The 576,716-nt window shown below is 44.5% G+C and overlaps 7 protein-coding genes, 2 long non-coding RNA genes and 1 other non-coding gene across 17 annotated transcripts; 6 read left to right on the top strand and 4 right to left on the bottom strand.

Annotated features, from left to right (window-relative positions):
* Positions 1-43,394: 43,394 nt before the first annotated feature.
* On the top strand, positions 43,395-43,533 carry LOC114816331. The gene has a single exon (XR_003764095.1). It is a non-coding gene; the product is annotated as a small nucleolar RNA SNORA7 (small nucleolar RNA).
* Positions 43,534-71,954: 28,421 nt separating this feature from the next.
* Positions 71,955-216,812, bottom strand: SFMBT2 (Scm like with four mbt domains 2). Of its 2 annotated transcripts, XM_029077746.2 has the most exons (21): positions 216,686-216,812; positions 197,976-198,130; positions 187,984-188,078; positions 186,160-186,400; positions 147,989-148,077; positions 146,052-146,298; positions 141,875-141,972; positions 127,006-127,107; positions 123,134-123,281; positions 116,770-116,852; positions 112,600-112,726; positions 106,181-106,294; positions 102,275-102,317; positions 100,355-100,425; positions 97,972-98,111; positions 87,930-88,039; positions 81,951-82,126; positions 77,165-77,331; positions 76,475-76,735; positions 75,618-75,746; positions 71,955-73,345 (listed from the first exon to the last, which is right to left on the bottom strand). In XM_029077746.2, the coding sequence occupies exons 2-21, from the start codon at positions 198,076-198,078 to the stop codon at positions 73,205-73,207; spliced, it is 2,685 nt and encodes an 894-aa protein (XP_028933579.1). In that variant the 5' UTR covers positions 198,079-198,130; positions 216,686-216,812; the 3' UTR covers positions 71,955-73,204. The 2 variants fall into 2 exon arrangements, with proteins under 2 accessions (XP_028933579.1, XP_039769836.1); XM_039913902.1 differs by lacking the exons at positions 186,160-186,400; positions 187,984-188,078; positions 197,976-198,130; positions 216,686-216,812 and having other exon boundaries at positions 146,052-146,107; positions 147,989-148,058.
* Positions 106,290-108,632, top strand: LOC114816076. The gene is made up of 2 exons (XR_003763851.2): positions 106,290-107,430; positions 108,447-108,632. It is a non-coding gene; the product is annotated as an uncharacterized LOC114816076 (long non-coding RNA).
* A 19,787-nt stretch (positions 216,813-236,599) lies between the features above and the next one.
* On the bottom strand, positions 236,600-269,901 carry LOC103165380. Of its 3 annotated transcripts, XR_484538.3 has the most exons (4): positions 269,677-269,901; positions 265,081-265,144; positions 249,460-249,693; positions 248,978-249,196 (listed from the first exon to the last, which is right to left on the bottom strand). It is a non-coding gene; the product is annotated as an uncharacterized LOC103165380 (long non-coding RNA). The 3 variants fall into 3 exon arrangements; XR_003764040.2 differs by lacking the exons at positions 248,978-249,196; positions 249,460-249,693 and adding an exon at positions 236,600-236,762; XR_003764041.2 differs by lacking the exon at positions 249,460-249,693.
* Positions 269,902-271,319: 1,418 nt separating this feature from the next.
* On the top strand, positions 271,320-298,731 carry LOC100085719 (store-operated calcium entry regulator STIMATE-like). Its single transcript, XM_007656994.3, has 8 exons — positions 271,320-271,754; positions 285,090-285,138; positions 286,248-286,343; positions 287,582-287,703; positions 292,918-293,030; positions 294,515-294,598; positions 295,594-295,722; positions 297,984-298,731. Exons 1-8 carry the CDS (start codon positions 271,652-271,654, stop codon positions 298,134-298,136), a joined length of 849 nt encoding a protein of 282 aa, XP_007655184.3. The 5' UTR covers positions 271,320-271,651; the 3' UTR covers positions 298,137-298,731.
* Positions 298,732-300,167: 1,436 nt separating this feature from the next.
* Positions 300,168-353,627, bottom strand: ITIH5 (inter-alpha-trypsin inhibitor heavy chain 5). 2 transcript variants are annotated; one of them, XM_039913907.1, is made up of 14 exons: positions 353,609-353,627; positions 346,095-346,139; positions 340,711-340,874; positions 340,011-340,118; positions 338,325-338,575; positions 330,330-330,499; positions 328,428-328,544; positions 310,963-311,131; positions 308,483-308,792; positions 306,952-307,517; positions 306,435-306,488; positions 304,987-305,103; positions 304,083-304,460; positions 300,168-302,218 (listed from the first exon to the last, which is right to left on the bottom strand). In XM_039913907.1, the coding sequence occupies exons 3-14, from the start codon at positions 340,869-340,871 to the stop codon at positions 301,932-301,934; spliced, it is 2,688 nt and encodes an 895-aa protein (XP_039769841.1). In that variant the 5' UTR covers positions 340,872-340,874; positions 346,095-346,139; positions 353,609-353,627; the 3' UTR covers positions 300,168-301,931. The 2 variants fall into 2 exon arrangements, with proteins under 2 accessions (XP_039769841.1, XP_028933734.1); XM_029077901.1 differs by lacking the exon at positions 353,609-353,627 and adding an exon at positions 352,010-352,121.
* A 9,827-nt stretch (positions 353,628-363,454) lies between these two features.
* Positions 363,455-391,259, top strand: ITIH2 (inter-alpha-trypsin inhibitor heavy chain 2). The gene is made up of 21 exons (XM_007656955.3): positions 363,455-363,678; positions 365,943-366,017; positions 368,206-368,244; positions 369,897-370,069; positions 370,815-370,919; positions 372,999-373,161; positions 374,386-374,493; positions 376,631-376,759; positions 378,418-378,534; positions 378,946-379,114; positions 380,073-380,198; positions 380,996-381,177; positions 381,968-382,153; positions 383,488-383,627; positions 384,873-385,039; positions 387,415-387,552; positions 387,851-387,964; positions 388,434-388,632; positions 388,892-389,064; positions 389,470-389,581; positions 389,957-391,259. Exons 1-21 carry the CDS (start codon positions 363,595-363,597, stop codon positions 390,102-390,104), a joined length of 2,847 nt encoding a protein of 948 aa, XP_007655145.1. The 5' UTR covers positions 363,455-363,594; the 3' UTR covers positions 390,105-391,259.
* Positions 389,581-412,250, bottom strand: KIN (Kin17 DNA and RNA binding protein). Of its 2 annotated transcripts, XM_007656956.4 has the most exons (14): positions 412,068-412,250; positions 408,564-408,658; positions 406,745-406,788; positions 406,535-406,657; positions 405,498-405,679; positions 404,871-404,919; positions 404,594-404,654; positions 403,422-403,548; positions 401,535-401,585; positions 399,532-399,600; positions 397,485-397,584; positions 395,488-395,588; positions 392,707-392,785; positions 389,581-389,712 (listed from the first exon to the last, which is right to left on the bottom strand). In XM_007656956.4, exons 1-13 carry the CDS (start codon positions 412,179-412,181, stop codon positions 392,723-392,725), a joined length of 1,179 nt encoding a protein of 392 aa, XP_007655146.1. In that variant the 5' UTR covers positions 412,182-412,250; the 3' UTR covers positions 389,581-389,712; positions 392,707-392,722. The 2 variants fall into 2 exon arrangements, with proteins under 2 accessions (XP_007655146.1, XP_001509520.1); XM_001509470.5 differs by lacking the exon at positions 389,581-389,712 and having other exon boundaries at positions 392,079-392,785.
* Positions 412,251-412,390: 140 nt separating this feature from the next.
* On the top strand, positions 412,391-423,762 carry ATP5F1C (ATP synthase F1 subunit gamma). 3 transcript variants are annotated; one of them, XM_007656952.3, is made up of 10 exons: positions 412,391-412,496; positions 416,355-416,389; positions 417,846-417,977; positions 418,435-418,639; positions 420,527-420,670; positions 420,787-420,851; positions 421,731-421,886; positions 422,432-422,528; positions 423,083-423,117; positions 423,615-423,762. In XM_007656952.3, exons 1-9 carry the CDS (start codon positions 412,441-412,443, stop codon positions 423,087-423,089), a joined length of 897 nt encoding a protein of 298 aa, XP_007655142.1. In that variant the 5' UTR covers positions 412,391-412,440; the 3' UTR covers positions 423,090-423,117; positions 423,615-423,762. The 3 variants fall into 3 exon arrangements, with proteins under 3 accessions (XP_007655142.1, XP_007655143.1, XP_007655144.1); XM_007656953.3 differs by lacking the exon at positions 423,083-423,117 and having other exon boundaries at positions 412,431-412,496; XM_007656954.3 differs by lacking the exons at positions 423,083-423,117; positions 423,615-423,762 and having other exon boundaries at positions 412,431-412,496; positions 422,432-422,532.
* Positions 423,763-427,924: 4,162 nt separating this feature from the next.
* On the top strand, positions 427,925-557,460 carry TAF3 (TATA-box binding protein associated factor 3). The gene is made up of 7 exons (XM_029077942.2): positions 427,925-428,121; positions 435,452-435,694; positions 520,178-522,003; positions 529,043-529,125; positions 552,881-553,136; positions 554,545-554,651; positions 555,451-557,460. The coding sequence occupies exons 1-7, from the start codon at positions 427,956-427,958 to the stop codon at positions 555,563-555,565; spliced, it is 2,796 nt and encodes a 931-aa protein (XP_028933775.1). The 5' UTR covers positions 427,925-427,955; the 3' UTR covers positions 555,566-557,460.
* The last annotated feature ends 19,256 nt before the right edge of the window (positions 557,461-576,716 follow it).

The following is a 576,716-nucleotide window of genomic DNA, read 5'->3' as shown; positions in this document are numbered from 1 at the left end:
TGTCTCAGAAGCAGTTTTCAGATGTCAATTAGAAGCTGCTGTAATAATAACCATCAATGTGGTGTTTGTTGCTATGTGCCAACCGCTGAACTAAGTGATGGGGTAAATACAGGCTAATCAGGCCCTACCCGGCTCCTGAGTTTGAAGCCCTGCACTAAGCACTTGGAAGCAAACACCGGAAGTAAAACTCAAAGCAGTAAGACTCAATTAATGGTATGTGCACAGCTAGGGGGTGGAGGGTGGGGAGTACAGTAGAGGTGCCCTTAAGGAGGTTATGATCTAGCAGCAGGAACAGACACAACGACTTACAGATAGGAGGAAGAAAATGAAAAGGTGGCTAGGAGAAGCAGTAAGTGCTTAAATAGGAGAAGATGTAAAATAATAGGGATGGGAGGAAGTGGATTGGAGAGTAGAAAATGGATCAAAGGTGGCCTCCAGGGGGCGGTGGGATATCAGGAGACTCTAAAGATGGGGAGAGATGTGGTCCTCACCCATTCTGCACAGCTCTTCATGCTTGAAACTTGGATCCAAAGAGCAGAAAAGATTGTTCGTTCTCACTTCTCATCTCAATAAAGCACCTCCACCCCCTTTCCCTAGCACTCATTTCAGGGGAAGTCTAAACTGAAATGCAGGATTTTATTATTTGCCCAACTTTTAAAGTTTATCCTTGCTCTGGCTTTTTTCTCTTCCTGGGAATGGTGTTGGTGTTGGGGATGTAGAGACCTGGGTTTATAGTCCTGGTCGTGGTTCTAACTGTTCTGTGACTTCAGGGAGTTCATCTCTTCATTGTAATGCCCTCATCTATTCATTTATTCGTTGTCCTATTTATTAAGCACTTCCAGTGTGCAGAGCACTGTAATAAGAGCTCGGAATGAGAGTCGATCATACTCCCCCCCCCCACCATTCCCTAGGGATGCTATAAGAACAAAATGAAATAAATGATTTGAAAGTGCTTTGGAAAATTGTCTTCTATAAATTCAAGGTACTGTTATTATTATTATTATTCTTATTAGCATTTGATTTTGGCAGGAGCTGTCACTTTCTGACTGTGCTCCGTGTCCTAGACACGGGGAAGAACTGCTAAAAAGCATTAGCTGAAGTGCCTTCAAGAAGCTTTTCCAAGAGATAACTCAACTGGATGCTCTTTGACCTTTGCAAGAGAGAAGCTTCAGGCTTCCCTGCCTGGAAGTCAGTCTTTATCATGAGTGCGCCTGTTTCCCTTTTAATCATTTGATCGTGTTCTTCAAAGAGTGTTCAGGTGCATCTTTCTCTCTCAATTTCTTTTTTCCCCCCACTTGAGCTAAGTGCATTTGAAAAAGTGGGTAGGCCCAGTCGGCAGGAAAATTCCCACAGGAAGGCCTATTTTCCCAGAGGGTAGTCAGCTGCTTCTGGCTGACAGCAGAGAGCTCCTTCTGTTGGGCTTTCCCAAGTGCTTAGTGCTTCTCATCCATTGGCCTTTATCCAATAAATACCATTACCAGCTGCTGTTCTTCTGTGGTGATCACCTTCATGCCAGTGTCCTTTTTCATTCATGGAGAGTCATTGTATTCCTGGGGTCTCATCCTTTAAGTGATGGCTTCTTTCAGGTCCTGGTGAGAAACCATGGAAAGAATAACAGTTCTTCTCCCTAGGAATCCTCACCTTCTGCCTATGGAATCATTTGGGCAGGATTACTGGACAGCTCTGGAAGTTCGAAGGCAGCGTTCTTTCCCATGGATGTTGTCTGGATTAGAAGCCGTCTGGAAATCCACTCCATCTGATTGGCAATGGCAAAGCCTCCCCTTCCAGAAAGAGCTCTGACGATTGGCTAGAGCAATAAAACGATCCTAAACCCGCATTTTCCCAACTGACACTGAAATGTTAGACAAGCTTCCCAGTGCCACTTTGGGTACCAGTGCAGGGTTAAACGACGTGGAAACATGGGGCACTGCCCATGGTCCGTTCCTTAGAGCCAGCCTCAGACCTATACCTGGGACCTGCTTGGAAGAGGAAAGTGGCCAACAGGATAGTAATGACGATGTTTATGGAGTCCCCAGTGGGTGCACTGCCCTGTACAAGGTCCTTGGGGAAGTCTATTGGGAAAGTTTATTGAGCACTGACTGGGTGCAGAGCACTGTACTAAGCGCTTGGGAAAGTACAATACAACAATAGACATTGACATTCCCTGCCCACAGTGAGCTTACAGTCTAGAAGAAGCTAATACTCGTATGCACTTGTACCAGAGGGAGAGCAGGTCATAAGAGATATCAGGGGAAAGCATAAGCTGGTTTGTTTGTTCTCAATTTGGAGTACCATTTCACTAGTCCCATATCCTGGCGATGATTTTGGTCACTGCAGTTTTCCCACAGTTTCTTTCTGCATTCATTTGTGGAGACCATTTTGGAAAAAAAAAAAGTGGGTTGACAGCCACTGGACCCACTAAGGGGAGAAATATCTGGGATGAATAGCAGGCTCAGTGGCATCAGCCAAAGCATTCCTTGGCGACTGCTGAAAGCTTGTCCCCCTCCTTCTGGCCCATGACCATCCGGCGTGAAACAGAAATGAGGGTACTAGCCTGGTCTAGGGGCCTCGGCATACCATCTCCAAAAAGGAAACAAACCAGTGCCCACCCAGGATGTGTGAAGCTATGGAACCGTGCAAGCCCCCAACTGCAACTCTTGTTTCAGCCACATTTTCCTAGAGCACAACGGAGCCTCATGGCCCCTCCCAGGGGCCACCAAGGTAAAGCAGATGCCCCTCTCCATTTTAACGAGGGTAAGATGTTTTGGCATTGTCTGAAATGAACTAATACTCTTCCCTGGAAAAAATCCGCTTTTATGGCTATTAAATAAAATGGAGCTCCAGGTTTTTAGTAGAGAATTTCAATTAACACCTAAATTTGCCACCGGCTTACTCTGAGCCAGCTCCAAACCACTGTTGGACCGTTTGTGAAATCACCATGAAGACAGAAGCAATTTATTAGCATAATCCCAATTAATATGATGACGAATCAGGTCTTCCTAGAGTTGGGCCGGAATAGTAAAGGAACATTCTGGGCCTGACAGAGATGGAGGGGAGGAGTTTCTCAGCATGCCTGAATCCATGGACACTGGGAGTTGCAGGAAGTGTGTACTTTTTTTTTTTGTATTTAATATGCTTACTGTTTTCCAGGCACTGTACTAAGTGTTGTAGAGAATTCATGCTAATCAGGTCGGACACAGGTCCATGTCCCACATGGAGTTCACAGTGTTAATCCCCAGTTTACGATGAAGTCACTGAGGCCCAGAGAAATGAAGTGACTTAACCAAGGTCATTCAGGAGACATATGTCGGTGCCAGAATTAGAACCATCTGCGATTGTGCTTAGCACAGTGCTTGGCCAGTGGAAAGATTGTGGGCCCAGGTGCTAGGTGACCTGGATTCTAATCCTTGATCCACAACTCGTCTGCTCTGCAACCCTGGGCAAATCACTTAACTTCTCTGTGCCTCCATTTCCTCATCTATAACATGGAGATGAAATACTTATTCTCTCTTTCCCTTAGACAGAGACTGTGTCAGACCTAATTACCTTGTATCAATTCCACTGCTTAATACATTGCTTGGCACATAGTAAACACTGAAATACTGCAATTATTAGAGTAATGACTTAAACGTTATTCTTATTAGCATTATTATTACTTTCTCCCTTTTCTCTCTGCTGTCTTTTTTCTGCAGAGAGACTCAAAATGCCATTTAAAATTTTGGAAAGATGTGAAGAGAAATTAGAAATAAATGCCAATTTATCTAATTTGGTGATGTGGCAGGCTAAGAAATGGGGAACTCCAAAGAGACTCCCCCAACCCATGCACCCCCACTCCCGTATAGTGAGCATCGTATGATTAAGTGCTTGACCCCTCCTGTGTAGCAGCTGCTATCAGTCACTCCCGGATAATGAAGCAGGTGGATTGGGGTCTGTGGCACTTTGGCAGTACTTGGATTTCTTTCAGCTATTTCTGCTGGCATGGCAATCTCGTGGCACGGGTCTATTTTTGTACAGCTGCACAATGAGCTTGAAAACCCTTCTAACTGTGTTCTTCAAAGCCCCGAGGGCCCTAGCACATTCAGAACCGCTTCTAGGCTTCACAGATTCGAACCTTTGCTACTCTCCCTGGTGTCACCTCTCCCTAACCTATTCCTGTCCCTGTCCCTCCTGGCCCATACCAACAATGGCCCTTCCTTCCCTCTCTCCATCCCTTCCTCACTCCGGCTCATTTAGCCTCCTCAGCCTGGCTCGGCCATAGGGGCACCCTCGGGAAGTGGTTGGGTGGAGACCAAAATGGTACCTGGGTTCCAGGCCAGGGCAGCTGCCAGCCGACTGTCTTTCTTCAGAACTGTTAAGTCTCCACCAGGTGATATCATTGCTCTCCATCGGGGCCAGTAAGGTCAGCAAAGTGGAGTTGGTGTCCATCACTAAGCCAAACTGACTCGGTCAGAAATCAAAGCCCCTCCCACCCCTTTCCTCTTTTTCCATGGCCTCTTTGTGAAATTCTCTTTGGCCCACCTTCCAGAAGGCTTACACCAAATAGAGAAAAACACTGTAACCCAGACTTCCTGATGGAAATGAAAATGCAAACAGATATAATATTTTCCATCCATAAGCACCAAACTGATGACCTCCCCTCAGCTTTAGATTGCATTAAAATTAATGATAAGTAATAATCAAGTTGTTCTCTCACTTATTAATAAACAATTTGTCTTTGCTATTAATAAATTGCTATCTCTTACATTATGAATTTAAATGTTACCCAGCAGGGCATATCACAGAAGCCTAGTGGATCGTGTATTACAATGACTCCCTGACACATTTCCCTCTCACTTTTTTCCCTTGGCTGCTTTTATATGCTGAGCTCCACTCGATCTTTGGCCTCCGACACTTACTATGCAAAAACAAGCATTCCATCTCTGGCCCGATGCCCGGCTGCTCTGGGGATATAGGGCAATAGCTGGATGGTGCTGTGCGGGCCGGGGAAGGAGAGGGCCACTCGGTTGAGAACCAGCTTGACCAAGGGGAAAGAGGGCAGATGTGGGAGTCAGGACACCCAGGTGTTCTAATCCCGGCTCTGCCACTGGCTTGATGTGTGATCTCTGGCAAGTCATTTAACTTGTCCGTGCCTCAGTTTCCTCATCTGTAAAATGGGAGTTAAATACCTGTTCTTCCTCCTGCTTAGAATGTGAGCCCCAGGGAGAGAAGGATAGTGTCTGACTTGATTATCTGGTATCTACGCCAGTGCTTGGGACAGTGCTGGGCACATAGTAAGTGCTAGACAAATGTTAGTATTGTTGTTATCATCATCATCATCGAGGCAGAGGGGAAAGTGCCATCAGAGAATGAACGGATGTGCAGAGACGGGCATCGCAAAGGGGCTCTGTCCTCAAGAACCAAAATCTAAAAAGCTTCCTTGGGAGTTCAGCCCCCAGCCTAATTCCTTCTACCCTTTAGATGAAAGCCCTGCTCTGTCTTCATAACAACAAATGGATTTCATTCCCTTGTCTTGATTTCAAGTGGGTACGTTTCCCATTTTCACCTCTCAGCTGCACAAATAGCTTTCCAAAGCCCGGGCACAGTCGTGCATAAAATTCCCATTAACAAAAGAGTCATTTCTTTAAATTCCATGACGTCCTCTATCTATTTCCACTGCCATCCTTGTTCACACACTGGTTAATAAGTAAACAGAGGAGGTTTTTGGTTTGTTTTTTTTTTCCTACTGCACGTGACTCCTGAACTTCTCTTCTGTTGGACAACTGCATTGATCACATGGTCACCACCAGGACCTCTTTGAAAATCAGCTCTCCAGGCAACTTGAAGTTTCTCCTTGACATGCCCAGTGGGGTTAAATTCAGCAGCTGCCTAAACCTCAGGGTGCCCAACCCTTTTATTCCTCCTGCTGAGAAACTTTAATTTGAGAGAGGGGCTAGCACTGAAGGGGAGGGGCAGGGAGAGTCCAGGGGGAGTGGGGTGGGAAGGGTGGAGATGTCATTGACCTTCATCCAGGTCAGTGAGGTTAGACCAGTTATGCTTTGCTTTAGGGCCAGGCCAGAGGGATGGGGAGGGAGCTGATGAATTCTATGTCTTTCCTCTGACCAGCTCTTTGGTGAGGGAATCCAGTATTTCATGTAGATTGAGCATCTCCATCTGTTAAATTAGAAGGTCCTGGAGGTCAGGGACACATATCTCTCACCTCTATTTCCTCCCTCCCCAAGTCTGCATAAATTAGGGCAAGTCTCAGCTGGGCAAATGCAATCCACAGATCCTCCGATTGTCAACTTTTAGCCATTAGTTTGAGCCCCTTCCCAGACCAAACCATCACAAGACTTACCAAAGGGTCTGGAGTTTTATCACCACTCAGTTCTCTTTCCTGCTGTCTACCAAATGGGCTAACCAGCAGTAAGAGGGTATTTGTTTAGCACTGGCAATGTATTGCATGTCCTGCTAAACACTCGGGGGGCATTCAGGTTAATTAGATCAGACCACAAGAGGGAGCCCGTAGGAGTCCTCAGAACCAGCCCTCTGGTTGAGGTGACTGTTTCCCCTTCATGCTCCTGCCATTGTCTTCTGACTCTTCTTTCAAATCTTGCCACCTGTTCTCCTCCAGTAGAGGAAATGTAACATAGTTGGGCAAGGCGGATCTGGAACAGGACAAGATGATTGCCGTCTCCTGTTGAAAACTCCAGAGTGAGCCACCTTTTCCATCTGAGCTGTTTGGCTTGGGAGTCTTTTTAAAAGCTATCAGGGACTAAATTGCATCTGAAGAGCTATTTCCATTATAGAGGCAAGCAGTTTCTCAGCAACCAAAGTATTTAAGAGGAGCAAAAATTAATGTGCATTTTTAAAGCTGATTTTCAGCGCATAATACATTTTGTAATTCATTCAAATGCATTCTTCAGTTTCTTTCTGGGTTAAGGCACAGCGGCAGTCCTTGGCTCCTCTCAAGACTACATTTTTTGAAATTTTCCTACTGGAAAGTATTTAAAACTTAAAAAAAACCTGAAGTGAAAACATAATTGGTTGGAGTCAGAATATAGATTTTGTCTCTTCCTTGAACAACTGAACGTGAAAGCGGTCATGTGGAATGATCCTTGCTCCCTCAAGGACCCACCCTTGAGTGGGATCATACCAAATCAAAATTGCATCCGAAATGGCCTATTCCTCCCCACCCCCACCCCCTACCACCCCACTACTGATCTAGGCACTATGCAGCCTACTGAGTAGATCCAGTATTTATCTGACGCTACTGACGTGACAGATAAATCCACTGGAATTAGTGCTTCCATGGATGGTCTGTTTTAAAACCGAGTTAATCAAACATAAACGTTTTGCCCCAGAGCAATCGCAAATAGTACATATGTTGAAAGCACAAAGGAAGTGAAGTCGTCAAAGGAAACAGCTGCATCTGTTCAGCAGTTGCCAAAGCACCAAGGTTAAATCGGAGTGGAGAGGAAAGGGCATTAGGGGGAGTGTTTGGGGTGACGGTGGGGGTGGGGAAGAGATTATTTCGACCACGTGTTAAGCCTCCCTCAAAAGGAAAGTCACATTGTCTCTCTCCCTTCTTCCCCTTTTTCCCTCTTCTCTGCCCCCGCCCCCACCACCCTCCCTTATCTCCCCTCTGTCTTTCTCTCCAGCCCTCTCTTTTTCTCTCCCCTTTCTCCTCACCCACTCTGTTGCTCTAAAAATAATAACAAATGATTGTATTTGTTAAGCCCTTACTATGTGTCGAGCATTGTCCTAAGTACTGGGATAGACACAAATAATCAGGTCTCACACAGTCCCAGTCTCCCTCTTTTTCCCCTCATTGTCTCTCTCTGTGTCCCTCTCTCCCCAACTCTGTATAGAAAGAGGTAGATGGTAGATGTCCTGTGTTCTTGAAGAAGATACCCGCCCCTGACAGTTAAATTCACCTGTTAATCCACATGAGGTTAAAAGCCCAAGCTGGGTCCCCCCCTCCCCGAGTCGTGACCATACTGTGTGCACGAAACGACAATCCCTGACTGTGCCATCAGGTTTGTTCTTCAAGGAACGAGGACAGCTAAATAGGTTTGCCACCCCTGGAGCAGTTTTTGCTAGCTCTGAGGCACAATGGAGCAAATTTTCCTGGTTTCCACAGTATTTCGAAATGTGGGGGGAGGGGTCTGGCCAGTATATCCCCAGATCCTGGCCTCACGTCTTAGCCTTGATATGGATAGAGCGGACAGCTGAGCGTTATTTTTTGTGGACATGTGTAGGGACTGCAGACCAGGCCATGGAAAGGACAGGCAGAAACTGGGGTGAGGTTCCAGACACAAAGTCTGGCCTCTTGGGGGTTGTGACAGGGGGTGGGAGGGAATCCTAAAATCTCTATTCACTGAACGACTGTGCCACTATTGTGAGACCCCCAGTGCAGCGGGTTCTCTGAGCCCCAAACCCAGTTGGGATTACCTATTAGCTAGGCATTTCCATGAAACTTTCTCAGAGTGATTTAGAGGAGGAGGTTAGATTCCATCGTACTTCAACAATACTTCAAGATACAGCTTGTATCTTGGCTGCACTTTGGAGCATTTTCTCTGAGAGGTAACTGAAAATGTCACAAATACAAGCTATTACCCCATCTTCTAGCCCTTTGCTCTCCAATCCCATAGGCCCTCCTTTCTCCAAGCAAAGCAATTGAGTGTGGCCATGAAACGGTCCCAGGTGCCCACTACCTATGCAGCCCTGGGGAGAAGTCTTCTATAAGGAAGCCATTGATCCTGGCCCTGAGCTGTTTCAAGTGAGTGTTCTGATTTAAATAGCCTGTTGTATTCCTGACCAAACAGAGAGGGCTATTTATATACATTCTGCTGGCAATTTCTCCAGGAAGGAGGTGAGGCCCATCTTTGATTTATGTCTTTCCAGCCTCCTGTCCTTCATCACTCTGCATATGTTGGTATGAGAGTTCTTTTCCGCTGATATAATCTAGTAGGGTTTGGTTTCTTGGGTACATATTTGCAAGAAAATCTACATATGCCTTTGGCTTGAATTGTTTACCCATCCTCCACACCCAAAACCTCAGCTTCAGAGGTGCTATTTCACTCTTACCTGGAGGGTATATTCCACTATAATAAATTTCCCTCCAGACCAGCTTTCAAGGTTTACCATTCTGCTAGCAAAGTTTATCCTTTTGGAAATGGAGAAGAATTTGAAGGAACTGTCTTTCACCTTCCTTCCTCCACAGTTTTTGCTGCCAAAGGAAATTCTTATTTGTTTCCTTTGGGCCAGCATCAGCATCAGCAGGTTTTTTTGGTTTCTTTAATTATCTTATAGCCAGTGCAAAACTTTTCAAATTACTAGACTCAGGGTGGTGTGGCCCCAAGCTGGAGGATGACTGCATTCCAAATTGTGAGCTGTCCCCCTAGAAACCACTCATCCAAGTAAGAATCATCACTCTCCATGGATGGACACCTTGGAGCAGTGCCTGAGTATCGCTGTGGGAGAGAGTAGAATAGAAGAAATTTTAGTATTTACTGAGTGCCTACCAAGAGAAATGCACAGCATTTCGAACCTAGGAACGTGCAGCTGAACTGGGAGATGAGCCTAGGGGTTGCTGGTTTTTGCTGGAATCTTGGGGAGATCTTGGGCCTCTCCAGGCCTCCATTTGCTGACTTGTAAAATGTAGAGGATGTAAAATAATAATTATGGTACTTGTTAAGTGCTTACTCTATGCCAAGCACTGTTCTAAGAGCTGGAGCAGATATAGGTTAATCAGGTTGGACACAGTCTCTGTCCAACATGGGGCTTGTGCTCTTAATCCCCACTTTACAGATGATGTAACTGAGGCACAGAGAAGTTAAGTGACTTGCCCAGGGCCACACAGCGGATGTGGTGGAGTGGGATTAGAACCCAGGTCTTTCAGACTCCTAGGCCCATGCTCTATCTATGACGCCATGCCGCTTCTAATAATTGCAGAATTTAAGTGCCAGGCACTGTACTGAGCACTGGGATAGATACAAGCTAGTCACGTTGGACCAATATGGTATGTATCTCAGGGTCGGGTAAGCGCAGGCTCCTTAATGCAAGATGGAGAATGCTGGCTCAGTAGAGTTTACAATCCCTTGAGGGCAGGGATCATGTCTACCAACCCTATTATCGTGTACTCTCCCAAACGCATAGGACAATGCTGTGCACACAGTAAGCCCTCAATAAATACCTTTGATCAGTTGATTCCAGAAGTTGGGTGCGTGTTTTGGCGGGAACCAGTTGAACCTGAGTTCATGGCAAGAGGGCTTATAGAAGATATTGCATACAGAAAAACCTTGGAGAGCAGTGGATGACCCAAGTAACCTTTCTCAACACTTCCACCTGGATGGAGGAAAACGTTTGCAATAAGATTCCCCCGCAAAGCGGGTTCTTGGAAATGTGAGAGGAGGAAACAGGTCTGAGAGACACGTGGTCCATCTGGGATAGAAAAACTCTCATTCAGAGGGGTCGAGGGGACCAGGGACTGCACAATTTACGGCCCTGAAGCTAATTAGCAAATTAGCATGTGAGGTCTCACTTCCACCTGAGCCCCAGTGTCAGTTCTGTATTCCAGGGACTACAACAAATGGGTTGTTCTCTGGAGACTAGCAATCGATATGGGTATCCCTCATGCATTAGAGAGATAGGTTGGAATCAGCATTCATTCCTCTTCGTTGACACCTGAATCCACATCCCTTTTGTTATTGTCACAATGCCATCTCCCAACTAGGGTAATTCAATACATTTAACCCAAATGAATACAGGTGCAGTTTCCTAAAACACCCGCCCTTCTTCAAGCTGGCTTTAAAGGCCCAGCAGGATTGATCGGAAGAACTTCACGGTGGTCTTTTTCTCCACTCTTCAGGGTTTAAATCGTAAAATGAAGAGTTAACAAGCCCTCCTACTTAGACTGTGAGCCCCATGTGGGACAGACTGTGTCGAACAGGATTAACTTGGTAGATAGGTTTGACACATAGTAAGCACTTAACAAAAAGCAACATCATCATAATAAGCATAATAATGAGGAGGAGGAGGAGAAGAGTGGGAAGGAAAATATACTTGTATTTTACAGCACTATACTGCAGTGTTCCTAGCTTTTCTGCCACAATACTGTAAAATTGTACTCATTTTCAGATTGGGGACCATCTGATGGCTCGAATCCTTTCTGCACACCTCACATTAAACCAGTCATTCTCCATTCAGTTTGTCTTTCCTCCCCAAATGAATTACCCTGCAACAGTCCCAAGGAATTGCATGCAGTGAGTAGTTTCTGACCTTTCTCCTATGCCTGTTTTGTTCTCCAAAAACCTAACCACATCAATCAGTATGTCAGTGGTATTTATTGAGCACTGCCTGTGTGCAGAGCACTATTCTAAGCGCTTGGGAGAGTACACTGTAATAGGATTAGTCGATGTGATCCCTGCCACAAGGAGCTCACTTGACTCGATGTCATCTGCCAAGTTAAAGAGCAGGTTTCCTATTACCCCCTTTATTATTAAAAGTATTGGTTAGCACCAAGTCCAAGATTTGGCCCAGCCAGGACCCCATGTGGGATGTTCCCTGATTTTCATTCATTCATTCATTCAATCATATTTATTGAATGCTTACTGTGTGCAGAGCACTGTACTAAGCTCTTGGAATGTACAATTCAGCAACAGAGACAATCCCTGCCCAACAATGGGCTCACAGTCTAAAAGGGGGAGACAGTAAAACAAAACAAGCAGTCAGGCATCAATACCATCAAGATAAATAGAATCGTAGATATATATACATCATTAATAAAATAAAGAGTAATAATGTATACAAATATACACAAGTGCTGTGGGGAGGGGAAGGGGGTAGAGAAAAGGGAGGGAGGAGGGGAAATGGAGAGGGGAGGAGGGGCGGAGGGAAAAGGAGAGTTCAGTCTGGGAAGGCCTCCTGGAGGAGGTAGGCTCTCAGTAGGGCTTTGAAGAGGGGAAAAGAGTTAGTTTGGCGGATGTGAGGCAGGAGGGCATTCCAGGTCAGTGGTAGGGCATGGGCCAGGGGTCGCCGGTGGGAGAGGTGAGAACGAGGCACCCTGAGGAGGATTTTAAGCAATAAACATGAAAACTGAGGCTTGGAGGCAACCACCATTCAACCATTCCCCCTGCCCATTAGCAGTAGGCACTGACTATTTTCAATATTCCTTCCTCCATTGGCATCTGCCCTGGGAATTCTCGTGGTTGGGTTCATCTCAGGATGTAGCGGACTAGGTATTGGCATATTCGTTTTATCTCTGTAGCAGGACCGTGGCCGCATTGCACCGATCTCACGTTGGCATCCAGCGGGCACATGGCTGTGAGCTTTGATGGCTGTTTGCAAAGTGAGTCTGAAAATTAAAAAGACAATGACATTTCTCTGACAAGGGGGAAAGGCCGCAGGAGCGGAGCAGCCCGCTTCTGCCTGCGGTGTAACAGCAGCCTCACCGCTTCATTTCTTTTTCTCACACTGTTGCCGACACTGCTTTCCTGGCTGCAGCAGTGTGGTTTCTGGAGAAACTCTTAATTGAATGGGTCATTTATGTAGCCCTCTGCAGCAGGGAAGTCTCAGTCCGATGTTCCTTAACCACAGGAGAGCAGGGACAAGGAATGACTCACCACTGGGTGTACTTTGCATTGCTCCCTGTGGCCGACAACACAGTCATTCAGAAGGCGGGGGGAATCTGTGTGAAATATAACAGTCCCAAATTTTCCTGATTTGCCTCATGCAGTGGACCACGGATTGAAGAGATTAAAATTGGCTTCTCCCAAACATGCCAAAATAAATAAGTGCATTCCTCTGAGGGAAGGTCTGCAGAGCCAGGTGTCGTGTGTCGGCTTTATGTGGACAGTAGAATGTGTAACAGAATTCATCCCCCCCGGGAAATCTAATTTTTAGAACCATCTTATAGATAAATGAAAAGCCTTTGTTTGAATATAGACGCTAAAGTTAAAGGGCTGTAAGAAATACCAAACAAAGAGGCTCTTTTTCTTTTATATGTGTACGTACACAGACACATACTACACCCAAATGCATATGCTTTAAAGCGTTACAGGAGTGGTTGAAGCACTGTGATTAATCTTGCAAGATATCATGGAAGAAATGGATTTTTCTTGATTTCCGAAAAAAGGGCAAGTCCTGGTTTGGCAAAGAGGAGCAGGGTAGGCATTTCAGGGAGGGGGATGTGACAAGTGAAGAGAGAATAAAGCTCAGATTTCCCCTTTGGTTTTGTACCTCAGTTCTCTTTTACGTCCTGAAAACCCACATTTCAGTTTATATGATGCTTAGCAAGTAATTTCTCCCTGCCTTGTGGTCTGGCTTCAGCCCATATTGAGACGATATTCCAACTCTTGACTCTGAAAGACTTCATTTTCTAGGGCTCCTCTTTCTTCTCCCTGTTCACTAGGTTAAAATCTCTTCCAAAAGCAAGTCGTTCTTCACCCCCTGGACACCTCTACAAGGTCAGGGGTTGTGTGGCTTGCTACTGCAGTACTCTCCCAAGCACCTAGTACTATGTCTATCACGCCATAGGCACTCAGTAAATGTCATTGTTTAACTGATTCAACAACTTTGATGCCTGGCACTTACAACCTGATCCATATTGTCAAATTGACATTCAGATAACATTCACAGTCACTGTTTGTTTTTGGAAAGACAGAGGGAAACCAAATGTTAAAATTTATCACTTAGAAATCATCTAGTGAAGGAGAGTATTCAAGAAGTTGAATCTTAGCAGACCCTTGCCACAGATGAGGTAGTTGAAGCCCAGCAAGGTTGTGACTCTCCCATGTTCTCACAGCAGGCCGGTGGCAGAGCTGGGACTCGAACCTGGTACTCCTGACTCTGGCCCCATGCTTTTTCCACGGGGCCACTTCACATTTCTCCCTGAGCTGAGGATGGGCTTACCTCCATGATGCTACTAATCAGTCTGGAGGAAGGGGAATCTAGTCAGGGAAGAACTCAGCTATGCAAGAATGGTCTGTATAGGGGTGGGAGTGGGGTTAAATTAGGAAAGGAAACAATATCAAATCTTCGCCGGCAAAAAAATGAACATTTTCAATAGCACACAAAGGAAAAGGTCCTGCTATTTAAGAAAGTGAAAATAAAATCAAAGGCGAAGGGCAAAGCAGAGCAGCTCATTTAAACAGAGGTGAAGGAAGCTCATATTTCCCAGTGAAACCTGTTTTTCTGTTTAAGAGGACTTTTAAATATAATAATAATGATGATTATGGTATTTTTTAAGTGCCTACTATGTGGCAAGCATTGTTCTAAGCGCTGGGGTAGATACAAGGTAATCAGGCTGTCCTATGTGGAGCTAACGGTCCTAATCCCCATTTTACAGATGAGGCAACTGAGGCACGGAGAAGTTAAGTGACTTGCTCAAGGTCACACAGCAGACAAGTGGCAGATCCGGATCAGAACCCATGTCCTCCGAATACCAAGCCCGTGCTCTCTCCTGCATAAGTATATTTTTAAATCCCCACCTCTGTGGCCAGTGTCCCTGAGGCCTAGACTTTGTTCCAAATCTGACCCCAAGCTTTTTACACCAGCTGTCTTTCCCCAGCTTCAATTAAAATGAATCAAACTTCAGGAGGAATCTCCCTCTCCGCTTTATGGATCATTTATGTGCGTTAATGCATCGTTTCAAGATGTCAGATAGTTGGAGCAGTGTAGAACAATCTCTCTGGGCATTTAAACCTTCCATTCAGTATTGAGCACCATTCGGGATAATAAAACCCTATTGGGTAATAAAGTAACTCAGAATGGAGGGAGGGGGGAAAGAAAAAAGAAGTTTTCAGGTGACTATTAATTGAACAGGGTAGGGATATTTAAAAAGTAAAGTCACTGAATAATAATGCCTGTAGCTGGCAAAGGTTCACAGAGCCAGTAAATCGTTCTGTTCCTCAGAAACCCTCTAGCCACGTTACTGAATAATACCACATGAGAGTAAATGAGAAATTGCTGTACTAGTTATGGAGTATCAAAACCCTTGTTAAATTACACTGGTGTCACTTAGAGACACTTACACTTGGTGTTCAGCAGAAAGACTAGAGCACAAAGAAATCTGAATTTTAATTTGATATACTCTTTGCTTTTATCATTAGGTACCTAAGTGGAGATCCTACTTTTCGAAGTGCACTCTATTTAATTTATCCCACAGTTTAATATACCCTCCTTTTTAATAATCCCCGTGTAGGAGTTCACATATTTCTTCCCACACCACAAAGATGATGATTCAAAGAAAGGCTCCCTGCCTATAGTGGTCTGGATACAAAGAATCCATTAGCATACTTGAAATGTGTAAATTACACAGGAGGCTGTTAGGTTGTCAGGCTGGTGTGTCTTCTCCTTCAAGATTAATATAGTGGGGGATTTTGTTTCAGCAAAGTCTCGAAAATAGTCTCCAACAAAATCACCCAGTGATCCAAAAATGGATTGTTTTTATTGCACTCGGGTGTTAAAACCGATCGGGCTGGGAACCTTCTCGTTCTCCTTTTATCCCACCTTCCTCTGCTGCCAGAGAGGACAAAACGCTGCAGGTTTTCAGGAATCGCAATGTAGCCATTTCGCTAGCTCATTTGCCATTTCACTTAGAATAAAGGTAACCACAACATCAACTCATGATAATCACAACAATCCTACCCAGCCCAGTGTCAATTACCCGAGGCAGGAGGTGGGAAAAGGACACACTTCCAGATAATCCAAAAGCCTCATTTTTAGCGAGCCTTCCGAACAGCCCCCCCCCCCCCCCCCTTCAACTTCTCACTAGAGCTAAGAAGTAGTCAGCAAATTTGGATTTGAGTTTTAACTCACTGTCCGGCAGAGGCCCTGGGAGCCGCCAACTGGCCAAAGGGCAGGGAGAAGTAAAGGATCTAGCTAATTTATAAACCGGATGAGCAGCCCCATAATAATGAGGAGTCCTGTGCAGTCCCTTATGCGGGAACACCGACCTTGAAGTTAACGTGATCCACTAGCAAGTTAGCGCTGTCTTCATTCCCAGTGGGCTAATGCCATGCCAGCCTGTTTCCAGCAGTCTTTTATCCTGAAGGCTTCTGCCTGTGCAGTGTGTCTCATTGAAATGCAACTGTCTCAGAATACAGGGCAGCAGCCCATAAAGTGGGATGGGAAGATGTAGGGCCTTGGAAAAATATTTTTCTTTAGTATTTACACTATATATTTTTTCCCCTTCATCACCAATGTTTTTAAAAGCTTGGTTCAGTGTCATTTGAGGTCCATGGGTAAAGGCAAGGCCTCTGCTTGCAACACATGCTGGCTAATTAGTAGTATTAGTATCTATTAAGCAATTACTGTGTGCAAAGCATTGTATTAAATCCTGGGGGAACAAGTGCAGAGGAAAATTAGACCCGGTCCTTGGCCCGCCGGCTGTCACAAACAGACACATTAGGAAAGGTGAAACAAGAGAACAGAAAAATAACACTTTTAAGACTGGCCATCTACATGGATGGAGTCTGATACATCCTAGCCAGGACATTTTCATCCATACCTCTTGTTTGACAAATCTAATTTTAAGTGGTTCATTAGGGCAGCTGGCCCTTAGTGAGGAAAGCCAGTTTGGTGAAAAGACGGTTGAACTAGCAGAAGTGAAGTTTCATTAGGCAGAAGATGGACCTGTGTCCCCCTCCCACTTTCATTCATTCATTCAATTCAGTCGTATTTATTGAGCGCTTACTGAATGCAAAGCACTGTACTAAGCGCTTGGGAAAGTGCAATATAACAACAGACAGATTCCTGCCCACCAAGAGCTCTATTCAATCTGACTTGAAAGTATTGATCCTTCTCTTTATGGTCCCAAGTGGAATAAGGCATAGTTGAATCAGCTAAAAGGAAGTTTTCTCCATTTCATCTTTTAGTTCAATCAGTCAATCAATGGTATTAATTGTACACTTAGTGTGTGCAGAGCACTGTAGTAAGCACTTGGGAAAGTACAATATAGCCAAGTTGGTAGACATGATCCTTGCTCACAAGGAGTTTACCATCTCTAGGAAAGTTTAATGGGACAGGGTGGAGCTTCTAGAGGGCAAGGCCAGTGGTCAAAGCAGTGAGCGAGCGGCGAGAGGGGAGAAATGGAAATGGAAGACCCATACAGAGAAGGCATAGGTAGGCCTAAATGGAAGTATAGTCCCATAACTGCCTCTTCTCTTCAGCCCTCAAAACACATGCACTCACAAACATGGAAACCTGCATTTAGGTTCTAGGAGCCGAGGAAATGGCGGGAAGGAGAAGTGGTAACTGGTGCCGCCCCCATCGCCACTTGGGATCACCGTGGACGCTGGCTGCTCCTCAGCATTTCCTCTGTAGCCTTTTGGCATACAACCCACTCGGGCCAATGGCGACCAACAGCCTGGGAAGGTCGGGAATGGCAGGTGTGGTGACAGCGGCAGTGAGGGATGTAGCGCCTGCCCTTTCTCTTATCTGTTTTTGCCACTGTCACCAGTTCTGCCTGGGGATCCCTGCTTCCATGCCACTTTTGCCTGGACACTGTGGCCCAAAGCAGGTCTTTGGTGAGGTGTCTGATCCACCATCCCCCCCTTCCCCTGATGGCTGGGCTGAGGGGTAGTTTGTGACTGCTTTCCCTCCTTCCTCCTTCCCCTCTCCCCTTCACCCTGGTAAAGCAGGTTATCAGGTTTGTAATTGTGGTGTTGGCTAAGCACTTAGTGTGTGCCAAGCACTGGGGTAGAGACAAGAAAATCAGGTTGGACAATCCCTGTTCCACATGGAACTCACAGTCTATGGTGGAAAGGGAAAGGTATTTGACCCCCGCTTTGCTGATGAAGACACTGAGGCACACAGAAGTTGTGACTTGCCCAAGGTCCCAGAGCAGGCACGCAGGGGGGCCGGAACTCCCAGGCTCTTTCCACTAGACCACACTGCTTTATCTTGCTTAACAGTTTTTAACTTTCGGTAACCAGTTAGAGCCTCGAGGTGGAGCCAGGGTCTGTTTGGATGAGAACCTGAGGTAAGAGCCCAACTGGGAACCTCTTCTGGAGGAGTGACAGGAAGTGCGTGTCTTCCAGATGCAGCATGGCTTAGTGGAAAGAGCCTGGGCTTCGGAGTCAGAGGTCCTGGGTTCAACTCCCGGCTCTGCCACTTGTCAGCTGTGTGACTGTGGGCAAGTCACTTAACTTCTCTGTGCCTCAGTTACCTCATCTGGAAAATGGGGATTAACGGTGAGCCTCACGTGGGACAATCTGATTACCCTGTCTCTACCCCAGCGCTTAGAACAGTGCTCGGCACGTAGTAAGCGCTGAAATGCCAACATTATTATTATTATTATTAGATGCCCTCAGCAGCATGTCCTCAACCTCCAAGGCCCTCAGTCCCAGGCAAAGCTTCTCGAGGCCTGAGCCGTCCTTCCAAACTGGCTCATTTCATGGCAAACTCACGAGGCAAATGGGCCTTTGGCTGTTATAAGGAATCTCTCACCAGTGCCTAGTCGGGGAAGAATACGGTCTCTTTGATCTGTCAGTTCTCCACATTCCTGCTGTGCAAGATGTAGGTCAAGCAGGGAGAATGAATGATGGGGAAGAGAGAAAAGAAAAATCAGAAACTGACAACCTCAGGGAGAGTGACAATATCATTTTCAATTGAAAACTGCCCAAGAAGAGTTTGCAGTCCACCCAGACTTGGGCCCAACACTTAATCCACATCTTTGCGCCAACACTCTGGTCATCCACTAAATCATTTTCTACCCCAGAATGTAGCCTTTGGGAAAATTCTAATGGTGTCCTGGTCCTCATGGGGTCACAGTGGCTTAGGAGATCATCATCTTCTTTTTCTAGGGATGTGTTTACCAGACTAAACTAACCACCTCTCTCCTCACCTCCCTTACCCATTCCAACATCACCTAGCTCTTGCCTAGGCACTTTGGGTGCCGTGGTTTTAGAAAATATATGAATGCCATAATTTTTCATCCTTGCCTGGAGCTCGTAGAAAATGTGTCACCTGTCCTTTCTGAATTTATCTAAAGCCTTTGCTTAAGAATAATTCATTCAGTCAGTTGTATTTATTGAGTGCTTACTGTGTGCAGAGCACTGTACTAAGTGCTTGGGAGAGTACAATAAACAGACACTTTCCCTCCCCTCAACGAGCTTACAGTCTGGAGGATGACTTTTCTGACGGTATATAATATGTATATGTTATGCACTGCACACAGTAAGTGCTTGAGAACACACTGTGGGCAGGGAATGTTTCTGCTAATTCTGTTGTATTGGGCTCTCCCAAGTGTTTAGTTCAGTGCTCTGCACATAGCACTCAGTAAATATGATTGATTGATCCTATGAGTGAGGGTTTCAGAAGTAAAGTCATAAAGTTGGGAATCTCTCACTCTGAAAAAGTTATATCTTGAAAGACGGAAACCCGACAATTCTTCCTTGATCTAGTCTCTTCTGGCCTCAATATCTCTTCTGAGCTTTATCTACTTTCTTGGCAAAATGAGTTTATTACTTTTGCAGACAGTGGCGAGACATCAGGAAAATAAAATTATATTGAACATTGCCTCCCCAAGCCCACAACGCCAGAAAACTCAGTTCTGCTCAGTCAGCCATTCATCTCGAGAAGCAGCATGGCATAGTGGATACACCACAGGCGTGAGAGTCAGAAGGTCATGGGTTCTAATACTGGCTCTGCCACTTGTCTGCTGTGTGACCTTGAGCAAGTCACTGCACTTCTTTGTGCCTCAGTTACTTCATCTGTGAAAAGGGGGATTGAGACTGTGAGCCTCACATGGGACAGGGATTGTGTCCAATTTGATTTGCCTGTATCCACCCCAGCGCGTAGTATAGTGCCTGTCACATAGTAAGCACTAAACAAATACCATCATCATTATTATTACCTCTGGGCACCTTTCCTAAATGCAGGCTGGCCCCATCCGACCCCACGGCAGGCAATGGGACCCTTATTCCTGCACTACAATAAATATCCTTCTAGAAGTCCTTCTGGGTCAGCAATCAGTCAGTTGATTGATGCTATTTATCAAGGGCTTACTGTGTGCCAAGCACTTTACTAAGCATTTAAGAGAGTACAATATAACAGAGATGGTACACGTTTCCTGCCCACAGGGCTATACTGAAGTTAGGGGAGGCCCGAGGTAGTGTCCCCCTCCCCTTCCCCTTGCTCCCTGCATTGTAACCAGCTTCTGCTCCCATTGGCAAGCCTGGAAGAGTGAGTGAGAACCTTCTGGGTGAAGTTGCCCCAAAAGCAGACAACTTGCTCTATTCCTTCTCAGTCAGCCTCCTGAAAGTCTTTTGAAACTTGCCACAGTTGCCTAGGGGTAGAGCCAGGACTCTAGCTCGTTGTGGGCAGGGAATGTGTCTACCTAGTCTGCTGTATTGCGCTCTCCCAGGAATTTAGTACAGTGCTCTGCACAAGGTAAGCACTCACTAAATACCATTGATTGGTGACATCTAATTCTTAGGCAAGCACACTATCTGAAAGAGGGTTTTCCGTTCCCAATTTCCGGCTGTATGTGTCTATGTGTTGTGTACATAAGATGAGTCCCTGTCCCACGAGGGGGAGTGTTGACATCTGGGAGAGCTAAGCAATGTGAGCCATGGGTGGGGCAGAGGGACCTCTGTAGGGGTAGGGTGATAGAGGTGGGATTAATTTCAACATGGCGGCAGGGAAGGGTGAGGTGGAAAGTGGCAGTGGAGCCAGGAGCCTTGTTTCTCCCCATTCCCTTGACCATCTTCCCTGCATTTTGATGTTGATTGCTCATAAACTCCTGTAGATGAGCCCCATCCATAGACAGCATATATGTTCACACTAGTACACATTTGGACCTTTCACTACCCGGGACTTTTTTTTTTCTAGTATTGAGAGTCCAGAACAGTTGATTTCCTTATGTGAGTAGTGTTGTGGCTCTGGGGAGGGGAATGTTGAGGTTCCTCAAAATTGCTGGTCTCAGAACACCTTTGGGGTTACCCTCCTCTCTCTCCTTGTCTTTCCCTAATCTAAATGTTTTCCCTCCTGCGGCACCATTTTGGTGGTTTACGGTTAAACGCCTTCCCGAGTAACTTTACAAAAGAAAGTCACGTAGGTGAGCTTTTAGGGGCGGGGGAAGTAAACAGATACGTGAAGTCTAAAAATAAGAATTCAAACCCCATTTTAAAGAATGCTAGTGCACTCTCTTATCATCCTCCGGTTCTCTTCTTAAACTATATATTGCAGACCTAAGTTGCATAGATGACGAATATTCAGAGACAGGCAACTTGTGATGAATGAGCAAATGAATGAATGAACAGATTAAGGGTAATAGAGCTGTGAATTGAAATGTTGCACACACAGATAATGTCTCTATTAAAAACAACATGACAATATTAGTAGCATTGTTATTATTTTAGGACAACTGTGAGTGATTGTACATTATACGAAGTTAATGACTTGTGACTGAAAGGAAATTGCTTAGAAGTAGCATGAATTGACCCCAAACCCGGTTTTGCAAGTTATGACACTTATGATATGAAATAAGGAAGGTGACCTGTCAAGTCCCATGCACCTGCAACTCTATTTACTTGATGCTTGCGCTCCCTGCAAAGAAAGCAGTTTCAGAATCCGTCCCAACATTTAAGGACGTGCCTGACCCTGCAAATCAGGAGACATTTCTGGATTATAACCACCAGGACTCTGATCTCTCCAGGCACATTGGTCAGATTGTTTTTTGCTGATAGGTCCTTTAACTATCTCCTTCGGGATTCTTTATTTTCCCTTGAAACAGTGTGTGCAATGTCACAGGGAACTGGAGCCATTCCAACATTGTTCTGTTATGTTTTTCTGATGATAATGATAATGATATATATGAAGCAGTTACTATATGATGAGTCCTAGGACAGATAAAAGATAATCACATTGGACGGAGTCACTGCTTCACATGGGGTTCACACTCTGATAGGGAAAATAGGCATTATAGCCCCATTTTGCAGATGAGGCCCAGAGAGGTTAAGGATTTGCCCAAGGTTACACAGCAGGCCGGTGGTTACAACCCACTTCTCCTGACTTCCACTCCTATGCTACCCTGCCTCCTGTGAGCTTAGAGCCCTTGATGGGCCGGATCTCTGTCCCTCTGACAGAGAGGAGGCATGAGAAAGAAGAAAGTGGAGATTCACAAAGTATAACAAGACTTCCCCGGTGGTGCTCAGCAAGCCAGTAGAATCAGTTCTCTAACCCCATTTTCTTGGCTCCTAGCCTAGGGCTGCCCTACAGAATCTGTGACAGTTGAAGTTACATGTGTAATTTCCCCTGCAGTTCCTCACATGTGGCTAGCACGTTTCCTTTAGGAGAGGAAGCCTAATACAATTTTTCCGTTGCTTAAATACACATCACTGGGTACAAGACAATGTCTCCCTTGGCATTGGAGTGCGCCATCTCTTTATAGCACTGTAGAAGAGGCAAATACTGAATTCAGGTTCCTGAGTCAAAATGCAGTGCATAAAATAAATTCCTTTAAAAGTCCTCTGCTCCTCTTTCCCTCCCTCAGCCCAAGCCCCACTCCCCACCTCCTTCGGACCCAACTCCCCTATCTGCAGAGCAGAAGTGTTGACATGTTCCTAGCTGCCCCTCACATGTCTGGGCTGCAGCCTACCCGAGATCATTCAGGGTGAAGACTCTCCTGCCAAGTTAACCTCCTGATGAAGCCCGGTTTATTGCAGCAATAATATGTAAGCCCGTCAAAGGGCAGGGACTGTCTGTCTGTTACCAATTTGTACATTCCAAGCGCTTAGTACAGTGCTCTGCACATAGTAAGCGCTCAATAAATACTATTGAATCTGAGAGGCAAAGAGAGTAACGAGGTGGGAGAGAGCAGGAAGCCCAATTCAGCCTTCAGGCGATTGGAAAACAAGGAATTTAGGAACCTGTTGCAGACCACTCTCATATTGATTGGCACCCCAAGTTCCTGTCTATGAGCTGTTTGCAGGTGCTGAAGTAAATGGATCTTGAAGTAAATTAAATTGAGAGTTGAATTAATGGGATTTTTTGAGCCCTTACTGTGCGCAAAGCCTTGTACTAAGTAAGAGTTGGTAGACATGATCCCTGTCCACAAGGGGCTTACAGTCTTCAATGAAAGGAATTGAAAGCTCCCATTTTGGAAAGACCCCAACAATCCGCATGAATCGTTCCCCAATGCCCCTTATTCATCATCATAATTAACAACAACAACAACAGTGGTATTTATTGAGCACATACCATGTGCAGAACACTCTACTAAGCACTTGGGACAGTACAATTCAACAGAATTGGTAGACATGTTCCCAGCCTAGACCAAGCTTATAGTCCAGAGGGGGAGTCAGACATTAATATAAGTAAATAATTTCTAAAAATAAATGATAATTACAATAATTTATAATATATAATTTAGATATACGTACATTCATTCATTCAATAGTATTTATTGAGCGCTTACTATGTGCAGAGCACTGTACTAAGCGCTTGGGATGAACAAGTCGGCAACAGATAGAGACAGTCCCTGCCGTTTGACGGGCTTACAGTCTAATCGGGGGAGACGGACAGACAAGAACAATGGCACTAAACAGCGTCAAGGGGAAGAACATCTCGTAAAAACAATGGCAACTAAATAGAATCAAGGCGATGTACAATTCATTAACAAAATAAATAGGGTAACGAAAATATATACAGTTGAGCGGACGAGTACAGTGCTGTGGGGATGGGAAGGGAGAGGTGGAGGAGCAGAGGGAAAAGGGGAAAATGAGGCTTTAGCTGCGGAGAGGTAAAGGGGGGATGGCAGAGGGAGTAGAGGGGGAAGAGGAGCTCAGTCTGGGGAACGCCTCTTGGAGGAGGTGATTTTTTAAGTAAGGTTTTGAAGAGGGAAAGAGAATCAGTTTGGCGGAGGTGAGGAGGGAGGGCGTTCCAGGACCGCGGGAGGACGTGACCCAGGGGTCGACGGCGGGATAGGCGAGACCGAGGGACGGCGAGGAGGTGGGCGGCAGAGGAGCGGAGCGTGCGGGGTGGGCGGTAGAAAGAGAGAAGGGAGGAGAGGTAGGAAGGGGCAAGGTGATGGAGAGCCTCGAAGCCTAGAGTGAGGAGTTTTTGTTTGGAGCGGAGGTCGATAGGCAACCACTGGAGTTGTTTAAGAAGGGGAGTGACATGCCCAGATCGTTTCTGCAGGAAGATGAGCCGGGCAGCGGAGTGAAGAATAGACTGGAGCGGGGCGAGAGAGGAGGAAGGGAGGTCAGAGAGAAGGCTGACACAGTAGTCTAGCCGGGATATAACGAGAGCCCATAATAGTAAGGTAGCCATTTGGGTGGAGAGGAAAGGGCGGATCTTGGCGATATTGTAGAGGTGAAACCGGCAGGTCTTGGTAACGGATAGGATGTGTGGGGTGAACGAGAGGGACGAGTCAAGGATGACACCGAGATTGCGGGCCTGCGGGACGGGAAGGATGGTCGTGCCATCCACGGTGATGGAGAAGTCTGGGAGCGGACCGGGCTTGGGAGGGAAGATGAGGAGCTCAGTCTTGCTCATGTTGAGTTTTAGGTGGCGGGCCGACATCCAGGTGGAGACGTCCCGGAGGCAGGAGGAGATGCGAGCCCGAAGGGAGGGGGAGAGGACAGGGGCGGAGATGTAGATCTGCGTGTCATCTGCGTAGAGATGGTAGTCAAAGCCGTGAGAGCGGATGAGTTCACCGAGGGAGTGAGTGTAAATGGAGAACAGAAGAGGGCCAAGAACTGACCCTTGAGGAACTCCAACAGTTAAAGGATGGGAGGGGGAGGAGGCTCCAGCATAGGAGACCGAGAATGATCGGCCAGAGAGGTAAGAGGAGAACCAGGAGAGGACAGAGTCCGTGAAGCCAAGGTGAGATAAGGTATGGAGGAGGAGGGGATGGTCGACAGTGTCAAAGGCAGCAGAGAGGTCAAGGAGGATCAGAATGGAGTAGGAGCCATTGGATTTGGCAAGAAGGAGGTCATGGGTGACCTTAGAGAGAGCAGTCTCGGTAGAGTGGAGGGGACGGAAGCCAGATTGGAGGGGGTCTAGGAGAGAATGGGAGTTTAGGAATTCTAGGCATCGATTGTAGACGACTCGTTCTAAGATTTTGGAAAGGAAGGGTAGTAGGGAGATAGGACGATAACTGGAGGGGGAAGTGGGGTCAAGAGCGGGTTTTTTAGGATGGGGGAGACGTGGGCATGTTTGAAGGCAGAGGGGAAGGAGCCCTTGGAGATTGAGTGGTTAAAAATAGAAGTTAAGGAAGGGAGGAGGGCAGGGGCGATGGTTTTAAGAAGGTGAGAGGGAATGGGGTCCGAGGCGCAGGTGGAGGGGGTGGCACTTGCGAGGAGGGAGGAGATCTCCTCTGAGGATACTGCAGGGAAGGATGGGAAAGTAGGGGAGGGGGTTGTTGGGGGGGAGGGGAGAGGCGGAGGGGTGACTTTGGGGAGCTCAGACCTGATCGTGTTGATTTTCGTGAGGAAATAGGTGGCCAGATCATTAGGGGTGAGAGATGGGGGAGGGGGAGGAACAGGGGGCCTAAGGAGAGAGTTAAAGGTCCGGAACAATCGGCGGGGATGACGGGCATGGGTGTCGATGAGGGAGGAGAAGAAGCTTTGCCTGGCGGAGGAGAGGGCAGAGTTAAGGCAGGAAAGGATAAATTTGAAGTGTGTGAGGTCGGCTTGGTGCTTGGACTTTCACCAGCAGCGCTCAGCAGCTCGAGCATAGGAGCGTAGGAGGCGGACGGAGGAGGTGATCCAGGGCTGTGGGTTAGTGGAGCGAGAGCGGCGGAGGGAAAGGGGGGCGAGAGAGTCGAGATGAGTAGAGAGGGTGGAGTTGAGAGCGGAGACCCGCTCGTCGAGAGTGGGACATGCTTATCACATGTCCCATGCTTATCACAGTGTGATAAGATACATGCTTATCACAGTGTGGCCAGTTCAGTTCTATATAATCTGGGTGGCTGAGAGCCAGGCAGTCCACTTTATTACCACTGCTGCTTTTACTGCTGGGGACCTTCTATTGGGCATTCCCTGCCTCTTGGAAGAGTGAATTGTGAGAGTTCATCATGAATACCAAATTTTCCATTGCTAAATGTTGAAGAGGAGAGGAATTCTCTGCCCTGGCTTGCAGTTTCCTCAGATATTTTCTTCATAGGAGAGGATACTGAGGGGCGCCAATGAGGAGGACACTGTGTAGAATGTGAAACACGGCATATGCCCATTTTGGGGCTATCAAACAGCATTTGATTTCTCAGGAACAGAACTTTTGGTCGTCTGCCGCTGGGTAAAATTGGAGCCCTTGAAAATCATACCCAAGACAGAGGCATGTGGACAATTTTTATCTCTGGTTCCTCAGAAATGTTTTGCAGCCTGGATTCTGAAATCACACAACAGAATTGCTCCGAGCCCCCAAGTGAACCACTGACAATTCATTACTTAAATAACCACCTCCATTTCATGGATTACATTTCATCTCTATCAGTACCATATAGCAACTCATCTGATCTTGATCTTATCTAATCTAAGTGTCAGTGGTGAAAAGCGACGAGACTGCGGGCACAGAGAATAAGGCACCTGGGAACCGGAATTTGCTCTGGAAGTGAGCCTTTGTGGCTAAAAATGGCCAAATTAGTGCTCTCAAAGGAAAGATTCTGGTGGTTTTGATCTGATCACTTGGAGCTTGACTGTCATGTCGGTGGAAATATTTAATTCCTTCCATGATGGAAATCTTCACTCTTCCATCTGACTTCCACTTATTGATTGTCATTGACACTGTAATTGGATACAGATATTTAACCGATGTACTATGTTAGCACAAAGCAAAGAGAGAAGCAGCATTCCGAACGCCATAGATTGAAAACCTCTTGAGTAATAGTAGGAATCATATCTATCAAGTACTTACTGTGTACAGAGTACTGGTGGGAATTCGTGGGAATTAAATACAGTCTTTGTCCCTCATGGGAGAAGGGATTGGAGATGGACACATCAGGAACGATGAAGCATTAAAGCGCAACACAAACAAATAGACAAAATAGGTTCAAAGTCTCAGTGGTGAAGGAGGAGTCTGAGAGTGTGTGGGAGCAAACTGAGAACAGGGACCCTGGGGGGCGGGAAGGAAAGCAGTTGGTACCACGGTACTTTTCTCTGAGGCGATGCAGGGAACGTGTCTGCCAACTCTGTGGTATTTTCCTCTCTCTGGTGCTTAGTACAGTGCTCTGCATATAGAGGGCACTCAATAAATACCATTGATGATGATGAAGAGTTCGAGAGCATGCGGGAGCAGTTTATATCCCTGGCCTGGAGTGCTCACTGAGAGCAGGAATTGTATCTTTTACCTCTCTCTGTTGAACTCTCCCAAGTGCCTAGTACAGTGTTCTGCACAATAGGCAGTCAATCCAATAGGACTTTATATTCATATCTTTGAACACTATTTCTTGCCCCTGTCTGTAATTTATTTTAGCATCTCTCTCCCCCGCTCCTTGAGGGCAGGGATAAGGATGACATTCTTCACTCCCTCAGAATTCTCAACCCCATGAATTATTGAGATGGATATTTTGCTTCATGGGAAGCCCACGTTCAAAAGCAACTTAAACCCTGAAAACAGAAGCAGAAAGAGCTTCCCAAACGTTGCTCTGAGAGAACAGGATTTTTAGCTTGGCATCTCAGAGATAAAGCTTTGAGAAAATTGCCCTGTCAGAAACTTCCCTAGAAGCAAGAACTTCGATGCCCACTGTCTTGGCATTAGATTAAGGAGTTCCATAACAAGATGTGCCCATTAGGATAGGTAATCCTATGTTTAAAGGGTCATGTGCTGGATAAGTTATTCTATAACAGTGCCTAAGCTTTTATCAGCTCTGAAGGTAAAATTACTTTTATTATACCCAAGCCCTTATTGGAACCATTTCATGAGACCCATTTCCTCCTAGAAACTTGAAGCCAATTACCTTGGGATGCCATTTAGGATGATTCATCCCCATTTTCAGTCCATTTTTTTCCATTTCTTATTTCAGACCTTTAACTTCTGATGCAGAACTGGGCCTTTCTTTCTGGCTTTCCTTCATTTATTCCCCCCTTGTTTGTTTTATTTCCTTTTTGGTTTTTTGAGGAAGATCAAATTACTTGAAATGTGTTGATGAGTAATTTGTTCACTCTCTCTCTGTCTTTCTCTCTGTATCCTTCAAAAAAACATGGTATGAGGCAGACTATTTCCAGATAATGCACCTCATCCTATTTGAGATGAGGTGGACTGATCCCTGCAGGGGTGTGTCATCATAGAACACCAGTGTGATGGGCTCAGCCTTGGAGGAGCAGCTCTAGATTGGGAATCAGGAAATCCCAATTCTAGCTCCAGATTTGCCCTGATTTGGGGGGCAACTGTAGTCACCACTTCCCAATCAGTCAATGGTATTTATTGAGCAATTACTGGGTGTCAAATCCTGTATACTAGCTGCTTGGGAGAGAACAGTACAGTAGCTTGATAAGCACGTTCCCCATCAAAAGTTATTATTCTTATTCTTATGGTATTTATTAAGCATTTACAATGTGCCAGGCACTGAACTAAGCGCTGGTGTGGACATGAGAGAATTGGGTTGGACACAGTCCCTGGCTCATATGAGCTCATAGTCTAGTACAGAGAAGCAGCGTGGCTCAGTGAAAAGAGCACGGGCTTTGGAGTCAGGGCTCATGAGTTCGAATCCCAGCTCTGCCACTTGTCGGCTGTGTGACTGTGGGCAAGTCACTTAACTTCTCTGTGCCTCAGTTCCCTCATCTGTAAAATGGGGATTAAGACTGTGAGCCCCACGTGGGACGACCTGATTCCCCTGTGTCTACCCCAGCGCTTAGAACAGTGCTCGGCACATAGTAAGTGCTTAACAAATACCAACATTATTATTATTATTATTACTTAGTTATTACTTAGTTTCCCCATCTGTTCAATGGGCTAATAATGCTCCTCCAACTTCACGGGTGGACGAACGCTTGAGATAATGGATATGAAATATGGGTGTCAGCAGGACCTGGATTATAATCTCTATTTCGCCACTTGTCTGCTGAGTGGTCTTGAGTAAATCTCTTCGCTTCTCTGTGCCTCACTTACCTCACCTGTAAAACGGGGATTAAGACTGTGAACTCCATGAGGGACATGGACTGTGTCCAACCTAATTAGCTTGCATGCTTCTTCAAATTACAAAAAGTGGGAAAATGAGTGTTAGCCTCTGCTTCAGTCCTGCTTTCAAAACTCACCTCCACCATGTCTCCTCATTTTTCTCTTTCCACTTGTCTCCTTTCAGCCATCCACTTGACATTAAACCTTGAAAATAATTGCATTGATAATGGCAACCATCCCTTTTTCACAAAAGAAGTCATTTACCAAAGCAGTAAAGGAAAGTATTTCAATAACCCAAGAATAAAAGAGCACAGGGAGAGAAGGTTCTTTCTGACAGAAATGTTTACCTTATTGGTGTGGGTTTTTTTTTTTAATCATTCTTGCCATTAGCATTATTATTATCACCATCACCCTGACTGTTATTCGAGCCTGACAGTTCAGCAGCTGATAACCTAAGAGTCAGAGGCACTTCATCTGCACGCCAGATAGTGGCAGTGGGCAAGCATAAACCCACGGCAGGATGAGACTAAAGGCAGTGGGGAAGCTTCCCTGTTGGAATACTTTTTCTAGGTGAAGGAGAGAACAGGTTCAGGCTCCAAATGCCTCAGAAATAGGATAAGACTAACCACTTTGTTACTCCCAAATTTTCACCAAAGGGTGGGGAATCGTCAAATAACTTACCCAAGAGCACACAGCATGCACATAGTGGAGTCTGGGATTAGAACTCAGGTCTCCTGGCTCCTCCTTTTGAGTATCTACTAAATACAGGCCACTCTCCTGAAGTAGGTGCTTGTTTCCCAAGAATTTCAGCATGGTTTACAGTTCTGATTTTGCTAGCCAGTCTCAGAAGGAGTCCATCTATTCACTTTGTCACGTAATCCCTGTTTGGTGACTTTGTCCTGTTTTGCTAGCCAGTCTCAGAAGGAGTCCATCTATTTACTTTGTCATGTAATCTCTGTTTGGTGACTTTGTCCTGGAGCCTATGTTTGAGTCAGGTTTAAAAATGAGGTTACCTGACTCATAGCGCAGGGTGTAATCCAAACGCATGGTTTAGTGGAAAAAGTCCAGACCTGGTTCGGTCACTGACTTGCTCTGTGACCTTGGGCAAGTCCCATAACCTTTCTGTGCCTCAGTTTCACATTTGTAAAATGGGGAAAGATATCCCTATCTCTTTTAAAATATTTTTTGTGGTGTTTGTTAAGCGCTTACTATGTGCCAGGCACGGGGGTAGATATAAAATAAACGAGTTGAACATAGTCCCTGCCCTACACAGGGCTCACAGTCTTAATCCCCATTCTATAGATGAGGTAACTGAAACATGGAGAAGTTAAGCAAATTGCTTCAGGTTGTACACTGGAAAGTGACAGAGTCAAGATTAGAACCCTGGTCCTTCTAATTCCCAAGCCTGTGCTCTATCCACTAGGCCATGCTGCTTCCTAATTTCCTCATGTGGAACAGGGACTGTATCCAACCTGATTATTTTTTATCTACCCCAAGGCTGATACTTACTGAGCGCTTAATAAATACCATCGTTTTCATGTAACTCATTAAAAACGGTAATGCCTCAAAGCATGCGAAAGAACAGAGCCCCAATTGGGTTAACCTCAACAAATTCAGATGTGTCATTTATTATTGTTACTGCTCTGATAATTAAGCCAAGCACTGATGATTTTATATTATGACAAATTACAGAATTATTTCATTCAAACTACTAATCAGTTGCTGTTACTGTTCTGTTTCCACACTACTGGATTGCTCCTAATGTGAAAAAGACTGTACTTCTGTTAGGAAGGATTCAAAAGTTTTTCACTGAAGCCCTCCCAGATTAATCTCCTTTCCCCTCCAGCTTCTCTCCCCCTGGGATGCTATTTATTTTAGTGATCTCCCTCTAAATCCTGGGTAAATATTTCTGTTATTTGTACTCTTAAGTCTTATCACCTTGAGACTTTCTTCTTGGTCTTGTATCTTTATGTATTTTGGTTTGGGCCTTGTCTCCCATCCCACCCCACTTCTTAGATAGTAAGATCCAAGAGGAGAGGAATCAAGTCAGCCTTCACGACCTCCACTTCAGTGCTCTGCACAATAAATTTTGCGGCTAATGACATCACTTTAAAAAATAAGAGTAAACAGTTAAGCTACAAGACACATATTGATTCTGACTAGAAATGGAAAATGATTCAGCTGCTGATGTTTTCTTCCCCACATGATGGGAGAGTTGGATCATTTCAACTCGGTTTCTCTGCATGCCCAATCCCTCTGCTGTGTGCACTAGGTTAGAGACCCAGCACCAGTCATTCCACGTCTGCTTCAGTTCAAATGTCAGTATGTATTCAACCTCCCGTGAATGTGAATTCAATACTTCTTCTCCCTTCTACTGAGGCCATGAGCCCCATCTAATCCAGTGCTTGGTACATAGTTAGCGCTTAATAAGTGCCACCATCATCATCATTCTTATTAATTATTATTTTCATTGTGCATTCTCCTGAGTGGTGCCATTTTCTCTCAGCCCAGGATTGTCTGCTTGGGGTCCCCATGATTTACTCCCACATGTATATGACAGTTTGGAACAGCCTGCACACAAGAGGCTGCACAGTGCCTCTTGGCCTGCTTCTAATTAATATTTCGGCTCCTCCAGGCCCTTAGCGGTTAGAAGCCCTGGCTCAGGACTTTTCAGAATGCATCAGCAAAGCGAAAGGCCCTAAACACTGGAAACTGGTTCAGATCGTTTGCTCCCAAAGAGAGGTAATGCAGAAGGCGTGGAAAAACTCTCATCCAATGTGTTTGTTGTCCCTGGGATATGAATCATTGCAAACTGAGTGCAGGGAGCATTGGTTGAACATAAGTGGTAGGAACCAGATGGACCCCAAAATGGATAGTCAACGCTAGATCATAGTCACGATGCCAGTCATCTCACCCTGCCTTCTGTTTGTCAGCTTCAAGAAAAGATTTGATTCAAACATTCTGCAGTTCCCTACATGCCGTTAAAACAAGGAATGCCACCCACGTATGTTTAAGGGCCTCAGTGTGAATATAACACAAAGATTGCGTTATTGGATAATATTATCGTTACAGACACCAGGATGGGGGAAGATGGGGTGGAGGGCTCTGGCCCAAGGAGTTCTCTGATTTACTGAAGAAGACCAAGCCAAAAGAGGATTCCCAGTAAACACAGAGAAATGGAAAATGCTTAAGTTTGCTGTTGATGTAATCTCTGTATCTTAGACCCCACAAAAACTTCAACAATGATCTCAGAAAAATCCAAACAGAAGTAGAGAAAATGGGTTTAGAAGTGCATCCTGATAAAATCCAGTGGATGAGGAAATGTGCAGAAATCCCTTTCATAGAGAATGATAATAATAATAATTGTAGTATTTGTTAAGCATTTACTATGTGCCAGGCACTGTATTAAGTGCTGGGGTGGATACAAGCAGATTGGGTTGAACAGAGTCCCTGTCCCACATGGTGTTCACAGTCTTAATCCCCATTTTACAGATGAGGGAACTGAGGCCCAGAGAAGTAAAGTAACTTGCCCAGGGTCACACAGCAGACAAGTGGTAGAGTTGAGATTAGAACCCAGGTCCTTCTGACTATCAGGCCCATGCTCTAACCACTTGGCCATGCTGCTTCTCAGAGAACAGAAGGAAGGGTCTGAATATAGGTACTTCAGATGTGGTAAAATGAACAATGATTTGGGTACAGAATTAGAAAGAAGGGCTCCCTGAAACACATTCATCTCCATGTGAGATACAGTAACCATCCTACTGAGAGCTCACCTCCTCCAAGAGGCCTTCCCAGACTGACCTTCCCGTTTTCCCTCTGCTGCCTCTCTGCCCCCCCTTCACCTCCCCTCAGCTAAGCCCCCTCCCCCCCCTTTCCCTCTGCTCCTCTCCCTTCCCCTCCCCTCAGCACTGTGCTCATCTGCTCATTTGTATATATTTTTATTACCCTATTTATTTTGTTAATGAGCTTTACATCCCCTTGATTCTATTTATTGCTATTGTTTTTGTCTGTCTGTCTCCCCCGATTAGACCGTAAGCCCGTCAATGGGCAGTGATTGTCTCTATCTGTTGCCGAATTGTACATTCCAAGCGCTTAGTACAGTGCTCTGCACATAGTAAGCGCTCCATAAATACTATTGAATGAATGAATGAATCCCGAAGACTTTTGAAAAAATAAAATGGCTTCAGTGATATATGGTAGGGAGAAGAGGAGAATATGCAAGTTACCAGGAGAGCAGTGGAATGCCGGATGTGCAACATTTTTTTTAAAGGTCAACCTGCTGTAGAAATGCCCCACGACTCAAAGATGCAATGGATGGGGCATAGAGCAAAGTTTACTGGACCACTGATGTTTGGAAAGAGGGACCCAGTGGGAGTCTATTAAGGTGCCCACCAAATGAATGCCCAGACATCTTTGTCCAGAAATTTGGAAGAGCACGAAAGAGAATGAGCCTAGAAAAACAGTGTGATCTAGTGGCAAGAGCACAGACCTGGGAGTCAGTGGTTCTGGGTTCCAATTCTGGCTCTGCCTCATCTGCTGCTGACTCTTTGTGCCTCAGTTACCTCATCTGTAAAATGGGAATTAAGACTGTGAACCCCACGTGAGACATGTATTGCATCCAATCTGATTAGCTTGTTTCTACCCCAGCACTTAATACAGTACCTGGCACACAGTCAGCATTTAACAAATACTCTTTTTTGAAAAAGGGTGGCATGTGAAATTTTGCATTTAATGGAACTGCAAACTCTCTACCAGTGGAGCACCTCTAGATGATGATACATTAATCAACTGAACAAGCCAGCCTGGTCAGCTAGAGGCAGTTAGCAGAGGGATTGCCTCCTTGTGGAGTGATCTCAGGAAGATAGGAAGACCAAGGAGAGGATTTGAAAATGGTGGTAGGTGTTGCAAGTGACAAGCGCTTAAGTGTGGGAAAGGATGATATTTATGTAGCACACTGAGAAATGAGTAGACAGTCACATAAGGTTTTTCTCAGCAAAATCTGAAGGCGGGGAGAGAATCTGAAAATTAGTACAACCACCTAAAAGTCTAAAGGCTAGACACACACACACACTCTCTCATACACACACACTCATCTTCACCCACATACACCCTTTAGCCTTTGTTATCTGGCTGGACTGGAGGTCAGAGGGCAGAAGATCTGGCCTGCTTCTTGCTCTGGCATCGATTGATTGAGGGACCTCAAACAAGTCCCAGTTACTTCTAAGTGTCCTTCTCTCCCCCGGTCACCAGGACAGGAAGCACATTTCCAACTCTTGTGCATTCGGTAATGCCGTATAAATGCTGACATATCACCCTCATTAAATACAGTATCTATAATTTACTCTCTGCCTTACACTGAGATTAACAAATCAATAATGCCATCTGAGGAAAGCTTAACCCATTCCATGACCCTTTATCCTACTAGATGAGAGGCTTCAATTAGAAAGGATAATAGTAAGAGATACATGAAAACTTAAGCCCTATATTTGAATAATGTTCAGGTGTTCCTAAGAGTAAAGCAACTAGAACTATAACATGTTCATTTCCCAGGGAGGGCCAGTCTTAATCTGTCAAGTCAGTTTACAGTAGCCCCACACTGACTGCAAGCAGAAACATTTGACATTTTATTTTTTCATGGCCGGGAATGAATTTTTTTAGCAATGATAATATCAATAGATGCCACAGTCATGGCATTCATGCAAGATGAATACAAATGGCAAATCAGCTTCTGGGGTGTAAAGAAAATGGATTAAACTTTCCACGATCTAACAGATGTTGGGAAAAGTAAAATGAAGTTGCAGCTGTGTTTCCCCATGGCAAGTGGAGCAAACCAATGGTATCTAAGTATTTACAGAGTGCATAAATTCTGATCATAATATTCAGTGATAGTGTCTAGATGGGGAAGGGGCATTTCTTTGAAAGGAATCATCCTGTAGAAAATTTGGTTTTGGGCCTGTTTCTGATTAACTTTTTCAGAGTTACAGGCCCGACCTCCCATCCTGCCCAATCCACCTGATGCCCCCAGGTCCAGAGAAAATTTTAACTCCCTACCTTGGCCTTCTACCCCTCTGAGGCCTTGGAAGACCTCAGAGAAGCCCGTCAGAGTTCAGACAAAATGGCTGTCCTGGGCCATCTGCATTTTAGAGAAGCAGCATGGCTTAGTGGAAAGATCACAGGCCTGGGAGTTAGAGGACATGGGTTCTAATCCCAGCTCTGCCACTTGTCTGCTGTGTGACCCTGGGTAAGCCACTTAAATTCTCTGTGCCTCATTTACCTTATCTGTAAAATGTGGATTAAGACTGTGAGCCCCATGTGGGACAACCTGATTACCCTCTATCTACCCCAGTGCTTAGAACAGTGCTTGGCACATAGTAAGCGCTTAACAAATACCATTGTTATTATTATTATTATTGTCTCCTAAGCAATAACTGTCAATTAGTAAAACTCTGGGGCCAATTAGAAGGCACGATTGAGATTGCAGTCTCCCATAAAAGTTATACAGGTCCAGCTAGTCTTTGGGGGTCTGCTATGATAAACGGCAACAAAAAGTACTTAAATGACTCATATCATGTGAGCTATCATTTGCATCATTGAGAAGCAGGTGGATTCTGGGAAATATGTTCAATCTTTGCTGTAATCATTGGATTATTTCAGGCTACTATTCCTCTGAGATTGTTCCAGCAGTTTTACAGCTGCTATGACACTGCATCTACATACACCTCCCATCACCAGACCCCTCTAATGAACCTGTCTTTATTTTCAGTTGTTTCCCCTACCTGTAATTTATTTTAATGTCTTCTTCTCCCGTAAACTTTAATCTCCTTGAGGGTAGGGATCGTGTCTTACCTTATTATAAGCTCCCAGTCATTTAGCACAGTGCTCGGCCCAGAGTAAGTGCTCAATAAATACTACTGATAGAATGATATTGATTGATTCAGGTGAATGTGATGCAGAAGCACAAAGGCATTATTATTATTTGTTGTTCACTACGGGATCCTGGGTGGTCATCTAAAGCGTTGACATGAGGTTTTTGTATAGTGAGGGTCCTAGCATTACTGGTTCTGGGCAGATAATAAGGTTCCCTGAAAATTCAAACCTTTACACATAAGTATTAAGTTTGGAAGCTGATTCATTCTTCAAATGTTAGGGGGGTTGTTTGTTGTTAGTTGTTTTTTTTTTTTTAGAGGAAACTGCAACAGGTATTCCAGAGAGGTCAGGAAAGGAGAAAATTGTCACCCAATAGCATTCTTCTGCTGTTGGTAAATGCCCAAGTGGGTATTACCAGCTTGTCAGAAATTTATTAATGGAGATTTAAGGATTGCTTTCCAAAGTCTCTCTGAATTAAATACTAATATGTGGCTAAACTCGACAGGCCCTTTCTAGTTAAGTCCAGCTGAAGAAAAATGAACTCCGCTTTGTTTCTCATTCATTTTTATTTTGTTAAGCATATAATCCTCAGGGGCTGGAAGAGACTTTCATTTGTTGCTCAGGGTCTTGAGCAGAAGATGGAGAGTTGGTTGAAGGGTAATGGTACATCAAGGGAACAGCGACCTGAGGAAGACAGGTGCTCCCTTCTCTGCATGACTAGAAAACCCAGGAATGGAAGGGTGGCAGGGCTCTTAAGGCCAGGAGGAGCCTGGAGAGTTCACACCTAGGCTGCTTCTGTGCCCTCAAATCATCCATAAACCATCTCCCCTAGTCTCAAAATTTTCAGAAAAGAAAATTCTCTCCACCTTCTTTGAGCCCAGCAGCAGGAAAAATGCAATTGAGTGCAGTTTCCTCTTAAACCAGACAAGTAAGCTCATTATGGGCAGGGAGTGTGTCTGTTTATTGTTACAATCGTCCTCTCCCAAGCGCTTAGTAAAGTGCTCTGCAAACAGTAAGTCCTCAATAAATATGATTGAAATACGATAGAACGAATGAAGTAACCCAGGATCTCAGATCTGGAGACCTTCTCCTCCCCACCCCTCATGTTTCAAGGTTCCAGTCCCCTGTCTCAGTGGACAGGGAGAAGACTCTGGCCGATCCATCCTGGAGGGCTTCGAGCTCCAAGTCCTACTGCCGAGGGTGGTATACTTTTACAAGTGTTTATTATGTACAGAGCACTGTGCTTTGTGCTTGGAAAGGTAGTCAAAGTAGAAGATGCAGACTCTGCCCTCAAGGAGTCTTCACTCCAATGGGGAGGCAGAGAGATGCAGCTATTTTACAGATAGCTGGGGCAGAAGAAAAAGCTGGGCTCCAATTATTGAAAGCAAGAGTATGGCTAGGAAAAATGAGAAAATAAATCAACATATGTCCAACTGTGTATTACCATTTTACATATGTCTGATGCTGTGAATCTTGCCCTTCAGAATTTAGCCCTTTCTGAGTGTGTGTGTGTGTGTATGTGTGTACATATATTTGATTAACCATTTGCCCTTATTTATTCTAATTACACTGCTTTGATTCCTCAAACGTCCTCAATGGCATCTCATGGAGCTTAATCCCCACTGAACCACACGTGTGGTTTTCAGTCGATCTGTTCAATATGGCTAGAGCACCAGATGTCTTTTTTGTCCAGTATTTTTATTTTAAGTTCCATGATTCGTAGATGGTGCTTCTCGCCCAAAGAAATGCTGTAGGTTTTAAGGACTTTGGCAAAAGTTTCCTGTGATGTCATCAGGTTACTTTGTGTAACTGGCATATCTTGGGAAACGGAGCGGTCATCCCTTCTGGTTGCTTAAAGAGTTCACTGGTGCCACCCTAGGCTGTCAGTTAGTGCATCCTCATTCCCACCCCAATTCATTGGTGTCTCTCTCGAAATTTTCAGCCCATTTCCCCATCCCCTCACTTTCCAATAATTATGTCCAGTTAAGTATCTTCCAGTTTATTTTGCAATCTGCAAAGAGTACGTGATTTATTTTCATTTGGATCACTCTTCTGAGCCACTCTGAAATAAAAATAGCCACCCTGGATGACACTTTTGTTGCAGGATGGTATATATCAGATGGAACAGAAATATGCATTCTTTTAATGGGCATGCTATAAAATATTAAAGATAAGGAGATGCCAACCCTAAGACTTTGGTCACATTTTTACATTCTTCTCTCTGAAATGAACGTAGGAATAAAAGATTAATGCCACCGAGGAGTCAGACATTGACATATCACTAAATTTTTATTCTCTCCACTCAACAACACTGAGATATTTTGGCAGGGGCGATGCTAAATTATTAAGAGTTATTCGGTCCAAAAAATGTCAACTGCTCCTTCCTGACGTGGCATTATTTCAGTTTTGTGTGTCTTCACTGAGGAATAAACCAGCCTCGGCAGTTAATAATAAGCAAACAGCTTATTTAAAAGATTAAACTATTGACAAGTGAGTCTGTTTCAAGCTCTGGTCTGCGGCTCCTGTTCTGGAAAAATGACAATTTTAATAATACTGATGATGGTATTTATTAAGTGCTTACCTTGTGTCAAGTACTGTGTTAAGCGGAGGAGTAGATTTAAGATAATCAGACCCCACTTAGTCCCTGAACTTCATGGGGCTCACAGTCTAAGAGGGACACAAGATTTTTTACCTCCATGTTACAAATGCAGAAACAGAGTCAAGGAGAAGTTATATGACTTGCCCAAGGTCACACAGCAGGCAAGCGTTAGAGCCAGGACTAGAGCCCATATCTTCTGGATTCCCAGGCCCATACTTTTTCCACTAGGCCACTCTGCCTCCACACTCTTTGGGTTGCAGTATTTTTTATAGACATCCTCTAGAACTTGTGTCTCCTAAAGGCAAATCATCCCAACTTAGTTCAGAGTGGGGTCATTATCAAGATCCTGGAGGGAGCCCAGGAATCTTCAGAGTGTCAGAAATTGTATAAAATTCCTAGGATGCAGTTTTAGTTCTCTGTGTGGTTTTGAAGAGGCTTCAAACACTGGTATGGTCAAGGATGCCAAATTGCTTAGAGATGTTATAAATGTGCAGCAAGTAGAGCAAAAGGAGATTGAACTTGGGAGGCCATAAACTGCTAGACTTAATGCTAGGGGAAAAGTGAACTAGACCAAAACTAGAACATGAACAAAAATAAATCAACTGAGCCTGATTCTGCACCACTTAGAGAAGGCAGCTTGCCCTAGTGGATAGAGCACGGACCCAGAAGTCAGAAGAACCTGGGTTCCAATCCCAACTTTGCCACTTGTCTGCTGTGTGACCTCGGGCAAGTCACTTTACTTCTCTGTGCCTCAGTCACCTCAACTGTAAAATGGGATTAAAGATTGTGAGCTCCATGAGGGACAGGGACTGTGTCCAACCTCATCATCTTATGTCTACCCTAGGGCTTAGAACTGTGCTTGACACGTAGTAAATGCTCAACAAATACCATTATTATTATTATTATTATTAGTAATAAGAAGAACAACAGTCTTAAAATAGTGTCTTTAGACTCAGTTTTTCCATATGGTTTGCCAAGCACATAGACCTTCATACCAATTGAGGGGGTTCAGTGTCTGTTAGTGATGGGGAGGAAGAGGCAGGGTGGCAGTCAGTGCCCTATGTGTGACTGAGAAGAGGCTGTCTCTCCCCCCTCAGTGCCAGGAAGTTAGGTGACATCTTTGGGCAAGATCAGGCGTGGGGATCCTATCCTCCAAGAAGCCTTCCTGACTAAGCTTTCATTTCCCCACCCCATTCACCCTCCCTTCTGCATCATCTCTGCAATCAATCAATCAGCTGTATTTATTGAGCACTTAATGTGGGCAGAGCACAGTTCTGAATCCTTGGAAAAGTACAGTATAACAGAATAGGTAGACGTGTTCCCTATAGCTCTGTGCCCCTTAAGCACTTAACTCCACAGTACTTTGGCACATATCCTTATACTCTGCTGCTTCTCCTATCGGTAATTTATTTTACTGTCCCTCTCTCCCCTTCACCCCTAGATTGTAAGCTCTTTGGGGGCAGGGATTAACTATGTTGCTTTCTTCCCTCCCAAACATTTAGTGCTCTGTAGCCAGTGCTCAGTAAATACCACTCTTTGACTGCTGAGATACAAACCCATGAAAACCCATTTTGGAAACCTCTGAAAGGGAGGAGAGAGGCCATTTTTCATCCAGAGTAGAAGCCGCCTTGACAAAGCCACCATGATTTCCCACAACATGCATATTTAAATGCAGATGTGTACTCACACTGTGTTCACACACTGTGCGTGCAGCATCAAGGACAGAAGCAATGTGGCCTAGTAGATAGTGCTCTGGCCTAGGAGTCAGAAGGACCTTGGTTCTAATCCTAGCTCTGCCATATGTCTGCTGTGTCACCTTGAGCAAGTCACTTAACTTCTCTGTGCCTCAGTGACCTCATCTGTAAAATGGGGATTTAAACTAAAGAGCCATATGTGGGACAGGGACTGTGTCCAACATGATTAACTTGTATCTACCACAGCATTTAGTAGAGTGCCTGATATTTAGTAAGCATTGAACAAATACCATTTTTTAAAATGGTGTATACCTGCCTATCCCAGAATTTAAAGAACAAGCTGTGGCAAAAAGACGTGGATTATTTAGAACAGTACGATCTAGGGATGGAAGCCCCCTGCTTCAGCTAAACCACTAAGACAATATTCAATTTATGCAATACGGGAGGTTAAGGAGGGGGAGGGAGAGTTATTTACCAACCCCTACCATTATCACATTTTATTTAATGGCTTAATAATTAATCAGGGAAGGGGAGGTTGAATTTAAAGCAAGTTGAAAGAAAATCAATGGTGGAAACTACATCACTACTAAGAGGGAGAAAATGATCTCTGGCAGATTGAGCTATGAGAAATAAGCCTGCGTGTATTTTTCAGGGCTGACTCTCTTCAGAAGTCATTCCTCTCTGCTTCTCCCACCACACAGCAACTGGAAGGGACAGTTACGTTAGAGGGTGGACTGCACTGTCTATTGGCTGTGTACAGAAAAAGTCCAGGCCTGTCAAGTAGGGGGAGAAAAATGCTGTTAGATGAGAACTTACGTCTCTTGGAACTTTCCATGCCTTGGAAGTGAGAGTGTGTGAGAGAGTGTGCCTGTGTTAAATGTAACTGAGCTCCCACAGTAGAAGCAGTAGGGGTTCTCTCATGTATTTCTCAGGCCATTGGCCCAGGTAGACAGCGAAGCAGAGATGCTAAGGAAGGCACCCGCATCAGAGAGGGATTTCCAGACACCGGTGACGAACGCATTTAGACTGTGCGTTCCGCACATTGACTTCATGTTTCAGTGAGTATCGAGATTTATTGTCCCTAGAGGTAAATATTGACCCCGGCATCGCCTCAGTCAGTATTTACCGTGCCGCTCGTGTCGATAAACCTCGATATTCAACGAAACACCAAGTTGATATCTGCTTACTCCTGAACAGGACCTGAGAGGAAAGAGCTTAAAAATGCATTTGAACCTGGGCCCTTCAGACCACAGTTGGTTAGGCTGAGGGCCAGGGAGTGCTTCTATTCATTCAGTAGTATTTATTGAGCGCTTACTATGTGCAGAACACTGTACTAAGCGCTTGGAATGTACAAATCGACAACAGATACGATTTGGATGGTTTTTCTCATCCTATCCAGATGTGGGGAGGGGCAGACTGTCGCTAAGGAGGCTGCCTTAGCCCTCCCTCAGTCCTACAGTACTTTTGTATATACCAGTAATTTATTTATTTACATTAATGTCTGTCTCCCCCTCTAGACTGTAAACCCATTACAGGCAGGGTACCAACTCTGTTATGTTTTACTCTCCCAAACAGTTCAGTGTGCTGCATATAGTAAGCGCTTAATAAATTTTATTGATTGATTGCCTCAGGGAATGTGCTCTTGCCTTCCCAGGATGTCAGTTCCTTGTCAGGCACAGGCTATCTGGAGAAGGATTTTCCTGGAGAGACTTTGAGCCATCAGCCACCATTTGGGCGACTCTGGGCACTGTAGTGGGGTGTGTGGGAAGTGTGGAGGGAAAAACAGAATTGCCCAAAAAGTTTGGATTTGTGGCTTCAAACTTTCATTCTCCTCATTGGTGGAAAGAACACAGGTTTGAGAGTCAGGAGACCCAAGTTTTTGTCCTGCCTTTACTCCTGGCCTGCTTTGTGACCTTGGGCAAGTCATTCAATCTCTCTGTACCTCTGTTCCCTCATCTGTAAAATGGAAATTAACTACCTGTTCTTCCTCCACCTTAGACTATCAGCCCATGTGGGACGGAGATTGGGTCCAATCTGATTATCTTGTATCTACCCCCGACACTTAGCCCAGTTAGTGTTTAATGAGTACAACTATTCATTATTATTATCCCTCATTAACTCATTTGCGAAAGGAAACATGGGTGGCTGTAACAGAAGAGCTGACAGAGGTTTTTACCTAGGGAGAATGGAGAAAATGGTCACTTCCCTTTACAGCAGATTCCAGCCCCCTTGGCCATAAAGCCTGATGCCTATTGTGTGCAGGTCTGAGAATGGAGTTAGTGCCTGTGCACTCCGGAGGATTCTATCCGCAGGACAACTTCCCTGAAGCCTGGTGTCTTCCTTGGGTTGGAAGCTCTGGCTATCTCTCCCTGCTGAGGTTCCAGGAATCTTATTCTAATGCCCTCCGACCCTGACAGGGAGTAAACTGCCCCTTGAGGTTACAGCCACAGTACAGAGATTCTTGAGGGGATTCAGCACATTTCCAGTAATGGGGCTTTATCGAAATGATTCAAGCAGGATATCCTTTTGCCTCTCTTGCCCCCAGAGCCATCGTCCGGCTCTGAGAGAAAACAACGGGTTCTTTGGCTCCACATGGCAGTGTGGTCCACAAAGGGTCACCTGCCTGGAATGGCCAGTCTACCAGACCATCGGTTTTCAGCTGGGCAGTCCCCTCTCCGGTATGAACCAGTATGGAGTCATCACCGGGAGAATCTGGTACTTAATCTTAAGCAGTCGGCCCACCTCCTGGCTCCAGGTTCAGCAGCTTGAAGCAGAAAATGTGTACAAAAGAAAATTGGAAGGAAATGCAAAGTTTCCAGGCGAGAGAGTGTGTGTGTGTGTGTTGGGGGGGAGGGGGTGGATGGGTGTCAGGGGAGGGAGGAAAAGAGAGGATCAGAACTGTCCCTTAAGAAACACCCAAGGTTCTAGCAAACTTAGAGTGCGGGTCATGTATGCTGTCATTATGTTACATTGTGTGCCAGGCATAACTTGTGACTTTACATGCATCTCCTTGTCTGCTAGTCTTGAAAGCTGTCAGTGATCACCCTACCACTCTCCCTCCACCCCTGGCAGCTGTTAAGACTTTTCCTCCTTCATTGCCTCCTCCTCCTATATTCATGTCTGTCTCCCTCTCTAGAATGTAAGCTCATTGTTGGCAGGGAATGTGTCTGATTATAGTTATATTGTATTCTCCCACCCCCTCAGGATCCCACCTGGAGAGTTTTCATTATTCTACCAGTCTCAGCAATGGGAGGGGAAAGTCAAGCAGAGGCATACCCATTCCATTCCTAGCTTGGATAGTGGCTAGCAAGTGGAAGGCAATCTGCTACAAGTCAAAACTCACCTCTGCTAGGCGGCAGCAGCATGGGAGAAAGTTAAGGGTAGAGACTTAATTTTACTGTGTGTAAGAATACAGTGGTAAACGACTTCTGTATTTTTACCAAGAAAACTCTATGGATACACTAACAGAGTGATTGCAGATGGAAAATGGGGCATTTTGAGAGAGATGTGTCCCTGGAAGTCCCTTTGGGTTGGAGACGACTCAACAGATAAGACAAGACAGGACTCTCCCAAGCACTTAGTACAGTGCTCTGCACAAAATAAGCGCTCAGTGAATACAGTTAACTGACCGACTGACTCCTCCTCCTCCTCTTTCTTTTTTTGGTTTAATGGTATTTGTTAGGCCATTACTCTGTGCCGGGCACTGTTCTAAGCACTGGGATAATTACAAGCTAATCAGGTTGGACATAGTCTTGTGTCTCACATGGGGCTCACAGTGTTAACCCCCATTTTACAGATCAACTCCTCCTCCCCCTCCTCACTCTGCCACTGTTCTGCTCCATCATTGCTGTGGAACCTGGTGACTGACTCTGCTCAGGATGAGGGGGCCTCGCTTAGGGCTGGCCCCCTGGTCTCCGGTGCCCTAATGTTCAGAGTGTGTCTTCTAATCTAATTTAATATCTGCCTTTGCCAGCAAGCTCTGTTTCAGAGAGGGGAGTGTGGGCGGGTCAGGGGGAAGCTTTAGATAAGTTTCCAAATGGTATTTCAACAAATCTCAAAGCAGCTTCAACAAATCTCACTGCTGACAATGCAGATGCAGAAAAGATGGATAAAAGGGATACTTGGCAAGTTTAGGTCATCCCTCTCCCCCTCCTCCTTTTACCCACCCTTCTCTCTTCTTCCCGTCTACTTCCCTCTTCCTCTGACACCCTCCCATTCATCTCGTGCCAGCCCATCACAATTCAGGGAACACATTCTCGTAACAAACTTTTTTTTAAACATGGGACGTTACCTCGAAACAGGAAAGTGAGGGTGGAATGAGGCTGCTTCTCAGCTTTCTTTGTAAGTGTGACTCATCTTAACATCTTCAACACAGTCTCGAGTTGATAAAACGAGAGAAACACATCCTCTAAACCTTTGATTTCCAACTTCATTCTCGGGGGGGGCAAAGGGCTAGCTGTGCTCCCCATCTAGACTGTAAACTCCTTGAGGGTAGAGATGGTGTCTACCAATTTTACTGAATTGTACTGTCCTGAGCACATAGAACAGTGCTGTGTGCAAAATAAGTGTTCAATAAATACCACTGACCGATTGATTACATGAGCTAGAAACTATTCTTTGATAGAGTTCGCCTCCGATGAAGCAAGTCTGCTCTTGGCAGACCGAAATGCACCAAACTGTTAATTGATTTTTAAAGGAGAGTTATGACACTTCTAACAAGCCACTTGTCTTCCTAAGCATTGTTCCAGTAGAAGCTTGCATTCTGCTGAAATGTCTTATTTTGCGATTCGAGTCCCTAATTGCTTATAAACCATACTGTTTATTGAGTATTAGCTGTGGCACAGTCGTTTATTATGGGAGTTTATTGCTTAATGCTTGTAAAAAGCAGTATAACTGAGAGACTCTCTTGCCTGTTGTGTTTCTGCTCCCCTAACACACCCACTCACACATGTACACACAGCCACACTTAAGTTGATCATCAGCTGAGTGAGCTGCCGGAGTATTTGCAGAATTATGCCGAGGTAAAGCTAAGGAGCCGGTTGCCTGGTAACAGAAGAGTCCTCTATTGATTCAACAGTGTGTTGACTATACATTTTCTTCTGTACATTACCTACAATGAAAAGGTCAGTGACCCAGGGAAATATCAGATTAAGTCAAACTATTAACTGGACAAATGCGTTTAAAGTACTCTTGTACACTGGTTCCGTATGATTAGTATACATTATGTTCTGCCAAGGCAAGCATGAATCATTAATATATTCACCGAGTCGGCTGCTCGCTGCAATGAAACATAATAACTCAGCTCTGAGTAATGCAGTGTGTTATGTTTATAAGATGTGGAGTCTTCAGTTAGGGTGATCTACAGTGTTGTTATTTTGTGGCAGGGACACGAGCCTTTTCTCTTGTCTCTGCTTTTTTTTTTTGGAACCGAGTTCGTCATTCCCTTAAAGAGGCAGTAAAATGTTTCTTGTGGGAAGAGGAGAGGAGGGAAAGTAAGTGCCCCCCCTAACTAAAAGCAATCTTCTTTAATCCATCAAGGACCTTCTCCTAAAGGTTAAAGTCACCACAGGCTGAGAATATAGGAGGAAAATCAGTCTGACTACCGTGAAGGAAATGGAGACAGGAAAATAACATGGATTCCTGACCTCTGTGCCTTCTGCCCTTTTCTGGGGCCTGTCGCTCTGTTCCCTAGGACCATGCTAGAATTCTCATTCAGGGGAATTGAGATTGACTTGGGACTTGGGACTTTGACTAAATCTTGCTCGTGGATAGGATCTTTGTGGTGGGATTTTAATTCTGACCTGTCCCCATGGCAGGGTGAGCAGCAGTTATAGTTATTTGATGAGACTGGCGAGAGAGGCCTCCCCACCCCCACCCAATTTTCTAGAATGGCATTTAAAGGTTCAGTTGCATGGATGATACTGTACCCCCCAAATCAGTTTCAAGTCCTAGCCAGGCCAGCCCTGGAATTTTAGAAACAATTGGCCTGGATTTGGCCTATCAGCCGATCTTGCTAACCAGAGATATTTAAATTTCCATGTCAGTGAGAGCTTAAGCCATTAATGAACAGACCAGTGTTCTGTCTCAAAAGGGCCAGGAGGATGCTCGGAAGAACTCTGGATGGGCTGCCCTTCTTGACATCCACTCTCATGCATAGGGAGGTATCATTCTCACTCCTAATTTCACGATAGTAATTGTGATACTTAAGTGCTTACTATGTATAATGACCTCTACTAAGCACTGAGTTAGATTCCAGATAATCAGGTGGGACACAGTCCCATGTGAGGCTCACAGTCTAAGTAGGAGGGCGGCTAAGTATTGCATCTCCGTTTTGCAGATGTGGAAACTGAGGCACAGAACAGTTAACTGAGTTAACCCAGGGCACCCAGCGAGTAAGTGGCAGAGGCCGGTTAAGAACATGGTCCCCTGACTTCCAAGCCTGAGCTCTTTCCATGAAGCCATTACACTTCCCTGGTACATCCCAAACTTTCCCTTCTGTATCTCTAACTCTCCCCCTCGATGGAAAACTCATCCATACATTTTCTCCAACCCTTCTTGAGCTTGCCAGTATTTTCAGCCAGGTCAAGTTCCCTGAATAAGGAATTCCATACATTTCCCATCTTCTGTGTGAAGAAGGGTTTCCTTTTGTTTCTTCAGAGACAGGGAAAGTGTCCAATCTGATTATCTTGTGTCTACCCCCATGCTTGGCAAAGTAAGGACTTCTCTTTATTAAAACTAGCTGTAATATTTTGAACCTGTCACTTTCAAGCTTCACCTCCCTCGCTCTGATGGTGTGGGATTTGGTGAACAATTTTGAGTTTGTTTTGTCCACACCCTGCATGGTCTCGTATATGTCAATCATGTGCCTCTTGGCCTGTGTGTTTCTGGATCGAAGAGTCCTAATCTTTTCTGCCCAGGCGTGGAGCATGTTCAGTATCTGCTTTTGCAGTATTCTGGATCTTGCAGTACAATTGCCTCAGAATGCCCTGGATTGCACACATTTCTTCACCCACCATCTCCCATTTCCATGGTCCCCAAAGGGAAAGAGAAAGGCACACATGCTTAGGATAGTGTTCCAGCCCTCTGCTTTTCAATAAAAATCTGGTCCCCTCCCCTGTGGCCAGTGGTTAGGACAGAGTGAGAAACGGGAGGGGGGTGGATGATGAGAGGTCCTGGAGTTTCTTATAATAAGAATAATGTTAATAGTAATAATAATTGTGATATTTGTGAAGTGTTTACTATGTGCCAAGCACTGTCCTAAGTGTTGGAGTAGATAGAAGATAATCAGGCCCCACATAAGACTCACAGTTTAAGTAGGAGGGAGAACAGGTACTGAATCCCCATTCTGCAGATGGGGGAAATGAGGCACAGAGAAGTGAAATGACTTCCCCAGGATTGCACAATAGACAAATGCGGAGCTGGGGTAAGCACCCAAGTTGTCTGACGCACAGGTCTGTGCTCTTCTCACTAGGCCACGCTGCTTCTACCTGATCCAGCTTGGGGCCTAGGACTCATGACGTAGTGGACAGAGCATGGGCCTGGGAGTCAGAAGGTCGTGGGCTCTAACCAGTCTGCCACTTGTCTGCTGTGGGACCTTGGCAAGTCACTTCACTTCTCTGTGCCTCAGTTACCTCATCTGTAAAATGGGGATTGAGACTGTGAGCCCCATGTGGACTGGGACTATGTCCAACCTGATTTGCTTGTATCCACCCTAGCACTTAGTACAGTTCTGGGCACATAGTAAGCGCTTAACAAATACCACGATTATTATTATTATTATAGTTAGTCATTTCACAGCCCAGTTTGGAAAATGGGCTTGCCAGTGGCCCTTCCTATCCAGCTCCTTCCAGGACCAGTCCCGCTAGGTGAAGAGGAAGCTGGGGAAATACGACAACCAGGTGTGCTGTAATGCAGTTAGTTCCACAAAGGATTAAGTACAATCAAAACAGCAAAACCTTATCTCGGTTATCAAGTCGCTCCTGGTAAACAATACAGATTAATGTTCTGGGTGTACCAGGCACTTGTGAGATTGCTTTTTCCCAGAAACACTGTGCGCATTACAAGGTGTCTTGAGGAAAGGGTTTGTTGGCTGCCAAGTTTGGAGCTTGGGCAGGATGAGAGGGCAGCGTAAATCCTTTAGGACAAGGACACACCGCTGTTTGGATTACCGTTTTATTTATTGGACAGGACCGGGCACGCTTACAGTCAGGAAGAAAGTTTATTGCCAATAACGGAGATAACATTGACTATCGGGTTTCGCCCCTCAGACAGAGAATTCTTATTGGAAGGCTGGCTCTCCGGAGCGGCTTGTTCCTCACACAGCAGTCGGGAAGCAGCATGGACTGATGGAAAGAGCTTGGGCCCGGAAGTCTGGAAAGCTGGGCTGTCATCCTCCTCTGCTGCCGGCCTGCTGGGTGACTTTGGACAAGTCACTAACTTTTCTGTGCCTCAGTTTGTGCCTCTGTAAAGAATAATAATAATAATATTAATGATATTAAGTGGTTATTATGTGTCAATCAAACCATGGTCTCTCTTGAGAGTTTACTGTGGGCGGAGCACTTCACTCATTCAGTCATATTTATTGAGCACTTGCTGTGTGCAGAGCACTGTACTAAGAACTTGGGAGAATACAATATAGCAATAAACAGTCACATTCTCTGCCCACAGTGAGCTTACAGTCTAGTGGGAACTTACACTTGGGAAAGTACAGTATAACAGAGTTGGTTGGCACATTCCCTGCCCACAATGATCTTACAGTCTAGAGGACAAGCGTACAGTCTAGAGGATGAGCTTGCCGTCTTGAGCACTGTACTAAGTTTTGGGGTAGATACAAGATAATCAGGTCCCACGTGGGGCTCACAGTCTCAGCAGGAGAGAGAACAGAGATTGAATCCCCATTTTGCAGATGAGGGAACTGAGGCACAGATAATTTAAGTGGCTTCCCCAAACTCACACACCACACAAGTGACAGAGCCAGGATTAGAACCCAGGTCCTCTGACTCCAAGGCCCATGTTCTTTCCATTAGCCTGCACTGCTTCTCCTAAATAAGGATAAAAATATTGTATCTGCTCCCTTCCATTTCCCCAGGGGGTAATGAGGAGAAAATGGAGAAGGATGTGAAAGAGTTTTAGGGAAAAAAAGGGTGCTAAACAATTCAAGGGAGTATGTCAAAACAGTCACACACAGGCAGATCCATCCCATCTCTTTGGGTTTGAGGATGACTCTATAGAAAGGTGTGTGAACCATGTCGTGATGTGACAGAAGGGACTCAAGACACAAGTCTGTAATTCTTTACACATCATGCACCCTAAGGTTGTCCTTTGCCGTGCTGTTAGAATTGCCCCCTGAACTATAGTCGTGGTAGTGATATGTATTGAGCACCCACTTGGTGCAAGGTAGTTGGGAAGTGGAGAAAAAAGAAGTGATGTATTTCCCGCCCACAATAACATTTCATTCATTCATTCATTCATTCATCCATTCGGTCTTATTTATAGAGTGCTTACTGAGTGCGAAACACTGTACTAAGCGCTTGAGAGAACAGTACAACAACAAGCAGACACATTGCCTGCTCACACCGAGCTCACTCTAAGGAGGGAGACAAACATAAAAGTATTTACAACCCGAGTGGTCAGAGTAAACGGTGGAGCCCGGACTTATGTGCATGAGTGCCGAGGAGGTCATAAATTCCCAAGTGCTTGAGTCGGCTGAAGGAATGATACGGCTCAGGAACCTAGGAAACAAATCAGGGAAGCCTCGTCGGAGGAGGTGGGATTTTAGGAGACTTTTGACTGTGGAGAGAGCTGTGGCCTATCTGATGTGGGGAGGGAGGGAGGGAGGGAAGGAGGTCCAAGCAGGGGGACAAAAGCTGGAGAGTTGAGAACAAGGTGTGGCTAGGAGGATAGCTTGGATGGAATGAAGGGAGCCTGTATGGGAATGCCCCCATTTTGTATTCTGCTTCTTGATTTCTTGACATGGTATTTATTCTCTCTGTTAAGCACTTACTGTCCTGTACTAAGCTCTGACATCCTAGAAACCTCTGCTTTAAGAGCCAAGCTAAGCTTCCCACTTGGTGCTGTTGTCTCCAAGTAATCTACAGGCAGCAGTTCGGGAGAGGTTGGGCTGCTTTGCCCCAACAGAAGGAAAGATGAGGCTGTTTTCCCACATGCTTCGCTAGTGCTTCGTTAATTTCTGCAGGTGGTTCTCCATGCCTCTGGCCAGTGCGGTTTCTGGGACGCATTGCCTGAGGCTGTTCACGCTGTGTGCCGGTTTCGGGGGCTGTTAGAGCAGAGAGTGCTCATGACAATGTAATGAACATGATTGGTCTCAGAAGCCTGCCAGGCCAGACCTCTCACCTCAGCTCCGTCAACTGTGCTCGAACGGGACAGGTCAGGCGACGCTCTTCACTCGGAAAGCCGGCAGGGCTTCCAAGCAGGCTGGCCTTGAGCGGCCACAGAAACTGCCATTTGTTTGTGGGGTCAAGGCCACCGGCCGTGAGGTTTTATCCACGTAGGTGGGGGTGTCTGGAAAGATCAAGGGTGTGGGCAGTCAACCCGCCTCCTTCTGCCCTCAAAGAGCAGTCTGTGGGGCAGTAGTATTTATGGGCAGTGCCTTCTGCACTCTGCCCTCTCAATCTTCTCAAGTCCTCTCTTCTAGATGAGCCTCACCTTGCCCGATTACCACACACGAGGCTGATGGACAGGTGTTGGTGCTTCTGAGGCCTATAACCGCACTGCTTTATATGATGGGCTTTTCTCTCTACCTCTAAAGAGGCTGCCAGGCCCTCCTTGCTTGAAGTTCCTCCACTTTAGCTCCTTTGACACCAACTGTTTCTGCCTTGCAGCATGCCGGTTCCCCGGAGGGACTCACTTTCAGAGTGCCGTAATTGTCAACTTTTCATTTTATGTGCCGGGGTTGGAAAGGGGTAGGGATTTTAGGGATGGTGAGGCCTGGAAGGAGACAGAATTCAGAGATCTAACTAGCCAGAAAGCCACCATTTGAGGCCTGGGAACTCCTCAGTCCTGTCAGTTCTAAAGGCTGTGGAGGCGATCGTTCCCATTGCCTCTGGGGAGTTAGCTACTTCAGACTGCCACTGAGATTCACTCTCCCACCCAGGCCTCTCCAACCCCTTCCCATTCCCCAAAGGTCAGGGTAAATAGGACCTCAAAACTTCTCTGGTGATAGGCTCCATCTGTCAAGGGCTGAGCAGGACCACTCTGTTTATAATCAGGCTTTCCCCACCATTCTCCCAGTCCCGCTCTATGCTACTTAACTGCTGGTCCTTTCAGCACAGGCCAAGCCATTGGGGCAGAGGTCCATTAAGGAACAAGAACTTTGATCTCCCTAATGGGAGAGAAGGTCATGGAAAAGGCTCAAATCTGCTGATAGAGAGGGACTGGGAGGAAGACAGAATGGAGAAACCAGCTTGAAGGAGCTCGGGGAGCAGCTGAGGGCTTATTGTCTCCAAAACTCCATTTTTCCCAGGTTGCTTTTAAGGACATAACAGGGTTGAGGTGAGATGGAGCATTGACCCAGAGGTGTTTGGCTCTATGAGATTTCCCAGCAGGCTCTTTGTTTGACCGAGAGGGCAGCCTGCATTTCTACACCGTCCCAGAGGGGCTGCCTCAGAGCCAACCTCTGCTTGGAATTGCTGGTTCTGCTCAATTCTCAAGGGAGGAAGGAGAGAAAATAAAATACCTCGACCCTTACCGTCTCAAGGTTGCTGCAGAATTCCCCAGAATGCTTTTCAGAGGGGAGAAACATAGCAAACTTCTTGTTTGCTCAGAAATCCAGTGGTGTGCAGCCAAGACAGTAACTTACCTTGACAGCTGGCCTCCAGCTTGATTATGGCTCCAATCCAGAAGGGCCAAGGGGAATGGCATATGGATCCCCGTAGAAGGAACCGCATCTCTGTTTATGAAGAAGCGCTGTGGGACAATAATCTGGGGTCAGAAATCCAAATCTACATTTGCTTCTGATAACAGACCCTCCGTTCCTTCTATAGCATAGGGGTTTTATCCTTGACAAACTCTGCATTAAGGAAAACTCAGGCTTCAGTGGTTTGCGTACACAACCGGTTGTGAAACTAACCTTCCCTTTAATGGTGTTCTATCCAAAATCCATGGGAAAATGCATCTTGTGGAAGGACTGGGTCTATCAGGAGTAACTCCAATCAATACAGCACCCATTTCTAGAGGATTTTAGGTAAGCGGTTGGTCTCGATCCTGGACCACCGACCGGCTGGTGGGGCTCGGTTGTCAAGGTGATCGCTTCAGGACCGTAGGGACCGGCTGTCTGGTCCTGCTGGGGATGCTGGCTTCTCAGATGGCAAGTGGAAAAAGGATGCCTGTCAGCGGGGTGGGCAGAAGTAATGGCCCAAGGGCACACGGAAGCCTGACTCAAAAGGGTCGGAAGGAGGTCGGGAAACAGCGGTGGCAAACAGGGCTCCCTGATGGTAGTGTCATCTGTGAGCAGACTGTTTTGCTATCACTCTCTGTAGATCCCCATCACTGGCTTGGGGCTGAACCACATTCAGGACGTCTGTGATTTGTTGGTCACCTGTAAAGTGGAGATCAGCTATTCTCACCTACTTCCCAAAGGTGGTCTGTGTAAACAGAAACAATGGAGCAGGGCCACCAGGTGTGGTTGTCTCTCTCTCTCCTCCTGGGAGACTGTAAGCTCCACGTAGGCAAGAAACATGACTTGCTTTCTTTGTAACCATCTCAGTCACTCAGTAGAGTAGTACATCAAATTCAGGGAGTGGGCAAAAATTATTGTTACTATCATGTCAATCAGTCAGTGGTATTTATTGAGTGCTTATGGTATGCAGGACACTACCAAGTACTTAGGAGAGTGCAGTAACAGCAGAGTTCGTAGACACATCCCTGGCGCCTAAGGACCTTAGAGTCTAGAGGGGGAGACACACATCAAAATACGTTATGGGTAGGAGAAATGGCACGGTATAAGAATATATACATAAGTGCTGTGAGGCCGAGGTGAATATTAAGTGCTTAAAGGGTACAGATCCAAGGGCACAGAAGGGAAATGAGGGCTTAGTCAGGGAAGGCCTTCTGGAGGAGATGTGATTTTAGGAAGGCTGTGTAAGTGGGGAGAGCGGTGGTACAACCCCTACCGCCACAGTTATTAACTACTAGCACCAAATGTTCTAGACAGTGAGCTCCTCATGGTTAGGGAACGTATCTACCAATTCTGCTATATTGGACTTTCTGAAGTGCTTAATACAGTGCTCTGTGCACAGAAAGACTTTTGATTTGTTGAAATGCCGCTTTTTGTAAATGCAACAGGTCTGTGAAAGTCGGCCTTTTCCTGAGCACAGGGCGGAAGGGGATCTCGGACTCTTGTTTTGTCCCATCCGTCACTGCCACATCCTTGGATCAGTTTGCCATCAGAGGTTCCATCTTCAAACCACAAAGTCAACTCTGTATATTAGCATTAAATATGTATATGACATAAATATGTATAAGCATTAAAGATTTAACATTAGTTAAGGAGTGGGACGTGGAAGCAAATGAATTTCAAATATCACTTCATAATATTTTGGCGTAGTGGATAGAGCACGGGCCCGGGAGTCAGAAGGTCATGGGTTCTAATGCCAGCTTCGCCACTTGTCTGCGGCGTGACCTTGAGCAAGTCACTTCACTTCTTTGGGCCTCAGTTACCTTGTCTGGAAAATGGGGATTAAGACTGTGATCCCCCCGTGAGACAATCTGACTACCTTGTAGCTACCCCAGCCTAGCGAGATTTATCCGTGGCTCCAAGTGCTAATGGTACTCTTGACATTAAGCAGCTGGCTCCTTCTTCCTAGGAAGGGCCAGAACATCTGTGAGCTGATTGCTTACTGAGCACCCACTGTCCTGACCACAGGGGTGGGGAAGACAAGGACATGAATTAAGCACATTTCTTGCCCTCAAACAGCGTATAATCCCAAAGATGGAGGTGAAAAAAATGGAAAAACTCAAATAAATTTGAACCCACATGCAGGAGAACTCTGGGACACGGACCTCTAAGTAGATCATTTCCTGACTGCTTGAAGGTTTGCCTGCCCTGCTCCAGGGAGATTGTCTGGCCCCTTATCTCCTTGGGCCATTTTAATCAGGCTACACCTGGGCTCCTGGTGACACGTGGCAAAAGAGAAAGTAACCTTTCGGGAGTTTGGCTCTGTGCAGAGGGAGGGCCAGGGTGGCAGTGTGGTCTGCTGGGTAGCGCTCTGCCTGAGGGCCAAGTGGTCCAGCCCCTTCTCTGGGTTTTCTCCAGCCTCGGGGCTTTCTCATCTCACTTTGGGATGATGCTGAATCCTGTCCACTAACTTGGATTTCGGAGCACTGTGTGGTGAGGCCTGGGAAGCACTCCGAGCTCTCCAAACCATATTCTCTATGTGTGAGGGACAGTTTAGCTACCCTCATTGAAAGAAGAGCTTTCATTGGGACTTGCAGAGAGGAGAGGAAGAGGAAGGGTCCAGCTTGCTCTGGGTCAACATTTCAGAAAGGGAAATATGCCCAGATTTCAGTGTGAGAGTAGAGAGTAATGTCTTTGCATTCACTCATTATCGGTAATGCCAGATTCAGTGTCTGAGTGAAATTCCAGAGGAAACCAAATCAGAAGATTCCTGTAGGCTGTGTGTTTATCCTGTAGCCGGATGCCTCGATATGCAGAAGCAGAAAAGGAACAAACTTAAGAGGAGGGAGACCCAGAGAGAGAAGGAATATGAATTAGAGACACATAGAGAAAGAATATTTATTTGGAGAGAAATCTCATTTTAAGCAAAGAAACAGCAGCCAAAGCTCTGATGTTCCCTCGAATTTTCCATTAAAAAATAAATGGCAATGTTAATGTAAAGACTCATGTGCCAGGGAAGGTTCTGCAATGTACTGAATAATGCTATTAGGGAGTCCAGTACAAATGTTTGTTTGATAATATCTACACTCAGTAGCTCTCTGTGTGGGGACTCTATTTCTATTTGATGTTTCTTTTCCTAAGGAGCCCAATGTAATAATGCGGAAAGGAGCAATAGCGAAATGGAGCATACTCAGATCTTCCCGGAAGTTGGGCAAAGAATATTCTTAATGAAAATAGAATTGGTGTGGAATTTAGTTGGCCCAGATCTGCCCCTGACTGAAGAAGCGTGACTACCATTGTGAACGGAGATCATCCAGGTTTCCGATCAGTTTGTGCAGAGTATTGCAGCAAGTGCTTGGGCGAGTGCAGTATAGAAAGTCGACATGCTCTGGACGGAGAGTGTGTCTGTTACACTGTTATATTGTACTCTCCTGTATACTCAGTACAGTGCATTGCACAGGGCTTAGTGCTCAATAAATATGATTGATCAATTGATCTTTTCCCTCAGGGAGTATGTAATCTAGCAGGGGAGACTGACATTAAAGTAAATCATAGATAGGGGAGTCAAGTAAGACATAGGGGTATGGAGGTAAACGGCTGAGGGGGTAAAAGGGGTGGTGACTACCTAAGTGCTTAGAGCCTATGGATTTAAGTGCATAGGTGTCATAGAAGAGAAGGAAAACGGGGAGGGGAGATGAGGGATTAGTCAAGGAAGGCTTCCTAGAGGAGATGTGATTTTTAATAGGGCTTTGAAGGTAGGAAGTGTGGTGGTCTGTTGGTTGTGCAGTGGGTGGAGTTCCAGGTTGGAGGGAAGGCGAGAACAAGGGGTCAAAGGTGAGGGAGATGAGAGTGAGTCATCACGAGCCGGTTGGCATTAGAGGAGCAAAGTGTGTTTGCTGGGTTGTGTTGGGAGAGGATGTAAATCTTAGATCCAATTTACCATCTTTCAGGCTTAGGCTGTGAGGAGAGCCGATCTGACAGTCCCAAATTCTGGGGTTTCCTAAAGGGCAGTGCCCGATCGCTGAGACTCCAGTCTTTTCCAGACAAACCTCGGCCCAGGGCTGGCTTGCTCCTTGCCTGTGTGGGTCGGGCTCTGCTCTGGGGCAGAGCCAGCCCTTTTGGTCCAGGGAAGGGGAACAGCACTAGCTCGTCTCGGTCCCTGCCTTCTCCACAGGCTGGCCAAGAGATGCTGAAACTGTTTCTGGATCAGCGGCCCGAGGTTAGCATTCCTCCGGGGGCCTCTGGGGCACTCGCTTAGAAGTATTATAAGACACTGTAGGTACAAAGCAGCCATATAAATGCATAAGTCCACCCCAGCTCTTGCGACAGGGCCCTTTGGTATCGTGTGTCTAAGTATCAAAGCTGGCTTTAAAACCCAGCGCTTAGAAAAATACAATTTATAAGCCAGGGCTTATGTTAGGAAACATAAAGGAATCATCAAAAGCTAACTAAGCACTGTATTATATAGATTTATTTACTTATTCACTCTTCCTTAAAGGGCCTGATCTGGTTCTTTGAGGATGATAAATGGAATATAGCCAATACAGTTTGCTTTTAAAGGTTCATGCCTCAGTCCTGCCTCCTTGGGTCTAAGTAGTTAGGGTCTAAAATGGGTTATAGGAGAGAGTCTCATTAAAATCTTAGAGAGATTTTACTACTACTGGTGCCCAAAGGTGTCTTTTCTTTGGCCCTCCATTGCTCACTTCTTGTCTTTTGGGTTGGATTTTCTTCCTCTTGCATCCTTGCTTGTAGGAAAATCTGAGGATAGAGTGTAATTTCAGTATGGGCAGATAGAGTGGTGAACAAAGTATAGTTTCCCCTAGGAAATAGTGTAAAGCACTATTAATGCTTCCCCAAGACCCTAAAACCTGCCCAAAACAATATAAACATATGAAAAAGTGATAGCCAACACAACAGATATAGTCAACACTATTCACTACTGTGGTCAAAAAGCAATGTAAATATAAACCAATAATGAAAGATTATAATTTATACAATTCAGTGTTAACATATGTACTCATAAGAAAATCTTCACCGTTGTCTCCGCCAAACCAGAAGCTCAGCATGCATTGATTTGATGATCACCTGAATCTAATGTAACTCCCTGGCTTTAGCTCTGACATTTTTTTTTCTCTACACCGGCCCCCACAGCTTTGGGAACACCCTTTAAGGTCACGATGTATTGAGCTTTATTTGAAGGGAGCTATGGGAGCCCAGCATACAATTCACATGCATGATGGTCAGGGCCAAACTAGACCCCTTGCGAGGTGAGAGTTAAAAGAAGTAAAGAAGCAGTGTGGCATAGTGGGATGAGCCTAGGACTGGGAGTCAGGAGACCTGAGTTCAATCCCGGCTCAGCCACTTGCCTGCTGTGTGATCTCGGGCGAGTCGCTTAATTTCTCTGTGCCTCGGAGTCCTCAGCTGTAAAATAGGGGTTAAATACCTGTTGACCCACCCTTTATACCATGAATCCCATGTGGGACAGAGACTGTGTCTGATCTGATTGTATTGTAGCTACCCCAGTGCTTAGTGCAGTGCTTGGAACATAGTAAATGCATAACAAATACCACAGAAAAAAATATATCAGCATTAAACTTCAGCAGCTGTGGTGGAAATGCGCTGAAAGAACCAATCAACCTGTCAGCCAGTGGTATTACTGAACTCTCTATGTGCAGGGCACTGTTCTAAGCACTTGGGATAGTTCAGTAGAGTTGGTAGGCACAATCCCTACGCTGCAGGAGCATGTAATCTAGCATGTAATAAGATTATAAACTTCTCCACTAGAATGTAAATTCTTCAGGGCAGGGATCTTGTCAGGTATAGTGCATCCTTAGTTAAGTGCTCTGCACAGAGAAAGTGCTTAATAAAATCTATTATTATTGTTATTATTACTACTACTACTGCTAATAAAAATAATAATTGTACTGTCTTTCAAGTGGTTTCCATGTGCTCAGTTCTGAACTAAGTACAGGGGTAGATTTAAGATAGTCAAGTCTGACACAGTCCTTGTCCCACAAGGGGCTCACAGGCTAAGTAAGAGGATGAACAGGAATCTTATGCCCATTTTCCCAGATGAGGAAACTGAGGCACAGAAAGGTTAAATGACCTGTCCAAGGTCACACAGAAAGCAGTTGGCAGTACTGGAATTAAAACCCAGGACCTCTGATTTCCAGTCCCATGGTCTTTCCACTAGGCCATACAGAGAGATCTCACCTAGATTATGCCCTAGGTAAATTCAGTCTATTATTATTAATGGTGATAATTGTCCAGATTAGGGTGGGATTGTTCAGATTCTAAAGTGACTTTTAATGAATCAATAGTATTTACTGAGTGGCATAAAGAAAAAAGGGTGAAGAGGGGGTTGGGTATGATTAGTGCTCAGTGAAGTCTATTCCAACTCGTAAGTAAAAAAAGAAAGACGGCCTCACGTTGCTCAATAACATAATGAAGTGCAGTTGAAAATAAATATTGAAATGAATTTCCAGCCTGGGAAATCTATTTGCAAAAGTAATGTGGATGGAGAACAAGAGGAGAGAGTGCCAGTACTCTCCTGACACAATGCATACAAATCCCCAGCTCAACTTGAATCGTTTGAGTGTAAGCAGAGGACAACGACAAACATTTCCACAGAACCCACACCTCTGCAGTAGCCTAAACCGGTTCTAACAAAAATAAGGATCAAAAGTGAGTCTCATAAATAAAAACAAGCTATGTGTCCCCAGTGATTTCTTAGTGGAAACTCAGGTAGCGAAGAAGGTGGAGCAGTTTTATCCAGCGTGGCCAAAAGTGCACTGACTTTCTGCTGGAGAGTTAACCATCACTCCCTTGGGAAGAACAAAATCAAGAATTGATGCAGTCCCTCCCCACAAGGACCTTATGCTCTAATGGAGGAGGCTGACATAAAGATACTCATAAACGGTGAAGTCAAAATATATCGTTGATCTTGTAGTGGAACGAATAAAAATACAGGAGGGCTGAGGATGATGCAGAGGAATTTCAAAGTGTTCCTGGCAGCGGGGGATGGGGCTCGAGCAAAGAAGGTGTGAGCATCGGAGGGTGTAAAACACAGAAAACAATTGCCCGTTCTCACTTTCCACTGCAGGGCATTGGCACCTAGAATAAAGAGCTCATTAAGGAGGAGAGAGGGGGAAATCCCATTTCCAAGTTGCAGTCTTTCAGCTGGAAATGTTGATAGCAATTTCAGTCATTACCGTCCTTCCAAAAAGCCGAGAGAGAAAGTCGTGGCTGGAACAGGGCTCCACGGGACACCCTGCCCTCCAAGTCCGTATAGGATTTTGAAAGCGGCAGGAAGCGTATTCCCCAAGAGCCTCCAGACTGACTGTAGCTGCTCTGAAACTCCACCGGGCCAGATGGAGGTGAGGAGGTACGGTGAACGGGAGCAGGAAGGGCAGAAGGTCACCTGCCACTAGATGTTGACTGCCCAGAAACTCCTGATGCACCTGCAGACTTTTCTGGTCACCAGCTAACCATCTTGCCACAGTTAGATAGAGGATAATGGCTCTATAAACACCCAATAAAGGATTAAACCCCGCCAGCACTGTGCACAAAAGGGCAGGGTGTCATAAAAAAATAGAATTGATTCAATAAAATAGCAGCTGTGCAGAGCGAGTGTCTTTTCTGCAAACTCCACTTAACTGAGATTCATAAAGAGAGAGGGCTCTGCAATGGAGGAATGGCTGGCTGTTAAAGTTAAAGGTGTGTGCCAAGCGTGACGTTTTGGCAGAGCTCACGTATCGGAGCAAGAGGTGCATTTAGTTTGGATCCTCAGAGAAAGGACCGGCCGAGGCTCAAATGCCCCATTTATAGAAGAGTTACTGCTGGAATCAAGTCAATCAATCAATATTGAGCCCTCCCTGTGTGCAGAACACCAGACTAAGCCCTTTTGGAGAGTACAGTAAATCAGAGTGGGGAGGCACGTTCCCTGCCCACAAGGAGCTTCTAGTCTAGACGCTGAAGTTTTGCTGCACTGAACATCATTGAATGCTTAAAAGTCCCCCAAACTGAGGCCTGGAAGATCAACATCGGTGAGAGAGTAAAGCCCCTGGGATGAAATCGCCAAGCGATCTGAGTTTCACATCCAGCCTAAAATGTCCCAGAGTTTCAGTGACTCAATCAACTGCATTTATTGAATGCTTACTACGTGCAGAGCACTGTATTAAGTGCTTGGGAGAATGCAATAAAGCATCTTGCGTTTTCCAAGATCAAATGTGCCCCCCCCCCCCGGTTTCGGAGTGGGGAGGAAATACCCAGTAGTTTTTATCATTACTTCTTAAGCAGCGAGAAACTTTCTGGACATTTCTGGGGCTGCTAGATCCGCGAGGATGAAGCAGAGGAATATTGGGAGAAAACAGATTGGGAAATTTGTTGTTAAGACCAAGGGAGGTGTTGAACCCTAAAGCGTGGTGGAGAGGAAGATTCTTCCTTGAGGGCAGGGAATGTGCCGTTATATTGTCCTCTCCTATATGTGTAGTACAGTGCTCTACACACAGTGAGCACTCAATAAGTATGATTAACTGACTGACTGAAAATCCTTGCAATCTTTGCAGTGCTGTTAGGAACAAATAAAGCTATTATGTTGCCTTTGTAGATTGTGAACCCTGGGTGGGACAGGAACTGTGTCCTAGCTGATTGTCCCCTATCTATCCCAGCACATGCTATGGTGCTCGGGATGTAGTAGACAATAAATTGATTGAGATTAGAATTATTTTTATTATTATGTATTGATCATTTACATATGTCTGAAAGGCACTTACCGTGGCAGTTTCGGCAGGACAGGCGGGGCGTCTACTGACATTGGCAAGGGGAAGGGAAAGTTACTTGTTTGGTGACTTTGATAGGGGTGAGGGGGGCTTATGTTTGGCAGGCATGGGGCTTTGACCCTCAGGGTGCTCAGTAAATTGTTGAGGAGGAGGAGGCGTGCAGTGATGGAGGATTGCAGTGCCTTCCCCAGGTTTTTGTTGCTATGGGAGCATTGCTTTCCTTTGCCACCTTCTCCCGCAGCCCCCCGGGGTGAGCACTTGGGCCCGAACTCAGTGTGGCTTTGGGAAGAAGTCTTTAAACTCTTGGAAAGGGGCCAGAAGCTGCTGTGCAGACCTTCCGGTGCTCTTTCCCTCTGGGCTGTGGTCCTGGAAGCTCTCAGGGCACAGTCCCTAGATGCTCGGCAGTCAGAGAGGTGAATTTGAGGCAAAGATGACTTAAAGCCCAGGGTCCCCACATTTGCCCGGAGCCCAAGACTCAGCATGAGGCCAACCAAAGAGAAAAGAGTTGGCACTGGAAAAGCAATATGCCCTAGTGGGAAGTGCAAAGGCTTGGGAGTCAGAGGATTTAGATTTTAATCTCTGCTCTGCCTGCTGCGTAACTTTGGGAAAGTCACTTGACTTCTCTGGGCCGCAGTTTCCTCATTTATGTAAGGGGGAATTAAATACCGTTCACCTTCTTAGGCTGTGAGCCCCATGTAGGACAGAGATTGTGTTAGGCCTGATTATATCTTATATCTACCCCAGTCCTTAGTACAGTGCTTAGCACGGAGTGAGCCCTTACAAGTACCACAGGTATTATTACCACCATGCTTTCCTGTTCTTTGGGGGTTCAACCTCTTGGGGCTGCAGAGCTGATACTGAGTTTGCTCCAGTCCCAATTTATTTACAATTAGTGGGAGAGGGAGAATAAAATAGGGATACGGTTGCCCGTAGCAAACAGAAGGAAAGATGGAAGATTGAATAAATGAGTAAAAATTGCTGTCTTCCTGTCGGCTCTGTATAATAGTTTGCTGAATCGAAAGCATCCACTGGCAGCATCTTGGGAAAGAGCAAAAAAATCAAGGAATTTTCTAGGCATGTCAGTAAGCCTGCTTAGTCTCTCTGAAAGATTAATGCTGCTAGGAGCTAGTTCATTTTGATATTAGCTGTTGAACTTTACGAGAAATTTTAGAATTATTTCCAAGTTAATTTTTTGCGATTCTTATTAACTGGGAAGGACACGAGTGTGGCAGGATACCTTGCTGACAGTTACTTAAATTCTCTGTGTCTCAGTTACCTCCTCTGTAAAATGGAGATTAAGACTGTGAGCCCTATGCGGGGCAAGGACTACGTGCAATTCAATTTTCTTGTATCTATCCCAGTACTTAGTACCGTGCGTAGCACACACTAAGTGCTTTACAAATACCATTAAAAAAATAGTCACCGAGGGATTACACAGGCTCTGTCGTAAATTGTTCCCTTGCATATTTCATTCTCTTGGAGGGAAATATTATCATTTGTAATTTCCATCCTGCCAGATTATTGTGCACTCTCCAATGATTACAGTCTGTATTTGTTTGGAATGTGTCAGTTTCTGCACAATTTAATAAGACAATTTGAGTTCCCAAGTCCCAGAAGAATCTCTGAGGGCCAGGTTTCAGTGAAAAAGAGTGTGCTACTCTTCACTCGAATATCAGCTCAGCCTCATACAGTCTCTACTGTCTCCTCACTCCACTGCCCCTCCCATCACCCCCTTGAAGAAGAGTCATTTGATTTCCTCCCATAAAAAGGACTTCTAGAAAATACATAAATGTCACCTGGCTGCTGGAATGTGTCAATCAGTCGTTTTTATTGAGCGCTCACTACGTGTACAGCAGAGTACTAAGCGCTTGGGAGAGTACAGTACAACAGATATAGCAGACAGGTTCTCTGTCCATAATGAGCTTTCAGTCTAGAGGGGGAGACAGACATTAATATGAATACATTTCGTGAATGTACCGTATAATATAATGCTACTACTAATAGTAATTGCAGTATTTGTCCGATGCTTACTGTGTGCGGAGCACTATGCTATGCACTGGACCCTGCTTGATCCCATTGGTGCCAGGGACTGCCTTGACCCACCACATTCACCCTCTTCCCCCATCTGGAACCACCTTCCAGAAGTGATGTGGCCTAGGGGAAAGAGAACAGGCCTGGGAGTCAGAGGACCTGGGTTCTAATCCCAGTTTTGCCACATGTCTGCTGTGTGACCTTGCATAAGTCACTTTACTTCTCTGTGCCTCAGCTACCTCATCTGTAAAATGAGGATTCAATCCTACATCCTCCTAGTTAGACTGGGGACTGTGTCCAATCATTCAGATGCATTTATTGTGCACTTACTTTGTGCAAAGCACTATACTAAGCATCTGGGAAAGCACAGTAGAAGATGCTCACCGCTGGGGGAGATTCAAGAGAATCAGATCAGACAGTCCCTGTCCCACATGGGGCTCACAGTCTAAAGGGGAGGGAGAACAGGCATTGAAACCCCTATTATACAGAGGAGGGAACCGAGGCAAAGAGAAGTTACGTGCCCCAGATCACATAACAGCGTGGCTTAGTGAAAAGGGCACGGGCTTGGGAGTCAGTGGTCGTGGGTTCTAATCCCAGCTCCGCCGATTGTCCGCTGTGTGACTTAGGGTAAGCCACTTAAATTCTCTGTGCCTCAGTTACCTCATTTGTAAGACGGGGATTAAGACGGTGAGCCCCATGTGGGACAACCTGATTACCTTGTATATACCCCAGTGCTTAGAACAGTGCTTGGCACATAGTAAGCACTTAAATACCCTCATCATCATCATTATTATTATTATTATAGCAGGCAAGTGGTGGTCAGAATTAGAAGCCAGGTTCTCCGACTCCCGGGCCTACGCTTCTCACCTCCTTTGAGGCCAATCCTACTGGTGAAATCAATGCTCGCTTATAAAGTGCCTAGCAGTACAACCTCCATCAACATCAACTGTATTTACAGTTACTAGGAGGCAGCATGACCTACAGCACGGGGAGTATTGGACTTCTTTGTGACCTTGGAAGAGCCACCCTCTCAGGGCCTCAGGTTCCTCATCTGTAAAATGGGGCTAAAATACCTGCTCTTAGATTTTAAGCTCGGTGGACTGTATCCAATCCAATGATCTCATATCTACCCTAGCACTCAGAGGGCTTGGCACCTAGTCAGACCTTAATAAATATCCTGTTTCTAATACCACTACTAGTAATAATAGTCACCATTGTTAATAAGCACCTAGTGTGTCCTGAGCACTGCGTTAGGCTCTTTGGGAAGGTGGGCAGACATAAACAGGCGAAAAACGGATTCTGAGTCCTTTCTGTGAATGGGTTTAACTATGAAAATGGGGCCAGGCAGCCAGTCAGTTCTGAGAAAAGGAGCAGCCTCCTATTCCCAAATCTGCTCTAAACCTTGGAGGCAGCTGCCTGAGAGGATAAAAGAGAAGGGCCCCAAGGTGAACTGGCAGTTACTCCAGAGGGAAGAGGAGGAGGAAGGGTAATGACACTTATTTCAGCCTTCCAGGATGCAGAGCACTGTACTGAGGGTCAGGAAGGGAAATGGAGATGGTGGTTCAGGGGTGGTCCCTGGCCACAGGAGGCTCACTGTCTAAATGGGCGGGTTGTGGGCTGTTTTTGTGGACAGTGCACAACAGCGAAATTTCAGTTAAAAGTTTTCCCTTCTGATCTGGTCTCTCTCCCTTTCTCCCCATCCCGACCTCCTCTCCTTCCCTTTACCTCCCCATCACCCTCTCTCGGCCATCTCCCTCTCTCTCCCTACTTTTGCTTCCTGTTTTTCCCTTTTCCCTCCCCTCCCCACCACTTCACCTCTGTTTATACTCAGCTCAGACTGAGCAGGGCTTTCATCAAGAGATGCTGGCAAATAATTTCTGTTGTGCTAATACCAGTCTGTGGGTGTATGAACTACTATATAATTAATCTCTTAGAAACAGACAATTAATGCTCCAAAGACTGTAATTTGCCCAACTTTCTGTCACATTTATAATCCATAACATGGGGAAAAATATAGGCACCGCACAAAAGCGATAAGGAAACTATGCAAATAAGAGTAGCTTCCCCCGATCAATCACCAGCATTGTGATGAACAAACGTATCCATTGTATAATGGACCCACGGCGATACCAAACATTTCACAGATACTTCTCCTGCCTTCCTCTTGGACGCTAATACTCCCCGACCCTGACGAACTGAATAACCCCCACCCTTGAGAACACCACAGGCCGTCTGAGAAACGAAGTCCCTCTCTCTGGGCCCGAGGCCTGTTGGGTCGTAGCAGTTCAAGCTGGTCTGCGTTGCTTTGGATTGCTGTGGGAAAGCGGCAAGGGTGGCCTGCTGGTCTTAGGCTGGAACTGGGAGACGATCAGGATCCGTGACTCGCTCTATAGTTTACTCTAAGCAACTCTTCTCTTCTGAAGTCTGTGGCTTCCTCTTCCAACTCAGCCCATGCTCTCTCCTGCCACCCCTTTCACCGGCAGTTCTTGCTCCCCTCCCGATCCCAAGCCCAACTCCAGGTCTCCCTTCCCTATTGTCAGACTCTCCTGAATTCCTTTTCTGGCCCCAGAACTAATCTAGTCTGAGGGATATCCTCATTGTGCCACCAATGCCCACCTCTCCTGATCATACCATCGCCTTAGCCTACTCTGCCGTCTTATGGATGCTCTTCTCTGTTTCTCTCCACCTGGGCTTGTATTTTTTTCCTGTTAAAATGCTCTTTTACTATGTATGCATTTATGATTCCTCTTCTCCACTGTAGCAGCTTTGGTTCCTTGAGGGCAGGAGTTTATTTTTGCACCATATGAATAGTGCGGAGTAGTTTCTGTTTGGTCTCAACACTCTGAGAAGTAGCATGGCCTAGTGGAAAAAGCATGGGCCTGGGAGTCAGCGGACTTGGTTAATCCCAACCCTTGCCTGCTGTACAATCTCCTGGGGATATCATTTCTCTGTGCCTCCGTTTCCTTGTCAGTAAAATGGAGGTGGAATCCTACTCTCTCTTACTTAGACTGTGAGCCCCGTGTTATTATTATTCTGGGCCATCTGCAACAATGAGTGCTCAGAAACCTGGAGAGCAGTGTTGGGCTCCTGGAATTTTTTTTTTTTTTTCTGGAACATCTGTTTAGAGGCTGTACAACCTTGCTGTCCAGCAACAAGCTGCAGGGCCTATCGGTAGATTCATTGATCTCTGAGTCCCAGCCCTCTCATAAAACCTCTCAGGTCCCCGATCTCCTGGAGACTTTCCAAGAGAGTCCAAACCTCTTGGAATGATTTTCTCATGGGCATATTCACATACACATCCCTTTCGCCGTCACCGTTCCACAGATCACACGTAGGTGGTGGCAGTAACTGTATAACCAACCATGCTTCCGAAAAAAGCGTCAGGCATCGATCTGACCTCAGGATGATGGATGGCGGTGGTTGGCATTTTTTTTAACACCATTTAGACGTGTCAGTTACATGAGTTTTCTGGACACTGGAGCTCAGAACAACAAATGAGCTGTAATGAGTTGTGCAGAACGAATTCCATCTCAAGCTGCTGTGGACATCATAAAAAACCCCTTGATGGAATTATTTCCTTGTAAATCTCCACAGCCCATTTATTATTTGCAGCTGTATTTTCTCCTCGCTGACAAAATGTCCTGTCTTCTCGAACAATTCACCGGACTGCGTGCGTGTAAGCGGCCCCTTTGACGTGGACCTCGGGCCACTTACTAAGTGTATCTTCTCTCTGGGCCTTGACAGCACCTGGTGGGGGAAGACTTTCCTTCCTTCCCCCCGGGGTTCCTCTTCTCACATTGCTGCCCGGCGCAGAGTACAGCAGAAGGCGGGCGATGACCTGGTAAATCTAGGCCGTGAAGACAGCTCATTCTAGTCATGAAAGGCAAGTGGGATTTGGTAGATGTGTAGATGGGAATCTGCTATCCATCTATTAGTAACAATAACTGAGGCATTTGTTTAAGTGCTTACTCTGGGCCAAGCACTGTACTAAGCATTGGGGAATACCATAGAAGCAGATAGGACACAATCTCAGTCCCATGTGGGGCTCATATTTTGAGACAGAGGGAGAGTGAATGTTGTATCCCATTCTTCAGATGAGCAAACTGAGGCCCAGAGAAGTTACATGACTTGTCCAAGGTCACCCAGCAGGGAAGTGGCAGGGTCAGGATTAGAACAGGATGAGAAGCAGCGTGGCTCAGTGGAAAGAGCATGGGCTTTGGAGTCAGGGCTCATGAGTTCGAATCCCAGCTCTGCCACTTGTCGGCTGTGTGACTGTGGGCAAGTCACTTAACTTCTCTGGGCCTCAGTTCCCTCATCTGTAAAATGGGGATTAAGACTGTGAGCCCCACGTGGGACAACCTCATTCCCCTATGTCTACCCCAGCGCTTAGAACAGTTCTCGGCACATAGTAAGCGCTTAACAAATACCAACATTATTATTATTATTAACCCAGTTTCTCTGATTCTCCAGCCCATGATCTTTCCACCAGGCCAAGCGGCTTCTGGCCCAAATTCTCACATATACAGTTCTTATTTCTCATCATCATCAAACCTGAATACCACAGTTGGGTTTTGGGCAAATGAGCAGCATGGTGTGATGGAAAAGAGCCTGGGCCATGAACATGCTGTGTGACCTTGGGCAAGTCACTTAACTTCTCTGTGCCTTAGTTCTCTTACTGCAGAATGGGAAATCAATACCTGTACTCCTTCCTACTTAGACCGTGAGCCCCATGTAGATACTGTTTATCTTACATATATCCCAATGCTAAGTGCTTACTATGCGCCAAGCATTTAATTAAACACAACTGGCATTATTATTATTATCATCATTAGGCTGAGAGAGTTTAAGTAACTTGGAAAAAGTCACAAAGCACAGCCCAGTGAGGAAACAATGGACTCCAAAAATTTTTGCTACAGTATTGCTGTCATAGCTGGTCATCATTAAAACTGAATCAAAACCCAGGAGATAATAGCATTTATTATTACTTTATTAACAATGTGGCTTACAAGTCTTCAAGTAAAAAGGGATTTATTTCATTTAGAATAAAAATTAAAATATAACTCTGAATATAGATTTTCATTTATTTACATGAAATCATATATACAGAATATAGTATTACAGCAAACTGAACCACATGCCCCGTGCCCTGAAAATTTTCAAAGTAAAAACACCATCGATTTTTTTTCCTTTTTTCCTCTTTTACACACCAAAGGATACACCACATAGGAATCGATTTCAATACAAACTATTCAAACTGGAATGCAAAACATCGCTAGATAGAGCTTTCAACGTTCGCCACTAGGAATGGTTTATGCTGTGTAGACGACATGCTAGTTCCCGTTTCTGACGATACATTAGACAAAACGGTTGTCTCTTGTCCCCATCCTCTTTAACCCATCTGGCCCTGACTTCCCAGTCTCCGGTGGCCTCTTTGGAAAAGATGGACTCCGAGGGGTTCTGCCTCGTTCCATTGCTCTTTTGTGCAGGCGAGGCAGCTGGGATTCCTTGGCTGGGCCTCCTGTCCTGCTTCCGCTCTTATGGGGGACACACCTTAACCACCTCCGCTGCCGTTTTAAGAAATCAATTCTAGAAAATGGAGAGTACCACAGCGCAGGAAAGAGGGGGCTGGACAGAACAAGTAGACCAGCTTTCCCTTTCGAATGTAAGTCCCTCGAGGACAACCATCTCTTCTGTGCTCTCCCAAGTGCTTAGTACAATACTCTGCACGCAGTAAGCCCTCAGTAAGAGGCACTGAGTGATTGACTGATTGATTGGCCAGCTCAGCAATAGCCAGGCAAACAGCCTTCGTTGAGGAGGGAGTGGGGCAAGGGAAAACAAAGGGTCCCCGACTAATTACTTGTTCTTGCCATAGTCAGTGTGCTGCCGGTACCCTGGGCTGGGGGTTGGAGCTGAAGGAAATGACAGAAAAGCATTTATGCATTTATAGAACTGAACCATCTTCAGTGTTCCTCGAGGAGAAAGGGGCAAAGATTCCTTTTCACAGGGCTTCTTACACAAAAACAAATAGCGCATTTAGAGCGGAAAACAAAAACCTCAAAGAGTTGCCACGACACTACCTACCTTTCATTGGCTGCTGGATTATTGCACCAAAGAGACACCCAGGAGCCTAGGTTTGCACTTGTGTGCTCTCTCCCTCTCTCCTCCCCTCCTCCCCCCATATCCAAAGGTTTCTTCAAGTAACCGACTTCCTTCAACTCACGTCACTGCATGTACCATTACAGATCCTAAAAGCCAAACGGATTAGGGTGGGGACACTGGAATCACAATCTTGACGAATAAGCAATTTGGACATTTAAAATCTCCACATCACGGGTTAACCTTATCCAAAGCCCACGGTTTCTGTTCTCAGGCCTATGTACACTCAGTAAAGAAATAGAAACTGTTGTTACAAAATAAGTATGAAAAACCTTAGTGCTTCCAAAGCATAGCTGTTTCATGGGAAACGTTGCTTAGCGCAGATAGTTGGGTGAAAGAAAAAAAACGCCAAGAGGCTGTCCCCATCTGCCAAAGTCCAAGCTTGCCCCCCAGGGCCGGGGAGGTTCAGGTGGGGCTTCATTAGAATGGCCCCATCTCTCTGCTCAGCCTCTTGGTTCCATCTTGTAATTAACACCTTTAGAGGAAAGGAGAAGCAGTGGGAGAGAAGACTTTTCACTGCACCCAGAATACACAATAGAAGCTTTGTTATCTGGGCCCCTTATCATCTACAAGGCTCCAGAAATGGAAAAGTCTGAAGTCCCTCCTCCACCCCAAACTATGGATTGCTCACCCCCCACCCACCCACCCTTCTCTCCGGCTCTGCTCTGACAATGAGCAAGGGCCCTAACTCATACAGGTTATTTCCTAACCTGATCAGTGAATTGTCTTCTCTCACCCTCAAGGGTCAATGGGGAACCAGTCCAAAAGCCTCTGTGTGGTTCTCCCATGCCCCCTGCTGGTCAACCCTCTCCCTGCCCCATCTATCTGACACCTCCCACCCACAAAACAGGCGAGATGACAAAGCTTTGTTTGCACTGAAGCTAAAACCGCCCCTGATTCTGGTCTGGGTTGAGAATACACCCAAGTGACTATCTCAGCCCATGATCCCAGACATTTCTTGTTTTTTGCTCTATTGTTCACACTCCACGTGGGCCAGCAGAGGGAGGGGGAGGAGAGTGGGGCAGTCCAGGGTGGGGGCCGCACGGGAAGGGGATGGGGAGTCCTGAGTCCAGAGATGGGCAGAAGAGGAGGAGGGAATTGGGAGGAATTTGGAGCAACTCCATGAGCTTGTGGTCCAGGGCCCACAGGGCCCGGGGTGGTGTTGGGAATTTGGAAGGTGAGAATGCCAAGGCTGCCTCAGGCCAGCAGCAGCTTCCCATAGAGCTACCGTCTAGGGGCTGAGCCACACATTCTGTAAGGTGGGATTCTGGCCCAAGCAGTGGCTCCAAATGGGGATGAATTCCACGCTCAGCTTAGTGCAGAGCTTGCCGGCTGCGGCTCCTGGCAGGGAACCAGCAAAACCTTGACAATGGACTCCGCCAGTCCCCCCCTTTCCCAATTCCCTGCACAGCTCGCCCACATCAGGATCCCCCGCAACCTCGTACACTGCCGGGCTCCCCAGAGTGAGGGGAGCAGAAGGAGGACACGAGCCGTGATGGCAGAGCAAACCAAAGGCTTCGCCTACGGCCCGATGGTACCTGACCTCGTCTTGGGTTTTCTCTGGAGATGTGATGCAGAGATGGTCCCGGGAACAAGCCAACCATTAGTCTCGCTGCTCCACAGGCCCAAAACAAAAGGTCCGGCTGGCAGGTGACAGGTTTGCCGGCAAGACCGGAGGGTGCAAACTACTCCTGACCAAATGTCCCCCGTCGCAGCTGATGGCCAAGGGAGACTAGGGCAGGTCAGGGACATGAGGTGTCTGTCTTTTGATACCTCCCGAGCAGAGATGTCGGCATCACAGATAGCATCTGCCCACCTGTCCCTCGTTGGAGGTCCTGGAGACGGGAATGGCTTCCGGACTGGGTTGGTGGAGGGAGACTGCGAGGTGAGACCAAGTCAGAAAGCTTGCTTATCCCGAGTTGCTGGGTAGGATTCACCTCCTACCGCCTTCAGTCTACATGCCCTCTCCGCTCTGTAATTCCTCTCTGGCCATCAGTACGCAGTTCCTGACGAACAAGGAAGGGCAAGTGGGGTGGACAGAAGAGCAGGACATCAGCAGAGTGTGCTGCGGGGCTGCTGGTAGCCCCTCCTCCCTCCAGATCCCAAAGACTCAAGACCTGCTTGGTTCACAGAGACCCCTCTGCAAACCCAGTCAGGATTCAGCACGGGGAAGGTCCCGGTTTTCTTGAAACGGGAACGATCACGGCTCAGTTGCTTCCTGGACTGAGTGTTTAAGGCTAGAAGGCGACAGGCGGCAGGCGAGGGAAAATCAGATGGCCACAAAACTCTAGTTTGCAGAAGGGGAACTGCTACTGCAACTTAACCATGAGTCATGGCCTATGATTCTCACAGTACAATAGGCCCCTCTGGCATTGTTCCAGTTAATGACCCATTGGGGACCCCATTATAAAATCCGTGCACTCGAGGTTTAGAACTTTGCTTTCTGTTTTCTGTCAAAAGCAAAAGGGCTCAACTCCACGAGAAATGGCGATTTCTCTTCTCCTCTCATTTTAGCTCCAAACACTTTATTATTCTATCTCTGGTCGCTCTTTTAAACAGGTAAAAAAGCCTTCACATTCTCCCTCAAGGAACTGAGCCAAAATTATGGCTTTAAGAGAATTACAGCAGTTTTTTGGGGGGAGGAGGGGCGGGGAAGGGGAGAAAGATACCTAGTGATCAAGGTCGATCCTTTCAAAAAGCACCAGTTTTTAATGGCTTTTGAGCCTAACCTCTGAATGACTTGATTCCTTGGGGAACTTGGGGAGTTCTTCAGATCCACAGAGGACTAAAACGATTCCTTGGATAGCACGCTGGGGATCCAAACCAGCTACTGATGCAGAGGTAACGTCCCGAGCTGCTTCCAAACTTGGGGGGAAGGGAAAGGAGACTCACCAAAGTTTAAGCGGTCAAGGAACGCTGGGGCCCCAAGCCAGGGAGAAGTTTTTTTGATGATGATAGGCAAAGGTCAAAAAAAGGAAGTGAGACCTTTAATGGTGCCAAGGAAAAAAAAATCTGTCTTCATTGAATGTCGAGGCGGAGTAGGCAGAGATGACAGGAACCTGAAAAAGGACTCCCTTAAATCCTGTACTGAGAGGAATTGCAGGGAGGTTCATGATGGGGGAAGCTACCCTTTTCATAGCAAGATGGAGGATGGAGAGGGGATTGCTTTGATGTGCCTGATTCTGTGGGCCCTCCTGCCTCGCCCCTCCAAGCCTCCCTACCCGAGCAGTTTCTGGGAGAGCGGGGGGTCGAGGTGGGAGGGTGACCACAGACATTGTGGCCAACCAGGCCCCAGGCCTCCAGGTGTGAGTCATCTGGGATCCCCCCAGCCCAATTGTTTCTGCCTTGAATCCTGCTCCTGCCCCTATGGATGTGGATTTTGAGAAGCCTACACATCTCTTCATGTGCTTTCACCTTCTGGGCTCGTTGCTATCGGACGGTGAATGAACCTACCCCCGAGCTGACCCGGTTCCAGGGAAATTGGGTGGGACAAAGGGGGGGGGGGTCCAACATCACATTTGGCTCCGCTGCTGCTTCGAGTCTCTTTTCTTCTCAAATGTTTCTTCTGCGCGACAAGTTCCAGCCCAGAATGGAGCTTTAGTTACGATTCAGCTTCTTTATCGATCGGGTTGTGTTACTAGGGCCTGCAAGGCTCTCACTGGCACAAGACAGAAAAAGATTGACCACCAAGAAGGGTAAAGGGCAACAGAGCCAAAGGTCACTCTACACCACCCCACACACACATTTCAATATGAAAGAAGTGTGTAAGGAGTGCGTTCGAGGATCACTTGTGTTCAGCAGAGCCCATTATCCTGTTTGGATGAAGAACAAACCGGTTTGATCCCAAACATTTTCCTTGTGGAAATGCATCTGGCTGGTTGGAGAATCTCAACGGGAGGGTAGCGGAGGCAGAGACCGGAGCGTCCGTCAGGCTGAGGTGGGCCACCTCGTAGCACACTCAGTTCCGCTCTTGAGAAGCGGCTACGGCAGCAATTGGATGTGCTTTAGAAACATGGAAATGTTGAGCAGGCCTGGTGGGAGAGGGCAAATGGGTGGGATGCATCCTTTACAGAGGTGTCTCGGGGCTGCACATTTCAACTCCCTGCTTGGAAAGCAAGTAGCCTTCGGGTGAATCCCCTCCCTCTTCCTTCCCCTCACCAGCCAGGCCAAGGGGCCTGAACGGTCAGTTGGCGTATTGTGCATAGAAAGCCACTTTGACTCTCTCGATCTGGTGGCACAGCTTGATAGCGGGTCCCAACTTCAGTTCCATGCACTCCTGCACAGTCGGCAGGGTGAGCAGCAGCAGGGCTTGGCCGTCAATGTCCTGGTGAGAGAAAAACCGGGTTAGCTGGGGATGATGGGGAGGGTTACTGGAGAGGGAGATGGAGATTCCTTGGAACTGGGCCCATCTCTGGGGGAACTTGGTACTCCCTCCCCAGGTGAGCTAGTCCTCAACAGGGCCATCTGGAACCAAATAGCCAGCTGCGGAGTAGAATTCAAGGGCAATGGAGAGGCGAGCCCACGAGAAAATCTGGGTCTCCTGCAGGAGCTTTCTTTTAATTTAATCTAAAAGATGGTGGAAAGAGAAAAAGAGATGAGCTACATCCTGACGTGCCCTAATAGTACTTCCTGTTCTAGGCTTGTTGTTTTTCCTGTTCCCCCTATTGATGAATCATTTTGGTCTTTCTTTCCCCCATCAGTGAACTCCTTGAAGGCAGGGAACTTGGGCAAGCACTTAGTATAGTGTTTCCCAATCAGTAGGTGTTCAAATAAGTACACTGGTTCCCTGTTGACTCGATGTTAAAATGGGATTTTTGACTCTGGTGTGTCTTTAGGCCACAATCCCAGTACTCAGACCCTGAATGAACAGTTCTCTGAGATGCTTTCTCTAAATTTTCCAGCTTCTACAAGAGACTAGGAGTCCAGAGAATCAGGTTAAAGGAGTGTCAGAGTATTGGCTTCTGGCTTTCTAATAGAGTCATTATGTCAACCAAGTAGAGCCTGCTGGAGAAAGGTCTGACAACCAAGCAAGCTACACAGCGCCACAAACTATCTGGGTAATTACGGCAGAAAGGAAAAAAAACCCAGCACTTTTCCCTGAATTATAAAGAGAATTAAGGGACCTGGGAGTCAGGACGATGGGGGTTCTACTCCCGGCTCTGCTACTTGTCCGCTGTGTGATCTGGGCAAGTCATTTAACTTCTCAGTGCCTCAGCTGCCTCATCTGTAAAACGGGGACTATGTGAGCCCCATGTGGGACATGGACTGTGTCTAACCTGATTATCTTGTATCTACCCCAGAGCTTAGTACAGTGTATGGCACACGGTTAAGCGCTTGACGGTTTCTAGACTGTGAGCTTCGTCGTGGGCAGGGAATGGGTCTGTCTGTTGTTGTATTATACTCTCCCAAGCATTTAGGATAGTGTTTTGTACTTGGATATAAGTCCCTTGTGAGCAGGGATCGTGTCTTTTCCTTATTCTGTTCTTCTCAAGAATCTAATACAGTGCTCTACACCAAGCGGATGCTCAATTATTATTAATAATAATAATAATAATAATGTTGGTATTTGTTAAGTGCTTACTATGTGCCGAGCACTGTTCTAAGCGCTGGGGTAGACATAGGGGAATCAGGTTGTCCCACCTGGGGCTCACAGTCTTAATCCCCATTTTACAGATGAGGGAACTGAGGCACAGAGAAGTTAAGTGACTTGCCCACAGTCACACAGCCGACAAGTGGCAGAGCTGGGATTTGAACTCATGAGCCCTGACTCCAAAGCCCGTGCTCTTTCCACTGAGCCACGCTGCTTCTCTAATCTAAACCTACTCCAGGAAAATCCCCACATAGACATGCTTCTGTTCAGGATTGCCAAATCGCTACAGATGTTGCATGCACTGGAGTTCAGCCTGTGTCTTTTCCTTTGCAGTTGTCCCTATTTTCAGGATGAAATGGTGTCAGACACCAGCGATCTAACAAGCTACAATTTTTTCAACCGGTTCATTGTTCTTTCTGGGTAATTATGACTGTCTCTCAGTCAGTAATCCCTGCCGGAGTGGACTCACAGACTTTTTATTTCCGTGCCCTTTGACTTTGGCCCCCCTCTGCAGCCACCACCGGGTGCCTTGGGGTTCATATAAAAGCCAAACCAGCATCGCGAGTCAGACGACTCCAGGCCCCCGCTCATGGGCAGAGACGTCTTTGGCTTGGTGATAACTAATTAGTACACGAGAGTAATTAAAAGGCTGATTGAGCAGGAAAGGGCTCAAGTGTCCGATCACTTCAAAAGGCTCAGCGGGACATAGTCTCCTACTGGAATGGGTAAAAATGTTTGATTCTAAATATGAAAAAAAATAACATCCATTACACCTGGCATGTTTTCTTTTCCAAGGGAGAATTCAAAGTCAAGGTCCGGGTTCAACTTTTCCCGGTCGCCGGGGAGGGGAAGATCAGGAGAGTGGGAGACCGAGTGCTACTGGCCAGTAAACAATCCTCGGTCAGAGACCCTTCCACCCGGACACCCCGCTGGGGTCAGCCGCCAGAACTGCATGGGGTCTGGGGTAGAGGGAGCCAGGGGAAAGACAGCCACCAGAGTCCCATACCTGTTCCTGAAAAATTTTGGCCAGCGGAGCGCAGTCTGTCAGTTTAATAAACCTCACCACATCCATCACGGTCCACTCGAGCGGGTTACTCTCCAGGACTAGCTTCTCTTCTTCCTCTTGCTTAATTTCCTGCAAAAGTCCAAATGAGAAGGTGAATGTGCAATTCTCTGGCGAGGTAGGCCTCACTGCAAGAATCTCTTTGCTCCTCCTCTCTGAGCCAGACTCTCTGGAGAGGTCCGTGATTCCCAGGTTGGGGGTGGGGGGTTGGAGGGGAGTTTGAGCCAGCTCTTTCAGACCACAAGAGGGCCCTCCAAGAATGTGCTCAATGGGGCCCAGGGAGGGACTGCCGGAACCCGGGGCCAAGCCGCCCTTTTCCGATGGCTGGAACCAGAGGCCAGTGACATCATCCTCATGGCTTTGCTTTTCTGGAGCAACTTTCAAAAACCCTCCTCGAGCTCTGAGGGACCAGCGGCCCCCTCGCCCACACGGAACTGGGAGTTCTCCAGCAGCGGCTGCGGTCAGCCTCTTCGTTACGGCGGCTACCGACGGCACTGAGGACCCCAGGCTCTCCCCGCCACTGCCACCCGCTGACCCTCTCCTCCTCCCCATAGCGTGCTGTAGAGCTTAATGCTGGACGAATGACCACCCCACTCCTAATTCCTCTGGGCTCTAACTGGCCGAATGGATCCATTTTTACTGCTTCAGGCATTATTTTGTGTGCTCGTTGGTCCAATTTGTAGAAGTCCACAGTGCCTTTACTCAGACACACCTGCTGAACCAAATAAAACCAACGTCCCCTCCCGCCCCTTGCAGTTCGCAGCCCGGACCCAAACCCAAAGGACTTGGGGCTACCGCACCTCCGTCCCCTCCTGCTTGGCTTGGGGGCCCGAGTCTCCCTCGGCGTAGGAGAAGGCCGGAGCCCGCCGACTCCTCCTCGCTCTCTCCACCGGCGGGGGGCGGTCGGATTCCGTGCTGCTCCTCAGGGTGACCGCTCTCCGGGGCCGGGCCGAGGGGACCTCGGCAGACGACGTGTCCGTCTGATCGTCCCGGAGTTCCGAGCTGGTCTCCTCGCTTCCCGTATCTTCTTCCATGGCATCTGGGTCCTCCTCTTCACTCTCCTGCCAGGAAGAGGGCACACGTGAACGTGGCAGAGGGGTGGGCCCAACGCAAGGGAGGATGAGAAGGGGTGCTTTCTGCTTGTTTTCTGCCTCTCAGTGAGCTCACCACACCACTGCACCACCGGGAGCCTTGGGCTCTCCTTGGCGGACTCTGGGCCCTTGTGGCCCTCCGAACAGCAGTAGGTGCTCCGCACAGTGCCACACTCGGCATTCATTTGCTCCCGACCCCTCGACAGCCGCCCGTCCACTCACACTCTGCTTCAAGTTAGAGAACAGCCTAGGTGCTGTCCTAGGCTCCTGCTTCTAGCTGCTCTACGCCGTCAGCCTTTCTGTGTGGACTTGGTGGTCACAATAGCCGACCGGGTCAGAGTCAAGTTGGGGGTGTCAGAAAAAGGTGCTTTTAGTGTGGGAGGGGTGGCAGGGGTGTACCTCTGCAGATGCTGCAGTAAAATCTACTGTAGATGATCGCCTTTTCTTCTGCACAAAAATGGATTTTCGCCGTTTCCTGCGCCGGGCTGGCTTGGTATGTCCACTTTCCACACTGTTTTCCCCAATTGGGGGCTTAATGATCTTCTTTCTCTTTCCATAATAATAGGCTGCAGAAGAAATGTACCCAAGATGAAACATAAACCAAAAAAGGGCCGCTTTTATCTTTCAACATCTATCACCGATTCTCTTCCCATCAAGGGAATCAGAAATCTGAGGGGATTTGCGTGTATCAGGAAAACAAGGTTCTATCCATTTCAAAGGGGATGCAGTCTTTCTTCACGGGATTCCCGATCTGACCTGGGGGATGGGGGGCAGGGGGGAAAGGGGACCAAATCGCTGCTCAGCATTTATAGGGTTTCTTGGCTGTCAAAATACCCTGGCGACAATGATCGTCCACCTCGGGGAACTCGAGGCACGGAGTTTGGTCCTGAGCTTCCCTGCTCCCTTCAGGGCAAGACAAGATGGACCTGCTGCCCCCCTGGCATGCTGGACTCTTTCTTCCCCCTCTGCCCTACAAGCCTTCTCAGTCTTTGGCCCCCGGGTTTGAGAAGGCGATGATTCTAATACCAGCATCCACAGGTCAGTGGGAAATGGGCACATTTGAACAGCTCTGCCAAATGAGTCATTCATTTCATGAAGAGAATTCATAATCTCTCAGGCAATTGAAATGGCAATGGAGAGCCAAGTGCCCCCATTATGATCGTGATCAAGAGAGCTCATTAATTAATCAGAGACTCGGTTGTCTCACCATGGGGTTCTCCTTTTCAAAAGGGAAGCAACAAGCAGGGAAGGCAGCTCCCTGGGAGTGAGAATAGCCACAACTGGAAGAAATCTCCATCTACAAAGTTGGTTAACCAAAAATCCTCCTCCCTAAACCTCAGGTGCATTGAAATCCATGCCGACCCGAGGTCGTCACCATCTGGAAAGTGGGTCCGCGCCAATGACCTCCAACACGTATCTATTCTTAGCCCTCCAACCATCCATCCTGAGCCCACCCTAGGACTCAGAAAAGAATATCATGGCCAGTGGGATTTGGGACTAGCTGCATCCTCCTGATGGGTTTCTTGAAAGCCGTGTAAAATACCTAAGAATCTGAAAGTGGTTTCTCTTCTTTGCTATGATTTACTATTTGAAAATACTTTCTGTTTCCCCTCTTGGATTGTACACTTCTTGTGGGCAAGGGACGGGAGTCCTGCTTTCGGCACACTCTTCCGAGAGCTTAGTTTGGTCCTGTGCATTGCGTAGACATTCAATGAACACCCCTGACTGATGGATCGAGGGAGCGAGCGAGTATGCTTCAGGGAAGCATGGTAGCCGAAATGGGCATCCCAAGTCACATAGGGGCTCCTGGACCTTTGGTTTGATAACATGAAATGAGGCCAGGCACCTCAGAGTTGTAGATTTGGGGTCCCTGGCTGGCACCCCCATCCCTCCTGAAGCCTGACTCTTGTGGAAATTCCATCTGGCCATCGGCAGTGTTCGCCGTAAGCCGCCTTGGGGATGTCTGAGATTTGTAGCTCGTGGGACCGGAGCCAGAAAAAATATTTGGATTCCTTTTCAATAGCATTTAATTCTAATTGCAGTCACCTGCTTCCCTGCAAGCCCAGTGGGCTGGGGCTGGGGCCGGGGCCAGGATGGGAGCAGCCTGCAGGAGGGAGGAAAGGAGAGGAGAGGGAAGAGAAGGAGGTGGCATAGCTTGGAAGCCAATTTTCTAATTTCCCCTGGAAAATTCCCGAAGCCAGAGCTGGCAATTTGGTGGCCCCAAGTTCACTCCCTTCATGGTTTGGGTGGCTTTCTGGTGGGGCTGGGCCTGAGGGGGCTTACAGCCAGACCCCCCAAAAGGCAGTCTTGGGCACATCCATGGGAGACTGCACCAGGGGACAGTCACGATGGGCTGAACCTCAGAGGAAGGAGATTGTTTGGCAGAATCTGGCAGTGCTAGGTGCTGCTGCATGACCTTTCTGACGATAAGATATAAGATGATCTCTCGAGGACTGTCGTTTGTTCGGAAATAGGGGGAGTAAAGGTGAGGAAGATTGCTGGGGGAGGGGAGAAAAAGGGCTGTGAATATGTCCAAATCCCAGACACAAAGAATTACTCATTTCACTGCACAACTGGGCCTGAATAGTGCAACTTTCCATACAAGTAGGAATTGTCCCTAAAACTCCGCTTCCTTTGAAGCTTTCCTAAAAATCCACCTCTACCTGGGAGCCTACCTAACTTCACCCACCTCCAGTAATGCCAGAGGGGAAACTTGATGTGTTTGTTGTTGGTAATGAGGTTTCTGGTCCAGGTCTATCTCTTTGTTGTATAGTTGTGTGTGCCCTTTTCTCCTGATGGACTGTAAGCCCTCTGACAGGAGCCATGCCGTAGTCTGCACAACTGGGGGCTTTATTTTTATTACTATTATTATTATTATTATATCTGTTAAATGCTTACTATGATTCAAGCAGTTGAGGCACAGGGAAGTTAAGTGACTTGCCCAAGGTCACATAAGCAAATGGTAGAGCCAGGATAAGAACCCAAGTTTTCTGACTCCCAGGCCTGGGCTCTGTCCAGTAGGCCATGCTGCTTCCCTATAAATAATGGTATTTGACTGCGAAAAAAGAATTTTCCAGTTTTTGTCCTTTAATCCATTCTCCATTAATTTATAGAAAGCAGGTTTTGTAACGTGACGGCTTCAGTAGGAAAGGACTCATTCTATCTAGGGCTTGGCTAAAGGCAAAGAAAATGTCATCGAATCTCCCCGGGCCAGAAAACAATACTTAGAGGAAGGCTGAGCTGTTACCAGGATGCTGAAGGTTGGGGGCGAAGGAGGAGGCAGTTGTGCCTGTCAAAGTGGTAAAAACCCCTTGGGGTGGGGTCAAACGCCACCCAAATGAGATGGGTTAGGATTTGTGAAGGAGTTGGGAGGGAATTACTAAATTTCGGCAGTGAGTTCCAGGCCCTGTCTCCCTGGTCTCTGCGGGGAGTTACAAGGCTGCCGGTTGACAGGCCGAATGGCTGGTCGGTGTGATATGCCGCACCCTCTGCTGGTTGCCTGATGAGAAACCAGCAAAAAGACACACTTCTGGGTGGTGGGGCTGCTTCCCTGGCCCCTTGGAGGTGGGAGAAAGCAGCTCCGGGAGAGGCTTCCAGCTTCCACATTCTCCCTGGGCCTCCCCAGTTGACCTAGTAGTGGTATCGGTATCTATTTAGCACGCTTACTCTGCCCAAAAGCACAGGCTGTAGACTGTAAGCTCGTTGTGGGCAGGGAACGTTTCTATCAAGCCTGTTGTGTTGTAGTCTCCCAAGAGCTCAGTACAGTGATCTGCACATAGTAAGCACGCAATAAGTATCACTCTTTGATTACAAAACACGAGGAAAGAAGCACATAGATAAGATATAGACGTGGTCCCGGACCTGGGTGCATTTCACATTTACTACCGTTGTTCTGCATTTTTAAAGAAGTGGATTTGAGGCATGAAACCATAGTGGCCACTGGCACCACCAGAAGAATAAGACCTCGAATTTGAGCCAAGAGGCGTTCACCCCCAGACTGTCCCACCGCACCCCCACCCCATGTCCCTGCTATGTTCTATAGGTGGCAGAGGTGCCCGGGAACGGGGGTGAGACATTCTCGCTCCCATACTAATGATGGCTGTTGAGCTGGTCAAGTCATGACAATCCAGCAGCCGTCATTAGCAGGTCTGTATTTACACCCCCCCCCAACCCACTCCCAGTACTTCTGTTTATATGCCCAAGCAATTTCACACTCAATTTTTGATTATTCTTCCTGACATCTTCAGGTTATGGACCCTACTATCCCTGTTTTTCTAGCTTCCGTGCTCTCTGTGAATGCGTCTGCCTGTCTTCACCGTTATGTTCTAAGCCCCTTGAGGGTGGGAGCCGTGCCTTTTGCTTCTGTTGTTCTTGCCCAAGTGTTTACCAATGTTCTGCACCCAGTAAGTAATAAATACTACTTATTGACTGACTGACTGAGGAGAGCACTAACTCTTCCAAGCACCAGGACAACTCAGGGAACCCCATTATCCATGTCTCCCTGGTAGCTGGCTTTCCAGGCAGTGGATTAGCTGGTCCAATCCCCTCAGTTCCCCAGTGTCTGCCATGTGACTGACAGACTGACCTGGTTAACAGGAAACAGAAAAAAATAATCAAAATGACCCTTTGCCATACTGGCTAAAGGACTTCCCATTTTAGCTCTGTCCCCGGCAATGTTTTTCAGAAATTAGGCTACGTACAGATCAGACCATGTACACCAAATGCACAATTTCTCCTACAATCCAGGAATCCCAGGGGACCCAAGACAAGAGAGTAGGAAGGAGAGACAGTGCATATCTTGATTCCTTCAGGCCAGCAGCCTAGTTTCATTTGGCCCAACGTGATTCAGAATCAGAGTATTCTATACCGTGGGTTTTTACTGTATGTGTTTGAACAGTATGCTGTTAGGGAACTGAGGAGCGTTGCTCCGACAACCACCAACCGTCTAAATACAGGAGGCTGTGGTGTGGGAAGAAACGGTTGGGGGTGGGGCTTCGGGCATGGGGTGAGCACTACATTACATATTGGGGTTTACGGTGCTCCGCACATAGTAGGCACTCGATAAATACTGAATTTTTCTAGACGAATGCAACCTCCCCCCGACCCATCCTAGGAGAATCAACTGTATTTCTGGTTCTGGACCGGGTGTGGGTGGGGGAAAGGCGGATATTTCTGGCTGGCTTACTGTATTTGGTTTTGGTGTGGATGGAGCAGTTCTCTGGACAGACTTCAGTGACCAGCACCGGACTAAACAAGTTCGGGCAGCACTCCAGCTTGGCACAGACCCTCCGGCAAAAATCTGCTACCTGGTCAGACGTGCGCACAATCTTGACAGTTGCCCTGTAGGTTTTGCCTCTGTATCTAGAAATCAAGGGGAGAAAAACACATCAGGAAACATTGGCTGCCATTATTCATCGTGACTGGTCCCCAAGCCTCAAGTGGCAACATAGCTAGCCCGTCACATGGTCCATCACCAAAGCACTAAGGGGGTTCTGCTTGCTTTTGTTTTATATTTATCAGCAAATGCTTCAGAAAATGTTTATGCCTTAACAACTGGACTGGTCTGATGATCAAACTGCAAGTGCTAAAACAGGATCCGTGCTTAAAAATTACATTTATCCGGGGATCCGGTTACCAAATTCAGTTCCGTGAATAACTGGTATGTCAGGTGTCGTGTCCAGGGAACAAAAGTCAAGTGCACTGATGTAGTACTTGTGTTTTTTTGATTGAAACGTTTCCTTTTTGAAAAATTCTGAAAGCAGAAAGTATTGTTATTCAGCCTTGAAATTGGTGTAAATGCCCAACACTCAAAAATCTCGTCTTCACCCAAATCAGGCTACGTCAGCTTCGTGGCTCCAGCAGGGCTGATTTCCATTATGCATACATGGCATTTGTGCAACGCAGCAGCAGGCGAAGGTACCCCATGATAAGCATGCCCTTTGCACGCATGCAAGCAGCGTTCGTGTTTGATGGCGCTCGGATTTTATGGCTTATCAGCAGACCTACTTTCAAAGGCTCGGCTAGGCGGTCGAAGCAGGAAGGCTTTTAAATGGAGAAGGGGCCCCCTCTTTACAGCAGAGGCTTCTGGATTGCTTTAATTCTCCGCTAGAAATGATAACCATTGTCGGGAGGAGAAAGAATCACCCTGCTCCAAATAAACGCAGTAAGGAATAAGGATGGCCATTTCTGCAGCTGCTTACTATGGGCTAAGCACTAATTAAGAGGGTATGAGCTCAGAAACAGTCTCCTCCTCACAGGGTTTTTATAATCAAATTAACGAACCATCTCCATTTGACAGATGAGGAAACTGAGGCCCAATGAGTGGTTAAGCGAGTTGACCAAGGTCTGAAAACAGCCGCAGAGCTGGGACTAAAACCTGGGTCTCCTGACACCTGGCCCCGGCAGGCTCTTTCCGACAGACCAAACGTTGGCCTGCAAGATTACCTTGGTTGTCCGGGTTTGGCCCTGAACAGTTTTGGCCAACCAAGAGGGGAGTTTGCATTTCCGTTCATGATCCAGGGTGTCTTCTGAGCTTGTGCGGGCCCTACTAGTCCTCCTGTAATACCACACACACTCTCTCGGGGTCAAACTCTCTTTACTTAGCAATAAAGTCCACTTGGGAATGGCCAGAGAGAATTGAAATACCCCGAGGGCTAGAGTAACAGCCTGCAAGTCAGAGCTCCGATCTGCACAGATCAAATGTTAGAGAGATGAAAGGTTATTTGGAGTTTTTCCTCAGGGTCACTGACTTCATAATATGAACATCCTGGAAATCATACCAATGAGCTGCATTTTCCAGAATGCCTTTATTTCCACCCCTTTGCTCGTTATCTGAGAAATTAGGAAGGGTCAATACCACCCCGATTTTCAGATGGAGAAACTGAGATCCAGACAACCCAAAGTCACACAGCCGAAGGGGGGCCTGAGGCTGAAACCTGGTGGCTGGTCTCCCAGCTGCCCTTTCAATAAATGAAAAGAGCTACAAAAAAGCCAGTCATGTGGTTCATTGCTGGTGACCACAGTGCTCAGTTTAAAGGTGAGGCAATTATCAGTTGGTTGATGGAATTTTACCGCTTGCCTATTGTGTGCGGGGCACTGTAATAAGCACTTGGGAGAGTTCAACAGAAGCGAGGCATATGGTCTCTGCATCATATAATGAGGGAGACAAATAGTATTTGTAAAGAGTGGGAGCAGGAGAAAGAACAAGGGTAAAACAGGTAGTGGTGATATTATTATGATGCCGAAGATAATGATGTACTAAGCACTGGGGTAGATAGAAGATAATCGGGCTGGACACAGTCCCTGTCTCACATGGGGTTCACGGTTTAAGTAGCTGAGTACAAATATGTCAGAATGAAATAGCTGAATAAGTGTCCTCTGCTATGTCTCAGCTCCGCTCTAAGGAGCCCCAGAGACAGCAGGGCTAGGCATGCCCGGAAGAAGCATTCCTGACCCCCTTGCCAGACGGCTGGGACCTTTGCAGAGGGCCTCCTCGGAGACCACTGCCAGGGGACATGGGGAGAACTCAGTGAAGCGTATCTATGAAAGGGAGGGCAGACAAGGAGCTCGGAGACTATTGGGGATTTCTGGAGCACAGAGGACGGTCGTTTGAGGCAAAGAAATCAAAATCAGGAGTACTGCGCTGAGGCTACCTGAGTTTAGCTTGGATTTGGAAATTGGCCGATAGCGCCTCGATGCCTGCAAAACCACACGTGGACATTTTGGGGGAGAACAGTCTTATGATGCTGCTGCACCCAGAGTGGCTGCTCCTGGACTGACCAGACCCCCTGGTGCTTAAGCCCCAAAGGGTTGGACCCCTCTGATCAGACAGGAAGAATGGGTACTTATGACCATGCCTGCAGCCTGACCCCTGGATTCTTGCTGGCGGGTACCAGCACGGACCTTCTATCTGCCCAATCAGAACAGCTGTCCTGCCGGGGGAGGCGAGGTCATGGCTGTCAGCACTGATGGGATCATGAGAATCAGAGTTCATCCCTCATCACGGCAGGAGAAGACAGGGCCCGATTTTTTATTAGACCCACCACCCCAAGCATATTCAAGGGATCGTTAGAGAACTTCCCAGTTCACCCATCGACCTCTCTGAAACCTGATTCTGCTTTTTCCCAGGGAAGTGACAAATAAAGCATCCCTACCTGGCCCCAGCTAAGATTAGGGGCAGCCTGGGATGTTCTTCTTCCGAATGGCTGAAGGTCCCATCATCGCAATGACTCCCAGATATCCTCATATGAATTCAGCTCTGCATCTGTCCAGATGACTTAGCCCCGTTTAGGACTGTGGCCCGAAGCCAATTTCAACTGTTTGCGGCTTCGTAAGAGTAAACAGTGTAAAATGCTGAGAGGTAGTAAAATTTTACAGGGGAAACTTTTCTGGTTTTCGAAGCCTTGTTTCTTTTCCCGGTCACATAAATCGCTCGATGTATCAAGCTACTGTAATATTAAATAATCTGCTGCCCCTATCTCAGGCTGCGGCGGAGTCCAAAAGTGGGGATCGTCGCAGATGGAATAGGCAGTGCAGGAGGAGAGAAGCCAGAGTTAAAAGGGAGTTACTTACTGAGCAGGCGACTATTTGCAGAGAGCTGACCTTGTTTCCCTGGCAAGAACAGACGGGAGTCGGAGGTTCAGTCTGGCCCCTCCCAAATGGTCAGGTGAGACTCCCACAAGCACCCCGGGGCTGGCCCCAGCTCTGTGGCGAGGATGTCTCGATTACTTATAGTCAGAGAACCAGACGGCTAGTAGCATCAAATGGTTTCGCTCCTGCTTCCATGCAGGACTGCCATCAAGCACTACAGACCTCCTACTCTAGTTCTTAACATCTGTGGAGAAAGACACCCTCCAGGCCACCTACTTGTACAGCTCTTGACCCTGCCGGTAAGGAAGTGCCGCAGGTGTCCGCCCCAAATCCCTGTTGCTGTGATGTGAGTCTGTTTTCCCTCGTTCGGTCAGAAATGGAAACCAAGACCGGCTCCCCTCCATTTCTCTTTGTAGATATGTAGTGCTATTCTGTTCCTTCTCTCCTGCAGGCTAAATGCACGCTGCTCCCCTAGGCTGTCCTTGTGGGGCCCATTTTCTACTCTTTAGTCACGGCTAGCGCTCTCCTCTGGACCTGCCTCCTGTTGCTTCTCTGGTCTGCCCACTGCCACCAACACCATGGGGTTGTTCACAGCATACACCAGAAATTGGTAGGGTGATCCACAGCTTACAACCAGAGTACGATTCCAGCAGAACCTCAAAACCTACACAAAAGCTATGGTTCTGAAGAGCCCCCACATGCTGCCTTCAGATATTTCTATTTTATACATTTTTCAAACTTTATTCAAACCCACCTCCCCTGCCACACGAGAAATACAATAGATTGATCGACTGATCTAACACGGTCCCAGATTCTGAGAAGCATCACTAACAGAACTGCACATTTCATGTTCAGCTCACTACTCCTCTATCTCTCCCACCCATCTGGTTTAGCTACTCTGGTCTAATCTGATGTTCTGTGCTGTATCTAGGACACTCACCCTTTACAAAAAACTAAAGAAAATGGATCCTCCTTCAGTAGAAGCGCAGCAAGAATCTCTTTTAATGAAAGTGCCCCACACTTCATTTTGAATACATTAATGGAAAATGCCAGCAGATTTCTGCTGCGTGCTGTGCCCCACATTTATAGATAAGCCAATGCCATTGCAATCACCCACTTAGCCCTTTCCAGTAAGCAGGAAACACTGATCCTAAGTGATAGTAATCACCCCGTCTCCGAAGACAATCCAAATCGTCTCGATCTTCCTTGAAATACTATTCGGGATTGATTTGGTGACATTCCCTCTCCCCCTGCCCCCCGTGCCATGACAACCCAACGCATTAAATGCAGTTTCCTCTGCTGCTGAGTTAATTTATTCATGACAGCAAATGTTTCAGCTTTTAGGCTATTGGGAAGAGGCTCTCCCTCCTCTCCTACATACTCAAGTAAACAGCAAAGTTGTCAAGATCTAAAAAGTTGTCGTTTTACATCAGAAGGAATGAGATGACTCAACATGTAGTAGTAGAACACGAACATTCCTGCTGACTGTAAAGCTGTCATCATTAGCAGCTGCTCGGAGATGCTATTGTGATCTAACGCACTTGAAACCCATTTGAGACAGACACTTTCTCATTATAAGTTGCTCTGCAAGATTCTGCAATGGAACTTACTGTCATTTTTGATATAATAGGTAATGTGTCGCTTTTAGAATTCAGCTGGGCTGGATTTCACAATGTCTGTTTTGATTCTATCAGGCAGGATTTAATATAAGCTTCGACTGACTTGCTAGCACGAGAACCAGGGCAAACTCTGCAAAACAAACTCTCCCCAGCTTGGCTTCTGACTGGTTTACAGCAGCTAGTGTTTTTCATGAAGTTAAAATGACCTTGAAGTTTTCCATTTCTGTTTGTTTTATCTGTTTGAGTGGGATTGCTTACTGAGATATGTGTCAAGTGGGGAGAGGGAGCACGGCCACGTAGAGAGAGCACAGGTCTGGGAGTTAACGGACCTAGTTCTATTCTCGGTTTCATGACTTGCCTGCTGTGTAACCTTGGGTGAATCACATAACTTCTCTGTGCTAACTTCTTTCTGGAAGTACCATTAAGGAGTCATTCCCGGGAGGGCTTTGAGATGAAGATAAAGCCTCATGTGTTCAGGGTCTTTTAGATGCACCCTAATCTGGATGCCAGGGATGGACAAGCCCAAGAGAAGGCAAATAACTTCCCTGGGTCACCCTCGGAGCCCCAGTTGACTGTCTCCAGCCCCCCATTATGTCCAACAAATAACACAGCAGAATCACTGCCTGGAGTGAGCCCATATCAAGTTTATTTGCCTGCTGGAAAGGGTTGCAAATTTGGGTGGAAGTAGGTTGAGGAATTTTTTTTTTCCATAAATGTGCTTCCCTAAATGTCAGGTATTGTGCTGCCCAAATATTCTGAGTGAAGGCCTTATTTTTCCACCACTCATGGGTTTAGAAGATAGGGATGCAATCCCTGCGAAGGGCAAGGTAGAGCTCTATTTTTCCTTAAGATTGTTTTGCTTTCCTGTGGTTGGTCATTCATTGATGGCCTTCCCGCTTATCCATAAAGAAAGCCAACAGTACCCCAGCAGGTTTACTGGCACGTGAAACGCTTACTTTGCTTTCAGGGTTTCTTCTTGGAAATTCCACTGGGGGTCTTCCACGAGCTGTAGCTCCCGTAACACCCTTCCAGGCTTGTAAGCGGCATTGATCACCATGCTGAGAACCTAGGGAGGAAACAAAGCAATCACAACTAAAATCTCTGGGAGGGTTCAATCCTGGAGGGACAACAACCGCACAACCACCGCTTAGCTAAACCCAGATGAAATGCGGCCCTCACCCGTTCTCTCCTCAAGGTATACCAGGCAGGGAAGCATGCCCAGTCTCTGGTGAAGAGGAGAGCAGCTACCACATATAAGGCTGAAGGCAGGAGCCCTACTGGACAATAATGCTGGTATTTGTTAAGCGCTTACTATGTGCAGAGCACTGTTCTAAGCGCTGAGGTAGATACAGGGTAATCAAGTTGCTCCACGTGAGGCTCACAGTTAATCCCCATTTTACAGATGAGGGAATTTAGGCCCAGAGAAGTTAAGTGACTTGCCCACAGTCACATAGCTGACAAGTGGTGGAGCTGGGATTCGAACCCATGACCTTTGTCTCCCAAGCTTGGGCTCCTTCCACTGAGCCACGCTGCTTCCCGACAAGGGGCAGAGGTTTGGAGTGGTGTCCAGCATTCCACTTTTCAGGTCAATGGCCCCATCTAGTAGTCATGTAATCTATCCCACTTCTTCCCCTTCTTCTCCCATTTCATCCACCACAAGGTGGGTGGGGCTGTAAGGGGTTTGGGGGAGGGAGAGCGTAAGGTCTTGGCTACAATCTGACCCTTCCCCATCCACCGTTAACCTTGTGGTATCCTTGACAGATGCTCATGGTGGATCAAACTAGCAGTGCGTTGAGAAGCCACTGCTTCAAACATAACTAAAGCCAAGACTAATGGGGTCTCTCTGAAAGCTAAAACCACTGATCCTTCATGGAAGAAATGGTCCGTCTCCTGGATAAAGCAGGTCATAAGAACTGGGCTTTCTCCCATCAGTTAGGAAAGGCTGAAAGGTTCACTCACTAGAAGTGATTTCACTCTCCCGGCCTGAAAGTGAAACCAGCTCCATATACTTTGAATGTGCATACTTCTCAAGTAACTACTAGTTAGTGTCCTTGGGTTTATTCCAATATAATAGGTTTACCACATGTCCTAGTTTAGCTGGATCCTCCTGTAATAATCATTATACCTGTGTGCTATAAACATGCTTTTGAGCACCCTGGGAAAGTCATGTAATGTCTTTGTGCCTCCGTTTCCTCAACTATAAATATAGGGATTCAACCTGTCTGCCTCTGTCTTAGACTCTGAGCCCTACATGGGACGGGGACTGTGTCCACCCAGATTAACTTGTATCTACCCCAGTGCTTAGAACAGTGCTTAACACAGAGTAAACACTTATCAAATTCTATTAAAAAACATCTCACTGGTAATAACCATTATTCCTGCAGTATAAACTTACCAGAATTTAGGGTGACTCTAACTCCACCCTCCAGGCAGCCCTTAGACTTATGGTTCGAGTGATTCCTTAAATTGAAATGTTGGAAGTTGTTACCAATTGTTTCATAGGAACAATGTTCACATGTGTATGGGCAGGCCAGCAGCCTGTTCTGGAGTTAAGACTGATTTCAGGCAACAAAGCCCTTTTCTTTTTAGCACCCAGGGAATGGCTTCTGACACCTCGCTGGTGGGGGCGGGGGGCTACCCATCCTCTGTCCAGGTGTCAGGGCCAAGGTGGCTGCTCCGGTCATGGTGGTGGTTTGTGTGTGAGAACAATAAAAGGCTGCCCCGGTGAATAGCAAACCATTCTAGTGCTCTTTGGCATGCTTTTTTAGAATCAGCATTTGATTTTATTGTTGGATGTTTGAACATTTTATAGGAACTGAGCTTTAAAATAAATCTAATTAGAGCTGCCGGAAATAATGCACAAAGTGGTTACCAACAGACAATAAAATTTCAGCTGATGCCTCTCACTGTGTTCAGCCGAGAGAAGCCCGAGAGCTTGATGTTCTTGGCGGTGCATCCAAATGTATTTTGTTCTTATAAAAATACAGTCTGAGTCAATTTAATAAAGAAATGGGCAGCAATCGCATTGTACAAAGCATCCCATACCTTATGCGTAGAAAGGATGAATGCTGTGATTTTTCACCTGGCCACATCACTTGTCTCCATATTTCTCAACCCCTTTGGGGAGCATAAGGACTGTGCATATTAATAGTGTTTGCGGACAGAGCAGCATCTCTCGCTCAAGGAACTGCAGGTGTGTTCCAGACATGACTCAACTCCCTCCGTGGAGTAGCTGGGAAGGACAAGTTCTAGGAAGGAGCTTGTCTTCAAGGGTGACAAAGCCTGGGCAGCCTCAAGAAAAGCATTGAGTTCACAAGCATATGCAGTTAGCTGTTACTGAGGTTTGAACAGTGGAGGGAGCCAATCTGAAATTTTGGGGGACCCAGTGTGAATTTTTTCTTTTGCATTACCCAGTTAGGTGGACTACCTGGAGCATGCTAATTAATATTAGTCAAAATGCCACTGACTTTTATGGGCAAAGCTGTGGCCCGGATGGATTAGCTATCGAACTGTCATGGGCTCTCACCTCCTGCAGTCCTTGGCCCCAATCCTGTCTTGGATTCCTGACACAGGGGCTGATTGGGGTAATGTATGCCCAGTGGCAAACGGGAGAGGTATTATCAGAGGTGGGAGTCTTGGGTGTCTCCCATATTTCTTTTAGACTGCAAAAGTCATTGTGGGCACGGAATGTGGCTGCCAACTCTGTTGTACTGTCCCAGGCGCTTAGTTCAGTGCTCTGCACAGAGTAAATACCGCTGATTGACTGTGTAAACCCCAGTGGGTTCCCTGAGGAAGGTCAACTGTAGAAGTGGCTGCTGGGGGCGGAGGGGAGGGTCTCCACTTAGTCCATGCTTCTGAGGCTCTACCGGACAAAGTCAGAAGACAGGTGGGAATCATCCCACAACCTGCCTCCTGGAGCTGGGGCTCCTGGAATGCCCCCTAACATCTAGGTGGATCCCAGGCAAGCGTGCCCCAACCCAGGGGATCCGGCTAGTCTTTTGTTTTCTTACCACTGTGGGACCTTCCAGCCCAAAGGAGCTGCTTTTACTTTACAGGCACCTTCAGCGGTCATTGCAGGCTTTCAAGGGGAACACTGTTTAGAATAGCCGAGTCTGGAATGGGGCACTGTTTACTAATGGGACCCGGTTTAGTTCTGTTTCCTAAAACGGTCTTATTAGGGACCAAGCATGAAGAAGCCACAAGGCACTCCCTCAGCTAAATATACTCCCACTTCCCCTAAAGCAAACTACTTGGTTTCATTCACACGTCAAAGCTGCTATGTGCTTTTTGCTCACTGATTTTGTTCGGGTGGCAACTGTTCCTCAGAAGGAGTTGTCTGTCTGGAACATTAACTACTGATGCATTTCTGGCGTTTCTGGAAGAGGCTCACACCTCTGTACTTTTGCAAAATGGTTCTCTCTGCCCAGGACTCTCTAAGATTGTATTGGAGTCTTATCATCTGGAGCTACAACTGAACCTCTGTCCTGAGACCGCGAGCCCATGCGAAGGAACTGATGATCGTGCTAAGTGGCTTTGCACAGGGACACTTGCGCTCTTTCTCTCTCGTCCCTGCCGATCGTGTTCCTGCTGGGGCACAGAGTGCAACAAGTCAACAGGAGGGCAGGGGTGAAGCACATTGCGAAATGCTCAAGTGGTCTTTGCCCCCGTTAGCCGGCTTTAGGCAGAACTGAGACTAGAACTGTGATTCCCACTCTTTCCCCCAGACCCACAGCAGGGCTGCCCCCAACTACAGGAAGGCAGCAGTATACATGACACTTTGTAGCAGTGATGAACACTTGGTTCTGCTACAGCTCTTGCTTCATTTTGGCTTTTGCATTCTGCATTTTGGCTAGGATACGATGACCGAATCAGAGAACCTCCTTCCAGCCATGTACTGCATGCTATGTGATGCGGCGGTCACCAGGTGAGCGCTACAATATGGATTTTCTTTAACGTGGGGTTCTCCGCAAGACACAACCCCCCCTCTAAAGGGGAGCTGGAGGGTGCTTTAAGGTGACTTCTTGCTCTTTCAACATCCCCACGAGGAAGGCTGGCATGGTTGTGTTCAATTTACTAAGGTTCCTGAGTACTTAGTCATTTCCTCAAGGTCAGCTGGCAGTGGCAGAGCCAGGGATTAGAACTAACAACCTCCGATTTTCTGAGCCAAGTTACTGTGTCCTAATTTTCTTCAGCTCTAATCCGATACACACTCTATCTTTCTGGCTCACTCCTGGAAAACCCGATCCCAGGCTTTCTTGGGGCTTTCTGCCGCAGGCTGCAGTGGGGTGCTGCTGGGACTGCAGGAGTGGAATCCCAAGGGATTGGTTCAGTCCAGTGAGGGGGCGCTGGGTGAGGTCTGCGGGGCTAGCAGGGAAGACAGCTGGGTAAAGAATTCCAAGTGGCACCTTACCCAGCTGGCCAAGTCGAGTTCCACACCAAAGCTGCTTTATAAAAACTGTGGAGTGGGACAGCCAGGTAGCAAAATGTGCCTGCCCCCAGGAAGCAGAGGGTCAGGGCTGACTGGGTGAAACAGAACTTGCTGGAATAGAATGACCTAGTGGAAAAAGTACGAGGTCATAAGTCAGGAACCTATGCCCACTCTGCCCGACTGTGTGACCTAGAGCTAATAGATTAACTTCGCTGGGCATCTTCATCTGTCTCATCAGTTAAATGAGGATGAGATCATTTGTGAATCCCATGTAAGCCAGGGATTGGGTCTGATCTGATAACTTTCTCTCTACCCCGATACTCAACATAGAAAGCACTTAATAAATGTGTTTTATATTACGATGATTAGAAAGAAAAGTTTAAGGTGGGAGGCACCATTGAAGAGATGGTTTCCAGAGCATATGGAACTGCCCTCCTCTCTGCTCACCACCAGAGAAGCTGGGACAAAAGTAAACTCTCAGATTCCAGCTGGAAAAGAGCACTTTACCCAGCAGTTTTGTGCAAATAAAATGATTTGAGAGAAGTGGGGGACAGTTGCCCAAATGCCATCTCAATGACTATGATGCTTTTTCCTCCCATGAAGTCTTCTAAAGCTAGGTCACAGGAGCTACTTTGGAGCTCTTAATTCTTAAGTCTTAACTCTTGAGTGCAAGGTAAATTCAGTGAAGGAACAGTTGAGTTTGTGCATGTGTGGTGCCACATGCGGTGTCAAAATGCGATGTTGTTATATTTCCCAGATTCTGCCCTACTGTACTGTATAGCATTTGTTTTGTCATGTATTTGCAGTGTTAACAGGATTTACTCTCATGGATTTCTATTTCTTGGTGTCCCCAACCCCCATCCCCCTTTTCTATTTTTCCTCCTTGTCCCTTTTCACACAAAGGTTGCTGAGAGAGCTACTCCCTTCCCTGCCATGCAGGTCTGTCTGTATTTTCAGCGTTACAGGATTTAACAGTCAATAATAGGGAGCGGCAAGTGGGGGAAAAGCATTCGGCCAGTGCTGACTTCAACTTAGAAATGGCAGTATTGAAACCGTCAGTGTTGGTGATTGGTATCTTCTAACCATCTACTCCTTGACTCATTAAATCTCATGGAATCAAAGGTAACTGCATTGCGATTTTCTCAGAACAGAAGATTCTTCAAGGACCCAGCTCTCGCCACATGTACTGTCATCTGTTTCTATTTCTGGGCACCCCCAACCCCATTTTTTCCTTTGGCCTCCATATCCCTTTTCACCCAAATGTTGTGTGGAGAGTTACTCCCTTCTGAGGCCATGTGCCATGCAAGTCTGTCCCCTGCAACTGACTCCAAATTTTCAGCAGGGTTGCAGCATGGTCTGAAGCTTTGTTCTACCGTGTCCTTAAGATGCTGCCTCTGCCCTCCTAGCTTTTGGTTTCCCAGTTTCAGCTCTCTGTGTAGCAGCTGTTGCTGGGACCCATTCCTCTCACATGTCTCTGCCAGCAAAGCTCTGTTAAAAGTGAGCAGAGCCTGGAGGTCAGGAGACTGACTCTGTACCACAGCTCTCATGCAGACGATGGAATGACCATCCTGAGGTACTTGCCCACTGTGCCCGGCTTGGCTGTGTTCTCCTGGCTCTGGGCTGCTCTCGCCCCAAGTGGTTCTGCTGAGGAACACGGTGACAAACGGCTGTCACACGGGGACAGACTCACTCATCCTTTCTCCTCTCCTGCCTAGATCCAGCAGAAGGTTTGTTGACCTCCCTGGGAAAAGCCTTCTACGCCAGTCCACCTCCATGGGAGACTGAAGGAGGAGATGAACCGTTCCCATTCTTACCTTGAACCACCTTCTCCAGCCCTTCAGACTGGAGGATCCTGGACCTCCCCTTACCCCGTGCCACTGCACGATCTGATAGGTGGGAGCCTGTGTGCAGGACAATAGTGTGCCCTCTCTCCAGCTTCGCGTGTTGGGCGCATCACTTGCATTAGGAATTCAGGTCTGTGAGATGCTGCTGGGAACGAAGCACCCACCGCTGCCACTGAAACATGCAGCCAACCCTTGCCCCCCAACCCCCCAAACTGGATTTTCTCTGCCAGTCATCTGGGCTGTTACTTGGGTCCCATCAGTCTCAGTCCTGGCCCATCTCCAGAAATGGATTCCCCTCCAGTGTCCCCTTAAGCCCTGGGCAAAGCCCAGGCCTCCTCACAGGAGCTCCACACCCAGGTAAGATCATTCAGGTACCCCAGTGACAGAAGAGCTATTAGCCCAGGCCTAATGAGAAAATGTTAGGCCTTTCAAATGCTCACTATCAGGACTAGCTGGATCACCTCCTTTCTGCCTCCCAGGAAACCGGCAGCAGGAAAGAAATCAACGTAGCCCTAATTGCCACTCCTCTGATCTTGCCAGGTACCTGACCGCTGCTTTTCTCATTGGTGTGTTTTTCAGCAAAATCCCATCTTTGATGGGTGAAGCTGTTAATTTTTCCCTGATGGGAAGGAACAAATTTACTTCAAAAGGAATTCGCAACCAACATCTATGCTCTGCTCAGCAGCGACCACCCTCCACCCAATCAGGCTGAGTGGACCGAGGTCAGTGTGGTTCTTGCCGACTTGAACCTTTCAGATGCACTTTCTGCACACACCAGAGACAAGAACACATCTCTCCGCCCCATGCCACACCTAGTACAGAGGTGAGTATTTTTAAAAGCTGCTCTCTTATGTGATTCTAGTTGTAACAGTACCGAAGAGGCACCGCCTCACTTAGCACGAAGGAACTTATCTTCCTGTTTCTAGGGCTCGATTTCCCTAATCTCAAGCGCATCCGGGAAATACAGGTTCTTCCAATCGGCACTGCGCTGTTTCGGCATCTGGTAATCAGAATTATGGTATTTGTTAAGCATTTACCATGGGCCAAGTACACTGTGATAAGCGCTGTATAGATACAAAACCATCAAATCTGACACAGTCTCTGTCTTGGGGTTTATAGTCTAAGAGGGAAGGAGAACGGGTATCTAATCCCCATTTTACAGATAAGGAAACATGCACAGAGAAGGTAAGTGACTTGTCCAAGGTCACCCAGCAGGCATGTGGCAGAGTTGTGATTGGAACCTTGGTTTCCTGTCTCACAGGCTCACCCTGCTTCTCTCAGATGGTAAGGCTACCCCATCCCCATAGCAGCAGCAGGGAAGGCAAGAAGGAGAGTGGGGATTTTTACAGTCTGGGTCCCCTCTGGTCAGTCCTGTTGTCCACCTCAGGTCCCTGGGGCTGGACACCGTGGTCCTTCCTGTCCAGGGGCTGCCAGTTTACCTTTCTCCAACTTTATAACAAGATCCATTTGACCAGGAAGATGTCCTGTAAATCTGACTCAATTTCCTAAGCCTATTCTGATCCCTGTGGATAAAAGTGCAGGAAGATGGGGAAAACGCTTCCCAAGCCCCTGCATAACTACCTTTCTTCCTCCCCAGACGGGTCACCTACTTTTGATAGTGCTTTGCCGTGAGGAAGGGCGAGAAAAGGTCCAAGGTTCTTGAGGTGGCACTGCCAGAATGGTAACTCAGTAGAGTCTTATTATTTTTAAGCCTTCAGACATAGGTAAGTCAAGAGCACATCTGCTTTAGCAACTTTGACCAAACTGAACAGAGAGGAGGGAAGGGAGGGGAGGGGCATGGCATCTCCCCAGGGCTCCTACCAGTTTCACAGTGTCCCATCTGGGTTGCTGTCTCTGCCACTCTAGATTTAGAGTGAGGCTTGCCTCTACCTCTTGCCAACATGCTCGAAATCCATGGCTGTTTCTGTTTCCTTCTCTCCCCAGCAGCCTGCAAGGTTCTCTTTTACTCCACCTGCACCTACAGTGGCAGGTCAGTGGTTACTCTCTCCTGAGCCACCATGCATTGTGCTCTACACTCAGGAGCAACCAGCGTTCCTGGGATCTGAGAGGCCATGGGCATTGGCGATGCAGATAACAACAACTGTGGTATCTATTAACTGCTTACTATGTGCCCAGCACTGGACTAAGCATCGGTGGAAATGCAAGATGATCAGGTTGCACGGGGTTCACAGTTTAAGTAGAAGGTAGTAGAAATGGTACTGAATCTCTATTTTACAGATGAAGAAACTGAGACCCAGAGAAGTTAAGTGACTTGCCCAAGGTCACACATGAGACAAATGGCAGAGATGGGACTAGAACCCAGCTCCTCTGACTCCTAGGCCTGGAGTCTTTCCACTAGACCATGCTCCTTCTTTTAGAGCCAGATACTGGTTCTACACTCTTATCCTGCAGTACAGGCATGAAAACAAACACACCCACACACACTCTGCTCTTCTTCTAGGAGACCAGACAGCGAACAAACAACTCTCAAAGCAGATACCCTGGAACATCATGGCCTGCATGGAGAGGTGGGAGCGCTTAGCTTTTCCTCTTCAATTACCTCCTCTGCTCTTAAAACACACTAAGGCACTGATGCTGAGGGAAGACCATTAGCATAAATATTGGTTTGGCGTAACTTACATTTTTCTTACACTCACAAAACTGAAGAGCTTGCGCTTTTTTTTTCCGCCTCACGCACTTTCCGAACATCAGCAGAAAACTAGTTCTGCGATCAGCAAACCGCTCAGGCCAGGCTTTTAAATCTGGCCACCGCAATCACCACCACCTCCTCCCACAACAGGAGGTCTTTGTTTCCTGAAGGGGGACAGAGAATTCTGGCGACTGTTTCATTTAGTCAAGTCAAATCTTCCCCCTGCAGGAAAGGAGCAGCCCTGTCAGGAGCCTGACTGGCTCGACGCAGCATCCCAGAGATGCCGGAGTGTCTGATGAAGCCAGCAGCCATTCAAATCCTGGGTAGCAGTTTTGCCTCCCATGACCCATCAGCCTCATTTTCCCAATCAGTCCTCTCTAACCTCAACCCTGACAAGGTCCCACAGAAAACCAAACTCAGCCCGAGGGTCAGCCTGGCATGAGGACTCCTCTTTTACCATTTGTAAAAATTAAAAGCTCCCATGAGACTGAGGTGAAAAGACTCCTGGGTAAATAGGAAAGGCCTCTTCCGGGCAGCAACTGCCTCCCCCACTAACTCCAACCCAGACGCACGACTAGAGGAGCTTCATTTGGGAACTTAGCTCCTCCCCATCTCCTGGGTCACAGAGAGGCCTGACCCAAGTTTGTAAATCACCCTCCTACTGCATTGTCCTTTCAGGTATTTCATTTTAGGTGCTTTGTCAAATGTATCGCAATGGTTCAGATTTATAAAACTAAAGTAGATATTGGGAAGGACCCCTGGGCCTGGTGGGCCAGGGGCACAATCGTGGGCATGTCACAGGCCCCAGCTCTGGACCAAGTCTTTGAGCTTCTTAGCTGCTGCTGCCCCAGGCGGTTCCAGCCCAGGAGACCTAGGTCTTGAGGCTGTCCCTAGAAGCCTGAGCCCCAGAGAAGGGAGAAGGGGGAAACCTCTAACTCACCCTCGATTCCATTTTGTGTCCCTTCTCCTGCTGTATTTTCCCATTCCTCCTACCCCCTGACCAGTCCCACTAGCGTATGAACAGTGATATCAAAATAAAGCCACCCCCAGCCAGCGCAACCAGGAGAATGGCTTACCTCTTTAAGAACAAGTACACATTTGCCTGGCCCAACCGACTGAGGTAGCTCTGCTATTCTGCCCTTATTGAGGTACGGGCCTGAGAAACACCTGTGGTTGATGAAGAGCTGGGGGCAGCAGTATTTCCCGTTGACGATACCTGTGGAGAGAGAGCAACACGGTCACTGCCAAGCCCACAAAGGACTTCCCTTCACCCTCATGGCTTCACTCACTTTCAATCCAGACTAAGGGAGGAACCGAGAGCCTGGCCTGACCCGACACCTAGGCTGGCAAACAGGCTGGAGAGACTGAGGCTAGCCAGGTCTAGAAAGACTGAATAAGACCAGGGCATTGGGCTCTTCACTGTCCCCTCTGCTTCGTGGAGCAACTCAGATTGATATGGACCAAGCACTCTGAGGACTTAAAGTTTTCCCAGAGGAACAGAAATCCAGACAGCTTTCCCCCTCCCTTTGGCCATGTCGACTGGGGTTTTGGTTCAAATGCTGAAGCTTCTCATACCGCTCACCAGGCCAATGGGGCAGGTTCCCCAGCTCTCCAGCTGATGGAGCAGGAGCAGGGAGGGTGGCCCTAGATGAATGGGATTTCTGGTAGACTTCGATTTTCCTAGCTGACTCTTTGAAGGAAAAGCACTGTAGAAAGTGAAGGTGATACAGTACGACACTCTCTGCCTGTGCTTCTCAACTTGAGAGAGACCCAGGCTAGGTCATTTAATCTGTTTCAGGTTGTCCTTTGAAAATGGGAGCCACCAGCAGAAAATGAAGCCAGGGCATCCCCCAAGGAGAATACCTGTAAGGGATCGGACCCATTTTTTTTTTTGGTATTGGTTAAATGCTTACTATGTGCCAGGCACTGTACTAAGTGCTAGGGTAGATACAAGATAATCAGGTTGGACACAGTGCCCATCCTACCTAGGGCTCACGGTCTTAATCCCCATTTTACAGATGAGGTAACTGTGGCACAGAGAAGTTAAGTGACTTGCCCAAAGTCACACAGCAGACAAGTGGCAGAGCCAGAATTAGAGGCCGGGTTCTCTGGCTCCCAGACCTGTGCTCCTTCCACTAGGTCATGTTGTTTCTCACTGAGACATATTGTCTCAACAAGGGAGTTAGCTCTGCTGCCAGCCCATCACCTGGTCCTCTCTCAGGCCCAGGGATTGAATCAATCAACGGTATTTACTGAGTGCTTACTATGTGCAAAGCACTGTGCTAAGCACTTGGGAGAGTGCAATATAAACATTGACATTTTGCTTTCCAGGGAGCAAACTGTCTTCTGGGAATTTCCTATCAGAATAGAAAATGTTAATATCGCTCCAGGTTCCCAGAGGTAGCAACAAAGAACGTAGTAGGTAGATGGTAGAAATGTTATCCTTCTGTGTCTAGGAAGAGTAAAATGATGATTGTAAACTATAGAAAAAGCATCTGACATGGTTCCTTGATATCACTGTATAGTTTGAATTCTGCCCAACTATGCAGAGTTCTGTCTGTTTTTACAATTCTTCCCCTGGATTAACCCACATTGGTCCTATAGAGAAAAACCATTTTAGTAAGTCTGCCCGTAAAATCACTTTCTCATTTCTTCTTAATGCAAAGCTAATGTCAAGTGAAGACCAGTTCTCCCAAGGGGGTGCATCCTCTAACTTGGAATCTGTGTTCTCAGGCACCTCCCACTAGCTCTGAACATTCACAGCATTCGAGGCGGGAGCTAGAAAATGGGAGGAAGCCACAGCCCTACTTTTAATCTGATGATCAAAGGGTAACACATCACATTGGCATTTTCAGACTTTAAAGAAAGATGCAAAAGGTTTTTGAACATTGGAAAACACTCTCACCCCAACTGTTTACACACATCAGGTTTGAAGATGCAATTCACAGATTGGGAGGGCTGGACAAGAGAGCAACTCTCTACTTCCCTACACAGACAAAGGCCTGTGGGCACCCAAACCCCTACAAGACTCTCTTGGTGTAAAGTTGGGGGTTAGAGGGTAGTGAGCTTTCAGGTTCCTGTGGGAGGAAAGATCGGTGGCAAGGTAAAAGGAAATCCCTGGGTCTGGGGCTGGTGAACAGACCAGGCCTTTCCCCAGAGTCCCTCTAAATGTGGCCCTGACCATAAGACCTCTTTCGAGAGACCCCAGCGGGTGGAGGGAGGTCTTGGATCTCGGTAGGCAAAGCAACGCAACACTGGCAGCTCCCCACAGGGCAAGAGTCAGGGTTCTGCCTTGACCCTCAGGGACTAAATGCTTGATACCTCAAAACCACTCTCCAATTCCAGTCACCCTTGCAGGCAGCCCAAGAGGGAACTCATGGGCCGAAAAGTCAGGAAAGTCCTAAATTCACTTTGGCATTTCACATCACCCTTTCCCTTGCTGGGTAGGGCCTAACTCACCTGTTGTGTCAGGCTGAGGGAGCGAACAAAGGTCGTGAGGTATTTTCTCAACAGGCACTGTGGATGGCAATCTGTGGGAAAAGAACAGGATACAACTGCATGATGATTTATTTTTTTTAAACCCCAATCTTTTGTTATTTTTGATTGTATTGTTTCTTCCTGCTAGATTGGAATCTCCTTGAGGGCAGGGATCAAGGCCTGGACCAACATTTTCCTTTGCATTAGCTTCCGGCAAGGTTGCAAAAACACAGACACCCAATGGCTGCTGGGCACTACTGACAGCAGTAGTGGTATCGGCTACAATAGGGGGCTCATGACCTACAGAGTAGAGAAGCGGGTGATTTTTAAGGCCTCTCCTGAAGTGAAAATGCAACAAACAGAAGTAATGCTGCCAAATGCCACATTGTAGAGAATGAAAAGAACCTGGTTTCCAGGCAGAATGGATGGGAGTCCCAACTCTGACTCTGCCACATGGGCTGGGAATCGCTGCTTAACTTCTTGGTGGTCCCATTGGCCGGAATGCCATATTAAGGCAGGCGATGATACTACTGAGCTTAACTGAATCTCAGTAGGAATAATGAACCAAGGCAATCTGGAGGGATCTGTGCAGATTTCAAGGGCCTCACACTGGGTAAACCACCCCAGAGAGGAACTCACTTCCCTATGAAGTGACCTACACTACCACAGACCACGCTGGCCCATACAAATGCAGATTTAGCATGTGTAATTCTGCGAATGTTTACTGCTGGTCCAGGCCTATGTGTTTCTAGATCCCCACAAAGGCCAGTTCCAACCCTTCACCTCCCACCAAATATCCTATTTATAACAAATACAAAGGGACTGGATTTTCCTCTCAAAGAATGCCAAAAAATGACCTGTGCAGACATGACTTACAGAGAAAAATAACTTTAAAAGGAACCAGAGTCTACTGTCCATTTGCAATGAGGTCAAACACTTGAACTTTGAATGGTCCTCTTTGCCCAACAGGACTAACACCAGAAAAAGATCCCAGAACCTGGGCTCTTCTTACAAGTGGGTTGTGATTTTTCAGTTAAAAAAAAAATGTAAAAATGGGGTAATAATACTTCGCTCTCCCTACCACACCAGGGAGTTTGTGAAGAGAAAATGAGATAATCAAGGGCTTTGGAAAAATAAAAGAAAGTCCAAAGTATTCTTATTATGATGGCTGTTTTTAAGGATTCTTTTGGCCATCTCTCCCTTGCCCCTTTTTCCTGATCTGCCTTATTACTCAGATTTTAAAAAGGAGTAAAACACATTTTGAGCCTCCCAAATGCAATAGGAGAGGGATAAAATGCACTATTTCTAGCAAGCCAGCATCATCACCCACTGAATGCTTACTAGGTCCAGGGCACTGTACAAAACACTTGCTTTGGAGCCATGTATCTCAACACATCCACATGACTTTTCTTTATTCCCAGAACCGAAGGAAGGGGAATCCCGGACAATCAATGGGAAACCCAGAGATCACCAAGTGAGATCTTGGGGGGCTTGCTGTAAGTTGGCTTCATTCACTGCAAGGCAGACTGAGGGCCCACAAGCAAGGTGACTTGTGGTGGGACTCTTTTAGTGGTGAGCGTAATCCGGCTAAATGCCCTTGTCATTAACTATTTTGAGTTTACCTTCCTAGGGGCTGTGACCATGATAATTATCATCTTCAAACAGCACTGTCTCTGTACCCACATGCATTTGGTAGGTGCAGGGCAGAGCAAACTACACGGACATGAATCTCAATTCTCTCGGTTCCTAAATTACAGCAAGCTGTAGCGTATTATTTTGAACCCGATCTGGTCATTTACTAACCCCGTCATAGCTCCATGGCTTAACTGGTGTTAATAGCCTCTCAAAGGAATAAAGAACACATCAGTAGTGCAGCGGGAGGTTGGATTTGGAGGAACTTACTGTTTTTCTGGTTGCACGACTGCAATCTTTCTCTTCTTTTGCACTGAAGAATGAGAGAAAGAAGGAAACACAGTTTAGTTCTGCCATCCATGCAACTGGGGTTGGTTTAATAAACTGCATACTGTAGAACTTCACTGGCTTCAAAATATATATATTTTAATCAAGAAATGTCAAATATTGCCTGCCCAAATTTGATACTAATTTCTTCAGGTCTAAAAAGGGACTTTGCCTCTTCAGAAATGCATTCTAAATAGAATTTAGTATATTTAATCTTATCCCTTAAATGTCTGATATGTTTTCCAATGGGCTTTAAAGAAAGACATAAAGAAAACAGTACAAATAACATACGCTGAATAAACACTCAGCGTAAGATAAATTGTTACAAGCATTATTACCAGTGTGATTCTCCCCCTCACTGTATACAGTGATAAGAATGAATAATGTGCCAATGCAGAACCCTAAATTAGGTTGAGCTGTATGATTTTTTAACAGAAACATATTTTAGTCATCAAAAGAGGTGACACATTAAACATTTGCCTGTCACCTGTTAACATAAACAAAATGATGATCGTTTTTCATTTGAAGAAATTTTCCTCCTATCAGACTTGTTTTCATTTACCCATCTTATTGCCTGGGCATCTCCTTAATAAAGTCAGAAGTCAAACCGGTGTCTCAGAGCAACTATGAATTTTGACTTAAACGGCTTCACCTCCACCACCACAAGTAACACAAGCTACTTAATGGTAAATCTTCTCACATGTTGGTATTTGAAAAACAGAGAGTCTCCATTTCTTGAGTAATAATCAATCACTTGCAGACAACAAATGAAAAAGGCATCGCCAAGCCTAGCTGTGTCCGGAATAGACTCAGATGGGAGGGAGGAGGTAATAAATAATTAAAGTTTCTACACTGACTGCGGAGAACAGCCCTTTCGATCCCCAAAAATTCACAAGCTGCATTAAGGGTACCCTGGGGGCTTTTGTAAAGAGTAGGGAGGGATGATTGAGTTGGGCCCTATCCAGATGACTCAACCCCACCCCAGGCTAGATGCAAAATGCCATATTAATCAGATGTACAGCACACTCTCTCTCTAAAGGCTGGCAGGTTCTCAGGCCAGAAAGGGTTTGGGTGTTTCTGGAGAGTCTACTCTGAGCCACCAGGATCCAGAAGGTATAAAGGATAGGAGAGCTTGTAGAGACTGGCCTGGGAAGTGGGATAGGAGGCCAGAAAAATGTTGGGGCTAGTATGATCTCAATCTCTCCAGGACTCTGGGCAATGGCAGCAGAACCTGGAGGGAGAGGGGATGGGGAGAAAGGACAGACACTCTAGAACTGTCTGCCTCTGACTGCAGGGGCCCCCAACCCAGGAGCCCAGCTCAGCCCAGAGTCCCACTCCCCAAGTGTCCGCACTGCAGCGACCTGTTCTGTGTGGCACCTCCCACGAGGGAAATCTGAGAACTGGGGAGGCGGAGTAAAACACCCAGAGTCACACAGACGTTCAATGGCAGAGGCAGGAAGAAAACTCACATACTTGTGTCTTCTGAAGTAATGTCTTCACTGGCAAAAAGATGTGGCATATAGAGATGAAGACAGTACAACTTTGGTGATCTGGTTTCCACAAAATCCAAATCTCTGGCAAATCTGGACCGAGTCGAGGGCCCCGGGGAAGCAAGGCTCCCGGCGCTTCAGACCGTCTTCACTTCAAGGGGGTGGAAGTGGAAAGGGAAGGAGCCAGTCTGGGCCTGCATAGTCTCCCATGGGATACTGGGGGGACTTGCAGTCCCCGTGAGCACACAGGGATTCCACCCAAGTGTGATTCTTGTGCACAAGAAGGTGCCCCAGCCATAAAGTTAGAAAGAGGTTTCCATGCCCACCCTGGCCTGCTGAAGCCTGTTTGGCACAGGAGAAGGGATTGTGTAGGCCAGCTAAAGTTCATTTCAGTTCTGTGGCTTGTAGTAGCTTTAAGAACAGAGCCCAGGTCTTTGGAATTTCTGGTCAATGACTGGGCTTTAACTTAGCATTAGGTACAGGAGTCTAGGAAGTGGAAGAGCAGTTCTTAACCTGATGATTATTTACCGATTGCTGACTGGACAGGTAAGTCTGGGACCGTTCAATCATGTGTCCTGATCCCCCCTGGTTCAGCTCCTGAGTTCCCCTGATTCTCCCTGAGCCTGATGAGGATTCCAGGCATACCAGTGAAAAGGATCAAGTGTTCATGTGGGGAACTGCAAAGTTGGATGCAAGGAGAAAAAAATACTATGACCTTGTATTATGCTCTACCAGCATTTGGAAAAAGAAGCTGACATCTCACCTAGCATATGAAGATGCGTTGCAGTCCCACAACAGTTATTCTGCATTTAGGTAGACCCTTTTCCCCAAGAAGCGGAAGCTACATGTCACTCTCTTTAGAGGCAGCATGAGTTCAACAATGGGTGCTGGATGCTCCCTGCCTAGGTCAGCAGATGGTCCATTCAGAGGCCTCCCAGGCTTCTACCCCCAGCAGCAGACCATCCTGCTGGCTCCAAAACCAGACTGTTGGAGCAATTCTAGAGCTTGCTAACGGTGTCAGAAAGACCCAATCCAGAACCAAGGTCCTGCACGGGGAGCTGAAGGATGAAGCAATTTACCATTCTTTAGCTCTAAGAACCAAGATATATTTGTACCTGGGATAATAATAATAATAATGTTGGTATTTGTTAAGCGCTTACTATGTGCCGAGCACTGTTCTAAGCGCTGGGATAGACAGAGGGGAATCAGCTTGTCCCACGTGGAGCTCACAGTCTTAATCCCCATTTTACAGATGAGGGAACTGAGGCACAGAGAAGTTAAGTGACTTGCCCACAGTCACACAGCTGACAAGTGGCAGAGCTGGGATTCGAACTCATGAGCCCTGACTCCAAAGCCCATGCTCTTTCCACTGAGCCACGCTGCTTCTCGATGTCTTTCAGGGATCCGATCTGTGAAACAAACCAACCAAAACCCCCCTGACACCCAATAACCCTGTACCTTTGCTGACTTTCCTTTATGGAACACCAAGGTGAGGTAGGAAACAACAACTTAATTGTCTGGACACACAGAGATGGGCCAAACTAACCGGGCTCACAATGATCCAATGGAATACATTTGATTCATTCCGTGAAGTTAAAAGAGCATTCGGTTAGCTGTTAGCTGTTTATACCAGTAATTTACTGGAACCGATTGTGAATCTTGGGGAAAAAATTAGTCTCCTTCACATAATAATAATGTGAAAGATGGGACTGATGATTTGGAATTCATTTAGCATCTTTCAGTGTCATTTTAAAGAGGTTTTAGTAGATCTAACACTAGCCGGACACCTCAGTCCATGACCTTAGGCTTGGAATTATTTTCTCTCAACCTCACAGGGATCTTGGGAGGATGAAATGAGATAAATCATCTGAAATCATTTTGGAATAATAGAAAATATACTTAGGCTCTCCAGTTCAGGGTACACTCAGTCCAGCCACAATGCCCAGAATGTAGCTAGGGAATTACAGAACGCTCTCCCCACCCCTCCAGGGCGGCACCCCACAGTGTGAGTCTAGCTTTGAAACAGGCAAGTGTTATTGCCTGAGTTTTCCCTCAATGCGGGTTTGGTTTCACATGAGTGCCAAGCCACCCCTGATTATAGGAGTATGGTATGGATAGTATTATCTTTCTGCTTCTTAGTTTCCTCACCTGCTGGGAGCAACAGCAGCTTCTCCCCTCACCACCAATATGGAGATAACATCTGAGTTTATCAGAAGAAGGCTCAATATCAATACGAGGTGTACACACCACTTCTGGGAAATCACATACGCTGTTGGTGTAAAATGAGGAGTTGGAGCCCTCCTCCACAGACCAAAGGGGCGACTATGTGTTCGGCTGAGCACTAACGGGCGGTACTTACAAAGCGTTCTGTGTGGTGGAGTCAAGGGGTATGCGTTCGCCTCGCACCAGCCAACTGGGAAGATGTCCATCGACTCGACGTCAACAATATACTCGGGAACCGGAGCCTGCAGACCTGCAATGGAAACAAGCTATGATGCAACGAGAACTGTGAGGGCTTATGCTCAGCACCCATCCCAGGGCCCGAAAGGGAATAAAGGAAGGACAGGACCCACGATGTTGGAAATTCCCATCCTGCCGAGGTATTCCCTCACCTTCAGGGACCAAGACAACTCATGGCTAATTCGCCTGGACAAGAATGGCCCAGACTTCAATGGGAGACACTGGGGCTTGAAGCTGGTTCAGGAATTAACAACTAAATGAAAATCTTAAAGGCACCCTATTAGGGCTCTGAAATTACTCTAGGCACAACAGTATGAAAATATATTTAGGGAGAATAACTGATTATGTTTCACTGGTTCCTGAAATGCATGATCTGTTTAAACTAACTCTCTGCCCTCTGCCATGTCAGGTGACAAATAGCTTGGCGGACTAGGCATTAACAGCAGGAACACATTGCATTCTGCAGAACTCATTCAACATGCAATGTCACCCCTCCTGAGACCAATGAAGGGAGCACAAGGGAGACCACTCCCCTGGTTTTAGTATGGGTTTGTTAATTATAACTGCTGGGCACATTTGCCATCTCATTCTACATCACTCATCAAAAGTATGCAAACAAATTTAATGTGCCACTTCAACGATCCTGACATCAAAACTGCAAAATTCATGTATAATCTCCAGGTTCTGTGACACATAAAATATGCACAAGAAAAAAGCCAGTGGGATGGTTGAGGGTTTTTTTTCCCATTGGCAATCACAGACAATGATTTACGCACGCAATAATATATGGACTGTCCATATCCGTGAAGAGGTTGGAACTCTAAAATAAATCACAGCCGGTTTTTAAGACTGTGATTCCGCGTGTATGCCTATGCTTGTGTACATCTGCCGTCATTATGCCATCAGCAAAACCTCCTAAGTTCAGAGCTTTATGATGCTGCACTGGCTATCCACTCTGCGCTTTCTACCCACAAACCAGAAAGAGCTGGGCTCTCCAGCTAAAAGGAAGGAGTAAAACTTAACAATGCTGATCACAAGCAATAAACACAGAACACACAGCTTCTCAGCCGACTGACTGGGAACATTCTAGTTTGAGCAGGTCCTGCTGAAAAAGTTCAAGATCGGACTGGATATTTCAGAAATGAAAAGGTACGTTTTCTCGTGTTTCCATGCCAGAAGAGACCTAACTAGTCAAGTAGACTTTGGGCTCCTTGGGGGCAACGACCACCTCAACTTTCGCAAGGGCTGAATAAAATAAGTGCTCTGTGCCATTCCTAGTTATTGACAGAACAAGGGCACGAGTCTGCACCTTGGCCAATCAAAGGCCGCTGAGCCACCTGACCCTTTACTCCTGCTGGGCCTCACGGAGCCTTTATGGATACTGTAGCAACACTACTCATTCCATGCTCAGGGAGGTCCTGATGAAATGCAACACCAAAGTGACTGTAAGCCCTCATTTTGTACATTGCCTGGGGTCCCCCAAGTCAGGTTCTCACACACACGGAGGACACTCAACTCCTAACTCTGCTTCTGCCATGACAGGGGTACGCCTCCTGAAAGGGGATGGGACAACTTGCCACCCGGGTGGTGTTGCTCTGTTTTCCATAATCCTCGGGTGCCAGTGGATTTGGGGCAGAGGATGGGGGGATTTACTGTGATATTCCACAGTATTCATGCAAAGTGAAAATTCCTCCTGGGGATCCTCCCATTTCCTCCTGAGTGGTGGCCTGCACATACAGAGACCTGGAACGCTATATAAGTAAATCTCTTTTACTTATATAGCTACACCTTCATAAAATAATTACTAAAAGGATTTGGATCAAAACCAATTCCTCTAACATTCCACACACCACCTGCATTTCCTAAACTCCCTGCTCGGGACTTCACTTGAAGGGAGACGTAGCCACCAAGCAGTTTCACCTCATGCCCTCACTCTCCTTAAACAATGTCTGGATCACTGTAGTACCATTTTAGCCAAAATGACTCTTTGTTTTGTTTTGTTTTTTGGGGGGGGGTTTTCAATTTTTTTAAAGTGTCCCAAGGGTTACACAGATGACCTCAACTCCTCATAAAACAAAAATAAATGTGTACTTCTCATCTGTTGATTGTACTCTTCCATTTGAGGTCTCAATCACTTGTGTTATTTTTCTTTTTGATATCTATAGATTTGATCGTCAGCTGCTTCCCTCTTTGGGCTGTAAATTCATGGCGGGGAAGGACTGCAGTCCTGTTCTTTCTATCATTGGCTGTGGCACCTCTCCAGGCTGCACCCAGTGGATGTTTAAATCAGACCTGACTGGGTAGTTACAACTAAAATAACTAGAATATTTTGCAAGACTGTTGTAAATCTACATCTGTACTCCGTTTGATCCCAATCCCATTTTTTTTTAATTACATTAGCCTGTTCAAATTTATACTAAAACCAAAATCCAGACCTCCATCATAAGAGAAATCACTTAAAATTCAGCTGATGCTTACTTTCCTTGTTTCAATTTGGGGTCTCCAATTGCAGGGGAGAAATTTGCCCCCTCCCTAACCATTGATTGAAGCATTTACTTCACCCCTATGATTCTGGGGGCAACCATAGCTACTAATTCCCTCCCCCTTGGTGTTGGCTAGAAGGTGAGCCAAAAAACTAGAACACACCAAAACACTGGCTCAGGCCTAAGCTTGCCCCCATTTGGCAGTAGCCCATCTCCACCCCCACTGGAGCTGTAGCGAGCCTGTCTATCTGGTCTCCGTCCCTTCCTCCTCCCTCCATGTGGTCTCTGAGTGAATCCTTGCCTGTGGACTCTGGTTCTTGAGCCAGCAATCTCTGGGTCTGTATATGCAGCACGGTTGTCCCAGTCAATCATTGGTATTCACAGAGTGCCTCCTGACTTCAAAACACTGTAATAACCTCATGGGAGACTATAAAAGCAGTAAGCAGAGAAGCAGCATGGCCTAGTGGAAAGAGCATGGGCTTGCGAGTGGACCTGGGTTCTAATCCTGGCTCTGCCATCTCCCTGCTGTGGGACCCTGGACAAGTCACTTAACTTCTCTGGGCCTCAGTTCCCTTATCTATAAAATGAGGATTCAACACCTGTTCTCCCTCCTACTTACAATGTGGGCCCTCCAAGGGACCTGATTACCTCATTTGGACCCCAGTGCTCAATACAGTGCTTGGAACATAGCAAATGCTTAAGATATACAGTACCCACCCTCAAAGATGGGTACTTTCAGTCTTTTTCATAACCCCCATTCCGGAAGTCCTGCCTTTCACCTGGCCCTGCAAACATAAAGGTGGGCAAAATTCCCTTCAAAACCCCAACAATGCTCCAGGAGGCAGCTGGGATTGGGAGTTCTGCAGCAGCAACATCGTCTGACGATTACCTGTTTAGAATGTCCACGAGCCTGGAAACACCAGGAAAGTGCCAGAGAACAGTGCAGGTGTGGAAGAGAAATTGTGGATTCCAAGCAAAGAGCTAAAGCTGTGCAAAAATCAGGCTCGCCTCCACCTCTTCAGGTGAAAAGCAAATGGAAATGGAACCAGGACAAGAACTATTTGCCAAAGTAAATTTGGATTTTTGGTTTTTGAATGGCATTAAGCACTTACTATGTGCCAAGCACTTTACTAAGTACTGGGGTAAATACAAGCTAATCAGTTTGGACACAGTCCATGTCCCCATGGGGTTCACAGTCTTAATCCCTATTTTACAGATGAGCTAACTGAAGCACAGAAAAGTTGAGTGACTTACCCAAGGTCACACAACAGATCATAACAAAGATGACCCTCATTATGGCAATTATCACCCAAGGAAATTATTTACACCTAAGAAAATGCCAGAAGACCTAAAACCTGATGCTCAAATGGGTTTGGTTAGATGTCATCAGTTTTTTGGGTTTGTTTTGTTTTTAAGGACAAAAGGATGATCTCCAAACCTGTTCCTAAAAGAAAAATATATTTTTCTTCAATATGCTCTCCATTCCTTATCTTCCTCGGCAGCTAATTTCACAAGCCCTTGAACAAAACACCTGACTCGAAAAAAATCAAACACTAAAGTTGACCGTTTGATTACATAAAAGCAGTCAATCAGCCATGCGCTGAAAATATTACAAATCAATTTAACTCATAAAAATAACAAATAAAATGATTGTAAGGACGTTTGAAAATTCATTGTATAATGTCAGTGCTATATAATCAGAAGAATCGTCACCATAAAAATAATTTAACAACCACGGAATGGCCATTATGCTTTCCAAAGGACTAAGAAAACAGGTTAAGTGCAAAATGGCTATTAATGAGAAATCCGTGCCATTAGGCTGTCATTTCCCAAGGTAAATGTGCCGGGAGGGCTAACAGCCCATAAGCGCATTATGGATGGGCTCTGCTATGAACGGTCACGGGGTAAGGCTCAAGGTTTTCATCTGCTTTTCAGTTGGCTCACAGAATTTTGGTTAAGAAAATCGAAAGGGGCAACAAAGCTCTAAAGATCATCTTTTTGAAAGAAGACATACTTTATCTCAGAAACCGGACCTTCCATTTTCCAAATGCAGCTAAAAGTGTACAGGATAAAAAGCGGCTGATCAGTGCAGCGCAAAGTATATTCCCAAATGGCCCAAACCGAAGGGCCGGCCAGGGCTTGCAAATATCAGCTACACAATGGCCTCAATTCTCCCGCATTACGGGGAGAGCATGATGCTCACAAACTGTGCGCCCCATGTAGGACAGGGACTGTATGCCAGCGTTGAAGGCGGTGTACAGGCCTGGACGAGATGGAACCCTCAACACATCTACCATTATTATTATTATTGTTGTTGTATTTAAGTGTTTACTCTGTGCAAGCTCTGTTCTAAGCGCTGGGTTACATGCAAGATATTCAGGTCAGACACAATCCCTGTCTCACATGGGTCTCACAGCCTAGGTAAAATGGAGAACAGGTATAGAATCCCCATTTTACAGGTGAAGAAACTGAAGCACAGAGAAGCTACGTGACTTGCCCAAAGTCACACAACAGCAAGTGGCAGAGCCAGGACTTGAACCCAGGCCCTCTGACTCCCAGGCCTGTGCTCTCTCCACTAGGCCACAGTTTTCTTCCCGTAACTTTCAGCCAGGCAATGCGGGGTGGGGGCGGTCCTATCACTGATGTCCTCTGCCTCTTCTAAGTCAAGGCTCAATCTTAAAATGCTTTTATATTAAAAATCCTATTTCTTCTTTAAAGATTGGAGAAAGGATATAAGGATAGGGATCATAAGCTTCCCCTTTAGACTGTAAGTGCCTTGTGGGAAGGTAACATGTCTACCAACTCTGTTGTATTGTACTCTCCAATCCAATTGTACTTTCCAAGCGCTTAGTACAGTGCTCTGCACACAATAAGAGCTCAATAAATATGACTGAATGAATGAATGCTTAGTACAGTGCTCTGCACACAGTAAGCACTCAATAAATACCATTGATCACTGGAGTCTTTTTCACTTAACTGGGAGAGGGGAAAAAATGGAGGTGACAGGAAAAACTCCCAGAACTTTACCACTTCCTGTTCTGCTGACTCCCGGAGAAGGAACCCAAGATAAAATTCACTCTTCTAAAAGCCTACAATGACTGACTGCCCCATATGGATTTGTTTCCTGCTACTTCCAGAGTACTACAGGGACCAGGCTCAGAGATCGCAGGATTAAGAACTGGGGGAGGGTTGATTAGCATATGTGAATGAGCATAGGCACACATCTATTCTTTCATTCTGAAAGGCTGACAACAAAAAAACACTATAAAACTTGTATTTACTGTATTGAATGTCTAATATCTGATTAATAACCCTCTCTAAAAAACTACCGTGCTTAATCATACTAGCCCTGTCCATTATTTGCCTACCCATGCACAATTCCCGATGAGTTTTCTCACAGCTCCTGAGAAATTCCACTAAATTGGGTTCATTTCTCATTCTGGATAAAGCTGGCTTTATCCTTTTCAGGTAACATTAAATAAACATGCAAAGGAGGAACAAAATGTGCTCTGCCAAAAACATTCCAACCAGACCATCAGCGAGACACCGAGCCTTCCGTCTTAGTAGCTCCCACGGCTTTGGTTGTAACATTAGCTTCTGTGATCACGCAAGCCCAAAGACAACTGGGCTCCAAACACGATTATCTTAGGCCCATCGCGCTTCACAAAATTCTCAGTTAAGAAGAGAGGCTCAGGATGGACTTATATTTGATTAGTTTCAGTTATTTAATATGTGTGTGCCTGAGAGGGAAGGGGCAGTGGAAGGGAAGAGGAGCGGGAAAGGGAAGGAAAACTTTGGAGAGGAGCTGGCTGCCAACCAGAACCCTGATGCCTACCTTCCAGGTGAAGCCACATCAGTCTTCCTTTCACGGTGATAATGGAGGCCACACAGAGTTCTCCGGGATTCCTGGGGTTCACTGCTTCCAACTTCATGTTCTTTGTGAATCCCCGACTGAATGAAGTCTGAAAGAGACCAACGCCCAACACTGAGGCCTCTGTCGCTAAGCAAGGTCCCCTGAGATTGTGTCGCATGGGGGAGTAGGGAGAAAGTTACTACCATTCATTTTCCTCCTTGCTCCTCCTCGCTTGGGAAATGGTGGCTTGAGGAGGGCAGTGGAAGAAGGAGGGAGGGCAGGAGAGTGGAAATACTATAAATGGGCAGGCAAAATTTGTGCCGGTTATCCTCGGGGTTGGCACAGGCTGAGGGATAAACCCCCATCACTCCCATAGTTCTGGCAGCATTGCTCCATTTTACACAGCTATAAAGTTGAAAATGGAGGCCCAGGCAGGAGAATCCACTTGATCAAAATCACAGCCTGGAAGCCAGCACTTCCGATTCCATTTGGAGCTGGGTGGAATGGGAAGAAGCCCCACCTTGAGTCTTCCATCCTGCTGTTCTGAAGTTTGTTAACTCTCACTCACTGGTGAGAATGGGGAGAAAAGATGAGACACCATCCTGGAGAAGTAGCATGCCTAGTGGAAAGAGCTCAGGCCTGGAAGTCAGAGGACCTGGGTTCTAATCCCAGCTCTGCCAACTGCTTGCTGTGTAACCTTGGGCAAGTCACTTAACTACTCTGTGTCAGTTCTCCTGTTCTCCGTCCTATTTAGACTTTGAGTCCCATGTGGGACAGGAACTGCGTCCAACCTAATTAACTTGTATCTACCCCAGAGCTTAGAAAAGTGTTGGCCAAAGTAAGCACTTAACCATTAAAAAAAAATCTAAGCCTTCTTGTGGCCAACAGAAATTCAACCTCAGCCTCCAGAATTGCCAGTCAACAGCAAAATGAACTGACCTGGGCCTCAATCTGTGTGTGCCCTGGTTTTCACTCTAACACTGCTAGGAGGAAAGGAATGGCAGAAGGTGGGCAACTGTGCTGCAGAAAATAAAGAACAATCTGCAAACTGGCTAATCCACCCTAGAGGTTGTCTGTGATGCTTTATTCCAGATCTGTTTTCACCCCTCAGCTGAAGCTGGGTGTTTTACACCTTTTCCAGCCTCCGACTGTGACCTTGCTATTTTCTCTCTTTTCTGCTCTGGGGCTTCGGGAGGTTCTCTAGGTGATGTGGAAGAAGTGCCAAGTTCCCCGGGGGCCATTAAACCCCCCGCCAAGAGAGGCAGTTGCGTTCAGATATTTAGCTGGAGGAGCCCTTGGAGAAGCGACCCCTCAAATAAAGCCAAATGCTGTCCTCAGTTCAGGCAAGAACACATGACCTGAGAAGGACCTGGAGCCAGAATCTGTCTCCTGCCTGAATCTAGGGAGATTTGCTTCATCCTTTCCGTTTCTTGTGGAAACCAGATCAAAATTTTACACCCAAGCCGTTTTCTTATAACCTTCACCACCGGGACAAAACACGCGTGCACATACACACACACACAAAAAAAATTGAGCTTCTTCCTGATAAGAGCCCTAATGGATGCCTGCAAAATCTTCAAGTGAGTAGGACTGCTCTCTCTCCTAGTTAATAAAGGAAAGCTACAACCACCCAACCGACTTTCATTTCGGCTCACTGCTTGAGGCTAATTTATAAAGGATCAATGGGAAAACAGTTACCTGTGAGTTTATTTTACTAAGCATTTGGCTGTATCAATCCATCTCATAACTGCCTCTGATTGTTAAGCATCCCCAGGGAAATAGCTACAAGCTATCCACATCCACATCGGATCTGCCGTGGCACACTGGAGATGTGTGATTAAAAAATGAATTCAAAATAAGCATTCCATCAAAGAGCACTTGGAGCAAGTTAACAAATTCAACAACCTGCCAGTAATGCAATGCATATGCCAATGGGCAGATTTCAATCCTGACGATTAAATAAATGAAGAGCAAGGAAACAAAGAGGCACGGGCGTGCAGGCGTGTTTATGTGTGTATGTGTGTGTGAGAGAGGGAGAGAGAAAGCACACTGCTAATGAATCTACCGCCAAATTCAACCAAGTGGATGTAATCTTGGAAGGACATTCCTGAACCCTGGAGAGTCACCTGGGAATGTGATCACTGCTCCCCGACCTGCAAACCCTTAGACATTCTCAGAATCTGTGTCTAACCTGCTCATCTGATATTACTGCAGTTCAGTGCAGTGCTTGGCACATAGTAAGCGCTTAACAAAAACCCCTCTTATTATTAGGAAAGGGGAAGCCAAGAGGAGGCAGAGAGAGAAAGAAGGCAAATCAACGAGGCATTTAAGGAACAACAACTGGAAAGGGCTGAAATGTGAATATAAAAGAAATGGCCAGATTTCCTTTTTTGACCATGTGAAGTTAGGTGACAGGGTTCTGCACATAACAGGTGCTCAACCAAGTCTATATGTTGATTAATCTACTGACTGGAAAATTAATTTACCAAGCAATCAATCAATGGTATATACTGAGCATTTACTACGTGCAAAACACTGCACTGAGTATTTGGGAGTATACAACAAATTCAGTAGCCGTGATCCCTCCCCTCAAGGAATTTATGTTTAATGAACATCTTGTGACCCCGAGGAACTTGGCACACCCACGGAGTTACCTGCATGAGCGGCGTATGTGTATATTACAACCATGAAATTGGAAAAAGGGACGGAAGGACTATGGGGATCCAACAGTCCACGATAGCTAACGAGATATCACCGCCACAATGGGAGTGGAAAGGGGATGAGCAATGAAACCATGTGACAATTCAATTCTTGGACACCACGGTTTCGACAGTGGCTCTGGCATAGTTCCTGGCAATAAGTACTGTTATTTGTACCACTGGCAAGACTTAGCTCATTGCTTGGCCTCCGGAATGACTTATTAACTGAAAGCAGCATGACCTAGCAGACAATGCACTGGACTGGGAGTCGGAAGACCTGGGTTCCGTTCCTGCCTCTGACACTCGCCAGCTATGTGACCTTGGGCAAATCACTTCACTTTTTTGTGCCTCAGTTCCCTCAGCTGTAAAACGGGAATTAAATATCTGTTCTCCTTCCCCTTTAGATTGTGAACACTGTGGGATGGGGACTGTAGCTACACCAGTGCTTGGCACATAGTAAGCACGGAACAAATACCACTATCGTTATTATTAAAATTATTAAGGCAAGGAATGATTAATGATAGTGATGGCAGACTGCAAAATGGGCATCCAATGAGCCTCTCTGATGGGGTCTACAGAAGCTGCCCAGCTAGCGTGGTGGATGGAATATGTGGAAAAGGTATTAGGAATCTGGTTCAGAACACTGGCCGATGTCTTATCCCAACTTTGTCTTAATAGGGTCTTCTGGGGCCTCGGTCTCATGGACTTTCCCACCCCCAATTCAGAGTGGCCACCGAACAAACAATGCCAGGAAAGAACTATATGCAACTCGGAGAGTAAATGCTAGACTGTGAGCCTGTTGTTGGGCATGGATTGTCTCTGTTGCTGAACTGTACATTCCAAGCACTCAGTACAGTACTCCGCACACAGTAAGTGCTCAATAAATATGATTGAATGAATGAATACATAAGCCAGTTATTTCAACTGCCTCCAAGCCTCCATGATCAGAAACCTCCACTTGACTAGAGATACCAGCTTAGGACAAGCCGGGAATGATTCTGTTGCTGACAAAGGGTCACGCTAAAAGCCCAGAGCCTTAAAAGGTGTTTGAAGTCTATGCTTCAAGAGTCGGGGTTTGGGGTTATTTGTAGTCCTGCTGCATGCAGGCAGTTCAGCCAGTCAGGCAGAGGAAGGACACTTCAAAAACTCCAAAGCTTTTATGGCCCTGCAATCTAATGATGTATCATATCCTAGCACATTACCGTCGCTCTATTAAAGAAACTCATAAACAACACTCCAGAACCAGGAGACCGTAGTGAGAACATCGATGTTCTAGTTATTTATATCTTGGAGACAATCATCTATCGTCTTAACACAGGCAGTGGGATGGGAGAGAGAAAGAATAGTTTATCAAGGGAAACAGACAGCAACTGGTCGTCAACATGTCCTAAACACAGGAATGGGGGGAAAAGAGCCGTATTTCGTTCCCGGGAACACGGAGTGACCAACTTACGTTTCTGAAGCAGAAATGAGGTGCTGCCTCGGCCCCATGCTGCTTCTGATAGTCCGCCCAGTCAAAGTCTTGGCCGGAGTGACCTGGATGCAGCAAGACATGGATCGAACACAAGTCATGACGCTGAACTGGCACGGTCAAGGTGCTCACTCAATCCACTTTCTGGGCAGCTCTGGGCCTGACCCTGCCCAAGCCCCGGGCACTGATAGGAGATGGACTCCGACCCCATGAGACTTGTCGAGCTACCAGCTGATGTTCTTTCCTTTGTGATTTCACCTATGTGGAATCGGTCTTGTTCTCTTAAATGAGGAAGGAGGGGTCAGTTGAAGGTTCCCAGATTCAGACTGTGAGTGGGGGTAACACTGAGCTCAAAATCCACTCGGTAAGAGACACGGACAATTTACCACCTCTGGGAAGCAGAGTACAACTCATCAGTAGGTTTGGGCCTCGGTCTCCTTAGCTCTACAAAGGGTTAGTTGTATGAATCACATGCCTCCTGACATATATCTTAATGAGCTTAATGTCAACCCAAGACAGTAGTGAAACTGGGTGAGCAAGTGGTCTTCAGGATCAAATGGCTTTGCTATAACTTGCTGTGGGCAGGGAATTAGTCTACAAACTCTGCTAAATGTACTCTCCCAAACACTTTATACAGCACTCTGCGCCCAGTAAGCACTCAATAAATCTGATTGATTTAGGCGGCTTTCTGTCTTTCTAGGCAACTGACACCTGTCACTAGTCCATCAAGCCTATTTGACGAAAGCTCAGGGTGTGAAGAGCTCAGTTCTGGTCACTGTGGGGGAGGGGAATAATAAAGGAATTGTATGACACAGTTCCCTAGAGGGTCCTCCTAAAGAGACAGCTCTCTGCTGGTCACCGCCAGCCCACTGGGCTCCTCTTCTTTACTCAGTTCCAGTCACACCATGGCTTGACGCAGCCAAATGTTTCCCTGTGCCAAATCTCTTCTGAATCTCACCTTCCACTCTGCCCACACCCCATAGTTCCTTCTGCCTTACCATCTTCATCAGTCTGATGGCTCATTACAATCTCCCCCGCCTCCCTCCAACATTATTGTTCCCTTGTGCCATACCACCTGTCTAGAATTCTCCTCCTCTTTCCCTTGGGGACTCAAGTCACTTCATCTCTTTAAATTTCTCTTCCTTTCAGCTGATAATGAGTTCTCTTTGTAAAGCTCCTTGTGACAGCCACACAGAGAAAGCTACATAAAAACAAATTGCTTTGGATTGTATTATAAAGACCACAGGGGTCAATTACCCTCATTAATCAACAAAGACAGAACAAGGAGGAACAAGGCTTCACTGCAGTCAGGAAAATGTGTTGTAAACCCGAAGAGAAAACATACACACACACACACACACACACACATTCATTCTCTCTCTCTCTCTCTCTAATATTTGTCTCACACTGCTAACAGACTGCAGAAACTCAACTCTGGGACACTGACTTACTCTTTGGACTTGTACAGAATGAGCCTGAATTGTGTTCTGGTGTAAGAGGGAGGAATGGGTAAGAACCATTACCTACAGACTCAACTGAATTGGCCTAATGTACCCCAATCCTTCCAGGCTGGGAGGCTCCTCTCCATCCTCCTTTGAACACACTCTTCAGCAGAGATGCAGGTAACATCATCTCCATCATTGACTGTCCTGGATCTCTGCTGACCTTCGGGACCTGAGACAGCAAAGGGCTCAGGGATGAAACTGACAGGGGTTGGGCAAAATGAAGCTGCCTCCAGAATCATCCTTGGGACGCATCATAGAAAGCCTGCCAGCTTACTTGGGCACCGGCTACTTAAGCAACTAGAGGGCAGGGATCATGTTTACCAATTCTTCCTTGTGTCTCCCAAGCCATAATACAGTTTTCTGCTAATAGTACATACTCAATAAATACCACTGAATGATTATCTATATGGTGGCTCAAGCCACCCTCACGTCTGCTTCAGGTGCCCTGGGACTTGTTTTACTTTGTTTGCAAAACCATTCGTCTCCTGGAGTCAGAGAAACTCTGACATCACCACTTTCCAACAGTCTCTTCCTCTCTTTCCCTATTCCATCACCCTCCTTCCTCTTCCCCCTGGTCCCCTCTATTTCCTACTGCTCCTCTGCCTCCTCATAAGCCTCCTGAGCTCCCTCGAGACAAAAACCAAAAGCCCAATTACCCATTTACTATAGCCAAAATCCCATTTTTTTGGAGTTCTTTTCCCAGAAAAACCTTTAGAGAATGATTTCTGTTCCTTCTGCTCTGGCTTTCTGCTGGCTTATTCAGAACCAAAGAAGCTACACCACAGTCTCTTGAAAAACCATCCCAACTCTGAATATGACTTTACCCAGAGTCCAAATTTTCTTGGAAATTCCATTAATCAGGAAAGAGTTTGGGTATCTGACCATTCCAGGTTAATGGGCTCTTACTGGATCTACAGTATGTGGAATGATTTCCCCCATTTTTTTTTAATGGTACTTTTTAAGTGCTTAACATGTGCCAAGCACTGTTCTAATCACTAGGGTAGATATAAGATGATCAGGTTGGAGTCTGTCCCTACCTCACCTGGGGTTCAAACTTTAAGCAGGAGGGAAAAGTAGCTCCTGAGGCCAGTGTACCCCTCTTGGTTGCATTTCCACTCCAGTTCCTCATAGGCTATGAGTGACCAAAGAGTGTCGAATTTTATTATTGGCTGCTCATATCTGTGCCTCTCAAAGCGAGGGCAGTTTTCAGAAATAGAAGAATAAGGAACAGGGAATCCTGCCTGGAGGAGAGGAAGGCAGAGGCATGAACATGTGACAGAGGAAGCAAGGAGACAAGCCACGGCAGAGAAAGCTGCGAATGAAACCAAATAACAGCCTTGCTAATCCAAGCACCCCAAACTTCAGGAGTGCCTGCTTCACAGACGTGCTACTGAGTAGGCCTTGTCGACATGTCTCTGCCCCAGCTCCAGCAGATTCTGAGGCTTCCCTAAATCCCTGACCCCGGGGGCCATAATCCCACTGCCTCTAAATAACGGATCCTAGAAGGGAGAAGGAGACTCATGCAGGGACCAGCTGTCAAAACACACTAGTGTCAAAAGAAATTAAAAAGAGATTTCACAGTTGTCCCCCAAGGCTCTCTCATCTCCAATTAAAAGCATGCAATGGCTCAGGGTCCCAGCTCAGAGCTGAGCTGCCTGAGGGGGTCCATCCAGGTGTCATCGAGGTGTCATTCCAGCAACTGGCACCCGACTCCTCTCCTCATTGCTTTTAGGCACATCAGTAAATGGATATTCTGAAGTGTTCGACTGCTCCAAGAAAACTAACGCTTCTGTGGACCGGCATGGCCAAAGAGTACCTCTATGCCTGCCATTCTGGGGAAGGATTCCTTAAAGATCTGCCCCAAAAGATCCTAATTGTCCCACTGATTCAACTACTCCTGGGTGGAATCTTAGGCACCTTCTGAAGCTGCATTAACTCTTTCAGGCCAGCAAGGAATTTACATGTAATTTATTACGTCAGTGTGTCTCCTTTGCTAGATTATTCACTCCTTGGGCAAGAGATCATGTTCACCAACTTTACTGTAGGCTCCCAAGCACTTCTTAATACAGTGCTCTGCATACATTAAGCGCTCAATAAATACAAGTGACAGCTTGAAAAGAAATGAGCTTCAGGAGTGGAGAGAGAGAAACGGGAGGAGATTTTGGGCAGTGCACTGAGCATTTTACAGGACGACCAGCTGTACAGCTTAGTGAAGGTGCCCGTCTTTGGGAGCGGCCAGCCCAGGCACATCGGGATCATCTGTCACTCATAGGTTCAATGGCATATCAACCTATTTGAACTGAACACTCATGGACTCAGAGGAGATGCTGCTTCCTCTTTCTAATACTGCTTCGATGACAGCGGGGAGCCCCTGGTGTAAAAGGTAGGCGGTCGCATTGCCAAAGGGCATTTGGAAAGTGACACCTCTTTAGACTGACTCTGCAAGATGTTGTGATGCAGGCAGCCTCATCTGGCGTGGAGCTAATCACTGTCCAAACTCCCACCCACCCTCAAGTCGATCCAGGCAGTGGGAGCCAAAAACTTTCGGAGCATTGTCCCCACAATTGGTAAAGGTGGACAAGTAGCCTGGCGGTCTAGAAATGGCCAGGATGAGGATAAAAATCATTGAAAGCATCCTCTCTGAAACACTGCCCAAGACACTGGGACCCCAGGGTTTAAGAAAATAGTACAAAGCCTTAGAAAGGAGGCCACTTGGTTGGCGAGCTATTGTGATAGAGCAGTGTGGTCCATGGCTCACTCTAACAAATGCCACCTGGGCCTATGTGATTTTAATATCGTTGCTGATGAGAAGGTCCTGCCTTACTCTCACCTACTTTAACTTGTTCTAAAGCTCTGGAATTTTTCTCCAAGAAGGCCGAGGACAGAGTCTGTGCCAGGGGCAGGTGAGAGTTTCGTCCACTGTTGACAGACCTTTGGCCTACTATCAACTATACTCTAAGGGGAAGCGAGCTCCATGATGACTGCACAAGCCCAGGAGCCGCAGGGTGGTACGGGCAGAAACGGAAGTGCATCCCTGAGAGCAAGAAGAGAACAGATGCAGGAGCTTAATGCCACAGAGACCAATGATCACAGCCCCATGGGGAATCCTGCCTACCTGGCTCCTGAGAAGTGGCAACCTATCTCCGTTCAGCTCCTGGGGAGGGAAGACCTAGATTTACTTCTCAGACAAGTCCCTGAGAAACTTTCAATTTAGAGAAAAACCCATGGGGATTCTGGTCACGGCTTGCTAGGTGGGAGGGGTGGGGAGGTTGGGCCTCTGATTAAAGTGAGGGCTCCCAGCTGGACACACCGAACACTGGCTTGGATTTGGAAGTTCCAGAGAAGATACCAGTACTTTATAGAGAAGCAGAGCCCCTTGGCTTTCAGCTAACCTCCTTTAAAAGAAAAGTGAATGTCTCAGGCCATGATCAAAGGGAAGGAAAAAAAACAATGAAACTTGATAGCTGAAAGGCAACCCTAGTGTAAAGTATTTTTCAGACTGGTTTCTGAGTCCTTTATTAAATCTTTCCCATGCCCACTGTTTCCAATCATTATGGAAAGAAAAATCCTCTCCTTAACAGGGTACCTTTACTCCTGCCAAGTCTGGTCCAGTTGACTTCAGAAGATACCGCCTATTCTACTCTTCCCTTTTTCCATATTGGAAATGACTTCCAGCTCACATCCACACAAGGCATCACCCCCTCCATTAAAGGTCAACTTGTAAACCCACTGCCCTCTGGGAAGCTTTCTCTGATTGGGTCTTTTCATTTCCAGCAAGTCCTTCACAACCTGTTTCACCTACACTCTCTCGAGTCTGAGGAAGAAGGGTGAATGGAGGCAAAAACCCCCGCTATCTGTGATGCTTTCTCCTTAGAAGATAAGCAAACTCTAAGGCAGCTGGGGTGTTTTATGAAGTACGGTATTCCAGCATAGCATGGAACACAATTCCATGACCAAGAGGGAGTGGGGGTAATAAATGTGAGTGTAAATAAGAGCACTAAAATGGGAAGAAAATTGGGAGCTGATGACAAGGGAATACAACAGCAATGAGAGTTCAATTCCTGAGCACATCAATACATCAAAGCAGCATGACCTACTGTAAAGAGCATGAGACTGGGAGTCAGAGGACCTGGGTTCTAATGCCGGACAAAAACCAAGGCTTAGAAGGAAGCGTTTATGGGGGCCCGAACTCCTGAAGCCATCCCAGAATCTCTCTGGAGACTCTGCCCTTCCTTCTGGCAGCCAAAGAGCACAGCTACTACAATACTGCTCACAGTAGCCCCCAAAGGGCAGGGAGCTCACAGTGGAGCAAGGAGAGCAGCCCAGAGCCAACAGCACTCCCAGGAACCAGCTCTCAATTGGGCAGATCTGGTCCCTAAGGGCGGCCGTGGAGGGGATATTCCCACGAAGCCACTGCGTGGGCAGAAATCCACAGCTTCCAGCTGATCACAAGACACAAGATCACAAGGCAGAGCTAACTGGTTTCCCATTTCCCCAAGAGCAGAGACAGCTGTCCCATTAAGAAACCCATAAATTCTGGATCATTTAAGTAGATGAGTACTTGTTTATCCCCCAAATGACCCGACCAATGAGTCAAAACCCCCAAGGGGTCAAGTTCCCTGTGAGCACTGTAAGAAAGGACGTACAGAAACAACCCTCCGTTGCTTCCGCCATCATTTCTGCAAACAATGCCCCACTCGGAACCCCCTCCTAACCTTTGCTGTCAGATACCGTTATAGTTAAGTCAGTGTCATGTCAACTTGGATTAGACAAAACCCAATCCAAAGCACCACCTCTCCACAACCCTCCCAATTCAGAGCGTGGAACTCGCTGATACATACCCTTCGGAGGTGTGAGGTTGACTCCGTTTTTAAGGCACCACTGAACTGGTAAAATCCCTAGGGAATCAGCATGGCAGAGCATTGAGATCTCACTAGGTTCCATTCTCAGGTCATCGATCGTCACTTGTAAATAATGATTGTTAAAAACCTGAAACGAGAGACCGGTCTCTTGTTAACCTCAGTCACTTGGCTAAATTCGAGCAGAAACCGACACATTCCAGCCGGTGTGACTGCCCAAGAGGCAGAGGTGGGAATTTGGGCTATTGTTCAGAAAGGTGAAATTGGCAAAGAAATTAGGAAGCCTGATCACTCCCAGCAGAAGAGGTAGCTTGACTGGCTGCCAGGTTATCGTTCTAACCATTAGACCACTCTCTTCCTTGGCAAATGTTTCATTTTCATCACCTCCACTTAGATTTCTGCCCATTCCACCCCAACCCCACCCCATTCCTGTTGCTCTCCATGCGACATCATTACGATGATAATTTCAGCTGCCAAGGGGTGACTTTTCAACCTAAGAACAGAAAGGACCTCGACGTCAGTTGGTCCAGTCCCCCGCTGCCCAGCTCCATTACCCGCTGTGCCTTGTCCGTGGGCACTTATTTCAAGTTACGAATGCCAGTCATCTTTCCAGATTGCTCCGGCACAGTTCTCCACTGCTGATTCTTCAACCCAGACCGCTTCTCCTCGTATGCATTTTACTTTGTTATTAAAAAGAAGGCTCTCCAGGAAACTAAATTTGCTGAAGTGAATAGCCTTGGGCAAGCAATGAAATTTCTCATTATGCTGAGTCATTCTGGCACAGATTACACAATACGCCGAAAGAGACGTGGTTGGGTATGTGCTGGTTTAGGTTTCCAAACTCTGAAAAGAGCCTGGTACCCAGCCTGCATTACTTCATCTTTGCTCAAAGCTCATCTTTCTGTACATGCTCAGGTACATGGGTAATAGGCAACAGAGCTACTGACTAGGACTGTGGTTGGTATATACTGAGTGCTTTATAAATACCATTACTAACTAAACTAGGACAACATCAAATGGCTTAGGGACACAGAGAAAAGGAAATGTTAAAGGCACAGGAAACATGCAGCCTGCACAAAAGGGTAATCAAAGCTATCTAACAGAGGCCATTCTGCAAACGAGATCCGTTCGGAGAGAAAACCATCTCCCGGGGAGAGATTTCTGCTTTATCTCAGGGACGTTTCAAAATAAGCTAGGAACAAGGAGGAAAGTGGCCTTCTGGAGTTGGGGACAAAGCCATACCAACTGAAATCAGAATTAGCATGTCAATCCCCACCCCCATTGCCAACCAATCAATCATGATATTTACTCAATGCTTACTGTACTGTTCACTTGGGATAGTACAAAACAACCGAGTTCCTGCCCTAGGAGCAATTCCTGCCCTAAGGAAGTTTACAATCTACAACTTGGACTTCACTGAATGGGGTCACTGGCAAGCCCGGAGACGGCCCCATTCAAAGGGTTAGAAAGGTGGGAACCAGTCTTGCCAGCTAGTCTTGAGAGAGGGTAGGCCTTCCTATGGGTTTAGCCTTCTCACCGCTCCTTTGGCGAGCCAGAAACCTTAGGGACCTTCTAGGCTGCACCTTTAATTAATCCTTAAGGCCCTACTTTTATCAGCCCAGCTGAAGAAATGAACGAACCTAGTTCTCCTTCCTCGGCCCCCCTTGCCTGCGTGAGGGACCAATGACTCACTTGCCCTCACTCTCCTGGGAGGGTTTAAAAGGGAGGGAAGAGGAGAATCGCTGTGACTTCTCCCATGCACGTGTACACTGGGGTACACCCGTGTCTCGGTCAAGGTCGAGAAGAGGGTATGGCTATCCTGTTAACCCTTGGATCACTTGCAGAATAGTATAAACAAACTGCACAATTGGTGGCCAGTAAGGTGAACGACTTTTCATAGGAGGTAGATGAAAGGTTGGCTCGAGAAGTGAATATAGAAGGAGAAAGAGAGAATAGAAGAAAGGGAGAGAAAGAGAGCAGGAGAGTGGCAAGGGAAGTAGGGAAGGAGGGTGAGATAGGAAAGAAGGGAAAGGAAGAAAAGGAAGGGAGGGGGGAGAAAGAGTTTTCTTCTGCAGGTGCCCTCCAGAGGGCAGAGATCAACAATAAATAACTTAGCTAGCGCTCACCCCTTACAGAACCTATAGGGTAATTATTTTGCTTTTCCATTTCAGTTTTCCCATGTATTAATAACTAGCACCAAGGCTTCACATGAGATGAATAATATTTTTTTAGCATTTTAAGAATAATAAAGCTTCAGGCTATAAATGCCTTGATTTAGAAAGCCCATTTTTGATGGATTATGTTTTCATTAACACAAAGCCCAAACTCCTTACCTGCACAGATTTTTCCATTAGCCAGGAAAGCAAGCTATTTTTACCTCAAAGATGATGGAAGAGGAAAACCCAAGCAAGAACTGATGTTTTGGGGTGTATACTTGCCCAGAAGAGGATGCTCATCCCAACAAAGGTCAAATTGGCTTTAAAGTACCAGCAGATTAAGTGGACTGTCATCGGAGCAATGAGAAGATTGCTAATATCATCATGGGGAGAATAATTATTGCAGTGTATAATTCTTTCCCAAATAGCTGAGAATACAATTGAGATTGCTGAAAATACTGATGATAATGATGGATGGTGGTTCATACACTGGCAGTTCTGTTCTATGACCTTCAATCAATCATATTTATTGAGCGCTTACTGTGTGCAGAGCACTGTATTAAGTGTTTGGGAAAGTACAATATAAAAGAGTTGGTAGGCAGGTTCCCTGCCACAACAAGCTTACAGTCTAGAGGGATTAATTCAGAATCTTTCTTCCCAAGGGCTTAGAACATGGTAGGCACTCAGTAAATGCTTTTGATTGATTGATTGAACCCAGATGGGAAGAATCAATTTGCCTGTAGCCCCCAAAGGGCTGCCTTCAATGGCTTCAGTTTAAAAAGCTACAGTGGAAGCTACGGGGAAGCAGCGTGGCGCAGTGGAAAGAGCACGGGCTTTGGAGTCAGGGCTCATGAGTTTGAATCCCGGCTCTGCCACTTGTCAGCTGTGTGACTGTGGGCAAGTCACTTAACTTCTCTGTGCCTCAGTTCCCTCATCTGTAAAATGGGGATTAAGACTGTGAGCCCCGCGTGGGACAACCTGATTCCCCTGTGTTTACCCCAGCGCTTAGAATAGTGCTCTGCACATAGTAAGCGCTTAACAAATACCAACATTATTATTATTATTACAGTGTGAGGGAGAGGAGTGTTTTGGCAAATGACTGCACACTGCTGTGTCCAGCAGTGCTCTGCACACAGAAAGCACTCAATAAATACAATCGATGGATTGACTGATTGGGGGAAAAGGAGGATACAGGAATTGGCTCTCCTCTACACCCCATTTTCTCCCTATACTTTTGTGGCCGCATTCCTCTATTCTCACAGCCTGAGAGTCAAGCATATTAGTAAATTCTGAATTCAGCCCTCTAGACTGTAAGCCTGGGTCTTAAACCTCATCCAAAAGAAGTGTGACCAGTCATCTGGTTCTATTCCAGGCAGCCCCTGTCTGCTGCTTTCATTCTAAGCATCCGGGCTTCCTCTGCTTTGGCTTCAGCCGCCAAGTTCCAGAGTTCAGAACCGGTCCCCGTGTTAACAGGGAGCTGGGGGGTGGACACAATGACTCTAGAATAGAGAAGAAAAGCGGTGGGGGGTAAAGGGGGATAGGTGATAGGTTAGGGGTGGCCTCAGGTAAGCGTCCCCCAACTGGCTGCCACATATGACATCACTGTGGTATATCTGAGCCTGGTGTGATGCATAAGTATCCTTGCCTGTTACCTCAGAGGACCATTCTAGCTGAAATTCCTTTGCAGGGGGGGCTCACCTTCGTCACTGATGCAGGACAGATATTGAATGGCTCATTCATGGCCACAACCTCCAGCTTCATCCCAACTGTGAAGAAATGGCTCCTTAAATCTGCATGATCCTGTCAGGAGTAGGGGAAAAAAAATCATGGTGATAATGAACACAACCCGGTCCTGTAAATTAACTCAGAAACTGGCAGGATGATCTTAGTGAACATTATATTTGGCAACATCGAAAATTTGCCTGAAATAATTAACTCTCACTCCTTCAAATTTCTAATTATTGCAACGTACTGCCGCTTTGATTATTTTCTGCAGGCTAATAGCTTTTCCAGGGGGAAACGAAAAAGCTCTGAAGGAAACTCGAAATTTAGACCAAGCCACAAATTCTCAAAGCTCTGCTTTGATTTTCCCAGGCAGAGATGCTTCCAGTTGAAACACGGCAAATAGAGGCCATCACTCATCTTCAAGGCAAAGAAAGCAACGGGGTTGAACAGCATCTTCCATAAACTTAAGCCTCTTGCTTTTGAAGTTACAATTGATTCCGAAGAGTTCCTTGAGGGTACTCTAGCATACCCCTGCCTCCTGCCATTAGACATATCCTGTTCACTGATCTTGGAAGACACCTCTCTTCAGGGGAAGGAAAATGGGAGCTGTGATTTCTTCATGGAGAATGAGAACTTGACCTTGTTTCCATAACAATTTAGATCAGCCAGCTTTTTTCCTGCTCTGTCAGAGTAATGAGCAACTCAAAACCACTCCTTGAGGGAGGGGATTTCCCATCTTTTAAAGAAAACCAAGTCCAATATCCAGAATTCTTCCACCCCAGGAGGCAAGTTGGATACCTCAAACTTGAAGATGCAGGCCAGGTAAAGAGGAGTGAGCCTTCCTCGGAGGTACTAAGAGCTGGAAAGAGATCCTAGTAATAATAACAAGAATAATACTCATGATAATAATATATTGTGGTATCTGTTATAGTCTTACCCTATGCCAAGCACTATATTCAGTGCTGGGGTAGCTACAGAGCTGGGAGAAGATGTCAAAATATTTCAATCAGGCATAAAGCATAAAAATATCTGGAGAGCCGACATTTCCTTTGGGTTTCAAAATTCAAGATCTCCAGCAAATTCCTAAGATTAGAGTCCAAAGGGGCTCAGTTGCCAATCAAGATGTGGGTTCCTTTGTGCAAATTCCCACTGTTGGGAAAGCTGTGCCTTTCTGCACCGGCTGTCTAAATCTTCAGGAAAGGATTTTAAGGAAAAGGGAGTTTCTGCAGCTCCCTTCTCCCCTGGAACCTCAAACAATTTGAAAGCGACAGCAAGGGCACTGGAAAGGAAGTTCTTCTGAGTCTCAACATAGGAATTACCAGTCAGTCCTGCCTGGTGGGAGGTTTCTAAGAAGAATATGACATGATTTCATTTACATAGAGTTTTCCAGCTAATAGCTGAGATCCAATCAATCAACACAAAAGAATCAGCTAACAGGAAGGCTTAAAGCATGCATGGCATTCCCAAAATAAAAAGGATACGAAGGCGTACCGATAACAAACACATACACACACCATTTTTGAGGTGCATACACAAACCAGAGGATGGGCTGGAGTGATCTGAGTCACCAGTTAAGTGCAGTTAACCTCAGAATGCCACATGGAGGAGGTGAGTTTTCAGTAGTTTTAAAGAACGGTAAGAACAGCCTCCTAAAGCCTAGAAAGCAGGAATGGTCAAAGATACTAGTCTTCTGGGGGTTTTTTCCCCAAAAATTCAGACCGCATAACCTAAAATGCCATCATAGTCCAAGGCAACGATTATTCAAGAGCTTCACCTCAGTTCTGGCTCTCCATATGAAGAACTATGGGCCTTAAGCCAATTAACGTCCCTGGATCTCAGTTTATTCTACAGATAAGGAGACCCTGTGAAGATAGGGATGTGCCACATTTTCCAAAACTAAACGTTCAACAGCCAGGTATACCACACACAATTCTGTACAGATCAATCATTCGTGTTTACTGAGTGCCTTCTATGTACAGAACACTGCCCTACGAGCTTGAGAGCTTGAGAGAAGTCCTCCTCTACTTGAAAGAAGTAGAGGACATACTCCCTGTCCTTCAGCTTACAAGCAAATGAATCCATAGAAATGGCAATTTTAGAAACCAAATCTGCGGCCACTGAAGAAACATCCAATTATTTGACTGCTTGATTTGGCTCTGTTGCATTCCAGCTGCAGACAGCTGGCACTCTCATTCTGTTCATTCAAGCTTGTCCCTGCTCCTGTCAAACACCCATCCTCCTCTACAAATGAGAATCAGAAGTGCCCTGGACTTAGGGCCCAACCCTGACACCAGTCTGCGTGTGAGAGCCTAAGAACAGAACTTAAAACTCCAAACTGTGAGAATTTCAGAACACCTAGGTGGAATCTGTAAAGCAAAGTCTAGTCTCTCCTTGCCTTTCACTCCCCTGGCCTTTTTACAAAAAGAGCGCCCTTCAACTTCAAAGGGAAATCAGTACAACTGAGATGTAATGGATTCAGGAGAGAAGCTTCTCAGTTATTTAATTCCTCTAGCTCTCTCCCCCTTTCCCCAGGGTGTGCTTTTGCAGATAAGGGAGTCAGAAATTATTCCTATTGATACGAACGGGGATATATATAGTGGGAAGAGAGGAGACGTTAACACTTCTCTGGGACAGTTAAATGCCTAGTTCCGGACACTCGGTCCACCTGCACAGCAACACAGAAACATTTCCAACATATTAATCAAATTGCAGAGGGAGGAACTTTCCAAAAGTAAGGCTCTCTGACTCCATTAAGGGGGAAAAACCCGATTTCCCAGCTGACCCAAACCCACAGAGGTACAACTGAAAAAGGCAAAACTCAAAGCCACCAGGGTATATAAATGTGGACCCACAGAACCAGAGGTGTTTATTTGTTGCCAGTCTCTTCCTCAACATCCCGTCCCTGGCTCTCCTTCAGCTGGTTCATTTCTCACTGTGTGGCTTCTGGTGAGAAGAGAAAGGTCTGAAGGGTTGAAAACTCGGCCTCATGCTCGCAGCTTCAGTAAGAAGCTCATTATCCAGCCTGTGTGAGGATAAGCCTATTTCAGGGAAGTGAAAGTTCAGATCAATGAACAGTTAGGCTTAGCGGTCTCAGAGGTAGTGCCGCTTTCTTGGTCTTTGGATCCTCTCACCCCAGCCATGTGTGTGTAATAATAATAATTGTTATTATTATCTTATTTGTTAAGCACTTACTTTGTACCAGGCATTGTTCTAAGTGCTGGGGTAGATACAAGATAATTGGGGTTGGACACAGTCCCTGTTGCACATGGGACTCACAGTCTTAATCTCCATTTTACAGATGAGGGAACTGAGGCACAGAGAAGTTAAGTAACTTGCCCAAGGTCACACAGTAGACAAGTGGCAGACCCGACATAAGAACCCATGACTTTCTGACTCCGGGCCCATGCTCTATCCACCAGGCCATGCTGCTTTGTGTGTGTTTGGCGGGGGGGGGGGTGGTGTGTGTGTATGAGAGGAGCCATCTAAGCAATCATATTTATTGAGCACTTACTATGTGCAGAGCACTGTACTAAGCACTTGTGAGAGTACGATACAATAGAATTAGCAGACATGTTCCCTTCCCACAACAAGTTTACTGGGCATGGTCCAAGCCCTTAATACGGCAGTTCTAGAAACTCACAGTGCAGAAACATTTTAGGGCAACCGTTAGGGTGTAAGAAGCTCCAAGGGTAACTGCCCAGTTGCCTCTCTGCTAGCTCCCCCTGGGTTATTCAAATTTGCCAAATGGGTTGGAATCTGGACACTGAGATCTCTGACATTCTACTGCAAATGGTGTGATAGGCTCATTCTTGTCTCTGGACAACACTGGCATGCAGTTCCTATCTTGCATTCATCAGATCAGGAATGACAAAACATCTACATTCTGTAAGTATTTCCTAATAACTTAGTCCACCTGCAAATACGCCTGACACGGTAGGGGTGGAGTTATTCCATTTAAGATGTGCTGCCTCCCATCAAATGACATGCAAAAAACCTACTTCCATTTATTACTAGGCATATGCCACGCTGTTCCCATCTACACGCTCCGGTACCCACTTTCTGCTTGCCCTCGAGTTATTTTATGTTGATCATAAGTAAAATTCCATTCATTTCTTTTTAAGGCTGTCTTTCCATGGAGCTGTAAAATTTCCCTGCAGGATGAAGCGAGTGATTATAAAAATGGACCTAGTGAGAATCTTCAGCCCCTAATCGGGAATGGCTCCAGTCCGGATCCCAGTGAGGGATGCTGCGAGCTCGGAATGGTTTCCTCAGGTGTCCCCAGTCCTCCCCAGGTGACTGGGGCACCCCAGCTGTCAAGGACATGGTGGCTTTGGCCATGGCAAAATCCCTAAAAATTAGGTCCTAAGGAGGTGTGCTGCCAGCGCATTGGGGTAGCCCCCGTCCATACATGATGGACCCACAACTTGCAAGATGAGGATGAAGAGTACTCGTCCCTGGGTAAACTTGGGAGGACAGATTTCTATTCAATTTCGCTCACTACGGAGGGAAGCGCCAGGGCCATAAAGCAGACAGGCGTGACAGTGTGAAGTTCACACTGTCACTTTGACTGATTCCTTTCCTTGTATTCCCTTCTTTATCAACAACCCCTGCTGTACTGTCACTCACTTATTTGTAAAGAGAAACACCAACACCTCTTCAATGGAAATAGTGATAACAATGACAAGGAAAGCCTACTGGTAAGTATATAAGAAACCACACCAATCTCTAACTAGAAGTCCTGTTCACAGGCTTTTAAACTAAATAAAATTCTGGGTCATAAAATTTAACAATGCCTCTATAAAGAGGGTGAATAGCAAAGGGTCAGCCAGCTGGCTTGACTAATCCACAAACCAAACACTTCTTGCTCTAAATAACTGTTTTCCAATACATTCATGGGGCTCCCAAGAAAGAAAATAACTTGGAATTTGTATAAAGCTTTCATTTTATCCCAAGCATTTTTACAATTATCTAGTCCCTGTGAGACTGAGAGGCAGTTATTAATATCTCGAGTTTTACAGAAAAGTTAAGTGACTTGCTCAAAGTCCCAGGACTTGAACCCAGAACTCCTGATTCTCAAATACCTGCTCTTTCCACTAGATTGTGCCAGCATTAAACAGTAGTGCTGCTGAGGCTGGGTCCACAAGGGTTTCCAAGTTGTAATTTATTTCCTGGCCAAAATATTACCCACCCCCACACCCTTCCATATTGGTGGTTTGACCGAGAGCTTAGAGAAGACGTTGCTGGAAAGAAAGGGTGAGCTACAGTCCACTTAGGTCAAGCCAATAGCTTCCACCTAAAACCAGGACTCATTCACTGAGAGCGGATCGGGATGCTGCTGCTTGGAAAGCTCCCCACAATGCGGCGACACCCCAGTGCCCTGCAGCTGCTTGTTCCCCAAGCAGTTCACTCGTCACCCCAAACATGCTCACTCTTGCCAAGAAGGCTCAACCCTGCCTGACGTAAGATAAATCACTTAACCTCTCTCGGCCTCTGTTTCTGTAATACAGAGGATCAGAAGGCCAAATTCATTGGGTTCCCCAAGGAAAAATGATTACAAACTGAGCATGAATCTCTTCGCACTCACACAAGTGATAAATAATAAATCACCATAGGTAAGTGACTTGGGTTTCGTGTTCCTGTCTGGAAAAAAAGAGGTTTCTTTTTGGAGGAGAGGCACTAGGTGCTACCCACCCCAAAAACAAAGCGTGGCAGTTAATAAATCACACAGCTAGACAGGGGCTGGACAACAGCACGCCCCAAGATTGCTTGGCACTGTTGGGTCTACGGCACTGCAATGTGTTGTTCCTGGCAAAATAAACACATTATCTTGCAATGCACCATGCAGGAGAGGAGGACATGAGAGACAGGGGAAAAGATGCAGCTCTGTGTCAAGTACAAAAGGGAAAACACGTGTCGGGGCAGAAGGAAATCAAACCTGACTTAGAAGAATTGGAAAAGAAAGGAAAAGGCCATTTGATTGACTGGGCCGTTTTAAACGGAATTTGTCTCCAGTCCCACTAGAGTTGATGGCAGCTCGCTAACCCATATCGAGCAGAACCCCAAACACCTAAAAACATCTGAATGAAATGTAGTTAGTGCCCATAGGCAAATACTTAGGCTCGCTCTTCGATCTCGACAGGAGACTCCGTCGGTGAGTGACTATCACCTACGTTTCCCTCTACCTCCACTCCATTACATAAATACATCTCGAGTGCTATCAAAATAAGAGGAACATGAGTCTGGGGAGAATGAGTTCAAACTAATTAACACAAACAAATGAAAATTTTCTCAAAGAGAATTTTAGCAGATAATACAATATACTCAGATCCCCACACTGCCATAGAACACTTTCACTAGCGGAGGGTACCGGGAATTCGACTTTCTGTTTCTCGTTCGATTATCGCTTGCTTTGGGGTGGGATGGGACAGGGAGAAAAACTCAAATCAGCCCTCTTTGAAATCTAAAAAAGTGGAGTAGGTCAGTTTTCCCCTCAAAATAGGTACAATGTAATTCTTCGATTCCAACAGGCTGATTTTCTATATCTATAGGGAATTAGTATATCACATTTGCTTTTCTTCAAGGCCCCAATTAATTTGCATAATTTCTAAGAACAGGTTTCAGTGAAGTGAAAGGGAGGCTTTTAATTAGTATTGCTCTCCAATTGATATATAATGAACTGCTCTCTAATTCCTTTATTCCTATCAGCATGATATGCGCTATTTTACAAGTCTTCAATATAATCCATCATCTTGTCCCTCCCATTTTTTCCTCTAAGCTGACCCAGTGCCTGTTTACGAACAACCTTTGAAAAATACCCCCTGCAAGTTAGAAGATTACTCCCTTAATACTGGCTGCATCTAGAAATAGCCATTAGAATGCCAGTATTTATTAAATCAATAGGATTACTATATTTCAATTCCATTGCACTGAATTAAATTTAGCCAATGAAATATTTATAGCAAAAATGTAATGAGGAATCTATAAGCTGAATGCATAATGAGTAATTCCATTTTCTACTTACAGTAGTAAATAGCTGCTCTTTACAAGTCAGGCATTAAAGAATAACACTAAAAAACTGTAGAGTGATGACAAAAGGTGATTCCTCGCCCTGCATGCTGAACTGAAAGATTTGTAACTTGCAATTACCTCTGAACTATTTCACAGTGTTCTCGCCACTGGTTCTCCAAAGGCTCCTGGCTGGGCCCACAATACCAGGGCCTGGGAGAACGGCTTCAGTTTTTTAATAACAGCATTTAGTGCTTTGAAAGCATTTTATAAGTAGTAACTAATACACCCTTATATCCAGCCCCCTTCTGAGGGAGCCGACAGAACTCTCCTTTTATACCCACAGGAAAACAGTGATCCCCTTTCCACCCGCTATCACCCCTCCTTAGTTCACTACCCATGAATCAGGGCACTGAGGAGCTCAAGGAAGTGTAGTAATAATAATAATGATAATGGTATTTGTTAAGTGCTTACTATGTGCCAGGCACTGTAGTAAGCGCTGGCATGGATACAAGCAAATTGGGTTTGACACAGTTCCTATCCCACGTAGGGCTTGCAGTCTCAAACCCCATTTTACAGATGAGGTAACTGAGGCACAAAGAAGTTAAGTGACTTGCCCAAGGTCACACTGCAGACAAGTGACAGTGCTGGGATTAGAATCCACGACCTTCTGACTCAGGGCGTGTTACTGCTGGGGACTCTTCCTTCCAGGGACACGGGGACCCTGACTCTGGACACTCAGAACTGCCTGTGTAGGAAAATATTTCTGAGAAAATAACTGTTTCCACAAAAGAGGCTGTTTGGACTGCTGTTTCCATTCTGGTGTCAATAGTGGCAACAGGATGGAGAATAATAACCACATTCATGGCTCTGGATGGGTCAGTGAATATCTTTAACTTCCCCGCACCCCAACTATGAACCTTATTTTCCCCTTCCTTACTGCTCGTCCTTGAGTTTTGTTTCTGTTTTATTTGGGTTTTTGTTTTTTTTAAATATCTGTTAAGCACTCACTAGGTGCCAGGCACTGTACTAAGCACTGGGGAAGATATACACTACTCAGGTTAGACCCAATCTATGTCCCACATGGGGATCACAATCTTTATCCCCAAATTTTAGATGAGGTAACTGAGGAACAGAGGCATTTGCTCAAGGACTCTTAGCAGACAAGCGGCAGAGCCAGGACTAAAACCAGGTCCTTCTGACTTCCACGCCTGTGCTCTACCCATTAGGCCATGCTGCTTTACTATCCAAACCCCTCTTGAACCTGCTATTTTCACCCTCCACACTGTCCTGAAAATGAATTCCACTGACATTACTTGCTATGTGAAGAAGTAGACTGTAAGTTCATTCATTCAATTGTAATTACTGAGAGCTTTCTGGGTGCACAGGACTGTACTAAGCTCTGTACGTTACAAAAATAGACACATTGCCCACCCACGACAAGCTTACAGTCTAGAGGGGTCATGGGCAGGGACTGTGGGCAGGGCAGGGGTAGTGTCTGTTAATTCTTTTGTCCTGTACTCTCCCAAGTGCTTAGTACAAAACAATACTCTGCACATAGTAAATGCTCAAAAATACCATTGATTGGTTGACTGACTTCGGTTTGAGAGCTGCCTTATTCAAGGTTCAGAGGGTGTCCCCCCCACACCCCCACCCCCACCCCCAGTGGTTTGGAATTTGAATAACTCCGTTTTCACCCTGTCCACAACCCCTCATGATCTTTTAGGCTTCAGCCATGACCCCTTTCAGTCTTCACTTTTCCAGAATGAAGTCCTAATCTTTTAAGCCTGTCAATCACTCAATGGCATTTACTGTGCACTTACTCTGTGCACAGCACTGTGCTAAGAGTTGGTAGACACGATCCTGCCCACAAGGAGCTTACAATCTAGTGGTGGAGATAAACAATACATCAAATTAATTAAAGAAAATGTTCTCATAAGGAAGATTCCCTACCTTTCCCATCATCTTGGCTGCTCTTCTCTACTTTCTCCAAATCTTAAATCCATTTTAAGAGTGTATTCAGTTTTTCAGACATGGGCATTCTATGGTTTTGCCTAACGGCAAAATGACACCTCAAACTTTGCAATTTGGGGCCTTTCCGATTGGTTTGCCCATTGTTTCTCAAGTTCTTTGGCACCTGGAAAATCTACAATGTGTTGTTTCATTTCTGGCCCTCTGCTTTTAAGTCTTTCTCCTTTGTGAACTTAATGTTACCGCTTAAAAAGCATTTGGTTGTGTTGCATGTTGGCCCATACCAAATCCTCTCAGTTAAGTCCTTTTTTACAGTTAATGAGCTCTGCACACACTGAGTGCTCAACAGGATTGAATGAATCAAAGCTTAAGAGGGCAAATGTGCACAGGGGAAACTGCGAAGACATTAGTAGCCCCGTACGTACACACATACACAAGAACACACGCACGCATTGAACCTGGACTAGACCTGCATGCTCCTACAGGGAGCCAGCCAACCCAGATCCTAGTCCTGGTTCCTCTCTTTGCCTGCTTGCTGTGTGACCTCGAGCTAGTCACTCAACTTCTCTGTGCCTCAATTACCTAATCTATAAAATGGGGGTTGCGATTGCGAGTCCTTATGAGGGCCAGCAACTGTATCCAACCTATCTTGTATCTATGCCAGTGCTTAGTACAGTGTCTGTCATATAGTAAGTGCTTAATGAATGCCATTAAAAAAAACCTGTAGGAGGAAAGAGTGATATAGGGGCCACTTCTCTTGCCTTGCCTTTCCTAACCCCTCCTTCCTCCTTCTCCTAATATATTATATTGGAAGTTTAGATGGCCCACAGAGCAGGCCAAAAAGCCAGAGAGCCCCAGCCACTTTGAGGACACACAAAAACATCAATACAGAATATGGGTGAGTATGCTTTGCTATAGAAAAGTATTCATTCACACAAAAGGAGCCAGTTCCAGGGGCTCATTTATCATCGTGGGTCGGCTTGCTTTGGGAGGTGTATTCTAGTGTAACCCTGGCCAAACCGTTTCAGCCTTGGAAACTCCACAACGAATGCTGCCAAAGGCACAGGTCCCCTCTCACAGGAGAAGCAGAAGCAGAAAACAGCTTGGTCCGGAACAGACCAAGCAATCAATCGATCATCGCAACTTCCTTCGAAGGACTGTTTGTGCCTTCCTCACCCTGAGGGACGGGAGCAGATACATGACTTAGATAAATTCTGGTCCTGTAGGCACACGGCTCAGGTTGAAATCAAGAGAAAATCCACCTGTCTGCCCAGGGAGCAAAGTTGGTCAAGGGATTCAAGCCGCTACTGTAATTAGCACAATCTCAAAAACTAGTCACCATAGAAACAGCAACATCACAACGTAGTTACTCCAAAAGAACTCTTCTTCTCTTCCCAATTAGGGGACTCCAGGTGGAATGAAGCTTTTTCCTCTTTGAGAGCTAATCTCCCCTCCTTAGCCCTCTTCCAAATGCCCTCTTAGCCCTCTTCCAAAGAAGAGATGGTTTCCTAAGGAATAAATCCACACCAGATGCTTACGTCTAGGCCTGAAAGACAAGGGCGTGAAATCTTCTGCGCATCTTATGGTGAAACTGCTTGAACCTCTTAGTATGATTGAAACAAGTGTGATCGGTTCACTTGTCTCGGGGAAGATCCATCATTTCACATGGCATTTTCTTCTTCGATTGGCCTTTCCTTGGTTGACCTACTTGCCATCTTTAAAAAACATTAACCTCGAGGAGCAGGAAGGTCTAGAGGACGAAAGGAGACTATCTGGCCCTGGACAGGCTTCCGAAGCAAAGCAGGACAGGGCCCTGGATTTCTGTCACACTATGGCTACACTAACGCCTTTCTTGGCTGCCTTCAGTGGGGCTCAAACCAGCCCAGAACCCTTCCCAAAGTCCAGGCGGTGCTAGTTCGATGGCAAGTAAGGGTGCTGGTGTCTGTCAGAAGATGGTTCGAACAGTACACTGCACACACTCACTTAGAAGGCAGCTGCAGAGCCCAGCCTCTTGCCGGAATGCAATTTTGAAGGGGAAGGAGGCATCACCTTTGCCACCTACTGGGTCAGTCTGGAGCTTTTGGTAAAGGGAATTTATATCCTCTAGCATCTTGGCTTGCACTTATGGTTACCATATACCTCCTTCCGCTCTAGCCCCTCCTCCACTGAGGAGACCATCTTCAACTGGATGGCAAGAGTGACCTGAGGCAGCTGAACTTTAAACCTGCTACAGAGAGCAAATTCTTGATGTTCTGAGATCTCGGAAGGTCCCTCCGGCATCCCCTCCACCCCACCCGCCTAGAGGGAGAGTCAGTGATGGGGACAGCGATGGTGGCCGAGTCAAAGGCAGGGCTACACAGGCCAAGGGTTCAACTGCACCTTCGCCCCCAACCTGGGCCAGGAAGAACCTGTTAGACCTCCTACCCTTCCAACACCCTCCCTCCCTGGGGTAACGGGAGTCAACACAGAGCAAGGATTACTGCCTGAAACCACACCTGCTTTCAACCACTGGTGGCTCCTGTGACTTCCCAAACTCTGACACTTTCCATTGAAGCATCACATGCCCTTCAACCTCATATTATCCCTAAGATGTCTCTGTGCTGCCTTCAAACTTCCTCCCCTTAAGATGGATATTTATGGCTCAGCCACATTTTTGATCCATCACACAGCTTTCACCGGAGGTCACGATGCAGTCACACTAAGCACATTTAGCTCTCTTAATCTTTCTTCGAACCATCCGAAACACTTAAAAATAAAGTCTACTTTTTTTTTGGAGAAGAAAAAAAAATTAACGAGTTTCCCCAAGTTTCTCGTCTTCTGAGGTGAGTCCTGCCCGGTTGTCTTGATTGCCTTTGTTTAGCTACTCTCTCCTTTGCCGGGATAAAATGACTCAAGAGCAAACGCTGCAAGATTTCTTGCATTCTTCCTGAAGGGGAAAATAGCAAAGGTTCAAACGATGTCACTTTTTAAAGGGGGGAAAAATGGATAATGGATTGTTGGTGGCATTTCAAGTAATGTTCTTTCTTTCCGCCTACCTACATGGGGGCTTATTAACGAGACTGGCTTGACAAAGTTTCTTCTCTCTCCGATGTATTTGCATTTCCTTTGGAGACAAAAATAGTTTTGCTTCCATTAGCTGGCAGATTGGGAGATTCTTTTCCTCGTATGCAGACTCTCTGTTTGATAGATACATCAGTTACCAGGGAAGCGGCTGGAATTTAAAATGGGTTGGCAAGTGGGGGGTGTGAGCTTGGAGTTACCAGGAAGAGGGAAGATGAAGTTACATAAATTACAAGGAAAAAGATGACTCGGGAGAAGCATAAAACCCTTCATTGACTCTAGGTGCTGCTGTTTTCAAGAGAAGGGCTTCACTAACTCTTCCGGAAAGGGATGGAATGAACAAAGGAGGAAAACAGGAAATAAAAATAGCAGCCAAAACTCACAGCCAGGGACACGTCTGATGGAGGATTGCTAAAGGTGGTTAAGATTTCATTAAATTATAGCCATTAAGTCTCTGCCCTAATAGGAGCCAGGCACCAACCAGCTCAATATTCTGACATTTACAACTACAAAAGGAATCTAGAGAGCTCTACAGGTGAGGTGAGGATTGCAGAACCTTCCATTTGTCATCTCCATTCATGCACTGACCAAGCTGATGTGTTACAGAGTTATTTTAATGACCATTTCCCCTCATTAGATTGTACGATCTGTGAGGGGAGGGATCGTGTCTACTTAGCATAGTAAGTGCCACTGACTGATCGATATGGTGGACCTCACGTAGTTCATCCTGAGGATGAAGCATCACCTGAGTCGTTGTCTCACATGACAAAAGCCCGGCTCTCAGTAACTTATCCAAGCCCTGACAAAGACCCAGCCAGGCTGAGAAGGCAGCCAGCTCGGCACTGTGGTCCACTTGAGGTTCCCCTGGAGCAGATGCTCCGTAGTAGGGACTTGTTCCAAATGCCTCCAAAGGACAATTCGGGCACTGGCCAAGGAGAATACAAGATGCTTCAGTTGCCTATAGAAAATTTGGAATTGGTGATGAGGACCCCTTTATTTCCCAGAAGTGCCGGAGTATGGAAGTACAGAAAGAAAGGATCTGGAAGCTAAATACAGACCCCTATTTTCCATGGCAGACACGATCTCTGGCTTTGATCTTCGTTTCTAGCAGTAGTAGCATTTCCTAAGCACCTTCTGGGTCTGATGCACTGTATACTAAGCCTTTGGGAGGTACCTAACAGAGAAGTGATGTCTCCACGAGAAGCTTACACTCTAATACAGAAAGGGATAAAGAGCAGCCAGAGTAGCCTTTGGGGAATCCTCTCTGATGGGGGTGGTGCCTTCATGACACTGTTGAAAACACACTTGTTACATGGGAAGAGCTAGAACCCAGACTCTGGCCGGACAAGCTCTTACTTCTATATGGTTCTGTGTTGCGGGACAGACGGGATCCATTTCATGATATTACAACTAGCGCCCTTCAACCAGTTTTCTTTCATTAAAATACAGTGATATCACATGATACAAATGCTTGAAAACCAAACCTCTCCACACCTTTACTCTTCTCAGAATCAGTGAAGCACAGTACAGTTTACTACCCCTACAAAAGGAGTCACTTCTCTTGGACTCCCTGTCCAAAATATACCCTATGTGTGTGTGTGCGCACATATATACACACGCATATTAATAAATTGCCCTTGTTTCAAGATAAAGCTAAGGGCAGTGCAATTTTAATCCACATGGTATGGCTGGCCACTCCTCTCCTCCTGCACATATTTTAGATCATCCTCTGTGGTGCTTTTGCAATCTGCAGTGACTGGCATGGATTTTGATTCTTTCTCTTGCATCACAGACTTGCAGATGGCTCTGCCCGAAAAGTGCCACTGTTCCCGAATGTTCTGTTTGACACTGTTGTCTCCTAGCAGTCCAACACTCTGGCGGGTGTTAAAACCACAACCACCCCAAAATTCCTTTAAGATTTCCCATCAAGAGGGTTATTTTCTTCAAACATTTCTGTGAGCAATTCTCTTTGCCTCAAACCAATTAAACATATTTAACACACTTTCACAGCTATAACATATACGCTGAGAAGAAGGGAGGGTAATACAGCTTGCTGCCTATTAAGCATAGGGTGCAGAGGAGACAAGAACCCACAATTAAACCTTCAGATTCTTTTTTGAAATGTTGCCTGAAGCCAAGTTTATGTGATCCTTGATTTAGGATGCAGGATCCTTGATTTAGGATGCAGGATTCTTGAATGCTGACAGACTTTTAAACATTATCCCCCCTTTAAACATGGATATGGGAAAAATCACCCAAGTTGTATGTCTGAAATGGGAATCTGGGAGGAAGTAGACACATATGCAAGCTAGGATTGATTTTCAGGTGTTCCCAGGGAGGTTTGGAAAACCAATCAAAAACAATTGCTCCAAAGCTCAGGTGAGATCTTGTGCATGATTTTAGCCACTTCTTTTCCCTGCTCATACAGGACTTCACCTTGGATCTGGGCTTTAAAAAAATGACTGTGATCCTGGTGACACTTCTGACCTGCCTCCCACCCTCTCCACCACCCTCATTTCCCTCCCTGGGACCTACAGTGTCCATAAGGCTTAGGCTACCACTGGCCTTTCCTGTCCGTGGGGCTCACTGACACAGAAATGAGCAAATCCTGCTTCCAGGATGATTTGGGGGTGAATGAGCATGAATGAGATTTACTAGGAAAAGTGGGGTTTTTTTTTTTCCATTCTGTAGCATTCAATCTTTGAGGAGTAATCTTAAAACGGGGATCACCGTTTTGAAATGATGCCATATTTAAAAATCATTGCCCCAATTCCCACTTTTTCCAGATGAGTTTAAGCTTTCTTACCTTGAATACTTCCATTGGAAGAGGAAACTTTGCGGCATCATTAAGGGATTTTTCAAGAGCACATTTCCACTCAGATGTAATCTTCAAAGAATAGATTTCTGCATCAAGAACAACACAAAAATCCAACAGATATGAGGACTGAAAAAAATTACTCTGACTCCATGTGACACCTCCTGAATAGTTACTTCCCTAGTTTTCCACAACAGCCTAGCATACAATCAACAACCCAGACGGTACTGCTTCACAATACAAACTCATTGCCGACATCACAATCTGAAATTAGCGGCAACTTTGGATATCACTGGAAAGGCAGAATAGCCTCAATAAGGCTCTTGAACAGGGAAAATTTGCATACCTTCTGTTAGCATTCCAAAAGGGATTTAATGGTATTAGTCACATTAGCAAAACCTTCAGTGATTCATTACCCCAAAATGCCATAAATCACCTAGGAAACAATACCCACTGATGAAGAACTTAATATCTAATGTGTTTCTATACTAGAAAGACTATTGTTGCTGGTAGTCACTAGTTATTACTACAGATTGATTATTACATCTCAAAACTCTCTGCATGCTAAACATAGTCAGTGTGAGCCTCAAAAAGGTAAATTAAAATTGCCCAAATGAGTTTAATATTTACATCTGAACTGCTGCTGTTAACGCACCATGGGTTTCCCACAGGAAGACATGCATGTACAAAAATGACTAATGCAAGTTAGCAGCCTAAATGAGAAAATAAAAATAAAGAAATTGTTGACTCCTGTTTTTACCTAGTCTTGAAGCTGCAGGAGAATTTTATGCTCTGATCTGTACAGATTTAAGACCTTATCAAAATGGGATTTGCCGAAGCATTCACTGGAAGTGGATATATTTATTCCGTCACTATATCAACCTAGACTACTTCTGACCGACAGTTAGGATATGAATATGAATTTAAGCACAGTTAAAAGGCAACATTAAACCTCTGGGGCTATATTTTTAATTCCCCACATGTCATCTATGTAGCATTCAGACATATATTTTTATTCTCAGAACTCTGGGAGTCACCCCTCACTCTGAGCTCTTGGCGAGATGTATGTGCAGATTGCCTCAGCAGAAGAGTTCACTGGATCTAATAATAATAATGGTGGTACTTAAGTGCTGACTATGTGCTAAACTCTGGGGGAGGTATAATACAATCAGGTCAGAAACATTCCCTACCCCCCATGGGATTCATAGTCTCAGTATACATATGTTTAATCCCCATTTTGCAGATGACAAAACTGAGGCACAGAGAAGTTAAGCAATTTGTCCTAGTTCACACAGTAGGCAAGGGGTGGAACTGGGATTAGAACCCAGATCTTCTGACCCCCAGGCCCTACTTCTTTCCATGAGACCACACTGCTTATTTGTCCTTTATGAAGGGAGTGGAAGCATCGTGGAGCATTTTGCAACCTGACAGGCACTCACCAATTTTCCTTATCTCTGCACTTATGGCCTTGGGGGATTATATATCTGAAAACACTACTCCAGATGATCCGGGCCTGGTTTAGAAAAGAACAATTCTCGCTCCCAGATCTTCCATTTCTGTGTAGGAATCCCCTTACAAGTGAGTAATTATGCACAGCAGAAACTGAACTCTTTCAGGGGATGCTCACACTTGCAATTTTAAGGGAGGAGGCTGCCGTTATCCCAGCCAAGCAAATAAGCTGCTCAAAAGGTACTGTTTGACAGAAGTGTTTTTCCAACATGCACCACCACTAGGAGGATAGTAAATAAACTCAGCAGTGTTTCAACTGTTGGACACAAGTCACTTCACCTTTAGGTCAGAAAACCCCTCTGATGCTGACAGGTTTAACCTAGATGGTGGCATTTTTCTCCCTGGCCCATCCCTGTGACTTTTCAGAAGCAGAGGTTTTTACAAACCATTTCTTCAGCACTTCAACACCCTAACCACCCTAGGCTAACCCTTAATGGCTTGGATAAGTGATGAATAATATTGTGTGTGAGCATTTCATTAGACAGAGACATTTCAGTTACATTGGCAAGTTTATGGACAATAAATAGCAGTCTAAAGAGCATAAACAATTTTTTAAATGATAGTATTGCAGGTAATTTAACAAAATGTCCCATGTCAATTTGTGTTTATTGGCAGTATTAAGCAACTGAACTGAGTCCTGATTTATCCTTAACTAGAAAGCAACGTAGAAATGAGGTTGTCTCCCTTTTAATGGACCGCTCCCATTTTGTCTCCGAAGAGAAATGTTAGTTTCTATTTTCTAGACTGCTGCTAAGCCCTGGAAGACAGCAATGTTAGGTGAACTAAGGCTCTCATCATGTAAAATAGCAAGAGGCAAGCATGTCAGAGGCTGGGAGGAGAATATAGGACAAGTAATGTGAGAGTCTCACAGAAAATTAAAATGCCATATAAATTTAAAGCATTACTATGACTTGGGCACCTCACCAAATTGGTAGGGATGCCATAGAGGGGAGTAAGTCTGGAGTGCAAAAGGTCTTTGATGGATGTCGCCTTTCCCTCCAACTTTCTGTCTCCCTTCCATCTCTCTTCTGATACACTGTTACAGTGATTTAGAAAGGAAGTTGTTTAAAAGTTTACAGGGTCTCTATAGGGCAAAAAAGATTAAAAGAATAAGTGGATATGGTATTGATGTCTGGCAAATACAAAAAAGTGTCCAGTATCTAAGGGATGTTGGTAACTCTGGCTCAGTACATCCAGAACTTGGGAAAGTGCTCTACACAGAATAAATGCTCAGTAAATACTATTGGCTGAGTAACTGGAATTTGACAGAAATTAAGATTATTAGATCTCTGGGCACAAGACTCACGTCTCCTATTTCTTTTACACTCTCCCACGCATTAAGTACAGTGCTCCACACACACAAGCACTCAAAAAATACTACTGATTGATGCAGTTGATCGAGATCGAAGTACCAATCAATAAATACCATTGGTTGAGAAGCAGCATGGTTTAGTGGAAAAAGCACGGGCTTGGGAGTCAGAGGTCGTGGGTTCTAATCCCAGCTCTGCCACTTGTCAGCTGTGTGTCTTTGGGCATGTCACTTAACTTCTCTGTGCCTCAGTGACCTCATCTGTAAAATGGGGATTAAGACTCTGAGGCCCACGTGGGACAACCTGATTACCTTGTATCTACCCCAGGGCTTAGAACAGTGCTTGGCACAGAGTAAGTGCTTAACAAATACCATGGTTATTATCATTATTATTATTGTTACTACCCTGCTGGGAAAGAGGGCGGTGAACTTCAATCTCTTTGGCTAAGGTGCGTCCTGAAAAAGTATTTTATTTTGAGCTAGAACACCACAAGGTGCTTCAAAAGGCTAATCGTAACTCTTTGCTTTGTTATAATTCAGAGAGGAGGCAGAAGCTTTTTTTTTCCCCAAGATTTACAAAGTAATTAAATACTGAGTTAAGATTTACACAGCCGTCTTGAGAACGTCTTGTAGCACTGACAGGCCCTTTGTTTCCCCGTCTGGGGAGATGGCTTGTTATCAGACTCCACAATTACCCAGAGTGGAAATGGGCTTAACTACTGCATGGGTGAAATATTCTTCAAAAGATGATCACCTCCAGACAGTTAGGTCTACTGGAAAGAGCCCAGGACTGGGAGTCTAATCCTGCTCCATCCCTTACCTGTCATGTGACCTTGGGCAAATCACCTAACTTTTCTGTGCCTCAGTTTCTTCATCTGTCAAATGGGGATAAAATATCATTGGGATGAAAGCCCAATGTGGGGCAGGGACTACGTCTGATCTTACCTCCTTGAATCCATACCCAGGCTTAGGTACCATCATTAGACAATATTTAGCAAGCATTAATACTAGCAAGTTAGTCAAATGACACTTTTCTTCCAAGAGTTTCCATTCATGAGATGATACACAAGTCAAGGAAGCTTTCCAACCCACAGATGATGACCGGGGCGTTTTCAGAGTGGCTTCCGGCTGATGTGCCAAACCCCAATCTGGATCCTGCTGATTGCCAAGAGGTTTGAAAAAAAAAAAGACAGCAAAGGCCATTCGGGATTTCCAGCGGTTCTGATTTCATCGTCATTACCAAGTACCAAAGTCAAAGAGAAATGAAGAGACATTGCAATTTTTCATTTTACAACCTGCTGAAAAAAAATCGGTGGTCATTCAAAAGTTACTGCAGCTGTCAACCTTTACCTGAAGGTGGGTCCATTCTGTATTTATTCTCTTGACACCAACCGACTGGTCGAAGTCTGTAATCCAAGTAAAACAACCACTGGTCATAGGATTCAGTCTCCTCCAATCCCACATAGCGAAGGCGTAATCTTCCTCCAACATTTTCAATCACACTAACTATCCAGTACTGAAAGGGGTTCTGGGAATCCTGAAGCTCTATTAAGGAATCAACTGTAATGAGGTCTACAGGGTTTTTCCCTCGCAGAGGCTGTTTAAACAGAAGCAAAACTCCTTATTTTAAACTTTATTTAAAAATTTGTCATGGAAACAGATGACAGCAGAAGATTACATTTTTGTCCCACCATCATCCAAGGTACTGCATACAATCTGGAAAGTCTTACCCTCCCAACCTCCCCCCACCCCTCCTGGGGCACACACCCAACATACCTCCATACATACACACATTCTCTCTCTTCCATCCTTTCTTACACACACACACACACACACACACACACAAACACACACACATACACATTAATTTACCCACGTCTGCATTATAGCAACAAAATCAAAAGTAAACAGAAAATAACAGTTTGTGCTCGGTCTCTCACAATACAACCCCACACCTCCTTCTGTAAAGATTTCTTCTGAATGATTCAAATGTTAAAAGAGAGTGCTACTCCTCACAGGCCCAGGGCAATCTAAAAGTGTGCTCATCCAGAGAAAGAATTATGGCTTCTTACCCAATAAAATGGATCTCATGGGGATTAATAAGATAATGTTCCTAAAGCCCACCTAATAGATGTTAATAAGATAAAAAGAACACTTCCAGAAGCCATTATTCTTAAAACAAGCACTGTTTTAGAGTCCCAAGCCTTCTCTTCTGTTTGACTCCACAAAGCAAGGAACCAAGCAGAATGGGCTATTTACATTGGAAAGGAATGATGTTTCCTGATAGTTAATTACTCATGAACTGAGTATACTGAACCCAAAGATTTGCCTTTTCAGGGGATTCTTAAAAGACAGATTCTGGAGAGCTGGGTAAAAGAAAAATGAACACTTATAAAAAAGGTTCACATTTTAACCCAGTAATATTATTATTGGATTAGCTATTTTGTAGCATGTGGTAAATATATGAATACAATCTGTCAGAATATGCTGTCTAAAAAAGATTAGGCTTCAAAATAAGCCATGTAATGTGATTTTTCTTCAGTACAATTTATAGTTTAATTCCTACAAATAATAATGACCTTAATCATATTTTTAATTGCTAAATATTTCCCCTCTGGTTTGTAAGTAAAGGCTTACTCAGTCATTTACTGTCACTACCTTAGGGATTAAATGGTTCAGTTATACTGAATGTTTTATTTTAGGATTAACCCAAGAATCTAAAATTCAGCACGTACAGCACCAAGCACTACTACTAGTCTACAGGACGTCAGTCTATTTACTAATATGGGGTGAGACATATCTTCTACAAAGTGAGTTCCGCATCAAATGTACGAGTCCTGACATTCCATAAAATTGGAACCTCTAAGCATTGCTGCATTATCAGACAAAAATGAGTTAAAACCATGGATGATAACACAGATTTGTTTGGTGACTAGGGAATTAATTAATTTGACAGCAACAAAAAAGTGGCTTGATCTCGCAGGTGAGAAGTTGCTCACCTTAGGAAGGTATATAAATTATCTCCTGTCTCTGTGGACAGGACAGGATGCCATGCTTACGGCTCAGTCATTTTGGGGGGGGGGGGCTTTTTACCACAAGAATAAGGCACCTGCTTCACCCTGCCAAGGAGGAGATATGCAGTGGGGAAAATACTTTGACGCAGGGTCACCTGCACCCAAAGACATTGCAATATCTATGGCTCTCCCCTTCAGGTGTGAAGGATTTGAGCAGGTACAAATGCAGTAACTCAGAGTCAAAGAGAAATGATATAACAACATAATACATACACCTTCCAGTAAATTGGCTGGTGCTGTTCGAGAGCCAGTCAAATCACGAATGAGAAATTCCGTCCAATCGATGTACTTCTCTTTAATTGCTGCAAAAAGAAAGGAGAGAAAACCCCTTAAAAGCAATGGAATAAGTTGGAGTACCCAATCAAAGCTACCTCCACCTCCAGACTAAGATCATGTAGGCAGCAAATGTGTCTTCCAACTAATGAATTCTCTCCCAAGCATTCAGTACAGTGCTCTACACAGAGTAAGCACTCAATAAAGAGCACTGATTGACTGATTGATTACCGGCAGCTGCCATTCCCAGACATTTTGTTCCCTGGATGGCAGATGATGCCCTAAACTAATTTAAACTTAAGGAAACCGAGAGAATAAGAGTTTTGGATGGAAGCAAAGGATGGCAACGATCGAGAGTTTTCCTGGCTGGAAAACTCTCAAAGCAGAGTACGATGCAGTTGTCGAGTCAGGATGCACATTCTTAGGATCAACAAAGTAGCTGTGTGGACGAAGAGGAAAGGGCGGATCTGAGTAATGTTGTAAAGGTAGAACCAACAGGATTCGATGACACTTAATATGTACCTTACTGAAGGCATCTCTCTTCCAACGAGGCCTTCCCACTCTACGCCCTCCTTTCCTCTTTGCTCACACCCTTCTGCGTCACCCTGACATGCTCCCTTTATTCACCCTCCTTCCCAGCCCTACAGCACTTATGTCCATATCTGAAATTTCACTTCATTGAAATTAATGTCTTTCTCTCCCTCTAGGCTGAAAGCTCATTGTGGGCAAGAAATGTGTCTGTTATATCATTCTTTGCCAAGCGCTTAGTACAGTTCTCTGCACACTGCAAGCTCCGAATAAATACGATTGACCAACACACAGAAAGTGTTTAACAATCACAACTATTATGATTATTGTTTTTAGTGTTGTTGTCATCATCATCATTTCCTTCTGGTTTTCTATCCGTGGAAAAGGCTTCTTGGCTTCCTGACAACCATCTTCATCGGCTCAGAGACTGGATGGCCCAGACCACAGGCATTTTCACTGATATCTACCCCAACTCACGGCATTTTCTTCCAGTGACTTCAAGCCACACATCTATCTGCCACGTTAGCCGCTTGGAAACGCTATCTTCACCTGCCGCTCGCTCACACAAGAAATCCAAATGGGGCTAAACTCCAAAAGCTGATTTTGACAGTGCCTTACAGAGACAAACTGCAAACTCCACCTTCTATTTTTCCCTCGGCAGAACGATCGGACAAAGCAAAATCCTTCAGCTCTCTTTTGTAAAAAGGTCCCTCCCTCCTGGCAGGGTAGGGGGAGAGAGGTGCCCAGTATTGTATTCCTGAAAACTTGCTATTTCAGCCAGGCTTTCCACTAAGCAATCAAACAGAAATACACCCACTGACCCCAGTGCCCCTCAGCTGACTCCATGAGTTTATCCACTGTCATTTCTGGACAGCTGTGGCAGGAAATAATTGCAACCATGGAGCACAGGAGCTGCTGGAGGGAGTGAAACCGAAGTAAAAGATAAGAGGACGGTTGTAAAAGAAGACGGCTGACAGGACTGAACAATGACAACTCGGCCTTTCGTCCTTCGCATTCCCAAACCGTTTCCATGTGTCATCCTCAGTAGGGCTTGCGGGATGCTGCAGAACCGTGGGGCTCCCGGGTTATGGAAAGACTGGATGTGGAGGCTTATGGAAGGCCCGGACTAGTCTGAGTGACTGAGATCTGGAATCCTGGATCCTGTTTTTAGTTTCGACACTGACTCTAACTTGCTGCTGGGCATCTGTCCCGGGGGGCCAGGCATTTACCCCGGGGGCCAGGCTGGGCAAGGCAGCAGGGGATCGGCCCAGACTGGGGCTGTTAAATTTGAAAGCACTTGCCTCTATCGCCTCAGTTAACAGGGACATGGGAGGGGAACATAATGACCGTGGGGCAGGGTGACAGGTGAGGGAGCCTCTGGAAGGAACACTCTAGGTTCAGAGCCTCAGTTGGACGTCTACATGACATCACACTGAACAACATACTGAAGTCTGGAACAGAAGAGTCAGTTAATTCTTCCCTCCCCGGGGCAACTAAATGGGACACTCACAGATAACAGCAGACTGAAACTCCCCCTAACCTGACCCTCTTCCTGTCCTCCTTCCAATTGCTCCCACCCCAGAGTTATCTATTCCACTAGCTAACAGCCTTTCCCATTAGCAGGTTAATAGAACTGTTAATAGAACTGATAATAATCGTGGCATTTGTTAAACTCTTTCTGTTTGCCAAACACAGTACTAAATGGACTTAATCCCTATTCCACATAAGGCTCACAGCCTAAGTAGAAGGGAGAACAGATACTGAATCCCCATTTTAAAGATAAGGAAACTGAGGCACAGAGAAGTTAAGCGACTTGCCCAAGGTCACACAACAGGATTAGAACACAAGTCATCTGACTCCCAAGACTGGCTCTTTCCATTTGGCACTGATGCTTCTATAAGGTTCTCTCTTCTACCAATCTACAGTTGCAGTTAAAGTTCACTTCCTCTCGCTCTAACCTCACTGGAGAAAAAAGAGAAACAACAGGTTACCATTCTGGTTCAAATGAGTCAAAGGACTCCTCTCTTCTGCTCACTTCGTTGAAATATTCTGGAAATAAACTCAGTTTTAATAGTTATAATTCATCTTCCAAATCTTAATTAATATTGTTCCAGCCACAGCATTTGTTCAGCCAGAAAGCTGTGAGAATTAATTAGCATTAATTAATTAACGCTACAGAAAGCCCACACCACTCACGAGGCTAAGTCACTGGCTAGAACATAGGGTTATAATGCCAATGTTGCCACGGATTCTGTTTCACCCTGGATTCCTCTCTGAATTATTGTAAAATAGGGACAATTATATTGAAGGACCTGACCAGATTTTTAAGTTCCAATCACAATGACAGTGCAAGAACTATACGAACAAAATTGGTTATCTAGAGTAAAAACGTATTTATTTGGAATGCACAGAATGGAAGCAAGACCCCTGATAAAGAAGTCCAGAGGAACATGCTTAGAAATAATGTTTCTATATATGAGCTTATAAATAAATGAAAAATATTCAAAATATAAATAAATGGGGAAAAAAAAGAAGAGGAAAGAGGTAGGGAAGCCAAAGTGTAGTGTGATTTTTCCTTCCAATATCGGAAATGCCAAATGTCTGAATCCAAGCTATTAGCCAAGCTCAGTTCTTTTTGAAGATTTCTGTCACCTGTGGCAAACAAACCTAGATGTCTTCTGCTTGACACTCTCTCCATTCTCCTCTACAGGTGAGGAGAGAACATCAATAAGGGGAGGGAACTAATGGTCCCACAATCTCTCGGATTTCTATAAACACAAAAAAGTCTTCCTGTACTAGAACCCACTGCAAATGGCTTCAGTAAACATTGCCCAGCAGAGACTACCCAGGTAAAAAGAAGTGTATTATATCTGCCTGCCAGTAATTCACTTGGACAGAACAATGCACTTCACTTGCTTCATTTTACGACGGGAACTCATTGCAATTATCTCATTTGCCAGTTCTTCGAGAAGCAGCGAGCTCCACTGAGACAGGATGGGTTTTCCAAATGCTTCCTGCGTCCATTTGTAAGAGGAGATCAAAGAGAGTTTACAAAATGTGGATTTATGACAAAAGGATTTCTCAAATGGTCATATTTATAAATAGGCAATTTATCCTTTATAAAAATTACAGAGGGAAATAGGATTAATGTAATTTTTGATTTGTGCTCATCCATTTTAACTCTACGCATCACTCCTATAAATATGCAAAAAAATTATTGCTAGCCCTGAGAATGTCCACTAACCTCTTCAACCAGGGAAAAAAACAATTAATGCAAGTAAGTACAAATTAACATCATTCATCTCATATAACTACCTGCCCATTCCATTATGGCTGGGTTTAAAAAAAAAAAAAGCTCTAGTTGGTAAACTTTTGGACCTGCAAGGTGACATTTTACATTATAACCTTGATATGATCATTTTCTTACTTTACACGTTTTGTGATTCTTTGGGGACACTGTGTGGCCCACTGGGTGAACAACATAGGGTAATTAGCAAACCAAGCATTGGGAGGTAGAGAGTTATTGACATTACCACAAATCAAAGGAACATGCCACCCACAGCACATACACACACACACAAACACAATCACAGGCAAAAACTACAAATTGACTGACTGGTCTTTTTACTGGAGAGAGAAACTAGAACTCCAAATTTGTTAAGCCTTGATTATGGTAAGGATGATATTTATTATTGGGTATTATTGGGCTTGATTCCCCCAGCTGACCAGGGTAGAACTAGCTCAAATCGGTGTCAAGATCCCTCCCAGAAAAGAGTGCTCCTTCTCCCATTCTCGTTCCCAGGGCGCAGAGGCAGAAACAGTGTGGTATCTGTAGCCCTGCCATCTGTGGGACCCCTCGGGTTTTGCTTCTGTCCAGAAGATGCACAGCGCACAGAGCTGCAGTGAGAAGGTCAGTGAGGCTGCTTCAAACGGAACCCACGGGAGAGGGTAAAGAGCAGTAACTTCCTTCTCCACGATTCCCACGAAGCACTGCTTCACTCTCAGGTGCATCAGACAAGAGCTTCGTGTTGACTAGTCACACACACAAACACACACATGTTCATCAATAAAATCAGGTCTGTTTGCTACACACACACACACGGTCATCCGATAAAATACTGTTCACTATCAAGTTTGCTATTTACACACATACACCCCTTCTTCATCCAATAAAATCATGTTCACTATTTACACAAACCTGTACCACTTATTCAAGTAAAATGGTTTACTGTTTATAAACACATACACCCCTTATTCATCCAGTATTAAAATTGGGCTTGCTATTTATCCCCATCTACACACTCACTGTTCATTCAATAAAACCAATTTCTCTATTTACACAAACACAGACACACACTTTGTTCACCCAATAGAGTTTTTACACACACACACACACGCACGCACACACACACCCCTCCCCCCCTCCCCGTTCATGCAATATTAAAATCACGCTATTTACACATGCGTCCCTTTTATATCTAATAAAATTAGACTGGCTATTCACCCACGCACGCGCGCACACACACACACACACACACACAAACATCCACCCCTCGTTCATTCAATAATGCAATCCAGTCAGCAGTCACAGCAACTTGCAGAAAGTCGATCTTGTTCTAATCTTAATGACCTGGATTAAATGGTGCTTTCCTGGCTTCTCTCTCATGGACAATGAAATCATTTTCAACACAAGAGAAAGCTAAGGCACTGCAATCCCAGAGCTCACCTGGGATGTCTGGACATGGAGTGAACAAAATTTGCTCATGCAAGAAGTTCCAAATGCTTATAAACCACTGGCCCAAATCTTATGCTACTCTTTGAAGGTAAATGGCCAGGCCAGAGGAGGGAATTTACCTCAAGTGGGTGAGCATCTTTATTTTTAAAAGGAGGCATATAGACAATATTCATTCTGCGGGCTGAAAACTTGACAGGGTCCATGTCTTTTGCTTCTGGGGTAGGGGGGTGAGGGTCCTCTTCCAAGTGCTTAATACGGTGCTTTGCACACAGGATTCATTCATTCATTCATATTTATTGGGCTGTTACTGTGTGCAAAGCACTGTACTGAATGCTTGGGAGATTACAATATAACAATAAACAAACACATTCCCTGCCCACTATGAATTTACAGTCTAGACTGCCTACCCTGATTAGGGGTTGAACTCTCATGCTGCTCACGCCCCTCCCCTCATTTCCATGACTGGGTTAATCAGGAATCTTGCAAAACCCGTGACAGGATAAGGAGGCAGAAGAAAAAGGGGAGAGGGAGAGGAGGAGAGAGAAGGGAAAGGAGGAAAGCATTTGAAGAGGAAACCCCCACCACAGAGAGATGGGTGTTGACATTCTTTAACATTATAGTCCTACTATTAAGACTGGGCCAGGACTGAGTACTTCCTTTCATTTCCCATTTCTTTGGAAAAAAATTATGCAGTAGGAATGTGCCTGGTCCTTACTCTTTGTTATAAATAAGATTTACCAACAAATGCCACTTTTCCATCACTGCGGAGACCATATTTTTGGTGATCCTGACACCTTCAGGACACTGAACAACAAGAGTAATAAATAGAACTATAATTACTATGACATTTATTATGCACTTAGAGAAGCAGCGTGGCTCAGTGGAAAGAGCCCGCACTTGGGAGTCAGAGGTCATGGGTTCTAATCCCAGCTCCGACACTCGTCAGCTGTGTGACTTTGGGCAAGTCACTTCACTTCTCTGGGCCACAGTTACCTCATCTGGAAAATGGGGGTAAAGACTGTGACCCCCACGTGGGACAACCTGATCACCTTGTATCCCTCCCCGAGCGCTCAGAACAGTGCTTTCCATATGGTAAGCGCTTAACAAGTACATTATTTTTATTATTATTAAGCTCTGGGATAGATATGAGTTAATCAGTTCGGGCAGAGTCCCTGTCCCACATGGGGGCTCCCACTGAAAAGGGGTTCTCTGGGGCATGAAATGTTTTCTTCTTCTTCCTAAGCTATGTGAATTCCGTGCAGAGAATTGACTCATATTTCATGTAACAGGCGAACAGTGACCAGGAGTCCCACTCTGGAGAGAATCATCCTAAATCAGGCCACCTGTCCTCCCACCTGAAGAACAGCTGGAGGGACATCAAAGCTTCCTGTGGTCAGCCACCAGAGAGGTGATGGCAGGGACATCTGTGATGGGGGCTCTCTGGGGAGTCCAATACAGTGCTGGCAGCAACAGCTGCAGCAGTTAAATGGACAGAGGAAACAACCAGCACACCTCCATCTGCTGCTCTGGCCATCACGGCCACCTTGCCCGCAGCCTGCAGGAGCCTACAGGAGCTGTGTGCCGGGATGGCTGGAGCTGTGTGCCCACGGCTGCCAGTGGGAGCAGCAGCCTTTTCTTTGCATTTCCTGCTGATGCTGACTACCTTTCACTGAAGACCCGTCTTGGGGGGATGGGGAAGGTGTCTGTCTTTCACCCCCATCTTTCCATTTCTCTTTTCTTTCTGTCTGGCTCTTAATCTGCCGCCCCCACTTCCTGACTCTTTCTTCTCCTCCCCACACTGCCTCCAAAAAAAATCACCACTTTAAAAAATATAGCCACTTTAAACATTTAGCTACGCTATGCTAAATAAGGCCCCTGGATATTATGGTGATGCTAACCTATTACTATGATGTTGGGCTGATTTAATAAGCAGTACAATAAAAGTAAGTACACTCTCTCATTGAGAACTGCTCTGGGTAACTTCTACTTGCAAATTAGGCCGCTGAGAATGTTAAAGGATTGTGAAGGAAACCTGGCTAATAAATCCATCACATCATCATAATCCAGGTGCCATTAACCCACCTGGGTTTATCTTGATTGACTCCTGCAAACACAGCTATCTGAGCAGCTACCCTGGCCATAAATGATTTCCCTGCAAACTGCTTTGATTAATCACCACCTTTCATTTAAAGTCAATATCCCACTCACATCATGTTGGCAAAAAGAAAAATTTGGTAATGAGAAATGGCTTTACTCTATCTAGACTGAAGATATATAAATTACCATCAGATTATGTAGATAAAATACATGAGTTAAATTAATCTGCCGAGATTCCACTTGTCACAGCCCTCTCCTTAAACGCTTCCAAAAGGATTCATATTTATGCCCAGCGGACAGTTGGAGAGGCAACCGAATCACTCCACGAGGAGCTGTAAATTGATGATGGAGCAACACTGATTGCCTTTCACTCACACTACCCTCGCTGGAAATTTTTCAGACGTACACAGGAACGTACTTTTACAACAAACAACTCATGTAGGAAGGCCTTCCCAGCGGGTTAGCTGCCATCTATGAAAGTTGTAGCCGCATTAACTCTGCCAGGCCACAACAGAACCATTTAGTGCACTGAAGCAATGTGATTATCATCGGCCCTCCTTATCCTCATTGACCTTTGTTTAGCGTCAACATTGTGTGATGCATTGTGCTCTGCCCAGAGGGGAGTTGGAGAGGAAGCCAGGGTGCCTGTCCTTAACAAGCTTGCAGTCTAATGGAAAAAGGAAAACATTAAACAGAAACATATAAAATGAAAATTATGGGAGCAGAAATGTGCACATGAGTTTCCAGAGATATATGTGCTGCAGGAGCTGTTGTGCATACTAGCCAAGAGAGCAGGGGATTAAACAGGGAAGGCTTCATGGCTGAGGATGTTTTTCAGAAGAGTTTTGACAGGGAGAAGGGTGGTATTTGGCCCGTGAAATGCAGAGGGCATTCTTGAAACAGGAAGGTGTGGAAAATGCCTCAAAAGCAAGAGTCTGGGTGACTCTGGCCTAATTCAGACAGGAATTATTCCCCATGAGTGAAGTATGATTTCAAATGACTTGCCCTTTCCCCAAAATGTGTCTGAGATTTAAATAGTGGGTTCGCAGGAAAATACTCTCTCTAAACATTGACTGACCAGTTTGAGAATGTAACATGCTAAAATAAGAGTTTACTGCCAACGGGTGCCCACAGCACTTATGTAAATATCCTTATATTATACTATTTCCCCTATCCGTACTGTACTTTAATGTCTGTTTCCCACTGTAGACTGTGAGTTCCTGATGGGCAGGATTGTGCCTACCAACTCTATTGTATTGTACTCTCCCAAGTCCTTAGTACAGTGCTTGGCACATAGTAAGTGCTCAGTAAATACCACTGATGACTGATAGAGATCTGCTGCTAGGGAAGTCAGTGATGCAAATAAGTGAAACAGAGAGAAACATCTCCAGAAGCCATTTGGAGAACATTTAGTAGTTCTGTACTTAATCGGGCTAAAAGAGCTCCCCAAACCAGAAGACCGAGCAAGTTTGGAAAAGAAAAATTCGGTAGAAATGTTTCTCTAAAATTTTTCCTTCCAGAGTTTGTGACCGGATTTCTTTCCTTCTGAGGCCCATGTTGTGAGCCATTTCTGCCTAGGATGATCACCCCTACTGTCTTTCCAGTGGTTCTTTTTCCCTTTCTACTCCTAGGTAATAAACCCCTGCAAAGAAGCATTCTCCTCCATAGTTTGGTGCTACTTCTACTACCATAGAACTCTAACCTCTAGGCAACAAAACTGCAACAGCAAACTAATTCTTTGAGAATGAATGAGCTACCTTGCTTTGGTTCCATAACAATTATTTGATCTTCAATCCATCGTATTTATTGAGTGCTCACTGTGTGCAGAGCACTCTACCAAGCACTTGGGAGAGTACGGTATAAAAATACAACAGAGTTGGTAGATATGTTTCCTGCCCAAAACGAGCTTAGAATCTAGAGGACAAGCTTACAGTCTTGGAAATTTTTATGCCCCAGTACGCTCTGTAAAAGAGCCAAGTGGACTATGCTACTCTCTCCAAAAACTTCAAAGGGAGCTGCACCTAAGGAAACAGGCAGACAGAATTTGGAAGAGCAAAGCAGAAAGAATAAACTGAAAGAGTTCCTTGTGGGAAAGGGACCATGTCTACCAATTCTATTATATTATACTTTCCCCAGCATTTGCAAAGTGCTCTTCACACAGTAAGTGCTCTACGATACAATTGATTGAATGGGTTATGAGAACCAACGTGGGCTAGTGAAAAGGGTTTGGCCCGGGAGTCAGAGGACCAAGGTTATAATCCCAGCTCTGCCCCTCGAATGCTGTGTGACCTTGGGCAAATCACTTAACTTCTTTGTGACTCATTTTCCTCATTCTCCCTCCTACTTGGGCTGTAAGATTCTGACTACCTTGTATCTACTTCAACTCTTATTATAGTGCTTCACACGTATTAAGTGCTTAATAAATATCCCAATTATTGCTGTTATTGTGTCGAAGGGTAAGAGAAGCAATGTGTGCTTAGTGGAAAGAGCATTAACATGGGAGTCAGAGGACGTGGGTTCTACTCCCGGCTCCCCCACTTGTCTTCTGTATGATGTGGATGAGTTTTTTTAATTCTCTCTGCCTCGGTTACCTCATCTGCAAAAAAGGGATTGATTGTGAGCCCCATGTGGGACATGGACTGTGTCCAACCTGAATAGACTGAGCCCTAGCACTTAGTACAGTGCCTGGCACATAGTAAGTGCTTAACGAATACCATAAAAAAGGATGTACACACCTACAGTGCAAATCAAATCTAGAGTTTTAAAGTCTTCAAAATTTTGTGTTGATTTAAACCCCTAGCAAACACAGACACACACACACAGAGAACAGGTGGTGAGCCTCTGAGCGAGCCACAATGCATCACCTCCCTTAGCAGACCAGCCATTCCGGCCTCTCCACTGTTGCAGCCGGGGAATGGAACCTGGACTTTTACTCCCTGCAACCTGAAAAACAGAAACTTAATTCACCCAGCCAAAAGTCAACTTGGTCCCTTAAGGACATCTGATTTCCCATAAATCCCGTCATTATCGCTGGATCAGAGCACTGTACTAGGCACTTAGGACTAACAATAAGAGGAGTAATAGGAAAAGTAGGAGTGGTGGTAATAGTAATAATAGCATCTACTCAATATGCCCTGGGTAGAGTGCACGAAACACTAAACTAAACCCCTGCCTATAAAGGAGCTCACATTCCAGGGGAGTGGGGAGAGGAGGGCAACAATCTGACAAGCCCCATGTGACTTTCCCTGTGCAGTGACAGAAATGACAATGATCGACTCTGATGTTCAGACACTGCCAAGATGGAGGGGCAGGGAGCCCCCAAACTTGTGTTCCTGAGTGCCTTTCCACCCCCAACCCCTAACATCACTGTTCCTGCCCCGGGAAAGAGAATGAAATGGCATTCCACCTTAGAAGGATTTCCATTCAAAATGCATCGTATCCTTTTGCCATAGTCGGTTCCCCCTGGATCCTACTTGTGTTGTTTTCAATTAATAACTTGACACATTTTATTACAGGATTACTCATGTACATACAAGTGAACAACCATCCTGGAGGGGAGGTCGGGGTAAACTGCTAGGTGAGATTTTTATCCCTTTGATTCAAATGTTTGAGCTTCTTGCCAGTGCCTGGAGATAGGATGTCCAAGGATTTGCTAAATCTACCCACTCGCTGGATGAATACATTTCTCCTCCCTTGAATTCTCCCAAGTGCTTAGTCCAGTGTTCTGCCCGCAGCAAGTGCTCAATAAACACCACCGATCGATTGATGGTTGTGTATGACGATTTAAAGTCAATGAACACTTTCTAAATAACAATAATGTGAATTGTACGGAAAGGGTTGAGGTAAGGAAGGGATGGGACAGAAAGAATGGGTGGAGAGTGAGAAGTGGGGAGGCAAGTCCACGGGAAGGGTAAACTGAGGACAGTCAAAGAGGCCCCAAGGACAGTGATAGCCGCCAGGCTCAATTTAACACCACAATGGGGCTTATTTTCCAGGATTCATCTGACAGTGTTTTAGGGAGGATCAAGCCTGCTTACAAGCTCCCCTCACCCCCAGACCCAGGGTAGACATTTCCACAGCTATATGACACCCTTCGTCTACTTCTTCACTTAACTGTCTGCTGTGGTTATTGAAAGGACCCCTAGGGAGAGTAGATACTTTAGGGCATGGGCTTCGTATTGCACACGGCTCAAGACTGGGAGCATTTCTGCCATTCCACAAACACCAAATATTAACCTAAATGATGATAATATCCTACATTGTGCAGAAATCAAGCTCTCTCATAGCAGCACACACAGGAAAGTTTTTTTTTTACCATTCCATCTTCCAAGCTGTGTGTGGCAATTTTGCTGTGTGACTCTAATTAACCTTAAACTTGAGTCTTGTAACTAAATCCCATCAATCGGCCTTGAAAACGGATGGCTTCAATTCTCTATCTTTTCACAGTTGTCCACGCTTATTTCTTCCTCCTCTTCCTACATCCTGGAGAATGTTTTGTCCCTAGGACGACTTGAAAACCCAGCGTCCCGGTGACTCCTTTCAGCTCCAAGTGACCCTCTGACATTTGCCCGGCGGTGACGTTGAGGTTCACCCTTGGAGGGAGGATTGCTCCTATGCAATCCAATCCACACATCCCACTCCTCTAATGCCAGCATACTCTTTTTACCCCTTGCCCACATCCTCTCCCAGGCCTGGATCTCCCTCCCACTCATATTCAACTCTACCTAACCTTCAAAACCCTCCTAAAATCACATCTCCAAGAGGCCTTACCCGACTAAGCCCTCTCTTCCCCTGCTCACCCTCCCCACTGTGTCACGTATGCACTGGGTTGGGTAGCCCTTAAGCACCTGGTTACTCACCGCAGCCCAACCATACGTGTTTACATATCTTTATACTCTACTATTTCTCTTGTCCGTAATCTATTTTAATGTCAGTCTCCGCCTGCAGACCATAACCTCCTTGTGGGTAGGAACTGTGCCAACCAACTCTTTTACAATGTACTTTCCCAAGCGTTTAGTACGGCGCTCTGCACACCGAAAGTGCTCCATAAATATCACTGACTCAGTGGGCATATCTGGTTCAATCCTGCGCTCCGATGAATTCATTCAATAGTATTTATTGAGCGCTTACTATGTGCAGAGCACTGTGCTAGGCGCTTGGAATGTACAATTCGGCAACAGTTAGAGACAATCCCTGCCCAATTACGGGCACCTGCCACTCCCCTCTACTGCCCCCTTCTTCCTGTAGGTGTCCCCAGGAGACTAATTGTGATCCACGTGCCCACCTGCTACCATTCCCCTCCCCACCCCCTCCACTGATGTTGATAATGCCCTGGGCACCAACGCTAACCACAGCCTTCACCTCCCCAAGGGAAGACTAGAGGGGTGGCTGCTGGAGAGCTAGTCTTAAGAAGCAGTGGGACTGTGGAAAGACCATGGGCCTGGGAGTCAGAAGGACCTGGGTTCTAATCCTGCTTCTGCCACTGGTCTGCTGTGTGACCCTGGGAAAGTAACTTATCTTCTCTGGGCCTCCGTTACCTCATCTGTGAAATGGCAAAGACTGTGAGTCCCAGACTGTGTCCAACTTGATTAACTTGTATCTACCCCAGTGCTCAGTACAGTGCCTGGCACATAGTAAGTGCTTCACAAATATCATTTTAAAAAAAAATATCTGTTCTCCTTTCCTCAGATTCTGAGCCCCAAGTTGGAGAGTAACTGTGTGTGGCCCGATTATCCTGTATCTACCCCTAGCGCTAAGTACAGGGGCTAGCATAAAATAAGCGATTAAAAAATAACGCTATTATTATCACCGTCTTGAACCTCTACAGCCCCATCTCTGGGAATTCCCAGCACTCAGACCTCGCTCCTAACCCAGCGAGACTCCCTGAAAGGTCGCTTCTGCAACCTAAGGTAGGAGGCCTAGATTGCAGCTCTTGCCCGGCCCACAGGGGTCAGGAGACTGAATGAGCTAACTTTTAGCCCCTACCAAGAAGTTGCTGCAGCAGTCACAGCATTTACTGAGCCTTCACTGGGTGTGCTGCTCTGGGGAAGTACAAAACAAGCAAGTGAAGCATTCCCTGGTCACAAGGAGCACTCACTCTCCCAGAAGAGATAGAAACAAAAATATTTATAAAGAGAGTAATCAAAGGCAGTGCCTCGAGGTCCAGTTGAACAGCACATCGATCGATCGTATTTATTGAGTGCTTTTTACGTGCAGAGCAGTTTACTGAGCACTTGTAAGAGTACAGCACAACAGAATTAGTGGACATGTTGCCTGACCATACGAGCCTTGAGGGGGAGACAGTCGTTAATATGAATAAAGGTATATAGACAAAAAATATACAAATAATAAAGGCATATATATACAGCGTTCTAGCAGGGTCCCCTTGCCCTTCGGGAAGCAGGGCCAGCTTGGCGAGGATCACACTCACCCTGTATTCCCTCGTGCCCTTTCAGATGCCGTATTTGGAGACCACGAGTGACGTGGGGAACCTCCCCTCTGAACTCAGTGCCCGGGAGGGGGGTGTCACCCCAGGGTATTGGAGACACACATCTTTCTTCCCTGGTTCCTGAGGAGGTTTTAATGAGGCATAGCCTGCATGGTCCCCTCTTACCACTGTGCATCTCCGCCCAGGCCTCCAGACTCTTTTCCGTTCCTCTTGCAAGATGAATCGATACCATCAGCCAACTTTATTACATTTCTCATTATTTTTAAAAATAACGACTCCAGCCAGCTCCACGGTTGCTATTTTGACATCTCGTAAAACCAACTACTTAAGGTCCATTCTTTCTTTCGGAGCACATTCCCATAATTAATTTGAATTACATCACCTGACTTCTTATGATCAAGCCCTAATTAATCCCTCTAGTCCCATACGGATGTAGCATGTAAGCTGAGTAAATCAGCACTGGGGTGGCCTTATGGACATATATCACGCAGGCTTTCATGCCTTTAATCAGGCAACCTTAACACAACATAACCTCAGGGGGTGTATTACCGCCTAAGTAAGGGTGTTAATTTATAATCAACAAAATTAAATAATCAAGAACTCCATCAATCCACCTTTTGTCCCGGTACCACCGTCCGTCTCTTTCTTTCCAAATACCCCTTTCCTCAACAGAAAGGTTTATTTAGTTCTATGGAAGCAGTAAAAATTAATCTCAGGACTACATCTTTGTTGCTAGCAGAAAACCACCACACACACAAAAAAAGCTCTCTAACCTCAGACTTCTGAAGCATTTGGGAAAGCCTTTTGTTGATGAGTGAATGTCAGCATGTTGGAAACCACTTTCAAATCCAGGGTACAGTAAAACAGGTGTAACATGCTTTGTGTACAAATACAGCACAGTTAAAACCACTCTAAATGCCATTATAGACCCGGAGATAGCTGGTTGATTAACTCTTGTTTTTCCTTAATAGCTTCTCGGCTATATTCTTTGCACACTTCCCTTTTGTTCTGCTATTCTGATGAGAGGACTTGAGTTTATCAAATCTTTATTAGGTATCTTGTTATTGTTAAGAAATACAAGTAAAGCTATTTCCATCATTACTACACTCTGACACCTCATAAATCCAAAGGAGACTAAGATTTTATCAGATCTTTCCTTCATTCTAGAGTACACCATGTAATTAATTTCAAATTCACTCTCTGGCTTGCTTCAGCAAGTGGATTATTAAAAAAATAATGAAATAACCCTTTGGACCCAATCTCTCTTTTTCACTCTACCTCTCTCTCACACTCACATCCACATATACCCACAGAACTATAAAGGCAGCCATAATATTACACCCCACATTATCACCATCTCTCTAATGCCATGATATCATATAAACAGGAAGAATGTTACCAATCAATTGACGGTATTTATTGAGTGCTGTGTGCAGAGCACTGTACTAAGCGCTTGGGGGATTACCATATAACAGAGCCACTAGACTTATTCCCCGCCCACAAGGACCCTACAGTCTAGAGAAGGAGAATGCTGCCAACTACAAAGATGGTGGAATGTTTGTCAAATGAACCATATCTTAAAACGTCAGATCTAACTTCAGTATCATCACTGGCTGAATAGTGTTTTTTTCTGTACCTCTCAAATTATCTGACAGGAAAAATGGATATATTATCCCCATCACTCCGAGCTCGCAAATTCCATTTAAGCCCTTTGGTGGATGAACTGTTCTTGTGGGAAATGTATGGAGTCTACACAGAAGTACTTTCATAGGAACTCATTGTACATTCCATATTTCCATCTCACTCAGAGGAGAGAGCGGCTTTCCTCGTGCTCAAGCCTTAAAGTGCCCCATGCAGATCCTACTGCCCTCTCCTTTTCCCACCTGGTGAATTGACTTGGATCCTCGTAACATTCACAGTGCCTGCCGTTATCGTTATATTGTACTCTCACAAATGCTCAGTACAGTGCTTTGCACCCACTAAGTGCTCAATAAATATGACTGAATGAATATGCTTGGTGATGGCTATGAAAACGAGAAGGATGAAGAGACGGAGGACAATCAGGCTGATGAATATGAGGATGAAGAGGAATGAGGAGAATCAGTTAAGTCCTTAACTAACCAGTAGAATTCGACATGGATTAGCGAAGGAGCATCGCCTAGTAGAAGGAGCACAGAGCTGAGAATCAGAGGACCTGGTTCTAATCCTGGCCCCGCCACTTGCCTGCTGTGTGACCTTAGGTGAGTCACTAGTCACTTGTCTGTGCCTCAGTTTCCTCATCTGTCAATTGAGGATTAAAATACCTGTTTTCCCTCCTTCTTACACTGTGAGCCTCATGTAGAAAAGGGACTATGTCTGACCTGATTAGCTTGTATCTACCCCAACATTTAATACAGTGGTTGGCATGAAGGAAGCTCTTTACAGATGTCATAATTATCAACAGATGGCTCTTCTATCCTGGACTTAAATGAAGCATATATGATATGAGTTTAAAGAATAATCTTCAAGGTCCTGAAGAGCAAATGTCTAAACCAGAGGATTCTGACTTGGTTTTTTTTCAGGATGGCAGCAAGGTCAGGATTCAAATGACAAATCCCAGAAAAAAGAAACATCCAGCCCTTCACAGGTGGCAACATATCCTCTGACAGAGTTTCTCCTCTCTAGCACGATGGTCTGAGGCACAAGTACTGTTTCACCTCATTCCCCTTGGTGAAGACCCCTCCATCTCAAGATAAAAATCTCCTTTGTCACTTGGAAAAGAGGCCTTGGAATCTTCAGGGGTAAGATCTGCTCTCTGAGAAATGGCCTTTTCAACACCGTTAGGAAGAAATCCTAATTTTTTTTCCAATGTTTGCTTGAAAAAATTCCATGTAGTACATTGTAGCTTCATCCCTAGACTACAGGAACATATGGTCTACTTTAGGAAACAATACCCTTAATTGATGACTATAAGCCCAACATAATGACGTATAATGAGAGAAAAATCAAGTGCAATTCACAGCTGGCCCAGCATCTAGCTGTCAGATCCACCTGGCAAGGGTAACATGCTGCAGTGGTGATTGTGCAGCCTTCTGACTTTTCTTTCTACAATAACAAACCAAGATTCCTACCGGGAATGTGAAGCCCTAGAAACCTGTTAATGGAACTCATGTCTGTTACTTTGTGCTTCCCGAGTACTTTGCATTTGTTCATTAGTTATTCCTCAGCAGGATATCTCAGTATTATTTCTCTCATATAACCACTGGGGAAACGCAGGCTAGACACACTCTAGCAAAGCATCTGGGTAGTTCAAGCCTCTCCAACTATATGTGTTAGCCTCAATTGTTTGTATGTTTCATGCCTCCTAAATATTTTCACGTGAAATATCTGAATAACTGAAACAAATTGGGATTTGGGGGTCTTAATTACCCAGACCACAAGTCAGTGGTCCCAGGCATGGAAGAGGAGGTGAACAGGGTCAAGACCTCCCAGTTAAAACTAGGTTACAATGCTGCTGGTTTCCAATCCTAACTCAGGGATGTTGGGGACAGTGCTCTGGGAAGAAAAAAAATTACAATCAACCCAGATTTTTAGGCTAAAATGTTATTCATTCATTCATTCATTAGTATTTATTGAGTGCTTACTATGTGCAGAGCACTGTACTAAGCGCTTGGAATGAACAAGTCGGCAACAGATAGAGACAGTCCCTGCCATTTGACGGGCTTACAGTCTAATCGGGGGAGACGGACAGACAAGAACAATGGCAATAAATAGAGTCAAGGAGAAGAACATCTCGTAAAAACAATGGCAACTAAACAGAATCAAGGCGATGTACATTTTATTAACAAAATTCCACTAGAGGTTGACATAATCTTCTCGTGACTCTTTATTACTGTTAATGGGAGGTGACATCTCATAATAATTATTGTCGTTATGGTACTTGCTAAGTGCTTACCTCATGCCAAGCACTGTTCTAAGCACTGGGGTAGATACAAGTTAATTAAATTGGACACAGTCCCTGTTCCACATGAGGCTCACAGTCTAAGCTGAAGGGAGCAGGACTGAATCCCCATTTTTCAGATGAAGCCACTGAGGTACAGAAAAGTGAAGTGACTTGCCCATGGCCACAGAGCAGACAAGTGGTGGAGCCAGAATTAGAATCCAGATCCTCTGACTCTCAGGCCTATGCTCTTTCCACTAGGCTACACTGCTTCTCTGTGGGAAGCAGTGGGAAAATCTTCCTAGTGGGAAGATCTTGGCACTGGGTTTCAAGAGACCTGAGTTCTAGATCCGTACAACCTTAAGTGTGTCAGTAGCCTCATATGTGAAAGAGAGATAAGACACTGCTCTTCTTGCCTCTTGGAGTGTGAGCCCCTCAATGGGGCAGGTACTGTGCCTGATCTGATTATTCTTCAGCGCTCCCAAGGCTTGGCACATAGCCAAGGCTAGTAAATACCATAAGCAATCTAGGTGGGTTCTCCGGAAGCCTTAGCCAGGACAGATCAGGGCCATGGGGGATGGGGTTGGTAGGCCACAGCTGGCTCTCCCCAATTTTTCCAGAGATGAGCCAGCTCTATTTCCACAGGTGGGCTCCCTAGGGACTGCTAGGGCACATTTTGGACTAGCACAAGTGGCCACAGTGGAGGAAACACAGGGATGGAGCAGGGAGAGTCTGTCACAAATGTCTTCCCCTCCCCAACCGCTGGCATGCTCTGGACGGCCACCCACTCAACCCAATAGGTAACTTGATCTCGGTCCAGGGGAGAAGGCGTTTCTGTTTTCAACTCCAACAGGCTCCTTTCGAGAGAGGTGAATTTTTCACTGGCATTTTTTTTTCCAAGTTCCCCAAAAAACTATATTGTGAGCTGACCTATGAGATCATGATGTTAAAAAACAGTGGGCTTGTAAGAAATAAAGCATTCTTCACTATTTCATTCTTTATGGTCTTTATGGAAGTAACACATTGAAGTGCATGTCATTGTTTCCATGCTATGATTTGTTGGGTAGCTTTTCATGATGGCCACTGTCAGTTTGGTATTCTGCACTCTTCATGTGGTCAGTGTGTGTCCCAAGGTCGCTAAGGAAAATTTGCAGCCTATCACAGTTAAAATCTCAAATGCAAAATATTTCTTTCCCAGGGAACTGGGTTTGAAGAACTCTGTCTTTTAAGCATATTCAGGGCTTTAAAAAATTGCTATTCAAATCTCACTTAAATTTCAGAAAAGAAATTCACTCAGTTCTATTCATATGAGGGGTGCGATATAAATGTTAAGGTCCATTACAATAGATTGTGCTGTTTCTTGAGCAAAAAAAGATCCCTTTTTCAAGTCGCACTGCAGATAATGGGCCAGAGGCAGGCACTCCATGCCTTTCTCTAAAATAACAAAGGAGAAAGTCTGAAAAAGAGAGGTAAAAGCTTCTGGTCTGCTGTCTTCTAAGCTACCCGTCTTGGTTCTGGAGCATGAATAGTCCCTACAATTCAAAACTTTTTATGGCTGAAAGACTTGAAGCAATATCACACTGTGAATGTTTTTTCTACTTGTATTAAATCACTCCAGAGTGAATAGAAACAAACCGGATCCATTATTCCTCTTACCCACACAAAATGCCCATTCAGGAGGACAGTACAGGAAAACGCCACCATTTTACAGTTCCCATGAACCTCCATCCCACTTTGTTTGCCACATGAAAAGCCCAGAATAATTCACAAATGAAATGCTGCCTTAAAATAATAAAAAGGTGGGCTAGAGTAATACTTTAATTGAGTCATAAAAGCACATTTTTCTGTGTAATTAACTTTTCCTTTCCTCCTCACTGGTTTCTTTACACGAGAATTAGCTGGAGCTCAACCTTTACACAATAACACTACTTGGCACTTACACAGCGCTTTACAAACATTAACTAATCGACACAACAATCCGATGAGAAACATAAGTATTATTAGCTCCATTTGGCATGTGAGGGATCCAAGAGTCAAAGAATGAGTGTGCCTTGGGCCTATCAACCGGTAAAATCACAGGCAAAGCAGAATTTGATTCCAGCAGCCACTAACCCAAAGGGTACCAGATCCTGAGCCAACTGTCTGTGTGTCCACTAGGGAATCCTGGAAAACTACTGTTTTTGATGTAGTTTAACTTATTGGAAAAATACAAATACTCACTGTATGCAGAAACAGACTGACTTGATCCGATCCAAACTGACCTCACTCAATAAATCAATAGTATTTACTGAGAGCTTACTTTATGCAGAGCACCATACTAAGCACTTAGGAGAGTACAAAAGAGTTACTAGACATGATCCCTGGGTTCAGAGAGCTTTCAATCTGGTTGGGGAGACAGTTACAACTAAGACTTTTAGTACTAGTATATACAAGAAGTATAGCTTTTATAACATGTGAAATAGTGGGAGTTTTGCATCACTTCTTATAAAGTTAATCTTTGATGAGGAGACTGATTTCTTACTGCAAGGTATGGGGATCTCGGGGGAAATTTACTCCTACTATTTTGGCCAGAGGGCCACTGATGGAGTTTGGAAATTGCAGAGGACCACATACAAAGTTCTCCCACCTAAGAGTGAGAGGTGGGGGGGAGGGAATGAACCCCCAGAAATGCTGCAACCTCTCTTTGCAACGGCCCAAATGTCTGTGGCTGGCATGGAGAGGGATGGGGGAAGTTGCCCCTGGTCTTCTGTGAATAGACTGGGAGGGGATCTTAATCCATTAGTAGGCCAGAATTGCCCCAGCACTGCTCTACTGGCATCTGGGCATATGGTGTGGGCATATGCAGAAAGAATGAAAGAAAAGCAGAGACAGAGAAAGAAAGGGAGAGAGAGAGAATCATCATCAATGGCATTTACTGAACACTTAGAAAGTGCAGAGCACTGTACTAAGCACTTGGGAGAGTATAATGAAATGGAGTTAGCAGACATGTTCCCTGCCCACCAATGAGCTTACAATCTAGTGGGGGAGACAAACATTAATATAAATAATGTATAATATATAATTCAAAGATATGTACATAAGTGCTGTGAGCTTGAGGGTGGGGCAAATATCAAATGCCCAGAGGTCACAGATCCAAGTACACAGACAAATATGGAAAAGTATCCTTGCTCACTGTGTTCGATGGCAAGATTTTCAGCAGGCTGATAAAGATCTCAGGCTGAAAATTATTTACTTATATTAATGTCCGTCTTCCCCTCCAGACTTTAAGCTTTCGTAGGCAGCGAACACATCTACCAACTGTTGTACTGCACTCACCCAAGTGCTCAGTACAGAGCTCTACACGCAGTAAACCCAAAAAAATCCCTTGGATGGTGATGATGTAACTGCATGACTACAAACTGCCCTTAGGGACACAAAATTTGTTGACAACTTGCAGCTGCAAAATAGCAGTTAGCTGGTCATTTGGCCAAATCTAAGCTCCCTGTGGGAAGGGAAGGTATCAGTTGCTTATTTTGTACTTCCCAACCTTATTACTACAGAGCTGTGCACCCTGTGGTAATTTATTTACTCAATGTCTGTCTCCCCTTCTAGACCGTACGCTCGTTGTGGATAGGGAATGTCTCTCCCAATTAATTGTGTTAATCTCCCAAGTACTCTACCAAGTGCTTACTACAGTGCTCTGCACAAAGTAAGAGCTCAATAAAAACGATTGGTTGATTGGGTTCTTGGCAAAATGCAACTGCTATTCTTACTTCTATGACTCTCCCTTTACTAACACTGAAAGAGAAGACGTCTACAGCAGGTAACTTCAGGCTGTAGATTCATTCATTCATTCAATAGTATTTATTGAGCACTTACTATGTGCAGAGCACTGTACTAAGCGCTTGGGATGAACAAGTCGGCAACAGATAGAGACAGTCCCTGCCGTTTGACGGGCTTACAGTCTAATCGGGGGAGACGGACAGACGAGAACAATGGCAATAAACAGAGTCAAGGGAAGAACATCTCGTAAAAACCGATGGCAACTAAATAGAATCAAGGCGATGTACAATTCATTAACAAAATAAATAGGGTAACGAAAATATATACAGTTGAGCGGACGAGTACAGTGCTGTGGGGATGGGAAGGGAGAGGTGGAGGAGCAGAGGGAAAAGGGGAAAATGAGGGTTTAGCTGCGGAGAGGTAAAGGGGGGATGGCAGAGGGAGTAGAGGGAGAAGAGGAGCTCAGTCTGGGAACGCCTCCTAGATGAAACAGATGTGCTCATTCCAGGGCATGACAGGGACCAGGAGAGGTTGGACCTGCTCAGTCTAAGGAAAGCTGACACTTGAGGCACTTTCCCAACTTCTTCAGCAACAAACCCGATTTCTTCTCAGTGGCATGCCCCATGGGATTATTTAACAAATCCAGCAAAATCCTAACATGGTGGAATCCGTAATGACCGAACATTAGCTGGATATACTTTTTTTTTGAATAAATGAAAACTGGCCCAGTCAGCCCTTTTAAATCCAGAATGGACAGACCACCACTCACCCGATCTTCAAGGCTTACTAAAATCCGATGTCCTCCACTGATTACTACTCTGATTAACCTCATCTCCCGACTCTATCCTCCCTCCCTTCTGCATCAACCTTTTACACTTGGATCTGTACCCCTTGAGCACTTTGATAGACATCCCCAAGTCCCACTGCACTTACTCCCTGCTGCTTCTCCTGTTATTTTTTTTTAATGACCATCTACCTCATCAGATTATAATCTCCTTTGGGTCAGTGACTGTGTCTACCAACTCTACTGTACTGTACTCTCCCAAGTGCTTACTATAGTGCTCTGCACACCGCAAGTGCTCAATAAATGCCACTGAATGAGCGAGGTATTGTCCAAATCTAGACTCCTATAGAATTCTATAGAAGCTCAAGGACTAACAAGGGAATGTAACAGAGATATTTCCTCTGGAGAAACCCCACTGCCCAAACCATGCACTCCTTGGTGAACCCACCCACCCACCTCAACAGGTAAGATGGCAGAGAGGATTAGCTCGTTTTCACAAAAGGGGATTACTGGCCTTCCAATGGCATATTAAAGTGAGATTTCACTGGATTTACTGGTGAAAGTGTTTTTTTTCCCCTATCTGGAATATAACTTTAATTTTCCAAGGGGTTGGCCAAAGAGCTAATTTGCTACATCTAAAAATTAACACACACTGCTCGTTCCCAGGGATTGGTTTCCTAGCTGCAGAATTAAACCCTTATTAGGGATGTTCTGTCCTCATTATTGCTCCACCTTCAAACTTGCCACTTTACTTCCTCCAGCCCCCAAATGACAGATCATACCTTTCTCCCGTACCTTTTCCCCGTCATTATTATCCCCAGTTAAGTGCACCCAGAGGCTGCTTTCATGGGCTCAGCAATAAATTTTAATCAACGACTTCAGTGAAGAAAGTAAGAACTGCTCAAGGGCCATAGTCCTTCTGTGCCCACACCTTCCTGGGCATTTCACTTTCTCTTCTGCTTTCTCATCAGGGCCCTAAAGATATTTTGCTGGCCTCAGTTGCCGGGGCTGAGAAGCCCCTCTCTGCCCAGGTTCCTTTTATTCATAGAATCCCACCTATGGAATGTCATTTTGAATTATGTCTCTCTGTGAAAAGAGTCTTCTAGAACTGGCTAAAATGCTAGCCTCTTCGGAGAAGAAATCTCACACATTTCTTTTCTAGCGGCTAAGTTAGTTGCTAACTCTAAGAACTCAACTTGCATGTCTTAGACCTTTTGAGCTCAGTTGCTACAAAAAAAAACAACAACAAAAAAACCCTGCATCCAATCTCCCTGAAGTTAGCTAAACAGGCCAATATTGTTAGAGTCTTTAAAAATATAAGCAGGGCTTATGAAATATCAGCACTCTGTCATTATATCTTCCCTGTACATTACAGCGTAAGCTCCATTTGGGTAGGGAATGTGTCATGTGCTTCCGCTGCAGTTCCCAAGCAGTTCATTCAGGGTGCTGCATTCAGTAGATATAAAATTATTACCACCATTACTATTTCTCACTAACCTCTCACAGATATTTGGTATAGACAGTCCTTCCAGACATAATAAAGTTCTAACACACTCCTGTACATAAGAGAGCACCCTGACCTAGAACAGCTAATAGGCCTCGCTTTGGGATGAGGGAAAGGGTTTAATCTCTCTGATCGTCCCCTTGCTTTTCCTGGAAAAAGGGAAGGCGTTATCTCAGAAATGCAGTTTCAAAAATTAATAGTAACCGACTAAGTAGAATGTACCTGCAGACTAAGGGAATAGGCTGAGTGCACAATGGGGAGGCACAGATCCCTGCATGCTACAACCCTTCACCAACATAGTCCAACCGCACAAATCTAAGCCGTGAAGATGAACGTGATAACCAGGCAGGCAAACTGCTCCTTGGAAACAACGGCCCTGAGCTTGTAAACACGAATGGAGATAAGGAGCTGGGTTTTCTGAGTTCAAACTAGAAGCAGAATAGTTGTCTGCATAATAGCCTAAATTTCTCCAGAATCTGTTTCCACAAGCTTCTGGCAGTGACATAAGGAGTTCTGACATCTCGGTCACAAACAGTAATGATAATCGGCTTGGCAAACCAGGGCATAAATGAATCACACCCACACATTTTTCTGTGGTCAAAAGATCACTCTTCCTGAAGGAGGTGATTGGATAACAAAAGTGAAATCAACACTTAGTCCTCGATTGTCCTGTCACCGCAGAGAACAGGCTTATCTGGAAGACACATAAAGTATATCCCAAAACAGAGTCCTATAAGAGGCCAGCGGCTTCATGCATGACAATTCCGGTGGCGCCTAGTTTCCCTCCTTAAAATTCCTTTGTGACATGTTCTAAAACATCAAATCTTTAGTAAGAACTAAGTCAAGGGTTGGTTGTTAATATCTGAATTGTAGATTTCAGGATCCTATTACACAAAATTACAGGTTAGAGAAAGGATTTATTCGATTACATAGATCCACGGTATTACCACTGGCCCGCCCACAGACGCCCCAGCAACTTGGAGAGCGGTTCCACCAATCTGAGTTTTATGCACACTTAACATCTAATGCATTTAATACTGAGTGACAAACAATGAAATCCTGGAGCACGGACAGTCCAATTCAGCATGCATCAAGGTAAAGATGCAAATTGGCAACGGTCAATACCACATTTTGTGGATGATTTACAAAGGCAGGGCTTTGAAACTTGAGCTTTAAGATTAATGGAATTAGACAAATATTTTGGTGTCATAATTCAATTCTATCCTCAGTACTAGAATTCACTCTTGGAAATGGGCCCCCATAAAGGATTTATGAATATCAGCATCACTGTGGGCTTTTCATCACACTCAGAAGAGTTACACCCCAAAATCCCATCCACAATTCTGCCCGGGCTTAAAATAAATCGATAACCCAGAGCCAGACTTCTGCTGGCTAAACACCTGAGAGTCATGCAAAAGTCCCCTGTGTGTTGTTACTGAACCAAAGGAACCCCAACTGCCTTACTGGGTAAACAAGACTAATCCATGCAAAGAAATCCTTCTCTCTCAGGTTTCCATCATATTCTGGTTTAACTTGCTCCATAGGATGAATAAGAAGTCTAGTACAGTAAGCCCTCAAAAAAACAACTTATTGACTGACTGAAGATAATTCTGCAACCATCTTATCAGGGCTTCCTCATTCGCCTTTATTAACCACAGTCTTCACCCAAAAATCCGAGGAACTGTATCAAAGGTCCTTCTGGTCTATCTGACCCTTGCTCAGTTCACAGAATCAGAGCACATTAATGAAACAAATGGTTAGGAGGAGAGAGAAATTGACATTTAGTCAATCTGGAAAACAGTTAAAGACACATCCATTCCTCGGTACTAAGCACCTGGATCTGATTCAGCCAGAGACACTTAGCAGGCAGGCCCATTGCTGTAGATCTGTCAGGACTGCAATCCAGTTCATTTAGGACAGAATTTTTGAACAAAGAGAACGAGTAAGCACCAACTACCAAGGGATCCTCTGGTACCTGCCTTGGTTCCCTTTTCCTAGAGCTACGGGCCTACTGGTCAATTAGGCGTAATCAATCACTGCTATCTGTTGAGCGCTTAGAGTGTGCAGAATACAATCTGTTATATTGAACAGAGTTGGTAGACACAGCACCTGTCCTCAAGGAACCTATAAACTAGTGGGGGAGAGACAATAAAATACATCACATATGGGGGAAGAGTCCAGCAGTGGGAATGTGGGGAAACACGGAGGGTAGAATCTTGGGGGATACTCTCACCCCTCACTGGACTTATGGAAAACAGCATGGGCTAGTGGCAACAGCATAGGACTGAGAGTCAGGAGACTAGACCTTTATCAGGGCTCTGCCACTGGCCTGCTGCGTGACCTTGGGCAAGTCACTTCCCTTCTCCAGGCTGCAGTTTCCGCATCTGTAAAAACAAGGATAGGATTCCTGCTCTCCGTACATCTTAGACTATGATGTCAGGGGAACAAAGAGCGTGTCCAACGTAATTACTTTGTATCTAGTCCAGTGCTTAGCATGTAAAAATAACAGTAATAATAATAATAATAATAATAATGATAGTATTTGTTAAGCACTTACTATGTGTCAAGCACTGTTCTTCACGCTGATACAAGGTTATCAGGTTGTCCCAGGTGGGACTCACAGTCTTAATCCCCATTTTACAGATGAAGTAACTGAGGCCCAGAGAAGTTAAGTGACTTGCCTAAAGTCACATAGCTGACAAGTGGCAGAGCCAGAATTAGAACCCACGACCTCGGACTCCCAAGCCAGGGCTCTTTCATCGAAGCCACATAATAAACACTTAATGAATACCACTATTATTACAGTGATAATAGAGCATCCACACCAATTTGCTCTTCCCCTAGACCAAAACCCCTCCTGAGGCCCCTCTCACTGCACTGCAGTCCCCCAAAGAACATTCAATTTAGCTGAGGCCGGGAATCCTGAATAAAAAAAATCAAACGTAGAAAATGTGCTATTATGCTTGGGAGAAAATACTCCCTGAACATCCAAAATCTGCTTGTTTTATAGATTTCCATTTGTAAAAATACTCAAGAGTCCCTACAAGAAGACTTAAACACATTCACATCAGTATTCCCCTTTAAGACAGAAAATCTTCTTTGTTAGATTTCCTGCAATACTCAAACGGGTGAACTCAACTAGCAAGTGTTTCACAAAATAAAATTTCATCTAAACATTGAGTGTTCCATGTATAAAGACTGCTGCCAGCTACGCTAATAGAATATTTAATTGACATTTATTTGCTGCCTGGTTATTTATGTGAATGCCCTCCCTGTATAATACTTCACAGAACCCACTCTCGAAAGGCACATGAATACGTACGCTGAACTGAAAGAACCATTAACAGTACTTATAAATCTAGAAGTCTGTGTATATTAAGGGATCTAAAATTAATTTTTTCTGGGATAACAGATTACAAACTAAATCCTCAGATGAAGAAGACGCATCAAAGAGTTGAATTCTTTACTTAATATTCCCGTCAGCCAAAAAACAAAGGAAATCTATCACCAAATATGCTCCTTAGCACATAAATTATCATTTGATCTCTGAAAGGTGAGAAAAATAATAATAATAATGTTGGTATTTGTTAAGCGCTTACTATGTGCAGAGCACTGTTCTAAGCGCTGGGGTAAACACAGGGGGATCAGGTTGTCCCACGTGGGGCTCACAGTCTTAATGCCCATTTTACAGATGAGGGAACTGAGGCACAGAGAAGTGAAGTGACTTGCCCACAGTCACACAGCTGACAAGTGGCAGAGCTGGGATTCGAACTCATGAGCCCTGACTCCAAAGCCCGTGCTCTTTCCACTGCGCCACGCTGCTTCTCACCGCAAGAGTAACTAAGAGTAACTAAATATTAACCGCAAGAGTAATTAAATGAGTTGAAATTCTGGGTGGTACTTTGCAAGGTTTTTTGGTTACTTTTTTTGGCGGGGGGGAAGGGGGTTTTTTTGCTTGACAAAATGGTAAAGAAATTCATCATGCAATTTTCTGAGAAATGAGCACAACAGATGCTGATGGCTTGGAACAATTATTGTCTTTTGTGTAAAAATAATTACAGAATTTTTGTTTATAATGGCCATAACTTACTCTGTAATCCATAATGGGCTTTTAGAGGCCATTAGTGACTATTGTATAAATATGTCATTATAGCTTTTTTAAAATTAGTACTGTTTACTCAACTATCCCTAACAGCTTTGCTGGTTGGTAAGAGGCGATCATAAAAATAAACAATCATGGCATTTTTCTAAACACATGCCACTTTGGCAAAGAAGCATGGTGATAGGGGCCCTTTGGGAATTCTTGTTGGGGATTGGGATCGTCTGCCATTCACCCTGAAAACACTAATACACGTTCAATTTATTGAGGAAATAAATGCTCTGCTCACTGGTTCTTCAGGAGTCACTGACATGAAAATCTCAAGGCTTCTCAGAGGGTTGTGCCTGGGTATCCCCATAATATATGGATACACCAATGTCTGAAAAAGGAGAGACTGTGGCACACCCGCAAGAGAGGGGTGCTGGTGTACGGAGACCATATTTGACTTCCTGATTCCCATTTTCACCCCTTTGAAGTCAGCAGGGTCTTCTTCAAATATGAAGGATGACCACTTAGTACAGTGCTCTACACCCAGTAAGTGCTCAATAAATAATATTTGCTAAGCACTTACTATGTGCCAAGCACTCTTCTCAGCGCTGGGGTAGATACAAGGTAATCAAGTTGACTCACGTGGGGCTGACAGTCTTAATCCCCATTTTACAGATGAGGTAACTGAGGCACAGAGAAGTTGAGTGGCTTGTCCAAGGTCACGCAGCAGAGCAGGGATTAGAAACCTCATCCTGTTTTTTCCACTAAGCCACACAGCTTCATTGCCAATTACATATTTACCCCAACTCATAGCACAGTGCTTTACACATAGCAAACGCTTGCTGAATGCTATTACTGTATTGCCAGAGAGAAAGGGGCCTCTGAAAGGGTACATGGGCCTGGTTTAGGACTGGATGAGGATCGTGTGAGTCCTGTCCCCTGCTGGGAACCCGCTGGCGTGAAAGGGGCAGTGAGCTACCAGCATGCTGGCTTCTGGGGTGTGTGTCTACACATATATGTGCCAACTACTTTGCTCTGTTTTCTCATGCTTAACCATAGTGTGCTTGTCGATTTATGTTCAGCGTTTCCTCTAGTAGATTTCAAGCTCCGTGAGAAAAGGGATCACAATGTCTTACTTCTTCAGTATGTTCTCCAAGTGCCCGATCAAATCCTCCACGCAGGTTCTCGGCACCGATATGGACAACAGCTCTCCTGTCGTTCTCGACGGGAGACTCTGTCAGTTCCATATTTCACCCAACAGGCGTAAAGATACAAGGTGGGTGTCTTGAGCGGACTAATTTGAGCGCTGTCTTGTACCATTCTCTGAGCACCTAAGAAAAATGGGATCCACTGGTGGCCCTTCAGCCCCACCAATGCTTTACCAGTCTGCTTTGCCAAGCCCCCACAATTTATAGCCACCTTTTCCACCATCTCAACAGCATTCAGCGCCTTCTCCGAATGGTCACCTGCCAGGACTACCATAATAGGGCCCACATCCCAAGATGGCACTTGTAGAGAGGCATTGACAGAACCAAAGTCGCCAGCTCTCTGGACTCCAATTTCCAAACTGTAAAACAGGCAGATTACTCCCCAGAGGGACCTTTTCATTTAGTAATCGTTGACCCGACACCGGTATGCCAACCCAGAAGTTACAGTTCACCGCCTCTGCTTCGATTCAGCTCAGGCGCAGTAAATTTTCACTATGGGCTAATAGCCCTTCTAGGAGCTTAATGTTGAAAATTATATTAAAAATAACTCAAAAGGAAGCTCCTAACCAGCTGCTGATTTACTGCCTGCTACCAAAGAGCACACTTTCAAATTACTGCCCCAGCCAATAGACTGCACCGAGATCTGGGAAAATCAAGTCAGAAATCTGTTGGTGCAGAAACAACCACGAAACCAGAGATCAGATGTGGAAGTGGATTGTTTTCTAGGCTCAGATCCACAACATGTCTTCTCCCTATTGAATCATTTGTGTTCCTAAACTAAAATGATCATCTGGGAGCCTCCTAACAGCCCAAACACTTGTGGCACTGAAAATGTGAAAGGTTTGAAGATGATGCGCATCCACTTTAACAAGTGTGACAAAACACGTCTTTGTGGGCTACTCTAACTGCACGGCCCCTTCTACAGACTTTTCCACCAGCCGGCTGCTTTCTTTCCTCCTTCCCCATAAGATTTCTTGGAGGCTGATAACTCTCCCGGGGCTTCCATGGAAAAGTTAGCAGAACAATTTGGACAGTTAGGAAAACACAGCTCATTTAAAAATCTATTTGCTCAACAAAATTTGGCTGGCAGTTTTAATGCACCCCAAATCTGTTCTGCTAGATACAAACACTGGTGGATACCCAAGAGACTTCTCTTGAGTATATACATGTACTTCCAGCTGCTGAGTACACTCAGTTCTGCCATAAATCATATCTCCCTTATGTGTTTTGGCTAGAACACTGTAGGGGATCAGGGAACATTCTAATGACATGGGCGTGGATGCAGCGCGACGTGGGGGCGGAAGAAATCGCCGTGCGTACGCTTGCAGTGTCAGAACGTGTCAGTGCTACAGTGTGAGTTTTCTTTAATGAGGGTTTTTAAAGGAAAGCATTTAGAAGAACTGGGTATACAGCTACGTCCTCCAACTCCATTAAGGTAATCCTTCTCCCTCCCCTCCCTTTCCCATGGAAGTTGACATCGTACACATGGCTACATTTACTTAGGCCATGCGGGAGTGGCCTCTTCATCTTTACCTTCCCACTATTTCTGCATGATCGGCTGGGAGGGGGGCGGGGAGACTTCCAATTTTCAAAACTGGGAAGCAGACACCGAGTGGGAAAGTGGTGCACTGAAGTCCAAAAACTAAACGAGCCAATACCATTACTTGACTGATTGATGGAAGGTGCAACAGCCAAGTCGGTGACCATAAAGGGATACTGAACGTAGCCGACGGCGGCAACAGTAACGGTAGGCTGGACCGTAAGTTCCTTGAGGGCAGGGGTTGTGTCTACCTACTCTATTGTACTCTCCCCAGCACTTAGTACAGTGTCTGGCACACAATAAGTATTAAATTACCGTTGGTTAATCATGTTTACTTAGCATCTCCACTGCAAAATGCACTGCACTAGTTGCTAACTACTTACCCACGAGCTCGCCTGACCTGCCATGTTAGCGGTGATCTGATTCCGCTCAAAAGGCAGCAGAAGAGGGTCAACCCAACAAGAGTCAAGGTATGCTGTTCCCGACACACATCAGAAACCACACTATCAGAAGTGACAACTAAGGTTACAGGTATATGGAGGAAAGGAGTCCTAGTCCTAGAACTTCTCTGTTAAGCAATAACTCCTGTGGCCTCACTCTCTGGACTCCAAAACTTCCTCTTTGCCATTCTGTGTTTTTGGGGAATGCTGTCCTTCACCCAACCCCTTCCAAATGCATCCCTATTTCCTCCAAGCACCACTCTCACAAAGCCTTTTTTTAATGGCATTTGTTAAATGCTTACTATGTGCCAGGCACTGTTCTAAGCTCTGGGGCAGATACAGGCTAATCAGGTGGGACACAGTCCCTGTCCCACATGGGGCTTACAGTCTTAATCCCCATTTCACAGATGAGGTAATTTAGGCACAGTGAAATGACCTGCCCAAGGTCACACAGCAGACAAGTGGCAGAGCTGGGATTATAATATCCAGATCCTTCTGACTCCTGATAGCCCCTGCTCTATCCTCCAGGCCATGCAGCTTCCAACTGACCTAGCAGTCCCTATAACAGATTCTCCTTCCCCTACACCCTCCTCTTCTCCCTACCTCCTGCTGGTTCCTCCCCTAATGCATACTTACATCTTGATCTGTAGGAAAACTTGCCCAACTCCTATTCCCCTACTGTCACTTCAGCACTTTCAGGCCACCCAAGCACTTGGGTATCGACACCTGCTGTCCCCGAGACTCTTTATGTACATATCTTTTTACTCTATTACTACCTCCTATCCAATATCTATTTTATTGTCTGTCTCCCCAACTAGACTGCAAGTCATTGAGGGTAGGGATTGGGTCTACTAATTCTACTGTCCTCTCCCACTACTGGTACAATACTCCACAACCAGCAGGTGTTTAATAAGCACTTTGGACTGATTGAGAGATTCAAGGGTTATAAAATCTCAATCCTTTAGATTGTAAGCTCCTCAAGGGCCAGGACCATGTCTTTTATAGTGATGATAATGGCATTTTTTAAGCACTTACTATGTGCAGAAAAGTGTTCCTCTACTCATTCTGAATAGAGCATAAATTTTGCCAAGATGTCATCTGCCCCAACATTGCTTCTTTGGTGGATTCACTGTTCTCATCGTGGAAGAGTGTGTTGTGTGTTAAAGAAAATCCAGAAGCCACACGGGTCTAATAATTTACTAAGGACTTAGCAGGACGAGATCTCAGAACCTGCTTTCTCATTCTTCCCCTCCATCTGGCAATAACTTGCTTGGAACAACTGTTTTCTGCCCACCACTGAAGGTTCAAGAGAAAATTCACTCATTCAATCATATTTATTAAGCGCTTACTGTGTGCAGAGCACTGTACTAAGTGCTTGGGAAAACAATGTGGCTATAAAGAGCGACAGTCCTTGCACACGTGAGCTCATAGTCTAGAGGGGGCAGACAGGCATCAGTACAAATAAACAGATATCAATATAAATACAATTACAGGTATATACATAAGTGTTGTGGTGCAGGGAGAGGGGGAAAGAGCAAAGGGAGAAAGTCAGGGCAACGCAGAAGGGAATGTGAGATGAGGAAAAGTGGGGCTTTGTGAGGGAAGGCCACTTGGAAGAGATGTGCCCTCAGTAAGGCTTGGAAGGGAGGGAGAACAACTGTCTGGAGGATTTGAGGAAGGAATTTCCTCAATAGAGAAGCAGCGTGGCTCAGTGGAAAGAGCACGGGCTTTGGAGTCAGAGATCATGGGTTCGAATCCCGGCTCTGCCACTTGTCAGCTGTGTGACTTTGGGCAAGTCACTTAACTTCTCGGTGCCTCAGTTACCTCATCTGTAAAATGCGGATTAACACTGTGAGCCCCACGTGGGACAACCTGATTCCCTTGTGTCTACCCCAGCGCTTAGAACAGTGCTCTGCACATAGTAAGCGCTTAACAAATACCAACATTATTATTAATTTGAGGAGGAAATACTGTTCCCCCATTCCTACAAGCAAATGTGCACTTACTCCTCGTCCTTCTGTTAAGACTAGGAGCAGCTGGGAAGCAGCATGATCTAGTGCACAGAGCATAGGTCTGGGAGTCAGAAGGATCTGGGTTCTACTGGTCTGCTTTGTGACCTTGGGCAAGTCACATCATTTCTTTATGCCTCAGTTCCTGCATCTGTAAAATGGGGTTTAAGAATTGAGCCCCCGATGGACAGGGACCTGATTTGCTTGTATCTACCCCAGCACGTAGTTCTGTGCTTGGCAAATAGTAAGCACCTAACAAATACTACAATCAATTATTACTAAGACAATCACCCTAGCATCTAGAAAGCACCAGACAGCACCATCTGAGACTCTGAATGCACCAGAAAATCATCCGGAGCCCTGAGTCAGCAGCACCAGCTTAACTCCTGTCCATGGGCTCTGATTCCCAGGGCTACAAATGACACGCTGAGAACTACAACCCTCTTGGGCGCAGGGCTCCAGTCCGTCGGGGACCCAGTTCACCTTTGCAGGCACTAACTCCCATCTATCCCCACTTTCCACTAAAACCACAATGAACCGGTCAGTTGTCCTGGAACATCACTTTGGGGCTTAGCAGTTCTGAAGCTCTGGAACATAAGGCCGGCTTCACACATTTCCCCAACAGTTCATGAATAAACATCCACTTATTCAAATAAGTTATATATTAACTAATTTCAGACGTTTTGATTCTGCTTTGAATGGCAAACAGAGCCATTATGCCAGAATAGCCAAGTTTGCAATTCAAATGACATAGATTTTTAATGAGAAAAATAAAATTAATGGTGTGATTTTGAAGCCTTTCCACTTGTGTTGCTAGGATTTTTACAGAAGGGCTGTATAAATCCTTCTTTATTTTTTAAGGACAGGATTTTTTAGAGAGATGTGCACTGCCCTGCACATGCACCTATCCAGTTTGAAGTCACCCCACAATAATAATGACGACGGTACTTGTTAAGTGTTAACTATGTGCCAGGCACTGTACTAGGCACTGGGGTGGATACAAGCAAATGAGTTGGACACAGTCCCTATCCCATATGGGGCTCAGTCTCAATCCCCATTTTAGAGATGAGGTAACTGAGGCCCAGAGAAGTGAAGTGACTTGCCATAGAGCACCCAAGTGGTGGAGCTAGGTTTAGAACCCATGACCTTCTGACTCCCAGCCCGTGCTCTACCCACTACCCTGGCTGTAGCACATCCCAACCATGGAAGGACCTGACCTACAAACGCCGTGATATCATGTTACTATTTACCTCTCAATGAGTAACAATGGAAAAAGTCAGAGGATTAAATGATTTCCTTACATTATTATGGTAAACAATAATTATTTGGCAGCTGCCCTTTGGAAGAGCAGTAGGTGCTGATGAATAAATCAAGCATTATTGATTCACTAAGCTAAAACATTTTACATTTCAGTCCTCTAATAAAAGCATTAATCCTCTGTAGCAGCAAGTGATACTTTAGTGGAGTATTTTTTCTTAATACTTTTAATAGGAGAGATTAGTACCGATTAGGTCTGTGTATCTCCCAAGCAGGAACACTGGTCTTTGAACAGCTAATCTGCCACTTAAACCAGGGCCACTCGGAAGATATCCTTCTTAACGGAGGTCTCCGATTGCTGATTAAAATCAAATTTTAATGACAGGCCATTGAGATACCGCCATGCTGTTTGCCTCCTCATAACACTTAACGTAACTGCCGCTCCCATTAATTTGAAGATTAAATTAATTTAAAGCGGCAATGAAAGAAAATGCGGCAATGTGAAGAGCTCAAAGTGCTTTTCAAAACCATCTTCTGAAATAATATAACTCCTCCATCTCCAAGCAAAGGCTTGGAAAAACACAATGACCCTGTAACCAACCCCAGAATGGTTCTGGGGTGGTTGGGTGGGAGGAGATCTGGCCTGAGGGAAGGTCTGAGATGCCCAGGACAGGAAGATGATTGTCAGCAGTAACCTCTCTTCTTGGTATCACCCAGGCCCCAGCCCCAAATCCATGTATATATTTTTTATTATTTTGTTAATGAGGTGCACATCCCCTTGATTCTATTTATCGTGATAATGTTGTCTTGTTTTTGTTTCGTTCTGTTTTGCTCTGCCGTCTGTCTCCCCCGATTAGACTGTGAGCCCATCACTGGGCAGGGATTGACTCTATCTGTTGCTGAATTGTACATTCCAAGCACTTAGTACAGTGCTCTGCACATAGTAAGCACTCAATAAATACTACTGAATGACTGTCCCTATTCTAGCTCATGCAGAGAGTCCTGGCCAGTAGCCACCAAGGCCACCAAGCTCACTGCCCCCGGGGCCATGTATGCATGAGGAGAAACAACAGTGTGTTCCACCAATAGACTGACCGAATGAAGTGAGCTCACCATAATGCCGATGCTGTCCTGGAGTCCTGTAACCTAGTAGGCGGTGGCCTTGGCAGCCATGGTGGTCTCCGCCACCCAGGACACCCAGCTGATTCCTGCTGGGCCTGTCCACCTCACACCACACCCTCAGTGGTTTTTCGGTCAGACACCTTCACCACGGACGGGTTAGCCCTTGAAGGCACTCCACTTCTTGCAGAACTAGGGTCCCAACATTCCTCGACCGTACCAAATTTAAAACCTCACAGACAAGTGTCCTGATCAAAAGTAGGATCGACCATTTCCATAAAGAACAGCAGCCCCCTGCTTCCAAGTAATAATGATCTTGTACTAGGCCAATCAATGAGAACTCTTGCCCCGTGACCTGCTATTTCATAACTCTACTTGCTGGACTGTAGACTTCCAGGCCAAGTCGATTATCAACTATATAGGTTCTGAGCCACCCCCCCAAAAGAGCAGTGAAAAATAGAAGCCTCCTCAAATTAGCCTAATTTATTACTGTTAGGATAATAAACCTTTCAGGCACATTAGTGCTGAGTTACTGTGTTCCACTTTGGCATACTGTTTTGCAACAAGTTTTCCGGTTTCTCATTTGGAATTTGTCAAATTTAGTGGGCCTGTGTCTTGCCTAACAGCCCTAGCCAGTAGGTTACAGATGTGATGGTGTTTCTGAAACTGTGATTGCTGACAAATTTTTCATCCACGTGAGAAAGAGAGTTGATTAATAAGCTATGCACTGTGTTCTCGAGAGGCAGTACGGATCCTTTAATTCAAGGTAAGCGCTGAAAAGAAGCAGGTTGATCCCAGACCTGAGAGGGAGCATGTTTGGCCCACATCTGGTTTCCATTCGGTGTGAGGCATCTCACAAAAGACACGCTAATTAATTGTTTGATTAGTGAACTGGAACCCCAAGTATTACACTCTCATGTAATCTCACATGCAGGCTCCAACTGAAACAATATCAAACACTGGCACCTTTTACAGATTTAATATTCTGGGTTAGATCAAGACAGCCACTGGCTTGTGGAGCACAGCTAATCCCTCATAATGCACATGCTGTGCTCCAAAATGTTCCAATTTCAAACCACCCAAGAGGTGAATTTGAAGCGAATACCAGACAAGACCTTACAGTACTTAAAAACAGCATGGTCTTAGTGGAAAGAGCACAGCCTGGGAATTAGGAGACCTAGCTTCTAATCCCAGCTCCCCCACTTGTCTGCTGCGTGACCCTGGATAAGTCACAACTTTTCGGTGCCTACGTTGCCTCATCTGTAAAGTGGGGATTCAATACTTGTTCTCCCTCCAAATTCGACTGTGAGTCCCAAGTTGGTAATTCAAATGACATAGATTTTTAACGAGAAGAATAAAATTAATGGTGTGATTTTGAAGCCTTTCCACTTGTACTGCTCAGCTTTCTACAGCAGGCCCATAGAAATCCTTCTTTATTTCTTACGGCCGGGATTTTTAGCAACATACGCACTGTCCTGCATGTACACCTGTCCAGTTCAAAGTCACCCCACAGTTGGGTCACATCCAGCACAACCCAACCATGAAAGGTCCTGGTCTTTAAATGAGGTGTGATGTCTTTCTGACCTGATTATCTTGCATCTACCCCAGTGCTTAGTGCAATGCTTGGCACTTGGTGTTCAAACTAATACCACTATAATTACTTATCATTACTTAGACCAAATACAGACCAACCTGATATTAAACAGATTTGGAGATAAACGGAAATAATCGACGTTGTTCGAATCTACGGGCACGAAAAGAAAAACGCCCACTCAGTTCTGCTGTCACCTGGGATTTGCGCTCTTAGAACATCCCACAAGGAAACCCGCGCTGTGATACTCACCTGCTCGAATGCCGCCTGCCTGCACCCAAGCCGCTTCTCCCGACCCCGTGACGTATCTTGACAAGCACATGATGTCGGTCGAGGGTCCCTTAATTCGCACTCCCAGAGCATACGGTGAAAAACCGGCCCGGGACAAAACTGGGTGTATAAATGTGCACTTCCCAATTCAAAGATTTAGATGGGATGGTCCCCTAAGAGATCTTCCTGGGGTTTGGCCTCCTCCCATTTAAAGTTGACTAAAGGAAGGAGGTGTTTCTATTTCTGTCGGTGACACTGGACTGCTTCCACATCCGTCCAGCCTTCTCTGCACTCTCCACTCCTGACAGCAAGACAAATTAGGGCAGAGTTTTTTTTTAAGGTGCTCTGCACTTTGGCACTAAATGTCAACCATCACAACTAAAAGAAAAATGGCATTATCAATCACCGAAGAGAAAATGGGCCTTCTCAGCATGCCCCCCTTTTAGTTTTCCTTTCCTCCCGCCCTTCCTTCGGAAAAATGAAAAAAAATACAAAAAAAACTCCCCACAACTTGAATTTTATGCTCAAATGTTTTTCTCTGTAAAAGGTCACTGCTGGCTAAGTTGTCAGGAAGGACTCTGACATCTAGAAGGGATCCATTTTTTCCCAAGGATCCCCTGAAATATCAAGTACTGCAGCCATTAAAGGAGAAGAAGGTGGGGGTTCTTTCCCAGAACCGCACACCTCCAGCTGCAATTGACACGACAGAAGTCATCTCTTCGGAAAGGACCGGGATGGTGCAGCCGGAAAGCCAAGTCCCCAGGAAAGAAAGCGCACCCGGCCACCAAGATTCAGAGATTTTCACGAACTTACCATCTGGCGGCATGAGCACCTTGTTGTTCTGCGTACACCACCCAACCGGGTGGAGGTCGGCCGTCATGACATCACACCAGAAGTCGGCCCGGCGGTCATCTCCGTAACCACAGTAACGCAGCAGCAGAAGCTGCCCGCAGGTGGTGATGATGGTGGCTACCCAGTAGGTGTCCGAATTGTTCTTATTCGCCACTTCTAACTTCATCCCCGGTTGGAAGCTGCTCTGCAGGCTGATTTCCACCTAGTCAGACCCAGAACACGCTAGGATGAGGAGAATTTGTTTACTGCCTAAGCTCCCAAATCTGTAAAATGGGGACAAAATGCCTGCTCTCCCCTTTGTTATTTTTTTAATGGTATTGGTTAAGCACTTATCATGTGCCAGGCACTGTTCTAAGTGCTGAGGTAGATACAAGCTAATCAGTTGGACACAGTCCCTGTCCCATGAGGGGCTCACAAATTTTACAAATGAGGTACAGAAGTGAAGTGACTTGCCCAAGGTCATAAAGCAGACAAGTGACAGAGCCAGGATTAGAACCCAGGTCCTTCCGACTCCCAGACCCGTGCTCTATCCACTAGACCATGCTATTTCCCTTCCATTTAAATGGTGATCCCCACATGGGACAGAGACTGTGTCTGATATTATCTAGTATCCACCCCAGCTTTTTAACGGATGTTTGTGGAGTACTATTTATAGATATACTTGTTTTCTGTAATAGATGAAGACATGAAGTTCACTTACAAGTGCATTTGTGGCTGAAAAGGCCAATGTGGAATCCAGTCCCAGCCAGATTGTGCAGAAAGTGGCACACTGTAAATGCTTAATAAATGCCACGTTATGAGTAGTAGGGAAGATTTAGCCTACCAACCATCTGGAGGACCCAAAACTTTGTGAACCAATCTACAAGGCTCCATGAATGTACAGGGATTTACCAGTCTAAATCTTTACAGTGTTCATGTCCAACGTATTTGATTCTTTAACATCAGTAGCTCTGGGAAAGGGCGGTACTTTCTCCTGGGGTTCATCCTGGACTGAATATACACTAAATATTATTTGAAAAGCAAACAGCCAAAGCATTAGTCACACTTCCTGGTTTGGATACGCTAAACAAGGACTGCTTTCTGCAAGTTAATGAAGATTCCCTTTACATAGGCTTTTCTGATCACAGTTAACTCATTCTGACTTCCCCTCCTACCTCTGGCCTGAAATTCAAAACTGTTGCCGAAGTTGGGTCACACCAGCTAAAAGCCATTACATTTAAATACCGAGGATGGTGAAAAAGGAGGACCAGGGCTAGCTCCGATACAGACTCTGGAACCAGAAAAATACATAATTTCTCATGAAAACACTAAGCCTCCACTGCAGGTTTATAAGATGCCAAGGGAACTGGGGATATCTGATCCCACCTGCCACTCCACAGGCAACCCGCTCCCTAGGACAAGATCATACTCCTTTACATTTTTAATTAAGATTTTTAATTAAACTAAAAATCTAGCCCCGCGTGGATCTACATTTGGGGAACCAGTATAGACTTCGATCTCCACGACTGAAGCCTGCACCAACCCAGCCCAACCTCACTTCCAGATGGGGAACGGGGTCTTGTATATGTGATGGGTTTGCAGTTGAGCCAAGCGGCCCCGGAGACTTGAAGTCTCGGTGAGTGTGTGGAGACTTCCACAGATTAGCACCTAGGCCTCTGTGTTTCCTACAAGTCCCTGCTTACCCTGGTGTTTCTATTGTCCTCCCCCGTGTATTGCTGCTTGGCCTGATTCTCTAGGGGATGGAAGGGGGCAAGGGGGGGGGGGGGGGGGAAGGGTTGAACGTACATGTTTAAATGAAGTGTGAGGAGCAGCACTTGAACCGGTTTCTTCCAAATATTCATCCCAGTTGAAATCAGTGTCCTCCATACTTGAACCTTCATCTGTTCCAAAACAAAAGCCAGGAAGGGTATTAATCCCACAGTGAAAGAGGGAGTGGTGTTAGCTCCAAAGCCAGCCTGGAAAACGCTTAGTATTATAACGAACTGCCCTGATAGCTTCAAGAGAGCAGCTGCTTGCTGTTCTTATTCCTTTAAAAGAGCCAGAGAACCAGACAACAAAGTTTTGATTGGGCCCCCCCATGACTGATTTGTGGAGCACATAAAGCGCTTTGCTTCATGTGTGATGCAGAAGTGGTTTTCCTCTATGATGATGTGCTCTCTGAAACTTCCCAAATGGAAGTTCCCAGGATAATATAACTTCCCAGGATAAATAACTTCCCAGGATACTCTCGGAATCAGGGGTAAGGAAAGCACAGAGGTGCAGGATTCTAGGGGGAAACTGCTCTAGTAAAGGACAACTTCCTCCAGGAAGCCTTCCTGGATTAATCTAACTAGCCTCGATGACTTAAAAAACTCCAGAATGTTCTTGGCACTTACGGGAATGATCAAAATGAAAATTTCTCTAGGATTCTCAGCCCATTCAGGAATATCTTCTATTGCATACACAGAGAGAGAGAGAAAGTGTTTGCTTGCTTTATGGTACTGGTTAAGTGCTTACTATATGCCAGGCACTAGACTAAGCACTGGGGTAGATACAAGATAATCAATTTTGACACAGCCCCTGTCCCACATAGGGCTTACAGTCGTGGCTTAGTGGAAAAAGCACAGTCCTGGGAGTCAGAGATCATGGGCTCTAATCCTGGCTCTGCCACTTGTCAGCTGGGTGACTTTGGGCAAGTCACAACTTCTCTGTGCTTCAGTTACCTCATCTGTAAAATGGGATTAAGAATGTGAGCCCCACGTGGGACAACTGATAACCTTGTATCTTCCCCAGTGTTTGGCACGTAGTAAGTACTTAACAAATACCATTATTATCACTAATAATAATAATCCCCATTTTTACAGATGAGATCTCTGAGGCAGAAGTAGTAGTTACATGACTTGCCCAAGGACACATAGTAGGTAAGGGGGGAGCCAGGATTAGAACCCAGGTCCTCTAACTTCCAAAACTCTGTACTCTTTCCACTAGATTGCAAAGTGTAAATGCACATCGGGATGGCACCCAGAGGAATCAGGGGAGCAGAAGCCACAGAAGCTTGCCCCTCAGCAAACCCCCACACACAACACTAACAAAGAGGAGAAACGAAAGAAGTCTCTCGTGGGAAAAATGTGAAACTCAAATCCGGCACTGGCTGACATTCAGCATACTGCCTTGACCAGCATACCACGCATAACTGGAAGACTGTCTCAGGAACAGAGATTTTACATCTTTAACGCAGAACACCTCCCAAGGAATGAGAGTTCCAGCAAGCAGCATTCTCAATGGCCAGATGCCGAGGGGTTGGCACACAACTTTTGTCGTTGACACTACGCAAACTCAGGTCTCATAATTTTAGCTTTTAAACCCCTAAACATGAAATCAGGAAAATAGTCAGGACCCTTTCCCTCTAAAGAAAATACTATGTTCCACTGCCTTAGGGAATGATATAAGTCACATTAAACAATGGCCAGGGCCCCAGTTGGCAGTGTTCTTCATTAAGCCCCAGCTTTAGAGAACAAGAACCTAATTTTGTGATCAGAATATTCTGAGATGAATATGAAATAAAACCACTCTGATTGGATGCTGAGAACTTGGGTGGGTGTAATAAAGGGGGGCATACAGGATGTCATAAATGGACCACAATAGATTGAGAGGACCCGGAGGACGAGAGACCAGAGAGAGAGGGAAGGCTCCAATGTACTAAATTTTTCAAAAACCAACTTCAGTCAATATGAATTCAAAAAATTAGAAATCAGTTCTCAAAGAATTAGGTATTAGTAGTGAGGAGGAGGAAGGGAAAAAGTTTTGCATATTTATTTCTTCTTAAGTTTCAGTCATCTCTGCCCCCCCGTTTGGTTTTTATGTATTTTAGGACTTTAACTGTTATTCATTTGTACTTGAGCCCTGAGGCTCTCGATTTTAAAAACCAAAAGAACTAAGTAGTGAACGCTGAGAAAGGAAATTTTAACTTGATTTCAAAGAACTGGGACCGACTCCTGGATCTCTTGAGAAGGTAGGACAGTGACCTCAATGGGAATGCTTTCGAGGGTTTGGGGAAGAACGTCAGATGAAACCAGGGAGTGGAGTGTTTTGTTTTACCTATTCTATAAAACTTCCTTTATTGGGGCTCTATTTTCCAGTGGTAGAACTGCCAAAATAAATGGCGTGGGGGAGGGTATCAGCAGAATAACCCTGAACAAGTTTGACCACCTCAGTAGCAATGACCTTTCCCAACCTTCACAAAATACCATCAAGGATATCAATCAATCAGTAAGTAGTATTTATTAAGTGCTTATGGTGTGCAGAGCTCTGTACTAATCACTTGGGAAAGCATAAACAACCAAGTGGCTAGATATAATTCTTGCCACAAGGAGTTTACAGTCTTCAAGGGAGAGACAGACAATAAAATAAGTTATTGAGAGGAGAAATAACAGAATTTAAGAATAATAAAGGGATGTGAGAGCACTGTGCCACTAAGTATGTGATGGTGCACCCCCACAAGCAACGCACATGACCCCTGCCCTCCAGGGGCTTATAATCTAATAGGAGAAGCCAGCAAGATACAGCAGTTCTCTCTGTTCAAAAAGCAGAATGGCAGTAGCCATTCTGTGGGTGAGGGCAGGGCAGAGAAGGCATAGACACGCCAAACAGTAATTTTAGATTGTCCCTTTTTGTGCTGCCATGGCTAATGGGGCAAATATTATAAGTAAATCTCTCTGCAGCCTTCCTAAAAGAGGGGTCATTGCTTTGGCTGATGCTGTTCTAACAAAATGAGGCATCACAAATGAGGGATCATGGTGATGCAACTGCTTGAGAGCACACCATTAAAGGTGGCAGCCAGGTGGGCAGTTGGGCAGTAAAGAGCCTGGTCTCGATCCATCTTTGAGAAGCGGAGCTCATGTTAATGGAACACAATGATTCTGAGACAAGTGGAATAGAGGGTCAGGGATATTTTCTCCACACTGCACCCCCCAGGAGAAACATTCCTGATTGAAGGGGCCTTGCAAGGACTTCCAAAAAAATGGTGATACTCCAGGCATTAAAGATCACATATTGGCATCATATTGAACAGAAGGAAATGTCACAATTCTTCCCCCACAGCCAAATGTCTGAAGTCAGCCCTGTCTATGAGAAGACTATTACTTGGGCCGAAGGGCTTCTTAAGGTGTTTCGGTAAGCTGCTGACAGCAGCTCCCGTAAAATATTTGACATCCACAACACCCATCGATACAACTGTTAGGGTGCTATTGTAGAGAGAACCCTTCTTGGCATTCCCACAGATTTACAATCCTTATGATAACACCCAGAAAAAACTTGATATCCTATTCCACTTTCTCCCGGTCACAGTGATGGGCTGGATAGAATCAACTGGAAGATAGAAGTCACTCCCCCAGCCACGGTCTGAGTTGAATGAAAGTATTTAAGAAACCCCAAGGGTGCCCAGGAATAGATCTCAAAATGAGAGATGCGCCAGTGTACGATGTTCCTTTATTCCCCCAAAGGATCTCAAAAATTTCCCCTTCCCATCCAGAAGCAAGAAGCATCATGATTTTCAGTGGGAACACTGCCTCTCTCAGTCCCTGATGCTATTCCTTCTCATCTTGCCGCTCCCCACTACACCGAGGCACAATTTACCAGGTATTTTACCTACCGACTTCATGAGAAAATTACCCTTCAGGGGCCTGTAAGAAAATAGTCAGGGAACCCACTTATTCTTGGGTCAACAGAGTGCTTCGATTGTGAAATGAAAGGAGCTGAGAGGTCCAAAAGCGGCATTTTAGTCCATTCCCTGTTCTGTGCTTCTCGCGATCATCATGTTGCTGATTCGGTCAGCTGGAGGCAGATCCTTCTGTTCCTAGGCTCCCTCATCTGTCTGTGCTCATTCCAGTCACGTACTCCACATGTTCACCGAGATGAGGAGTAATTTTATGTTGTGCCTATTTCATTTACAGGAGTTGGGTGTCAGTTATTGATCCCAACTATTATTTGAGCTCTCTTAAGAAAAAGAGGCCAAGATGTGTGAGAGGAAGGAGCCATTCTCGTGATTCAGAGCCCATTGTTTGCGGCTGAAATCTTGTTTCATTGGAACCATCACTGTCAGAAATCACAGCAGCAGCCTGACCAGTAGCAACGGTGGGCACCACAAAAGGGGAAAATAGCCTGGAGGTCCTGTGAGCAAAGTGGGAAGGATTTTTCCATCCCCGTCCCAATGTTTCATCTGCAGGCTCTTAGGCCTGATGGGAACCATCAATTGTCCCAGAGGAATAGAGGCAAGCATATCCCATATCATAGCAGACTATGGGTACATGCATGTGTTCCTCTTCTTCTCTTGCTGGAAATCCTTACATACTACAACCAAAGGATCTCCTTCAGTGACAAAGACCTGAATGTCATCATATCAGTTCTGCTATTTCTATCTGTTTGCCGACTTGTTTCATTCCAAGCGCTTAGTACAGTGCTCTGCACCATAGTAAGTGCTCAATAAATACTATTGAATGAATGAATGAATATTTAGGCAGCATATTATTATCTACGTTGCAAGAAGACATAAAGAGACGATCACCCCCACCTCAACCGAAAACAAACAAAAAACCATGTTGCCCTTCTTGAGTTGGTTTCCTATCCAGTGAGATTACGGGTCTCCAAAATTCAGTCAATGGTGAAGGACTAAAGAGCAGCCATTTGGTCCACTGAAGATATCATATCCAGCTTCTAGAATGCTCCATCAGCTCCCTCTAATAATAATAAAGGTACTTGTTAAGCACTTACTATGTGCCAAGCACGGTTCTAAGCACTGGGGTAGATAACCAAGTTAATCAGGTTGGACACAGTCCGCGTCCCATATGGGGCTCACACTCTTAATCCCCATTTTACAGATTAGGTAACTGAGGTCTAGAGAGGTTAAGTGACTTGCCCAAGGTCATACCACAGACATGTGGCAGAGCAGATACTCCATGTGATACATTTAACAATACACGCCAGAGAGGATCATAAACAATGAGTCCTGTTTGGCTATTTGCTTGTCCACTAGCAAATACCAAAGCAAGTTCCCTGATTCACCATCAGTGGGTGAGCTGATGAAGAGAATGGATGACAGCAGGATTTCCCAGCAACTTCTGAATGGTGAACTCAAGTGGATATATTGTAAAAACAGAAAAAACTCATTAAAAATTCAATGAAGAAAAGCCCATGCCATCCATAAGGCAGAGCAAAGGATAAGTGAACCAACAAAGACATAACTATTAGAAATTGGCGAGTCGCCTTCTCCCACTATACCCAGTGCAGTATCTTCACTCCTCTAAGCCCAACCTATTCACTGTGACTCGTTCTCATCTCCCCCACCACCAAAGTTTTCCTCATGCTCGCCTGACAATCTTGCTTTCTTCAAATCCGACAGATCACAGCTTTCCCCACCCCTTCTTCAAAGCCCTTTTTGAAATCACAACTGTGCCAGGTCTGCCAATTAACTTCTAATTTCCCCAGATCATACTCACCCAAGTGCCACTTCAGCACTTCTGAGCCACTGATGCACTTATGTACTCCACAACCTCCCCTACACTTGCGTACATTTTTTACATCCCCTATTATTTAAGCACTTAACTCATATACATACCTCCTTTTTCTCCTTCCTCTTATTGTAAATGATTTAAATATCTGTCTTCCCCACTACACTGTAAATTCCTGAGGCTAGGAATTCTCTCCCAAATGCACATACACGGCTCTGCAGAAAGTAAGCATTCAATAAAACTTCTGATTGATTGATTGACTTATTGACAAATAAGTTTTGAGAGGAACTACAACACCTAGAGGCAGAAAACAAATAAAAAACGCAAGCATGGTGTGTAATAAATGCTACACTGCAGTCAGGGACCATCTTTATATAGGCCACCCAACGCAATGGGATAGTGTCACACATTGGTCTTTCAGCCCTTCAATCTCACCCACAAATAAAATCTCATCATCAGTCAGGCTATCAACAGCTATAAACTCTCCCGACATAACTCTCGATTATTCTGGAAAGGTTTATCCTCCTTCTGGCATATTCCTTTTGGAAATTTCACTATTCACGAGTAGCTCTCTTAGGAACATGGGGAAAAGAGGAGAGAGCAATTAATCAGTTCATTTACAACTCTGGTCAAAAATTTGATGGGGCAAATGGGGAAAACTATTGGCCATAATGAGATCTGGGGACTTTTATTCGTAGGTGACCTGTGGTATCACCACATGGTGACAAGAGTCCCAAGATCCCAGCTGTGCCTATGGGACACAATGGGAGAGAGCCAGTCCACTGAGATCTTGGTATCCATTGGGAGAACTGATATGCCTCAGTTTCTTTTTAAGCTAATGACGGTGTGGTAACATCTTTGAAACCTCGGACATTTCTCCAGGAGGTCAGTGTTGTCCACTCTACAACAAAGAGAGCTCCATTACCAAAAACCCTATAGTCAGTTCAATTCTAGGTTGCCCCTGAGCTCTGGGTCCACCTGAAGTGGGCCTGAAGCTCTTGGATCAATCCCCGAGTTATCCCAGAGCGAAATGAATTCCAGGATTTGGGGAAAGGATACCTGTCGGACATATGCATCTTCAGCAGCAGCACTTACTGAGTGCCCACTTTCTGTGAATGCCTGGGACCAATTAATACAAATAAAAGTCCTGCCCTCAAGGTACCTGCAATCAATCAATGGCATTTACTGAGTGCTTACTGTATGCTGAGCACTGTATTAAGAGCTGAGGAGAGTACAACACAACACATTCCCTGCCCACAATGAGCTTACAGTCTACAGGGGTAGCTTACAATCTAACAGGGTAGATGAGCAGCCCCAAGTGGAATCAGGCAGAGACAGGAAGACGGAGCCCAGAAGCAGTTTCGATGTGATGCTCTCAGGGTCTGCGGCCACCAGAAGAGGGGTGCTCCTTGCCCAGGCCAGCCCGTCGACTGGGACCTACGGAGCCCTTTACCCACCAGCTTGAAAAATCCCATTGGCCCCAGAGACTTTCCTGCTCTTCACTCTGATTCTGGAATGACTTCTTCAATATTGCAGTATCACGGCTCTGGACACCTACATTACATAGCAACTGCAAGGAGGTGTGTGGCAAGATGGAGAGACTACTGGAGCATCGCTTTCATCCCTAAGATTTCTCTCTCTGACAGTTATCAAAAGCAGAGTTGCCTTCGCTCTCCTGCGAGGCCAATCCGGTTTTTACGATTCATATACTGTCGAAAAGTCTTTAGTCTGGTAGGTGTCCAAAGAGCCCTGGATTTCTTCAGCCATTCTGTAGTTGCTGTAGAATATCCCTCATGTTGGTTTACGAGTCACCGTGGGTGCTATAAGTGTCTTTTTTGAATGTCTGATTTTGGATTACAATCTGATTTTGGCTGTAAATCCAGGGGATAAGAGATTGTTAGCCCAAGCGTGCTGTTTAGATATGAAATGTTAATAAGGAACAGAAATAATTAATCCAGAACAACTCTGGCATATTGGTTTAGCACTGACATTATATCAAATCACTTGTACAGTTTTGAGCTTATTCATTTTTCATAGTCTAAAAAGCATTCCCTCCATAGAAAGCCTCAGGATAGTCTGATCAGGGGGCAAAAGGTACTGTTTTGTCCCAAGTACTTAGTTTAGTGCTTTGCGCACAGAGTAAGTGCTCCATAAATACCATGGATTCATTGAAGAAATCCTCTTCCCAAGGGAAAGTCCCATGTTGCACTGGAGTAGAGTGGTGTGGTGGGGAGCGGGTTTACCTTCCCTTATCTGGCTGCTTCTCGCCTCTGGGACAATAGCAAAGCTCTGATCAGCTCTCTGGAAGCGGCTCCAGATCCGATCCCTTAAGGACCTCTTCTTTTTAAAAATGTTCACACACCTTCACATACATGCCCCCCCTGGCTCCATGAATCCGGGAAGGGAGAGAGAAAAGTTGACCAGAAAGAAATCACAAAGGGAAGGAACGCTTTTACACAGTCTTGGGACTCCTGCTCCGCTAAAGAAATAAACTTCAGAAAACGGCAAGGACTCTGACGTTCAAAGAAGGAGAGATGTAGAGATGACGGGAAACAAATGGGCAAAGTGGCCGTGGTCTGTATTCCTGAGAAACACCTTACCAGAGTCAGCCGCTGAGAATGACAGCTTGCTTTGGGCAAGCAGAGAATGTGTGTTGCATCTCTACTTTATCCTTCCCAAGCACTCAGTACAGTCCCTTCTAGACTGTAAGCCTGTTGTGGGCAGGGATTGTCTCTTTTCACTGTTGAACTGTACTTTCCATCAATAACAGATAAGCACCAGACCAGGCAGGAACATTTTGTGGCCGAGAACATGCAGACAGTGATTATGGTGCTACAAGTTGGCCTGGTGCCACTGGCAAGCCCTCGTCCCCTCCAGTCAGGTTCCCTCTTGGGGGCAGCAAGCGAGTATGTGGCAGGGTGGAAGTAAACTGTGAAGTGCTTGCAAAACTCCTAAGTACACTTATGGTCACAGTGACTCCAGCACTGAGCTGATACTCTGCCCTTAAGGCCACCAACCAGCAGGCAACTGGCTGCCACTGGCAATCTTCACCATCCTCACACCTCACAGGCTGGCTATTCACAGGGCCCGCTGGGTCTCTCCACTTAAGCAAGATGCCCTTGGAGGTTCTTTGGGAGGAACCCTTCTCCACTGGCAGCAGAGCCCCCGCTAGTCTCAATAAATACCCTCACCACCCCCAACTATGTGAATATACTCAATAACAGCTTCTTCGCAGCAAGCTAGGAGGGAAAACAAGCAGGAAACGGAAGAAATGTGCAGGGCCTGATACTACTGACGTCTCCGTGGTGCGCCAAAGTGCTTTATGGAAGGGTTCTTTTAGTACACAGGGACTGTCTCGAACAGGAGGAAAGTAGGAATAGTTCTCTGACGAGAGGTCAAAGCGAACGATGATGACCACTTCAAAAAAGGAAGAGGACCATGGAAGAAGAGTTTATGTCCCAGGTGGCTTCCAAATTTCAAACGCTTATGGGACAGAGAGGCCCAGTGGCAGAAAGGGGATGATTGGAGTCCATATGCTAGGGAGACAGTCAAAGCTCATGGGGCTCAAAAGCTGAACCCCCACCATGGGCTATAACAAAGACATCAGGAAAACATACAGTTGACTGGAAAGTTAATATCTACTAATACAATCTAGGATGATAAAAAGAAATTCATGCAGGCATACAGAACTCACTCACCTCATCAAAATATAATAGCAGTAATCTACGAACAAAGCAGGACAAAGCTGATTCTATTAAAAACATTCCAAGAAGTTCTCGAGTCGCTTCTAAAGAACTTCTATGGGGCTCTTAGAGGAATGCAGGTTTAGGAATGTCATCTGCTGGATTCAAAGCCTTCAGAAGACTGAAAGTTTTGGCATTCTCTCCGAATTTGAATAGATTAAAATATCACCAGTTCTGGGTGACATTATGGCTGAGCCTATTATTTTGTAAATAATCTATAAATTATTTTAAAATGACTCCATGTGGTACAAAACTTAAGTGATTCATGGCAGTTGTGCTGCTTTGTATGTATTATTGTTTAATAGATGCTATAATCCTTGATTAGAAACACTATGACGGGATTAAGCAAATATCCATATAACAAACCTCATTTTGTTCATATGCTAAATATTAAAAATTAAATTCATGGCTCTTTTCAGAGTTTAGATTACTTGGAGTGAAAAAAAAAAGCTTTATGGCAAATCCAAACCATCCAATTCCCCGTCCCCTCTGTTTAAATTTCTTACAGATTTTTCCAAAGACATAGATCTTCTGGAGAGTAACGGCTCACCTGAATCCATTTCTCTGGTTCCATTGGCTGGACTGGGACACTTCTCCAGGGCTACGCGGGAATCGTTCTGCACGTTACTACTCAAGGATGCGCTGCTCTCCATTTCTGAAGATAAATTCTCTTCCTTTCCTAATTCATCATGAGGTAAGATGTTCCTAGAGGACAACCAAACAATTGGTCAGGGCCACTCAATACACAATCATGTGCTTTAACCAAATAACGGGCTTTCTAGCTCTTCAGGAGGCTAATTCAAATGTTAGTACTGTTGCTGGGATTCCTATCCTGCAAGCAATTTAAGTGGTACAGGAAACACGGTTCAATGAACGTCAGTCCTGTCTAGCCCACCATGCCGCCTTGGACACACCGCTTCGCACTTCTGGGTCGTCCTGTCAAAATGGAGTTCTTAACACTCACCCCCATCTCTAGGTGCTATATAAGTTTCCCAGTAAATGACTGGAAAGGCCTCACGGCAGGAGAAACTTTGCCTTGAACCAGGGCCTACACAATAATATTGGCATTTATTAGACTGTAAACTCCTTGTGGGAAGGGAACATGCCTATCAACTCTGTTATTTTGTACTCTCCGAAGCACTTAGTATAGTGCTCTGCACACAATAGGCACTCAATAAATACCATTAATTATTAAGTGCTAACTATATGCTAAGCACTGGAATAAATACAAGGTTATGAAATCAGACACAGTCCCTAAGCTACACAGGGCCCACAATCCACTATATCCCTATTTTAGAGATGGGGAAACTGAGGTTCAGAACAGTTAGTGTTTTGCCCAAGGTCACAGAGTAGTAGCAGTGTGGCTCAGTGGAAAAAGCACGGGCTTGGGAGTCACAGGTCATGGGTTCGAATCCCGGCTCCACCACTTGTCAGCTGTGTGACTGTGGGCAAGTCACTTAACTTCTCTGTGCCTCAGTTAGCTCATCTGTAAAATGGGGATTAAGACTGTGAGCCCCACATGGGACAACCTGACTCCCCTATGTCTACCCCAGCGCTTAGAACAGTGCTCGGCACATAGTAAGCGCTTAACAAATACCAACATTATTATTATCCCAGTGGCACAGATGGGCTTTAAATCCAGATCTCCTGACTCCCAGGCCCAAGCTTTGTCCCCTACGCCACCTAAAATGACGTGGGGCATATGATTGTCGCCAGTGCAGTGTGTTTTCAAACTGATTCTCCCCTGACTTTCTACCTTGTTTCCAAGCATTTATTTCCACCTGAGGGGAATTTTCCAGACAAAAGCCTCCATGGAGACAATCTGGGAGAGAGGGAAGAACTGTTAGATGTTTCTAGTCCAACAGCTTAAAAACCTTTGCCTCACGTAGACCCAGCATTTACTAGTAAAGTAGCAACATAAGACAGGATCTATTTGGACAGACCCTGACTTTTTTTATTCATACTAATTAACTGGACTGTCCGGGATGAGGAGGGACAGTCACTACGTTGCAGTAGTAGAAACAGTATTTATTAAGCATTTATGGTGTGCAGAGCATGGTTAGAGGAGAGGCGTGGCTCAGTGGAAAGAGCACGGGCTTTGGAGTCAGAGGTCATGAGTTCGAATCCCACTCTGCACCTGTCAGCTGTGTGACTGTGGGCAAGTCACTTCACTTCTCTGTGCCTCAGTTCCCTCATCTGTAAAATGGGGATGAAGACTGTGAGCCCCACGTGGGACATCCTGATTCCCCTGTGTCTACCCCAGCGCTTAGAACAGTGCTCTGCACATAGTAAGCGCTTAACAAATACCAACATTATTATTACTAAGCCCTGGGAGAGAATACAAAGGTGGATATTAGACATGGCTCCCGTCCCTGGGGTGGGAAGGAAGGGGTACATGAAGCAGTGTTTCTTTACAATACCTATCTGGAAAGATAGCTACTGCAATGACAAAGAAAACTCATAAACCAACAAAATGGAAGACACTAGGAACATTCAGAAGATTCCTGATGAAAAGAAGTTATGAAACATCATACTCAATACGATCGCCACAGGAAAAAAAGACTTATTAAAGGTTCATTGTCACCGGGCAGGACCCCACTAAGGGTCTGACCAGCTCAGAGCAACGGAAACCTATGCAGCCCTGAGTGTCCAGGCCCAGTTCACCTTCTAGAGCCCCTCCAGAGCAGGCATCTGCCTCTGCCTCCACCGCAACAGGTCAGTGTGACATTACCAAACAATGGCCACAGGGAAAGCTCAGAGGGAAGGGTGGGAAAATATGCTGCAGGACTGCCTGGATAGATGCGGTGGACATCTGGAAGGGAATGGATCCACACACCTCCCCTTCACCCAGCATGCACCGGGGGCATGCACCGAGGGCGTTCATCGAACAACCAACCCCAGCCTTGCCTCTCGGAAGACACACATGACAAAGCATTCTAATATGAGTCCAACTTAGTGTCCACGCAGCTCAGAAGGTGGTCTCCAGAAGTGGCACCGGAGGCCTTTCGTGAAAGAATAAATGGCTTCAGGGAGCAAGTTCACAATCAAAACATTAATTTAAAATTCATAAAACAAAATGACATCATTTAAAACGTCTTAAAATGCCATCTGCATGTGTATGTAAATATACAGCTGTATGTGAAAATACACACAGACACACAAACACACACACTTTACACTTCAAAAAAAGAGACACAAGCCAGTCCCTGCCTTGCACAGCCAACGGTGCCCTGTGGGGATGAAGAGACAGAGGACCACGACAGACAGCACCACCATCCTCCCTGTCTTCAAAGCCTGTAACCTTGGCATTATCCTCAACTCGTCTCTTTCATTCAACCCTTTATTCCCCCCCAACCAGCCCCACAGCACTTACGTACCATTTCATAATTTATTTCTATTAATGCCTGTCTCCTCCTCTAGACTGTAAGCTCCCTGTGGGCAGGGAATGTGTCCGTTATATTGTACTTTCCCTAGCACTTAGCGCACGGCTCTATACACAGTACGTGTTCAATAAATAAGATTTACTGATTGATCACTTGTGTACTTGGATATGTACACCTTAAGCCCTTCATACTCTCCCCAGCCCCGTGGCCCTAATGTACATATCCTTACACTCTCATTTCCCCTAATTGTAATTTATTTTAATGTCTGTCTCTCGTTCTGACCTGTAAGCTCTGTAAATTCTGACAGGGATCACGTCTAGCTAAACTATTGGACTGTAGTCTCCCAAGCATTTAGTCAAAGAGAGAGAAGAATGAAAGACAAATAGGTGGATCATCCCGACCCGGAGCCCTACAAAAACTGCAGCCTGGCCCAGGGCGCACAGGACAGAGAATCAGGAGACATGGGTTCTAATCCTGACTCCACCCCTTGCCAGCTGTGTAATCTTGGGCAAGTCATGACTTCCCTGTGCCTCATTTTTCCCATCTGTAAAATGGGGAATAAATACTTTTTCTCCCTCCATCAGTCTATGAGGCCCATGTGAGATAGGGACTGTGTCTGATCTGATTGAACTGTATCTACCCTACTGTTCAACAGAGGGCTTGGCAAATAGTAAGCTCTTAACAAATATTAATCTTATATTATCATAAATTATTATTAAAACTGGAGAGGCTTGGGGGGCAGGAAGGAGGAGCTGTGTAGGGGGAGAGGAGGAGATCACCTAAAATGGAAGAAATAGGTGTGGAAATCCATAGAGCCAGCGTTCTGGGTCTACCCGAGACCCACCAACATTAAATCATTTCCCAGTAGCTCCCTAAGATTTTCAGAGTAAATCAACTCCATCCCCATCAGCAGTTCTCAGCAACTACCAGGCTGGCTGTGACATCAAAAACTAACAGATTCCCTGATAACACTCGGCAACTCTTTCATCGCGGGTCTTCACTAACCAGTGGATTTTGATTGAATCGGCTGCATTTTTATCAACCCCATTTCCAAGAGAAGTAATCTCAAAAGCCAAACTAGCATCAGTCATCCCCAGTGAATTTCCTTTTTTAATTATCTGAAATCTGGGAAAAAATCTCTTACTCCCCCCACCAAAAGGTAAGTACATGAAAATAAAGGTGGGGGAGGGGAAATCAAACCACAAAGTTTTCTCTGAGAAAGACAGGAGCCGGGAAGTTTCCATAAATACAACCAATAATAAATCAGCTACATATCCAACGGCTTACATGACACTTATTAGGGAATAAAAAAGTTTGCTGAAGCTTTTATGGTTCCTTGGTGATTCAGATATTATACATTCGCCTCTAACTAGACTGTATAGAAAGGTAATCTGGGACTGTAAAATAAGACATCAATTTAAATGCATAAAATCAATCATTTAAATAGAACTCAAGGGTAACAATATAAATACCAATGAGAAAGACGTCTTACTTAGTGGCACAGTTGAAATCTTGAAAAGCTCATGTTATTCTGACAGGGCAAAATGATGATCCTTCACAAAACCCAATGTCCATCCACACATCTGCGGTATTTACTTGGATAGCTGCTAATTAACTTCTCCACTTAATTCTGAGAGAGGACCTAGATTCTAATACCGCTCTACTACTTGCCTGCTGTGTGACCATGAGCAAGTCACTTAACCTCTATGGGCCTCACTGTCCTCATCTGGAAAATGGGAATTTTACGTCTGCCTCAATTACACCATAAGATCCTGGGGAGTAAGAGCTGAGCCTTTTCTTCCCTACACTAAGCTCAACACGGGCCGTCCCGAGTCACTTTAATTTAGTTTCCCTCACACTGAAATTCGCTAATAAAGAGGCTGTGCCATCCCAGAGCTGGTCCTTGCTCTCTCCATCTGAGGATCACTGCTCTAGGGACTCCTGACTTGGATTTAGGAGAAAAATCAATCTATGAGACAACTGTGCACAGAGCCCTTTACTAAGCAATTGGGAGAGTACAATGTAACTCGGTAAACACGTGTCGGTGTCGGTAGACACGTGTCGGAAGACACGTTCCCTGCCCACAATGAGTTTACAGCGTAGATGGGGTGACAGACATAATTATAAAAAAAAATTACAGATATGTACATAAGTGCTGTAGGTCTGAGGGAGTGGTGAACAATGCATCTAATCAAAAGCATGTAGAGACTCACCTAACTGTGTCTGTTAGGGAACCTACCCTTGAGCAGGCTTACCTTACAGTTTAAAGCAAGAGTGATAGCCTGCATCTTGAATTCAGTTGTATTTATTGAGCACTTACTGTGTGCAGAGCACTATATTAAGCCCTCGGGAGAGTATACCAACAGACACATTCCCTCTCCACAGCGTGCTTTAATGATCCTGGATCTTCTATTTTAAAAGATCTCCGATGGAGATTCATCAGCCAATCCAGCAAATCTGTCCATTCTCTCTAGCCAAAAATCCTGGCCCTCATTTCCCCTACTCCCCCTCCCTTCTGCTTTGCCTGAGCACTGGCGTCTGAACCTTTAATATTTGCCCCACCCTCAGCCCACTGCACTTATGCATACATCCATAATTTATCTTAATGTCTCCCCCCTCTAACCATAACCTCCCAGGGAACAAGGGAACGCAACTACCAAGTGAGTTGTATTGTACTCTCCCAAGCACTTTTCAATAGACACAAAGGAAAAGTTTCTGCTCATGGTTCTCCTGCTAAGTGCTAATGGTTCTCAGCTCATAGTAAGCATTCAGTAATTTTCACTAATTAATTGATCCTTTCTGCTGCAGGTAAGTCCATTTCTCACTCACTCTGTCCTCAGAAACTATATCCTTACAGCTGCTGGCCTGAACCCAATACAATGGAGAAAAAAATGGCAGAAATACTAAATGAATCCAGTCACTCAAAATTGTTCACCAAAAGTTGAGGCATTTTATGCTAGAGTACTAGCGCAAAAATAATTACGAAAATGATGAGACATTTCAAGGGCACGGCACTACACTGTGAAAGTCAGACCTGAATCCTTGAAGTAAATTAAATTTCGTATTTTCTTTCAGACATCGTATTCATAGCCATATTCTGTTCATGATCAGTGAGAGGCATCCAGCAAAAACAAAGCAATCCATTCTCAATGTTCCTCTCCTATTGCCAACTGTCAAAGCTTTCCCCTACAAAAAGGTTTCACTGAAAACTGGGAATTCTTAATCAATATTAAATCTGTATCTGTAAGCACTTTGTGAAGAATGGTTGAATACAGAACGGATAAAACATTTAGGTTTGGTGATCTCCTCCTAAAAGGGAAGCTTCCCCGCCCCACCAAGAATTAGAAAAAATCATTTTCTCTAGAAAGAAAACAAAATGTGAAGGTATGAAATTCCTACGCATTTAGGAAATGTCTTTAGAAATCAAGCTTGTTTATATCACTGAGAAAACTTTTTTTTCCCTACACTTGGAGAAATTTAAAATGAGCCCAGAAACGCCAGCCTGGGAGAAGAGCCTTGAAAAGAATTTAAGTCAAACTGGAAGATCTAAGAGGACACTTCTGGAGATTTTTTAAGGTGTTCGGGGAGTTCTCTAGTTCCCTGCCTCAGTTTCCTCTTGGGCAATATGCAAATAGCATCATCTTTCCCTCAAGGGCACCTCAAGGGCCATTGTTTGCAAATGGCTTTGAAGATGAAAAGCAATGTGTTAAGTACCCTTATTGCTAGTTTCTCTCTTATCCATATCCTGACACCCAGATCACTCCGCTAATAATGCCTACCATCCACCACACTCTCATCCTTCCAACTCCAGCTTCTGGGAAAGGAAGGGTCCTGGCCTCCTTCCCTTGTCAAGCAGGAGGAGCTGATTGTTTGAGGGCAAGAGGTTCAGGGGATTTCACCATCCACCATATGTTTGGAGCTTGACTACCTTGATTAGCATAGCAATTTATTCCCCATTTTTCATCCTGGCCTCATCAATTTTCACTCCAAATAGATTGAAATCTGACACAAATTGCTGCCCCAGCACAAGCAATGCTAATTCCCCCCCCCCCCCCCAATCAGCTGCAAGCCCCAGTGAGAAGCTGCAGGAGGAGTAGCCAGTGGGGGAGGAATCCACACCAGGGTGTGGCAACGGAAACTCCTTTGCACTGTCAGCTCCTTGTGGGAAGGGGCTGTGTCTGGTTACTGTTGTATTATACTCTCCCCGGCGCTTAGTATGGTACTCAGCACAGAGTCAGCGCTCAGTAAATACGACTGAATGACACACCTCCACTCGACCAGAATACTCTGCAGTTTGGGACTGACAGTTCGTAGCTGTGCCCATTCGCTACAACTGGGGGTGCTACTCACATGAGCCGAATCTGTGGCATCTGTGGCCCATTTAGAGGCCCTGTAGACTGAAGGGCTGAATGTTGGACACCGCAGTGGAGTGAGATCTGGGCAACTTCCGTCAGCAAAAAGTCAACCGGAAACACCTCGAAAGCATCATGGGCTAGCGAAGAGCACAAAGGACCAAGAACCAGAAGACCTGGGTTCCGATTCTGGCTCCGCCACTTGCTCGTTGAGTGACCTCGGGAAAGTCTCTGGGACTCGGTTCCCACATCTGTATAAATGGGGATGATACCTATTCTTTCTCCCCCAAAAGATTGTGAGCCCCACGTGGGACAGGTGCCCCATCTACTTATATTTTATCTACCCTTGAATTTAGCAAAGTGCTCGATTTTAATGATTTACTATTATTTAAAGTCTCAGACTGCTTGCCTGACTGTACCTGCCCGGAACTCCGCCCACTTCCATTAGGTCATGCAATTTGTGTTGGACAGTAATGTCCCCAGCTAAATGAAAAGTGGCTGGAGGCCTGGGACTGGACTTGCTTCTCCCTTGGCAATTCCCCAGAACTAACTGGGTGCTCGGTCCCCAAGGGGTGCTCAGTCACTGCCAATGACCCAATCACTTCCCCAGGTTTCTCAAGCTACCCCAATGCGGGGACGTAAGTGGGGGATAATTCAAAGAAAAAAATCACTCAACATCTCCCTCCTTTAAGAATTTCTGTCCATTCCAGCCAAGTGTTGTTGATGGCCATTAAGAGGGTTGCCAGGTGGCCCTTACAGATTGTCCCTCATTTCACTGTCTCAAAATTGGGCACTGACACGCTCAACTGCAGAACCAGCTGCATTTCAACGGAAGATGAAATTGGTCAGGAACTCACGGCGAGAGGGGATAGGAAGATCTGGTCTCTCTCGCCTTCCACACCTTGCTCATGCCTTTTTTCCTGCTGGGAAACCCTTCCCGCTTCATATCCGACAGACCGCTACTCTCCCTATTTTCAAATCCCTACTAAAATCTTATCTCCTCCAGGAAGCCTCCCTTGACTAATCTCTCACCTCCCCATGGTATTTGCCCTCCCCTCTGCATATGCATTCATACCTCTTAACACCTTGATAACTCATTCCACTCCACCTCAGAGCACTTAGGTACAAAACCTATACTCTACTGCTTCCTTACCAGTAAATCATTTTAATGTCTGTCTCCCCGATTAGATTTTAGGCTTCTTGAGGCAGGGATCACATCCAGCTCTATTATAATAATAATAATGTTGGTATTTGTCATTATACTCTCCCCAGGTGCTTAATACAGTGCCCCACCCACGGTAGGAACTCAATAAATTCCAATGAACTATTGATGGATGAAAGGTAATCCAAGAAGTGTCAGCTGGTATCAAAGGCCAGCATCCGACCAAACCGTTCACATCCCCTCTTGGAAACTCATGGAAAATCAAGCTGGCAGCAATCAGACACACCGCACCGTGGGGGCTTGAAGGAGCCATCAAAACTGTCAGTTTCGATATTGAACCTCTGTGAGTTGCACTCTGCCGCTTTAATTGGCACGCTGGCACTGCTGCCAGCAGAGCAGTGGGTCCGGGCTACCCGTCGGCACCCCTGCAGCGCCCCCCTGAATCATCCGATCGGGAGCCAGGGACCTCCACCCCTGGAATTCATTCATTCATTCAATAGTATTTATAAATACTATAAATACAATAAATAGCATTTATTGAGCACTTACTATGTGCAGAGCACTGTACTAAGCACTTGGAATGTACAATTTGAATCCCCTCGGGGGGCTGCCCTGAAATGCCTCCAAACAGGCCCCGTTCCTCGCAGGGTCGTGGACCACCTTGGAAAGGTATCACTGTGCCCCTAACTGCTGTAAAAGGAGGACAAGGCTTCCCTAACTACAAACGTTTCTTGGCTCTTAACCAATCGATCATATTTACTGAGTGCTTAATGTTTGCAGAGCACTGTACTAAGCACTCGGGAGAAAACAACATAAGAGAATTGGGACACGCATTCCCTGCCCACAGTGCACTTAAGATTTAGAGGATTGGTGCCCTGGGCACTTAAAACTGGAAAAGGGGACAGAGATCAGCAACAGGGTGGCAGAAGAGGTGTCATCTGCCTTCTACTCCTTCTTCCTAAGGGCTCACTCTTCGTGGGAGGGAAGGGTGGGCACGGCTGGGAGGGGGAAGAGGATCAGGCCATTCCCACTGAGCAAAACTCATCAACCCTGCTTCCTTATCTATCACTTGGAGTCTTTTTAATCAGAGAGGACATAAAGGGAAAGACTGCATAATTACTCTTGTAATCTTATTTTGAAAACAAATGTGATCCTCTATAGTTTGATTACAATGGCTAGTAGAACAATAATAGTAAACATTCATGTTTAAATAAATAATAAACATCGATATGTCTACCATAATAAACATAATTACTCTTGTAATCTTATTTTGAAACCAAATGTGGTCCTCTATAGTACGGTGACAATGGCTAGAACAGTAACAGTAAACATCCTTTGGCTGCTGGCAAAAATGTACAGCCTCTTTAGATTTTTGCAGCAGCCACAGCAGCCCCACCGACCCTCCATCAACTGCATGTGGGCAGACTATCTCCCCAATCCCTTCCTCTCTCTGTCCTCCCTCTCTCCATCCTCGTGGACTCCTCACCCCCTCCTGGGCCTTGGAGGGTGGATAAACAAGCCGCTCACCCCTGGTTACATATGCCAACATAAGCTTAGCCCAGCCTAAATATTGGGACTGCCCATTCCTCTATTCACACAGATTTTCCAAAGCGCTTGCTGCCGATGACTTTAAAATACTCCACGTTTTGAACCCTCTCAGCCAGTTCTCTACAAAAGTAACTTGTCTCTCTTCTAGACAGAGTACCCACTGAAAGGCGGTTAGGAACAGTTGCTTATGAATGTCTGTCTTTTTTAAATTTAAGAACTCCAACCTAAGCCACGCACCAATTGCCACCATTTATATCAAGTGACAGATTCTCTTTTATGTTGAACATTCAGGGAATGTTTTTGTTTAGTACACGGACAAAATAACTACTGTGGATGTACAAACTTAGAAGAAAAAAAAACCCTGAGGGAAACATCCTTTCTAATCTTCGGGGCGGGGGGGGGGGGAGAGGGGGTGGCACGTGAAGAAAAATGACTCACTGGGAAGACAACTGCTTCTTCTGCAATTTCAAAGTTCCTTGTAACAGAACTAAAGACTATTTCTTCCCTCCGCTGAAATCTTGGGCTATTTCTTCCACAGCATTTATCTTTGCGATTGAAGACATTTAAACTTGTTTTAAAGGCTGTCAGAGCAATTTACAAATATTACTTCAATTTTGCTCAAACTTAGGGGATGAGAAACCCTACTGGCTTGCTCCATTTGGTCTTCAGAGCTCAGTCCCTGGGACAATAAAACCCAAAAGTAAGGGACTTACATAAAATCGCCCAAAAAGCGGAGGATCTAAACCAGGGCTTTAAAACTTCTTGTGTCTTGTTTTATCTACAGACCCTGTCTTTTTCCTTTGACCAACACACCCTCTAAGACACTTTTCTCTTAAAACAATCTCTCTTAAAATTCTATTTTTTACTTGACAAACATTGATCTTTCTCCTGTGCTTTGAAACAAGCAGAAACTAACATCCGCTCATATACAGTAAAGGATCTTTGTTTTACCAACATCATAGCAGGAGGTCCACCCTAGCATGGGAATCGAGTCTATGAACAACCAATGAGCCAACAGAGCAAGCACAAGACAGTGTTTATGTTGGGCTAACGTAAACAGAAGCTTTTGTTTTTTATCAATAGATTTCTTTGCATGATCAGAAAAAAAAGCAAAAAACTAAATTTAAATCTGAAAATCTGTTCTCATCTCCTGCCAATGCTTTTTGGAAAAGAGAAAATGAAGGGTCCCTACCCCTTGACAGTGTCTTTTGATTTCCACTCCTCACTTCTTCCAACATTTTGAATCCTCACACACTGTTTTTCTCACCCTCAAAGAAATTGAAATCAGTTTCTATTAATAGTTAAGACTCTTCAAAAAAAATGGCCTTTTAGAAACTGGAGTCCTTCAAAATCTCCAAAGGCCAAAATTCTGACGTGTCTTTGCCGTTTGTGAGTCGGTCTTTTCAAACTCAGTTTTCCAGTTCTGCCAATGATATAGTTTTTCAGGTCACATAAAAGGGAACATCATTCCAGGCTATTCTAGATGATTATTTTTATTCTATCAGTGGCTTCCCTTGTATTTTGTGAGCTCAGTGAGAACAGAGGCTGACTTCTTTGAAATGCCCTTCTCTGGCTTCCGACTGCAATCAAACTGATCGGGACATTATGCTGAGGACTCCATCCAAAAATGAAGTTCTTTAAACTTAAACCATAAAACAGTCTCCTGACATGGGGGAACGGCATTACACTGCATATCCACGCAAGAAATACGGAATAATTAATTACTACACTGCTACTAAATTCTGTACTTTCAACTGAAATCTCAAATTATTTTCCTTAAATCCCTGTACCTACCCGGCATCTGCCTTACACCTATTCCTAGCAGACACAGGTTAGTGTTAAGAACTACTAAGCCTACGTTTCAAATGGCAAAGTGGTTAAAGTAACTTATTCATGATTCACACAGCAAGCAGCCAGGCTTGGTGAAACAAGAAATTGAGACTCATCTTTCCTATGTTCTATGATGATTCAGTTCCTTGTTTAATTCTGACTGGAATGAAAGGCAGTGGAATCAAGCCGATCCATACTCCTTGCTAAGTTTAAGACGGAGTGTGGATGAGCTTGATTTCATTGTCTTTTTCCCTAACGAGACTTCTGTCAGTCTGTAAGATGCCATGGGAGAAATCAGAGGATGAAAATATATCCCCTGGAGAATTAGCGTGCATTTCTCTGAGTCTTCTCAGGAGCTACAGTCCGCGATAGTGGTTCCCTGCCCTACTTGGCAAAATTCACTGGATGCTTTATTATAGCAGATGACCCCTCTGGAGTACTGCACCTAGACAGACAAGTCAGTCTCAACAAAATCAAAACAGGTTGAAATAGGGAAATTCAAAAAAGCTCCCTCTCTAAAAGAAGTATCAAGAAGGCATTTCATCCTGAGAATGGTTATGTGGAACGCCAAATCTAATGACTGAGGCTTTGTAGACAGCTGCCACTTGAACACATATCCAACACTACTGGCCATTTACAGTGGACCAAGGAAACCAATGTTTCTGAAAAACATTTTTCGATCTTCATCATTAGAAGCTAGGCTAAAAGAAAAATGGGTTGGTTAGTAATAAAGAGAAGGTCGGAAGTGGTATAACTCCAGTACTTAGGTGTGAGACGTTTGGGGTTTTAGCTAATACTTTTACGGGAGTCCTGGCCATGGCATGTCATATTCAAGCTGAGTATTATCCCAAGAATTCATACATCAGTCTACCCATAAACATCTGGTTTACAGGGAAATGGAAACAAAATGAATAGACAGTGTCTATTTCCCCAGGAGAATATCACCGCCTGGGTTGGCAAGAGATGAAAAAGCTTTGTAGAGGGAGTGAGAATAAGGCCTGGTAACCGTGGGACTGAAGGATGTGGAATCATTTCGGACTTTTCAGCAGAAGAACAGGTTTCCAGCAGGTTCCATTTGTCTGGTCTGGTTTGGGTGCTCTCCTGCCTATCCACCTCTGGGATTGTGTGAACTGAACCATAACAGACAAGTCCCACTTTCACATACGATTCTAGGCCGGCTGCCTGCATTCATTTCTTATTCACACTTCAGTACCAGAAGACACCCTACAGGAACACCAGTGCATACTGACCAACACCTGATAATCTAAGCAGCTCTGACACTTCATTCAGTCTTGCTGACATATGAATTTGTGTACACTCAAACACATTATTTTGATCCCTCTATACCCCTCACAGTTCAGCTGATACATCCTCCCAGAGGGTGAAATAAACTCCCACATCACACTGCTGGAATGTAGAACACTAGAGAAAAACAGCATCAACTAAAATTTTAGCAGGTGGCTTGCATTTCAAAAGTTGAGGGCTTTTCTTGCGCCGAAGAACTTTCATCGTCTGGCCAGTTTCATTGATACACAAAACCTAACTTTCACATCAAGTGACTCTCCCAGTTTTCAAAAAGGGAATATATTTCTCTACCCATCCACCTTAGAATTAACACCTGGTGGAATATCGAGAAAGTAGCCCAATGCTGTGTCTGCACCATCTTAACTCTTTTTGGACAGTCAGCTTTTAGTCTTCACTGTAAGGTCATTATGGGTAGCGAATGTGTCTGCTAATTCTCTTCCGCAAGGACTTAATACAGTGCTCTACACATAGTAAGCGCTCAAACACCATTAAGAATTCCTTTCTAACCCTACCTTTCCCAGATAATGGCTTAATAGTAACAATTATACTTATTGAGTGCTTACGCTATTGAGAGCACTGTACTAAGCTCTTGGAGGAGTACAGCATAATAGAATTCTTAGACGTGATTCCTGTCCATAATGAGTTTACAGTCTAGAGGGAACTTTAAGTACAGGTTCTGTCAAAAACTCCATCTGACAAATACAAATAGTGCACTGGAATTTTCTGCTACGTTTTCTTTCCCAAAAGTGAATAATGAGATATACTGGCACTTCTAAAGACCCAGCTTTCCATAAAGACAACTGGGAGACTCACATTCAACTGGGAATATTCATTCATCCTTAAAGTAGGGTTGACATCGCCTGATATCAAAGATTTTAATGCTTTTTTCTTGCCATTTGGTGTGAAGGTAAGTTTGGCCAAGGAAACTCAATTCACTGGGGAGATGTGCAATTTAGGATTTTTCTTTTTTACTGCACCACCTAAACCTTAAAAACAGAGGGGAGGGGTTAAGTCTCTATTCCTAATGCAGCGGGAATCGGGATACAATTCCTGAGACCTCATCCTAGCCCCGAGTTAGGGTTGAGAAGTGAGCAGATCCTTGGGGGGCAGCCCCAAAGACTATAGAACTGTGGCCAAAAAAAAAAAAAAGAATGGAAGGAAGGAAGGAAAGAAAGAAAAAAGGAGAAAGAAAGATGGGAAGGATGGGGAGGGAGGGAGGGAGGGAGGGAGGGAGGGAGGGAGGGAGGAAGGAAGGAAGGAAGGAAGGAAGGAAGGAAGGAAGGAAGGAAGGAAGGAAGGAAGGAAGGAAGGAAGGAAGGAAGGAAGGAAGGAAGGAAGGAAGGAAGGAGCAAGAAAGAAAAGGGAAGGAAAGAGAAAGAAAGAAAGAAAAGAAGACCAAGATGGGAGGAAAGAAGAAAAGAAGGAAGAAAAAGAAAAGAAAGGAAGCAAAGAGAAAGAAAGAAAAGGAAAGATAAAGAAGGAAAGAAGAAAAGAAAGAAGGACGAAAAAGGAAAGGAAGAAAGAAACAAGAAAAGAAAGGAAGGAAAGAGTAAGAAAGAAAAGAAGGAAAGAGAGAAGGAAAGAAAAAAGAAAAGGAAAGAAAGAAAAAAGAAAGACAGGAAAAGAAAGGAAAGAAGAAAAAAGGAAAGAGAAAGAAAAGAAAGGAAAGAAAGAAAATGAAAGAAAAGGAAAGAAAAAGAAAGAAAAAAGAGAAAGAAAGAAAAAGGTCGGGGAGGGCAGTCTGCTACTCCTCACCCGGGCCGAGCGTCGCGACTGTCCTGCTCCGGCGGTGGCGGTGGCGTTGGCGTTGGCGGGGCCCACGAGCCGAGGCGCGCGACATCCGCGCGCGGGATGCGCGTGCGCGTCCCCAGCCCCGCGCTGCGCGTGCGCGCTCCTCTTCCCCTAAGCGCCCCGTGGGCCCGGACGCACCTCCCGCCACCCATCCCCGACGGCCCCCGCCTCCGGACCCCCGCCCCCGGACCCCCCGCCTCCGGACCCCCCGCCTCCGGACCCCCCGCCTCCGGACCCCCCGCCCCGGCGCCTCTGCGGATCCGCCCTTCACCCAACCGCTCGGCACCGTGCTCCGCACACCCTAAGCGCTCAGCAAATACCCCCCCATCGATCCATCCACTGCCTCCATCTTTCCCATCGGGGACAGAGCGCCGTCGGGCCCCGGCCGTTCCTAGCTCCCGGGCCGGGAGTTAAGGGTTTAAAGAGAAAATAAGGAAGTAAATAAAGCAAGGAGGTCAGGCCGCCCCGGACCCTCGGGGCCACGGCAGCCGAGAACGCGTCTGCCGAGGGCCGCCCACCCAGCCCAAGGCGATGGGGTCTCCCTGGGCCAGGCCGCCCCCGCGCTGTCCCCAAACCGGTCCTGATCCGCTGTCCACCGGCTACCGGGCCGGAGGCGGGGGGCAGAAGAAGGGCTGACCATTGGGGAGATGGAGTGACCCCCCCCGCCCCGGACTGTCCCTCCGAGGCTCTCGGGGAGGGGCGTCGGGGGGAGAATAGCATCACCTGACTTAGAAGCAGCGTGGCTCAGTGGAAAGAACCAGGGCTTGGGAGTCAGAGGTCGTGGGTTCCAATCCCGGCTCCGCCACTTGGCGCCAGTCACTTCACTGGGCCTCAGTGACCTCATCTGAAAATGGGGACTAAAATTGGGAGCCCCACTTGGGACAACCTGTTTACCTCGTATCCACCCCGCGCTCAGAACAGTGCTTGGCGCAGAGTAAGCGTTTAGCAAATACCAAATGATTATGATTATTACTCCCGCTGCTCCTCCCCCTCCTCCCGGCCGCGGATCGCCAATCGCCCCCCCGGCCCGGAGGGGGAGAACCCGAAAAGGACATTTTGGGGGGCGTCAGACCACCTTTGCCCGCCCCGACTCCCAATAAATGCGAGGGCCCTCGGGGTCAGGAGGAGGAGGAAGAAGAGGAAGAAGAGGAGGAGGAGGAGGGCATGCCCTCCTTGCGCTCAAGTTGATAGTCCTTCTTTCCCGATGGCAGGGCGATCGGACAGTGGGGCGAGGGGCGGTGGGTGGGCCTAGTTTTTCTGGTTTCTCTCGGGCCCTTCTCCCTACAACCCGTGCCAGGGGCTGGGGGGGAGAGGGAGAATTAAAAATAAATAATAATAATGACGTTGGTATTTGTTAAGCGCTTACTACGTGCCCAACACTGTTCTAAGTGCTGGGGTAGATGCGAGGTCATCAGGTTGTCCCAAGTAGGGCTCACAGTCTTCATCCCCATTTTTCAGATGAGGTAACTGAGGCCCAGAGAAGTCAAGTGACTTGCCCATAGTCATACAACTGACAAGCAGCGGATTCGGGATTAGAACCCATGAGCTCTGACTCCCAAGCCCGGGCTCTTTTCACTACTAAACCACGCTGCTTCTCTAATGATGATCTAATAATCTAAAATCGGGGGTCGTCCCTCCCGTCCAACGGTCAGGCCGGGGGGAGAGAGCGCGGGCTGGGACTAAATTCTGGGCTGGTCGTGGGCGACGTCAGGGGGAGGGGGAAAGGGTTCCCGGCCGAAACTGCAGTTTACGAGCCAAAAGCCATTTTAGGCTACTTTACCAGACACCCCCCGCCCCGGACGATCGGTTTCTGGGGCGAGGAAGGGAAGAGCACCGAGGAGGAGGCGGCGCTGATGTAAAAGAAAGGGCGAGGCAGGCTTTTCGACCGCCCTTCACCTCCACCTCCCCGCTGGGGTGGGGGTTACCTCCCCTTACCCCGCCCCCACGACCTCAACTCTCTGTAGCCCCCCCCAAAACAATGAAGCATCCCGTTAAGCAGAGAGGGAGGGGAAAAAAATAGTTTCAATCCCTCCCTCTCTCGACCCACTGAAAATGCCCAGGGGATGATAATGCCGCTAAACCGAATGTCTCCATCCCGCCAAAAAAGAAAAAAAAAAATCCGACACATTTGCGTCTGCAAAGGGACGCAGGTCCCTTGGGTTAAATTCGTGGCCTTGCGGGGAGCGAGCAGCCAAGATGCCCTTGTCCTTTTTTCGCCCCCCCCCCCCAAATGCCAACCTGGCAACAGGGGAGGGCGCATTTTTCTCGCCACTGGCGCCCTCTGCCGGTGGGGTAACTGGCAGCAGCGCCCCCCTCTCCCCAAGTCCCCTCCTATCCCCAACCACCCCCCGACTTTCCGCTCCCGTTTCGGCTCAGGGCCGCCCCTTGGCGCCCCCTCCCCCCCCCAAAACCATCTCCTCTCTGGGCCCCGCTGCCCCTCGCCAGATGGGCTGGGCGCATTTGCCTCCCCGGCCCGGCCCGGCCCGGCCCGGCCCGGCCCGGCGGCGCATCTCGCACTGCCCCCTCCCCTCTGCGGCCAGGCAACCACCCACCGGCCGGCCCCTTCCTCCCCCTGTATCCCCCGCATCTCCCTAAAGGGAAACGTTCCCGGAGCTCGGCTCGCTCCTCCAGCAACACACCTTTCCCCCGGCAACGCCCCTCCCGAAAAGTGCCAACCCAAGGAGCGGGAGGGGAGCTCCGCGGCCCCGCCGGCGCGGCCGGGACCGGCTCACCCCCGGGCCCCTCGCGGTCCCCCTTCCCTCCCGCTCAAAATAAACACCCCAATCCCAAACGAAGGAACCACGAGATCCCCCGGACACTTGAGCCCTTCGAGGCACCGCCTCTCTCCATCCTCCGCAAGACTTTGACAGCGGAGGAACCACCACCACAAACGACGACAAAAAGCTGGCCTCCCGTTAATAAAAAAATACATTATTGCATCTGTCGCTGTGTATTTTTCACAACGTGTCAGCAGTTCGGCATGTCAGGGAAGGGAGAGATTTGGTTCCCAAAACGCACTGAACTCCGACTTCGACGCCGATGCCCCCCGCCCACTCTCCCCCCCCCTCAAAAAAACCACACGTACAAAATCATATATATACACGTATACATTCACACACATATATATACACACATATATATATATACACAAGCGTGCGCGCGCAAACCAGTGTGTACTTCGCTGCCCTTCTCTCCCTCCCCCTCTTGTAATGGACTTTACACACCAAACGGCGAGAATCTAAACGGCGGAAAAAATTAGAGCAGGCTCCCCCCTCCTCCCTTTCTCATTTAATTCGCTAAAGCACCGTCCTGGGCAACAAAAGAGAGTGGAACCGAGAGGGTAGGCGCCCGGGTGGGGTTTTTTCCCACCTCAAACTGTTTATTTTCAGTTTTTAAAAGACACCTTAGCCCGCCATGTTGAAACTGACATGGTTTATAAATATTCATTTACCGCAGTTGCGAAGCTCCGGAGGAAACATGTAGGGATCGGGCTCCGGCCCTCCGGCCGGCCTCTCCCCCCTCGGCGACCCCGTCCCCGGGCCCCCACCTCCCACCCCTCCAAAAGAGAGCTCTCCGGAACACTTTACGCCGCCGGCAGGATTTCACCCCGAAATAAAATAAACTCCCGAAATAGATCCGTCTAGTAAATTCGAAAGGAGGTCGCATGCGCCTCGACAGGAGGAAAGCCCCCAAATAAGAGGATTTCACTTAAAGGACAAGAAAGAGGGGAGGCCCTCCGTGGGGGAGCACTCCGACAGCCGAGGCCGATTTCATTTTCGATGCATCTGCACACCCATCCACGGGCAACTCGTAAAAAAAAAATCACTCCCCCTTTTTTCTTCCTCCCCTCCCTCCTCAAAAACACAAAAAAGGATAAAACCAAACATACCGCCAACGAAGTAGAGCGATCGGGTGGGATGAAGACGGCTGTGCGAAAAAAAGAGCGAGGAAAGGTGCGGGAACCGCAATCCGCAAGCCGAGGCCAACACTTTGCAACTACTTGCTCCTGCACACTCCGCTGCTTTTCAGAGGGAGGAAAAAAAAAAGAGGGGGGGGCAAGAAACAACAAGCGCACGCATGCAACCGACACTCACACGCGCATTAACCACGATGGGCTTCCCCCCCAGACCCCCGCCCCGCTTTTCTTTTCCTCCCACCCCCCTCTTGGCCCCAGCTTTTGCCTCCTATAAACCGGGGGGAAAAAAGCGCTGAGCGGCGCACCCAACCTGCCAGCCCGACACCGCCTTGGAGGGGGCACGGCCTCGCCCGCCTCGACATCCCGAGCCCGGAGGCGGTGCCTTACCTGGGTGAAGTTTTTTTTTTTTTTTTTTCCCCCAGTGTCTAAAATGGCAAAGCCCCCTCCCCCCTGCTCAGTTGTGAAAAGGCGATCAGTCAGCCTCCCTCCCTGTCCCTCTCTCCCTCGCTCACTACAGACTCATTCCAATATGGCATCCTCCCTCTGCGCATGCCCAGCACTCTTTTTTAAGATGATTTTTTTCGCAGCCAACTCCTTCGATGACCTTTTTCCAGCGGTTGCTAAATTTCCCAAACCAATTAAGCCGAATCACAATCTGGGCCCTCTTCCTCCCCCGCCCCCCCGCCCCCTTCTTTTTACTCCCCGCACGCACTCACCCTCCCTTGCTTTTCTTCAGCTCTCCTACATACGCGGTCTGCAGAAAGTTTGTCACATAGGGTGTCACGCGCGGTAAGGGACAATAGCCCCATAGAGAAACTAAACAGTTTAGGTTTGACGATTGGCTTTTTTTGTTTTTTGGTCTGTCGCTTCTTCTTTTTCCCTTATAGACAGTTCGGGCATGGGTCAAGTGTCCGGACTGGCCCGTCGCCCCGATGAGATCTCGCTGATGGACGGTGACAGTTCAATTACGTTAAAGCTGGATTTGCCCCCTCCTCTCCCCCGCTGGAAACTGAGCGTTACCGAAATTTTAAAATCAGCGGGGAGGGGGGCGGGCCCCCCCCCGGAGTGGGCATTAAACAAAACCCCGCCTGGGAGGGTGGGGTGTCGGATGCGGGTTAGTCCTTGCGGGGCGGGGGACGGGGGTTGGAAGGAGATTTTTCTTTTTCTTCTTTTGCTTTTCTCCGTGTCGGTGGGAGGCTGGGGTGGAAAGCGTGCAATAAAGGCTGGGAGGAAATGCCACCCCTACCCCAAAATGGCCCACGATGGGGGGTGGGGAGGGAGGAGAAGCAGATTGGGGGGGTGAGGAGGAATTGAAACGTTAAAGGGAGGAAAGTTCCCATCGGCGATTTGGGTCGGAGTGGCTCCTTTCCAAGCGTCGCGGCATCTTGGCCCTCATTCCAAGTCGGGTCCGTGGCCATTAAGAGCGGTTGGGAGGAGGGACCCAAATTGAACGCTCCCCCCGTCAGATGGATGGACGCGCATTGACGGGCCCAAAGACGGCAGCGTGGCGGCAGGCTGCTCACTACAGTGCCTGGCACATAGTAAGCGCATAACAGTCACCGTTATTACTATGGGGGGGGGGTTAAAAAAAAAGAGTGCCTTTGGGGTCAGCCTCGAGCTCTCGGTGCGGTTTTCGAAGGGGGAGGGGAGCGAAGCGGTGCCTTCTCATTATTTTTTCAGCTGCTAAAGATAGCGGATTTTTTTTTTTTGCGGGTGGGGCCATCCGGCCGGGTGGTCGGAGGGGAGGCGGGACTGACTCTTGCCCCGGTTGTAAGGAGCTCCTCATTCGGTCGTATTGCCTGAGCGTTTACCGTACGCAGAGCGCTGTGCTAGGCGCTTGGAGAGTTCAATGCAGCACTAAAGAGGGACAATCCCTGCCCTTCTTGCCACCCAACCATCCATCCGTCCATCCCCTCCGGCCGGGGCAGCTGCTGGAAGCGTTGACCAGGCGCTCCCTCTGCCCACTGACCCCGGGTCAAGATTGACGGGCAGACCGAGGGACCCCCGAGGGGATCCGGGCTGGGGGTGGGACGGGGGAGAGGAGGTCAGTCCTTCACCTCCACCCCCAACAGCTGACCGGACCGTGCTGGACCTTGGCAAGGACGAGGCTGCAGAGCGGGGACCCCCTCTGACTCCCCCCCCCCCATCCCCCACCAGCTCTTAGAACAGTCCTTCGCACATATTGAGCGCTTAACAAATACCATCGTCATCACCACCACCCACGGGGAAGAGGCCGGAGCCGTCCCCGGCTAATCCAAGATTCCAGCTGGGCCGAGCTGGGGGTCGGGAGCAAGACATACCCGGGACCTGTCAGATTCGGAGGCCACCCCAGATTCAAAGCATCCTCTCTGCACCAGTCTCCGGCCCTGAATGGGTCTGGTCACTGTTGGAGTGTACTCGCCCAAGCGCTTAGAACAGCGCTCTGAACCCAGTAGGCGCTTAATTCATTCATTGATCACATTAAATTCGATTGAGTGGACGGACGGACGGACGGACGGACGGACGGACGGACGGATGGATGGATGGATGGATGGATGGATGGATAAACGGTGTCCTAACCTCACCCTTCCTCCGGCCACCACCCAGTCCTCTGGACCGGTTGATCAAGCCCGGAGACGTCCCCGACTTGCCATTTATTTTCCACGCCAGCCCTCGCTCCCTCCTTCTCCTCCTCTCCCTCCTCCTCCCTCCCTATCTCAACCCAGACGGGCGGCACGCTGCGGGCAAGCGCTTAGTACAGTGTTCTGCACACAGGAGGCGCTCAGTAAATGCGATTGAACGAATGAATGACTGCCTTTCCTCATGCTGATCCGGGCGGGGAGATCTCCCGCTCCATGTGCCCTCTCGCCACCTCCCTGCGGGGCACGAAAGGAGCTTCCTCCCCCTGGGCGCCTGAGCAACCCCGGCAGCTGCCCCCGGGCATTGGCCCCCGGATCTCCCTCTTGCCCCGCTACTATCCTGTGCCAGGGAGGGAGCGGGGAGGAGAAAGGGATCGACCAGACTTGATCTCCCGGGGTGGGAATCCCCTTTTGCAGCCTGCCCCCGGTCCCCTTTTCCCCATCTCCAATTCCGAAGGGTGTGTGGCGCCTAGAGATCTGGGTCACCCAGCTGGATGACAGGCAAAAGGATCCCAGTCCCCGATTAGAGAATCTCAGGGTAGCATCCACCTGAAGGTGCCGACCTGGTGATCTCAGTGCCTCTATTAGTCCGGTATCTCCCTCTGTCTCTCACACACACACGTTGGGGGGGGGTGGGGTGGCAGGCATGTGATTATCCAAAACTCTGTGGAAGAAATACATTCTCCTTTAACGTGCTGACCTAGGAAGTTGGTATCCAGCACAGTGGATTATCTGGTGAAGGATGAAGATATGCCAAGTGAGCTCTGGGATGCGCTAAAGAACCCTGAGTTCAGCTTTTCCACCCCGCAGTTCATCTATTTGGGTTTTGTAGGTAGCAGTTATTTCCATTTAACAAATGAAAGTTCCCAGCGGTTCATTTATTCCTTTGTTCCCTCTCTCCTGCTCTCCCTTATCCTTTCCCCCCCCACCACGTCTGAAGTCATTCTGTAGTACATGAGAATCTCTTGGTATTCACTTCCTTCCAATCTCCTTTTTCCAAGGTCCTCAATTAGGAAAGTGAACATTGTAAGAGAATTCTCTGAGCTTGTTACAATGGATCCTTCTTCCTGTCTAATACTTTATGAAACACAAGAGATCCAACTTTCATTTTTGTTTCATAAGGAGGTACATTGGGGATACAGACATCCCAAGGTAGCAGCCAAAGTAAATCAATTAAAGAGGAAAAAAACAGTAGATGGGGCCACGGGAAAGGCACAGTCGAAGCTCACTGATGGCTTTTCCTAAGTAAAAGAAACAATACACTCTATCAAAAGGATTCTATTTTCATTTAGATGCAAGGTCATTTAGCCAAGCAAACCCCTTGATTAATGATACTAAATCCCTCTACGCTTTCCCTAAACCTTAGCATCAATATTCACACCCATAAATTAACACTATTATTTCACTTTTATCAAAATTATAATAATAATAACAGTGGTATTTGTTAAGGACTTTAAAAATGATTTTTTTTAGTGCTTACCATCAATCAATGGTTTTTATCAAGTGCTTACTATATGCAGAGCACTGTAATAAGTGCATGGGAGAATAGAATACAAAAGAATTAGCAGATATGTTCCCTGCCCATAATGAGTTTACAGTCTAGAGTCTGTTATGTACTAAGCACAGGGGTAAATACAAGATAATTGAGTTGGACACAGTCCCTGTCCCACATAGGGCTCACAGTCTTAATCCCCATTTTACAGGTGAGGTAACTGAGGCACAGATACATCAAGTGATTTGTCTAAAGGTCGCAAAACAGACAAATGGTGAAGCCAAGATTAGAACCCAGGTCCTCTAGGTGGCTTATCCGGTCCTAAATATAATATAATTGAGTCAAACACAATCCCTAAGGGGAAAGGAGAACAGATATTTAATGCCCACTTGCAGATGAGGAAACAGAGGGAGAGAAGTCAAGTGATTTGTCCAAGGTTACACAATTGGCAAGTGGCAGAACTGGGATCATAACCCAGGTCTCCTGCCTTCCAGCCCTGTGTGCTTTCTACTATGTCATCTCTGACATCACTTATTCACCACCCACTTGAAATTCATCCACAAGCCCTTCCTTAGTAGTCTTATTGTTGAGGATGATACTGATGTCATACTGTCTATAGTGCAACAGCTCCGTGCGGGACTGTGGCTTCTAGGAAAGCACTGGACTGCTACAGGATGGGTAGTGCCGCCTTTTGCTAAACACTGTAGCTATTTGGGTGATTCCATTAACTATTCACACATTATTCAAAGAACCAAAATACCACCTAAGGTGTATTTCTCACCAGTTTGGAACATCTTCCAGCTCTTTGCAAGTGTCACCTCAAATGGTTTCCTTACTCGAAGAGAATGAGAGAAAAACACCATCTATACAATACACATCTATAAGAGATACACGATAGCTGATCTCTTATGACATTAATCTTCCCTCTCTGGGGAGAATGAGAACAACTCACTCATGGCAGTGCCACTCCTAAGTTATCATTCCTCACTAGGGATGATAAATGTCATAAGGGGGATGTGTTCTTAATGCACATAATGGCTCAGCAGATAGTTCCATCTGCTACTAATTCTAGCTTAGCACAAAATCAACTCTCCAAAGTGTTCTAATACCATCCCTAACATTTCAAGACCTTATCATCTTCCTTTTGACACTAGGGTTCTACATACAGCTCTGGGGGAGGAAAATAAAAGGTGACTGTTCTCTCTTGCCCCAGGCCAACAGCCATGGGTACTTTCCCCTAAATCCCCAAGAAACAGTTCAGCTCTGAGTCCCTGCAAATGTCCTCCTCAAGCCTCCTCCTTCCTCTTCCTTTCTACCCTAGTTTAAGCCTTTCTTTTCCCAGTGTCCCACAGCAGCCTGCCCATCCCAGGGAGGGGGGATGTAGCCTTTACGTGGCCAGCTCATTGTGGGCTTTCCTCTTGGCTGTGTAAGCTGTGTGTGTGTGGCCGACCCCTTGGTCTAATTTATGTCCATTTAGACTATTTAGACTGTGTCCAGAGACTCAGAATTAGTATTTTTTTCATAAACTGAAGGACTTTGAGAATGACGACAGATAAAGATTGGCATACAGCTCACTTAAAGGAGATGGAATGGTTGAGCTCTGGGTTGGATTACTTGTGGATATGTCGATTTAGAGTTTTGGTTCTTTCCCTCTTGAAGAAGATACCTGTTCTAATGGCAAGAGAGTCACCCGGTTATAAATGCTCATATCCTAGATATCTCATGCCCATATAGCAGGTATGCGTGTTTACAATATATATACACATTCTTCTCGCTGGTTTTGGTGTAGTGTAAATTGAAGCATGTAAACATGGTCAAGGTTTTGTAAATATTTAGAATGGGATCTGCAAAATGCAAAAGAAAGAAAATCCAAGGGACAAGCAGGATCATTTGGCCCAAATAACTAACAGGTCACATCAGATGGCCAGGTATGAGGAAACACTTTGCCCATCTGTGGAACGCCCATCCCAATTTTAAACTTGAGATTTAAAGGTGCAGTACTGGCAGTGCCAGGCCTGGTGTCATTTATTTTTATCATGTAGGTTTCTAGAGGGTAAGGGCCATGTTTTTATGTCTTGTACCTGCTGTTTGGCACACTGTGACATTTAATTTTTGATATATAATCATCAAATACCCTACAGTATCAGCACACTTCGGAATTTTAAAGACTGGATTTACAGTGCCATCTACTGGAAACAAATTACGGCTTCATTCTGTTTCTTGGTTTTGTTTCGTTTTCGGGGGGCGGTTTTCCACATGGGAGATAACGGAGTCTGGGGAGGGGATTAAAATTTTACCTCCTGACATAATAAGTAAACTGTGACTGGAGAAAATTCAGAAGCTGTGGTGAAAAATGCTCTCAGTCCTAACAACCTATTTCTAGGAAATGAGGACCAAATTTTACCGTTGAGTTTTCTGAAAACAGTCCCCTTCTCCCTTCTCAGTAGGATCAGACATTAAGTTCAGGATTCTTTAGGGAAGTATTTATCTATTTTCTCAGACAAGCTCCTGTTTGGGTTTTTTTTTTTCCCATGGAGCTACAGAGTGGAGTTTTTAAGGGATGAGGATTCCTGGAAATAGTTGAGTTTACTCAAGCCCTTGAAAAATGCCAAATGAGTTGTTCATGGTGTGAAGACACCATGGGAAGAGGGAAACATTACAGAAGGAAAAACGACTGATCTAGAAATAAAAAAAGATAGTTAATGGATAATTAAGTCAACTTTGTTGACTTGTGTAAAAGGAAAAAAAAAAATCTACAAGGTGCCCTGATTTGACCATTTTGTAGTTTTTGCATATTATCCATCCTACCAACCTCTCGGTACCTCTGGAAACTGTGGCTACCTTAGGAAATTCATTCTTCTTAGCTTGCTGTGGGCAGGGAATATGCCTGTTATATTGTTGTGTTGTACTCTCCTATGCATAGTGCAGTGCTCTGCATGCAGTAAGCACTCAGTAAATACAACTGATTGATTGATTTGGTACAATATTCCAGGTCCTTTACACATTTACCAAAGGTTTAATATCTGTTTGACTTTGTTTTTCTCTCCTTGCATCCTGAGGTGGGTTTAGCAAAAAATGGAAAACCATCTCAAGAAGAGTGATCAGTTGAGAATTTGGTACCATCAATGGCTTTCTCTTACCTACCCATTCTTTTCTCCCATTACACCCAAGCTCACATTCTTCATTCTTCTCAAGATAACCATATAACATTACAATAATTATTGCCATTGAGCTTATGTGCTTACTATATGTCGAACACTATATGCTGTTTGTTGAGCACATATTATGTGCAAGGCAATGTACTAAGTGGGACATGGAGCTAACAGTCTTAATCCCCATTTTACAGATGAGGAACTGAGGCAAAGAGAAGCTAGGTGCCTTGCCCCAGGTCACACAGCAAACAAGTGCTAGAGCTGGAATTAGAACCCAAGTCCTTCTGACTCCCAGGCCCATGCTCTAACCACTAGCCAACATTACTCATCTACGTTGTTTATAATTCTTCTGTCTCCAACTCATTGTTCATGTCTTTCCCTTTGCCCACTGACTGTACTCTCTTCCTCCCTCCTTTCAAAGCCTTCCCTCTTCCAAAAGCCCTTTCCTAATTAATCCCGCTCCTTCCTGATCCCATTACCCCACCACTCATTTTCATCTTCATGAGACAATGAAAATATTTGTGTATTCACTTATTATTAATCAATGATATTTATTTAGCACTTACTGTGTGCACAGTACTGAACTCAGAGCTTGAGAGATTTTCATTTTTCATTATTTCTATACCCTCTGTCATTCTTATCAGTCATATTTATTGCGAGCTTACTGTATGCAGAGTACTAAATGCTTGGGAAAGTACAATAAGACAGAGTTGATAGACAAGTTCTCTGCCCTCGAGAAGCTTACAGTGTATTTTTATCTACTGTTTATTAGGCAATTTGTATTCACTTGTCTCCCTCATTAGATTCTAAGTTCCTCAGAGGTAGAGACTACATCTTCCACTTCTATATATGCTGAGAAGCACGTAGTCCAAGCTATGTTATTGATGATGAAAATGATGTCAAGAAGTAAGGACAGCGGAGAGGAGTTTCTCTACATTTCACTTATATCTGGCATCATTCAGCTTGACTTAGAGTGTGAACATCATTATCATTAGTTTTGACTGAACATATACTCTGTGCAGACCACTATACTGGGGGCTTGGGAATTCACAATAGAAATAAATAAAAGATACAGCAGCCTCTGCCTTAGAGGAGATTACAGTTTAACGGAGTAGAGGGTTTTCAGAATGTTCCAAGTTGGTTAAGATGCCATCCACAAATTTAGAGGACAAATTTAAAATCTAGTATGAGCAAGACAAATTAATATTAGCAGTGATATTTGTTAAGCATTTACTCTATGCCAAGCACTGTAGACACAATGCAAAAGTGGAGGAATTATTTGAACAAATAGAAACTGGGAAAGGGCTGACTAGGGAACATGATGGAAGAGAAAAAAAAGGTGCTCAAATAGACCTGGTGGTCCTACAAAGTAACTCATAGTCAGTCGTACTTATTGAGTGCTTACTGTTGTGCAGAGCACTGTACTAAGCACTTGGGAGAGTACAACACAACAACATAACGGACACATTCCCTGCCCACAACAAGCTTACAGTATAGAAGGGGAGAAATCTGAAGCTGTGAGCAATACCTTTTATGTAAACCATGCTGGGGAGATTTCCATGTTTGGAAATCACAAAGTTTTGATCATCAGCGAGAGCATTTGGGGAAGTGAATATATATACTGGGGAGAGTAGAAAGAAGTATAAAAATAATCAAAGATCCAAAAAACATAACAAGGAGAGATAGCTGAGGGCCCTAGATTTATACAGTCTAAGGAGCGGCACGACAAGAAGCCCACAGAGAAGCAGAAGAGGGTTATGGGAGCAGGAGAAATAGGATCTATCTTTTCAACTCTGGCCACAAGTGACTGGAAGAATAGCAAGGACTTTGAGCAAGAATGTAAGTGTAAGAAATATAAATATATTTATATATTTATAATAAATATAAATAAATATAAGGAAATTATTTTTGACAGTCAAGGAGGTTAAAGACCAAAGTTATTTACCTAGAGAATTGAGGGCTCATCGACTGAAGCTTTAAATAATTGATTAGTTAAGATGGTTGCTTTAAAGAGTTTACGCAGCCAGTTAGGTAAGGTCACATGCAAGTCCTGTTCTTTCCTCAATTCTATGAGTTCCTATCATTTCTTTGTATCTTTTCCTTCTAAGCAGTTCCACCCCATCCATTTTTCCTTCTGGTTATTTTTCTCTCTCTGCACTCTTGAACTGCTGTGATTTCCTTTTATTGAGAGCTGCAAGGGCAAACTCTTTGATGGGAGCTAGAAAACCGGGCTGTGGTTAGCTATCAGAATTCTAATAACTCATGTGGCATTAAAAAGGCAAATTAAAAATGAAATGCCACTAATTGCCCATAAAGGCTTTGGTTTCAACAAAACTTTAAGATTATATATTACTCAGCTTAGTATTTATCAGCCCTTAAAAGCGTAATATATTTGAATTTCAATTTTGGAAGTTTGGCACAATAATAATAATATAGTAATAACAATAATAAATGCTTATTTTGGCTCATGCACTGGGATAGATAGATGTCTGTTAATCAGGTCAGACACAGTCTCTGTCCTCACCGTCTAAACAGGAGGGAAAACAGGCACTGATTCCCCATTTTACAGATGAGGAAACTGAGGCATAGAGAAGTGACTTGCCAAGGTTGCAAAGGAGGTAAGTGGGGGAATCAGGATTAGACCAAGTCCTCTGACTCCCTGTGTTCTTTCTGCTAGGCCATGCTGCTTCTTAATGTCAATGTCATCTGGATTGATACTGGATACTGAAAAATATTTAATAAAGTGCTTATATCTTCTGGATAGAAGGGTCCACTGGATTTAATTGGAAGCAAAAAGTTGCATTTTACTAGTGAAATAGATCAAAACAGGCCTTAAACTTGTCTCAAGCCTGGCACAACTTGGTGTTTTTGTTTACATGGTAGTGGGTGAAAAAACATCATAGTGTAGACAACACCACTATTCTCCCTGTCTCACAAGCCATAACCTTGGCATTATCCTCAACTCATCCCTCTAATCCAACCCACATATTCAATCTACCCTGTAGGTTCTATCTTTAAACCGCTAAAATCCATCTTTTCCTTCCATCCAAACTGCTACTTTGCTGATCCAAGCACTTATCCTAACATTCATTCATTCAGTTGTATTTATGGAGCATTTACTGTGTGCAAAGCACTGTTCTAAGCACTTGGGAGAGTACAATACAGCAACAAACAGATACATTCCCTGCTCACAGTGAGCTCACAGTCTAGAGGGGGAGACAGATACTTATATATATAAATACATATCCCACCTTGCTTCCCACATCAGACTCCTGCCGACCTCTCTGCCTTCTCTTTCTCCACACTCCAGTCCAAACTTCACTCTGCCACCCAGATCATTTTTCTTAAAAGAGTTCAGTCCATAATTTCTCACTCCTCAAGAACCTCCACTGGTTACCCATCCACCTCCACATCAATTCTTTACCACTGGTACTAAAGCACTCAATCAACTTGCACTTTTTTCTCTTACCTTGCTGATTTCCTGCTACAACCCAGCACACTCACTTCACTCCTCTAATGCCAACCTGCTCACTGTACCCCAATCTCATCTATCTCACCGTGTCCTGCCTCTGGCCTGAAACTTCCCCCTTCTCTTATCTGACAGAATATAATTCTCCCCACCTTCAAAGCCTTACTAAAATTATATCTCCTCAAAGAGGCTTTCCCCAGTTAAGCCTTCATTTCCTCTACTCCATCTAACTTCTGTGTTGTCCTTTTGCTTGGATTTGTACCCTTTATTCACTCCACCCTCAGTCCCACAGCACTTACATACATATCTATAATTGATTTTAATGCCTGTCTCCCCCTCTAGACTGTAAGGCCCTTGTGGGAAAGGAACATGTCTATCAACTTGGGTATATTGTGCTCTCCCAATTGCTTAGTACTGTGCTGTGCACACAGTAAGCACTCAATAAATATGCTTGATTGATTGACTGTGGGAGACCTGTTTCAGTCACCAAACTTCACCTGCACTGCTAACTCCACCAGTGCCTCGCGGCCTCTCCCTCCCACAGGTAGCCCCCAGCCCGCAGCTTTTTAGCTCTGCTGGACATGGAGAAGGTGTGCTGACAGCAGGGGATCCAGGATGATGGCATGATGCTCTGGACCTGCAGTCCTAACTGGAGAAGACGAGGAACCTACATGTCCAGCCAACTCACGGGTGTGCCAGCCAGTTGGCTGGGGTCTGCTCTCCTGGTGCACATGCCCAGAGTTGCCAACCATCTGAGTATAAGTTCCGGGTGAGCAACTTGTTCTATACTTCCCAAGATCTTAGTACTGTGTATTGCACTCAGTGGATGTTCAATAAATACGATTACTACTATGATTACTACTAAAATGAATAAAGTCTTTGAGCTCTGTGAAAAAAGGCACCCTTTATATATATTTTTTTTTAGTTGGCCCAGGGCATTCTTGGCTACCAAAAGGACGAGGGATGTGGGCACATGTACAATGAATCAATCAATTAATCAATGGTATTTTCTGAGCACTATACACTTGGGAGAGTACAGTGGAGTCAGCAGGCATAATCTCTGTTCTCAAACAATGGTTCGGAAAGATTTTAAGCCAAAGGAGAAAAGACAAGTTCTAATGAAGACTCTTAGCAGAAATGAAGCACAAGACCACTTACTGGAATTTAGCCTAGAAATTCTTCAGTTCTTGACCAGGGACACTGCAGCATAAATGAGCACATAAGTGTGGAGCACTGTACTCTACTCTAGAGAAGCAGCGTGGCTCAGTGGAAAGAGCACGGGCTTTGGAGTCAGGGCTCATGAGTTCGAATCCCAGCTCTGCCACTTGTCGGCTGTGTGACTGTGGGCAAGTCACTTAACTTCTCTGTGCCTCAGTTCCCTCATCTGTAAAATGGGGATTAAGACTGTGAGGCCCACGTGGGACAACCTGATTCCCCTATGTCTACCCCAGCGCTTAGAACAGTGCTCAGCACATAGTAAGCGCTTAACAAATACCAACATTATTATTATTACTTCAAAGTTCTGTGTCAACATAAAATGGACACTACGTATATACAGCTCTCAACTCCAACCAAAGGGAAGAAGCACCTGAAACCTGTGAGACTTTTCCAACTTTTAATTTCATCATTTACAGGAGATGCATTCAGTGTAACCCACATTTCAATAAAAAGAAAATAAAAGAATAATACAATCCCCTCTCTTGGTAGGTACCCTGCTCTCGGTCCTGTGCCTTCTGGATAATTGAATTTTGACTGAAGTTGAACAATACAATCAACACCAAGAAAGAGGGAGGCAGAGAGAGCGACAAGCTCCGATCTAGCGTGTTTCACTTCCTGTTTCCTGTGTCAACACTTTGAGAGGATGAACTAACCACTACTGTCTGACAATAATAATGCAAAAGGGCAATTTCCAAACCGCCGACATTATTTCAACTCCAAGGCCAAGTCTACATAACTTCACAAAGCTAGTTTGCACAGTTATCTGGGGGATAAGGACTGTTGCTGCCCATCGGAGTAATTCAGGAATACTTTTATAAACTGTGGGAGCAAATTCTGAAAGAAGCTGAACAACAAGGATCAACTCACTTCCACTGGTTGCCTGGCTTAGACATCCCAGGTTCTCCAGAGGATTGATTATGGTATTTCTTAAATGCTTACTCGGTGTCAAGCACTGTTCTAAGTGCTGCGGTAGATAAAAGCTCACCAGGTTGGACACAGTCCCTGTCCCACGTGGGGATCACAGTTTTCACCGTTCCTTCCATCTCTGACTGGGGAAAACTGAACTGGTGAGGTGTTTTACTTTTACTTACACACACACACTCTCTCTCCCCACCCCCCCAATCTTCTCTCTCCCTCCTTCTCTCTCCCCGCATGCCTCTCAGTTCCCTATGCAGAGTTTAGGCCACAGCTAGAACCTGACAGATGGTAAATGCTTATAATAAGCAATACTATTCTCCTAAATGCTTAATAAGCAATAATAATATTCAATTTCAGAGAGGCTCACAGTTTGGCCAGGTTCCTCCCCGAAAAGTGAAATGAAGAATGGAGGTAATTAACTCAAAAAATGGAGAATTGCCTTAATTCTTCTTTCGCTCAGCTTTGTAAAAATGTGGCCCTAGAGTCCCAGATTTTCCAAAGCTCCTTTCCTCCTCGCTAATATTCTGTGCTCCAACACCATCACCTATCACCGTCATCACTATCATAAGAAGCAGCATGGCCTAGTGGAAAGAGCACAGGCCTAGGAGTCAGAGGACTTCCACCTAACTGCTCTGTGATTTTAGGCTAGTCACTTAACTTCTCTGTGCCTCAGTTTCCTCATCAGTAAAGATGACTGTTAGCTCATTATGGGCAGGGAAAGTGTCTACTAATGCTGTTGTGTTGTATTCTCCCACGGCCTTAGTACTGCGCTCTGTAAATAGTAAGCGCTCAATGCATACCATTGCTTGAATGTTAAATGGGGATTAAATCCTACTCCCTCTTATCTAGACTGCAAGCTCCATGCGGGACAGGGACAGTGTCCCAACTGATAATCTTGTATCTACCCCAGCGCTTAGAATAGTGCTTGCACATAGTAAGTGTTTAACAAACAACATAATAATCATCACCATCAGTAGCATTTATTGACCTTACTGTGTGCAGAGCACTGTATTAAGTGCGTGGGTGAGTACAATTCAACAGAGTTGATAGACATGTACCCTGCCCAGAATGAGCTTTCTGTCTCAACCTGTTATAATATACTCTTTGAAGACTTTAGCATACAGAAGTGCTCAGTAAATACAAATGATTGATCGGCTGATTGACGAGTGAAGGGGATTGTTTAGGATTGGGACCAGACCTGAGAACACTCACGCATAGGCAACTCCTTGCTCTACACTCCACTCCCTAACCTGAAAACCAAAGGGACTGTTTCCTTTGCGATGAGGGCTGCGGCCGGTTGAAGCGAAGCATACTGCAAACATACTGCAGGTTTGTGATTTAATGGGGTGTTAATTGGGTATCGGGAGAGCATAAAAATGGAGCCCAGGGAAAAGTGACGAGGGGGGAGGTGCTGAAGTCATTGTATAAATGCTGGGCTCTGTTGTGTCAAATAAAGGTGTTCTGGACTTTGCTTTTCCACGCTTGTGGCCTTCATTAAAACGTTCGGTGTGTTCAGCATCCAAAAGAGGCAGCAAAAAGCACACAATAAACACTTGGGGAGGAAACTTGATGGGGAGGGGAATTATTCATGGGAGGGCAAGACAGGGAGTGCTGGGGTGGAAAATGGAAAATTCAAACTATTTGGGTGGGGGAACAGCTAGTCAATTAGGCAGTAGAATAAACTATTTATGGAAGTTATTAAGGAACACTGCGGTACAGTGTTTACATTCTCACTGAAGCAGATTGCAGGGCATATTCAGATGGCACCAGGGGAGGTTGGGAAGGGTCACAGGAGATCGAGTTGGCTGAGGGGAAGGTGGAAGGAAGGAGGAGAGATCATTTTAGTTTCTGGGTAGCAAGTTGAACTGGACAGCTCTGCCCCATTCATGTCTGAAAAATCAGTAATTTCTTGGGCAAATGCCATTTGTCTGGGGTCCCTGTTCATATCCTGAAAAGAGGCATGCCAAGGAGAACAAAATTACCCATCCCAACTATCCTTCAATCTGCACCCTCACCTACAACAAATTTAGGCTGTCTTCCTTGTGATACCATAATTATAACAGTCTTTAAAAAGTAATCCACTTCTAAAAATATGTATGTTAAATGCACCACCTGAGTGGCACACTATGATTATCACTCATTTTAATTTCTCAATTGATTTCCCAGCAGCATTTCAAATCAGCAATGTATTTGATTTTAAAAAAGAAAAGGTCTTTTTCTCTTTGGGAGAAAAAGAGCTTTTTTACATTTTCATCCATGGATCAGTCACATCAATTTCAGATCGTGAAAGAAAATGTGATGCTTACCACCTGTCAATGGTTAACGGCTAATTAGTGTTCAAAAGCACATTGAAAATTTTCAATCACTACCTAAATGCTTAACAATAATAATGGTTGACAGTGGCTGACAGAAAAGAGTGGATCCTTGTTAGTTTGAAGTGAGGCGTGGGGGTGAATATGATTGGAAATCAGTTCTAGAAATCAGGTTTTCTTGGATTCTCATTAGCGGCTTCAACAGTGATTCCTTTGGGCGCAACTGCATTTCATTGACCATTTTACTCCCTATCACCGGGGCCTCTGCTCTGCGGAGGCAGAGAGGGGATGGGTGTTTTGATAGGATTACTCTGAGTTGACAAGCATGGTTTAGGGGTATAAGCACAGGCAGTTCCTGTAGCTTCCTGGAACAGGAGGCAGGTCACCCAGTTACTAGCATGACAACTGTTCTAGCTGGGGTTGGCGTGGCCTAGTGGAAAAAGCATGACAGTGAAAATCAGCAGACCTGGGTTCTAGAACTAACCCTGCCCTGGTCTGCTGGGCAACCTCCTTTAATCTCCCTCTAGGCTTCAGTTTCCTCATCTCCTTACCTCTTACATTATGAGCCCCTCTGGAACAAGGACTTCATCCATCTGATATGCCTCAAAGCAGCAAGGCCTAGTGGATAGAGCACGGGACTGGGCGTCAGAAGGACTTGGGTTCTAATCCCGGCTCTGCTACTTGTCTGCTGGGTGACTTTGGGCAAGTCGCTTCACTTCTCTGTGCCTCAGTTACCTCATCTGTAAAATGGGGATTTGGACTGGGAGCCCCATGTGGGCCAGGGACTGTGTCCAACCTGATTAGCTTGGATCTATCCCAGCTTTTAGAACAGTGCTTGACATAGTAAAAGCTTAACAAATACTATTAGCAGCTAGCCCAATGCTCAGCACAGTGCTCTGGCCCATAGTAGCTTCTTAATAAATATCATTATTATTATTTTTTTTAAGAGAACTATGGGTGCTCATTCCATAAAGTGTATTTCTTTCAGATTCCCCTCCTGTGGTAACAGAAGGGTGGAAAATGGGTGGACAAAAAGAACGCATCTCTTGGTGTTTCCAATACGCAAACCACTTAGCAATTCACCATACTTGCTAAGTTCCTGTTTCTAATCGATGACTTTCTGGATTTAGGTTGTTCTCTCACTGGCAAAATGAAGCATATTTCTACTCCAAAAAAAGAGAAATCATCCTTGGAAAATGTAATACTGTCTACATAGGTACTGAAGGTTATTTCTAAATTGCAAGACCCTTTACAAGTCTGCACATTACAGGGGGAGGGTAGGGGTGATAATTACCTATTGAAATGGGACAGAGTAGACATACCTAGACTGCTCAAGCCGCCCAAGTTCCTCCTTTTTCCCTTATTATTTGAGAAATTGCAGCAACAGCAGAATTATTCCATCTGAATTACCCAGACAATTATAGACGTGAAGACCAGCTTTAGTGCCAAGGAGAAAACTCTGAAGTTGTTGACATTTCAGACAGCATTTTAACTCAGTTATTGTTTCTTCCTGGGTGTTTTGGATAAGACTTGTCTTTATGGGGTGGGGGGTTGGTTTCCGCTATGAGTATGCTGCAGTCTTACCTCCAAAGTTGGGAATAATGCCCTGGAGGCTTCATCAAACTCCCTTTTAATATATCTTTCATCACCGTATTATAGTCTGTCTAGCTGTATGCTCTACCTTTCAGGAGATAATTATATCCCTATGGTATTCGTTGATTCCTCAGTAGCTTCCACAATATTTGAAATCAACAACCTTTCTCTCTTTTTTTCCTCATAATACATAACAGCTTTTCCCTTATGAAGACTCTTTTTAGAGAAGAATCTTAAGGCCTCTTTAGAAATGTTAATTTAGTCTCTCGCCAATGAATTGCTGTCCCCGGCTTTTACCCTGGAGGGTTGAAGGCCATGAGGCTAGAGAAATCAGCAGTGCACTGTGATCATTCCCGGCCTGGATGGTAAATACGTCCTGGAATGATGGAACTCAAACCTTGACTCAGCCCCCTTGACAGAACAACAAGCAGAATCAAAGACAATACCACCATTCGAAGATGCCAGAGCGAATTCTCTCTGATTCTCTCTTCCCTAATACGCCAGCTAGAACAACAGTTCCATTCTTTTCTCCACAAAATTCAATAGCCCTGAGTTCCCATGCAATTCATAGAGCTAAGAATTCCGTGCTCAAATGTCAGTTTACTGAGGGATGAATGCCGGCCTACTATGAAGTATTTCCTCAGTCATTAAGATAAACTGTTCCTGTCAGAATAAATCAAAATAAATTCCTCGATGCCGCTTCTTCAGTTTTTGATCTTTTTGATCTGTTCTATGTACTTGCTGATCTCCACAGTGTGACAGAAACATGGGTGTTTCTCCCCTCCTTCCTTTTTGGGGGGTTGATACCCCTGTTTGAAGAAGTGGCTAGGGACTGAGAGGTTGTGTGGTCATCTAGCTGGTCCCTCTAGTTTCAGGCATGGCAGCAGTGGTTGGACCCTCTAGACTCAGCGGCTCTTACAAGCCCACATCTGGAGGCTCTAGTGAATGAGTGTCTCTGGTGGATATGTGTGAGAAACAGATAGAGGGTATGTCAGTGTGGGCAGGGAATGTATCTCTCCCAAGCGCTTAATACAGTGCTGTGCACGCAGTAAGTGCTCAATAAATATGTCTGACTGAATGAATGAATGTACATGGCTGGGCTAATCCTTGGAGATCTAGCTGGTGGGGCTAGGTACATGTCTGGCACTAGAGGTTTGGTACCTCGAGCAGAGTGCTTGACCGGGGATTCCACTTCTGGGTTGGAATGAGACTTTTTCTACAGAGAGGGTAAAAGATTGGACTTTCTTCCTGGTGTTCTTCTAGCACCAGCTTACTCACTGTGCCCCGATCTCAACTACCTCACCGCTGACCCCTTTCGTATGTCCTCCCCCTAGCCTGGGATTCCCTTCTCCTCCATATATGCCAGACCACCACTCTCTCCACCATCAAAGCGTTATTTAGGTCACATCTCCTCTCCCAAGGCCTTAGTACAGTGCATTGCACACAGTAAACACTCAATAAATATGATTTATAATCTCTCCCAAGATTTATAATCTCTTCCCCAATTAAGCCCTCTTTTCCCCGGCTCGCTCTCCTAATAATGATGGTATTTCTTAAGCGCTTACTATGTGCCAAGCACTGTTCTAAGTGCTGGGGTAGATACAAGGAAATCGGTTGTCCCACATGGGGCTCACAGTCAATCCCCATTTTACAGATGAGGTAACTGAGGCACAGAGAAGTTAAGTGACTTGCCCAAGGCCACACAGCAGACAATCGGTGGAGCCAGGATTAGAACCCATGTCTTCTGACTCCCAAGCCCATGCTCTTGCCACTAGGCCATGCTGCTTCCCATATACACTGTATAGGTGACCCTACCCCTACAGCACTTATGTTCATATCTCTAAATTATATATTACAAATTACCTATTTATTCATATTAATCTCTGTCTCCTTTTCTAGACTGTAAATTCATTATGGGCAGGGAACGTTCTGTTGTATTGTACTCTCCCAAGCATATAGTACAGTGCTCTGCACACAATAAGTGCTCAATAAAGACCACTGATGGATTCATTAAGGCAGTAATTCCTTTCCCTAAATCGGCCCAGTAGAATGAGCCCAGAACCTCTTATGTCCAAGGGTTCTCACTGTACACACACTTATGTCTCACTGGACACCCACCATCGAGATGGAACCGATCCTGGGTAGGGCGGCCTACCTGCTGAGATCGAGTCAGCTTGGGGCCCCGTCCCTTCACTAAAAAATAATAATGACTGTAGTACTTGTTCAGTGCTTACTAAATGCCAAACACTGTGCCGAATGCAGGGATAGATCCACTACAATCAGATCAGATACAGGCCCTATCCCCCTTGGTTTCACAGTCAAAGATGGAGGGGGAATAGGTATTTTAATCCCCATTTTACAGAAGAGGAAACTGAGTTGCAGAAAAGTTACTTGGCCAAGGTCACAAAGAAGACAAGTGGTGGAGCTGGAATTAGAACGGTCAATCAGTGGTATTTACTAAGCACTTACCGTGTGCCGAGCCCTGGACTAAATGCTTCAGAGAATACAAGAGTTGGTAAGCAGCATGGTCTAATGGATAGAGCCCAGGCCTGGGAGTCAGAAGGACCTAGGTTCCAATCCTGGCTCTGCCACCTGACTGTTGTGTGACTTTGGGCAAGCCACTTTACTTCTTGGGGGTCTCAGTTCCCTCATCTGTAAAATGGAGATTAAAAAACCGTGAACCTCATGGGGGACAGGGACTGTGTCCAACCTGATTAGCTTGTATCTATCCCAGCACTTAGTACAGTGCCTGGCACCTAGTAAGAAATTAACAAGTAGCATTTAAAAAAAAGACATGATCCCTGGCCATCCCAGTCCTGTGCACTTTTCACTAGCTTTCCCTTGCTTATGTGGGTAAGATTACTAGATGGGAAGAACCCCTTTTCCCAATTTTACAAGACCAAAGTCAACTCAGCTGACAGAACATGAAGCTATCATCTTTGTGTGGGTCTCTGATTAACAATGGCAACTTCCTGATGCTTCAAAAAGAAGCCTGGATCAAACACCTTTCTCAGCATGGCAGTGTCTTAAAAGAGAGATTAAGTAAACACGTCATTCCTGCTGGTAAAATAATTGAATCTGTTGCTGACTGTTTAATGCCATGTTTAGCCAGAACTCACAAGGGAGAGTTTATTACATTAGCATAAACAAAGACAGTGATGCATAATATGCAGCAAGCAGCGTTCTGCAGACAGGCTAGAAAATCGGACCAACTCCAGCTCCAAACGGGAGTCCGAAAAGGCAAGAAGAAAAGGCCATCTTGTTATTGCATGCTTGACCTGAGAGAGGGGACACAGTCAAGATTAGGGGATAAAACGTCATCACCAGCGTGTAACAAGGCACAAAGCAGGATGAATTCAAACTGAGACTGGGAAGTTCCCGCACCTATCTGTGGGACTAGGTAGGTCCAGTTTTTAAGGCTTGCGTACAGAGCACAGAACTGGGAGTGAGGAGACCTGGGTTCTACACCAATCTCTGCCACTAGCCTGCTAGTTGACCTTGAGCGAGTCACTTAACCTCTCTGGGCCTCAGTTCCTCATTTATAAAGTGGGATAAGGTAGATTGTGAAGCCTGCTGTGGGATAGGGTGTGTGTCTGGTCTGATAACCTTTTATCTACTGCAGCACTTAGCACATAAGTGCTTAATAAATACATTACCACCATTATGATGTTTAAATCTTAAACACTTAAGTAGGTAAGGATGCTGTGGAGTTTCAATCCTCATTTTGCTCTCAAACAGCCTAGCTTTGTCTTCACATTTCTGTTGCATTCAGGAAATCGACTGACCTATTTTCCTTGGACTCTTTTGGCTTGCGCTTCAAAAAGAGAAAGTGAAGCACTAGTCAGTATTCGCCTGCTGGGTTGGGCTTACACTATATTATTAAAAGTTTTGGACTAGCTGCTTAGGAGGGCTTTACTTCCAGCCACATTCTGAATGATACTCTATGTTAACTCTGGAATTGGAGGCATTTTTGTTTTTCAGATGAGGGAGGGTCCATTCCCGAATGTTCCCATCTCTAGAAACAGAAACTCTCGCTCTCTCTTCCAAATCCACCAAAAATTTTGCTACACTCCTTAGATGAATCTGTTCCAGATTCATCCCAACTGACTTCACCTCACTCTGGACCTCCCAAGACCTTCATGCTGTCTTCTCTCCCCCTCAGATACCCAGCCACCTAGCCCTTATGTGTAATTATGTGTGTGATTATTTGTGTTCATATAAATATGTTGCTGCCGGGAAAAAGCACCGGCCTGGGAGCTGGGGGACCTGGGTTCTAATCCCAGCTCCACCACTTGCCTGCTGAAGGACCTTGGGTAAGTCACTTAACATCTCTGGGCCTCAGTTTTCTCATCTGTAAAATGGGGATTAAATACCATCTTAGCAGGAGGGCAATTAGGAACAGATCAATTAAGGGGAGGAGAATTCATTTTTCAAGATCTACCTTCATCCTGCCCCAAACAGCAGCTTTACAGAGTTCCCAATTCCAGTCTCCAAGATTTACATGCACAGCACTCTTACCGCTGATGCAGACCCAAAAATCAATTTTGGGGGCACTTTTTCAAGCAGAGAAAAAGCTGGCTCAGTTTATGTGAATGTCTTTACATTTCACTGTCTCCATGGAAAAGCTTCAACTACAGAGGCTGGGGTTGTGGGTGGAAGAGACAGAGTGACAGGCTTTCTGAAATTCTTCAAGGTTGATCAACTTCAATTTTACTGGCCAGAAGAGACATCTTCAAAGCTATAGTCCCCTGAAAATCTCATCAAATCTACCTAGTGTGCTGCTCTGGCTAGGAAATAATAATGATAATAATGATGGTATCTGTTAAGCACTTACTATGTGCGAAGCACTTGGTTTTGCCTCAAACCCCTGTTCCTCTCTGTCCCTCTCCCCTGTCATCTCTCAACAGTGTTTACTGGGATGTACAGAAGACCAAAATGGCAAGGCCCATGCCCTCAACAAGCTTATGATTGGTGAAGAAGGCAAGAGCAAATGAGGTGAGGTATGTGGGAGCACAGATAAAATTACAGGTCTGAACCAGGGGGCAGGTGGTTGGGGCACTGCGACGGGGCTTTGTGTGATCCAGTGCAAACGTAAACCTGATTTTCCATTGCAAAAAAGTCCAAGAACACCAGGTGGGTCTGGGGGGTGCTGAGGTAATGGGATCTGGGGTCATGGAGTGGTCCGAGGTTCTGCTACCAACTTGGATAAGCCCAGGGCTCACCTATGGACCTCAGTTTTCTCATCTGTAAAATGGAAAGAATACCTGGTGCCCTCTCCTTAGCTCACAGGGGAGATTTTGAGGCATATACAAATATGATGGTTCTAGCACTTATAAACTTATTACAAAACATAAATTTATTTACACCCTCCTTCACTCTCAGGCATTTAAGTGTCTTTGATGATTTAAATATTTTTAGTCTTGTAAATAGTTTTATTTTTGCCTTCCCCCATAAGAATGTGATCTCCTTCTGTCCTTCCCAAGCACCAAATACAGGGTGCTACTCCAGGTGCTCAATACATGCTACTACTAGGAATAACCTTCATCTGTAATCTGGATCTGAAAAATGTTTTATTGCCTTTAAAATGGCAAACCCTCTTTAGCATCCACCTCCCGCAGGTTCAGGGGATGGTAAGACATTTATCTCCTTTTCAGTATTGTGGTCAACTAGTGGAAGGGAGAGGCCGCCCAGAGAGAGGGTAATCTCAGAGGCGGTAAACGTCGGGACTCAATTCAAATCCCAAATTTGGATGGCCACATAACCACCTGTCAACCAGCCAAAACAATACTGCTTCCAACCTACATTGGAATTGAATTCTGGACTTAATTTTCAGCGGTGGCTGCTCCCGCCTAGTCCCAAGAGAAATTCTACTTCATTAGGACTGTGAATGTGGGGAGGTGTTTTTTTGTTTTGATTTTGCTGAAAGGCAATTATGGCACCCAAATGAAGCCTGTGGCTATTGCAGAAAAACGAGGAGGCATCATATGGAGTAGGAGGGGAAGAACTTCCTGTGAAAAATGGGTGGCATAATGAGACAAAATTAGAATAAGTGTGATGAAAAGCTGAACCACACAAAAGAGATTAGGGGAGAGAGCGTCTCCCTTGTCTCTCAGCTCGAGGGCTTTAAGTGTTATCATCAATTGTGTTACTGTAATGCATTGGCTACCAAAGCCTAATGTCCACTTTAAACAGCATCAAGAGCTATAGCAATTGAAAGATAATAAGAGGAAAATGAGTAATGAATCAATTTTATTGTATGCTGTAAAACGGCCTTCATTGAAACAGTCTGTGTTTAGACAGAGTAATAAAAATGAATGATGAAGGCGGGCGTTTAACATGGGAATTGGTGCAGGCCACGGACATATTTTCTAGTTAAAAACCTCACAAATACTTAGAAGTGGGGAGAAACTCCTTTCGTGGAAACTTGCTGCCACTCCGGAAGAGCCAGTATAAGGCCCAACATGACAAAACCACCCCTTTCGCTAGCAGAACGGGAGCCAGGCAACGGCTGGGAAGAGGCAGGCTTAAGGGTTGTAACTCATTCCCTGAGCAGCCTGTTGGAGCCCGTTTCTCCTCAGCCCCGAACCTAGCTTGTCACATTGGGTCGATGAGTCCATGTTGGAATGCCTTAATGTCAGGGCTACCAGAATCAAAGGGATCTGGGTGTTTTAAAGCGGGGCCAGAGCACAGCCTCATCCTGCAGATCTTCAAAATCATTTGCTGGTCCCTCTCCTGTACTCCCTCCCCTCTAAGCTTGTAACCCTAACACAAAAACAGGAACAAAATGGACATTACCATCTCATGACACATAGCTACAGATCCTGAGCCACAGTGAGAATAGCCCAACTTGATCATTACCTTATTTCCAACATAACCAGTTGCTTGGTTTCTAGTGGCCACCGTCATTTATGTGGATCGGGTTACAAAAGTCGATTCGATTAGAGACTTGGAAAAGGAAATGGCTTTTTCCCCTCACCTCTCTGGGCAGTGATTGATCGGTTGCTCACCGGTGGAATTCACAAAGGTTTCAGTCTATAAAAGCAAACTGAGTCATCACATCAGTCTTTGCCACTGAAAAACTCCAACTGAAGGCATCGTGAAAAATAATTCTTATGCCCAGACCAGCTATTCCCTCCATCTCCCCCCTTAATATCTCCTCTTCTGTTTCTTTAGGTCACTCTGATTTTTCAAAGCACTTAGCACCCAGGAAGGAGGAGGAGAGGTGAAAGCTGAGTTATTCTTTCCTGTCTGGATCTCTGAAGGTCTGAGAGAATAATAAATATCCACCAGAGCAGCAGTCAAGGAAAAGGATCACCATTTCAAATCAAACCCTAAAAAGGTTTATTGTCTCTCTCAAGAATGATACCAAAGCCTTGGCTGACCATTTGCAGATGTAGCCTGCTTCTCTGTAGTCGCTCCGAAAAGTATCACCACCTCCGAGAGCCAGGTGATGGAGAAACGCTCCTTGTGGAGCCGGGAGAGGTGATCACCCCCACAGCAGTTTGAGCTGAGCTCACATCTCCTCCCAGAGGCCTTCCCCAACTAAACCCTCAATTCCCCTTCTCCACCTCCCTTCTCTGTTGCCTGTGAACTTGGGATCTGTATCTTTTAAGCACTTGATATTCACCCCACCTTCAGACCCACAGCACTTATATACACAACCACAATTTATTTTGTCTGTCTCCCCATCTAGAATGTAAGCTCTGTGAGGGCAGAGAACACACCTACCTGTTCTCTCCCAAGTGCTTAGTACAGTGCTCTGCATATAGTCTTGTCCTAGGCTGTCGAGTCATCTCCGACCCATAGCGACTCCATGAACGCATCTCTCCAGAATGCCCCACTCTCCACCTGCAATCATTCTGGTAGTGCATCCATAGAGTTTTCTTGGCAAAAATACGGAAGTGGTTTACCATTGCCTTCTTCTGCATCGTAAACCCGAGTCTCCGCCCTCGACTCTCTCCCAGGATGCTCCTTCCCAGCATGGGTGAGTTTTGACTTCTAGCAGATTGCCTTCCACTCATTAGCCACTGCCCAAGCCAGGAAAGGAAGGGGTATAATAATAATGATGGTATTTGTTAAGCACTTACTATGTGCCAAGCTCTGTTCTAAGCACTGGGGTAAATACAAGGTAATCAGGTTGTCCCACGTGGGATTCAAAGTCTTAATCCTCATTTTACAGATAAGGTAACTGAGGCACAGAGAAGTTAAATGACTTGCTCAAAGTCACACAGCTGATAAGGGGTGGGGATGAGGGAACTGGATCTTTGGAGAGTCAGAACCCATGACTTCTGACTCCCAAGCCCGTGCTCTTTCCGCTAAGCCAAGTAAATATGTATTTTTACTCCACTGGTTCCTCCTGCCTGTAATTTATTTTTAGAAGCTAGATTGTAAACACCTCGGGTGCAGGAATCATGACTACTAGCTCTATTGTACCCTTCCAAGTGTTTAGCACAATGCTCTGCACAGGGTAGGTGATCAATAAATACTATTGATTAAATTGGCAGTGAAGAGACCCCTATGGTCTGCTGGGCCATAGTGACCTTTAGCCATCTCTCTCACCTGGTACAGGGGGCACGGGAAGAGAGTCCAAAGACTCTCCAAAGATCCAGTCCCCTCAGGCCCAACAGTATAAATCATCCAAGAGATGCTGGAGACTAAATGGTCATTCATACAGTAGGAGTTCAAATATCATTGGCTACTTGAAAAAAGGCGAAAAAAAGATTAAAAAATAAATGAAAATAATTTATATATTCTGAGAAAGCATGCCACACTAATCTCGATTTTGCAGAAATGATGTTCTCAGTACAACGGTTATGGAAGACAATTGTAGCAAGACCTGGGGACCTGGAGAGAAAGACAGATCCCATTTGTCTCCTGGGTGAGAAACAGATACTGGGATCCATTGCTTTGGATTCCCCAGGTTGCTCTAGGATCTGTAAACAGAGGAATTTTTGTGATTATTAAGAGGTCAATGAAAATTTTTGCAGGATAGTTATCACCCAACTAGCGACCTAGTGGAACGAGCATGGGCCTGAGACCTAGGTCTAATCCCAACTTCATCCTTTGCCTGCTATATGACCTTAGGCAAGTCACTTGACATCTCTGGGCCTCAGTTTCCTCATCCGTAAAATGGAGCAAAGATATCTGTTTCTTCTCTCTCAGGATGTAAGACCGACGTGGGACCGGGGGTGTGTCTGATCTGCTTACACTGTATTTAGTTCAGTCCTTGGTCATAGTAAGCGTTTAACAAATACCATAACAATAATGATTTATAGTATCCCTACTCAACCCACCAGTGATTTCAAAGGAAAAGAAATGACTGAATCTAGGAATTCTGACTTCCATTCTTCCACAGTTTAGGCCTTTAAAATTGGGATCCTTAGCTCCAAGGTCATTGCGCTCCTAAACTGTCCCTCAGAGCACATCTGGGTGACTGTTCAATTGGCCCCCTTGCCAAGGGCTTTTCTAAGCAACGGGATTACAGTTAGGCAGATAAATCAATCCTGAGAGGCAGCACATGCAGAATCAACTAAGACAGGTAGTGAAATAAGATCCCGACCTCTCTCCACTCCTCCGCAACAACTGCTGTCGTTTCATATTTGGAGAAAAGGCGGGAGCTATAAGTCCACCATTCCTATTAGGAGAGCTAGCCCCTGGTCATTCTGAAATCAATTCTCCCAGCAGCCTTCGAGGAACATGGCCTGACGCTTCCTGCTCAGCTCTTTGAGGTGGCTTTTCTGAAACACCCTCGTGCCCCCGGTGCCCCAACTCCTCCGCAAAGTTTGTTGAAAATGATTTCCTTAGATTTTGGCACTGCTTGCGGCTCTGTTACCTAGAAAATGCAGCCTTTAGCTGTCAGCCTCTTTAGTGGCCTCCGGTGTATAATAAATAGCCCAAGCCTCTCCGAGCCTAAAAATACTGGAACAGAGAAACTGTTATAGCCCAGGGGGTGAGATAAGATTGACTACAGGTCTCTGCTTGTCTTGGAATACCCAACAGGACCTACATTGTTCTAGCTGTCTCTGACCACAGAAGGCCCGGTGCAGGGATTTAACTCTCTAGATGCTGGCAGACATTCTCTCCCCAGCTAGTCCCCTCACACCTGCTCCGTGGGCAGAAGATCCAGTCCGTCCTTCCTTCCCCTCCACACCCTTTCCCGGGTTCCGCTTCTTTGAGCAGGGTAGGAATGAGTGGAGGAGGAGGGGGAGAAGAATGAGCGATATTTTCTGTCTGCCCTTTGGGCGGCTGAGTAGAAAGGACAGGGGGAGTAGTGGGATAGAGGAGGCTGAGGGAGACTAAGGACGGAAAGGGTGGTTGTGGTTTCTTCCTCTTCTTGTTTTGTGTCCCTGAGCCCAGCTTCCCAGCTTCCCAGCCCCACTGTCTCTGAAAAGTTTGAATTTCTGTTTTTAGAGTTCTTTCATTCAATCGTTTTTATTGAGCACTTACTGGCTGCAGAGCCCTGAACATTGTACTCTCCCAAGCACATAGTAACAGTGAGCAGACACATTCCTACCCACAATAAGCTTACATCTAGAGAGGAGCTTGTGATCTTGAGCAATAAAACTCTGGGGTTTGCACCTGACATTTGAGTTTTAGATTTATCAAGAGGTTTCTGTACCTTGTTTATCAAGAGGTTCCCTGACTTATTAATAATAATAATAATGTTGGTATTTAAGTGCTTACTATGTGCAGAGCACTGTTCTAAGCGCTGGGGTAATAATGTTTGTATTTGTTAAGCGCTTACTATGTGCAGAATACTGTTCTAAGCGCTGGGGTAGATACAGGGTAATCAGGATGTCCCACGTGAAGTTCACAGTTAATCCCCATTTTACAGATGAGGGAACTGAGGCACAGAGACGTGAAGTGACTTGCCCACAGTCACACAGCTGACAAGTGGCAGAGCCGGGAGTCGAACCCAAGATCTCTGACTCCGAAGCCCAGGATCTTTCCACTGAGCCACGAGTTAGCACTTCCTGAATGTTATTATTTAGTGAGTGCTTACTATGGGTAGATCGCTCTACTAAGCGCTCCAGAGAGTATAGTACAAAAGAATAGGGAGAGACGATCCCTGATCACAATATCAACAGATGGGTGATTTTCACGTGGAGGGTGGAGGTAGCTTAATATTAAGTGGTGTTAATTGTCAATTTCCAAGGCAGCTACAAATGGCCATAAATTGAGTATAGATGGTCAGTATAGGGAGGCAGCATGGCTTCAGTGGAAAGATCAGGGAATTGGGAGTCAGAAGACTCATTTCTCAGCCCAGCTTTGCCACTGACCTTGCTGTGTGACCCTGGCAAATCACTAAGCCTCTCTGGGGCTGAGAATTTGGGATAAGATACACACTCTCTCAGATCCCCATGTGGACCAAGCATGCTTTTTGATCTGTTTGTCTTGTTTCTACCCCTGTGGTCAACACAGTGCTTCAGCACATGATAAGCCTTTAATAAATACCATGATAATCATTATTTCCATCTGAGCTTTCTATTATAGCGACCAAAACCAAAGCCTTTTAGGTAGGAATGTGCTAGAGCCAGAAGCTCAGATGCTGTTTAAAAAGATTTTGGAATCCCCTGCAGTATCAAATCTTTAGAGAACTTTCCCAAGTCTGACTGGCTTCCTCTCCATGGCCCTAGTAGTCCAGGAGAATGAGAACCAGTCAGTTCAGGGGCTGAAGGAGCCAGCTAGGGACTTGGGGAGCTGGGGGTTCCAAAACCTGGTTTTATTGCTGACATCGTGGAACCTCAGACAAGTCACTTCACTTCTTTGCAACTCCATTTCCTCCCCTGAGAAATGAGGTTAATTAATCATACCAGTCATAGAGGCTGGGGAGAAACAAGCAACAATGAAATCATTTGAAATAAAAATATAGTTCTTTCTTTAAAATCCCAGAAGTTTGAATTCATCCTTAAGAGGACCCTAGCTTCATTTTCGCCGGCATTTTAACTCTTTGGAGCTTAGATAATGTTTCTTAGTAAAAGACCTTTTCTTCCATGGCTCCTCAGCCTGACTTCTTCATGCTTCCACAGAACCCTAGTGGCTAAAAACAGATGAAAGGTTTTTCTTTCAAGTCCTTTAAATTATCCTCCATCCTATTCCTAGGCAGCTCTCTGACTGCTCCAATTCTTTATCATTCATGAGGAACTCCAATAAATTGTGATCTCAGTCACCCCCATCCCCCCCCCGCCCACCATTCTCCACAGCTATATAAATTGAAGAAAAAACATATAGCTGGGTGAAAATTCTACTTGCTGGTCCAGCTATTTCTATTCCCTCCTAGAGCACCAAAGGTCGAACAGTCTTCTGGGGGAATGCTCCTATTTGGGTATACCCGAGACTTAGGGAGAGGCTTTCTTGACCTCCAAAAAAGTTCGTCGCTCAAGATTACAGGCACCACATCCTCTCTCAGGACCTGGAAGTGTTCTCCAGCTCCACATACAGAAGCTGCTCTGGCTTCTTATCAACACTCAGCACCCACGGAAGATAAATTCCAAGTGACACCTGCAGCCGCGGGCGTAACTTGGATTGAGCCACGAGGAGCCCGAAACCTGGCTCCTACTGCCCCAGTGCCCTTTTGCTTTTTTTTTGAATTTTATCCTTGCTCTCTGTATCGTTTCAATCAATTGTATTTGTTGCTTACTGTGTACAGAACAACATACCAAGTTCTTTGGTGGGAGGCGGGGGTGGTACAAAATGGCAGAGTTGGTAGACACATTCCCTGGCAACAAAGAGCTTAAAGTCTTGGTCCCTCAGGTCCATCTTATTCTTGGATTAAGAATCCCTTGCCACTCAGAGACCGTGTTTAATTCCCATGCATGCTATTCTTGCCCAGCTCCTAGTACAACACTTTGCAAACAGTAGATGCTTAATAGTTACTATTATTTCTATACTTTCCCAGCCAGAGACACCCACACATTCCATCATCTTCCCTGGTGGTTTCTATCACTGCTGCCACGTTTGCACCATGAAAAAAAATCAGTCAGAAATCCTGAGTATATACCCATGACTCACGGGGTCAACTTAAGTTCCTGTTTTTTATGCTTAGAGCTTCCCTTATCCTAAGGCCTCTATGGTTTTATCACCTTTTATCAGAAAGTGCCTTGGGTTTAGGGTATGATTTCCAAAGAGGATCAAACTCATGGTCATTGAAACAGTAGGGAAGAATTCTCCTGGAGTTAGAGGCAGTCAACTTGAGACACTACATTCCCTATCGGTTTCAGCTGTCCGATATGTAGGTTTCGACTCCTCAAGACTAGCCTGCTTTATGGCACTAGCCCCAGAATCCTCATGGAGTCTCACGGGAGCTATGGGGAAAAGGGAGAAACCATTTTAAAAGTTTACTATGAATAACAGAAAAAATTAATCCACTAATTTCCAGTGCAGAAAGCCACCTACCAGTTTGTGGAACCTCTCTGACAGCATAAATATCAATCAGTGGCATTTACTGAGCATTTGCTGTGGGCAGAGCACTGTATTAAGCTCTTCAGAGAGTACGACAGAGTTGGCAGACATGTTCCCTAACCCCCAACAAGCTTAGAGTCTAGTTGCACTAATGTAAGTACATTATTCACCTGTAATTTAAGTCACTATACAAAACTCAGTAATTTAGGTAAAAATAGCGTTATCTATTTTTCAGGAACTAACCCTCTGTTTATAATACTGCTCCAAAGAGAAAACGTGGCCTTCTGGAAACAGCACCAGCCTGGGAGTCACAGTAAGAGTGGTATTAGTATTTATTAAGCATTTACTGAGCTCTACTAAGTTCTGGGAGAGAATACTCAGGTGGGAATTAACCGTGGCCCCTGGCCCTTAAGGTGGGGCTCATAATCAGAGGACCTTAGTCCTAAACTCAGCTCTGTCATTTGCCTGTTGTGAGACCTTGGGCAAATCACTTAAATTTTCTAAGCCTCAGGTGCCTCATCTGTAAAATGGAGATTCAATTTGCATTCTCTCTCCTACTTAGACTATGAGCCCAACATGGGACAGGGACTATGTCTGACTTAACTTCTATCCACACCAGTGTACCAGCGTAGTATCGTGCGTGGCTCATAGTAAGCGCTAAACAAATGCCGTAATTATTATTTGTTCTGTGTTTGGATTAAAGATGCAATTCTCAAGAAACAATTGTTCTGAAAGTCCTAGGGCTTCCTGACTAGGCATCCTCTCCTCATTATCCAACGGTTGAACTAATCCCAAGAACATGACCTGTAGCTCTTTATTATGCATCGTTCAGTAGCGATAGTAGCAGTGGGATTTTACTGGGCCCCTTCTGAATGCAATACAGTATACTAAGCAGTTGGAAAAGACCAAAAACAAGCAGAAGGTTTATTCCCCACCCACAAGGAGCTTACAATGTAATGATTGTAAGGCCTTGCCAGAAAAACCTAAAAGACTCAATAGTGATGGCAATGAAATGGAAATAAATTCTACTTGCATTCTTCCCAAAACATTTATTTTCAAGTGCCCTCACTGCCTTCCGTGGCTCTGAAAACTGCTCACAATGAGGTCAATGTTGGGGGATAACAACGTGAGAGAGAGTTTTCTCTTTAAATCCAGTGAACGCCTGAAGACGCCTTGACCTTCCCTTCCCCAGATTATTTTTATTGATCCATCATGCAGGAACCCAGTATTTTTGTTACAGTAATTTACATTAAATGTAGTTCCCTTCTCAGATTTCATTAGAAAATAGGGAGTTTTTCCACTGCTTTTAAAATATATATATATATATATTTTTACCACTTCTGTCATTTCACTGCTCTCCCCATATGACTACAGTCTATACACTTCTTTACAACAAATACCTTCCTATAATGTATGCTATTTGGTCTTTTCATTTTAACTTTGAGAATGTGTTTGGGAACAACGTATGTTTGAAAAATGCAATGGGGAGCAAAGCTATGTTCAAGTACTCCTGCTCACAGATTCAGAAAAAAGAAATATTGAATTCCATTTTCAAGTCCTAATAACATGAAAATAACCTTACCTACTCTTTTCCATGGTGCCTATTACTGCACTGCCCTGACAAACATACTGTAGAAAAAGGAGGAGGAGACAATCCTTGGATTTCCCCTGTGTGACATGTCCTTTCTGTATGTTTTCTTCCATTCCAGCCTCTCTGGGTAAGAGAAATTTGGAAGACTGAGGTAAGGTCTTCAGAAAATGAAGCCCAGACTTGAAGTCAGGCATCCGGACTTCATTCTTAACTCAGCCATTATCAATCCCTGGAATTTATTAAGTATCTATTGAGGCTAAGTCACTGCATTAAGTGCTTGGGACTTAAGGTACAGAAGCGAAATACCCACTCCCAGCCCTCAGAGGTCTTATAGTTCAATGGAAGAGGTAGTTGATTATTTTACAGATAGTGAAGGCCATAGGAAGAGCAAAGATAAAGCTGGAAATATGAGCGCATCAGGATAAAACAGCAGAACAAATAATTGGTTTGTTGAGAGACATATAAATGTATAATTAAAAACAGACATATGTTCTCCAATGACTAAGAGAGGTTTCACAAGTAACAGTTTATCTAACCGGGTTCCGGGGAGATTGAGGTGGCAATAGGCTTCTTCTGGGTGTAGAAGGTGGTCATATTGCCCATCTGCAGCCCCAGGGTTGCCCCTGGGGAAGCTGGGATGAATGGGCTCCCTGGAGTTCATGGAATGGTTCATTTCTGTAGATGGATCCCCAAAAGAGCCAACTGGATCAGAGTATGGACCTAGGAGTCAGAAGGACCTGGGTTTTAATCCTGACTCCGCTGCCTGTCTGCCGTGCGACCTTTGGCAAGTCACTTCACTTCTCTGGGCCCCAGTTCCCTCAACTGTAAAATGGGGTTTAAGACTGTGAGCCTTATGTGGGACATGGACTGTGTCCAACCTGATCAGCTTGTTTCTACCCCAGCACTTAGTGCAGTGCCTGGCACAATAAACATTTAAATACCATGCAAAACCCATCCTGAACCAGGATTAAAATAAAAATTACCAGTTGGCTGCCTCAGTACCCTGTACTGATGATGCCCAGCCTGACCAGCTCCTCATTTGAGGATCATCTTGGTACTCAGCAGAGACAGCAGCTGTACGTGGGCTTGTACGCCTTGCTTTGCAGTGCAAACACTCATTAATTGGCACTCACAAAGCCCGGATCAATCTCTCCAATGTCTGGCTCAGCAGAGCAGCGAATGAACATTTCAGCATTACCCAGAGATGGAGATCGGCACTGGAAAAAAACGAGATTTTTCAGATCAAGTCGCAGGACAACACAGCCAAGTGCTGGTATAATCGTAACTCTGGTATTTGTTAAGTGCTTACTACGGTCAAGCACTGTTCTGAGTACTGGGGCAGATACAAAGTAATCAGGTCAAATGTAGTCCCTGTAGTCTGACAGCCTAAGTACAAGGGAGAACAGGTATTGAATCCACATTTTGCAGATGAGGAAACAGAAAAGTTAAGTGATTTGTGCAAGATCCACAGCAAGCCTTCGGCAGAGTGGAATTAGAACCCAGGTCCTCTGACTCCCAGGCCCGTGTTCTTTCCTTTAAGTCATGCTGCTTCTCATGTGCTAGTCCTGAAACTGGTTTAAAATAGCCCGGAGCCCACGATAAATTTTTAAACAGAACAACTAGGAGTCTAATGAACTACAATGCCCAGATGGTGCAGAGTTTCTGTTTATCTCTGAAGAGAAACTCCACTGTGGAACAAAAGAGAGAATCATTCCCAGGAGGTCTCCAGGCAGCTGCCGTCATTGGCCTGCCGATGAGTCCTGGAAAAACAACAACAATTTTATAACCATCTAAGTGCTTCAGCTTTGCAGACTGAGGCCTGGAAACAGCCCAGGATCAGAAAAAGAAAAAAGGAGCTAAGTCTGGGGTAGGCACAACTGGTACGACAACCACTGAAAGCCATTCTAACCAAACTGCATCCTTTCTCCTGAAACCTCAGTTTGTCCAAAACTGTCAGCGTCTTCTCCCACACCAGGTGGGACTTGGGGGGGGGGGAGGAATGAGAGGATCAGGTGGTTGGGAGGCAGCTGTGTGAAGGAAGCCAGACTAACACATGGAGGGACAGGGATGCTCAATTAGCTTTTCTAAGATTCATTCAATTCAATTGTACTTATTGAGTGCTTCCTGGGTGCAAAGCACTGTATACTAAGCGCTTGGAAAGTACAACAATAGACAGACACATCCCCTGCCTACAGTGAGCTTACAGTCTAAGAGTTTCAGGGTAACGTCCACATCATTACCGGCAGGATTGGCTTCAGACATTTAGCTATCCAGAGTTGGGGAAAAAAACAATGCCTCCTTCCCAAGAGCAGCTACCCTAATGCACATGACACTTTGACACTCAAACATAATTGGGGTATCTGTTAAAAACACTTTGTGGGATCGATAATACAATCAGGTCTCACCCAGCCTGACAATTGATGAAAATCCACCCTAGTCCACCTATCCAAATTCTTGAACCTAGAGTATTTCTTTGGGAGAAGCCCTCATCCTCACCTATCCCTCCCCTTGCTCCACAGCCATTGCTTCCCCCTCCTGGGTCCCCGTAAAGACCCGTGTCGCTTCGGACTGGGGCTGAGGGATGCTACGTGTGTTCCAGGTTTCAACTGTTACTGGATCCTCTGCTGGTGTTCCTTGAGGGGATGCCTCACTTGCTGATCTAAGCTGGTCTCCCCCTCAAGCATCGGACAGGGCAACAACTCACCCCCAGCTACAAACGGCCCTGCCTGCATAAGGATGAGATACCTTTAAAAAAGGAGCATTCAAGAGGATGGTGCTAATGATGAAAATATTTAAGTGATTACTATGAGCCAAGCACTGTACAGAGCACTGGAGCAGTTACAAGATAATCGGATTTCATATAGTCCCTGTCTCAGGTGGGGTTCACAACCTATGTAGGAGAGAGAACAGATATTAAATCCCCATTTTAAAGATGAGGAAATGGAGGCTCAGAGAAGTAAAGTAACTTGCCCAAGGTCACACAGCAGACAAGTGGTGGAACTGGTATTAGAACCCAGATCCTCTGACTCCCAGGCTTGTGCCCTTTACTCTGAGTCCTGATGAATAATAACAATAACAACAACAATAATATTTGTTAAGCACTTACTATATGCCAGGCACTGTACTAAGCACTGGGGTAGATACAAGATAATCGGGTTGGACACAGTCCCTATTCCACATAGCCTCACAGTCTTAATCCTCATTTTACAAATGAGGTAACTGAGGCACAGAGAAGTGAAGTGACTTGCCCAAGGTCATTTGGCAGAACTGGGATTAGATCCCAGGTCCTTCTGACTCCCAAGCTCATATATAGGAAGTATGTATAGGATGTATAAGGAACAGAAGCAACAGAACAGAGTTTGGCTGAAATGACTAGTCGGTAGTTTAATCCTATAAGTAAATTTGTTGTTTTATAAGTCTGCAGTCATTGGTTTGCATCTCTAAAGACAAAAACGCCCTTGTCCGCCGCCTCCCCAGGGGCTAGAATGAGTATGTGGACAATCACGTGCACTTTTATACTTTTTTAATGGAGATTTTCCTAAAAGCATCAGTCCACTTTCAAAAAAAAACAAACAAAAAAAACTAAAAATAAAAAGAGAAACCCAACAACCTTTTTTGTTTTTTTAAATAGTATTTGTACTCTCCCCAGCATTTAGTACAGGCCTTTGCACACAGTAAGCACTCAATAACTACAACTGAATAAATCTGTTAAGCATTTACCATGTACCAGGCACTGTATTAAGCTCTGGGGTAGATACAAGATAATCAGCTTGGACACAGTCCCTATTCCAAATGAGACTCACCATCTTAATCCTCCATTTGACAGATGAGGTAACTGAGGCATAGAGAAGTTAAGTGACTTGCTCAAGGTCATACAGCAGACAAATGGCGGAGCCTGGATTTTGAATCTAGTTCCTTTTACCTCCAGGTCCAAACTCTTTCCACTAGCCAAGCTACCTGATAAGGTGGTAATAAGAACTGTGGTATTTTTAAAATATACCACAATTTCATTTTATCAAGTACTTTCTGTATGCAGAAAACTGTATTGGGAGCTTGGGAAAGGTACAAGACAACGGAGTTGTTAACGATGTTCCCTGACCACAACAAGCTTACAGTCTAGAGGGGGAAGCAGATATTAATAACTATCTCACATACATATTTCTACTCCCTCTCAAGGTTGGTCACCCACTGAAATAGGAATTGCCTTCTGTTCTAGGAAAGTGTTCCTGCTATTAAGGCTTTGTCCTATATAATAATAATAATGGTATGCGTTAAGAGCTTACTGTGTGCCGAGCACTGTTCTAAGCGCTGGGGTAAATATGACGTAATCAGGTTGTCCCACGTGGGCCTCACAGTCTTAATCCCCATTTTACAGATGAAGTAACTGAGGCACAGAAAAGTTAAGTGGCTTGTCCAAGGTCACACAGCAAATAGCCTGGATTAGAACCCACGTCCTCTGACACCCAAGCCCGGAGTCTTTCCACAAAGTCATGCTGCTTCTCTATTCTTCTTTTAGTGCCGTATCACTATGGTGGTATTGATGTTAAATGCCAGTACTCAATACAGCCCCCTCCATTCACAAGAGCGTGCGTTGGTCTGGCCATGTGAGTGCTCTGAACAGAGTACATGTTTACTGTGTGTTGAGCATACAAAGACCCTTTGTGTACCATTACAGACCCCTGCTGGGTTTGGCCATCATATGAAAACTTCGCTGCTCTGGTGCTAACCTTCTCACTGGGCCTAACCTTCTCACTGGGCCTCCATCTCACCTGCCTCATCACCGACCCCTGGCCCACATCCTGCCTCTGGCCTGGAACACCCTCCCTCCTCAAATCAGACAGACAATTACTCTCTCCTTCTTCAAAACTTTATTGAAGGCACATCTCCTCCAAGAGACCTTCCCAGACTTAGCCTCACTTTTCCTTATCTCCCACTCCCTTCTGCCTCACCCTAACTTGCTCCCTTTGTTCTTCTTCCCTGCTCCCAGCCCCACAGCACTTATGTATAGATCTGTAATTCTATTTATTTGTATTGATATCTGTTTCCCCCCAACGCCCCTCAAGACTGTGAGCTCATTGTGGGCAGGGATTGTCACTATTTATTGTTGTATCGTTCTTTTCCAAGTGCTTAGTACAGTGCTCTGCACACAATAAGCACTTAATACAATTGAATCCATGAATGAGTGTCTTTAAAGCATGGCACTGAAGCTATGATTGCCAGGGAAAAAAACCTCAAGACTAAGTCTCACACATAAATGTGCTGAAGTATCTGGACTCTGATGAACATCATACATCCCAAACTTTAGGTTTGTTGGGGACAACGGAGAGGACAATAATGGATTTTTCTTAGGTTTATGTCTAGCATTTGTTTAAATTCATAATCTTATTGCCACTTAATCATGTAAATTATTAACAACTCTATTTGGTATGCATTTTTATCACTACTTTAATATATTTATGCTGTTTTGGCCAATTCTTTGGACCTTGGGAATGCATTAATGCACTTTTGTTTCCTATGGGAAACTATTTCAACTTAGCACTCTTTTGCTCAATGCTGTTTTCCTAGCACCAATTAAGAAGGCGAACCAGGGTGCATCGGTTTATGGTAAAATCCCTTTCTCTCTCCGTCTGGCTCTCTTGGTCCCAGCTGGCAGTGGAGTCCTGGGCTGCCAAATACCGCTCTTGAACCAAGAACCCCAACTCTTCTACATGCTGCATTATGTTGCACAAAAAGCTCCTATATTGTTTCCCTTACTTTATTGGATGACTATGGGAATCTGACTTGACTCCGTGTAGGTGTCAAGGGGGCTTTTAGAATCATAGGTGGATTTTAATACCAAAGGATGAGGCTAATTCTGGATGTGGCTACTCTGAGGGGCAGAGGGGGTTGGGTTGGGGGGGGGGTGCTGGAGAGCGAGAGAATGAGAGAGAATGCACATGCGCACACCTGAAAAATTACTCCTCCTAGTTTTCTGACATTTGAGGTGTGCCTGGAAACAACCACCATTTTCAAAATTTCTATCTGACAGGGGATTCTTCTGTGGTTGGGGGAAGGGGAAGTGAGGAGGGGGAAGCTAAGAGGAGAGGACAGAACTCAGAAAGAAACCCATTTTGAAATCATTTCAGACCTTGGTTTTGTTCTCACCTGGTTCTGCTTAAGAGCTGGTTCAACATACAGCTGATGATTATAGGGGAAAACCAGCCAAGTAAAGACAGAGCCAAATGTTTCTCCCTTAGCTTTCTTTGGAAATGGAAGGGAAGCTCCAGTCCAGATATTTCAAACACCACCACCATGAGCCCTGGGACCAAGTCACAAAACGGAATTCACCCGACTTCCCTTCTGTGGGCTGGAATCACGCTGTCAGCATTCATCTTGATAGAGTTTTCATGCTTGAGTGTGAAATGCTGTCATCTAGTGGATTGTTAGGTTAATCAGAGGTATTGTTCCTTTTTGGAAAAGTCCCAGGAGAGCAGGCCTGAGACTTTCTCTACCTCTGACAGGTTGGAGACTGGACCCCAAATCATTTCTCAGTTATGGTAAAAGGAGGAGGTGGAGTGGGAGGAGACTGCTGGAACAGCTACTCAAACCACTGAGCCAAGTATCAAAGCTGGGTCAACTCCACAGACACCCCCGGGGAATGTTGCCAGAAATCATGGGGATCGCTGAAGCCAAAGCGTGCATGTACTCCATTTGGAAATCCTTGACCAGGAGAGTGAATTAAAAGCCAGGGTACAATTTATTCCCCTTACAGTACCTCTCTTCTTGGAGGCCATGTCCTGAATGGTGCCTAGAGACCCTTGTGGGCTTCTTTCCCATCAATCACTGGTACGTACTGAACATTTACTATGTGCAGAGCGCTACATTAAGCACTTGGGAGAATAGAGTACAACAGACTTGGTAGACATGTTCCCTGCACACAAGGAGCTCACAGTCTAGAAGGCTTCCAAACAGTTTCAGAGCTCCTATCTGCCTGGCCAAGGGTCTTACTGGAGCTGAAGAGTTGGGGAAGGGAAGTGGGAAGGGAAGTGGGAGAGGAAGATGAGGAGAGAAATCCAGAGAGATCCCTTTCCTCCAACACATCTCTACCTAACTCTCCTTGCTTTGGGCAAGTGGTACTTGGGTCTGGACAATAATTTGCTTGCTCTTGGAGAGGTCCTGGAGGAGTGGGATAGAAAGTAGGACTTCTCCCACGGGTAAGTGAAACTGCTTGGCCAGGACCCTTGAGAATAGGGACAGAGGAGATGAGTAGAAACTCTTTTATTTCTGGACCCTAGGTATAGATTTATTAGTGCATTCATTTTTTTTTAATTCAGCTACTCCATTCTGATCCATTTCTATTATATTCTGCTAAGTGACACTTCCTCCTCCCACTGTTTGAAACTAATATCTGACCATCCCTCTTCTCCTTTGATTGTAAGCTCCTGGAAGGTGTCTTGTTTCTGTTGTACTCTCCCAAGTGGTTAGAACAGGGCTTCGCACTCAGAAGATGCTCAGCAAGTACCACAAATGATGTGGGCTCCACTGCAGCTCCTGATAATTCAGTGGGTAATGAGGAAAAGGAGGAGTTTCGACTCCACCCTGGAACCGGCAAGCCTGAGGGCCAGGACCCTGCTCGATTTGGTTGTCGTCCTGTTAGTTTTCCTGGGGATGGGGTTTGGTGACTGAAATCGAGGGTCTGTCAGCTGGGGCAGCCAGCTCATCTGCTCCTAATACTGCTTTTCTGATGGACTTCCCTTTCCAGATCTATAAAACGTAATCCTGGATTACTTCTCAGAGTACTGCATATATCACATCCGATATCAGACCAAACCCCACTGGGACAGGAATGACGATTCTGAATCCACATAAATGAGGTCAGGAACCATCTTTTCAACAAGGCCTAGTCTAGCTAGGACAGAATCCCTTACCCCCAGTCTATCTCACAGTGAGTGTTAACAATTTACTGCCAGCTACAGGGAGACCGGACAAGAATATATGGCTGGCTCAGTGCACACCATCCCCTCTGCAGGAAGAATAAGTCAAGGGTTTGTCTAACTGCCAGTGGACACCACCCACCCCAATTAGCCATCTTGTAATAAATGCAAGGTTTATGGATAGAGCACAGGCCTGTGAGTCAGAAGGACCTGGACTCTAAGGTTTTAATCTGGGCTCTGACAGCTGCTGTGTGGCCTTGGGCAAGTCACTTAACTTCTCTGTGCCTCAGTTACCTCATCTGAAAAATGGGGATAAAAGCGTGAGCTCCATGTGGGACAGGGATTTTGTCCAACCTGATTAATGTGTATCCACCTCAGTGCTTAGAACAGTGCTTGGCACATAGTAAGTGCTTAATAAGTACCATAATTATTATTACTATGCATGCATCTAAGGCACGAGGAGAGAATCAGTCAATAGTACTTATTAAATGCTTTTTCTGTGCCGAGCATTCTACCAAGCGCTCTGGGGAGAATGTGGATGGCCTACTGTACACCATTACTAGAAAAGCAACTCATATACAGTCCTGTTGTCAGTGGGCTAGTCCCTCCCCTAAAACACATATGTACATACACAGAAAGTGAAAGAGAAGGGGGGAGAGAGAGAGAGAGAGAGAGAAAGAAAGAGTTGCAAGTTAGCACAGGCTCTCAGTCTACAGGCCTGAAATGAGGTGGAATGTCAAAGAAATTATGCTGTGGGAAAGTAAGAATTCTGATCAGAATATAAACTACACCAACATTCCTTCAGGCTTCTGACATTCAGTCACAGAGATTTTGACATGTGCTGAAGAAGTTTGTTTTCCAAAGACATTGAAGACACTCTATTAACCTAGTCTTTCATTTAATTCATCATTTACCCTCAGCTCTTTAAATGAGTCTTCAGTATTACTAGCAATTAAAGGTAAAAATATGTTCCCAGGAAGTGTCTGGATCAGAAAGACTGAGGAGAGGTATCACGGCCAATTTTCCAAGTGCCATTTCTGAACCAAACTGGGGAAATCTTGACCCAATGACAAATATTTATTCCATTTATTTGATTCTATTTATTTGCTATTGTTTTAATGAGATGTTCATCCCCTCGATTCTATTTATTGCTACTGTTCTTGTCTGTCCGTCTCCCCTGGTTGGACTGTGAGCCCTTCAGAGGGCAGGAACTGTCTCTGTTACCAATTTGTACATTCCAAGCGCTTGGTACAGTGCTCTGCACATAGTAAGTGCTCAATAAATACTATTGAATAAATGAAATATGGCACTGTTACTATTTAGAGCTTATTAGGTACTCCACACTTTGCTAGATGCAATATGATCAGATCCTAGTCTCTGCCCTTCACAGGGTTCCCAATCTAAGGGATTTGTGTTATGGTTCCATGGTGAAATGATCAGGCTGCAGAAGCCTCCGGTTGTATACCAGTCCCACCCTCTGTTTCTAATTACTTTCTCGGTAGGCTTGAGGAGGAGTCCAGCAGGTCTGAGCACGACAGCTGTTTCTTGCCAAGGGAGGGGACATGTGAAAGTTTGTCAGGTGCTAGCTGACTCACCTAGCATGCAATGAGGCCCCGGGGATGTCGGAGAGTGAGCTTGTCGGGGACCAACCTCACTCTCACCACCATATTTCAATTCTGCTGATGTGGCAAGTCCTGCATTACAAATAAACCCACTCAGCTGTAAGGAGCAGGGCTAGAAAAGATGGGGGAGGGACCTAGAATAGGGAGTTCGTGGCATCATCAGAGCCAAACCCACTGAACACCATAATAATAACCCCAGCAGTATTTAAGTGCTATCGTCCAACCACTGTACTAAGCGCTAGGGCAGAAACAAGATAATCAAGTCCAATTAAGTTTCCGTCCCCCCATGGGGATCACAGTGTAAATAGGAGGGAGAGCAGCGGACAGTGAACCAGGATAGAGTCAGGGTTTGCTTTGTTTCTTAATGGCATCTGTTAAGCTTTTACTATGTGCCAGGAACTGTATTAAGTGCTGGGATAGATACTAGTTAAACAGGTCAGACACAGTCCATGTCCCACATGGGGCTCACGGTATTAATCCCTAAGGCGCAGAGAAGTTAAGTGACTCGTCCAAGGTCCCGCGGCAGACAAGTAGCAGGGTCTGGATTAGAATCCAGGTCCTTCTGACTCCCAGGCCCATGATTTATTCACTAAGCCACGCTGTTTCTCCACTACTGAAGTAAACTATTTCCACATCAATGACAAAAACAGTATAATAGCCATTACTGAATTTATGGGCCATGAATTCCATGCCCTCTAGTGGTTCTTTGGATTGCAGCATGTGGGGATCTTTTCTTAGTGGCATTTGTTAAGCTCTTACTATGTGTCAGGCACTGTACTAAGCGTTAGGGTACATTTGTGGTATTTGTTTAGCGCTTACTACGTACCAGACACCGTACTAAGCACTGGGGTGGACACAAGCAAATCGGGATTGGACGCAGTCCCTGTGCCGCATGAGGCTCACAGTCAATCCCCATTTTCTAAATGAGGTAACAGAGGCAAAGTAAAGTGATTTGCCCTAGGCACAGAGCAGACAACTGACAGAACTGGGATTAGAACCCAGGTCCTTTTGACTCCCAAGCAGTTTTTCATTTGGTGGCAAATGAATCAGTGCAAAAATGGACCTTGCACCCAGTGGAGAGAAGCATCTCATGTTTATCAATCGATAGTATTCATTGAGGATCTGATGGCACATCACTGCACTAACCGCTTGGGAAGAATACACAGAAGATGCAAATTCACTTTCTTGGGTTGTTGTGGCTGGTGTGTTATTAATTAAATCAGGGAAGTTTTTCTGGAGTAGGTGGGGCTTCAGGGGGGCTTGGGAGAGTGGGGGAGCTGTGGTCTGGAGGATAGATGGTTTCAACCACTCTTGAGAATAAAGACAGAATCTCAGCATCAAGAGTGAAAAGTAGGATAGCCTAGGGGATACAGCAAGGACCTGGGAGTTACAAGGACCTGGGTTCCGATCCCGGCTCTGCTACTTGTCTGCTTTGTGATCTTGGGCAAGTCACTTAACTTCTCTGGGACTCAGTTACTTCATCTGTAAAACAGGGATTAAGATTGAGCGCCCTATATAGGACAGGAAATGTGCGCAACCCAATCACCTTGTATCTACACCAGTATTTAGTTCAGTGCCTAGCACATAGAAAGCACTTAAAATTACCCCACGCAAAAAACTCCCAAAAATGTCATCTTCAAATAAAAAGAGCAGTGTACATGCAGTTCAGTGCTTTGTAAGGTTAAGGCTGTTTATGCAGAATTTTAAAAAATAGTGATTAGTGCGCAAGTGATTAATAATGTTGTTAGTTCTCCAGGAGTCACACAGTGGATTATTACCATGGGGATGATTCGCAAGATTAGATTACCGGGGTTTCAAAACAGCTTTTACCTAAATAACCCGGAAACCTAATCCTTGAAACCTCACATTTTTCCCACTGAAAAACCATCCCTGAAACCTAGTAAGGAGCCTGGGGCATTTTACAAGACTTAAAGCCAGTATTTGGGGAGTGAGGTGGGCTGAGTGGAAAAATCTTCCATTAAGTATACTTATGCTCCAGTCAATCAAATCATATTTGAGCACTTACTGTTTGCAGAGCATCATACTAAATGCTTGGGACAGTACAAGAATTGGTTCCCTGACCAAAATGAGCACTCTAACTCATAATGTGGTGTGTCAATGTAGCACTGAGTTACTCTTTTGAACAGGTACTTTGGGATCAGGTAAACCTCCCAAGTTAGAGGGCTACTGCTAGGGAAATGAACGTTTCCACTAATTCCACCTGCCTGTTTATTCCCAATTTCCAAATTTAAATCAGCAGGTAGGCAAAGTCCCAGAAAACTGGGGAAATGGCAGGAAGAATTTTTCCCCCTCCTCTGTTTCACCTCTTCTGCCTTCTCCAACTCTGCAAGTTGGGACTACTTCTCTCAATGTAGAAGGTTTCTAAGAAGTTTACTGGTCCCACTTTCTCAACTCCTCATAAAGCCACCTCTTTGTTCTATCAGCCTGCTGGAGTCCATTCTCCCAAACCTGTCACCTCTCTCCCTCCTTCCTCCCTTTTTACTACTGAATAATAATTGTGGTATTTGTTAAGTGCTTACTATGTGCCAAACACTGTAGTAAACACTGGGGAGATACAAGATAATCAGGTCAGATTACGTTTCTGTCCCACAAACCTAAGCAGAATGAAGAGCAGGTATTTAATCTCCATTTTACAGATGAGGAAATGTAGACACAGAAAAGTTAAGCAACTTGTCCAATATAACACAAGCGGGCAACTGACATAGTAGGATTAGAACCCAGCTCTTCCAATCTCCAGGCCCATGTTCTTTCCACTAGGCCAGGCTGCTTCCTTTTTTTTACCCCTGCCTGTACTTTTGGAAGCATTTGCATTGAGGAACAATACCAAAAAAAAAAAAAAAAATCCCGCCAGGGGCTGATTTCTTACTACCAGAACTAAACCTGTACAGAGAAAGAGGAAACACCTGGAGTTAAATTTAATATCCTTTCACCCCACAGTCTTACTTGAGCTGCTGACTGTGGTTGTATGGCTTTCTTTAAGAGACAAGAAACACTGAAAAAAATTAATAAAATCTTTGCTAGAAAAGGGGGCATGATTGCTGCTTCCAATTTCTTTTCAATGGCTACAGAGTTTTCTATGTCACCTCACATACACATCCTCCCCGCCCTACACCCCCCTTGATTCCTGCCCACTGGGAGCTGACATTCTGAAGCCAGTTAAGGGAGTGGTAGAACAAGAACGGATAACAAATAGGCCAGGTTTAGGGATAGTAACTAAATATTTTGCATTTGTTTTCCTTCCTCCCCTGAGCTCTCATCAGAAAAGTGATTGCAAAACACCTGAAGCTGGGACTATGAGTTTAAACTTAGGTCAGCAAGCTCAGCAGATTGGTTTCTTGCCTAGCATTCATCTGTGTTCTGAGTTCATCACAGCAAATAACAGTGTTCTATTACACAGGTAGCATTAACTCGTTGAATGGGGCTCTGTATCTTGGGCCTTTCCGTATGTAGTTAAATGACCTCATGCTCAGAGGCTGAACTAGGTCCCCACACTTAAGGATTTATGATTAAGAGGGGCAAAACAAAGCAGCATAATGACAAGAGTATAAAACATAACACAGGTGTGCACACATTGAGAGCTCTAAGAAAGGATATAGAATTATGATTCCAGGGTATCAACGACACCATCACAGTCTCAGAAAAATAATGACTTTTGCCATTTAACCTTCTCCGACATCCACTTTGGGGACCACCTCTCGGGATCTGTTTCAGCAATACACAACTTCTGTCGGAAAAGGGGTTTTTATAAAGCATCGGCACAGGAGCCAATTAGGATTAACCATCATTGGGTTTGGAAAGCTCCAACACTCGGAAAATTCAGTCATTTCTGTTGCCTGAAATAATCGTTTCTAAGTAGCAGGTTCTGAGAACATGACGGTGCTTTTTCATCCCATATTTTCCATATAGATGGTAAGCGGGGATCATACGTGACTCCAAAATGGTATCCATCAAGTCTGAGAAACCATGGGCCCATAGTGATATGCAGTTAAAACAATATGCAAGGTGAATTTGACACTGCCCACTATCTCTGTGCTTCTGTTATACTTTCCCAAAGGTTGGCATAGTGCATTACGTTCACTGGATGCCAAATAAATACCACCACTACTATAACCTAGAAGTCCTAATCCAGGCTCTGCCACGTGCCTGCTGTGTGACCATAGACGAATCACTTAACTTCTCTGGGTCTCAGTTACTACATCTGTAAAATGGGGATTCAATACCTGCCATCCCTCCTACTTAAACTGTGAGCCCTGTGTGGGACAGGGACTGTATCTGACCTGATCATCTTGTACCTTCCCTAGCGCTTAGAACAGTCCTTGACACAACGTAAGCCCTTAAATACCACAATTATTATGACTAATCATATGAGGACCATCAGTTGTCTTGGTTTCATAGATTCATTTGAAAAGTTTAGTGTTTAGTACAGTGCTCAGCAAGGACCACTTTTTTTAAAAAGTTGCCCTTCAGCTGGGTACTCTCTTACATACTTATAGGAAATTAAGGCACAAACGAACCCAATAAGAGCAGTGAATAGGAAAGAATTTTCATTGGCTACCAGAAGCAAAAAGCTACAGAGGACTCATCCTACCCCTTTTTTTATTTTGGCATTTTAGCACTTACTGGGAGCTAAGTCTTAGGATAGATACAAGGTTGTCAGATCCAACAAGAGGCTCACAATCTCTCATCTCCATTTGACAGAGGAAGAAACGGAGGTCCAGAGAAGTTAAGTGATTTGCCCACAGTCACACAGCAGGCCAGTGGCAGAGCTGGGACTTGAATGCAGGTCTTCCTACTCCCAATCCCCTAGAGTACACTGCCTCCCGACTTTTGTGGGGAGACAAGAGAGTAAAAGGGGAATACAATCTATGTCAAACTGTAGCTCTAGTGAAAATACATCGTTAGAAATCTAGGGAGGGAAGGGTTCAAAGCCTAATTATCTGCCAGCTCTCTCTACACCAAACTCTACTCCCAGCAAAAAAAAACCAAAACAACAAACCAAAACCCAAAACACACACTGCAACGCTGTTGCTTGCTAAGATATCCAGAAGCAGAGAGAAAATCTTCACAATTACAGCTTCATAACTATCCCCTCTGGGCACGATTTAAGTGAAAAACCTGTCAGCAGGAGAGAACCACAGACTGGCTCTGTGAATTTCTGAGGAGTGATTGAGACGAACAATTCTCCTTCTCACCTATATGGACTGAGTGAAATGATCTCAAGTTGGAAAACAATCTCCATTTGCTCACCATGGAAACCCTGCTCACTTCAGCCACGGGTGCGTGAATTTTGGGTCGGGTTGGGGTGAGGGAAGGGGAGAGATGTGCCCTTAGAGAGGAGTTGGCAATGGTAGTGTCCTGGAAGAAGTGAGATGTTTTGGATACATGATAGGATGATATCTTTGGGAAGTCAGAGGTCGAGAAACAGGGCAGGTCATGCTTATGGAGGCCAAATGCTTCCTGTGGAAGGGTTTACCCAGAGCAGAGCCTAAAGGAATATTTCTCATCTCTGGAGGAACCTGTCCCAAAAGGGTGGAAATGCAGATCCGCGTAATGAGGCCCCTGGTGGCCCTTGCAGATCCTGGCCCTGTAAGCATTTGGCAGTTCTCTCTCCATCCCCTGGCAAAATACAAAATAAAAAAAAAAACTGCCAAGCTGTTGCTTGATAAGATATCCAGAAGCAGGGAGTGAAGCTACACAGCTACAGCTTCATAACTATCCCCTTTGGGTACAAAAAGTGAAGAAGCTGTCAGCAGGAGAGAACCACAGAACCCCACTGTGGGGAGAACCCTGACTTCCAGGCCCATGTTCTTTCCACTAGGCCAAACCGCTCCTCACCCATCTCTAACTCAGCCACAAACCTAGGTGTGTGACAGAGAACAGCCGACGCTCTTGGGTGTCGCTAGCCGGCAAATACGAACCATTTTAGGACTTGAACCCCCTTTGGAGAAAGAAAGCATAGGTAGAGAATTTATGAGTGGGGGGGGGTGTCTTCTAGGATCATTATTACTTATATCAAGCTCTCCCCATGTGCACTGCACTGTACTAAACCCAAGGGAAAACACAAGATCTAATTAAGGCTCAACCCATGGCCCACAGGGGACTCACAATAGAAGCAAGGGAGGAGAGACAGAACAGAAGACCACCATGTAAACACTAGAAAAGCAACTTATCCATGACGATAAACATATCAGCTCAACAGGGATCGGAGGGGACAGCCCACACGGGCCTCACCGCTCCAGGGAGACTGCCCCTGGGTACTAACAAGCCCAGAGAAATCACCACTGATTTAATAATGCTTCTTAATAATGCCCTCTAAATGCGGGGATCTATAGTGAATAGAATTCCTGCTAGTTCCTCACACAAAGGAACTCCCTGTGTAACATGAAAGAATACTGGTTTTGAGAAGCAGCGGGGCCTAGTGAAAAGAGCACGGGCCTGGAAATCAGGGGGGATCTACTCCCGGCTCTACCACGTATCTCCCGAGTGACGTTGGGCAAGTCATTTAACTTCTCTGTGCCTTAGTTACCTCATCTGTAAAATGGGGATTAAATCTTACTTCTTCTTACTTAACCTACGATCCCCATGTGGCACAGGGACAATGCCCAACTGTATAAACTTGCTTCCACTACATTAGTGGATACCCCAGTGCTTAGAACAGTGCTTGGCACCTAGTAGGCACTTAACAAGGACAAAAAAAAATACTGAATGATACAGGTATGGCTTATAAAACCGCTAGCCATTTTTTGAGGTTTGACTCCTTGACTCCCACTGAGATCTTCTACCGTCCTCCTTTTACAGAAGGACGGCATCAGATTTATTTCTTATACCTTCAGACCTCCTCCTCAACTAATACAACTACTCTATGCTAAGGAGCTAGGAGTCGGACAAGAAGTTGTCTTAGATATCTGGCTCTTGCTCACTCTTTCAATAGGCCCAATCATGAAAGAGAGAAGCAGGAATCTGGGGATCCACAGGGAACGGATTGAATGGATGAAACGTCTACACTCTCATCAAAGCATTTGCAAGAAGACAAATATAAAGCAGGAACCTGGGTGTATCCCGATCTTGGTCTTCAATCTGCAAAGATGCCTTCTTTCAGAGAGACTTCAGGCCTGCAAAAACGTTTAGAAAAAGACTTTAAACAGGCATCACTCTTCCCACTTCCTCTACCCTCAGTGGAGTCACTGTGATTATGCATCTTATGGCAGCGAGCAACGGGAGCCTGAAGAAATCCTGCCCTCTCAGTTCCAGGTACCAGGGAAGTGTTTTTGTCCAGCTTTCCTAGGTCCCAAGGGATAAAGAAAAATGTCTTTAAAAGCAAAGGAAATAGAATTTGAGTACCAAATTCAAATTCACGGAGCTACCCTGACTGAGGCTCTCTGACAGACAGAGAACGTGGAAGATCACACCCCTGTTTCCATCACTGCAAAGTCTCTGTTTCCTCCTGCGTTCTATTGTTTCATAGCTGGCTAGCCACTCTGATAACAGACCTTAGCTGGATATATCCGGGGAGAGAGGACTTTGGTGCTTGACTGATCTGGATAATTGTCTCCATTCTTCACTTGGCCAATGGGCCTGAACAACAAGCACAGGTTACCATTTATTACAATTTTTGCTGGATTACAGCCTGATTTGCTTGAGATCCAGCCTAATGGGTTTTAGTTTCTCAGCCTGTGCTACTTCGAGTGGCTGGCACAATTTCAGACTTGGGAAGGCTTCTGTAGGAGGTATGGTTTGGGAGTTAAGAGGGGAGAGGGACAAGAGAGGAGCAGAATGGGCAGGTGAGAGGGGTCCAGGAGTAGTCTTAAAATACCGTATAGGTAGGAAGCAGAAGGGATCTGACTGGAAGTATAATGATTAGAGAAGCAGTGTGGAAAGAGCATAGGTTTGGGACTCAAAAGATTTGGGTTCTAATTCCAGTTATAATAATGTTGGTATTTGTTAAGCGCTTACTATGTGCCGAGCACTGTTCTAAGCGCTGGGGTAGACACAGAGGAATCAGGTTGTCCCACGTGGGGCTCACAGTTCTAATCCCCATTTTCCAGATGAGGTCACTGAGGCACTGAGAAGTGAAGTGACTTGCCCACAGTCACACAGCTGACAAGTGGCCGAGGCGGGATTCGAACCCATGACCTCTGACTCCAAAGCCCGGGCTCTTTCCACTGAGCCACGCCGCTTCTGCTGCTTACCACTTGGCTGCTGTATGACCTTGAGCAAGTCACTTAAATTCTCTAGGCCTCAGTTTCATCATCAGTAAAATGGGGATTCAATACCCATCTTCCCACCGATTCTGTGACCCCATGTGGACTCAACCTGATTATCTTATAATATACTCCAGCATTTGGTACACAGCAAGCACTCGGGCACCACCATTATCTTTGACAGAAAAATGCTTAGTTTTGCTTAGTCTTGTGAACAAAGATCAACAAGGTGGCCAACTAAAAGTCAAACATTGCATAATGTAATTTCCTGCATCTAAATCTTTGGCGGAAGAACGACACTGCCACTACTATAGCAGTCAAAACAGAGTTTGAAATTTACTGCTGTCTTAAATTTTATATTTTATTTATTTCTGGGAACCAGATGGAAGTCAAGGTTAGGGCAAAAACACTATTTCTGTCCTAACTTCATAATGAAGGCTCTTTGGTTCGAAGTGCCTAAGAACCAAATCACCAGCTACCTAGAGGCAGTCTCCTCTACATACAGCAGCAGCATGGCGTAGAGGATAGAGCACAGGCCTGGGAATCAGAAGGTCATGGGTCCTAGTCCTGGCTCTGTCACTTGTCTACTGTGTGGTCTTGTGCCAGTCACAACTCTGCCTCAGTTACCTCATCTGTAAAATGGGGATTAAGAATATGAGTCCTATATGGGACAGGGACTGGGTTCAACTCAATTTGCTTGTATCCACTCCAGTGCTTAGTACAGTCCCTGGTACTAAGTACTTAGACACTATAATTATCATTACTGTTACACGGGGCAAGGGAGTAAACATGGCAGCCAGGAAGCAAGCACAGTTTCTGGAGGGAATGGTTGGCTGTTGCCTGTTTTCTGACTGAAGTAAAAACCCTCTGACTCACCTTTCAATATTTAAATCCCTCTTGAAAAGAATGAGGATTGAGAGGATGCTGTCAAAGTAAATGCTTAATAAATATCATTAGTTTGATTCTCAGTCCCAAACCCTTTCCACTAGGCCATGCTGCCTTCCCATCTTTAATTCTATCCAACTTTGGCTCCTCCACAGCTTTAGATCATTTATACTAGTTTTAACCTCAGTGAGGGCAGAGAGCCGCTGGTCATCTTTTGTATAACAGACCTTCTCAAATTTGAAGGAAAATTCCCAGTCTCCCCTCAACATTCTTTTCTTGGTACTTGCGGTATAAATTCACTCTAATAATAATATTACTGTCATATTTGTAAAACATTTACAAGGTACCAAGCACTGTTTTAAACACTGGGATAGATTTAAGATAGCCAAGCTCAGTCCCTGTTTCATATAGGGCTCAGAGTCGAAGAGGGAGAATGGGTATTAAAACCCCATTTTACAGATGAGAAAACTGAGGCACAAGTGACTTGTTTTAAGGTCACAGCAAGCAGCAGAGCTGGGAAAGCCAGATCATCTGACTTTCAGGATTCCGCTGCTGCTTATCCATAGAGATAAGTGACAATAGACACTTTTCTAGTAGTTAGTTTGTCTCTAAATTTACATTTCAGTCACTGCCTCTGTTCTCAGTAGCCAGTGGACTAAGTTGTAGTTCTGGGTCAGGGCTTGAGCAGCCAGTACTCCGAGATTTGAGAGATAAGGGGGAGGATATTTTCCCACTAAAGAAAACCAACTGCACCAATAGTGTCACAGCTCCAGTGTTCAGAGACAAGAATGCAAACAACTTTACAGCTATTGGCGGGCGGCCAAAGATGCTGATACCATTGCCAAAAGGTTCTCAGAAAAGGGTGCCCTTGAACGGCGGAAATTCGGCAAACTACCTTCTCGGATGCTATTGTTGTGAAAGATGAGAAGTTCCTAGGGTGGACCAGATGGCCAATCCTAAGTAGTACATGTTTCAAGATGCCACAGAACACAAAAGGTGCTCTGGTTTGAGACTTTTCTATGAAAGTGTAATATCCAGCTACATGTTAGAGTTCCCCCCTCCCCCCCAAAAAATTACGACTTTGCCCATGATTGTTCTCTCTCCATTTCCCTACTCTTACCTGATAGAGGCAGCTAATTTTATGAACAGAATTATTTTGGAAATCAATCTACCTTGGAAACAAGATTGTCGGGAGAAAATTGCCCCTAGTCATTTTACTTTATGTTTTCTGTAGCATTTGGAGCTTAACATCTAGGAAACACTTCGCAAGTAATTCTAACTCCATGAGGTAAATCAGAATAATTATCCCAACTTAACAGGTGAAAGAAATAAGCACCTTCTCTCACGGGTGTACACAGAACCAGTGGGCCAACTAAAATTCAGCTTCACATAAACCATGCCCTCCCACAAGCATCCAGTCTATTTCTTCAAGAAATACTCATGTTGCCTTTCTGCAATTAAGGATACTCTAAGGTAGCAGGGGAACCTAATAGTGATGGTGATATTTGTTAAGTGTTCAGTAGGGGCCAAGCACCATACTAAGTATTGGGGTAGATACAAAATAATCAGGCCAGATTCAGTCCTTGTTCCACATGGTAGAAGAGGGAGGGAGGGAGAACAGATATTTAACCCTCATTTTACTTATGAGAAAGGCACAGCAAACAAGTGGAAGAGCTGGGATTTGATGCAGCACATCATGTTTGCTGATGTGGGGGGGCGGTTAGGAGGGAAGAACTGAAAGCCTTGGCCATTCCTGGGGTAGAATAAGTACTTTGGGGAGTTACCTGACTTCTCATTTGGCCTCTAAACCTGGATGACCCCCATAAAAGACTGCACACCCCTTTACCATAGAAAACATCCCTACTTTAGACTGGGAGAGCCACCTAGAGTTTTAAAGATATGTCTTAAACAGGCTATTTCACTGCTCCCTAGGGCTGTGGATGTGTTATGCCCTTATTCATTTTATTTCTGAATAAACTTGAAATTCTACTAAGCACTTGAAAACTAGTTTTGATTTTCTAGGTGGTTAACATTTGAGTCCTGCCGATGGCTTCACACTTAGTACCCAGGTAGGGTCAAGTCCAAAGTGAGACGGGTAGGGGAGAGAATTTTCAAAAAACAGAGTTGAAGAAAATAGAGTTAATGATCCCAGTGCTTGCCAGAGAGGAGATGAGGAAGAGGATTGGAAAGGAGACAGTAAGAGAGTCAGAGACAGAAGTGAACCAGGCAGGGCAGAAGAAAGCTAATGTGGCCATCTGTCCCACACGTTTAGCCTCTGGCCTGACAGGAGAGAAGGACGCATAAAAGTGCTGCTTTCAGTTATAGCAGCTCACAAAATGGCAGCAGCAGTCAGGAAGAGTTACTCCTTGGATTTACCACTGCTTTTCCCAGCCTCCCCAGTCTCAACAAAGCACTGCTTATGAGTTCTGTCCATTTTCTCTCTCTCATGTTTAGGCCAGTGGTGTTCAAAGCCCTAATGCCTACCCTCCTAACTATTTTACAACAACCTCCCTCCATGTCTCCCCCCCTCCCTCTACAACCTTCTGCCCTGTACTTACTGCAAGGTCACTTGTGCCGGTAGCTGTTCTACAATCTGCTGCTTTCCCTCTGGTAGCTGATTTCTTGGACTACTTGCTCTCAGAGCTCTCCTCCTGAACCCACACAAGCTTCTTTCTCCTGAATAGCAGCAGCTTGATTTCAAACACATTACACCTGTGAATCCCTTAGGCATTTCAATTTCCCACGTGGAATTCAGCTCCTGTCACCTGGGTGGGATTGAAAAAGAATTTCCAGCTTACAAGAGGCTCCTCCTTCTGGTCTTTGGTATTAAAATACTTCTGTATTTTAAGTACATGCTCAATATAATGGAATCTGATTGTATTTTATCTTCCCCAGTGTTTGTAAAAGGTCAATATATACCAAAATTATTATAGTGTTACAGTACTTGAGAAATAAAGATGACTGCAATGAAACCCAGTGAGAACTAGGAAGGGAGATAAGACAGGCTTCCTACTTTGATATCTTGTGTTGTGCCACACACTCCTTTTTTCTCTGAATTTTTGGGGAAAGGGATAACAGTTCATCCAGATGGACCAGTGAAGGGGGCCCAAGGTACAAATATCAGGAATTATGGGCAGAGCGGGATAGTTTATTTGACTTCCTCCTCTCTTCTCCCAACTGACACTTTGTATTTTTGACACTGAGAGGAGGCTTTGAATAAGGAAGGAAAAGACAATCTCCTAGTGTTCTGCCCTCCAATTTAATGATATCTTTGACCAAAATCGGCCTCCACCTCTCTAATTCTAAAGAGTTGCTGATTACATTACTCAACTGGAGTGGTTGGGGAGGGTCTACAGAGCAGTAATGGAAGAGGTGAAGAAGGAGGGCACCCTTTTATCACTGTGTGTTGTTTTCTCTGCCGACCTGGCCCGTTGGGTTGGCTTTTTTTATACATAGCCTTTCCTGGTTCTTCGAAAACACGAAACTGTCATGCCCCCTAGCCGGCTTGAACGAAGGAATTTTCATCCCTAAATCAGGCTGTAGGGTGCAGACCCTCGGAGACACTAGGCGGAGGTCCATCATCTAGTAGGGTTGGGAGTGGAGGGCTGAAAGCCTCAAGCAAGACAGAAAGGTAGCCCCCGGGATAAGCAGAGAAGTCCCGGCCCAGCCCGACCACTCCTCTTTAATAATAGTAATAATAATTGTGGTATTTGTTAAGCACTCACTCTGTGCCAGGCACTCCTCTTTGTTATTAACAATAATAATAATAATGGCATTTTTAAGCGCTTACTATGTGCAAAGCATGTGGCTCAGTGGAAAGAGCACGGGCTTGGGAGTCAGAGGTCATGGGTTCGAATCCCCGCTCCACCACTCGTCAGCTGTGTGACTGTGGTCAAGTCACTTAACTTCTCGGTGTCTCACTTCCCTCATCTGTAAAATGGGGATCAAGACTGTGAGCCTCCTGTGGGACAACCTGATTGACCTGTATCTCCCCCAGCGCTTAGAACGGTACTCTGCACCTAGTAAGCGCTTTAACCAATACCAACATTGTTATTATTAATAATTGTGTTGGACAGAGCCCACGTGAGGCTCACGCTCTCAATCCCTATTGTCCAGATGTGGGGACTGAGGCCCGGAGAAGCGATCTGCCCGAGGAGACGAGGGCCTTGGAAGCCGTGACCTTGTGACTCCCAGGCCGGGGCTCCGTGTGAGAGCGTGTGTGAGTGTGATGGGGTGTTAGTGTCGGTGGGGGTCGAGGCCGAGCCGGTCCGGCCTGCAGGAGGGGGGGGAGGCCGCGCCCCCTCCCCAAGCTCCGGGCCCGGAGGGCGGAGCCGGGCCCAACCAAAGGGTCCAGCGCCCACCCCCCAGCTGCCCACAACTTCTCCTTTTGGCGGAGGGCGGGGACACCGCTTCTGCTGCCGGCCGGCTGCGGCTTCCGCGGCAGGACCGGCCGAGCGGGTGGCCGGGGGCGAAAGGCCCCCGGACCTCGGGCCTCGGTCCCCGCCGGCCTTCGTCCGCCTCTCGCCGGCCCGGATGGCCCCCCTGACCCGAGGCTGCGACGCCGGGGCGCTGCTGGACCGCTTCGGCCTCACCCTGCAAGCCCTCCTGGCCCTGGTGGCCTTCAGCACTCTCATGTGTGAGTAAGGGGCGGCCGGCTGCGGACCCCCCAGCCCGGACCGGCTAGTCCGGCGGCCGGGCCCGAAGGGAAGGGGCTCGCTGGGCCCGGGCTTGGGGGTCCCAGGGGTGGGCTCCTTCCAGTCATCTCAACTGTAAACCCCCGGTGAGGTAGGGATTGCCCCTGGCGCCGAATCGGACTTTCCAAGCGCTTAGGACAGTGCTCTGCACCCTGTGAGCGCTCGATAAATGAGACTGAATGAGTGGACGACGCGCAGCCGGCCCCGTCGAGGTGGGTCCCCCCTGCCCCAGCTCTGCTACTTGTCAGCAGTGTGACTGAGGGCGAGTCACTTCACTTCTCTGGGCCTCGGTTACCTCATCTGGAAAAGGGGGATGAAGACTGGGAGCCCACGTGGGACAACCTGATTACCCTGGATCTACCCCAGCGCTTAGAACAGTGCTCTGCACATAGTGAGCGCTTAACAAATACTAACATTGTTATTGTTGTTGCCCTTGCGTGGCCAAGCCCCCAACTCCGCGGCCACCCCAGCCCAGGGGGCAGATGTGACCCTTTCACACCTGCCCGGGGCCACCGGGGGCCGGTAGGCGCAAGCCACGCTGCGCTTGACCATTCTCACGCCCGAAGGAAACGGCTCTCCGTTCCCTGCGAGCCGGCTGGGGGACAGACTCTACTTCCCTGACTTTCTTTTTCCAAGTTCTGGAAGTTGGGAGACGTTACCTGGGAGGACCGAATACAATTGTTTGTGCGGGAGGGTGTTTTAAGTTACCTGTGGCAGCTGACCCTCCCAGGGACAGGTTATCCCCCCTCCCCCCTGTCTGTTTTTAGCTATTAAGGAATCCTACAAATCATGAAATAATCTCACAGCGTTCCATAATAATAACTGTAGCATTTAAGTGCTTACTGTGTGCTGCAGGCTGGAGGAGATACGAGATCCTTCAGTAGGGCACAGTCCTGAGAATGGGATGAGATTAACATATTTTCGTGTGTGGGTGGTTTTAATAAGGGTATTAAGCGCTTGCTATGTGCCGAGCACTGTAATAAACGCTGGCGTAGATAGAAGGTAAGCAGGTCCCACATGGGTCTCACAGTCAAGTAGGAGGAACAGGTATTGAAGCCACACTTTGCAGATCGGGGAACTGAGACCCAGAGAAGCTGAGTGACTTGCCCAAGGTCACACAGCAGGTGTGTGGCAGAGCAGGGATTAGAACCCAGGTCCTCTGACTCGGAGACCTATGTCCAGTCCACAGGGCCACACTGCTCGTCTTGTAGGCCGGAGGTGGAACTAAGTAAAAAAGTTTTTGGAGGAGTTACTGTTACGGAGTAAGCAGGGTATATGCCTACCAACTCTATTCTATTGTACTCCCCCAAGCGCTTAGTACAGTGCTCTGCACACAGTAAATGCTCGGTGATTGAGTAATCCTGAGAAGAAACAATGAGGCTGTAGCTCTTTGGGCTGAGTGAGCACAGATGGTAAGGACATTCGTGGTGTGTGGAAGAGTGTACCGGTGGATCTAAGTGAAAGTTTTCAAAACTCTGTGACAGAAGTTTATGTTCAGCCTTAACGATGAGAAGTTGTTAGCCATTTGAGGGAAGATAAAATAGAAAGTGGGGATTGACAGACTGATTAAAGAGTAGAAGAGGGTGAAATTGAGGAACAATTCGCTCCTCCCCACCCCCAAGAAGTTGACAATCTGTTTAATTGAATTTTCCTAAAGCCTCTTATTAACTCCACCGAGTTCTCTCTCCCCGCCTTAAGGGGTTAGGTTCTGAAAGGAGAGTGCAAAGCAATTTGAAGCCCATTCTTCAAGAAACTTAGCAATTAAACCTTTAGCAAGTGTGTATAACCTAACAAAAGGAAACCTAATTCAGCAGCCTCCCATTTTAGTGCTTTTTAGCGATAGCTTTGTTGAATCCATGGTATTTATTGGGCGCTTACTTTGTGCAGAGCGCTGCACTGACCACTTGGGAGAGTGTAATAAACCCGAGTTGGTAGACGTGATCGCTCTCCATATGGACACTATTGAAAGAGGTCTTCCACTTCAAAATAACACTGCATAATTTACTTTGGCTTCAACATCTCCCTTCCCTTTCCTCCTCAACCTCTGAAGTATTTTACCTACTTGATGAGTGTTAAGTGCCATTTCGATTTAGCAAAGGTAAGAGCAGGTCTATTTAGCATAGATTGTGTCCAGATCCCTTCCTCTCTCCAAGAACGGTGACTAATTTCATTTTACATCGTTAATTTTGGAATTCAATTTATTGTACTTTGTCAGGGATCGGATCTGCCTATTCTACTCTCCCAAGTGCTTAGTTCAGGAATCTTCATGCAGTAAGTGCTCAATTAATATCATCGATTGATTATGTGCCTGTTTACTCCCCTTCAGATTGGAAGCATTTCACCTTTTGAAGACAAAATTGCCCGTGGAAATCCACCCGAGTGTGTGAGTGATTGTAAAACTGTAAAGGTTGGACGCTACAGGAAGTTTAAATAAGCGATCGATGGTATTGATTGAGTACTTACTGAATGCAGAGTTCTGTACTAAGTACAATTTAGCCGAGTTGGTAGACACATTACCTCCCCACAAGGACCTTATGATCTAGAGGAAGGGGCGGACATTAAACTATAGATATGTACCTGTGCTGTGGGGCTGAGGATGGGATGAACATCAAGTGCTGAAAGGGAGTAGATCCAAGTGCATCGGGGACACAGAAGGGAAAGGAACTTTGAACACCTCGCTATGCCGGTTGCACGTGCAGAACGAAACCGCAGCCAACACGGATGGCTTCCCTTTCTCCGGAGGAGCCAGGGCTACTTTAAAGAGCCTTTTAGTCTGGCAGATGGCGTGTTGCTTCTCAAACGGGGGGCCGCCTTCTTGCTGCTAGCCGCTCGCCAGCATTTTCAGCCAGCAGCTGCAGCCCCCCAGCTGACAACAGCCAGGCTGCATTGTTTCAGACTGTGCTTCAGTGGATCCAGGGAACTATGTTGTCTCACCCCACTAAGCACAGCTGTCCCTCTCTGGTGCATAGTGATGCAGCAGGTTGGAATTCTGGCCCCTTCTGGTCCCTGCACAGTGGCACTGGCTTCCCAAGGGTTTGCCTTCAGCCCCTGAGGACCGGTGAGCGGAAAGTTCTCCAGGACTGCATTCGGAGGTGTAGCAGTGGAAGAGATCAAAGGGGCTTAGTCTGGTCTCCTGTGTCTAAACTACCCGAGAAGAAGGTCGTCTGTTCGTTTTTAATATTCCCAGCGTTGTTCCAGAGCCATGCTTCCTGGGTCCGGCGCCTTCCACAATAGCCTGTGCCAGGGTTTGACTGGAAAATCAGGAAATTCTGAATAATAATAATAACTGTGGTATTTTTTTAAGCACTGACTACATACCAAATGCTGAATTAATCACTGGAGTAGGTACAGGATGTGCTAGTGTAATCTTGTGGGCAGGGAGTGTGTCTTCTGTTGCTGCTCTACTTCTCCAAGCGCTTAGTACAGTGTTTTGCACTCAGTGGGTGCTCAATACTGTTACTATTACTTTAGCTGCAGTTTAGTCTACTTTGCCTTCTGTAGAAATGAACTTGCAAGAGTCCTCATAAAATTATAATGGTCTATAAGTAGATGAGACCCTTTCAGGATCCTCTAAAGAATCCCAATTCCTAACTATAATAGTTATTTTTCCGTCCCTCTAATCATATTTTTAATTATTTTCTGAATCCTCTCGGGTTTCTCTGCATCCTTTTTAATATGTAGTAAACAAAACAATGTATTATTCTAATAATCTCTCATCAATAAAGAGGGAGGCTAGATAATTTCTTCCTGGCTCTCAAATGCCTGTCTTAACTTAGTAATGATCCTTTGCCCAAGTTAACCATTTCCTAGGGGAAGCCAGGGAGGAACTGGGTTTCTGGCAGAGTTTTGAGGAGCATGAAAAGATGCTGGGCTGAAAAGGTGAGCTCCAGGAGAGCTTGGGTGGAGGGAAATCCAACGACTCTGCCTTTGCCATTAAAGAACCCCCGAGTTTGCGCTGGCATAAGTTGGCGATGTCTTCCATAGAACGGATGGGGAGAGGTCAGTCTGATGGGGGAATGTCAGGTTTCAATTTTACCATCTGACCGTGTCGTGGGTCAATAGGAGCTCCGTTCTGGCCAAGGAGACAGACGGTGAGGGCCTTCTGCCGGGTTAACAGATGGGTAGGTTTTGTGTTTGGTTTGGGTTGAGGAAGCGCTGGAACAAAAGGAACCTTTTCCCATTCACAGAGATTCACAAAAGACTGGGTCAAGGAACTCACCCCATATGGGATGATACCCCAGCGCTGACAGTGCCTCGCTTGTCATGCAGACGTTGAATTCTGGCCCTTGTATTCTCCCTCCCCCTCCCCATGGCAGAGCCAGCGTGCACTGTTCTTTAGAGATGTTGTTTACCGAAGCAATGGATATTAAAAGCGTCACATGCTGTTCACGCCCACCCGACCCGTGAAATATTATTACATGACTGGTGCAGTTTCCACAGAGTCGAGGCAGGCGTGTTTCCCAACCCAGAGGCCTTGGAAGAAACCGGTGGTTAAAGACTATCTTCTTTGCCGCTTTGTCTATTAATCCTGGAATCAGATGCAATGATGGCATCGTGGGGGAAAGGAGAAAGGGCTGGTGGGAGTTGGGGATCCAGACAGGGAAAGCTTGATGAACAGCTAGTGTAGGGGCAGTGCGAGGGAAAAGCAGTAGATGGAGGGCAGAGAGATGCCTGGGGAGTTTGAGGAAAGAAAAGTAGGAGGGTGGGTGAGAAACCTGTTTGTGGGTAGACGGTAATGGCCTCCCCCCACCCCACTTCCGAGCTGGGGAGCGACCCCTCTGAGGAACCGAGGAGAGGCTGGGTCTCCACTGCTAAGCCTCTCCTTAGCACCCACTACTGGTCCTCTAAACTATCTTTAGGATGGATGTTGGTTGTTCCAAAACTCCTGATGTACACCTGGGGGTTTCTGATGATGCACCATTATCCTTGCTGCTTTGAAATACTGGATGGTTCCCTGTGGAATTGTGTTGGTGGGGAGAAGTGGAAGGAGGGTGGGGTATCCTCCTCATATTTTCATCTGTTCTCTGACTCTCTCCTCTGCCAGGATCCTATCTCATCTGCAATCTGAAGTTCATCTCCTCCCATGGCCATCTATCCTAGGGAAGAAAATGGTGAAACGATAGAGCCATTCATCCTTGGATTTTTTTTTTATTGTATTAAGTGCTTATTATGTGCCAGGCACTGTATTGAGCACTGAGGTAGATACGAGTTAAACAGGTTGGACACAGACCCTGTCCCCCATGGGGCTCCCAGTCTTAATTCCCATTTTACAAATGAGGTAATTGAGGCACAGAGAAGTGAAGTGACTTGCCCAAGGTCACACAGCAGACAAGTGGTGGAGCTGGGATTAGAACATGGATCTTTCTGAATCCCAGGCTCATGCTCTATCCACTAGACAATGTGCTTCCAGTGGGGAGTCATTTCCTGGAAATGTTTATCCTTTTGTGTGGGGGAGTGTTGGGGGGGTGTGGGGGGAATTTCTTGGAAGCATTCATCTATGGGTTTGGTGGGGGGGATTGTTTCTTGGAAGTACTCATCCATGGGTTTGGTTGGTGGGTGGGGAAAATTGTTTCTCAGAAGCATTCATCCCTTGAATTCTTGGCCCTTTCAAAATCGAGGCGCTTACTCAGACTTGCTTACTCTTCTGGACATGGAGGACCAAGCCCCCTTTGGTGTGAGGGTCACCTGACCTGGTCTCTTGTCTTCCTGTCCAAGGCAGATGCCGTGTCAGAACCCCTTCCATTTGTTTGAGCAGGCGTCACTCTTCAAACTGTTCCTAACAGCTGGGCCCATCTCTTCCTTTCATTGTTCCCCAAAACAATCAGGAATGAGGTGCATCCTCAGGGGAGCAAGCCAGCAAAACCTATCTGGGAGGAGCGTTAGAGTGGAGTCTTAGCTAGTAAAAGCCCTATTCAGTGGCATAAGGTTGATCCACAAATATTCTTGTCTCCTCCCCCGCCCCCCACCCTTCCCCTGCACATGGTGGAAGGCCCATCTTGAATACAAGAGGCAAAATAATTTATCTCATGGCCTTGGTTCCATGTTCCACAAAGAACAATTCCACTTACGCTATTAGAGATATAGTTTTCTTTAGTTGTGTCATTTTATCAAGTGACAATGGGAAGCAGTGTGGCTATGGGAAGCAGCATGGCTTAGTGAAAAGAGCCTGGGCTTGGGAGTCAGAGGATGTGGATTCTTATTCCCCCTTTGCCACTTGTCTGCTGCGTGACCTTGGGCAAATCACTTCACTTCTCTGTGCCTCATTTGTAAAATGGGGATAAAGACTGTGAGCCCCACGTGGGACAACTTGATTATCTTGTATGTACCCCAGCATTTAGAACAGTGCTTGGCACATAGTAAGCGCTTAAGAAATACCATTATTATTATTACCATTGATTAATTCTTTTTTTCAGGATCTATGCATTTGTCCAATTATGTTGAGCCAAGGAGATTCCTTCTAGAAGGAAAGATCACGGGACTGGGAGTCAGGAGACCTAGGATTCTAGTCGCTTCTCCCAAGTCTCCTGACTTCCAGTCCCATGATCTTTCCTTCTAGGAGGACCCTCCTTGGCTCAGTATAGTTGGATGAATACATAGATCCTGGAAAAAAAAATAAATGGTCACAAAGTTCTATCTGCTTAAACAAAACAAAAACTATTGTGGAGATTTTCAAGTCTTCTTGCAAATTCTTATCTGCCACATAAACGTTTTGAAAAACACCTTGTGCCTCCTGGATGGCAGAAATGTTTTTGCAAATATTTTCCAGGGTCTACTGTGTTCTCCCAATGCATAGTACAGTGGTCTGCACAGACTAAGCACTTAAATACCCCTGGGTGAGTGGTCAGTCATTAGGAAAAGCTGTGCAGGAGATACTTGGGCAGCAGTGAGTTGCTAGTGAAACTACCACAGAAATAAGGGACTATCTTAGGTGTCCTACAGCAGATCTTTGAGTCACCAAAATAATGAAAATACATATAAGACTTTTGTTGTACAAATCTAGGCTGTTCACCAAGAATGCTACCAAATAAACCAAGTTGCTGAAACAGATTTGGGAATGATGGTATTTATTGTGTTCTACATGCTAAACACTGGGGTGGCAGATCCAGATAATGAGATTGGATACAATCCCAGTCTCACACAGGGATCACAGTCTAAGAGGATATTTTATCCCCATTTTACAGGTGAAGGAACTGAGGCCTGGAGAGGTTAAGTGACTTGCCCAGGATCTTAAAGAAGATGACTGGCAGAGTAGGGCCTTGGCTACGGTCCCTTGCCTCCCCCCAGCCAGTCCTCCCTTTAATGTTCTGCTTCCCAGGGACCCAGGGCAGGTGGGTAACAGCCTGGAGGTGGCCTCCTTGGGGTGGTCTTGCAGGCTTTCCATGCTTTCACAGCAAGACAGCTCTGCCCCCAGATGCCCGATTAAGCAGTTCATTATTTCTCGCTGAGACTCACTCTTATCTTTTAATACAGCAGTCTTACTGACTCTGATAATTACCCTTCTGAGATAACTCTCTTAACTCTTTTACATCTAATGAGGTGTGGTAAACTCTGCTCAACAAGGTGCAGGCCATTAACCTCTCTCCCCCAATCTGTCATTTTTCCTGGCTGGATTGCCAGCTCTACACCCAGGGCCAAGATGGGGGGGGGAGGGGGGTTCTTAGCCTGGCCCTGCCTGACTCCTTGAGCCCAAATCAGACCAGTGTGGGTTGATGTGGAGCCATCAAACAGAAAGTTGCTCTTCTCTCCCCTTGTCCAAGCCCGGCCCCTCCTTGCAGGGGGCTGGGTTCCCCTGCTTCTGTGAGGGACTTGGGAGATAGGGTAGCCACTGGATTGAGAATCAGGAGACACAGATTCAACTCCTAGCTCCACCACCAGCCTGCTTTGTGACTTTGGGCAAGTCACTTAACATGGCTGGGTCTCGGGTTCCTCAGCTGTGAGGAAAAATCAACATAACTTCCTTGGAAAAATAAAAAAGGGTTATGAGTAAGACATTTGATCAATAAGTATACAGACAGGGAATTTGTTTTACTCTTATATTGTATTCTCCCCAGCACTTAGTACAGTGCTCTGTATACAGAAAGCACTCAGTAAATATAACTGAACTGTAGTTCTTTCTCAACAGCTTGTTTACAATAATAATAATAATGACAGTGGTTGCTAAGAACCCAATTAATTTGTATCAACCCCAGTGCTTAGAGTGCTTAAAACATAGTAAGCACTTAATGAATACTATTAAAAACAAAATTTCTAAATGTCAAGCACTGTAGTAATCACTGGGATAGATTTTTTTTAATGGTATTTAAGTGCTTATTATGTGCCACGCACTGTACTAAGTGCTGGGGTAGATACAAGATAGGTTGGACACGGTCCATGTCCCACATAGGGCTCGCATTCTTAATCCCCATTTTATGAATTAGGTATCTGAGGCATAGAGAAGTAGAAGGAGATAGAGAAGTGAACTGACTTGCCAAGGTCACACAGCAGATAAGTGGCAGAGTTGGGATTAGAACTCAGGTCCTCTGCTCTGTCCCCTAGACCATGCTGCTTCAATACAACCTAAGCAGTTCAGACAATCCCTGTCCTACATGGGTAGGTTGAATCCACGCTTGTTCAAACCTAGTCTCGAGTCCCTGAGAGTTTCCATTTAAGGCTTGTTGTGAGCAGGGAATATGTCTGTTATTATTGCACTCTTGCTCATTACAGTGCTTTGCACAAAATAAGTGCTCATAAATGAGTGAATAAAAAGGCCCCCCCAAATGACTCCTTGCCCTGCTAATTCTTTAAAGCCTGTCCCCTCTCCATCTTGATTCCTCACCTCTCCACCCATACACAAACACAAAAATCTTTGCCCCTCCTTGCCCTCGCAAACAGTGAAAAGTTGCCGCTTGTGGTTGGTATTCATACTCAAAGACACCACTGATAGTGAAACTCAAGTGTGTCTGTGTGTATGTGTTTATGTGTGTGTATGTATGTGTGTCTAAAAAGACCATTGCAGGATCTAAAGTCTTGGCTGCATTGTGCAAAGCTGTTTTTGCATTTCAATAATCTCTAAAAGGAAGTATAATCAATTGGTTCATAGATTGCAGATGTTAAAATGCTGTGGAACCTTTGGGTAATTCATGTGGGCCTTATTGAACTCTTACACCCTTCAAAATCTGTAATGGCCTCACAGCTCTCCAGAACCTCGAATGGCCTACACTTCCCGAGGTGGGTGAGGCCAGTGTGAGTGGGAAGGGTTTGGAGGAGCAGCAGCACCAGTGCTCAGATGATCTCATTCTCAGCTGTGGCTTTTGGCAGCTCTGAAACTCAGCTGCAACCGGGCAAGAGCCTGTGAGCAGGATCATCAGCAAGGCACAGTCTCTAAAAATCATTTTCACCCGCAGGAAGGAAAATGGGTTTGCAGGGCCAAGCCTTACCCTTCCATCCTCCTTTCCCCCCTTTCCGTCTACCCCCTCGTGATTTGGGGTGCTTAGGTCAGGACTTTGTCCCGCAGTCAGGGAAGTGACAACTTCACAGCGAGGTTGGAATTTGGTTTCCTCTAGTATTGCACTGGAAACTTCATCACAGTCAATTACGATTTTCTTTCCAATTCTGTATTTTCATTTTACTGCAGAAACCTTGGATTTAAGATGTAAATAGTATATTGGATATATTTAGCTCTGGCTTGGAAAAAAAAGGTCTTTGTTTTTGCCAAGGTGGAAATGAATCCTTCATTGTGTTGGACTAGGAACTAAAGGATAAGCTGTGAAGACAATACAGTGCTTGGCACATAGTGAGTTCTTAGCAAATACCATAATTATGGTTATTATTACAGTGGGAAGTCCATCCCAAGGAATAATTCTGCCACTAGAATCATCTTTGGTTGCAGGGAAAAAAGCGCATTTTTTTTCCCTTTTAATTCCTCCCTGGAATCATTTTCTGGAAACAGTTTAATGTTGTTTCTACACTAGATGGCACCATTGATCAGTCTATCCAACCCTGGGCTGAGCCAAATTTTGGCAAGTTGCAGGCAAGATTCCTTGACAAATGTGTTCACAAGAGAAAGGACTGTAGTGTCTGTTTTCCCGGCGGATTGGAAAGTACTTTCAAAGGGACCTTTCTGCAGGATGTGAAGCTTGGCTGGCCCTTAGGAAGGAAAAGGGTTTGGAGGGCCAAGTCTCTCTCCTCCCCTACTGTACTCCCTCCTCGCCCCCTCCACCCAGATCAGAGAATTGATTTGAAGGGAATGAGCAATGAATATGATCCTCTGATTACCCAAGGAGGGAAACTGGGTGGCCAGGGACAACCCCAACTCCAGAAGGATCTCGGACACTAACTCCTTCCAGAATGCAATTGGAAATTTTCCTGCCAAAAATTGTGTATTTAAACAAAAAATAATTAGAGCAGTTATATGAGAGTTCCACGTCATTTTTGGTTTGGGACTCTTAATTAGAGATAGAAAAAACTTTGCAGAAAACAGACTTTGCAGATGCACATTTCCTGCCCTTACTGAGCTGATAAGTTAATGGGTGAGAGACAGTCAAAAAATAAATTTAAATGTTATGGATGAGACTACTGGGGTTCCTGTTCTTAGTATTCTTATTTCTTCTTTCTTCTTATTCTCTGACTTCTAGCTCTTCTTAATTCTTCTCTCCTGATGGTTTCTAGGTACAATTTTCCCCACCACTGCGATGCTGCTTGCCAAGTCTAAGCCACATCCTGCTCCCTGTACTCCCCATCGCCCCTTTCCCACCTGTCAAATTTCCTTTAGTCAATCAGTCATCTTAGACAGCAAGGTCACAGGCCTGGTGGTCGGACAATCGCTCCTACTAGAATTATTTGGAATATCCTGGGAGCCCCCAGAATCGCTTGGCCCATCCCCTCCCTCCAGAATTGTTTGGAACATCCAGGGTGGAGGCTGGTGCTTCTACCAAGGGTGAGAAAGCTCTGCCCCTTCTGGGGATGGATCCAAACTGTTTTGAGGGCAGAGTGAAGGGAACTCAGGGAGTTGGGAGTTTCTAACAGAAGCAAGATATACATTTCAGATCCTTTCCTTTTCCAATTTATTCTGAGACAACCTCTCCATTTTCCTCTCCATGTTTCTAATTAGTCTGGCCTCCGGGCATCTGCACAAGGCAGAGACTCAGGATTGGGATGTTCCAGAAGAGATGCAGTCACATTCATCCGGCCCACCATTAGTCAGAAGACTCGGCCCAATTTTTAAGAGTGTTCATTAAAGTCACTTGGAAAATACTACTTCTTCCCAAATTCTGGGATAATCCTGCGGGTGTGCATGGGAGCGTGACGGGTTTGGAGGAAAATGTTGGATGAGGAGGACAGAGTCCTTAGACTTCCAGTTATGGGTAATCTTTGGGTTGGATGATGTCATGGTTATTTTCCAAAAAACAAAACATGCTGGGCATCTCTCATACTGGATTTAGTGAAAAAGCCAGCATTATGGGGGATTTAGTGGTTTATTATGCAGGCCAGTTTTCAGAGGCTGCGAGTGTGAACATATCATTCAAATGTACCTGAAAGAAATGGCTACTGCTGCATTTTATAATCATGAAATTTGATATTTGTTAAGCATTTACTATGTGTCCAGCACTGTTTTAAGTGCTGGAGTAAATGCAAGCTAATCAGGTTGGACACAGTCCCTGTCCCACATAGGGCTCAAAGTCTTAAGCCCCATTTTACAGATAAGGTAACTGAGTTACAGAGAGGTGAAGTGACTTGCCCGAGGTCACACAGCAGACTATTGGAGGAGCCGGAATTAGAACGTGGGTTCTTCTGACTTCTAGGCCCGGGCTCTATCCACTAGGCCATCCTGCTTCTCTTGTGTTTGATGTTTTTAAAAATAGCCCCATGCTATGGCCAGGAACCTGAGGGTTTCTCAGTCTCTATTGACTGCCTCAGCCACCTTCGGGATGTAGATGTAAGCAGCCACTCCCTCGTCCTGCCCATCCAGGATCACTGTTTGGGCCAGCTGAGCAGGGGCTATACCAAGGAAAATTCTGACCACGGGGCTCAATGGACTTCTATTGATTCCTTACCTGGCAGCTTGGGGCCCCACAGCCAGAGGCTGCCCAAACAGCTGAAAAGTTACTATTGAATGTAGAGACATCCACAGGAATAACTTGAGGCAGACAGATGGAAGCAAAATATTGTGCCTTGAAAAATTCCGGCCACGCAGCAGAGAATCCATGTGAGGAGAAAAATCAGTGAATAGAGTCTCCTTTGGAGTTTTCCAGCCGTTGGGTTTCTTAATCCTTAAATGGCAGAATTGGTTCCTGGGAGACATCAAAGAGAAACTTGAGATTTGTGAAGGAATTGGAGGGGGAGCCAAGCATCACCGTTTATCTGTTCTTAAGGAAAACCTGCTTCTGTGATGATAAACTGTACTGGGTTAGGTGCCAGGCCAGATATTGGAAAAATGATTGCCATCAGGATGGAATTCTGCCTTTTGGAAAGTCAGTTGACATTAAATGTACCAGCACCACCAAGCAAAACAAAACCGAACGGAAAAACCAGCCACATTGGAAGTCAAACCACCCTGTGCTTTGGGTAAAAGTATTTCTGCACATGTCTACTCTAGATGAAGTCAGTGGTTGGTTTGTTTTTTTCAAAAATTCCTCTTTAGAGAGGGTCTACAATTCCGAATAAACCACTTTTTTATGTTTGTTCATCTGTTCTAAGGTGTTTGTGCTGCTTCTTATTTTATCCTCATTTCTCTTCTGGCTTTCCCAGTAAATCAATTGGGGTATTTATTGAGCCCCTACAGTGTACAGAGCACTGTACTAAGAGGTTGGGAGAGTACAATAGAATGAGTAGACAAAATCGTTGCCCTCAAGGATCTGACAGTCTAGTGGCTTGCAAACATTTTTTGTTTCTCTCCAAAGGACTGTTCATGGAAGGGAAGGAAGGTGTATCTTGCATAGTGTGCTGCTCACAGTCAGTGCTCAACCCATACCATTGTTTGATTACTGTTGTCCTCTCCCAAATGCCATCACCCAAGGCATTCAATAAATATTAAAGATTGAATTCAGAAATTGATTGTGGCCATGTTAACCCAGCTCTAATGCTTTCAACTCTCGATGTGTAGCTCCCAGGCCTGGCTCCAGTGAGGCAGATGCCCCGGATTTCAACGGGAGGCACACGCTGCCTTGGGGGTACGGCTCGGTTGGTCCAGATTCTCCAAGCAGCGGGTTTTGAGCAACTCCCGGTGGGGCAGGCTTTCTGCAATGGGAAACTTGGCCACAAAGGAGCAGCACACTAACGTCTGGCTCTTTGCTTCCCAGTGAAACGTTTCAAGGAACCAGAAGAAGAAAGGCGTCCTTGGAGGATATGGTGAGAGACTGCCGGTCTTCGTTCTTGAAATTGAGGAGGGGGAAGATTGGGCCCTTTTTCCTTAAAGTTCAGAAACTCAATCTCCCCTCTGTATGTAGAACAGTGGCATTTTGAAATAGCATTGCCACTCCCGAAGTGGGGAGCCGATTCGATGCATTTTCCTCAGACAGTTTCTAAAATCATTCTCTGAAGGAATGAATTGACCCTGACTGCAAATCCTGCCTGCTCCCAAAAAGCAGGAAAGGTCACTGAAGGGATTTGCAAGAATCCCAGCATAATTTTGAAATTGACGAGACTTCCCAGAGCCACAACTGAGTGAATTTTCTTATTTCAAATTATTATGGATGGTGGGAGAAGGTATTTTTTTCTTTGAATTTTAAAAATTAAAGTATACTTTGTTCTTCCACTATTTATAATGTTTTGATTTAAGACTTGTTTGGCTGGGCTCCTGTTGTGAAACCTTATTCTGAGTTGAAGAATTTGTGGGCTGGGTTTTAGAACTTCCAAAACTCCATGTTAATTTATTTTGTGTTTTTTGTTAGGCGCCTACTATTTGTCTAGAACTATTGGAACTTCCGGGGTAGATAGAAGTTGCTCAGGTCAGGCACAGTCCCTGCCCCCTGTGGGGGTCAAAGTCCAAGTAGGAGGGGGAACAAGTTTGAATCCTCATTTTATTATTAATAATAATGGTGGTATTTAAGTGCTTACTTTGTGTTAGACCCTGTACTTAAGAACTGGGGCGGATACAGGCAAATAGGGTTGGACACAGTCCCTGTACCATATGGGGCTCACGGTCTCAATCCCCATTTTACAGATGAGGTAACTGAGCCCCAGAGAAGTGAAATGACTTGCCCAAGGCCACACAGCAGACAAGTGGTGGAGCTGGGATTAGAACGCAGGTCCTCTGGTTCCCAGGTCTGGGCTTTATCCACTAGGAAAAATATTTTTTAAGTTCATGGAGGGAATTTGAGTCTCAGAGGGACTAGGGCTTCCAGGTTCGGACTCACAACTCTTCCTTAGTGGGCGGGGTGATGTGGCCTAGAAACATGTGACTTCAAAATTGTTGACCCCCCGGGAGGCCACAATTATGCAGTTGATGCTGTTTTTAGGTTTTATGACACCTCCAAGCAAGCGATTGGAGCCCTTTTCATCCACTTCGCCAATATTTACCTATCAGATCTCACCGAAAAGGATCCTTGCTCTCTGTGAGTATAGCTGCCCTCCCTGGCGGAGGCGGGTAGTTGTCCTTGAGACCAAAAGAGCTGGGTTTGTACTTATCTGACTTTCACCAGATGGGTTGTGGGTGGAAACTGACTAAGGAGGCAATTATGAGCAAGTAGAGAATCTGTAATCAATACTCTGTCTCTCTCCACCATGATTGGTTGGTCTCTCAGGGACTAAGACAATAAGATTTTTTTCTAAATATGCTTATGTGAAGAAGGCATAACATTCCCTAGTCCATGAACATACTAAGAAAAAGTTCAAGTTGATTTCAGTGTCTAATAAAAAAAAATTAAATAATAGTTATTATAATCGTCATATTTGTTCAGCACTTTTGCCAAAGACTGTACTAAGCAATGGGGTAGATGGAATTGTAGTAATAATGATAGCATCTATTAAGCACTTAGTATGTGTTAAACACTGTTCTAAGCCCTGGGGTAGATGCAAGCTAATCAGGTTGGACACAGTCCCTGTCCCACAGGGGGCTCACAGTCTTAATCTCCATTTTACAGATGAGGTAACTGAGGCACAGAGAAGTTAAGTGACTTGCTGAAGGTCCCACAGCAGACAAGTGGTGGAGCTGGGATTGGGACCTGGGTCCTTCTGGCTCCCAGGCCTGTGCTCTCTCCAGTAGGCCATGCTGCTAGATATAATGCAATTCACAGTCCCAGTTTCACAATGGGCTCACAGTCTCGAAATGAGACCAGATATGTTATCCCACTTTGACAGATTAGGAAACTGAGGCAAAGAGAAGTTAAGTGACTTGCCCAATGTCACACAGCAGGCAAATGATGGAGATAGAAAGATTAGAACCCAAATCCTCTGACTCCCAGGCCTGGGAGCCACTGAGCTCCTTGTTCACTATTCTGTCCGCAGGAAGTGCTCGATCGATCATTTATTGAGCATTTATCATGTGCAGAGCACTGTACTAAGCATTAGGGAGAACACAGTATAACAGAGTCACTAGATACATTCCCTGCCCACAATAAGCCATTGAGTTTACAGACTAGAGGGGGAGTGTGCACACTAGACATCATTGATGGTGATGATGATGAGGCCTCTGAGAATACAAGGTTCCACATTGGATTAATCTTCCCAGGGCTAAGTTGGGAGAGATCTTTGCATGAACAGACTTCTGATGAGGAGGTGGCTTCCTCAGGTTTTTTCCCAGCTAAAGTGTGCCCAGGAGTGCCTACTGCTTCTTCTCTGTCTCACTTCTTAGTTACCTCATGAACTTCCTCCTGGATGCCACCCTGGGGATGTTCTTGATCTGGGCTGGAGTGAAGGTGGTGTCCTGGATTGTGGAACGCCAAGAATATACCTTGATGACCTTTGGAGAATACGGTAAGTGCTGGGAGAACTTTGGAGAATAACAGTAGAGACGGCGGCAGTTTCCCAAAACTTTCCCTGCCCTTTTGGCCGGGTTATTATTTTGTATTTTTTTAATGGTATTTACTAAGTACTGCTCTTTGCCAAGCCCAGTGTTGAGTGCTGGGGTAAATACAAGATGATCAGATTGGACTCAGTCCCTGCCCCCTATGGAGCTGATGATCTAACAGGTAAGGAGAGCAGGTATCTTATCCTTGTTTTAAAGGTTGAGAAACTGCCCACAACTGCCCACTGAACTGAGGTTCAGTGACTTCCCCCAAAGTCACCCAGCAGGCCAGGGGCAGAGCTGGGACTAGAACCCAGGTCTCTGGACTCCCAGTTCTATGCTCTTTCCACTAGGCCACCCTGCTCCCAGTTAGAGAAGCAGCCATACCAGTCAAGTGATGGTCCTGCCTTCTATCCTGAGAAGCTCAGCAGAAGCAATGTAAAAAGGATGGGACAAGTCTGATTGTAGTGGGATGGAAGGAAAATGCCCACCTGGCTCAGAGTCTGAGTTGGAGCGTTGATTTTATTTTTTTTATAACCCAGCAGGCAGCTCTCTCCTTGCCCCCAGGGCAACCACCACATTTCTCTTGGTCACTGAGGGGTGCCAGAGCCAAGCACAAGAGGAGATTGTGGCCTCAACAAGAGCAGGAGGATCATACCACATTCCGGGGCTGTGTCGGGGTCGTGGGCGACCAGTGGTAGGTAGAAGAGGAGCCACCATGTTGGTTCCACCACTGTTCCCCGTTTAGTTCTCAGGGAGGCTAGCTATAATCATCCACCCTATCTCAAAAGCTGTGGGGGCCAAGGCAGAGAAGTAGCTTGGCCTAGTGAATAGAGCAGGGGCCTGGGAGTCAGAAGTCCTGGATTCTAATCCCTGCTCTACCACTTGTCTGCTGTGTGACTTTGGGAAAGTCACTTCACTTCTTTGGACCTCAGTTCCCTCTTCTGTAAAACGGGGATTGAGACTGTGACCCCCATGTGGGACAGGGACTGTTTCTAACCCAATTTCCTTGTTGATCCCAGCACTTAATACAGTGCCTGGAACATAATAAGTGCTTAACAAATGCCATCATTATTATTACTATTAGACCCACAGTGCCAATCCCAAGGGGGTGATTTCTCCGCCCTTCCCGCCCTCAACCACGGGGCACCTCTGGCTCCACCCCACGACAGGGAGGTGTTTTAACTCAAAGCTGGAACAGGACTGATGGCATTAAGCCCACTGCTTTCTCCCATGACCCCAACAGGGGGGAGACATCTATCACGTGAATCAAAAACAACATAGCCAAGTATCTGTTTCCTTCTCAGTATAAACAAAGGGCAAGTGGAAGGGATTTGCTATATTAGCATCCTTCTCTTTGCAACTTTAAAGCACTCAATCACCTCGCCCCCTCCTACCTCACTTTGATGTTCTCCTACTATGACCCAGCCCGCATATTTCCTTGTTCCAATGCCAACTTACTCAATGTACCTCCATCTTGTCTATCCTGCTGCCGAACTCTCGCCCAAGTCCTGCCTCTGGCCTAGAATGCGTTTTCTCTTCAAATCCGACAGACAGTTACTTCCCCCCATTTCAGTAAGGCACAATGAAGGCACATATCCTTCAAGAAGTCTTTCCTAAGTCCTCTTTTCCTTTTCTTCCATTCTCTTCTGTGTTGCCCTGACGTGCTCTCCTTATTCACTCCCCCCCTCCCCAGGCCCACAGTAATAACATTAGTAATAATAATGGTGTTTGTTATGCACTTACTATGTGCCAAACACATATCTGTAATTTGTTTATATTAACGTCTGTCTCCTAGGCTGTAATCTTGTTGTGGGCAGGGAATGTCATATTGTTGTACTCACCCAAGCGCTTAGTACAGTGTTCTGCACAAGCTAATTGCTCAATAAATACAATTAACTGGTTGCACCGACCTTTATCTCCGTGAGTTTGAATTAGAAAAACTTCTGGAGAGTGGTTCGACCATTCTATCTCCCACGAACTGGGGCTGCTTCCTCTCTCATCAGCACAATTTCTTAATCTTGGAGTGGAGTCTCTCCATTTCTTTCCTCTCTGCCTTGCTTTCATTCCCACTGGTAGTTTTATGAAGGAGGGATTTCTTTGCTTTGATCAGATCAGTCAACTTCAAGGCGGTTCCAAGGTGATGGGTGTGGGCATCAAGAAAGTTAGCTGTTCGTCAGGAGTTAGCAGAGGGGGGAGCAGCGAATATGTCCAAGGGGGAAGAGCACAGGCCTGGTAGTCAGAAGATTTGGCTGATGGGTAAGAGCTCACCCCGAGACGGCAGGATAGCACCGTTCTTGACTTTGGCATGTTGTTTCCCCTAGGTCTCCAGATGAATTTAGATGACCTTTAAGATGGTTGTGTTTCTGATTTCCCACAGACCTTATGGGACAATCAGCCCAGGACTAACAGTTTGGAAATTTTTCACCAACCTACTGATTTCTCATTAGCGGGCTTTGTTTGTACTTTGTACTTTATAGTGAAGACAAGTTTTGTCTGAGAGAGTACTTGAGGAAGTCAGGAGATCTTAGTTCTTATCCTAGCTCTACCATTACCAAGTGGGGGTTTGTGGCCATTTGTCCCTCGTGCCTCTGTTTGCCACATCTGTAAAATGGGACTGGCGATTTCCGATGAGCAGAACTTGAAGTGCTTTGGGTTCTTTTGAAGAATTGACCTTTAAAGCCCAGACTGTCCATTCCACTGCTGTCCATTCCACTGTCCTGAGTCTGTAGAACCTCCAACCCTTTTTTATCCAGCTCTGAGAGGACCCTTGCTAGGAAGGAAGAAGCAAATGAACTAATAAAATAATGTCAAGAAACCTATCTTGGCTATTGATTGCAGACAAGCGAGGGCAGATGTATCTTTTCTAGATCATTTCCTCCGTGGAAAAAATTGCCAAAGAAGCTGAAGTCATCTGATTGTCCACAGCCTCATTCAATCCAGACAAGCCTAAGAGCTTCCAAAACTCTGAGGCCTGGAATTAGGACACCATGGCCTATGTGGGAAAGGGACTCTGACCAATCTGATTATCTTGTATCCATCCCGGCCCTTACCCCAGTGTTTGGCACATAGCAAGCACTTAACAAATGCCACTTACTGTAATTAGTATTATTATTAGACTCTAAGCTCCTCCTCTAGACTGTAAGCTCCTTGGGGGCAGTAAATGTGTCTACGAACTCTCTTGCACTCTTGCAAGTGCTTAGAACAGTGTTCTGTACTCACACTAAGAAATCATTTCCATCGGTTGATTGATTATTAAGGTGACGAGACCCAAATTCCTCTTTAGCTGCTATATCTGAAAGTCTGTGGGCTGTGGGATAGGGACTGTGTTCAATCTGATTATCTTGTATCAGCCCCAGTGCTTAGTACTGAGTTTGACACATAAGTGTGTAACAAATATCATAATCATTTCATCTTCAGGAATAACCTGGGTCACTGAAAAATATTCAGGTCTCTTGGTTTGCAAATCCCATTCTGTTTATGGAGATTTTTGAGCTGCCTGTAACAATGTCCATTGTCTGGATCCAGGGGACCAGTGGTTTGTTTTCACCTTGAGCACCTTCCCTCCATTTCTGCAGGGCCAGACCCACCTATCCCCCAATGAAGGAAAGAATAACCCCAAGTAGATTGACTTAGCTGGCATTTCTGCTTTCCCCTTGCTGTTCGGATATTTCTGCTTGTCAGCCTGCCTCGCCCGTTATCTAACACTGATGCAACCAGCTTACATTTAACGAGCAACTTGAGCTCTTAGAAATAGCTTCAGTCATTTCCACATTCCTCCCTCGCTGTGAGAACCCTGGGTGAACAGTGAGCCAACTGAGGTAAACCAGATGTGTTTCCATTTGATAAGGGAGTTGTCACTGCATATGGCAGGGGGCTGGGAAAGGATGTGCAGAGACTGGAGTTGGGACTCATGGAGGGAAAGAGATGGTAACAGTGAAAAAGCAACAAGTAGTTATCATTACAGTCTCCTGATCAGTAGCCCTGTTCCATTCCCTGTGACAAGTCTCTTTGTATCACAGCTTCTCCATCTGTAAAATGGGGTGTCTAGTGTGATGAGGTTGTTGACTGCTAGAAATGGGTGAGCCACTTCTGTTTACTCAGAGCAGATTGGGCCGTGGCCATGGCTTTGGGAAATTTGTCAACCAATATATAAAATCAGTTCTAAGTGCTGAGTTGAGCTTGCCTTCCTGGAGAAAGACCTTATTGCTAAGAATTGAAAGAATGGGGAGATAGAGGAGAAAATGGAGGGAGTTAATGCTGGATTCTGTTTCATTTAAGTGAAGAAAATCAGATTAAAATGCTGAATGACAACTGAGAAATTCTTGGAGAGCTAATTAACATCTGTTGGGGTCTTAGTGGAGACCTCTTCTGTGGGATAATGGGGATACATTACATAGTAGCTAAGCATCTGGAAATATGCTTTTAATTATTGTTTGAGATGTAACCTGTCAGAGGTAATAGCCTCACTTAAGCTTAATGAGTGTTGATTTTCCAATTGCATTATCCAGAAAGCCTAGGGTAATAGAGCCCCCCTCCCCTTTTCGAGACCTTTTGTCACCACTCGCTTCTCCTCACCGTGGGTGCCTGATGACTACTTGATCTGCCCACCTCGTGGCTCAGAGAAATTTTCTCGAGTTCAGGGATTTTTCAGGGCTCCAGATGAGGATCCTGATTTCCCAACCTGGACATATTATGGTGGCTCCCTGAGTCAGGTCCTCTCTCTCCATCCTTTGGGGATTCACCACCTAGAGCTTCCCACAAGGCAATTCTCAATCCCTCATCTTCCTGGACTGCAGTGAAAGATACCCTATGGCTTTAGGGAAAATGATGCCTGCTTTAATTCCTTCTCAAGCAGGAACAGCTAGGGGCTGCGATAGCAGGTGGGCACTTTCTCATGCTTCAGGTATCCTGAGCCGTGCAATAGGAACATCAGACTTGTCTCCAGCAGCCAGGTAGAATGGTTCCAAAGCGCTCAGGACTCAGAATCCTGATGGTCTTCAGGAGCGGCCCGCTATTTATTCTCTGCGGCTGCTATTCTGCCACACTGGGGTCATTGTCATACTATCTGCTGGGCACCCCCGAGGTGCAAGACACTGTACTAAGCACTTGGGGAGTTCCAAAGAGAACAGTGATGTGTTTCTTGCCCTCAAACTGCTCCCGCTTTCATTGCCTTCCCCCAGGGGACCCTCCCCAAGCAGCGGCCTGGATTGGGCAGTGTATGCTCTACTTGCTGATCATGGTCTTCGAGAAGACGGCTGTCAGCCTTGTGCTCCTCGTCCCCGGCTGGAACAAGGTAGAAGCAAAGTTTGGCCTTCCCGGCGGGGGGCGGGGGATGGGGGAGACCCTGAGGTTTAATGTTTGGTTTGAGCTGCAGACGTAGGATGCCACTCCTCTGAGCACTTCCTTGGAGGAGACAGGCTGGATAGTGAAGGAGATAAAAATCAAATCAGTGCATTTTTGCCCCTTGTTTGTAGCTCAGGTAAAAGCCTGAGGAGGGGGCGAAGGAGGAACAATTTAGTTAAATGGAGGTTGGGGGATTATCTGTGGATTTTGATTATTCACATTTTTCCCCAACACTGTGATCCAGGCATTTCTGCTGACTGGTATTAAATGTTTGATTGTGCTATAATCCACGTTTTCATTATTTGACTTGCCTTGGAAATGATGGCAATATCAGGGAACGTTCTTTCTACCTCACTAGTCTGTTTGGATCTAGCAGACACCACAGGTTGGTCCAAGTAGATCTGGGGAATTAAAGGACTGTGTGGCTATGCCTGTGGAGTCATTTGGGTGATGCTGCCTAGCTCCCTGGTTTACACCTTTGCCTTCTGTGCTCCCCGTCCAAGACTCTGGGCTTCTTTGCAGTTTTTGAACTTGACAGTACTTCAAACAGTAAAATATACCACTGAGTAGTGCCAGGTTACAACATTCTGCGAGTAGTCGATATAGCAGTAATGTAGAATTTGTAACAGAAATGTCCATCATGTTGGGATCTTTGAAGCATAATAATGGCATCGGTTGTTCAGTGAAATTTATTGAGCATTTACACTGTTCAGAGCTCTGTACTAAGTGCATGGGAGAATACAGTACAACAGAGTTGACGGACACGTTCCCTAAGTGCCTATTTTGTATCAACACTTCACTAAGCACTGGGATAGATACAATACAAGCATTCCAGATTCACTCCCTGCCCCACATGGGGTTCACAGTCTAAAGGGAAATACTGAATCCCCATTTTACAGATGAGGAAACTGAAGCATGGAGAAGTTAGATGACCTGCCCAAGGTCACATAGGCAACCCGATGGAACTGGAATTTAAGCCCTAGATCTCCTGACTCCCAGCATGGCACTAAGCCATGCTTCCCTCTCCCCACAATCTGTTGGTGTCCATTGAATCACTGGCTGCTAGAAGATGATTTTTAATCAATAAATAAGTATGATTAAATATCCATAATTTATATTACTGTCTGTCTCCCCCACTAGACTGTAAGCTCATTTTGGGAAGGGAATGTGTCTGTTATAATGTTATATTTTACTCTCCCAAGCGTTTGAGATAGTGCTCTGCACACAGTAAGCACTCAATAAATGCGATTGACTGACTGACTATTCTGGCATCTGGGCCAGTGGGAGAAGCCAGGGGCGACTGTGGCTGAGGCCGGGTAGTGGCGAAACGCTGCCGTCAGATGGGTTCCGCTCCAGGGTGGACGCCGGGGGTGAGATGGTGCGGTTTGATCTCTCCCCCGGCTTACTCGGGGCTCCGTGTTCCCCCACTTGCAGCTGCAGGAGATTCTGTTGGACTACATCCCGGACCCTCAGCTGGAGCTCATCCTGGTCATGCTCATCGTACCTTTCGTAGTCAACGTGAGTGCGGGGGACGCTGGCCGCTCTGGTTGGGCTCTGGATGGTCTCGGGCCCTTCCTTGTGGGACGGGATTGGCAGGAGGGCAAAACAACTCTGGCTGGCCTTTGGAGGGGAGAGAGACAGAGACACCTTCTGAAGAGGAAGAGTTGGCCGGAGGTTGGATTTCCTCGGGGGGAGGGCGTTGAAAACAGCGGAAGAATGCATCCTTACAGGAGGGAGAGCGAGAGAGACGAGCCCCAGACAGGCTAGTGGATGTTCTAAAGGATTGTGTGCTTAAGTGGCGTCTTAGAGGCTGTTGGAGGATGTGCCCTGCCCAGTTCCTGGAGCCCTGTGAACGGCCCTGAACCTCTGATGCCTTTGGAGAGCTGCCGGTGCTCGTCCCAGGGTGCCTAGCCATGCAGGGCCCGGCAGCGGGGGTTGGAAAGTGGATGTGGCGCTCCGTTCGGGGCCGCTGTTGAGTTCATCCCCGGTGCAGTCGGAGGGGAGGGTGGGGCATGCCCTTATCCGGACTCATGATGCACCAGGCCCAGGGGATGAAGCGGCCGTGGAGGCTGCTCAGCAGATTGTGGAGACCCAAGATCTGCAGGAGGGCCAGAATTGGAGCCCCGTCCAGTCATATTTTCACCTTCCTCCCCATTCGTTACAGTGGGGATTGGAACAAGTGGACTTCGTAACTACTGTTCTGCTGCTCGCTCTTTCTCTCTCAACTCAAAGCTACTCTTGTGGTGCCCAACAGCTGGGAATTCATCACTTGAGTGGGGTCCACTAGGGTAAAGGCCACCCTGGAACAGCAGGTCTGGTGATGTGAAAATTCAGCTCACCCGAGGCTTCACAGGAAAAAGGAGGTGTTGGGAGGTGGACACCCCACTCTAGTTTCCTTTTGGAGTCGAGTGGGGGAGAGAGAGAGATAACAGCATAATCAGTCCCTGTGAGACTGAAATTAATCTGTGTCCAAAGGGTGGAAAAAATCACTTTTGGAAAACTTCCTTTTCAAGGCCATAATGTTCTGGGTGGTGGACAGCCTGATCATGAGGAAATACAAACAGAAGAAAGACAGCCATGATGACCTGCAGAGCAGTTGGACTGTGGAGGGTCTGCGAGGACGCAAGGAGGAAGAGTATCAGGTGAGGAGATAGGCCAAAAACCGTAACCATGGCAACCACAGCTCACCTCCAGTGGATGCCGACTCCCAGGGCCTCCAACCCTTGGCACCAATCGCCTGCATTATTCCTGGGAGGCTGGGGCAGGGGTAGTTGTGTACCCCTTTGGAGGAGTGGGGAAACCAAGTCCTGCATTTGTTGCCTAAGGTCTTGGGGCTAATCAGTGGCAGAGCTGGGGCTAACATCCAGGCCTCCATGAGGAGGAGGGGAAGGAGGAGTGGTGATGGTACTTAGAGAAGCAGTGTGGCCTAGTGAATCAAGCATGGGTCTGGGAGTCGGGACCTAGGTTTTAGTCCTGGCTCTGCCACTTATCTTCTATGTGACCTTGGGCAATTCACTTTACATCTCTGAACCTCAGTTACTTCACATGTAAAATGAGAATTGAGACTGTGAGCCCAGTGTGGGACAGGGACTTTTATCCAACTTGATTTGCTTGTATCCACCCCAGTGTTTAGTACAGTGCCTGGCAAAGAGCTAGGATTAGAACCCAAGTCCTCTGACTCCCAGGTCTGTGCTATGTGGGTAAGACTTTTTGGGTTTCCATCTTAAGGAGGAAACATAGGACCTGCCTCTCTTGGTCTTTCCAGAGAGGTCTGGGAGACAAACTATTGACTAGAAGGGAAAAGGCACTCTGAGAGAGAGTATCAGAAGGGGTAAAAAAAAAAAAAAAGGCATATCCTGTCACCTATTCTGTTCCTGTAATTGCATTTGTTAAGCATATACTATGTGCCAAATACTACTTAAACAATAGTCTACCATAGTATATGCAGATTGGATCCTGACTCGATCCAACATGGGGTAAATGATCTAAGTAGGAGGGAGAACAGGTATTGAATCCCCATTTTACAGATGAGGAAACTGAGGCCCAGAGAAGTTAAGTGACTTGCCCGAGGTGTCACAGGAGGCAAATAGCAGAGCTGCGATTAGAACCTAGGCCATCTGACTCCTAGACCCAGGTTATTTCCATTAGACCATAAAATGAACCCTTTCAGGTTACTTGGGTGCAAACTAGGCTGCCTTTACATTGTGTTCCATAATTAATCAGGCCAATTTTACTATTTTGTTTTCAGCAGAGAGATTCATCTGACCCAGGCCTGAAACCAGAATCAAATTTGGCATGTTGGGTACCTCTTCAAAGGGATAGCATGGGCTGACTCAGGGCTGGAAATCAGGAGACCTGAGTTCCAATCCTGTCTCTGCCACCTGCCCTGTGTTAGACCTTGGGAAGCCACTTAATTTCTTTGTGCATCAGGTTCCTCATCTGTAAAATGGGGAGTAAATAAGAGTTTTCTCCCCATACTGTGAGCTTAGTGTGGGACAGAGACTGTGTCTGACCCGAGTATTCTGTATTTACCTCAGTGCTTGACACATAGTAAGCACCTAAATAGGAGGAAGAGGCAGGACTACCCACAGGTTCCCCATATGCCCAAAGTGAGAAACGATAAAGGAAGGAGGTAGGCAGGGTTAAAGTAAGAAACAGGAGTGTTTGGTGGGAAGCTCAGTGGGGTAAGATTGGGTGGGTTGGGGGTGAGGAGTGAGGGGGTGGAAGGATGGAGCCGCCATTTCAGGCTGAAAAAAAAAATACCCAAGCCCACCATTACAGGAGGTTTAATGCGTGTGACTAGCTTTAAATTTGCCCTCTGAGGCTAGAGCAGGAAGCTTTTGCCTGGGGGAACAAATTTTTCTGGTTGGATGATTTGGAAGGTACTGGTCATCCCATCTAGACTTTAAGCTTCTTGCGGTCAGGGAATAATTCTGCCAACTCTGTTTTATTGTACTTTCCCAAGCACCTAGCACAGTTTGCGCACATAAAGTGCTCAAATACAACTGATTGACTGAGGGTGGGGCAAGCAAATCTCTTGGCCTTTCCATCTATCTTGGTTTACGTTTGGGGCCTGCCCCCGCCCCTACCCGCCTCATGTGAGAAGCAGCATGGCTCAGTGGGAAGAGCCCGGGCTGGGGAGTCAGAGGTCATGGGTTCGAATCCCAGCTCTGCCATCTGTAAACTGTGTGACTGTGGGCAAGTCACTTAACTTCTCTGTGCCTCAGTGACCTCATCTGTAAAATGAAGATTAGCTGTGAGCCTCACGTGGGACAACCTGGTTACCCTGTATCTCCCCCAGCGCTTAGAACAGTGCTCTGCACATAGTAAGCGCTTAAAAAATACCAACATTATTATTATGTGATCTCATTTGTGACCTTTGCTCTGATTCCACCTTCCTCAGGTGTTGCTCAGCTCAGAACTGGCCATGGACCGACGTGGAGTTGACAGCAATCTGGCGGGAGCAGAGGGGCACCCCGCTGGCGGCGATCAAGGCCACAGCAACGGGGACGGGGACCAGCCCCGGGGTGCAGGCGGCCAGCCGACCGAGTCTTGAGAGCTCCAGCCGCAGCCGGCGGCGGTGATGCTGTCGCGGACCGGCGGGGGGGTTAGGACCGCTCCCCGGGAACGAGAGTTGCCGGGATGGGACGGAGGCTGCAGGGAAGGACTCTTATCTGGTGGTGTCAAAGATACCATCAGCCACGAGCAGCCTCCTCCCCACCGCAGCCAGCCACCGACCTTACTGAAGGGCTCAGGATTGGGGTGGGGGGCAATGAGGAAGGGGTTCGGGGATGTGCTCGGTAACTCAGATAGCTCCAACTCTGCCGGGACCCTCTGGTTCACCCCGCAGACCTCCGGCAGTGGCCCAGTCCCTGCAGGTCCTGGGTGGGGCCAGCTGATGGTGCCTTCAGAGAACCAGGGCTCTGGGCAAAGCCCTAACATTAACTGTTATTTTTCCCAAAATGCCAGGCCGGGCCCTGATTTTCTTGCCTTTTACAAGCACAGATGTCTCAAAGATATCTCTTGTGTTCTAACTTAAGAAAATGCAAAAAATCTCTGGTATTTGAACTCTTTGTATCCTAATGAACTAGGTTTATGGGAGTGGGGGTACTTTTTTTGTACAGATTGTAATAAACATTCGAAGTAAGACAGGTGTCCGTGTGAGAGCCGTGGCAGCATCATGCTCCCCCAGGCCTGTGGTGGGAGTTGGGTTGGGGACACCTACCTGAGTAGAGAACAGTATCCCTCAGTGCAGCTTGCCTTTTGACAGAGAGCAGGTCCAGGGTGAAGGCCTACTCTTAGCAGTGAGAGCTCCTGCCTACTCTTAGCAATGAGAGCTCCTGTGCAAGCAACAGCTGATAAATGTTTCCCCAGTGGCCTGCTGGTCTACCCCCCATCAGGCTGGAAAGTGACTCTGGGGGCATGGAGAAGAAGCGGCCTGGTTGCCTTTCCTGACTCCCCATGGGAAGCACCTGTCTGCTGTGTGACCTCGGGCGAGCCACTTCTCCGTGTCTGTTACCTCATCTGTAAACTGTGAGCCCCATGCAGGGATCGTGTGCCTAACCTGATTATCTTTTATCTACCCCAGTGCTTCGAACAGTGCTCGGCACATAGTAAGTGCTTAACAAATACCCTTATTATTATTAAGCAGTCGAGACCACCAGCTGCTTGCTCATTCCCTGAGGACTCTGCAGATGCAACACTTGAGGGCTGGGGGCAGCCCCAGGCAAAGGAGATTTAATCCCGGCTGGTACTGAAAAACTTCTATATTCCTCTCTCCATGCTGTCAGTCAGATTAAGCTCTTCCATATGAAATTACTATAGCTCTCTCACCCTTGTGACTGTTACCTATTCACTAGGTTGGGCCATGTTCTCTCCAGCAGGCTTCCTTGGGCCAAGGAAAGTATGTGACAGGTATGTAAAATATGTTTATTGGGATGGAGCTCTCATGCAGAGAATGGAGGGGGCCCTATCCTGGTGAGTCTTCCAGGGTTTTTTATTTGTTTTCTTCCTGCCTTTCGATGAGGGTTGGAGGTTCAGGGCTTTAACAGCATCCACCGTTATCTAAACAGGAGCGGTGGCTGCTGCCAAGTGGGGTATGGCCCTGGAGGAGGGAGAGATGGATTCGGGAGGACCTGAGCTGCTGAGCCCGGGATAGTTGGCCCCCATTGCCCCTGCTCTGAAAATTCCCCTGAGTACAATTGCGGGACCAGTCTGCCCACCCAAGATGGCACCCAGCCTGTCCCCAAGGAATATGATAGAGAAGGGGGACATTTCTCCAGTATTTGCTCATTTTGAATCTGAACTGCTATGGTTGCTGAAGATAAAAGCTGCCTAGTGCCCTCTGCCAGGAGCGGGAAGGAACTAAAAAGGATTCGCATGACTGGAGGAATTCTAAAGTCCCAGTGGAAGGTGAAATGTTCTGGATGGGATAGGAAGTCTGGGTGTGTAGATTTTGGGGGAGAGGGAAAAGGGTTCTAGCTTTGCCGCTGCCGGGATCCACAGGTGCTTGTGTTCTCTGAGATGGCTTTGGTGTTTTCTCCTCTATCCCAGTCCTAGCTTGGCTTACAAAGCCCAAGAGCCTAGGTTGGGATGCAGCCCCCTGAAGTCCAATATCAGTTTATTGCAAAGTTCCAACAACTACTGTTCCTCAGCCAACCAGAGGTTCTGAGCCTCTTTCCTAAAAACATCAGCTAGTCCAAAGTCAGTTCAGCTGAAGTCCATATTACTTCCCAGGTCCCCATTGGCAAGTTATTGAAGTTCTGTCTGGCCTGTTCTGGGAGCCAGCAGGGCCTGAGCTGGAGAGCAAGGTGGGGTGAGAAACCGGTCCCAAGCGGCCTTGCCAGGAGCGTGTGCTGGCGAGAGAGAGACAGAGAGACTCCGTGAGTCTGCAGGGCTCAAGGGCTGCCCAGCTGCTCCCTCGGGGAAGGGCCTTCAACCCACTCGCTCCTGCTCCCTCTGCCCTCAGTGTGGAGTGTTTTCTCACTGAAAGGAAGGGTCACTTTGGCGGGGCTCTTGGTAGGGGGAGGAATCTCTCTCTCTCTGTTTCTCTATCAAGGGAGACACTCAGTGAAATGCATTTGGACAGAGCCCAGCCTGCTCCCTGCTGCTTGGTTCTGGCCCACTCTACTTGCCTTACAACTGTCTGCTTCTCCGACCGCTTCCCTTGGGTGCCGTCAGTCAGCGGCCATACAGGAGAGAAAGGAGGTGCAGGGGCAAGAGGAAGTTAGCAAATGTTTGGGGAAGGAGGCCCTCCCCCTTTGCGTGAGACTACTGTATCATGTTCTCTTTGACGAGGCGCTGGGCTTTCACCGGTCCCTGCTCCGAGCTGGGAGCAGGGGGAGAGGGTCTGAGAGGCTCAGACGCAACCTCCCTCTGACCCCTCTCTATGGCGCGAAGAGATGTTGGAAGTGATCTTAGGTTGCGAAAGCAACTTTCCGGTTCTCTGGCTCTCTGCTGGAACTGTGCAGGTTAACCCTTTTGCCACCTGTTAGGAAGCAAGATTCCTCCACTTGAGGGCAATTTAGAGCCCTCTGTAGCGGCCCTCGGGGCAGGAGCTTGTCATATTGTATTCTCCCTAGAGCTTAGTACAGTGCTCTACACAGAGTAAGCACTCAATAAATATGACCGACTGACTCTGGCCCAGGACTTTGCATAAGCCTCCATCTAGAGGCAGTAGGTTTTCCCCATTCTACCGTGGATCTGCATGTGGGCCTTTTGGGGAGACAAATGGGCAAGAGCTCAACCCATTTGAGCAGCTTTGAGGTGGGTGGAGGCTGGGGCATCCCTCATTAGGCCAGATCCATTCTCTTAAATGATTTTTTCAGTGGAATCAGAGTAATCTGTTTATAACGAGGTACTACAGCAGGAGCCAGTTCCTCTGGATGGAACACCAACAGTCTTCCATCCTCTAGCCCCCAGCGGACCTGGGCAGGTCAGGGGTCGGGTGCCAGGACGGGATCAGGGAGCCACTGCTGAAAGGCGAGGAACGGAGTTGAAGATGCCGGTCATTTGAGGCCAACATGAGCACTTGGTGCAAACTGGAGGTGGTGCTCAGGCTTTGGTTTCAGCTGTGCTCACTACCCTGGAGACCCGTTCTCCGGTGGGCTATGTCCATTTCGCCACTGTCTGGCTGGGGGGGGTGGCAGGGGGGGGACACTATAGTCTGCTGCCCCACATGTCTGTTTAGTACATCATTGGGGCTGCAGCCAGGGACATGGGGGAGGTGGGAAGTCTGGGGAGTAGCCGGGACACGGCAGCAGGTTAAGCATCAGGAAGACCCACGGCGCGGCGACCCCATGGGGTGGAGCGAGGGCACCTCGCCACCTGTCTTCCCCCAAGGCTGCACGTCTCAGAGGTTGTTGTCGGCTGCCCCACCCCCAAAGCCGGTCTTGGTGTCGAAGGGTTGGACTGCCAGGTAATCCTTATACTCCCCGTCGATCAGCTTGGCCGCGTTGTTCTTGGCAAACCAGCAGTCGACCTGCTCCTCCCCGTTGTAGATCTTCCTCTGCTTCCACACCACCGGGACCCTGTGGCCCTTCACCTGGAGAATGGGCTCAGGGCCCGGGCCGCCCTGCGGGCTGGCGGGGTCGGGGGCCCGCCCCTGGATGAGTTTCGCGTCTTGGTTCAGGAACTGACCTAGGTGAGCAGAAATGGAGTGGGGCAAGTCAGATATGTATTATATTATATTTAGATTCATAGTAATGTCTGTCTCCCCCTCGTGACTGTAAGCTCCTTGTGGGTAGGGGATGTGTCTGCTAACGCTGTGGTACTGTATTCTCCAAAGTGCTTAGGACAGTGTTCTGCACATAGTAAGTGCTAAATAAATACTATAGATTGATTGGAGGTAATCCAACTGCAATAGCAAGGCTCTGGGACCTTGGCCAAGTCAAACTGTCTTCTCTGGGCCTCGGTTTTCTCATCTGTAAAATGGGGATGAAATATCTGTTCTCCCTTCTTCAACTGTGAGCCTGCTGGGGCAGACACTGTCGTATCTCCTTGTCTGGATACTTATCTTGCATCAATCCCAGCACTCAGTAGAGGGCTAGGCACAAGGACCTCTTGTGGAGAGGGAAGAAGGGCTGCCTGGTGAACGGGAATGGGGTCTCTGCTCTGAGTCTGGGGCTTGGAAGGGGAAATGCATCCAGAGGGTAATGGATGCACAGAATTTGACACTGCAGGAATTTGGGTGGGTAAGAGATGTCCTCAGGTACAAGAATGGTGGGAGAAATTCAAGGATGAGCAGTCCATGCTAGGCTACTCAAGGGAGATGGTGGTGGCCTAAGAGACAGGGCCGGGAGCTAGAGATCTGGGTTCTAGTCCCAGCTCTGGCCTGATGTGCTGTGTGACCATGGGCAGGTCATGTAACCTCTCTGTGCCACATTTTCTACAGGAATACTGAGGATAAAATGAAATCACTGATAAGCAAGTGAGCTGGGAAAATAAGCGTTGGACCCCAAAAGAGATATCATTAATAACATTATTAATCATTACATTACTAATGTAACCAAAGGTTAGTTACACTCCAGTGAAAAGTTGGAGGGCTCAAGAAAGGTTGTGAGCCAAGATTGTACACTCTCCCAAATGCTTAATACAATGCTCTGCACGCAGAAAGGACTCAATAACTGCCACTGAGTGAATGACTGATTGATAAAGTCAGGGCAATAGGCTTAGGAAGGGTTAGTAGAGGGAAAGGATAGGGATGTACATTCCCACCCACATGGGTGGATGTAAGGAGAGACTGGTTGGTCCAAGGGAGGCGATTCTTACGCCAGGCCCCCATCCTGTGAGGACAGGGTTTCACAACCCAGCCTGGCTCCCCAGATAGAAAACATCAATGGACAGTTTTTAAAGTCTGTATTTCCCTGACTATAACAATGCTAACAATACCAATAAAAGGACTTATGTGAGCCCAGCCCTATTTTAAACACTGGGATAGATAAAGTAGTGAGACACAGTCCCTTTCCCACAAGAGGCTTACAGTCTAGGGGGAGGGAGAACAGGTATTTAGTCATCATGTTACATATGAGGAAATTGAGGCACAGAATAGTTAGGTAACTTGTTCAAGGTCACACAGCAGGCAACTGGCAGGTCCAGGATTAGCACCCAGGGCTCCAGACTCCCCGGCCTAAGCTCTTTCCACTAGGTCCTGCTGCTTCACAATGCTCAAGGCTAAATCCCTGGACCATTTAGGCCATATGGGACAAGAAACCCAACTCCTTAATCATAATAATTAGTAATAATTCTGGGTTTTGTTAAATGCTTACTATATCAGAGGCACTGTATTAAATGCTGGGGTGGATACAAAGAAATCGGGTTGCACACAGTGGGGCTCACAGTCTCGATCCTCATTTTAAAGATGAGATACCTGAGGCCCAGAGAAGTGAAATGCCTCGCCCAAGGTCACACAGACAAGTGGCAAAGCCGGGATTAGAACCCATGACTTTCTGACAACCAGGCCTGTGCTCTATCCACTACGCCACGCTCCTTCTCAACTCCTTACCTAGCAGCCCGTGGCAGCCAGCCGAGAGCCCGTGGCCGTCAGAGATGTAGAAGCCGAGGTGGTTCCTTTGGTAAGGGGCGGGGTTCTTGTAACGGTGGAAGAGGATGACGAAGGTGATGGTGTCCTGGATGGTCACCGTGACGTTGGCGTTGGCGGAGACGGACACCGCCAGCCCCCAGCCACCCACGGCGACACTCTGGTTACAAAGGAGGACCAGCCTGTCCCCGCCGTCCAAGACGATCCTGCTGGGGGTGACTTCCAGGTACCACCTCCGCGGTCTGTTGATGAGGATGGTGATGGTGCTGAAGTAGGTGCGCTGTTTCTTGTGGCCCCCGGGAGGGGCCGGGGCTCCGATCAGCTCCCCGTTCACGGTCACACCTCACAAGGAGACAAGACCCAGTAGGTATTTAATCCTCATTTTACAAATGAGGTAACCTAGGCACAGAAAAGTTAAGTGACTTTCCCAAGGTCACGTATCAGGTAACTGGCAGAGTGGGATTAAAATGCAGGTTCTCTGATGACCAGGTCCGTTCTCTTTCCAATAAACCTCACAGCTCCTCAATCCACAGTTCCATTTTACAGATGTGGAAGCTGAGGGGAGAGGGGGTGGAAGGGGAGTTAGGTAATCAAGCCTCCTGGCTGTCTAAATTAGGGTTCTGACAGCCACCAGGGAAGGCAGATTGACATCTGCCAGTCAACTATCAATAGCCCTCACTGTGCTTTCACTCTGGGCAAGCCCTTCACTAGGGCTTAGAGGAAATTACAGAGGAAGGAGAAACCATGGGCTTTGCCCCTAGAGAGCTACCGACTAATGGCAGAAATGGGTCAGATTCTTGACTACGTGGTACCATGTGACAGAAACAGTTACCCCCGATGGCCGATCCCCTCCCCCCGCCCCACTTACCGGAGCCCAGGTGGTCGGAGACGAGCCTGAGGATGTCTCCTGGCTGCCCGTCGATGTTAAAGCAGACCGTCAGCTTGCTCAGGGGAAAATCCACTACAAAATGAGGGTCTCCATCCGCTGCCGCAGTGAAAAATGAAACCAAATTTACCCTCAGATGGGATCTGGGGCTTGTGGGGGGCGGAGGTGGCAAGGAGGAGGGAGAGAGACATCTCAGCAAGTTCTCCAGTAGTTAGGTCTCTTCTCTTACTGAATTATCTATGTCATTGGGCTCTCAATTTGGCCAGGGCTGTCTGGCCTTTTGGACCTGTTTCTAGGGGGCTTACCCTCCAGTGCTAAGTTGACCACTAGGAGGGCCAGGTCCTCACATCACCATTTAACAAATCACTGACTGCTTCTGTGCCCTGAAGGCACTGGAAGAATACTGGAGGCTTTCCAGCATAGCCAATTTCCCCCTGAGGGGTTGCTCCGGCCCTGGAAGAATCTGGCAGTGCCCGTGAAGGGTTCTCAGCTCAGCGGGAATCATTGCTCTGGCCACTTGGAACTTGGAGAAACTGAAGTCTCAGAAGCACAAGTTTGGCAGAATCCTAGCATGTGCTTTGGAATTCCTTATACATAATCAGAACCTCTCCTTTTAAGCTGCGGGAGTGATTTGTATCTGCTTATTCGGCGCCTTTGACACAAATCCTGTCCAATATTTTATGGGGAGAGACGGATTGTTTTCATAAGAAATCTGAAAGTCATTACTAGCACTGATTCTCCAGTGGGGAGAGTTTCAAGTATTCAAATATGTGTGTGTGTTGGAGGGGGGCTGGCGTTCCCATACATGTGCCTGGAAGTTAGAGTCAACTGCTTGGAAAGAATGATCTACAGAACTGCCGAGACCTTATAATTTGCTCAGTTGGCTTTAAATATGGAATCAGCACGACACTGAAAAAGACCCTTCAGGTATAAAGACGTACTCCAAGAGGAAAAATCCCCTTTTGCTGGCATACTGTTTAGCTTTTTGTTTAAACTAGGCCAGTTCACCTTTACCCCCAAGGGATGCAATGACTTTGCCATTATACTCTTCCCCTCCAAGGCCAAAGCTATTTGAGGCTCACTGGTGGCTATTTATAAGATGGATGCTGGAACAGGGCCTAGTACAAGGGCTGAAACAAACAGGCTTGCAGAAACCTGCACAGTTCTCCGGAAGTGCTGGGTTTTCTCCCCAGTGATGTGGTGGTTCTCCCTCAAGTAGTTCTCTTTGGAGTTTTTTTTTCCAGTGACATCATTTACGACTGAACAGCACAGGAAGTGTCGATGGCGGAGGGCAGACAGATGGGTTGGACCACCCCAGGGAGTGAGATTGGCAGACGGGATCCTGGTTGGACCACTCCAGGGAGTAAGATTAGCCCAGGAGTTCACCCCGCCCCACCCCAGGGAGGAACAGCTGCTTGCTGAATTCTTACCTGAAGTTTTGGAAATGTGAATTCTTGGGCCTTCTTTTTCTTTGGGGACAGGGCCTGGAAGGAAGGAGAGAGTCACTGTTACTGTGAGTGAAGCAGAAGGTTGCTGATTGAGTGCCTTAAAATGAGTGATGACGAATTTCTGTCTGATGGAGAGACGGATAAATAACCTCTGGAAGTTTCTGAGGAGCAGGGAGACATGACCAACTGCAACCCAATGTGATGCCTGAGAGGCTTTCACTCATCTTATGAACCCAGACCCTATACCCTCAAAATCTTCTATGTTCTCAAAATCATCTGAATAATTGAGACCTAAAAATGCACTCTGTCCCAAATTACTCATATTTCCCACCATCTGAAATAACTGCATCACTGATCACTCCCGGCCGAGAAACATTCCGGTCTCAAGTCCTCCTGGCTCTCCACGTGTGAGCAGACCCTGTCTCGGCAGCCGAAGCAAGAACAGACCCACGAGCCGGAGGTCCGCATGAGGTCCGCATGAGGCCTGTTGGTATCTTACCCGGGCGCACGTCCTGCCCATGTAAGCTCTGCATCACATCCCTGGGGCCCGTCGCCGCAGAGTCGCCGTCACCACCAGCCTCCTTACGCTTCCCAGCCTGAGCTGGCGTCTCCCTGACTTTCATGGTGGTGACTGGAGTGAGGAAATGGTAAGTGACTGCGAGGGCCCGGGCCCGCTCCATCAAGTCGGCCTTCTCCTGCTCATTGTCGCTCTTCAGCCAGGCCGTCAGCAACTCCTTGATGGTGAGGTAACTCCAGAGCCTCTCGACGTAGTTTGGGTCCTCGCCATCCTCGGCCTCGGAGCCGGGCACCGCCCCGGGAACTTCATTCCCCTTCGGGGCCCCCACAGCCACATCCGTCGTCAGCATGACGAACTTCTTGCCATTGCTGGCCGTGACCTCCACGTGCAAGGTGTCCAGGGTGGGGTCGACCAGTTTTCCGGCAATTACTATTTCTGACCCATTGAAGTAATTGGGGAAGAGCTTCTTGGTGACGTGTTCCACCGAGCCGGCAGGATAATCCACCCGGATATCTGACAGCAACGGGGTCCCGATCTCATCGTAGAACCTGGAAGGGAGCGGACTTGTCAGTGTGGGCGGTGGTGAGCCTGTGCCCCGGTCACTCAATGCCACCCCACCCCACCCAGGCCTTGCATCTAACTGGTGGCTCCCTCTCTCAACTGATGCTCCAGACCCACCTCCTCCAGGAAGTTTTCCACAATTAAACCCACCTTTTCTTCACGCAATACATCACCTGTGCCTTGTAAAAATTGAATCTAATGTGTTCGTAACTGTTGGTTCGTTGAAGGTTTGGGTGTGTTTTGACTCATTTTAATGTGACACTAACCACTGAGGATCTATTTGTTAGCACCTTATACAAAGCACCTAAGACAATGCTCCATGCATTCCTCATTCATTCATTTCATTCAATCGTATTTATAGAGCGCTTACTGTGTGCAGAGCACTGTACTAAATGCTTGGAAAGTACAATTTGGCAACAGATAGAGCCAATCCCTACCCAACAACAGGCTCACAGTCTAGAAGGGGGAGACAGACAATAAAACAAAACAAGTAAACAGGCATCAATAGCATCAGAATAAAAAGAATTATGGATATATACACATCATTAATAAAATAAATTCCTCCTTCCTAAGCACCCGACCAAGGCAGGGCAGGCCCCTGCCCTCACGGCTGAGTCCTGGAGCGGTCTACGGGCAGAACCTCCACAGGATTTCCGGGCTCCATTTTACTCTGATTCACATCCTTCAGCAAGAAAAAAATCACGGGCCTGGGAGTCAGAAGGACCTGTGTTCTAACCCCAGCTATGTGACCTTGGGTAAGTCATTTAACTTTTCTGTGCCTCAGTTACCTCTTCTGAAAAATGGGGATTAAGGCTGTGATCCCCATGTGGGACACGGACTGTGTCCAAGCTGACTAGTTTTTATCTACCCCAGCACTCAGTACAGTGTCTAAATATCATTTAAAACAAGACCAATCAATGTCACCACGCTCAGCGAGAACTGCACCACCCACCCTTTCAGCTGGGCTGCTGCATCGGCCTCCACCTGGAACCTCCTGGTCATGCCACAGTTCTCCAGGGACAGCTTTTCCAGCAGCTTGAAGTCCACGTCATCACCGATGCCGATGGTGAAGAGGCATACTCGGTCCCGGGCAGCCTCCTTGGTGTTATTGAGGATCTTGGGGGTCTGGATCTCCCCCACGGTAGGCCTCCCGTCTGTCAGGAAGACGATCAGGGACACGCTCCGGGCGTCGATGTCATTGTGGGCCACGAAGTCATTGAGCAATCGGATTCCTGTCTGGAGGGCCCCGTTGATGTTGGTGCCTGCGGGACGTAGGAGCAAAACTTGGTCAGTCTGACCTTGGGCTTCCTCGACCACAGAGGCCCAATCGAGCCGACCCTTCACCATCTGGGCTTTTCGCCTTCCTCCCTGCTCACTCCGGCCTTCCGGCCACCATGCGGTGGGTCGGCCCCGCCACCAGAGGGGAGGTTGGGTCAGAGAGAAGTGGGAAATTGTGATCAGCCTGGTTGTGTTATGAGGTAGTGTTATGAGGTAGTGGCTGAGAGAGACGGTATTTGGGGTTTCTCTGCGGATTTCCTTTAACCACGCTATTTGTGTTTCCTCTCCACCACCCCAGCCTCCACAGATAATTAAGATTTGCAACATGGTGACTCTGCCCTCTCTTCCAAGTGACAATCTCTTCCCCTCATCCATCTGTCTGCCACTACGCACCCGTGAGCTCAGGGGCATCTGACAACCAAACAGAAAAGGAATAGAAAAGTGTCTGTTCAGACCTATTTCTTTTACCCCCAGGTTTGTGGACTCTGAGCTCCATCTCCTCAGAGCCTTGGCTCTTAGATAAGTGGGCCATCTGTCTCTTTGGAAGCCTCTTTGAGGTGACAGCATGGTCTACTGGAAAAGACCATGGGTCTGGGAATCAGGTGGCCTCTGCCACTGACTTGCTGTGTGACCTTGGGTCAGTCACTTCTCCTCTCTGGAACTCAGTCTCCTCATCTGTAAAATAGGGATAATTTGCCTACTTTCCCTACTTGTGTGACTGTGAGTTTCATGTGGAGCAGGGACTAGGCCCCATCTGATTCTCTTGTATCTACCCTAGCACTTAGCACCGTGCTCAGCACATAAAGTGCTTGATAAATGCTGTCATCATTATTGTAGCATTAAGGAAACCGCGGTGGCTGGCCAGATGGGGACTCAGTGGGTTCGAGTCCACTCGATTTCCACTCTGTGGCTGGTTGACCGAGCTTCCCAGACCTCTGTCTTCCAAAGAATGGAGACAGTTCTTTGTGGCAAATCCAGGTGCAAGGCTAGGGCTGTCTACACCTCAGAGAGTTGGTTTGGGAAAGTGGAAGAGGGATGCAGAAAACAGGCTCGGACCAGGATTTGAATTGTTGACCCCGCTCCAAGAGGGAAGAGATGAAAGCAAATTGAGGAGGGAGATAAGGAATTCAGGAAAGTGTCTTTAAGGACCTTGGGAGTCTCCAAAGAAGCCATCAAACTTCTCTAATCTGATGTGAATAATTTAACGCTTACTCCGTGCCTTATACTGGTCTAAGTGTTGGGACTTGTATTTCATGGGCTTCACAGACTGAAAGAGAGGGAAGGAGAAAAAGTGTTTAATTCCCGTTTTACAGATGCCGATCCTGAGACACCTAGAAGTTAAAGGACCCCCCCGGAACAGCCTTCATTTCCCCCATGATCCAGGAAAGCAGTTCATCTCCAGGTTGGGCTTGGCAGGATCCCAGCTAAAAATCAGTGCCCTGGCTAAGGAGCAATTCTACAGAAGTGAATCTGGACAGTTAGCACATTGGCTTCAGGAGTGTGAACCTTTCAGGAATGTGCACTGCAGAGAGGCCCAGCTGCCCCTTAGCCTGGGACTCAGGCCCACCAGAGGACAGGCCTGCTCTGTTCTGCTCCTGCTCTGCTCCATTCCCCCTAGGGTAATTACTGAACCAGGCAGGTCCCACTGCCTTCCGAAAGCAACACCACCATAGCACACAGAACAGCAGGGCATCCTGTTAGCCCCGACTCCCCCCTGCATGGCCTCTTTTAGTACGTGGCTTCATTGTCTGTGGATGATGAGAGGAGGCAGGGAAGCCTCCCTGGACCCATCGGCTCTTTCCTTTGGGCTAATTTGACCACCTTGGATAGGGGCCGGGCCAGGAGGGCGTGGAGGTCCCTTCCTGCAGTCAGAATCCAAGGACCTTCCTGCTGCTTTTCAGAAAATAAATGCCTGACTAATGCAGTCCAGGCTGAAGCCAAGGCCATTGGCTGCTTGCTGCTGGCTCACAGTAAGCGCTTAACAAATGGCATTTTTTAAAAAAAGGAAAAAACCCTCTCCTGCTGGCTCTGGGGGAATATACCTAGGACCGGAGTGACAGACAGACATACTTCAGGGATCTCTGTCTAACCTCTGAGGAAACCCGCAGCCGGCCTGCCTCTGCTTCCTGGGCAGTTTGCAAGCTCCTCTCCTACCTCCACTGGGGGACATGTGGTGGATGTAGACTTTGCCATCCCTGATGCTGTTGGGGGTGACAGGCACCAGCTGGTCCTTCCACACTTTGATTCGGCTGGAAAACCCAACGATGTTGAAGTTATCCTCGGGCCGCAGGTCATGGAGGATGGTGAAGAGGGCTTCTTTGGTCTAGACAGAGGCAGACATGGGTTAGTCAGCTGAGCTAATTCTCATCGACGACTACTAATAACAACAATAATAATAATAATTGTGGTATTTTATAAGCACTTACTATATCCAGGAACTGTTCTAAGCACTGGGGTGGATACAAATTGGGTTGGACATAGTCCCTGTCCCACATTAATCTTAATCCCCATTTTAAGGATGACGTATCTAAGGCCCAGAGAAGTAAAGTGACTTGCCCAAGGTCATGCAGCAGACATGTGGCAGATACGGAATTAGAACCCAAATCCTTCTGACGTCAGGCCTATGCTCTATCCACTAGGCCATGCTACTTTTCAGACTTCCCAACTGGATCCTTTCATGGCAGCAAGATGTACTTAAAAGCCACAGCCTCCTCCTCCTCTTCCTGAGAAGGGATAAGGAGTCTTAGGATAGCAGGCTATTTGGAAAACATCTAGAAGAATGCAGTCACTTTGTAAATAAGCCACCAACTGTGTCCAAAAGACTAGGGTCAGAAAGAACCATTGCTGGGGAGAAGAATGGGTGAAGAGAGTGGGGTCCGCAGGGAGGTGGTCAGCACAGTCTAGATGCTCAACCCCTCATGGACAATGAAGTTCTGAAACGGAGTCAGTGTTTTAGCATTGCAGCTATGCTCACCTTAACACAACTATGCTGGGTGGGACACGTGAGGAAAATAAGTGACAGCAAGATACCCCAACAGTTGCTGTAAGGAAAGTTGAAATTGGTAATCAGAAAGCAGAGAGAGCAGAGAAAGCATTTTAAAGATGTGATAAAACAAAGCTTCAGACGATGCTGCATCCCAGCTCAAAACCGGGAGTCAATTGCTGATGACAGGACTGCTTGGCTCGCTGCCATCAAGAAGGGAATAACTCTCTGCACAAAAGCTTTGCACGGAAAGAGAGGCAAGGGGGCAAAAGAGAAAACGGCACCAGTCGTGGCAAAAATTAAGCACAACAAGGGGCAACATTTTGGTGAGCCTATTATGGGGCTGGGATTGCAGATCTTGCACTGGCCTTTTCAGACACACACACACACGTGATGTCTTTGAATATGAGGAATAACTCTACATGTACATATACTCAGTCCCCAGAATGTCCAGCTTCCCACTTGGGTCCCCTCGCCTCTCTGAGTGAAGGGGGTGACCTGCACAGTGAAATGGAGGGGTGGAAGAGGAGAGAAGGGAGAATGGAGAACATGTATCCCATGCCTCACTGCCTCATTTTGAGGACAGGACTGGTTACTGATTTCTTCATGCTTCCATCTTCTCTGCCCCTACTGTGGCCATTAATCCTTGCTCCTTTATCTTGAGACTATCTGTTCCAGCAATTGTGTGCCATGCTTCCCCACAATATATACAGTGTACACACACATCACATTTATGCAAATACTTTCACAACCAGACTCTGCTCCCACCCTCCCACTCGGATGTCTGGCCAGTTCTGCCCTTGATCTCTTCTATTCTGTCAAAATGGTTTCAACCCCTCTAATATAAAGAAAAGAAACCCAACAAACCTGCATTTGAATAGTAATTTACTTTTTCCAAAGCACTTTTACAGATAAAATGATCTCATTTTACCCTCACGATATCCCTTTAAGGTAGGGAGAGGCAGGATTGTCCCCATGTTACAGATGACAAGACTGTGGCCCAGTGAGGTTAAGTGACTTATCCAAAGTCACACGGTAGCCCATTGGCAGAGCTGGGAGTAGAATCCAGGACTCCCTGACTCCCACACTACTACACACACTACTTTCCCCACCCATAGACCACACCCTCAGACTCTCCAAACACTGATCCCTCATTGCCCTGGCAACATCTTCTCCCCTCAAGGATGTCTTCCTTTTTCTGCTCCTATGAATTTACAGAGGATCCAACCCCAGGACTCTTCCACATCCATCGCATCTCCAGGCTCCACCAAAGCTCTTCCCTACTTCCCCTGGAATACCAGAACCTGCCCTGGTCTGAGCCCCCTGTCCACACTGGGCGTAGCTTCGATAGAGCCCAGCTGGGCATTCTGCTTCCCACCCGGTGGTTGCCCAGGCAGCCGGGGGCCGTGACATATCTCGGAGCCCGGGCTTAGTCAGTTGGGCCGGTGGAATTTGCTGCCCTCCGGCCAGCTGGCGGTTACAGTCCCCGCCTGGACGATTCACAGCCTTCCGCGTGCCCAATGAATCTCGGGTTTGTTTGTCCTCTCCCAGCAGCAACCGAATGGTTTGTCCCCTCTCACAGCTGGGCAGAAGCTCCCCATGGACTCAGTGTCTGCCCTGCTCAGGATGAACAGATTTGGAAGGGATTTCCCCTGGAAACCTCCACCCCCCACCCCACCCCCCCGCATGAAACTGGGCTTCCCCTACTCCTCTAGGGGCAGGAGGGCAGCCACAACGGGCCATTCTTTTCTCTAGCCCTTTGGCCCTCCCCATCCCCCATCTCAGGAACCCTCTCCTCTTTCCAGCTCCGACCTCCAAGCCTCCACCAGGTCCACAGGGCCCCCTCACAGCCTGGATACTTTGCATCTCCTTTTCACCTCGAGGTAGAAGCCAGCCTGGGGAAACCAGTGGCATTTCCGGCCCAAAAGAAATATCCAGTCAAGTTGGGCCCGAGCGTTTGCTCTGAATCAATGGAGAGCATGGGAAAACCAAGAACTGCCATACCTGCTCAGCAATCCCTAGGTTTTCCTAGCACTTCTTTCTCAGCCCCAACTGGTCACCCCCAACACGCAGGGCCAGCAGCACCAAGCAGCCAATGACCTCGGCTTGAGCCAGTCTCGGCTGCCTGGGCCAGTAGCCTGGGGCTAAACTGGCTCAGTTTAGTCCTGCTAGAGCCATCCCAGACTAGTCCTGACTCTGGAACCTGGGGAGCACTGAACCAACAGAAGTGAGCTCAAGTCCATGTGGGCGGGGGTCTTGGCTCTCTCCTGGAAGTCTTGGTTGCTGTTGGGAGGTAGAGTCCCAGCAGTAAACCCATTAGCACCCAGCCACTGCACTCTGAGCCCCGCAATCCTGTTACTCCTGGGACAGAAACTAGGAGAGACAACTGCAGGGTGCTGAGGGGCGAATCCAGTCTTACTTTCCGGCCCGATCGTGCCTTGATCCTAGCCTGGAAGATACCCGGCTCACGCCAGGCTCCGCCAGTGCTTCACAGATGGGGGACTCTAGTGTAAGCTCATTATAGGCAGGGAACGTATCTGCAAATTCTATTGTACTCTACTCTCCCAAGTGCTTAGTATAGTGCTCTACACATAGTAAGCATTCAATAAATACCATCTATTGATTGATTGGTAGTCATCCTCAGGTCTGTAAGCTACAAGGCAACAGCAGCCCCTGTCTTGGGATACTTTAACGCTAACCTCCCGACAAGTATGAGAAGTTAGCTGTGGACTGCATTTGGCTGGAAAGCTCCTCCCTCTGCTTTTCCAATACAGATTTCTTATGACCTTGTAAGGCCACAGCTGCGATGTATCCTCACATGCACTCGAAGAACAAGCCAGTGGAACTACGGCCCACCCGGGGCCCGGTGGCGTGGATTAACCCTGGGTTGGCTCCCAACCTCCAAAAGGTTAAAAGACACTAGAGGCAGTGGGGATAGGGCGGGGTGGAAGAGAAGAAATGCTCAATAGCTTTAAACTGATATTTCTGCCCGTTCTAGAGAAATGGCGAGCCGCAGCAGAGACTAGATCAGACATTTACGTGACCTGAACTGAAAGCAGAGTCATTGCCCATTCCAATATGATGCTTCACATCCCTGTTGGGCAGAGGATAACTGTCCAACCCAACAGCATCCCGGGCCTCGATTCCATGTATTATCTTGAGTGGATGGAGGTGGGAGGGAGGTTGCACCAGGGCAACTAACTGGGAGCTAATCAAGGAGTGCCAGAGCCTCTCAAAACTTCAATCGCTGCCCTGCATCGAAGGAAAACGCCACCCGAGCTCATTCATTCATTCTACCATATTTATTGAGCACTTACTGTATGCAGAACACTGTACTAAGCGCTTGGGAAAGTACAATACAACAATAAACACATTCCTTGCCCACCATGAGCTTATAGCCCTCTGATTCTGTACTCACCAGGGGATAGACACTACTGCCCATAATGGAGCGCCAGATCCTGGCCCAGAGGGGCTAACCCTCTCCAAGTTCCCAGCATATGTGAATCATCCCATCTGAACACAAGTGATGGGAAGGATGATCTGGGGATCCTTGCCTGGGCCCAAGAAGGAGGCATCTCTAATTTCAGCTCAAATATGGATTTTCCCAGAGGCAAATCATCTCCAACACTCAGTGACCTGGACTAAATCGAGCAAGTGCAGTGGTTATAGTTACTCTGATTTGGGCTTGGGAGTCAGAGGTTGTGGGTTCTTATCTCGGCTCTGTCACTTATCAGCTGTGTGACTTGGGGCAAGTCACTTAACTTCTCTGTGCCTCAGTTACCTCATCTGTAAAATGGGGATTAAGACTGTGAGCTCCACGTGGGACAACCTAATTACCTTGTATCTACCCCAGTGCTTAGAACAGTGCTTGGCACATAGTAAGCGCTTAACAAATACCATCATCATCATCTGACCTGTGTAGACAGCCCAACCAGATCCTTGAAAGGCAATGATGCCTAGTGGAAAGAGCATGAGTCTGCGAGTCAGGAGATCTGGGTACTAATTCCAACTCTGTTACTGGACCTGCTGTGTCACAACCACTCTGTATCCCAGTTTCCTCATCGGTAAAATGGGGCTAAAATACCTGCTGTCCTTCAGATTGTGATTCCCGGGTGAGATAGAGATCACTTCTGATCTGCTTTTTGTGCATCTCCCCCAGCACTTAGCACAATGATCAGCCTGTGAGAATGGAGTCTCCTGTCTGGGAGAGCAGATGAGCCCTGATCGTAGGACTTCCGGATCCTAGGACTTCAGCAGCACCACTAGCACCCTGCCCTCTCCTGACAGCCTGGATCCACTATACCATAGCACACTGCAAATTGCACACAAAGATTTTTTGACTTGCAGGATCCTTTCATGCCGAAGCTTAGCTTAGGTCTACCCTTTACTTGTCACATAAACATTGAACTCTTTACTAGCTAGAAATTCAGATTGGCCAGATTATTCATCTTGTCATAGACTATCTCCACGGAGCAAATTAACCAAAGAGTGGCCAGGTTCCCACTTCTCATTTGCTTTGAAGAGTTGGCCTTTGAGTAGCAGGGAGTCACTTTGTCCTGTGTTAGTCTTCCTTCACAGCTGGAATGGGTTACCCAAGGACTAATTCAATACGATTCAAAAGCTTCGCCCCCAGAACCTTCGGCGAGACCAATGGGAAACTTGGAGGCCTACACAGTCCTTCCTGGGATACCCTTTGGCACAGACTACTCTCAAATAGTTATGAGTCTGCGTCAAACCAGGCTGAATGGGATGAAACCCTGACCCATATGGCATTTATCACAATCCCCTGGTTGTTGGGCATGGCGGGCGGAGGGGAAGACATGACATCATAAGCAGAGCAAAGTTCTGAAGGGAATAAGTGGTCAGTGACTCCCACCATTTCTGCACACTAACATTTTTGTTCTCGTGAGTGGCTCAGCTGACTGTGCTTCTGAGGGCATAGGCTTCTCTGCTCAATTCTCCACCTTGTCCTTATCTCCTATGTGGCTACCACCCAATTCCAGAGTAGGGCAGTTTGGGAAAAAAAAAAATCAGCAGAAGGGAGTGGATTCTCTCCCCCAACACTTTTCCCTCAGAGTAAAATACCCAAGCCCTTCTCTAGTCACCTTCATGTGTCATCCTCAGAAGAGGAACCACTCTGTAGATGTCACAATTTATTGGTTTATCGTATGTATATTCAATTATTTACTCTGCTAGTCCATCCTAGAGTCCTCAAACTACTCCCTGTTGGTTCTACTCCCTCTGACCACTTTCTGTAATTAATTCTTGTCTAGCAGCCTAAAGACTGTAGGTTTCTTGAGGGTAGGAATCATGGCTCTTGCTTTGTACTTAGTACAGTGCTTCACACTTGGTAGGTGCCAAATACGACTGTCTGATTGATGAAAGTCCTGTCAAATCCACAAAATGTCCTTTAGCTCACCCCATCTTTCCTCCCCCGGAGGACATTATGTGGCTGCCATTTGAAAAACGCAGCGTATCAGCTGGGATACCCTTTGCTCTATTCACACACCCTGATTGCTCAGTCTCTGTGTTCCTGTGTTCAAAAAACACAGGAACAAGCAAGAATTTTGGTCAAAGCAAGAATTTTGATAACTGTGCCCTCTACTCTTTCCCTTTAAAATTTAGTTGAAAATTCAAAAACTCAAACTCCTAATATTGACTCAACCCTGGTTTGATTCATTTCCCCAAGCATCTAGTACAGTGCTTGGAACAAGGGGGAAGCTCACGAGATTATGTTGATGAAAATTTAATAAATGAAAAATCTAACAAATAATGTGTGGCCTAGGGACAAAAGCACAGGACTGGGAGTTAGGAGACCTGGGTTCTAATCCCAGCTCAGCCACTTGACTGTTAAGTGATCCTGGGCAAGTCACTTCACTTTTCCATGCCTCATTTTCCGCATCTGTAAAATAGGAATTAAATGCATTTTCTCCCTTTCTACTAGCCTAAGAGCCCCATGGGGGACAAGGACTGTGTCGGATCATCTGATTGTATTGTATCTCTCCCAAGTCATATTGTACTCTCCCAAGCAGTTAGTACAGTGCTCTGCCCGTAGTAAATGCTCAATAAATACCACTGATTGATTGAAAGCACCAGAATTCCTCAATTATGATTATTATAAATGTCCTTAATACAAAAAATTTCTTCCCAGAAGCCCAACTAACTGGCCCATTAACTCAGTTTCTGCTTCCCTTTCATGTGGGGGCTAATCAGAGACACAGTACTCTTATTCATTTTTTCGAGAAGTTAAACAGTTTAGTGGAGAGGGTGGGCCTACACTTTATGAAACTTGGTTTCTAATTCTGGCTTGGTCACTCACCTTCTGTGGGACCCTGGAAAATAATTTAATTCATCTATGCCTCAGTTTCCTCATCTGTAAAATAGGGATTCAATGCCTGTTCTACCTCCCCTCTGGACTGTGAGCCCCGTGAGGGACAGGGACTGTGTCCAACCTGGTCATCTTGTGCCTACCATGGTGCTTAAATCCAGTACTTGGCACATAGTAAGAGCTTACAAATACCACAGTTGTTATTATTAATAGGATTATTGAAGTGGAGGACTGAAAGCACAGAGAGATGAAGGAATTTGCTTCAGGTTGGTCGCACGGAACTGAGAACAGAGGGCACGAGTTGGCTCTTCCTCCCTGTTTCTCTGCTCAATTCACTCTCTCAGGAGCAGAAAGTCAACGTCGTCCACAGGGAACTTTCTATTTTGTTCCCCTGCTCCCGAGTCTGCTCCTTTTCCTCCGAGGAGACAATCTCCTCTTTCTTCGCTTCGGGTCCCCAGCTGATGGCTCACCCATTTGCCTCCACTTCAATGTTGCTTTTTGTTCTCCAGTGAAAGGGCCAAGTGAGACCAAAGTAAAAAATATTGAAGGAGTCCAGATAATGCGGATTTGATTTTATCCTGACATGGCCAGGCGGGGGAATGGAGTTTTAATTGAACTACTCCTTGATGCTTGAGTGCTTTCTCCAGAGATAAGAGCGGTGGACGGTTTCCGCTCCAGAAATCCAGCTCCTCTCAGAGTTGGCCCGACGTTTGGCATCAGGGGCCTGATGGACTTCGAGGCTGGTCTGTGCCTGGAGAAGTCACCACTTGGAGGCCAACATGTAGTTGAAGAGGCATGTGAAATAATGAAAATCTCTATATAGGTCGGGCAGTGGCCCTGACACCCTTCTCCTTCAAGTATTTTCTTCATTTCAGTACTACCTGTTAGGACAGAAGTGCTTACTGCAGTGCTCTGCACCCAGTAAGCACTCAATAAATACTACTAATTGATTAACAGGCCCTGGGGCTGCAGCCCAAACCGAATGAAGCTGGGCTCAGCACCATAAAGCAGAGTGAACTTCCAAGGGTTAGGAAGGTTTTAAACAAGATTATGGCATTTATTAAGCATGAACTAAAAACTGTAATAATAACTGTGGTAGGTATTCAGCACTTACCACGTGCCAAGCACTGTACTAAGTGCCGGGGTAGTTACGACCCCATCAGATCGTACAGTCCCTGTACCACATGCTGTTCACAGTCTAGCGGGGAAGGGAGAACATAAGGAAGCTGAGGCACGGAGACGTTAAATTGACTTGCCCATGGTCACACAGCAGGCAAGTGATGGTGTGGGATTAGAATTCAAGTCACGTGGACTCTTTCCATTCGACTATGCTCCAATGCCAAGCGCTCTGCTGACCACTGTGGTGGATACGAGATTATCAGACAGGACACAACCCCTGTCCCACAGGAGGCTCACAGCCTCAAAGAAAGAGCAGGTATTTATCTGCATTTTACAGGAATAGTAGTAGGAGCAGTATTTACTGAATGCCCACTTCCTGCAGTTCACTGTACTAGGCACTTGAGAAATACAGAATAACAAAGTAACATATTCCCTACCCACAAACAACTTAATGGGGTAGGCAAACATAACTATTTAAAACACTGTCAGAATAAATAAATTGAAGATGAGGAAACCAAGGTCCAGAGAGGTTAAGTGACTTTCTCAAGGTCGCACAGCAGGTCAGTAGCAGAGCTGGGAATAGAATCCAGATCCTCTGACTTCCAATCCCAGTGTTCTTCCCCTTAGACTGTGCTGTGTCATGGCCAGGACTGTCCCTGCCTGCCTGCACATTCCGAGTCAAAACCCCACCAGGCAGCTTTATTTACTTCTTAGCATGTAGCTGAGAAATTTGAAAATTCCAAGTCCCTGAGCCTCAAGAGAAGCTCCAATTTTGCTATGAGAAGTCCACTTTGATTCTTGGACCATCAGGATAGTTTGATTTTCATGTGGTTAATTATGGTTTGTCTCTGGCAACTGATTTTTTTATATTTACTTCTTTAGAATGCAAGTCCCTTGAGGGCAGGGTCTGTGTCTTTGAGTTCAGTGCTCTGCACACTGCAAGTAGTTCATAAAATCTACTAGAAGCAGAAGACGTGGCTTCCAATCCCAGCTCTGTCTTTGGTCCTGCTGTGTGACCTTGGGCAAGGTATTCAACTTCTCTGGGCCTCAGTTCCCTCTCTTATAAAATGGAAATAAGATTCCCGCTTCTTCCAACCTTGTCAGAGAAGCAGTGTGGCTCAGTGGAAAGAGCCCGGGCTTGGGAGTCAGAGGTCATGGGTTCGAATCCCTGATCTGCCATTTGCCAGCTGTGTGACTGTGGGCAAGTCACTTCACTTCTCTGTGCCTCAGTTACCTCATCTGTAAAATGGGGATTAACTGTGAGTCTCACGTGGGACAACCTGATTACCCTGTATCTACCCCAGCATTTAGAACAGTGCTCTGCACATAGTAAGTGCTTAACAAATACCAACATCATTATTATTATTATTGTCCCTGAGACAGGAACTATATCTGTTCTGATAATCCTGACTCTTCCCTCAGTGCTTAGCACAGTGTTTGGTACAATCCATTATTAAAACAACCAGCAGGTACTAGGTGAGTAAGAATTTTATCTTAGTTCAAAATACAATCCACTGCTTCATCACCGGTTTTCTCAGATTCTCAATTATCAAGGCCATCAGACGCTTCCCAGAAATGATATTAGCTGGGCTAGGCTGGCCCATGGGAGATCGGCAAAGTCCTGGGGCCGACGTGAGCCATGTGAAGTTCTAAGTGGCTCTGTGCTCGCTCTGTGCTTAGAGAGCGAGCAGGAGCTGCTTGAAGCCAACTGGAGTGACTCCCAGACCGAAGAAAAAATGTCACTTCTGCTCTTCTGGTTCTCCCTTCTCCACTCCCGCCCCACCCTGCCCAACATCTGTTTCGGGATTTCCCTGTATGAATTTCAGAATCAGGCTGGTCCTGCACATTACTAAGTCGGATGAGGAAGGGCCAGTGAAAACCCTTCCAATGGATTAAAAAAAAAAATCTATTTGAGTTTTCTCCCCAATCCCCTTATCGAAGCAGAAGATTTTACCATTCTTAACCAGGGGGCAAAAAGAAATCTACTTTAGCACCCTCCAAAAACACATTTCATGAACAGTGATTCCAAAGACTGCCTCAAAAGTTGACTCCAAGCAACAGTACCGCCTTAATGATAATGGTACCCGTGGCCAGCGAGTGGGACTCCCGGACTCACTCATCTCAGGGCTCTGACAAGACTGAGGAGCTACCATGATTTGAAGAGGCCTCACATAGTGGTTTTCCAGCCTACTAGCTTCTGAAGTCTCCCCCTCCCTTAAAATCTTTGTCTCCGTCTACCCAACTCACAATGAGAGGGCAAAGTGATCCTAATCTGAATCCTGGTGTGGAGGGAGAGATCACCCTCTGTAGGTTCTTGGAATTTGGGCCCGATGGCAGGGGGGCTTGTTAGGACCCATAGATCCCAGTCTCCCAGAAGTCTGACCAAACCATCCTTTCCTCTCCCTCAGACAGCAGTGAATCACCACGGAAATACACACCTGGGTAAAGGAAGCCACGTGGCCTAGAGGAAAGAGTACCGGCCTAAGAGTTAAAGGACCACAGTTGTAGCCCCAGTTCTTCCACTTTTCTGGTTTGTGACCTTGGGTGGGTCACTTAACTTCTCTGTGCCTCAGTTTCCTGATATGTAAAATGGGGATTCAATACCTTTTAATAATGTTGGTATTTGTTAAGCACTTACTATGTGCAGAGCGCTGTTCTAAGTGCTGGGGTAAACACAGGGGAATCAGGTTGTCCCACGTGGGGCTCACAGTCTTAATCCCCATTTTACAGATGAGGAAACTGAGGCACAGAGAAGTTAAGTGACTTGCCCACAGTCACACAGATGACAAGTGTTCTCCCTCCCCTTTAGACTATAAACTCCATGAGGGACAAGGATTATGTCCAACCTGATTATCATGTACTTATAATAATAATAATAATGTTGGTATTTGTTAAGCGCTTACTATGTGCTGAGCACTGTTCTAAGCGCTGGGGTAGACATAGGGGAATCAGGTTGTCCCACGTGGGGCTCACAGTCTTAATCCCCATTTTACAGATGAGGGAACTGAGGCACAGAGAAGTTAAGTGACTTGCCCACAGTCACACAGCCGACAAGTGGCAGAGCTGGGATTCGAACTCATGAGTCCTGATTCCAGGGCCCCTGCTCTTTCCACTGAGCCACGCTGCTTCTTAGAACAATGTGGCACATACCATAATTATTATCATTATTGAAGGGTTCTGCCTTCAATTTCTGAGCCTTGAATCTTTCCATGACCCCTCCTTGGAGAGTTGAGTTGGGGAATTATGACCCTAGCATCTTTGTCTTGCCTCCTTGTCATGAAATCTTTAACCTGTCCCTTCGTTGCTCTGAGCCTGCCTATCAGGTTAATGATATCTTTCCAAGTGCCTTGAGACATTTTGAGAAAGAGCAAGGTAAGTGGATAAGGAGGCTTTGGGTATTTTGGGGAATTTTTTTTTTAATACCGATTACAAGAGTGATTCTTGTTGCTCTTTCATTCTATTTTTTAAGAACCAGCCCATCTTGTCATTGATTCGCTCATCGCACCCACTTGCTCTTTCATGTCACAAGTTTCTTTAATATTTTCCAGTGTTCCTTTCAATTTCCCCAGTAAGGACAAAGCACTAATCACATTCCATTTTTCTAGAGCCACTTCCTTGCGAGACGCTTTCCATCACCTGTGTGGGCTAATTCTTGAGAGCTAAAAATGAAAGGCTGTGCTGGTTGGTTTGGAGAGAAAAATCATTTCCCTATCTCCCTGGGGCATTTTTTATACCTTGAGTCGTCTTCATGACGACCTTCCCTCTGTCTCCATGACGTTCAAAGTCCTGGAAAGCTTTAGTTGTGGTGTGTTTCTACAACAGATTTGCCTGTGGCACGGCAGTGACAGCTGCAGCTCAGCAGGTGAGAGTGGGTCCTGTCTGTCACCTGGTCTGACCTCAGCTCAACCCTCACTTAAGTCATTGCTCTTAAAAACTAGAATAGCAGAGCCAGGGCTGATGAGGCCTTCTAGAGCATAACTGCTGCCTTGCTTTCAGCTATTTTGAAGTCGGTCAACCACCCACTTGTTACTGCCTGGGTCCAAAGAGCTCTTTGGAGCAGTTTTCCTGGTTCATAAACTCAGTGAGAGAAGAATGTGCCTATGTTCTATAGGCTGCCTGGAGCAGTATTTATGCTAGAGTGATGTCAGATGTCTGTATCACTCTACCTATTTTACAGATGAAGAAAGCATTGTTCTGAGGAGTTCAGTGAATTCCCCCAAGGTATCCAGCAAATCACTGAGAGAGGTAGAAACAGAATTCAGACTTCTAATCATGGCAATAATTCTGGTAATTGTTAATCCCTATGTGCCAAGCACTGGGGATGATATAAGACAACCAGGCTGGACAGAGTCCCTGTACCAGATGGGGCTTGTGGTCTAAATAAGAGGTAGAACAAGTATTGAATCCTCATTTTACAGATGAGAAAAGTTAAGTGTCTTGCCCAAGGCCACCCATCAGGCAAGTGGAAGATCCAGGATTAGAACCCAGGTCTTCTGCCTCCCAGGCCCGTGCCCCTTCTACTGGACCTCACCACCCCTGCCCTCTCACGTCACTACGCTCTTCTCTGGATCACACTATTTACTTTCAAGAGAGCAACTGCAGTTCTCAAGCTCAATTCTGGCTATTTATTCTTAACCCACTCACAGTGATGAACAAATTAAGAAGGGAAAACAACCATCCAAAACTCACATGGGAAAACGGTCCTGGGGGACTGCTCTGATGTTCTCAGGAAACTGCTGAAAGCTTGCAGTGTGGAAACAGCTGCTGCAGAACCACTGAGGACATCTGCGTGGCTGGCATGGTTAGTGCGGGGGGTTCCTTTGCATGAGAACCTGGCAGGGACGGTCTTTAGAGCAAGACTGATTTAGCAAAGTGAACAGAGGGAGGCTGGAAGGGCCTGCTGGGCAAGGCTGAGTTAGTCTGCTAAGGTTGACATGATCTCTACCATTCCAATGGATGAATCCTGGAGCGGCATGGTCTAGTGGAAAGACCACAGCCCTGAGACTCAGAGGACCTGGGTTCTAATCCCAGCTCTGCTCTTCTCTTCTGTGTGATCTTGGGCAAGTCACTTCACTTTTCTGTGCCTCGGTTCCCTCGACTGCAAAATGGGGATTAAATCCTTCTTTCTTCAACTTAGATTGTGAGCCCAATGTGGGACAGGGCTGAGTCCAACCTGATTATTTTGTATCTACTCCAGGGCTAAGAACGGTGCTTGACACATAGTAAGCGCTTAACACAGACCATTAAAAAAACACACACAGAGGCCCGTCCTGCAAGCCTCTTCCCCAGGGCTCTTCCATCTGTCCCTCCTTGCTCCTCCTGATTCACTAGGCTCACCCAGAAGTGTTAGGTTCAAACTCAACTCAGGAAGTCTAATGACACCAGCCTGGTCCAGATCCAGAAATATCCTCCCACCGGGAGCACAGAAACTCATCTCCCAGGAATCCTTATCTGTGGAGCAGGAGGGGGAATGCCACTGTGAGATGCACTCTCCCTCCTTAGACCTTGAGTCCTGTCGGGGACAGGACTTTGTCCAATCTGATGATCTTGTATCTACCCTGGTGGTTAGAATAGTGCTTGGCACATAGTAAGCACTGAACAATTACCATCATTAATATTATTATTACTAGAAGGTTTGGAAGCTGAATCCAGGCCAGCTCCCCCTCTCCGCCAGCCTCATGTTCCCCAAGAGTTTGGATCAGGTTCTCGATTTCCTGTCTTATCATCTAGCCCAGTGGAACAAATCTGCTGTTGCTTTTTCCCGCCCTCAAGGGAATTTCATCTCAGTGTTGAGTGGCTCCAATCACATCCTGAAAGGGCTTCCGGGGCCCACCGGCAAGAGAAGCTGAGGGATTGGAAAAATGAGTAATGGGGATCTTTGGACATCATAAGGATCTATGGCAAGTATTAATCTGATGAGAAACCCCTGAGTGGGGACTGACACCCCCTTCTCCAGTGAACATGGCATTTTACCCAATGCCCAAGGGAGTGCCAGCTACCGGCTTTCCCTTTCATGCCACAAGCCCAGGGAAATGGGGAGCAGCTTGAACAGTCAGCAGCTTTCAAAGCCTCACAGAGCAGCAATTAGGATTAGGGTTGGCTCAGAGGGGCCTGGCAGATTGCTGGCGAGTGAAGGTAGTTCTTTTGGAAAGTTGCCACCCGGGCACTTCACAGGCGGCAGACTTCATGCCAGGGCTTCAGTGACTACAGAAAAAAGGGATTTTAATCCACAAGGATGTGAGGACTGGGGAAAAAGGGCAGCAGAAGAGCAGCAAAAAAATTGCTTTTGTCTGAGCCGGAGAAATCTTGCTTGGTTGGGCTCGGAAGGCAAACTTGGAGATTTAAAGTGAGAAAAGCTCCCACAGATTCATCTGCCTTGTGGGGTCACTTCATAAAACAAGGATCGGCAGCCTCCCAAATCTTTCAGTTATTCAATCAATGGTAACTGTTGAGCATTTGCTGTGTGCAGAGCATTGTGCTAAGCGCTTGGAAGAGTACAATTCAACCGAATAATTAGACACATTCCCAGCCCACTAGGAAGTTACAGTCTAAATTACAAACATGTACATAAGTGCCGTGGGGCCGAGAGTAGGGTGAATATCAAGTACTTAAAGAATACAGACCCAACTGCCCATGCTCAGTCTTGGGGTTCCTGTAGCCATTCCTTAATAGTACCTTGAGTGTATATAGAATTTCTTATTTCCCCAAATGTGTGTCACAAATATTCCATTGTAGAGAGAGGGAAGGGCAGATATTATTATTCTCTTTTATTTGAATAGATGAGAATATTGACCACAGAGAGGTCAAGCAACCTACACGAGGTCACACAGCAAACTTGTGGCAAAGCCAAGGCTGGACATCAGTTCTCCCTGATCCCCTTTCCACAGATTTTTTCCACTAGATGAAGCCCATTGCTTTTAGAAGCAGGGTATTTCTTAAGAGTTTAACACAGTGCTCAGAATTTAGCAAGTGCTGGGGACTTAATCGGATCATACACAGTCACACTTCCACTGAAGCTCAAATCTAAAGAGGTGTGAATGGCAGGGGGAGGGGGTGGGGAGTTCTTATCCTCATTTTACAGATGAGGGAATGGTATCTGTTTATTGTTGTATTGTACTATTCCAAGTGCTTAGTACAGTGCTCTGCACACAGTAAGTGCTCAATAAATATTATCGAATGAATTAATGAGGCACGGAGAGGTTAAATGACTTATCCAAGGTCATACAGGAGGCCGGTGGCAGAGGTGGGATTAGAACATGAATCTCCTGACTCCCAGTGCCACTAGACTACATTGCCTCCCCTTTCGGGATACTTTCTAGCACAACACCCCAAGCTGAGATGAGCCTGAGTTGGTCATGTGAACTCTTATTGCTTGGCTCTTTATAGTTTCAGTATTCACTGACTGACCCAAACCAGGCTCTGCACCAATCTCTAGCCCATCCATCACAGGTGCCAACTAAGAAAGAAAAGCAGCGGCGCCCGCTCACAGCTCACAGCTGGGATTCTCTTTCTTCCCTCACAATGACAGTCCGATAGCATCTCAGCCTTCAGACCAAAAAACCATGAGTTTTTTGAGCTAATGCTGCAAACCGTTTGGAAGTAAAAGATGTGAGCTTCGCTCTTGCTTGGCCTCCCACAATAGGGCACTTTTGCGCTTGGATCCCAGAAGACTGGAGCTCAAGGTTCTGAAACCTGAGTGTGGCTCCAAGCTTGCTGATGGAGCATCTAGCCCTGCCCCTCGCTGTAACAGGAGCCTCAGTCTGCAATGGGAGCTAAAATTTGTCGTAGTGACTATTATGGAGTAAGTCAGTACTGTTCTTTAATGGTTCCTCTAGCCAGCTGAGAAGAAATATGGAGAAGAAAGATCATTTTCATATCTTCAGGCAAAATCAGATTCTTCCTTCAGAAATGCTCAGTTCCCCTGCTCCAAATAGTTTTGCCAAGGAGAAAGAGTATTAAGCCCTAACAGGACAAGAAATGCCAGTGCTGAGGATGGTGATCAATCAGTCAATGATTGAAAGTGTTCGTTAAGCCCCTACTCTGTGCAGAGCACAGTATGAAGCGCTTGGGAGGAGCTTACAAAAAATTACTACAACAATGAATCTTCAAACCCAAGACAACATTTAGACAATTCATCAACATTTAGCAGGTCAGCTAAGAGATTCAACATCCCAATTCCATAGTTCAATTTTCATTTAATAAGGAAGGTTTCCCCACTCCTTTGTGATTTGTGTCAAGACAAGACCGGCCTCGGATCTAACCGCGGGATGCATTTGCGCACTGGGATAAATCATCTTACCTTTTAGACAAAAAATGCGTCTATACAACTACCAAAGCAGTCAAAATGAAAACACAGTTCCATATCTATCACACTGTTTCTCTAGCAGATTTTTTTTACGACCTTTTAAAAATAAATCATCCCACCCAACCATGTTTGGGGAGAGATGAGAATTGTGGCAGAAGAAATTAGGGATTAGAGAGGGTAATTATTTTGTTCAAGGCACAAAACAAATCAAAGATAGAACTGGGAGAAGGACATCCCTTTCCCCTTAATTCTTTGTGTCCCACAGAGCCTCTTTGATTTAATGCTGGATTGGTAGTTCCAGGCTCCGATATTCTCTCTGAATCCCAAGCAACTTTAGCACACATCTCCTGCTCCTGCAAACGGGCCACCTCAGACGTAGCAAGGAAGAGGCGGGATCAGCTCCTGAAACTTTCCCCCAGTTAGCGGGAACCTGTCAGTTTTCCAACATGTCTTGCAGAGGACCCTCAGGTCTCGTACCAGTGCCTCTCCTCTAGGAAACTACAGCCTAGGCAGGAGGCTGTCAGATGTAACCTGAACGGACTTTCCCAGCCCTTCACTTCACTCACTCACGTAGAGAGGAAGCTGGGACAAGGAGCATATGGAAAGAATGGCTCCAGGTGAAGCCAAACTACCCAGAAATGGAGGGGAGGGTCACACATGTTTGGATCTGGAACCACCGCCCTCCTTTCAGCCAACTTTCTGGCACTGAAATATACCAGGGGTTTAACCCAATCCGTTCTGGGGTGTTCCCTGCTAGTGGGAACAGCTGGGTGATGCAGTTGTGCCTTGACTTTTGGGCAGCAGCTGTGGGGTGTGGACCCCTGTGGGAAGATCATTCATGGGGGAAGAGGACAGAGCTGCCGGGGCGCCAGGCATTCACTCACCTGCTTGAGTTTGGCTCCCACCATGGAGGCGCTGCTGTCCAGCACGAACACCACATTCTTGGGCAGAGGAGGGAGGTCCTTGGGGGCAAAATAGTGCACAAAGTAGCCATTCAGGACCTGGTGGAGAGAGGGAAAGAGAAAAGAAACTGTTTCTGAAGGGCAGGGACAGGGGCTGGGGAGGGATTCCCAGGATGTTAGGAACAGCTCATTTTTTCTTGGGAAGTGCTGGCAGAATGTTGCCCTCCAGCTGGTTTCTGTAACCTGCATTTGGGAGATTGAGAGGAAACAAAGGTTTAAATCCGGTGAAGTTTCCCACGATCACAGGCTTGATACTTTGAGGATTTTATTTTTGTTCCTAGAGCCTTCTTTTGGGAGGTTGGAGTTGCTCTGGCAGGGAGGGAGCTAAAGGGGACAGCCTGGTCATGGCCGTCACCCCCCACCCCCAGACTGGAAGCTCGTTGTGGGCAGGGAATGTCACAGTTTATTGTTGTGTTTTACTTTTCCAAGTACTTGGTATAGTACTCTGCACACAGTAAGTGCTCAATAAATACAAGTGAATGGATGAATGAACAGTCTCCCTCCAGTTACCATCATGACAATATCTCAGCGGCCTTGAAGAGAGGGGCCAGAGCTTATCCAGAAGTTCTGTACCTGCCTGCAGGACAATCAACGCACCCCAAATTAAACCACCCAGGCTTTCCCCAGAGGGACAGGGGCAGTAGCACTATCCCTTGGGGCTTCATTTCATGCAGCATGGAGCAGGGAGTGGGGAAAGATGGGTGATTAGGAAGGAAACAGCTGCCTGAAGGAAGATCCCAGGCTATGTTCTTTGATGGCCCAAGTTGTCTCTCCTTCTTCCTCCCTCCCTCTCCAAGAGTAATAATTATGGTGTTGGTTAAGTGCTTACTATGTGCCAAGCACTGTTCTAAGCGATGGGATGGATGCAAGCAAATCAGGTTGAACATAGTCCCTGTCCCACGTGGGGTTCACAGCCTCAATCATCATTTTACAGATGCGGTAATTGAAGCACAGAGAAGTGAAGGGACTTGCCTAAAGTCACACAGAATACAAATGGGAGAGCCTGGATTAGAACCCATGACCTTCTGACTCCCAACCCCAAGCTCTCTCCATTACGTCATGCTGTAACTGCTGGAGATTTGAGCAGAACTCCCACTAAGGGACCTCTCTGGATTTTGATGGGCATTACTGGAGTATCCAACCCCCAGACAAGATAAGGAAACTTCTAGACTGCCTATAAAGCCTCTTGACTTCTGTGTTTGGGCCTTGTGCAAGCACCTGTGTGCCAGATCACATCTAGAACCTAACCAGTAGCTCATCCTAATGCTCCAGACCATCCCCACTCTCCGGGATGGCCAACCCAGATCTGGAGAAAGCTGGTGGGCTCCAAGAGACCAGGAATAGTCATTCTAGAGCCCGCTTGGAACCTTTGCGGAATTGGGTGCAGGAGGTAGCAAGCGTGTTTAGTTGCATCACCACACCCCAGAGAAATAAGCAGTGATGAGGTTTCCGTTTCCAATGTGGAATTAGTGAACCTGAAAGGGCTACCAACTGAACAGATGCTTTGATTTAAAAAGTGGCATGAGCCTTCTTAAACAAACTCTGCCCAAGCACAGCTGCAGGAACAAAGAGAATATAGGATGTACCCAAGCACGAAATCAATACATCTGATTCCCAGGAAAACTCCTCTTCTTTCATTGAAGTGCACACATTTTGGCGATGACCCACATTTCTCTGTCCCTGGAAAGCTAGCAAATAAAATAAAGCAGCAGTAAAATTTAGAAAAATGAAATAGACTGGGTGACGTTTGACATAAGGCACTAGTGGTCAGGGGGGTGTTAGGGAAACAAGAAGTCAGAGTAGCATAAAATGGGAGGACTTTACCTGAATGTCTCCAATACTCTGCTCCCTGTTGACATCGTATCGGATGATGAAATCTCCCAGAATGCCATTCTGAGAAATCTTAGTTTGCTGGACCACACTGGGATTGAATGTGATTCGGGCAAAGGTTTCATTTCGGTTGATAACAGTAGAAGGAGGTGGGACCATGTCACCTGTCAACAAAAACCAAAACATTATTAGGAATAGGGAAATTCATTGGCTGAAAGGATATGGGCCCAGTAGTACTTGGGAGTCATGTCAACCTATCAGACACCTCCGGTACATATATTTATTTCCTTCCTCAGAACTTGTGCATATATATATATACATAATATAGAGATTTAATCCAGCCAATTTCTTATTATCAGTATCTTATTCATAAGTATTTTCTATTAATCTACCTCGCTAGAGTATAAACTACTCATGGGAAGGAAACACGTCTCATCTTCCGCTATACTCTCCCGAGTTCTTAGTACACTGCACGGCACCCAGGGATCAGTCAATAAACACCATTACTACTTCTCCCGGTGGGATCTGACTTTCACCGTTTGAGACATTTAACTCCCCACTTAACCCAGTGCCAATTCTAGTGGATTCACAGAATCTTGGTGCTGATCATTCCCTACTGAGTTGCCTTCAGTGTTCTCCCTATTATGCTGAAATTGAACTTCTTCAATGAAGCATATGTTCATTCTACAAGATGGTGACGATTGTCCAGGTGATAATTCAATCACCTCTAGGAAAATTTTCTTTGCCACTGTCCCTAATCAAACAGGACTAAATACAAGGGTTATTATTTACCTCTCTGGGACTCCTTTGGCTTGATTTTTAATAATAATTTCTTGAAGTTGCATAACTCTTTTCGTTTCCAAAGTTGTTTCACATCAACTACCTAGTTCTAGCCACCCAACCTGCCTGGGCGGTAGAGAGCCACAGATACTATCCTCCCTATTTTACAGATGAGGAAACAGAGACACAGAGAGAATAATGATTTGCCAAATATCATGCATCAGGCCACTCATGATGCAAAAACTTGACTACCCCCCCAGCTCCTTTATGTCCCCATACACTCTCAGACCTTTACTAAAAATAACTGTGATGTTTGTTAAGCACTTACGATGTGCCAGTTACTTTATTAAGTGCTGGGGTAGATTTCGCTATCCCACTAAGCCATTTTTTTTAGCTAGACAGAAAAGGCAATGTGGCATCGTATATGCATCCACTGGCTCCAACGGTATTTGAAAGGCGGTCTTTTATGCTAATATAAGGCACTACGAAATACTCTGAGCTTTGTCTAAGCGAGATGAAAAGATGCTGTGTTATACTGCACCCAAAGAGTGGGCTGAACCAGGACTCAGTTACTGACACACAAGACCAGAGCCCACTACTGACCTCAACTCACGCTTCTCTGTAAATACCATAAGGTTAAGATTTGACCCAGTGTATTCCATAGTAACTCCATAAGCAAACTTCCTGTAACCACAGATAGTTCCCGGTTGACATTCATGGGAAAATGCAAACCTTTGTTTATTCTTGGGGAACAGTATTGCCATTTAGCAAGGTTGCTCTGGTCCCCCCTACTTCACAGAACAAGAACCATAGAGAGGTTAAGTAACTTGCCAGTGGCCACACAGCTAATTAATGGTGCTTACCCTTTCTGGGCCTCTCATTCCTCCCTATGAAATGAAAATAATACAATACCCAGATAAGAAAGCAGCGGGGGCTAGTGGATAGGGCATGAGCCCAAAGTCAGAAGGACCTGGGTTCTAATCCCAGCTCCACCACTTGTCTGCTGTGTGACCTTGGTCAAGTCACTTAACTTCTCTGGGCCTCAGTTACCTCATCTGTAAAATGGGGATTAAGACTGTGAGCTTCATGTGAGACATGGACTGTGTCCAACCTGAATAGCTTGTATTTACCCCAGTACTTAAAACAGTGCCTGGCACATAGCAAACACTTAAGCACCATTTATTTTAAAAAAAAGTGTTTCACAAACATGAACTACAAGCTATAGAAAGCCATGGTTTTCCTCGCTAATGTCTCACATTACATGACTGTTGAGAAGAGAAAGGGAAATGATATGGAAAAATCATGAGTAATACCACTGATGGTGGTACTTAAGCACTCTTACTATATAATATGCTCTGTGATGAACATTTGTACATATAAGATCAATCAATCGAGTTCACTGAACTCTTACTATGTGCATAGCACTGTACTAAGCACTTGGGAGAGTACATGTAACAGAGTTGGTAGACTTGATCCCTGACCACAATGAGCTTACAGTCTGATATGGTCTCTGTCCCACATAGAACTCACGATCTAAGAGATGGGGAGGGCAGGTATCTTTTCCCCATTTTGCAGATGGGGAAATTGAGGCACAAAGTGGTTAGTGGTTTGTCCAAGGTCTCAGCAGGCCAGGAGCAGAGCTGGGTTTAGAATTTGGGTCACCTAACTCCCTGTTCCATGCTCTTTCCACTAAGCCACATTGCCTCCCAATATTAAATGTTTTTGATATATTAGTTTTTGATGATAAACAATTAGGGTTTTTTTTAAATAGATAAAACTTGGGAAGAGAATTCAGAGATTCTTGGGTGTATGCTTAGTTTTGGAACAGGGACATGGTATGCTATGGATAGATGATCTAGCCACTGCTAACCCCTCTCCCTCCAACCTCTCCCCATCCCACCTACAAACACCACTCTACTGAACTTCACACAAATGGGAGAAGGAAACCAGAAATTACTGGTTAGAATGACTAAAGGTGAAAAGGACATAGATCTGGGGAATGACCCTTCAGGGCATTGTCAGGAAAGCTGCATTCATTTGAGTCAGTGGAGAGAGGGGGTTTCTGGCCTCTGCTTCCGGTGGACTGTTTTGTCTGAGCTGCCGTGGCACAAAAGCAGCCAACACCTGGTGATTTTAGTGTGGCATTTTCCAGATGCTCATTTGCCCGTTCATTTCTCTTTTGAAAGGGAGGCAAACGCTGTTAATGTAATTACCTAAATGTTGGACATTCTTTCTCTCTCTCTCTCTCTGTCATACACATGCACACACACACTCACATTTGAACACAGCTGGGCTGAAGCCAGATAGTTTCACAAGAGGAACACTTTAGTGTATAATTGGGCGGTTCATTTTTGAGCTGTAAAAATGAGGGAAGAAACTGGGTCAGAAGCCTAAGGATTGAAGGTGGGCAGGAAGAAATGTGGGCACAACTGCCATATTCCCGTTATCTTAATAATAATAATAATGTTGGTATTTGTTGAGCGCTTACTATGTGCAGAGCACTGTTCTAAGCGCTGGGGTAGACATAGGGGAATCAGGTTGTCCCACGTGGGGCTCACAGTCTTAATCCCCATTTTACAGATGAGGGAACTGAGGCACAGAGAAGTTAAGTGACTTGCCCACAGTCACACAGCTGACAAGTGGCAGAGCTGGGATTCGAACTCATGAGCCCTGACTCCAAAGCCCATGCTCTTTCCACTGTGCCACGCCAGTCTGAGAGGTGATTACCTTAGATTGGCAGCACAAGAATCAGCTTTCTCTTTCCCGGGGCCTCTCTGTCACCAACTTAATCTCTCTTCTGAACCTCCCAGCCTCTTCCAGGTTTCACAAACCCAGGCAGTTAATTTTCCCTTTTGCCTTTATTGGCTTTCATGAAGCCACACTTCAACTGCCCCACTTGGTGAGGAGAAATGTTTTCTAAGCAGGGGGTGCTGATGGCTAAGTGACCTGCTCCAGATCCCAAGAGTATGGGAGGAGCCGGGTCACGATTTGAAGTCAGAAGGAATTCTGAACCCAGGGGAGCAGATTCCAGACAAACCTAACAGGAGGCAACTTGGAAACGATGTTGCCCCTGAATTTAAAAAAAAAAAAAAAACACAAAAAAGACCCACAGCACCTGTACATACAGAGATACAGGGAACAATTCAATTGCAGAAACGAAGGCAGATTTTCACACACGAAATGCTGCCATGAACCATGAGATGCATACCAAAGAAAACATTTTTTCCAACCCTGTATAACACATTGAGTGATTCTGAGTCATCTGCACAACAGCTGGCCCTGAGCAAACTATGGCAAAAAGCATAACAAACAAAACTCTAAGGTGGTGGAGCATCATAGCTGGATGTAGGAAGCCTGTAATAATAAATAAATCGTGATATTTGTGGTATTGTGTAATAATAATAATTGTGGTATTTGTTAAGTACTTACTATGTATTAAGCACTGGGATAGATACAAGATAATCAGAACAAACACAGCCTTCTCTGGGCTAACAGTCTAAGGGAGAGGGGGGAATAGGCATCTAATCTCCATTTTATAGATGAGGAAACTGAGGCAAAGAGAAGTTAAGTGACTTGCCAAAGTTCATACAGTGGACAGGATTAGAATCCAAGTCCCCTGAGTCTCAGGCTTGTACTCTTTCCACTATGCCATGCTGCTCCTCTACACTGCCAGTGTAATCTGGGAGATGAGTGTGCAATTGCCATTTTGATTTCCAGAGGCAGAGCAGGGCCTAGACCAGCAAGTGATTTGATATGGGGTGGCTGGGAGGCACAGAGACACCTGACCATTTCATGAAGAGAATATGGAAGGATAAGGCAAACAGATTAGACTAAAGTTATTTTCAGGCTTGCAGAGCAACTGTTCGATATTACACTGGATTTATACTTAGCAAGTCTAACAAAAACCCAGGGCTCATTCCCTAAATCCAGCATCATTGCTCAGCTCATTTGCAAAAAATCACCCTCCCAACATTTCTATTCCCTTGCTAGTGGTGGAAAACCCAAGCTTGCAATTGGCAGTTTGTAGATCATATGGTCAACACCTAAGAAGTCAGCCAAGCCCCATGTCAAAAATAGCAAAAAAATCCATGTACCCTATTCTTCTTTCTCCCTTCCTAAAAAAGCTAGAGATCCTGCTCCATCAGGCCCTGAAAAGTGCAAGCAAACCGAACTGTGGTCAAACTTTGGGGTGGCTTGTCTTGAGATAAAAGTTATGAGGAAGACTGGCTGGGAAAGAAACAGTTGGAAACAGCAAGATTGTAAGCTCCTTGAGGGCCTGGATCATGTTTACTGATTCTCTTCTACTTACTGACTGCTTAGTACAGTGCTTTGCACACAGTAGATGATCAATAAATAGTATCAGTTGATGGAAACAGGGCCAGACTGAGTACCCAGTATCTATAGACCCTCCTGTACCCCCAAACATTACCACTGCCAACATCATGTCATCATCTGCAAACACAAGGACAATGATACAACTATCCCCTAGGCCAAAAGAAAAATCCTCAAGGAGATCTCTTCAATAATCCTAGAAAATCTTCCATAAAATCTTCCTTCCAAGGACCTCATTCTCAAGCATGGTAGTGTTTGGGGGATTTTAAAAATCACATTCTGGCATTGAGAATTTCCTGGGTGATCTAAGAGATAAGGGGAAAAGTCTCTTAATTTGGAAACCTGAAACTAGGTTAGGCTCCAGAGTATATCAATCAATGGCATTTATTGAGTGCCTACTGCATGCAGACCACTGTACTAAGTGCTTGGGAGAGTACAGTACAACAGAGTTGGTAGACACGTTCCCTGTCCACAGTGAGCTTACAGTATAGAGGGAGAGTCATTTAATATAAATGAATAAATTACAGATATGTATGTAGGTGCTGTTCAGGGGTAAATACCAATTGCCCATAGGTTATAGATCCAGATGCATACTAGAGAAGGGAGAGCAAGTCTGGGTAAGGAGAGGAAGGCCTCTTGGAAATTCTGACCTTAATAAGATTTTGATGGTGGGGAGAGTGGTGGTCTGACATACATGTAGGGCAAGGAAGCTTTAGGCCAGAGGGAGGGTGAGAGAAAGGGGGGCAGTGAGATGGAAGAGATTGGGATGTCCTGAGCAAGCTGGCACTAGAGGAGTGAAATGTGCAGGCTGGGCCATAGTAGGAAAGCAGTGAAGTAAGGGAGGAGGAGGAAAACTGATTAAGTACTTTAAAAGAGATGGTAAGGAGTTTGTTTGATGCGGAGGTGGATGGGCAACCACTGGAAGTTCTTGAAGATGGGGGAGGCGTGGACTGAATGTTTATCTAGAAAAATCATCTGGGCAGGAGACAGAAGTATGGATTGGAGTGGGAGAGTCAGGAGGCAGGAAGGTCAGTGAGGAGGCAGATGCAGTAATTAAAGCAGGAGAGGCTAGAATATACTGTAAGGATGCAACTAATCTACTGTTGATACTTTTCCGTCATCAGTTTCTATGACTCCAAGGGCAATGAGGAGGATATGGGAAGAGGTTATTTCCAACAACTGCATGAGTAATTCAATAATGGCCTAAATCCAGGAGAAAAACATTTCAAATGGAAATTGGGGTGGGGGGAGTGCTTTGTCAGGATTCCCAATGTTCTGGTGAGACGGAAGGACCGTTGTTGATGTGACACAGCAGTGCCGGCAGACAAAAGCTTTCTTCCAGATCTGGAAGAGGTGGCGAGAGAGAGAAGCCGGAAGGGCTCGTGCTGTGGCTCAAATCTCCCACAGATCAGCAGGTACAAGGCAGGATGGGAGGAGGGGCCCTGAGAGTCGCAATGGGATTTTCCACAGGTTCTCGGGTAGATTCCTCAGCTGCCTGGGACAGAATGTCCATCTTCTCCTTCTATTGTGGGACCATGGGCAGTTCCCATTCACACTCACACACCCAAGTCTTGATGGGGACAGTCTACACTCCACGGAACATGTTTACCAACTCTGTTATAATGTACTCTCTTAAGGGCCCAGTACAGTGCTCTGTACACAGTAAGTGCTCAATAAATACAATTGATTGATTATGACCCGCCACACAGTTTCCTCTCAGAAATTCATCTCTTTCTGTGGCTCACCCTGGAATCAGGTCCAATAATATTTTCTCCACTGGTCGCTCCCACTGGAGTGTAAGCTTCTTATGGGCAGCAAACATGTCACTTTTTTCTTCTGCTCATCCTAAATTCCTAGTACATGCACCATATGATGCGGACACCCAGGAATTATGTCTACAACTATTGCTAACTTACTTCTTCCACCCTGAGCTCCACTAGGAGATAAATGATTAATTCACTGACATTTTTCTTCACCTCTGGTTTCCTACCCACAGTGTTATTATCAGGACGAATGCCTGTCTCTCCTCCTTGGTTTTGTCTCTAACCACTCAGGTGCCAAACCCATCTAATCGGAGGCTTAGCTGTTGGTTGATCTGGAATACATCCTCTCCCAGCAGAGCAGCCGGCAATAATGAAATATCACAGTCAATGCTGAGTTCTCACATTTAGAAAGGTGTGTAACCCAAGTATATAGGCAGTGGTGGGCGAGGTCTGAGAAGCAGAGGTGTCAGAAACAAAAACTACGTGATGAAGATAATAATAATGGCATTTCCTAAGGGTTTACACTGGGCTAAGTGCTGGGGTAGATATAAGGTTATCATGTCAGAGACAATCCCTATTCCACAGTATGTCTCATCCCCAGATTACAAAGAAGGAAATGGAAGCTCAGAGAAGTGAAGTGATTTGCCCAAGGTCACACAGCAGGCAAGTGACAGGGCTAGAACCTGGATCTCTTGACTCCCAGGAACATGCTCTTGCCACTAGATCACATATGTGACTCCAATCCCTTTGCTCCATGCAGTCACACCGGGTCAAATTCACAGCCCTTTCTTTGCACAACAGAGGGGGAAATTACTTAATGTCTGTTTCTCCCTCTAGACTGTAAACTCACCATGGGCAGCGAACAAGTCTGCTGACTCTGTTGTATTATGCTCTCTCAAGAGCTTAGTACAGTGCTCTGCTCATAGTAAGCGCTTGATAAATACCACTGATTGTTTGATTGAATGACTGAAAGGAAATGGATGTGAGTAATACATTCTGTAGACAGAATAAAAGTGTTCAGACTCAGTTTAACAAGACCATCAAAGCAAGGACTCCATTAATACACCCGAGTGACAACATCCTCACTCTCACTTCACTGCCCAGGGGAACTTACCACCTTCTTTCCCATTGCTCTTCTTACGGCCATTGTGGAGCGGTGGCACCTCCAGAGACCGGAGCCCGGCCTTCTCCAGAATGTTCACCTCGACCCGCAGCCTCCCGACCAGCTGCTGAGGCCGGACGCTGACGACATGCTCGTACTTCCCCAGGCGTCTTTGCAAGAGCTCTTCGTAATGGAGGAGGAAGATGGCTTTGTTCTTCCCAGGAATCATTCCAGAGGCTCGGAAAGTCTCGACGCCTCTTTCCCTGCATGGAAAGGACAGGTGGGCCATCACCAACCAGGCATACTTTTCTTCCTGTGCCATCACTGATTGTTTCCTCTATAGCCCCTTCCCTCTCCAGCTCTACCACCAAGCAGCCCTCAGCGTTTGCTCTCGGTCAGCTTGCCTGCGAAGGTTGTGGAAGTGATTCCCAATGAGTGGATGGGAAGGAAAAGCTTCCTGCAGGGTCAGGATATTGGGACCGTAGGAAAACATGCATGGAACAATGAAGGGCAGGCCAACTGCGTTCTCCAACTTGTAACAAATCAATCCATCGGTAGCATTTATGAAGAACTCATTGCAGAGCACTGTACTAAGCACTTGGGAGAGCACACTTTACCATACCTCCAGCAGGGAAAAGGGCACGGGGCGGGAGACCCTTACTACAAACTTTTAAAGAAAAAAAAAAACCCGACCACTCTAGCTGTTAATATGATTTACTTGCCTGTTAGATTTCAAGCTCCTTATGAGCAGAGAATGTGTCATTTTGTCATTCTGTACTTCTCAAGCGCTAAGTAGGTGCCCAATCAATTACATTACTATATGTATAATTTGCTTTATTTTTCCCTGATGAGGGAATTCAGAGACTCCAAAGGGAGTTTGGATTAGGCTCTTTTGAAAAGTCAGAAGGTAGATGGGCACTTACTCTTGGTGCTCCGGGTGTATCACTTGACCCTCCCTACCTCGCCTCCTTTTCCGCAGAGGGACACTGAGGCTAGTAAGAGTCAGGGGCGCATATGCCCCCCCAGATTTGGGGTTGGCTCCTTCTGAGAGAAACGCATCCTTGATGAGGACCACGGGGATTTCATTCTCCCCTCTGCCGTGACTCACCATGTGAATTTTGGCAAGCCTATCTCCCTCCACACATCTCTTTAAATGGGCCCAGAGTGAGCTCTCAATAGCTAGTGAGATTTACAAGATTGATTATGAATGAAATTTACTGAACCAAGGGTTGTAGTCATGCAATCTATATTAATGCCTTTGATCCTTGAAGGTTTAGCTTGTATTCTCCCCCCACCCTCTTTTCCCTGTTTCCATCCTCCTCTCTCCATCCCACTTTAGATAGTGGGTTAGTAAGAGTAACTGTGGTATTGGTTACATGCTTCTGTGTGTCAAGCACTGTACTACAATGCCTAGTATTGTGCTTGCACACAGAAGCACCTAACAAATAGATAGGACTAGATAAAATACAATCAGGTCAGGCACAGAAGGAGAACAAATTATTTTATTTAATCCTCATTTTACAGATGAGAAAACTGGGGACGAGAGAAGATGTGACTTGTCCAAGCAGATTATTACTTCTGCATTCTTTCCAGCACATTAATACAGTGCTTTGCACATTCCAAGTGCTCAATAAGTGTTTTTATTGATTGATTGGCAGGGAAAACCACTACTGAAATCCCTGATGAAATGGTACTCACCCACTACCGTCAGAAGTAGAAGTTTTATTGCTCTTCTCTTTATCCCTGTTGCCGGACTTCTTTTCTTTTTCTAGAACTTTCCCCTGATACACCCTGTCGCCAATTATGCTGAAAAAGTAGGAGACAGCTGTGTTACCACTGGCAGTGATGAGACCGCTTCAGACATAGAGGGTATAACCACAGCAACCCTGGGAAATATTTTTGTTTCTGCTTTTGGAGGTGCCAGACTCGGGCATTCCCTGAGATCATTCATTCCCCTCCAGGACAACTTGCAACAGGTCTGAACGGCAAGCCCCGACTCACAAGCGATAAACGAAGCCCCAGGCACTATCACCCCATCAGCCTGCAGCCCATTGAGCGGATCCAGACGTGCCACCAGGGTTGGGCGGGCCCGGCCCTGTCCTTAGTAGATGCAACTGAGTCCTCGCCCAGACCTAAAAATAAACCCAAACACCCACCCTACTTGAATGCTCCTCTGATTCTGATAAGAGCTAGAAATAGATGTGCCATCCTGGCTCAAGATTTGGACTTTCTGATCCACTGGCTCTCCTGGAAATATAGAGGTTCAAGTGCCTCCAGTTCCCAGGGCCATTTGCCCTGATGAATGCCATTTTGGACTCTATATTTTCTCTACCCTGCCTTGCCCCGTTTCCCCACAACAAACCACCTGCGCAGGGCCGTCCTACCCTCGGTCACCTACGTGGTGAAGTTGGTGATGAAGGCCGCGGCCGGGATCTGCATCTGAAATTCTCCTTCCTTGTCCTCGGAGGCCCGGTTCAGCATGGTACAGGAGACGGCGGTGAAGGCATAACGAGAGATGATGGTAGATTTCACAACCAGATCTGTCATCAGGGGCTTCATCCTCTGGGGAAATTGGAACAGGTATGAAGTAGCTCAGTGTTGCACGACCCCTCTGCACAAATGAATATTTCTCTTAGGGAGTGCTCCCACTTGACGCCCAAGTCCCAAGGCCAATGTTTTAACCTTTCCTTTGTCCCTAAACCTAGACTGAGTTCAGGAATTAATTATAGTATTTAAGTGCTCACTATGTGCCAAGGACTATACTAAGCACTGGGGTAGATACACGATAATCAGGTTGGACACAGTCCATGTCCCACATGGGACTCACAGTCTTAATTTTTAAAAGTTCTTAAAATTCTTAAAAGTACAATATTGTATTTTCCAAGCACTTAGTACAGTGTTCTGCACACAGTAAGCGCTCAATAAATTGAATGAATGAATTCCCATTTTACACATGAGGTAACTGAGGCACAGAGAAGTGAAGTGACTTGTCCAAGGCCAAACAGCAGAAAAGCAACAGATCCAGGATTAGAACTCAGGTCCTCTGATTCCAGGCCTGTGCTCTTCCCACTTCCCTGGTTCACAAAAATGCCCAAGGAATTCAGAAGCAGAGGCTTCCAAGCACTACCCACTAGAGGAGCAATTTTTATATAGATGTTTAACACAAAAAGAATAGAGTTGCTATATGACATAAAAACCAGCTTTAGGGAGGTATTTAAAAATGCCATTGGCCTATGAAAATGTTTCCTAGCCTTTTCATACTTACCAATGACAGAGCAATAGGATACAGGTGGAGACCAAGAGCAATAGTAAATTGGACAAGTTTTGTGTAAGGGAAGGGCTCTTTGCAATGAAAATCCCTTTCTGCACAGGAAGAGGGGGATATTCTCAAATTTTCATCAGATTTATTCTCTTAGGCCTGGCTTAATGCCTTTTGCACCAAGGCGCCAGCTGTGAAATATCACACAATAATAGCTATCAAGGGACACTGCTCATTCAGAAAACAAAGGACCCAATCACCTCAAGAGCTTCCATGGGGCCAACATTACCAAGCTTTGCATCAGATACTCAAGGGAAGAGATGGAGAAGACATGGAACAGGCTTCCTGCAACCAATTAAGAAAAGCCGTAGAGGAAATGCCCTATAATCCACCAAAGAATTATGGCTGAGGTCCCAGTGCCCAGAGCCCATCTGAGAATGCGGTAGACTCTTTGCACCGGCTAATGCAGGGATCTGAGAAAGTATTATGAGCTGGAGGAGTGGGTGGAGTGTTGAAAACCAATTTAAAGCAGATGTCTTGGGAATAGCCATTGGTGCATCAGCTCTTTCCTCTGCGATTCAGAAGATATACACAGATGGGAGTAGGTTGAGGGGAAACATAAGGAGAATGCAGAGATTGACTTCTTGGAAGAGATGAGTGTGCATAGTTCAGTTAAGCCTCAATAAAGAGGAAAGAATGATCTATATGTAGCCGAAAGACATATGCAGGGAACATGTCCGCTAATTCTATCATATTGTACTCTCCAAAGTGCTCGGGACAGGGCTCTGCATATAGTAAGTGCTCAATAAATACCACTGACTTATCAATAGTCAAAATAAGAGGTATTTAATAGGTCATAAGAAAGCATAACAAGGTATAGGCCCATGAAATTGAGAGGAATCGCTTAACCTAGACATTCAGAGAAAGACTGTGATCATGAGAGATGTTTGGATTGTGGAATATTTCAGAAGTGATTATCCATTTGCAGTTTTCCCAATGGAAATTTAATTTTCTGAACTTTGAGTCCATTCAGGCTAGATTAAAAAAGACAGGACAAATGAGAAATGTATTGAAAAGGACCTGGTGCTGTAGGAAGAGAAGAATGGAAACCAGGTGCTACCATCTTATAATGTGTATTTTTCCAGGCATAATATATTTCTATAGCTGCATCTAATTAGGTTTGATTTTAGAAGTGAAAATGGAAAAAAGTAAGATGGGGGGGTGGGGGGAGCCTATGTATGATTCAATCTAATTATTCCTTCATTTTTATTTCCTGCAAGGGCTAAACAGACTGAAAAGTCATTTGATGCTGGGAGTGTGTTAATTCGTTGCCCAGGGAACAGAGGGCCTCTGAATTACTCATGTGAGCCATTTCGCTCAAGTTGAATAAAGATGTCCTAAGTGCTCAGGGCCAAATCTGGGGAGTCTCCTTGACCCCTACTCCTCTTTCCTAACCATCTGGCTCACACAAAAGACAGAGGGGAAACTGGAAAATGCAACAGAGGCTCTGCTGGGCAATCCCCCGGTCGCCAGAGGGAGTGGAGGCACAGAGGCTCAAAACCCCGAGGCAGAGGCTGGCATCTGAAGAATCCCTCAGATGAGACTGCCAGAGGAGGGTGGCCTAGTGGATCGAGCATGGGCATGGGAATCAGAAGGACCTGGGTTCTAATTCTGGCTCTGCCACTTGTCTTTTGTGTGATCTGGGGCAAGTCACTTCATTTCTCTGTGCCTCAGTTACCTCATCTGTAAAATCGGAATTAAGACTTTGAGCCCCATGTGGGACAGGAACTATGTCCAACCTGATTTGCTTGTATTCATCCCAGCATTTAGTACAGTGCCTGGCACATAGGAAGTGCTTAGCAAATACCATAATTATTATTGTTGTTACTATTAATATTATTATGAGGATTCCCATGAGAACTACCCCCTGGGACACTGAAGAGGAAGGGGGAAAGGGAAAGAGGAGTCATGCTGAGGGTGAACCTGGATTACCCTGGGCCCTCTTCAGAACTAGTTGCATCACTGTCTCTCCCACATCAAACTACCTGCCAATTTATGGGGATAAATTGGATTTAGAGAATTATGAAGAATTAGGATTATGAAGACTAATCCTCCTTACTTCAGTGTGATTTTAGAATTGTACAAAAATGGTGTCAACATTCTGGGTTGGACAGTGCCTGTTACCATGAGGATCGGGAGATGGACAGATATGCCCTTCCAACGTTTAGTCTTCATGGCTCCCTTTGGCCTTGACTTTGAGTCCAAGGTTTCAAGACCAGGTCTGGTAATAATAATAATAGTATTTGTGTCAAGCACTGTTCCAACCATTGGGGGAGATACAAGCTAATCAGGTTGGACACAGTCTCACATGGGGCTCACAGCATTAATCCCCAATTTACAGCTGGGGTAACTAACTTGAAGTTAAGTGATTTGCCCAAAGTCACACAGCCAACAGGTGGAGAAATCAGGATTAGAACCCAGGTTTTTCTGCCTCCCAGGTCCACTAGGCTATGCTGAAGGAAATTTTCTAGGTTGCAAATGAAAATTAAAGGGAATGATGGTGACTAAATAGCATCAGGAAAACCAGGTCAGCTGTAGGCAGACACTTAGGGAGTACCTGGGCTCTGCATGGCACATCTGCTTTTCACATCCCAAGTTTGGTGGGTTTCACTGTGCCCAGGAAGTGGTGAGAGGGCATTGGCAAATAGATTTGAATCTTTAATTCGATTGGATCTTCTACCAGGCTCTGTGGACCTCCAACCCCTCAGCCCTGCATTCCTCTTTGCTTCTACACTTCCCCCTATCCTGTGACCTGCCCCAGCCTCCCTTCCTCCTCTGCCCCATCAGCCTAAACTATTTATTGAACACTTACTGGGTGGGGTGTAGAGTTGGAACCCCGAAGGTTGAAATTGGTTTGTGGCTTCAATTTTTTTTAAATGGTATTTGTTAAGCTCATACTATGTGCTGGGCACTGGACTACGTGCTGGGGTAGATACAAGCTAATCAGGTTGGACACAGTCCACATCCCCCATGGGACACTCAGTCTTATTCCCCATTTTACAGAGGAGGTAACTGAGGCACAGAGAAGTTAAATGACTTGCCCAAGGTCACAAAGCAGACAAGTGGTGGAGCCAGAACTAGAACCCAGGTCCTTCTAACTCACAGGCCCGTGCTCTATCCACTTGGTTCTGGTTCATTAGAAAACAAACGCCCCAGTTCTAAAGAAGGCCCTTCAGAGAGAAGCAATGTGGACTTAAGGAAAGAACACAAGCCTGGGAGTCAGAGGACCTGGGTTCTAATCCCAGCTCTGCCACCTGTCTGTGGTGTGACCTTGGGAGAGTCATTTAATGTCTCCGTTCCTCAGTTTCCGCAACTGTAAAATGGGAATTAAATAACTGTTGTCCCTTCCATTTGAACTGTAAGCTCCATGTTGGGTAGGAACTGTGTCTGATCTACCCTACTGCTTTGTGTATGCTTAGCACTGAGTAAGCACAAAATAAATATCACAATTATCATTATGGTTAGTCTTTCTTAGGCAAGAATTAAAGGAAGGACTGTTAGAAGGCAACTGTTCTTCTTTCTTTCTCACACATAAGAACAGTAATAAGCATGGGACAATATTAATTATGTCACCAAAGATGGGGACAATAGCAGCAACAACCAGGAGTGGCTTCTCTACAAATGGCCAGATGTAGGAAGATTTGGGAGAGCAGCCTCTCCACACGGCCCCAAGCAAGACACAGAATCTAATTTCTGTGAAGTTCGTGCTGGATATGCCCAAAAGAGAGGTCCCTGGAGAGGAGGAGGAGCTTTTCACCACATTTTTGTATGATTTATGGGTACCCAGTAGCCAGGAATAGAGTCCAGAGGGTTTCAAAATAAATCATTAGGGTTGCTAGAATTTAGTCTAAATTAATAATCTGAAACCTTGGGTATGCACTGTAAGCCTTGCATCACTTTTTGTACTCTCCCAAGTGCTTATTACAGTACTTTGCACACAGTAAGCACTCAGTAAATATGACTGAAGGAATGAATCACATGAAGCTCTGACCTACAGCTGGGGACAACTTGCTTGTTTACTTTATTAAGTGCTTAGTACAGTGCTCTGCACGCAGTAAGCTCTCAATAAATGCGATTGAATGAATGAACTCATAATCATTAAATCCTTTCGGAGGGATAAGATGCTAAGAAAATAATTGGAGGTTTCCTTTTCGGTTAGGGATTTAAAAATCCTATTGAGCAGATGAAAATAACTTTATTCTTTTTACAGTGCCTTGTTCTTGTTTTCTTACAGGCATCATCAATTCCTTTGCCAAAAAAGAAAAGAATGCTTTTGCCTGTTTAGAAAAGAATCCCAAAACAATGACTGGTTGCAATGATAAACATGAGCAAACTTGGACAGGTTTCACTGATTTTTTTTTCTGAAAGATTTCTTGGGTCTTGGTCAAAACTATATCTAACCAAAAGAAAAAAATAAAAGGAAGGAAATCTTTTCAGAAGTGAGATCAATGGGCAGTACATACCAATCTCTGCTGAATCCTGGCTTGCCTTGGGATTCTGTACTCAACCTGCAAAAAAAGTAGAAGGAGGTTTATTAAATTATTATTAAGAAGCTCTTTATTTGCAAAATTATTTTCAACCATTTATTTAGACACGATTGCTAATCCTATTTTACAGATTAGGAAAATGAGGCACTCAGTGTCGCCTCTTTCCTTCAGCCTCACCCATGCACTTGGATCTGAACCCTTTAAGCACTTGATATCCCCCTCACCCTCATCCCCTCAGCACATATGTATATATCTAAAATTGATTTTAATGCCTGTCTCCCCCTCTGACCGTAAGCTACTTATGGGCAGGGAATGTGTCTAATAACTCTGTTATATTCTACTCTCCCTAGTGTTTAGTACAGTGCTTTGCACAAAATAAACTGTCAATAAATACAACTGACTAATTGAAACCAAGTGGGTGGGTGGTCCGTTCTCACTGAGACAGGACTAAGATTATAAACTGCAGGGCAGTGCTTCCTGGAGTAAGCAACTCTTCCTCCTCAATGCTTTAGCTGAAATGGGGGACAGGAGAGACAGAGTCAGAGAGGGACAGGCAGAGCAGGAGAGATTCAGGAGCAAGTTCAGGAAAGAGAAATGAGATTTATGATTCAGATATGTTCCAGTTTTAAGGTCAGAGGAGAACCTGCTCACTTAGCCTGACCTCATCGCTAATCCAATCAAATGCACCTGAGGCAATTAACTCCCCCTGCCATGCACCCCATTTTCCTAGCAAGCTACGTGTCTTATCTTAGTTTAAGGAAAGGTTATATCAAATTATAAACTAATTACATCAGCTGGTTATAATTAGTCTTAGCAATATAATATATATTATAAATTAGTTATATCTAGAGTCTCCCGCTCCAGACTCTGAGTTTGTTGTGGACAGGGAATGGGTCTGCCAACTCTATTGTATTGATATTGAAGGATCTGGCACTGGTCACTTTTGGAAGCAATTTATAGCAACAGACAGTGGTCAGATTCTGGTTTTCCAATTAAGTTGCACTGGATCTTCCCCCCGCCGCCCCCAGTCTCCCTAAAACAAAATAAAACTGGGGTATTCAAACAAAATTGAGGGAAAGAAGTTCTCTTACAGAATACTATAACTGATTTATAATAAAATTTAAAGATACGTACATAAATTTAAAAACATTAATAGCTCTCCACTTACTAGTATAATTTAAAGATATGTACCCAAATTTAAAGATATTAATAGCTCTCCCCTCACTAGCTGGACAGAACTACCCCTCTGATGTGAGCTTCTGGCTAACAATTTTTACAAGAGGAATTCATGGAACTCTAGGCAGCACAATAGGCCACTGAGGATACACAGAAGGGCCTTCATTTTCAATAACATGTCCTGGGACAAAACAAAGCCTGCCAAGGGACAGTGTCCTGAGGTTCAGGACACTGGATGTGGGGAAATAGCACATTCAGCAAGTCACATTCTCTTTTGACTCCTTTTCCCAGGGGTTAGTATTAAGTTCGCCTAACAGCGCACGAGGCTGCAATTTGCAGGTGTTCCCCACTCAGCTTTTCCATTTAGTTCACATCGGCATTTATATACACTCACATATGGCAATCACCCTTTTGTGCATTTACTTCTTGTCCTCTTTAAAATCATTATTTCTTGTATGCTTCTCTGTATTTTTTTTTTTTTGCAAATAATACAGTACTAGTAAGAACTTAATACTATTATAGAGAAGCAGCGTGGCTCAGTGGAAAGAGCACGGGCTTTGGAGTCAGACATCATGGGTTCGAATCCCAGCTCTGACACTTGTCAGCTGTGTGACTTTGGGCAAGTCACTTAACTTCTCTGTGCCTCAGTTCCTTCATCTGTAAAATGGGGATTAAGACTGTGAGCCCCACGTGGGACAACCTGATTCTCTTGTGTCTACTCCAGCGCTTAGAACAGTGCTCTGCATATAGTAAGCACTTAACAAATACCAACATTATTTAGGACCAAGCACTGTGCTGATCATTGGCCTAAACGCTCTTCACCAGCTCTCTCCACTTCACATATAGACTCTCCTCTCCCACAACTCTTCGCTCCTCCCATGATCATCTAACTCTATCCTATTCATCTTCTGAGCCTCCAATTCCCTACTCATTTTGTTTCCCCCAGCCTGAAAGTATCCTTCCTCTCAAATGTACTCAATTTCAGCTCTCACCACCTCTAAAGCCCTCCTGAAGTCACCTCTTCCAACAAAAACTTTCCTCCTATTAATCACCAGCACCTCTAGTTGTAGCAATCCAACAGCCACCTCATACATATATTCATTCGTAGTCATTCTCTGCATCTATCTCTACTTTTGACTGTCCAGGCAGTGATTTATTTTGATTCCACTATCTGTAAATACATTCACGTCTGTCTCCAGATTAATGTGTAAACTCCTTGTGGGCAGGGAGCATTTCTTGAGAAGCAGCTTGGTCTAGTGGAAAGAGCACGGACCTGGGAGTCAGAAGGATCTGGGTTCTAATCCCAGCTTCACCACTTGTCTTCCATGTGTCCTTGGGCAAATCACTTCACTTCTCTGTGCCTCACTTACCTCAGATCTAAAATGGGGATGAAGACTATAAGTCCACATAATAATAATAATGGTATTTAAGCACTTACTATGTGACAACCACTTTTCTAAGCGCTGGGGTAGATACAAGGTTATCCCACATGGGGCTCACAGCCTTAATCCCCATTTTACAGATGAGGCAACTGAGGCACAGAGAAGTGACTTGCCCTAGGTCACACAGCAGACAAGTGGCAAAGGCAGGATTAGAATCCATGTCCTCTCACTCCCAAGCCCGTGCTCTTTCCACTAAGCCACGCTGCTTGGACAGGGACTGTGTCCAACCTGATTTGCTTGTAACCACCTCAGTGCTTAGTACAGTCCCTGGCACATAGTAAACCCTTAACAAATACCACAGCTATTATTATTATTATGCTTCTGTTACATTTTCCCAAGTGCTTAGTAGAGTGTACTGCACTTTGTGGATGCTCAATTAAATACATTATTACTACTACTAGGGGGTGAATAAATCCTCAGCAATGGACTGAATATCCCAGTTGGAACTGCTCACTCTGTTTCCTACATGTAAGTCTTCAACTCTGCCGTTATAGTTTGGGAGTGATGGTAGATTCACATCCTTTCTTAAAAACTAAGATAAGACATGTCAACTTGAAAGCAAAATAATCCAATCAGAGGGTAAGTCTCCATTAAACTTTTAAAGGACATTTTAACCTTAAACTTGTAAGAGAGCTTCTTTCCCTCAATTTTGTTTTTATTACCCCAGTTTTATTTTGTTTTAGGGAGACTGGGGGAAAAGAATCCAGTGCAACAATTTGAAAGCCAGAATCTGACCACTGTCTGTTGCTACATATTGCTTCCAATAGTGACCTTCAAAGATGGGGAAAGCTCCTCAATGACCACCATTTCTCCTTACTTCCTGCAGATATCAGCTTGCATCCTGCCTGATCTAGGAAAGCCCCAGAGCACGCAAGAGTGCTGGATAAAGACCAGGAACAGAGGAGTGGGGTGAAAAGACAAATTTTCACACAACTCAGCATCCTGGATCACTTCCCTCATTCTGTCATCTGTGAAACAAATAAAAGTCGCTGCTTGCTTAAATCGGTATGGAAATCAATAAAATGGGCCAAGTCCATGTTATGCTACTAAGGAAACTTTGAGCCTAAACTAAGCTATATTGTGCAAAGCAGCAGATGTTAGCAAGGCACTTTAACTCTTCCTCCTTGATGGAGTAAAGTCCTCACTTCTCAATTCCCTCTGCCCTCTCACAGAAATGCTTCAGCAAGACTTCTGACCCATCTGATTCTTACTCCTGCCTGATGCATTCCGTAGACTTGGCATTCCTATCTCTAGTTACAGTCGCTTCAAAGACCCAAGTTCAGAATTTCCAAATTTTGCCTCCAACCAATCCTCTAGAATGACTAGATTTCATTTGCTTTCTGAGCTTCTGCCTTCAACACAGTGAAGCGGTACGGATAGGGAATAAGCGTGGGAGTCAGCGCAACCCAGGTTCTAATCCCGGCTCCCCCATTTATCAGCTGTGTGGCCTTGGGCAAGTCACAATTTCTCTGTGCCTCAATTTCCTCACCTGTAAAATGGGGATTAAGACTGTGAGCCCCGTAAAGGACATGGACTGTGTCCTACCCTATTAGCTTGTATCTGCCCCAGTGCTTAGTATCGTGTCTGGCACCTAGTAAGCACTTAATACCATTTTTTTAATAATAGAAAAAAGCACCCAACCTGATGTGCAAAGGCCAGCCAGGCTGGAGGACCTAGATCCTTTCCCCAACCAAGAGAACACGCCAAACCAAATACTTAGCAGAATGGCCTGCATTCAGGGGACCCTCATATACACCATCAAAACTACTACAGCCAAACAAGCATTTTAGAAAGTCTTAAGTCTAAGGAAACATAAACAAAAATCTTTCAGTCCCCTTTAGGATTCTGCACTTGTAAAAAGTCTTACTAATTAACAGACCCTGTAATCTGTGATTTTTTTCCCCCCAGGTGGACCTGAAGGAGAAAAAAGATCTAGCCCAATATCATACAACCAACTGGTGGCCAAGAGCCACCTGAAGGTATTATTTTACGCTGCTGGCAGGATACCTCTGCCTCCATCCCAAAGCTCATCTACAGTGCTAAACAACTTGGCAGCTCAGTGGTGGTGTCCAGTTCACGGAAGAGACAGCCATGGCTGGAGGTGACATACGGGCTGCTGACGAGACCTATTTCAGGATGCTCAGCTCAGCTTAGCTGGAATGGGCAAGGGGCTGGAAAAGGTGCCCTTCCTTTTTTTAAAAAAAAAAACCAAAACTAATTGTGGTATTTGTTAAGTGCTTTACTATGTGCCAGGCACTGTACTAAGAGCTGGGGTGGGTACAAGCAAATCAGGTTGGACACAGTCTCAGTCCCATGAGGGACTCAATCTCAATCCCCATTTTACAGTTGAGGCAGCTAAGGCACGGAGAAGTGAAGTAACTTGTCCAAGGTCACACAACAGACAAGTGGAGATTAGAACCCAGACCTTCTGAGTCCCATTCTATCCACTAGGCCATGCTGCTTCTCCATTGGCTTAAACACTTACTATGTGCCAGGCGCTGTACTAAGCGCTGGGGTAGATACAAGCTAATGAGGTTGGGATGCTTTGTGACCTTGGGCGAGTCGCTTCACTGTGCCTCAGTTACCTCATCTGTAAAATGGGGATTGAGACTGTGAGCCCCACGTGGGACAGGGACTGTGTCCAACCCGATTGGCTTGTACCTACCCCAGCGCTTAGTACAGAGCCTGGCACGTAGAAGCAGTGTGGCTCAGTGGAAAGAGGCCGGGCTTGGGAGTCAGGGGTCATGGGTTCGAATTCCGACTCTGCCACTTGTCAGCTGTGTGACCGTGGGCAAGTCGCTTCTCTGTGCCTCAGTTCCCTCATCTGGAAAATGGGGATGAAGACTGTGAGCCTCACGTGGGACAACCCGATGTCCCTGTATCTACCCCAGCGCTTAGAACAGTCTCGGCACCTAGTAAGCGCTTAACAAATACCAACATCGTCATCGTTAACCAACGCCAGAATTATTATTATTGTCATCAGTGTGAGCGGGGGGGGGGTGGGGGGGCAAAGCGATGTCCTCTCGGCTTGGCCGTCCCCCCTCCCCCAAACTCCTCAGCTCAATGGGTCGATCGATGGCTCGATCGATCCTGCTCGCAGACCCCAGGGCCGGGGTCTGAGCCGATTGACCTTCACCCACCCCAGCGCTCAGCACAGCGCTTGCCCCTCAGCCAGCGCTCAGCACCTCTCCCGCTGGCCATCACGCCGGGGAAAAGGGGCAGAGGGGCGAGGGGTGGGTGGCCCCCGTCCCGTGCCCCCGGCGGCGCACTTACTTGGTCCGAGGGCGTCCCCCTGCCCTTGGCCCGGTCCGGCTCGGGGGCGTCCTGCCCGGCTGCCCAGAGCATGAGCCCCGGGCACGGCCCCAGCCCCGGCAGCAGCAGCAGCAGCAGCGGCAGCAGCAGCAGCAGCAGCATGGTCGGGGGCGGGAGGGACAGGCCGGGTGCCCGCCGAGCCCGGCCGGGGGGCGGAGGGAGGGCAGAGCCTGCCCTGGCTAATGCCCTGCTGCTGCCCAGGCTGCCGCCCCGCCTGGTCCCCGGACTGGTGCCCCGGCTGGTGCCCGCTGCTGCTTGCCCCGCTCTCTAGCCTGGCCGGGGCTGGCAGGGCGCCGGAGACACTGGAGAGCAACTCCCCCAGCAGCTCCCCCCACCCCCGGCCGCCTCCCTTCCTCCTCCTCCTCCTCCTCTCCCCCCGCCTGAGTCAGAGCAGAGTTCGTGCCCTGCCCTGGGAAAGGGGCAGAGGTGGGATCTACGGGGCCGCCGAAGACTCCACCTGCTCCCCCGCCCCCCCCGCCCAACGCGGGGTCTTTCCCACCTCCTCTTCCTCCATCAACCACTCGATCAGTAAGCCCGTCAAAGGGCAGGGACTGTCTCTATCTGTTACCGATTTGTACATTCCAAGCGCTTAGTACAGTGCTCTGCACATAGTAAGCGCTCAATAAATACTGCTGAATGAATCTATTTATTGAGCCCTTACTGGGCGCAGAGCACTGTGCCAGCGCTTAGTCCAGTGACTGGCACATAATAGGCACTTAAGTATCCCGGTTATCATTATTATTACAGGTATTTACCGTGCCCCAAGATATGCCAGCATCACTGTCTTTTTTTTAAAAAAATTCTCATTAAGCTGAACGTGGACAAACTTCTACAGATTAAAAACGAAAATATTTATGGGGAAGAATGCTGTGTGACAAGCCTTTCTTTACAGGGATAAATAAATCCTGATAAGTGTAAGCTAGCCAAAAACAGCAATTGCTACCACTCAGAGCTTCCCACTTTTCCAAACACTCCAGTTGTAAAAAGGCAGCTCGTTTTTGAGGCAAGATGCAGATGTGAAGTGGTTTCTGCCCGGGAGAAAACACTGCACTCCTCACGGGTACTGTTGGGCACAGGAAGACGGAGGGGGAGAGGGGGAGGGACTCAGGGCAAGTCAACACCACTACTAAAAGTCAAATTGGGTGTCTGTCCTGCTGACCTGGGGCTATCCCTTCCCTTTCTTCTTTTTCATTTGATACCCCCAGAACCCTATAGAACACTTCTGTGCAAGTAGATGACCCAGGAGATAGGTCACTCTCCGTCAACAACACCAGACAAAAGCAGTCTGAGTCTTTGACCATCACTAATCAATCTTCGTGAATGAAGAATGAGTTGGAGAAGGAACCCATTAAAGTTGACTACCACATTTAGAGCAGTTCAGGAAAACTGGGACTTAAAATCATCCTTACCTGCTCGCTACATGGAAAAGAGTGTCAGGCAAACCTGACCTTGCTGCGTCTGAACAGATTAGTAGGTTCGCAAATAATATCAAGTCAAGCTTGCCCTTGACATCCTCCACAGACACAAACCAATATCTCGCCATTCCATTTTGGGGCATACCTGATCGTTTCACTGGCCAGGCAAGGAGTTATCCTCCAGGTTTGCTCAGTGCATCTGGTATTCTGAGTGTCCATTCATCAGTGTAGGGCTTTTATAGAGCAGTGAGGGGTTGCAACTGGTTTCTCCAGGGCAACATGGCTAGAAGGGCCACATTTTAGAAGTTGACCATTTTTTTGTGGTTCTTGTTACTCCACGTGAAAACTGTACTAAATACAGGTAGATATAGGTAGCATAGTATAATCAGGTGTAACACAGTTCCTGTCCCACCTGGAGCTCACCGTCTAAGAGGGAGGAGTATTTAAGCCCCATTTTACAGATGAGATAACTGAAGCAGAGAGAAGTGAAATGACTTGCCCACAGTAGGCACATGGCAGGGTCTTGAATATAAGCCAGCTCCTCTGGTTCCCAGGGCTGTGCTCTTTCCACTAGGCCAAGCTGCTTCCACTTGATCTTGTCTGGCCAAGCTTCAGTGGCAAATCAATCACAGGAGTGAGCCTTCAGTGCAATTAAGAGCTGAGTATTGAAGCAGAGGAATGGGAGGAACAGGAAAAGTTAGTTCACGGCTTTTGCCAGAATATCCAGCAGACTTAGTTTTTATATGATGATATTCTTTCATTCATTCATTCATATTTATTAAGCACTTACTATGTGCAGAGCACTGTACTAAGCACATGGAAAAGCACATTGCAACAATAAACAGTGACATTCCCTGTCCACAATGAGCTCACAGTTTATCCCAGCTCTGCCACTTAGCTGTGTGACTGTGGGCAAGTCACTTAACTTCTCTGTGCCTCAGTTACCTCATCTGTAAAATGGGGATTGACAGTGAGCCTCACGTGGGACAACCTGATTACCTTGTATCTACCCCAGCCCTTAGAACAGTGCTCTGCACATAATAAGCGCTTAACAAATACCAACATTATTATTATTATTATTAGAGAGCTGGAGTCTAGAAATAGATTCCAGACAGTGGTAAAGTAGCTGCTCTCTAAAACTACCTTTTCACTATTTTTTAAAATAATTTAAGCGCTTATTATGTGCCAGGCACTGTACTAAGTGCTGAAATAGGTTCAAGCTAGTCTGGTTGGACATAGTCCCTGTCCCACATGGGGTTCAGAGTCTTAATCCCCATTTTACAGATGAGGTAACTGAGACACAGAGAAGTGAAGTGACTTTCCTAAGGTCACACAGCAGACAAGTGATATAGTTGGGATTTAGAATCCAGGTCCTTCTGATTCATAGGCATGTGCTCTATCCACTTTGCAATACTGCCTTTCCGTATTCACCTGTATTCCCCCTCCCAAGACCTCCTCCCAGCCTTTAAGATCAGTTGCAATTACCAGAAATCTCAGAAGCTTAGAATTTGAGGTTTTTTGGTGGAAGATAATGTGGACTAAGTGAGGTCTTGGGAACCTTTAGAGATTTCATAGCATGAAAATTGCTACATTTTTAATGATATCTGTATCTTGAGATTACACAGTAGGAGTAGACAGATCTACTTTCTATCAGTCCTCAGGGATGTAGAACTCGGGCCTGGGAAAATGAAGAGTTGATTCTTTTAGTGGTGGGAATTTCTTCAAGGTCTCGTGTATCCTATTTCTTCTAAATGCCAAGGGCAATTGTTCCTAACCTGTGATATTGCAAGTCCATATTGCATGACCTTGTGATGTTTTCTAATGTGACCAGACTCAGATGTGACCAATGAGAGCTTGTTGGAAGGCCCGAGGACTGTTTTCAGACTCTGGTTTGACTGCTACTTGATCCATCTCCGAGTGCTGGAAATCAATTAATCACTGGTATTCACTGAGAACATCCTATGTGCAGAGCACTGTTCTAAGTGCTTAGGAGAGTACAGTACAACAGAATTAGCAGACACGTTCCTTGACAACAATGAACTTACACTCTAGAGGGGGAGATAGACATTAATATAAACAAATAATTTAAAGATATGTACTTAAGTGTTGTGGGGTTGGGTTTGGGGCAAATACCAAATGCCCAAAGACCACAGATTCGAGTGCATAGACCATGCAGAAGGGAGAGCAAGCCGAGGAAAAGAAGGCTTAATCAGGGAAGGCCTCTTGGAGAAGATGTGCTCTTAATAATGAAATGCCAGAGTTATAGTAGTATTTATTAACTATAGTATTTTGTGCAATATTCTACTAAACATGGAAGGGACTTACAAGAGATGTATAAGAGAAGGTTCCTGTCTTCAAGGAGCTTAGTCTATTGTGACAAAAATAAATGCCTTAATTTACCGATACCCATCTTCTTGGCAAAGGTAAGATTTTAGTAGAATTAAATGAGAAGAAGCTGGGCTAGGGAGCAGACAAGAAGATGACTTTTTACCTATTGCTTGGCTCCTAATAAACAGTTAATAAGTACTGTAGTTATGATCCTTCCCACTTGCTCTTTGATCCATTCTCTCCTTGTCCAAAGCTCACCTCTTTGCCTTTTCTGTTGCCTATGTATGATATTTAGAGTACTGTGGTTTTGTAAATGATGACTTGATACAGTTTTATGCTGCAAAGTGTCTGGTTTTCCCAGAGGTCCCAGGTGAGAGAGTGTGGATGACTCAGTGCAAACTATCACCACTACTGGCAAAACGATTCAAGCACAAATGCTGCTGGATCATGGAGGAAGTCGTGCCCTAGGCAGCATCATCTTCAAATGGAAGGACAACACTACTATTTTTACTGCACTGGGAGAGAGGTAGGGTGCCTACCTAAGTCAAATGCCAAACCAGAGACCTACTGACTCTAAAGAGGAAAAAAAAGATCCAAGGTTATATTGTCATTTGTTAGGGTATTTGTTAAGCGCTTACTATGTACCAGGCACTGGTCTAAGCACTGGGGTAGATACAAAGCAATCAGGTTGGACACAGGCCATTTTCCAAATGGGGCTCACAGTCTTAATCCCCATTTTACAGATAAGGCAACCAAGGCCCAGAGAAGTGACTTGTCCAAGGTCACACAGCAGACGAGTGGGGGAAGCGGGATTAGAACACAGATCCTTCTAACTTCCAGGCCCGTGCTTGTTCCAGTAGGCCACGCTGCATCTTCTCTTAAAATCAAACTACTTGGGCTCAGTAGCCCAGAATCAATCAATCATGTTTACTGAGCACTTACTGTGAACAGAGCACTAAACTAAGCATGTGGGAAAGAGTTAGTATCAATCAATGGCATTTATTACATGCTTACTGTAGGCAGACGACTGTACTAAGTGCTTGGGAAAGTACAATACCACAAAGTTGTTAAACAAGATTACTGCCCTCATAGACCTTAGAGTCTACAATGAAGTATTAGAGTTAAATCAACTCAGTGATCTGAAGCCAGTTGATGTTGAGAGAGATATAATGGAGGTAGAATATCACAAATTCTTTGAGGGCAGAGATCATGTCTACCAACTGTATTATATTTTACTCTCCCAAGTGCTTAGTACGGTTTTTTGCACACAGAATATGCACAATAAATACCGCTGAATGATTGAGTGAATATTCAAAACAGAGAGGTCTTAATCCAGAGCAAAGGATCATAGATGACTCCTTTTAACATGCTCTGAAGGCTGATTTACAGGAAGTGAGTCTATTAAGAGAATTTGGATGGGTTTGAACTGCATTGGAAGGCCTCAATCTGGCTATGGACTCCACCTCCCTTCTTCCTTCCTCCACTCCTTTTCTCACTGCTTTAATTTTTCTTTGCATCAGGGCCGCTGCAAGAATGCCAATAACTAAACATACAATTAATCAGCAGGGCGTATCTGCTCCCAAAGACAAGTCAGATGCCTTCCAGGCACATTTTCTGAGCTCTCTGGAGAGCTGCTACAGAAATTGGCAGGTGTGTCCACGACTGGGTGTTAACCAAGTCCTTCAGCGTGTGTGTGGCCGTTGTGAACAGATGCACAACAGAGGCAAAACTCAACAACTATCTTTCCAGCAGGATGGGGTTGTTTCAGGGTGATGCTTGCCTCTTATTTTGAGTCTGTTGGATGCAGGGGATGGGATTTGGCCTGGAAATGAGAGGGTTGAGGGAAACCACCACACCTCTTTCCCTTCTTAATGCAAAGCATTTCCAGGCACCGATCAGTGTATCCTGTGCTTGAGGAGCACTTTGCTGAGAATTTGAGAAATTCCTAAACAAGGGGACATTGTTGTTGTTCAGGTCAGAATCCATCCTTCAAGTCAACTCTGATTCCATCCTCCTCCTCATCTCTATAGTTTCACCCCAGCCCTGCTGCCCAAAGCCACTACCAGTCCCTCTGTGCTTCCTTAAAGGGCAGCTTCCAGATTGCACACTGTTCATGCTCTCTACCTTTTCTCTCTAATCTGTTTCGAAGGTCTGCCTCTTCCTCTGGCTACTCAATCCGTCGGGAGTATTTTTTGAGTGTTTATTCTGTGCAGAACACTGTACAAAATGCTTGGGGAAGTTCAACAGAGTCGATAGACATGATCCCTGCTCTCAAGTAGTTTAATATCTAACAGAAGGTTTTACAATCCTGTTTGTAATCTATTCTTCTCCTCCATCTAAAGTTTTGTGCTGACCCTTACAAAGCCCAAGCCTCCCAGCCTATCTCTGACTGGAAGCCATGTGTCAGCCACTCAGTGAGCTTTTTAAGCCCCCTGCCAGGATCCTTCTTTATAAATATAGGGAGTAAGTCTAATATTGCTTGTTAAATGTTTATTTCTTTAAAAAATCTGGGTGAGATTCTCTCCTTCCTGCCTTCCTTTCGTATGCAGTAGCTCAATGTCAAGAATGACTCAGGAATAAGTAAAGTGATCCTTTGGCTCGCGTGTTCATATACACATTTTCATTATGAAATAATAGTCATTATGCTCCATCGGGTCCAACTCATTCCGTCATATTGTATTTTTCATTGTAGTTCTTGAATTGCCAGAAGAACCTTGGGGACCAGTGGTGGTGTAACTAAATTTGGAAAGTAAGGAGGAGGATGTGTAGCTGACTGTAACGATGGCTCGCTGAGGAGATGGGATACTGGATCACTTAAAGTGCCTTGAGCCTCTCTCAGCAAATGTGTTGGGTAAAGAGAAAATGTGTTTAAGCTATTAATAATGTCACAAGTTGAAACGTTTAACCATCTCATACACCACCCACCCTGGAAAGTGATTATTTCCCTAGACAACTATTGCCTGGTTTGGGGGTGGAGGGGGGGGGGGGTTGGCCTTTCCTGGATTAGAGTGATGTAGTCTTCCTTAGTCAAGTGATTAAAGAGAAAAGAATAAATTGTAAATATCCTAATAAATATCCTAAATATCCTAATAATGACAATATGTATTAAACACTTTGTGCTAAGTATGGGGGTAATCAAACAGTGGTATATTAAGCGTTTACTATGTGCAGAGCACTGAACTAAGCTCATACTCCCCTTCCCCATGCCACCCTGGAGTTTTGCACCTGCCCTACCCTGTGCTACTGGACAGGACAAAAGCAGCAGCAGCCCACGGCCACCCCAAAATTTAGACTGTTGGGAAGATAGTGGTGGTCACCATGGCTGTCGCTGTGATGTTGGACTCTGAGCCATAAGGAATCTAAAACTCTCCTTCCCTAGCGCTAGTACTCTACTGCCTCCTTGTTTTTATTTTTCATATTGATCATTGTCCTCATCCTTTATGCTTTCTTTCTGTTTTGATTGCCTCATCTTTCCTTATATATCTATCTCCAGATCCCTCTCTCTGTCTTACTGTGCACCCCTAGTGCACACCCGCAAATTTTTTCCCATTGCTTAGAACAGGGCTTTGCAAACTGTAGGCACTTATTACTACTCCTACTGCAGAATTTATGAGTATAAGGATAGAGAATAGGATTTTTTTTCCATTTTCTTGAAATTCTGACTTAATTCCAACCCAAGCAGTTTGGCCTATGCATTGGCCTGAGAGTCAGAAGGTACTGGGTTCTAATCCAGGCTCTGCCACTTGTTTGCTGTGTGAGCTTGGGCAAGTCACTTAACTTCTCTGTATCTGTTACTTCATCTGTAAATGGGGATTAAGACTGTGAGCCTCATGTGGGACATCGACTGTGCCCAAACTGATTATCTTATACCTACCTCAGTGCTTAGTTCAGTGTCCGGCATATAGTATGTGCTAATTAAATACCATAAAAATGCTCAGTTTCTCTCAGATCTGGTCCATTCTCCTCCAGCCTCTGGGCCTGTGACTTATGATATTTTTTCTGGCTGCACAAAAATCAGTCAATCAATGACATTTATAACAGATTTTTGAAGAAGCCTGATGCGATTTATGTCTTCTGGAAGACATACAGTCACTGAGGAGGAATCTTTTCTGTCCAGTCTCAATGAGCATGTTGGTCTGGTTTCTTTTTGCTCTCAGACACTTAGTACAATGCTCACTATATAGTAAACACTTAGTAAATACCATGGATTGATGGATTGGAGATATTGACATTTTATTCCTTGGGTTGGGGATCTTGTGAGTAAAACAGTCTCATCTACTGTTACGCTGTAGTGGAAAGGAGATAACCAAGGGTATTGGGTTTGCACTGGATAGGCCGGTCAGCTCCGACTCACATTTGTCGCCTCACAAAGGAATCATAAACCAGCCCAACAAGGCGGCAAGGCCACCGTTGAACACCTCGCTTCTTGGAGTGGAGCAGAAGACAAAATCCGGAATGGGGCAAAACATTTTGACCTTCACACGTATCCAATGTCACGGTAGTTGTAATCCCATAACTCTTCCCTCCTCTGTGTATTTATAGGGAAGCAGGTGGCCCAGGGGAAAGAGCACAGGGTTGGGAGCCACTTGCCTGCTGTTTGACTTTGGGCACGTGAATTTATTTCCCTGTGTCTCCTTTTTTTCAATCTGTAAAATGGGGGCAAAACACCTATTCTCCCTCCCACTTAGTAAGCCCCCTGTAGCGGAGAGACAGTTTTGGACTTGATTGTATTATATCTACCCCAGTGCTTAGCAAGTACTCGACATATTGTATGTGCTTCCCAAATACCACAATTATTGTTTTTCACAGCTCGATAATCCCTCCATGATGAATGAATAAATTGTCTTTATGACCGTTGGTCCTTAACTTGTCCGGCCTTAGACTTCGTTCAAAATAGGTGGGCGCCTTACACCATCTAGTGGTTATACATATTGCATCGGGAGGATGTCAAGCGTCCAAGTCCACTTTTCGGAAATAGAAACTCAGATTTTTCCTTTTTCCTCTGTCTTTTTTCATCCGGGTTCCCAGGTCAGGCGAGGACCTCTGGATTCAGGGCCAACAATAAGGAAGGGGAGGAAGCAAGAATATTTGCCCATCGGGGAGCTTGGGCAGGACAGGGCAGAAGTGATCACTGGAGTCTTTCCAGTTTTGTTTTAGAAAATGGATAAAATCATGTCATTGGTTTTCCTGGACAACCTAGTATCAGTAGAAATCACCGCGAAAGGTTCTGAAGCCGCAAGAAACATTCAGTTCTGGGGATTTTATCATTGTAGAAATAATAATAATAATTGGGGTATTTGTTAAAAGTTTATTGTGTGCTAAGCACTGTACTAAACGTTAGGGAGGAAACAAGATCATTATGCAGTCACAGTCCCTGTTCCACCCAGGGTTCAAACTCTACCACTTAGGCAACCAAGGCAAAGAGAATAATAATTAATAATTATGGTACTTGTTAAGCACTTACTATGTGCCAAGAGCTGTTCTAAGCACTGGGGTAGATATAAGTTAATGAGGTTGTCACAGTCACTGTCCCACACTGGGCTCACAGTCTTAATCCCCATTGTACAGATGAGGTAACTGAGGAACAGAGAAGTTAAGTGGCTTGCCCAAGGTCATACAGCAGACACGTGGCAGAGGCAGGATTAGAACCCATGTCCTTCTGACTCCCAGACCCATGCTCTATCCATTAGGCCATGCTAGACTATTTCATTTTCAGATGGTATGGGAGTTAAGCTGAGTGGTTTAAGGCCTTTATGGGATTGATTCCTGGGCCTTGAGTAAGTCACTTAATTGCTAGGGGCCTCTGTTTTCTACCCTGTAAAATGGGTATTAAATGCCTTTTCTCCCTCCCTTTCAGACTGGGATCCCTATGTGGGACAGGGACTGTGTCCATCCTGATTATCTTGAATCTACTCCTGTGCTTAACACAATGTTTTGCATATAAGAGGTGCTTAAGAAGTCCTGCTATTATTATAGTGGAAGTTAAGCAGGAAAGGCCACTTAACACTTAACACAGAGCAGGCACTCAGGCGTTCGTTTGGATGGGGTGGGAGCAGGAGACTGAGATCCTGGTGGCCTGGATACATAAACAGGTGACTGATAACAATCGGGTAGGAGGGGCTGTCAAACAGGATGTTATTTTGGAGGGGAGGGGAGCCAGAGTATATGGTATCAGTGTGAACCAAGGGGTGTGAACCAAAGTTTTTAGTCTAAATGAATCCCAAAATGGAGGCAGCAGGAACCCCTTGAAAAGTGCAATTTGAATAACTCCCGTTAGTCTGCCAGCCACGGCTATGCTGCGTTCTTCCTCAGAAAAAGTGTTGCAGGTTCTTAAAAATGGGAGCGGGGGAAAGCCAAGATCTAGAGCTGCATTTCACCCAAAAGGCAGCTCTGACATCCCAACCACATGGAAAATCATGGTGCATAAGAGATTTTTGATATGGCAAACTCCAAATTATCTTCACCAATGGAGGGGAGAAGACTATGCTCCCCCAAGTGCTTAGTACAGTGATCTGACACAGTAAGTGCTCAGTAAACACCATTGACTGGTAATTATCAGTTGTTGATAATTCAAACTAATCCCCAATGAGTTCTATTCCCAGTCTGGGGCTATTTCTCCCCACTTCCACCGCCCTCCGGAAAATCTTAAGGTGAGGCTGCAGGCACCCCAGCCACCCACTACACTACTGTGCCCCCAGATGAGGCCCTAAGTGACCTTGGTCAAGTCACAACTTCTCTGTGCGATTATCTCATCTGTAAAATGTGGATTAAGACTGTGAGCCCCATGTGGGACAAGGATTGGATCCAACTTGATTAACTTGTATCTCTCCCAGCCCTTAGAGCAATGCTTGACACATAGTAAGTGCTTAACAAATAGCATAATTATTAACAATGATAATAATAACTCATGCTCATTGCTGCCCATCCTGAGGCTTGCCCCTCTGGCAGTGTCCCCACCCCCAAACCAGAGCTAACTCACTCAGAAGGCAGACTGTGGCAGTGGAGCTCCATGGAAAGAATATAATATTGGGAGTTAGAAGACCTGGGTTCTAATCCAGGCTCTGCCACTTGCCTGCTGCGTAACCTTGGGCAAATCACTTAATTTCTCTGTGCCTCAGTTTCCTCATCTGCAAAATGGGGATTAAATACCTGTTATCCCTTCCCCTTTAGACTGTGAGCCCCTCATGCGACAGAAGCTTTGTCTGATCTGATTGAATCGAATCTACTCTACTGCTTAGCTCAGTAATAAGTGTTTCAACAAATACCATTACTATTCTCATTATTTATTATACAGTTGGAGATTATTATAAGGTTCTGATCTGCCAGATCAAGTTACCAAGGGAGCCTGAGAAATCCCCTCTCCCTGAGATTTTGAAGACTAGTTCTGACACGGTTATGGGGCTTTTCTGTTTGGGCCTGGGGAATGGATCAGGTGACCTTTGAACCCCTTGAGTTTCAAAGATTTTACTAGAATGACAATGCCAAGAGAAACCCAAGTCCATGATCTGGAAGTAGCTTGATTCCTTTGAAAATCACTGCATTTTTTTCCCCGAGCCGATGCCACTCTGATCTCTTATCACAGCCTTGGTGGCCGAGCCCGGCTCTTCTGTTTGGACAACCCCGTCACCTCCGTGGCTTACATTTGAGCTCTGAGAACAAATATTTGTCCCATTTCTGAACAAAGTTTGAATCCTTTCCCCCCTCTCTTTTTAAAAGAGATGCCTCCCCATGTCATTCCCTGAAATTGGCTCAGTCAGGGGAGCACAGTAGCCCCAAGGAGCCTGGGGCAGGTCAACCACAAATATGAAATTCTGCATCTGTTTCTTGGCCTTTGCCTTTCTTTCTGAGCTACACAGCCTGGAGGTCCCGACAAACGCCCTTCCTGACGTGAGTATCGGTCCTGAGCCTCGCTCGTTAGCCACGCTTCCTTCCCCTGCTCCTTCATTCATATCTGCATTCTGCTCTCGTCATGGAGTCCAATTCTGTTTGGCCAGTTCTTTATGGTTTGGGCCTCTGTTTCAAATTCTATTCCTTGGTAAATATCAAATATGATGAGAGCTTCTATTGAGAGGGAAGGTGATGTTAACTGTGTTGTTGTTCAGATATGCCAAGGCAGAAGAAAGACAAAGGAACGAAATCTATTAATAGCCAGTCAAGTTACTCCAGAAATCGTGCTACATTACATTGGCTCTCTCACCTCCTCCTCTTGGTTTTGAAGACGAATAGGTGTACAGGACCTATTATTCCTCGTATGAGTTTGGCAAATTGTTGTGAGTCGTGATCCCATTATCCTGGACTGAATATGTAGATGCTTATCATTACTAATGATGAAATTGAATGTAAGCTCAATATGGGCAGGGACTATGTCAGCTAATTCTCTTGTATTCTCCCAAGCACATAATAAGCACTCAGTAAATACCACTGATTGATCAATTGGTATTTATTAAGTGCTTACTATGAGCCAGGCATTCTGCTAGGAACTGGGATAGAGGTAGTCAGATCAGACACAGTTCCTGTATCACATGAGGCTGACAGACTAAGAGGGAAGGAGAACAAGAATTTAATCTACATTATACCCATAAGGAAACTGAGGATCAGAGAAGTTAAGTGGCATGCTTAAAGTTACATAGCAGATAAGTGGCAGAGCTGGAATTAGAACCCAGGTCCTTTGACTCACAGACCCATGCTCTTCCTAGTAGGACACACTGCTACTCATGCTGCTTTTGGATTGAGGCAGAGAAACTGGCTACTTGGGAACCTTATTAGTGTAAATCAATCAATCAGCAGTATTTATTGAATGCTTACACTGTACTAAGCACTTGAGAGAATGCAATACAACAGAGTTGTAGAAATGTTCCCCGCCCTCAAGGAGCTTATAGCCTAGAGTAGGGGACAGTTATTAAAATAAATTACAGATATTTACATAAGTGCTGTGGGGCCGAGGGTGGGGTGACTGTCTTTACCCTGTGGGGATGGTAAAAATTACACTGTGGTCCAGATGTTTGAAGGCGTTCCCCCGGTAACCCCTCCTGAGGCTCCTGGGAGTCGATATTTGCCCCAACTGAACTCCACAGGAATTTGAGCCAGCGAGATCTTCTCAATACTACCCTTTATTTCTTCTCACAACATCCCTGTGAGTTGGGAGAGCCAGAGATAGTTACTTTACTACTCTACCCCTTCCATTTTACAGATGAGGAAACTGAAACACAGAGAGGTTAAAGAGACTCATCCAGGGTCTCAAGACAGACCATTGGCAGAGCTGAGACTAGACCCCAAAACCCTGGACTCTCAGTGTACCAACTGAGGCCAAAACTCAGTTCCTTCCGAGTACTGTCCCAATCCTGTTTCCATTAGCATGGGACCAGGAGTCAAGAGGACCAGGGTTCTAATCCCAGCTCTGCTACTTGCCTGTAGGTCACCTTGGGCAAGTCATCAATTCTTTGTGCTTCATTTTCCTCATCTGCAAAATGTCCTGCTTAAACTATAAACCCTGTGTGGGACAGGGATGGTATCTGATACAATCATTTCAAATCTACTCCAGTATTTAACAGAGTGCTTGGCACGTAGTAAGTGCTTACTAAAAGTCACTATAGATTTTATTATTAGTATAATAACTATTATTAATAGTAACAAAGCTCACTGGCTCAAATCCCTAACTGGTCAGTTGGTGTGGATACTGAATTAACTAGGTAGACACAATCCAGTAAAGTGAAGGGGTCCCATGATGGCATCCAGCATGTTTTGCAAGGGCAACAATAAGATGGGTTTTTCTGCTTCCCATCACTCAGATTTGATTGTCAATCATATTTATTGAGTGCTTACTGTGTGCACAGCACTGTACTAAGTATTTGGGAGAGTACAATGTAACAGAGTTGGTAGACACATTCCCCAACTGCAGTGAACTTGAATCTAGAGCTGGTGTTGGCTTAAGCCGTGAGAGCCATCTTGTGTTAAAATTGTTAAAAAGTTCCAGCTGACAATTCAGTTTTTGGGCTTGGTGGGCTACCCGCACCCCTCTCGACTTTTGTCGTGTGATGTGCGGCCGAGGGTGGGGTGAACATTAAGTGCTTAAGGTTACAGATCCAAGCACCTAGGTGACATAATTGTTGTCAGCCGAGTCGCTTTCAGAAGATTTCCTGTTTCTTTTACAGTTTGTCGATTATGACGATCTCCTGGAACTAGCCCCTGACAAATTTCATATAACTTCAAGGAACCAAAGACACCAGGTACAATAAGGGTAAAGCCTAAAGAGGGAGCTGGGGGAAGGTGAGCATAAACTCCCTATGAGCAAATAATATTTCTTGTACTTCTGTTATACTTTTCCAAATGTTTAGAATGGTGTGTGCTTCCCAGTGGATGCAACCAAAAAAAGAAAGTGCAAATGAAACTGGCTTATGTTGGATGTTTTGGAAGACAACATGGCCTCATGGAAAGAGCAGAGGCATGAGAGTCAGGAGACTTGAGTTCTAGTCCCAGTTCTGCCAGTTGGCTGCTATATGATCTTAGGCAAGTCACTTACCTTCCCTGTGCCTTGGTTTCCTAATCTATAACTTGGGGATAAGATACTTGTCCTTCTAAGACTATAAGCCCCGCATGAGACAGGAACTTTGTCTGATCTGATTAACCCAGAGTTTAGCACAAAGTTTAGACCATTGTAAGCACTTAAATGCAGTCATCATCATCACCCATCTAATATTTATGTACTGCACTTACATACATATCCTCATATCCCGTTCCTATCTGTAGTTTATTTTAATGTCTGTCTCCCCATCTAAACTATGAGTTCCCCATGGGCAGGGATTTTTTAAAGGGTATTTATTAAGCACTTACTATGTGCTAGGTGCTGTATAAGCACAGGGGTAGATACAGGATAATCAGGTTGGACACACAGAGTCTCACATGGAACTCAGTCTTAATCCCCATTTTACAGATGAGGTAACTGAAGCCCAGAGAAGTGAACTGACTTGCCCAGTGGTGACACAGCAGACAAGTGGTAGAGCTGGGCTTAGAACTCGGGTGCTCTGCCTCCCAGGACCATGCTTTGTGTCTACCAACTTTACTGTATTGTATTCCCCTAAGTGTTTAGTACAGTGCTCTGCTCATGGTAAGCACCCAGTAAATACCATTAGTTGACCGATTTTTTGCCACTTTTGGAGGCCGTGTTAGAGACGGTACTAGGCTGATCCTACTGAACCTTCCTAGCTCAGTAATGGCAATGCTTATGTTCTTACGGACTCCAATTAATCACCTGCCACTAACCAGTAACCTTGGGCAAGTCACTTAACCTCTCTGAGCCTCAGTTTTCTCATCTGTAAAACAAGGTGATCGCCTTTTATCTTACAGGCATGTAGTAGAGATAAAAATCAGGTAACAGAGGCAAGGTTTTTTTTGAAAAATCGAAGTGTTTGATAACCTGAAAGTATTTCTAGAATTATTATTATTAAATTCTGCTCTATATAGAACTGCAAGAACTGTGGAAGAGAAAGCCTCCTCTTTTCCTCCTTCTTTTCCCTTTTAACCTTTGCCTCACCAATTGTGAAGCAAGAGATGAGGAAGCTGAAAAGAATTCTTTTCCCCACATATATGTGGGTTGTGTAGCTTCAGCTCTCTTGGCTGAGATGAGCCGCGATGTTTTGCGGTGAGAATTGAGTCAAGCAATAATAATAATAGTGGCATTTGTTAATCGCTTATTATGTGCCAAGAACTGAGCTACATGCTAGGTAGGTACAAAATAATAAGGTCAGAACAGTCCCTGGCTCACATGGGGCTCACAGTCTAAATAGAAAAGAGCAGGTATTGAATCTCCATTTTACAGATGAAAGAACAGAGGGCTGGAGAAGTGTAGCAACTTCCTCAAGGTCACGCAGCAAGCTGGTGACAGAAGAGTAAGTAAATCCAATCTCTGTCAAGCTCTTATGGGAAACAGGCATAAAGATACTTCTCCAAAGACTAATAGAATTTCATTCCCAGCTTCCTTATCCTGCTCCTCTAAGGGATATTTGAATTGCTGGAATAGAGATTGGAGTTTCTCTGGTGGTTGTTGAATCCTGAGACTACTTCAGTGCCCAAAACTAATCGGCACCTACAAGGCACCTCACGAGTTTATTCATTCATTCATTCATTCATTATTTAATGAGTGCTTACTGTGTGCAGAGCACTGTACTAAGCACTTGGAAAGTACAATTCAGCAATAGAGACAGTCGCTGCCCATAGCGGGCGGCGGATGCCTGAGCTGGTAATAATAATTATGGTATCTGTTAAGTGCTTACTATGTGCCAAGCCCTGTTCTAAATCTTGGGGCAGATACAAGATAATCACGTTGAATATAGTCCCTGTGCCACATGGGGCTCACAGTCTAAGTAGTGAATTAACCAGATGGTGAAGAGTAATTATTGATCTAACTTCCTTTCTCAGAGAAGTATATCCAGTAGTCCTGAATCTGAAGAAGAGCAGGTAAGTTTTGTTTTTTTTTCCTACTGAAGTAGGTGACATTCTGGTGGAAGAATGATTTCTAGGTTAACCATTGTCTAGAAATCAATCTGGTTGTTTTCTTTATCATAGTCACTGAGCCTGTGTTTACCTGCCCTTGGAACCCTGCCTTGCACAATGGTGGAAGAGTTAATAAGACATCTCTCTGACACTTTTTAATGCCATTTGTTAAGCACTTACTAAGTGTTAAATACTGTTCTAAGCACTGGGCTAGATTCCAGTTTATCATGGTGGTTACAGTCTTTGTCTCACAATGGGGCTCATAGACTAAGTAGGTTGTGTTTTTTTTTTAAGTGGTATTTGTAAAGCCTTACTATGTGCCAGGTACTTTACTAAGAGCTGAGCTTGATATAAGGTTGGACACAGTCTACAGAGCTCACAGTTTTAATCCCCATTATGCAGATGAGGTAAATGAGTCACAGAGCGGTTGTGACTTGCCCAAGGTCACACAACAGACAAGTGGTGGATTCAGGATTAGAACCCAGGTCCTCTGTCTCACAGGCCCATGCTCTTTCCGCTGCTAGGCTCCTAGGCCACACTGCTCCTGGCAAAAGTACTGTAAGCTGAATTTGCCAGTCAGTGTGCAATTCCTTTCTAACTTGGAATTTTGGCAATATCAGAGAATACATGTATATTTTTCCCAGCACTTAGTACAGTACTTTGCACATAGTAAGTGCTTAATAAATAATATTAACACTATTCATTACCCAACTTCCCCTGCTTGCTCTTTTCAAAGTAAAATTTAAAACTAGCAAACACTTTTTGGATGATAAGTTCATGGGAGGAGAAGAAACTTTTAAATCCTAAATAGCCCATGACCCTTAAATCCTGAAAATATAGTTTCTGGTGACTAGGAAACCATCAAAAGGAGGTCAGTTCTATTATGCTTAGAGCTCAGTTCAAGGGAAAGAGAGAGAAGTGTATATTACTATTTTTGACTGTGAAATGCAAATCATAATGGAATTTACCTTTCAACTTTATTACTTATTACATTCACCAGGCTGAAAGGTCAGTAGATTGTAAGCACCTCAAGCACAGGGACCATTTCAACTTTTCTAGTTTGTCCCCAGTTCTTGTTCAGTGCTCTATTCACAGGTAGTGCTCCATAAATACTGATAGTGAAGTCACAACAAATCATGAGTAAGATCTGCATGATGGTAGCACAACGTTCAGGAAGCAAGAAATCAAAGGAGGAAAAGGGACTATGTTCATTAGTTGCTGTTTAAATAATAGAGTACATCAGTGCTCCAGGAATATCTAAAGACTTAGCACAGAAGTGGTGGAGAAAGAGGAGATTAGAAATTAATCGGGGAAAGCCTCCTGGAAGAGATCGATTACAGAGGGGGTTTAAAAATGGGGAGAACTGTAGATTAAGGAAGGGCTTTAAAAATGGGGAGAGCTGTTGTCTGTCGAATTTGAAGGGGGAGGGAGTTCCAGGCAGAGGAAAGGGTGTGGGCAAGTGGTCAGCAGCTGGAGAGATGAGAGTGGGGCCCATGAGGCTAGCATGAGAGAAACATAGAGTGCAAGCTGAAGTGTAGTGGGGGAAGAGAGTGGATAAATAGGAAGGAAAGAGTGCTGATTGAGTGGTCATGAGTCCTTACTTTGTTGTGTTGCAGGTGGATGGTGATGACCAGTTAATGCTTTACAGTTACAAAGTTCATTCCACTGTGACTTCCCGTCTGGCCAACACCATTGTGCAAAGCAAAGTGGTGAATAACTCTCCCCGGTCCCAGAATGTAGCATTCGATGTACAGATGCCTCGGGGGGCCTTCCTTAGCAACTTTTCCATGTAAGTACTCGTATCCTAAAAAGCCAACATTTTGGCCTTTCTCCCCCACTGATACCCAGAATCACCGAGTTTGTAGTGGGAACCCAACAAATTGGTCTCCATGGCTCTTTTCTACACAGATTCTATATTTGACTCTTACTTTGTTTTAGAGGCAAGGTGATTTACTATTGCTTTTTTTTAATGGCAGTTGCTAAGTGCTTACTATGTGCCCAGCACTGTATTAAGCACTGGGGTACATACAAGTTAATCAGGATAGATTCAGTCCAAGTCCCACATGGGGCTCACAATCTTTAATCCCCATTTTACTGATGAAATAACTGAGGCACAGAGAATTGAAGTGACTCATCCAAAGTCACACAGCAAAGTGGCAGAGCCGGTATCAGAACCCAGGTCCTTCTGACTCCCAGGCCTGTGCTCTATCCACTAAGCCTTGCTGCTTCTCTTCCGTTTCCACCCACTTCTGAGAAATGGCATACCTGCTGCTGCTCCATCTTCTCTAGCTGGCTACCCGGGCCCCTGGGGAGGAGAGTTGATCTAATTAGGTAGGTCACTGGCTGGATAGAGAGGCATCAAGATGATGGGTGTCTTTTAGAGCAGGACAAGACAATGAAGTCCAGTCCATTTTCCCACTAGAAGTCAAGGGTTCAAGCTGGCCCTTTTTGGAGAAGGGCTACCCTGTGTTTATTTTCCTGAAGCAGTCTATCCTGGGCTCTGACCAAGCAAACTCTTTCTGTCTTTCATCTAGGACTGTGAACGGGGTGACCTTCACTAGCTCGATCAAGGAGAAGTCTGTGGCCCGAGGCCTCTACGCGCTGGCCCGAGCAAAAGACAAAAACACTGGATTGGTCAGGTAATGGCAGCTGAGAAGAGACACGTTCCCTACTCTTTTGGTTCCATGATTAAAGAACCTTCCTTCCCATCCTGGAGGTTAGACACCTGCTACCAATTCTCAACTCTTACGGAGCTGATAAACCAACTGTCATGCAGCCAGTTCTTCTATAATGCAGGCTTGGATTCTCAAAGAATTTCAGGTTTTTGAAAACTCATATTATAGTCTGTTCAATTTTACCTTCATCATGAGTGTGTGCAAAACTCCACAGCACACTGTGTCCAGAAAGAAGCACATTGTGGGAAAAGTGGAAGCTTTTCATCAGCAGAGAATGTGTCATTTTGGTATTCTATACCTTCTAAGCATCAATATAACACACTGCACCACATGGGCAATCGGTAATTCCTCAACAGCATTCCATCCACCATGCATCACACCCACCCATGTTATGGGAAAACTAGCTGGTGCTGTAGCCTGTCATCCAGTTATGTAGGTGAGGCTTAATTCAGCCAATCAAGCAGCTGCTGGAGAACATTCCCTGGGTCCAGTCAGGAGTGAGATCTGGGATGCAGATTGGAACACACTCAGCTGGAGCTTCAGGATCCAGGAAGGAGGGGGTGGACTAGCCTTAGCTCACCTACAATTTGAGAAGCAGCGTGGCTTAGTGGAAAGAGCATGGAGCTGGGAGGCAGAGGACCTGAGTTTTTTCATGCTATTTAAGTGCTTACTGTGTGTCAAACACTGTTCTAAGAGCTGGGGTAGATGTAAGTTTATCAGGCTGGACACAGTCCCTATCCCACATAGGGCTTGCAGTCTAAGTAGGAGGGAGTAGGATTTCATCCCCATTTTACTGTTGAGGAAACTGTAAAGTGAGGGTTAAATCCTACTCTCTCCTCTGATTCCCAGGCCTCTGCTCTTTTCATTAGGCTATTAGGCTTCTCTAGTTCTAGTCCCAGCTCTACCAATTGCTTGCTATGTGACCTTAGGCAAGTCACTTAACTTCTCTGTGCCTCAGTTCTCCTATTCTCCCTCCAATTTAGACCCTGAATCCCTTGAGAGGCAGGGACTGCATCCAACCTAATTTACTTGTACCTACCCCAGCACTTAGAACAATGTTAGATTGGACACACAGTGAGAATCTAATGAATACCATAAAAAAATATCGGGGCTGCAGCTGACCTCCTTTCAATCAGGTAAACCCCTCCAGGCAGGTTGACTGAAATCAGCTAGCCAAACTGAAGGGAGACACCTCCCCTGCCCCAGCACAGATGGACAGTTGAAGTTTTCTGACACCCAGGACTTAACTTTAGATACGGATGTTTATTTTTTACTTTTATCCTGCTCCATCAAGGCTTAGGAGAAGGAGGAGGTGGAAGCAAAAGTCTGACTTCAGCAGCGTGGCCTAGTGGGAAGTACCCGGGCCTGGGTGTCAGGAGACTTGGCTCGGCCACTTGTCTGCTATGACCTGGACGAGTCACATAACTTCTCTGGACTTTGGTTTCCTCACCTCTAGAATGGGATTCAATACCAGCTCTCCCTTCTCTGGGACTGGAAGCGGCGTGGCTCAGTGGCAACAGCCTGGGTTTGGGAGTCAGAGGTCATGGGTTCGAATCCTAATCTGCCACTTGTCAGCTGTGTGACTGTGGGCAAGTCACTTCTCTGTGCCTCAGTGACCTCATCTGAAAATGGGGATTAACTGTGAGCCTCACGTGGGACAACCCTATTACCCTGTATCTACCCCAGTGCTTAGAAGAGTGCTCTGCACATAGTAAGCGCTTAACAAATACCAACATTATTATATACGGGACAGAGACTGTGTCTGATCTGCCCCAGCTGTTAGTAGAGTATTTGACACATAAGTGCTTGTTAGTTTCTTATTGGGTGGTATGTGGGGACTTAGTTTGCCTGAGCTTTCTCAGCCCCATCATTCTGACCAGTTTAGAGTTGGCTGGGGCTCATTCGGGTGGCTTGATACAGCCCTTCCTGGGGGCCAGGGGCCAGGGAACGGGGCTATCCTCGCCTCTCCCCTCGGAGTAGCTGCAGCCCCAGGAACGTGTGGTTCTGGGTGACCGCTTCCTCCACCCCTCACCCCCCCACCAGGAGCAGCGGAGCGGATATGGAGAACTTTCAAACAACGGTGAACGTGCCCCCGGGAGCCAAGGTGCAGTTTGAAATTCATTATCAAGAAGTGAAATGGAGGAAACTGGGTGCCTATGAGCACAAGGTGCACCTGAAGCCCGGCCAGCTGGCCAAACATCTAGAGGTAAGACCCAGTCTGTGAAATGGGGGCATCTTGCTGATGTGGCTCCTTCCTTGATAAACACTTCCTGTTTGCTCTACTGAACCACGAGGGAAGGGGTTTGGGAATCACATCCATTTGCCTTCAGGACTTCCGCCACCTCCGAGCTTCAGCCTTGACTTGCTCCCGGCTTCCATGATCTTGCCTTGGCTGCTAAGGCTTCTTTTCTGCTAATTTTGCCATACTGTACTCTCCCAAGCGCTTAGTACAGTGCTCTTCATGTCATAAGTGCTCGATACTGCCACTGATTGATTGATTTTTTCCCCATGACTTCTCCGAGGCTAGGAAGATTGGACTTTGGCAAGTGCACATAGAGGTGGCTGCTGGACCAAATTCTTAAAGGGAAGGGTTTTCCCCCTAAATCCGTCCAGTAGAACCTTCATCTCTCCCTTGCTCTGATCTTTCTTGCCCAATGGAGGTGGTCACTGTGAGGATCAGGGTGGAAGAGAAAGAAATGCCCAAGCGGAGAAACGGTCAGAATTCCTTGCCCTTTCTTTGAGAGAGAGTCCCTGGCCCCCCAAAGGGGCTTTCCAGACCATAGAAGGAACCGCCCCAAATCAAAGGGGACCCATAGGGACTGGACCCTGAAAGCTCTGAGCCTCCATTCTCCAGCACCCCAGTTCACTTCTCCTTCCCGAGTCAGCCATCTGGGCTGTACTTTGGATCCCAGTAAGGGTATTTCTGGAGAAGACCTTACCAGACGGCCTCCTACCTGTCTCTTGTTCTTGATTTTGTCACCTTTCTCCTCCAGCCACCATCACTTTTACTAAACCACAACCCTCCCCTTCTTCAAAGCCCTGCTGAACATCAATCTCTTCCAAAAGGCCAGACGAGACAAAACACTAACCATCCTGATCGTGCCACCCCTTTGTCCACTTATATTCATTCTTCCTATCCCCCCAGCGCTTAGCACAGAGTTTGACATACAGCAAGGGCTTGATTAAAAACCATTATTATTTATTTTTCTTTTCAGGCTCTTTCCTACTGTTTCCTATTATTTTCTCCATTAGACTACAAGGTACTGGAAGGCAGGGATCGTATTTAGCACTTCTTTTGTGTGTTTCCCAAGCACTTTATAGGCATTCGATCGGTAACGTTGGTGGTGATGATGAAGATTTGGTAATAGAGGAGGATATAAAGACCCAAGCATCCTCAAAACCATAAAGTGATCTTTTCTCCTGCCTCCAGGTAGATATCCACATAATTGAACCGCAAGGCCTTAGTTTTGTCCATGTTCCACATACACTTGGGGACCAATTTGAAGGAATCGCGACTCTATCTCAAGGCAACCAGAAGGTACAGTAAAAACAGAACAGGAGTCCAACTGAATCTGAACCCTAACCTTATCCTTCCTCCTCTGGACCCAAGGAAGACTGAGTATAGTGGGAGGCAAGTCTACACAGCCTGGGCACAACATCTACACCAAAGAGCAACAGCTTGGCCCAGTGGAAAGAGGACGGGCCTGGGCTCTAATCCCGACTCTTCCGAATGCTTGCTGTGTGACCTTGGATAAGTCACTTAACCTCTCTGTGACTGTTCTCTCTCCTACTTAGACTGTGAGCCCCATGCAGGACAGGGACTGTGTCCAATCTAATTAACTTGTATCTACCCCAAAGCTTAGGACAGTATTTGACACATAATAAGAACTTAACAAATATCATTTAAAAAAAAGCAGCACTTTGAGTTGTACAGAGTGAAGGAGTGGGTGATGACTGGATATTAAATCCATAGATCTGTTACAGCTAACTGTGGCTCTGTGCTTCAGTTTCTCCAAACTACAAAACCAAGGCTAAAGATGCAACGTACTGAGGAATCTTGGAGTTGATTTTCCACCTGGGCAGCCAACCCCTGGGCAGAGGGAGAGGCTCCTGCTTGCAGGATTCATGTGACTTAGTGGAAAGAGCAGGGGACTAGATTTTAGTACTCGCTTTACCACTTGCCTGCTGAGTGACCTGGGATAAGTCATTTTACCTTTCTGGGACTCAGTTTCCTCATTAGTAAAAATAAGAGTAAGAGGATAATAATAATGATACTTGCTAAGTGCTTACTATGTGCCTAACACTGTTTTAAGCACTGGGTTAGATACAAGCTAATCAGCCAAGACACAGTCCTTGTCCCACATGGGGCTCACAGTCTAAGTACGGTGAAATGGGATTTAATCCCCATTTTACAGATGGGGTAACTGAGACAGAGAAGTGAAGTGACTTGCCCAGGTCCCACAGCAGACATGTGGCACAGCCAGGATTAGAACCCAGGTCCTTCTGATTCCCAGACCCATGCTCTACACACTAGGCTAAGGTGCTTCTCAAGGTGGTTGCTCCTCCCTCCCCCTTGGACTGTGTGTTCCATGTGGGAGAGAAACTGTGCCCAATCTGATTATTTTATATCTGCCTGTGCTAGCCCAAAGCAAGTGCTTAATAAATGCCTTCATCATTATTACTGATACAGGAAGGAACTTGGGCTAGTTTGAGACAGCTGAAGGAAAAGATAATGAGGGCAGATTGAGAAGAAGTTAGGAAGCTGACATGGGAGCCACCAATTCTTGACTATTCCCTCTAGTAAGAAGTTATGGGAACCAATAATCTTAAAAATCATATTTTTAAGGGCTTATTGTGGTCTGTACTAAGCACTGGGGTCAGTACAACGTAATCAGATTGGACACAGTCCCTGTCCCACAGTTGAGACTCACAGTCTAAGTAGGAGGGAGAACAGGTATTGAATCCCCATTTTACAGATGAGGAAACTGAGGCAGAGAGGAGTTCAGTGACTGACCCGAGACCACACATCAGGCAAGTCGGGGAGCCAGGATTAGAACCCAGTTTCTCTGGCTCCCAGCTCCGTGCTCTCCCCGCTAACAAGCTCTGTCTGTGGGATGGCTAGTTAAAAAGGGAGGTTTGTTGGACTGCCTTCCTTTTGGCAGAGCCATGCTCTCTCCTGCTCCCCTCTCCAGGCAGAGCTATTGCAAGGGGAACTCATCTGAGGGGGCACAAAGGCTGCAAAGCCTAAGTTCTCCGCAAAAGGAAGTGAGGAGGAAGTACTTTAGGACAATTAGAATGGGGGAGGGAGTCCTGCCCGAGTTTGCTGGAGTTTGCAAGCCTCCTGAGATTTGCTGGGCAGGAAAGGAACCCCCCAGGGTTCTCCAGGTATGGAAAGGGCCCCACACCAAGGGTTTGTTGGGCAGGAAGAAAGCCCTCAGAATTTGCTGGGCAGGGAGAGAGCCCATCAGAATTTGCTGGGCAGGGAGGACGCCCCCGCGGGTTTTGCAGTTGTGGAAGAAGTCTCCCTGGGTTTTCTGAGTGGAGAGGCAATCCTCCCACACAAACCTGGGGGTTGCAGGGGAAGGAGGGAGCCTCTCATTCCCTCTCCTCACAGCCCAGCTCCCACACCTGTCCTCACCCTCAGCCGGGACTCACTGACCCCTGCTCTTTTCTAGGCCCACATTTCCTTCAAACCAACCGTGGCCCAGCAGCGAAAATGTCCCACCTGTTCCCAGACCTCAGTAGAAGGAGATTTTGTGGTCAAGTATGATGTGGAGAGAGAGAAGAAATCTGGGGAACTGGAGGTAAGGTTCCAAGGACTTAATCAGGGGAGGTGTCTAGAAATAGTGAAGGGCAGGAGAACTCTCCTGTCTAGATACCCCAGTGGCCATTGAATCTGGAGTCCTGTTACTGTAGCGGGACTAGTCAGGCTGAGGAAGGAAGAGACCAAGTTTTCCCAAGGAGGTCAGAACACTGAGAAGCATTTTAGCCCCGATCTTCTGGAAAGGAAGGTGATGGGCTGGGGACCACTGATCAGGGCTTATGTGGAGCAAGGAACTGTGCCTTGAATAGGGCTCTAACCCAGTAGCCCCCTGGGCCCTCAGAGGTATCAGATTAGGAAGATCTATGAGATTATCTCAAGTGCCCAAGAGGAGCCATGACAGATTAGAAACACTCTGAAGACAGGAACTGTGGCTTTTTACTTCTCTTGAGGGATTCCAAGCACCAGGTCCAGTGCTCGACTCACTGTAGATACTCATGATCTCCTTTGTTGATGATGATGGGGAAAGACTTGGGAGTCACTGGAGCAACCTGGAGATCCAAGCGCTTAATACGGTGCTCTGCATATAGTAAGCTCTCACTGCAGGCAAGACGAATGTCGTATTCCAATGGGCTTCCTAAACCTTCTCTCCTGAAGGGGTAGAGAAACCGTCTTTGTCTTCTGCTTATCATGGTCAAAAATAAATGAAGAAATGAGTGGCGCACTCTTTTGCCCAGGATGGGATAGGCCGCCTGACATCACATAAGTGTTTTTTATGGTCTTCAGTGATAGGAGTCAAAGGTCCCCGACTTGGGCCCACCTGGGAAAGGCTGGCACAAGCAGGGATGCCCACTACCAGGGCAGGCCCTGCTCAATCAGTTAATCAATGGTATTTATTGAGCACCTGCTGTGTGCAGAGCACTGAGCTAAGTGCTTGGGAGAGAACAATAATCCCTGCCCTTGAGGAGCTTTCATTCTAGCAGGGGAGGACTGACACTGAAGTAAATTACAGATAATGGGGAGGAATAGAATATAGGGCTACGTATATAAGAACTGTGGAGGTGGGGGCGGCATGAGTACCTAAGTGCTCAGTGGCTACAGTTTCAAGTACATAGGTAACGCAATGGGAAGGAAATATGCTGAGGAGATGAGAGATCAGTCAGAGAAGGCTTCCCGAAGGAAAGGTGATTTTAGCAGGTCTTTGAAGTTGGGGAGAGTAAGTGGTGAAGGACGAGAGGGTTCCTTGCAGGAAGGAGGACGAGGGCAAGAGGTCACTAGATTATAAGCTCCTTGAGGGCAGTGATCATGTTTTCTACTGTACTGGGCTCTTCCAAGTGCTTGGTATCAGGTTCTGTACAGAGTAAACATTCGGTAGATACCACTGATTGAAGAAGTCAATAGGGGGAGAGACAAGAGGGAGGCCCAAGGAATAGGTTGGCTTTAGAGGAGCAGGCTGTGTTGTAGTGAGAGAGGAGTGAGGAAAGTAATAGGGAGAGAACTGATTGAGTTCCGTGAAGCCTCCAGCGAAGAGTTTCTGCTTGATGTGAAGCGGGATGGGCATCAATTGAAAGTTTCTGAGGAGTGCTCGATAAATATAATTGATTGCGGGTGAGTATGACTGTTTCTCTGTATCCAGCGTCGGCTAATGGCGATGATGTGGCTGTGGAAACTAAGTGCAAGACTGAATTTTCTCTCTTACAGATTTTTAATGGGTATTTTGTTCACTTCTTTGCCCCGGAAAACCTGGATCCGATTCCTAAAAACATCCTGTTTGTCATTGATGTCAGTGGCTCAATGTGGGGAGTTAAGATGAAACAAGTAAGTATCTTAGAGGTGGGGAGAGATCCTGGTGATGGGTGTAGATGGGGCATGAGTGTCTACAGAATTCACCTTGTTTGGCTTCCATGGTCGCCCTCCTCAGGGCCTAAAAATTCAGCCTGGCTAGCAAATCTCTTGAGCCCCAAATATCTCCAGTCTTGTTTCCACCTGGTCAGTCAGATTTCAAGATCTTCATGTGGTCCAGATTTTAATTTGAGGCAAGTGTTAGTAGACAATAGGAGCATTTCCACTTTGGGGCCAAGTTCCCAAACACTTTGAAAAGGTCAGATATCCACCCAGTGTGATAGTTTCAGGAAAGGTAAAAGACAAAACCTGATATCCTTGGAGATCTTGTCCAGGTTTGGATTCCATATGTTGGTGCTTTCTTTCGTCTCCCTGCACTTTGGCTAGACTGTTGAAGCCATGAAGACAATATTGGATGACCTGCGAGCTGAAGACCAATTCTCCGTCATTGATTTCAACCACAATGTCCGAAGTTGGAAAGATAATTTAGTTCCAGCCACTGATTTGATGACTACCGATGCCAAGAAGTACATTGAGAAAATCCAGCCCAATGGGGGTATGTGGGTTTATCCCAGGAGAAACGCCAGCACTGTGCTGACAGGGCAGGGTGGAAAATTGCTCACTTCACCATTCTACGACTCAGTTTCCCCATCTGCTCAATGTCCTCCTTAAGTCATTTTTTAATTTTTAGAGTGTTAAGGTTCCATGGAGACCAGTCTTGCAAGAACATAATGGAGTGTCTTGGCTCCCATCAGGAAGGATGGATGAGAAACCAAGCGAAGGAATTGATTACATTCATTCAATCATTCAATTCAATTGTATTATTTGAGCACTTACTATGTGCAGAGCACTGTACTAAGCACTTGGCACTAGTGGCTGGAACAGTGACACTATCATCCTCTCTCTGTTACAAGTTGTGTTTCCGCTGGGGTCCAGAGTTCAACAGGTGATGAGGCAGACAGAGGTGCAGCCCACTGACAAATGTATGTGAAGTCTTCAGTCACTTTAGCCAGCTACAGGCAGGACTGGGTCTAGAATCCAGAACTCCTGATCCCCAGAGGGGTGCTCTGCCTACTGGATACATAGTAAGGTTTGTTGCGAGGACAACAAAAGAAATGTAATTAGCTCTTCCCCCTCTCCAAGAGGTACTCAGGTGATCTAGTCATTGAAACAAACGTTGTTTACTACTTCTCCAGTGTAAACTGTTAGTTGTCCTGGGTGACAGGGAGATGATCTGTTGCAAGATTGATTCAGAGTACGTTTTCACTACATGTTTGGGCTAGGAGATTGTTAGGGAACGAGGCTTTGTTTTTCAGACAGCGCAAGCTGGTTAGTAGTCTTCTGCCCTCCTTTGGCTACTTATATAAAAAAGAATGATCCAGCCACCACCGTGAGATGGATACCAAGAGAGGCAGGCTTCACACAGTGGCCCCAGGCAGCTTCTTGCCACCCCTGCCAGATGGACTATTTGGTTTGCTGTGGAAATGGTCTTGGTGATGTTCTTATATTCTCAGGTACAAACATTAACGAGGCCTTATTGAGAGCCATCTTTATTTTGCGTGAAGCCAGCAACCTGGGTATGTTGGATCCCAACTCTGTCTCACTGATCATCTTAGTTTCCGATGGAGATCCCACAGTAGGTAAGTTGAGGAGATGGCACGGTCACCTCAAGAGACTCAGAGGGCCTCCACTGCTCATGCATATTGATGGTTTCTATGGCTGCTAAGGGGGTTTGGTATTGGAAAGACAGAGTGGCCTAATTGATTTGTACAGCCAGCATTTGAGCTGCATTGATCATGTCGGTGTAGCTAATCCATGTCTCATGCCTACCCCATCCTCAGCACTCGTATCCCTATGTACATTTGTTCAGCCGATAAATTTCATCCTGATAAATTTGTATAACTTTTCTGCTGCTCCCACTATTTGCAAATCATTTTCATCCATCTCTGCATTAGGGCAGAGAACACCCGTCTTGCTTCTGTTGAATGTTCAAGTGCTTCACTCTTGCTAGGCACTCAAGAACATTAATTGATAGAGGGACTAGGTTATTCAGGGGACAAGCAAGAACACACAGTAGCCCTAGCTCTTCCATCAGTGTCCTCTGGGGTCTTCAATGAGGGTCTTAACCTCGCTGAGCCTTTCTACCTACCCCTTATTAAACTGGAGAAAGCACTGCCTAGCCCAGAAGTGGAAAGTGCTCTTAATACCTCAGTAGAAACGTCAAGGATGAGATGATTGCTTATGATGGCAATGTATTACCAAAGGCCCTGGGAAAAATCACCGCAGAATTCCTAATCAATCAATCAATGGTATTTCTTAAACACTTATTCTATGCAGAGCATTCTTAAACACTTAAGTATCCCCAGTGGATACTTCTTCGGCTCCTAAAATACCCAACTGAACAGGGCTGTTTCTCTTCCCCTTCCACTTCCTCAAGGTGAGCTGAAACCAACCGTGATCCAGAAGAATGTGAAGAAAAACATGCGGGACAATATCTCTCTGTTCAGCTTGGGGATAGGATTTGATGTAGACTATGATTTCTTGGAGAGGCTGTCCCGTGAAAACCATGGAATGGCCCAGAGGATTTATGGAAATCAGGATACTTCTTCCCAGCTTAAGGTACACCTTCCATCTCTCTGGCTTTCTGGCTACCCTTTAGTTTTTCCTTGCTCTCGGTCTTCTGAGCGAGCGACACCATATCACAGTACCCGGGCCCCTGAACCATTTGGCTGGGTCAGGGGTTAGGGGTAGCTGAATCTTTGGGTGCTGAAGTTTGGGGTTGCTGCTTTAAAGTCCCCATGGCCACTGCTTCCTCCTGCTCTCCTTCCTTCTCTTCTTCCTTCTTCTCTTCCTCCCTGTCCAGGCTAGCTCCTCCTCCCCTTGGGCCACCGGAGGGAGAGGGGCATGACAACAGAGGTATCCAAATTGACCCCACCTCCCACAGACCCAGCTTTTGGGAGCAAGTGTGGGGCATTCTTGGCTTTTGACTAAGAGTTGATCTTTACAGGATTGGGAATCCAGGAGCGGGTGGAGGAACCCACAAGATGGTCTTATTATAGGCTCTGAAAAAAGGAACAAAATTAAATTTCCATGCATATGGATATTTTCTGTTGGATCATGACCCAGATCTCAAGGAAGAGTTTGAAGTCTCTCTCCCCACCTTGTGCAACATCAGGAAAGAAGTTGTCAAAGCTGCTGTTCATCGGTCCCCTGAAACATCCCTGACTCTGAGCACAGTGGCTACTTCCATTCGCTCCCTGTATCCCCTCTTCCCTCTCTCCTACCTTCTTCCCAGAAATGTATAAGGGCAGAAGAGATCATGGTTCTAAAGTAAATATCTTCAGAGCAAAGTGCTCCATTAGTACAGGCTGGCACCATACTAATGGTTTCTCTGTCATTTGATTCTCAGCAATTCTACAACCAGGTCTCCACCCCTCTGCTCCAAAATGTCCAGTTCAACTATCCCCAGGAATTCGTGACAGATGTCACCCAGAACAGCTTCCATAACTACTTTGGTGGTTCGGAGATCGTGGTAGCGGGCAAAGTCGACCCCAGGAAACTGGACCAGGTGGAGAGCGTCATCACAGCCACCTCGGTATGTCTGTCCATCTTTCTGGCCACAGCTCAAGAGGACTCTCCTCAAAAACACAGTTGCCATTTGCCTTTGTACCAGTGTCTATTCTCTTCTTCCCAGAGACTATATGAGGAAAAAAAAGAAAGATACTGGAGGGGCAGTGGGGCCCAGTAGAAAGACCATGGACTGAGTTTCGAGAGACCCAGGTTTTAGTCCCTGTTCTGTTATTGGATTGCGGTGTCATCTTGAGAAAGTCACTTAACTTCTCGGGTCCTCAGTGACCTCATCTGTAGAAGGGGTTGAGGTTGTGAGTCCTACATGAGACAGGAACTGAGTTCAGTACATTAACATTGTTCACTTCCCCAGCGCTTAACACATATTAACCATTTAATAAGTGTCATGATTAATGAGGTAAAGCTGTAGGACATTAAGATATTAGGTGGTGGTTTATTAGTAAAGAACCCTACTATCGGGATTGAGAGGAAGAATTGAGTTCTCTTGAGCGCTCTTTTGATAGGCATATCTTAGTTCAGCGGGAATGGCCCCTGCCCTTAAGCACTTGTTGAGAAGCTTAAGGTGCTATCAGTGTGAACAAACAGAAATGGATGCTATAATGCTCAGTCTTTCTCTTATCCCTAGTGCTTTTGTGTTGACAGAATGAGTGGAAGGGTAAAGAAGATGAAGGGAAAGGGAAAAAGCAAACAGTCACAGTAGAAACCCAGTGAACACTTTCAGAAATCATGGGAATTCTCTTCATTCCACCCAAGATCACTTTCTCAATGTGCTGCTTTCTCCACTTTCCCAACTCTGACTCCTTGCTCCTGCCTGGAAGTCCCTCTTCCTTCAAATCTACCAACTACAGCTCTCCCCATCTTTAAATTCCCGCTATCCAAGTTTCCATTCTCTTTACCCTCTTTACTTTAGAGACCATTTCGTATTAGATTTTAACCTCCTAAGGGTGAGAATCATCTCTTCTAACTCAATTGTACTTTCCCAAGTGCAGACTTGCCCATTTACACAGAGTAGGTGCTCACTGAATACTCCTGATTGATTGACTCTTTACTGAGATGAGGCATTTTACTTTCATAAAGTCAAATTAAAGAATTAAAATAATCAAATTATTAAAATATTTTGTGAGCTCCTATTGTGTGCAGAACACAGACCCTCTGACTCATCAGCAATTCACTTATTGAACAAGCTTCTCCCAGCTTCAGTTCCCCTCCACTGTATACTGGGCCAAAACAAGTAGTATTTAAAATAGCCATGGCAAATTTATATCAGTCCCTCTCCCACAGCTACAACCTGAAAACCACTTGCTCCTCTGCTCTACTCTGATTGAACCTTTCATCTTCTAGGCCAGCACAGAGCTGATCATGGAAACCTTGGCTGAAACAGATGGATTAGATGACTTCCTGTCGAAGACCAAGTATGCAGATCCCGATTTCACCAAGAAATTGTGGGCTCACCTCACCATCAACCAGCTGCTAGCCGAGCGGTAAGAAGGGTGCAAGGAATTTCTCCTGGACGGGGCATCCACCCACTAGGGAAAAGGTTTCCTCTGGATCTTCGAGATTTCAGAGGATAGTTAGCAGGCAGAGCAGCAGGGCATTGGCTCCACTGCTGACACAGGCTTTCGCTATTCGGGCTCAATAGATGCATCGTGGCAGTGGTTTCTAAACCTCTGTAGCCTGGCAAAAAGTTCTGGGGACGCATACATTTTTGGAGAAGTCATATTTATTGAACGCATACTGTGTGCAGAGCCCTGCGCTAAGCACTTGGGAGAGTACAATACAACATTAAATAGACACATTCCCTGCCCATAATGAACTTACAGTATAGAGGGGATATTGTGGCCTAGTGGAAAGGCCACAGACCTGGGAATCAGAGGACCTGGGTTCTAATCCCTGTTCTGTCAAATGCTTGCTGTGTGACCTTGGGCAAGTCACCTAACTTCTCCATGCTCCAGTTTTCCTGTTCACCCTCCTACTTAGACTGTGAGCCCCGGGGGGGCAGGGACTGTTTCCAACCTAATTCACCTGTATCTACCCCGGTGTTCGACCCATAGTATGCACTTAAATACCTTTTTTTTTTTTAAAGTCCATCTTCAAGGCAACTGCCTGTAGCAGACGGCTGTTGGGCCTGCATTCCTTTGCTGTGGTATTACTGAGTGAAACATACACAATTATGAGGCAAAGTGGAGACATGCCTAAAGCCACGGGAGCTAGCCTGGGTGCTGACTGCTGAGACACTGGTTTCTTGTGCTGGAGGGATTAAGATGACTGATTCTCTGCTGCGGCAGTATTTGGCAACTTTTGGCTCACCCACCCAGTAAATGTTCATGTTATGTGGAGGCTGGGGAAAAAGTATGCAGAAACCGCTCCCCTCCCCCCGAAACACTGGTGCCGCAACTTGCGCCTGGCTCTGGGAGCGGGTAGAGGAGGCAAAATGCCCTCTCCCGTAGCATCAGCGCAGGGTGTGGGGACCAGCCCTTTCATTCCGTCCGTAAAGCGTTGTGTGACACACACTTTGTGTGACAGCTGGATTCCTCTCCTGGCTGCCGCCCAGTAGTGGCCCCCTACAGATGGCCATGGGTCCATTCAGCAGTGTGTCTAAGCATTAGCCCAGAAGTCCTGGAGCATGCAAAATGGTGGGGACTGAGATCGGCGTCCCTCCTGTCTGGCCCTGCCAAGGTACAGGGATAATGAAATGGTAGGGGTCAAGCTCACTCTTTCCAATGCAGGAGCCTGGCAACCACAGCAGCTGACAAAAGGAAAATCACGAAAACTATCCTCCAGATGTCCCTGGAGCACCATATCGTGACGCCGCTGACTGCCATGGTGATTGAGAACGCAGCCGGGGACGAGAGAATGCTGGCGGACTCTCCTCTGGACCACAAGTGCTGCCCAGGTCTGCGGCTCCCTTTGATTTCCAGCCGATGATGTTGATAGCCAGAATGGCTTAAATGGGGCTAGATGAGCTGGGTCTGTCCTGAGAGTTTCCACTGAAGGCTAAGAGGCTGCTAACTCTTTGAGGCCTGCCTTCTCCTCAGCTCAGTACTGCTTGCTCCTCCCTAAAATCCCTGTCCTCTTTTTGTCCCCACAATGATGATAAGAAATTGACTACTTGAGGGTGGATGGCATGGAGCCGAGGGGTTGAGAGGTGAGCAGGCCAGACTTTTGATACAGTTTTGATTTTAATAATGATCATGGAAACAGAAACCATTTCTGGAACTGGAAGAGAAGGTGGTGAGACGGGGCTTGGCCATCACCCCGGGGCTGGTTCTGTTATGGAGTCTTGACAAATTGCACATGATCCTACAGGCAGGGCCTTCCCGCCCCCCAACCCAGCAAAACTACTCAGTATAGAACTGCATTTTCAAGAAATGGAGCGCGGAATTATTTTCAATGAAAATAAGAAGCAAAAGAAGGTGAAACTCAATCAATCAATCGTATTCATCAAGTGCTTACTGTGTGCAGAGCACTGTACTGTTTAGAATACAGTACAACAGAATAGCAGACACATTCCTGCACACAATGAGCTTACATCTAGAGGGGGAGACAGACATTAATACGAATAAGTAATTTATAATATATAATCTAAAGATACGTACTAAGTGCTGTGAGGTGAATACCAAATGTCCAAAATCACAGCTGTACAGATGGCACAGAAGGGAGAGAGAGCTGGGGAAAAGAGGCCTTAATCGGGGAAGGCCTCTGGGAGAAGATGTGACCTTAATAATACTTTGAAGGTGGAGAGAGTGGTGGTCTGACACATATGGAAGGGGGAGGGAGTTCTAGACTAGAGGATGTGGGAATGGGGTCAACAGCAAGAAAGATGAAATCGGGGCACAGTGAGTAAGCCGGTGCTAAAGGAGAAGAGTATGAAGGCTGGGCTGTGGTTCATTAGTGAGGTAAGGAAGGGGCAAGATGATTGAGTGTTTTAAACTCCAGCCCGTTATTTCTCACCCATGTGAACCCATCTGTTTTTGGCCTCACTTTTGACCATCAGTCAACCTGACGCCAGGATGCACTCTCTGAATCTTACCCTGCCCGCCCTCAGTAGCCACACCACGACAGTAATCCCATCCATTCAACCTGAAATTTTCCCCCTCTCCCCCAGCCACGGATCCAGTGAGGTGCTGTGAGGCTCTAGGCAAAACAGATTCTGATCCTGAACAGTAGGGGTTTTGTGACTTTTAGTTGAGATGGAAAGGACAGGGACTGAAACTTACCCTTGGGACAAGCCTCTCCTCCAGTCCCCTCAAATCAACCTCCCAAAATGACTCAGAATGCGGACTCTGCTCCTCATTAACCAAGGCTCTCTCCTCTTAGGTGCTGTGATCCTAAAATTAACCGGTCATAATCGAACACCATTTCATTTCAAGTCGCCCTTATTAAGTCATTCATTGGCAATGGGCTTTGTTCACTCAGGCGGCCTCATTTGCAAATGGTAACATTTTTCTGTGGGTAAACTTACTCCTCCCTGCTGCTAGGAGAGCCCAAGTCACCCTCTTACCTATCCACACTGCCCACTAATGTCTATATCTCTCACTTCATTCCCTCGTTTGTTTTAAAGTCTGGCCCCTCCCTTCGTTTCCCAGCAGAAGCTCTCCTGCCACAGCAGTGCAGAAAAATGTCTATTTTGTGACCACACAGCAGTGCTTTCCCATATGGGAAAGGTAGGATGACCCCAAATCCTCTTTTATCCCCAGTTGCTTCTGCCCCAACTTCACAAACCAGGACACTCCTGTGGGGAGTTTATTTCATTCAACCCAGCTGTCATGAACTGGGAGAGAAACCTGACACCATAATCCTCAGGAGCCAGCATGGTCTAGTGGAAAGAGGAGAGGGCCTGGAAAACAGAGGACCTGAGTTCTGGTCTCAGCTCTGCCAAACTTGCTGTGAACCTTAGGGAAGTCACTTCACTTCTCTGTGCCTCAGTTACCACGTCTGTAAAATGGAGTTTAAATCTTCTTCTCTTAGACTGTGAGCCCCACGTCGCACAGGAATTGTCACTCGATCCATTAAATTTATTGAGCGCTTACTCTGTACAGAGCGCTTGGGAGAATACAATAAAGCAAAATTGGACAACACATTCCCTGCCCACAAGTGTCCAACCTGATTATCTTGTATCTACTCCACTGCTTAGTACACCTGCCACATAAGTGCTTAAAACATGCCATTAAAAAAAAAAAACAGCAAAAAAAACAGGTTACGTATAGAAGGCACCCCCAACTCCCTGGTTGTAAGTTGTGTTTTTCTGAATCGCTTCTCTCTACTCAGGAGTTGTAAGCCCTGGCATTAAAACTGCTAAGAGTTCCATCCCACCTTGGGCCAGGCCCACGCCAACGCAAGAGGGACCAATGAATGTGAAGCAAGCTGGAGTGCTGATGGCTACCTCTCCCCCTCATGTAATGAGAGGTAATAGTCCCACGGGTGCTCTCTATTTTCCTCCCCAAGGCGGATGCAACCTAATTTTTCCTTTGCTATGGGAGATGCTTTTTAAATTCTGGAGTTATTTTCAGCAACTCTATATGTACCCCTGGCAGAGCTCCTCACTGAGGGCAGTGACATGTAGCATTTCCCGTTCTTTAGACGCCAACAATTTAGACCGTTCAAGTTAAACTGCAGCAGTAAGGGTGTCCCCTCCATTTTCACTTTACTGGCCTGGCTCTGCCCTGGTTTGATTTTAATCTCGTGTCTTGATTCTTGTTTCCAGTTGAAAACGACCCCCACTTCATTATTTATCTGCCAAAGAGCCAAAGGAACATTTGCTTCAACATCGACTCAGAACCCGGCAAAATCCTCAACTTGGTTTCTGATCCAGGTTTAGGTAAGAGACAGAGAAATGACATTTGAATCAACTAAATAGACAGCTGTGAGTCCCCACACCTACTCTCCAGGTTTATTTCTGTCTTCTTTATGGAAGTTTTTCCTTTACCTATCTTTGCAACCACAATGGGACAGTTAAGATACTGCATTGTAATATGCTTTGAGCAAAGTGCTCAACTGTTTGAGAGCAGAATATTGGGTTGTGGTGAGTAATAGCAAGGACTGTTGTTATCCAAAATATCAAAGACTCAAAGACCTGAAAAGGGGTCTCAGGAGGCCAACTGGACCAGCCTCCTGCCCCTAGCTGAAGCAAATAAGTTGTTACCTACGGAGAATAAAATAAGACGATATTAAATGCTGACCAAAGAAATGGTTCTTCCAGGACCATCCAGTTAAATTTTATTTTTGTGATTTTGTATGGGCTCAGAAGAGAATGGGAGGAGCCGATGAGATTTTTCTCCCTGTCATAGGGATTGTGGTCAATGGGGAGCTTATTGGAGCCAAGATGCGGAAGAATCAGAAGCTGAGCACCTACTTTGGAAAACTGGCCTTTTATTTCCAAAGCCAAGGGGTCAAAGTGGAAGTCAGCACAGAGATGATAACTCTCAAGCACGGACCTCGCACCACCATTTTGCTGTGGTCAGACACAGCTCATATCACCGACAAAAGGCAAGTTCTTCCCATGCCGAGTTCTTAGCTGCCTGTTCTGGCTAATCTAGTTTGGCTAGTCTATAGCTAATCAGCTATAAGCCTGAATATTACCTACCTCAAAATAACCCATTATAGGAAAAAAATCTCACCCACAATGGGGGATATGCAGCTGAATGAGAGTTTGGAAGGGGAGATGAGAGAGAGAGAGAGAGAATATGAACAGAGAGTTCTGCCCTGGAATAAACCAATCCAATCTGTGCTTCACTCCCTGTTCTAGGCTGACTATTTCTGTGAGAAAAGAGAAGAGTATGAAAATCACCTTGGATAAAGAAATGTCTTTCTCCATTTTGCTTCACCGTGTTTGGAAGAAACATCCCATCAATGTGGACTTTCTGGGCATTTACATCCCGCCCACCAACAAATTCTCCTCCAGTGTACATGGACTAATAGGTAGAGTATCTGTTAATCACCTGTTGGTAACACAGAATCCTTTGGCTTTCCAAGGACCTTGGTTAACCTTGGAGGGTAGGACTGGATTGGGAGAGGTCAGTGGGCTCATAGGCATGGGGTTTAGAAGAAGTAGTTCAGTGGTCCAGTTGGGAATAATGATTTTTATATTCACCTTGTCTCATCTCCCAAGTTTCCACTCAGTTGACTGGCCCAACCCTCCATCTCTGCTTTCCCATTCAACTGTCATCAAGCCAGCCTTACTTCAGCTAGCGAACGGCCTGACAGAAGCGTTAAAGCACCGAGGGTTTGACTGACTAATCAAGACCCTGGGGAACCCCTCCCATCAGCCCCCCTGTACTCTCAAAGTGTGGGAGAGGAGTCTCGGTCAATGTCATGTTTTCATAGGTCAGTTTATCCCTGAGCCAGAAGTTCTTATCTACAATGAGAGGCCCGGCAAGGATCCAAAGAAGCCAGAAGCCAGCATGGACGTGAAAGGACACAAGCTGACTGTCACCAGGTAGGAGAGGAGAGAAGGGAGCTCTAACAAAAACATGGCCAAGGGTCTGACTGGTCCCTGGACAGCTGATACCATCTCACAGTTCTGCTCCTCCTCGATGTCCGTTTGCCAGGCTGGAGTAAATCCGTAGCCTAATGGAAAAAGCAGGGCATAAAGTCAGGAGACCTGGGTTCTAGTTGCCTACCCAGTCATGTCAGCCAAGTTACTTCATTTCTCTTTGCCTCCATTTTCTCATCTGTGAAATAGGGATAACTTTGTCTGATTATTTGATTCTGCTCCAATGTGGAGCACACTACTTTGGCACATAGTAAATGTTTAATAAACACCATCATTATTACTGGCTGTTGTTAATCCTAGGTCTTGTTTCCTTTACAGAGGCCTGCAGAAGGACTACAGGACGGATATAATACTGGGAACAGATGTTCCCTGCTGGTTTGTGCACAACAATGGGAAAGGATTCATCGATGGGCATTATAAAGATTACCTTGTCCCTCAGCTCTACAGCTTCCTTAAACGCCCTTGAGAGCTTCCACACACCAATGTCCTCTTCTAAAAACCAGGTTTTGCCATTTGGTGAAACAAATCCAGTAAGTCCAAGAAAAAATGAGTTCTTTCTCAGTGAGGGTCTAAGATTTGGGAGTCCCAAATGAAGCATCTAGCTTTGTTTTTGGATGAGGATTGTTTTACAACTAATTATGGTAGAGTAAGATGTATTGGACATGTTATTCACTTGTTCAGCCTTGGAAATACTCTTTCAATAAACTGAATTGACTAAAGTTTAGTAAAAACAAATGTGATACTGAATCAGTTACTTCAAGAAATACTAATGGAACACCTGGATTTAAGATGGTAGGTGCTGATTACTCAGACTGTAGCCCCCAAAACTCTGTTTTCCGTTGATGAAAATCTTACAAAGGTTGGCCACGTCAAGTTTCCATGACAAGCTGGAAAGTATTTTTAAACCAGAGAGAAATTAAATACCTCTTTGTTAGCAACTCCAACAACTTCTGAACCACACCGAAGAGGCTGGGTTTATGATTAAGTGCATCACATGCAAATTCCATGCACATAATCCTTGCAGTCCTCCTGACATGTGGACTAGTCTGTGGGTCCCAAATGAAACAGGGTCTCTTTCCAACTTGATTATCTTCTATCTACCCCATGGCTTAGTACAGCACATGGCACACCGTAAGAGCTTAACAAGTACCATAATTAGCTGTACAAATTCGGCAAAACCCTAGAAAAAGCCTCCAATCTGACCGCCGAGAAGTACGTGCAAGCTGTGCTTCTGCCTGTGGGTGTCCCCATGAGACCATGGTTTTAGGCAGCTTGCAAGCTCTAATGTTTCCGAAGCCCAAAAGAAAGGAAAAAAAAAGAGGAAATGCTCCTGGATGCCCAGAGAGTTAAACTAAACTGAAAATAGTGCTGGTTAAATGCACTAACTGGTCAGTCTCAAAAGTTTGGAGCAACTGATTGAGATGGAAGATTGGGGAGGGGGTGGAAATTATATGATGTGGGCAAAACTTTTCCTGTTCCTTGGTTCTTATTGATGTCAATCCCTACATTATAGACAGAAAGAATTTTGGGCAGACCGAAACTGGGGCAATTAACGTGGCTGCCATTACTATGACAAATCCTCAGCATTTCTGTACTATGTCAATAAAGTCCTTTCCACTCAGTTGCATTTACTGAGCACTTACTATGTGCAGAAGACTGTATTAAGCATTTGGGAGAGTACATATAACAGTTGGAAAACAGTCTGTGGGGGCAGATGTTAATATAAATTACAGATAGGAAAAATAAATTAAGAATAGAACTAAATTATGGATATTCTGAACATAGCCTGGTCTTTGCAGCTTAAATACTATGGGCAGAGATTACTAACTAGAAACCCGAGGAAGAGGGAGAGAACTGTCCAGTTAAAGTCATCAACAATGGGCTTAGAAGCCAGGAGGTCTTAGATCCCAGTTCTGTGTCTTGAGATGAGCAATGATGCTTAGAATTTTAAATGCAATTTTTTCAGCTGGGGATAAAAAAAACCCAACACCTTGAAATGATTTAAATGGGGACTTCTCAGGATTCAATAGAAGTAATTTGACTCCAAAGTTGTTGCAATTCTATGGAAACATTCATGGGGTTGGGATTGTGTATTTATGCATTTCTTCATCTCGGCCTGCTTCCCACCACTTCCTCTTTTTGACAAATGATAACATGCCATTATGCTATTTTTTTAGGCATTTTTTGGGCAAAGTAACAAAAGTTTGGGTGGTATAATACAGAGATCTCTATTTAAAGTGCCATAACTGTGAAATAAATTTTCTTTTTGACCTTTTTTACCCTATTATTTCCTTTACATACTCTCAAATCTAGACTTTTTTTAATGATAATTAAGCACTTACTATGTGTCAGACACTGTACTCCCACTTCACCATTAAAGTTGTAGCTTCCCCAAAAAGAATTTCCAATAATGATGCCACATAAGTATCTGAAAATACGATTTCTTGCTTTGTATAAAATCCTTTACTTTTTAATAAAAGTAAAAATGCCCAACAGCAAAGATACACAAAATATTACAAATAAGGAAATAATTAATGATAAAAATGCTACACAGACAAAAAAATTTGAACATTTTCAGATAAATTTACAAGGGCATTTAAATAAATTTATGTGTTTGCACTTTATACATGATACTCTTGAGGTGTGCATAATAAAAATACAGGTTTTGAAGTTGCGTAGGTGTCGGGGTAGACTCTCGGGTTACAGGAAAGAGGAGGGGGAAGGAGGAAGAGAGAGAGAGAGAGAGACAGAAAGACATATAAACACCTGGGTCATCCTCTGGCTGCCTGGAAAAAGCCCAGGCTATCTAAAGGCAATTGGGACAGAAGCCAAGGCTAACAGGAAAAAGAGAGGCCATGACCCCATGGTCAAAGAAAGTTAGGGAGGGATGGGGAAAGGAGAGAAGGGGTAACAGAGGGAGCCTAGTGAGAGAGGTGGGGAGAGTACCAAACACCCATGAAAGGCTCACTGGTCTCAGCAATTACAAAATTTAAACCCTAACACAGTAGAGTCACACTGGTTCACAGAACACCAATTTGATGTTTAGGAGTTTTAATATGTGTCTTTACCAACTGACTCCCCTCCTCAGGCCATTTTTGAAATGTCTTCATATTGAATACCTTCAACTCTGCGTCCCTTTAAAGGACCCTATAAACAAAAAATAAGAAACACATGCTTGGATAAGTGTCAAGAAAATAATACAAATGTATATCCTTTTTCTACCTTCTATAGATTCCCCCCAAAATCTAAAATGTGCAGAAGTGGATATTTAAATAGTTATATCTCTTCAAAGTTTTAAGAAAGTAGTCTACTTGATTCCTTCTTAACATTAACATTTGAGTTCTCTTCAATGGTTTTCTGAAAAGTGCTTTAAGTAGTTTATAAAACCTACTTATGCCACTCCTTTCTTAAATATTAGTTTATCTGGTTTTCTGAAAAGTGTTAGGGTAAACTGGGTAAACCTCTTGACTTTAATGAAACCAGTCCTGTTCATTTATATATATATATATGAAAAAGAAAGAATGTGTGTGTGTGTGTGTAGGTATTTACATATGTATGTAGGAAGATGTCAAAAACATGAGATATAAATCAAGTAATTAAGAGGCAATTCACTACCTTCAGACACAAATTCCTGTTATATAAAAACCCCCCCCATCATAAAACGCTCTTTAGTCAACCTAATTACTTCTGTTCAGATTTAGGATTGGGTTCCACACCCGTCTTTGGAAAAAACAGAAATAAGTTTTGAAAAAACAAAATGAAACAAACAAACAAAAAAAACCCACGCTCTCCCGAGAACTAAAGCTCACATCCAAAGTGCCAGGGCAATTTCACACTGCAGGTTCTGCATTCAACGAAATAAAATCCTGCCTGGCAATGCAGGGATAGATTTTCCGGGGTCTTTTTTTTGTTATCTTATGACCAATGGGGACTGGCTATCAGACCTTGGAGTTAGTTTGGAAACTCATGAGAGTCTAACGACAGACGAACAATAATAATAATAATAATAATAATAATAATGTTGGTATTTGTTAAGCGCTTACTATGTGCCGAGCACTGTTCTAAGCGCTGGGGTAGACATAGGGGAATCAGGTTGTCCCACGTGGGGCTCACAGTCTTCATCCCCATTTTACAGATGAGGGAACTGAGGCACAGAGAAGTTAAGTGACTTGCCCAGAGTCACACAGCCAAGTGGCAGAGCTGGGATTCGAACTCATGAGCCCTGACTCCAAAGCCCGTGCTCTTTCCACTGAGCCACGCTGCTTCTCCAACCATAAAACAAGGGCTGGGAAAGCAGTTTTTGGTGGAGTAACTCTTCTGATGGCAAAGAGTTGGGGCTAATTCAGAACAGCTTAGGTGGTTGGTTGCTTTTATAAACTGTTTGTGGGTATTGCTATAAATTCCCAGTAGCTTATGGTGACTGCCCCTGAAAAAGAGGAGGATGCCAGGAATGATTCAAACAGCAGGAGTGACCACTTGAAAGATTCTTGTGGTTTGTATCTGGCAGTTTTGGGGGAAGAGAAAGAACCCAGCAGGTGGGTTCTCTCCCTCCAGCAGCATCTTGGACCTAAACTCATGCTGCTTTGCAATCAGCGAGAAAGGTTTTTTATGTGGCTCTGCCACTAAGTTCCCTCAGAAGTTCTCTCTCTGGGCAGCTCTGCAGGCAGTTAGGGCACTAGAAAGGAAGAGGGTGAACACCAAGCTTCGAGACGGGTATACGTCGGATTTCCAGGCATGGAGACAAGAGATCAGCTTTTGATGAAAATCGACAAACTCCAAACTAAAGATGTACTGACTGAACACAGAAAGAACTCAGAAGTCATCAATTATTTTTAGTAAAGAAAAAAAATATTTCCCCTGAGATGAAAAAACTGATCTCACAAAAGCCCAATTTAGAAAGGGTGAAATCCAATTAGGTGAGGAAATTAGGACTTCTCTATGACTTTATACGAGATCTATCATGGGATAATTTATCAGGTTTTCAAGACACTCTAATCATTTGGACATCTCTTGGATGCCAAATTTGAACTCCTTTATCTTCGACATCTTCAGTAGGTTCCCACTGTTTCAGTTGGTGAGTGATTTCTAGACAGTGATAATATTAGTACTGGTATTTATTAGGTGTCTAAAATGCACTGCAAAGCTGGTGGGAAAGTAAAACAGGGACCTACAAGACACCTTCCTTTGCCCACAGGGAGCTTGCACTCTAATGCAGCGTGGGGACCAAATGTTAGATTTACTCAAACCCCCTCAAATTAGGACCTAAGTAGTGTTCTTTCCAGAAAAACTGTAGGAAATGCTGAGTGGAAACCAACTATTTTCAGAGGGGTGAAAGAAAGAATAATAAGTCAAACAAGAATAGATACACTTCGGATTTCTTTTTTCCCTCAGAATTCTGAAGTTCAGGAAATGTCAGTGTGTTATCTCCTTTGGAAATGTAAATGACTTTTCTCTGGTCCAGATTTTGAATAATGTCCCCAAACCAGTCTTCTCTAAGTAAATTACTTCAGCATACATCATCTGATGCCCTGAGTTAATTAAGTGCTCTCTCTGTGCCTGATTATCCCTTTTTCCATTTATGATAACAGACAACTGCTGCCATTAGAGTTTGACTTATCACATAAACCAACTGTTTTTCATATTAAACATGAGGAAGATTCAGAAAAGGATATTATATTTTTTTCTCTCCACAATCTCTTTGTTTCTGGTTATCTTGAAATCCTTCTGATCCCACTTGTGACTGTCTTTTGGGGAGCGTTTATAGTCTGTACAGGACAGCAAATGTCCTATGAAGTTAACATTCTTAACATCGCAGCTTGAAGTAAATGTCCCTAGATTAACACACTTACTGTTTCAATGATTATAGTGGCTGAGAAAGTCTTTTCATTGATAGAATCTAAAGTTCCTTCATTGCCTCTGTAGCCCCCATTCAGAACCAAAACTTTTTTTCCTGAAAGAGCAAACCAAAGGAAACTTAATGCACAGAAAATCTATTTTTCTATTTACTTGGTTATTAGCCACAAAGCTAGTTATCCTGAAGGAAAAACACAAAAACTCTTTTAAAAAGAATTCCTTTAACCCCAAAGAAACATTCTCTGATTGTTTAGAATATGTATTTTCAAGCTCAACCATTTTCACATGGGTTTAAAATGATAACACTGTACTTGAGAGACCATTGCTCAGGTTTCAGAGAAAATGAAATATATTTTCCCCATCTGCCACTTTGGAAATTCACGGTGATGTTTTCACATGGGGAAGAAATCAGCTACAAAGAGAAAGTACAGTGTGCATTTAACTAACGGAGCGAAGAACTAGAAATCAGGAGATGTTGGTAACTTTTCCAGCCCAAAGCAAAACGATCAAGGAGGTAACATGATCTAGTGGAAGCAGCATGGGACTGGGAGTCAGGAGATCTGGGTTCTAGTCCCACTTCTGCTAATGAACTATTGTGTGACCTCGGGCAAGTCACTTATCTCCAATCAATCAACCAATCAGTGGTATTTACTGAGCTCTTAATGTGTGCACAGCACTGTATTAAGCACTTAGGAGTACAACAGTGTTCGTGGACACATTCCCTGCCCCCGCAAGGAGCTTACAGTCTAGAGGGAAGAGACAGACATTAATATAAACTATTTATAGGTATGTACATAAGTGCTATGGGACTGAGGGTGGGGCAAATACCAAATGCCCAGAAGTCTCAGATCCAAGTGCAGGGATGACACAGAAATGAGAGGGAGTCGGGGGAAATGAAAGCTTAATCGGGGAAGGCCTCTTGGAGAAGATATGCCCTTAATAAGGCTTTAGCAAGTGGGAAGAGTGGTGGACTGGCATATATGGAGGGGGAGGGACGACATGAGAAAGGGGTCAGCAGAGAGACAGATTAGAATGGGGCAGAGTGAACAAACTGGTGCAAGAGGAGCTAAGTGTGCAGGCTGGGTTGTAATAGAGAACAGTGAGGTAAGGTAGGAGGGGACAAACTGTGAGTGCTTTAAAATCAATGGTGAGGAACCTCTTTAATTTCCAAATCTATAAAACATGGACATCAGCTCTTCCTGCCTCTTAAGGCTGTGGATTCTTTATGGGACAGAAATTACGTTTATCTTCAATCAATAGTATTTATTGAGCACTTACTATGTGCAGAGCACTGTACTAGGTGCTTGGTTTAATTGTATATGCCTCAGTGCTTAAGCTCTTAGTAGGGGCTTAAATAAATACCATTATTACCCCTGAGGTCTCTACTCTCTCAGTTTCCCCAACAGTAAATGGGGTGGATGCTACCGGTCTGTTATCATAACGACACACAGTTAGGATTAATAAGCTGTGCTATGAAACCGACGGTAGGGAAGATGAAGTATTACTAGATAGTATTTTCTAAAAAGCCTATGGTAAAAGCTCAGCTTGGAGTGACAATTATTTTAAAATGCAAGGGAGTGCTTGCACCCAGATGTCTGTGCACACAAAATCCAGCAACAGACAAAGATAATGGGAAAAAATATTTGAAAAGTCCTAGTTTGTACATAACTTATTCAGGTAACAACCAATAAAAGATACATTCATCTGCCAAAACCAATTCATGTCATCCACAAAATGTCACTGTCTTTCTCTAAAAGCTGTATGAGTGCCCTAGGGGAAAAAAAAATCCTCATGCTAAAAGAAGTTGTATCCGAGGATGGTAAATTACCAAAATATCTTAAGGCAGATCTTGATCAGCAACATTAGCTAATAAGGCATCTAAAAAGGAAACCTGTACCCATAACCCTTAAGTGAAGTTGATGAATTATGGTTCTAAGCACGGAATCAATCATACTGACAGTATATTTGCTAGTTGTTTTGCAAATTGATTTACCTGGTGCCGGTATTACTGTCTCTAGATGAGTCTGGTCAAGTTTTAGTTTGTCTCCAGAATCAATCATCTTTACGACTGCTGTGTATTTGTCGATTACTTCCTGCCATGTAGAATTAACATTGTTACTATGGAAGAAATACATTAACCTCAGTGAAAAAGGCTTAAAAAAGAAAAGAGAATTTGATGCATCCTAAGTGACATGCCAATCAAAAAAGGCGGCGTTCATTCCAGGGTGAGGGTCTGGGTTGGAATTTGGTGGAGGCGATTTATCTGGTGGGTTGGTGGAGATGGCAATGTTGGGAGACAACAAACTCTCCTTGGAAGCACACGGTGAAGACTCGGCTTTGGAATGGGTGCTGCCAAAAGGAAGAAATGTATGAAGCCGGGGCCAAAGTGAAATCAGAGAAGCAGCATGGCCTAGTGGAAACAGTGTGGGCCTGGGAGTCAGAGGACCTGGGCCCTAAACCTGGCTCTGCCATTTCCTGCTGTGTGACTTTGGGCAAGTCACAACTTCTCTGTGCCTCAGTTCCCTCATCTCTAAAATGGGGATTCAATACTTGTTCTCCCTCCTTCTTAGACTGTGAGCCCCAAGCAGGCATGGGATCTGACCTGATTATCTTCTATCTACCCCAGTGCTTAGTATAGGGCTTGGCACATAGTCAATGCTTAACGAATGTCTCTATCATTATTATTACCATTATTAGTTTGGGGGTTGAAAAAGGGGAAGAGAATACATTTAGACTATATCGTTTGAGGGGTTTAAAACAATGCAATACAGGACAATCAGGCTTTTTTATTTGGTAAAAAAAGTTTCAAAGACCTCAAAAATTTGGGGGTTCACCTATATTTTTTATATACACAGAACAACTGCATGGAGGGTATTTCCTTAAAAATATTCTTCTTTCCTATGTTTTGCCCACATTGCACATTCTGGACATCACCGATATCTGTGGGCACCTCAACAATGCTAAAGCAACCTTGCTTAATTTTGGTCCAAAACTTAGTTACTCTTCCTTTTATTCACCTACTCCTTCCACCAGGCCTCAGCTTGTATTCTTTTAGGTACTATGAGATGATTTTGAGAGGAATGTTTTTGACTCTCCAGTCTCCAACTCTTGCTCAAACTCTTCCTCCTGCCTGGGACCCCTTCCATCATCAAATCTGTCAGACCCTATCTTTCCCCATTCTCAGAGCCCTTCTAAAATCCTGCTTCCTCCAGGAAGACTTTGCTGCTTAGTTCTGCTTCCCTGCAAGTTATATCCTCCTAACTAACTCTTCTGCACTTTTAAGCTACCTTCACACTTATGTACTCAAAAAATAGATTTCTGAACAAACTGTCTTACATACTCTTCTACTTAAGCGCTTAATTCATCCACATATCCAGTTCATCCATTCTTCTTCCCATCCATAGTCACCTTGTGTCTGACTTTCCCACTAGACTGCAAGCTCCATGAGAGCAGAGATCATGTCTTCTAATTCTTCTTACTCTCCCACATACTTAATGAAGTGCTCTGTACACAGTAGGTGCTCAATAAATACTTATTGACTGATTGGGATAAAAACCAGGTAGCCGGACCAGGTAGCTTAAAATCAGCATCTTCCCTGGACCAAATCCCTAAGTGGGAAATGAGGGAGTCTCCGAGATGGTCTTTCTCCTCCCCTGCTTCCCACGAAAGCAACAGCTCCTTCTTGAGTATTCCTCTCATCCTCCTTCCTCAATCTGAGCGGGGGAGGACCTGAGGAGAATGGATCACTGAAAAGGCCATACCTCTATATGTTATACCCTGAAAGTTAGGGCATATAGGTGGAAGGTAGGATGAGTGTCTATGCAGACGGTTGACTAGGTAATAACTTATGGCTTATGACCCTGTATTAGTCTATCACAAAAAAAAAAACAGTTTGGAATCATTTGAACAATTCCAATATGTATCAAACAAAAGTCATTCAATTATTTTTCCATTTAAAGCACTAGATTTTAGGGAGGGGACTGTCTTAAATCCAACTAGCGATGCCATCCAAGTCACCTTCTTAAAGTTTCCCAAATTACCTTGATTACTGCTTTTTTCTTGTGATATTTCTCTCCAAGTCTTTTGGTCATAATTTTTACAACTATCTCCTGCAAAACAAAAAGAGATAAAATGTAAATAAAAAGCCCCTTGCCATGCTGGTCCTATATTTCTAATCACTTTCCATGACGGTATACTCTCAGAGAAACTGGCATGCTGTGCTATAGAATATCAGAAGCCTTCCTATTGATGGCAATTCAGAACTAGCTTCTAGTAGCAGGAAATTTACACGGTGACTCCTCTTTTCTTTCCTTCCTCTCCTCTCTGCTGTCTGCCTAATTGGTCACAACAAGCATGTTAACCTTAGAAATGGTTTTACTGCATTACTTTGATTTTCTGAAATCCTGGTCCTTTGCAAAGGCAGTCAACAGAAGCCTGCCTTAGCTCAGAAATACAAATCAGGGTCTTGCCTGCCCTACATCTCCAGTTGGAAATAAAAACAGCTTGAGAGATTCATTCACCCTTGACCTATGATCAGATGAGACAGATTATAGAAGTCCTGCTCTGGACTTGGAAAGGGTGAATCCCATCCTATTAAGATTTCAATATTTTTAATTGATGAAACTTTCTTACCATGTTGTTTATCAATCTTTGAATGAAAAAGAATTCTTCTACATCAACTTAGTTTTACTGGGAGTATTTTTTTCCCCTCTACTGAGAAATTTAATTCTAAAATTGGTAAATTTAAATTATTATATTTTAAAATATAAATGATATTTTATAAATTATTTATATTGTCTGTCTCCCTTTTTAGACCGAGCTCATTGTGGGCAGGGAATGTACCTACCAACTCTGTTCTACTGTATTCTCCCAAGTGCTTAGTACTCTGCACAGAGAAAGCATTCAAATACCACTGATGATGATGGTAGAGAAATCTGAGATAGTTTGTCCTTTGAGTCTTGATTTAAAGACGGTTTCTTCCAAGGTAGCAATGCTAATTGAATCATCTGCTTTACAGTATCGATGCCCTACTCAGCACTGGTTATTTCCTTTTAACAAAGCAAAGAGATGCTAAGAAGGCAAAAGTTTGCTATTAAATCACAGTCCTTAGGGAATAAGAAGCAAATTAAATGTCCCTGGTGAAGGGTGTGAAGGCTTGAAAGGCTTATTCAAAGAGCAAAATAAAGGATGAACAATTTTCATCATTCTGCTATGACTTTTAACAAGGCTGCCAACATAAGCAGTTTCTGTGACAACTGCTTTTCAAAGAAGAATGGAACAAGTATCTCAAAAAGACTGAAAATAGTTAACAGAGGATTAGAAGGGACACATGCTGATTCTCATCTTGTCACTACAATCACGACACTGATACAAGCACAATGAAAGTATTCTTTTTTTGGGGGGGGTGGAATTTTAAAGCCTACATTCTGAGGCTTAGGGATTGTGCTCGATCTTGTACACATCCCAAGGTGTAGCAAATGCAACTGCTTAGTAAATATAACAATAAGTGTTATTATTAATTACTGATAAAAAGGTCAGACTTGGCTCATGAAAATAAAATGGATGAGTTTTATGAATGGAAACCTCACAATTTGGGCTGCTCAAAACCAATGCATCAACAACTAAAATATACTTTTTCAGCTTGCAATTCAAACTCACTTTCTTATACAGAGCTCGTGAAGATGTTCTTAAATCACACCATCATTTTACAAAGTATTGGTACTTTCACTTTTATACTTTTACCCTTCAGTGTGTTAAAAAAAGTCACTGTTTTCAAGGGCTAAAGATGGAAAATATAATCCAGTCTTCAAAAAACAAAGATCTTCAATTAATAACATCCAATAGTAGATTTAACAACTGAAGAAATAGTATTTTAAATAAAGAATAACACTGCTGTACACAACAAACCTTAAATATTTAAAGCAACCAAAAATATTTTTATTTGTCAACTCTACTTGTCCAAATCACTTGAGATCATTTGAATTTAAGAGCTGTTGAATTCACAAACAAGTTACAGCATTACAAGCTCTTGATGGATACTTACAGGCTGCAGCCAATAATCTGTTCGAGAACTTTTTTTCTTTTCTTCCTCAAACTGAAAAACAAATATGCTATCCTACTTAATTTTATATCACTCAGGGGTCCCATTATTATTACTTCAGGTGTATTACTAATACATTATTACATGTGGACAACATGCAAGATACTGTATTGTTTGGGTGATTACATGAATATTAGCTAAAACAGGGACCTTGACCTAAAGGGGCTCACAATTTAAATAGGGGAGAATATTAAAATCAAACCAACAGAAAAATCAGGCTAAAATTTAACAGTATAAAAATACAAACAGTAAAGTATATACATGAAACACTAACAGAAAGGCGCACTCTTCATGCCAAACCATTTGCAATGGGAAACTGCCTCAACCTTCCCAACACTATAACTGTACCCACCCTCTGGTCCCAGGGTACTGGTTGTCTAAGGTGAGGCAGTGAGTTAAAGTTGGGATGCAACGAGGGCTTAAAGGTCTGGGAGGGGAAAGCCACAAGGGGTCGGGTCACATAATGGCAATTCTTTATCTCCCACACTAGTTTCAAATGGCCAAACGGACAGACCAGAGACATAAAGTTGGGCTTTTTGACATCGAGGTCTTTGGCTACCATGACTAACCCTCTTGTTTTGAGAAATGGCAGTGATTAGTACTTAGGCAAGATAGTGGGCCTATTCTCTTTTTTTACCATTTCCACTGACCACTTCCTCCCCTGAATCAGTTTTGCAAACTGCCTATTCCTTCATTTAATTCAACTGTATTTTCTAAGTGCCAGACTGCCATTTAAGTCTGGGTATTCAGTTGCCCAACCAGAAACACAGTACACTCATTTCTCATCTAACACAGGGATACTCAGGTTCTTGATGAAACCCAGGTTAATGATAATAATATTATAAAAATGTTACTTAAGTGCTTACGATGTGCCAAGCACTATACTAAGTGGCAGGACAGACACTCGATCATCAGGTCCCACATGGGGCTCACAGTCTAGATAGGAGGGAGAACAGGTATTGAGTCCCATTTTGCAGATAAGGGAACTGAGGCATGGAAAAGTTCAGTAACTTGCCCAAGGACACGCAGCAGGTTAAGTGACAGAGCTGGGATAGTAGGTGCTCCTTAACTCCCCTACTTGCATACACACAACCATTTCTTCCAACTCTATCACCAGAGAAGCAGCGTGGCTCACTGGAAAGAACACAGGCTTTGGAGTCAGAGGTCATGGGTTCGAACCCCGGCTCTGCCACTTGTCAGCTGTGTGACTGTGGGCAAGTCACTTCACTTCTCGTTGCCTCAGTTCCCTCATCTGTAAAATGGGGATTAAGACTGTGAGCCCCACGTGGGACAACCTGATTCCCCTGTGTCTACCCCAGCGCTTAGAACAGTGCTCGGCACATAGTAAGCGCTTAACAAATACCAACGTTATTATTATGGGTTCTGATCCCGGTTCCGCCACCTGTCGGCTGTGTGACTTTGGGCAAGTCACTTTACTTCTCGGTGCCTCAGTTACCTCATCTGTAAAATGGGGATTAAGACTATGAGCCTAACGTGGGACAACCTGATTACCCTGTATCTACCCCAGCGCTTAGAACAGTGCTCGGCACATAGTAAGCGCTTAAATACCAACATTATTATTACCAACTGTGGAACCAGATAGACAGGAACTGGCAGAATAAAGTTCCCTAATTCCCTAACAGAGTTCTATCCAAAAAGCCTAGTGAAAACCCATATTACAGAAGAATGGAGTGTACATTTCCCCACACTCACTGAGCTTTCCTCAACCACATGAAATACTTTCTTGGGGCTTTCAATGGTGCTGATGCAGGTCACAGGCAACTGGCTTGGACCTGATGAACACTGAACTCCCAGTTAAACCCGACGTACCTCCATAATCTCGTCAAGTGCAGATTTCTTCTTTTTCTCTTTTGACTGAGCTGAGCTATGGGAAGAATCTTTCCGTTTTGCTGATGCTGCACCCTTGACCATCTTCAATGCACTGGGCCCCAGGGAACTGTTGGAAATAATTTTAGAATTACAATCAATCACTGATATTTATCAAGCATGTACTAGATGCAAAACACTACGCTTAGTGCTTGAGAAATTGATTATGTATCTGGAACAGTCTTTAGGATAAAGTCAAAGTCACATAGTGGGCCAATGGCAAAGCTGGGATTTGAACGTGAGTGTCCTGACGTTCAGAGCATGGTTCTCCTGCTAGGCCATGCTGTCTCCCTTAGCTAGTTTACTCTCTAGATCTTGGCCTCTGTCTGATTCTTAACCTTCTTAGCTGTCTTCAGTACCCTCCTATTCCACCATGGAAATAAACACCAATCCTTGGGTCCAAGAACCTAAGCTGCATTAAGATAGGCCTATTTAAGAAATTATGCTGAGGTTTTAACAAAGGTTTTAACAAAATTTTTTAATCTATTTGCAAGATGACCTATATGCTCCCCCAGTCCTCATGGAAGAATTGTGGAAATATCAAATCTCATTGTTTTGGAATGAAAACCAGCAAGAAATAGCATGGCCTAGTGGATAGATCACAGGTCTGGGAATCAGAAGGACCTAGGCTCTAAACCTGGTTCTGCCACATCTGCTGTGTGACCTTGGCCAAGTCACTTAACTTCTCTGTGCCCCAGTTACCTCATCTGTAAAATGGGAATGAGGACTATGAGCCCTGTGTGGGACAGCGACTGTGTTCAGCCTCTGATTATCTTGCATTTACCCTACTGGTTAATACAGTGCCTGGCACATAGTAAGTGCTTAGGAAATACTACTTAAAAGAAAAAAAAGGAATTTACCAACATGACCACTGGGGATCTAGATCTATGTTACCACTAAATATAAAGACTCCTTTCACTGAAAAAGTCACCTTACTGCAGAGAGATCAAATAACTTTATACTTACATTGCAGTGATATAAACATAAAACCTGTACCAAAAGTTAAAAAACTCAATCAAAATGGGGATAAATGGACTTAAATAGCTCCTTCCCTTAAAATGCACACCTACTGAATGAGACACATTTTAGTGCAGATGTGCAAATGTTTATCTCACCTGGGTTTGGGAGTTGTTGATGATGATGAGGTGCTTGCTCCTTTATTCAAATTAAATGCAACTAGGTGAAAAATAAATAAAAAAAAGCAGGACAGGGTTACATCAATTAATGTGAAATTCAGCAAACGCAGTTAAATTTCTCACACAAACTGCCAGGAAACTATACCTTAGGGAAGGTTTAGGGAAATTTGTATATATTAAGGGTTGAAACTTTTCATTTACTTATATGCTTAATTTACAGAAAACAAAGCATTCACTTTTTAACACTATCATTTACCTTTCTCTTCTTCATTATCTCTATTTAATTCTGTAAAAACAGGGACTTCCTGGCAAAAAAAAAAAAGTTTCAAGGTGAAGATCCAACATGAAATTGATGTTAAGACCATACGGCAGGGCATTAGGTCTCTATTTTACCATCTCTAGGTTAGTAAACAAGTCTGGCATCATTCTAATTAGATTATGAATATTATCTCCCATCTTCCATGAAGGATTTTCTAATGAACATCATTTACTTAGATGGGGCCAATAAGTTGGACTCCACGGATGAAGGAGAGTTGATTTTTCTGATCCAGAGCCCTACCTCTTCTGCAGCTGCGTGGGTGACCCAGTTTGACTGATGGTCCAATTTAAATATCAGAGTAACAAACCACTTCCAGAGCCACAGGATCAGAATATATAATTCTATATCAAGTACTCTCAATGGCTCTTGTGGTGTGTCAGGTCTACCATAAGCTTCTCACAGCCAATTTTCTAAATCTAAAATTTCAGAGTGGGAAGTAGAATGGCAAGCAGAATGATTTACCTAAAAAATGGGCTATCAAAATTCAGTTAGATACTAAAATGCAGGAAATTTTGCTTCTGTAAACTCACTACTGGTGCTGTGAAGTGTTACATATTTTCCCACCTGCTCTTTTCCTTCTAAGCCTCTTCTCACTTGCTCTTCAATGAACTTGGCGGTCTTTTCTTCATCGTCGAGGTCCTGCTTCTTCTTCTTCTCTTGTTCCTGCTGTCGGCGGATAGTCTCAGGGTCTCTGTCAATGTACTGGATATACCACCCTTTGGGAGTCTCATCCACTTTGCATAAACCTTCAAAAGAAAATCCTTAAATTTATTATCAGAGTCCACTGAAAAAATTTAAAACATTTCATCACATTTAAGGAAGGAAAACATTTGCAAATATACAGTAACGGCAAAGGTGATGAAGAAATTTGAGGAATCAATCGAAGTGGGGAAATTTGTGTTTATTTTCATTATTACGCATATATCTTCTCGCTGACATTGTACAATTAAAGTAAAAGCTACAGTCACAACCCTTAAGGAGCTTAGTGAAAGAGACAAGTCATGCATAAAATAGACTTTTTTCATAATGCAACACAGACATAATATTTACCTCTTCTCACTTCTTTCCAAACTCCTCCTTCCCTGAAGTTTGGAGATGGAAAATGCCAAATACTCTGTTACCCCAATTTGGATGAAAATAAAAAGAAACTTCTCAAAAGTCAGGAAAATGGGTAAGTATTGTTCTCAGAGTCTTTTATTTTTGGTTTTTACTGTATTCTTTTTTCCCAGGGGAGTTGCGATTGTTCCAATAAAAACAAAATTATGGTGTCTGTGAAAGAGGGGATGCCTGGGTCCCCTTTTTTGGCTGAAATTAGAAAAAAAGTTACTTTTTGTAAAGCTGGGGATTTCCAGTTAAAATCAGTTTAAATGTAATATAAAAGACCCTCCCTAACTGGACACTCCAGTTTAGTGGTTATCTTTGTATGAGACATGTCTACTTCATTGGAGGATGTCACATTCCCCTCAGCAATGTGCCTCAGCTTGTTGGCCCCATTACATTTTTGGCTTTTGGCGCTAAGGCTCCAAATTATACCAATTCTCCATTCAGTGATGACACGCATCCATCATTCAAATAATGTATCTCTGTGGAAACGAAGTTACCTTCTCTGCCTAACCACTTGGTAAAATCCGTCAAAGTTTCCCACTGGGTAGCATTCATATGGATGTGCTCTCGATGACTGATATATTCATTATATACAATGTTGTTGTGGACTCGCTTAGTGCCTAAAGAAACAAATTAAACTGTAAAATTGTTTAGATTACAGAATTGCAATTAAAATGACCATGTAAGTAAAATCTAGGCATATTTACCAAATCGTCTTCTGAGAAGTTCTAAAAAGTCGTTTCGGAACTCCCTTGTGGAAGAGAGGAAAAAAAATAAACAATAGTGGGCCAAACCCATGCATGTGTCTATCATCACAATAACTTCTTTGCAAATTAAACAATCATATTAGACTATGAAATACTAATGATATTTACTGTGCGTTATATGAAATTTAGGGGGTGTTTGTTGTTCTTGCCCCAAACTGATAAAATCACGTAAAGGCCTAGAAGGAACCAGGGATGATTTTTCCATCCTCTGCTTCAGACAAGATTATATTTATACTATTCTTTGGTGAAACATCATCGTAGTGTACAGAGAATGTCTAAATCCAGAAAGGCAGTGTATCCTATTGGACAGGTCTGGGATCCAGAAGATGAGGATTCTGCAACTATTAAGTGACCTTAAGGAAGTCACCTAATCTTTCTGGGCCTCTCTTTCCTCAACTGAAAAGTGAAGATGTGAAATACCTTTCTCCCTCCCTCTACGACTGTGAACCCCAGGTGGGATGGGGTCTGTGTTCTATTTGATTTTCTTACGCCAAATAAGCACTTAATAAATGCTATAAGGTATTTAGGTACTCACTCCTAACCCGAAGTACCTTTGTATATGTCTTTTTATTCTACTGGTTCCTCCTACCTTGAATTTTAGTGTCCATCTCCCGTGCCAGTTTGTACTATCCTGAGGGCCAGGGATCAGGTTTATTCATTTCTATTGTATTCTCCCAAGTGCTTGGTAAAGTGCTCTACACAGAGCAAGAATTCAACAATATTACCGACTGATTGACAATAAAGAGCACTGCCTTCATGAGTTTCCACTGGTGAGGATGAAGCCTTTATTTCACTCCCTAGGAGCATATACAAAAGTGGTCAACATGCAATGGCAGTGACCTATAAAACAAGGATTGGTTTGAGGCACTTGGTTAAGCAGGATCACCACGTCACCAGAAATGAGCTATACAAGGCAGTGTAAATAGAGAACTGGAAGTAAAAAAAAGCATTTTACAGGGACTCAGATAATCCATGATTTGTATATGATGGGTCTAAAGAAAGTTATCAGATGAGTACAAACAATATCCTATCACAGCATCTATGTTTGAGACAAAAAGAGTATCCTGCCTGTGGGATTTTATGCCAAAAGGGAATGACGAGTAATGCAGAAGTTCATCGAGACAAAGAAGTGAAAAGATACATACCAGGAACTTGTTCAAAATGAAACATGAACAACATGCTTCTCCCTCGTAGCAATTCCTAACCTCACGCTAGTCTGCCAACACTCTGGCGATGGATCTTGGGATAGACCACCCCAGTCCCACTTTGCTGATAAATTCGTCTTGCACCTTTGGATTATCATTGTTCAAGTCCACTAAGAACGGATTACACGAGCAACGTTTTAAAAGCGCAACGGTTAGAAAGGTTGGTGATTAATTTCGTTGTGACAAGTTTTACAGCGTGTAGCGCACCACTGGAAAAAGTGAATTGCAGTTGTTGGAGACTACTCATATATGCTACCTATGAATACCTATTCTATAGCATTTTCATTGGTGGTATTTAATAAAAAAAAGAGAAGCTACTACTTTTCTATCTCTTGTCCACTTTCTGAGAAATTATTAAATGTAGAATTTTAAATACATGATCAAAAGATGACTTTCATCCCACAAATATATCAAATGAAGCAGTAATTAGATGTCACTTAGAAACAAGGTCCTATGTGGATTCAGGAAACAAAAACTTCCCATCAAAGGATATGTTAGGATATTTAAGTGAACATAATAAAACTATTCGATAAGAATGTTTTCCAGGTACTCACTCTGAAAAATAGTCCATAAACTGCTGAGGATCTTCTGAAGCCAAAAGTAGTTGCCTCTGATGAGACTCAGACATACAATGACATTTAAAGCCATTCTGAAAGCAGAAAAATATAAACAAATTATTTGATTCTGACAGGTCACTATAATGTGCTAGCCTTTGTGAAATAAATTAATCAATGGTATTTATGTACTGGAGAGGGGAGAGGCATTCGATTAGACTGTAAGCCCGTCAAACGGCAGGGACTGTCTCTATCTGTTGCCGACTTGTTCATCCCAAGCGCTTAGTACAGTGCTCTGCACATAGTAAGCGCTCAATAAATACTATTGAATGAATGAAAGGAGGCCGGGTGGTCAATGAGGAGGCAGAAGCTCCTCTTCCAGGGAGGCTTCCACAATTAATTTTTCTTTTTCCAGGTCATTTCCCCACTCTACTCCCAACTACCACCTCAGCATTTTTGTCCCTTCTTCACACGTCATCTGTAAAATGGGGATTAAGAGTGTGAGCCCTTAGTGGGACAGAGATTGTGTTCAACTTAACTTGTATTTACCCCAGGATTTAGAACAGTGTTCAGCACATAATAAGCACTTAACAAGTACCATAATTATTATCCTCTAGATTGTGAGCTAGTTGGCAGCAGGGATTGTCTCTCTTTATTGCTGCATGGCACTTTCCCAGGCACTTGGTCTAGTGCTCTGCACACAGTAAGCGCTCAATAAATCGACTGAATGAATGACAGGGACTGTGTCCAACCCGATTTGCTTGTATTCCTCCCCAGCGCTTAGTACAGTGCCTGGCACATAGTAAGTGCTTAACAAATACCATAACTATTATTACTTAGGCTGGGGGTCCTGGGCCTCCCAACAAAAACACGATGTCAGATTTTGAGAGGGTTGTTCTAAAAAATGAAGAGGGAAAGGAACAAAGGGAGACGAGGAAATTGACTCTCTGTCTCATTAAATGAAAGCAGCAGAGTGGCTCAATGGCAAGGGCCCAGGAGTCAGAGGTTGAGGGTTCGAATCCCACTTCTGCCACTTCTCAGCTATGTGGCTTTGGGCAAGTCGCTTCACTTCTCTGTGCCACTGTGACCTCATCTGTAATAGGCGGATTAAGACTATAAACATCACGTGGGATAACCTGATTACCTTGTATCTACCCCAGCACTTAGAGCAGTACTTGGCACATAGTAAGAGCTTAACAAATACTAGAGAAGCAGCGAGACTTCGTGGCAAGAGCACAGACTTGGGAGTCACCGGTCGTGGGTTCTAATCCCCACTGTGCCACTTGTCAGCTGAATGACCTTAGGCAAGTCACTTAACTTAACTTCCCTGGGCCTCATCTGTAAAACAGGGATTAAGACTGTGAGCCCCACTTGGGACAACCTATAATAATAATAATAATAATAATGTTGGTATTATGTGCCGAGCACTGTTCTAAGTGCTGGGGTAGACACAGGGAAATCAGGATGTCCCACGTGGGGTTCACAGTCTTAATCCCCATTTTTACAGATGAGGTAACTGAGGCACAGAGAAGTTAAGTGACTTGCCCATGGTCACACAGCTGACAAGTGGCAGAGCTGGGATTCGAACTCATGACCTCTGACTCCAAAGCCCGTGCTCTTTCCGCTGAGCCACGCTGCTTCTCTTGTATCTCCCCCAGCACTTAGAACAGTGCTTGGCACATAGTAAGCGCTTAACAAAATACCATCATTATTATTATTAAGATGGGGATGAAGACTGTGAGTCCCACTCGGGACAACCTGCTTCTCCTGGATCTCCCCCAGCGCTGAGAACAGTGCTTGGCACATAGTAAGCACTTGACAAATACCAACATCATCATTATAATTATTATATTATTAAAATGGGGATGAAGACGAGTCCCACTTGGGACAACCTGCTTCTCTTGTATCTCCCCACTCAGAACAGTGCTTGGCACATAGTAAGCGCTTAACAAATGCCAACATTATTATTTATTATTATTAAAATGGGGATGAAGACCGTGAGTCCCACTTCTCTTGTATCTCCCCACTTAGCACAGTGCTTGGCACATAGTAAGGGCTTAACAAATACCAACATTATTATTTATTATTATTATTAAAATGGGGATGAAGACTGTGAGTCCCACTTCTCTTGTATCTCCCCGCTTAGAACAGTGCTTGGCACATAGTGAGTGCTTAAAAAATACCAACATTATTATTATTATTAAAATGGGGATGAAGACTGTGAGTCCCACTTGGGACAACCTGTTTCTCTTGTATCTCCCTACTTACAACAGTGTTTGGCACATAGTAAGGGCTGAACAAATACCAACATTATTATTATTTATTATTATTATTATTAACATGGGGATGAAGACGACTGTGAGTCCCACTTGGGACAACCTGCTTCTCTTGTATCTCCCCACTTACAACAGTGTTTGGCACATAGTGAGCGCTTAACAAATACCCACATTATTTATTTTTATTATTATTATTATTAAAACAGAGATGAAGACTGTGAGTCCCACTTGGGACAACCTGTTTCTCTTGTATCTCCCCACTTACAACAGCGCTTGGCACATAGTGAGCGCTTAACAAATACCAACATTATTATTTATTATTATTATTAAAACGGGGATGAAGACTGTGAGTCCCACTTCAGACAACCTGCTTCTCTTGTATCTCCCCACTTACAACAGTGTTTGGCACATAGTAAGGGCTGAACAAATGCCAACATTATTATTATTTATTATTATTATTAACATGGGGATGAAGACTGTGAGTCCCACTTGGGACAACCTGCTTCTCTTGTATCTCCCCACTTACAACAGTGTTTGGCACATAGTGAGCGCTTAACAAATACCAACATTATTATTTATTATTATTATTAAAACGGGGATGAAGACTGTGAGTCCCACTTGAGACAACCTGCTTCTCTTGTATCTCCCCACTTACAACAGCGCTTGGCACATAGTGAGCGCTCAACAAATACCCACATTATTTATTTTTATTATTATTATTATTAAAACAGAGATGAAGACTGTGAGTCCCACTTGGGACAACCTGTTTCTCTTGTATCTCCCCACTTACAACAGCGCTTGGCACATAGTGAGCGCTTAACAAATACCAACATTATTATTAGTATTAAAACGGGGATGAAGACTGTGAGTCCCACTTGGGACAACCTGCTTCTCTTGTATCTCCCCACTTAGAACAGCGCTTAACAAATACCAACATTATTATTATTATTAAAATGAGGGTGAAGACTGTGAGTCCCACTTGGGACAACCTGCTTCTCTTGTATCTCCCCACTTAGAACAGCGCTTGGCAGATAGTGAGCGCTTAACAAATACCCACATTATTACTTATGATTATTATTAAAATGGGGATGAAGATGCCAGTTGGGACAAGCTGCTTCCCTTCTATCTCCCCCAGCGCTTGGCCCAGAGGAAGGGCTTCCCACATACCCCCGTCCTGATTATTATGAACGAGGCGGAGTGGCCCCGAGCTCCGGCCCCAGGCCCTCACCTCATCCCGACACTGTTTCTGGCACATCTGGCAATACCAGCGCAGCTTCTGGAGCCCCTTGGACTTGATGCGGTTGGCGATGGCCTTGGGCGTCAGAAAATCCGACTTGCCCATGGCGGCGGCGGCGGCGTCAACGACGACTTCGAAGGCCTCAGTCCCCGGATGTCCTGAGGAAGAAGGACGACGCCGGGCGGGAGCCTTTAAATCTCGCGAGAGGAGGCTCCCCGGAGCGAGGGCGGCCGAGGAGGTTTTGATCTCGCGAGAGGAGGCTCCTTTTTCCTCCCCCTGCCACCGGCGGCGGGCGGGGGTGGGCGCCGCTCTCGGCGCATGCGCGTCGCGGCCCGTCTGCCCGACCTTCAAGGGGGAGGCCACCATGTTGTCCAGAGCCGCCGTCGCCGGCCCCGCCGCCTGGGCCCTGCGGCCGCAATGGTACCAGTCTCGGCGGGCGGCGGGGAGGAGGAGGGACGGGGGCGGGTGGGTGGTTCGTTCGGGAGTGGGGAGGGAGGCCGAGCGGGCCTGTCCCTGGAGAGCCCAGGGGGTCGGAGGCGAAGGAGAGGGTCGTGGCCCAACTAGGCCTCTCGCCCCCAGCAGGGGCAGGTGGCCCAAGAGCGGGGGCAGGACGGGCCGCACACCGAGGCCGGGGGGGGACGACGAAGGGGCGACCGGGACTCGGTGCCCGAAGCCCCCGGACTGCCGAGGTCACCCAAGGAGAAACGGTCGGGGTCGGCCCCTCGGATCAGGGCAGGGAGAGGGCCTGGATCCCCCCTCCTCCCCTTCCCCAAATGGCCCATTTGGCCATTCCAAGCGCTTAACACTGTGCTCTGCACGGAGCGCTCAACAAATACCACTGAATGAATGACTAGTATTACGGCTAAAGGGGGAAGGGCTCCGTTTCCCTCCTCTGGGGTCTTTCCTAAATTAGAGCCTCGAGCCATTCACTCGTATTTGTTGAGCGCTTGCAGTGGGCAGAGCATTAGGTGTAGGGGCTTGGGAAGGTCAGGCAAGAGAAAGTGCAGGAGTCAGGGTAGGTCGGTGCAGAGGATGGGAGCGCCAACACGCCGTGCCCCCAGTCATTTATCGAGCGTTTACTCTGTGCACAACACTGTCCTGAGGGCTGGGAAGGCTACGGTAATAATAATAATGTTGGTATTTGTCAAACCCTTACTATGTGCGGAGCACTGTTCTGAGGTTGCAAGCCCTGCCCCCGAGGAGCTTATAATCCAATGCAAGGCCTGGCAGTCCAACGATAATAATAATAACGTTGGAATTAAGCCCTTGCTATGTGCAGAGCACTGTTCTAAGCGCTGGGGGAGATACAGGGTCATCAGGCTGTCCCACGTGAGGCTCACAGTTAATCCCCCATTTTACAGATGAGGCACAGAGAAGCGAAGTGACGTGCCCACAGTCACACAGCTGCCAAGGGGCAGAGCCGGGATTCAAACCCATGACCTTTGAACTCCCAAGCCCGGGCTCTTGCCCCTGAGCCACGCTGCTTCGGAGATGGGGATCTCGATTTTGGTGGAGGGGGGACCCCGCAAGAGCAACATTCAGTAGTATTTATTGAGCGTTTACTGTGTGCAGAGCACTGTACTAAGCGCTTGGAATGGACAGTTCGGCAACAGAGACAATCCCGGCCTATTGACGGGCTCGCAGTCTAAGCAGGGGAGATAGACGGACAAACACAAGACAACTTAATAGCAATAAATAGAATCAGGGGGATGGACACCTCATTAACAAAATTAATAGGGTTATAAAAATACGTACAAAGGAGCACAGTGCTGAGGGAAGGGGAAGGGGCGCAGGATAATCCCGAGGGTTTGGTGTCTAATAGGTTGTGAGCCCGTTGTGGAGTGGGGATGGTCTCTAGAGAAGCAGCATGGCTCAGTGGAAAGAGCATGGATTTAGGGGTCAGAGGTCATGGGTTCGAATCCCGGCTCTGCCACTTGTCAGCTGTGGGACTGTGGGCAAGTCCCTTCACTTCTCTGTCCCTCAGTTACCTCATCTGTAAATGGGGGTTAAGACTGTGAGCCTGATGACCCTTTATCTGCCCCAGCGCTTAGAACAGTGCTCTGCACCTCGTAAGCACTTCACAAATACCAACATTTTAATTTTACCTGTTGCCGAATTGTACTCTCCAAGCGCTTAGTACAGTGCTCTGCACACTGTAAGAGCTCAATAAGTACAAATGAATGAGTGGCTTGAGGCTCTAGTTTATGAAAGACCCAGATCAGGGAAAACGGAGCCCCCACCTTGAGCCGTAAGAATAATCATTCATTCATTCAGTAGTATTTATTGAGCACTTACTATGTGCAGAGCAGTGTTAAGCATTGGAATGTACAATTCGGCAACAGAGAGAGACAATCCCTGCCCAGTGACGGGCGTGCAGTCTAATTAGGGGAGACAGCAGAGCAAAACAGAACGAAACAAAAATTCTTAAGCGCTTACTATATGCCAAGCACTGTTCCACGCCCAGGAATAGATACAAGATACTCAGATTGTCCCATTTGAGGCTCAAAGTCTTAATTTCCATTTTACAGATGAGGTAACTGAGGCATAGATTAGTTAAGTGAGTTGTCCAAGGTCACACAGAAGACAGGTGGCGGAGCCGGGATTAGAACCCACGTCTTCGGACTCCCAAGCCCGGGCTCTTTCCACTAAGCCACGCTGCTTCTAGGAAGGAAGGAAGGAAGCCATAGGAAGTCAGTGGCCGGATAAGGGGCTAGAGGGAGTGATCTGGAGCCATTAGGTGAAGGGGTTTGGGAAGGTCATGCAAGAGAAAGTACAGGAGTCAGGGTAGGTCAGTGCAGAGGATAGGAGCCCTAACACACTGTGCCCTTGGAGCTGACATACAGGGAGAGGATACTTTGAAACTTAAAGCATATATAAGTGCTTAGAATAGTGCTCTGCACACAGTAAGCCCTTAATAAATATGATTGAATGAATAGGAAAGATATTGGGTCTCATAAATCATTGGTAATAAATAATAGTAATAGTACTATTACCAATATAGAAAAGGCCTTGAGTCTTATATAAGTCACTAATTGACCTAGTCCAGTTAAAAGGTTCCTTTAGAGGGAAATAGAAATGCTTCATTTTGTGGACCTGAAAGACATTACCTAGAATGGTGAGTGTTCCAGGATTGTGTAGGCCCAGAATGGGGGTGGGATTAAGCTTCAGGGTGTATTCAAGAAGAGGGCTACCATTTCAATTTCCTGATTGCAGGTTTTGTTTAGGAGATTTTGGAGTGTTTTTTTAAATAGAATTTTTTTTTAAGCACTTACACTGTTCTAAGTGTTTGGAGACAAGCTAATGAGGTTGGACCAGTCCCTGCCCCACATGAGGCTCACAGTCTAAATAGGGGGGAGAACAGGAGACCTGTCTCAGAGTTAAGGTAGTTGACCAAGGTCAAAGAGCAAGCAGTTGGCAGAGCCAAAATTGGATCCCCTTCCCTCTGTCTTCCAGGCTCATGGTCTTTCCACTAAACCGTGCAGCTTCTGTTATTGGAGTAGTCATTTGAACAAATATTCTTGTGAATTAGGAGAGGAAAACGGAAGGGTTTAAATGGGAAGGAATCTCTAACCTTGATTTGCACCACCGCCAAGTATTCAAAGTAAAAAAAACGATGTTTAGCCCAGTGGGATAATTCAGTCCATTGTGCCTTTTTTGCACTGGGAAATAATTTCCCATTCTTTAGATAAGATTCTTAGTGGGAGTTCAGAGGTCAGTACAGGTAAGCTGTCAGTCATGTAAGGCAGGATATGCTTAGGAAATATAAAGTGATACTTCTGGGAAGCATTATGCTATGTGAGTTAACTTTGCCATTGGCTGTTCTGGATTTTTAAAATGGTTCAAAAATTTCTGGACCAAAGTATGTGTAAATGAGTACCAGAATAATGTATTCCGATTACTATTTTAAAGTCCCTGGAAAGGCTGAAATGGCCAAAGGTTTTGGTGTGATTTTTTTTTTTTCTTTTTGGATGGTCATTTGTATAAAAGTTGTTATTGTTAAAAGTAGTTCAGTTTTCTGTATGTTATGACTTCTTCCCACTCTCCCGTCCCCATTTGATTGTGAGTCCCTCAGAGTCAAGAACTGTGTTTTGTACATTCTGTGCAGCTCCCATGCTCTCTAATATGGATGCAGCGAGAGCTTATTTGGTGTTGATAAGACTGGCTAATTTAATAAAGCCGTAAATAGGATTAATTCCAAATATGTTGTTAACATTATATTGGTTCTGTACTTGATGAGCTAAAGGTGAAATTAAAAAACCATTACTTTCCGTTTTTTAGGATCCAAGTTCGAAATATGGCAACTTTGAAGGACAGTAAGTATCTTCTGTGTCTCAATCTCTGTGTAGTCTCAGTGGATCCCCTCAAGTGGGAGAGGTGACAGGGGGAAGAGGAGTTGCAAATCGCTTTACCGAGTATAGCGTTTTTAGGATGAGAATGTGTGACATTCATTCATTCAATAGTATTTATTGAGCGCTTACTATGTGCAGAGCACTGTACTAAGCGCTTGGGATGAACAAGTCGGCAACAGATAGAGACAGTCCCTGCCGTTTGACGGGCTTACAGTCAATCCTTTTCTAAAAACATTGCCAGAAATGTTACGAAATGGCCCAAGAGCCTTGGGGCCCACTTGGAATAGCAGCACTGTGGTCACAGAACATGTGGAAGTTACAGTGGTACTAAAGAAATTTAAGAAATATCTCTGGCTCTAGCAGAGTAAAGCTCAACAGACAAGCCTGGTGCAGATAAAACACTCACTGTAATATTGCGGTCTCAATATAAATGTTTTGTGAATAGAGAGTTCTTTATTCTTGACTTCTGGGGAAGGTGCTAGAATAGGAAGAACAAAAGAGCTCCCCGCACCGCACCACACATCTCTCTTTTTCCCAAGCACCGGGTGCCCCCAGGCAAAACTTGAGTGCTACATGGAGCTAGAGGGAGGACCCATTACAGCTCCCAATGTTCTAAATGAGAGGCCATCAAAAAGGAACATGCAAGTTTGCTTGGATCCAGTAGAAGAGATGACGTTTTTTTCGAAGCTTTCATCTCCTCATATTTTGTCTACTCTAAGCTTCTTCACACTGAAATTCCACCATCCTGCTTGGCTCCCAATTCCTTTTTGGGGGGTCCAAGGCAAAAGGTATACACTCGTAACCTTCCCTGCACCTGGCTCTTGTGGCTTGGCCCTGATTAACAACATTCCTCTCTGCTCTTCGTGTTGCCTTAGAGTTGCCTGCTCTTCATGAGGAAGGCTTGGGTGTATCCAAGGTAACAATACTTGCATTCATTGGAAGACTCAGCAGGTCTGCATGCTTTGTGATGCAATTCTGTAGTTAGGTTGCCCTTTCAACTAGGTGCATCAATCAGTTGTATTTATTGAGCGCTGACCATGTGCAGAGCACTGTACTAAGTGCTTGGGAGAGTACAGTACAACAGAATTAATAAACATGTTCCTTGCCCATAATGAGCTCACATATACATTAAGAGAGGTCCTGTCTGTTTTTATGTACAAAGGGAGAAGATGAAGTTAAATAGGTCGAATCTTGACCGTATAGTAGGGATAGACTGTTGATTATGAATGAGAAATTACAAAGTAAGTAGAATAGCAAAAGTCACCATTCACGGTGCTCATTAGAAGCAGAAACGAAGAGATGCTAGGGTCCTCCTGGGTTTTGACTTAGCTGGCAATTTTTAAGTAGTGCAGCCTGCTTTAGCAGATGCTCGCTGCAGATGGTAAAAATTTTACGTGCTCTAACTTCTGTTTATCTTCAGTTACCAGGCGATTGAAGTCAATCAAGAACATCCAGAAAATTACCAAGTCTATGAAAATGGTTGCAGCGGCCAAATATGCCCGAGCTGAAAGAGAGCTGAAACCTGCCCGCGTTTATGGAGTAGGAGCTCTAGGTAAAAGGAGACAAGTAGAGATTTTTGAATTCCACATCTGTAAATCAGTCTGAAGGTAGCCTACCTAAGGTTACCCTTTTTCAGCTTCTTGTCTTTACTCTGAGCTTCTTGAGGGTCAGAGACAATGTCCAATTTCCACATTAGTATGTGTTCTGCATGCAAAAAGTGCTTAGTAAATATTATTACTATAACTCATTTGTTTCTATGAACATCTAGGTTTTTACATTTTTCTTGTTTAGTGACCTAAGTGTTGGGTTTCACTTTCTTGTCCGTTGAGTAGTATGGCAGTCAAAAGTCTCTGTCTAGACAACAGAAATTATGCAGAGTGTCAGTATTTAAATACAAATTTATTTCTGAGACTTAGGCTACAATATTGGTTGAGGCATGTTGATTTGTGCCCTCTTAGAGCCTCTGTTATTTGCACAAATCCACGTAATTCTTCCTTTTATTTTTTAAGCTCTCTATGAAAAAGCGGACATTAAGGTTCCCGAAGACAAGAAGAAACACCTCATCATTGGGGTATCCTCAGACAGAGGCCTTTGTGGTGCTATCCACTCCTCCGTTGCTAAGCAGATGAAAAATGAGGTTGCTTCCCTCACAGCAGCAGGGAAAGAAGTCATGCTGGTTGGAATTGGTGACAAACTGAGAGGCATTCTTCATAGGTAATAATGTTTCTATAAGAGATATATTGTGATTTGCTGCTTAGCCAACTTATTCAGACATTCAGATGCTGATGATATGGGGGAAAAGATTTGGATAATACCCCAAATCCTGCTTTTCCAGACTCTGCATCAGACAGAAACGTATAGTTAGCTTCAAGGTTCACTCACTCACCCCTTGGCAAATATCTGTTCTCTTCATTTCCCTTGAGCTAACTTTCTAACTGCATCTCCCTCCTGACTTTCTCACTTTCATCCCCTTACTCAAATTTGTCAGATAGTACCCTTCCCCATAGTCAAACCTGTCTTGAAAGTCCACCTCTTCCGGCCTGTCTTCCCCGATTAATTCCCAGAACTCCAAGACACATCGGTCCCCTAGCCATTTGTAGCATTTAGGAACCTCCCTGCACTAATGTAAATATGTTTATTCGGTTATATATTTTGCTTTCTCTGTTTGTGAATACTTTTATGTCTGCCTCTCACAATAAGGCTGAAAATAATCTAGGGACAGGAGATACTTTGGTCCCATTTCTGACCCTGGGTTTGCCCATTTTGTATCAGAACCAGCTCCAGGCACGCTGTCCTTCTCCTTCAGCTGTTGTGAGCTCTGACCTAGGGAGGGGAACTAGCCTTCCCTTCCTTCTCTTGTAGCCCTGCTGAAGGTGGGAAATAGTTTGTGCTTCAAGCTGTCAGATGCTTCCACTTTTCTTTTTAATGGTATCTGTTAAGCGCTTACTAGGTTCCAGGCACTGTAGTAAGCACTGGGGTAGATACAAGCTTGATTGGACACATGGGGCTTACAGTCGTAATTCCCCTTTTACAGATGAGATAACTAAGGCACAGAAGAACTCAAGTGACTTGCCCAAGGTCACACAGCAGACAAGCAGCTGATTTGGAATTAGAACCCAGGTCCTCTGTCTCCCAAGCCCTTTCCAGTAATAGCCTCACTCTGAAATACTTGTACAACGGGTTCTCCAAAAGTGGGTAGCAATCCGGTCAAATCATGTGGGGAGTTTATCTCATCCCTTCTGCCCATATTATTTCTGGTCTCTCTACTGACTCGAGCCATTGAGGCTGTTGGGTTTTTTTTGTTGTTGTTTTGTTGGTTGTTTGATTAGTTCTGGAGCTCCCAAACAGATCCCACTTTCTCTCCTCTACTCCTAAATAGGAGATAACTTCACTGTGAATCAGATGTTCAGCAGATTCGTAAAAGGCACTAACACCACACTTCCTAGTTGGAATAAAACTAGCCCTTTGACTGAATTTGGTCTGAAAACAGTGCAAATTCCTGATTTAGGAGTAAAACTGTGTGCTCCTTTCCATCATTTCGGAGGGACTTTCTCAGGGCCATTATATACATTTTTTTCTGAATCCCCAATATTAGGAAAGTAGTGCGCATTTTTATTGCTTTTTAGGTGGGGCCTGGGAGAGTGGAAACGTTTATATCTATTCCTCCTGTCAACTCCATCTGTTAAGGCAAGTTTAGCAGGAAGAAAAGGTATTAACATCCAATTGACTGGCTATGAAATTGGCCTGTAAACAAAGTCACCAGGACTAATCCAGACAGTTAAAATGTAGGAAAGGATTTTTGCCTGAGGTTTGCAGTTCTGCATGCATTTTAATATCTTGAGTCTTATTGTTCAACAAGTACAAAATTATGTTTCGTAAAAGAGAAAGAGGGAGAGAGAGTAAACCATCAGTAGATGTGTTTCGGCAGTGGGAAAATTTTATAATTACTCTGGGAAACCTCTAGTTTATTACCAAAGAAATTTGCGGTAAGAAGACCCTTGGAAAAGTAGGCTGAGATTGGCAAAGCTTTTCCGTTTCGTTTCCGGTCTTATTCTTGCATTGTGTTGTTTCATTAAACGACTGTTTGTAACTATTTCTTAGGACTCATTCTGAGCACTTTCTGGTGACATTCAAGGAAGTGGGGAGGAAACCCCCGACTTTTGGAGATGCATCAGTCATTGCCTTGGAGCTGCTAAATTCAGGCTATGAATTTGATGAAGGATCTATCATCTATAATCGATTCAGGCAAGATTATTTTTGAAGCAAAAGCCTGTAAAAAAAATCTTTGTATTTATTTGACAAGATGTGAATATTGGTAAAGTATGCAACTTGAGAATTGCACTTATTTTTCTCACAAACAGATCTGTGATCTCCTACAAGACAGATGAAAAACCTATCTTTTCCCTTAATACCATTGCAGGTGCTGGTGAGTATTTTTGTGAAAAACTGCAGGTGCTCAATCTTGTAAATCAAATAGGAAAAGTTTACAAACTTATCATCTGGCCATCATATCCAATCTTGCCTCTTGCCTAAGGTAGAAGATGGAGTGATACATTGGTATAAGTGCTAAATGTTCATTGAAAGTAAAGTTGGGTTTTACATTTCCATATTTGGAAAGGCACTAATGTAAAAGTGGAAAGTTACTCTTTTAAAAAATATTATTCAAACTTGAGTTTTTTTAAAAAATAAATAAAACCACAATTCTGGTGTTAGTTGCCACAGGATAAGGTGGGGCAGTGTTGCAGCAATGAATCAGTCACTGGTAGTGAGCACTTTGTGCCCTGAGCACTGAGTGTAGTAGGCACTTGGGAGAAAGCAGTACCATAGATTTGGAAGACACTGCCCACAAGGAGCTTACGGTCTAGAGGGAGGGGATAGACATTAAAATTAATCACTGTTGGGGGTGGAGATTGGCGAGTGGGGAGATTTGTTCTTAAGTGCAGTGGGAATGAGTGAATACCAAGTTCAAAGGGGTACAGATCTAAGGGCATAGACAGTGTAGAAGGGAGAGCACATGGGAGAAATGACCATTCCCAGCAAATTGCTCTGCTCTCTGGGCAAGGCACCTGATCATTTGGTTAGAAGAATATGAATTGGGCACTTATGCACAGTCACGCATGAGTTGAAAGCATGCAGTTGACTGACCTGCAGGTCTGAGCTGGATGTGTCTGTGTGAAATCACCCACTGAAAGCATGGCAAAGGAAGGCATTTTTCTTATTTGTATCAGTTAAGGCCATTTTGAATTTTGGAGTGGGGATGTCTGTGATGCTAATCCCAACCTTTTAAAATTTTGTATTTTAACAGAAAGCATGAGCATCTATGATGATATCGATGCCGATGTCCTGCAAAACTATCAGGAGTACGCTCTGGCAAACATCATCTATTACTCTCTAAAGGAATCGACCACCAGTGAGCAAAGCGCCAGGATGACGGCTATGGACAATGCCAGCAAGAATGCTTGTAAGTATATAGGACCTATTCAGAAGGATCACGTGAACCAGAAAGGCAAGGGCAGATTTTGTATTTTCTGTAGCACTTAGCATTTTCCACCATGGTGGTGTGAAAAAAAAATTTGATCCTTGTGGCATCCCTTTATCATAGTTGCAGAACTTGGCAGAGTGGTTTTTGCATGCACATGCAATATCGCATTTGCACGATGACATTATTATGCTTGCTGAGTGTAACGGAATTTCCCCACTCCCAGTTCCAGGCCCGTCGGGGGGTTAGAAGTAGGGTTCGGTAGTGAGAGGCACTATCTGTTCTAAAATCTAGGAGTTTTGCCACGACTCAGGAATCAGACCTTGAAGCACCAGACCGACAGTAATGAAACAATCTTGACTCAGCTTAAAAGGGTCCTTTCTCTTGGACAGACATTCTGAATGCAAAGGGTCACCCAGTTGCATGGATTCATAGTGTGTCTATCAGTGGTGTGTTTTCACCTCTGGTGCCAAGGAGGATTTTATTTGCCTGAAACGTAATCCTTATCACTAAATTTCATCTCCTAGCTGAGATGATCGACAAACTGACGTTGACCTTCAACCGCACTCGCCAGGCGGTCATCACAAAGGAGCTGATTGAGATCATCTCTGGTGCTGCTGCTCTGTAAGTATTGAGTGTAGAATTCACACTTGGAGCGCGTTCGGAAATTGTTAGTTTTGTTGAGAGCGTTTGGGAATTATTAGTTTGTATATTTGGGGGATGAGCTCTTAATAGGTTGGAAAAATGCCTCTTTCCAACCTCTTTAGCCTGCTGTGGCCTAATGAAGACACCCCCCCACCCCCGGATAATGATTTCCCTCCAGTTTCTCATTGATTATTGAGAATAATTTGTATCTTTAGTAACAAGATACAAATCCAGAGTAAACTAAAGTATTTACTGATGCTATTTTAATTTAACCTTATGTAAGAAAAAATTAATATGTTGTGGGCAGTTAAAGCACAGTTTTTATTGTATTTTGTATACCTGTATTTTTGCATTGGTTTGGTTTTACTACGTCTAACAAAATAGAAATTTCTGGCTTGTTCAAGGAATGGTTTTGTGAGTATGTTATGAATAACAAGTTGAAAAGGTCAGATGACTTTGTTAAGTTGCATGGATTCCTTCTTGACCTGCTTGTTTTGTGTTTGTTTTTTTTTATCCTTTAACACAATAACCAGGAATTAATGGGAACCAAGTTTCATCCAACATCGAGGTAAAGTGGTGACGCTTTTTTCAAAAATTAAAAAAAATCAAAAACTGCAGTCAGTTCAGAAGCAGTGAAAAAATGTCTGTTTAGGTTTAGATTTTATCTCAAATTCCTAACATTTTTAAAAAAAGTGTCACTCATTCTTTGGGAACATATTTCTTTGCCTGGAGCAGCATGTGAGTGCCTGAACTGAACTAGAAATCAAAGTGGTCTTCCAGCCTTGACAGATAGGAAGGGACTGCCAAGATCAGGGAGAGTGGGGAATGATTATTGGGACCCTGGTTTCAACTGTATAGGTTTTGGCGTAAAGGTGAAATTCTATGAAGTTTCTGCTTTAAATTTTATCCACATGGCTTACCTGCCCGCACATGAGAATCAGGTTTGTTTCCGGCTGGGCTCCGCCTTTGTTTAGGGTTCTCGTGGGCACCGGGGGCTGCCTGTCCACTGAGGCAACTGCCCAGCTAACTTAATTTGTTTAATAACAACTGTAATGTTATTTACAGGTAAAGAAGAGGAAAACCAAGCCAGCTAGTCGGTTAAACCTGCTTTTGGTCCATGTCAAAGGAATTGGTGGTCCATCGAGTAATTATGGAAGATGATGAAGTATTTGTAAATTATCTTACAATAAACATCTTACAAGGAAGGATTTTACCCTGTCTTCTCTACCTCGTGTGCTTATCTTGTCTACATTGTGTGAGAGTACAGATCATGGTATTGCACTTACTTTCCAAACCAAGCCACTTGTTCCTGGAAATAATTTTGTGTAACACGTTCCTGGGGAATGAACAATTCTGAAAAAAAAACTTTGGGAACTGTCCTTTCTCGATACTGTTGTTTCTGAAAGAGCATGGTCATACTTTGTAAATTCATTCCACAAATGCCCCTTCTGAAAAAGCTTCTCCGACTTCAAAACTCATTTAGAAGAAGCCACTAGGGCAGTTTTGTCTTCCTCTTCTTTAAAAGTGGCCTTAGACTAGAGGTGGACTGCCTTAAGAATGTAAGAACAGCCTTAGTGAAGCCAGTGGTAACCATCAGCCTAGTAATCTACTTTCAACAGGGCAATGGAATTTTTGGAGATAGATTGTGATGTTTGGCCTCTCTGAAATCCATCCACTTGGCTGAGGAGTTTGGAAAAGGGAAGGAATGTGTTGGGAGATAGCGTTTCTTTTACAGTAGGGAATAAATGGTTGGGCCCATTGTGGTAATTGTATTCGATGTATTCGACCGATCCCACTGCAGTAGCAATTCCCTTCCACGACTTTTCCCTGTCACAGATGGAAGGGTGGGAAGGAAGTAGTTTAACACACTACCTTGCTCGTTTTTCAACTCCAGCAAGTTGGTTATATCGGTTGTGTGACTTTGGGCAAGTCACTTCTCTGTGACTCAGTTCCCTCACCTGGAAAACGGAGATTAAGACGGTGAGCCCCACGTGGGACAACCTAATTACCTTGTATTTACCCAATGCTTAGAACAGTGCTTGGCACACTAAGTGCTAAACGAAGGTCAAAATTATTAATGCAAGCGGAATTACCAGTAGTAGCTGTTACAGCTGAATGAATCCAGACAAAATGAACCTTATAGCCTTAGAGGGGTAGGAGGTGAGGCTTGAAGCCTCAGGCCCGCTGGGATTTTGGGAGACACGACAGCGGTACCCCCAAAGGAAAGGGCAAAGACGGACCCCCCTCAAACGTCCAGGCCTTGGGGGCAGCTACCCCATCGTACCCCATGGTGGTTCAGCCCTTGCTTGAGAACCACTCCTAAGTTGGAAGAATGGGGCGTCCTGAGGTCACGGTCGGCCTGCCCAGGTGAAGAAACCTGGTGTGAGCTCATTGTGGACAGGGGCTGTCACCATTTATTGTTGTATTGCACTTAATGCACACAGAGAGTGCTTAATAATAATAAGCCCGGTGTGGGCAGGGATTGTCTTGCTGAATTTTACTTTCCAAGTGCTTAGTACAGTGCTCTGCACACTGTAAGTGCTCAATAAACATGATTGAATGAATGCACCCACCACACAGGGCTCAGTGCCCATGGCCCCGGCTCCCTTCCCCCTCCCAACCCAGCAATGACCCCAGGATCCACCCTCAGGTGAGCCACGTCGAGGCATTCATTCAGTCATATTTATCGAGCAAATACTGTGTGCAGAGCACTGTACTAAGCACTTGGAAAGTACAATTCAACAATGGATAGAGACAATCCCCCAGCCACCCTTCTACCCCCCCCCCCTTCAATTTTCAATTATCGGCTTCCTCCCTGTGCCCGGCGATGCAGGTTGCGGCCTACCTGGATAATGGGCCCCGCTGGAGAAGTAGTGTGGCTTAGTGGCAAGAGCCCGGGCTTGGGAGTCAGAGGTCATGGGTTCTAATCAGCACTTAGAACAGTGCTTGGCACATAGTAAGCACTTATATATTAATGTCATTATTAGTAAATATCACTCTAATCCCAACTCTGCCACTTGTCAGCTGGGTAACTTTGGGTGAGTGACTTCACTTCTCTGTGCGTCAGTGACCTCATCTGTAAAATGGGGAAGACTGTGAGTCCCACGTGGGACAACCATTCATTCATTCATTCATTCATTCAATCATATTGATCAAGCGCTTACTCTGTGCAGAGCACTGTACTAAGCGCTTGGAAAGTACAATTGGGCAACAGAGAGACAATCCCTGCCCAACAATGGGCTCATAGTCTACTTTTTTTTCTTTTGCTGTCTCCCCCCAGACATTCCAAGCGCTTAGTCGGGTGCTCTGCACATGGTAAGCGCTCAGTCAACACGATTGAATGAATGAATGTCAATGATTCTATCTTGATGGTGTTGATGACCGACTGCTTGTTTGGTTTGGAGTGTGAGCCCGTTGTTGGGCAGGGATGGTCTCTCTCTGTTGCCCAGTTGGACATTCCAAGCATTTAGTCTGGTGCTCTGCACGGAGTAAGCGCTTGATCAATATGATGGAAGGAAGGAAGGAAGGAAGGAAGGAAGGAAGGAAGGAAGGAAGGAAGGAAGGAAGGAAGGAAGGAAGGAAGGAAGGAAGGAAGGAAGGAAGGAAGGAAGGAAGGAAGGAAGGAAGGAAGGAAGGAAGGAAGGAAGGAAGGAAGAAGGAATGAATGAAGAAAGAAGGAAGGAATGAATGAAGAAGGAATGAATGAAGAAAGAAGGAAGGAATGAATGAAGAAGGAAGGAATGAAGGAAGGAACGAACGAACGAAGGAATGAATGAATGACCGAATAAAGGGCTGAATAAATGAGCGAATGAATGAATGACCGAATGAAGGGCTGAATGAAGGAACGAATGAGCGAATGAATGAATGAACGAACGAAGGAATGAATGAGCGAATGAATGAATGAGCGAATGAATGAATGAGCGAGTGAATGAGCGAATGAGCAAACGAATGAACGAACGAGTGAACGAATGAATGAACGAGTGAATGAACGAAGGAATGAATGAGCGAATGAATGAACGAACGAACGAACAAACAAATGGATAAATGGATGAGCAATTGGATAAATGAACGGATGAAGGATTGAATGAGCGAATGAACGAGGAATGAATGAATGAACGAATGAATGAATGAACGAACGAACGAATGAATGAACGAAAGAATTAATGAATGAGCGAGTGAATGAGCGAACGAATGAACGAACGAGTGAACGAATGAATGAACGAACGAATGAATGAAAGAATGAGCAAATGAATGAATGAACGGATGAAGGAATGAATGAAAGAATGAACGAATGAACGAGCGAATGAATGAAAGAATGAGCAAATGAATGAATGAAGGAAGGAACGAACGAATAAAGGAAAGATTGAGCAAATGAATGAATGAACGGATGAAGGAATGAATGAAAGAATGAGCCAATGAATGAACGAATGAATGAAAGAATGAGCAAATGAATGAATGAACGGATGAAGGAATGAATGAATGAGCAAATGAATGAATGAACCAACGAATGAAGGCAAGATTGAGCAAATGAATGAATGAACGGATGAAGGAATGAATGAAAGAATGAGCAAATGAATGAATGAACCAACGAATGAAGGCAAGATTGAGCCAATGAATGAATGAAAGGATCCCAGCTCTGCCACTTGTCAGCTGTGTGACCGTGGGCAAGTCACTTCACTCCTCGGGGGCCTCAGTTCCCTCATCTGTAAAATGGGGATGAAGACTGTGAGCCCCACGTGGGCCAACCTGATTCCCCTGTGTCTACCCCAGCGCTTAGAACAGTGCTCGGCACCCAGTAAGCGCTTAACAAATACCAACATTATTATTATTATTATGAAGGAATGAATGAAAGAATGAGCAGATGAATGAATGAACGAACGAATGAATGAATGAGCGAGTGAGCGAATGGACGAGCGAATGAATGAAAGAACGAGCCGACGAATGAACGAATGAAGGAAAGGAGGAGCAAATGAATGAATGAGCGGATGAAGGAAAGAAGGAGCAAATGAATGAACGAATGAATGAGCGAGTGATCGAACGAAGGAAGGAATGAATGAATGAAGGAGCGCGGGCAGGCGGGCAGGCAGGCGGGACAGAGGCTGCGGAGCTATCGATGGGCGGGGCGGGGGGGGGAGGGAGGAGGAGGAGAAGGGTCGGGTGCCATCGATGCGCTCGGCAGCCACTGTGCGGGCCTGTGCGGGCGGCGGCGGCGGCGGGGGCGGGGGCGGAGCCTCCCCCAAAATGGCGTCGAGCGGGGCGTCGTGCGGGGCGGCGCGGCGGCCGCGGGGGCGGTGAGGCGGGAGCCCGGAGAGCCCGGGGAGCCCCCCCCCGGAGAGCCCCCCCCCCGGAGAGCCCCCCCCCGGAGGCGGAGCGGCGAGCACGGCGGCCCCGGCGCGGCGGGGCGGGATGTGCGAGAGCTACTCGCGGTCGCTGCTGCGGGTGTCGGTGGCGCAGATCTGCCAGGCGCTGGGCTGGGACTCGGTGCAGCTGGGCGCCTGCCACCTCCTCACCGATGTCCTGCAGCGCTACCTCCAGCGCCTGGGCCGCGGCTGCCACCGCTACTCCGAGCTCTGTGAGTCCCGGCCGGACCCCACCCCTGCCCGGCGCTTCCTCCTCCCCTTCCTCCCGCCCGCAGCCTCGGTTTCCCACCTCTCTGCCCCCTCCCTCCCGCAGCCTCGGTTTCCCACCTCTCTGCTCCCTCCATTCCGCAGCCTCAGTTTCCCACCTCTCTGTCCCCTCCCTCCCGCAGCCTCAGTTTCCCACCTCTCTGTCCCCTCCATCCTGCAGCCTCGGTTTCCCACCTCTCTGCCCCTTCCATCCCGCAGCTTCAGTTTCCCACCTCTCTGCCCCCTCCATCCTGCAGCCTCGGTTTCCCACTCCTCTGTCCCCTCCATCCTGCAGCCTCGGTTTCCCACCTCTCTGCCCCTTCCATCCCGCAGCTTCAGTTTCCCACCTCTCTGCCCCCTCCATCCCGCAGCTTCAGTTTCCCACCTCTCTGCCCCCTCCATCCCGCAGCTTCAGTTTCCCACCTCTCTGCCCCCTCCATCCCGCAGCTTCAGTTTCCCACCTCTCTGCTTGCTCCATCCCGCAGCCTCACTTTCCCACCCCTCTGCTGCCTCCATCCCGCAGCCTCAGTTTCCCACCCTGCTGCCCCTCCATCCCCCCCCCCGCAGCCTCAGTTTCCCACGCCGCTGTTCCCTCCATCTTGCCCTCCCGCAGCCTCAGTTTCCCACCCTGTTGCTCCCTCCATCCCTCCCTCCCGCAGCCTCAGTTTCCCATCCCTCTGCCCCCCCCACATCTTCAGTTTCCCATCCCGCAGCCTCAGTTTCCCCCCACTCTCCCATCCGCCCACTCTTCCCGCCACCACCTCCCTCCTTTCCTGCTCCCCATCCCTTTTCTCCTCTCTCCCTAATAATAATCACTGGTGGTGGCAGTAAGCCCTTACTATGTGCCAAGCGCTCTTTACCCTCTTAGCTGTCCCGCTCTCTGATGATAATAATAATAATGCTGATATTTGTTAAGCACTTACTATGTGCAAAGCACTGTTCTAAGCACTGGGGGTGGGGGGATACAAGGTGATCAGGTTGTCTCACGTGGGGCTCACAGTCTTCATCCCCATTATACAGATGAGGTCACTGAGGCCCAGAGAAGCAAAGGGACTTGCCCAGGGCCACCCAGCTGACAAGCGGCAGAGAGTCAGGATTAGAACTCTCGACCTCTGACTCCCAAGCCCGGGCTCTTTCCACTGAGTCAAGGGGGTTGAGCCCGTCAGTGGTCTCTGTTGCCCAATTGGACATTTCAAGCGCTTAGTAATCATGATAATAACGATGATGGTATTGGTTAAGTGTTTACTATGTGCCTAGCACTGTCCTAAGCGCTCGGGGGGATACAAGGTTAATACAGTGATCTGCACATAGTAACTGCTCAGTAAATACGATTGAATGAAAGGTGGTCAGGTTGTCCCACATGGGGCTCACAGTTTTCATCCCCATTTTACAGATGAGGTCACTGAGGCCCAGAGAAGTGAAGTGACCGGCCCAAAGTCACCCAGCTGACAAGTGGCGGAGCCGGGATTAGAATCCACGACCTCTGACTTCCAAGCCCGGGCTCTTGCCACCGAGCCGCGCTGATTCTCAGTGCTTTGCACACAGTAAGAGCTCAGTAAATACGATCGAATGAAAGTTGATCAGAGTGTCCCACGTGGGGCTCACAGTCTTCATCCCCATGTTACAGATGAGGTCACTGAGGCCCAGAGAAGTAAAGTGACTGGCCTAAAGACACCCAGCTGAGAAGTGGCAGAGCTGGGATTAGAACCCATGACCTCTGACTCCCAAGCCTGGGCTCTTGCCACCGAGCCACGCTGGTTCTCAGTGCTCTGCACACAGTAAGCACTCAATAAATACGATTGAATGAATGAATCTGGCTGCCGAGTTCCCCGCCTCCTCCTCCCTCCCACCCCCTTTCCTCCCTCTCTCTTGGGCCACTTCCTCGGGTCCGTGGGCTACGGAGCCCCTTTGTCCCAGACGCCCCGTCTTTTAGCAGTTTTTTCTTAATCTACCCACCGTCTCCTCTTCCTGCCGGCACCGACGGCTTGATGGAACCACCCACCTCCTTGCCACTTGGATTTGCCTCCCTTTTCACCCCTCCCTCAGCCCTACAGCACTGACATACATGTCCGTAATTTATATTGCTGTCTGTCCCCACCTCTAGACTCTAAGTGGGCAGGGAATGTGCCTGTCATATTGTTTCTCCCAAGCCTTTAGCACAGGGCTCTGCATACACTAGTGATCCTCTGACCATCTCCCTCATCTACTCTCTTACGATATACTTCCAGTGGCGCGCTTCGCTGTCAAGGGTTGATTCTTCCAAGCCACGACTCCCCGACACCTCCTGTCCACTTCCTACGTCCCCATTACCCCTTGACCCCTCTCTTGACACCTCTCTCGGCCTTACACCACCTGCATTCCCTTGCGTTCCCTTTACTGTAAACCCCTTTTAGTTCTCCCCAGCCCACTGTCATTCATTATATCTTAAAATCAAGCAATGGACAGTCAGTCAGTTGTATTTATTGAGCACTTATTCGAGTATTTGTGTGTGCAGAGCACTGCATTAAGTCCTGGGGAGAGTGCAACGCAGTGGAGTTGGTTGGTACGTTCCCTACCCGCTATGATCTTACAGTTTGGAGAGGGAGATGAACTGTAATATACATAAATAAATTATGGATAATAATAATAAAGGGATTTGTTAGCACTTACTATGTGCCGAGCACTGTTTTAAGCGCTGGGGTAGATACAGGGTAATCAGGTTGTTCCATGTGGGACTCACACTTTTAATTCCCATTTTACAGATGAGGTAACTGAGGCCCAGAGAAGTTAAGTGACTTGGCCAAAGTCACGCAGCTGCTAAGTGGCGGAGCCGCGATTAGAACCCACGAACTCTGACTCCCAAGCCGGGGCTCTTTCCACTGAGCCACGCTGCTTAAACGCTTACTATGTGCCAAGCACCATTCTAAGCGGAGTAGATACGAGTTAATCAGGTCGGACGCCGTCCCAGTCCCACGTGGGGCTCACACGCATATCCCCGTTTTACAGATGAGGTAACTGAGGCACAGAGAAGTTAAGTGACTTAACTGGAGGTGCAAGGGTGGGGTGAGTACCAAGTACCCAAAGGGTACAGATCCAACTGCCTAGACGACACAGAAGGGAGAGGCGATCGGGGGAAAAGAGGGCTTAATCGGGGAAGGCCTCTCAGAGGAGATGTGACTTTAATAAGGCTATGAAGGTGAGGAGAGCGGTGATCTGGTGTGTAGGGAAGGGACTGGAGCTCCAGGCCAGAGGGAGGATGTGGGAAAGGGGTTGATGGTGAGATAGATGAGATTGGGGCACAATGAGCGAGCTGGTGCTAGAGTAGCGAAGCGTGCGGGCTGGGTTGAAGTAAGAGATCAGTGATGAAAGGTACTCGAGTGCTTTAAAGTCAAAGGTGAGGAGTTTCCGATTGATGCAGAAGTGGACAGCAACCACTGAAGGTCCTTAAGGAGTGGAGGGCTGTGGATAGAACTTTTTTTTTTAGAAAACTGATCTTGGCAGCAGATCAGAACCTGTAGGTTTTTAATCCTACCCCAAAACTTGCATTATGCCCATTGATAATCACCTTGACGGTACTGTTCCATTTTCAAAATGCTTGGCAACTATGCCTTCCCTAGGTTCTGTCTTAAAACAAATGCTAGTTAACCCAAATATGTTCACTATCTCTTTGTGTCACCCACCTATTAAAAACATACATTTAGTGATCCATGAGAAGGATTGCTTCTCTCAGGGTCCCCAGGTACCACTTTCCAGTTTTCTCCACCTCCCAAAATTTGAACATTTGTGGTACTTTTGATCTAGCGAATGCATATGCACCTGCAATTAAACCGGATCCTCACTCATTCCTCTCCAAACTCCTTTACTTACGATCAAGACGGGCGGTTTATCAATCAGTGGAATTTATTGAGCACTGACTGTGAGCAGAGCGAACTGATCGCTCAAGACCAGAAAGTTCAGTATTGTGAGAAAGAAATATAGGGATTGCTTCTGCTTTGTATATAGTGAGTTACAACTATCAATCAGTGATGCGCGTTCAGCTCTTACTATGTACAGGGCTTTGCTCTAAGCTCTTGAGAGTACAGTACGTGATAGTAGGTAGAAACAACTGCCCACAAGGAGCTTACAGATTAGAGGAGGACACAGACATTAAAATAAATTACACATGGATATGTACTTAAGTGCTGTGGGGGTGGAATGAAAATGAAAGTAAGGGGTTCAGATCCAAGTACATGGGTGAAGCGGAAGGGGGGCCACGCAATTCAAACATTATTACCTATTTTTTTCTGTAATCTTGCCTTTTTTTTTTCTAACTCCAAACTTGGCTCATAACGTCTCTTTGTATATTGTCAAATTTGGCCAAGGACCCTGTGTTTGGCACTAGGTTATTAGTTATTTATTTAACTACTTTAAAAGTAAAGATTAATATGCGTAAACTCCCTGTGGGTGGAGAATGTGTCTGCCAAATCTCTTCTACCGTGCTCTCCCAAGTGCTTAGTACAATGCCATGCACACAGTAAACACTCAATTCCGTTAACTGATCGTTGATAATCAACACATTCATGAGTAAAATTTTTCAGCAGCTTCTCGAGGGTAGTAGCTACATAGTAAGAACTTATTTTGTTGTTTACAATATTTTTGCGACCCCCCAGTATCACGTTTTCAGAGAGAGTCAGTATTTTTAACTAAATTGGTTGGAGTACCTGTTAGGACTCAACAAAGGCAACCTCAGGTGATTAAATTTGAAGTACTTTCAATGATTTCATTTTTGCAGATTTCCTTTGAGAAAAACACTTTCTCATTAGGTATCAGCTACCTAAGTGCCAGAGCAGTTTTTTCACTAGTGACAGAAATGACACTCGGTTTGAAGACTCCACTGGGGACAGGGAGATACGGGAATAGTTATGAAGAGATGGGGTGCTTTAAAATCAGTTTGAAGCCCCTGTTTCACCAACTTATTAGTGTGTTATAATTTGAAGCTTTATTTTTCAAAATGAATATACTCACCATTTTATTGGCTTGTTTTATTGGCCACTAAGTTAGAATGATATTGGGAGAGGGAGTTGGGAAAGCAGTGTGACTCTTCTCAATGTGTCCCAGGCAAGATAGGACAAAACCTAAATTTGAACTGAACTTGTTGACTTCTGCCTTTGGTCATTCCTAGGGAAGGCAGCTGGAGTTAATGGAAAGAGCACAGGGCTGGAAGTCGGGAGACAAGGGTTACAGTCCCAGGACTGCCGCCGGCCTGCGGTGTGACCATGGGCAAGTCACTTAACCGCTCTGTGCCTCAGTTTCCTCATCTGTGCAAATGTAATGAGATAGATTGTGAGTCCTGTATGGAACAGGGACTGTGTTTGATCCCATGACCTCGTGTCTACCCAATTAATTGGTAGTATTTATTGAAGGCCTACCTTATGCCTAAGCAATTGGGAGAGTAGAGTAAAGTAGGGGGTACGATCCCTGCCCACAAGAGTACTAAAATAAACTTCAAGCTGGGGTAAACAGCAGAGTTTAAAGATATGTACATAAGTGCTTAGGTGGTGAGGATTCAAGGGTGTAGATGGCCCAAGTGCTTAACACAGCGATGTAACACCTCGTAAAAGATCCACAATTGCCATCACTATTATTATTAGATTTGAACAATAGTTTTCATTTATTGTGAAAAAATTACTTTTGCAGGGTGCTAATAAAATAGATAAATTGAAGAGATGCCATTAGAGAATTAAGTATGAGAGAGATTAACTCTGCTATTACTGCTTTTTTTCATTTCCACCAAGATCCAGACTTTTCAAGGAACCAAGTGGGGAACGAAAGAGTTGCTAAATTCAGTTTCAACTTTAATATTGAAGGGTGTGTTGTTCTTTTCCAAACCACCTGTTTGGAGAAGTGGAGAGGGAAAGATGATGGGAGTAGCATGTAAATAGAATAAATATAAAGTGTAGTGTTTGTTAAGCGTTTACTATGAGCCAAGCACTGTACTAAGTGCTGGGGTAGATAGAAGATAATCAGGTCAGACACAGGTCCTCTGACTTTCAAGCCCGAGCTCTTTTTACTTTTTTAATGGTATTAAGCTCTTACTATCTATCAAACACTGTTCTAAGTGCTGGAATAAGTACAGTTTAATTAGATCGGACACAGTCCCTGTCCCGCATGCATCTTCACCGTCTAAGTAGGACCGTGAGCCCCACAAGACCACACTGGTGGAGGGAATGGACTCATTGAGTTGGAGAAACAGATCTCAATGGCACATTGTGTGGTCTCCAAGAAATGTGTTGGGACGGACCTGTCTATTAGGGAGATTGTGGAGGGTCTGGAGACAGAAAGAAGGTGGTGAAAATTGGAACAAATTCCAGTGCATGTTTAATATACATTCAGGAAAAGTTTGCTGTCAAACTTTTTAAGACTAGAACCCCATTTGTTCCATATCTTATTTCACAGTCTACTGGCATCTAGATAGATTTATGCTTCTTTTAATTACGGAGTTAGATCTTAGTCCTCTGTTTACCTAGACAGAGTTTGAAAAATAGTCTGGTGGTGGTTTTGTACTAAATAGTAGTCAAAAGCTTATGGTCTGCTAAGTAGTGAAAAGAACATTGGTTTCCAAAGATATTGAGGGGCATAAACCAAATAGTTTAACCCCTTTCACCGTTTTCTCTGAGTGGCGTTTCTGGTCTCATGCAGTGGGTGTGGGTCTAGTGAGTGACGGAGATTTTTTTTTTAACACATTCAGAATCCCAAGTGGAGAATCACAAGAGGACAATGAAGTACAACTTAGACCCAAAGAAACAACCAGAAATCTATACTACTAACCTAGACAATGCATGTTAAAAGGAAAGGTTACTTGTGTGACTCTCCCGTTTTCCGACTGATATGGGTTAGAGGAATTGTATCATGAGTTGAGATGCAGGAACACTGTTAGTGATCACTATGGTGTTAATTCTCATGCTGAATATTCTCAAAGTCGGGGGAAACTCTGTGGAAAGCTGAAAAGCATAGTAAGCAGATCCAGTGATTTCATTTGTTTTTTAACTACCCCGCCTAAATTTCAGCCAAGTTAAACTGAGATTGAGGTGAAGTTATAGTGTCAGTAAACTGTCATCACAAATTGTTCGTGACGTGCAAGTTGATTATCCCACGAAATTGATATCAGAATCTCCTCAAGAGTTTGAAAATATGAAACCTTCATCCATAGAATGTGTTTTTCTAAAACACAAAATGCTCTTTATGGTTCTCATTTTTTTTAATGATATTTAAGACACTGCTACTGCTTATAATTATAATATGTTTCAGTAGATTTAAAAGAATTGCATTTTATTTCAGATGGCCGGACGGACCCCATTTTGGATGATGTAAGTGAAGCTTTCCAACTTATGGGAGTCAATCTTCATGAACTAGAAGACTATATTCACAATATTGAACCTGTGACTTTTCCACATCAAATACCCTCATTTCCAGTCAGCAAGAACAATGTCCTCCAGTTTCCACAACCTGGAAGTAAAGATGCCGAGGAAAGGAAAGAATACATTCCTGATTATATGCCACCCATTGTTTCGTCTCAAGAAGGTACAAATTGTATTTGGTTTCCTAATTTGTTTTTATTCATACAGCTGAGACTATTTTAGTTACTGCTGTTTTTCTAACGCACCCAGATTGTGTGTTCTGTCACAAGTTTCAAAATGTAAATGCCAGAAAGGTACAAGAATGGTCCAGTGCTATATATTGTTTAATCCTGTCAATTGCAAAACACACCCAGTTCAAGTCCAGCATACTGGCTGGCATAGGTACGCAGAGCAGCGTTATGGCCGAAGTTGTCTCTGAGATGAGGCATTTATTGCCATGGAAATCAGTAGACAGAGATGTAAAATTTATAGGCTGGGGAAAACAGAATGTGGTGGTAAAGGTAGCCTTTCAGTGTAATCAGTGTGCAAGAACAAGATTTTGAGTGAGCTGATTCATTCATTCAGTCGTATTTACTGAGCACTTACTGTGTGCAAAACACTGTACTAAGCTTTTGGGAGTACAGTATAACAACAGACACATTCCCGGCCCACATCGAGGCTGGTCAGCAAGTCTTTGTAATGAAGGGAAGAACTGAAGGTAGTACTCCCCTTTTACTATTCACATGGCTTCTTCCAATCACAAACAATGGATGGGTGCAAATTTCAATTGAGTTTTTTATTATATCTTTTATTATTTATGTTAACATTTCTCACTCTAGTCTGTAAGCTCCGTGTGGACAGGGAATGTATCTACCAACTGTTACATTGTACCCTCGCACACGATTAGTACAGTGCTCTGCACACAGTAAGTGCTCAATAAATGCGATTGAATGAATGAATGCACCCAACCCTCAGTAAGACTGATCAATTGCGTGACAGGTACCTCATTCTATGAGAAGAAAGGCAGAAAGAAGTTTTTTAATTTTTGCTCCTGGTAGCCTCAAACATTATTGACCGAGACATCAAGGATATCTGCAGCCTCATGTTACTTGAATCTGCAAATCGAGTGTTTAAGTGTAGTCAGAAGTTCAACAGCCCTTCAATCAGTGACCCAGACCCACTGTGAGTCAGCCAATGGAACACCTCCTCTCCCTCCCATCTTTAGATTAATCCTATCTATTCCCACTTGGTCCAACTGATTGGACTCCTGTAGGGCACAGTCTGGTTGGTAATACGTTGCAAATTTGAAAAGAACCCATTGAATTCATTCCTTTAGCTTCATAAAATTCTTTCCATTTGTGTCATTTACAAAATTCCTAGTGAAGATAGCTTGTTGTTGGGCAGGGAATGTGTTCTGTGACATAAACTCTGTTGTATTGTGCTTTCCAAAGTGCTTACTACAGTGTTCTGTACCCAGTAAGTGCACAATAAATGCCATAGATTGATTGATTGAAAGGTAATTTGAAGTCTGTGAGGACATTTTTAAATGCTCTGACTTCCATCCTTTTTTCGTGCTGTGATCTAAAAGTTAGCCATGACGCATCCCTTTGAATCTATTGCCTCACTTCTCATGGCATTTTGAGGAGAAGCCAATTAGTAGCATCATCTATCCAGGAAACATGAGCTATTACAACTGCGTCATAGTTGGCTCACCTTGAAGAAACATTATTGAGGTTAGGCACAGGGTTGATGTCTGGATTACTGGATAATCTTCATTAAATATTGTTTATGTATCGTAGAACCCAGGAAACTCTACTGAGTTCTATGACTCTTAAGTATCTCGAGGCACAGTCCTACTACCTATTATTAGTTAGCCACGTTGCAGTGCACGAGAAGCTCATGCCCATTCTCTTTTCGTTGCAAGGCCTCTTCGTAGTTTTCAACATATTAGTACCTTTTCCGTAACACAGCAACCAACCAGTCCTCAACAGCCAATTAAAGCGATTTGGTATTGAGTCATCTCCAGGCTAAGACGTAAGGGATCAGACAGTTTGAATTCAAATAATACCTGGGCTTTTTTTCTTTATGGTATTTGTTAGGTGCTTACTATGTTTCAAGTGCTATTCTAAACGATGGGGTAGATGCAAGTTAGTTTGGACAAAGTTCCTATCCCACCTGGGGCTCTCAGACTAAGAATGAGGGAGAATGCCCATATTAATCCCCATATTATGGATGAGGAAACGGCAGTTCAGAGGGATCACACAGCAGGCCTTAGGCAGAGCTGGGGTTGGAATCCAGTCCTCTAATTCCCAGGCCCATGCTCTTTCCACTAGGCCATGCTGCTTTTCTAGTAGGGTAATGAACAGACAGCATTTATGAAATTGCATAGACGCAGGAGAGCGTCTCAGAAAGGGTTTTATAGTGACTTGAGTGAAGGAAATTGGAGTGTTTTTTTCTTGCCCATCAAATATGAGCCAAGGAGATCTAGAATCACCTTTGTTGCCATAAAGTACAATTTGTTAAGTGTCTTCGTGAGTATGGTTCTATGCGAAATGCTGTTCAAGGATAAGGCTGCCAAAATTTAAGCCATTCGGCTTTCCTTCCAAGGAGCTCTACCACTTTTCCAATTATCATTTCTATCTCACAATATTTCTGTTGGGTAAAGGCAGGTTACGTTATCCCAATTTTATAGGGTAAACAGGCACCAAATGTTTAAATGTAAGCCAGCAGATTCATGACAGTTTTGGGCCAGAACCGTGGTCCATTCTTCGTTTTTTGCCACACAATTAATTTGCCTCTCTGGTACATACTCGTACTACGGAATGGTATTTATTGCGTGTTTGCTATGTGCAGAGCACAGTACTAAACGCTTGGGAAAGTACAGGACAACAGAGTTGGTTGATGTCCTCCCTTTCCACAGGAGCTTACAGTCTAGAGGGGTGGCTGAGACGGGGAGATTTACAATCCAAGGGGGAGATTAGCACAGTTTTTCTAATAGTAACCCTTGTAAGCTTGTGGCCTTGGGAAAACCACTTATTCTTCCTTTAATCTGGAATTACCTCTGGAGATGATAACCATGCTAAGTTAGTGTTGTCACATTTGGGAAATTACTGTTTGCTGGGCACTTTGAACTGAAGGTTGGAAAGGAAATACCCAATATTGTAATTATGGTCAGACAGCACTTGAGGTTGTGAATTACAGATTTCCTGAGACCACTGATGGTGTCAAGAAGCCAGGTAAATGTATGGTGCCTGGCTTGTCTTATTCATTCATTCATTTGATACTATTTATTGAGCACTTACTATGTGCAGAGCACTGTACTAAGCACTTGGAATAAAGCAACTCACCAGAAAAAGTCAATATTAGAACAATGTGGACACACAGTAGGTGCTAAACAAGTACTGTAAAAAATACGTGCCCCATCCTGAAATGATGGGAGGCAGTGGGGGCCATTTGAAGAAATAAGAAGACCTGTTTCTGGCTGAAGCTACTTTTATGCAATGGACTGTCAGATTCCATTGGGAAAAACCTCAAAGTTGTTTTTTTTTTTAATCGTAAATTATTCTCCTAAAGAGAGTAATTTTTGGCCCTGCTGTAGAGTAATACTGAACAGAAATTATGATTTTTCTTTGGTTTAGATGAGTTATTTGGTAGGTGATCTAGTTCATAAATTTTCCATTCACTCAGTCAGTGGTTTAAACTTTTTTTGCTTCTTCTTGTGGATCCTGTTGGTGCCTGTCTACCTTCTACCCATGAAAGTGTTCCATTTTCATATATAGGCTTGGAAAGTTTAAGGAGAACCTTATATACATTCCAGGAAAGTTTTAGCACCTGAAGCAAGAGAATGCTATATCCCTAATTAGATAAGAATCAAGAAACCTTATGCACAAGGCGTATGTTAGAGAGACAAGTATAAAAACTCACCATAACAAGTTGGGGTTTTTTTTTTCTTCTTTTAGAGAAGTGTTAATGAATACAATCCTGTATTGTAGGCTTTCATATTTAAACATATGAAGTTTTCCTCATATGGTCAATTTGCAGTGTGGAGAGTATTTCTGAGAACTGTATATATAGTATGTAATGAAGGAAGAAGTTCTCAGGACAGAGTCTGTTTAACTTCTTTCATTCTGGAACCAAGATAGTATTACTTCTTGTCAGCAGTCAGCTGACCCAGTCTTAATGTGTTGACATGGTGGAGACCAAGTTAGTTTTCTTTTGGACCACGTTTGTGGACAATTGTCCACTTTGTTGGACATATTAAAGTAATTCAATATGTTTCCATAATAGAGTTAGAGCTATAAATATCAGTCAACTAACCAGTAGCATATATTGAGCTCCAATAATAATAATAATAATGTTGATATTTGTTAAGCGCTTACTATGTGCAGAGCACTGTTCTAAGCACTGGGTAGACACAGGGTAATCAGGTTGTCCCACGTGAGGCTCCCAATCTTCATCCCCATTTTACAGATGAGGTAACTGAGGCACAGAGAAGTAAAGTGATTTGCCCACAGTCACACAGCTGCCAAGTGGCAGAGCCGGGATTCGAACCCATGATCTCTGACTCCCAAGCCCGGGCTCTTTCCACTGAGCCACGCTGCTTCTCAACTTTTCCAACTGTGTGCAGATACCAGAATAAACTGAAAAGATTTCCAAGCTTATTCAGATTTAGATGAAATTGTATTGGCAGTTCTTTATCACATCATCGTGATGTTTATTGAGGGCTTACTATGTGGCCAAGCATTTGGGGTAGTTAATCAGATTGGACAAAGTGCTTGTCCCATATGGGGCTCACAGTATGAGAAGGAGGAAGAACAGGTATTTTCTCCCCATATCTCCGTTTTCCAGTTGAGGAAACTGAGGCCCAAGAAAGTTGAGTGAGTTGCCCAAGGTGACACAGCAGTCAGGTGGCAGAACTGGGACTAGAATCTGGGCCTCTTGACTCCCAGGCCCAGGCTCTTTACATTAGACCCTACTGATAATTCCAAAGTTAAGCTTCATAATTAATCCTGGTTTGGAACTTTCTTTGTGGTTTTTGATTTTTAGCTATCTCGAGTTTTGTAATAAATGCAGAGTCTTTCCGTTAAGAGTCTTTCAGTTCAGAGATAGAGTCTGTCAGTGCATCAGGGATTTGTGTAGTCCATCTGTGAATTTTTGTAATACTGAAAGTCATAACCATTAGGTACTTAATATTGTTGATTTTAGTAATGGTTACCGTTTAAGGAACTCCTAACTACTAGCCCTGTGCTAATGTAAACCAATTCAGCCAACCCCTTACTGGTTGTCTCATTTGCTGGGTTTCTCATCTACAGGGTTTTCTAATCACAGAGGACAAGTGACTAGCACATAGCTGTGTGGAGAAATGTGAAAAAGAGGGATGAATTATTTTCCCTTTCTGACACATCACAGCTTAGTGGAATTCCTGGAGACCCATATTGGTGTATGGCATAAGGAGATTTGAATTTCTACTTTACTGTTTTTGCAGGTTGTAGTAATGGAAAACATCGTCTTTGATCTTGGATCTTAAGCCATTACTTCCGTATCACTAAAATTTCTTAGACCTTTGGACTCCCAAGGGAAATGCTTTAAGGATCAGAGTCCAACTCGATAGATCAAATTGAATTCTTCCCTCCAAGGAAATAGCCTTTAGTCATTATTTGGTTTCTAGTTTTTCCCCCCAGAAAACGTCCCCTAGATCTGGGATTTTGTGGTTTTCAGTATATTAAGAATAACCTCAATAACTTTTTCAGGAACTTGTACATTGCTTTTACTGCCCCTTGATCTGCCAGCTGATATTAGTGAAAGGGTTACCAAGATTATGCTCTCTGTAAGCACCAGAGGAGCCTGAAGTAACCTCAGTATACCCATTTTGTTTAGGGCTTCATTCCAGATACCTAAGGTAAGCCGCCCCAGTGTCCACAGTAGTAGAAATTTTACCACATGGTATTCATGTGAATGTATTAACCAGACAAGTGTGGTGTCAAGTAATTGGAAAGATAATTCTATTATGGAGAGTACTGGAGCACTTTTCTTCCGCCCACCAACCATGGCCTGGTTGCTAAAATGTTCAAGCCTTGGGTTAAGTTCCCTTGCCAGCCCATGTGTGAACTATATTCCAGACACTGATTGCTTTTGAATGGATGAATTTCCATGTGTGCATCCTTTTAGTCAGGAGAAATCAATGGGAGAAACAGGCAAAATGAGAAAGGCAGCCAACCTTGAGATACAGATAGGAAAATCACTGGACAAGAGCCAGTAGGAAAGGCGGATTTCAAAGTAAAAGAACACCATATTAATCTAGGAAAATAAAGCATAAGGCACCTTAAAAAAAACCCAAAAAAGACCCCGTCATCAAGTTTAAATGCAATCAAAGTTTACCAAATGGCTGTTCAAAATAAAAGCAAATAGTAATTCTGAGGAAAAATCAATTTGATTACTTTAGCAGAAGGAACTGCCAATTTGGTTTACATTCTCCGAAGATGGGTAGTCACTGGGTTAGCCTAAGGGATGAACCGTGCTTCCGTCTTGGTCTCCAAACGATATCCATCTCTTTGCTGGCTGGACCCAGTGAGATGGATTTTTCTTTTGAAGTCAATCCAACCTGCCCAGATTTGGCTACAACCCACCCCAATCCAGCCCACAGAATTGAGACCAGGGGACCAGGCCTGCCTTATGCAGGGCTTTAACATAAGTAGATTCAAACCGTTCTAAAATATCTTCCAAAACAACAGCTTCTCTTCTTGCCCTCCATTGCGTGCGTCTAGGGTGTTCAGCAGTAGTAAATAAGATCTTTTTATAGTATGTATCCCCAGCAAGTCTTTCAGCTAAGTTTCATTTCAAATTCTCATTTGATTTGTCATATAAAATACCTTCTCCCAATGTTTTTCGACATCAGATTTTGTACTTTACCGTGCCTTACTATTGTAGTGGGGTGAAGTTTTTGTTTTGCCCCACACAGAACATTAGACACAGGTTTATGATTTAGAAGCAGCAGGTTTATATTAGCATATTTTCCTAATAGTTGTTCATTTCTATTGATATTTTTGAATGATTGCACATGCGTGTTGCTTTTGATAAGCCTTTCTCGGGGAAGAATATTTCAAGGAAGACCAAAGTTCATTGTTTTCGAATTTTGTTTGTAAATTTTAAGTTGGTGATGCTTCTTTTTTTTATTTTCTTAAGTACTCTAGTCTTTTAATTTGCTATATCTTTTCAGAACATAAGGTGGTTTGAAAAAGCACCCTTTGTTCTGAGAAATACCATTGTTTGTTTTAATCAAAGACTGAAAAGTAAGTCTTTTTTTCCAAAGGTCAGCAGTTGTTCCTTTCTTGGTTTCCTGAGATTGAAATCACCAAGGAAGATAAAATTTTATTTAAGCAAATCCCAGGAGTATCTGCTTATAGTCTTGCTGTCCTTAAAAAGGCACTCCCAGATTTTGAGACTTGGGTTTGTCTTTTCTAGGATCTTCTGCATTGATTTTATATGATGGTACTTCCCTTGTCTTAAGAAAACTCATGGATGTTTATAAAGACAACCTTCACTCAGGGTATTACAGAGTGACGTAATAGGAAATGGTGTTGATGAGGAGTGATTGGAGAGGGAGAAAGTGAACCAGTACCACAGATTTTTACAAACCAAGATACCTAGTCATCACTCCTCTGTCTCAGTGATTCAATTTGCTTTGACTCCATATCTCTATGTGCAAAATAGGGATGTGCAGAGATAATTTCTCTCTCCCCTGCTGTGTTGAACTTATATTCTTGGTTATCATTTTGACATAAATTTTGGACAAAAAGTGTTATAAAATTATGAAATATCTGTAATGTTAAAAGTGTCTTCAAGAGTTAGGAATTTATCCATATTTCCTCGGTTTGGACTTAAAAATGTTATTATCATCAGTGGTATTTATTGAACCCTTACTCTGGGCAGATCACTGAATTAAGCTCTTGGGAGAGTACAGTATAAGATTTGGCAGCCCCCTGGTAGGAGGAGGCTATCAGTCAATCAGTGCTATTAATTGAACACCTACTGTGGGTAGAGCATCATACTAAGTGGTTGGGAGAGAACAATACGATAGAGTTGGTTGTCCTGATTCCCTCCCCTCAAGTTTGGAAGAGTTTGTAATTTTGAGGACTGTTTTTAGTTTGCCTCCTTTTTAGAGTCTGGAGATGCCAAGTGAGAGGGGATCACTGGGTTCTGACTTGTGATCTTGGGGAGGAAGCTGGGGACCACCCCAGTGCCAGGAAACAGATCCAGGTACCTTTCCTCTCTGGCAGTCCCCAAGTCTTTGAACTGAAATTATGCTAAAAATAGCTCTCTTCTACCCCGGCCACAGATGGGATTACAGGCAAGCCCCGAAACATCTAGGTACTGCTCTGACCCTGTCAAGAAATTCTGCGATCATCCCAGGGTCATAAAGTCGGGTCCAGACATTGCCTCCTCACCCACATTACACTCAGATGTCAGAGCAAGAGGGAGGCTTTTTTTTTTAGGTTTATAACCCCGGTAAAGAGTTTACTGTAGGATTATATGATGAACTCAGGTGTCCACCTGGCCCTTTCTCTGAACAGGAGAGTACAACTTCAGGGAATGGAGTGGCTGTGAAGAACAGAACCCAGGCATCCCCTTTTGCCCTGCAGTGCCAAATACTGGGGAGGCTACCTTGGATCTCACCCAGATGAAAAAAGGGTCATTCTGCTACTCAGATATGAAAATAAATTAATGTATCTATTAGAGAAGGGGAAAAAATAATTTAGATCATGTGGTTTTACTGATTTCAGTACCAAAAGGGAAAACAAAAGGAGGTTTTAAGTTGAAGGAAATAAAATCCAGGTACCTTTGCTCACGCAGTTTGTCGGGGATGAAAGTAACTTTACTAATGTGATTTAATTATTGCTGTCCAAACTGCCCTTGTTTGGTGGTAATTCATAATTTTTCTGTTCTGTTTTTCATAATAGTTCAATTGGCATTTTCAGAAAGACACTGTGCACATTAGTTGTTGGAAATAACTAGTGGGAGTTATTCTGAGGCTTGCTGTTTTATATTTGAGCATTTTTGATAGCCGATAAGAGAGCAAAATGAAAGCCAATTTAGTGCCTAGTTCAGGACTGCCCTGTATTTTTTTGTTGATGACTTTCTTGTATTGTGACTTGACCAGTTTGGCAGTGAGGTCTTGAAGGGGACAAAATGAAACCACTAATTTCACCAGACCACATCAGATTTCATTCCCCCATTTGAATAAATGCCTCTTCTTGGCCATTTTGACTTAGATGTGAAATGAAGAAACTTCCTTGATGTCCCCATAGGATAATGATTCTGATTGAAAAGGTTAACTGTCAGTAAATAGTAGCCAAAGCCCAGAACTCCAATTTCTGGATTGCCCCTTTTTGAATTAGGTATAAAATAAAATTACTTGGACTCACTGCAGGGCCCAAGATACTTTTCCCCAAGAATTCTCTCAATTACCCTGGACTGATTCCAACTTGTTATAGGCTGCCTACTTAGGTTTCTTCTATAGTTTCAGGGTGAGTTTATTCTTCACCTACTCTCTTTAAGCGCAGTGAGGCAGAGTGGCAGCTGAATTTCCACTTCAGAGATGATTGCGTTTCAGCTAGGGATAGCTGAACATACCTAATCTGTATGCATAGTCCTAAAGGTAGTTAGTACTCTAGGGATGGAAATTAACCTTTAAAACACTCTTGCTTCATTTTAATAAAAACAAACAGAGCAATTTCCTAGCCCCAAGTGGGAAAAAAAAGCTAGGTAGCTTCTGAGGGCAATTTTCTAGTATTAATTAGATGAGCTGAACTACTTTATGTACCAAATTTTGTCATTTCCATGAGTGTTTTTGGCAACGAAGCTTGTTTATCAAGGGCAATCTTGTGTTTTATCATCTTGCAAAGATTTTGTGAAAATCTTTGTTGGTGACTATTTTCGTGTTTAAAATTTTGAAATCAGAGTAGTGGGCTGAGTATTTTTATTATGAGTTTTTCAAAAACAATGCTTCTCAAAGTTGAAATTTAAAAGGTGTAATTCAAGCCAGTGACACTGTTAAACATTAACACTTTTGCCTTATTTTAGTGTGCACTTGTAATTATGTCTGACAGACACAATTGGGAATAGTTAGAAGGAAATAATGGTTCCTGACCAATCAGCAATGCAATGAAAAACACTCAGGAAATCCCAGTGCCATAGGAAGGGAGAGAAACTCACTTTTCATTTCCTTTTGAGTCTACTGTGTTCATATTAACTTTAAAGGCGAGTGAGGTGTAGCTCTGAGGATTTGGTCTCCAATAGTGCGTTACCTAGGATTGGAGCCCATCTCAGCAGGCATCTAGTCAACAGCCAAAAAAATTCTTCCAGCCCCTTGCTAGCTGCTGGGTATCAAATTGCAAATTAAATACGAAACAAGGATACACTTAGTTTTGCATGAAAACCAAAGTATTTGTTCAAAAGGGCACTATTTCTGTTTCAAATGAGGCTGTTAGTGATTTCAGATACATAAAAGCTAGAGTGAATTGGAGCCCGCCTTTCTGCTGTCACTTCAAGTAGATGCTTTGGAAAAATAAAATTTACAGCTGAGAAAACCGACAGCTTCGAATGTGCAGTTGCTATTTTCTTCCTTATGTATTTCATAAGCATTCCAGAACGTTGCTTCACAGAAGGTTAGTGTTAACTCATGTTTTTATTGTAGATTCAGTAATAAGCAGTTCTTACCATTAACATCATCTGAATTTTCCCATATCACCCCCCCCGATCAGTTTTAATTAATCTGAGAAAATAGAACACAATAATATTATACCAAAAACTGAAGAGAAATAAAATGTAAGGTTAAGGTGGATGCTTTGTAGTTATGTTGGAGATGGTGCTAGCCTCTGCCTTTTGATGAAACACTAAATCATTTAGTGGCATTTAGTAAGCTCTTACTTTGTGCAGAGCACTGTACTAAATTCTTGGGAGAATGCAGTACAGTTAGTAGGCATGATCCCTGCCCTCAAGGAGCTTGCAGCTAAATGGGGGAGATGGACGTTAAAATTAATTATGGATAAAGGAAGTTATCGAGTACAAGGCTATGAACTTAAGTGCTCTGGGGATGAGGGATGTGGAGTACCTGAAAGATTGAGGATAGAACTAAGTACCAGGAAGAGGGAGTTGGGAGGAAAAACAGGGTTGGGGGATGAGAACCTATTCTGGCAAGACTTCCTGGAGGAGGTGTGATTTTAGTAAGGAAACAGAGCATCACCATTTTACCTTGGATCCCAGCATACGTGTGTGTATACACTCCGTGATTGTCTCTTTTAAGTGATGATCTTTGAAAGTCAGAAAATTTGTTTGAATTATAAACCAGTCAATCAATACGATGTATAGAGTACCTGCTTTGTTAAGAACACTGTGCTAAGGGCTTGGGAGAAGTACAGTAGAATTAGTAGACCCGATCTCTGCCCAGAGATTAGAGCCATGGGTAAGTGGCTCTGAGCTGGAGACTAGGAATGGTGGGGTCATCTGAGGATTTAGCCCAAACCAGGGCTAAATCCAGAAATGGGATATTCAACCTAGCCAATAGTGCTTTGCAGGCAATACGGTGCTCAGGATGGTGGTCTAAGTGGGTCAGTTGCAATTTCTGCGAACAAAGCATTCACTGGACACGAAGACTGAGGAAATTTTTGGCTAGTTTCCCTCTCCAGAAACAGTGTCTTATGATTAAATTAATATGCTAATTTGCACACTGCACTTAGTGTAGTGCAGTGATCAGCAAAAACAGTTACTAAACCGAACTGCGGGGGTGGGGAGGGGGTGTCTTGTGGAGGAAGTTATCGTAATGGGTGCCAGGCTCCCAGCACCCATCACACCAGAGACCCACGCTGCTACGCAAACCTTGGTTTGCCCACTAGTCACAGGGGTGAGACTATACAGGGTCGGTGTTACTGGTCTCTGAAGTGACTGCTCCAAATAGGAAGCTCCTTGAGGGCAGAGAAAATGTGTTCTCTGTTGGATTCCCCTAAGTTCTTAGTATAATGTTCTGTACACAGGAGAAACTCAGTCAGTTCTACTGATTATGAAATATAGAAGTGATCTAGTGCTTCAGTTAAGTCACTTAACTTCTCTGTGCCTCAGTTAGATCATCTGTAAAATGGGGATTAAGACTGTGAGTCTCATGTGGGACATGGACGGGGCCTAACCTGACTAGTTTGTATCTACTGCAGCGCTTAGTACAGTGCCTGGCACATAGTAAGCGCTTAACAGATACCATTAAAAAGACAACAGCAACAACAAAAAACCAAAAACAAAACATCAGTGGTCCTGGTGTGCCTAGAGACTGGTTAAACCAGCCAGGATGTCTTGGTTGTGCCCTTCTGGGGTGTGCTGGAGTCTGCCCATCCCTGAGCTGCTTTTCCTTCGTTCTGCTGCCATCTACAGTCCTTGGAATAGGTTCTCAATCCCGAAGCTGTCGAGCCAAGGCTCTCCCAACATTCCCAGAGGGAGACTCTGTCACATAGGCCTGGGATCTTCTCACATCCCTTTCACCAAATTAGAGACGGGTGTCTCTAAAAGAAAACCATGGCCGAAATTGTGCAGGGGGTGCTGTTGGCTGAGCATCCTGCCCATTGTGATTTCGCTTGATGCCTCTTTGCTGTTTGCAGTTATGGTACCTGTTCTGTGCTTACTGTATGCCAAACACTCTTCTAAGTGCTGGGGTAGAATCAGATGAATCAGGTTGGACACAGCCCCTGTCTCACATGGGGCTCACAGTCGAAGTAGGAAGGAGTGGGAGGGAATTCACATTTTACAGGTGAGGTAACTGAGGCACAGAGAATGATGATGATGGTATTTGTTAAGCGCTTACTATGTACCAAGCACCGTTCTAAGCGATAATCAGGTTGCCCCTTGTGGGGCCCAGTCTTTATCCCCATTTTACAGATGAGGTAACTGAGGCACAGAGAAGTTAAGTGGCTTGGCTAGGGTCACACAGCAGACTCGTGGCAGAGCCGGCATTAGAACCCCGGTCCTCTGACTCCCAGGCCCGTGCTCTTTCCACTAGCCCACTGGAGTAAAGCAAGATTCTTCAGAAGTCTGAAGCCGGGAGAATTCAACATCACTCCGTTATTCAACTTCTATCCGTTATCATTTTATATGTAAACAAAGCCACAGGCATATACGACAACAAGTCTAAAGGTGCTTGGACAGAGTCAGACTTAGAGGAAAAGAAAACCCCGATGACGGTGTGTGCAGTTTAGAGAGAATATTGTCAGAAGATGAAAATGACTGCATGAAAATTCTTAAAACTGACTGGAAAATAGCTTATATGTTTAAGTCCATTAGAGGGAGCCGGAGAGGACTTTATGAAAACCTAGTAACTTTCTGGTAAAGAAGTTCAAGTCACCACTAAAGGTAAGAAAACCTAAACATTATAAATTTCCCTCCTCAAGCGTTCTGGAATTTCCTCTTAAGACAACAGTGCTGCCTCAAAGGGGAATAAGATCCGTTCTCTTTCTCGACTGAAATAGCATTTTGAGCTTGCTTCGTTTCTACCGTGACCTGCCCCGGGTGGTCTCAGTGGTGCCCAGTGTAAAATGATACGAAGGAAGGGCGAGGGGGAATAAACAAAGAACAATTGGATAAAACCAAAGAATCCACAGTAATGTGTGGCAGCCATGCGCTCCGCTCTCTGAAATTGGGGTAATACCACTTGCCGTGTTGTTATCCCATTAGCAACTTAGAAGTGGTTATTACCAAGAGGATATTCTGGGAGAGAATTGAGTGGAATTGGAGGAGAGTTTGGCCGGAGGCCCGCTAAATAACCATGGCTACTTCCAGGGAGTCTGCAGCCTGAAGGAAAGTTGGTGCCTGAGAGTCCTTGGAGTATTCAGGCAGACACTGGATAATGCCCTGTTCGCTGGCCTGTCCCAGGACTCCCATTCAGCCTCATTCTAAAGTTTTAAAAGGCATTTTGATTTTATGTTGCTTGGGTCCTTAGCCTGATTGGTAGGTTATTTCATGAAAGGGGAATTGTATTTTCATTTGAGAGAAATAATGGGTTTTTCCTTTCACACAGGTATAAATATCATCTAGAAGAGTCTCTTGGTTTCTTAGCTTTTCATCGTAGTTGTTTACTTCAGTATCTTATTTGATGTTTTGGAAGGATTAAGAAAGGCTGGGGGAAGTGGAGAAGTTATGACAATGCTTTGAGCTTCTGAAACTGAATTAGGGAAGATTGTGATTTTTATTTAATTTTTTTTTTTTTTGAGGATTTTGGGCACCCAAGTCCCCCCTCTCACACACACCCTAAAGACTTCTGAGAAACTTTCTCACTTGTGGGTTTGATCACTCGGGGATTGAGGATGTTGCCAAATTACAAATACATTTGGATCACTTAGCAAATTAGTTTTGGAAGTGTTCCTAGTGTTCTACTTTATTACTCAGGTAAAGCCCTAAGTTGTGGCGCCTTCCCTTAAGTTTCGCAGTAACCAGAGATCTCAATGTCCCATCAGCTCAGTCGATGTTCCTAATAGTCAAGCGGCAGTCAATCCTCCCAGAGGAGCCTTTAAGTTGAAATAATGAAACTTCCGTCTTTGTTCCAAAGCCAGTGTTCCATTTGGCCTCACACCTCTTTGAAAGAAGGACTGATTAATGAAGCACTGTATCAGTGAATCAGTCAGTGGTATTTATTGAACACTTACTATTCGCAGAGCACTATACTAAGCACTTGGAAGATCATGATACAACAAAGTTAGTTTATGAGAAAGTAAATTGGTTCTTGGAGTGAAACTTGGACTCTGATTCCTTTGCTTCATTTGGCTGTTTGTGCAACATGGTTTGCTTTTAACACTGTACATTTTATGAAACCTCCCACATTAGAGTGTCATGTAGATTATATTAGCCTTTGACGAGGTCTATTTGTCTGCTGACTTTGGTGTACGCGTTTGTTTTGACTGATTTTTCATTCGCCTTAGTCAATACAAATTAGTCAGAAAGAATCCAGACTTATATTCTTCTTTGTAGCATAGTAACCAGAGCACTGGGCTGGAAGTCAAAAGACCCAGGTTTTATTCGTGGATTGATCAGCAACTCTGTTGCCTTGGGCAAGGTTTTCAAATCTGCCTCATTCCCCCCGCCCCCCATTTGTAATATGTATACACCATATGCAGCCACCTTTTTAGTTTTTAAATGTCTATTTTCCTCATGCTTTCCTTCGTTCCTCTTTTTTCGGTTTTGTAAGAAGCATCAGCCCAGCTTTTTAGTGGAGAAAGTGTGATTTACCAGTAGGCTTGGGCTGAGTTCCACTAAAATGTGCAGTAGAATTAGTGTTGCCAGCACCAGCGATCAAAAAGCCACTGATCTGTGGAACAATCGTTTCACAGCACAGAATGTAAAATGTTCCATGAGAGTTTTGTCTTTTTTTAGGTTTGTAATGTGTGAGCTCCTCAAAGTATATTTTCTGTCAGAGCTTAGTATAGTGCTCTGCACAAAGTAAGCGCATAATAAATACTATTGCTACCAGTTGAAGTTTATCTACAAGAATTGTTTCTTGGTTTTGTAGCTTTACTTTGAGATCCCCATACTCTGGTGGCTCCATGCTAATTATTGCTTCTGTTTCCATAATGTCAATTTCCTTGTGGCTAAATTAGTCGTGTACCAGAAAGATCAGTAAGGATGAAACCAAGAATGAGTAATATGGAAGCACATCTTGTGAAGATTTTTTGTAGTCACATATTACTTTTAGAAGAAAGCTGCCGCTCTCTTTTTGTGTGTGTATAAATGTTGAAAATGAGCGAAGGTTCTAGGTTTAGGCCAATCTAAAAAACGATTAGCCAAGAATTGAAATAAATTTTTGTTTTGGTAATGAATTTGGTTTTTACCCTTTTAAAATATGTTAATGCAGTTATCTAGCTGATAACCTAATGTTACCAGGCAGTCGACAATGGACTATCCTGACAAGGGGTGGTGGCGCCATGAATGAAATTTAAAATTTTTTTTTTTTAGGGAGAGAGATTAGATAACACGCTCAGGGGAATAATGCAGGGCCTGGCTTTGACCTGGGAGGTCCCTTTCAGACTCTGTGTCTATAATTCTCTGAACATTTTGCATGAAGAAATCTTTCCAACTCTCTCACTTTCACCGCTTCGTGCCCCCTTCCCAGGAATACTCCCTGCATCCTAATTAGACCTGTGAAAAGTACTGTTAAAAGATGTTTATTAGTCTTGTGGAAATGATGCAGAGCTCATAATTCACCTTAAGGCCTCCTGCTTTTTTTTTCAGTCTTTACTGTCTAATGCAATAATATGTGAGAAACATAGTTCATCAAACTGCAGAAGTTTTAGACTTCTGATAGATATTTGGAGCACTACCTGTAAAAATCCTAAAATCTTTGAAATGAATACATCAGTTTTCTATGAAATAATAACTGTGGCATTGATTGTTACTGTGAGCTAAGCACTGGGATAGATCCAAGAAGCTCAGATTGGACAACACACTTATCTCACACAAAGCTCACCCTCCGAGATGGGGAGAACAGGTACCTTATCCCTATTTTGCAGACAAGGAAACTGGCCTAGTTAAGTGACCTATCCAAAGACACACAGGCTGGGATTAGAACCAAGTCTCCTGATTCCCAGTCCTGCATTACTTCCACCAGACCATTGCCCTTTTTTAATGGTATTTATTAGGGACTTACTATATACTATATACCAGTAAGTATATACTTACTATATACTACATGCTGAGATAGATACAACCTAATCAGGTTGGACACAGTCCATGTCCCACATGGGACTCACAGTGTTAATCCCCATTTTACAGATAGGGTATCCAAGGCACAGAGAAGTTAACTGACTTGTCTGTGGTCACACAGGAGGCAGATGGCAGAGCTGGGATTAGAACCCAGGTCTCTCTGACTCCCGGCCCCATGTTCTATCCACTAGACCATGCAGTTAATCTATGTCTTGGTGATTCTGAATGTTCCCTTTAACAAAAAGTGCTATTCAGTCTAGCCTGGCTTGGAAGTTTCCAGGGTTTTTCAAATTTTGGCAATGTTATTATCAAAGTACCATGGAGGTGGAAAGGAACCTGAGATCTTCTGGTTCAACCACCTGTGACTAGGCTTTTAACATTTTAATTCATCCAGGACAAGTCTGTGTCCTTAAAGATCTCCAGGAAGGGAGACCACACAACCTCTTCCAGTATTCCATTCCAATGTTTTATCACCTCAAAGCAACATGGCCTTGTGGAAGTATCCTGGGCCTAGGAATCAGAGGACCTGGGTGTTAATCTCAGCTCCCCCAATTACTTATGTGATGATGGACAAGTCACTTCACTTTTTTTTTTTTGCCCTGGTTTCCTTATCTGTAAAGCGGGGATGAAACATCTATTCTCCCTCCTTTTTAGACTGTGAGCCACTTGTGGAACCGGGATTGTGTCCTGCCTTGATTAACTTCCCCAACACTTAGTACAGTGCTTGGCCCTTAGTAAGTGCTCAACAAGTACCATTACCTTGTTGTTGTTGTTGTTATTATTGTTAATATTATCGATTGTCAAGAAGCACTTTCTGCTTTAACTTAAGCTACATTAGGTCCCTAGTGAACGTGGCTAACATCTGGTAAATATGCTCTTCGTAAGAGCTGCTCTTGAAGACAGTTGCCTGGGAGGAAGAGGACAGAACACTCTGGCCTTCCTATTCCCCAGTTTGATACAACTCCTGGGTGGTTCCCTGGGAAAGAATACTGCACCTTTTCCTCGGACCCTCCCCATGGATCCCATGATAGAGACTCTCCCCCACTGGGTTGTAGGCATCCTTTTTGACCTTTCCCCCGTTCCTGAAAGTGCCACCAGGGAGAGAAGGGGAGGAATGAATTGCCAACCCTAATTGAAATTTATGGAATCAGGGCAACCCCCTTGTTGGGCTTGGGGTCTGTTTCCCCCTCCTTCTACCTTGATCTCCTGTGGGGGGAACTGTGGCTCTCTCCTTTGGACCCACAGTCTCCCTAAATTGCCTAGGGACAAGGGGATGAGTCTTCACAGTTCTTCTTTCCCATTTGTGCCTTTGGTGGAAATAAAAGTTCAACAGATCCCTTCCAGATCTCTTACTGGGATGTAGCCCCCACCCCCCACACCCTTCCCCTCACTTTATGGTTGCTTCAGATAGCTACTGTGACCCTCAGGTAGCAGTAATAATAATAGAAATAATTGTGGTATTTGTTAAGCGCTTACTCTGTGCCAGCCACTATACTAAGCGCTAGGGTAGATACAAGCAAATCGGCTTGGGCACAGTCCCTGTCCCACATGGGGCCCAGGTTGGGTTGGAGAGGTCGTCACTTCCTTCTTGCAACAAGAAATACTTCTGGGCGCCTCCCAGAATACTACTTCCTCAGGCAGTTGTCACTGAGGCCTGGTTAACTACCTCTTCTTTAGGGCAAGGGATATCCTGTTACTAAGGTCATTTCTTCTCCAGAGACATTTTCCTGAAACCACTAAATGTGAATTTCACCAACTCAAATTTTGAAGCTAATTGGTGTTGGAAAACAATCTCAGTTTTTTAAATGGAGAAATGAAGTGTAAAATTAGTTTCTCATATGTTTGTTTTATCTGTTGAAGGGAGATTTCTAGGAAAAAAGGAATATTAATTTTAGTATTTGGTATCAAGATCTCGCTTGAAAAAATAGGCAGGTATACATTTGAGGACAATATTTCATAATAAGGGATAGCTTTTTTTGAATATTAATATAATATAGTTTTACACTTTGCCTTGAGTATGTACAGTAGACCCTGATTTGTAAACATGATATAGAGGAGATTTACATAGCCTTTTGCTGAGGCCATAGGGAGTCTGATTTTGGACATTGAGGCTCCAGAGACAAGGACTTCATTTAGTGATATCTCAGATTTAATTTCAGCAATGAACAGGCAGAGAAGCAGCATGGCCTATTGGAAAGACCATGGGTTTGGGAGTCAGAGGACCTGGATTCTAATCCTGGCTCTGCCAAATTGCTTGTTGTCTGATCTTGGGCAAGTCAGTTAGCTTTTCTGTGCCTCAGTTCCCTCCTTTGCAAAATGGGGATTAAATACCTGTTCTCCCTCCGATTTAGACTGTGAGCCCATTGTGGGACAGGAACTGTGTCTGACCTGATTGACTTATAATTACCCCAGAGACCAGCGCTTAGTATGGTGCTTGGAACATAGTAAGTGCTGAAATACTATTAAAAACAAAAAAAAACAGTTTGACACATAGCGCTTAACAAATACCTTTAAAGAAAAAAGGTGAGTTTATTATTCTTATTAGACCCACAGTGTGCTAGATGCTCTTCTTGCATTTAGAAGGCACTGAGTCTGTTCTTTCAGAACTTTCTCATAGTACAGGATTGATAATTAAATAGAGTCAAGATGATAGTTTTTTTGTCCCACTTAGCATTTGCTATGTTTCTTTTTTCATCTGCTAAGCAGTTTAAAGCAGCAGCTGGAATCTACCTAAACTATCCAGTCTGTATTTCCTAATTTTGTTGTATTGTACTCCCCAAGGGCTTAGTACAGTGCTCTCCAAATAATAAGCACTCAATAAGTACCATTGATTGATTTAATTTACTTGATTCGTGGTAGTTAATACAACTCATAGTTTAAGTCCGTTTTGCCTTTGCTCCTCATTGATTTCCCTTCCTCAGCCAGTTTGCTAGGCTATAGATTTAACTCTTTACTAGGTTTTTCTGATCATTGACCCTGAAGAGGAAGGGACTGCTAGAAATAAAGATAATAAGTGGAAAATATATAGCTCCACTTTGCAATTTAAATTTAGGGATCTACTGGGAAGCTTTGAATTGTACTCTCCGAGAGAAAAAATATTCACTAAGATTCTATATAATATTTTGTAGTAGTTACTGATAGCATCTATTATGGTGACTTAGCTCTTTTCTTCTCCATACTGTTTGCTGAATGGAAAAAAAATGTGTATTCTTAAGAGATAACAGGAAAGGATCACATCTACTAACTCTCCTAAGCATTTAGTCCGGTGCTCTGCTCTGTATGTAGAAGGTGCTCAATAAATACTATTGATCGGGTATTAAAAAGAAAGAGTGCCTTGACTCCAAATCCTGCCAGTTCATGGGTAGAATTTCATGGATCAGTCCCGTCCTCTCCTCCCTTATGACCAGTCAATCAAATTTATTAAGTGTTTACTGGGTGCAGAGCACTGTACTAAGCACTTGGGTGAGTATAATTTAACAGAGCTGTTGACACCTAACACCTTCTTACTGACTGCTCTTAACAATTTTCTTTCTGGTCTCCTTGCCTTCAGTCTCTTCCTCCTTCAGTCCATCCTACCTACAGCTACTTATATGTCAGCCTTCTGAGAAAAACAAATCCCATCCCATCACTCCCCTTCTCATAAAAACCCCCTTGACCTCCCTACTGTCAGTGATCCAATACATTTTCCATTTACCTGCTTGTACTCTCCTAACCACTGAGTAGAGTGCTCAGCAGATAGGAAGTGCCCAATAGATACTATTTAAGAACAGTCTGTTCAATTTATCTCAGAATGTTGTTGTGCAAAGAATACATCGATTCAAGATTGAGAACAAGTAAAAATTGCTCACTCCTGTATTGTATTTCAAGTGGTGTGATTATTGCAACCATTTCCTCATTGGGTATTTAACATTTGTTGGTGTTAAGAGTCAGATTCTTCTTCAGGGTTTTGCCAATTTCAGAATACCTCAGTATTTTCACCGAAAGAGCAAGCGTGATTTGAAAGACACGGTTTTGGCAACCCTCTGTTGTACAGTTTCTAATCTAACGTGGCTTTCAAATGACTTTTAAGGTATGTAGAAATAACAGGCCGGCGCCGTTCATTTTAAAGGCGAGGTATTGAAATTATGAGACCCCATCTTGAAACTCCAGTTGTTTTGAGAGTTTCTGTTATTTCCCTTCCCCCAGTCGAAAAGGTAAAATAACTGTACTGGAAGTGCACTGAAAATATCAGTAGAGGGCACTGTTGTAACATGGAAGAGGCCTCAGTTTTTCGTAATTTTTTTTCCTCTCGCTTGGAAAGTGATTTTAAAAGTAATGGCCTCTAAGTAATTAAATTGAGTTCCCTTTATAATTAGCAGTAGAGCCTTATTCTTTGTGGCACTGTTGGTGGATAGCCTTATTTTTCAGTGCGTAGTTGCCTTGGTAGTCAGTGCCAAAGCCCGTCGCTTATTAAAATGTAGAAAGTTTTATGGCTGTTTATCAAAGCTGAGCAACACATATAGGTGGAAATATGTTAAATTGCAGTGTGTTTCATTTAGCTGCCCTGAGCAAATTATTCGATCGGGAGCATTTAAAATTCTTCGTTTTAGCTTGAGAAATAGCTGAGTTAATGCACCGTAGTAATATTATCTTGTGGTCAGGTGCCCTGAATAATAATGGTGGACAACTAATTCTTGCAGGTTATTTTTTAAAAGAGGAATGTATGTGCGCTGGAGAAGAAACCGATTTGGTTTATTTAGCCGGTTTTCCTGTATTTCATTCCTTTTGTAGATTTAGGCAAAGTCATGTAGCGGTGCCGAATTTCACTACTGAAATGTAAAAAATTAGAATCCTTCTCAAATTATGCTAGCTTTTTAAGAAAGGTACAAATATAACTTAGAAGCCTGGGGGGTGAGCCTTCTCATTCACCTGTGGATCGGAAAATTTTAAAAATATTCCAAGGAAGCTGTAGTCTCCTAAACATTTGTAACAAAATAACTCTGTAAACTTCATATACATCTTGCATAAATTCCAAATATATTTCAGAAGCCTTCTAACAATAAAATGCATGCTTCTCCAATTGTGCGTTCTCGTTTGTAAATCATTTTACTTTGTAAGACAATTGCACCTGCAAAACACAGCTTTCGGGAAATGGGAGTCTCTTCATTGTCAGTCACACCATCACTTGGTAGCCTCCATATAATTAATTACAAAGTTGAGCTCTCATTTTCCCATGTACTTCTTAGTTTTTCATCCTGAAAATAGTTAAGGAGTCCACAGAACTGTTTTAAAAGGATGAAAAAACTGCAGATGGTCTCAGAATGTACAGTAGAGTTGGAAACGGGGAGAGGGAAGCCGCATATGGGATTGCGTTTAAATGACATATACCCCGTCTAAATGCAGGTGGCAGGCTTTTGGGAAAAGGCAATACAGTGCTTTATGGGGCCAAAATGAAATCATACAATGGCATTGCTACTGTTGAGGTGCCCAAAACACCTATTGTGCAGCAACTTACTCTCCAAAGTATTAAAATGTGCTGCCAACAAAAAGTTTAATTTTTAAAATGGGACTTGAGACGAGGTGTTCAGTATTACACATATCTTTGGTTTTTGTTTGTTTTTAAAGCATCAGTTGTAATCTCCTTCTGTGGTTCTAAGCTACTCTAACGTAATTGACTCTTGCCACCGTGGAAAGGCTTTGTTGCTTCTTCTTGCTACCCTGTATCTTTGCTTAAAAAAAAATTATTTAAAGACTAGGTGTCTAGCAGAGGTAGCACAGCTGAAATGAATGCATATTTAACCTAGCTCATTACTATAACCAGTTTTTTCAATGGACATGCCACTATTTAATGTATTTTAGAGCTTGCCTCCCCCCCCCAGGTTATACCATTATTACTTTATTTGGATTTCCTAAATTGATATTAAAGTAAATTTCCATTTAGGCCGAGTAATACAGAGGAACGTTCCAGTATCAGTTCTGTAACTGTTATCAGAATGTTTTTCCCAAGAGAGGCTATCACAGGTTTTTAGTTCAGACTATTTGTATTCAACAAGGTCAAGATAAGTTTTATCTGTACTGATAAGTCAAGTGTATTTGGATCAATACAGTTACAGTAAAATATATTGACAATGTTTATTGCCAGCCTGTGATTAATTTTTAAAGTTTGTTAAATTCTGTCATATTAATTGTGTGTGCTATTACACAATATATGTGTGTATGTGTTTGTGGCACCCAGGAGTGTTGGGAAAATTATAGTTTCTTTAGCATGGTTCCTTTTTTATTGTTGTTGTGGGTTGAAGTTTAAAACCTTTAATCTGTAGTGTAGATAAGTAAATCTTGCCTTAAACCAAACTGATAAAGTATTAAGGCTAATTTTTCAAAGGAAGAGAGATACCTCGATTTTATGCCCAAACTGTATAAGCAGTTGCAAATAGGTCCTTACCGTTCAAACAAAATTAATTTGAATTTGTAAATCTGTTAATGATAGGTGCACCATATATTAGCCATTTTGTGCATGCAGTGGCATATTTGGAATGTGAAATTTCTGACTTCTGCATGTTTTTTCTTGCCCAAATTAAAAGATTACTTAAAAAAATTCTTATTGCTAATTGGTATTTGGTATTTCAAGAGACTTAGTCATTTGGAAGTGGATACTCTTAAATTGTATTGGCATCATTCTGGTCTATCCTTGAAATTTTAGAACTACTAATGTCAGTTTAATTGCTCAGCTTTAAAAAAGAGCTGTGCCATCAATAATGTTTCATTATTAAATGTTCATAATATGCTATAGATATGTTGGAGAATCAGACAAAGGGAATATTTGATACTTTTGTAAATCTGTATTCCTTTTTTTGTTTTTCTCTTTCCACTACCTTAAAGAGAGGACTATAAAATACAAAAACAACCATTTTGTAGGACTGTGGTTTGTCTGATGTGCATCTAGAAAAGAATGACCTCACCAGATATTGAGTTAATTTATAATCTACATATATCAAGTTATATGACCACATGGGCCATTTTTAAACCTTTTTAAACAGTGTGATTTTAAAGTCATATCTTACACTTCAAAACTATGAAGATGGCAGTCTAAAAATCACCAATCTTTATATAGATTTAAATGTATTCCTATTTCTCAGAATTGCAAAATTATTCTTTTTTAATGCTTTCTTATGAGTCTAGGTTTTTCATTTTGTTTACTCCAACTAAGGTTTGATACCTGATATTTTTAATTGAATTAAGGAGGCAGAACCCCATCTCGTTGGTTCATTAAAGGTGTGATTTATCAAAGTTATTGCTTCACTGGTGGTGAATAACATATCTTGCAATTGCTGAGCTTGCTTCATAATTGTTTCATTCCACTATTTTTCTCTTCTAGGTTTTGTCCTTAAACTCTTTAACACATCCAATTGGAAGTAATGTGTAAACAACTGGTATTGAGCATTCAGCAGACTCTAATATGCATTTTGTTGGAGAAGCTCTATGCTGTGTAAATGCTTAATTAAATTAGTTTTTATGTACTTACTCAATTGCTCTTAAGTATTTAATATGGGTATATATGTCAACCTCTACTTTAATCTCCCTCCTTTTTTTCTCTCTTCTCTCCCCCTGTCTCCCCCGTGTCCCCCCCCCCCCCCGATTTAAACCATAAGTTTACACTTGCACAAGGGTCACTTTTTATTGCTCTGGTAGATGGACTACATTATATAACAGGGGGATATAAGGAAAAAGGGAAAGGGGGAAAAAAAAGAAAACCCATAAAGAGGCTGCCAAAATGTGTATGGAGTGAGGAGGCATTGTGGGGATTCCTGGAATCAAGCTGAAAAATAATATCAAATGAAAATTGTCTGTTTGCAAAAGTTATCTTTTTAAAATAGTCCTGGTGCCTTATTCAGAAAATTAGATCTTTACAAGTTGAACAATGGTCCTTTTTAAATGTTACTAGTTTAGTTCATTTACCTCTCAAAGTATCCAGTGTCTATGACACAAAAACCAAAAAGAAAGACAAAACCCTTATCTACTGAGAAGAAAAAGTACATTGCAAAAAAAAAAAGTGACAAGTTTTCACCTCTTTCCATGGAGAACATTTTAATTCCACTTTAATCAGTATGGCAATAAAAGACTACTTGGCTTTCAAGAGGGAAAAAAAAATCAAAATATACATTTATCATTCACAGTCCAGAATTCAGTCACAGCTAATGAACTCCAAAAGAAGTGAAACTCGTCTTAAACTGCTGCCTTTGCATTTTGATCTATATTATCAAAGAACCTTTGCTATCTTTTTCTGCCACATCTACTGTTTGTCTATCATCCATAATAATGAGTTTTCAAAGGAAGACAATTCATAATTGCTGCTAATGGTTAAAATGAAATTGTTTGCATCTTGATAAATTGACTAGTGATCTGGGGGGATTTTTCTTTATAGGTTTTCATGTGTTCCACCGCCGCCTGAATAGGTATAGAAAAAATTCTAAGATCAGAGACAGAAAGAAAGAGGTTGCTAAGTAACACTGTCATTGTCATAGAGCTGATCTCTTAAAAGGGCATGTCAAGTGTTCATCTTATTTTAACCAACTTTTCATTTTCCATCAGAAAATAGGTTTCGGGTTGATGTTATGTAGTTCTAGGTGATTCTCTCATTTCTAACTTTGAGTTCTGAACTGCACACCAAGCCTCAGTGTAAATTCACAGTGTGCAGTTTTCCTTTCTTTTGGAGTGAAATAGACCATTTTATGAATATTTCTAAATTGCTCTTTGGGGGCTGAAAGTTTCAAGGCTAATTTTTAAAGAATTAAATGCACTGCACATTAACACAGAAGTACTTGAAAAAGTAGAAGTAATCCTGTTGGGAGCAAGAAATGATTCAATCAGCAATCTCTTCCTTAATGTGCCTGGCCATTAATTCCCATGAATTGAGATGAAAATGTAACTTTCCAAATGGCACTTCACATAATCTTCCCCACTGGAACATGGTTCAAATCCATTCTTCCTCTTGAGGTCTTTATTAAATCAATTTCTTTCTTGTTGGTTGCAACTCCCTGTTTTTCATTTTTACTTCCTTAATATCTCCTCAAATTTTGAGAAGTGTGCATTCTGCTCCCTGACTGATGGCTCATTCCAGAAAGAGGGCGACCCCATCACTTTTATCTAAATTTGCTCCCTCAATCGGTGACACAGTTAAATAAAACTGGCTTCCTGATATTCAGATCTCACCCTGGAACTGCCCTATCCAGTGGTCACCTTTCCATTTGCCGTAGGAGCTTCTTCCACCCTCTCTCTGCCCTACTTTCCACACTCCATCTACTTGGAAGGCTTAGTGTAAGCCTGACTCCTGCCTGGAAGCAGGGGGGTAGTCAAGGTTTGTAGTCTGGCGATTCACTAACTGTGTGTGGAAAAACTGAGTTATGTTTTTCTCCCCTCAAAAGTGTTAGACAATCAGAAGTGCCAACATTTGGAAGCCGTTATTAAGGGATCTATGGGAGAAGGTAATATGTAGGGACCAACTTTTAAATTTTCCTTATTTCTTTCGGTACCATTTGCTTGGTGAACCTAAAATAGTGTTAAAAAGGGTTAAATTTTAATCCAGAAATCACCATTTGAAGTGACAAATTAAATAATGCTTTGGAATCTGTTTCCTTTATATTTGATATGTGGAGAAGTCTTGCTGAAACGTTTAGGATTGTTCTTCATTTGCCCGCTCTCCCCCTTCCCTCCCCACCAAAAATGAAGCAATTGAAAAAAATATAAAGATTTGAATTTGTGTGGTAATGTTGGCCTGCTGTATTTATTCTTTGTTATGACAGAGAGCTTTATTAATGAGGTTAGAAATGTAGCAGCCTTGTTTTATCTTTGTTATCTTGGGTCCCCTTGAGTCCCTGGGGGGAAGAAAAGAGAGAATGTATGTTTGATTGAGAGAGAAACCACAACAGTAGCCTGCAGTGTGATAGTAACCTATAGGTCAAATGAACTTGAACCTAAGCATTGGGTCTGGCAGTATGTCTATCAAGGTTTCCTGTGAATTGACTTTCATGGTGCTCTCAAGCTTGTCATGTCTACCATGGGTCTCAAATAATTCAAACTTTAAAGTTACCAACTGAATGCCTATAGTTTCATAATAGCTGTCTTACACATTTTGCAGTCATAGTAAAACAGTGAACTCCTTCCCCCTCCCCCCCCCCCAGGGGTTAGAATTACAAGTAGCCAATAGTTTTCCCTTTTCTCTTTAGTATAGGGCTTGGAACCTAGCAATTCTAGTGAGAAAAAATGTTCTCCAAACTGAAATAAATCAGTAGGTATTGGTATTATATTTGTAGGGGTCTGAAAATATCAATAGTGTTATTGTGATGCAGCATTATTTCTTGTCACTGTTTGTCTATCCTTAAGACATTCTCTCAAGGACAATTTATAATTTTCTTTTCAAGTATCTGCATGGAAGTCAGGAGATTTGTGATTTACTCCTGGCTCTGCTTATGTCTAATTTTGTGATTTTGGGCAAGGCTCTTCATCTCTCTGTGCCTCAGTTTCCACATTTGTAAAATGAAAATAATATTACTTGTGCCCGTGTATTTCTCAGAGATGTATGAGAATAAAATGAGATAATAACTGTAGAAACACCAGATTCTATTATTGCCTACACATTTAACTGGATGATTATAGTTGGGACAGAAACTGTATCAGTGAGAAAAATGTCCACTTTGTTAGCTGAATGAATTAGAAAAGCCAGTTATTCAAAGTAACTGAGACTGAATATTGTTCAGTTAATCAGGTTTGAGTAATCAAACAAAACATTGTTTGGCTTTCATGGACAGACTCTTCCATTGTACATTAACATGTTTTTTTGATAGCATTTATTAAGCTCTTACTATATGACAAATTCTAGGCTAAGAGCTACAGTAGACACAGGATCATCCTACTGTCCCACATCCTCACAGGCTCACAGACAAGAGGGTGGGAGATCAGGGACCTTATCCCCGTTTTACAGATGAGGAAACTGAGGCCCAGGAAGAATGAATGACGTGCCCTGAATCCCATCATTATCATCATCATCACCACAATTGTGGTATTTTTTAAGGGTTTACTATGTGCCAGGCACTGTTTTAAGCTCTGGGGTAGATACAGGATGCAAGATGGTCAGGTTGGACACAGTCCTTGTCCCACATAGGGCTCACGGTCTTAATTCCTATTTTACAATGGGGGAACTGAGGCAGAGAGAAGTGATTTGCCTAAGATCACATAGCAGGTAAGTGGAGCTGGAATTAGAACCCAGATCCTTCTGACTCCCAAGCCCGTGCTCTTTCCACTAGGCCATACAGCCTCCCATGGTACCATCAATGGGGTGCTCAAAAATGTAAATACCTGGCTTTAAATTAAAATGTAGCTTTAAATTAAAATGTATATCCAAACATTTATTTATTACTCCAAATGCTCTTGCTCATTTTAAAGGCATGCATTTTTCACTGATAGATGGAAGCATGCTCAGTGTGACTGCAGCCCACCACTTTCTGGGATTTTTTTCTATAGCCCTTGCAGAATTCTGGGGGACTTTAACCTCACTTTTCCTCTCATGGCACTCTGTTCCCACAATTGCTGAAAGGAAAAGAGGAAGTGCACAAGTCTGGGGTGAGACCTACTTGCTTTCAGCAAAATTAATATTAGCCTATACATAATAAGGGGTCATGAATGAATTCATAGAGGTGGGAATTTGGGTAGGAGACAGATGGAGTTGAGAGGAGGGAGCAAGAAAAATATCTTTGGACTTTGAAGATGAGAATGTTAAAATTTAATGTAGATTGAGGTGGGGTCCTTGCTTTCATGCATAAATATCCAAATCCTCAAAACTTTGTAACTTTATTGTTCAGTCAGTGGTATTTATTGAGTGCTTACTATGTGCAGAACTCTTTACTAAGCTCTTGGGGTAGCATAATACAGCAGAATTAGCATCCGCATTAGAATTGCTCTGACTTTTCCACTAGCATGTATTTTATTTTTCTCCTACATATCACCTCTCTTCAAGATGGTTTTTACCTTCAATTTTTCTCTTTCTCCTTCCTCTCTAACCTCCATAATCTGACTCCCATCTCAGGCACTCCACAGAAGTACCCAATGACCCCCTTTTAGTCAAATCCAGTGACCTTTTCTTAGTGTTAATCCTACTAAGTCTCTCCTCTGCATATGATACCATTGACCTGCCCTTTCCTTTTGGACGGTTTCTAGTGCCACACTGGCTTCCAAGGTTCTGACCTTCCCAGAATTTCGGGATTTCCTTTGTTATAGTTTCCTCCACCCTCCACTGACCATCCGGGTTCATCTTGCTTCAGTAGGGAGCTCTCTCCCTCCCTCTCTCTTTCTCTACATCTGATCTCTTGGCAATTTTGTCTCCTTATAAGGGTTTTCCTCCTATTTATTTGCAGGTGATTCTGCTCCTTTAACACCAGTCTGTTTAAAGCTTATTCTGCTCAGGCACTAGGTAGACTTCTATAGAGACACAGAAACAATTTACAGGGAGTCGTTATCACCTTTGGAATGATTTTTGACTCCTCCCTGTCTATTTTTCACCTAAATCGCTTGGGCCAAGTTGTGTTGTTACTACCCATGTAATCTTGTCCAGATGCCACCCCCAATCGTCTCATTGCCAGGGCCATCTTCCAGGCACTGGTCATTGTCTTTGGCATTGGGCTGTAGCAATCTGCTCTTTACAGGCCTGCCCACTTTCTGGCCACACCACGTTACAATCTTTATAAGAAAACTGCCAAAATAATTTTCCTCAAGTGTTAGTTCAGTTCTCCTCCCCAAATTTTTTCAATGGCTGTTACACTCTTGATCATGGCCCAACTTCTAGTGCAGAATTCAAGGACCTTCAATCAGCTGGTCAAACTAAGCTACCTCCTTGACCTTGCTTTCCACTGGCTCCTCTCTGTTCATATTCTTTCTTGTCTTCAGGCCTTATAAAAACCACCCTTTATGGCACTGTCTCAACTATGTCCCTTTTGGCCCTTAATGCATGGGAAAAAATAGCCTCACTTCTTCCTTGAAGCCTTCCAGATTCAAAAGATGTTGACTCACAATAACCTAATGCATAATATTAATCTCATCAGGACTCTCTCCCCCTCCTTTACACAGAGCGGATGTTAAGGCCTCCTTCATTATACAAAATATAGAGTTACTAATTTTTTTAAAGTTTGAGTTTTGCCACTAAAATTGACAAAGCACAAGCTGCAGCCACAGATACACACACAGTTCTTGGTTCTTGGTTCATAATGGGAACATAGCTGCATCATCAGTGTTATTTACTTTGCAACATCTATGTGCAAAGCTTTATACACTTGGGAAAATATATCTGAAGGAAGATGATAATGATGTTAAGCGCTTATGCTGTGCCAGGCACTGTATTAAGCACTTGGGTGAATACAAGCAAATTGGGTTGGACATAGGCCCTGGGGCTCACAGTCTTAATCTTCATTTTACAGATGAGGTAACTGAGGCCCAGAGAAGTGAAGTGACTCGTCCGAGGTCACACAGCAGACAAGTGGAGGAGCGGGGTTTAGAACCCATGATCTTATGACCCATACCCGCAGTCTACCTACTACGCCATGCTGCTTCTCTAGACATGATCACTCTCCTCCAGCTATTTATAATCTGATGGGGGTGGAGACAGAAAGATTATTAAAAAAGGGGGACAGGGAAGGACAACAAGACTATATCATACAATTTGACAGATATATCAGGATGAAATAATTGAATATGCATAAAAGTATCATAGACACGTAAGTGCTGAAGCTATGATACATGGACTTTGGAGAGGGAAAAAAGGGAGAGTGCATGAAACAAACTGCAACAGGCTGTTTCTGCAAACACAAGGTTGCTTAGGCACTCCCCCACTATATCGTTTAATAATCAATGGTATTTATCGAGCGCTTACTGAGTGGGAGAATACAGTACAGAGAATTAGTAGACCTGTCCCACAAGGAACTTAAAAGCACTTTGGGATTCCTTTTCGTTTTATAATAATACACTTTACTAACACCACAAGTTGATGAGAGTTAAAGATTTTTCCCTCAGCACTGTTGGAGTTTGTAAAATAACATTTATATTTCCCTTCAGAATAAGGTTCATCGCAGAAAATCTCCCTTCCCAGTCAACTTAAAGGCCTAACTACTAACCTGTATTGGTAGAAACTTGTATACTCAGGGCTAGCCTGTAGCGTCTTAGAACTGAATCCCAACTATGTACTGTGTTAAAGAAACCAGGTTCTCATTACACTGTCCTTTGTTGAACACAGGCCCAAAATATTTATTTATTTACACTCACTTGTAAGATATGTATGTGATTGTGTATGCTTGGTTGTGTGTCTGTGTGTCTACATGCATTCTCATATTTATTTTTCATTTGTCAACATCATATATTTGTTTTTATCTCCCTCTAAAGATTATAAGATCCTGGAGGGTAGGTACTGTGTCTTGTTCAAAATCTAAACTTGACATACAGTGTCATTCATGCCCAGAGTGAGCACTTTATAGTATCAACAACAAATAATGTATTAGTCATGTTTTTGAGACGATTAATATAAAATATACACCAGAGAAGGGGAATGGCAGAGGAGGAGGAAAAGAACAAAAACACATATTAATGTAGGAAAGTCAGGGTGGATCATTTTAGAAATCTAATGTGCAATGGACTGGATTTTTAAAGCCTAGAGGAAATCTGTTGCCTTTTAAACTGGGTGGAAGGAAGGGAAAGAAATCAGTTTATATTAACATAACCCCCCAGTCAATAACTTCCATCGCTATACATAATACATAATGAGACTGATTCAATAAAAACTATGTTTGGCTTCTGCTTTTTGAAATCCCATGCCAAACCGCAAAGCTATGAAAAATCAATTTTCTGCAGCCTCTTGCTTTTGGAAGCCCAGAACTATCCAGTTGTACACCCTGAGTTGGGCCCTAAAAATGCTTCTGTGCTTCATTGCATTTCAGACAACAGAACCAATAGGTCCAGTGATAGGAACAGAAACCTCAACAGTAAAAGGAACTGTCTCCATTTTACATCTTGTAAATAATCACGACTGAGCTTCCATAATCTTTCTCTGTAGGTCAGCCATTTCAAATGGATTTTATGGCTATTGTGCATGAGATCATTTAAACCAAGCAGAACCCAAAATGATATCATTTTAAAAAGAAATAATACATTATCAGTTCAGAAAATCTTAATGATGAACTGCGAGGCATTTTTTGCTCACAGTCTTGTAGTACTGAGGTAATGGCAAAATAATGCAAGCCAAGTAATAAATAAGATGTATTTGAAGAACGTTGGGGAACTGGGGTGGATTGTTGAAAGACGATGTAAAAAGCAGTTCTTCCAAAATATCAGGAAGCTTTTCCACCCGCCTTTCCCTCCCTTCCATGTTTGTTTATTGGAAACTTTTTTCTCCTTCTTAAGATATTTGATTATGGTGTAATGCAGCTAATTTAAGCATCTGTTTATCACTGCCTGGCTAGACTGAATGTGAAATTTCAATTGAATTACCTCCCAAGAGAGCTTTGAGCTCTAAGGGTAAAACACATCATTTTCTCTTCTCTCCCTTGGGATTGTCAATAGAAAGAATTCATCTAAATAGTTTTCATGCATTTGGAAAATGTTGCATCTACTGGACTTGGCTTGGTTGTTTTTTTTTTTTAATGGAGCATTGCCAGTGTAAATGGAATATTTGCATTGTGTGTTAACTCAAGATATTTGCATTGTGTGTTAACTCAAGTACAGTAGTATAACTTGGCAGTACAGTGTTCGTGTGCATGCGGATGTATGTATATATATTTGTATGTATAGTAAAAATCAGTTCAAGACGTGTGAAAATAGCTATGAGTAACCAATTCATAAATTTACAGAGTTTTATTGCACATTATCAACAGTGACCTTCTCTCTGTTCTTTTACTTCTTAATTTCAAGGTCACTCTTTGGTCTACCTTGACAAAGTTGAGGTCATCCTTGATTGTGGCTGAGTTTTCCTCCCTATTTTGTAGCACACCCCAGCTCCCCAGATTGGGATAGATCCAGAAATGTATTATAAACTTACTCTGTTGTTTTCATGTCCTCTTATCGGAATTTTATATTCCATGCATTTTAATTGATTGTGGGAGAGCTTTAGCTAGAAATTGAGATTTTTTTTTTTAGGTCCTTCTCCACGGCACATAAATTTCTGGTTATATTACTAAACTAAGCATCTCACATTGAAACTGAGATCTGAAAATTTAAGTTATGCACTCCTGTCCAGTATATTGTCAAATCCAGTTTCTTTTCCCTTTTGAACAAAAATGCATCCTTTATTTCAAAAAGGGGAATTCTCTGGCCTGGTCTGTGGTTTTATCTTAGTTAAATAGTAAAAACTCCTCACCGACTTCCCTTCTTCTAGCACCATGTCCCAAATGCTGCTCCGGACCGTATCTCTCTTGCTTATCTTTCTGACTTACGGACATGTGTACCCATGGAGAACATGAAGAGATACATTTTCATTAGGAACTCCCATTTCTGTCAAAATTCTCTACAGAGAAACCTAACACTAAGCATCACCTGAATGTTAGCAGTGCCTGAGCCACGTAGACCAAACAAGCACTCAACACTTGTTCTGCATCTCAGACATTCCATTTCCCCCAGGTCTGTTCACTCCACCCCAACTGGCAGTTTGGAGAGCAGGCCCCAGTGTCGAGGCTTGTCAGTGGCTGAGTGGGTGGGAGAAAACCAAAGGCTACCCAGGAGTCCTGGGCAACAGCTGTCAATCATGCAGACTCCTGTACAATCAGTCCATGGTATTTTTTGAGCGTCGCATCAATTTTTTTTAAATGGTATTTGTTAAGGGCTTCCTATGTGCCAGGCAAGGGTTAAGCACTGGGGTGGGTACAAGCAAATCAGTCAGTCCGGCGTATTTATTGAGTGCTTACTGTGTGCAGGACACTGTACTAAACGCTTGGGAGAGTGCAGTACAATAAACAGACACATTCCTTGCCTACAACCAATTTACAATCTAGAGAGGGAGACAGACAGTCCATGCCCCACTTGGGGCTCACAGCCTTAATCCTCACTTTACAGATGAGGTAACTGAGGCACAGAGAGGTTAAGTGATTTGCCAGATAAATGGTGGAGCTGGGATTGGAACCCGGGTCCTTCTTACTCCTAAGGCTGTGCGCTATCCACTAGACCATGCTGCTTCAATTGGTCCATGGTATTTATTGAGTTCCTAGTGAGTGTTAGACATTGTACTACACCCCTGGGAAAGAACAACAATAGCAAGACAAGTTCCCTGCCCTCAAGGAGTTTACAATTTAATGAAGATAAAAACGATTTACAGATAGTGAAAGTCTGAGGAAAAACAAGGGTAAAGCAGGAAGCAGTGCAGACACACCAGGGCAAAACACCTAAAGAAATCATTGAATGTACAGATAAGCATTTGCATTTTTTAAAAATGCACATATATATACACACAAGTGATGAGGATTGGAAAAACCATGCCCAAGTGGTAAGGGTGGATGTTAGACTGACATGACAGGGGTGTGGTGAATTATTCAAGGAAGACAGGTACACACGAGGGAGTAATTCTGCAACAAGGTCTCTTCCCTGATGCCTTGAGCCCAATGTAGCATTTTCTGGGTGAAACTTGTTGAATTGACCCCTGCCAACCCCTCAATAAGTAAATATAGAAACAAATGCAACCAAGCTTCCTTTTGGAAGCTTGCAAGCAAATCTGCAAATGTTTCACCATAAGCATCAGGCGGAGTATGTTAACCTACTTTTGTATTTTTTCCCAAAGTGACATGCAACTGTCTTGTATAGACGTGTTCACCACCTCCCTTCTCTTCTCTGCAATTGCTCTCCTTTGTCCTTTATGTTAATAAACTGTAGCCTAGTGAGAAGCAGGGTGGCCTAGTGGAAAGACCATAGGGTTGGGTTCTAATCCCAGCTCTTCCGCTTAGGTGCTGTGTGACCTTGGGCAAATCACTGAAGTCCTCTGTGCCTCAGTTCCCTCATCTGCAAAATGGGGTTTCAATTCCAGCTCTCCCTCTTACTTAGACTGTGAACTCCATGAGGAACCCCAGCAATTAGTATAATGCTTGACACATGATAAGCGCTTAACAAATATCATCGTCATCATGAACTTCAACTTTAAGGCTTCCCATCAGTCTCTAGGCATCAGACTCTAGACCTTTAAATTTGCTTGTTGCTCATACACAGTCTCTCTGCCTTATTATTATTATGATTATATATTATTTTATATAATAATAATAATGATAGTTATTAGGTGCTCACTATGTACCAAGCACTGTACTAAGTGCTGGGGTAGACACAAGCCCACTTGGGGTTTAGCGTCCAAGTAGGAGGGAGAACAGGTAATGAATCCCTATTTTGCAGAGGAGAAAACTGAGATATAAAGAAGTTAAGTGACTTGCCCAAGGTTACACTGCAGATTTGTGGCAGAGCCAGGATTAGAACCCAGATCCTCTGACTCCCAGCCCCATGCCCTTTCCACTAGACCATGCTGCGTTGTTGTTGTTTTTAAATTATATTATTTGTTAAGTGCTTAGTATGTACCAGGTATTATACTAAGCCCTGGGGTAAATACAGGCTAATCAGGTTGGATACAGTCCATTTCCCACATGGAGCTCACCGTATTAATCCCCATTTTAGAGATGAAGGAATTGAGGCGCAGAGAAGTGAAGTGACTTGCCCAAGGTCACAAAGCAGATGAGGCGGAGCAGGGATTAGAACCCAGGACTTCCTGACTCCCAGGCCCATGCCGTATCCACTTGGCCACACTTCTCACTGGCTCACCTGGAACCCATCTCTATGTATTTCTCCCTCCCATTCCCCTAAAGATAATTAAGTGCAATCCAAAATTGTCTTCCATATAAGTAAATATGAAGTTTAGACTCCGATATTCTTTCTCTCCTCTGAAGCATTTAGCCCGTCCAACCGAATGCAGTTTTCAAGTCTTGTTTTTACTCTTATTTGCTTGTAATTATACATAATTACCTTTTCCTTATTATGAGTGTATGAGCATATATTTCTGTATATATTTATATTTGTGTCAGCTTAGTTTAATAATAATAATAATGTTGGTATTTGTTAAGCGCTTACTATGTGCAGAGCACTGTTCTAAGCGCTGGGGTAGACACAGGGGAATCAGGTTGTCCCACGTGGGGCTCACAGTCTTAATCCCCATTTTACAGATGAGGGAACTGAGGCACAGAGAAGTTAAGTGACTTGCTAGAAACTAAGCTACTGGAGGGCAGGTACTAGATAGAATTGTGTAATTATTAGTAAGATTTCAGTTAACATTTCCCCTTAAGTTGCTATCTTTTTCAATAATTTAACTTTTAAAAATCTTTCGCCTTGTGTACATAAATTACTTGGAACTAGATCCCATTGATATGGATTGCTTTTTGGGAAACTTTGATTATTAGTTTTGTTGATTTATCTTGAATTTTAGCTGAAACACTTGAGATATGATTTTTTAATATAAAAAATGTAAAATTACTGACAAGCACTTAAAAAATAATTTTTTAAAAGATTAAAATGTGGTTTAATCTGCACTGTGAATAGTGCAGTGGCCATAAGACCCTCCAAACAGGACAAAATAGTTTGGCTCAGTGCAACAAAAAATTTTTCCCTTTGCCTTAGGCCTTGAATTCCCCAACTCCAGTAACTGCTAATAATTCTTTTCATGTCATTTCTTATTGCTAAAATAAACCTGCTTTTTTTAGGTATAATATGTTAAAATAGCTTTGAAAAGCAAGCGTTGATAAATTGTCCTTTAAATTAGTGCTTTTGATTTAAAAATTATTTTAAGATTTAATCTGAGCTACATAATATGTATAAAATATATAATATATTTAAGTAGACACAATGTGATTGTTTCAGCATCTTGGGGGTGGTTAATTCTGAGAGTTTTTTGAGGGGTCTAATGAATTACAGTATATTAAAATAATTAAGTGTGTTTAAGGTAGTGGTTGTTTTGTAATTCTTGGAGGAAAAAATGCTTGTGAAAGGCCTTAGTGTACTTAAGGTTTCTCGAAGACTGATTTGGAAGGAACCTAGAGAGTGTTGGTACAAACGCACTCAGTAGGCATTCCAATACTTTTGATCGATTGGTTGATTTTTTTTCTTGCTTTTGAGAAAACTACATCTTGTTTGCAATTGGTTCTTTCGACAGTTCAATTTATAAAGTTTGTTTCCTATCAGACTTGGTATTTGTAAAAGCAAATGTCCTGATTGAAAAAACTCCCCAGATTAGTGGACATTTTAGCCTGTGCTATTAGAGTCAATGGATTTAAATAATGTTGCCAAGAAGTCAGGGTTTGATCGTGACGTTCTCTCACTTATCATAATATTCTGTTCTCAGAAGCTTCACCAGATATTCAGTACATTTTATTTTCAGAGATTGATCCCAAGTTATTTGGAAGGTCAAAAATCAGCTTTTCAAAAACTTTGAACTTCATAGTGGTTGATAATTTACCATGTACTTGAAAATACATTGGTTTTTATCTCAACCAGGGGTCTTGCGTAGCTGAAACTGTCAGGAACAAGTTGTAATGCTATTGATAATTGAGCTTGAAGACTGCACCACAATAATGCATTTCCTTAAGATAAAGCAAGATAAAATAGGTATTACAAGAAGTAAAATGATAAAAACCAATGCCCATGTGAATTTATTCTTGGAGTATTTCCAAACCTAAGTAAGGCCCGTGTCAGAACAAGTCAGAAGTCTCTCTTGAATGAAGCTAATTACCCTCAGGGTGCATGTTGGTCACTCTTTATAATTCTTATAAAAACAAAGAAATTAATTATCCAGTATAAAAATGGCTCATACGTCTCCTGGCAAACATTCAATTAACTTTTTAGTGCTTGCTATTTAAAGTTGTGTTTGACCAGCCAAGCGTTGAAAACGACTTTCCTTTGAAACTGGGCTTGAGTGGAACACTGTATTGCATTGCAGCCCAGTTTAGATGGTTAGGTACAGTTGGTCATCAACATTTTTTCCCATGATCTTTGAGTCCAGTAGCTAGTTATATTTTACATTTGCCTGGGAGATGGGATGCACATGGATGGATTTTTATATTCAGGTTCATACTGAATTGAAGTGCCTTCTTAAATTTTGTAGTGACAGTTTTTTAAAATTCTTATGGTATTGTGAATTAGATCAATCCTGACCTGCCCTATATCTTTTTAAACAATTAGAGGAAACCACTTAGAAATGACTGACACAAAGTAGAGAGTTTATATGAAACATACCTCTTGCCTTTTCTTTTTTGCCCCAGTCCTGTCCTCATTCTTTTGTTCTTTTGCAGTGTAAAGGGGTGAAGCCCCCACATGACTCATTTTTCATAAAACAACAAAATTTGGTTATTATGTTTATAATTATAATCCTTCATCTATGAAAGTAGGGGTGACAGTGCCTATCTTTCAGAGCTGTTGAGAATTAATTGGTTAATTTTTAATTGCTTTTATACAAAGTTAGGCATTAGAGCAAAGAAGAATTATTTTGTCAGGTTTTTTTTAAAGTATTTTAATAGTTTCACTGAAGAAATGTGCTTTTGGAGGAAATCTGTTGTCGTTTTAATTATCTCTTCACCAATCTTTTACTGACATTTCCAAAATTAGGAGGAAAAAGAGGAAAGAATGTACATGTGAATATTTTTCTCCACATAGTCTGGGCTTATTTTAGGACACCCGGTTCTACTGTAACACATCAAAGTTTCCAGGTTTTCTATTTCTTGTAAAATTTAATGTTTCTCTGATCTTTTGCCCAATCATCATGTATTTCAAGTTGACATTTTAGGCTTGATTCTCTTAAATTTCCTTCAAGTGAATAATAATCAGTTGTCTCTTTTAACCTGAACAACTGCAGTCTAAGTTTATACCGAAATGACAGGAGAATTGCACATCAGGAATCTTTCAGAAGAAAACTTGTGATCGACTTAAATGAATTATAGGAAATCTCAAAAAATGCAAGCAATGTGATCTTCAAGTGAGGACAGTGCTCTTTTCAAATGGGTGGTGATTGCGTTGCAGAACAATAGAAGTTCTCTTAGAAACAGAGAAAATGATCAGAGTTTCAATCCAGAAGGCAAAGATTGGTCTGCAGAATACAAATAAAGTATTAAGCTGGAAGATTCTGCCTCCAATGGCTGGAGCTTTTGGAAACGATGTGATAAATGCTCTGATAAATTGGAAGGAATGAGAGTTCTTGCAAAAAGCTTGATGAAGACTAGAAAGTGACCAGTTAGGAAGAATTGTATTACTTGGTCAGGCACAGTGAAATTAAATGGAATTTGCTTTAGTAAAATTGCATCAAGAATGATTAAAGTTGTGACTAGGCCTAGGTGATGATCTCTTTTCTCTAAAGTCATTTGAAAATTCCAGACCTTGATATATGCGATTTTTTTTGTTGTTGGGTTTTTTCCTCCCACTGTCTTGTGTTTCCTTTCTCTCCCGTTAGTGTTGTGCAATATCTTTCATTTCAGTCTTGGAAAATGGAAAGGAAGACGCCATTCTCCTCAGTTAGCAGCAGGGTCAATTCCTTAGAGTCAACAGAGAGTTAAAGGGTCATGTAGCTAGCGCCTCAACTAAGAGAAACCAGGATGAGTTAGGTGCAGTCCAGGGAATTCTGCTTTTTTTTCCACATCAGAGACAAGGAGGGTGAAGAACAGCAGGTTCTTCCCCTTAAGGAATCTGTCCGATTTGATAGTTGTGCTTGCATTTAGCCGGTAATGAGTTGTGCTTTTCCAGTTTAGCAACTACCATCAGCTCCATCTTTGGGCAATACTCACTGATCCATAAAAATACTCATCCATAAAAATCTTGCAGGCATTTAGGGCCCCATGCTGCCCAGCACTTAGTCCAGTGCCTGGCACATAGTAAGCGCTTAGCAAATACTGTAATTATTGTTATTATTAAAGCAGGGGCTGGTAACCAGGCCCACGTGGTCACCCTCAACTACCAGTCCAAGGAGAGTTGCAGTTCATTATTGATTCTCTTCTGTCTATGGGTGGTTTTTGAGATAACCTCGGTGTAAGAGGTATAGCTGTCTGTGAATTGACTGCAGGCTGATGCTTACGTGATTTTGTGTGTGTGTGTGTGTTTGTGCACTGTAAAAGTGTGGGGGGGAATAGTGTGAGGTAAGAAAGGTTTGAACATGAACTCTTAGGGCTGAATATAAGTTTTTCAGTAGAGTGATTTTTAGGAAGCGTTTTCCAAAACTGTCGTGTGTGCCATTTATCAAAACCATTTAGTAGGGAGAAGTCTTTCTCTTGTAGAAGGAGATTTTAAGCTTCCTTTCCTCAAGAGCTTGGATTTATAACCTGCAGTGAATCCTTGAGTATTTCCAAACTGACCTGAGGTGCCAAAGGAATATAAGGAAGCCTTAATGTAACTGATTTACATTTATTTTGATTTGGGCACACAACCCGAAGGAACAGCTGGTTTATTTAACTGACCAGAGATGAGCTTTTACATTTTTTTCGGTCTCATCAAAAATGCCATGCCAAAAAAGTAAAAGTAATTTTTATTGAGATATAAAAATAAGTCATTTTCCTGTGTCTTTTCACCATCTCATTCTATAGACCTATATAGTCTTTCACTAAGTCCTTATGCTTCATGTCAACCGTGGCTGCTTTCTGAAGTGTGACACAGTGGAAAAGCCATGGGCCTGGGAGTTAGAAGATCTGAGTTCTAATCCCAGCTCCGCCACTTTTCTGCTTGAGACCTTGGATGAGTCACCTAACATCTCTGCCTCAATTACTTCATTTGTAAACTGGGGATTAATACTGAACCCTATGCAGGACAGGGACTGTGTCCATCCTGATTATCTTGTATCTGCCCCAGCTGTCAGTACCGTGCCTGGCACGCAGTAGCACTTAAATTCCATTAAAAAAAAGAGAAGAAAAAAGTGGTGGCCTCAACCTTGCTGGGGACATCAGGCTAAGATTGGTGTGGCCATGGGAGACATGCAGCCACGTGAGATGGTCTGCTTTTCCAGCCAGTAACAGTTCCCAATGGGGAGGGGGGCTTATCCCAGGCGAGAGGGCAGTGTATCAAAGGCAACCAGCAAGTATGTGAACAGAAGTATCTTAGCCCCAAAGGAAGCAGTATAGCGTCCTGTTCCCATCCCCCAGTTGGCATTCCGGAAGGCTTCTGTTCTTGGCAAAAGAAAATTTGAACACCTAAAAATGAAAAGGGGACAAAAACCCTGAACTGGGTGTCTTCAATACAGTGGGAAGACTGCTTGTCCAAATTGAAGTAAAAGCAAAAGTGCTTTTAAAACATTATGTTTAAGGCATATACAAAAGATGATGAAGTTCTCTTTGCTACCAGAGTTCCTACATGAAAGAGATTAGTAAATGATTGTGGGTGATGATGGTGATAATTTGATTTTTGTTGCAAATATTTTCCTTCAAGCCTCTTGTTTCCAAAGATCTGGAGTGTTGGACTGAAATGATCTTCTCAGAGCTAGTGTTTTAGATAAGTTTTGAAGATTTTGTGCAGTTTGGGGGTTTCTGTGTTCTGAATGTGAAAGTCATTTTTGAGTTGCTCCCTTTATCTGTTCTATGTACAACTGACTGTAGATCCCCCCAGGTTCATCCTCTTTTCACCAGCTTCCCAAACAAGAAAATTGTACTTTGTCTTTTAGAGACAGATTTCAGTCAAAGACTTCACCATCTCAAGAATCTTTCAAATATACTGAGCTCAAAGAACCCACCTTTAAAAGTTGGTAGTAGTGCAGTTTATCATCTAGGTAATACAGAGGCCTGGTGATCATAGGTAGCCTTTAGAGAGGGTAATCTGAAAAGGCCTATCTCAGTCGATGATCAACCCTAATTGTGGTGAAGATTGGTAGAACTTAAAATCTGTGCACTTTTAAATTTGGTATATAAACTATATTTTCTAGTTAATCTATTTTTTGGACCCAGGGCCTGTGTTTTAGGAGACTACGCAAGCTCTCTTTGCAAAAGTGTATGCATTATAAGTTTGTTTCTTTGGTATTGCTTACCAGTCATGCTAATATAGAGCTCTGCTTTTGAGGTTTTTGCTTTTAAAAAGGGATGACATTTTTCATAAAGGAGGAATGTTCATTTGAAGTACATACAAGCACCCAATTTTCTTACTGCTTGTTGATTCCAAATTTCCAAATGAATGAAATGGAGCAGATGAAGTAAATTTTAAAGAGACTTTGCTATAGTAATTACGCCTAAAAAAAAAAACCATAGTGTAATATTTGAATCTTGTAATAGAGCTCATAATTTCAGAATTTCCATTGCAGTTTTTAATATGAACAAGTTGAGTCAAGATATATCCAACTAACTGGGTCTTCAAGGCAGCAGACCTGGGTACATAAACGTTTTAATTTGAATGGATGTCATGTTTACACATGCTACAAATGATAGTCATTTTAGAGAAGGTGCTCAATATACATGCTTGTGTGCAATAAAAATATTGTACCTGAGCCTACATTGTATATAACTCCAGCTTTTGGGTTATTCTTAGCAAGGCACCGTAAGGTGTAATTTACTAAGTGGTTCCTAAATGGTAGTTTAGTCGGTATGGGACCAAGGCTTATGTCTAGAGAGATTAAAATTTGGGAAATTTTGAAACTTTTAGGGGGAAATTGTGAGTTTTTTTTCCTCATCTCTGAAAAATTAGGAAGGCAAGTGATATATTTCTTATAAGACTTCATTTTTAAATTTTGACTTTAAAAAATTTAACTACCGCCCCCCGCCAACACACACACACTGAGTGGTACTACACACTTTCAGGAGAACATCCCTTCCATGGGCACTGTGGCATCTGACTGCCGGAAGCCGGGTATGTTTTTATTATACCAAATCCCTTTAGTGTTGTTAAGTTTAACATATGCACTCTGAAAATTGTGTCACAACAGCCTAAGTCTCACGCTTGTTATCAAGCATTTGTACAGATCTTGCACATAATGTATGGCACATGTTTTGCACAGAATGTATTTTCTACTTTAGATGTTTACTGAATTATAATTTAAGGTCTCAACTTTAATGCTCCAGTACAGTTCATAAATATAGAGGAATATTTTTGTGGCTGTGGGCTGTATTATTTTTGTTTGGTTTGTTTTCGAATGGAACATATAAATCAGAAAATATTCTTGTATTTTGTCCTTTTACAGACCTGCTCAGGAGCAATAAGGTTAAAGTTCAGTCCTATTTCAGAATGTTTTTTCCCAGAAGTCTTGTTCAAAGATCATGCTAGAGTATATAATTATTTCAGAAAAACAGTCCACTACAAAATTTCTTTTTTGGATATATGAATATTGGGGAGAAGTATGAGGTTAAAGGGAAAAAGGACATAATGCTGTAGTTATTTCCCACAGCCTGATTGATTGCAGATGCTTTGATTGCCTTTCTGTTAATTAGTGGCACTGGTGACAAAGGTAAAAATGGAAACCCCTTTCATAAAATAAATCTGGGTTTCATTGATCAAGATACACTAATCCCCTGGGGAAAAAAAAATGTGACCTAGATTTAATTCCATTCTTTCCATTTTTGAGAACATATTGCTAACCAATTTGCTCTTTTGTTGCTGTTTTTAAAAGTGAAAGCTAGAGGGTAATAAAAATATTTGGTTTGAGATGATGAAAAACATTTCTTAATAGACTAACAGAAGTGACCATGGAGGGGGATATAGCCCTTTGAAGACATTTTTAAGTCTGTTAATCTTTTTGTTTGTATATGCCGCCATTGGTAAAATGAAATCAGATTTGATAGTTGGGACCAAAAAAAAAATATTTACATCCAAGACATTGGATTTACGTTCTAAAAAGAAAGTACATTACAAAGTCACTGCCATTAGCTATTCAGAAATGAGCATTTGATCATGAGTTTCAAAGAAGGCAGATTAAGTGGTTAGTGAGTTCTGTGGCATTAGGGCACGTGTGCAGATGCAAGCAGCAAGTCAGAGTGACTCAGATAAATGTATTTTCTGAGAATGGCTCTGTCGTACCTGGTTTGATGGCAGAGATCTACTTCAGAATTAATCTGTCAACTAAACTATGCAGAGTAAATCCTGCAGCTTTATTTCTGGGCTTTTCAGTAGTGGGCAGGTAAAAATAATTCTAAACAAGTCCAAGTCCTTGTATATGTATATTGCTCACCTCTGTATTCATGTTCATTCTCCCAAGACATCATTTTAACACATTCCATCTTCACCTGTTGATCATTTTAAAGTTATATGTCATAGAGGGATTAGTGAACCATGTGGGAAAGAGACTGTCCAATCTGCTTATGATGTAAATGCCTTAAAAATACACAGTCGTCATCGTCGTCATGATTAATGTTAATAATAATAATTTAACTTCTGTTAGTGTGTATGTTGGTTTTCCCCTGAGGGAGAGGCTGCCTAAGTGGGCACACTGAAGATTAGCTCACATGGAGCCCTTTAGGTAATTTAGATCTTAAATCGAGAGTCACAATTTTACATATTCTTTTGGCTGCTGGCTAGCCAGCTTTTTTTTGTTTGTTTTCTGTGTTGTTGTTTTTAAAGCCATTCTTCCCATAGGTCCCTTAAGGAGCTAACTTTGGTGGCTCTTGGTGTGCTGTTCTTGTCATCTGATCAGTTGTGTTTATTGAATGTTTACTCTGTGCCGAGCACTTTACTGAGAACTCAAGAGAACAATAAAAGTAGACATGATCCATGCCCTCAAGGAGTTTATAATCCAGTGGGCAAGACAGACACTAAAATAATGTATATTCATGCACCCCACCTCTACCTATGAGATATGCTAAGCAGAATACACGTCTGACCAAGAGACACCATTCCCAGTCACCATTCCAAGTTTAGGTGATGGGCAGGGCAGGGCAATGTTAACTAAAGGGGCAGACATAATACTGTCCATTGTAGTCTTGCCACTTGTCCCCTGGGCAGGCAGAGGTGTACTCAAGAGGCCGTCCACTAGCCCAGGGTTCCAACTCTGTCACCACTCCCAACTGTCAGCACTGGCAAACAAATGAAGACAGTTGGCTCTGGGGCATTTTTACAGAAGCTTCAGTTGGGAAGTCCAAAGTATGTGAAGTTCTCTGTGAAAGTGCCCAGCTGGATTGCCCGAACAGTCCAGGCTCAAGCCTGGATTTTGGGTGGCCAGTAGTGAGTTGATGTCCAAAAATTTCAAGTCCAAGCTTTGATCAGTTTTACATCTCAGCTAGCCATGTAAGGAAAAGGAAGCCTTGCTGAAAAGGAGAGACAGACCCCTCTCTGACAGCTTGATGCAGTTCATACCCTTGGGGATAATGTTCTGGGCATTGGAGCCCTGATAAACTATAACATACATTTTGTAAGCTTTTGAAATTACCATATTGTAAATTGATTCTATTTCCTTGAATTGGGGCCAAGTGGATAAGTCATAAAATTATAACTAAATACATTTTTCTTTTGCCAAAAGTCCCAAGTTCTCAAACTTAAGAAAATATAACATGGGGAGATTCAGCTACACATATAAATGAAGAATTGAAGAACTTTCCTTTCTTCGTGTTACAGTTTTTATGTGCTTTGGTGTGGTTATCCTCTGCATATAGAACCTTGGATAAATTTTTCTAATTTTGTGATGAAGTTATTAAAACTTGACTTAAAGAACCCAAATCTTGGGATAGTCATTTTACAATGAAATTTTATCCTTTTTGAAAACAAATTTGTATACAGCTTATTTTCTCTTTGGGCACTGTAAAGAGTGGCAGTGCTAACATAATTTTTATGTGATTTGCAGTGTAATTTTGTATGTGAAGTAATTAGTTTCTGAGTTAGAGCTATCATTGTCTGTTTCATTGATTTTATGCACCTGCAAGTAGCACAAGTTCATTGTTGTATTTTAATTCTTTGTGAAACAATCATTTACATTTTAATGTTACACTCATTTTTTCATTGTTGTATAGAAACATTAAGTAAATTTGCCTTGTCATTAAAGTAATAAAGGTATTTATTGAGCACCAGTGAGTGTAGTGTGCTAGACAAAGTATGAAGGAAAGTACAGTAGAAGCGGGAGATATGTTCCCTGCCCACAAGGAGCTTACATTCTAATTGGGCAGGATGGCCTAATGGGAAGGGCACGGGCCTAGGAGTCAGAGGATCTGAGTTCTAATCCCAGGTCCATGACTTATCTGCTGTGTGACCTTGGGCAAGTAACTTCACTTGTCTGTGCCTCAGTTTCTTCATCTGTAAAATGGGGATTAAATTTTACACCCTCCTATTTAGACTGTGAAGCACATGTGGGACAAGGACTGTGCCCAACCTGAATACTTTGTATCTACTCCAGTATTTGGTACAGTATTTGGCACATAGTAAGTAAGCGCTTAGCAAGTACCATAATTATTATTAATTATTATGGGGGAGACAGGCATAAAATTATTTACCTTCAGGAAAATCAGAATGAATAAAATACACTATACAGTCAGTAACGTACTTATAAATAAGTGCCAAGGGAGAGTATGAATAAATGCATTCGAATTGCTAGAGGTGGCTGATGGGGTGATGTGACTTGGGGTGTTGGGAGTTAATCTGAGAAGACTCTTTGGAGAAGGGTGGGATTTTAGGAGGACTTTGGAGGTGGGGAGAATTGTGGTCTGTGTGGTTGGGGGGAGGGGGTTCTAGACTGGTGAAACAGCATGAATGAGAGGTCTGAGGAGGGAGAGTCGAGAGTGAAGTCCAGCCAGCTTAGCTGAAGAGAGTGCTGGTGAGTGGTGGGTGAAGAGGGATGCCTTAGGAAGTGGTGAGCGATGGAGGAGAGCCCCGAAGCCCGTTGTCAGGCTTCCTATTAATGATCACCAAATGGGTTTCCTCCCGTTTAGGGAGAGAGAGGAAACCATTAACTCTGATTTTCCATTTTCCAGGCCTCTTTCGTTAACTTAATGTGGAAAATATCATTTTCATCTATTAGTGGCCTTTTAGAGTTGCAAATTTTGCCATAGTGGAAATGGTTAAAAACACCCCACACTTTTTGGTGAAAGTAGGTAATTTGAACTCTATTTTTAGAGTTCTAATTTGGGTAAACTGTTAAGCGAAGCAAGTATGATGTTTTTAATGGTACATGCCAGTTAATGTTGAGGGAGCTATTGTGGGCTTTTACACAGCAGGTGCCAATCTGCTTGAGGGACTGAAAGCGGTGTGCTTCTCTGTTGACAAATCATGAAGCTTTCGATAAACTCTGCTCTGTCATGCATAATAAATATATGGTCACATCATACACACGTATGTAGACCCCTCTCAAAAGCTTCCCTTGCCCCATTCATGCCATCTTTAGAAGAAGCTGCTGCTTTTAGTCTCTGTTATGTGATTCCTTCGTGCATGGTGGACTCACGTTAGAGAAGTAGGTTGGGTTCTTTTTTTTCCAAGCTCTCAAAGGAATTGTATTCTTGGCTGCCGCCATCCTCCGTTTAATAATACCGTGTGGCTTTAAAAGCTCCTGTCTTCAAGTCTAAACAGTCTCCTGTATCCTTTGTGTCAAAATGAGTGAAAGGTTTGTAAATTGTTTCGGGGCAATTCATTCACTTAACAAGAAAGTGTTGGGTTTAAGTCTTTCAGAATGGGCACTTCTCAAGTAAAATTTTGCGTTTCATCAGATTTGGAAGCTACCCTTGCTTTTTGATTTTTCATTTGCTGTTAATGCAGTATCATATTGTTAGTGACTGAAATCATGTATTCCTGTTCATTTGCTGGGCACCAGTATTGCCCAATCAAATACATAGCTGAAGTAGCTATTAATGCTAAAATCATCTTTTTCTATGACAATTTAATTGTTTTATATAAACTCTTGAAGGCCAAAAAGAATGCCCAGAGGATGTTGCTCCTGATGTATAATGCTGCCGTTTGTTTGTTAAAAATAAGCCTGGTGATGAAGTTGGTGAGGGGGCAGTTGTGAATAAAGGGAAGGCTGTTTTGCAGGTACGATTTATTCCACACGGATAACGTAGAGCTAATCCTGGGCTGTACTAATTTTTGCTGTTTGCAGTAGCCATTGCTCTCCGATCTGCCTCGTGGTATCCCAATTTTCTTTAAATCTCTGTTTTAGGAGAGCATACTGCTTTCTGAATGCTGCATGCTGGGCTTATCTGCCTACAGTGCTCTGCACACAGTAAGCGCTCAATAAATGCAATTGATTGTTGCTGTGGTCTCACCAGAATTCTCTTTGTGTCATATTAGTTGAGGTTGGGCCTCTCCATCTCTTTAAAAGTATTTGTCTGCCCCTCTGTCCCATTTTAGCTGACCAAACAGTAGCTGCCTGATTATACTGTCACGATTCAGTTCCCTTACATGCCCTGCACAGCAGAACTGTGTTGTAATGAATATTGCCTGAATAATGCTGTTGGGATTGGATCCCAAGATCATATTGTGGGTAATCCTGTCTTTTCAGTTGACGTTAAATATTGCTTGAAAATGATGTTGATGAAATTTCTTGAGAAGCTGAATGTGCATTCCGTCCATGTCCAGGTCTCCCAGTAATTTAAAAGATGGGGCCCTAAAAATTGAAAAAAACAAACAACTTTATGGGCCAGGAATGAAGCTTATAGAACTTTGTCATTCTTCCCCAAAGGTGTATAGAGATTGCCGGAATAGATTTGCATTCCTTGCCTTTCTGAGGATCAGTGGGCAGTGTGTTATTTAGGTGGAAGACTAAAGTGATAGTATTTGGCTCTGAGTGGTCAATGAAATTCTGTGGGCTGAGGGATTTTCCATGGTGCCAAGAGGTACTTCATCTCAATCTTCTTTGAGTTTTTTGGCAGTCCATATCTTCTAGAGCACAGTAATGAGCGTTTGACACATTTTAGATGACATTTTCAAAGACTTGTAGTTTATGGTGCTTATGTTGGAAGAGTTTCCTGGGGATTCATAAGCATATTCTGACACTAGTTTCTAGGCCACTCTTCAACCAGGACAGCAAGCTGAAGAAGGTTGACAGTTGGTTCAATAGAAAGAACACCCCCCCATAAATCAGGAGACGGGAGCTCAGGCCAGGCTGTAGTAGAGTTGTCCTTTGGTTTGAAGTCAGTGTTGCTTATGTAAGACTGTATCCGGGAATATGAGTGTCTTTCAAAGAGAACCCTTTTTCACGCTTACGTGACAGTTTGTTACCCCTTGTAAGGCACCCCCATTTTTCTACAGTTTGAGTAGACCCCTTCAGAGAATGCTATTTTCTGAGGAAATCATGTAAGCGTTGTGATCTCCTCTTTTCTTTCTGTACTTGAGGGTAGTGGGTTTTCCAAAAGGGTCACGTACTTCCAATTGTGCAAAGTAATTCCTTAAATATTTCAAATAGAGAAAAGTTTATTATTTTTCAACGAGTGACTGTTTTGAGAAGTGATTGGATAAATTACCCAATCACATTCTTTCAACAGTGCTACACTTCTAGCGTTATCACTTAAATCCCCATTTATAAATGATCAAATTTATTAAAGAGTGTAGTTAGAATTTTGTATAGTCCGTTTATCATATCATATTTACTCCAAAAATATGTATAGTTTCTAAGTTAGGGAAGAGGTAAAGGTAACAGTTAATTTTATAAGATAGTGTGATTATTTTCATTATGGTTTCTAAACAACAAAAAATTGTAACTCGACTTGAAAGACCTCTGAAGTACAGGTGAAACTTTGGGAAGTAAAGCTGATTGTTTATCCAAAACATAGTCAAGAGGAGCCCCGGTAGCTGTTGAAATAAAGTGAAATTAGTCTTCAGTGAGGTGGCGAGTTAATGATTTATATTTCATTTTCCCCCCATTTAGGGAGACATAGTGTAGCTGAAAAGCTGCTGCTGGTTTCCAAAGTCTTAAAGTTAGCTGACCTTCTATTTGAACCCAGCTTTAATGTAAACATTTTCTTGAGATGGTTCGGGGCAGGGCCAGCAAATCTGGAGAATATTAGTGGTGCTGTGTTTGAGGGAAGTTGGAATCCCTGGATAATTCTCAGGAGCTCTTTTACAGGCAAAAGCAGCCCAGACGCTGCTTTGTTTCGTAAGTCTCGTTGGTTTCACTGATAGTGCCTTGTAGGTCTTTTTGAAATGTAATTAGTAAAAGACATAATTAGTTTTACTTAGGGAAAAAAAAGATTGGGAGGAGGTTTAACCTCACTACTCAGTTTGTCTTCCCCATTCCCTGCTCCAGCCCCTACAACTCCTCTCCCCATAGTTAAACAATATGGTGTTGTTATATCCATGCCTCTGTAGGTGAATGTGCCTCAATAGTTCCCTTAGAAACTCCCCCTAAATCGAGGAGTATATTACTCATCGATAATAATTTTGCTCCAGGCTTAAATGAGGCATACGTGACTTCTCTCTGGGGCTTGGTTTTTGGTTGTTGTTTTTTTCCCTATTAACTTTTTGAAGTGAACATTTAACATTCTCCTCTGTAATGTATATCCAACCCCAAAATAGCATGCTTTTAAAAGCTGAAATTTTAGCAAGTTGCTTCATAGCATCTGCTCACTGGGATATTGTAGAAGAAAACTGGGGGAAATGTGGTTTTTAGATCTCACACTATATTCTTTAAAAGGAATACCCCTTTCAATGCTATTGATTGTATGTAATTGCTAGAATTTATGTGAGGCCAGAAAACATAAGATTTGTGTTATGAGGTTTTATCAGTTTGAATGTAGTGGATAGATGTCCTCTTTTTATTTTTTCCTTTAAAATAAATTATGGAGTTTAATGTGTTGCTGATTTCCTTATAGCTTCAAATACAAAAAACCTCAGGGTTGCTTGAATCTTTTAAATGGTTATTTGAAAAATTTGTCATTGCCCCTTGAGCAATAATGAGATTCTCAATGAGATAACCTTCAAGTCCCCAGTTTCCTTCAATTTCTGGGACTCGTTCACTCTATACTTTTATTCATTCACCTCTCTCCATTTTGGAGCTCAATTTTGCCATCTATTTAATGGGGATAATTCTCATTTTTATAGTAGTAACATTTATTGAGTGCCCATTTGGTACAGTGTATTATATTAGTCATTTGGGAGCTACAGAGTAAACAAATTGCATTTTCCTTGCCCACAAGGAATTTACAGTCCAGTGGGGAGCAGGGGAAGGCCTACCTAAAAATATGTTCAACTGGAGTGGTCAAAATAAATAATAGAGTACACATATATACATGAGTGATGAGGAGGGTATCAATTATATTTATTGAGCACTTATTGTTTGCATAGCACTGTACTCAAAACTTGGGAGGATACAGTATAACAGAATTGGTAGGCACGTTCCTTGCCCTCAAGGAATTTCCAGTTTAGAGATATAAATATGTTCATATTAGTGGCCTTTGAAAAAATTCCTGATAGATAGTAAAGCACTAGGAAAAGAATTGTTTGTGGTAAGAAGCTTAAATATATATATACATATATATGTATTTTTAATTGGCCCACCTTCTTCCTTAGATTGTGAGCCCCGTGTGTCTCATAAACTGTGTCCAACCTGATTATCTTGTATCTACCCCAGTGCTTAGTACAGTGCCTGGCACATAATAGGTGCTTAACAAATACCATAAAAAAAATCTTTTGGAGTTTTCCATTGTGTTTGTAGAGTCATATAATCCAGTCGGTTTCCTCAGGCCTCAGTCCTTTGGCTTCTAAAATGGAGACAGTTTATTACAGATTATTACAGTACCTTATAGAAATATTAAGGAGGAAAAATTGAGTGGATTATGCTTCAAAAAATTGGAAAGCAGAAGTGTTAGCATTAGGCTTGTGATACTCTGGTGAAAAGTCCTCTCTAATATTGTACATTAACATTTTAGCCTTCCTTCTTTAATGATGCAGGTAGAAGTGTTGACCTCAAACTGGAGCTTATTCCACCCCCTATTTAATATGTTGGGCTGCAGATCTTAAAAGCACAGGGACATCAATCTCTTGGGCATTTGTTTATTACATAGTAACAGTGTTTCCGTGTGTATTTTGACTGCCAAAGTTTGTTTTACACAGTCAATCATGGTAAAAGAGTGAATCCAGTTTCAGGCCGGGTTCAGACTAATGATGCTTCTTCTGCTTAAAGCATTCAAATAGCCACTTAGTTTAGAACTACTTGAATGAATTTTACAGTCACCCCTTTCAGCTTGGGGACTTGCACTGTTTTTCAGATGTTATACAAATAGAATAGGAAATTACATTACTTATTTGATGTCCCCCCTCCCCCTTTGTTAGATCAGTAGTAACCAAACCCAGATACAAATACTTTCCAACTTATATATTAAACCAAATAAAGATCATTTAAGTGCATAAAAACCAGTTTTGTACAGTCGTCCTGGTCTGTCCCAGTGAACAATAACTTTTTATACGGTCATTTTGGAATATTTTTTTCTTTTCCTTTAGCCTTAGCTAAGCAAAAGCCATTAATTATGAAAAACTGCATTTAAACCCCATTATAGTTATGACAAAAACATATAAAAGGAAAACATTTCAAAAAGAAAGCTGACACTCTATATCCTCAACTCATGCCGTTGAACAAAAATAAAGACTTGGGGCACACAATAAGAATAGGGTGTCAGCCATAATTTTAAATTGCTTTGCTTTGTGTCAAAACCCAGTACTAATATAAATGTAGTTTTTGTGTGTTTATTAACTTTCCCATTGTGGGTTTTTTATGACATTAAAATTGAATGTTTGGTCCTTTCTTTGCCTCAACTTGTTTTAAGTCTACGTTCATGAGCACCACAGTGTTACTTGCATAAGAAATGGTTTACATTTAAATTTCCCAATGTTTGATGCATCTTGGGGTATTAAATACTCCAAATTGAGCTAGACCATTGTTTTCTGGCTTCATTTTATTTCTAGAGTTAATAATATTTTGTTTCCTGTGCAGCAACGGGTTTTTTTTTTCCTTTTTTTCTTTTTCAAACATGACTTTTGAGCATGGGTTTGTTTTCCTTTGGCTGCTCTGGTTTTCATCTTGAACTAAGCACAATAGCTTATCCATGATAATAAAACTGTTGTTTAAACAAAATATACCTGCCTGCTTTAAATAGAAACAAAATGTGGGCAAGAAAAAGATAATTTTTTTTTTGAATCAGCACACAAACACTGCTGTCTAGGATAGCCTATTGTATTGGAATAAATGGGGGAAAATATTGAATTTATGCACACATGATTGACTTTTTATTCAGCTAACCGAGGTTAGACATCTTGAATACAGAATATGAAAAGAGCTTGCATTTGATATGAAGTAATAATAAGACCCTGTTGGTTTTCATTTTGACAGATAGTGAGGAACATTGATACTCCAAGACATAAAATGTATTTAGTATTTGGTTTTGTTAGTTTAGACAGAAGTCAGGAAATAGGACAATATTACTACTGTATAAAGGTTTCTTCCATAGCCGATGACAAGCTTAAGGATGAAACTTGGCATAAACAAAATGCCACCCCACCACTCTCCTTCCATACAATTAAAGGAAAAGGTATTCAGGGTTGTATGTCATCACTCTATGTGAGTCTGATGGTATCAGTCATTAGCCCGTGTTTATTATTTACTGTTCAAAGCTTGGCGCCAAGGCGTTTTGAGAGGATGGACGTGGAGGAAGCAGAAATCAAAAATCTGAAGTGGTGAGGGAGGGACTGGATGGACAAATGTGTTTGTTTATATAATGGCCCTTATCAAAACGAACAGTATTTTAATGCACTCAGATTTGTGGGAGCTGGTGTGTCTTTGCTGAAGGGCGTTGATTTCCAGCCAGTTCCAGCCAGGGTAGACTCCGCAGGCTCTTTGGGTTCTCTGTCTGAGACGGTCTTTTCTGCTTGCACATACCAATGTCTTGTAATGGAGCCAGTTTGACTCCGAGAAACTGTGCGTGTGTTTCGATATTCCTTTTGTGAGGGTTTGAAATCCCCATGAGCCTTGCTTGTTAAGTCTGATGTCCTGCCTATCAAACAATAACAAACACAAAAGTCAAGTATGCAGGTCATTTGCCCATTTTTATGTGAATACTGCCTGCAACCTCTCCTTGTTAACCTCTCCCTACCCCAAACTCATTTCTGGTGGTAGAAGTTAAGAGGTCACTATCTTGGTTGTGACCCCTATAAACTGTCGAGTGCTCTTGTTTTGTACAATATCTTCTCTTTAAAGACTTGACCCCTTATTTGTTTTTTAGTACCTTAAATTAAAGGCTTACAAAGAACTCCACTTAAATTGTTGCAGCAGGAGTTTCTTTTAACTCTGAAGTTAAAGCACTGAAGTCTATTCAGATCCTGTGTAACTGGAGTTCTCAAAAACAGATTATTTCTAAAGGAATTCATCTCCTCAATAAGTAAATGTGTTATATAGCTTAAGAAAAGCGATACTTGATTGAACCATTGTCTAGCATATAATGACTTACACGGTGTGGCAATCCCTAGGAAGCTAGAGTAACTAGCTGTGCATCTTGATCCTTGATTTAGCAAGAAATTAGCTGGTTGGTCCATAGAATCATATTTTAAATTAAACTGAAAGACCTTACTAGCTGCAGAATGTCATTGGTCTGATTGGGAAGTTGTGAAGTCAACTGTGGCCGTTTTTTCCTTCAAAAAGCCAGTTTTTAACTCATTAAGAAATTTAATTTAGGCTTTGTAGGTTTTAGTTCAATTCTGTGGACCTGGAATAACTTTCAACAGAAGGCCTCAGTTTTGCTTCTTAAATCTACAGTCAGAGAGACTTGTTAGTAGTTTATCACTTATTGTCTCAAACTTTCACTCTCAGTTTAAGCCAAGAAAGGACAGGATAAGCTAGCGTGGTGTCGTAATTTCACCAGAAGCTCAGGAAATAAGGGTAATCTCGATTACTGTTATAGCAGTGTTGGAATTTTGTCTTGATTTCTGGAGGTTTTCCACCATCATCCTCATCAACACTGACTGAGGCCTAGTTACTTCATCCAAAGCCTTGAACTAGTAGAGACGTGGAAAAAGATGAACGGAAGCAGAAGATACCTTCTCTACCCACGAGGAGACCACCATCCAAGCCCTGAATTACAGAGAGGTTGAGAAAAGTGAAACCTCTGCCCTGTGCGAGATTCACACTCTACTCAGGGAATAGGCAAGCATTCAGAATAAACGTTTTAACAGTCCAAAAAACATTTCAGATCTCAGTGGAACAAAAGGAAATGTTTAGAGGCCTCAAGAATCAGAAAAGCCAAAAAGAGCAGACATCAAATATGACTACTGCCTTCTTGCCCTGTTGTCCTTCTGGATTCTGGACTGCTAGAAACATTCTTTCAATCTCTGACATTCTAAGTGCCTGCTCTGGGCAAGCGTCAGGCAACTTTACTGTTCCAGCAGGCCAGCAGAGCTCCTTTTGGGTGGTGACTAGCCCGAGGAATTGAGAGGACCAAGCAAAAGCAGCCGTAGGTATCAACTTCTCCCTGGAGTTTGGGAGTGAGATGAGGGTTGGGCATTTTGGCTGGGGTAGTGACATGAAGAGGACAGGCTTCAGTTTGTTAAATGGACAGAAACTCACCATTTTGGAGCAACTCTCAGGTCCCCTCAGAGACAAGCCCTGGGAGTCGAGTTCATAAAACTGTAGCTGTGATTATCCCCAAAGCCCCTCTTGTACCCAGAGATTTGGTACCACTGTTGGCAAAATCAATGGTAAGTAGGCTGTCACCACATCCACCTACCCTCAAACATGAAAGATAAGAACTGCAAGTTTAAAAGTATGAGATTAGGGATGGCAGAGCTATCGTGAATTTTGATCAGCTTAGTGCCCTTGGTCTGTTTTGAGTTCTTTATGAAGAACGATTGTGACTGTAGCTTTCTTGTCCACAGAAATGTTAGATTGCTGTCTGGAATATAAAGTGGACAGTAAGGAATGAAGTTGAAAAGGCCAGTTTTCCTTAAAAGTTAAGGCAGCCTGGTTCATTGTAAAAGCAAACTGATTAAGAAACCTCTTGTGTGAACAAACCCTCTTTTGTTAGATGATGAATCCTTGCTGCCTTATCATTGCATTTTGGTTCTCCACCTTACTGTACTTTCAAGATAAATGGCATTATTTTAACTCGGACATCCTAGTAAAATTGATAGATCTGACCAGTCTTGAATGTTTATTTGGCATTCCAGTCCCTCTGTTTTATTTTAGGATTAAACTCTACCTCAAGTACCTCAAGTTTACTGCTGTGTTTCAATCGCTTCATAAAGCTCTCCCAGGTTATTGTTTCATACTGTATTTTGAATTCAGTGAAGTTGAACTGTTAATTTAATTAATCAGTTGTATTTACTCAGCACCTCTTGTTTGCAGAGTACTGTATGAAATGCTTAGGAGAGTACAATAGGTAGATATCCCAATCCTTAAAGATCTATATTATACAAGGCCTAATTAATATTTTACAACTAATATTGTTAAATAATGCTAGGAAATTAAATGGCAAGTTGTTCCTGAATTTTAGTAAAATTACTTTTCTAATTATAATAAAGCTGGTTTTATCAGAGGTTCTTGTGGTAAAGGTGGAAATTTGTGTTATGTTTCTGTAATTTTTAATGTATAACTTTGCTTTTTACCATGTTGCATTAATAGGTAGAAAAGTCATGGTAAACTATTAGGATGTAGAAAAGTAGCAAATTAGTAAACTACCCTAATTTGTTTTTCGATTTGTCAGTTGAATGAATACCAAATTGTCTAGGTAGTTCATGCTGTGTAAAACTAAATGCTCTGCTTTTGTACATTCCCTTCCATTAAGAAGATGAAACCTTGGATAACTATGGGGTTTTAGATAATGCGGCCTCAAAGACGCGAATTGTACAGTAACAAATCAACACTACTATGTGTTTTAAGTGTGGATCAGCTTAAGAATGTCTGTAAATGGCTTATGCCACATCCTCCTTCTGATCTGTCATAAAAAGCACTAGGCCTTTTATTTTATTGGACTGTAGAGCTAGTAGCATTAAACGCTAACACCTAAGTAGCTGTATTAAAATAAACTCCCCAGGCTCGTTCTCCTTGGCTCAACGTGATGGTTAGAGAGAGAAGCTGGTAGAACTGGACCTTCCTGTGTACTAGATCTACTAGTCATATTATTAACAGTATTTATTGAATGCTCACTGAGGGCAACTCACTGTAGCAGAAACTTGGAAAATGATAATAGAATAAAAGATACATTCAGTACCCACAAGGAGTCCACTGCCAATTCTCTTCCTACTTCTAGCCCTCTTGCCTTCTCTCCCTTAAGATTCCATGGGCCAGCTCTTTCCAGCCCTCTCTCCTGTCACCCTGTAGCTCCCCCTCCCCCAACAACAACAAAAAGGTTCATTGAACAAATGTTAAAGCCGGGTGTTAGGAAATGCAGGCTTTGGTTCTATTATTACTCTTCCTGACTCACTAATTGAGGCTGTCAGACACTTAATTCTCATTCTTTATGCTAGCAGTATGGGACAGGGCTCAAAAATAATTGTAAGGAGTAGAAGGGTGAGAGTGAAAAAATAACACTAATGAGTGGATTGCCCCTGAATTCTATGTGTAATTAATAAAACACAGTAATGGAAGGGAGGGAGCTACTGAGAGAAGACATCAAAAAAACTGAAGTGAGCAAACAGATAAGCAGAAGCAGAAAAAATATGCCAAATGGGTGATTTTGTGTAACTGATTGACTGGACTATGTCAATATTTATTCCCTTCTGTAAGGAACATGCAGTCTGAGGTTTTTGAGTGGTTTTTTTTGGGGGGGAAACACCTTGAACTTCAAGGCAAGGGGCAGAGGAGGTTATTGCCCCCATGGACTTGGCAGGGTGAGGGCAAAATTAATGCCTTTGCCTCCACAGCTTATGGGGAAAAAGAGACAGCCGGGATTAGCTTGCCCCACTCCTTGGCTCTGGAAAGGGGCCAGAGGTGGAACCAAGATGGAAGCTTCATGGCTGGTTACCTGCTGGCAGGATGCAGCTCCGATCCCGGGATCTGTAGGATTTCCATCATCCTCACCGGTCCAAGGCACCCATCGAGAGTTACCATTTGCCCTCCCTGCCCTGCCCAGCCCTGCCACCATCTGCCAACAGCAACAGCCGTGGGGGTGGGCTGCCTGAAGTCACAGTGACTCAATCATATTTACTGACCCTGGGACAGAAGGGAGGATAGTGACTTCAGGTGTCTCACTGGGCCCGAGGCCAGGACAGACTGTGGCCCAGCCCCACAGCCTTGCAAAAATGTCCTCAGCAGCAGCAGTGACATCAGAGGAAGAGAAGAAAGAGGAGGAGGGCGAGATGCCAGCAACACAGCAGGGTAGAGTAACTTAACTTACCGATCACCCACTGTGTAAAGAGCAGTACAACAGAAATAAAAGACACAGTCTAAAGTGCTTCCCATTTTTTTCTCTTCTTTCCTTCATCCTTTTTCTCTCCCTCATTTCCTTTCTTCCAATTGTCTTTTCTGCCTTTATTTCTCCCCACTCTTTCCTCCCTTAACCCCTCAGTGATATCCCCCAAGATTAGGATGGGGGAAATTAGATTTCTGTGGGTTTAGGCAAAGTGGACATTAGTTCTCAAGGGTGCCGTGCCCTTTACTTCTGCTGCAGATTCTTATTAATTTGCAATTTGAAGTTTTCCCGAAACAAACCTAATGACTATACTTGTGGCACTTAAGTCTCAGTTTCTCAGTATGTTAATTGAAAAATGGAAGCATGACAGGTGGAGCAAAAAGGGAAGGAAGTTAGAATAAAAAGGTGTGATCACTTTTTTAGTGCAACATTAGGGGAAATGTTTAATGTCAGGAAAGTCTATCAGTAAGCATGTTAAGAGGTAACTGAGTATGGCAATATCTTAGAAATGCAATTTATTTTACTCAGAAATACTGAGTTCTAACCACAGTTCTACCACTTGCCTACTTGTGATGTTGGGGAAATCACTAATCTTCTCTGTTCCTCAGTTTCCTTATCTTTAAAAAGGGGGTTTGATACCTGTTTTCCCTCCCTCTCAGACTGAACCTTGTGTAGGACAGGGATTGGGTCTGACTCATTTTCCTCCATCTACCACAGTGCTTGGCACATAGTAAGTGCTGAACAAATACCACAATAATCATTATTACAGTTATTATTATTAATGCAACCTTAACTATTTTTTCTGCCCTATTATATTCTGTCCCAGGAAGCTGCAGCTCCATTTGGCCACAGAGGTCTGCCCCATAAAGCTCTTTCTTGTGTGGGGGAATGGGTCTCTCCGGAAAGCATCCCTCTGCTTGTTAATACCCCCTATTCTCCGTTTCTCAAAGCTGCCCCTGCATATCTTCAGCACTGTGGTGTGTGACTATAACAGAAGAAACTTAACCTGCGAGCTTTAGTTCCCATTTAATTCGGTCGCAGCCAATTGAGTTTTGTGAGAAGGTTGAATCCACCAGTGGTAAACTAATAGGAAGTATCAGAAATACTGTTGCCTGGCACTGCAGCAGCTTCACTGGCAGCAAGCTCAGGTTGTTCAGCTGGCATCCAAACTCGAACCAGTGTGATTATTTTGAGCTGAAGGATCTTTTGACTAGGCATGACTAACCCATGTAGGTCTTATACTGTATAAGCATATCTTCATAATTTCCATGGGCCTGGAGATTCATCTCAGGTTTGCTTGCCACAGCAGATACAAAGCTCATTTGTCTCTGGAGTGGCACCCAGAGATTTTGTGCTGATTCTAACAGTAATTATTTTGGTGAAAACTTCAGATGAGATTCTGGAATAAGGACCTCCAGACTCCCAAAACAGATTTGTAAATTTTCTCATGAAACAGATTTTGTAAATTTTGTACCTCCGTGGTATGCGATTGTGGTTTTGGATCCTTGGCCAAAACCTCCATCCTAGTGGGGTTTTTTGGTGCCCAAATGCACCTTTATTTTTCAAAAGAACTAGCTAAACTGTTGCAGAAAGACCCGTTTAAGCAAATGGTTTTATTTAAGTAAATACAAATATGAACAAGTTTGCATATAAAAGGAGTTGTGATCCAGCAGTAAAAGATGAGGCATTCTTCTTCTTTTGCTGGGGAATAACAGAAAGATCTTAAAGAATCAGCATGGTGACTAGCTGAAAAGAAAGTAGAAACACATTCTGAGAAGTTAGGTAAGTTTCCTTCCTACAAATTCCATGCGTTCCCCTACCCAGGCATCTGGGAAATCAAAAGTACCTCCAAGCTATACTGCTCAACATCCTGAGGTCCAACCAACCTGTAGACATCAAGGCTAACTCCCTTTCAGTCCTCAAAAGTCCGCTTTGGGCCATCCAGTCAGAGAGAACATTCCTTCCCTGTCAAGAGAGGTGGAGTATTTTGAACTGGAGTAGTTCAGACCAAAGAGCAGTAACTAAGGTCTTTTATTTTGTAGAATACTTCATTTTTCTGAAGTGCCCTCAAATTCATAATAATAATAATGGTGTTTCTTAAGCGCTTGTTGTGTGCCAGGCACTGTACTAAGTGCTGAGGTGGATACAAGCAAATTGGTTTGGTCACAGTCCTGTCCCACACAGAACTCACAGTCTTATTCCCCATTTTACAGATGAGGTAACTGAGGCACGGATAAATTAAGTGACTTACCTAAGGTCACAAACAGCAGCCAAGTGGCAGAGCTAGGATTAGAACCCATGACCTTCTGGCTCCCAGACCCGTGCTCTGTCCACTATGTCATACTGCTTCCTCACATTAGTTATCTCATTTTCCACACTCTTTCCCTGAGATAGGGTACAGTACTCTAGGCAGTAAGCTTGTTGTAGTAGGTAAGGTGTCTACCAACTCTGTTGTAGTCTCCCAAACTCTTAGTAAAGTGCCCTGCCCACATTAAGCACTCAATAAATACCACTGAGTGATTGATCGGAAAGAGGTATTTTAAACTGAGGCACAGAGAGGTTACCTTGGTCCCTCAGGGACCCTTACCAGGTCTTCTGACTCTCAAGCCAGTTCTGTCCCAAAAGATGTGTCACCTTTCGAGGGTGGGCACAGCTGTAGCATGGAGTTTTTGCCTTGAGAAGCTTTCTTCCTGGTGGTGGTTCCCTCAGTCCAAAATCAGCAATTTTTCTGACCTTGGTGAGTTTTTAAAGACCAGTTCGTATTATGGGTTTCCAAGAATTTTGAGGACAGAATCATATTCTGGCCACTTCCCAGGTTAACCATGGCTTTTAGCATTTATTGGTAAATTATTCTCCAATCATTTTTTTCCACAGTCTCCAGCCTTTTGAGAAAGGCCACTCTTTCTACCCTTTATTATTATTAATATAATAATAATAATGACATTTGTTAAGCGCTTATTATGTGCCAGGCACTTTTCTGAGAGCCGGGGTAGATACAAGCAAATCAGGTTGGATACAGTCCTTGCCCTCATGGGGCTCATAGTCTTAATCCTCCATTTTACAGATGAGGTAACTGAGGCACAGTGAAGTGAAATGACTTGCTCAAGGTTAAACAACAGACAAGTGGCGGAGCCGGAATTAGAACCCACGTCCTCTGACCCCCAAGCCTGTGGTCTTGCCACTAGGCCATGCTGCCTTTTGACATGACACCCTAAGGACACCAGGATCCCTGTATTTTTTAGGCTATGCCATTTTTAAGCTTTCCCTAGCCAAATGGCTCAGGGAGTCTTTCGTTTTCTGCTGCAAGACTGAATGTAGCCCACTCTTGAAGAGGAAGGACAGGCATCAAAGTATCCCTTTGAAGTGCTCCTAGAAGAGAAACCAGCAGAGTAGCCCCCTGTTTCATGGTCATCAGCCATTACTCTCAGGCTGTGGCATCCATCGAGGAGACTTATTATTCAACTGAATAGAATCATCAACCTTCTGGGCATATGCCGAAGTGGTCCAGCTTGAAGTATACCTTTCTCTACCTTTGGAGAAATAAGAGTTTCTTACCATAACCTGAATTGTTCAGAGATGTTTGGACAGGCCAGATGATCACATCTGCGGCAACCTCGATCTTGTCAGGCTGTTGGCATCTTCCACATCAGTAATCAGATTGCGTCCCTAGGGTGTGGCTCTGTCAGAAAACTGAAGGGTGGAAAGGGGCTGACCTCCTCAGGGCCCTAGAAGAGAGGGGCTCTGATCATACCCGGGCTAGGAAGCCGGGCTCCTTAGCCAACAACCACTATGAGATTTAAAGGGAGAAGTCATGAGGATATCAGGGATCAAATACCAGAAATGTTGTGTCTTAGGGAAATTCCGTTAATGCTAAGAAATCTTTGTTTCACTCTTCTTTTCCCTGCATTTATTTTTCCATCTTTCTACTCCGACCTCTGCTTCCTTTCCCGTAATTTCTACCACTTCAAATCCTTAGGACAAATTACTGGCACTAGACAGTGTGACAAGTAGGTCCTATTAAAATGAAATGAGAAACACATCTAGGTAGTAGAAAGTAGTATCACTTATCTGCTGGGCAGAAAGATCAGTTTTTCCTCTAGGAGACCTCAAAATGAATTGGCTAAGCCTTCAGTCACTCAGCAAGAGGAAATAGCATCACATCTAGCCAGTGTTCCATCAAAGAATGGAATCCCCAAGATCTCCTCATATAGATTTATTTGCCTCTGCAACACTCCACCGGGTTGAGGACATCAGGGTTGTCTGTCTATGAAGACACAAATGAGGGCCATATCACGAATCAATCAATCAGTCAATTGATCGATATCACCAAAATAAAGATATTTTTGAATATTTTACTGTCACTTCAGATTTCCAAATTAAAAATAGAGAGCAGTTGAGTAATCATTCTCTTAGCCAAGAAGACAATGGTGTTTAAAACTCATTCCTGAGGTTGGTTCATGTTCCAGTTAGTCTGCTAAAAAGACAAGACCCTGTAAGCTTGAGCGATACCTGTATTCTGCCTAAATCTTCTTGACAGTTGGAGTTTGACAGTCTTGCTATTGAAAGAGAAATTAAGACAAGAAGGTGTTTCTGTGAACAAGTAGTTATTCTCTTGGAGTTGCCCTGCATCTATATTTCAGGATTTGGATCTGATTCAATCATTGATGCCTTAAAACAAACCTGCAGATGAGAGTAAGACTTGCAGTATTTTGGAATTACTGGAGGATGGCATTTCAGTGTATTAAAAATGTCAGTATACTGAAAGTACGAATGGTTGCAAGGAATAAATACCAGAGCAGAAGCACAGAATGGAAAGAATTTATCACGTCAGCCTCACATTATAAATTTTCTCATAGTACTCTCATTGAGCAGAACTAAGAAATGGAAATGGCCAGTGTGAAACAAAATATTGCACAGATGGTTTGCTACAGTCCCATTTTGCCCAAAGAAAATAGATTGTACTATTTTCTGTCCCAGCAAGTTACTTTCCTGATAATGATAAAATCTGCAAAGAGAATTCCTGAGCTAGGTCCCTTCTCAATGAAGAAAAACTACTGTACCAATCACAAAGATAAAGTGGTATTAAAAACTTCCTCCACTTTTTACCCCCCAAATCAATGCTATCTTTCATAGGTCCCCTGAGACGAGTTTTCTTTCTTTTAGAATCTTCATTAGGGCAAGCAAGAGTGATCATGGGGAGAGTGGGGTTGGGGCACCTTCTGGACACACCTTATTGAGTGGTGGCCTTTCAGTCCGGTTGTAAAGAAGAAAAGAATTCAGGCTCTTCTCAATATAGAAGTTAAGCTTCCAGCTCCCTAAAAATCACATCACAGTGTTCTACCTGTGGAAATAGGAATTTTCCACTGAGGGCTATCAGTATGCTAGATTTTGTAATGAACATAAAGAAAAGTGATTCTTGTTGGGGTTTTGACCCAGTCTTTTCTTCTTCTGTACCTCACTTCCTCACCCATTGCCTAGAAATGACTACGCCTACCCACAATTCTAGGCTATTATGTAGGTACATTACTTTCAAGAGGAACTTCAAAAAATTGGAAGTGTACTTAAAAGTTTTTGAAACAAGGACATAAGTACATCTTACAGTCAAACTAGGTTTAGGAATTTCCACTTACAAATTTGTAGGTCCATCTATATCTTATTACATTCTCTCTCCTCCTCCCTTCTTAAATTGTTCCTTGTTAATTTTTCAGTAACAGGGCACCTTGAATTTTACAAACTATCGAAAGTGTTTGGAAAACATGTACTATATCTGGGGATTCACTCCGACCTCTTTATTTAATTGAGCATTTACCAGTTCCTTTTCAGTTTAGCTTCTACTTATTTTCCCAAAAGTGACAAATTGAGCACGGCTTCAAGGAGATGGGAAAATTTATTCTGAGGTCAGTTTCTTGCTTCACAAGTGGGGTTGTGTCAGAGCAAGCAGTGTAACATGTGTAACATTATATTATATTAATGTGTAACATTATATTCAGTTATAATATTTCAGGAAGTGACAAGTTGACATTTTCATTAAGTTCTTTAATGTCGTATTATCATCAGCAGCCGCAGGGTGGCTTTTTCCCAGGACAGAGGCTTGGGGGTAGTGGGAGAAGTGGAATTGTTCTTTTGGAGGCATAACTGGGTAACTGTACTATCTGTTCTGTAGTGTTGTCTGGGAACAAGGGGTCGACTCTCGCAAAAGTCTAGTAAACGCTCATTGGATCTTGTTATAAATGGCTTGTCCATCGAGGACTCCCAGCACCAATCCTTGACCCATGTTTATAGCAGAGTTCTAGCTGTGAGTTAAGAAGAGTTTCTAGGGCAGGAGCAATGGCCTTTCCCAACAAAGATTAGCCAAAGAAAAGTGGAAATGCAACCATATCATCAGCCCTTTTAAAATTATTTTAAAATTTGTTGGCAGAGGGATGCTTTTTCTTAAGACGTGCTCAGGTACAGGGGATGGGGAGAAAGATGAGGGAGCCATAGAAGCAGGTGCTAGGTCTGACATCAAGGCCATCTTGTAAAGCCATTTACTTTCAATGATTCCATTTCCTGTGCTGAGCCGGGGACTTCTTGAAAGCCATGTTACCCACTCCACTTGGGACCCAGTGGGATTACAATTACCCCAGAGGCAGCAGGTAGAGAGCACCTGGTGATAGGAACAGTAAATTGGTTTCCTGTTTTTCCAGAACTGGGAGATCGTCGTCGTCGTCGTCGTCCCCGGTAAGATCTGGGATGATGAGAAAGCCAGGTCCGTGTACCTGCAAAGACATCGGACAGGATGGATGGAGATGACCTTGGGTCTAGAAAAATTGGTTGGGGGACTCCCTTTTTTTCAGACCCCCTCATTCCCTGCTGAGGGACCTCATCCTTGGCCCAGCTACAAAACCACCTTTCTCCATCATGTTCCGAACTCAGGATGATCCTGTTCTCTTAAGCGGAAGGAGGGATGGAAAAGCAGTAGAAAGTGGGAAGCTTCTTGCTCAGCCTCCTTCTTTTAGCTTCCCCAAGGGCTCTGGGGGACAGAGTAGTGGGAACCGCCCACCCCCCCCCCCCCCAGGAAGACTGGGTCTCTTAGACTGTAAGCTCATTCTGGGCAGGGAATGTGTCTACTAATTTTGTTGCATTGTACTCTTCCAAATGCTTAGTAGAGTGTTCAGCACATGGTAAGCACTCAATAAATTCCACTGATTGATTGAAGGGAGCAGGATTGAGGGTCGGGCTGAAGGGCAGGAATAGCCCCACGATGATTGTAACAGAATGGCGAGGGTTTTAGAGATGCTGCTGTTGGGGGTCCAGAGTGAGGGCAGGCTGGTAGCCTCCGCACGAGGCTCTCTGTCAAGGTCAGGCAGAGGTAGAGGAGGTGCTCCTCTGTACAACTCTAGCCACCATTGAGTTTTTGTGGTAGAGGGGATGGTGGTTTGAAGGAATGGGATTTTAGGGGAGAAGAGCCAAGCTTCCCTTTTCCTAGCCCTGAGACTGTGCTGAGAACATCAGGAGCGGGGCTGTGGGAGGGAAGAAAGATTCAAAGGTCTCCCAGTTGGTTGCCCTCATCCTCCTTGGCCTCAAAGTGGGGCAGAGGCCGAGGAAGGAGAAGGGACAGTGATGGACCCTCTCTGTTCCCTGTCTCTTGTCAGAACTGGTTTGTCAGAAACACTGTGGGGGTCAAACCAGAGATACCAACTTTGCACGGGGGTGAAATGGGGGCAGAAATTTTAGGTGGGAGGAATAAGCACTGGGAAGGGGTCCATCACCCCCAGGAAGAGGAAACCTGTGGTCACAGTTTCCTGGAAGCCGCTGGGGGCTGGAGATGGGAAGAGACTGTCTTTTTGAGGGGGTCAGGGACCCCCCTTCATTCAAAACCTTTGTGCTTATTCCTCCCAGCCTCCCCCTTCTATAACTAAAATTAAGAACTAACATTATTAGGCTTCAGACTAACTAGTAATTTCTGATTTAGAGCATTATCCCTTGGATGAAATCTTTCTGGGCAAGTCTAATCCAACAGATATGCTTAACTGATTCATAAATTTATCTTTTGAAGTCCCTGGTTAAATTCCATAATAAAGTGTTCAGATTAATGGCCCCATTAATTTTAGAGGAAACATATTGAATGGTAAACCTTTATTTTTATCCTAATGAAGATTTTGCAAACCTCTCTGCTTTAGCTAAATAGCCTTGGCAGTTATACAGGCTTTTAATAATGTTCTTTATCTCTAGAAATTCAGCATATTTTGGCATTCCAAAGAAAGTTAGCGCTGTGTATTTTTTCGGGAGGAAACAGTATGCCTTCTATGTATTAAGTCACAGCCTTGGAAAAGTGCACTGAAATGCATCATGGATTGCAATCCATGTATTGGAAGGCAATACCTTTGCCTTTTGAAAATGGAGCTCTGAGTCTTTGTATTGTCTCGTGGAAGTGATAGCGAAATCCGTGCCGACTTCATCACTGACACTGTATAAAGGGCTGAGCTCTGCTTCTCTCTAGCTAAACTTTCAGCTTCTCCCCTTCAGACTAGCAGTCCCAATTGCTGTATCCTGACACTTTTCATTCTTGGAGGATTAAGGAGGTGTCATTGTTCTGATCACAAATTTTACTGTTGGATTGAATCTGCCCCTTAGGGCAGATTTATTAGACTCTGTAGTGGTGAGTTTATGCTGGTAGCACAGTCAGTGCTAGGCTTCCACAAAAAAGTTGAATAATTAATGTTCCAATTAATTGTTACAAGAAGTGATTTAGATTTCATTAACTATTTTGCCTAAATATTATTTTCATTTAGCATTTTGGAAGAAACGATAAGCTGGAAAACTAAAAGAACTGGCTCAAAAATATTAATTCCACACACTTGTCCATAACTGCCATCATGACTCTTCTTAGGTAAATATTTTTTAATTGTACCAGAGCATTATTAATTAGCTTGTTACCAAAATCAAGATGGGCCCAAAGTTTACCAACTGAGAGCAAAGTAATGTGGGACCTGGGTATGCAACCAAATTCCAGGCAAGTCAAACCCCTCTGGGTTCTCTGCTGCTGGGAATAGAAGGCTGCAGAAAGATTGGAAATAGAGCTGGCCAGAGAGAGAGGAAGAGATTGCCCATGCACTCTCACTTTGCCTTCAAAGGGCAGGACCACCTGCATTCCCAGTCAACCGCTCCAGGATGGGGCCCCCTCCGCTCTTAGCTCTGTAGACCTGACGGAGTGTCTGCCCAACCCGCCCCCTTCCCTGATCCAAAACTGAGACAGAATTACCCTCCTCCTGGGAGCCAGAGACTTCTGGGAGCAGAGGAGAAATGGCCCCAGTAGAGGAGTTGTTGGGAAATGAGAGGACAGTTCTGTGGGCTTCGGTGAGAGACTTGGTAGGATGCTCGCTGTCCTCGGGTCTTAGACTACCAAGCTTCTCTCTGGTTCAGGTTTGGCTCGCCAATATCGTTGTTCCCACCTCCTGCAATTATGTTTGGTTAGCTCAAAATAGAGATTGAGAGGCCAGAAGTGTAGAGTTGCCTTGTCTTTAAGGACCAGGGAGTCGCACATGCCTGGTTAAGCCTCTGGGTTATCATTGAAGCTATCTCTGTCAGCCAAATTTAAGGCAGAGTGGCAATAGATGCTCATAGAAAGGTAGCTTCCTGAGTGAGTGAAGTTAGTACAATTATAATGCCTCGTTCTCCACTTGAGATGAATGACAAACTGCCCCAACATTTATAGGGGATTAGCATTTTCTCCTCTGTGAAATCTAGTGATATATGAAATCTAGTGATATATTTGAACATTAATTCCATTGTTAAAGCAGGGGAAATAGATCAGTTCCTTAGGTAATTAACCAATCACTTCAGTATGTCTCACCTTTTCTTTTTATTAAACATAAAGATAGCTCTGCTGAACAAATGGTCAAAATACCAGTGATTTACACTTTCAGGTCTTCTTTTCCCACCAAAGTTTTACTCTAAAATCTTTCACACGAATATATGATTCATGCCAGACTGGACTGCTTTGTGTACCAGAAGTCTTTTTTATATAAAAAAAATCATTCTCACAGTACTTTGAACTGTATTTGCAAGTTGTCTGATGTAGGAAAAGTATTCTGGGGATAGAGGGAACTACTAAAGAATAAATTGTCTTTATATTTTTTAAGAGTGTAATACCTGCCCCATATGCCACCAGATTTATTTGAACGGTATTGTTTTCTTCTTGTCCACCTAATTTTGAATGTATTTGTTGACCTGATTGTTTCCCACTTCCTTCCAGCATAATCATTTTTTCTCGAACTTATTTCTTCCTACCTTTCTCCCTGGGAGTTTTCTGCTGTGTTTTATATTTCAGTTTGAATTCATTGAAGAATCATGGCCATAAGTACCAACTTTTCTTTTGAACAGAGGTGAAGGGGACCTTGCATTTTAGGGGGAATGATGACTGGGCGGGAAGCAAGTCAGCCCAAAATCCATCAGTTTTGGTCTTTGCGGCCTGAATTGGAAACTTTCAAATCTAATCAGAGTCTTGGGAAGAGGAAGTGTGGGAATCTAGGCAAAAAAAAAAAAAAAAGTGGGAACAATCTTCCCCATCACCTACTATAGCTGTGGTGGTCCTTCCTATCACCTCACTGGGGAAGAAATAGCTCTTAAATAGCTTAGGAGTGGTCATTGTGGAAATGCTGAGGAAGGTGAGATAATTCTGGGGTTTTTTTTTTAATATAGTAAAGAGTCAAAAATGGTCCCACTTCTCTCCAGGCAATGCAGAAATCGTACGTATTCCCTGAAACAGTATTCTTAGCCCTGATTATTCATTCATTCAGTTGTGTTTATGAGCACTTACTGTGTGCAGAGCACTATGTACTAAGCACTTGGGAGAGTACAGTACAACAATAAACAGATACATTCTCTGCCCACAGTGAACTATCCCATAAAGGGCTCCCACTTTTAGTCCCTATTTTACAGATGAGGTAGCTGAGACACAAGAAGTGAAGTGACTTGCCCAAGGTCATACAGTAGATGAATGGTGAAGCTGGGTTTAGAACACAGGACCTTCTGACTCCCGGATCCATGCTCTCTCCACTAGGCCAAGGTGTTTGCCTCTTAAGCTGTCTTGGGACACGTAAGTTCACAAGATAAATAATATACAGTGACTTGGATGCTTATCCTGCAAAGGGATGGGATAGAGGAAGAGGAGATGGAGAGGGATTGGTGGTGATTACCCAGGGAACCCATTTGGTCATCTGAGATGTAATAACCAATCCTTTCTGCCCAAGTGGCCACAAATCCAGCAGTGAAGCGAGAAAGGAGTTGGCTCGCCTCACTTTTTGGGTCGATGGTTCCAGGGGAAAAATTCCCAATAATTCATTTCACCTTGACCGAAAAGTGGAGGCAGTTGTGCCTTCCCAGTCCTTCTCCCTAAGTGTTCATTGCAGCCCAGAGAGGACTCATACAGGTCACTGTGTTCCCGAGGTGCTTCTGGCCTTGAGATCCCTAATGCTTCATTTGGTTAATAGGAGGTTGCTCCCCCTCCCTTGGATCAAAATGATAGGGTGCTCCCTTCAAAAACAAAGGGAGATTTTTATGTGTTTTTTGAAATAGGGAGATGTTAGAAAAGACTACCTAGAAAGCCATTCGTGAAATGCACTTTCAAGTTAGTCATCCAAATGTTTTTTAATGTTCTTAGTTTTTCATTTTTAAAAATTATGAAGCTAACTTGTTTAGACTTGATCTTCAATTTTCTTCCTCTTCTCTGTCTACCTATTGCATCCTGGTAATGAATCCTGAAACTCTGCCAAAAATTCAGGTGGCTGAATACCAATTTTGTGTAAATTAGATGGAAAGGCCACATTCTGCCAATTTTCTGTCTAAATTATGCAGGAATCTGACTCTTATAAAGCATAAATATGGTCAAAATAGAGTCCTAATTTTCTAGTTAGGCAGCGAGACCTTCAACAGCCTAATTATGCCTGTTTTAGCTTTTACTTTTTATGTTGATAAAAACAAAGCAAAGCAAAATGCAATAAAAGTTACCACTCATTTTTCTTTTGTAACCCAGTTGTAGTTTTGCAGTGTTAAAGGACATAGCTTACTTAAGCTTTGATAGCAGAAGGGAGCAAGCCATAAAAAACAATTAGTGCATCTTTCAAGTGGACTAAAGTTGATTGAATAATTACTCAAATAATGGTCAGTAATGGAATACAAAGGGTTATCTCTTCGTTAATCCTCAAGTAATGGAATTGTTGTATCTCTGATTTTTCTCTTAGCCATCCAGTGAACAGAAGAACAAGACCAAACGTGATTATGGGAAGTAGAGGGAGCCACTGGAGGCCAGCAAGGAAAAGGAGAACTTATCTTAAGCAATTAATCAAGAAACTCATATTGTGGGACAATTATACAGAGCTAATTCTAAAATAACCTTAAAGCCCAAGGTCCTGAGATACTTTTCCAGAATTTGGTCAAGGTCATTCAGACAACCTGGGGTGATCTCGCACCAGAATGAAGAGGTTTCATTTAAAGGGTCTGTTAGTATGTTCTCAAGAATGAATGAAATGTAAAAATGCAGTGTCAACCCATGAATGGTTTCCTAGTTTTACCTTTGCAGTGATATTTATGGTACGAAAAACAAGTTTACAATTTGAAGCTGGTGCAGTTTAGAATTGTGATATTCACTCAAAGATAAAGAGATTCTCCGGATTTACATTCCTAAATGCATGACCTCAGGCTTTAGAGAGATGGATTAAGATTTCTTGCAGTTGAATCTGTGAACTTCACCAAGCAACTATTGGATGGGTCAGAGGGGCTAGGTATTGTGTTTCACGTAACAATACATTTCCTTTTATTCTTTTATCATGTTGAAGGGGCCTCCTACCAGTTCTCTTAGGTGGTTTTTCAGCATTTATCTTTTTAAGGGTCATCAGACTTTTGTGATGAATTTTTAACTTCCTTTCACCCTAACAAATGTTTTCAAGTTAGCATTTAGTGGTTTAAAGACTATTTCACTTTTCAAGTGTTTTCTAATGGTTTCTGGGCCAAGTGCTTGTTAAGATCTTTTGCTCTTTTCTCACTCTGTCCACTAATGATGTGACCCTGGGCACTTAACCTCTCTTTGCTTCAATTTCCACATCTGAAAATAGGGATAACATTTTAAAAATTACTCTGAAATTTTCTGAAAAGTGCTGTGTGTTTATATTATTTAATTTGCGCTGCTCATAAAACGTATTAGTGGACTATCAATTGATTTAAAGGGTTGCCTCAGTGGCAGCTGTCTAGCATCAAGTGGGGTTATAATTGCACTAACTTCTCCCACACAGTTAAGAATGATTCATTTTGCGGCTTGGAAATGGTTATGACTCCTTTGGATGTGAGATTTATTTGAAGATGTTGTCATGATCAGTAAGGTCCTAGGGAGAGAAGCGATAGATTTTACTGACTGCCCCTAGGGAAGAAAATATCAGCAGCCCAAATCAAGGAGACTTTAGTTCTGTTTTTTTTTTTTTCCCATTCCCTCTTGAATTTTGCCAAACACAAGCAGAAACATTCAGCAAAATGCAACTCGCACACCAGAACCATTTCCATTTTCAAACTGCCTTTTATACCACTACAAATCGTGATCACATTCAGTTGTCATCGTTCTTCTATGTGTGCTGTTGTAGTAATAGAAATAATCTACATTTGTGAGCAACGTTTAACTTCTCAGTGGCTCAGTTCTCTTATATGAGGAAAAGGGATTAAGACTGTGAGCCCCATGTGGAACATGGACTGTGTCCAACCTGATTAGCTCGTGTCTACCCCAGTGCTTAACACTATGCCTGGCACATAGTAAATGCTTAACAAATACCATAAAAAGTAAAGAACACAGGTCTGAGTAGTAGCAAAAGGAAAGATAATAATAAAGTGTTATTTGTTAAATGTGTATTCTGTACCAAATACTGAACTAAGCCTTGGGGTAGATACAAGTTCATCATTCTTTGTTCCACATGGGGCTCACAGTCTTAGGGGGAGGGAGAACAGGTGTAGAATCCCCATTTTACAGATGAGAAAACTGAGGCACAGGGAAGTTGTGACTTGCCCAAGGTCACGAGCAGGCAAATGGTGGAACTAGGGTTGGAGCCCAGGTTCCCTGACTCCCAGTCCCGGGCTCTTTCAATGAGGACATTCACCCAAGCATCACTGTTAGTTTTTTTGTGTAAATAAGTTTGTTTCCTGTACCTAATTACCATCTACCTGGTTACCTCCTGTTCCTACCCAAACCGTGAACCTTATGGCCTTGAGTCTGAGGAGATGAAGATTCATCGCAATGTGTGAAAGCCTGACAGTTATATTAGTGATACAGTAACTCGTGTTCGATAAGGATTTTAGGAACAAAAATTGGCCACCAGGGATCGTCAACTGGTGAGGTCCTATTAGCTGTTGGAAACTAGCAGCAGAAATATTTGTTCATCACTGAAGGTGAATCACCACTGAAGGATGAGGCCTCTCTCCCTTGGAGGACTTCAGAACTTTAGAGCTTTGAGAGCTGTTTGGCGAATTTCCATTTCTTAGAAATTCCTAGACCTTGCTATTTTGGGTGAGCATCAAATTAATAGATATTCACAGTTTTATAGTTTTGGAAGAGTATTTTCATAACCCAGAAGTGCAACTCATAAATAAATGGCCGGTTCAGAAAAAGCACTTGGGAAGGGAAATACTCTCATTCCTTGGCATTCCCAGGTTACGTAATTAATGCTGTAAAATGCTACTTCTCATAAGTGGGTGCATATGAAGTGGGCTGCGGAGTTCCTTTTACTAAGAAGAAATAACTGCAGGTTTTGGAGGAGCAAGAATCATACTAGCTTCAGACTCCTTGATTTGTATAACTCCTATGGCTTGCCGGTTTTTCTTGTAAAGGCAAGTTGAAATTTTTGTTTCAAGTCCCTCTAGATCCTTTGAGGTTTTCTCCCCCCAGACTAATTGGAGCTATCATTTCCTCAAAGGAAAGAAGGTTAGAGAAGCAATTTGGTCTAGTGGAAAGAGCACAGGCTTGGGAGTCAGAGGACCTGGGTTCTAATCCTGGTTCCGACCTTGGTCAAGTCACACGTAACTCCTGTGGCCCAGTTTCCTCATCTGTAAAATGGGGATTCAAAATCCATTTTCCCTCTCCCTGAGACTGTGAACCCCATTTAGGATACGGACTGTGTCCAGCGTGCCGACCTTGTATCTGCCCCAGGATTTAATTCAGTGCTAGGTTCAGAGCACCTGCTTAAAAATACTACAACTATTGTTATTAGCCATTGAAATGATGCAGCGATATCAACTGAGCATTGATATCAACTGAACATCCTAACGCTTCTAGGGAACCAAGTTTTAAATCATGTTTTTGTAGAATCAAAATTTTCTGGATGTCCACCGCCAGACCTCCAGTAGTGCTCAGAGTCTGTTGGGTTGAAAGAATATCCCAGGGGATCTTAAACCCACTTTGACACGGGCTCCTAAGCCCTGGTCTCACCTTTAGAATGGGTTGAACAGGTCAGGTTCTGTTACACGTAAGGTCTTACGCTGGTGGCCGAATACCTCAATTTCAGAAGCAAACGTAGGGTCACAGGGTCATTAGTTGCTCATTTATGTCTTCGGGCAGGAATGGGAGACCTGAGACTATGGACTGTCTTATTGCAACATGAGAAAAATCTCTCTGACAAGGGACAGTCATTCTAGAAGGGGTAATTATTAATAATAGTGATAATAATAATACCAACAACAATTCTGGTATTTGTTAAATGTTTACTATGTGCCAAGCACCATACTAAGTGCTCAGGTAAAGATAATTGGGTCCCACATGGGGCTCACAGTCTGAGTAGGAGGGAGAACAGTTATTGCATCCCCATTTTGCAGATAAGGGACCTGAAGCACAGAGAAGTTACGTGACTTGCCCAAGTTTCCACAGCAGGTAACTGGCAGAGTTGGGGTTAGAGCCTCTGACTCCCAGGCCCGGGCTGTTTACACTTGGCCACATTGCTTCATGGATGCATGAGTTTCTAACATCCATTTCCTTCATTGGGCAAATTGATTTTGCTCCCTGCAGAAAGGTCATTTCTGAATCCGGCCAGTTTATATGCAATAAGTGCTGGCCTTTTCTTTGGTATGACTGTTGCCATCAGTGTCCCATAGCTGCCCATTGTTCTGGGGTGTGCTGTGTATTTTCTTTGCATGTCTTGTAAAAGTACAAAATCAAAGCTACCTCTGATGAACCTGTTTTGAGAGAAGCAGGCAATTATTAGAAATAAAGTTCTCAACTATAGTGAACAAAGCAGTTACCTTTAATATTAACCTTTGCATTTCATTACCAGGTAACATTTGGTGTAATGTGCTATGGAAACTGTAGGGGTTTTTTTAGTATTCGTATTAGCAGCAGCAGCAGCATGGTATTTATTAAGACTTACAAGGTACCAAAGCACTGTACTTTAACAGCCAAATTCTGGGCTGTTAAGATTACTACCTAGTGGTTGGTTAATAGCAATAAATCAGATTTACAATAAAACTGTTAGGTTTTCTTATCCATAGCAACAATATTTAAAGGAACCAACTTAAGTTCACCACTTAGCAGCTTAACTAGTCATTGAGCTATTTGAATAGGTGGATTAAACCTCAGGGAAAGCACCAAGGGGAGAATCCTTTGGTGCTGGAGTAAAAGCAGGTACCCATTTGGTGCATCAGAACATCCTCTAGGCTGCTGTTCTTCACAAGCATGTTTCCTGGAGAACATTCCTCAGTAGAAAAATGGAATGATAGTTCCAAATCTTCCATAGGGAAAGCTTAACAATTAGTGGGGTGAGAACTAGGCAAGACGAAACCAACTGAGTCATATACCATCACTCTCTCCTCTGAGTTTGACCTCCTCATATCCGCCGTACTGACAGAGGGCACGTCTGGTTTGTCTTCTCTTGCTGATGATTCCTGCCCTGGAAGCCTCAAAAAGCCCCTAGAGCCCAGAAAACCGACTGTGCAGGAATGGGATGCAGAAAGCCCCTTACCCCCTCAATCAGCGACTATCAATTATGTATACCCCCTCCAGTGGGGGCAGGCCTATAGGATTGGCTACTTTCTTTGCCAACCCTACTGTGATGATTTGCTACAAAAGGGACTGGTTACCCAACATCCATTCCTTAGGTTGTAAGTAAAGCAGGGAACATTAGTGCCATTAAGAAACAGACAGGCTCTATTAACTATATTTTTCTTTCAACCTGTCACCAGCAGAGCTTCTACGTTTGTCATATAAAAATACCACGGGTCGATGCTGTCTGCCTTTGCCTGTGTGTGTCCGGCAGCCCCGTAAATATCTGTTTGTTCGGTTTAATGCCTTGCCTCAATATTTTGCTCCCTCCTCTACAATGTTTGCTGATCACATATAGAATTACTGGCCAGGCAGCTTTGATTTTTCACTCCTCACCGACAAGTAGAGGAGGCTATCTGTGGAGTCCTGGCCAAGAGGTTTGTTTCTAAAGAGGGACAAGAGGGTGGAGTTATTAGTGGTACTTTTGTACTGCCCTAAAGTACCTTAATCCTAAATTACCAAGAATTAGCAGAGATTCCTGGAAAAAAGGAATATCTCTGCGAAAAACATATGGAGAAGCTTAATTGCACTGCCATAGACGAGAAGGATTTAGCAATGACTCTGAGAAGAAATTGTAGGATACAAAATGTCTTGCTATTACAGTGAGTGTAAGGGAATGCTGAGACATGCATGTTTGTAGTGGTTGATCAAGAATTTGTCCTGCACAAGGAAGAGACTTACATCTTGCAGTCAGAATCTTAGATGTAATAGAATTTATACAGATACAGGAAGATTATTAAAATACCACAGATATAGTTATTGTCTAAAGAGATCTTGTGGTACTTTAAAAAAATAAAAACCTTAATACCCCCATATTACCATAGCCAGAACCCATTATGCTATTGTAATCACAGCTGAACCGAGAAGGGTGATTAACGATAGCAATTTATTGTATCTGACGAGGGGAGAAAATAGGAGATGTTGTCGTTATCATAAATCATATCATAAATAACCAAAGAGAAGCACTCAGAATGCTTGTGTGGTGTCAGCAGCCAGCCCTTTCAGGCACGTTAGCCCAGGATGTAGCCATAGAAACCCCAAAGTCATATTGTTATCTAAGTCTTGCTGCAGTTATGTGATACAACAGTATTAACATATAGATTAGGCCATTTATAATACTTGGTGTCATTTCAGGTTGGCTTGCTTATATAGCATTTTAGTTTTTTATTGTGTAGAATGTTAGAGAAACACTGCATTTTTACAGGTCAGTCTATAGCCATTTATAACACGTATCATCTTCACACCTCTGTCACTGCTGTTAATGTACTGTGTTATTGATTTTGTTGTACTGTATGAATTGTCATTGCCTAATTACCTTGTCTTTACTAATAATTTCATTTTTAAAAGTCCAATAGATTCTTTAAAAAAAAATCATCACACCTGCACACTCACACCTGCACACTTGTGCACCCAACATAGGGTCTAATTTCAATTAGAATACAGAAAGGGAAAGAAGTCATTATTCAAGAAGCTTGAGAAAATTGGTTCCCATTGTAATCAATCACCCTCCCCCCCCCCCCCCCCAATTTCCTCCTTGTAAAATCAAACTGGTGTCCCTGGGCTGATGGCATATTGAACAGCACTTAGATAGCCAAAGAACTGGGTTTAAGGATTTTGGAGAGGCTAATGGAAAAACCCTCAGAAAACCTTGGGTTATTTCAGAAATCAGCCCCCATGTGTTGGTTCAGAGGAGTGCCCATCATCCAGAGAGCATGAGGCATTAACCGAAGGGGTGGGCAGGACACGAGAAGGGTGATGCCATGCAGGGAAGCCTGTGCTGCAGTTTCCCATCTGTAAGTGCTGTGTGAATGAGTAAAGGGCTTAAGACTTGTAGGATGTCATTTTTTTTTCTTTTGAGGTCTAACATACACTTAAAAATCACAGAAAAGCAACCTAGCACTAAATGCATTTGATTTCTGGATTAGTCAGTGTAAATAACTTTTTGGGTTGTGAGTGTTTAGGCTTTTGGATGCAAGTTTAGGATAGGATTTTGCAAGCATATTTTCTGTTTATTTTGGGAAAATGCCACTACTATTGAAAGTTGCATGCATCTGTGTAGTTAAGGAGATAAAAGGCTTTCATGCCATATGAAAACAATTTCCTTTTTTAAGTCCAGAAGCTTTTTAGATTATAGTGTTGCATTAAGGATACTTATAGCTCTATTTAAGAAGGGATTTTTGTTCAAAGTCAGTATTTACAGTGGTTTCAAACTACCTTTGGAGGTTGGAATTTAGCATGCCTTCCCTTGGCATAGCGGTGGTTTGTTTTTGCTTTTAGAAGTTGTTGGGGTTTTTTTGTTGTTGTTTGTTTTTGTAATTATTTTTATGGCTTCTATGGGGTGAGTTAGCAAATTAAACCAATTTTTGAGTGGGGGGTGGATGGCAATCTCGGTGTCATCCTTGACTCGTCTCTCTCGTTCACCCCACACATCCTATCCGTTATCAAGACCTGCCGGTTTCACCTTTACAATATCGCCAAGATCCGCCCTTTCCTCTCCACCCAAACGGCTACCTTACTGCTACAGGCTCTCGTTATATCCCGGCTAGACTACTGTGTCAGCCTTCTCTCTGACCTCCCTTCCTCCTCTCTCGCCCTGCTCCGGTCTATTCTTCACTCTGCTGCCCGGCTCATCTTCCTGCAGAAATGATTTGGGCATGTCACTCCCCTTCTTAAACAACTCCAGTGGTTGCCTATCGACCTCCACTCCAAACAAAAACTCCTCACTCTAGGCTTCAAGGCTCTCCATCACCTTGCCCCTTCCTACCTCTCCTCCCTTCTCTCTTTCTACCGCCCACCCCGCACGCTCCGCTCCTCTGCCGCCCACCTCCTCACCGTCCCTCGGTCTCACCTGTCCCGCCGTCGACCCCTGGGTCACGTCCTCCCGCGGTCCTGGAACGCCCTCCCTCCTCACCTCCGCCAAACTGATTCTCTTCCCCTCTTCAAAACCCTACTTAAAACACCTCCTCCAAGAGGCCTTCTCAGACTGAGCTCCTCTTCTCCCTCTACTCCCTCTGCCACCCCCCCTTTACCTCTCCGCAGCTAAACCCTCTTTTTCCCCCTTTCCCTCTGCTCCTCCACCTCTCCCTTCCCATCCCCACAGCACTGTACTCGTCCGCTCAACTGTATATATTTTCGTTACCCTATTTATTTTGTTAATGAATTGTACATTGCCTTGATTCTATTTAGTTGCCATTGTTTTTACGAGATGTTCTTCCCCTCTACTCTATTTATTGCCATCGTTCTTGTCTGTCCGTCTCCCCCGATTAGACTGTAAGCCCGTCAAACGGCAGGGACTGTCTCTATCTGTTGCCGACTTGTTCATTCCAAGCGCTTAGTACAGTGCTCTGCACATAGTAAGCGCTCAAAAAATACTGTTGAATGAATGAATGAAAAGTTCAATTAAATAGCATTTGGGCCTGTTTTTGCTTTCTACTTATCGCAAAATAAATTTAGGATACATCATTTGTTTTTGGCCGAGATGTGGACTTTGTGAGCCATATAATCTGGGCCTGGTCAAACTAACCAGATCAGTCAGTCAATCGAGTGCTTGCTGTGTGCAGAGCTTTCTACTAAGAGCTTGGGAGAGTACAATACAACAGAATTAGCAGACACGTTCCCTGCCCATATGGAGCTCACAGTCTAGGCTCTAAGAAGCTATAAATTGAGCACAGGAGTCATGGACACTTTATGAACAGATGAAAATGACATATTGTGAATGCTTTGTCAATTATCTGGTTCCTAAGATACACTTTCAAGGGCGGCCCATTTCCTGGATTTAGTTGTTCTTGAAACTACGGGGCCGATCATAGTGACTATGGGGAAAGCCCTATACAGACTTCAGAGGATCCTTTGTTGAAGTGTTCTTCTAATTGGGGACTTGGCCAAGTGTCGTTTGGATGGCTCCCTCATATTTCACTCTGACACTAGTCAAATTTGAACTCAATTTGAAGAGAAATGAGGTATGGTAAAACATTTCTTGCTCTAACTTTGGTACTGTGAGTACAGTTCTGGGATTCTGGGCCTGCCTTTTGGCCAGCATCTCATTTAACATGTGCTTATGAGAATGTATATGCACGTGTGGGAACGGGTCTGTATCAAAGTATAGGTGTGTGTGATTAATCATGTGAGTATATCTATAATTCTATTTATTTTGATGCTGTTGAAGCCTGCCTACTTATTTTGATTTGTTGTCTATCTCCCCCTTCTAGACTGTGAGCCCCTTGTTGGGTAGGGATTGTCTCTGTTGCCAAATAGTACTTTCCAAGCGCTTAGTTCAGTGCTCTGCACACAGTAAAAGCTCAATAAATACGATTGAGTGACTTGAATGAATGAATGAAAATGGTACTCTTAAACTAAAATGCATGCTAGCTTGGAAAAGTCTTCCCAACCCCTGTAAGCTGCTTATTGTTGGTGAATAACTAATTACTGACAGTGCTACAGTGATATCTGATTTACCCATATATGCTACTTCAGGAACATTTTATAGGGAAGTCAGAGATCGAGGTGTAGTTTTCTGTTATGTTTAAAATCCTGAGACATGCACAGAAGTTTCTAATGATTAATCCTTTCTGCATTCACATTAATATTAGCCAATAATAATGATAATTGTTATTTTTAAAGCAGGTGTACTTATGCATCTTTATTTGGATGCAAATATCACTTTACCTTTCTTAATAACAGCAATAAAAATAATAATGAAATTTATTAAGTGCATATTATGCACTAAGCACCGTGCTAAACCTTAGAAATGATAAAAGAAAATCAGATTGGACACAGTCCCTATCACATCCAGGCTCACAGTCTAAAAGAGAGGGAGAACGGGTATCCTAACCCCATTTTATGGATGGGGAAATTGAGGCCCACAGTTGTCGTGACATTTTATTTAGTCTTCACATTGCCCCTGGGGTCAGTGATTGATATGGATCCTCAGAACAAACAGAGGCACCAAGAGTTTAAAGTGACTCACTCAAGATCACCCAGCAACCAGTTGATTTCTTTGCTTAGCCAGAGCCCGTCTCCTCTCCTTTGCTTTGGTGCATATAATATTGCCCATCCACTGTTATCTCTAAGTGATGACATCTCGGAGTGAAAATACTGGATTTCAGTAATAAACATTTGAAAAATTATTAATTTGTCATGCAGTTTCCAAGTTGCTGCATTCTACTTTGTGCTATCTGACTGTTGAACTTGGAACTCGACCACTGCACTAATATTTGTGTTCTTTGCCAAAATAGTTGCAAAACAAATCTAGGGGCTTTGGTTGATCACACACCTTCAAACTCTGCTCCATTTTTCCTCATTTTATATGGGAACATGACAAGATAAGATGCTTTTCAGTATTAGACACTTTTAGTCTTCTAAATGCTTAAATTAAATTCAACACTATGGAGAGGGTAAATCAAATGAAAATGAAAACCTAGAAGAGGGAAATGTTACAACTCCACCCAGTACGATCAGATGCTGTAGACTTATCTGATATTAATTTTCTTATTGCAAGCTGGAGTCCTGTGTTAGGATCTTTCTTACAGCAGAAGAGACAGGATCTGAAACCAATTCTCCCTCCTTCAAGCTCAACCATCAGATCATTCTCCATTTTTAATTCACGCAGACTAGGTTGATGGTGGGTGGGTTTCCCCACCTAGATTATAAACTCACTGTGGGCAGGGAACATGTCTGCCAACTCTTGTATACTCTGACTTATTATACTCTTCCAAGTGCTTAGTGTAGTGCTCTGCGCACAGTAAGCACTCAATAAATGCCATTGATTTTTGATTGGTTTGTAGTTTCTCTTGCTTTAATCTTAAGGGTTAATAGAAATGAAGTAGCAATGATACTCAGGCTAAACCCGGTAGCTCCCAACCCTTTCTGTTTCGCAGCAAAGACAAGGCTTTGTTGTCCAGCAAAGTCCTCATGCCATGCCCACTGCTGAAAATCTGTTGGATTCTAGCAACCATTGGCATCTCTTGCTAATTTGCTTAATTTTGATGCTGGCAAGATTCAAGCTACAGCTCAAGCTTTCTGACTCAGTCTTCACAGTAAGAAGAGAGTATTGGTGGATTCTGGAGAAAGATCCCTTAGCTCAGAAGGTCCAGAAATATTTCTTCCAAATGTTAGAGGGTTTCACATGACCAGTTTGGAAACTTTCTTTGAATTTTTTTAACATTTCCAAAGTCAATACGGCAACATTTCAAAAATATTTGCGTTTGATTTTGTTCCTTAAAAATGGACTGTGGAGTTAGGCAAGCATACCCACAGCTGGGGATTAGTGCTGCAGGTGTGCAGACACCTTGCCAATCCATCCCTAGAGTGGGCCGGCCTCATCGGGCGGAACAAAACTCCAAACGAGCCCTCCATCAACCTCAGCCATGTTGGTGGAGTACCAGCTGGATGCAAAGCCAGCCTGAGCCCTAAGAAGATCCAAATTAGTCAATTATATTTATTGATCACTGCTTACTGGGTGTGCAGAGCACTGTACTAAGCGCTTGGGAGGACACACTATAACAGACACACTCCCTGCCCACAACGGGCGTACAGTCTAGAGGGAGAGGCAGAAGTTAATGTAAATAAATTACAGATATCTACATAAGTGTTGTGGGGCCGGGAGGGGATGCTATAGCTTGGGTCAGATCCAGTCTGTGTTTTCAACCCTACAGGGTTTGGTTGGGAACCTCAGAACCACAACAAGATTGGGCATCACATCCCCACAGCCTTTCCTTCTATTTTCTACCCCTCCAACTCCCTCTCCACTTTTTCGCCTCCCGTTCCACTGCTATTTTAGGACTTTGGGGCTCGAGGTGAAGAGTCCAGCAGTCACTCACGTCTGGTAGTTTCACACATGTAGATTTGTCCCCTAGGCTACCTGGGATCAAAAATTCCCAGCAGTTCTTCTGGCAATAGCATCCATGTGTCAGCAACTTCTAAAAGTGAACCGTGGATCGAATCTGGCTTGAAACTTTTTGTAAGGAGTTGTTTGATGGAAAGAGACACAGAGAGAAGCGACGTGGCCTGATGGATAGAGCATGGACCTGAGAGTCATAAGGATCTGGGTTCTAATCCTGGCTCTGCCACTTGTCTGCTATGTGACCTTGGAAAGTCACTTAACTTCTCTTTGCCTCAGTTACCTCATCTGAAAAATGGAGATTAACACGGTGAGCCCTGTGTGGGGCATGGACGGTGTCCAACCCGATTATCTGTATCTACCCCAGTGCTTGCTTAGTAAAGTGCCTGGCACAAATTAAACGCTTAACAAATACCATAAAAAAATGGAGGGGAGGAGGGAATGGAGGATTAGAAATGAAGAAAGAATATGGGCTGAGCTGTCCTTCAGGAAGATGATCCATATAGCAACATGTAGTATAAATTGAAGTCTGGGAGAGGCTGGAGGTGGAAGGCTACTACTGGAGCAATATCATCACAGCTAGATCCCGGCTAGACTACTGTGTCAGCCTTCTCTCTGACCTCCCTTCCTCCTCTCTCGCCCTGCTCCGGTCTATTCTTCACTCCGCTGCCCGGCTCATCTTCCTGCAGAAACGATCTGGGCATGTCACTCCCCTTCTTAAACAACTCCAGTGGTTGCCTATCGACCTCCGCTCCAAACAAAAACTCCTCACTCTAGGCTTCAAGGCTCTCCATCATCTTGCCCCTTCCTACCTCTCCTCCCTTCTCTCTTTCTACCGCCCACCCCGCACACTCCGCTCCTCTGCCGCCCACCTCCTCACCGTCCCTCGGTCTCACCTATCCCGCCGTCGACCCCTGGGTCACGTCCTCCCGCGGTCCTGGAACGCCCTCCCTCCTCACCTCCGCCAAACTGATTCTCTTTCCCTCTTCAAAACCCTACTTAAAAATCACCTCCTCCAAGAGGCGTTCCCAGACTGAGCTCCTCGTCCCCCTCTACTCCCTCTGCCATCCCCCCCTTTACCTCTCCGCAGCTAAAGCCTCATTTTCCCCTTTTCCCTCTGCTCCTCCACCTCTCCCTTCCCATCCCCACAGCACTGTACTTGTCCGCTCAACTGTATATATTTTCGTTACCCTATTTATTTTGTTAATGAATTGTACATCGCCTTGATTCTATTTAGTTGCCATTGTTTTTACGAGATGTTCTTCCCCTTGACGCTGTTTAGTGCCATTGTTCTCGTCTGTCCGTCTCCCCCGATTAGACTGTAAGCCCGTCAAACGGCAGGGACCGTCTCTATCTGTTGCCGACTTGTTCATCCCAATCGCTTAGTACAGTGCTCTGCAAATAGTAAGCGCTCAGTAAATACTATTGAATGAATGAATCACAGCTCTGCTTCCAGTTAATGAGAGAGACTCACACCTGAGTTGATAGCTCTATTTCCACTTTTTGTACATTTTTCAAATTATTTTTCTTAAAGCACTAAATCCCAAGCTGAAAAGGTTAAACTTTTTGCAAAAGGAGAAAGAAGACATCTAGAAACTGGAATTCCCATGTTTTAACTCCATTTTGAATCAAATTTCTTTGATGCCTTGTGGCAAACTGATTTGTCTACATCAGCTTTCCAAGTTGCATAAAGGAAAGTAATTATATTGCAGTTGGCAAAACTGTCTCAGGAAGTGCATTAGTTTAACTCTTTGGGCATTATTATAATCATTGCTTGTTTTGCCTATTATCTGCATTTTTATAAAACTGAATAGTGTGACTAGAACTCTAAAGGTTATCGGGGACTTCATAGCTGAACTGTAAAGATGTGAAGTCTTTTGGTTATTTTGCGGTTGGGCTCCCCAAGAACAACCACCCAACTTCCAGGAACTTCTAGTCAGTCTTCAGACAATACCATCAGTGTTTCGCGGAAATGAACTTTTTTTATTTTTCATTAAATGGAATCAACAACTTTGACTTATTTTAGGTGAACTTCATTTTCATTGTGCGGATTCACATGCTGGTTTTGGAAATGGGCTATGAGTTTCTCAGATGAATGTACTGTATTTTGTTAACATCAGAGCTTGAAATTTTGGGCAATATTACTGCAAAGTAATATTGCCAAACCCAGAAATTAGAGACTCAATATAAGGAATTAATTAGTGTTTTACTTCTCTCTCTCTGCCTCTCTCCTCTGTCTTTTACAAGTGTCCTTAGCTCTTTTTGTAGCCCCTCAGAAGTCAAGGATCCTCAGAAGCATACCTAAGAGACAAGGCAGGCTTAGTTGGGAATTTTGCCTAAGCTAGTAGTCGAGAGGATTATGTATCTTCTATATCAGTATATATCTGTATTTATAGATACTCCTCGTCACTCATAAATATTTTTATGTGTATCTCCTTGTTAGAACGTAAGCTCCTTGTGGGTGGGGAATGTGTCATGTCATTAGTCTTCACGAAAGCACAGTCAGTACGAATAGGAAACAAAAAGAGGCAAGTGGAGGGAGATATATTAGGAAAATAGGGCAGACTGGAATTGACCACATTTTAAGCCAAGCTGTTCTGAAAATAGAAAAATGTGCAGTAAATTGGAAGGCTGCTACCTACCAACCTTTAGCATCCTTTGGAGACAGGTATTCTGGTGAGAACATTTGCAGAAATATTGTAGGCCCCCGAATATTTTTGAATATCTACAGTGTCTGAGATCTATCTAAATGAGTCACCATATCTTTAAAAAGTAAACAAGATTGTTATGCACTGTTTTAGGATGCGATCCAATCAATCATTTTGCTTTGTGTCTTAACAGAGGAGGAAGAGGAACAAGTACCTACTGATGGGGGTACATCTGCCGAAGCAATGCAGGTTCCCCTGGAGGAAGAAGGAGAATTGGAAGAGGATGAGGCTATTAATGATGAAAATTTCTTGAGCAAAAGACCACTCGATAGTCCTGAAGTAGAAGAAATGCCTGCCATGAAGCGACCAAGACTGGCTAGCCTTAAAGGGGACACTTTAGATATAGTATTGGAACCACGAGAACCACTTGGCCTGATAAACACGCAGAAGGTTCCTCCAATGCTTTCTCCAGTGCATGTGCAGGAGAGTTCAGACTTAGCCCCACCGTCGCCAGAGCCGCCAATGCTGGCTCCAGTTGCAAAGTCACAAATGCCAACTCCGAAGGCATTAGAAACAAAACCTTTCACACCCAAAACCAAGGCCAAAACTAGTTCTCCTGGACAAAAGACTAAGTCGCCTAAAGCTGCTCAGTCCCCAGCCGTGGTGGGGAGTCCAATCCGGTCCCCAAAAACCGGATCCAAAGAGAAAAAGTCTCCAGGACGTGCCAAGAGCCCCAAAAGTCCCAAGAGTCCAAAGGTTCCAATACATATTCCCCAAGCTGCAGTCAAAGTGGAAACGCCAAATCGAACCCCTCTGGCCGCATTGAGCGAAAAGATGGGCAAAGAGAACATTCAAGTAAAACCAGCCCAAACTCCTCCCGAATCTGGGAAACTGAACAGTGAGAACCAGTCCAAGAAGGGCTCTGTAATGGACAAAACCATTGACGACTCGATCGATGCTGTAATTGCCCGTGCGTGTGCCGAGCGGGAACCAGATCCATTTGAGTTTTCTTCAGGTTCCGAATCAGAAGGAGAAATCTTTACCAGTCCTAAGAGACTTTCAGTTCCAGAGACACCTACACCCAAGGTTTCCATTTCTTCAAACAATTTCAGTAAAGCAGGATCCACCCCTGTTCCTCCTTCAGGGGGAACTTCGAGCTCAGATATTTCATGGACAATGGATGACTCTATCGATGAAGTGATCCGGAAAGCAAACATGGGAACTCCTTCCAATTTGCCCACCAACTTTCCATATTTCTCTTCTCCTTCTGCTTCCCCTCCCACTCCAGAACCCCTTCTAAAAGTGTACGAGGAGAAAACCAAGCAGACTCCATCAGTTGAAGTGAAAAAGAAGTTGAAAAAGGAGCTCAAGACAAAAATAAAAAAGAAAGAAAAGCAGAAAGAGAAAGAGAAGGAGAAAGACAGAAGCAAAGAAAAAAATAAAGAGAAGGATAAGAGCAAAGAAAAGGAGAAAGAAAAGGAAGCCACTAAAGAAACAAAGTTTCAGTGGAAGGACCTTCTCAAAGAAGAAGATTCGGATCCTTACAAGTTCAAAATTAAAGACTTTGATGATGTGGATACTAAAGTAAAGTTGAAAGAGGGCAATGCGAAAAAGGAGAAAGAGAAACATAAAGATAAAAAGAAAGATAAAGAGAAAGGCAAGAAAGATAAGGAGAAGAAAGAAAAAGAAAAAGTTAAGGAGAAAGGAAAAGAAGAGAAGGCGAAGGCCCCTTCTGCCCCTCTAGTATTGCCTCCCAAAGAGATGGCTTTGCCTCTGTTCAGTCCCACTGCAGCAATGAGGCTACCATCTATGCTACCTTCTCTGACGCCAATGCTTCCCGAAAAGTTGTTTGAAGACAAAGAAAAACCTAAAGAGAAAGATAAGAAAAAAGACAAGAAGGAGAAGAAGAAAAAGAAGGAGAAGGAGAAGGAAAAGGAGAAGAAGGAGAAGGAGAAGGAAAAGGAGAAGAAGGAGAAGGAGAAGAAAGAGAAGGAGAAGGAGAAGCACAAACACGAAAAGGTGAGTAGTTTTGATGATATCCAAGGTTTTGCTCTGACGAAAAGTATACAGGTAACCAGAGTTCATTTTCATTATTCTGCCTCTACCTACCTTGTAAAAGCTGTGTTTGGCTCATTTTGAAAAAGAAACTCAGGTTTGCTGTTTAATTTCAGGATTTCAAATGATAAAAATGATCAAATTTTAAATGGACACATGTAAAAGCATTACATTTCACAAAGGGGCTCACAGATATCATGAGCATTTCATTTTCCTCTGTGAACGAAAGTGCTAGTGGTCTAGCCAAAAGACTAATGCATGACCCACAGGCCTCGCCACACTAACAGCTTGTCCTCCCTGCTAAGGCCTGTGTTTTCCATTTGTAGACCCTGTTTCTGTTTGTAGCTATATCGTGAAGTTTCTGCACAAAATAATAGTGAAGGTTTTTTACTTGTTTTGTTTTTTTTTAAATGAGAAAATTAATAAGCATGATGGTGTCCAGGATATAGAAGATGGTGCAGATGTTGGGGATAAGGATGACAGTGATGGAAAAGAAGAAGAAAAAAAGATTTCCCTTCCCAGTTTATTGAACATTGTGGTTTGTAGAGTTTGTTTTGTGCGACTGATGAATTGGCTTATGGTCTTACAATGTTGTCGTGGTGCAGAACATTAATCGCTGGTGGACGGGTGTATGCTTTCGTGGAAGAGGATGCATCGTCCATTTCCCAGTCTGTACCACTTTGGAATTTCACTGGGATGATCCGTTTTCCTTTTGGGTGTTGATGAGTGTAATTACTGTGTCCCCACATCCAACCCACCCCTGAGCTGTTGTCATATTTATTAAGAGGAAAGGAATTGGAGAGGTGGGGGGTGTCTCTGAGAATGATAGCCAGCAGCACCAGAAAAAGATAATACAGCCTTCCAATGCTATCTTGCTTCCTGATTTGCAAAAGAGCCAGTGGCTTTAGTAGTCAAATTATTATGGCTCTCTTCCCCAGTAGGCTGGCCTCACCATTCTTCTTCCAATGCTTTTTTTTCCCTTCCAGTTTATCTTACTTTGTTTACGTGTTTTGACCAGTTTGACCACCCTCGTTTTTATAAAGTCTGTCAGTACTCTAAATTTCCCTTTAATCACCAACCCACAGTTTTTGAAAAGTTTGAGAAGGCATTTTCTCTGCCCAGAACCCTGGTGCCTGAGGAAGGCCAGTGATTCATTTGTCTTATCCTCCTAACCTGGCAGTTGTGCTGCCCCCTTCCCAGCTGCTGGGGGTTATTTTGTGAATTCTTTCTTTATGATCCTTGGATTTTCTCACCAGTGACTAGGTCTAGTAGAACAATAATATAATGATAATATATAAACGGAATGGTGAGCACAACCCAGTGTTTGGACCAGTGTTAGTCACGTGACATTTAGGTTATAAATAAGTTTTTTCTCCAGAACCTCTGATATTTTCTCAGGCGTTTATGCATGCAAAGGAATCCAGGCTTCTGAAGATCTGTGCTACCTTCGTACATATAGACCCTATATGTATAGTCTTAAAGGAGTTGAACATTAATAAAAACTTGGATAGATTAAATTGACAAACCTGGCCATTACCTTGGCAAAAAGTCTGTCAAAAGATAAACTTTAAAGCTAGAATGCATGAAAGAGTTCCCAGATAGAATTAAAATTTAAACTGATTTGGGGGAGATAAGCTTTTTTTCTAAATCCACCTCTTTGCTGCAAGTCAGGATTTTAAAAATAAATTTCCCCTTTAAATCTCTTGAGCGATTTTCATTTTTTGCAAGGCCGCACTGCTGGTGTCCTGGAAAAATGGAGAGTTAGAGCTTTATCAGTTGGTGCCCTGAGGTATGTGGCAAAGAAGCTAAATCCTTGAAGATTAGCAAAAAAAATGCAGCACATGGCAATAAGGGGCTTAGATGACTACTAGTATTAGTTCAGGTGAAAGAAGTATTGCTTATACATAAAACTGGACAAATCCACTGACAATGTATTTTTAGTTAGCTACAAAGGAGTCTTATATTGCTGGACTTTACCTCTTTGGTGATTTGGGAAGCTTAGTAATCCACTATAAATGCTCTTCTGCTGGCCCCAATTCCTAGTATTACTTCAGAATACTGCTCTTTTATTTTAACTCCTACAGTGCAATTTTCCTCTAGACTTGAACTGTTATAGAGGGACGGTCCAGGGACAAGGCTGGTAATTAAATCATTACGTTTGTTTGCTTCTGAGAAATTAGAGGCAAATAAGCACTGAACAATCAACCAGTCATATTTACCAAGTGCTTATTGTGTGGAGAACACTATTCTTAGCACTTGGGAATGTACAGCATGACAGAGTTCCCTGCCCACAAGGAGCTTACAGTCTAAAAGGGGAGATCAGTGTTTGAAGTGATCATTTGTTTGTAAGGAGTGATTGCTGATAAACTTTTATTTGGAAAATATAATTTTACCCATTAATCGTCACTGGTACGGTAAATTTTATTATAGCAGCTTGAGTTTTCTGCTCTAAGTTAAATGTGGTTTTGCTTTGTTGCTCAACCTATCATTACAACTGAATCTTTGTTCCATTGTAAAACTGGAGGTTCTGAATTAAGGCACTTTGTATGCCTTAAGTGTACACGGGTGAAACAGTAATCCTAACTTGTAATGTGATTGCAACCAGGTTTTGACATGACTCGTAGCTCAACTTTATTTTTCATAGCATCTCTCAAGTAGACCGTGTCCTAGATTCTTTTGACTAAACCAAATCATACAAGACAGTGCGAGCTATACAGTAAAAGGGTCTGACCTGGCATGACAATGGAAAGCTTTTGGTTCTAAGTCTTTGCAAGAGCTATAACAAGGAAACAGAGGAATGTTTTAAGAACAGATTTAAGGAAAGCCGGAGACACAGCAACGTGTCCCTCATGGTTCTAGAGGGTGGAGAGTGTGGGAAATCTCTCCTTCGGCTGAAAAGTGAGAGAAATACCCCAAATTGAAAAAGTATGGAGATCTTGTCCCAATTATAAACTACAGAGATCAGTACAGAGGACAGAGGACAGCCTAGGCTAATGGAAATCCACACATATTCAAAAATATCAATTTATCCAATAATGTCAAGTCCACTCACCTTGCTCCTTCACCACCACAAAACCTCTGCCGGAGCTGTTAAGTAGCAAGAGACAAAATTGATTTGCCTAGCATATTTGACTTCCTTTCCGAGACTGTCCTCTAGTCGATGTGCTAGTGAGAAGGGAAGTGGGCGAGGGGTGGAGAGCAAGAAGGAAAACCAAGCATCTGGATGAAGCACAAATTTGATAATAAGAGGTGACTGCCCATTAGTTCTGTCCACTAGGAGAGACCAGAAATGGGTGGGTATAAGGCAGAGGGAGCAATTTAATGTTTTGAACAACACTGGAGTGGTAAGAGGGCACAACTGAGTTATGGGTGTGGAACAGAATAATTCTGCTTAGCTTAGTGTCACCTCCGTGAGATGATTTTATTTTGTAGTTCTGTTTCCTTGTTTATGCAGAGGCTGGTGTGGTGTGAAGGTCGTGATTACACTGAGAGGGAACCACCCATCCTACCACTTAGTCTTAGTCTGGCACCCCAAGCCTCAGGGTGTAGATTAGGGCCAGCCTCACAGGGAGTAGAGGAGAGGCCAGGTGGTGGGGTTGTCCTCTAGTAAACCCCAAACCCCCTTCCAATCTTAAATTCCCGAGGGAACCTGGGGTTGGTGGCTTTTTCATTCACTCCTAAACCCGGTATAACTGTAAGGAGTGAAGGAACAACATTTAGCTTCCTTACAGCTAATCTTGAATTTTATGCTCCCACAGCTCGGCATTTGCATATCTCTACTGAATTGATCTTGAAGGTCATATATCCTCTTTTCATTGGAAAAAAGATGATAAAAAATCATCTGTAGTTCAAGTCTTATCCAGCACTGATTCATGCTCTCAGAGTTCCTCAGTTAGGGGCGGCATATCCTGAGGGATACACATACCCCAGTTTGGGAAATTCTGGACTCCAGGATGCCTGAGCCCAAAATAGAAGCAGAGTCTCCTGAGATGAATGCCCTACCCTCATCAGTCACTGTCACCTTATTTGCGTATTTGTGGCTCATCCGATCTCACGTTTATTCGCACATTCCTTGACCTTGGGCGGCTGCCATTCAATCCTAAAGTGGAAGTGAGGCCTTACATATGCTCAGAATGTATTTTAGCTTTACTACAGGTCATTTATGTTTTCAATTTAGGGACTTCCTTTCCTTTAAAGAGGTCAATACTGGAAACTAACTGTAATTAGGAAACGTCCACATACCATAACAATAAGTTCAATGTTATAATTCAACTAGCTCCGACCCTTGAAAAATTCTTGAGATTTTTGTGGTTTCCTTTCTCTTGTTTTTCTCCATCTCCCTGATCGACCCTTTCTTTCCCGACAGTTTCCCAGCACTTCTTCCTCTCCTGTTTTTCTTCTTTTCCGTGTCCTTTCCGTCACCCCTCTTTCTTTTTTTTTATCCTACTCTCCTTTTTCTTGTCTCACTTTCCTTCCATCCCAACATACATATATACCTACATTCACACCTCCACCAGTAAACATACACACAACAAAAATCCAACCAAGCGTCCATCAAATACCCGCAAGCCCTCAGCACAACCTGTATACAAACACACACACGCACACACACAGAGAGAGAAATCAGAGCTTCCAGGACTCGCCAGATCACCTGATACTGAAATGACAGCCACCAGTGGAGCTTCAAACTCGGAGACCTAAGGTGGCTTTGAGTCGCTCTTACCCACCTGTCTCTGCTCCACCTGGGCAGTTTCTGCCTCTACAATACCCTGTTTTAACAGGTTGTTTGTTTTTGTGTGTGTGTGCACGTGCGCACGCACGTGGATTGTGACCTCACCCCTTCCCTGCCCACGGGACAGGACCGTGGGTCAGGGCCAGTGGTTAATTTGTGTCTTTCATTGGAGGTAATAAGCAGATGGACTTCGTTACTAAAGGAAACTTTACAGGATCAGGAGATGATGGGATACGTTTTGGAATGAATGGGCCAAACTGGGTTTCTAGAGGAAGCGTTGGGGAGTTTCAGTGGTACATCTCTATACAGTAGGGGTGGATGTCCAGGGGTTTCTTCCAAGAATCCCACTGCACTGTTGGGTGACAGAATCCTGGTCTGGGTGGACCGTTAGTCTCACCCGGTAATGACACTCTGTTAGTCCATAGCTCAGCTGCAGCAGCTCGGGAATTGGCAATTTCTAGACCTGACATATTTGTGCTCAGCAGTTCCTAGCCCAACAGTTTCAATAATGACAACACCACTGTAGAGTCAAAGTCATTTCAAATTTGAAATGTAAACTTATATAATCACTTGAGCCCTGGCACCTCCTGCACAACACATTAAGCAACACATGAGAAGCAACATAGCTCAGTGGAAAGAGCCCGGGCTTGGAAGTCAGAAGTCACAGTTCAAATCCCGGCTCTGGCACTTGGCAGCTGTGTGACTGTGGGCAAGTCACTTCACTTCTCTATGCCTCAGTTACCTCATCTGTAAAATGGGGATTAAGACTATGAGCCTCATGTGGGACAAACTGATTACCCTGTATCTACCCCAGCGCTTAGAACAGTGTTCTGCACATAGTAAGTGCTTAACAAATACCAACATTATTATTATTATTATTAAGCAATGATCAGAGCCTTTCCTGATCCCTTACCCCCAAATTTTTGAGTTAGGAAATTTTTGACCCGTTATCAATAATAATAATAATAATAACAATACTTAAATGCTTAATATGTGCCAAACACTGTTCTAAGCACTGGGGTAGATACAAATTAATTAGATTGGACACGGTCCCTATCTCACATGGGGCTCACAGTCCAAATACGAAGGAGTAGGATTTAATCCCCATTTTACAGATGCGATAACTGAGGCACTGAGAAATTAAGTGACTTGCCCAAGGTCACACAGCAGGCATGTGTTGGAGCCAGGATTAAAACCAAGGACCTCTGGCTCCCAGACCAGTGCTCTTTCCACTAGGCCATGCTGCTTCTGCACAATTCTCTGAATTGGGAGATCTGTTGGCCTTCTCCTGTATCTCCACAGCTCAGAGAGTTGCTCTCCTACTGCTGATTTCCCCTCCTCAGCTATGCAGACATGTGCACTGGTGCCTGCAAGTGATGAATAATAATAATTATTATTATGATGGTACTTGTTAAACATTTACTAGGTACTAGACACTGGGGGTGATACAAAATAATAGGATGGACAAATGGGGACCACAGTTTAAGTAGGTGAAAATAAGGATTCAATCCCCATTTTTATAGATAAGGGAATTGAGGCAGAGAAGTGATTTGGCCAAGGTCAGACTGCAGACAAGTGACAGAGTCAGGATTCAAACCCAGGTCCCCTGACTCCTAAGCCCAGGTCTTTCCACTAGGCCACTCTTCAAATTTACAACTTGTTCTTTGCATGGGTGTGATGCAGAGACCCAGGCCAAATCCAAGAAGGATTGAGCCTGACCACCACTCAGAGAAACCCCAGCACAGAGACCTAGAGGGATGGGAGAGACACACACTGACACTCAATTATTTTGTCCGGTTCAATTGAAGATAGACTTTATTTGGCAGTTGGATTTTCAGGGGACGCATACTTTATCTCTCGTGCCTTACATCTACCAAATTATCTGAAGAGTAAATTTTGGTTTATTGACTGATTGAAAAAGTGGTTCAAATAACAAAAGCCAGTTTCACAGATAACCCTAAGTTCACACCAGAGATTTTAGAATTAAAACACTAAACTGAAAACTAAATCTCTCTATATTTGTTATAGAATTGTACTGTTTCTGAAGGAGATGTTTTTTGAAATATCGTATGACCTGCAGTTAGGAAACCACCACATAAAACGTGGCTGGAATGATTACCTTGGCCCTAAATTTTTTTTGAATATCTCAGCCAGGCCGTACTCTGGGTGTTAGACTTGTTCATCAAGTTTGCATGCATTGTTGGGGGATAGAAGGAGGAAGTGTGTTTATCAAAGATGTGTGCTTAATTTTCAATGTATTGCCTTGAACAGATAAAAGTGGAACCAGTTGTTCCAGCCCCATCACCTGTTATCCCCCGACTAACTCTGCGAGTCGGTGCTGGCCAAGACAAAATGTAAGTACAAAAGAACACTGTTTGAGTTGGAAGGGGGGGAAAAATTCCTTTCTAATTTTCTTAAGCTTTGAACTCCCATCCTACCCTTTCCAAGTGTCTGAAATATTCAGACAACTTCTTGCATTGTGGTATTTTAAGACCTCCAAATACAGAAATATTTTTGTAATTCTTAGGGACTTCAGTGGTACAAGTGTTTGTTGCCACATCCTAGAGCCAATTTCTGTGAGACTATGAAGTTTAGGCAAAGTTTTCCTTTCCTTCTATCCTCAAGCCATTTAATGTCCTTTATACCACTTTTTGGGCCTGTTTTAGTAGCGCGGGCATGTGTCTCACAATTTCTAAGATGGGTTCACTTGGGGAATGGAGCCATATAGTGAGCTAACTGTCCCTCTATCCACTAGCCAGTGTTATCTCGTAGGTACTCAAGTATGACTGCAGCCAAGAAAAATGATTCTCCTTGAGCTCAAATGACAGATGCTTTGGGGGATGAAAGACAAAAGATTCCTGCCTCAGACTTCAATAAATACTCCATTCCATTGGTGGAATAGTGATAACGGAAGCCCTTGGTGGCCACATTTTTTTTAGAAGGAAACAATGGTTTTCTGCTTGGCTAAGCACAACAATTTCCGCTAGGTCACTGAGCCAACTAGGCTGCATCATTGAAGAGTAAAGGCTTTATTTCTGTCGAGGAAATATTTGAGGCTAGAGCCCTCTCTCCTGAAATCCTCCTCCTGATTCTTGCCACCCTAAAGCCTAAGGACAGTTAACCACTTTTGCAGCAACAAGGAAAGATTGGGACAAGTGTGGTTTCCGAATTCACTCATGTTCAACTCAGTTTTCCAAGCCATAAATATGAAGGTTAGATTCCTAAAGAGAACCCAGTCCTGATTCAGCAGTCAGGATAGGAAATCGAAGATGATGGTCATATGTTTTCAATAAGTCAATCGTATTTATTGAGCACTTATTGTGTGCAGAGCACTGTACTAGGTAAGCACTTGGAAGAATACAATATTACCAATATTGCAGACATATTCCCTGCCCACAGTGAGATTACAGTCTAGAAGGGGAGACAGACATTAATGTAAAATAAATTACAAATATGTACATAAATGCTTTGGGGCTGAGCGAGGGGTGATTAAAGGGGCAAATCAGGGTGACGCAGAAGGGACTGGGGGACAAGGAAATGAGGGTTTAGTCAGGGAAGGCCTCTCTGAGGAGATATACCTCCAGTAAGGCTTTAAAAGTGGGAGTAGTCTGTTGGATATGCAGAGGGAGGGCATTCTAGGCCAGAGGCAGGACGGGGCCAAGAGATCGGTGACGAGATAGATGACATCAAGATCGAGGTATAGATGAGATCGGCACTTAGCTCTATCTATCCTAGAGGCAGCCTGGAACATCAAGCGGCTTCCTCTGCAGTTCTGAACACTTGGAGTTGAAACATTTCCCTGAGACATGGTGTATCACTTAGCAGAAAGGACAGTTTTCTGGCTAATTGGAAATGAAGTTGTTACCTCTTAAAGCAAGAGAGCTACCCATGAATCAGCTTCATTCCACCTTGAAAGAAAGAGAACGCAATCCTTTGGTGACCAGTACTTAATTACTTCCTCTGAGACCTCCTGCCTGTGCCATTTCAGTCGTGGCTTTGTGAAATAAATTTGTGATCTCTGCCCAGTTCTTGTTCAGCAGGTGCCTACACCCTTTAGTTCAAGAATTTAGACCCCTTTCAACCAAACATTGCTGCCCGGACTCCATCCCTTCCAAACACAGATGCTGCCTCAGCATTTCAGTTTTCCATCCCGTTTTTCCCCACAAATTCTCACACTCCCACTTTCCAAAGCGACCTACATTCAACTATTCCATCTTCCCTCATGAGTTGTTGTGGTGTGGCCATCACTTTTCAGGAAACTGGGGATTATTCACAGGTAACCTTGGTTCTCTAAAAGTGATTATGATATATCAAGTTATCTCAGCATGCCCTTTAAACCCCTGAAAGGTGAGAAATAGGCACTTTTCTGTTTCCTATTCTTTCTTTATCTACTTATCTCTTTGAGTGAGTTGCTTCATTCCTATAGTATTGGAAACCAAGATGGCTGAGGTTGCTCAGGTCTCTAGCTAGACCTCCACAAGGAAGGGAAACCTGAAGGATCCTCGGAGTTAGAATCCCCAAAGACTTTCTAGCCAAATAATGCTTTAGCTGCAAACATCTGTGTTTCAGAAATTCAAGCCTCCTCTGATTTCAGGGTGGAGATATTTGGTCAAGGGGAAAAGCCTGCAGAGCGGTTGCCAGTTACTTATATTTATGGATAGAGAGAGTCTATAAGCTAAATCACAAAAATTATTCTCTTTGCATCAAACTTTTAAATAACCAGAAACAAGCAAGTAGAGAACCCAATTTTGAAATAACCTAAATATCATTTGTTTTGCTTTTTGTTTGTGAGATAGTTTTACAGTATAAGAGATTGCTGGGCATTAGCATTCCTAGAGTCACCAAACTTCCTTTTTTCCCCCTGCTCTGTGGAAATTTTTGCAGGAAAACTAAGTGAATTTTATCTATCTAAATGTGCTTTCAGTTACCAGATTTGTGCAACTGTGAGGGGTTTTTTTAATATAGAGAAGGTGCTGACTTTTTGTTCTTTAATCTCCCTAAAAAAAGTTTCCTTTCAACCTTTTAGAATCTCTTTCAGCTAGAGTAATCATAGAGTTTTTGATATGATAAAAGAAATAGCACGTTATCCATTGAAACCAGTAACACTAACTCAATCTTATATGACAGATTTCATTTAGCACCTCACGAGTGCTTCACAAATATTAAGACTCACAGTATTTTTCTTCAGAAAGTTCCTGTTTACCATCCATATGGCCAGGACTCAAAAAATTACAAAAAGAACCAGGTTAGAACAACATTCAAAGGACCAGGACATTAATCATGCTCTAGCCAAGTGTAATTCAAAGAGGAACAGTGGCCCACAGCTGGCATCCCATGGCTTTTTCCCAAGGACTGGCATTGAATATTTCTGTAACAGAACCAGTGTTATAAGAGGTGATGTTTTGACCAGGTTCTCTGAAAATGGGTAGCCAAGAGATCACACCATGATATGTGCCTGGTCTGTGACCCATTTTCAGAGAATTATTGCTCCCTGGAAGTTACCTTAGTTTCTGCAGCCTATAAGAAGTCAGCAATCAGATACATTTTCAGTTTGTACATGAAAAATCCCCTCTCAGGGTCGCACCTGGAGAGTTTCCAGTACTTTACCAGTCTCGACTACAGGAAGCAGAGTCAAACAGAGACATTTCCTAGCTTGGGCAGTGGTTGAGCAATTGGAAGGCAATCTGCTGCAAGTCAAAACTCACCCATCCTGGGCAGCAACGGCATGAGAGAGAGTTGAGGGCAGAGACTCAAGTTTACTGCAGGGAAGGCGGCATTGGTAAACCACTTCCGTATTTTTACCAAGAAAACTCTATGGATCCACTACCAGAACGATTGCAGGTGGAGAACAGGGTGTTCTGGGAGAGCTGGTGTTCTGGGAGAGCTGTGTCCATGATGTCTCTATGGGTTGGAAACGCCTCGACGGCATAAAGCAAGAAACGAAAAATTTAAAACCAGAGCCGGGAGCCACCCGCTATCCTTCATGCCTTAACCCCGGATTCAGCAGTATTGTAGGGAAGGGTGGAGAAGAAGTTATATAGCTAGGGTCATTGACTTAGCCCACACACTGAGCGGATCCAGGAGAGAGCCCATCGAAGACGAGGTTGGAAGCTAGGAATCCGAGAGGAGAAGAGAGGTCCAGAGCACTCCTAAGGTGCGGGAAAGATCAGAGTGCATTCAGTCTTGATTTACTCGGCCAAAAGAAAAAGGTCATCCCAATTATCTTTGCAGCCTGCAGCCCTAGGAGGATGGTGGGGGAGGGAACCTCCAAAATGTGGACAGAGTCAAACATGGAATTAAGTTGAGCTCCCTTCCTTGGATTTATAAGATATCTCATTTGTTCTGGTTTTAGCTTAATTGTGTTCTACTCAAAGGTCATCTCATGAAATGCATTTGAGCCCAGATTAAAATCTGAAATGTAAAATGGCTAAGTGAGAGAGGGAAGTCTGAGACCACAGAGCTAGAGAGAAAAATTCAAAAAAATCGTCACCACAGCAGTATCACTCTCTGTGCACTTTAAAGGAATAAGATGAAGCTGGGCAGCTCCCTCATTCACGGTCATTCTGGAAAGCCAATCCCAAGGGTAGGGTGGAGGGAGGAAGGTGGGCATCCTTACATCAGGCCTCAAAATTGGCCTCATCCCAGCCCTTGTGTCCAGGAATCCCATGCTTCTTCCAGCCTGAAGATGCCAATGACAGGGACCAAGGAAGAAACAACAAGAATATCCACAGTTATGTGTCCAGCCCATTAGATTGTAAACTCCTAGAGGCCAATGGTCATTCAAATTGTATTTCTCTTGCACTCTCCCAGGAATGTAGGTGCTTAAAACAATGCATCACACTCATTTGTTGATACTAGATATTGGACTGCAACATTTGCCTCATCTCCCAAGTGATTATTGTGGTGGTATTACTGTAATATGGCATAAAGACGGTCACAAGAAGTTCTCTACTCTAATAGTCCGGCTGAAGTACTTAATAACTGGCAGCACTGTGGCCGCTGTCATTTTCACATTCTATATTTAGTTAAACCCCTGAAAGCTCAAATATTAAACGGGACGGTGTCAGAGCTGGAATGATTGAGTCCGGACTCCAAGACAGTGAGCCCGATGTGGGACAGAGACTGTGACCAACCCGATCATCTTATATCTACCCCAGCGCTTAGAATGTTGCCTGGCACATAGTAAGTGCTTAACAAATACCATAATTATTAGTATTTGTATGTAGTGCTGTAGCCTTTGCATTTTATATCCTGTGAGTTTCAAAATAATTTTAAGTGATCAGCTTGCCTTCTGGTATTTGTTGTTTTCCTGCTCTGAAGTGAATGATTTCCCATGGTAACTTAACTATGAGTGAGTGTTACTGAGATTCTTCTATTTCAGGAAATTCTTTCACCCAGCAGCCCTCTTCTATTAGGGTTTCTGAAAGTAGGAAGTTTCTCTTTTCATGTGATTCACAGATTTCTGATCTAGCCTTAAGAGGTTAAGCTTCGGGGCGTGAGCCCGGTAGGGGGCTTTGGTCAGATTCAGTTTCTAATACTATGGATAATGTGAGCTGAAGCATCACTCTTTAATTATGAAAAACATAAGTCAAAGCTAAGTGCATGCAAGTATCCAGAGACCCAGGTTGTCTTTGAGTAACATAACACCTCTGTTCCTAGGCCTTTGATAATGCTAATAAAATCAGATGTTGGAAGGAAAAGTAGAAAAATCCCAAATAGTTATTGTAAATAATTTTAATGAAAATAATATTATGCCTTCATGTAGTGTAGGAAAGAGAGGATCAATACAGCATGAAGCTTGTGATGTGCTGTTCTGGTGCTAAGAACCGTAGAAATGTAATGGCAGATGGTTTTGTCTCCTTTCCTGCTTTTTGCTTTCCCTCCCTGCTGCAACATTCTGTTTTCCTTTTGGAACATTGTTTTATTTTGGAAAGGTGAGAGTCGGGGTTTTAAATCTTTGCAGAAGCGCACTGAGAAGACACAAAGGGCAGGACCAGGGGCGCCTTCTGTTTTTCACTCACATGTGGTGGGCCCTTTGTTGCTACTTGCCGTTCTTGCCTCATCCCACTCTCATATTTAATGGTGATATGCTATGATCATTTAAAAAGGAATCCTGCAAGAAAATACAGCTACACCAGATTTCAGAGCTTGGAATCTGCCCTTCCTTGAAGGTCTTTTCCTGCCATTTGCCCCAAGGCACGCCATTTTAAATTCTAATTAACATAGGCTATTTGTGGAGAGAAACAAGAGACCTGCTTGAAGGTGGTCTTTTTTGTTTTTGCTACTGGTTTGGGTTTGTTTGGTAGTGATTGAATTTCTCAATGCTTTCACTACCTCTCACTGGCCTAGGAAAGCAGGGTTATCCAGCCAGTTGATTGTGGTCAATAGGTTGCCCATCTTGGGGAGGTCTGTTGACTTTGAGGGAGGGTAAGGCCCCTCTCCGCTCTAAGCGGAAGACCGACTGTCCCTGGAGGCACTGTTTGATGGTGTTACTTGCTGCTTCCCACTCTGCTGGGAAGCCTAGATTTAAAGTCCCTTCTCTCCCCACCAGAGGCGTGAGCAGGACAGTCGCCTGGGCCTGGCCCTGGGGTGTCAGGCGGGAGTCTCTGAGAGCAGCAGGACCATAGGGATGGAGGTTTGCTGCAGACTTCCCCTTTCAGGACTGGTGAGGTATTTTCCCAGATCTGGGAGTGGGAATTGCAGGAAGATGCAATCCCATTGTCTCTTAGAAGGGGGATGAGAAGTACCTGGAGCGCCATGGGTGGGGTGAGATGAGCATCAGGCAGCGAAGGGAAAAGTAGCCTAGCTTTACTAGAGTTGTAGTCTGAACCCCTTCCTTAAAGCAGTGAAACAAGTAGTGCATCAGTAGAGCTACCATTTGAGGTTACTGTGTGACAGATTTAAACTCTGAAGTCCTCCAAATCCAGTAAATACATAATGCACTGAGAGTGGTAGTGTGTTGTCCTTGTCTACTTTGCCCATGTATCACTTTCCTTTTCAAAGTTCAGTAGGCGTGACCTCCGCCCTCTATGAAATTACAATAACAATATAATATTTAATAAGATAATATAATACAATATAAAATCATCTGTAGGACATAGCAAAAATTTAGTTCTTAGGCCTATTCAGGCCTTCACTCTCAGCCTAGCTTTCCAGCGAGATGCTAGTTAGAGCCTGATGTAGCTGTCTTTTCACTGGACTGCTTTCCTGACGTGATCTGTGAATTTTAGGTTTGCTCCTAACATTTTTCACTTTGTTCTCAAATTGCTTTAGATAGGCAGGGTGCGATGATAAAGTGAAAACCATAAAAATGCAATGCGGAAAAGATGAAAAAGAGGAAGAGTGTCAAAAAAAAACCTGGCTTGAGGTTTTTGCAATAGCTCTAATGACACAGTAAAACAAGTGGAAAGATCATAATCAAAGCTTTTCCATCTTGGTTGTAAACAATTACACCAATACTTGCATGGATGCCACATTAGAAGACTTGGGAAAATTTAGTGGATTCCATTCTAATGCAATTAGAGCTAATTTTGTTCTTTAAATGAATAAAAGGTCAGCTAGTAAATCTACCTTATCTGGAGTCCAGGCTTCAATAAATTGTTTTATTTAATTTGTTGTAAAAGATCTTATCCTTAATGGGTCTAGGTCTTATTAGTTCGCTTAGCTTTTAAAATATTTATGACCACCTTTTTAGATATGATTTGAACGATATGTTGGAAAGTTTCTCTGTGCAGTGTTATCAAAGCACAAAATCGCTAATTGAGTGAATATAGGAAGGTACTTAAGATGTGTTATCTATAAGAAGCTGATGTGAACTTCCTGAATGTAAGTCTCCTTTAACCTATGATGGACAGATCATTTAGCTCTATCACTGTGGCCCTTTTTTTATTGTGTAGATATTTTTTCCTTGAAGATCAACCAGGCACCGACACTTCTGGTTTTAAAAACACATGTCTCTGTTGATGGGACAACACAGATATTCTCGTTGCTGTTACTAATGACCAAAAATGTTTAAGTTTATCAGGGTTTTGTAATTCCTGATATTCAGTGAAATTCAGAACCAGATTCATTATTACGGTACCTCTCGGTAAAGCTTTGGAGCAATGAACCGTTATTTTTTTTTCTTTTTGTGGTTTGACAGGTGAATACATTTTGGTGTTTAAGTTCCTTTGCAATTTTTTTAATTTATTATTTGACGGTGCTTTTACAATCGTAATCTATATTGCAATCACAGGAATAGGTTGCCAAACTCCCATGAGTACCTATAATCTATCAGTTGACAGTATTTAGTAGATGCCTACTGTCTGCAAAGCACTGTGTGAAGCACAAGGAAGGGCCACCTCAGCAACTGAGTGTTATTAAGCGGTTGGTGCCACATAAGTCAGTCCTGAAGTTCCCGAAAAGTTATCACTGATACCCGAAATTGTCTAATGCCAACCCAAAGTAGCCCAAGAAACTGCAGACATTCAGTACCCAGAACAGAACAGAACATTACCGACAAATAGCCAAGCCTCATTGCGTCCCGAAGGTTGCCTCTACTACAGAATAAGAGGACTTGAATCCTTTCTACGTTGCTGTCAGGAGTGAGACAGGAGAAGCTGACCCTTCTCACTATAGTGTGGGAAGAGACTACGCAACAGGGCCATGGAGGGCTGTTGTCTCTCTCTCCGAGACCCTACAGCCTTGGGATTGCTTTACGTGCCCATCTACTTAGTTCTGAGGGTTTTCAGTCAGTTAAATACTCAGACTTGCCCTGAACTAGAGCTGTGTTTTGCCAGTAGAAACATGCCAAAGGTGCCAGGGGGCAAATGAATTTGAGAGCCAGTGAAAAATCACTTAGATTTGCATTAGTGTAGACTTTTCAGGTAAAATTTGGTCTCCAGCAACCATAAGCAGTCTACAAAGAATAGTAAAAGGAAACTGCAAATTAAGGAATACTGAAAATGGGTTTTTAAAAACTACAGTTTTGTGTGTTTTTTTAATTCAGTGAACACCACACACCTTTTCAGTGACAAGAAGCGTTTAGCAAACATTGTGAAGAAAATGACACTATGTGATGCAGGCAGAACAAAAAGAGATTGTTTTCTTTAATTTTTTAAATGGAATATTAGTAATCTTAGTGATTTTACAAAACCCATTTAACTTTGATTGATTAATAACCACACTTGGCCTCCATATGTCCAGTTTGCCTCATAATATGCTTGAGGGAATCGAGACAAAAGAGCAACTTGAAGAAATAATTGAGTTGAGAAAAGCAAGTCACACTGATCCTTCAGTAGATAATCCCATCCAGTAAAAGAAAGAAAAACCATGTTGTACTGCACCTACAACGTTTCAACAAAATCTGTGCACAAAAGAAGCCCTCGCCACCCCCCACCCCATAATTGCCAAGTGTTTGGCAATTTTATCATTCCGAGACCTGAGGACAGTGAAAGAGAAATTTTGTGTTATTGCGCAGTATCGTACCATTCTAAAATGAGGCCACTGCTGGTGAATCACTATTTGTATATGGGAGAATGGCTGGAAGGATTGAGACTGAGCCCAACCGTCTCTCCCATACTAAGTATATGTACATACGTACTTATACATTTTATACACAAAAAATGCACATACATACCATTCTTGCAGCTGAAATGTGCAATGATTGGTGCTATTTTTAAATCTGCCACTTTGACTCTTCATTTGTTTGGAGACTTTACTTCCCAATTCCTAATTGCTGCAACTCCAGGCCAGTGTAGCCACTGCTGATGGCCTCCCAGCAGTGACTAACCATTGCATCTGGTTTTAAGGCCATTATATATATATCCAAAAATAAAAGATTAACCACAAGGCTTTTGTGGTTAACCCCCAAAATGAGTAAAATACATGACGATAACTAACTGTACAGCGGTCGATTTTGATCCTCAGGATTCCTGGTGGGGCATCTGAAGATACACCCATTTGAGTTTAGCCATCAACAAAGAAGTGACCGTTTTGTCACCCTAGTACCAGGGACAGCAACTCAAAGCACAATCGAAATATAGACTGCACAGAAGTAATACCCAACTCAATCAATCAGTGGTATTTATTGAGTGCATACTGTGTACAGGGCACTGTACTAAGCGCTCGGGAGAGTACAGTACAACAGAGTTGGTAGACGCTTTTCTAGCCGACAAGGAACTTACAGTCTAATGGAGTAGCTTAGAGAGAGAACTGTCACTGAGAGCGATTGCTGTACCAAAATCCACAGATTACACTAAGGATTCTTGACTTCTTTCCTATCAGTCAATCAGTAAGTGGTATTTAGTGAGCACTTACTGAGGGCAGAGCGGCGTACTAAGCACCTGGGAGAGTACAATACAACAGAGTTGGTAGACCTGTTCCCTGGTGAAGTTATAGTTCACCAGCGGGACAAGGGATACCCGTCGAACCTTGAAGGTAGATGGTTCAAAGCAAGTAATAGGAACCCTGTCATGCACAGGTTTAGTTAAACATATGAAATATATTACCCCCAAGATGTTGGGCAGGCAGAAAATAGCAGTAGGTTCAAAGGGGTTTGAGTAAGTTCATGGATAAGTGCTCCATAATAGGTTCCTAGAGGAAAGTTAGGAATGTTAGATGCCATGTTATGTGATCCAATCCCTTAAACATTAGGATAGCTTTCAAGGCGGACAATCATCAATCACATGATTCCTCTAAACATTCTTTTGCTGGGTGACCATTGCTCTGGCCCAGTAGTGGCAGGGATTGAGGTCTAACTGACTGCCAGGGAGCAGCATATTAAATTAGTCTAAAAGGATAGATCTAGTGAAAATTGTTTTAGGCAGTTAACTTTTTTTAAACAAAGTACTTTTCCCATAATTCCAACCTTGGTGGATTTCAGAAAAATGCACTTAATGCTGTGCCTAAATGCTTGTATTTGCATAGCTCACCTAGCTGCCGCCTTAGTACAACATATCCTGCCAATACAATCGTTCATTGCTCTAGACAAAACCCATCTACAGATTTTAAATGTTGCCTCCAACAGATATTTATTCAAGCATGCTGACTTTCTGCTTGTAGCTGTACCAGCCAGGGATACCTCGGCATTCAGTGAATGGTTTTGTCTGGCTTTCATTTAATAATTGTGGTATTTGTTAAGCACTTATGTGCCAAGCATTTTTCTAAGCTCTGGGGTAGGTAGAAGATACTCAGGTCCCGCAATCCAAATAAGAGGGAGAATAGCTACTGAATCCCCATTTTATAGATGAGGGAACTGGGACACAGAGAGTTGAAATGCTCAAGGTCATAGAGCAGGTAAATGGTGGAATAGGGATTAGAATCCAGATCCACTGACTCCCAGGCCCGTGCTCTTTCCACTAGGCCACACTGCTCCTAATGAGATGTTTCTTTGATTTAATTGCCTGAGCTGTTGTTATTTTTACTAGTGTTGTTTGCACGTTTTATACATATTTATCCCAGAAAATCTAATGTGTTCTAAATTTTATCTGGTGCCTTAATATAGTTTTTGGAAGAAAAAATTTAGTTAAAAGAAAAAAATGTATTGATGTAAGTAACAGGTCTCAGTTATTAGGCAGAAGCTCACATTTTCAGCTGACAGTTAAGGAATCAAACATGCAAACCAATAGAAAATTAAATTTGAGCAGATGCTTATGAGTTTTAGTTTGGTTTGGGTTTTGTGATTTCAGATGAATGCATTTGTACATCTAAGACGTGATTTTTATAGTTGCCTGGAAATGTTGGCCCTTGATTATGTGAAGCAACGAGCCAAAGAGAGTTTCTGCTTAGTCTTATTCAAAATGATCTGTACGATGGCCCAGATGTGTTAAGTTGGAGCAAAATTGGTGCTTAAATTGCAGGCCCTGAAAAGCCTTCATCAGCTCTTTTTCCCCTTCTCATTTCTTAATTTTGAGTTGGAAGATTTGCAGAAGAAAGCGACAAAGCCCAATCTCCTGACCTGGGGGCTGGCTGAAAGGTTCATTCTTAAGCATTAACCAGCTCTTTGGGAAGAAAGTGTTACCTAATCACATGTTTTTTTTAATAAAAAAAAAGTTTAGTGAGTCAGAATGGTGCATTAAACTTAGGAGTATATAATTTCTCTCTTATTCTTAATAATATTTTTATGTCCACATATCATTTCACCATTTAGAAGCAAAGTAAACAACTCAAATTTCACACTGTTCTAGAACAGAGAACTCCAATGTTTTTTAAAAGAGAATCTTGGTTGGGAATGGAGTTTCAAGACTTTTCAGCAGCCAGAAAAAGTAGAAAAACAGTTCTGGAAACAGACACATATTCTTCTGGAGCAGTGCTTTATAAAATGTTTAAACATGTCCCTGTAATACAGGCAGTCTTAAGACTTAAAACAAGCAATTCTTGAAAACTGCCTCTAAGTTGAAATTTTTCAATTTACTATAGGAACAATGCTATAAATGAAAAGTTAGTTTCTGAAACAGATACCCAATTTTTTACAAAATTTACCAAGAATTGTATACTCAGTCAAGTACAGTTGGATAATATAGCTCCATTTATGTATCCATATTGATTCAGAGGTTTAATGACAGGGTAACCAACTTGGACTTCACTCAAAATAAAAGTCATGTCAACCGTCACTGGTGATTCCAGATATGGTGGTCAGGTCACCTCCCCCTCTCTACCCCAGTCTCTCCCATTAACCTCTCCTGGTGTCTTTAACTCCTCCTGACATATTTTGGCTTCTAAAATTTTTTCTCTGTATCCTTGCAGCTCCCGTGCACCCCTGAAGCTAGTGCCAAAAAAGAGGCTTGTGTTGTGAAGTATAATAATAATAACAATACTAATAGTGTCCAGTAAGCGCTTAGTATGTGCCAAGCACTCTACTAAGCACTGGGGTAGGTACAAGATCATCAGGTCCCCCCAGTGGGGCTCAAAGTCTAAGTAGGAGAAAGAGCAGGTACTGAATCCCCATTTTGCAGAGAGGGAACTGAGGCATAGAGAAGTTAAAGTTCTAAATCCATATTTTGTAAATCTGAAATGGTGTAAATGTAGGAACATCTTAATAATAATTCTGGTATTTGTTAAGCACTTATTATGTATCAGGCATTGTCCTAAAAACTGGGGTAGATAGAAGATTACCAGGTGAACACAATCCCTGTCCCACATGGGGCTTCAAGTGTAAGAGGAGGGAGAACAGGTATTGATTCTCCATTTTACATGTGAGAAAACTGAGGCACAGAGAAGTTAAGTGCCTTGCGCAAGTTCACACAGTAGGCAGTTGGCAGAGCTGAGATTAGAACCCAGGTCTCCTGACTCCCAAGCCCATTCTCTTTCCCTTAGGCCATACTGCTTAAGTGCTGTTCATCTTAACTCAAGGCCTCTTAAGTCAAGGTCTGCCTGGAGAGGAATAGGGAAAGGTCATTTGTGGTGAGCCATTCACCAATCCTCCAAAATGTTTGTATTGTTCTTTCCTCCTGCTCCTCCGACAATAATAATAATAGTAATAATAAAAATAGTGGTGTTTCTTAAGTGCTTACTTGAGACAGGGACTGTGCCCAACCTCATTATCTTGTATTTGCCCCAGAACTTAGTTGCACAGTGCTTGGCCCATAGTAAACACTTAGCAATAACAATAATAATAACTTTTTATTATCATTGTTACTAGGTGCCAAGTACCGTGTTAAGCACTGGGATGGATTCAGTTCAGTCAGATCAGACGGGGCTTGTCCCACAGCGGGCTCACAGTCTAAGGGGGAGGGAAATTCATTTTAAGCTCCCTTTTCCTAGAGTGTATTCCCAATGTGAAGTGAAGGGACATCAGAATAGGGGGTCATATAATCCAATGGATTAAAGTAAAATTTTAAAATCTGAATGAGAAAATATTACCATATGCTATTTAACTCTAATTAAAAAAGTATTGTCTAACGTGACTTTTCCCCAAAGCCACATTTTTGTTCTAATACCTGTACAGTGAAACTTTCTTAATCCATTATCAGTTTATTTAAAATAGCACATAATTTCCAAGCAACTGCTACTTCCCGGCAAACTGTTGTTCCCTAATAAAAATATCAGCTAATCCCCACCAAGTCAATTCAAATTCTTATTTTTCTGTTCCCATGTGTTTGAATTATCAGGGTTTTACTATAATCTCTAGCTTTTTGCCTTTAGTATGTTGTGTCTGGGGCTTTCTGAAAGACCTCATGTGACTTCTGTACCATTTCATTCATCCTTCTTCACTTCTAAGTGATGAATCTTTTAGCTATTTCACTTAATGTTCTGACGGTCTGCCATGACAATTTATGATATTTTATAGTGTTTTATCACCATATTTTCCCAAATGTATCTTTATTTGCTGCCTGCCTTGTTAGTTATTTCACTGTCTTCTCACCCTACTCTGGTTGCTGCCTGAATCTTGGAATATTCTAAAATTTGGTGGGTTTTGAATCCTCTGAAAGCCATTGTGCAACAGCTACTGTTACAAGAAACAGCAAGACCTTGTCATGATGTTCACAGACCTTTCAGAGGGACTTGACACCATTAGCAGACCTGAGCTCTGACAACTACTAAATAAAGTTGACTGCTCTGAGACTCTCTCCAAGTCCCTATTACATAGTGATGTGGCTGGCTGTCTGAACTGAAAGGGCTCTGTCTGGTCCTTTCCTCATCATCAGTTGAGTAAAACAGGATTATGTTTTAGGCCTGGCTTTGTTGAGTCTATGCTACACAGCTGCTCATAAGAATCCAAAAAGAAATTTGGAAGTAGGCTAGACTGTGATTAGACTGCGAGCCCACCATTGGGCAGGGATTGTCTCTATTTGTTCCCGAATTGTACATTCCAAGCACTTAATACAGTGCTCTGCACATAGTAAGTGCTCAATAAATACTGCTGAATTAATGAATTGTGATTCCAGTCCACTAGGAAACTTCGAAGTCAAATGAAAATACTTTTGAAAATCCTGGAATCAAATCACAGAGAAGTGCTTTTTCCTTCATGACTGTGGGTACACACTAGGAAAACCAACAGGTGATTATAAACTGGTTTTCAGTTTATAATAAAGTACGTATAGGTATATAAAATACAAATTGAGTGAAGAAGACCTTGGTTTTGTACTAATACCGTATACTACTAGGACTCTCCACTGGTGGCATAGATTTGAATTATGTGATTGAAATTTGCTTTTCAGGCAGACTTTTGCCCAGTGAAGCAAGATAGAAAACCAAATCCAAAAGGGCAGAGTTTCTTTAGAGAAAATGAGGAAAGGTGGTGCCAAGGTGGCATCAAACCTGAGAATAAATTGAAGGTCTATAGAGCAGTTTAGGAGTGATGATTATTTCAAAGCAGCTTAATGAAATGTGTGTTTATAGATGTGACTTTAAAATGCTCTGTGTTTCATATCCCCAAAACATATTACACAAGCTCTTTTCAAAGAAATAATCCTAAACCACCTCTTATATTATTTTACAATCAGTCTAAGATCTCATGTTACCTTCAGTGATAAAGCCCAGAAAGAAACTAGCACCAGTATCCACTGTTTATTGAGGAAATGACCCCGCAGCTGCCCACAGATCCATTTTTACAGATTCACTCATCTACTTTGGCCTGAAATAGAAAATTCTTGGTCCGGTTCCATTAGGAGCAAGGATAAAAATTCAAATAATGCTTCTTGGTAATCTTAGTGAAGACAGACCAGCCAGTTGTAGAATTAAATTGTTCTAAAGTTTTGCCATTTCAGACTCTAAATGTAACTTTAGTAATAACAGATTTTTATATCACTTGTAACACTCCAGTGAACTATCAAATACTTATTCCCAGTCTTGTTCATTATTAAAGCCAGTAGGTCTTGATCCTTTATCATCTTATTGCTTTTGACATTGTCTGGTATCTTTTTGGAAGGAGCTTAATCCCAGAAAATAAAGGTGTTCCTGTTTTGGTTAACTTCAACTCCTCTGATAAGGCCTGCTTTAATTAGTGAGAGCCCCTTTCCTCTTCTGTTGCCTATCTAGCATCCTTTCTGGAGCTATTGAAAGCAAATGTTCATCCATTTCAAAGGTTTTATTTGTTTTTCTCCTTTTTGACATTTCCCTTTCTCATTTGTACCATTCAGTGGGAATCTGGTCTTTCATGAAACAACAAAACTCTCAAAATTTCTTCCAGTTTTGTCAATTTACTAAAGATGGAAAGTTGTCATTCTTGTTGAATTTTTTTTAAATAATCATTTCATCAGATAATTTTGTTTGATGATTAAAGTAGTGACTAGGTCGATTGTAATTTGGTAGTGATAACCTTCCACCGAACCCCCAGGGTTCCTCCAAATCCTGCGATTCTTCCTCTACATTAATTTACAGATGCCCTCACTCTCCGGGCGTAGTACTGAAGCCATGGATCAAGCCCTTTTCACCTACTGTTTTGTCTACTGAAACAGCCTTCTGATTGGTCTCCCCCCATCAAGGCTCTTCCCTCTTCAATCTATCCTACATGTAACTTTACAGTATACTGTTGTTATAAATATTCTGTAAATTTAGTATGATTAATAGCAACAGTAATAATGCTAGTAGTTTACATTTGTTAATAGCCCTGGAAAAGCCTCTCTAGTCACTGTCTCCTCTTATCTATCATGTTGTCTGGCCTCTCCTCAACTCCCTCTTTGGCCCCTCCCAACCACATATAATTGTACCTCATTTTCATTGTTGTCAACAGGATTTCTTGAGCACCTTCTAGCATGCAATTTCCCTGTCATTCCCCATGCATAAACCACCCTCTTCCAACCACACCCCTCAATACACACCTAAAATCCTCACAAAAAAGTCACCTCCTAGGGCCATTTCCAGACTAATTTTTTACCATCCTGATCCTGCCCCCCAGTCAACCTTCCCAGTCATATATATATATATAACTGTGATTTGGTTTTTGGTAGTTTACCTTTTATTATTCCTCTCTATTCTCTTTTTCATATTGTATATGTCTGATTGTCTCCCATTTAGAACTGTGAGCTAATTTGGACATAATCCAGAAAATTTAACTAGCATATCCTTTAGCTGGGGGCAGTGACACTTTTTTGATATATAGAAATGTGAACATTTGACTGTAGAAAAACTCTTACTGAGCTGTCAAAAGTTAAAAGCATTGAACTCCATTTAGATTTAGCTTCCCTACTGGGTAGCTCTCCCAGATACTTTAATTGAACAAGTATAGGATGTTTGGCTACACATGTCAAAGTCAAATTTAACAAAAATTGGATGGAAAAAATTCCACAAAATTAAGATGCTATGGCTTTGTTGAAGAACTCTGGTACTTAAAAGTTCTGGTTGGATCAGAAGACCTGTTGCAAAAACCAGAGAAAGCAATTCAGTAGACTAAGATGAAAACCACATTCAAATCCTGCTCTATTTGAACAAGAAAGACACTAATTATCTTAGAATTTACCATTTGGGGAGTTTTTTTATCTTAAGTTTGAGACAAGCTTTATGGGTGATATGGGATTCCTGGATAAATTTAATAATCATTAAGTTTTGCAGTAACTTTTGTGCGAAGCATTCTAGGGCCTTATATATCAATTTGGAAAACTGTTCAATTTAAGGTTGTATGTCTGATACCCTATGCAAGTGAAATTTTATTTCAACAGGATTTTGGCATTTATAGTTCTACAGTAGTAAAGGAATCTATGGAAGTTAAAAACAAAAACAAAACCCCAACAATTTATGTTCAGAAAGGTTCATATTGAGCCTGAATTGAAGGCTAGGTTGAGAAAATGTACTTTTAATTGAACTGGTTCAATTAGGCACTTCCTAAATTCGTGAATTTATGTTATGTTAAATTAAATCAAACCTTTAACTAAAATATACTTAGATTTCATGTAGATAATGAATAGATTTTTCAGGTGTCATCTGAGCATATATTTATTTTCTTTTTTTAAAAGCTGTTTACCCTAAAGGATAAATAAATCAGTCATTGCAAGGCCGTTTTGAACTCTGGATGCATTTTGGAGGACAGTTATTTAGACTTCCAACATTTAGATTACTGGCATCATAGTGTTTGCACACAATAGCTGAATAATGGGGATCATTAAACTCCCAGTGTAGGCAAATCCAAATGGTGTTTGCCTCTAACCTTGGCTCTCTATGTGTGGCTGGGGAGGGAAGGATTGGCTCTTTATTGACTTGTCAAGCAGTGGGTTTGCATTACAGGCCAAACAGCTCATGACCCATTCCATTTATTTCACTGTTTTGTGGTGGGGAAACAGGTAAAGGAACCCTGCTGGAAGTCCCTCCTTCTGCACGTTTTTATGAATAAGACCAGTGTTTGTAGCAGTTAGGGCACCGTGACCAAATCCTCCAAAAGATGTAATGCAAGCAGCATGGAGCTATTGTGGCACACAGCTGTGGGCGGTGTTGGTTACTCTGTGAGACATTGCTCATTCAACAGAAAGCTCTGGAGGAGAACTTACTGTGCAATTAAATAGGAGGGAAAAAGTGATACTTCAGGGAGCCAAGTCGAGAAGGGTAAACCGCTTGTTTGGGGAGAAATGAAACAATAGAGACCTGGCAGTGAATGTCTGTGTTTATTACAGTGCTAATGGGAACCCAAATTATTTTACAATGCCCTACTTAGAAGTGAAAGGTTAAGCGTTAGCAGGTTGAGAACAGAACCGCTTCCTATGTAATCTATGAAGTTTTTGTTCTAGAAAAAGCCTTGGGCAAACTATTTAGGTTCTATCAGCTCCAGGTGCAATTAATGAAGGAAAAAACAGGTGAGAAACAAATTTTAGATGTCACCGGGAGAGTGGCAGGCAGGATAGTAATAATAAAATAATAATAGTAGTAATAGTTGTGGGCATTTTTTGCCTGCTACGTGCCAAGCACAGTACTGAATGCTAGAGTAGATGCTACATAAGCAGTTCCTGTCCCTCTTGGGGCTTACAGTCTGAGAGAGAGGGAGAACAGGTATTTTATCCCCATTTTACAGATGAGGTAACTGAAACACCGAGAAATTAAGTGAGCCAGAATTAGAACCCAGGTCCTCTGACTCCGCAGTCCAGGCCAGTATGCTCACCCTCCCTCGTTGCACCTCCTTCGCCTACTCATGGGTGAGGAGTGTTTACATGGGGGATCCTCTGGGGCATCGTGGATGGCAGTCCTCTTCTCCATCAGCCCCCCCTCCTGCGTACTCAGAGTCTCCTGGCCCAAAAAAAAGCCAGGAGGGAGTCTTCTGGCCCTTAATACATCACTTTCACCATGGACAGTGCAGAACTGCCTGGGCATGGGACTGGAGCTGTGTTACATGTGTAGAAATGTCTTGGCTGTCCAAATCACTGTACAGTTAGGGATCTGGAAAGGGGAAATGCTCACTCTGTGGTAAATCATAGGAGGTGAAGTAAGCAACTTCCCAGTACTGGTGGTTTTCGCTTGGAAATTGGAGAGCAAACTAGTAGCTTCACTTTAGGCTTCTTTCTGCCAGCCAGGATTTGGGAAGAATGACAGGAGGTCTGAGGGTGAGTGAGACTTTGTTGAAACTTAACAGTTTGATTGATGTACACAACAAAATTGTAGAGGAAGTACTTAATCTTTCAAATAAAATAATTATTTTTGGAACAAGATGGATAATGCAGTAAATAATTCTGCCCCTTTGCTCCTCCCTCCTTCCCTTGAAAGTAACATTTTTTTTCATCAAAGTGCCATTTTTATAAATTAGTTAGAAAGCAAGAAAAGATAAGGCAATATCTCACTTGTAATCTCTTTCTTGTCTAGATGATAGAAAGAAGTTTCATTAAATGTGTAATCGATTTGTGTCCGCATATAGACCCCTGGGACTCCGCCCACATATCCCATCAGCCATTCGGCCTCAACAGTTTTCTGCCACTTGAGTTAACAACATTTATTAGGTACCTCCTGGATGTTGAGTGAGTCACTGAACTAGGTGCACTTTCCAAAATTTGTATATGGTTCAGGCACTGTTAAATCTAATATTATTTTTTCGTCTCTACTCCTTTCACCCTGGAGGAACGTAAGGAATACGGCACAGTTTCTACTAGTCAAGGATATTTTTCTGTTAATGAAGTCAGCACAGAGCAGTAACTTTCTGCAGGAGGTTTCCTGAGGAAATGGGGGAGATATATCGTTTTATCCATGCAGATTGTTTGCAAGTTTGCTAATGAAGTAAGCAATAAGTACTTCCCTGTGTTTTAATCTGCATGGTTAGATTTTATATACTTGTCTGTGTCTTCTTGGTATCAGAATGTTTTTAATTAGTCCTGCATATATTATTATTTTATACAGTGATATTCCCCCTCAGCAAGAGGAAATAGGTCTGCAAAGATAAGCCTTATCAGAGTAAATATTTCCCTGCCAGATTTTTACTGGCCAAGGCATTTTTGACACAGTCAGCTGCTCTGTCCCACACTTTCCAGAGTAAAGCCTGACACAGCCGCTAAAGAACACTGGTCTACGACTCTGTCAGCAGAGCATTCATGGGACTGGACCCTTGGCCCCCTTCAGCTTTGAGAGAGAGAAGAGGGAAAGGGGGCAGCTTGTACTTAAAATGTCAGCCCTCGTAGGGACACTGGGGACAGTTGAGCCCTTGCCTGAGCTCGGTGAGGTAGGAATCCAGTCCAAAGAGTTGTGGAACAGAGTCATCATATTTGCCCCTAAGACTCGATCCCAGCCTCACCCAACCTTGGCTAATCAGGGCTAAGAAGAGCTAAGGGCTTCCATGCAGGAATGAAAGTGCCCAATATCAGGCCTTTCTGACCAATTAGCTCTTTCCAGTCTACCTACCACTCTCAAACCCCATAGTCCACTTGCCTCCCTTCCCCCCGCTACATTCAGAAAGGAAAGCTGGCATCTGGGGATGCCTGGGTGGCTTTTTGGTGCCCAAGACCAATTCGATCATGCATTTGTTGAACAGATCTTACTTTATCTCCACAAAACCCAGGGTTAAGCCAAATACATTCTTACATCAAAGTGACTGCCCTATACTGTGTTCTGCTAATTGGTGTGCATGCGTATTAATCACCATTGTCTAATCCTCTCAAAGTTGATATAATCTTATTTTTGGTATCTCCACTTATTTACTTGACATACATGATTATAAAGCTGACTTAATAAATCATTTTCTTATTCAAGCAGATTAAACCAGTGCCACGTGAAATGAAGGTCCTTCCCTTACATAGAGAAGGAAAATCAGTCAGAATATTGGCTAGGTCATCAAGAGTATTTGGGTTCTGTTTCTAGCTTTTATATTTTCTCCTCCTTTGATGTTGGGCACTTAAATTGCTAATTGTTAAATAATAATTATGGCATATGTGATGTGCTAAGTGCCGGAGTAGATTCAAGAGATCGAACGTGGACCCTGTTCCCCGCGGGGTTCGTGATACCTACTTTAAAGAATGATGTGGGAAAATAATATTGTAAAACCACTTTAAAGATGAAGTAAACTATTCGATACATTATCAGTTACCCGAGATAACCGTGAGGGAAATGATACGGTAATTGTAAGAGCAGCTAATACACACACACGAACGCACACATCTAAGTTGCTGCTTCTGCTCTCCTGTTGACCTGGCTGCAGGCACCACCCCTAGTCAGGTGGGAGAAATCAAGCAGGTACCCTGGGGTGGACTGGAGCCAAGGTTGAAAAGGAAAAGGAGCCTCTGAGTGAACTGGATGAAGAAGCAGGAACATCCTCGAGATGGAGGAGGGGCGTGTCCCTAGAGTTGGTTTGACTAAAGGGGTAGCCGCAACACCTGGGTGGGAGGTGAGGGAAGCCACCCGGAGTATGGCGGGGGCGAGGGGCGAGTAGATAATCCAGGCACTGCTAATCCCAAATGCACTGTACAAGTTCTAGGGTGACTGGGGTGATTTCCCCTCATTCTCGCAGTCGGAGTTGCATTATGTCATCTGCGGACTGGGCAAGCAAAAGAGAATAGCAGTGAGTGTACAAAGCTACCTATTTTGCTGTAGGTGAATGAGATTCTTATGGTTCGGTGTGGCTTCCCCCCACCCTTTGTTGTGTGAAACCACATGGGCAGGGCTGGTGTTGGCAATCCTTCATTTTTGCCAGAGAAGACGTTGTGGGGTTAAAGGGTAGAATTATCCACTCCAGTAGTTCTGCTTTTTGAACCACCCCCTTGCTGGAATCGAACCCAAGGAGCACTGGTTTAGGGGTCCATCACTCCCCCTTCTGCCTCTCAGGCTCCATCCAGGGAAGGGGCAGTTTAGAGAGTAGAGGTAACAAAGTGGCAGGTAATTCCATTCATCACACCTCCCTGGCCCTCCCTGCCTGGGTCCAAGAAACACGGACTCATCGGGTGCATTTCCATTGGCACCAGCCAGGGAGTCAAGAGATTTAGGTTCTGTTCCTGGCTCTGCCACTTGTTTGCCTTGGGTAAATCACCTAACTTCTCTCTGTCCAATTACTTAATTTGTAAAGTGGGGATTAAATCCTGATTCTCCCTCCTACTTAGATCCTGAGTCCTGTGTGGGATAGAGACAGTGTCCAACCTGATATCTTGTAATTTACCCCAATGCTTAGTACAGTGCTTGGCACATAGTAAACGCTTAACGCATTACCATTATTGTTGTTATTGTAATTAGGTCTTAGCATTCCCTCACCACTCATGTGAGGCGACAATTCTAAGCCAGTGAATATTTGCAGAAATTTAGCTGCCCCAACCCAGCCTGCTTCACCTACCTCAAAACCAGCCCTGTTACTGGGCTGGATGTTTTATTAGTTCATCATGAAACATAGCAGGTTTTCTCAGCTTCCTTTTAATTTAACTTATCTTACCTGATAGATTGAAGCACGAGGGTGTGCATCACCCACCTCATTCTGAAAATCCCAGGAGAAGAACTTCAATGTGCTCTCTGGCATCTCGCTCTAATCTTCAGCAATCAGTTGTGATGCTAAAGAATGTTTTAGCCCACTTGAATGAAGCTTTTAAAACACATGTATTTAAGTATTTAACATCTTCTTTCATAGATAAACACTGGATCTGAATTTGAAATCTTGAGGTGTTTTTCAGGCGTAATCACCTGTCTTATTGCATCCTATCACAAAAATCTGTCATTTCAACTAACTAGGAAAGTAGCTGAAAATGTTTTAACCGGTTAGATTATTTTCTCCTTAAATTTGTCTCAGCACCAGCTAACTCTCTTACGTCCATTCTTTTTTAAAAGGGAAGCATTAAATTAACAGCTATTTGTAACCTTAATTCAAAAACCCTAAAGGATGTGTCCTTCTCTCTTCATAGAGATTAAAGTAAACAATGTGGTTCCTAATCACATAATTAAAGTTCTTCTCTGATATTTCTTCACATATCAAACATCATTCTGATGCCTTTGGTGAGCAAGCAACTCAGTGCGTAAGACTTCTTCTTGTTCCCACTTGAAAATCAGTCATTGGTGATGGAACAGAGTCCATGTTGCATTTTGCTGTGGAGTTTGCCATTTAGTGTCGACCTTCATAGTAGTCCAACCTGGCAGATGACAGGCACCTCCCCTGCCAGTGCCACGATTGCCCCGTTTTTGCCCCAGTTCCTCTTTCTGGGGCTGTAGTGAAAGAGGAAGGGGCAGTCAAGGGAGGCCTCCAAGTCTCCAGGACAACAGTTATCCAGAAGCACCACAGCCAGGCCATCCATAGCCCACACTTCCAGACACCGTGGCCACTGTTATTAGGGAGTTCTTCAGGCGCTGCCATAGAACTCAGAAAGAATGGTGTCAGACCAGGACTTGTCTCGAACAATCAATTCTAGCTCCCTCATCAAGGGCAAAGGGCGGTCTGTACTAGATCCTCTCCCTCCCCCGATGAAGAAACCCCAAGCAGAGTCAGGCTAGATGAGGTGGAAACCTACCGCCTCTTCCCCTGACAGAAAATCACAGGGTGTGCCACTCGGTGTGCAGCCCCACTTCCATTTTCATCATCGTCATCAATATTTACTGAGCCCTTGCCCTCAAGGCGCTGTTACCCTCTATAGCTCTTCCCAACCCTCCAAGATGTCATGCAGCCCAGAGGTTAAAGTGGCCACAAAGCAAAAATTGTCTTTTGCCAGGTGAAATGAATTGGTTACAGGGTTTGTGGTTTTGGAGGGTTTTGGGGTTTTTTTGGTTTTATTTTGTAACTGTGTCATATTGAATTCTTCTTTTCCTCCCCTGTGTTGGCAGTGTGATCAGCAAAGTGGTTCCAGCACCGGAGGCTAAGCCACCTCCCTCTGCGAACAGGCCCAAGACGCCACCACCGGCCCCTCCCCCAGCACCTCCACCTGTCCACGTGACCCCCCCACCAGTGCCTGCACCCCCTCCAACACAAGCCGCTGCAGCTCCTGCTTTGATCCCACCTCCATCTCCTGCTGCTCCCGCTTCAGGAAGCTCCAAAACCCCTGTCCGCAGTGTGGTAACAGAAACAGTCAGCACTTATGTGGTGCGTGAATTTCATTCTCACTTGCACAAAAACTGCCTCAGAGTGCCTTTGGTTTTTTTGTTTTGTTTTGGTTTGGTTTTTAATGTTTCAAAATCAGGTCTTGTTGGAGTTAGGCATTTAACAAAATCCCTTCCCCTGAAAGATGTGTAGCATTATTCCTTAAACCAGTGTGTCCTTCATGAAGGATGGCATGCAGGCAGAAAGTGGTAAGATTTTATTATTTTAGAGCCAGTGGAGCTTGGAAAAGATGGAAATCCTCCCGATTTAATGCTCTGTAGGGCCTACCTTTTTAAAGGCCAATACTGCTGTGGATTTAAGATCCATAAGCGCAAATGTCTGAGCCATTTAAATGTAGAAATAACCTTGAACGTTGTTGTCTCCCTCTGCTCAGAATTGTACTAAACATCATGCTTAACATAGCTCAGTTTTACGCTGAACAGAATTCTGTGCCCAAATGAAAATATGGAAATATGCATAATGATATTTGACCCGTTCACTTTTAACACAGTGATTGAGCAATTACATCCTCTTAAAACCACAGTGTGCTTAAGTCTTAGGCTTTGACCCACCATGAGCAAAACTTGTACCTGAAGCTGCTGGAGTTTTTGAGCAGCCTCAAAGGCCAAGGGAGCAAATTCCTGAGTCAGTCTTGGAGATCCCATAGGCCAGGATTCATTAAAACAAATGGAAAGGGCACTCATGGCCACAGGCCTCTATTGAACAACTTCAAATGGCCCACCGTCTTCAAATTAATTTCAATCAGAATGAGAAGATGTTGCAAATACTTAAAATGTATATTCACTTGGCTTTCCATGCCTTATTTCATTTGTCCTTTGGTAGATGGTACTGAACTGTAAATGTCATAAAGGGAATGGAAAGTTACTTAGTAACAAGTCTTTTATATCCTTGATCTTATCAGCTAGTTCAGGAGAAGGTTTTGGCTAATAAGTAATAAGAAGGTAATACATGCATGTTGCCCTGTATATATTAAATCTACGTCTGTGTATCTCATACAGGGACCTCACATAGTTGAGCAACTTAGGCCTCAAAAATTTTGACTTTATTTCTCAAAAGGGCCTGAATTACTAAAGTCCTTTATATCTGGCAGAGTTTTTTCTCCGGGGGTAAAGGGAGTTCATTGACTTATGGATGTTATGATTCCCACTAATACGTATGAAATAGATGTCTGAAGTCAGATGGTTTAAAATGCCAAAATTCATTAGACTCGGACTAATTAAGTATTTAGAGGCCATTTCCTCTTTAGCATCATAAGAAAACTGTGAATGATAATGCTTGATGTATTGATTTTCTTGTATTTGTATTTGAGGTGAAAAATAAGCATTCTTCTCTTTCTCTCCTTCCCTTGTGTCTATCCCCTTTCCTCCTCCCCTGACTTGGAAAATCCCAGATCAGAGATGAATGGGGCAATCAAATTTGGATCTGCCCTGGTTGTAACAAACCAGATGATGGTAGTCCTATGATTGGCTGTGATGACTGTGATGACTGGTACCATTGGTAAGTTCTTCAGCCTCTCCTGTCGTGGGTGAACTCTATAATTTGATTTGACATTGGCAACGTGCAGTTCAGAGAGGGAATGCAATCTACAAATAATTAGGGGTAGGATGCCAGGTTTCTTCCTCAACTCTGCCTCCAACAGATTTTGACCAAAGGCGTTGTAACCCTTCTGAGCTTCCAATTCCCCAAGTCAAGTGCGAAGGTGGCAGAGATATACGGGTAAAAGTGTTTTGAAATCCCTAGTTGAAAGGGTCTTTATAAGCATTCGGTGTTCGCCATTGTTACTGGACATCATTTGATTATGAAAAGCTAGAAATCTGTTATTTCTCATTAGAAATGGCCATAATTTGCCAGACCGCTATTCAGATGGTATCGTCAGTAATCTGCGTTATAATGGGTGAAAGGGATAGTTTTAGAAATGTAAGTAAAAAAACAAAGGTGTGCTGGGCAAGGTTGAGTTTGCTTTACTGTAATACCCCACAATATTATAAAATCCCACTCAGCCAAAAAGGGTCTTGTACTAAACAAAATACTTGAGTATTTGAAGCCTGCACTTTTTCAATATTAACGAATCAATTCTTTTTAAAAACTTATTTTGCGGAATCATTGCTGAAATGTAATAAAAAGCCATTATTGTGCCTACACCGTTTCACGTGACCTGTTGTTAGGCTAGAGTTCTGGTCAGGTATGCTGTACTTTGGAAATAAGTAAACCATCCTGAACAGTGTAGAAAAGAAAGAAAACCGGGCCTGGTTGTAAGTTATTGAACTGAGATGTGGATGTTCTGTGACTTTTGTAGGCCCTGTGTTGGAATCATGGCTGCCCCACCAGAAGAAATGCAATGGTTTTGCCCAAAATGTGCCAACAAAAAGAAAGATAAAAAACATAAGAAGAGGAAGCACAGAGCACATTGAAACCCCAGGACGAGGGGGTCGGAGGTGCACAGTGTCTTATCGGGGCTTCTGCCTTGGTAAAGAGATTTGGGGCGATTCTGCCAACTCCTCTACCATCAAGTGATGAGGATGATGAATCGTGGATGGTTCAGGAATGAGACTACACTGTCTACCCTGGACCTCTGTCTCCTGCCATCGTCCGGCCCCGTGGGAACGATTTGTACTATAATACTGTATCGCTGGTTTCTGTCAGCTAGAGGCACACAGAATGGAGTGGTAAGAGGGTAAATTCTGCCCAGCTCCGTCTCCTACCGTTCTGCAGCAACAGGGACAAGTGGTGTAAATAACGAATCATCTTTTTTTCTTTGTGTTTTTTTTTTTCTTTATTCTCTCCTGAGCCTTTTCCTTATGGTGTCAGATGAGAGGATAAAGTGTAAATTGCCTTGACTGTAATTTAAGACGACATTCTGGAGTGATTTCATTAGTCTGAATACAGTTTTTCAACCTCTTCGCTGCATAGTCAGATAATCACAACAACCCAGAAGAAAACTCCAGAGTGCTGGTAAATATTTTTGTGAGAAGAATATATGAAGCTTTTTTCCCTCCTTGTTTTTAGTACTAACATATATAAACATGTTCAGGCTTTTGTGAGATATCTTCTATTTTTTAAAGAAAAATTTCTATTGTGTCCAATTTTCTTCTGTGCAAATTGTTTTTGAAGTTTCTGTAATATATTTTATATTATTTGTTGTTTTGTAATTTTGCTCTCCTTTAAGCTCCCTGGTGTCCCTTCTCACCAATTGTACATTTCATCAACATGTGTAAAAACACTTCATATTAAAGATCTGCCCCGATGTATATACTGAATATTTATGAAGTACTTAATGATTTTTTAAAATATTTTGATCAAGTGTTTGGTTCTAGCTGTCTTTGAAATCCACTGTGATTTCAGCCACGGCTGAGATTGCCAGCACCCGTGAGAGCAGAGAGGGGCGAGAGCTTCCTTTCAAAGGCATTTTCCTGTGGTTGGGCTAGCGAAGCCAACCAACAGCATTGTGGGAGGGAAAGGACCCTAGTAGTTGGAAGGATAGCAAGGGAATTTTAATTTGTAGCAGATGATTTGAAATTTTTGCAACCCAGTTTCATTTCTGTCAACATGTCTGTGCTTAAGTTAATTAAAAGGACATAGAGAATCCCATAAAGAGCAAAAAACAAATCCTGTGGTGTCTTGTGTTTATGGTGTTTCTGTGAACCTTTTCATTGACATTGTATTTTGAGAGCAACTGAGTAAACTCTGAGATGAATCTGTTATTTTTAAAGAATCAATTGCACTGTAACAGAATTTTGCTCCACTATGAGATATTTCATACATGCTGTCAAAGGGATGATTGGGAGGTAATGCAGTACCTGGAATTTAATTTTAGAACCATAGGATAAAGGTAGACATTGTTATTTAATTATGGAATAATCCCAATTTGAGCCATACAGTGATAAACGTCTTGAATCCTAAGGTGCGGACTTTCAACCTTTTGTCCAAATAGTAATGGGAATTATTTTTTAATGCCAAGTAAATGGATATTAGTGTATGAATTAGTCATGTTTTAAAAACATATTGCCTGGCTAGGGAACTAGAGTTTTCCTGCTGTGGCTTTTAAATTGCAAATCAGTAGAGGTGCAGTTGGCTTATTAAGAGTGCAGTATTACATTGCCCTCCTTGTTCAATACCACCCCTTAAAGTTTTTCCATTCCTTCAAAATACCAGAGTAAGCATATTTGCTGAGACTTCTTTTTAAAAAAATTTGGGATCATTCCATGTTTGAAAACTCCTCTATTCTTTACAGAATGTATTCCCACAAACAACACAGAAATTTACTCCTTTTTGGGGGTTCAAAATAAAGATTGATGGCTGTTTTGTCGGGTGCTTTTCCAGTTTCTTTATGTGCAGTTTTGTTCCTTCGGGCATGGTCAATGGATCTAAAGTTGCCACGTTTAAGTGAGCAGGTCTCGCTACTGAAATATGAAAGGAAGTGTCTATATAATGTTTTTCCCAATCCTCCTGACTGAGAGACGTCAGTCCATACTACATTTAAAGAATTTCAATCAGTTTGTTGTCCCTTGCTATTTCATGGTTGCTTTCCTAAATCCAGTTCATGATTTTATAAATGGTCTTTGCAGTAATAAAACCAAAGAATCATTTTCAGGGGGCTGGATAGCTCAAGGGATTAGTAATGGAATACGGAGCCTTTCACCTCAAGGTCACTGAGTTGAATCCAGCCCGGGTCACTAGAGACCAGAAGTCGTTACCGTCTTATGGCTGTTCAGTGGCCTGTGTGAAATGAGTTGGTGGTCCTTAGCCTGTAGTGGACAAGTGTCTATGTCGCTAACCAGGGAGAATTGGGGGAATCGCACCTATCTGAAGAAATGTTGAAAGGCCTGAGCATTTTGGATCTTTTTTAAAAAAGGTTAGTGGGGGAAAAAAGCAACCTTGGCAAGTAGTTAGTAGAAATAGTAGTAGTTAAGCACTCTGATACTCACCCCAGCCCCATGGCACTTACATACATATCTTTATAATCTACTATTTCCTCTATCTGTAATTTATTTTAATGACCGTCTTCCCCTGTGGACCGTAAGCTCCTTGTGGACAGCAATCGCACCTACCAACTCAGTTGTATTGTACTTTTCTAAGCAGTTAGTACAGTGCTGTGCACACAGTAGGCACTCAGTAAATACCATTGATTGATTCATAGGGATAGTATTTATTAAGCACTGTGTACAGAGCACTGTACTTCAGTAAATAAAATTGAATGAACGAATTAGCACTGGGAAAGAATTCACAGCAGGAAAGAGAGGTAGAATATTTCTTCATTGAGGAAAACTTTAGTGCATGGGGTGGGAAGATCCCTAAGGTTTTGACTCTGGGTGCCCCCAGAAGCTAAGGAGAGAGAGAAAGCAAATTGGGGAACTACCACAATTAAATGATTGTGAAAAATCCTTAGAGAAAACGTTTGACCCATTTTGCTTCAGTAAGGTTAGGTGGTTCCTGTAAAATAAGAAATGTAGAAAAGTTTCCACTCTGTGAGTGGTAGTAGTTTTCCAGTTATAACCAAAATTGTGAACTGCTTCAATTTATTCTGCACTCAGGAAGCCTGTGGCCTTAGCGGCGAGATTTTGAGGAGAAGCCAGTACTAGGTGGGGAAAAATGGCCTGGCTACTGATTTTATTGGAGGGGATTTAGAGAACCGAGAAAGATGTCCTCTCTCCCAGGTAACTGAGATGCTCTCGGTGTGATAATCTGCCTTCATACTCTGTGTGTCTCACAAAGCATAATTTCAATGGTTGACAAGGTGTTTCTCTTCTGAAGGTGTCTGCCGTTAAGTACAGTGAGGATCTTTATCCTTCAGCTGATTTGTGATTCCAAATGTCCTGGAAAAAAAAAATCAGAGGGTATCAGAGTATTCTGACTTTGTCTGGCTTTTCCAGAGATAAAATATAGTGCATTTCTGCACCGTATCACCTAAACCTTTTTTGTCCTCCTTTCAATAGGACGATTAAACAAAGACCTACTAACCAAATTAAAGTATAAAATGAACACTGAGATATGGAAACCTTGCCAGTAAGAATGTTAATGAATGAAGTTCACTAAAGGCATGCTGGCTAAGTTTTCAATACAAATAGTTTTATGGCCAATCTCTTTAGATCATAGCAGTTTTCTTTAGAAGTTTAAGTCTAAAAGTAGATGAGTTTCCTTGACCAAAGAATGAATTAGATAATGTTCTGAATAAAGTCTCTCTCCACAATCGTATCAGTCATTCTATTAGAAAACTATCTATTTCAGTGGGAATCTTAAAGCAACTGTTAATCCATGTGTGCAGCCTGATAGAGGATGCTGTAATGGGAGATTTAGATGTACTGCAGAACAGTTTGTTTCTGGCTTGTTTTAAAGGGGCATTTCATTTAATTATAAAATATTGTGTGCAACTTTTTGACTCTTGTCACTAGGCACAACTCAGACCTTAACTATGATTTTTACCCCCATTCAAGGTTTGGGGATACAGTCAGAGTTTTTAAACCAGTTTTTACAATGCTCACCTGGTCTCTAGAGGCCTCCAATCTTTCTCTTTCCTGCAGAATTTGCTATCTGTCTTGTGGTTACAAATGTTTTTTTGTTTTTTTTGCAAATCAATGCCTGTAAACAATATTTTGTTTCATCAAACTATGTGTACACTTTAACACAGTGACTTGTTTCCTCTCTCCTAGTGTTTAATGCAGTCTTTTCCAGAGCCTTAGATTATAAGTGAGTCTGGTGCTTGATGACAGAGCTTTGAAATCTTTATATGGTATTTGCAAGACTGTATAGTAGAAATCTAAACTTGACAGTTTTTGATTAATCATCGTAGGTACAATGTATGCTTCTTGTGGGCAGGGGTCAGATCATCCGTTGTACTCTCCCAAGTGCTAAGTAGAGCACTCAGGATCCAGTAGACACTCAATTTTTTTTTAACGGCACTTATTAAATGCTTACTATGTGCCAGCCACTGTACTGAAATAGAAAATAATCAGGTTGGACACAGTCCCCGTCCCACATGGGGCTAACAGTCTAAGTGTGATTGAGAGACCTAGGTAGCATCATAGGGTGCTGCAAAAATTCATAATTAGATGGAATATAAAGCCCTAAGGCTTCCTCTCCAAGAGTTAAAATAGTTTGGGCTACGAGATCAAGGCAAAATCTTGAAAACTGTCATAGCCCTATGCAGTCACTTATTCTATGGCCCTAGAACTACTTATTCATTTTTTAGTGTATTAACCCCTTTGAAATTCTTTGGCTAATTAAAATTTACACTAGGGATGTCAGTGAAAGCCACCAGCTCAGAGAACTGGAGAGTTCAAGTAAAGGATAGCTGATGACTCTGAGAAGATTGTTGCCCAGTATGGGTGAAGCACTTTCAAGCCAACACGCCTTTTGGTTGGTAACAAATGTTGGTCTAGATCTGCGGAATAGTAATAATAATGCATGCAGTTTCGCCAGAACATGTGTTTTCACTACACATTTTGGATTAGAAAAGGGATGGCAGAATGAGGAGACAAGACATACTTGTCTGGATAGAGCACAGTGTCAAAAGAAGCACATATGTGCTGTGTCAACCATAGAGTTCTACAAAAATGCAAAGCCCCCCTCCCACCTGGGCAGTTGCAGGAGAATTGGGGGTACAAGTTCAGAGAGTAACAAGTTATCCAAAGTCTCAGGTAATCAATCAGTTGTATTTATTGAGCATTTACTGTGTGCAGAGCACTGTCCTAAGCCCTTGGGAAAGTACAGCACAACAATAAACAGACATAGTCCCTGCCACAACAAGTTTACCGACTAGAAGGGAAGGTAGACATTAATATAAATGAACAAATTGCAGGTACATACATAAGTGCTGTGGGACTGAGGGAGGGGTGAATAAAAGGGGCAAATCCAAGTGGAAGGGTGAAATGGAAGGGAGTGGAAGACGAGAAAATGAGGGCTTAGCCCACATTTTGTTGCCTATCATTATTTGAGGTGTTACTTTTGAATCTCCGTCCTTCCTCTATCATGGAATCGTCTGGTTTGGGATTAATACTGATCCCTGCCCTCAAGGAACCTTTATAAATCCATGGTGTTTATTTGAGTGCTTACTGTGTGCAAAGCACTGTACCAAATGTTCTTCGAGAGTACAGTACAGCAGAATTGGAAGACACATTCCATGACTTAGTGGATAGAGCAAAGGCCTGGGAGTTAGAAGGACCTGGATTCTAATCCCAGATCTGCCATTTTGCTGTGTGACCGTGGACAAGTCACTTCTATGGGCCTCAGTTATCCCATCTGTAAAATGAGAATTGAGACTGTGACCCCTATGTGGGACATGGACTACTCTATCTTGTATCTACCCAATGCTTAGTACAGTGTCTGGACCTTAGTGCTTAACAGATGCCTTTTTTTTTTTAAAGGAGTTTACAGTCTAGAGGGGACAGATTATATCCATTGTATATTGTTCTGCTGATCTAAGAGTGTAGTCATGAGTGATGTGATTAAAAAGACATTTGAAAAAGTAATTGGATCAACAGAGGGATGAAGTCAACCCACGTATATGCACACAAATAGAATCTGTGTGAATACTCTGTGCATGGACAGGTACAAGTTGGAGTCAGGTCCCTAGGGCATCTATAATAATAATAATGTTGGTATTTGTTAAGCGCTTACTATGTGCAGAGCACTGTTCTAAGCGCTGGGGTAAACACAGGGGAAGCAGGTTGTCCCACGTGGGGCTCACAGTCTTCATCCCCATTTTACAGATGAGGGAACTGAGGCACAGAGAAGTTAAGTGACTTGCCCACAGTCACACAGCTGACAAGTGGCAGAGCTGGGATTCGAACTCATGAGCCCTGACTCCAAAGCCCATGCTCTTTCCACTGCGCCATGCTGCTTCTCTAAAAAGCCAGTAGCGTGGCTCAGTGGAAAGAGTATGGGCTTAGGAGTCAGAGGTCATGGGTTCTAATCCCGGCTCCGCCACCTGTCAGCTTTGTGACTTTGGGCAAGTCACTCAACTTCTCAGTGCCTCAGTTACCTCTTCTGTAAAATGGGGATTAAGACTGTGAGCCTCACGTGGGACAACCTGATGACCCTGTATCTACCCCAGCGCTTAGAACCGTGCTCGGCACATGGTAAGCACTTAACAAATGCCAACATCATCATCAGTAGGGGTTGTTCCATCCCTTTGGTGGTGGTTTGTTTTCCAATGTGTTTTGTGTTCAAATCTCTTTCACTAAAAACTCTTTCTTAGATCAATTGAGTCTGAATCGGAGTGCTTGAGAACTTTGGGTTGAGCTCGAGAACTCCCAGCTACAAGCTGACCAGCACAGTTAGTCCCCAAACCTCAGTAAACCCAGACAATATAGTAATTTAATGCAACCATCTGTTGGGAGGAGAGGTGGGGGGGTGGGAAAGGGATCGATTTCAGAATATGGTGTAAGAGGTTATGTGCTTCCTTCGCCAAACCATTGTGTAGTGTTACTATTTGATATTCATCACTTCACCTTTCAGAAGGAATAAAAATCTAAAATGTTCATGTCAGTCTGCACAAATGTGGGTCATATATATGGACTCACATAGTCTTTATATCCTATATACTATATTTAAAATGTATGTCTCTGTGAAGGTGCATATATACCTATAATTCTTATGTGAATTAATGTGACTTATTTAGGAAAATAAAAGCTTCCTTAAAAGATTTACTTTTATATACACTTGGCAATGGGATTTAAAAACAGAAAGTAGACAGATTGCAGGCTCCATTTTTCATTAAGTTGTTCATAGCCTAGTTCATCCAAAGGGAAGTAAAATGCCCAAGCTACTGTGTTTTTCCCCATCCCTTCAGCATCTGTTTAGGTAGGATGACAGCCCCTGTCATCAAAACAAACAAACTCTAGACACGGGTTTGCTTGTCTTTGCTGGCATTGTGTGATCTTTTTCTCTACAAGTGAGGAAACTGGTCTTTCATATTAAGTGGAGAAATGTCAGGAATTAGACAAACTGTGTCTGAAGCCTCGGGAAACAGAGCACCTTATAAAAAGGAGCTGGAGAAGGTTTGGAAAGTCCTCCTACATTTCTGCATCTTAAATGCCTTGTTATTTTTTCCCCACTTTGGTATCAGCTGACCAATAAGGAAAAATTTAATAACATCCATCACTGAATAAAACCCAACTTCCAAATTCAGGAATATGAAATGTTAAGGGGCCAAGGTGAAAAACACTGTGTAAATGACAAATAATGTAAAATACGAAACCACAAAATTCACAGAATCTCCCCTACCTAATCTAATGGAACGACCTTGTGGTTTTCCATTCAGGTAAATGGAAAAGTCTCTTTGCTGCAATTTATCATGAGCCCAGAAATGAACTTCTCCTGGGCAATTAGTGCTCTACTATCTCTCAGGATCAGCCAGGCATTTAGGTGCAGGCAGACCCAATAGTTTTCAGCAGTGTTGAGAATAAAACCCCCACTGTCCTGGAAAGTATCATGTGACCTTTAAGATCCACCCCCAGTCTCTATTTCTAAGGCCCGCCTGTCCTGAAAGGCTGCCACATGGAAATAAGGTTATCTGCCTAGGAAAGACAGTGGGTTGAAGTGAAACCCCATGGGATGTGAACTTGTGGTTCCAGGGAGTCTAGGTAGCAAAGTCTACTGTTTACGCCACTAAGCTGCTCCGTGTAAAAAATGAAGATTGAGTTATGTACTTGGATCTGAACTCCTGAAGTACTTGCATCCCAAGCCTAACCCTACGGCACCCTTATGTACGTAGATTTCTACCCTACCATCTCCCTCATCTATAACTTATTTTAATGCCTGTCTTCCATCTCTAGTCTGTAAGCCCCTTTTGGTCAGGGATCTTGTCTACCAACTAACTCTGTTTTATTGTCCTCTCCCAAACACTTAATACAGTACTCTGCCCACAGTAAGCGTTCAGTAAATGCCGTTGACTGATTGATTTTTTTTTTTCACACAGGACCCAGAAATGAAACCGAATGGCAATAGCTGTTTCTCATTTTTGTCACATCTTTAGAAATCCTTTTCTCCCTTTGTACTTTGGAACACATTTAACCTGTGACTTTTTCAAATAGTCATTTTTCTACATTTTAAGATTGTATTCCATTTAATATTTTGCACCACCTCGAACATCATTGCACCCAGGACCTCCATTTGCTGGTGGTAAATCTGGTTAACTTCACAGTCCCAGTATCGCTTTTTCCATCACAATTGATTAGTGTGGAGGTTAGGGAAGATTGTGTGGTCAGGTCAAATCCCTCCCTCCCCCTTACCTTTCAGGAGAGATAAAAATTCAAATGATGGTTTTCAGTGGAAATGACTGCCTTATTTTAAAAGATTGAATTAGAGATAACATGGTAATGATGATTTCTTTTCACCGGGCATGGGAGCCTAGGAAACCAGCCTTGGGAAGCTGCCTTCAGTTTGGTACTTTGTGGTCCTCCTTTTAGGTAGGATCTATGCCCAGCCCCACCTCACTGTGCCATTGGGTTTGGAAATGGGTTTCTCCCATTTATATTTACAACATTTAAGCCCCTTAAAGCTGATGTTTTCTGGAAGAGTAGAAAGAAGTAGAGAAAAAGTGAAAAAATAGAGAAAAGTAGAAAGAGTAGAGAGGCAGCATGACCTAAAGGATAGAGCACGGGCCTGGGAGTTAGAAGGACCTGAGTTCTAATTCCAGGTCTGCCTTTTGTCTGCTCTGCGACTTTGGGCAAGTCACTTCACTTCTCTGTGCCTCAGTTACCTCATCTGTAAAATGGGGATTAAGATTGTGACCCCCCATGTGGGACATGGACTGTGTCCAAACTGATTATCTTATATCTACCCCAATGCTTAGAATAGAGGCTGGCACATAGTAAGTGCTTAACAATACCATAAAAAAAAAGAAAGGTTTCTCCCTGAGCTTTGAACCCTGAAGCTTCATTTTGGGGGGATTCCAGAATAAGCCAAGGCAGCTGAATTGGCCTAGATGGCTATGGCACACTTGATTATCATGGAGGGCACATTGCATCCTCCCAACTGTACTTGGAACAGTCTGGATGGGATTTTCAAGGTCTGTGCTACATCCTGGTGAAAACTTGCATGGCAAAATGCAGATCTGCTCATTCCTCTGATTGGAGCAGAGCATCACCTAAGGAAGGGCTATGAGGAAGGGTGGGGTTGTAATTATGGTTTAAAATATTCATAAAAGATTTAGGTCTCATTGTGTTCAGTGTTTTATAGATTAAAATAGGCATCAATATTTCTATGTATACCATGTGTGTAGGTATATGCATGTATGTATATATATATATATATATATATATATATATGCATACATGTTCATAGACATCCCAGGCATCCCCAAAATCTGGAAACAACCCTCTGCCCTTCCACCCAACCTCCCACTTTGCCATAATTGAAAATTATATCTCCCCTTCTGGGCACTAAAAGAAAGTTCTCGGGTCCGGGATTATTTAGTGTGACTGGTGGTTGCCATCAGTCATGAAAAGTTAACAAAGACACTCTTCGGTTTATCTATAGGCAGCTAAACAAACGTATCTTGCTCTTCTGTTATCTTCTTGTTAACAAAACACTATCAGGATGTTCTAAACATCAGCATTTACTGCACAAGGGCCCTTTATCTAGGATGATATATGGAGAGTCCATCAATTAGTGTAAGGGTTTTAGATACCTGCCATATATTCATGGAAGTGCGCTCCCTCCTTTCTCTTTCACAACAGTGAACGTCAAGGGATTATTTCGTAAATTATGTCACTGCACATCTTTTGGGCCCAAGATCACCTCTGCTTGAGCAGTTAGCATTTTATATCGCCAAGACAACCCGTAGGCCTAGCCACACTCTGACTTGGAAACAAAACCAGGTCCAACACCCAGGGTCCCTGCGGGAACACAAAGACATCGGGACATTTTTAGTTGGCCTAGAGGGATGGAAGTTTGTTCCCACTTCTCTGCTCAGGTAGATGCAAAGCAAACAGTCTCGGAGTTTACCTTCCAAGCACCTGGCCAACCAGAAGGATAATCTGAGCACAATAAACACCACTTCCCCAGAAATGGAGATCCTCCTCCTCCCTCCTGATCTCTCCCTATCGCCCCTTCCATTCCTCTCTTCCACCAGGACATCTCTAGTTGAGTCAGTGAGAACCCGAGATGCACTTGATTTTCAGTGGTCTGCTGCCACCTTTTCTCTCGGGGCAGAGCTTCCTTGGGTATTTTAAAAAGCTTCAGCAGGGCGATGCCATTCACCTCTACCCAAACACACATAAAACTCAATGCCAGAGAGATCCTATATACGTCACTACACAGTGTCCACCAGGCCACAGTCACGTAAACCCCAGAAAGACAATATGCATCTACCACAGCCAGCCTGCCTCACACTTCCAAGACCCTCTGTCAAACACTCCCACACACACACCGTACCACCCCCCATCCCAGGCCAGCCCAGACACACACACCCCACCCCTAGCTGAGCTATTGATTTCATCTTTCCCGAGTCCCTGGGTCTGCAGGCCTTCCCCGCACAGGGCTATCCAGTGACACAGTTCGCAGCCGAGAACTTGCCCTTTTTATTGACTCAGCGAGGGCCACCGCAGCGGGTCAGGACCTCGGCAGGACCCCGGCGTGCTCTTGCTCCGTTCTCCGACCGGCTCATCCGGCTCGGGCCCCAGTGCCAGCCTTGGGGGTGGGGAGGGCGGGGGTGAGGGGAGAATGGGACCTCCCGGGTGGGCGGGAAAGCTGTGGCTAGGGGCGCAGGGGGAAGTTGAACTGGCCTTGAGGGGAGCAGAGGGGCAGAGACTCATCCCCCCATCCTTTCCCCTGCATCTTAAACCCAAACTGGGGTCGGCTGCAGGGCCTCATGGAACCAGCTGTCGTGACGGACCCTAGGCTGCCTTGGGCCCTGGAGGCCTGGATTCCTTCCCCATCCCACCACCTCTGACATATTCATTTCTAATAACAATAACGATGGTGTCTGCTAAGTGCTTACCATGTGCCAAGCACTGTTCTTAGTGCTGGAATAGATACAAGGTAATCAGGTTGGACACAGTCCCCTTCCCACATAGGGCTCACAGTCTCAATCCGCATTTTACAGATGAGGTACTGAAGAACAGAGAAGTGAAGTGACTTGCCCAAGGTCACACAGTGAACAAGTAGCCGAGTGGGAATTAGAATCCATGACCTCTGACTCCCAAGCCCGGGCTCTTGCCAGTAGTCCCCGCCGCTGCCCGTGAGGTGCGAATTCATTCGATCGTATTCGTTGAGTGCTTACTGTGTGCAGAGCACTGTCCTAGGCGCCTGGAAAGTACAATGCATCCATAAAGAGAGTCAGTCCCTGCTCACAACGGGCTCCCAGTTTAGAGGCCCACTTTCAACACACGCACAGACCCACACGCACACGCTCCCTCTCTGTGTCACACTCACCCAACACAGAGACACAAGTTTTTATCCCCGCACCCCCTCCCGCCTCCCTCCCGCCCATCCCCACGAATCCACGCGTCCGTGCCCCCACGGCCCCCCTCCGGACTGTGCACCCAGGGTGTGGGCAGAGATAATAATAATGTTGGTATTTGTTAAGCGCTTAATTAATTAATGTCGGTATTTGTTAAGCGCTTACTATGTGCAGAGCACTGTTCTAAGCGCTGGGGTATACAAGGTAATCAGGTTGTCCCACATGAGGCTCACAGTCTTAATCCCCATTTTACAGATGAGGTAACTGAGGCACAGAGAAGTGAAGTGACTTGCCCACAGTCACACAGCTGACAAGTGGCGGGGGGGATTCGAACCCACGACCTCTGACTCCCAAGCCCGTGCTCTTTCCACCGAGCCACGCTGCTTCTCTAAGCGCTTACTGTGTGCAGAGCACTGTTCTAAGCGCTGGGGTGGATACAGGATAATCAGAGATGGCCTTTCTTTCTTGCTGCATTGTACTGTCCCGGCGTTTGGCAGAGCGCTCTGCGCAGAGCGAGCGCTCAATAAATACGATTGAAGAAAAACGACTGACTGCCCCCTTGCCCCCAGCCGGAGAGGGCGACCCCCGGCCCCCGGCCCGACCAGTCCCTGTCCCTCCACCCCGTCCCGTCGGTGGGCCTCAGTGGGCCGCAGTGGGCTGGGGCGCCGGTCCTGCCCAGCGCGGTTAGTTGATCCGGGGGCTTGGGTTGCGCCTGGCCCAGGCCCGGGCGCCCTGGCTGGGGGTGGGTGGAGGGGGGCCAGGGGATTCGGCGTCCAGGTCGCCCAGGGCCGGATTACACCTGGTGGCCCGAGGCCCCGGCCCCACCCGGAGCCGCGAGGGGGGCGCCTCGCTCCCTCTCCAAACCCCCGGGCAGCCCCAGCGTGGCTTCGTGGAAAGAGCCCGGGCTGGACAGTCAGAGGTCGTGGCTTCTAATCCCGCCTCCGCCACTTAGCCGCTGAGGGAATCCCGGCTCCGTCGCCAGTCAGCTGTGTGACCTTGGGCAAGTCACCCACCTTCTCTGTGCCTCAGTTACCTCATCTGTCAAATGGGGATTAAAAGGGTCAGCCCCACGTGGGACAACCTGATCGCCTTGTATCCCCCAGCGCTTAGAACAGAGCTTTGCACATAGTAAGCGCTTAACAGATACCCCGGTTTTTGACTTTGGGCAAGTCACTCAGCTTCTCTGGGCCTCAGGGACCTCATCTGGGAAATGGGGTTGAAGAATGTGAGCCCCAGGTGGGATAACCTCATTACCTTGTATCCACCCCAGCGCTTAGAATAGTGTGTGGCACATAGTAAGCGCTTAACAGATAATAATAATGTTGGTATTTGTTAATCGCTTACTATGTGCCGAGCACTGTTCTAAGCGCTGGGGTGGATACAAGGTAAATAGGTTGTCCCACGTGAGGCTCACAGTCTTTAATAATAATAATAATAATGTTGGTATTTGTTAAGCGCTTACTATGTGCCGAGCACTGTTCTAAGCGCTGGGGTAGACATAGGGGAATCAGGTTGTCCCACGTGGGGCTCACAGTCTTAATCCCCATTTTACAGATGAGGGAACTGAGGCACAGAGAAGTTAAGTGACTTGCCCACAGTCACACAGCCGACAAGTGGCAGAGCTGGGATTCGAACTCATGAGCCCTGACTCCAAAGCCCGTGCTCTTTCCACTGAGCCACGCTGCTTCTCTACCCCATCATCATCATCGTCATTATTATTATTGAAGAGGCCGGGCTGGGGAGTCAGAGGTCGCGGATTCTAATCCCGACTCTGCCACTTGTCTGCTGTGTGACTTTGGGAAAGCCACTTAACTTCTCTGTGCCTCAGTGACCTCATCTGTTAAATGGGGATTAAGAGTGGGAGCCCCACGGAGGACTCCCTGATTACCTCGTATCTACCCCAACGTTTAGCACAGTGCTTGGCACATAGTAAGCGCTTAACAAATACCATCGTCTTTATGATTATCATTCCCTGTGCTTCAGTTACTTTGGGATGAAGACTGTGAGTCCCAAGTGGGACACCCTAATTACCTTGTAGCTACCTCAGCGCTTAAATGAATGATCATAATGATGGTATTTGTTAAGCGCTTACCATGTGCCAAGCACTGTTCTAGGCTCTGGGGTGGATACAAGGTAATCAGGGGGTACCACGTGGGGCTCGCAGTCTTAATCCCCATTTTACTGATGAGATCACTGAGGCACAGAGAAGTTAAGTGGCTTGCCCAAAATCACACAGCAGACAAGTGGTGGAGGAGGGATTAGAACCCAGGCCCTCTGACACCCAAGTTCTTGAGTTTTCCACTAGACCGAGTAGCCGATGGAGGGCCTGTACCCCGCTTTCCCCTCCCCCATCAGCCCATCTGAGGGCTTCTCCCCCCCGCCACAGCCTGCCAGTCCTGCCCCTGACTGGCGCTGCCTGGAGGCAGGAGGCTGGACGAGTTGACCTCTAGAAGTTCCCTCCGGGCCCAGGTGTGCTCACCCAAGATGAAGCGGACCTATGGCAATCGTCCCGTTCATTTGACCCTTGGGGTCCCCCAAGGCGGGTCATCCGCTGGGGGAAGCAGCATGGCCTAGTAGCAAGAGCTCGGGCTAGGGAGTCAGAAGACGTGGGTTCTAATCCAGCCTCCGCCACTTGTCTGCTGTGTGACTTCGGGCGAGCCATTTAACTTCTCTGTGCCTCAGTGACCTCATCTGTAAAACGGGGATTAAGACAATGAGCCCCATATGGGGCAACCTGATTACCTTGTGTCTACCCCAACGCTTAGAACAGTACTTGGCTCATAGTAAGCGCTTAACAAATGCCATCATTATTATTATTATCATTCTCTGTGCTTCAGTTACTTCATCTGTAAAACGGGGATTAAGACTGTGAGCCCCCCGTGGTACACCCTGATCACCTTTTATCTACCCCAGCGCTTAGAACGGGGCTTGGCTCATAGTAAGCGCTTAACAAATACTATTATTATTATTATTAGCTAGCCAACCTAGCGAGACCCAGCCGGGTGAGGGGCCGAGGGCCCCGCTCCGCTTGCCCTTGCCGGTCGGTGGGGTCAGAGACCAGAGACATCAATTTGCTGGACAGTGCTTGGCACACAGTAAGCGCTTAACAAAAGCCATCATTATTATTTTGGACCCCGGGAAATGGTCCATGAGGCGACCCCCAGCCTGGAGGCGACGGCCTCACCGCAAACTGCCGGCGCCGCAGCGAACCTGCCTCTATTTCAGGGACCAACTGGTGGTGGCCTGAGCGTCCCGGGACCGCTGACCCCTGCAAACCCCCAAACTGGGCTGGACATTTAAGCAAAGTAAAGCTTTTCTCCTCCCCCCGGCCCTGCGCCTTCTGTCCGCCTGTGGATGAGTGGATGGCTGTCCGTCCGGGTGTCCGGGTGACTGGGCGGCTGGACGGCTGTCCGGCCCTGAAGGCCGGCCCGGTTGCGGATAACCGAGAGCGAGGGAGTTCAGCGGATGGGTTGAGGGTGGGGGCAAACTTTTTTTTCCCACCAGGCGCTTGGAAAGAAGAAGGAGCCTGAAATTCGTAGCCCCCCATCCTCTCCCCGTCCTCAGAGCCGCTCCGGCTCTCCGCTGGCTCCGACCACCAGGACCCCCTGGGATCCCAGCCCTCCGCCCTCCCCCAACTCCTCTCCTTCTCCTCTTCGACCCCTCCATCCCCTCTCCCCGCAGCCCCCCAAGGGGCCTTCTCCTGGGAGCCCCCTAAACCCGCAGGGACGGACCACTTACCCACCCTGGGGGCAGGAGTGGGGACAAAGTCCTCCCAGATGAGAACTCCAGGTTGGTGACTGTGTATATGGGTGGGTTGTTGCGCCTGGGAGATGGAGGGAAGCTCATCTCTCCGGCAGTTATTACCTATAGGACAATGAGACCCCAGGGACAAGTGCGAACTAGTTTCTGTGTTCCGCGGGAAAAAAAAAAAGGAAGAATAAAAGTTTAATAAACGTGTGCTGTGTTGTGGATGACTTTGTGACGACCTTTGTTGCAAATGGCCTATGCATGCGGAATAATGGTCTCCTTGCAGAGAGGGAAATAGCTTAGTGCTATCATCGTTGCCTCGGTAACCATCACAGTCCCCATCTAGCAAGAGAGAAATGAGTTATGAAAAGGCTTGAGTGAAGAAGGGATTAACACATGATCCCAGGGACAGTATGTCAATCAAAATCAACTGAGAAATTACCCTGCTCTATTTGAGAATTTCTCCGGAAACGGCGGGGATGTTTGGGGGAGGGAATGGTGGTGGGAGGGATTTTTTTTTTAATTTGAGGAGGAAAAAGAGCAAAGGAAAAAAGTATCATCGTGATTATTTCTGACGACTATAGTTAAGAATAGCACCGCGTGGAAAGAAAGGATCAAATTAGAGGTAGTAATGATAATAATAATAATAACAACGTTTATTAAACGCTTTCTATGTGTCAAACCCTGGCATAGATAGTTGCACGATAATCAGACAGGCCAGAATCCTTGTCCCACTCTGGGCTCCCGGTCTCAGAAGGAGACAGAATAGGTATTTTATCCCCATTTTACAGTTGAGAACATTGGAGGCACAGAAAAGTTAAGTGACTTGCCTATGATAAACCAGCGGGCAAGTGCCAGAGCCGGGATTAGAGTAGGGCCGGGATTAGAGCTCGGCTCTCCTGATATACAGTCCTGTGCTCCTTCCAATAAGCCACACTGCCTCCTGAGGTGTTTAAGAAAACGCTCACGCTACCCCGAACAGCTCTCCAATCGCGGGATCCCAATGGAACGGATTCCTGCTCCCTCCTCTTTTCCCTTATCGATCCCTCTCCTCTATTCACTGTCCACTTCCCCTTCTCCCCACTGCCCCCTCCCCACTTCTTTTTACCGCTCCCTCCCTTTTCTCCTTCCCTAATCTTTCTTCTCCCCCTTCTCCCCACCCCCTCCGCTATTCCCTGATCCTTTTCCCCCTCATCACGCCCTCTCCTCCTCTAGACTGTAAGCTTACTGTGGGCCGGAAATGTAGCTACCAACTCTGCTATACTATTGTACTGTGCTCTCCCAAGAACTTAGTACAGTGCTCTGCACACAATAAACTCTCAATAAATACGATTGATTGATTCTCTGTCCCCTTCTCTCCTCCTCCACTGTCCCCTTCCCCCAACTGCCTTCTCTCCTCAATGTTCCCTTCCTCCACCACAGTCCCCTCCCCAACCCCCTCCCCTTCCCTACTTTTTCACCTCCCTCCCGGCTCCTTGGTGGGGCGGGGGAGAGTGGAGGAGAGGGGACTGGGGTTTTGGGGTAATAAGGTGGGGGCAAGAGGTGTGAAGAGCTCAGGCTGCACTGGAAACCTGCAGAGTGAATTTGGAGAAGGCCCTGTCACTCCTTGGCCAGAATCTGCTTTCAGTTCAGAGGTCAGGACCCCTCCATTGTGACCTTGCCACCCTACCACTGCCCATCCATTTACCTCCATCCACTTGGGCGCGGCCATGAACATATACTCGTACTTTTGTTCATCCATGTAAAGTTTTATCTTTGTATCCTCCAACCCAGTGCCCAACCTCATTCATTAGCTCCTGCCCTGTAATGTCTTGCATTTGTTAGAGACCTCCTCTTCATCTTCACCAGAGATCCTGTCCACTTCACCCTGAAACAAATGTAAAAGGTCAAGTGAGAACTTTTGTCTGTAAGGGGCACTGAGTCCCCCGGGGCAAGCAAAGGAGTTGGGGAAAGGGAAGGAAGAGGGACATATCTAAGTGAAATGACCCCCAGTCCCTTGATGGTCCCATAAACTGGTGGGAGGAGGGTCTGGGTGGAGGTTGCAGTGGGGACCCAGGACGGGCAAGAAAACTGGGCCACATCCTGGAGTAGGGGTTCAGTACGTAAGAGCTTGAAGGTCTTCCTTTCTCCCCCATCTCCTCCTCCTCCTCCTCCTCCCATTCCCTCCGTGGCTACAGGGGCAGTTTCTCAGCAACTCCTCATCTCCCTCAACCCTGAACATTTGCAAAGGGATCAGATCCGGATCACTGGGACTCGGAGTTAAAGCTGGGCCTTGGCCCTGAGTTGCCCAGGAAGGGTCTAATTCAGCCTTATTTATCTCAGCCTCTCTCTCTCTGCTTCCGTGTCCACCCCTGTGCCTGCCTCTATGTCTCTGCCTCTGCCTCTCTACTTGTCTCTGTCAGTCTTTGAGTCTACATTTATGTCCCCCTCTCTGCTTCTCTCTACTTGTCTCTATCACTCTGAATCTGCCTCTATGTCCCCCTCTCTGCTTCTCTCTGCCACTCTTTGAGTCTGCCTCTAGGTCTCTGCCTCTGCATCTCTCTGCTTGTCTTTCTCTTCGTCTACCTCTGTGTCTCTGCCTCTACCTCTGCTTGTCTGTCTCTGTCTCAGACTCTATCTGGCTTCCTCTCTCCTCGTCTGTCAGTCTCTGCGTCTGCCTCTATATAATAATGATGGTATTTGTTAAGCGCTTACTATGTGCCAAGCACTAAGTGCTGGGGGTAGATACAAGGTAATCAGGTTGTCCCACATGGGGCTCACAGTCTTAATCCCCATTTTACAGATGAGATAACTGAGGCACAGAGAAGTGAAGTGACTTGCCCGAGGTCACACAGCAGAGAAGTGGTGGAGGCGGGATTAGAACCTAGTCCTATGAATCCCAAGACCATGCTCTTGCCACTCTCTCTGCCTCTGTTTTTCTCTGCCAGTCTCTGCCTCTATGTCCCTTCCTCTGCTTATCTCTGCTTGTCTCTGCCAGTCTCTGCAGCTGCCTCTCTGTCTCTGCCACTCTCTGCTTCTATCAGTCTCTGCATCTATCTCTGCCTCTTTCTGCCATCTCTACCTCTATGCCCACCTGTCTCTGCCCGTCTGTCTCTGCTTCTGGCTTCCTCTGTCTCTATGTTCATCTCTGCGCCTGCCTCTGTCTCTTCACCCCTGTACCCGCACCACCTCTGTCTCCATGCCTCTGTCTGGCTCTGCCAATGTTCATTCATTCATTCGTATTTATTGAACGTTTACTGGGTGCAGAGCACTGAACTAAGCGTTTGGAATGTACAATTCGGCAACAGAGACAGTGTTCTGTCTCTGTGTGTCCTCTGTCCCCGCGGCTACTTCTCATTATCTCTGTTTGTCTTCCTGCCATCCCTGCCCAGTCCCTGACTTCACCCCCACCCCCCTCAGCCCCCGCCCTCAGTCCCACACAAGTTTAAAGTCCTGAGAGTCCCGAATGGTTAACCAATCGCCTTGACCTCGGTGCTATTTGATATTCGCCTCCTTGACACTCATTTCGGAGCCCGTAGCAGTGAAGCCGACATTGGACTAGTCCAGCCTGAAACCAAAGCCCGATGAAAGGGGGGAGATCAGGAGAACCTGATAGCTGGAAACTCGCTTTCTCCAAAGACTTTCTGGACATTTTAGCCCGGCTCGCTCGTCCTCGCAGCGCCAGGACGTCGCCAGTTGGGGTGTAAACGTTAAATGTTAGCTATTTGTCCCCGAGATTGCCATGAAAATCGAGTCTTTCTTGTCTTTTTTTTCCCCTCCCTCCTTCCCTCCTCCCCACCATTCCCACAAACACTCATTCATTCAGCGGTTCTCCGCATCCTCCTCCTCCTCCTCCTCCTCCTCCCTTTCCCCAGACTCCACGCCCGGGTCCGAGAACACCTCTCAAATCAGCGGGACCCCCTAATAGCAAACAGTAAAACTACTGCCAAGGGCCGAGGGCATGACAAACTTCTCACTCTGGCTAATGTTCTATGAGCCGGTCTCCCTGTCTCCCCTGTCTCCGTCTCCCTGTCTTTCCTTCGCCATCTCTCTTTCTCTTTCCTTGTCTCCCCAGATCCCTAACTTCATCTTTCCCTGTCTCGCCGCCTCCTTGTCTCCCCATCTTCATGTCCCCCCGTCTCCCTTTGACCTGTGTCCCCGTCTCCTTCTCCGCCTCCCTCTTTTTCCTGTATCCCTGTCTCCATCTCCCTGTCTCCCTTTCTCCCGTCTCCCCGGCTTCCTGTCTCCTCGTCTCCCTTTCCCTGCCTCCCCATCTCTCTTTTTCCCCATCTCCCTGTCTCCCCATCTCCATGTTTCCCCGTGTCCCCGTCTCCCGTCTCCCACCCTCCTGGACCTTTTCCATCTTTGAAATAGGACTGAAGAGAATGAAAAGTGTCCGTTCCCATTAAAGATTCAGGAGAATGATGCTCCGTTGTCTTCACATGAGACACCCAGATCCCCAGATAGGTCAAGTCACCTGGTCTGAAAAGTTCCAGTTTCGGCATGAGGGGAGTTAATGAACGCAGTTGTCTCTCTCCGAGCAATTATAATTACCAGCCCCAAAAAGAGGGAGAAGAGGAAGACGGAGATGGATTTTCTAAAGAAAGTTGACTTTCCCATCTCCCAATTCCCACTTCCCCTAACTCATCGATCTTCCCGGACTGCTGTGGGGCTGTTTAGAAAACAGCCCATTTCTCTGCACCGTTGTCTCTGTCTCTACCTCTCTGCCTCTATGTATCTCTCTTTTCCTTTCGATCTCTGTGCCTCTCTATTTTTTGACTCTCTTCCTCTGGGTCTGTCTCTTTTAATCTTCCACTCCTTCTCCCTCATTTTCCCCCCTTTCTTTCCCCACATCCTCTGCAAGATTCCCGGGCCGGATGGATAAGCGAGGCAATCCTCTATTGGAGATCCTGCAATATTAAAGATCAAAAGTGGCATCAGTGGGAGACCAAATGCACGGGGAAACAAAAGGGAGAGCTGCGAGATGTTCATCAGCTAATTACAGCTGCAAATATTATGCAAATTTATCTTGGCACCGAAATGGAGAAAGGGAGTTTAAGTGTGGAGATAATGCCGGAAAATTGAATGTTCATCTGGGCATGGGAATCGGCCCAATAAGCTCCAATGGTCTGTTTCATCTAGGAAAGCGCCGTTTTTATATTCCTATCAGATCATCTACACTTCACTGGTTGGGGCTGAGAAATTAATATTACTTATAATTGATACTTAAAATTCCTAGAGCAACGTGTCCTAGGGTGGCACGGGAGACAGAGAAACAGGCAGAGATGGACAGACAGGCAGACACTCAGCGATCAGAACACGGTTGTGGGCAGGGAATATGTCTACTATATTCTACTATATTCTACTATAGAATATTGCACTCTACCAAGAACTTAGTGCAGTGCTCTGCATACAGTAAGGGCTCAATAACTACG

Source organism: Ornithorhynchus anatinus, chromosome 13 (genome assembly GCF_004115215.2).
Source record: "Ornithorhynchus anatinus isolate Pmale09 chromosome 13, mOrnAna1.pri.v4, whole genome shotgun sequence".
Lineage (NCBI taxonomy): Eukaryota > Metazoa > Chordata > Mammalia > Monotremata > Ornithorhynchidae > Ornithorhynchus > Ornithorhynchus anatinus.
The sequence above is the reverse complement of the archived record's forward strand: the minus strand, read 5'-3'. Positions and strand labels throughout refer to the sequence as shown.

Bases quoted from the DNA above. Each gene is read 5' to 3' on its own strand.
- ITIH2 (XM_007656955.3), top strand. From the start codon at position 363,595: ATGAAATTCTGCATCTGTTTCTTGGCCTTTGCCTTTCTTTCTGAGCTA. The intron at 389,065-389,469 runs GTAGAGTATCTG...ATGTTTTCATAG, and splicing joins CAGTGTACATGGACTAATAG to GTCAGTTTATCCCTGAGCCA. The intron at 389,582-389,956 runs GTAGGAGAGGAG...TTTCCTTTACAG, and splicing joins CACAAGCTGACTGTCACCAG to AGGCCTGCAGAAGGACTACA.
- ATP5F1C (XM_007656952.3), top strand. From the start codon at position 412,441: ATGTTGTCCAGAGCCGCCGTCGCCGGCCCCGCCGCCTGGGCCCTGCGG. The intron at 412,497-416,354 runs GTACCAGTCTCG...TCCGTTTTTTAG, and splicing joins TGGGCCCTGCGGCCGCAATG to GATCCAAGTTCGAAATATGG. The intron at 420,852-421,730 runs GTGAGTATTTTT...GTATTTTAACAG, and splicing joins TAATACCATTGCAGGTGCTG to AAAGCATGAGCATCTATGAT.
- LOC100085719 (XM_007656994.3), top strand. From the start codon at position 271,652: ATGGCCCCCCTGACCCGAGGCTGCGACGCCGGGGCGCTGCTGGACCGC. The intron at 285,139-286,247 runs GTGAGAGACTGC...TGCTGTTTTTAG, and splicing joins AGGCGTCCTTGGAGGATATG to GTTTTATGACACCTCCAAGC. The intron at 293,031-294,514 runs GTAGAAGCAAAG...CCCCACTTGCAG, and splicing joins TCGTCCCCGGCTGGAACAAG to CTGCAGGAGATTCTGTTGGA.
- TAF3 (XM_029077942.2), top strand. From the start codon at position 427,956: ATGTGCGAGAGCTACTCGCGGTCGCTGCTGCGGGTGTCGGTGGCGCAG. The intron at 435,695-520,177 runs GTACAAATTGTA...GTGTCTTAACAG, and splicing joins CATTGTTTCGTCTCAAGAAG to AGGAGGAAGAGGAACAAGTA. The intron at 529,126-552,880 runs GTAAGTACAAAA...CTGTGTTGGCAG, and splicing joins GGTGCTGGCCAAGACAAAAT to TGTGATCAGCAAAGTGGTTC.
- ITIH5 (XM_029077901.1), bottom strand. From the start codon at position 352,081: ATGCTCTGGGCAGCCGGGCAGGACGCCCCCGAGCCGGACCGGGCCAAG. The intron at 340,875-346,094 runs GTATGTACTGCC...CAATTTCCCCAG, and splicing joins CCAGGATTCAGCAGAGATTG to AGGATGAAGCCCCTGATGAC. The intron at 338,576-340,010 runs GTGAGTACCATT...CTTTCCATGCAG, and splicing joins TCTACTTCTGACGGTAGTGG to GGAAAGAGGCGTCGAGACTT.
- SFMBT2 (XM_029077746.2), bottom strand. From the start codon at position 198,078: ATGGAGAGCAGCGCATCCTTGAGTAGTAACGTGCAGAACGATTCCCGC. The intron at 146,299-147,988 runs GTATGTATTATG...CTGTTTAAACAG, and splicing joins CAGCCAATTTACTGGAAGGT to CCTCTGCGAGGGAAAAACCC. The intron at 73,346-75,617 runs GTATGGGACTCT...TTCTCTCACCAG, and splicing joins CCAAAATTTTTCAGGAACAG to GACATTGACGGCCAAGCCCT.
- KIN (XM_007656956.4), bottom strand. From the start codon at position 412,181: ATGGGCAAGTCGGATTTTCTGACGCCCAAGGCCATCGCCAACCGCATC. The intron at 397,585-399,531 runs GTAATTTGGGAA...TCTACATGGCAG, and splicing joins AGAAAAAAGCAGTAATCAAG to GAAGTAATCGACAAATACAC. The intron at 395,589-397,484 runs GTAAATCAATTT...TTGCTCTTTCAG, and splicing joins GACAGTAATACCGGCACCAG to GAAAAAAAGTTTTGGTTCTG.